At 42.8% G+C, this 433,270-nt stretch overlaps 4 protein-coding genes, 1 long non-coding RNA gene and 2 pseudogenes across 12 annotated transcripts; 4 read left to right on the forward strand and 3 right to left on the reverse strand.

Moving 5' to 3' along the window:
• Positions 1-11,930: 11,930 nt before the first annotated feature.
• Positions 11,931-76,533, forward strand: NOX3 (NADPH oxidase 3). The gene is made up of 13 exons (XM_045080272.1): positions 11,931-12,023; positions 20,147-20,242; positions 20,349-20,459; positions 21,500-21,584; positions 29,809-29,954; positions 32,487-32,668; positions 35,978-36,107; positions 41,179-41,271; positions 43,243-43,496; positions 49,452-49,611; positions 60,712-60,858; positions 65,177-65,301; positions 75,591-76,533. The coding sequence occupies exons 1-13, from the start codon at positions 11,931-11,933 to the stop codon at positions 75,715-75,717; spliced, it is 1,749 nt and encodes a 582-aa protein (XP_044936207.1). The 3' UTR covers positions 75,718-76,533.
• LOC106004262 lies at positions 22,357-24,822 on the reverse strand. The gene is made up of 2 exons (XR_001177200.2): positions 23,835-24,822; positions 22,357-22,908 (listed from the first exon to the last, which is right to left on the reverse strand). It is a non-coding gene; the product is annotated as an uncharacterized LOC106004262 (long non-coding RNA).
• A 53,774-nt stretch (positions 76,534-130,307) lies between the features above and the next one.
• On the forward strand, positions 130,308-203,097 carry TFB1M (transcription factor B1, mitochondrial). 5 transcript variants are annotated; one of them, XR_201194.3, is made up of 8 exons: positions 130,308-130,524; positions 133,787-133,938; positions 149,625-149,733; positions 151,217-151,368; positions 165,107-165,226; positions 198,438-198,565; positions 199,743-200,012; positions 201,117-201,249. XR_201194.3 is itself a non-coding variant. In XM_004778193.3 (8 exons), exons 1-7 carry the CDS (start codon positions 130,392-130,394, stop codon positions 201,358-201,360), a joined length of 1,038 nt encoding a protein of 345 aa, XP_004778250.1. In that variant the 5' UTR covers positions 130,308-130,391; the 3' UTR covers positions 201,361-201,402; positions 201,967-203,097. The 5 variants fall into 5 exon arrangements, 4 of the variants coding, with proteins under 4 accessions (XP_004778250.1, XP_044936090.1, XP_012904253.1 ...); XM_004778193.3 differs by lacking the exon at positions 199,743-200,012 and adding an exon at positions 201,967-203,097 and having other exon boundaries at positions 201,117-201,402; XM_045080155.1 differs by lacking the exon at positions 199,743-200,012 and adding an exon at positions 201,978-203,097 and having other exon boundaries at positions 201,117-201,402.
• On the reverse strand, positions 179,670-184,957 carry CLDN20 (claudin 20). Its single transcript, XM_004778192.3, has 2 exons — positions 184,307-184,957; positions 179,670-181,228 (listed from the first exon to the last, which is right to left on the reverse strand). Exon 2 carries the CDS (start codon positions 181,138-181,140, stop codon positions 180,481-180,483), a length of 660 nt encoding a protein of 219 aa, XP_004778249.1. The 5' UTR covers positions 181,141-181,228; positions 184,307-184,957; the 3' UTR covers positions 179,670-180,480.
• On the reverse strand, positions 201,516-429,654 carry TIAM2 (TIAM Rac1 associated GEF 2). Of its 4 annotated transcripts, XM_045080146.1 has the most exons (28): positions 429,454-429,654; positions 383,106-383,219; positions 311,441-311,567; positions 310,732-310,894; positions 308,543-309,688; positions 302,691-303,126; positions 296,991-297,163; positions 294,939-295,163; positions 285,980-286,165; positions 285,154-285,300; positions 274,028-274,189; positions 272,514-272,618; positions 271,890-271,968; positions 269,473-269,565; positions 268,302-268,565; positions 241,359-241,462; positions 218,102-218,281; positions 215,513-215,581; positions 214,813-214,938; positions 213,861-213,969; positions 210,051-210,230; positions 208,220-208,338; positions 207,212-207,320; positions 206,517-206,575; positions 205,788-205,893; positions 204,644-204,731; positions 204,135-204,289; positions 201,516-202,652 (listed from the first exon to the last, which is right to left on the reverse strand). In XM_045080146.1, the coding sequence occupies exons 5-28, from the start codon at positions 309,680-309,682 to the stop codon at positions 202,042-202,044; spliced, it is 5,025 nt and encodes a 1,674-aa protein (XP_044936081.1). In that variant the 5' UTR covers positions 309,683-309,688; positions 310,732-310,894; positions 311,441-311,567; positions 383,106-383,219; positions 429,454-429,654; the 3' UTR covers positions 201,516-202,041. The 4 variants fall into 4 exon arrangements, with proteins under 4 accessions (XP_044936081.1, XP_044936082.1, XP_044936084.1 ...); XM_045080147.1 differs by lacking the exons at positions 383,106-383,219; positions 429,454-429,654 and adding an exon at positions 326,276-326,432; XM_045080149.1 differs by lacking the exons at positions 241,359-241,462; positions 269,473-269,565; positions 271,890-271,968; ... (10 more) ...; positions 383,106-383,219; positions 429,454-429,654 and having other exon boundaries at positions 268,302-268,452.
• Positions 374,682-375,612, forward strand: LOC123392109 (annotated as a pseudogene).
• Positions 392,677-393,613, forward strand: LOC106004261 (annotated as a pseudogene).
• Positions 429,655-433,270: the final 3,616 nt, after the last annotated feature.

The raw sequence follows: 433,270 nt of genomic DNA on the forward strand, positions 1-433,270 counted from the left end.
CTGGTTCCATTCTTCTCCAGCCACCCCATAAATTTCTTCTTTCTCTTGAGTCTTGGGTTACTTCTTAGGGCTATCCTTCAAAACCAAGGCTTTCTTTGTTATTTTTAATTTCTGGTCAATTTTTTTCCTATTTCAGGAGCCATAAGAACATTTAAAAAAATGCAATCATAGAAAATCACTGAGGAAGGAGAAGGCTACATAATTTTGTACACCAAATTAATGGCAAAATACAGGCCAAGAGATGAGTTTGATTACGATTTATAAATGTAATACAATTATAAAAGCAGATGTAGCCCAAAGCCAGGTCTTTTATACATTCTCCTATTTGTGGACACTAGGTGGTTTAAAACTTATTACTTTTTTTGGAAAGCTGCAACAAATGTTTTGTATATATCTCCTTGGATGCACGTGTGAAAGTTTCTTCAAGGCAGGTACCTAGAAGAGTTGCTAGATGGCAAGGAGTACAAGTATTCAAGACATCTACCTATTACAAAACGGCTTTCCAAAGTGGTTGTAACAATTAATACATCCATCCAGTTTGGAAGAATTCCTTTTCCCTCATCCCCACCAAATCAATAGAGTCTGACATTCTAATTTTTGCCAATCAAGTAAGTTAAAAAGGAAACTTGATTTCTTCAGTTTGTATACTTCTGATTATTAATAAAATTAAATTTCCCTTTACATGTAGATTAACCGATTTGATATTCTCTTCTCCTCACTGAAACTCATTGTCCAGTTTCATTTGCCTAGTTTTCTGGTGAGTCCTCTTTTTATGGATTTCTAGTATTTTCTTACATCTTTCTTATATTAAAGATACAAATCCTGTACCAGTTATATATGTTAAAAGTATTTTCTTAGTTTTTACATTTCTTTAAGTATATATTTCATCCATTTTATCAATTAGAACTTTAATTTTGATGTAGTCAAACTTATAAATCTTCTTTAGAGTTGTGGTTTTTGTACCTTGCTGAAGACTTCCTTTTCTGTTCCCAGATGATAAATTTATCTCCTGCATTTTTTTTAAATCCACACAGAAGTGATTTGTGTATGATATGAGATAAGGATCATATTTTTCCTGCATTTAAAATCATTTTATCTTATGTATTAAATAGTCCATCTCCCGCCCACATGCAGAAGTCACCCCTCATGTAAGTTCTCACATAAGATGAACCTGCTTCTAGATATGACATTCTGTACCACTCAGCAATTTGTTTTTAAGTTTTCTTTTTGCTGAACCTCATCATTTTATATTGCTCTTGTTAGCTGATCCAGTAACTGTCTTATCTTTGTTTTTGCCTATTTCTTCTATTTATTTTGTTTTCACTATTGTCTTAGATATTTGGGGGACCTATTTTCCATTTTCACTTTTGAATCCATCCCTCAAATTCCAAAAACTTAGTGATGGGATTTTAATTATAATTACATTGAACTTAAAAACTGACTTTGAGGGCACCTGGATGGCTCAGTGGGTTAAGCCTCTGCCTTCGGATCAGGTCATGATCTCACAGTCCTGGGATTGAGCCCCACGTTGGCTTTCTGCTCAGCAGGGAGCCTGCTTCCCCCCATCGCTCTGCTTGCCTCTCTGCCAAATAAATAAAATCTTTAAAAAAAATAAAATAAACAATATTTTTTAAAAAACTGATTTTGAAGGAAAATGGCATCTTCATCATTTTGAGTCTTCCCATTCACATTGATAAAAATGGTATATGTTTTTATTACTTCAAGAATCCTTCAATGTTCTCCAACAAAGTTCTATAATTTTCCCCATGAGAATCTAACGTGTCTTCTGTTAAATTTGCTCCTGGCTACCTGAGAAATGGTATTGTTAATGTGAAGAGGACTTTCTAACTGATTATATTTTAGAAATAGGAAATCTATTAATTTGTGTTTGATGGTTTTATATCTATTAATTTTCCTATAATCCTTCAGTAGCTATAATATTTTATCCATTGATTCTCTCAGATTATGTCTGTAGATGATCCTTTGCGGTCTGCTTTTTCTTCACAGTTCTATAAATAGTAGTTCTATTTCTTGTCTTACCTTTTAGGTTCATGAGAACAAGTTGGCATGATTATAAATGATTATAATGAACATCTTTGCCTTATAAAGTATATTAATGGAAATGCTCTTTAAATTTTATCAGTAAGTATGAGGTTTATATAACTTTTGGTTAGATACCCTTCTTTAGCTTAAAAACTTCCATTCCTAGCTTAATACAAGGTTTCATTGAAGAAGAATATTGAAGTTCATAGAATGATTTTTCTCAACCACTGAGATGACTATATGGATTTTGATCCTAATTTGTCAATATAATGGATAATATTTAGAGATTGCCTAATCTTTAAAAAAAAAAAAAAAAACCTTGAATTTCTCAAATAAAACACTAGTTGGTTTTAACAAGATTTTTTGTATGCCCTTATATTCAACCTGCTAATATTTTACTTATGATTTTACATCATGTTTCAAAACAAAGCTTGGTTATAATTTTCTTATAATTTCCTCTAGTTTATCAAGCCTATATTATCATATAACTGTTTTTATTAAGATAGAGATCTCTTTTAAATGTTCCATAAAACTTTCTTCTAAAAATTCTTGGACCTATTGTCTTATCACTGCTTTGGGAAAAGACAAGATAGGATTTTGACAATTCATTTCTTTGCTCATTACTGTTCTACTCAGGTATTTTATTTTTCGTGGAGTACATTACATACACTAATTTATGTTTCTTGAAAACCAAATATCTCATCTATTTTTTTAAAAATCTCTATTTTGGGGGGCTCATTGCTTCAGTTTTATCTTTGTTATTTTGTTATACTTGCTTTTTATCATTTCATCTATTAATAGTCATCACCCTTTTGTTATTTCTTTGTCTAGAACTCTTTGTTGTGTTACATATCAGGGAGGATAATACTATGAATCCCCCATGTCCCTGTCCCAGACTCAAAAATAACAAACTTGGGGTGCCTGGGTGGCTGAATCACTTAAGCATCAGCCTTCGGCTCAGGTCATAATCCCAGAGTCCTGGGATCGAACTCCTGTGTTGGGCTTCCTGCTCAAGGGGGAGTCTGCTTCTCCCTCTCCTTCTGCCTGCCACTCTTCCTGCTTGTGCTCTCTCTCAAATAAATAAATAAGATATTTAAACATCATCATCATCATCATCATAAACAACTCTTGGCCAATCATTTTTCATTTGTTACCCTAACCTCTCAGTTATTTTGAAACAAAACTCAGATACATCATTACATCAATACATATTTCAATATATCTCTCTAAAGATAAGGACTCTTTTAAAAACATAACAGCAGTAGCGCTGCCCTACCTGAAGATTAAAATATATTTGGTATCACCTAATCCACACAGTGTTCAATATCCCTTAGTGTCTCATAATTTCTTATAATTTTATTTTCCAGTCAGATGCTTATTAAGGTCCATATACTGCAACTGTTTAATGGATCTTAAGTCTCTTTTGATGTACAGATTTCCTCCAACTTTTGCACTGTTGTTTGAAGAAACCAAGTAGATTGTCCTATAGAGTATCTTTTAATCTGGAATTTGCTAAACACATCTAGGTATTACTTTAAATAGTCCTACCTTTATTCTCCATAATTCCTGAAACTTTGTGGTTATATATAGAAATCTAATCAAATAAAAGTTTAATATTTTATTTGGTAAATACTTCATAATGTTATGTACCATAAAGAGATTCATAATGTGTGGTTGAATTTCTCTTTTTTTTTTTTTTTAATGTTACCAGCTAGTGGTAAAAATTGCCTAAATCCACTCCAGCTGGAATTAGTATTAGAGTTAGGGAAAGGGTACAAAATTGTAATTTTAAAATCATTTTATTCCCATTGGAATCAAAAGCTTTCAATACTCTGAAAAAGAGAATTTTTTTTTTCATAAATTATTTGGTTACCCTAAGCAGAGTTCAAACAGAAATATAGGATTAAAATGTAAGCCTGTTTTATTTTTTTCCTCTCTATCGGCTTTCTAATAAACTAACTGGATTCCAACAGTTTCCAAAGGTGATAGAAAATTGCTTCTTTTTTTAGTATCCTTATGAAGTCATGCATTTAAACATATTTGATACATTGTCATTTTTAATTGGTCCTCAAATTGTCTCTGGCCACTGGGAACTTTTTCAGTTTGGCTCAACATGTAACTCATGTTACTGGGAGTCTGATAGACAGCTCCCTTCCTTTGTGTAGGACAAGAAATTCCAGGATCTCATAAACTTCCTGTTCAACAGGAATCAACACTTTACTGGACTCAACAATTCTCCGTGGATTTGTGGTATCTCTTATTGGAAATGGTATCTAGAAACCACGCTCTGAGCCAAGAGATGATCATTGTCCCTTGCCATTTCATTGTTCTGTTTTTTCTCCCCCTAGCCTTTTTTATTAACAAATTTGAAGATAATCTTTTAGATAAATATGTATTATGACTTTATACTAATACCTCTAGTTCAAACCTATAATTACAGAGTTTCTTTTTAGCCTCATCAGTCTCACAGCTGTGTCATTCTTTCTCTAACATGGAAAGCCTTTGTTTTCAATGGTGTCAATATAAACATTCATTTTCTTTATCCTTTAATACACACAACAGTCTCATATTAATAATAATATCATTATACATATCATATATAATTATAAAATTATAATTGATAATATTATTAACTAAAAATATTAGTTAAGTATATATTTCAGTTCGCTTTGTCCTTATGGTATATACCTCAAAATGTAGTCTAATTACCTTTTAAAAATAATTTGGAGTAAATCTTCTTTGTGTAGCTATTGTTCTTTCATTGCTAATAATTTAGATGGTAATTATTCCATTTATTGTCTCTGGACTGTCTTGCATTGAACCTAACTTTGTACATATTAAGTTTCTATAGGTCTTAAGAGAAACCCAATAGTTGAGTCCAATCTTCCATGGGACATTTTCCAAGGCTTCTGCCAAGACCCTAAGACTTTCCCTGGTTATGAACTATTTTTACATTGATTTGTGGCTCCAAGCTTCATTATTTTTCAGTAGAAATTTAAGGTTCCTACACTCAAGATGATTCTGTTTCCTTCCACAGCACAGTATGAATGCTTGTCTTTCTGGCTTAAGAGCAAAGATTTTTCAGTTCCTATTGATGGATTAGGGAGTGATTTCACAGCTATTTCCAATGAACAGGAATGCTGATATCATCTCTCAGATAGGCCTGGGACATCTTCTTTAACCTGTAGGTCCAAAGGTGAGTTTTCATCCTGGAAATCCCTACTGCTTTTACCACTATCACTTTTCACACCCTCTTTATTTGGTTACCTGGAGTTTTGTGTTTTTGTCACAAACGTAGCTGTCTGTTCCTCAATATTTAAAGATTTATTTATTTATTTATTTATTTGACAGACAGATCCCAAGTAGGCAGAGGCAGGCAGAGAGAGAGAGGAAGAAGCAGGCTCCCCACTGAGCAGAGAGCCCTGTGTGGGGCTCGATCCCAGGACCCTGGGATCATGACCTGAGCCGAAGGCAGAGGCTTTAACCCACTGAGCCACCCAGGCACCCCTGTTCCTTAATATTTAAATAATTTGGCCTATTGCTTGTTACAGCAGCACATAGAATAAAAATCGTTTACCCGGCATTCATTATAAGAAATGACGGAATCCCCAACATCTATTAAGGTCACAGCCTTGACCAGAAATGTCAGATGTTAAAATCAAACAGATAGGTTCACATGGTCTATAAAATCCAGTGACATTTGGAAGATTTCTTCATCCAGATATTTTGATATTGTAAACATCTGAATAATTGACTGATTTTTTTTACCTGGACAGTTGAGTTCACACAGATGTCCAGCCAGTTTAATCTCTGGTATTTATTTCAAAAGGTTTTCAAACATTTAATCTATGTCCTAATAGTTTGACCTTGAGCATGACACTGAAGTGCACAGGAGCTCAGTGGGATGCTCCGTGGCATTCCAGATCATGTAACTTGAACAGAGTTGTGGATGCACTGAAGATAGCCTAATAGATCCTGCAAGTTTGAAAGCTTCTTCTCTGGGTGTGCACCAAGTGACTTTTAGGGGTACTCTCTTTTCCAGTTCATTATTCAGTCAATTTTTGTTCTGAAGGAGACTTCACAGCTCCTCAAATGCATCATTTCCATTTTCGTTATTGGGTTCCTCTAACTTAGCCCCATCTCTTCTTAAAATTTTTTATTTTTTAAGGGAGAAAGAGTCATATATTCCAGCACATTCTTCTGCTGTGTTTTAAACATATCTTAACACAATTTTAAAAAGATATTTAAAAATTAAATTTATCCCTGGGCAATTTGATTTGTGGGCTAAGGAGAGCAAAGTTTTACAAATGGAATACTTTTAAAGTAAATCATAATTAATTAACTATGCAAATATATCAAATAAATTTGGATACATAGTTAGATGCCTAATTACAGTTCAGAAAGGTTAGAAATTGTAATACTATTTTTTAGCTTGGTTAATATAATATTATAATTGGGGTTGCTTTGATCATGGGGAATGTCGGAGACAATAATTTTTCAAGCTTGGCTGATTTTTAAATCATATAGTTATGAGTATTAGCAGCTTAATATAAAATGTGGTGCTGTCCACAAAGTGAAAAGAAATTATTTTGTCATAATAAGCTTTATTAATTTAACTAGTTGTGTATACAGTTACATTTTTCACTTGGAATTGAAAGCAGAATATTAGTTGATAGATTTAGTTTCTAAAAGAAACAGGAAATTTTTTATATATTTAGTCCATAGGAGAACATTTCTGCCTCCTCTGGTTTTATATTTCATATGTCCTAGAATTTGTAAATGACCATTAATTCCTGTATTTCTTCAGTGAGTGTTCACAGAGGGCTTGGCAATGCGTTAAGGGTTTCCCTCCTTAGTTAAACTCTCAAGTATCTTCTCCTGGGCTATTGCAATGGCCTAACTCCTTTGCCTTCTGGTTTCCAGGCTCAGGCTTTGTACTCCATCCTTCACCCGGATGTCAGTCATCTTCAGATACAGCAGTCCCATCCTGTCCCCACTTTTACCTGTCACTGGCCCTCGCCTTTACCTGTGTGTACATGCAATTCCCTCGCATCCATGTGGTTTTGTGACTCTGCCTTACACCTGCTGCCCTACCACCCGCCAACCCCCGAAAACTCTTGCATCTCTTTCTGCCTGGTTGAATTCCAATTTGTTGCTCAAGGCTCATAACGCAGGACCAACTCCTTAAGGAACTCCTCCTCCTCATCCGCACACTGAGCAGATGGCTGCTGCCTACCGGCAGGACTGTACCTTGATCTACAACTCCTCCTTCCAGTACTCACCACACTTGGCTGGAAACCTTTCCAAGAGAAGAAACCTGCCAGAGGAGGCCAGATTGGAACTAATGACTGAAGGGGGCTAAGGTTATGAAGCATGTGACAGTTGATTTCATGTGCCAACTTAACCAAGCTATGGCACCCAGCTCCAGTCTAGATGTTGCTGTGAAGGTATTTTTTAAATGTATTTAGTATTTAAACCAGGAAACCTGGAGTAAAGCAGATTACTCTCCATCATGCAGTTAGGCCTCATTCAATCAGCTGAAGGCATTAAGAGCAAAGACTGAGGAGCTTCACAGGAGAAGGAATTCTCCTCAAAACTGCAATGTTTCCAGTAGTAGAAACCTTACTACAGGGGCACCTGGGTGGCTCAGTATGTTAAGCGTCTGCCTTCAGCTCAGGTCGTGATCCCAGGGTCCTGGGATTGAGCTCCGCATCGGGCTCCCTTCTCAGCAAGGAGTCTGCTTTCTCTCCCTCTGCCCCTTCCCCTAGAGTGATGCTCAGTCACTTTCTCACTCGCTGTCTCGCTCTCAAATAAGTAAATAAAATATTGAGAGGAAGAAAGGAAGGGAGAAACCCTGCTGCCCTCTGTAACTTGGACTTAAGATTTAACACCAACTCTTGCCTGATTTGCCAGGTTACTCAACAAATTTTAAACTTGTTAGCCCCCAGGTCATGATCCCATGAGATAGTTCCTTAAATAAATGTATGTGTCCCGCTTGTTCTGTCTCTTTGGGAACACTGACGCATTCAAGGCAGAAAAGAGAAGGAAGAATGTTCCAGAAAGCACGAGCAAAATACTAGCCTTCCCATGTGTTCACATGTGGCTGGCTCATGGGGTGTGCCGAATAATAAAAGAAACCCCATGTGGATTGGGGTTTTGGGGCCAGGCTTTCAATGGAGTCATCACGGACACAGATGCACAGTTAGAACATGATCCATTCTGGGTTTTAGAAAGGTAAGCACTATGGTTGCAGAGACGGGATGAAGGCAAAATGACTCTAGATGGACATTTCAGTCCGTGGGCCGCTGCAGAAGTCTGAGGGAAGTATAAGCAAGCATACAGGGAGAGGGAAACACAGGGGAGGGCACACTGAGATACAGCCTTCCATAATGTTTGTCAAGTGAGGAACAAAGGGAGGTGTATACTGAAGAGAGTTGACAAGGATGAAAGACAGCCTGATGCTGCTCTCCAAATGGCCGTGGTTTTCCTTTCTGCAGCCGTTTCAAGCTCTACTTCTTGTTGCTCATCTTCAAACCCTGTGTGGTCTAAAAATAATCAGGAACAGTGGAGATTTAGCTCCCCACAAAACTCATTCTCCCTCGAGCTTTTCCTCCAATTTCACGGCACATCCAGTCTCTTCCCTTTTCCGTCCCCGGGTTTTCCTTTGTGTCATGTTGAGCCATGAGTGCATGAGACATGATGGATGGGCGTCGGGCCATGGCGACCAGCGAGGAGATCTAGCCCAGGGAAGTAAAATCAAGGTTGGTTTGAAAAATTATTAAGTTACCAAACTTAGGGGGGAAATATATATGTAGATAAGACCTACATACCCAAGTGGGGAGAGGCAGAAAATAGAGAAGGTGTTAAGAATCTCGGGGGGTATTTTGCAGTCATCTGACAAAATCATCTGAACAAAGTTGGGAGTTTCACCAACCGGTTCTAAGAAAAGCCAAATTGCACATTTTATCACCTTCATCACCTTGACAACACAGCCTCTTTCTTATGATAATAATATCATACCAAGAAAAGCCTTTGGAGTGAGGGAAATATTAATTATAAGTGGAGTAGGAGAAGCTAAGCTAGCTCTGTCTAGGGAAATTGGGGTGAGGTATCTTCAAGGAGTTCGTAGCACTAACACAGAAGGAGATAAGGAGGGAAAATTGAAGTTATGTGAAAAAAAGATAAAATGCAAAGGACGGATGGGTTTATTCACAACTGGTGTCGCTCAGTCAAATGATGTGCAGCCATGATTTGGGTTCCATTAGCCTCACCTGCTGGAAGGGACTTTGAACTGAAAAATAGATGAGTTCGAGTTGGAGACTGGAGCTCTTAGAACCAGCAGCCCCACCTTCAGCTAACACCTCCACTGGCTGGGAGGGGGGATGGAGAGGGATATAGGAGTCGAACGAGCATCAAAAACAAGAGGTGGATATACAGATTTTCAACTTACTTACAGGAGGTCACTGTTCTTGAAGAGCCATCTCCCATAAAACCCTCTAAGGTGGATTTTGTACAATTATTTTCTCTTCATGGGCCAAGGTATCAGTAAAATATTGCCATTAGGAAAATACATTTTATTGTGAGTTATCTACAGGGCATTCCTTCAGGACAATTGTCTTCTTAAATTGTAGTCTTCCATTGGGAAAATCTACAATTTTTTTTAAAGATTTTATTTATTTGATAGAGAGAGATCACAGCAGACAGAGAGGCAGGCAGAGAGAGAGAGAAGCAGGCTTCCTGCTGAGCAGAGAGCCCGACGCGGGACTCGATCCCAGGACCCTGAGATCATGACCTGAGCTGAAGGCAGCGGCTTAATCCACTGAGCCACCCAGGCGCCCCGGGAAAATCTACATTTTAAGTATCAACTTTAAAATTCGACATAAAATCCAGGGCAGAGTAAGCACATGACTGATCCTCTCTTTACCTGTGGCAGAAACAACAGCTTAATGGCTCCAGTTTTCCTGAATCACATTTTTTTCTTTCTTGGTTCAAGTTAATCAGCCCCGCCATCCATCATAAAATGCCTTCTAGCTCTGGACACCCATCAGAGCAGAAGCGTTCATGCATGCAGGGGAAGTTGTCATTGTTGCTCCGGGAAATGACTCCGTGTGTCTGTCTTCAAAACAACATGGTCAGACAGACCATGGGATGGAGGAGCGGGCACAGTGGGCTTGTAGTTGAGCTCAGCCAGGATGAGTGCTAACTAGGAGATCTTAGAATAGTTCCCGAGACTCTGCCTCTCCACAGCCTCCTCATCTATAAAATGCATCTTATCATACCTTCTGCAGAGGTCTGTGGGGATTATGCATCACCATGTATGAAATGCCTGGGACGTGGGAGGCCCTCTGGAAATATCCATTCCTTAGGCTTCTGGAGAGTGATTAAACCCTCCCTTGTTTGCTCTTCCAGGCCCCATCCTCTAGGATCTGGCCTTCTGAAGTGAGCTTTTAGGACATGTTTTCACTAACTCCTTTAGCTCTCTCCTATAAACTGCAAAGGTATGAAAACAAGAAATGTAGTCGAGATGTAAGGAAATAGCCAGTGGTCAGGAACATCTTGGGCTCTAGACATGTTTCTCTACTAAGCAGCCCGATGCAGTTAGACTAGTCCCTAACCTCCCTGTACAGACAAGAGTTTTCTTCTTTGTAAAATGAAAATATTGCTCTAAATTATTCTTAAGAATAAGTATCATGATTCTAGGCAATTTTGATTCAAAATATGAGACTCTGCAAACCATCTCTAAAAAATGTCACTCAGCAGAGGCACCTGGGTGGCTCTGTCTGTTGAGTGTCGAACTCTTGGTTTCAACTCAGGTTGTGATCTCCTGGGTCATGAGATCGAGCCCCTGCTTCGGCTCTGCACTTAGAAGGAAGTCTGCTTGAGGATTCTCTCCCTCTGCTTCCTCCCACTCATTCATGCTCTCTCTCTCTCTCTCTCTCTCTCTTTCTCTGTAAATAAATAAATCTTTTTAATAATATATCACTTGGAATCCCTGAGTGACTCAGTCATTTAAGCATCTGTCTTTGGCTCAGGTCATGATCCCAGGGTTTTGGGATTGTGTCCCACACCGGGGGCACAGGAGGTCCTTGCTCAGCAGGGAGTCTGTTTCCCCCTCTGCCTGCTCTCCTCCTGCTTGTAAGCTTTTTCTCGCTCTCTCAGATAATAAATAAAATTTTAAAAATATATATCACTCAGTCTTTTAGTGTGTACGTGTCCAGTATGTTGGATGATGGTGACGATACTGATGGTAAACAGGTTTCTCCCATTTTGTCAGTTTCTTGTTTGGTGCTTATTGAATACCCAGAGAAATCTTGTCATGGTACCAAGCAAACACACCACCTCCTTTTTTTTTTTTTCCTTTTATAAAATTTCTGTTTCTAGCTTAGCTTCCTAATGGTTCTTTATTAACAAAATGAGTCTTCGAAGTTGCAATCATGCAATAATTGACAGTCAAGCAGAATGATAAGAAATGGCACATGAGATGACAAATGAGATGACATTCGGTCCCAGCTCAGAGGCACCACTGAACCTTTTGCATGTCGTCAGCGTCCTTCAACGAAAATGTGCAAGACCTCCTCCCACTTCATTTTCACATCTGCTGGTTTTATTTTTTGAAGTCACCGAACCTTTATTTGATCTTCCCACTCTTCTCTGAACTTGGATCAAACATGTCCACATTTGGGCCAACCACCTTCTCAGGGACTAGAAGGCTTGAAAGTAAACTTTCCAGCTTATCTAAATGGATCAAGGAAACAGAATATTTCAATAGATGTTCATTTGCTTTCTTATTTGCTACCAGAAAATTCATGGCTGTTACAAGAAATATTTATTTATAGGAAGTTTGTTTTATGTGACTTCCCCCCCCCCTTCCCTGTCTATTAAATCAAATGGATGTAATTCATCGTGTGACTCCTCAGAACCTGCCCCGCTGTGCACAGCGGATCGGCAAGCATGCGACGCGGGAGAGCAGCGGGGCCATGGTTTGGAAGTGCTCTACTCATCACAAATATGTGGCTTCAATATTTAGTTGTTGTGGCAGAAAAACGGCAACAAATACATGAACTGTAAACCATCTGCCTTGAAATATGTTCAAAGATGAATGTTCATCTTGAAAAATGAAATCTATGGAATTCTGGCATCCACTTTGACTTTTGAGAGATGAACAGCTTGAATATGCAAAGAACGAATTTCTAGACTAGCCTTCTTAAACTTTAAATTTTCGTGAACTCCGAAGTTAAATGATTCATGGTCGGGACTGGAAAACTTCCTTCTTGCTTTTCAACTCTAAGGAAAAACCCTGACTGCTTGAAAATCCTGGGACTGAAACCGTAGAGGGGTTTGTACAGAAGTCTCTTCCATGTTAAGAAATAGAGACATGAATGTGACTCCGTGTTTATGTAACATCTACTCTGTGCCGGTGTATGCTGGACACATGTGTAAAAAGCATGAGAATTCTGGCTTTCACTCGATTCCTAAAACAGAACACTTAAACCGGCAGAACTAGAGACTTTGAACTGTGTCTCTTAGTTTGGGGTGAGAAATGAGTCATTCCCTCTGCTCTCTTTTGAACCACAATCCAAAGGCGATACAGCATCCGTGCCCTGGGAGAAGGAGCTCTCCAAATGGCTCTGAGAGGGGTTTCAGGCAACTTGATAAATATAAAGAAGAAAGGTGTCATAAATGCATGTGAGCAGTGAGGAAGACGTAGTCAGGAGAACAGGAATCAAGCAAAGCACGGACGCCTTCTGGGCTTAGCAGACCAGACCAGAAGTGACCACAAGAAGAGAACTAGGGGCAGGAGTAGTTTTTGTTTGCTGTTTGAGATTTGGGGAGCTTATTAGACTGACCTTTTGGCTGACACAGAAACTTAAACTTATTTTCTTCCTTCTCTTCTTCACACCATATACCTTTGACTTTGATCTGCCTCTAGAGAGTGTTCTCTCTGGGATAGATCCTCACCTAGATTTCTTTGGGCTTTCATGGTCCCCAGGTGTGCAGTCTCTTCCAGTCCCAGATGCACCCACTTTCAATGGTTCTTCCATTGTTGCATGTGCACCTGCTGTCTTCCCACTACGGCGGAAGCAGCTCAATAAAGGAATCCAGACCTCTTTTGCCCACTGTATCCAACATTGTGTGATACGTGCAGTGGCCTCAGTAACTATTCATCTGAAATTATGAACGTTGCATAAAGAAAGAATTATGCCATCAGTAGGGGGAAAAGCCTGAATTGGATAAGGTTGACTAAATTTGTGATATAAAGCATTTTATTATTTTTTAATTAATTTTATTTGTCAGAGATAGAGAGAAAGAGAAGGAGAGAAAGACAGCAACAGGAAGAGGGAGAAGCAAGCTCCACACTGAGCAAGGAGCCCTATGAGGGACTTGATCCCAGGACCCCAAGATCATGACCTAAGCCAAAGGCACACGCGCAACTGACTGAGTCACCCAGGTGTCCCACAGGGCATTTTAAAGTGGTGTTAAGAGAGCATCAGTGTTTCCCAAAATAAAAATATAGTATGTTTACTGCAGTAAAAGGTAGGGTATTGGTGATACTCTTAATTAAACTTTATTTTAAAATTAGATATATGTTAATGTATGAACTTTCATTTTTCTTTGATTCTGCTTTTCCTTTAAAAAATGGAATTTGTCTCAGATGGAATCTGTCTCTATAATTACATAATTATCACCACAAATGTTCCTCGAAACAACCATGAAAGGGTTTGAGAGGATGGTGTTTGTCTTTTATTCTTTATTTTGTTCATCTTTTTCACTCTAATACTTACATGCTTACCTTGCTTGAAGGAAAAGGCAAAAACATGTTTAGCACTTAGAAGAGGAAAATTTGGCAATGCTATTTTTACACTATCAGTGCTCTGCTATATCTACAGGGAGCTTAGATTTTAGGATGCAACAGCAAAAGTTACTAGATGATCAGTCTTACGCTGGAAGATCAAAGTGTTCTTTTTGTTGGGTCAACTGTTTAAGAAACTAAGAAGGAATAAAAATATAATAGAGCAAATCCAGCCCTGGAACATAGCTTGGGCAATGTAAAGTTTGTGTCCGTACATACAAGCAATTAACTTGCATTTGTAAACATATTTGCTTTGTTCCTCTCCTACTTTTCCATTAAGAATAGTTTGTTGTTGGTGATCTTCACAAGAGAAAAAAAAAACACATCATCTTTTGTGGGTGAACTGGAAAAGCCGATGAGTGTACTCGTTTAATTAGAGAGACTGTATCTGCCTTGGAAATGAACAATGCAAACTCTACTTTGTTTGTTCTGAGAAGATTCCAAGAAATGAAATGGGCACAACTTATTAGCAATGAAAACAACGAGGTTAAACTAGTTCTGAGCGTTTATATAATTTTAGATTTTGTATCATTCCCGATCTCTTTATAAGCAACCTTATTAACTTGGCCTTGATTCTGGGAAAGTGATTCCAATAGTCTTGACTTAAATTGTAATTTGTACAGATTCCTTCATTGAAGTAAAAACTGAGGCAGACTTTTGGGGCATGATCGGTATCCCCAAACTTGCCCCAGGTAAATTAAGAATAATGAGAACAAACACAACATCTTACTTATCCAAACTGAGAGCTTCCAGGAAGGATCCCAGAGGCCGAATGGAATTGGACTTAGGTGTGTGGGATAAGATAGCTTGAGTCTTATGAAATCTGATTCCAATATTGTAAACCAACTAGTGGTATCATCAGATTATTCTTAAATGTGAAAATAGAAAAGTTGAGATGAAAAGATATATACATCAGTTGCACAAAAGTGTTGAGCTCTGAATGAATTTGAATATAATTTGAAGTTCACATATTTTTATATGAGTAAACTAAATATCATTGCAAGTTCAAAAAAAATAAAATGTCTGAAGAAAAACACTGAAGTAAAGTCGTGAGTTAAACTCTTATAATACAACTGTGAACCATTTTTGTGGGCTAGAAATGAATAATAGCTACGCTTGAACACAACGTGTCTTTACATATTCAAATGAGGAATAAAACACATGGCACTTGACAAATAAGAATGGAGTAGGGAAAGATGTGGGGTTTTTTTGTTTGTTTTTTTTTTTTTTTTTTAATTAAATTTATTTATTTTCAGTGTAACAGTATTCATTATTTTTTCACCACACCCAGTGCTCCATGCAATCAGTGCCCTCTCTAATACCCACCACCTGGTACCCCGACCTCCCACCCCCCGCCCCTTCAAAACCCTCAGATTGTTTTTCAGAGTCCATAGTCTCTCATGGTTCACCTCCCCTTCCATTTTCCCCCAACTCCCTTCTCCTCTCCAACTCCCCTTGTCCTCCATGCTATTTGTTATGCTCCACAAATAAGTGAAACCATATAATAATTGACTCTCTCTACTTGACTTATTTCACTCAGCATAATCTCTTCCAGTCCCGTCCATGTTGATACAAAAGTTGGGTATTCGTCCTTTCTGATGGAGGCATAATACTCCATAGTGTATATGGACCACATCTTCCTTATCCATTCATCCATTGAAGGGCACCTCGGTTCTTTCCACAGTTTGGCGACCGTGGCCATTGCTGCTATAAACATTGGGGTACAGATGGTCCTTCTTTTCACGACATCTGTATCTTTGGGGTAAATACCCAAGAGTGCAATGGCAGGGTCATAGGGAAGCTCTATTTTTAATTTCTTAAGGAATCTCCACACTGTTCTCCAAAGAGGCTGCACCAACTTGCATTCCCACCAACAGTGTGTTTTTAAACCTAAACCTTTACATTTTATTTTTACTGGGGCACTAGCAACATCCTCAGCAATTAACCAAAAATGTGACTACACATTATTATTCAGCAAAACACACGTCTCATTTGTAACGCTGTGGGCAGAGTACAGAAAGCTGGAAGGTTCCAGCCTTCCTCACACTTATTGAATCTAAAATAGACAAGATAGTATAACATTCTAGATGTATTCTCTCTGAATTAATTTTTATAACCCAACTGAATAAGGCCTCTAAGATATGTAAATCCTAAACACTTCAGAAATAACAAATCATTTCATCATGGAAGATTATTGGCTTAAAGAAATGAACATGAAGACTTTACATCTTTATATTGCTCGCTATTAAACAGGATACTGAAAATATCTCACTAAGTGCACTCTAACCTCAGGTTAATGCTGTCAAAGTACCTGTACTTTTATATACTTCTAGAAGGGAAAATTCTTTACGAATGATGTCTTTGTTTCTAAAGAGAAGCAAATTTGCTAGATTGTTGCAGGTAAATCTAAGACTTCTCCCGGACAGGCATCATCTCCCAAAAGTGTGAGTGTGTTTGTGAGTGTGTTTCTAAGTGTCAGTTAGGGGAATTGGAGGTGAAGAAGCAACAGGATTAGCTCTATGCGGTAGATATTATCATTAGCCCTAGCAGAAAAATGGAGAAACACACTTAAAAGGTGTAAAGGGTCAGAGCCGGATGACACGTAGAAAATGCACCCGTTCTTCAAAATCCTTCATCTGTGACTCCAAAGATCAAGATGTTTAGGAATACAGGTGTTTTAAATGTACCTGGGATTGGTTATAATCAAGTATCGTAAGCAAGTTGTTTCAATCCAGTATTTGTTTCAATCAATCAAGGCAGACATCTGCCTTGAAAGAAGAGTTTAGCACTTCTAGTTCCCAAGTCATACCAGGCAGGGCCACAAGGGGAAGAAGCAGGGTAGGTTAGGAAGAGAGCGTGGGCCAGAGCAGCTATTGGACCGTTTTTTCAGGAAGACATGGGCAATGCAGCATGAGCAAGCTGAACAAGCTTAGGATTGGGTCATTTGGAAGAATTTCAGTAGGCTCTGAACTGGAGGGGTGGTCCCTGGTTACAGTCCCTGGTCCTGGGGTGACCTAGGGCAGAGACAACATCAGGTTGGTATGCAAGAGAGAGTTTGGTAAAGGAGGTAATTGGGGTGCATGCCCTCTGGATGGGTTGTTTGCACATCAGAGATGAGTCCCTGTGTAAAGCGTTTGCTCTCACTAGGAATTAGCCAACCGAAGGACAATCCCTTCCCTGCATCTGAGGACCCCAAGATTCCAAAAGCATCTTTTTACAGAGAAGATAAAAAACATGGTTCATACAAGATAGGCTATGTATTAATTTTTTAAATCTTTCTTATTGAAGGACAGTTAGCAGACCATGTTACATTGGTCTCAGGTGCACAACTTAGTAATTTAACAACAGCATACAATGCTCACCATGGTAAGTATAGTTACTATTTGTCACCATACAAAGTTACTAGGATATTATTGACCCTCTTCCCTATGCCTTACTTTTCATTCCCATGATTTCTTTATTCTATAACTGGAAGTTTGTATCCCTTAATCTCCTTTATCTGTCTCACTCATCCCCTATCCACAGCACCCCTCCAACCACTAGTTTGTTCTGTGTATTTAGGAGTCTGTTTTTGTTTGTTGGTTTGTTTTGTTTTTTAGATTTCACATATACATGAAATTGTACGGTATTTGTCTTTCTTTGGCCTATTTCACTCAGCGCAATACTTTCTAACCCCATCCATTTGTCACAAAGGGCAAGATATCGTTCTTTTTTATGACTGACTAATACTCCATTGTGTGCGAGTATGTGCTGGGGGGGGGTCTGTACTATATCTTCTTTATCCTTGCTTCCACAGACAGACACTTACATTGCTTCTATATCTTGCCTATTTTAAATAATGTTGCAGTAAACATAGGGGTGCATATGTCCTTCCAAATTAGTGTTTTTATTTTCTTTGAGTAAATATACAGCAATAGGATTACTAGATCATATGGGTCATTTCCATTTTCTATAATTCATTATCATTATGTTACAGTGGGCAAGAAAGTTAATCATACATAATAACTTGTTTATCTGTATTTAACAAATTAAATTAGAGGAATTCCTATAGCTTAAATATGTCCAATTTATAGGAATGAGATTAATATCTGTACTTAAGTAGGTTTGATGCACAAATCCATATATAAGTATTTAATTAAAAAACACAGTGTAAGGTAGCAGTTAACAATAAAGATGCTCAATTCAGAGAGAACCAAACTCAAGTCCCAATAGCTCCTACTGCAAGTTACCTCACTGGGCCTCTCTCTACATGTGTGTAATGGAGCTTTTAATACATACCCCATAGAGTTAATGCATGGCTTAATTGGACAATATCAAAAAGTTCTTAACCTAGTGCCTGGATTACTTATTTAAAATTTAGGATTAATACGATTATTATTATTATTATCATTACTATCATTATATAGGTCATTGAATATCAAATCACTGTTCCTATCAACTTTAAAAAATTTTTTTAAAGATTTTATTTATTTATTTGACCGACAGAGATCACAAGCAGGCAGAGAGAGAGAGAGAGGAGGAAGCAGGCTCCCCACTGAGCAGAGAGCCCGATGCGGGACTCGATCCCAGGACCCTGAAATCGTGACCTGAGCCGAAGGCAGAGGCTCAACCCACTGAGCCACCCAAGCGCCCCAACTTTTAAAAATTTTTTTTAAAAATTCTTGTAGGACCACTAACTGGATTCACCACATAAAGACACAGAAGCTTAGACAATTGTTTAAATGGTGCAACTCTCCTCTTCTTTTCATCTTAATTATCTGAAATTTTTTAAATGGAGTAACAAGCAAATTGCTTCAACTGGAACAACTTTGTCTACCAAAATAGTCATAGTCCTTGTAAGGAACACAAAAGCATAAAATGGCTGCACAGCTCTTTTTTCTTTTCTTTTCTTTTCTTTTTTCTGGATTCGCTATGATGATCTCATCTATCTCATGGGTTCACCAAGTTCGAATGGGGGGAAGATAACATTCCTTCCATCAATCCCACAAATATCATCTACTTCAATCTCTAGAGTCATACTCAAAGATCTTTTTCTCTTTTCTTCACCATCTTCTAAAAAACTGTTTAATTCATGCTTATTTACCATCATTCTGTATCTTCTATAAAGGAATTTTTTAAAAGGGGCGGGGAGTAAAAAGGTGGAGGAAATAAAGTAGAAAAAGTTCAAGTGAAGTATTTTGCTATACCCGACCTCCGTCAGTGAGGTTATGTCTCAAATTTACATAAAGACTTATTATCATCTTGACTGCAATCATGGAGAAAATGAATGGGGTATAAAGTACATGAGGATAATTTAATAAAATGAGCTTTCTTTTCTTATGAAATCTTTGAAGAAGAGAATCATTAGACAGAGACTTCCCTTGTATTCACCCAGGTCATAAGACATGTCAGCCTGGTGATGTGCCTTTGGCAAGAAGTCCTTAATTAGAAATTCCTCGAGAGCTGCTCCCAGTAGGTGCTTCCTAAGACAAAAAGACAAAATAATTTAGCAGGGAAGCCCTTACTAAGGATACAGCAGCCAGGCTCAGGTGAATGAAAGAAATAATTTGCTGACAGCAACAGAGCAAAGCTGTCAGAATGGGGTGCTGGATTTTGAATGAGAGTCTCTCCATCATATTAGTAGTAAGTATCGCTTTTGTTATTCATGTTTAAATATATATATTAGACAGTCTTTGACTTTTAAGATAATTTGTAGGGGAATGCTAAATAGCTTGAAGTATTACTTTGGTAAAAGACTAAAACTTGTTAGAAAACATTCAGTAGATATATTTAATTTATCCTTACAGAATCATGTAAAGTTGTTTTTCGACTGAGTTCATTTTTAATTATTTTTAAAGTCAAGTAGTTTGTTTTTGCATAATGTATGAATGTTTCTCTAAATCAAATGAAGTCTTTGAATTAGACTATGAAATTGGAAATTTTCTAGAGTACGTTCTGAGTTGTTTTTAAAGATTTCCTCCTTTTGCCATCATTGATTTAAAACACTAGAGTGATGTTGATTAGGAAGGTTTTGTACTTTTCATTAAATTCCTTAAAGTATACCGTGTGTGTTTAAAATCTTTTTTATAAAGCTAACAATTTATTAACATTGTAATCACTGCTAAAAACTGATCTATGAGAAATAAGTGTAGAGTAAGTCTGATTAACACTGAGAAGCTCTTCATTTCACTTTAAAAGAAGAACCCCAAGTGATTTTGAACAGAAGAAAAGATTGAAGATAGTATTGATTGGTCTCTTTTCATTCAACACTAGCTCTCATGGCTGGGAGTGAATTTATATCTGTTTATTGACACATTCTATTGGTATGAAGAGGAAGAATCTTTCCTTTACACGCGTGTTATTCTGGGTGTAAGTAGAGTTGGTGACTACACATTACCATTTTGGAAAATGTTCTATTTTCCCCAGCTTCCTTACTCTCACTGCATCTCTCTCCTGTGTCTTTACATATGGACAGTCAACGTTGGCTTGGGCACGAGCATCTGCAGTGTGTCTGAATTTTAACTGCATGCTGATTCTGTTACCGATCAGTCGAAACCTCATCTCATTCATGAGAGGGACAAGTACTGTAAGTACTAAAATATTTGAAATAATTTCCACTGTTTTCATGTCCTAATATAAGCACCATGGAAGATAAAGATGTATTTTACTGTGAAATTCCTAATAATCCTGTTTGAATTAAAGTTGGTTTCTTTGTAAGAGAGAACATGGTGGCTAAAACTGAAAATCAGGAATCAGTACATCTGGTGCGACTTCTGATCTTGCCTTTCCCTCTCTGCATGACATTGGAGTCATTCCTCAGCCTTTCCCTGATGTATTTGCTCCTCTGGAAAAAGATGGGCACATTGGAGTCATTGCTCAGCCTTTCCCTGATGTATTTGCTCCTCTGGAAAAAGATGGGCAATAGAATTGACCCGACTCACAAAGATGGAAGTATTATAATAGTTTCAACTGTTACCATTTCTAATTGAAAGGAGAAAAATAAGCACATGAGCCAAATGTCACTAAAGATGCATCTTTCTGAGCTCTCTGCCCAGGGAAGCACAAGCACAGTGCACAGATTTCAGTATGTAGACTTTAACCCCTACTAGACATAATAGGACATTTCCTATTATATTGACTTCAGTGTGTTGGGTACTGTGTTTCCTGCCAAACAATAACCCTAACTAGATGAGATAATTTATTATATAATCATCATTATAATTTTATGAATATTTAGAGGTCGATGAATATAGTGCTGTTTTTTGTGTAATAAGGAATAGTTTACAGACTACTTAAACCACATCCATGAGAATGACAAGTTTCCATCTTCATTTCCTAAAACTAGTTGGAGCATGGAGATTAGCAGGTTTATTCTAGAATTTGGACTTGGAGTCAGGGAACTATACTATCTCATTCACTTTTACTGAGTTAAAATGTCAGCAAAGCCAGTAATAACCATTTGGTTTTACCATTGGGACTAAGTACTGGCCACTAACTTCTGAGCCCCATTGCCCGACCTTCAGGAATGTAGACAGAGGGAGTGCCTGAGTCCTGCTCTCTTAGCTCTCAGGATGCTGTCATCCCTGATTCTTCTCCAAACAAGACTTTTATTTTCTGTCACTCCAGTGCTGCAGAGGCCCATGGAGGAGGCAATTAGATAAAAATCTCAAATTCCACAAACTGGTCGCCTATGGGATAGCTGTTAATGGAGGTAAGAGCTTCTTACTCATTGCCCAGTGCATTTTATAAAACCTGATGTTTAACTTCTCTACGTTTTGCTTTAGTTCCTCCTCTGCCAAAAGCTCACCCTTAAATAAATCTTTGCCTTCCATTTGACCACATAAACCTTATATAAATGGATTTTTAAATTTCTAGTTTAAACTCATGCTGTCTTCCCTACAAAGCCTTCAGTTTGTCAGGGAAAAGTTAATGAAACTCCATTGCCATTTGTGAATAATTAAGCTTGTTGAGAAGACAACAATAAATACCTATTTGCAAAATGAATACTGTGCTACTCGATATAATTAACATTGGAAATAAAACTGACCTAGAGTCAAAATCTCATTCACAGACGTAGGAAAATGGTATCATAGGCAGTAAAAGAAAAAAGAAAAGGAAGAGCAGGTGAAGAGGGTTCCGGATAGTATTGAGCTGGTGGATAATAAAGGACCTTGAAAAGATACAAGGCTTTAGAGCATATATAGTGTTATTGTTATTTCTTGAATAAGAAGAGAAGAGAATTCAAGAAAAATACAATAAAAATTAGCATCCAGGGCCAAGGTTAAACTCTGCTGAGGAAGAAAAGAAACCGAGCAATAACCAACTCATTTGTGGTTTTGTTGGACAACAAATACACGGAAATGAAAGGCTATCTGCACAATGAGGACTTATGGTTCAGGACTGTTTCCCCCAAACTAATTTAACTATAAAACGTTTTCATCATTTGTTTTTATCCTCTCATGCATAAAAAACAGCAGAGTAAGAAGAACACTCAAAACAAATGTGGATTTAATTAAGCAACAAGACATGACAGACAGTGCCCGAGTGCCAATTAACACAACTTTGGGTGTGCAGTGAGACATGTGGGGAGATTTCCCCATCGATTGTCCTCAATGCCAGATTAAACCAACCCAGGAAATGCTTGCAAATGGTCTTTGTAGTTTGTTAAGAAATAAGGGGTAAAGAGACATCATGTCCCAGAAAAAAACCAGCCAAGGGATGGAGGGATGGAGGGGCAGAGAACAAGCTAATGCATCTTAATGTCCAAGGCTACTTGGGCTACCATCAACAGAGGTGCCAAAAACCTTTGATGTATCAGTTGAACGCATGAGGGAATGAAGACTCAGGGAAGCAGATTTCAGCTCAGATATGGAATCATCCAGACCTTAAAACTGGAATGAGTGTCCCTGAGAATACAGAGTTCCCTCTTGTGGGTGTTGTCAAGGCGAGGTCCAGACCGCTCCCTGGAAGGCTCTTCAGAAAAGGAATTCAAGGATTCTCTAGGTTTCCTTTAAAATTTTAAGAATCTTGAATTCCTGTATTAAAAGAGCAGATAAAAGACAATAAAATGGCAGGAAGGATATTATGACTATGCAATAGGCTTAAGGCAGAACTAAACTCTAAGAGAAAGAGGGAAGGAACCAAAAAAACTCACAGCATCGAAACACATTACCCAAAAAAGCAAATAAATAAATAAATAAATAAATAAATAAATAAAGGAAAATATGTTCTGCAATAATTTTGTTCTTACACCCTTGGGTATGTATATTTCTTTCTGCGTAATCATATATCAATAGGATAAATGCATCAGTGATGTGTACTGAATGTCCCCCATGTGCAATATGCCCTAAGAGAAGCTATAACCCACAAGTAGCGTAGGCACTAATAATTTAGCAGGAACAGCAGTTAACTAGAACCGGGCAACCAAATTATTTTATTCCCCTGCTACTGATTGGTCCTGTGATCTCAGATAAGTGTTTTTTAAAGCCTTTTCTTCTATTAAATTAAAAGAACAAGAATACAATCTATCCATCTCTAGATGTGCAGACTAGTTGTCAGGATGTCTCTTGGGAACCAGAGACTATGAGGCCATCCGCTCGCCACTATTGCAAAGAGAATCACCTCCAAGTCTAGCATGGCCAGCGGGCTCCGTTCGGTGAGCCCTGCTCCCTCCTCCACAATCCATATCCCCTTGCTTCTTCCCCTGGCAATGCCCAGCCACTGGGTCCCTGAGTAGTCTGTGCCTTTGCTCCTTTTACCCCCTTCGTGTTAAATGCTCTTCCTTTCCTTCCTCAGTAGATAAGGTGTTGCCATATCTGGGACTCCCTGCCTGGCCTGTCTTCCCCGACCCTCCAGGGCTGAGCTCCCAGCCCACCTCACCTGCCTGCCCCTGTCATGCCTCCTACTACAGAGTAAAATTTCTCCGGACTCTGATCTCCTCAGGGGCTGAGATGGGCCTTACCTGGCTTGGCTCTCCCAGCCCCTGTCACATAAATCCTCAACAAATTTGGTCAAACCTGAGGATGAGCAGGAGTCAGCCAGCTGGCAAAAAGGATTGGGGGAATTTGCAGGAAAGGTCCAAGACCGTGCAGAAGTTGTTTAGGGACCTGGCAGCAGCTTGGGGGAGGGCGGGGGCAGGGGAGGAAACAGGATGTAGGCAGGAAAGAGATGAAGAGATTCAAAATGATGCTGGTCGCTGGTCGTCCAAGATAAATTCACATTCTGTGGCAACAAGAGGAAGCAGCATGCTCTTTCTCCCTCCTTCTCTCACAAATCCCTGGAGAGAATCAAATACCACTGGGGGAGTCTCTCCTGCTTGAATCTCCACTGCTTTGCAGGGATCCCAAACATCCCTGGGCTCTAAACAGCCCCCCCCCACACCCCCGCAGGGTCAGACTGCTTCTGAGAGCAAAGCACTCGTCCCCCACCACCATGGCAACCAGCAGTGCAGGGCTGTTTCCATTCCCAGCAGAGGCAGGAGGGTGGGGAGAGAGCTCTCTGCTTCTCCAAGCCCTGACATAGCAATTATTACATTTCACACTAACTAAGAAATGCGGCTGGCAACTGCGCTTTTAGAAGGAAAAAAAAAAATGCTATGCCCTGGTTTCATAGATATCCCTTTGCTTTTCACATTTCGTCCTTCTGGTGTATTCACTTGGGAGCCGCTGAAAATGTCCCCGTGCTTATTTTATTAGCATCGCCCATTATGCCGCTTTTCAAATAGCCGACTGGCTTAATAGAGGTGTGTAACCTTGGAAGAAGAGCATCCACATCGAAGTTTGCGTGCCAGCCCCTAATTTCTCATCCGTTCCTCTAGAAGTTGAACTGCAGGCTTTAATTGGTCAAATCATTAAAGGATGTAATTAGAGCCTGGTGGAAGTAGGCTGGGGAGGAGGAGCGAGACAAACAATGGTATCTATAATCAAGGGCATCACCGAAAATGCAGTGACAGAAACTCTTCTCCTGGCTTCCTGCCTTCCCACTTGCCTGCCTATGATAAGAGCCGCTGGAGCATCCTTCAACCGCTAATAAATCATTTTCAGGGACCTATAACCCCAGTGGTATAAAAATTCCAACTGCACAGCCCCTTCGTTCTTATAAATGTGGATCCTTCTGGACTCTGTGGTGCAGAATGGACCTTAAAGATCTTCCAACTGAATAGCAGTTCTGTAAGCAAGATCGTTCTTCAAAGGGAGCTGTGAATAGTGACCCAAAAGGCTTACAACGGCTCCGGCTGGGGGGGGGCGCTTGGGGGGGTAACAACTACCCACAGGCAGCTCCGGATGTGCTGCAAAACTTAGTTTACAAAGCTTAATAAACACAAGAGACAGGTTGATAGGAGTGCACTCAGAGGAAAGGTACTGAATAGAAAGACTTGGAGACCCCAGGATAGAGGCCCCAATTCTTCAGGACCAGATCGCTAAAGAATTGTTACTAATCCAGTTCTGCAAGAAGCACTGGGACCTCCAAGGAGGCTGTCTTCCCTGTCCTGTCCAGCATAACTGAACTTGATTTACAAATGAGTGGCGTGCAGTAGTCTAGGGTGCCAGAGTCCATGTGCATTCCTGCGGAAATCAGACTCCAGACTTAAAAGTTGGGGGGCCAGGCTCTGGCTGTAGATGCACAACCAGGATTTGTCCCTGGGTCCTTATTTCTGACGGCTGCTTAATTAGGAGGTGACTAACTCCAAAATGACTGTTATCGCTGACAGGCAGGCAGAAAGATAGCAAGAACTGACCGCCCTTCCAAGATTCTCCCTCAATTACGCTTCCTTTGATCTCCTGAAAAATAAAAAGAAGGAAAGAAAGAAGGAAAAGAAACTTTCTCAGGGCAACTGGCTCTAATTGTAGCCTTTATGATTTTTTTTGTTCATTCTTCAATAAAAGCTCCTTATTTGAACTCAGAAGTTCACACACCAATTAAATGTGCATTTGTGGTTTGTCCAAGACTGCTGCTCTCTTTTAACTGTAAAAGTACTTTGGTGAGAAAATAGGATTGTGAAAAGACCCAGTTATAGCAACTTTTAGCCTTAGCATTTGGGTGGATTCTGGAAATGTGTATCTCGGGCTTTTCTACGGGCTGTGCAGAAAGTCCTCAGGGGCACGGGGAAGAGCCCACCGGCATAACTGATGACATGGGATTCGCTATAAAATTAAAAGTCTGCTTAAGCCAGTGTTGCTTTTGAAAACATTGAAACATGTGTTCCGTATTTGCATCACTTTTCCATTAGACTATAGACTCCTTTGGATGATACATGTCCCCAGTTAATTTTGAAGGAGACACAGGAGCCTGACTGCTGGAAAGGAACCAAGATATCATCTCGTTTCGTTCAGTCCACCCATTTTACAGATAAGAAGGATAAGAATTTGGACTGAAAGTAAAGAAGTCACTGAGAGGTGTCCTTCTCAGTGTCTTTCCGGCTATATTTTAACAACTCTAGTAACAGAATAGGGTTCTGATGAGTGAGAGAGAAGAAAGTCCAACCCTATCACCATTGGATCACATGCTTGGAGAAACAGGCACTGTCAGCGTAGATAGCGTGGCTATTCCTATCAAAATTACTGAAGCGGGGCACCTGGGTGGCTCAGTCGGTTGAGCTCCTGGCTCTCGTTCTTGACTCAGGTCATGATTTCAGGGGTCATGAGATCGAGCCCCATGTCCGGCTCTCCGCTCAGCAGGAAGTTAGCTCTCTCCTTCTGCCTCTCTCTCAAATAAATGAATCTTTAAAAATAATAAAATAAAATAACGGAAGTGTGTAAAGGGAAGAATGGAACATATAATGTCTGAAAAATAGCAAAATCAGTATCTCCCTGGGCATCTACCAAGTCCCAGCAGCCATGGAGTTCGTGGGTGGGGTACCGTTCATTCGAAACCAAGATCACAATAAAATTAAGATCCAACGTCAGAGGAAATAAAATGTTTAGACAAACCAAATGGGCACAAGTAGTTTTCCTTCTGAGAATTCCCAAGATGAATGAAACAAGATATTCTACTTGTTATCTTATTACCTGTAAAAAAGAAAACAAAATGGAGGCTGTTGGAGCAAAGGAATAGTTCAGACATGAATTTTAAAGTAATGAAAAAAAAGCTGGGAAGAGTAGTTCTCAACAGATTCCCTCAGGAGCTACCTCCTAAAAATTATCCTGGGTTTTCTTATACTACTTCATTAGCTTCCTCAGCTCTGTTATAGGAGACCCGGCAATAAGAATAAATAAATAGTTCAATATCTTTGCTCATTCAATAAATGTACTTAAATCTAGTTTAACAGTGTCAAATTCTCATGTGGAAATCAATCTAATAGGAAATAGATTGTGATCAACAACTCCTTACCCAGGAGGAGAATGCTATGGAACGCAGAATACAAAAGACCCAGAATCCGGCCTGTCCTTCCTTTCTGGATGTCACAGATTATGGAATCTTGGTTTGGCTTGAAACTCAGTATCCGCTACTGTAAAATGGGAACAGCTCCACTCTGGCTCGTGTGCTCTAGTCCGTGGAGGAGAACCGAGGACAGCCACAGGCAGACGGATGAGGGTAAAGGGGCAGAGAGTAAAAGGAGAGATTCCACCCACCTGCAGAGAAGACTCCAACAGTTACGGTCGGTCTTAAGAGCTGTTTGACTCTAAAGACACCAATTGAGCCATTCAAAGAGTTTTACCTAAGCTGCAGGAGAAACTGGTTTTCAATAAAGTCTAACATTTATTCAAGTGAAAAGAAACAATACAACTTAAAGGTAAAAAATGGGGCTCTGGATTCAGGCAAACAGGCTTTATCCCACTTTTGCCTTTAATGAACTACAAGTGCCATAACTTTTTGAATCCTGGTCTGTCGAATGGTAGTAAGGCTAATACCTGAGTATTAAGGGAGATAATATGCCCAAAACATCTATAACGGTGTTTGGAGTATAGTAGTATCTGTTAGCTATGAGAAATAAGACCTGTTTAAAAATATGTATATATGCTGATTGTCAGAAAGCAGTAATTAGGAATACGGCTGAAGATGTTTGCCTTCAATTCACCACATAGTTTTCATTTCATATATAGCATATAGGGAGAGATGACTACTAGACAAATGTTTCTAGCTTTGTGGACCCTGAGACGACACAAGGCAGTCCTGCATAGACACCACCACATTAACTGACAAAGGGAACATAAGAAGTACAATGACCTTTCGGTGCTACTCACACCATACCCATAAGGAGACAGTCAACATCATGGACTCAGAAATACCACCGTGCTCTGCCTTCTTAGCTGAACTTCAACTAAAGGCATATTTGAAGTGATTTCCAACTTTAAGCCTGCAAGAAAATGTGAAAAAAAAAGAAAAAGTATTAGCAGGGAAAACAGTACTCCAGTAATGTTGCAGCTACAAACAATTAGGTGACCCTTTCTCCCTTCCTGTAAATTCATTATCACTCAGCAAAATCTTATTCAGTACATACTGGTAGTAAGCCGTGTGCCAAGTGTTAAGGTTCCAAGATGAGTAAGTCTTGAGGCACGAGAGTCCATTGGACAAGATAGATGTAAATAAATACTCATAACAGGAGTGTCTAGGAAGTGTTATAATTAAATCATTGCTGTATCATTGGCATCATTGGTGCGGTGAAATTGAAAGATACTTGATAGAAAACAACTTTTGAGTTGGGTCTTAAAGCACGAAAACAACTTTGCAGGTCATAAAAGGGAATGGCTCTGATCAAAGAAAATCAGGGGACAGAGAGTAAAGCTAAATAGCAGATGGTATTTCTAAATACATCTGCTCTTAGGACCACGGGGACCAAAATGCCACCAGTATTCTCAGAAGTCTCTGCTGTTCCTTTTTCCTCCACTCCCCACACCTCAACCCACAATGTTGGAGGATTCCAGAATTTGCCTACAATGTGTAGTGGCTATATGAAATTAGCAGCCACTGCTGCTTTTCATGGTGGGGCAGGGGGGAAGTATCAACTGGGAAGTTATCTACACCCTGGGTAATGAATTCTCATTTCACACTTGAATCTGATCCCAATGGCTGGTATCAACGGGTCACCCAATAGAGTTTTCATTTGCAGGAAATGCATCAGGAGGAGGTCCTTGTCTGGATGTTGTGACTGCTAGCTTCCCCACAGATTTTACAAGACAGAAAAGAGTGGCATTGGGCACAGACTCCTCAGGCTAAATTATGCTGTGTTCCTGAGCAAGTTCTCTTCATTTAGAATTTAGACATCACCAATTCTCAGAATTAGAAAGCTGAGTTTTCTTCTTAAGAATATACCGAGAGGATTAGTTCTATAAATACTAACTTATTTCAATCCTCTAGGAATAACACATGCAAAGATAGTGTGTATATGTGTATGTGTAGGAGTGAATATACATATACACTGAAATATATAAAGGAAGAAAAGAAAATATAATGTCTGAAAGAGAACAAAAACTCTTCCCTGGTATCTATCCTATCTGTCATAGACACAGATGTCCGTGGATATGATACACAGTACTCTAGAATAATGCTCTGTGATTGCTCGGAAAATATATTACATAAGAGATGAAATATGGAATCCATAGACATATGTATAAAACAGAATGTGTTCTATATATAATATGGAATTTTATATATAATGGAACATATATATATATATATATATACATATATATAAAATTATGTTGTGATATCCTAATACCTCTTCCACTTACAGAATGAGCATATGTTTATAATTAAATTATGGGGAATTGAGATTTACTTTATTTCTTCCTATAATTAAAATGGATGTGGCATACCTTTAGAACAATTCAATCCACCCTATTCAAGACACTGGGAAAGATGCACAAATAAATCACTCTTTGGAGATTACACAAACCAGAACAGAGAAACTTGACCATAGAGGCATTGCATTTCTGAGTAGCCACAAAGGAAGAGATCCGTATGGACCGTGTCTGATCTCCCCTCCTCAACCGTAGCCATCCACATCGTCGCCCATTTGTGCAACCTACAGCGTTACCACTGGAGCCAGTCAGCTCAAGCAGAGGGACTTCCGGCCGCTCTTTCCAAACTTGGCGACGCCCCAAATGAGAGCTACCTGAACCCCATCCGGACCTTCCACACGGTGAGCCCTTGCATGCTACCCAGTTTCTCATCTGAAAAGTCCTTCCTTTTCCCGTGGCGTTATCAGGAACACTGTGTTTCAAAAGCTATTAATAAAAGAGCTGGAGAGGAGTTTCTGCCAAATCAATTTCACCATTTTTTTAAAAAGCTATTTTCTTCATAAATGTTGCTAAGAGGTTATGAGCAAGAAGAAAAACTGATACCACTTAATTAGTTTATAGAAAAACATAATAAATACACCTAAACAGAAAATGCAATAACCTGTTAAAACCCTGATATTTTAAATTTGAAAGCCGCTCGTGATTAGATACATTTTTGTGGGTGGTGGTGTTGGAATCATAAAGAGCATGACGTGCCATCTACATCCAGGGATTAAAAACTGGATGTCTTCATCTTCAACTCATAAATTGTTTTTGGATCTCTTCTCCCATACAGTATGAAACACACATGAGGCTGGCCAATCTGCCAAATCAGATACTGGGCAGAGTAGCTAATTTCCTAATCAGGCCTGCATGGCTAGTGACATCATTCATGCTAATTATTTGTGTGCATGGAGTGGCAGCACATGTGGGAAACAAAACCAAAAATGTAGCTCCAGAAATCCACCTGTGGAGATAAAGATACTCCTCTCCTTTCCTCCACGCTTACCCCTTTTGTCCTGGTTGATCGAAATATCGGGTCACAAATCACCCCACTGGAATAGGCATACGGCGTGTTGAACAGGCTTAAAAAAATCAGTATTGTTCAAGAAGAATCCAAGACAATGCACTCCAGCCGTGGAAATATCTCTCTCATGACCGTTTTGCCTGTGCAGCCTTTTTTGAAGAAGGAAAATTCAGTCTCTGGGGGAAAATTCTTCCACGGCATGTCCCTAATTATCCTAAGATGATTTCCAATATCAGGCCATTAATCAAGGAGAGCTACATTTTCTTAGCAGACAACCATCAGAAGCCCAAGTTTCAAAGTTATAAGTCAAAAACACAGGTGCCGTAAGCCTGTGGGAAGGCCTTGAGGTCCCTCGTTTGAGCCACAGTATTTATGTTGGCACCTACTCGGGTGAACACTTTTCCCCACTAAGTGTTCTGGGGCGAACGCTTTTCCGCACTGAAGCTCATTGTTACAGGCAACCAAGAATAAACCTCCGTATTTTGAAAAGATGATAGAGTGAATAATATTTATTAGAAGGACTTTGAAAGCAATTTAACAAGATAATTAAGTTACTCCCCATATAGTTTTCTCAAAATTTTAGAAGTAATATACTATGTAAGCGTTAATTAAGTTCAAGAAACCCTCTACTTTAGGGTATTTGGAGAAAGATCAATAATACAAATTGGTACATTTGGAGAAAGTACCCATAACACCAAGTGTGCATTATGGAGTATTTTTAAAGAGACGTAGTGGGATTACTATAGAGGGTACACGGCTGCGCAAACCAGTCTACAAAAATATGTTGCAAGAAAAGGGAAGTGGGGATTTGCCTTAATAAGCAAAGAAGGATGATTTGAAATTAGCATAGCCTATGATATAAATGGATTTCTAAAATGCCTGAGTACACTTGCAAAAAAAAAAAAAATCTTTTAAATGTTTTAGACATCCCCCTTTCCATTTTATTTCAACTATTTGCTCTATGAAGGAAAAAAAGAAATAAACCAGGAGAAGTCCCTACCCAAATTACCTTGAGGTCTCAAAGCAGCCCAAATTAATGAGATTTTACTGACAAAAGATACAGTGTGAGTTTATTGAGCTCACGGTTGGTCGTCTCAATGATAGTAACACAACGTATGAATACTAATGACTTGGCAAGGGTATGGAAAACTCACAGTAAATACAAAGTGCTTTGTGATTCATATTCTAAAAGGCTCTTTAACCATCCCTTGCATTCACAGGTCAGAATGCCAGTCTTTTGGCAGTGTCTACCAGATAAGAATAGCTGTATCTTTATTGATCACCTAGGATTTACAAAGCCTTATTCCAAGCCTCCTGAGGTGGCATGAAAGAAATGCAAGTCATGGTCCTTCCAATTAAAAAGCAAGAGCAAGGAATAACTACCAGGGGAACAGAATGTGCAGCTGCCTTATTAGGAATGCCCCTGAGGGATCTCTCCAAAAAAAAGTGTTTATTAATGTTAAAATGCAATTAGGCATGGCAAGCCACATTTTTATTTTAAAGATTCAAAACTTGAGACTTGGATTTATTTTACAGTATTTTATCTTAAAATGCATTTTCATATATTGTCTTCATTTCAATTCAACGTAATATCTTTGACAGGAAGGTTGGTTTATACAGATGGAAAACATGTAAAGGATTCAATTGCGTTTGATGAAATTGGAGCAAAGCAAATGTGTGCCATCAAGCAGGGCAAAGGATAGGACAAGGAAGCTCCCCTCTTGAGTCATATGGGGACCCCTTTTTGAGGCTAATATGCTCCTGATAAGAACACCTTGAATTACTCCCTGCATGGACTCTCAAATAATGACCCTAAAATGGAAAGGTAGAACAAAGATGTCAATGTCATGGTGCTTGTTTCTTTTAGAACACCATCACCGAATCGCTAACAACCATCGCGGGTGTTACTGGCCTCGTCCTCTCTCTGGCTTTAATCTTGATCATGACCTCTTCCACCGAGTTCATCCGACAGGTCTCCTACGAGTTGTTCTGGTACACACACCATGTGTTCATCATCTTCTTTATCAGTCTGGCATTCCATGGGGCCGGGTAAGTCCATAGTGTGCTCAGAGTATAAGATTTTACATCTGTGAACCTCAAAATCATCTTAGAAAGCCCTTTGGATGGAGGAATATGACTGGCAAGGACTAAAGAACACACAGCAGGTATGGAAAAGAGCATCCACTAGGGCAAACACCTTTTTTTTAGTAACTGAAAATAAGCAACATAGATGATGAAGTAATATCTTTATTTTTCTTGCTAACTCTGTTGAGAAGTCTTGACATGTTTATAAGATGCAGAAATTTTAATGAATGCTGGAGAACAATAGATCTGTTTTTCATTCAGAACGTATTTTTGCAATCCAAATTACGTTAGTCAGGATATGTATTTCGGACACCCAGATGTCATTTCTGCTTCACCAAAACCACCTCCTGGGAAAACCGGTATGGGGGAGGGAACAGTGTGCCAGATGGCAGTCAGACCAAGGCTCTACCACTAGTCATCAGGGTGACCATGTGCAAGTCCTTTTAATTTTATAGACCTGAGTTTCCCCATCTGACTTCCAGGATTCCTTCTTGCCTGAACATCTCATACAATGCCATTCCGGTATTCAACACTTGCATGGTGCTATTAATCTCTCCATCAAGAAGCTAGAGTAGCAGCTGAAATACAATGTTTTAGTCCTTCAAATAGTCTCAAAATGACTCTGGACCAAAAAAACAATTGATGCCTGTTCACTACTTTGTCCCACATTAATTATTTCATAAACTGATGCTTTTTTTTCCGTTTCACAATTTTCAGAGCACATTCATGTGCATGATCTATTTGATCCCAACAACTGTCCTGTCCCATAAAGAGGGTGAAGTAAGCCCTATTTTGTAAGGAGGAAGCAGGTCCGGGGATTAAGTGAATGCCTCCAGGTACCAGGACGAGTAAATGCCAGAGTCAGACGTATGGCACCAGTCTTCAGACAACCCAACATTTTCTGGTGACAAGCCCTGCAGAACAGCTCTTCACTGGCTGTCTGGGGAAGCATTCCTTACACCTGCAGGAATGTGCACCAGCCCATCCCCTCTTGTGTATTTTTCTCCCACCTTTTTGGCTGCTGAGCATGAAGGAGGCTCTGCTTCTGCCCTGACTTGGAAGAGCCTGACCACAGAGACCTTGGGACCTGGCCAGGCACAGAGGACACAGTGATGGTGGGGCTCAAGGCAGGATGGACGGGGGCAGGGGGGGTGCATAGGGAAACTCTGTGTGATTCACCTCCACCACCCCCCTACACCCCACACAACCCCCTACACCCCACACACTCCCACCCGTCGCTAACTGCTCCCTCAAGCTCAGCCCTCCACTTCTGATGAAGGTCACTTCTGTTGCCATGGCCTAAGCCTGACTAAGAGCTCCCCACCATCCACCAGCTGGTCTGACCCCCAGACACTGTAGAAGGAAGCACTGCCCCCTCCCCCCAGGGTATATGTTACCCTGGGGAAAAACTACCAATTCGTCTGTTCATCCTTAGAATCCTACTCAGTCAATGGTCCTATGTATGCAGCTGCCTGGCTAACAGCTTTCTAGTCTTTAAAATCGGCAGTTGGCTCTCCTGATGCTTGATTCCACACCCTGACTCTTTTTATTTTGTGGAGCAGGGTGGATGGTCCCAAAGTGCCCCACGGCAAAGATGGCCAGTCGCCCTTTCTCTGTGAATTCTTCTGCTGATGCCGGGGCATTAACCCTTACAACACGTTTGAGAGGCTCTTCATAGTCCACTTGGGTCTAGAACTCCTCGTGGCAAAAATCATGCACGTGTCGCCCCGGATCCTGCCTCCTCACATTCACACAAGAGGACTTCAACGGGCCAGTGTTGCACTGGAGATATTTTTTAATATCCAAATAGCATTTCATAAGATGAAATATTTTAGTCATTTTAACTTAGTTGAAAGGCTTATTTTGGGATAAGGGCTTCATTTAATCTTCTCAGCTTGAAGTATTCCACAGCCACTGTTTACAGCAAAAAGTAATTTGCAAATTCTATACAAAATGCCAAGTAAAGGAGGATTATTGGAATGTGTTAAAGCCCACTAATCTTTCTATTATGGGATAGCATAGATGAAGACATAACTTTTTTTTTAATTTTTAAAAAGATACTGCATTTGTGAAATGTTCCAAAGTTTAGATAATATAGAGAATGTTATCTAGAGCTTGAGAATGATGGTGTTAAAAATTTACGGAATCTTTTCGTCTGGTTCCTATCTATTATTTGCCTTTCCCATGTCTGGGCTTCAACTGCTCATGGGAGATTCACAGATAGCTGTACTCATCTAACTCAAAGGGGTGTTTTGGATGCCTTCCACATCACAGACTGGGACAAAGGCCAAACTGTCAGTTCTCCAGGCTGAGGTCTGAGGTCCTCAGGGTCATTGACACTCCCTCCTCCGGTGCCTGGCGATGGAAAAGGGGACATGTTGCTTCACAGGTTACAGGTCATGAAACTGGATGATGCTAAAGTTTCTCAGTCTGTGAGTATATAAGTCAATGTTTTTATTCATAAACACCTAAGAACTGAGCAACTCCCAGATTGCATGACCTCAATTCTTAGGCTTCACAGCCCGGTGCACCGATGGGTAAACCGAGGAACTTGTACCAGAGCAACTTGTCAAAGGTCAGTCAGTGCTGCCTTTGTGGCAAATATAATATAGCAGGATTACAGGACTCTTGATCCAGTGCTCCATTCACGAAGGTAGTCTTCTTTTTTGCTCTCAAATTCATCATGTAGTCCTGAAGACATACTTCCCACTGACCTATTTTGACCCTGTCAAACACTACGCCTGCTAGTGGTCACTGGGGAAAAAAACATCATTATTCAGGGCACTTCTGACTCCTTCACTTGAAAACTTCGAGGTACTCAGAAACAAACCAAAAAGGGTAGAAGTTAAATAAATCTGCAAAAGACCCAAATAGTACAAAGTTAGCCAATTAGCCCGAATCAGCAATCAGGACGAGATGTAACCTAATTAAATTCAACAGTCTACAAAAGGATGTGTTCAAACAATTTCCCTTCATTATGAATTCTCTAATATAGACACTTTCAATTTAACACAGGATACCGCAGAGGGGCACTTCTTTTCTGGGATCTTCAAAGTTACTTGAAGCTTCTTAAATTCCTATTTTTAAAGATGCTGAGAGAAATGAGTGACAGCCTGAGTTTCAAGACCCTTGAAGTGTTATTCCAGAGCCCACTGTAGAATATATTGTAGAATATATATCTGTGGTATCACCAGACTGCACAAAATCAATTTTAAATATTCAAGATTTTGTTTTGTTTTGTTTTGTTTTGTTTTGTTTTGTTTTAATGGCAAGTCGGATTGTTCGAGGCCAGACTCCTGAGAGTCAGCTGCAGCACAACGTCACCTTCTGCAGAGATCGCTATGCTCAGTGGCAGACGGTGGCCCCATGCCCCGTGCCTCAATTTTCTGGCAAGGAGCCTTCGGTAAGAGTGAACCCAGGAGCTTTTAAAAAATAGCTGTCTCCATAGTTAAAAGAAGTAGAGCTTTATCTGCTTGAGAGAAAGAACAGCCCATGTCACCACTAGACAAAGCCAACTCTTTATTAAGTGTCCTAATGGAGAAATCTAGTTATGGATCATTTTAAAAGAGGTTCACTGCCAAAAGCGTTCTGTCCACTTTGAAATGTGCTCCTGCACTCGCATTTAACTGTGGATGTCTGTTAGGGCAGAAGGCACAGCACCGGAACTGCTAATGACCCCGTCTCTGGCTTGCCATCCTCTGCTCTGCAAGGTCAGCTCCCCATCCCCCTGCAGAACTGCCTCCGCCGTTCTGGAAATTAATAGCACCACTTCTCCAATGGACGTTAAGCAACAACCAAATGAGGAGAAGCCTGCCCTCTTTATTGAGCTTGCCTTCTTGCTTCCGACAACTTTGGGGATCAAACAAATGGGGATATTAAATGCATTTATTTCCTGTTCTCATTAAGCTCCCATGACTGAAATAATGATGGTAGACAAAAGGAGACCTAATTCATTAGAGTGGACGGTAGCATCCACAAGTTCTCAAAAGTAAGATTTCCAGTAGCATAGGTAAATAGAAGTAATGACCCTATTCGGTCTCCTCGGGATTCTTCAAACAATGCAAGCCGTGGGGCAACTGGGTGATGCATAAAAGTGAATCAATGCAGCTTCCAGATTAAAACTAGAAGGACACAGTGTTCCCAAAATATGTGTCATTAAAAATGGAATAACAGTATGTAAATGGCAGTGGATTCAGGAAATGAAGTCATCAGCTTACGAGGACTCAAAGGATGGACTTTTTCTAAAATCCTCGAATATATTAAATTAAGCACTGGATTTTAAAAGTGAAAACTGCTAGGAGGAATGTTTAAAACCGAGAGAACTGGAATAGATGTGCCCATTAGACTGTGGTTCTTTTAATGGTCAGTATAGATTGTCTCTGTCTTAAACTCAACTATTGGTAGCCACGACCCAGCCTGCATATTAATGAGGAACACGAATGCCTCTCTAAAATCTTCAGCTACCTCGTCTCCACAAAAAAAAAAAAAAAAAAAATCAATACTCTCCCACACCTAATGAATACAGACCAGATCCCGCTCCGCAGCGGATGCTGACATTAATTATTATTAAAAGGGGGGAACTTACCCATCTCTCTGTTAACTCTCCCCTGCTACACCTCCTTGCGCACCCAAACTCATGTTGTCACTCTTTCTCATTATTTTTAATGGATCCTGATGCAAAGCATGTGTGGGCTGTGTAATTACTGCTTGGCTGAATGTACAATATTCTCTCTGATGTCTTATCGACACTGAATCCAGAAGGCATCCCAAGGACAAGGAAGGGCTCCTGCGCTCCGCTGCATCACATCTCCCCGTCTCTTCCTCTTTGCCTCTCCTAACTGACTTCTCACAGTACTTTCCTCGATAGAACATTTATCAATCCACCTTCAGTGGTGCACTACCGTCCATGTTAGGAAGGAGAATGCTTTTTGTACATCACCGCGGAGATACCGCACTGATCAAGGGAACCAGTTGTTCCCTTAACCCCCTTCTGTCTCTGACCCACAGACACATACGAGGCTCCAGAGTTGAGAGCTCTTCTTGGAACGTGTTCTCAAAAGAAGCCTGGTCTTCCTTAGCCAAAGAAGCGCCTTATTTTACTTAATTACATCAACAATTGACAATAATAATAATAATAAGGTTAAAGCTTTTTAACTTATCGGGGCATGATGTCAACAGTAGAGGAGGAAGCTTTAACCGAGTGAACGTCAGCGTAGCAAACTTTTTCTAAACGGCTGTCATGTGCTTGCAGTTGCGGTAGATGCAGGATCCACAGACATGACTCTTTCCCCTGGAAATCTTATTGTCTAGAAAAAGAGGCTGTTTATAAATGTAAAATAAAATCAGAGCCAGCGTGTTCTTATTTTCTGGTAGGAATGAAAAACCAGGAGTGAAAGTGGAAGAAACAAGTTTCATTATGGCAGCTTTTAAATCAATGGAACTTTATTTCCATTGTAAAATATTCACGGTACCGTGACTCTTTGAGTATTTTTGGAGAAGAAAAACTAAAGCGAAGAAGCCATAGCATGTTTGAGCATAAAAGAAACTTCGATGCTAAATAGCTCCACCACTTTACATAACAGGTGGAGAGTCTGTGGCCCAAGTTTTCGTGTCTTCCCTGCGGTCACAAAAGGCATTCCCAGGAAAACCACATCAAGAAACCAGAGCTTCTATGGCCACGAACTCTCATCTGTCCTCTGTTCGGCATTCAGTCTGAAACTCCGGGCTTCTTCCGCCCCTCACTCTGTCCGCTCTCTGCGGCTCTCCATGGGAACACACCCCTGACACTGTATTTATCTCTGTGACTAAAGCTAAAACGTGTAAAAGCCCGGAGGAAACCCAACCAATAATTTTCTCCAACTCTCTCATTTTACAAAGCAGAAAATTTGAACATTAAAAGGCCCAAGATTTTCCACAAGTCATAGGTGGAGGTATGGTCACTCCCAAGACCCAAACCATGTCTTCTGAGACAGTTCAGGCACCTCCTGCTCTGCGCCCTGGCCTCCTTCTGTCTTTGCTCACGCTTCCTATCCCAGTCGTGTGCAGGATAACCTAATGCTCACCTCTGGCCACCTCTGGCCCTCACTCCCTAACTCCCAGAGGCTCCAGGAGTATCACGGTATACCCAAACTGTGCTTTCTCCTCCCGGAACAATTTATATACTAGAGCAGACACAGAACTGAGGACTCCTAGCTTACATTTTCCTTCCTGACTAACCACACAAAGAAAAATAATCCATCCCATCTTTTTTTTTTTTTTAAGCTTTTATTTATTTATTTATCAGACAGAGATCACAAGTAGGCAGAGAAGGAGGCAGAGAGAGAGGAAGGGAAGCAGGCTCCCCGCTGAGCAGAGAGCCCGATGCAGGGCTTGATCCCAGACCCCTGCGATCATGACCTGAGCCGAAGGCAGAGGCTTTAACCCACTGAGCCACCCAGGTGACCCAATCCATCCCAACTTTATCAACATGGAAGAATCCGAGACCGTGACAGTTTTGACACCCTCAAAATGAAGTGTGTGATGTCTAAAACTTTCTACAATGGGCATGAAAGATTACTTACAAAAGCACATAGATACTATGTGAGTGTTTTTGCAAATATCTCTCTAAGCTCACATAGAAAGAACTGCATTCTTGCTATCCTTTCTGTAAATATCCAAAGCAATTCTCAAAACACTTTGTGGTCCATTCAAGCATAGGAGACTGAAGGATTCACTCCCTTGGTCTAACCCCATCCTTCGTGTCTACCCCTTGCCAACTTCTCCCATCCTCTGCTCATCATACCGGCTCACCCACCGCATAGGTGGACAAAAGGCTTCATTCTCTCTGCTATTCTGAACACGTCGCTGAGCCCCACTGAGGCAGAAAAGAATAAGTGGGTCAAATTGCTTTGTGTTGCCTGCATAAATCGAGCCTTTATCAGGCCAATAAGAGACCCCCAGGGAAAAAGCAAGGAGGCTTGATGTAGGTGAGCAGAGGTGCCATGCACACAGACCCAGCAGTAAACAGAAGAGAAATACACAAACGAGGTAACAGAAGCAAAAATAACACTGAAGGGCTTGTCACCCGTCCCCAGAACAGACACAACAAGAGAATGGGTAAGACTCACTAGCATAAAAAAATGGTGCATCAGCTAGAAAGGGTTTAGGGAACATGAGTTCAAAAGGATGAGACAGCCTTCCTGCTCGGAAGGTAGTGTTTTAGTAGGAAGATTGTGTGCACTTAGAATCCCAAACAGAGAATTTGGGGAAATTATGAAAGGCTTGAGTTCCAGTCCCGGCTCCCTGGGATCGAGTTCTGTCTCCCTACACTACGCCACCTGTTCCCACAAAATCAGGGGTTTTTTCGTCTTTAAATGAAGAATTAGGTGAGATTTCAGAGAACTCTTAACATCCTAAAATTCAATGAATTACTGAGTCTCTAATGTTTTGCAAAACAAGGCTCAGCAGCAATGTCAGCCCACGGGACAGAAAGAAGCACGATTACGTGATAAGTGCACAGGCCAGGCAGTCAGACCCCTCCGGGGTCATGTTTTTCGGGTGCACCTGTGGGACCTGGACAATCTGTTTGATGTTGCTTCACCTCAGAGTCCTCTTCCTGAAACCAAGAGAATACGGTGTGCCTTTTAGGGTCGCTTGGTATCAGACCTAGTATAAGTCTTCAAACATCAGAAGTTCACAGTCCCTCCCTTCCAGGGGAAGAGGACACCTTACATCTGTGCACAACACTAACACAAGACTAGCCTGCTGGCAAACTGACCATCAGTGATTCAGATTAGTCTCATAGAAGCTTAGCATAGGAAAGGATTTACTAAGAATGGAAATGTCCGTTGTCACAATCATCCAGAAGACTGTGGAGGATTTTGTTCTGATTCTATAAACCTACATTTAAAGTTCTGAGACACTGCCTTTATGTATTATTCCTGATAACATTGGATATGCATACACGTGTGAGTGTGTATGTGTGTGTGTATGTAGGTATGGGCGTGTGAGTGTGGGTGCTTTTTCAGGCAGAATTCTGACACATTGTTGGCCCAAAAAACTACTATTGAAAATGTTTTTATTTAATTTTCCATGTCCTATTTTGGCTCAGGAATGTAGCTCTGTAAGCCTTTGACTTTGGCTGAGTTAGGAGCATTTATGACCCTATCATATGTAACATAAACATCAATCTGCTTTCCTATTTCTTTGCAAATTCAATTATTTCTAATTACATAAAGGCATCATTGATCAAGTAAGCATAAAAACCAATACAGAAGAGTTTAATCTCTTAAATAAGCTTGTAGGCTTCAAGGAATAATTGAATGTTATAGAATTTAATACAAGGAGATATCTTTATTGTTGATAACTGGCCCAAAGTTAAAGGAAAATGTCTGAATCCCATCACGTTATGTATTGATTTGGTTCAAATTGAAAATATTTGGTTTCTATTTTCATTTCCTTTTCCTCTCTCTCTCTCTCTCTGCTGTTCTCTACAGGCTTGGAAATGGGTTTTAGGCCCTGTGGTCCTATATGCGTGTGAAAGAATGATGAGATTGTGGCGGTTTCAACAAGAAGTTCTCATTACCAAGGTATGCGTGTAGCTTTATGTCTGAATAAAAGCCTGAGTGTAGATGAAAATTTTTTATTAGCCCAAGTTTTTAATTTGCCATTTTTATTGCAGAACTGTCTGTAATTTAGAGGCCCATCTTCTGTTCTAATGATTGCTTGTATCCCGCGCATCTTTTAGTGTGACTAATTTTACTGAAGGCAGAGATCAGGGCTCTGGGCTGAGACACGGAATTCTGATAAAGGTTACGGAGCCACCCAGGAATCGTCCGTTCGGCTTTTTATTTCAGTTTCTCACTGGGGGTTGGGGAGGATGGGCGGGGGTGACGGAGTCAACTTTACATCGTCCGTGGTCACTTCTAGTACGATCACTTCCTTCGACACGTAAAGATGGTGATTTTGCACACACACAAGGAATAGACAGACATTTTCAAAGGCACACACTTCCCCTCGGAGCTACTGAGCAGAGGACAGAGAACAGTCGTCCTCCTGTTCAGAGAGAGAGGGAGAGCGAAGGTTGGGGGGATCCTAGTGAGTGAGAGCCCCAGGGAGTGTTTTCCAGTTTGCCCCTCCCCCCAACAGCTCTCTAATTTTACCACATGCTGGAGGAAGGCATGAGTAGCTAGACCAGGAAAAGATGTGTAAGACCCTGAAAACTACCAAAGACCGTGCCCCCAGTGTGTTAAATGTCCAAGAAGAAATGGTCCGCTAACCAAACCTATATTGCTAATACAATATGAACAGAACCCTCTATCTCCTTAACTGTCTTCATGAAAGCAGATGCACAGAAATTGCTTCATGTTTCTGTTTTAAGCTGTTTCCGTGTTGCTGCTTTTAAGTTAAGCACCAAAGGATATCAGGCTACGTCAAAAGCCAGACAGTAAAACTTCTGGAAACCCACTAGAGCGGTTACTAGGGAGACAATTTAACAGCAGAATCAGAACAAATATCAGTAGGGAGATGGGAAACAGAACTAATGATTAAAATGCTGTGAGATTCTCTTCCGAATGGAAAAATACTGTCACAGGATCTAGATATTTGCTTTTGCTCCCTTTCGCCTCCAGCCACAAAAGAAGACATCGGAGCCTAGAGAGATTTCTTTTCAGGAAACAAGATGGAAGTCAGTTCTTTCCTTCCAATAAGCAGCACGTGGCAAGTCTCTTTAGCGATGAGAGTCTGCCTGCTGCTTCCTACACCTCAAACTCAGAGCCTGAGCAGGACAGGGGATGAGACCTGACTAAAAACAAAACAAGATGGGGGGCGCCTGGGTGGCTCAGTGGGTTAAAGCCTCTGCCTTCGGCTCAGGTCATGATCTCAGGGTCCTGGGATCGAGCCCCGCATCGGGCTCTCTGCTCAGCAGGAAGCCTGCTTCCTCCTCTCTCTCTGCCTGCCTCTCTGCCTACTTGTGATCTCTGTCTGTCAAATGAATAAATAAAATCTTAAAAAAAAAAAAAAAACAAGATGAAATATTTCACAGTGAATCTGGAGATAGTTTTCCATTTAGAATGAGACAACAACAGGGTTAATCAACCAGAGATTGAGAAAAGACACAGATCGTTGAAAACAGTACCAAATAGGGCCTACGTTTTAAAACCACGGAGACAGCTCGGAGGGTCTTTTAATAACTGTAAGCATCATTAAGTGCAGGATCTGATATGCTGGATCCTACTGTCTTGATCCTGGCTAACGGAACTAGCAAGAGCTTGGCCCTTGGAGACGTAAAGTCACGTGTCAGACAGCACGTGGCACCTGGGTGCAGCTACCCAAATTTGGGATGGCACTCTGAAGGAGATAAGCTTCACGCTTTCTGGAGTTGCCAAGCCCTATATAAAAGGCATGGCAAAGATCCCTGGAAGGAAATAGAAAAACGCAGATGTAAAGGATACCTCAAAAAAGCGGATTCTAAAATTTAAAAACCTCTGGTGGAACAAAAGCCATTGTCTTCTCCCTTCACCTGAGAAAAAAGAGAAAACGACTGTCGTGCTCTGATTTAGGTGGTGAGCCACCCGTCTGGAGTTCTGGAACTTCACATGAAAAAGCGTAACTTTAAAATGGCGCCAGGACAGTACATCCTGATCCAGTGCCCAACCATATCCCGGCTGGAATGGCACCCCTTCACCCTCACCTCCGCTCCTCAGGAGAACTTCTTCAGTGTCCACATCCGGGTCGCAGGAGACTGGACAGAAGCTTTATGTCAGGCCTTCGGGGCAGAGGGACAGGCCTCGAAGGAGCTCTGGAGCCTGCCAAGGTAGGAGTCTGTTTCTTTTTTACATATAACTTAGAATAGTATAACAAGGCAATATCTTTATTCTAGATGGCACATTTTAATATTTTTTTTTAATTTAAGGACCTATATAAAGAGCATAATTTAGTGGATTTCCAGTAGAAGCAAGTATATTTCTTTAAAAAAAAAAAAATTAGAATGTTCGACCAAGGCAGACAGCGATCCAGGAAGAAGGAGCATTGTGCTTTCTCAGTTCCAAAACAACACTTGGCTAATTAATTATATGCAGCCCACGATGACTAAGACAGCCCTGTGAACTTTTTGCTGTTACAGTCTGAGGTCTTTACGTTTGTTATTTTGGTCTTCCTGAGGAGGAGTCTTTACAGGTAGAGTGAGGCTGGAGAAAGAGCTGAACAATGACAGACTGACGCTCGCAGAGTGATAAAATGACCAGATGGTCAAGGAGGTTGCACCATTCAGTCTGTCGGTGCTGCTTGTATGTGTGCCACAAGCACCAGTGACCCCTCATTAGGCGCCAGAAATAGAGATGGCAAAACGCTGCCTCCTTTCTCTAGAACTTTGAGAGGCCGAATGCCATCAGCATCAACCTGCAGGCCGAGGATTTAATGTCGCTGCAAGGTCGATGTGCGCAGGGCTGGTCTGGGAAGGGTGGAGAAGCACGCATGACATCCATATTCATTTCCTAAGGCTGTGGTAACAAACTGGGTGGCCAGCAACAGCAGAAATGTATTCTTACCCAGTTCTGGAGCTCTGGGGCTGGATCTAAAGGACCACCGGGCTGTGCTCCATCTGCATCCTCTGTGGGGGGCGCTTGCCATTCCGGGGGGTTTGCCAGCAGTCCGTGGCCTTCGTTGGCTTGCGCTTGCAGCAGTGACTATCCTTGTCATCCCATGATATTCTCCCCTCTCATGTCTGTGTCTCTGTGGCCTCTTCTTGGAAATCTGAGTCCTGTTGGATTAAGGGCCCGCCTGCCCCCTTTATGAGCTCATCTTAACACCCCTATTTCCAAAGCAAGTCACATTTTGAGGTACTGGGGTTAGGGCTTCAACCTGGCAACAGGGGGACATGATTCAAAGACAACATCTTATTCAGACAATCCTGGGCCCCAGTGTCAATTACTGCTCCTTGGGCCCCTTTGGCAAACAGTGGTTGAAGTTGGTTGCCATTCTCCCAGCAGGAACCCAAGAAGCAGGCCAAACCCATGTTTAAAGCCCCAGGAAAATGGACACACATAAAAGGGTTAAGAAAAACATTTTGGAAGAATTTGACATTTCAAAAGGAGCATCAAGAGATTCCTTCTCCTGCCATCCTTGGAGGGTGTCAGGAACTACTGAACAGTGGCCACAACCATAAGAAATTAGGTGGTGAACGCTGTCAGGCTGCCCTTAGAATGGAACTTCCTGGGGCAGGGCACTGCCTGCCCTCCCGTCTATGTCCGGTGCCTGGAACAGTGTTGGACATATACTGCACATGGAGGAAATATTTAATGAAGAAATCAATGAATACCTAGACTTAGTGTGGATGTTTTAGCTCATTTTTAACAAGTATTTACAGGTGGCAAACTAGGCACTAGAATCAATGTAAGGCACAGAATCTAATCAACGTACTGTCCCTTTTTCCTCCCTCTCATGGGACACTGAACTGGGACTGTAGAGCTCTGGGCTTGCTTGTGTTTACTGGCTAGGAAGAGTCACATGCCTTCGTTTCAAACATTGAAACTAAAGAGTGGTATGACAACGACCCAAGTGTAAACATCATCTGGTCAGACCAGAGCTCCACGTCAGATGGCAACACCCAACTGCTCCTCCACTTAAGACCTTGTCTTTTTAATCATGGAATGAAAGCAATGTCACAACATTCTAAGATTCAGAATGTAATGCAACTGCTTAAAATCAGGAATAAAATTACACACACACACACACATACACACACACACACACACACGTCCCTGCCCTCCTTTTGGCATTGCCAAGATCAACACTTTCATCCTGTTGCTAGCCTTGTCTCTACTCTTAATGTACACAGCTATCTGGTCTATCAGCCAATCTTAGCTTTCACAAACCAGCTAGCATTTCAGCCAATACCCCAATGAGAGCTTGGAATGTGCTTCTCAGGAGTCAATAGGCTTACCATCCCTGAGGTGCCTTGTCAGCTCACAGCCTGACACGGTATACCCTGTCCCCCTCCCCCAGGCCTCCCTGGGTTCCCCCGCCCCATCTCAGCTATTCCTGCAGCCTTCTTGACTTTCTCCTACACTGAGCACACTCTCCTAAGCACCTTTATCACTGCTGTTCCCTCCACCTGGAACATTCTTTCCCAGATTTCTGCTAGGCTGCTCCCCCACACCCCCCCCATCCCAGGTATTTGCTCAAATGTCTCCTAGTGAAGTCTTTCCTTCCTGACTCATTTGAGACAATGACCCTCAATGGAGTCTCAGTAATCGCTTTGTCTTGAGCCCTACTTCATTCTTCTGCAGAGTACTTATCACCATCTGACATGCTAAATAAATATCTGCTCATTTGTCTGTTTACCATATATCTTTCCACATTAGAATAGAAGTTCCATAAGAAAAGGGACATTATCCATGTGTTTCACTTTGTTGTCTTGTCTTTAGTGCCTAGAATAGGCCCTAACTCTTAGCTGGTGCTCAATAAATATTTATGGGATGAATAAAACTGAGTTGTTGGAAACAGTGCTTGAGTTGTTGGAAACAGATCTTGTTAAATTCATTTGACCTCTGCTTCTATACATGTGTAGGCATATGTATTAACAGTAGAACCGAAAGAAACCCTACAATTTCTTCAATTCTTCAATATATGAAGAATCAGAATGTTATTGGACTTCTTGAATGATTTTATCTCTTAGAGTTGATTCAATTTTGAATTCAATCAAACATATGGGAGAGAGCACTATAATTTTTCACTGTTTTGAACCCAGAAGGGATTTAAACCAGCCCCAGGAAAAAGGGGCACAGGGGCGGCTCAGTCAGTTGAAGCGTCTGACTCTTGGTTTCAGTTCAGGGCATGATCTCAGGTTTGTGGGTTCAAGCCCTGTGTGGGCCTCTGCACTCAGCAGGGAATCAGCTTGAGAGTTCTCTCTCTCCTTTTCCCTCTGCCTCTCCCCGCTCTCCAATAAATAAATAAACCTATAAAAAATTTTTTTAACAACAACAAAAAAAAATACAAGATTTTGTCTTCTCAGGTAAAATGGAGGAATTTCTCAGAAATGATGCTAGAGTTTTCAGTGGTTTAAATTGCTGCCTAGACCAAGGACACCAACATCCAACAGCCTGGGGACAAAGCCCAGTTTTGGGTGTGATCTTAGAGGGTGTATATAACTGATGACCTTGGTTTCCTTATCTGTAAAATAAAGATGATAATCGTATCTAACACTTTGTTTAGGATTAAATGTGACAGTCCTTATAAAGCCCTTCACATATTGCATAGTTTAAAAAAAAAAAAAGCTTAGTTGTTATTATAAGCAAACTAAGAAAGATCACCTACTGCAGAGAGGTCAATGACAGTGATGATTGACAGGGAGAACGTGTAGATGAGCAAAGGCAGTGGGTTCAGAGAGTCAGGGTTGGAGGTCAATGAGGTGGGTGGGTGTGCGCCTGACTCGAAGCAAGTAACTGTGCCGTGAGGATGCTGGAAAGTCTACTCATTTCCTAAGCTGCATCATTAGGCTCTGTGTGCAAATCAAAGAGGAAGTTGCTGAGTGCTATAAGCAAGAATTTGTGCAAAGGAAACCAATTCAGGATTGCGAGAGGTCTTGAGAAATGGAGACATTTTTGTCCAAAAAAACAAAAAACAAAAACAAAAACTGATGGGGCGTCATGATAGCCACAATCAACCATTTAAAGGCCTGAGACAGGAAAGGGAAGAGACCTAGTATGTGTTTCTCAGGAAGGTGAATGGTGTGAGTCGTCAGAAAACAGATTTCGGTGAGACATGAGAAAAACCATCTCCTGCTTTGAACTCCCTCTGCACAGAACAAGGTGCCCCGCAATTTAACATCAGAATGGGATCAGCTCTAGGGGTTGTGGAAAGGATTATTATATTAGCAGGGAAGTTGGACTAAATATTTTCTCCTGCCTTTTTCAGCTTAGATTCTCAATTCTAATTATGTGAAAATGTGTTTATTATGTATTTCTGTGGATTATATGACACAATTCTTCTTTGGGTTTCATTATTATCTTTTCAAATCAATGTCAAATAAATCCCAAATACAACTAATTATAAAAACAATTAACAGTAAGACATTTTAATCCTTGGACAGTTCCGTTTTTTCTCTCTCGATTCCCCTTATCTAATTATTTATAAACTAATCTACGGTGGGCTGAGATACTAACCCTTTCTAGTTAATGACCTTTTATTTTTATTCTTCCATTTCCATATATCAATATGTAATAAAGCCTTATTAATTAAGATTAACTTGAGGAGAGTTAATTTGAATTATTAGGAGGTCTGGCATATGGAATATTTAAAAATAAAACCCAATTGAACTTTCATGAACACATAGTAAGCCCAAATGGGCCAACCTCGGGTGCCTTCAACAGACACCCCTTAGGGAATGGTTATGAATAACTTAGAAGCCTTTTAATTAGCATATCTTTGTTCATATGTAAATGTGTGCTTTTGGAATAGTTGAGGTTATTTAATACATTCTGCTGACTGAAATATTTTAAACATCCCCTTTACAATTTATTCAACGAATTGTTATGGAACAGCTCCATGCCAGAGAGCATGCACAGCTCTGTTGAGGGGAGCAAAGACAGACCTGGCTCCTCCCTCCAGAGAACTTGTGGTCCAGTGATCAAGACAGATGCAAATCAAATCATGCACACATGCCCAAAAAACTGTAAAATTATGAATGCGATGAGGACTCCAGAGGATAGGCACATGAGGCTATAAATTATATAAGAGGGGATTTAGCCTAGTGTAAGGGGCCCAGGACGCTTCCCCAGGGAAATGATGATTCAGATAAGACCTAATGAAAGGATAACAGTTAACCAAGTCAGGAGAGCGGAGAGAAATTAGGACAGAGTATTTTCTGGTTACTTAGGTTTTTCCATGCAAAGGCCCTGGGGCAGAAGGCTGGTGCTGTGTATTTTAGGAAATGAAAGAAAAGCCAGCGTGGAGAGCCGGTGTTGAGAAAAGGAGTAGAATCCAGGGGCTGGTCTATTCTGGACCACATTCAAGATAATCGTATTCACTCAATAAATATGCTTCACCCTTACAAAGAAAAATTTGCTAAGCAAAGACAAAACATCAGTGCCATTCTAGGCAAAAACCCAGATTTTGAGTTCGCATCATCTGAAATAACAAGTTTTAGAAATTCCATATAACTGACAAGTTATCTCAAAATCACATTTATTCCCAATGATTGGCTTCTAGACTAAAATTATATGGATGAATTAAAAAAAAAAGAATAAAAAAATAAAATTATATGAATATACTAAGAGGTGGAAATGACTAAAAACAGGAGAAGCACAGTAGCAACAGGATAGATAAGCCTTTAAGGCACTTTCTGCTTCTGCTTTATTCCTCTGATAGCAGCTGCAGAAAAGAAAAAAGAAAAGGAAAAGAAAGAGCCAAAGCCAAGGCCTCTTCCACCAGGCTTCATGATGCTTGGAGCCAAAACAAGGGTCTGAGAATTGTGAGAGCTTGCCACGTGGGAGAGGCATAAGCCCAAGTCAGAGAAGCAGGCTTTGTCCTTCCGTGAATGGCACCTGGACTGTCCCGTGTGGTCATCCCCCATCTCTATCCATAGAGATAGGCCCCCATTTCCCCCTGCTAAGTCCGTGCTCCCCAAACAGGGCACCCTCAAGGACAGAGCCAACCCCCTGCGCACCGTTGCGAACACACCCTATAAAAGGCAACGGTTGAGGATGGCTTTGTTTTCCGGAGCAGAGCGTTCTGAGTGTCACAGGACCGTGATTGCAGGTTGTGATTGCAGGCTGGCGGTGGACGGGCCGTTCGGAACCCCACTGACGGATGTATTCCACTACCCAGTGAGCGTGTGCATCGCTGCGGGAATAGGGGTCACTCCCTTCGCCTCTCTTCTGAAATCTATATGGTACAAATGTGAGTCACAAACCCAGATGAAGCTGAGCAAGGTATGGAAAAAATCATCAGTTCACACTCACATGGATTAAAAGGTTCACTATCCTTCTATCTATCATCTGCCAATTCCTGGGGAGGATTTTAATTAACTATGAGGGATAAACTCAAGGATCCTTAACTATACTTATGTTCTTAAAAATCTCCATTCAGTATTACATTTATGAGAAGGGTTGTGTCTAATCTTGTTAAAGATGACAAGACATAAATTTTATTGCTTCATTGCCATTACGAGACACGTCAGTAAAATATGGACGGGCTGCAAATGGCTTTGTGACCAGGCTACTCTTAGTGATATTAACAGGCAGCCTTTTCCTTAGTCTCTTTAGTCTGAGACTATGACTCCAAGTGTGCAATTCAGCCTCTTCCTCTCGTGGCCTCAGGGTCTTAACAGGAAGCAGAAATGCCTTAGTTGAGATTCATTGGCCACTTGCTTGGTGTTGCCAAGCTCCCAATCTTTTTTCTCAGTTCTTGAATGTTCTCTGACAAGACATCTCCACAGTTGCCTGCCTTCCTTTGTCCTACCCATAGACAGTCCATACTTTAACCTTCTGAGGAGCCGCAGGAGAAAGGGAGCCATGTTAACACTGAGTGGTGTCCATTCAGGAGGACTCTGGTTGCCAGGCAAGCCTGGTTCTGGGCCTGATTCTGCCACTTCTCTGGTTCACACTTTGGTTCTAGTTTCCTCCTCTAGCAAAAGAGTTTGCTTGATTAGATTTGTGTGTCTCTCTAACATGAGTTAGATGTGAACATTACTCATGTGCTATGGTCCTCTAAAGAGAATTCTGTGGTCAAAAGAAGCTACTACAATCCCATTCTAGAAGATTCACATCATCTATTAGCCTATTAAATAAGTTCTGTAGGAAAGAATCTCCTTCAGTTTTGTTTCAGCCATCCCTCCCAAGCTTAGTTAGCCATAGAAAATTTCTCCACCCAGAAATTATTAAGAAATAGCATTCTTTGAAACACTGGGGGCAATACCAGATCTCTAAAGTTGGGGCTCTTCCAACTAAGAAATAAGAGAAAAATCAGCTATCATTTCATGAGTTTCCAACTGACAGGTGCTTGACATACATTTTCTCGTTTGATTGTTATAACTCCCAACAACCTTATATAGTAGACAATAGCAAGCCTGCTTTTCACACACACAAAAAAAGCCCCTGAAACTTAACAAACCAAAGTGACTGCCCTAAAAATACATGGGTAATAAAAGGCAGAATGAGAATTCAAACTTAGATCCATCTGGCACTTTCCATGATATAACAAACATATGGTAGATATGACTGCCACCATTGTATTGTAGGCAGACTGAGGGATCCCTGGCCAGAGGATCCGTCTCAGCCTGATTCTACCCTCTCTAGAAGCATCATCTTGAGTGACTCAGGTCACCTCTCTGAGCTGCACAACAGAGAAAGAAGAGTCCATATCTAACAGGGAGTTTTAATACCAAAGAGGACAAATCAATAATATGATGTGTAAATAATGTAATGTAAATGTGTATAAAATGATATAAAAGTTCATTAGAGCTGCCAAAGATGTAGATAGATCACTAGTACTCCTGCTACTAATAGCTTAGATTCATCAAGCCTTGACTACCTAGCAGGCAGGATGTGAGGCATTTTATACACACTATCTCACATCATCTTTTTAAGGAACTCACCATTTTTATTCCCATTTACAGATGAGAAAACTAAATCTGATTACAAAGCTCATAGGAATGGTAGCATCGTAGTATCAAATTATTGTAATTGTTCTTTGGGATAAGTAACATCCTCAGTTTATTACTGAGGAACTCAAAACACAGCTGGCCAATAAATCGTAGAACAAGAGTTCGAATCCACTCCTCGAATGTTGACTCATCCTACTTCCTCTATACCACGATAAGTTCAACAAAGTGTCTTAGTCTGTTTGGGCTGCTTTAGCACAATACCATAGACTTGGGTTCCTTATAAACAGCAGAAACGGGATTTCTCACAGTTGCAATGCTGGGAAGTCCAAGATCAATGGACTGGCTGACTTGGTGTCTGATGAGAGCCTGCTTCCTGATTGACAAGTGACAGTCTCCCGGCTCTAACTTCCCAGAGTAGAAAGAGGTGAGGTAGCTCTTAGTAGTTTTGGTTTGGAGGGTGGGATTTGTTTTGTTTTGTTTTGTTTTTGTTTTTGGTCATCAAGAGTCAAATTTGTTGACTCACTGTTGGCAACTCAATGAAGAAAAAGTAGATACATGGGTTTAGAAGTCTGGAGTCTTTTTTACAAGGGCACTAATCCCATTCATGAGGGTTCCTCCTGTATGAACAAATCACCTCCCACATATCCCACTTCCGAGTAGTATTGCGTCAGGGATTGAATTTCAAAATACGAATTTTGGGGGACACAGACATTCAGTCTATGGTCCAATACCGGCACAACAGCTACTCTTCTGTTTATTCAGATCCCCCCTCCCAGCAATGCTTTGTTACAGTTTATGATGATTTCTCAATCCCCTAAGCATTTTCTTTCCTCTCACTGTCTGCCACGTAAAACCTATCTGCAGAGGTAGTTTCTTGCTTCATGGTTGTCCCAACACTAAAGGTCACATTACATTTCACACCTGATGGATTGTTGTCTCACTTTCATTCACGTATTCCCTCCGTGAATATCTACTGAGCACCTACTATGTTCCAGACCTTTTGATACTGACATGATAAGCCTTTCCCTCTCCTCACACCAGATTGATACCACCTCAACTTTCTCTCAATAACTGTTATCAGTGTGCCTTGATGTCATGTTCACAAAGGAACCCATTTCCCCTCATATGGCTTCTTTGCGTATCTTTATAATGAGATACACACACACACACACACACACACACACACACACACTCATAAATAGGCACACGTTGCAATTTTTGAATAAATCAATGAGTGAATAAATGTCCACGTGCCAAAATGAACAAATGGCTTCCATGTAATTTTTTTATAAAATGCTAGATTACTAAGTTTAATTCATCTTTTATTTAACCAAAAAGACTATTTGTTCAGTAATTTTATAATTCAAAGAATATGTTCCAATTATTTTACTACAAATAGGAAAAATTCTTGTAAGAACCCACGAAATTGTAAAGCCCATATAGGAACCCACAAGATCTGATGTCACCTCCTCCTTCACTGTTTCATTGTTACTTCTGGGCTCTGTTCATGAGGTTTCTCAGGCTGTTTCAAGTGGGAGGGTTAAGCAGTTACCACCAAACTATAAAACTGGGACATTGATCTCTATCGCCCCCCCAAAAACCCAAAGAATTGGAAATTTAAAAACCAATGTTTTTATAACTTGCAGAAATTGGGGACAATATTGAGTCAATATTCCACTGAAAGGTCAGAATAATGCTATATGGAAGAAAGAAAGCTAAAAGCTTAGAATCACAAAATAATTTGAGGGGTCTTAACCTTCCAGCTTTGCATATGACCCTGAATGTCAGCGTCTGTACTTAGACTGCGAAGTGATTTGTCCAAAGTCATCTAGTTGGTTAGCTACTGAGTCACAGGGAGCATGTGTTTCTAATTTCCACTTTCCAGCCTTTTTATGCAAAAAGTGAGATTTCATGCTGTTGAGAGTTTATGCTGAAAATTTCGGTTAAGACCACCTGGTTAGAGTCTGCGTGCGGGAGAAAAAGTTTAAGAAGTTTTTCTGTTTTAAAGGCACATTGTCTTTATTTGACTACAGCTATCATTAGGCTTATGTAACTAATATTTGTCAGGACCGCCTACATGTATTTGAGATGTAAATACTCTTTCCATGAAACTGTCAGCATCTATATAATTTTTAAAGTCCAGGAGAGCACAGCAATACATATTCATCCAACAAGTCCTCACAATTATGGATCTGAGCTATAGTTTTCAGATTGTTCTCTTCTGTAACAGACAAGGGGGGAAATGCAGCATAGGGGTTCAGAGCTAGAAATTTAAGCCCGAAGGGTTAACTGCAACCAGGTGGGATTTTCTCCCTCCATGCAAGACCAGTTCGCATAAAGGAATACATTTTTTACATACAAACCTGATGTTGCAAGTCCACAATTAAAAAAAAAAAGACAAAACTGCAAAGATTTCTTGGTTGCTACCATTGCGAACTACATCTCCTTACCCTTCTCCTCTGCCATGTTATTCTAGAACACTTCTAAGTAAAATGCAGGAGAATAGCCAATAGGATGCTTGCTGCTTCTCTAGGATCATGTGTAGCACTTTCTATTTGAATCTGGTGTTTAAAATTTCTTCCTAACTATCTTTTATTTTTAAAGATGGCGGGGAGGAGGGGGAGAAGTGCTTAGGAGGAAATTTCCCAAGAGGACAAAGTAAAAATAAGTAGAATGATGGCTTATGGGGGGGGAGCTGTAATATGTGAAAGGGGTATTTTCAACACAAGTACACAAGCCAAACTTCGCTTACTTGGAGGCAGAGGAGCACCCGTCGCTCACTCCTGAAGGATGAGGGAAAGGGGTGTGAGTGGTTGAGGAGTCTCTATGATGCAATTCAAAGGACACTGGTCGCTGGGGGTGCAAATGCCCCATAGCAATGAAAAACCTCCAACACCTGTCTAACGGGATGATTAATTCCACATCACACTCAATTTGTGAAAAGAGCTCTTGAAAAAAAATTAGGACAGTTTGCTTGTGCAAACTGTCAAAATGATGAATGAAATAAGTGTGTGCAAATGAGGAGGAGGGAATGGCAGGCATAAATATACTGGCTTATACATTTTAGATCCCCAAATATCACAGCCGTGTAGACAGGCTGGAGAGAACAGCCAACTAGAAGATTTGGTTCCTTTTCCTAACTGCATATGTAATCTTCAGACTATAATAAGATAGATTATAGAAAACCCAAGATAATCTCATTTCTCCATAAATTGTCTTCCTTCATCACCCCAATAATACATAACCATGATAATGGGTATTTATAGTGTGTCCCATGCAAGATGGCCTTGGGTCCTTAACCTAATATAATAAACAGATAATTCAAATAAAAAGACAGCTCAGGCCAGTGGGAACAAGGCAAAGAGGCCAAGAAAGGCAAAAATCCATACTCTACTTAAATATATTAATAAAACAAAAGAGGGCCTGCTCTCTTTTCTAATGAATGAAAAATGCACTTAATTTAATCTGTTTAGTTTGAGAAATTATTTGTTTTCCCTTTCCCTCACACTGGAGCTCTGGCTACTCCTGGAATTGATCATCTCTGCTAACCACTGACGGTGTTGTAATAAATTAAACTGGAGAACACGAGGCCACATATGCCCCTCCAGAAGACACCTGTGCACCCCCATCTTTCACTAGACACCTCAAAAGAATTCAGGCCTCACTATTGCCCTGTGGGGAGGTGACCAATATTAATAGTTTTAATACTCTGGTTTATTAACCACACAAGCCATGCAAGACCATAATGTCCTTGTAAAAGACTCAAATAAAAAATAAAATAGTCAAAGGTCTCCCTTCCTTAGCCTTCCTCCCCAAACGAACCACCACCACCACTTTGCTCTCCATTAAACAATGGAAGATGTCTCATTCCATTCTTTCTCCATGCTTTTGCGCCCATACGCATATACAGGGTGTTGTTCTATTTTTACCTGGAGATGTGGGTCGGGAAAGAGAGAGAGAAACATGCACTTTGATTTGTTTTCATTGCGCTTTATAATATGGCTTAGAGCACCTTCGGTGTCAATTCCTACTGACTGACTCCATTTTATTTGGTATCTTCAGAGTATTCCAAAGTATGGCTGTCCCCCCTCTCGATGTAATGATTTTATTATTAGTGAACATTTTGGTTGCCCATGAAGTTTTACTAACTATAATTAGAACAAACTGAGGCACCAACAAGGTCAGTCCTCCCTCATTGGGCCAAGCAGTAATATAGCCGTGAAATAATTCACTATACAAGTCTTCTAAAGAAGAAGTCTTAGAGACTAAAAATGACTGACAAAGACTGGTCTCAGTCTTACAATGGTTAACCAGAAAAATTATTTTATAATTATATTTCCTTAAAATGGGACAGGGAAGCCACATTAAAGAAGTTTCTCAATAAGGAGGAATAGTGGCTTCAAAATTTATTTGCCCTTTTATCCATCCAGGAAGACCTTCGCAACAACAACAAAAAAATAAAAACCAGGATGATAATAGCTACCATTTATTGAGGATAATAAGCATTCATTTATGTTTTCTAATCAGTCACAGTCTTTATCTTTTTGGAGAGAAAAATTCTTTTTTTTTTTGGAAAATGGTCACGATTCTCTCAGGGGAAGTCTCTATTACCCTACTTCTTTCTGTCAGTTCTGTGTGGTTTTGTACAGCATGGATATCTTAGCATACAGCATATAGTTCAGGCTGCTATAACAGAGATACTATAGACTGGGTGGTTTACACAACAAATGTTTATTTTTCACAGTTCTTGAGGCTGGAGGTCTGAGATCAGGGAGCCAGCATGGTTGGGTTTTGATGAGGCCTCTCTTTCTGGCTTGCAGATGGCCACCTTATCGCTGTGTCGTTCCTCATGTGACAGAGACAGAAAGAGCTCTGGTCTCTTTTTATTCTCAGAAGGACACTAATCCCATCATTGGAGGCCCTGTTCTCATGACCTCATCTAAATCTAATCACCTCTCAAAGGCCCACCTCCCAATGCCATCACATTGGGTTTCAACATATAAATTTGGAGATGATACAAATACTCAGTTCATAACAGTGGGGAACAGAAGGCACTGACCAGAAGAAGGCAAGGTCACAGTGCAACTCCATTGGCCTTCTCCTGCGTGGAGGCATTGGTCAAGGTCAGGGTTAACCTTGGCACCCCATAAACTGCATCTTGTATAGCATACACATATCGTGGAGTGTGCTTTGCTAGTGAAGGGGTTCCTCAGGTGGGAACACATCCTTATCGATGTTAAGGTTCCCAGACTGGTGCTGGAGATAAAGTTGGGCTTCACCTCTTCTCAGTGATCACCACCACTAATTCACAAGTGCCCAGTGGGAACACAGACCCCCAAGTAAGTCAAAGATTCCCGCTGCTGTCTCAAATGTAAATGTGTGTATTCGTTCTGTAAGCTCCTCCAAACGACAGTGAGGAGAGCAGCATTCAAAACTAACAGCTCTGAGCACTGAATGCCTGTGTCAGACCTTGTGCCAAATGCTCCCATGAACCATACTTTTCATTCTCACTCACAGGTTGCTTGCTCTGGAGGGTTATTTTCTTTGTTTGTTTATATATGCAGTGATCTAGGTTCAAGTTAAAAGAAAAAAACGTCCCCCAGTTACCCAGCTTGTAGATGGTGAAGGTGGGAGTCTAAGACAGTTTAGAGGACTCAAGGACTCACAATGTTTAATTACTCTGCCACACAGCGTCAGAAAACTGTGTCCTCATGTACAGTTTCCTTCTTTGGAGAGATTTTAGGCCATAAATAAATAGATATATAAATAAATAATTTTTTACCCCCATTCCATTCTCAGGAAATGGATTTGGGATCAAAGAAACACATGCTGTACTGTGTTTGGGGATGACTATCCAGGCCATGAGACAGGGAACATCTGTGGATTCTGCTAGTAAAATAGATGAGTAGCTTTTCTTACTTCATTTTCTGAAATTATTTCTCAAAAAGTAGCACAGGCTCATTTCCTTCTGGCCTCAGATCTCCTTGACCTTGTCCACGGGCAAGTCTGCAGAATTCTTAGAGCTGTAAGGAACATGGGGAGGAGGAGGCTGTCAGAGAACAGAGCACTGTGTGTAGCTCACACCCAGGCCCTCCGAAGTGGAGGTGGCTGAGTTTAGGACGGGTGGTCCACACCAGGAAACATGTGACCCGAAGGCCTGAAACAGGCCACACGCACATGGTGCTCCCTAAACCATTGTCCACTCCTGGAGTCATCTCCTGAAACATCTGGGACTCCATTAGATCTACAAAAACATGTGGGATGAGTCCTGTTAGAAGCAGTAACTTTGTTCCAATGAAAGTTCAGAACTTTCATCTCTTGAAGGAAGATGGCTTTCTGTTAAACCAAACTTATTCAAGTAACCTTAAGTTATTTAGGGCCTCTGATATCAGCTACAGAATTCTGGAAGCCAAGCTTTAGATAGGTAACTGATTTGGGGTTTTTTATTTTTGGACACCGAGGAGGGACGAGTGTTGGGCAGATCACAGAGGTGTAGCCTGTTGTCTGGGATATTTGTTCTACCGGCGACCAGGTCTTTCCTACTGGACGAAATGCGGAAGTGGAACTGCCCTGTCCCTTCACAGTGAGTGTCCCTCACCGTTAGGATGAAAGAGAGTCAAAGTAAATAGGCTCTTTCTCTGTTCAAAGCCTCTTTTCTTCTTTTTCTGCCTGAAGCACTTCTGAGCCTATTCAGTGTTCCTTCATTGCCTCTTGCACCAAAGCTGCCCAGTGTCACCTCTAAGTCAATTACAGAGGGAAAAACACACAAAGCCATTACAAGGAAGTAAAAAGTATAAAAGGCTTGGCAAGCCCTAAGAAGGCTGACACACTGCTAAGCCACAAGAAAGCAAGGACAGGCATGATTTCTATTTGAAAGGAGCAGGGTCAATGTGAGCAGGAAGCTGAGATGTGGGCATTTTTCAAGGAAGGATGATTGAGACTAGATCTGAAATTGACAAGTTTTCTAAAAAGTAAGTAGGGTATTGTTCCTATATGAATGTATCTGAAGCACATCTCTTAAGGAGTGGAAATAAAAGAAAATAGATCAATGATGTTTGTTCTCATCCAAATGCCACCATCAATGTTTCTAGGTAAAACAACTACCGAGAGCAGGAAGGAAGGGGAGGTGCATCAGTAAGAATGGTATTAAATTCAGTCAATAGATTTTCTGTGTCCACCGGGAGCACAGCAAGTCAAAGGGAGGGCTCAGGTTTTCAAAGAATAATTTAGATTAGGCATGATGCAAAGTGAAAAGCAAGAAGAGAGCGGTGCTAATCACCAACATTGGTTATCAAGTCAGCCTTCTAGCCTCCAGTCTCCCAGGGACTCTTCCTCCTGATCCTTCCTCAGACCCTGTCGCTCCCCTGCTCAGCACCATGAAGTGGTTTCCCAGCTCACTTAGAGTAGAAGTCAAGATGGCCCCAAACGCCATGTCCATACCTCCCAGCCTTCCCATCAGACCTCATCTCTTACTGCCCTCCCCTCCTTCACAACTTCAGCCACACTGGCCCCCTGAGTCTTCCCCAGAGATCCCATTCCTTCTGTAAGTCTCCTGCCCTAACCATGATTCCTCTGCTTCCTTTTGTCTTTGCTTAAATGTTTCCATCCCTTGACCACTTGACTCAGGATTACAGCCCTTTCCAACCTGCTCTGTGTTTCTGCATAGTACTGATGTACTCTATGTTTTACTTATTACCATCTTCCTTCTCTCTCTACATGAAGGCTCTAGGAGAACAGCAGATTTTTGCCTCTTCTGTTTGCTCTTGAAGTTCTGGAGAGGAGAACAGTCTTGACATAGAGTAAGCACTATGCTTACTCATAGAGTAAGTGTTTGCTGAGTCAATGAGTGGGTGAACACAATCACTGTACTTGTGGGGGCCCATGGGGCCTTCAGTGGAAGCAATCATTAGCTCAGATGTATGACTTCAAAGAGAAAGACACTCCTTTGGGGGGTTAACACACTTGGTGATTCTCATTTGAGCTGGGAGTAGTATTGAAAGTTCCTTCTGAGTCATAGCTGTCCAACAAATATTGGGCTCTAATTCCTTTTTTCTCCAAATTTTTATTTAAATTCTAGTTAGTTTACATATGGTATAATATTGATTTCAGGAATAGAATTTAGTGATTCATCACTTACTACAACACCAAGTGCTCAACACAACAAGGGCCCTCCTTAATGCCCTTCACCCATTTAGCACATCCACCACTCCCCCACTCCCAGGAACTCTGTTTGTTCTCTGGAGTTAAGAGTCCCTTGTGGTTTGCTTCCCTCTATTTTTCCCCCCTTCCCCTATGTTTATCTGTTTTCTTAAGAGAAAAGGTCTTATCCTCACTTGCTTTTGCTCTTAATGACTATTAATATTATAAACTCCTGTACAAACCTGGAGAAAATAGGCAAGATGTTTACCTTGAAACATATTCTGTGAATTTTTTCTCCTCATGAACTTGATCTTTAATTAAATCTCAAATATAACTTTCATCATGATTGTGAGCTTGCAGGCTGGCCGGTGGAGAGGGGAGGCAGGAGTATTCACCGTCCATTGGAGGAGATATTTCCCATTGGAGGTCAAGGCCAGCCCCGTGGTAAATCTTGTTAAGCAATAGAGAAGTCTCTTTGTGGAAGGGGTGCAGGAAAGAGTAGTAAGCAGAAAGGAATAGGAGTGTGAGAAAAATCAGGAGATTAACAGATCTTTCTCCTGTGGTTTCTTCTAGATACAATTACCTAAAACTCAAAGCACAAAAACTAAGCCTTTATTTCAGCAAACCCAGACTACTTCTTGTCACATGCCGTTTGCTAAACACAGAAAGTTAAAAAAAAAAATGTTCTTAGACATAATTTCATTATAGTAGTTGACACACAACCATAACCAACACCCGCCAGACTTATTGGACACTGACATGTCTGGCGGAGGGAAACTTCTGGCCTGTGTGTCTTGGTTCAGCAATTGCCATAATCTCCACCCTTCGAAAGTCAAAAGCCGTGATGGTGAAGTGCATTAGTGCACAAGCCTTTCGGGTCTCTGGAGAAGAGAGTTCAAATCCCAAGCTTAGGTCATGAGTAAAGATGAAGGGGGTTGGTCTAATGGTTTATCCCCCTTTGGGAGCTGTGAAAGGCACAGTTAGTTATGATTATTAACCTCGTTCAAAAGAAGCACAGCCAGGAATGTGGTGAATTGATCCTCATCCAGTGAAACTGGCAACAACCCACAGACTCCTGACTCTGAATTCACTCTGGACTTTTTCAAACACAATGTGAAATTTTTCAAAAGAAATCACAGTGTGACTGTTCCCTGGCAGAGAGAAGCATGTCATTTTGCAGAAGTGCCCATTTGAGCTCAAATAATTTAATGGAGATAAAGTAGTCTGTGATTATCAGCACATTATGAAAAGAGGGACAAATCCGTTCTCTTGTCTTCTCTCTTGACAGGTGTATTTCTACTGGATTTGCCGGGATCCGAAGGCTTTTGAGTGGTTTGCTGATCTCTTACTCTCGCTGGAAACATTTATGAGTGAGCAGGGGAAAGCTCATTTTCTGAGTTATCATATATTTCTTACTGGCTGGGATGAAAATCAGGTATTGATAAAACTCTTAGAATAATCAGTATTACAGAAGTCATCTAATAATGGAGCAAAAAGCAGAGGAACAGTGTCAATAATGAGCTCTATAGTTATCTGGTGGCATGAAAGAATTATTTGCATGTTCTTAAAAAGAAAAGAAGAGTAAAATAAACCAGGTTAGAAAGAGCTATTCAAATCATAGCAATAAAAAGAAAATTGACAGTTAACTTGTTGAGGAATAGGAAAGAAGATTGGGAAAGAAGTGGTTAATGGAAGGAAGACAATCCTAAGCATGGAAATCCAAGAACAATTAGGTCACTTAAAGTTGCATTTGTCATTTTTGTGACATCGAGTGAATATTCCCAAGCAGATGTATTGTTTTGTTTGGCTCCTGATTGGTTCTAATTCTATGCTTTGAGCTATTCAGAGCTAGCAGAAAAAAACACCCAAGTGTTTACATTCGACATTTTGTGTTAAGAAGTATATGAGCATCTACAGAAAACAATCATTATGAATACATGATTTATCTAGAGACTTCTTTCTCTTAAGACATTCTTGAAAGTGTGTGCACATATGTTCATTCACCCAAGATCAAGCGGATCGTCTGTTGTGGCACATGTTCTGCACCATATTGTATCAGTGAAATAGTAAGGTTGCGTTTACCAAAAATAATGTATATCAAAATATTGCACTAGGGTAGAATTTCAGGGTTGACAATAGTGAATGATAACGACTAAGATTTAAATCTTATTTAACTCCTTGGGGCGCCTGGGTAGCTTAGTGGCTTAAAGTCTCTGCCTTCGGCTCAGGTCGTGATCCCAGAGTCCTGAGATCAAGCCCTGCATCAGGCTCCCTGCTGAGCAGAGATTCCTCCTCTCTATCTATCCTGACTCTCTATCTCTGCCTCCTCTCTATCTCTGCCTGCCTCTCTGCCTACTTGTGATCTCTGTCTGTCAAATAAATACATAAAATCTTTTTTTAAATAAATAAATAAATCTTATTTAACTCCTCAAATATGGAAGCTAACAATGAAGTGATCACTAGATTTATGAAATGTACATTGATCCTCTTGATATTTACTTTAAGGAAAGTATAGTCTGAGCCAAGATTTGCATTAATCACCAAATTCACAAATGAAAGTGTTCCTGAGTATGGTTACTCCTGCTCTCTCCCTGCCTCTCAGAAACACACACACACACACACACACACACACACACACAGGCTTACAGGACACAGCTGAAATTTGACTCTGTACCTTTGGGTAAGACTTAGCTTAAAATTCAGTAGCTAAATGAATTTTTAGGGTCTTATTTGCCATTGGTCTTAAATATGTATTCCTTTGGGATAATTTCCTTTGGGAAGTATAGGTTCCTTCGGAAGGAGGCTTAAAACATCTTAATGAATAAAATAGTGTTAAGTATGTTTTCCAAACAAACATTTCCCTTATTCAAACAGGATTTTTAACTAATGATCCATTGGATGAAGTACAAATACAGCCTTTGTTTGTTTTGTTTGTTTGTTTGTTTGTTTGCTTTCAAGTACTGTACTTGCTCTTCCTTGTGCCCATCTCTGAATTCCCAGTCATTTGGGAGTTTTGAGACCTGAGGCCTTGTTTGATTTCATGACAATACAACTCTGCCCCATCATATCTCTGCCCCTTCTCAAAGTATGCTTTATGGTAGACTTCTTCAACAATAGAAATAAATTAAAATAGACATGTACTTAAATTTTTGTCATGACACATTGAAACTCTTTAGATGCTCAAATTCCAGGAAAAAATAATTGGTGCATTCTGTCAGCGAGGAATCAAAAGGCTGCTTTAGAAATAGCCAATTGTTAAACTGAATTCAATAATCTCAACGTGGCAGAATGACAAGAACAGAAGGGACAGATGGAAAAGGTATTATGAAGGGCAAATCAACAGGGTTTGGAGATTAATTGAACACTGGGCTGAGAAATATGGAACGAATAGAATTCCAAATGTTTGAATATCACTGATGGGTAGTTTGACAGTACCACTAACATAAGTAGAAAAGAGCCCTTTTTTTTCTATTAAATAATGCCCGAACTTCTCCTCAAGGACGTTAAGGCCCTTCCTGACTGACCGTAACCCACTCGTTCTGTTGTGTTTCCTCATACCCCTCTTGTTCAAGAGCTACCAGACAAGCCTTGTGTTCGCATCCTTCATGTCTTCCCTCTCTGTTCCCTCTCCCTGACAGCCACTTAACATCCTCTGTCCTCCCCACTGTCTAGACATGGAATGGTTCTTCAAAGACCTGGCCATCCCCAATTCTCTTAGTCAAAAGTACTTGGGGCTTCTGTGGGGTAATTTGTCTCGTCCTCCAAGAGCACTTTCTTTCCATATCTAGTAAAGAAGGATTCTGGTCTGACTTATGTCATTGACATTGTGCACGTAGGCTTGATGACCAGTTCCTCACCAAGCAGAGGGCTTCTCTCTTTCTTTTTGTACTGCTCACCCGTAGTACCCTGCCTGCATTTAGGAATTGCTCAATAGTTGTATGTGGAAGGAAGTTGAATCACACTTTACTTGAAGTTTCATTTGAGCTATGATGATCAATTTGAAGAAACAGAAAAAAAAATATATGTAAAAATATGCTTGGGGAGTTCAAAATATGCTGCCAGGATTCTACTTGGGCAGGAAGATGAGGGCAGAGGGAGAAAGTTGGTAGTCATCTTTGTAGATGATGCTCATTGGAACCATGAAAATGGGGAGTAATAGCCCAAAAGGGACTGGAGACTGGGAAAGCAGCTGCGTTGTGAGACAGGAGAAGATCATAGGAAAACAAATCTGACATTTTGTCCTGGAATGAAGAGTCAGAGAAAGAAGTAGAAGAAACAGGATTTTATAATGCATAAAAAATTAAGGAGAAGCAATGTTCAGCCATGTGATTGGCGGAGAAACCAAGGAGAATAGGCCTGCGCTGGTCATTAGGTTTGGCACTAAGTCAAAAGTAAATTGGCTGCCTCTGCCTTCTTCTTTGCCCACAGCTGAAACCAGCAGACTGTATGGCCCCAGCCAATCCTACTGTTAAGCAAGAGGTGCTGTGGGGCTGCAAGAGGGCTGCTCTAATCTGGAGACTGACACAAGTCTGACCTTGACTTCCAGTTCTGATAACAGCTTCTACCACTTTTCAAGGCTCAATCCTCAACTACCACCTGACTTCCTATTCCCGAGCTCTTGTCTCCTACTTCATCATGCTTCCTTCTCTGTCTTGATAAACCTGCCCAAGAAGAGGATCCTGCCATCCTCTTACTGTTGCTCCCTCTCCTGGAGTCCCCTACTCCCAAACTCCATTCCAAAAGGATCCCTGTCACCTGGGATCAGGCCTGCCTGCTGGCAACTTCCTGCAGCCCAGGCTTCTGCAACTCCACCACTGTCCACCATCACTGACTGGTCTGTTGGGGGTCTCACCTGGGGTAACGGTTGGCCCAGCAGGGTTATTAGCCAAATTGCTCAGGAGCAGGAGGAGTCAGAGGACATGAGCAAATGGAGCACCAAAAAGTGTGAAACGCATGAACACAAGAGCGGTGGGGTGTCAAGGAGGTGTGCACAGAAGACACAAATCCCAGGAGGTAAGAAGGAAAGCAGCTACCAGGATTCAGCAACTTGAAATATCATCAGGAGGCAGTGCTATGCCCTAGGCTGTCATTTATTGACCACTACTTACCTGATGCCTGTGCACTCTTAGATAAATTGAAGGCAAATGGTTGGTCATGGAGCTCCAACCCTGCCCCTCTCTGTGCTTGGCCACAAGAGTCTGTCTGTCAGACTCTGCCTCCTCCCAGCACTAGAACCTGGACAGTACACTTCAGATTGTTTCAACCCACTAGGCAGAACGGATTATAAGATCCAGCTGCTTCCTGAATGGTTCCTATCATTCTAATCTGGCAGTGCCCTTCTCAAATCCCTAAGGTTTAATACTAAGTGAATGGGGACAGAGGCAGAGATTAATTTCTGAGGCGTTTGGCAGAAGAAAAGGTAGTAGCTTAATGCTTCCTTTCCCTTAACCATACTTACGGTACTATGCTCATCAGGAATCAAGAAAATTCCTCCCAGGTTCACGTTATTGTACCTTACCCAGGTGTACATCAAACCCTTTGTTTCAGTAGTGCCCAAGGTGGAATACAAAGATAAATGAGATGGGATGTCTATCCCAAAATGCAAAATCAGTGATTTCTGATACTAAGGATACTAGCCACATGAGAGATTTTTTTTGAGTATTCAAGCTACAAATGAACATAATTATTTGATCTTTTATGGAGAAGGAGTTTCCTGGTGTTTTTTTCTAAATATGTCACCATTTTTATTTTAGGCTGTTCACATTGCTTTACACTGGGATGAAAGTACCGATGTGATCACGGGATTAAAGCAGAAAACGTTCTACGGAAGACCTAACTGGAACAACGAGTTCCGACAGATGGCCTATGCTCACCCCGGGTAAGGCGCTCTCTTCCCTCTGCCTGTGAGAGCCTCCCTGGAGGTTGGTGCTGAGGTGGGAAAGTCTAGGGCATGAGCTCCTCAGTTTGTAGTAGGGGGCACCTTGTTCAGGGAGAAAATAACCTTAGAAAGGGTGGTCATGGAGTTTTCCAGAAACCACAGACCTCTGCTTAACTGGATTTCAACATCTGACAATTAGCAGTTGTGCTGAAATGTTTCACACTTAAATTCAATCGAAGATGGTATCTCCTTTTTTTTTTTTAAGACGGTATTTCTTTTTTTTTTTTAAAGATTATTTATTTATTTATTTGACAGAGAGAGATCACAAGTAGGCAGAGAGGCAGGCAGAGAGAGAGGAGGAAGCAGGCTCCCTGCTGAGCAGAGAGCCCGATGCGGGACTCGATCCCAGGACCCTGAGATCATGACCCGAGCCGAAGGCATTGGCTTAACCCACTGAGCCACCCAGGTTCCCAAGATGGTATTTCTTAAACTACCTAGGTCTTGAAGAAATGTTCAGTGAATACAGTTGATCGCAACTTACCCAAGTGGAGAATTCACTTATGCCCAACTGTAAACGGTATCTCGCATGTTCAGCAAAGCACAAGAAAAGTGCTCTAAGACCAAGCAGAGACTTAATGTGGCGATTAAAGACCCAGGATCTGGAGCCTAAGTGCTTGGGTGTAAATCCTGGTTCCACCATAACTACCTGCTTGCTTTGGACAGGTTATGTACCCTGCCACTGACTTAGTCTCGATCTCTGTAAGCTGCACTTTAAATAACAGTGCGCCCCTCCCAGGCTTCTGTGAGGACTAACTGTTGTGAAAACATGGAAAGTGCTTAAAACAGTGCTTTGAATTCATAAAGATTAGCTGCTGCTGTTATCATTATTATTACTATTATTATATCACTTGTTATTATATCATTATCATGATATAATAAACTTTGATGTAGAGGAGGAAGAGCATTTGTTCTGGGACCACAAGACAGTAGTGAAGGCTGTGCTTTCTAATCCTAGAAGTTACTGGCTATGTGACCCTAGACAAGATAGCTTGTTTGAGATTGGGGGCCCTATTGTAAAACATGAATGATACCTTGTGGCCACAGTGTTGTTTTCATAATGCAAAAAATACATAACTTGGTCAAGTGCAAAGCACTAATGCCAATAATTATCACTCTTATTCTATGTCCCCTAACTCTGTCTCTGTTTTGAATCCCCATCACCTATGGCTCTTAAAAGTTGGTAGGTTCTAATATTGTCCTTATTTAAAGAATAGTTTCCATATTTGAGGAAAGGCCAAGGAAATGAGGAAGTATGCCACATAGATAACTGGAAAGAGCAGAAGAACAGCATGTGCCAAGATCCTGAGACAGCAGACACTGTTCCTTGCATGATCCAGGAGGCCAGTGAGGTTGGAACAGATTGGGTAAGAGGAAGAGTGGCAGAAGGCGTATAGGATAGATAACTTAGGGGACAGTTACAGACCATTCTAAGGCTTTGGATTTTATTCTGAGAGAGGAAGCCACTCAAACTCAAAGGTTTAAGCATAAAAGTGACATGATCTGTCTTATATTTAATGAGATTACCTCTGGCTGTAGTGAGAGAATAAATTATAAGTGCCCTAGGACAGAAGTGGAGAGGCCCAGAAGAGGTGAACAGTGTTCTGGCTTGGATTAAGAGCAGCGCAGGTGCTGAGAGGCAACTGGATGCCAGTGTTTTGTGAAGGCAGAGCTGACATGGCTTGTTGATGGATGAGATGGGAGTCTGGCACGACCCAAGCTAGAATGGACTTGTGCTTGTTAATTTGGAGATGACTAAGAGGAGCAGGCACAGGATATCAAGAATTCGGTTTTTTGACGTGTTTATTGCGATGCCTATTATACATTCAAGCAGAGGTGTCGAGCAAGCAGGTAAATATGAGTCAGGAGTCAGAGGAGTTCAGGCTGGAGATGGACACCTGGGAGATGTTAGATGTGAACTGTATTAGAACGAGGAAACTGGACGAGATAGACAAAGAAGCCAATTCGGATGGACAGAAGTTCAAAGGACCACCATATCTGGAGGAAAGGAAACATACTCTCTGTTTTCAGGTCACAGAGTTTAATATAAATTACTTCTAGCTATCAGATTAATCATGTCACTTACATCTTTTCTTCTGACATTTCTTTTCTCTTCTGTCCACCTTATCAGTATTGAACCACTACAAGCAAATTAAAATCTACTAGGGTCTTTCTAATTCCCTGTTCCCATCACTCCCAGAAGTTCTGGTGCTGCTGCTTTGTGGACTGTCATCAGGGTCCTTGTACCCTGAAACCTTCCATCATTCCCTTGCATGCTTTTTGCCCTATGGAATACTCTTCTGGTGAATATTAATCATCTTTTGGTCAGTTTGGCTGCCCTTTTCCTCCATTTTTCTAGTACTGTTTTTGTGCTAGAACTATTCCACTTTCTTTTTTATTCCTCGTCACTAAATTTTTGAGACCTCCTTAGACCAGCTGTTTGAAGGAGGTATGGTGAGGAGGGGCATGTGGAAGGAGTGGACAAGTCCAAGCTTTATAACCTGTGCAGTTCCAGCCCTGTGAGACCCCCAGCCAACCCTGTATGCCCTGTGCTGTGTGGCCGCCTGCCTGAGAACCCCCAGACCCAAACCGAGAGCACTCACTGCAGAGGTTCTGGATTCCTGAGCACACCGTGCCTGCATCAGCTCAGGAATGAATTCGTTGGAAGCAGTGGAAACCTTCTCTTGACCTTGAATTGTCCTGAGAGTAAAGAATTTCCAACGAGAGGCCAAGTAAAGCATAACCTTTAACTTCAGGGATAAGGGAGAGAGGGAGTGGACCAACTGTGCTGTTACTTCCATCCCCAGGCTCAGCTCAGGCTCAGATGACCTATGAGAGCCAGACCAGCCCATGGCAAGTGGCCTTGGGACTCTCCAAGCACCATTTCTGAAACCTGCTGACACCACTTTGTTTCTTGCCTCGTTTCTTGCTGATCCTTGGCCTAGAATCCAGTTCCAGTGTCCCATCTTCTCTCTAAATGGGGTGCTTTGAACCCATCCAACTACCAGAGCCTCAAAATCTGGTTCCCTTGTGCTACCTGCTCAACATCCAGTCCCGACTCCTAGACACCTAGCCTTCTCTGAACCTTGAAGTCACCAATCTTCATCTCCTACCCATGGGGTACTTATCCAGGGGCAAAGGCTGCATCATTTTATTGGTGAGTTCCTTAAAAAGATGGTGGATGGAGAACTAACAAAATATTACAAGCTCATATGTTACAACCACGACTAAGGTTTTCTTTGTTGGTATTTCTTCTTTTGGGGAAAAAAAGAAAAACTACTCATCTGATTAATGTTTTCACACTTAGTTTTCAGTTATAGCGTGAATGTTCCCACTTGCAGGCTTTTGACAGGGACACATACATCTTTATTTTGAGTTCTTATAGGTAAGACCATTTTTTGTTAAGAATTGCACCTTATTGACGAATCACATTATATTTGTTTATTTCTGTTACACGTGAAGTTGGTGGTCCAGTGGGGAAGGCCTTTTAAACCAAACCATTTAATGATCCTTTCCTCGGAAAGCTGTGAGCCAGAAACAGCACCAGGAGACCAAGAGCAGAGCTGAGTTTGCATTAACACTGCCCGAGCCGTCGTATTGGGTAGTGGCTTGGAAGTGTGTGTCCAAGCATGCCCAGAATGAGGAGTAGGAAACAGTTTGAAGGCAGGAAAACCACAGAGTTGTCACTTTTCTTGTTGCCCTTGTGAAGAGTGTGCTCATTCCTGTTCAGAAGCTGTAATCAAAACTTAGTATGTAAATGTACTTAAAACCCAATTGAGCTTTTCAGCACTTTAACTATGTAAACTCTTCCTGATGGATGACTTCATCTCCCCCAAAGTTAAAGACACCCCCTAAGCTTGTCACCAAATCAATCCTCTACAGCATACTTCCAAGCCCCCCAATTTTAAAAATAGCTCATTTGTAACAGCCTTAGACAATGGAATATAACTTGTTATATAGCTCCAACTATCAATGAAATTAATGTTAAGATACATGTATGCAAAGATCAATGATCATTTCTTCCCTGGAATGCCCGATTTTTGGTAAGACAAGTCACCAGTAGAGAACTTAGCACCACCCCCTTCCAAAAGACTTTTAAAATGACCTCCTTAAAATAATTCTGTTTTCTGCTGTGTAAAAGAAGATTTATGTTTAATGAAGCTTTTAATGAAGAAATCTCAGAAAGAGAATGCCAATAAAATCTAATTTTTAAACAAGAAAATCTAATTTTGAGAAGTATTTCAATATCCTGGCCTTTGTCCAGATATAAATGAAACACACAATCCAATTATTGTTCCGCACAAAGGACAAAGTAACATTAATTTTCCTCAAGATGGTTATTAAAGAGATAAACAGTATGTTTTTCCTTAATTATGTCAAGGATATGTTTGTTCCCAAGCCTACTTGGCTATTCTTACAAGATAGGTCTTTCCTGTCATTAGCTCATATCTTTTGGCAAAGATGGGTCCGAAAGAATTGGTGGATTTGTTAGTGGCCTCAGAAAAGGTTCTTTGTTCTTGAGGGCCTTTGAAGTACGCTCTCAACCATTTCTATTCATCAGCACGAAGCCAAGGATTCTTAGGGCTTACTCTTTTAAAAACATTTACCTGTTCACTCAAAGCTGGAGTTTGTTCTTGTTCTAAGAAGAAGGAGTTAAAAGAATAAAGGGAAGAGGGGCAAAAATATTTTTTTTACAGAACATGAAAAATAGCACCAAAAATAAAGCTTGAAGGGAAGCAGATCAAAGAGAACAGTGCAAGCTCCAAAGGAACCAGAAAATTGCAAAAATAACAGTAATAGAGAAACAAATTGATGGGCATCAAAATGAATACAAATAAGAAAGGGGAGGAAAAAATTAAAAAGAGATCAAAGACTGAAAGTAGAAAAATGGGAAAGTGTACTCTATTGTTTTTATTTTGCAATTAATTTTTGTAATTTATCAGCTATATTACAAAACACAGCTCTAGTTTTAAAAGAAGATCACTGACTAGTGAGTGAATATATAGAAAGTAAGCCTTTGATTGGCCCAAAATCACAGGCATGTGACATTCGCTGTACGTTGCTTATGTTGGACAAGCCCAGAAAAGTACTTCAAACACAAAACAATGAAAACCATTCTCCCAACTAAAATATGATAGGTTAATTACAGGCACTGAGAGTCATGTCTTCCTAATCTATAGAAATGTGTATCCTTCCCAAAAACGGAAGCTGTATTTCATTTTTTGTAAGGAGTCTCAACCTGTTCGCAAACTTTCACAAGATAATCAGAAAATCAGGGATCATTTCCAAGAAGGTACACAGAATGAAAAAAATATGTACCTTTGTCACATCGAGCTACTCTTTGGATAGACACACATTGTGCATATACTCAACTGACTGAATCTGTGGATCGATTGTTCTTAATTAGTTGAGTAAAATGATTTTCCATAGGACTTCGGTCTTTGATCTTATGTTTCACCACGTATTTATAATTTGCCACTCTTGACTTATGTGCTAATAACTTCCTTATGCTGTGTATATCTAAAACTTTATGTAATTAATAACCATAAAAACTTTGAAGAGTTGGCCATTTCTTCACAACGTGGGTAGAAGTGTTTCTCTTATCTCGAAAGAACGACTAAAGACTTCAGAAGAGTACCACCATTTGTTAGAACTGTTTAATCCAACCCAATGATGAAGAAAGGTGCCGACTTACCATATGATTGGGAAATTCTATTCCATATTGCAGGAATGTATTTTAGACCACCCATTGTTTTCAGAAATGTAAAAATACCTTTATACTAAATCGAGTAAATGTGTCCATCTGGAACCACATTTGCTTGTGTGCACACTCTCCAATTCTCATTTGTACATGCATATGTGCAAATGTTTTTAAATGATATTTTTGACAAATTCACATTCTGATGATAGCACACAGGGCCTCTATCTAATAGGATAGTCTTAACATTCGTTACAAGAGGGAAGCGTTCAGAATACCAAAAGAGACATACCCAAGTGGAAACCCCACACATGATAAATTATAACTTTGGGAGAAAAATAAAGCCATCATTAACTTATGACTGGGATATGGTCAGCATATTTCAATAGTGCCTTTCCACCAGAGGACATCCAGCTCTCCATTTAGAGTCAGGTGAAGATTCCGTGAAAATTACTGGCTTTATTCTAATTGTGGTAGCAAAGATTAGGGAGGTTGGTGAGCACAAGTGGATTTGTCATTATTTTGCTAAGTGTCTTTGATGGTTTTACCTAGAAAATTATTAGATATGGCAACTGTATTAGCATATTTCTGCATGAAGAAATATGTTTTATCTGAGAGAGGATGGAGAGAAGATGAGCAGAAAAATGGCCCTACCATTCCCTGGCATCCAATGCTTCAAGTCACCTACTTCTCTTTCTCTCTTGTTTCATTTTCTATTGGACCATGACCATCTTGAAAGGCAGGAACTTTGTCTGTGCCCCATGAATCTAAGCACAGTGGGCAGCATCAGCAAGTGAAGGGACCATGAGATGGATATGGAAGCTGGGATCAGATTCCTAAATCTTCCCAAAGAAAATGGAGTTGGTGGGAATAGCAAGTTAATTCTCAGTGGTGAGGAAGCACTGTTAGAAATGTTTGTAGCTCCTAAGGAACCACTGAGTAATTAGGATGCAGAGAAAAGTCACAGAGCAAACTGCTACAAATCAACTGGGAGATGGGTTAAAAAAAAAAAAAAAAAAAAAAGCTGGCCAACTCAATTATCATCTGTGGTTGTGAGAAGAAGGTGTTATACAAAATATAATTATACAATGAATCATTTGGAGGAATTTCTAATGAAAAACATTCTCTAGGAAAGATTAACCAAAAGTAGTGTCCACTGTCTGATACGAAGTTCGTAGCCCTCCTTGTCTTCTTTCTAAGCCTCCATAAATTCATGGGAAGCTTCTCTTTATCGATTTTATTTGCAGAATGCACTCAGGGTATAAAGTAATTTGATTTTTTTTAAATGGGGTTTAGGCTCTGCCCCTACAGGGTTATAACTTACCAAGCATAAAAGCCAACACATAAAAACAAACATACAATTTAAAGAGAGAAGGGCTCAAGGCAGCAGAACCTGGGAATCCAGCAAGATGGTGGGATTACTCCCGGGCACGCCCCTCTCCCATATATCTGCTGAGCGGAAATCTCCTGGTGGGTGACATTTTGGATGCCTTTCATGCACAGCATCGCTGAACCGTTTTGAAAAAAAACGCATCAACCCCACAGAAAAGAGCACAATAGCTACTTAGCAAATAAATAGGGGAATAAGAGGATTCTCTCTATTGTTTATCAGAGTTAAAAATAATACTGTTAATGTTAAAACCTTCTTTGCATGGTTTCATGTAAAATCTGTCCTTTTCTCATCAAAGTCAGCAGCCCAGACTGATCGATGCCGTTAATGTTGTCCTAGATCCAAGTCCTCATTCATGTGCAAGCTCTGCAGCTTGTAGGCTGTAAACCGGAGAATAATGCCTTGTGTTTTTATACTTCTTTTACAGGGAATCTTTTTTTTAATTCTAAGCAATCGTGGGTAATTAAACTTTATAGAAGAATTTTTTTTCTCTACCAACCCCATTAGGGTTCTGTTGCACTTGTCCATTGCCTCATAAAAAGAAAAAAAAAAATTGCTGTCGCATCTGTGCCTTACCGATTCTGTGCAGATTCTCGGCTCTGTGAGTCACACAGTATGCATTCGTGACAAGAAATCTCCACACTTGAAACCACAAATGCCGAGGAGGGAAAGCAAGGCAAGCGATCGGCTGCCCTGTGCGGGGACAGGAAGGCACAGGTGCTAGTGAAGGTAGAAAATGAATGGCCTTTGTGAGACTTTTTGGTGCCCGCATAATCATGACAGTTACATGAATACAGCAAAGTGTGTACTTCGTTGTGCAGCGGAGTAGCCACAACTTCAAAAGAGGCAGGGTTGCTGTGAACGGCTGGGGACACCAGTGGTTCACCTGGCCGCTAGCAGTCAGAACCCTTTGAAATGGAGTCTTAAAGGCAGAGCATCAAAAGGCATCCTCAGGACCTGCCAACAGTCACTACGACTGCAAACGAAAGGGCAACTCGAGCCTGTTGGGAATGGGCCAGTGGGCAATCTCTTTGGTGACACCTACGCGAATGGAAAAATATCACCACCCATAAGAGCATCTTTGAACACGGATGCAGGGATACCTCTGGGCCTTAGACACAAAGCCAAGCTGCAGCTCTTCGCTGGGAAGGGTTTTGCCCAACCCATCTATCACTCAAAATGTTTCACTTCAGAATTCCAACAACCCAGTGCTGGGATGCTGGTCCCAGGGGGCTGTAATCATTGTTGTGTTAACAGCCCACGTCACAGCTTCTGCTCAGCTCCGTGGAGCAGACAGACATCCTGTGGGTCAGCGTGTGGGCTGCTACTGAGGCTCGCCGTGCACCGAGCACGGGACAGAAGGCTGTACCTGCAATGTCCTGGCAAATCCTGTCAGAGATTCTAGGAGCCCTATAATGCACCCCGTTTCATAGACAAGGAAATGGGGGGCTTTGAGGAGATAATAAACGTACCCCAAACTCCTCAGCAACAGAGTGGTGAAACCCACCGCATTCTTAATCAGCATCTTCTATTTCTATAAACACCTTAAAGTTGCTTCATTAAATCATAAACTCATATTTTTTCGTGGAAAATACTTTCTAAAAAGGCACTTTCTCAAATTTCGCCATGCGAATAATAGCTTCGAAAATAGTACTTATATATTTTAAATATATTGTCATTTGCGAATGAGTCTACTTGATAAGTTCCTTTGAAGCTAGAGTTTGGAATATAATTGAACCATCAATTTTTACCATGGTTATTATGGGCCTGGAACACATAATTAAAATGTGGATTGGATACATGGCAGAGAACCATGTTAACATATAAGCTAAGAAGAACGAGGCTATAGAAGAACTTCCCAACTACAGCCAGTTATCAAGGAGCAGAGATGCTGGATGGACCAGTCCTAGAGTCCCAAAAATTTTTCCAAGACGGTGTTTCTCAAAGTATGGCTCATAGGACCATGTGCTTCAGTATCGTCTGGGGGCCTTGCTAAAAAATGCATTCCTTGGATTCAAGCCTGGGAATCTAGGTTTTAACAATCTGCCTAGGTGATTTTATGCACAACAAAGTAGGAGAGCTTATGCTCTAGACCAGACGAACTCACTCACTTGTGGCAGAGATTGGGAAAATGTTATAAGGAATAGAACATTGCAAGACAAGGGAAGTAGAGTCCGTAAGTCCCTGTAGAGACTGGCTGTACCAGACTTCCAGAGACAACATGCATCCTTGCACCAGTGTCTTTTTGTATATACAAGAGCTGGCAGCTGTGGTCCCAGGGGGTCTGAGCCACCGGGAGACAGTCACTATATGCAACAATACCTCTTCCACACAATTTTCTGAAACCCTCTAACTAGAGATGACAGCTTCGCGTGACTCCACTTTCAGTGATGTCTTTCTCTTTCCAATTCTTCTTTTTGGCCTTCTTTGAAAACCAAAGGCATTCCAACAGAAAAAATAAACAAAGCTGCTATCACTTTAGTATAAATTTTATTATCTATAAAAAAGCAGGGCTGAACAAGATATTAATAACTCTTTTTAAACCTTTTTGAGTGCATTATCTCATTTTGCACCAATAAAACATATAATGGAGTCATTAGTCTCTTGTTGCACAGGTGGAGATTAAGATCCTCCCCCAGATCGTGCAGATAATAATCAACGGAACCATTTATTCATTCCTTCAACAAATGTGGGGTTTTTTTTTTTTGTTTTTTGTTTTGTTTTGTTTTGTTTTTGCTGTGTGCCAAGCACTATTCCAGCCCCTGGAATAGTGATGAGTAAAGCAGAGCAGGAACCTCACATTCTAGTCACCAATCCAGGAGGACATGAATCAGGGTCACTGGACCAGAAATCCAAGTGCTATCACCTGTCATTGAAACTCCCTCCCCAGTCATCACAGCCCTGCCACCCCTGATCTCCTAGGCTCCACCTGCCTGTGTGTTTTAGGATCTAACAAAATTCTGGGAACCTGTATGGGAGCATAACAATGAGAGTAGGAGAGAGAATCTAAGGAAAAGGAAGTGAGTAGAGAAAAATAAGTCAAGTCACAACTCCAACCACCTCACTAATTTATGACTCTGTCTTGGTTTCTGGCTAGCCTTGCTCCTGTGTAACACATTCTTTCCTTGTCTTATCCTTCTGCAGCAGCAGCATTGGTGTGTTCTTCTGTGGACCCAAAGCTCTCTCAAAGATGCTTCAAAGGATGTGCCGCTTATATTCCTCAGCTGACCCCATGGGGGTCCATTTTTACTACAACAAAGAAAGCTTCTAAACCTTGGAGAAAAAATCCCATGTGGTATGTAAGTGGCTACAATCATGTAGGTCAGCAGTCAGGAAACGTTTCCTGTAAAGGGCCACAGAATAATTATTTTAGGTTCCATGGACCATATGATCTCAGTCACAACTACTCTACTCTACTGCTTTAATTTACTCTTATTACTACCATCAAAGTGGCCACAAACAATAAATACGCTAAGGTATGGGCATGGCTGTGTGCCAATAAAACTTTATTTATGGACATTGAAATCATACTTCATGTAATTTTGTCATGGAACATTCTTTTGATTTGTTCCTAAAGATTTAAAAATGTTCAAGTCATTCTTAGCCCATGGGCTATCCAAAAATCAGATGGTGGCCCAGATTTGGCCTGCAGGAAGTACTTTGCTGACCCCTGATAGTTTTTCTCAAACTTGTTTTTGCGCTCAACGTTGCATCCAACATGGAGACTGATATGGCTGCCTGGCTCAGAGTCTCCTTTAGAAGTCATTTCAAATTTCATCACCCTCATGGCAGAGACATCTGCTTCCTAGCCAAACCTGTTCTTTTCTGCTTAAACTTAAGCTCCTTTGTTCTTTCTTTTCATCCTCTGTAGACCTGAGAAATCACCAATGGGGGTTATCTTCCACAAAAATCCTTTATATCTTGAAGGTGATAAAATCATCTCTTACATCTCTCTTTTCTAGTCCAAACAACACTAGATTCTTAACCTTTCAGCCTAGGGTATATATTCTAGATCTTCAATCGTTCTTGTTGCTCTTCTTCAAATCCATTTCCATTTCTTCACATCCTTTTAAAATGTGTGGACTAAAATGAGACATAATGGGGTGCCTGGGTAGCTCAGTGTGTTAAGCCTCTACCTTCAGCCCAGGTCATGATCTCAGGGTCCTGAGGTCAAGCCCTGCATGGGGCTCTCTGCTCAGTGGGGAGCCTGCTTCCCCCTCTCTCTGCCTGCTGCTCTGCCTACTTGTGATCTCTCTCTCTATCAAATAAATAAATAATAATATTTTTAAAAAATAAAATAAGACATAATGTTCTCATAGATGCATGACTAGTATTGGGGAGAAAAGTGATTTTTTAGATATTGTGTGCCATGTTTTTCAATACAGCTAATCTCTTTCTTTCCTTTCTTCCACATTTTTTTTCTTACTCTTTTTTAATGCATACTTCTTATTACTACCACATTTTATTTTCTTTTTCTTTTTTTTCATAAGCTCCACACTCATTGTGAGACTTGAACTCACAACCCAAGATCGAGTTACATGCTCTACCAACTGAGCCAACCAGGGGCCCCTACAATCACATTTTGATCTACGATCAACTTGACACTTATACCCCAACTCAACTTGTGCCCCACAAATACAATGGGAATTTTTTTATAATTTTATACTCCCATTGACTCCATCTTTTTTTTTTTACCATCAACTACTTGATCCCCAGAATGTTCCTAAGGTATTTCCTACATCTTATAGTTTTCTCAAATAGTATTGATCAATCTTTTGGAATTTTTCTTTCTAATATTTCAATATTGTTCTGAAGTTCAGCCCCAGATAATAATACTAGTATTTAGCTTCATAATATTCATAGATTTAATATCTCAAATCTTTTGTTTAGGTTTTCAACCAAATTATTGAATCCAGAGATCTCCACCATGAATTCTTGCAACCACCTGTTAAAATGAGTTCCCAGTCGGGAATAAGTTGATGATAACTAGCCATTGAGAATTGTACACAACATCATACTCTCTTAGCTTATAACTAACATGACATATGCAACAGAATAAAAACATTTCTTGAAGTTAAAATAGATTATGTTTTACAAATGCTTTTTATCTTTGTAGACCATAATTATGCCATGAAAGAGGATTAAATTGTCTGACATGATTTGTTTTTACAAAGTCAGCAGCCACTTAAGCTCTTTCAGAGATTTCTGAATTATAAATTGATCATTTCTTTTACTTTATCCTCGGATATTAATTTTGACTCTATGATTTCTAGGGTCTATTTTAAAATACACACTAGGAAAAAATGTGGGCATATTCCCTCATGTCTCTAAAATTATTTCTACTTTTCTGAATTGGAATTTCTTCGTATCTTTAAGTGTCGTTTGATAGATATCACTCAAACTCTACTAATTCTTATACAGTCTTTCTGTGTATTCATTTCCCCACTTAAGTTTGATTCAGCTTTTATAAGAACTTTCTGCAATGTATATAGCTAATCTTTAACAGGAAAATTAAATGTATTAACAAGTTTTCCTCAGTTGTATTCAATTATTAGTTTTAATTCCCTATTTGAAAATAAATGCACTTTTAAGCCATTGGATTTTTGTCTAATAAATTATAGAATACTTGTTCTTAAAAACAGATTTCCTTTTTTAAAAAGAACAGATTTCAGTCTTTCTACGTTTCTCTCAATTTTGTGGAAACCTAAAAGTGTTCTTTAAAAAATAAAGTCTTAAAAAAAAAAACTGATCTTGCTGCATTTTTTAAAAATCTATTTACGTTAGAGAGAGAGAGCTCGAGCAGGAAGGAGAGGCAAAAGCAGACCCCTGCTGAGCAGGAAAGTCCTACATGGGGCACAATTCCAAGACTCTGGGATCATGACCTCATCTGAATTCATACCTTTGATTGACTGAGCCACCCATGTGCCCCTTGCTGTAGTTTGTTTAAAAATTTCTGCTCTTTGCATCCCCTTTTGAGTTTTGACCTTTATGCTACTTCTCTAGATACTGTGTACAAACTGACATATCTTGACAGAAAATTTTTTTTTTAAATCCATAGACTTCTTTAATGCAGCAATAACCAACAGAAAATGTGGGTTTTGTTTAAAAAAGAAATGATCCATTCAAAATAGAAATAAAAACATAGCAAACTTATAAATTTATTTAATACAAATTATGCAAGATGATTTGATAAATGACCAAACATTTATAGAGAGACATTTTTAAATGGAAAGAAATAGCATGTTTCTAAATGGGAATATTAATATCAAAGTTCCAAATAGTTCCAAATTAATTAATATGTTACACAAAATTCCAATCAAAATTTGACTTCTCATTATGACTTTTTGAAATGCTAGATATTCTAACGTTCATCTGGAAGAATATATGAGAAAGACAGAAGCAAAATACATGTGAAAAAGATAAAGGAAGAAAAGAGGAGAGAAAAGAAAGAACAAAAAAAAAAAAAAAAAAGGAAGGGAAGAGAAAGGGAAAGAAAATTCAACATCCAGGAACATCATCGTGAAGAAGACCTTAAAGTAACTAGAGAGAAAAACGTTAAATTACCTACAAATGAACAATAAATCTGAAAGCTGCCTTCTCAAGAGCATAAACAGAGACCAGATGATAATGAAATAATACCTTCAAAGTGCTAAAGGAACAGGACTATTGGCTGAGAATTTTGCACTCAGTGAAATTATTACCCAGAGTGAAGGCAAAATACAGATATTTTCAAACAAAAGAAAACTGAAAATTTATCTCCCTCACTGAAACAACTACAGAAAGATATATTTAAGGAAGGAGGAAATTCAGTTAATGGGATACAAGAAGAAGTGATGAGCAAAGACATTGAAAGACATTTTGTCAAAACCTTTAAGCATTGACTGTAAAAGAAAATGAATGATTATTTCAGAAGGAATGCTTTCAGAAGTAAAATGGAAATACTAGAAAACAATGGTATGGAAGATGGGAGCATGACATTGGAATCAAGGTATTCCAATGTCCATCTATGTTCAGGGGATAAAAGAAATATTAATTAAATATTGCCTTTGAAATGTTCTATAAATAACTTAAAGGGATAATTCGAAACAGATTCCCTGCTCACCATCATTCCTTTGAATCTAACTTCTCCATTCTTGAGTTTTGTCCAGCCTAAACTACTAATTTTTTGGATTGTCAACCAGTATGCTTTAAGAAGGACTCATGAGTGTTATATTCCCTGATTTAATTCATATTTGAGAATGTTGTCTGTTGCTTTTTCACTCATCTGATAGTTAGCTGGATGTAGTGTTCTTGGACCATATTTTCTTCTCCTCAGAACTTTTTAGAAATTACTCCAACATTTGCTGTCATTGGGCATTGCTGTGGTGATGTATGAGGCCAAATTCATTCTCTCCCCCTTATAAATCATCTTTTTAATGTTTTTTCAATGAAAAGTATAAATATTAATATTCAAATTAGGTGGGATAAGCAAAGATTATAAATTACCTCACAGCTGTTCAGAACAGATCATGCTACCATGTTGGTTAACAAAAAACCCTCTAACTTTTCTTAGTTTTTTGAATTTCGGAATTCAGCTTAGGGAGAGATTATGGACTTGAAATTCAGCTGTCAGTAATGTCTATTTTATTCCTTACTAAGGTTTACGATTTTTTTAATTAGTTCTATAAGGATATTGTTTGTCACCCCAACTTTTTACAAAATTATGAAACAATAGAATGAGATCGGCAATATACTTTTTGATCTCATTCTGTTGTTTCATAATTTTTTCTTTTTTCTCTGTCTTATTAACTTACTATTCTTATTCAGTTCAGCATTATATGAAGCAATATTGAGGAATTACCTGAGTTATTCTTTTTTCCTTATGCTCCATTCGTTATTTTCCCTTTTCTTTTCTCCTGTAGTACTTTTTCACTGTTGCTATGCTTCGTGTGTGTGTGTGTGTGTGTGTGTGTGTGTGTGTGTTTTACCTTGTTTATGTTAGCTAACTCTGCCCAGACATTTTAATAATTCTTACATATTGTGAATAATTATAGAGGGTTTTTCTCTGTGCCTTCTCTAAGACTATGTTCTCACTCTCACTCTTGCTTTCTTTATTTTACTGTATAAAAGCTTTATTGAGGGGCACCTGGGTGGCTCAGTGAGTTAAGCGTCTGCCTTTGGCTCAGGTCATGATCCCAGGGTCCTGAGATCTAGCCCTTCATTGGGGTTCAGCGAGGTGTCTGCTTCTCTCTCTCCCCCTGCCCCTCCCCATGCTCATGCTCTCTCTCTCTCTCTCTCTCTCAAATAAATAAATACTATATTTTGAATATATATACATAATATATATATAAAAATCTTTGTTGAGATATAATTTACATACCATAACATTAACCATTTAAAGTGCACTATTCAAAGTTCTTTGTATATTTATAGACTTGTGCAATGTTACCACAATCTATTTTAGAACATTTCTACATTACCAAAATGGAACCCATACCAATCTAACAGTCATTCTCCCATTTTCCTTCAATCTGCTCCCAGCCCTAGGCAACAAATAATGTACTTTCTGTGTCTATAAATTTGCCTATTCTGAACATAATAATGGATTCCATTTCATATAAATGGGACCATATAATATGAGGTCTTTTGTGGCTAGCTTCTTCCATTTAGCATAATGTTTTCAAGGTTCATCCACATTGTAGCATGTATCAGTACTTCATTTCACTTATTTATGCCCAATAATATCCCATTGTATACAACATTAGAATGTTTCCACTTTGGGAGGCCATTATAATAATGCTGCTATGAACATTTAAGTGCATGTTTTGGTGTGGATCATGTTTTCTCTTCTAAATCTTGGCTCTAGCCTGGATATTTCATGTTTTATCCACTTTTTGTGGTCTGAGAAAATAGCAACTGGTGTGGAGCAGTATGAAAGAGAGAAGGGAAGCTCAGCTTGGGCTGTGTGCAGACTGTCAGATTTCCTGGGCTCCATTTTATCTTCTGAGATTATTGACAGTTCTGTATCTTGATTCACTCTAGCTTATGAGGACAACAGAAAAAGGATATAATGCTTTTCATTAAGGAGATATCCCCAGATTTCAAACCTATCCCCCAATTAAGTGTGAACTTGGAGCTTTCCCTTCCAAGGATTGGATTGATAATCCAAGGATTGTCAGCTCTGTTGATTTTTTTCTGTATTTTTTCAAAACTTCCCATCAGAAGATTAAAAAAGGGGAGGGGAATAATCTTCCTCTTCACTCTTTTCCAAAACCAAGAGTATTTAGTGAAATGTCTCAGGAATTTTTTGACTCATGAATGGGACTCCAGATCAGTAGGGTGAGTAGGAGCCAAGTCATACTGCAGGTCTCCATTCTGTTCCAGAATCTTCTATTCCTTTTCTTGTGCAGACAAGTTTTGAAAATTTATTAAGTTGGGTTTGTCCTTTGGTCTATTCATGAATGTGTGCGTTTGTTACATCAATCAACTCTCCAAAGTTGAATATCCACAACATTCTCTCTTTAACACAATCCAATAAGAACATTATCTCCACAGCTATAACTATCTTCAAGGTTCAACATAACTGCCAAAATGTGAATCCAACTCCTTTTTATTTTTAGCAGCAACTGAAACAGTTGACCATTTCTTCCTCCTTAAAACACTTCCCTCTTTTTGACTGGATGACGTAACAAGTCTCTGTTTTCTTCCCAGCTTCTTCTGTCCAACTTTAAAATGTTGGAGTGTCCTAGGACTTGGTCAGAGTCCTTCTTTTTCTGTCTACCTTCTTCCCTCGAATAATATCACACATTCTTATGGCTTCAAACACCATCTGTTTGCTGAGGAGTCCCAAAGTTAAAACTCCAGCAAAGACTTGTCCAAATTCCAATCCGATATATCCAACTACATACACCACTACTGGACATATAATAGACATCTCAAATTTTACATATCCAAAACCAAACACTTCATTTTTCTCTTCACAATTCTGTTCTTCCTCAATTTTTTTCTTGTTTCAGTTAATGGCACCATCATCTACCAAAATGCCTTGACTAAAAACACAAAATACCTCCAAGTCATTTTTAACTTTCTCTTGCTTTCAGCATGCCTTCCAACACCTATCCCAAACTGCTACATCATCATCTTATTTGTTCCACCTTTTCCTATAAATGTTTCAAGAAAATATAAGTTGTGCTTTTATGTCCTCCAATACATACAATAGAAATTCCAAGCTAATGGCACCACTTATATATATTCCAACACAGACAATCTTTCCATACTTATTGGCAAAGCTTGCACAAAGAAAGCCCTATGTATCCAGTCAATTAGTCTTTCCCTTCTCTAAAAAGTGGCTGGCATCCTAGTTCTTATCTACATAGGTTGTCTTGTTATCAAATAATCTAAAGGGTCTTCCTAGACATCTACCAGCCATATCATTTAGACTTTGTTCTCTTCTCTTTTTCTTTTTTTCAATTCTACTGTTCTCCCTTTCAATTTTCAGAAAAATATCTGCAACCTTCAAAGTTATTTCCCCCCAGTTCTTTCCCTCAGACTGAGCAAAAGAAGAGCTGCTTTAAGAATTCTTTATCAGGGGGTACCTGGGTGGCTCAGTGGGTTAAAGCCTCTGCTTTCAGCTCAGGTCGTGGTCCCAGGGTCCTGGGATCGAGCCCCGCATCGGGCTCTCTGCTCAGCAGGGAACCTGCTTCCTCCTCTCTCTCTGTCTGCCTCTCTGCCTACTTTAAAAAAAAAAAAAAGAAAGAAAGAAAGAAAAAGTATTCTTTATCAGTTCAAAATGCCTTCAAATTATTATGAAAATTCCTGACTGATCTGAAAGGACAACAGCTCAATAATGATCCAGTCTCAATGTATTGATCCAATCAAGTAATCCCTTAAGGAAGAACCATCACTATTACCTTATTTATATGAAAATTTTGTGCCACACCCTCCAAATTTCCTCAAAATTTTATGCTCCAACTTACCTCAAAATTCAAATTTACTTTTTAAAAACGTTTGGAAGTGGATGGGGAGCACCAAACAATATAAGGTGCCAATAAATAATTCTAACAAGATACATGAAACTTTTATGAAGAGAATTATAAAACTCTATCCATCATAACTACCCTGAGCTAACATGAACACTGGTTATTATTCCCTCACTGCTCCCAACACCACCCCTCACCACACCCTGAGACTGTCGGATGGAGACCTGCCAAACATTCCTGCCTTGCATTCAACAAACATCTAGCAGAGGTTTGGAAGAGGAGAGGGGGTGGCTATTACAGAAAGAAGAGAAATCTGAATATGAGGTCCTGGGAAAATTCTTCTGAGGCCAATGTGTGGAACCAATCTGAATCAACACACCAAATGATTTGAGATTTCAACTCTGGTGAGGACTACTACCCAGGTTGTGGATTGGTCTCCAGGTTACAGCCCAGTGTAGCATCCCTGAAGAGCAACACAAGGTTTTGAAAAACTAAATTTGTATTGGAACCACAAACCACAGAAAGTGGGCCAGGATGTATGTTCTAAACCTAAACCTGCTAACTATCATCTAAAATTAAAGATCTAAATAAGACCCAGAGTGTCATAACATTATACTTAAAATGTACAGGATACAGTCCAAAAATTTTGTCATACAAAGAACTAGGAAAATCTCAACTCAAATGAGAAAAGAAAATCAACAGATGCCAACACCAAGATGACATGAATGTTGGAATTATCTAACAAGAATTTTAAAGCAGCTCTCATAAAAATGTTCCAAGCAGCAACCGCAGTCACTCGTGAAGCAAATGGAAAAAGAGACAGTCTCAGCACAGGACAGAATATACAAAGAACAAAATGCAAGTTGTAAAACTTAGAAACATAATTGCTGAGAGAAAAAAACTCACTAGATGGGCCTGTGGTAGGTAGACGAAAGCCCCACAGATGTCCATGTTCCAATCTCCGGAACCCGCGAATATGAGAAATTTTATAGCAAACGGGAATGAAGTTTCCAGATGAAATTATGGTTGCTCTGAGATGATTCCCCTGAGATGGGAAGGTTTCCCTACATTATCTGGGTGGGCCCAATGGTTATCACGAGAGTCTTCAGAAGTAGAAGTAGAAGAGGGAGGCAAAAGAGCCAGCCACACAGTCAGAGAAGAAGACATGATGGCCAAAGCAGAGGATGGAGTGAAGTCATGGATGCTGGAGGTGGAAGGGGCTAGGAGCCCAGAAATGCAGGCAGCCTCTAGAAACTAGGAAAGACACAGAAACAGTGTCCACTAGAGCCTTTGGAAAAGAACGCAGCCCCAAACCACCTTGATTTTAGTCCAGTGAGATGCGTACTGGAGTTGGACCTTAAAAAAATAATAATAAGATAATAAATGTGTGTTGTCTCAAGCTGCTGACTTTGAGAGAATTTGTATAGTAGCAATAGACAACTAATACAGATGGAAAGGAACAATATCATAAGTGCATCGGTTCCCTTCAAAACAATCTATAAATTCAAAATAATTTCATTCAGAATCCTGAAAAGGTTTTTCATGAAATTTGGCAGTCTAATTTTTAAAATGTATTTTAGAAGAATATAAGAATAACCCAGACAAAGCTAAAGAACAAAAATTGTCAGACCTTTCCTGTGAAGGGCCAGATAATACATATTGTAGGCTTTGTTGGCCACAGATGGTCTCTGTCGTGTCTGCTGCTTTGATTTTGTTTATTATTTACTCCTTTATCAATACAAAAACCATTCTTAGTTCAAGGAGTATATAAAGACAGAGCACCAGCTGGATTTGGCCTGTGGGCCATAGTCTGCAGATCCCAGAATTAGAACAGTATGAATAAGCCTCATAATCATATTGAGAAAAAATTCATAGAAAAATACACATAGAGTAGAACTGCTCAAGATTGAGAAATGCCAAATAATAATATTCATACAAACATACACATCACCACATACATGGAAGTAAATACTAGTGCACAAAAATTAAGTGATAATCCCCAATTTCAGATCAATGGCTATTTCTGATGAGAAAATGGAATGGGAATGGGCACAGCACTTTAATAGTCTCCATAATATTTATTTCTTATATTGGATTTTTAATTTGTGTTACTTAAGGTGTAATTTCGCATGCACCTGATACGTTTCATAGTATTCACACATTCTTCGCAGAGTTTTGCCTTGCTAGACAGGGGATGACTCCTCCGGTTATTGTGGCACGAATGGATTTTCCTCACTGGATGGAGCATGCCAAGCTCATCCTTGTGGAGGGTTCTGCACGCATCTTCCAAATTACAGGTGTGGTCATGGGACACTTGGTTTTCTGGAACTGAGGAAAGCTTATGCAGCTCGTCACTGTATCTATGACAAGGAAACTTAGCTTATCTTTCAATGACAGATGTCTAGAAATTTTCCAGGAGTCTGTGTTTAAAAAAAAAAAGAAAGAAAGAAAAGACAAGACCCAGGATCTCCACTGCTACCATCCCTCAACACACAGATCCACTTGTCTCAATCACTTCAGGTTTCTGGGTTTTAGGAAATACGTCGAATACTCCAGTCCATGAAGAGGTCCCATTCTAGTGCCCAGTATCTTTGGCCACAGACCCACTATCTGAAGTTCTAGGAACCTCTGCTTCACGTCTATTCATTTGTTTTCTCCAGACTTTGGAGTGAGGATCAGACTGTGGTGGAAATACAGAATGGAAAGAAAATATGAGATGGGATCTGGCACAAACATTCCAAACCACAGCAGGTTAGGGGCTGGGAGGGAGATCCAGCCCAGGAGCAGGCACAACAAAGCACGGTGCCCAAAGAAGAGCTGTGGGTCACGCAACAATAGGCATTAAGGTTTGCCAGAAGAGGGGTGCCTGGGTGGCTCAGTGGGTTAAGCCTCTGCCTTCGGCTTGGGTCATGATCTCAGGGTGCTGGGATCCAGCCCCACATCGGGCTCTCTGCTCAGCGGGGAGCCTGCTTCCCCCCACACACACACCTCTCTGCCTGCTTGTGGTCTCTGTCTGTCAAATAAATAAATAAAATCTTAAAAAAAAAAAAAAAAAAAAAAAAGATTTGCCAGAAGAGACAGGCATATGCCTTGAAGGAAAGCAGACCAGGATCCAGCAGAAATCGCAGGTGGGCGGCATATTGGATTGGGGATGGCAAGTCTCATCACCAGGAAGCTTCAGACCCAGGAATCAGGTTACTAGCTGCACCGCTGGGTGTCAGAGGCAGTCATCTGCAGCCTCGCTTTAGGCCTGCAAGGGTAGCGAGACACAAACCCAGGCTGAGTTCTGAGAAGCAGAGCACACAGGAGCCCAGGGACATCACAGGGTTCTGGGTCTGGGAAGCCAGCATATTAAATTCCGTGGGCTGAAGCGATGGAGCTGTTTAAATACTGCCCATCTGTTGTTTGAATCCGTCCAGGAACCAGGGCAGGGTTAAGCCCAGTGGTGAATGGGAAGACCGGTCCAGCTCCTGGGATCCGGGGAAGGTCGTGGAAAGAGAAAGCAGTAGGCAGCGACTGTTCCTCTTGGGCTTAGGCTTGTCTCTTTCCTCCTGCCGCTCCCTTCTGTCCCCACCCAGGCATTAATTAATTATTTGTACTAACATCTGCAGCTCATTTTTCAGATTCACTACTGGCACAAAGAAAGCATCACAAAATAAAGTTATGTTATTGTATTTTTAAAATGCTGCATCTTGGTTTGAAAATTGCTTAAGTTTTGAAATGTCTCCCTATCCGGCATGATTAATGTGATACACAGAACGGAGCGGCAGAGTGAGCGGAGAATTAGTCAGCGCCAGTCCACCTAAAGGCATTTATCTCTGCTTTTTTTTCCCTGGTGCCTACGCTGAGCCTGAGGGTAAGCTGACACTTTTTTTTTTCTTTTTTAACAAATTAAGCCTCATTTTCTTTTTTGCGTGTGTGTTAAGAACCTTGAAGGGAATGAACAATGTCTGCAGCCTCCAATACCAGCTGCCGTGGCAGAAAAGAAAGAGGTGACAATTTCCCGCAGATTCAGAATGATTGTTTTAATGGGGCTGTGGCGGAGGTAACAGGCACAAAGACCTCGCACAGCCAGGAAAAAGCAGGCTCTCTCCTTCCCCAGCCTGGCGCTTACATGATGTAACATTTAGCTCCTGGCTGAAGGTGCATCTCTCCTCTGCTTTGATTTATTCCCACTTTTGCAAATCACAGAGGTAGGTTACGGGAGATGCATTTCGAGCTGCTATTACAGTTCACGGAGGAGCAAGGCTGTTATTCCCACCAGAGAAAAATCTCACATGTGCCAGGGTGAGCGACCTAGAATAAAGGGAAAGAAAGAAAAAAAGAGAGAGAGAGAGAGAAATATGAGAACAGGAATGTAGATGTTACGCCAGGATGAAATTGTATTTACCTTGATTGAAAACTCTTTTATTATGAACATAATTTAGATCAGAATGGAAAAATAGAACTTGTGGGCTCCTTGCCTGGCCGGGAGTGCCGCTCCTGTAATGTAAGTGCATATGTGATGACTGTGTTATTGTGTTTAGATACGAAAGCATTATGCTCCATCAAAGGTAATGAAAAATATCTTCAAGAGTTTGTTCAGTCAGCTCCTTTAGCAGAAAATGCTTGGAGGTGTGGAATAGTAACAGTGGCCGAAACACAAAGTATCAAAGATCTATGCGGGCTTCTGCAGACGTCATCTATCGATCTGGGGGACTGAAATGCTGACCAGACGGTAGCATCCTCAGAAGAGTTCATGCAGGGGCCTGGATTGTGATTTTGGCTTACATACTCCTTGAGCACAGATTATGCCCACAGCCACTAGGTCGGGTGAATTGTTACATCAGACAGTGCTGCTGTCTGCAAGGACCTACCAGTTCAACTGGACAGGGAAAACCAATGTATCTTGAGAGACTAGTAGCAATGCAAGAGGTGGGGGGGATTTCAGATGAGTAGCTTGAATGATCCAGATTCAAAGGAAAGTGTCCTAGCAATTTAGCACTCTCTCTGCACAATGTGTATGTGTGTTTATATACCTAAATTTATATATACACATTTCTATCAATATGTATGATTATGATGTCTATGTTTATATTTTTTCCTAACACGGTTAGGAAGACTCAGTTTCCTTTTTCCTAACCTAAGAGTTAGAATGTAAACAAACACAAAATTTAAAACAATGATACAGGTTTATAAAAAAATATTCTGATTCTGCTCTTGTAAATTTCTATCAGATGAATTGGGAAAACCCAGATTAGTTACCTGTCATTTTCTGCTTTTCTCACACCAGCTCACTGTGGGAATATGTATCACTTATAAAAGGCCAGGCCCCCCCGTCCCCCCGACCTGGGTTAAAAGTACTGCTGACAGGAGGCAGGCTGAGGGAGGGCTCAAGCACATAGACTCTGAGGTCAGATGTTGCAGCCAGATACCAGTGCACATTTTCACTGTGCAAAATAACCAGGGTTGTGAGGCTTAGATAATATAATGCAACAGGGGGAGATCAGGCTATCACCCCCTTAGCCAGTAATCAATTTTAGTAACATTAAGTGAAACAACCAGAAATTAATGACCCCCAATACATTGCAAGATAAAATGCAGAGCAAGGCCTATGAAGTATTCTTGACAAATGTTTAACCTCAATCTAAGCACAACTTTTAAGTACTGGAGATAGAAGAATAGGTTAAACGACACAATAAGGAAACAATTCAATAAATACAGATGAAGAACAAAAAGAGGACAACAGTCCTGGTCCCTTCAACAAGCCAATGTTAGGGTTTAAAGAAAAAATGAAAAAACAAAAAGGCAATGTTGGACTAATAAAAAAAAATGGAAGAGAGGACTATTCTAGATCAAAAGATATTTGAGAAATATAATCATTGTGATAATTTGATTCTGGCTTAAATAAATGAGCTATAAAAGACATTTATGGGGCAGAATTGGGGGAAATTTGAGTAAAGACTGAGTATTAGATGGTATTGGGGAACTATCATTAATTTTGTCAAGGATGCTGTTATGGTTATGTAAAACAAAGTCCTGATTTTTGGAAGTGCATACTGAAATATTTAGAAGTGTATTATCATGATATTTGTGACTTAGTTTAAGTACTTACACTCCCCCCCAAAAAAGACACACATGCAGAATATGAATAATTACTAAATGTGGATGATGGGGTTATGGATAGTTCTTATTTACAATATCTGCTCTTCTGTGTATACATTTGCATAATAAGAAAATTTTATATATAATGTCTGTGAATTATTTAACAAAATTCCTGGCACATAGCAAATGCATATGAATATTAGCTTTTATCATGATTATTGTTTTTATTATTTCTGGGCTACCGCTGCTGCTCCTGATGCCTGCCAGTATTACCACAAAGGCCGCTGCCTGCCAAAGGCCAGAGCATATGTTCAGTGTGGGCTGCTGTCCCCTTTCCCTGCCTAAGCTGCTAACGCCAGCGTGGCTGGAGCCTATGGTGTCAATAACCAAGGTTTTTTGTTTTGTTTTGTTTTTGATTTTAAGCTTTTGGTCATGCTTAATGCAACCTCTTTCCCGGGACCTGGACCCGAGAAGAGCTTGACTCAGAAACTCAGCTCTGGGTATACTGCTGAGCGAGCTGTGTTGTAGTGGGGAGAGGGATGGAGGAGGGAAGGCTCCTGACCTTGGCTTCATCTTCCCCACAAAGGGACAACAGTGAGAGGACACTTAGATACGGTCGGCTCCTCACTCATTCTTCTCTAAGGGAGGATTGCTTTATCTTATTGGCAAACTTGGGAGAACACTGGGCATGAACAGCTCAGCCCCTGCTGTGTGGGACATGGGATCTGGTATGCTTTCCACATGCCAAAGCCCTGTGCTCCGGTATCATCATCAAATTGGCCTTTTATCCTTCATCTCTTTATTCCATTATCTCCTTTGGTTTTGAACTTAGATGGAAGAAAGGGGCGGTATTATGTGTCTGCCTCCTGGGACCTCAACTTCCTGGATTAAACATGTGAGCCTTTAATTTTCCTATTGAGATAAGTTCTTTCCTGGGTCCTTCCCATAATGAGATCCATATCCTGCCCCCAGAGTTGGAGAGAAAAGCCCAGAAATTCCTGGATTTTAGGACAACACACTTGTTTTGGGATATCCATTCTCTGCATTTAAATAACATCAATAGACTAGATATTACTAGATGTCAAACTTAACTTGGCAAAAGGTTTATGTAATTCTTATATTTAGGAGGTTTTCAAGTGGGAAAGCATTCTGAATGAAGCTAAGTGAAATACGAAATTGCCACCAGCTCTCCTAGCTATTCTTATTTTTCAAATCAAAAAGAGAAAGAGGACAAAGCTCCATATGTTACAAGCGTGGAATTTGTAGGTCCTTTAGTAATTAATTTTTTCCATGGTTTGGGCAAATGCTGAAGTCAATCTTGGAGTTGAAATGTCAATGGCCTACTGGAAGCCCTCCAGTATGACCATCTTGACCTCTTCCTTGGCTAATAATTTCAACTCTCAGGAGATGAATTTCCGAGGAGGATACGTCACTAAATTCACAAGGCACAGTAACGGATACAGTGGATTTTGATGACGGCACAAAACCGCTGCACATGAGCCAAATAAAACCAGGTATCTTAAAATGTTTTTCAATTGTAGTAAAATATGCATAACATTTACCATCTTCACGAATTTTAAGGGTACAATGCAATGGCATTAAGTACAGTGACATTTATCAAGTGACCATCACCATCATCCAACTCCAGACCTCTTTCGTCTTGCAAAACTGAAACTCAGTACCCACGAAACAATAATCACCCACTTTTCTCCTCACCCCAAGCACCTGACAGCCAGTATTCCACATTCTCTCCTTATGAATTCGATTTATCCTAGGCACCTCCTGTCAGTGGAATAGTACAGTATTTGTCTCTTTGCAATTGAAGACAATGATTTTTAAGTGGCTTCTTTCATATCCTCTACCTGTCACTTAATGCAGGCCTTACCACGGGCCTATTTGCCTGAGAAGCCACCTAAGCAATGGTGCCAACATAGAAGCCAGGCTGTTTTACATTCAGAAGACATCGTTCCACTTGACTTTTGAATCTAGCAGTCACCACGCACATGAATCCTCTGTGCCATAGCCTGTTGGCTTTGTTTGAAGTTAAATTCATAAGGTCAGAACACTTGCAAATTGGCCTGATGTGAAGAGTTCCCTCTGTACCAATCTCTGGGAGTCTCCCACGTGGCATATCTGGCCTGGACCAGGGGCAGCAGATGCCAAAAAGAGGGGCCAAAGCTGGACCCAGAGCCAAAATTAGGTGTCAGGAAAATAGAGGCATGGCCACCAAAAAAAGATAAATGTCATCACAAAGAAGTCAAAACTAAAATAAGTGCCACTGTGCATTTTCAACAGCTGCCATGTAAGCAGCTGCTGACCTCTACCAGCAACCAGCAACGCATGTCCCGTTGTATGAGACGTATCAGGAAAATACTTCATATGCTCTACTTTTATTGTTTAATGTTAATAAACTATTTAAATCATATTTCCTAATCAATCATCTCATCTCTACCTACAGAGATACCAAATCCAAAATCTGAATGGAGTCCTTCTTAAGGGTTATATTACTTCTTTTACATAAACACCTCACTCTATTATTTAAAAAACAACAATAACAACAACAAAACCTTAGTCTGAGAACCCAGAAGAAAGAGAAATCTTTGATCTTGGAGAGTCGTTACTCTTTTTTGAAACGTGACTTTGGGAAAAAGAAGGCAAAACTAGTTCGAACTTGGGATCTGAAACAACATACACTGACTATCATGAAACTGTCATTAGAAATAATATTCACAAACACTAATGTATTTCTCAAACTGACACTACTGTATCAGTAGTGTCTGAATTAACTCTAGACTTAACTCTGGAACCTGGCACTTTTTTCCCATTTGGGAAGACTCTGCCTTTCTGTACATTATTATCTTCATATACACAGTCAAGCCAGTATTTTTCAAAGTTCTGTGAGGTCCTGACACAGCTATTTCCATCATCGCTGGAAAAAAAAAAAAAAAACTTATATGAAAGAGGTGAGCAATGAAAACTTAAGACTTCACATGAAAGTGTCATGGTCCTGGAAATCATGTCTCCATGTGTCAGTTACCAGGCCATGTGGGTACATCTTTGTTCCTAGTAGGTAATCCACTACAGAGCCTCACTATGTTGGAGATAGAGTCTTGGAGGTCAACTACATCAAATTCTTTGTTTGTCCATTGAGGAAACTGAAGTCCAGACTATTTTAACTCACTTAATTAAAGTTTGTATAACTAGAAGCAAAATTCCAATCTCCTGAACTTATTCCCACGCTATTTTAATCAGACCAAATAAAAATACCTAAAGAGTGAGAATAGAAATTGATCTCTATTTGGAAGTCAACCCTCAGGAGACTTCCAGAGCCATCTCACCCTGACTGAACTTCTCCAAGATGAGGGATGGTTGGACAGAGAGAGGCTAGTTTCATGAGTAGATTTGATGACTGGCTCCTAAACAAATTGTGTTGGCCGATGATCCGTGTACTGAACTGCCCATCATAACATCTCTAGTGACCTTCACGAAATAGTGAATAAATGGTTAACCATCATAAGGACTGAATTTGAATCATACCTGGGTTCAATTTAAGTTATAACAAACAGCTTCAGTTCAAGCTCCCGAAGTACTGTCAATTCTATCAAGACATTTAAAGATAAGCAGATTCCCAGAGTCTGAGAACTATGGACAAGATCATGGGAGAGGAAAAGATGCAGGAGAGTCACCAAGAACCAGAATATCTTTTGGATAGGGTCTCTCTAGGAAAAGCTGTCTGAGGTAAAATAGTCACGGATGACTTTCAAGTTTCAGAAAGTTTAAAATTAAGAAATGGGGAGGGAAATGGATGCATATATACTATCTGAGCTATCCAAGCTTCAAGTAAGGCAATCAGGGAGGAAGTGAAGAACATTATCTGAGAAAAATAAAAAGAATAAAGTAAGGATGCCCTAACTAAGAACTAATGAATGGGAGAAGTGGCGAAAGACCAATCCAGTATGCAAAACTGTTTCAAACATTAAAGACTCACCAGACCAAATGGCCAGATGAGAGTACTTAGCAACAAATGAGGACAGGACTCTGATATAATTAGCATGTAAGGAGCCAGATAGCCTCTTGCTGCCAAACGAAAACTCTGTATGGGAAGGATATGGTATAGACACACAGGAGGGGATATAGCTTTGTATTTTAGGACATCTTAAAGCAAGTTGCAGAACTTTATGGGAAAAGGAAATAAAATAGAATCACTGGGGGTAGAGATGCCATACTTAAATATCTAGATCAGAGGTTGGCAGAGTACAGCCTATTTCTATATAGCCTGCAAGCCACATGAAGTTTAAGAAGAAAAGATACTATTTTGAAAGACATCATATTAAAAATAACTGTGCCCAAGGAGAAAAATACAAGGAGTATCATACATAGCTGAAAAGTTGCAAATTTAAAAAAAAAAATGTTAAAGCTAAAACAGAATTGGGGGACATTTCTGAGGAACCAACCCCAGTATTGAAATCTTTGTTAGAAACGTGGAAGGCAGAAAGACAGCAAGAGAATCAATGAGACCAATTGATTGATGATCACAATATAAAAAGACCAGGCCGGTCTGAAAAGGAGATAACAGAATGAATCAGTTTATAAAGGAAGGCATTAGTGACATTCCCACTCCTGAATTAACTTTTGAAGCATATCGGTCACAGATACAAAATCAAATAGCAATAAATAAACTAGATGTTCTCAGCTGAATCAATAATGCATTTTGTCACAATTTTCTTTCCCAAACTTGAGTAATCACTGGAAATAGATGGGCTCTACCCGAGAGTTTAGAAGAAACTCAAGGGTGAAATTTTGGATCCATTGAAACTTGTGTAGACAGATCAATTTAATGGAGCACTGCCAAAGTGCTAATGTGACAGGCATTCATGAATAAAAACCAACGGATATGATTCCCCGTGCATTTAAGAGTAAGATCATCTAAGTAAGAAAGGCAAGGTAGCTTCTGAAAGGGAGATTATAACCCCTTCATATTTTTAAGGAAGTATGTGGGAAAGAGAAAACAGTAGATGTCCTCTACTTAAATACTTAGTAACACTGGGGTAAGATTCCATGGCAAACCATGCATATTTAATAACATTTCTTATTACAAAAGCAATATATATTCTTTGCAGAAAATGAGGAAAATACAGAGAACCAAAATGAATAAAATTAAAATCATCTATAATCCAGCTAACCAGGGATGTCCACTGTTACTATTTTGCCATATATTTTTGGGGACCAAACATGGAATTTAATTAACTATTTTATCTTCAAAGAGAACTGATACTGGCTCCAGAAAGAGGAGAGAAGAGCAAGGATAAATATTTTTAAAACTGTTCCAACTCACAAATGGATGCTAAGATGTAACAAGAGACTGTTTACAATAAAATCCTCAGGTTTGCCCATGACACTAAGTTCTTTTTAATAATGAAATATTATGCCATTTAGATAGAGGAAACTGTGAAAATTTCACCAGGCTGCATATGGGAGCAGAAAACTGGCAGATGAAATTCCTTACAGGCAAGTGCACGGGAATACATTCAGGAGACTGTAAGACCAACTACATGGAAAAGGATGGATTCCAAAGTTCCAGTCACGATCTAGAATACGGAACAGGCCATCATTACAAACCATATCTTAAAGACAATGTCCTGATCTGACTAAAGGATTAAAAATGATGCAGAAACCAATATCCTACTCTCTAAAATAATTGTATATCCACTGTAAGAATGCTCTGTGCATTAAAAGGGGCCAGAATAATTCAGAGATCAGAAGTCAAAGAAGTAAAGACACTCACCTATGAGAATTAGTGATAATAATTGGCATTCTTAGGTCTGCAAAATCTAATTGTGATAGTTGAAATATAAACAAGATAAAGTCTATAAATTAGTGATATTTTGAAATTAGGTGATTCTCCTTAACCTGGGGTGCATGGAATTCAGACGGTCCTTAAACTCCTTAAAATGGTATGTACATACATATATATGTATATATTTACGTATCTCTGTACATAAATATATATGAGTTAAAATATATATAATTATATAAATTTCTTCTGTTGTGTGGGTACATAGTTATCAACAGATTCTTAACAGAGTTTATGACTCAAAATCTCAAGAACTTGTGGTCTAGACAGTAAGGATGTGGATTTGGTCACTAACTCCTGGGAGCGGATCTTGAGGCTTGAAGGAGAAAGGCTGAGAAAGCATTAAGTTGTCTTTACCCCCATGAAGAACAAACATGTGGAACTCATTTCCCTGAGAAATGCTGTAGAAAAGAAGACATCAAGTTTATGAGAATGTTTTAAGCCTCTAATACTGGGGCTCCATGAGAGCAAAGACCGAGGTCTATTTTGTTCACTGCTCTATCCCTAGTGTTTAGAACAGTGCCTTGCACATAGTTGGCGCTCGATAATACTTGTTGCTCACCCAACAGTTAGACTGGCCTTGGCAGGGCTATCAAAGGCAGTGTGGCTGCATGAATGCGGGCTCTGTCCCTAGCACCACTGCCAGGGTTTACAGGATAAGGCTTTTCCCCTCCTTCTCTTCTTCCCACATCCGCATCTCATTTTCTTTCTCTCTCTCTTTTTTTAAAAATATTTTATTTATTTATTTGACAGACAGATCACAAGTAAGCAGAGAGGCAGGCAGAGAGAGAGAGGAGGAAGCAGGCTCCCTGCTGAGCAGAGAGCCCGACGCGGGGCTCGATCCCAGGACCCTGAGATCATGACCTGAGCCGAAGGCAGAGGTTTTAACCCACTGAGCCACCCAGGTGCCCCTCATTTTCTTTCTCAAGGAGCTGTCACTGGGAGAGCCCCTGGAGTATGGGGAAGAACACGGCACCATGTCAGAAAAAAATTACACTAATCTGGCACTGGAAGAACACAGAAGAAAAGCTAGAAATGAGATATCAAAGCAATAAAAGTTTGTAAGAGTTTGTGAGCCTGAAACATGTGTAGCTGTTAAATGGAACACTGTCAAGCAGATTAATTAGTTACCATTTGGAAAGTGCATTGAAGATGAAAATTGCCAAATAAGGGTTTGTGCATTGAACCAGTTTCTCACGATTATAACTGGATGGCCTAAGAAACCAGTCCACTGGTAGCTGAGAAAACAGTCTGCCCAATTTGGGATGTGGAGGGTCTTGGGCCTTTGAGAGGCTGAGCCCAGCATGGCCTTTCTCTGGGATTTTGAATAACACGTATTCCCCAAGTATCTGAGGGTTACAGCTGTGGAGTGCCCTGGGGTTCTCTGCTTTTGTCTGCCAATCCTCTGACTCTCTGTAGGCCCACTGCTGGAGACCTTTGAGGGCCAACTGAACACTTTATATATAGCCATGTTATTAGATGCTTCCAACTTGAATTTAGATTTCGGTAAAAGAGGATTTTAATCATTATTTCCTGAATAATTGGTATTCCATTCTTGAACAATATTGAAATTTTGAGCTATCCAGACATTCTTGAAACCCAACCTGGCAAGGGCCAGAGCTCAGTAGTCACAGCTGTCTCTGGCTTGTACAGTCAGAACAGATACTCTCCCTAGAAGCAGGAGTTAATGAAGGGAAGATCTTGATTCAGAAATCATCTGGGCTGAATAGCCAATAGCACATGAAGCCAGATTCTACTAGTATGTGTGCAACTGTCTCTGGAGAAAGGAAAAAAAAAACCTACCCATTTGATGTAGTTTTACCTGTCCATCTAACATCTTTATTTTGACCAACATGTGTTTCTATTTATTTAAGCTTTAAGATCCACAACCCCCTCACCTCCAAAGCTGAATCGGAAAACTGTCTGCCCAATTTGGGCAGCTGATAGAGTAAAATGAAGTGCAAAACACTAAAGCATCTAGGGATAAAATAGGACAGATAATGCATTCCTATGCTGGAATTCATAAGACGCAGTATACGCTAGGAGAAAAAGTATTGGAACTGATGTTTAAAAATCCTGGACTCTAGCCCTGACTCTGTCTCTACTGAACTGTGTGGTCTTGTGTAATCTTCATTCCACTGGCAAAACAAAGTCTCTGGAAAATTTTCAGCATGACTTTTTTTAAGTGTTTGAAAAATAGGATTGTGGCATTCCCATGTCAGGCTAAACAGAGTGGGTGAGGTTGGAGAGGGAACTGTTAAGAGGCTGAAATGTAACCCAGGCATGGAGGATGAGGGTAGTAACAGTAGAAACGGGAAGAAAAGGAAGGAAAAAATGCTTTTTAAGGGTCACCTGACAGAACTTGGAAATTGACCAGATACAAGAATGAGCAAGATGACACAAAGATGACCTTGAGCCTTTGCGGCTGGAAGCGTGACGTCATTGTGAATAGAAAAAGGAAAAAATGTTTCTGGAAGAGGAGGGAAGTGGGAGGGCAGGACTTAGGGAGGGAAGACTGAGTGTGGCGTCTGCGATGACTGGAAACCACCCAAGTGAAATATCACGTGGCCCTGCCTGGTCAGAGCTCCACCGATGAAGGAGATCAAAGCTCTGAAGACATTAGCTTTTCAGTCAAGGAGTAAATGAGGACATGCAGGAGGCCTGAGGGGGAGTGGAGGGCTGAGGGCGGAGGGCTGAGGGCGGAGTTAGCTGGGCCACACAGCCAAAAGTAGGGCCTGAGACCAGGTGGCTCAGGACCAAAAGTTTATCTCTGTCATTCACTAGTATTTTCTCCAACTCTTTAGGTAAACTCAGTGCATCGCCGCTGTTTTATTTAAATGTCCCCAAACCTGCCCCCGGCCATTCCAAGTTTCTGTGCTTCTGAGGGTCATCTTTTGTGCTGTGCTCACATATATATATTGTATTACATTGTATATTATATTATGTATTACTTATAATTATGTGATCATTTATATTACATATAACTACTATTACAATTATATTATTAATATATTATGGTGGAGTATTTACCATCGTAATGTGTGTTATAATATGTATGTCTTAGTGATTGGAAAACTTGATGTCACTCAGATCTATAACATTTTTAAATAACAGCTACAGATGACCTTATCAATGTAGTATATGCTAACATTTGCTAAACCAACGTTCTTAATGATATTCATTTAGGACACAAATACAGCAATAGTAAGGCCAGATGCAGGAAGAAATGAGGTGTATATTATAAAGGAAAGGGGCACCTAAGGATAGAAATTGGCCATGACTTTGGCTTTCGTGGAAAACTGTAGATGGCCCTCATGGTCCATGAATAAGATTCTCCCAATCCCTCCCTTCCGTGGCTCTCAGCTATTCCTGAAGTAATGTCAGACTCAGACTGAAGCAAGTGAAGTCTCAGGAATAGTCGAAATACAGACCAGCCATGAAGAAATTGTCTTCCCTCTGCAAAATCAGATGTATCAGTCGAAGGGCAGAAGAGAATGGTACAGAACCTCACTCATGAGATAAGAGAAAGAGAAGAGAGAAGAGAAAACGTGTGTGTGTGTGTGTGTTTGAGACAAAAAAAGAACAAGTTGTAGAGGTTTCTAATAGGAGATGTTAATCTCAGAAAAAAATGAGATCCCTGCATTTCCTACTGCAAAGAATTTGTACCATCTCTGCCCTGATAAATCATCAAATACTTATTTTGAATGTAAAGCAAAAGTTCTGAAGGCATATAGGACAACTGCTAGAATTCAAAGCAGAGCGTCATGTCATCACTACACTTCTTCCTAGCTGTGGGACATTAAGACAACTTAATTAACCTCTCTGAGCTGTTTTTTAATCTGAAAAATGGGAATGGTAATTATAATTGTGAAGATGTAGGAATTAATAGGATTACACAGCTAAAAAGAGTTTTATAAAATTTTAGTGGTAGGCAAATACCCATTACTAGCAATTCTCTAAGATCAACACCATATGTTTATCTATTTGTCATATTGAGGATGAAGTTGGTTCACTTGGGATTGAACAAGCTCAGAAGACACTCAGGCAGTTGTTGCTGTGATCAAAGAAGAGTTCTCCTCAGTGATTGGGGGGATAAAGTGTGCAGAAGGTAGGGATTTTGACTGCATGAGGCCACCAGAAAGGGGATCCAATCTGTCCAAGCTGCCTCACCGGGATTCCACTGGCCTTCCAGGAGTTACAGAGTTATAAGGTTGGTGCCTGTTCCAAATGCACCTTATGGGTGGCTTCATGGCCAGAGACACGGGGGGAGAATCTCACTGGTCAAGTGCCAGCTCCTACCCTCAGCCTGGCCCTCACCTGCCACTCAGGGGCATTGTGGAACTGTGTCCCAGAGAATGACTACCTCAGTTGAACCCCAGACCTTCAAGGCATTAGACTCACAGCCCTGGAAGCCCTGAGCATAGCAGTTCTTGGGGAATCATTATCTAGTTCAAAGGGCTTTGGACAATAACAATGGGAACAGTGAGCAAAAGGTCTTAGGTTTAGTTGGTTTACTTCATTCCAATGACTCAGCCCTTCTCTTGCCTTTTATATCATCCCTGTCCCTTTCCCTTTCAATGGTCATAGTAGTAAAGCTAACACATGTTATTATCCCTTATGTGATACAGAAGTTGTTAGGTTCTCTGCTCTTAAGGCATAGAAACTAAAATAATTTACAAATCTTTCTGTGTCAACATAGCAAAACAAAAATGAAATTCCATTGGCTTATTTAATGTAGCGGTAAATCTTATTTTTTTTTCCCCTCTTGGGGAAGCTTGATAGTAGTAGTGAGTAGTTCACAGCTGTTACCATAATGAGTTCCTGAAAACCTTCATCCTAACATACCACTGTAAGGCAGATTGTACTTTCCCGTAGAAACCAGTTTGTAATTAGGGGTTGTGTTCCTGATCAAGGACTCAAGCCCAAGAAATCACAGATATAACCAAAAATATGTCATAAAGATGCAATTATAAAATTTGATACTCATTTAAAATAGTAAAATTGGGCCCAGGTGTTCTAAAATGAGCAATATTTGGACACACACAATGATTATGAAAGGGCCCTAACCTACCAGTAAGAACATTGAGTGCATAAAAATACAACTCTACCTTGTTATGAATTTGCCTAAAATTAATATGTTATCTGCAATAAATATTAAACCTGAGTTCACCATAACATTATTTGCTGTCCTCAATTTTGCAAAAACTTTCTAGAGAAGCTTGGATGAGTTGAGCTTCCTTAAAAACCAGCTGGTGAGCAGGGACTGGAGCAGAAGACAAAGGTCAGCCCCCAAAGGAGTTCTACCGTACACTTTTATTATCACTTAGATAAATGAATTGAGAACAGGCTAATTAAATTTGTAGAGAACGTTCCACAATTTTAAGATCTTGGCTAAAATGAGTAAGGATCACAAGGTGGAGAATGGAGACAGACATAAACAGAATGAAATTGAACAAGGATTTGCAAGAGAGAGTCATTGTCTAAATGGAAGAGAAACAAACTGCGTACCATTACTCTCAAGAAAGTATTTCCTGAAGACCCTCCTAGCTAGGGGAGCTATATCTATGGTGTGAAAGGTTTAAAAGTAGAAAAAGGGCTGATCATCATAGAGGATTTAATACCCTCCATTAAAAGCAAGAAAAGAGCAACCAGTGGTTACAAAATAGGCACATTTTGTAAGTATAAAAGATATGAAATAATCAATAAAAGCAGAAATTGTAGGGTTTCCAAGGTTCCCCAGTCCTTCCATTGATTCCAGCAGAGCTCGCAGCACCTGTGGCATCACAGGGAAGTCACACTCTACTGAGTGGCACGGCTGTCTTCCTGGTTGGCATGTGTCCCTTGTGTCTTTCCACCTTTTTTTTTTTTTTTGAGAGTGAGAGAGAGAGAAAACAAGCAGGGAAATCAGCAGAGGGAGAGGGAGACGCAGGCTCCTTGCTGAGCAGGGAGCCCAACAGGAGGCTCAATTCCAGGACCCTGAGATCATGACCTGAGCCACAAGCAGATGCTTAACCAACCGAGCAACCCAGGCGCCCCGTGTCTTTCCATTTCCTCCCCAATTCATTATAGGCACTCAGTAGTGCTTTGTTGAATGAAAAAGCAAATCAATGTTCTATTTTGCAGTGAGAAGCACTTGGGTAAAAGTCAAAATTCCTGAGTTTTAACCTTGCCTCAGCTACTTCCAGCATTTGTATCTGGAGTAAGTTCTGATGAGGCATCTCTTACCTTTTGAACACAAAGGATCACATTTATTACCTCTCCCTCATGTAGAACTCATGCTGGGAAAATTTTGAACCACAAAATCCCCTTTATAAGGTGTTTCTTTTTTTTTTCCCCCTTGAGACAAGCAGGGTTAATACACTAAAGTTGATATGATTATTACCAAGAGCTGAAATAATCACATTTTTATAGCCTATACAACATATCACTGGTAAATATCCCCCTTTTTAAAACTGAAAATAGATCATTGCTACCCTTGCATTACTACTGTCATAGTCCAGCCCCCAAGTTGAAAGCAAGTCTTGATCCTATCTATGGGTCTTTCTCATTCCAATAGTCTTGAAATCTGTATAATTTGGGGTTATGCCCTAGAGAAGAAAAGGCTGGTACTTGATAACAGTCTACTTCCAAACATATGTGATTATGAATAATTATTTGTGAAATACAGGGAAAGTGAAAACAGGAAAAGAAAATATGAATTGTATTATCGATTTAAAATAGAAACAAGAGGAGTATACATTTGCTTTTTAAAACCATCTTCACAACCCACATTTCCTCGCACAACACAGAGTTACCAGAGACTGGTGAAACCCATTGTCCTCTCTCACCAGCCAGATTCAGGAACCCATTTCACAGCACAGGAGACCTAGTGCAATGCCTCCCCAAGCAGATGATGTGCCGATGGAGAACTATGTTATTTATTAACCATGCTCTCCGAGAATGGCGTGGAAGGGCAAGGAATACACAGAAACACTGCATTGCCGGGAGACAGATGAGAGCGAATAGTGAGATGCCCATCTGGCATGGAGAGCAGGAAGCCTGGTCCAGCACCTGGTCTATGCCATTGGCAGGTACCGCGTGGCTCTACAGGACGTGGAAGATACCCTCATCCTCAATTTGCCTCAACTACCCTGTGCCTCCGGTGGAGGTCAGCTTGCCACGTTCAGCGTGCTGGGGGTAATATCGGGTTGAGGTACTTTGACAAGTTGAGAAACTTAGGAAACTATAGAGTCATTTTGAGTGTTTTTAGGAAACGAATAAGCAGCGGCATGGAGGGGATGGGGGAAATAGGTGATGGGGATTAAGGAACACACTTGTGATGAGCGCTGGGTGATGTAAGAAATTACAGAACAGCCATATCGTACCCCTGAAACTAATAAAACCCCATATGTTAACTCACCAGAATTATAACAAAAGCTCAGAAGAAAGAGATCAAGACCTAAAGCCTAAGAAGAATGAAGATGCCACATTTTTAAAAAAAAAAAAAAAAAAAAAGGCAAGCTGAGAAAGGACATGCCTCAATTCCTATTGGAGCGTATGAAAATCGAGTGGTCAAATAAATAAAAGAACAGCATGGAGAAAACAAGTCTTCTGCTTCGTATAAAACGTGCACACCTTCTCACCTTCTCTTCTACTTTCTATATTTCCATAAGTGTCTTATTGGTTTATTCCCTTTTCTCATTTTTTTCTCTCGGGGTGTTCATCTGTCAGGTGTTACAAACAATATAAAGACATCACTTTTTCTGTCAAAGCGTGCATCTGGGCTGAGAGACCACTCCTGCGTAGAGGCTGAGTTTGAGCTCTCGGCTGCCTCGCCAGCACCCGATGCTCCCATGACCGGGCTGGGGAGGGCAGGTTCTCAAACTCAGTGCCTCCTGGGTTGTGCTTAGGAGGCAGGCCCCGACGATGGGCCCTTTCCTAACAATAGCTTAAAAAAAAAATAAGTTTCCCGTCTCTCTTCCCTTAAAGTACTAAGTAAGAATAAAAGAGCTGAGGAAAGGAAGAAGGAAATCACAAAAGAAAAAAAATGAGGATATACTGGGAAATTTGAAACGTGAGGGAAAAGGATAAGATGTGGAGAGAGAAAAAGATCAGAAGGAAGAAAAGACTTCTTGAGAAGAAAAAAAAAGAGAAACGGAGAGCGGATACAGGCCAACTTGAAAAGAAATGGTAGAATGTGTAAAAACACTGACTTCACTGAGCACGGGAATGAAAGCGATGCCAAATAAAAGGCAAAAGAAAAAAGCACTAAAATGAAAGAGCTATCAGAAAAAGAAAAATGTCATGTCGAGATAAAAGAGATGAAAAAAAATTGGGGTAAAAAATTCTCCAAGCATTTTTATTTAGTTATCTAAGAAAGAATATGAATTCAAGAGGCTAGGGGAGCTAACGACAAACAGTTGTCTAAGAACTTACACGATCCTAAAGAATGAGGAAGAAAGGAGACAAAAGATTTGGGCGAAGGAAAAACTCTTATCTCAGAAACTTGCAGCAGCTAAATTAGGTTAAAAGCCTGTTGTAAACATCATCATCAATAAAAAGAGTTTATTGAACTCACTTTGTACCTGGCAAACACAGGTAGCGAGAACAGAGAGCCCCTTTAGAGAAGAAGCAGGACAAATCAGAAAACGAACTAGCTACCCTGAAGTTAAAGCTCCAGGGCACACAGGTGTCTTTCATCTGCCACCTGACGCAGTCAAGGCATTCTGAAGATATCCGTGGAATGAATGAATGAACGAATGAATGAATGAACGAACATATGAATAAATCTATGGAGCTTCAGAGCCTTCTGTATACCTGTAGCGCCCCTTGATATAGAAACATTCTCTGTTCCCCAACACGTATTCCCACCTCAGGTGGAAATTCCTTTTCTTCCCTTTGTTCCGCCAGTAAAAAGGAAGAAATCCCTCTGATCCAAGGTCACCCCAGCCCTATTTCCCATAAGCAGGGAAGAAGGGAAATGGTGAGAATGTTCAACTTTTTAAAGCCTTCATAAAATACCTCGCTTGATCCCCGGCAAGTTGAGCAAGGCAACATAATTATCTTTAGTTAAAATCAACACGGAGATGTCGAGTAGTCATTTTAATGACCCCAGGAAAGGAGAACAGTAGAGGTAGGAATGGCTAAGTAAGAAGGCCCCCCGACACCTAATTCAGAACGATTTTGGAACTGCTCTGGATGGTGTCAACAGAGCTTCATTCAGAATGTCTTTGAAGAAGTGATATGTTAGCTGAGTTTTAAAATTGGAAAATAACACGGCTTGAAGGTATTAGACTAGGGAACTGAACACACGCATATGCACACAGAGATACACAAACGCGCGTGTGCGCGCACACACATACACACACAATTACACTACACTTAAAGCAGTCAAAATCAACACTGAGAATTCCAGTGTTATTTAAATGGCCCTAAGGACCTTAACACTATTCCCAGTTACCTTGATGGCTTTGATAATAGAATCTCCTTCCTACCTGTCCAAGCCTATTACTAAATTTTAAGGCATTTTTTCCTTTAAGGGGTATCTCTCTTTAAGGCAACTACTGTTTTAAATCTAAGGGGACACTAGACAATAATTTAAAATAATTAAATGTATGTCAATCTCAGTCTTGAAAGTATACAGCTACAAAGGATAGTTTCAGGGTAGAGTTCATATTACAGAAAGTGATCCTAAGACCTGGGGAAATTCTCCTTCAGCTCCCTGTGAGCCAGAGAAGCGAGACTGAGAAGTATGGCCAGGCTTCAGAAGAGCAAATCAGAGTTAGACACATATGTGTTCGTGTCAGCCCAGAGATTTTCCAGTTGCATATTAAGTATGGCACACTTAAATAAATGCATTTAAAATCATAGCATAGTGAGCCATGTTTCATTTTAAATTGTCAAGAAGCCCATTAGATAAGCAGCATGGATTTGTCCTTTTAAAAAATATAACATTTAACTGGGAAGTTTATTTTAAAGAGTATTTTTAAAGATTTTATTGATTTATTTGAGAGAGAGAGAGCAAGGGAGAGAGCACAAGTACGGTGGGCAGGCAGAGGGAGAGGGACAAGCAGACTCCCAGCAGCAGAGAGAGCCTGACGCGTGGCTCGATCCCAGGACCCTGGGATCATGATCTGAGCCAAAGGCAGACGCTTAACCCATTGAGCCACCCAGGCACCCCTTAAATACTATTTAAAAGAGTTGTACAAATTAATGGGATTATCAAAGGTTGTCATGTATACTGTGAAGTTTTTCTGTATTTGAGAACTGGACTTTCTTTCATGTGTGCTTTCTTCAGATATGAAGTAACCCAGGTGTTCAGAGAGCTATTACTACACTCAACTCTAAAAAATAAAAATCAAAATATTAACGTCCACTTCTAAAGTGAATACAATTATTTAATTTATATGACTCATTATTTTCTTAGCTTGTGCTACTAGAATTGGGTGTTATTATTCTCTTCAATCGAGCAGAACTTAGACTCATATAAATCAGGGTCACAGAATCAGAAATTAAAATGGTTTACATAAGAAGAGAATAATGGAATTTTCTTGGAATTAGAAGGAACCTTGGCAATCATCGTAGTCACTTAATAAATACATGTCAACTTGAAATTTTTACCAATAATGAAAAGATTGGATCTTGAAAGAAAGTGCCAGTTATATATGAATCCATCCTAATCACTGACTATTTTCAGTAATTTCTATTTAAATGGTTGAGCACTTTTTTTTTTTTTTTTTTTTTTTGCGGTACAAGACAAAAAGGAACTAAGTAATGACATACCCCTGCGTCAGAATAAATTTTTGCTCTTGAGTTCATTGCCAGAAGTCACTTTTTTAGTGGTCCTGACTCCTTGGGGAGCCTTTTAATGACATGTAGGAAGGAAAAAGATCAGAAGATGACCATAATAAATGATAGTGCAAGTGGAAAGTAGTTAGGCTGAAATGGACCAGGAACACTGATTCACTGACCCACCTGAAAAGTAAAACATTCCCTAGAACAAAGTGGACCTCTTCTCATCAACTTTTAATGAGCTCCTGGTGGCACCATTTAATACCACTTAAAAGGTATTTGCCCAAGGAACCATGGTATACTAGAAAGCTGTAAGTGAAGATCTAATTCTCAGAAGAGATATTGATTACCATAGGATTACCATAGGATCAAGTAAGGAACACAGCACAACTCAGAGCTCTCTCCCTTCTGAAATTTACCCATTCACCCATTCATCCAGCTGATGTTACACATATCGGTGGCAACAGCAGTGAATTTGGTGAGCAATACTTATACCTTAATGAGCATTCTTTTTTTAAATGGAAACAGAAGTAAGTAAGGTGGAACATTCATTCCATACTGGTAGCCAAACTATTTTTATTTATTTTATTGTATTTTTAATTTTTATTTTTTGGCCTAGGTGGCCACGTCTGATTCCTGTTTGGGTAGTGACTGGAGCAGACTGACAGATGTGGAAACATGATTCAAAACTCAACCAGGGCAACTTTTCCAAAAAATAATTGAAGACTGCATTCAAGCCTTGCATATACATAGACACCTGCTATATTTGCATAGCCCAAGCTTGCAGAAAGCTTTAATCAATCATTTTCTGTGTGGAATTATCCAACCAGAAAACCATTACTTATTTCACCAGGAAAAAAAAAAAAATTGTTTTTCCTCACTGCTAGATCAGTAGAGTCTCATCCTCCACTCCACCAGCAAACAAAGTTTATGCCAAAATATATGGGTCAGTGTCCCAGTTTATAAACAATCTTGGCTTATGTTTAAATCTCCAAAAAGGCATATTTTGTCACTTCGTTTGCCAATATGCATAAAAATTCTACCTTCTCTCACACACCTCTCCATTTCTATTTATTGAATGTTCCTTACCATGACAGGTGTTAGGAAACTAGTAAACAAAAGAAGGAGACAAATATTGGTTAAAATAATCATAAAAAGTATGCAATTACAAATTGCATGACTGTAGAGCATGCTACACGAAAGGATAATACAGGGGAATCTGATGTAGTTGTAGGACTGGGGAGGCGGTAGGTCAAGAAAGAGGAGTTTGTGAGCTGAGATTTGAATAAATAGACAGAGTTGAGAGGGAGGAATTACAAGGGGAAAGAGAACGTCGCAGGCAAGAAAAAAAAACAGCATCTGCAAAAGCCCTGGGGCAGAAGGGAGACCGCTCACTGAAGAACTGAAAGGCTTTGGGGAATGTAACAGGAAAAGAATGGAAGGTTGGAATGAGATTAGGCTGGAGAGAATGGCCCCAAAGCATGTGAGGCTTTGCAGACCTCACAAGGAGTTGGGTCTTCAAGAGCAATTACAAGCTATTCAGAGGTTTTCAGATACACATTTTTAAAACCTTGTCCTGGTTCCAGTGTAGGAGATGTACTTGGGTGAAGAGGCCTTTCAGTGGACCCAGGTTAGATGGCCCTGGTGCCTGCTATAGGAATACATGGAAGTTAGAGAGAAGCGCATGCATCCGGGGACTCTTAGGATGAAAAAACCCACAGGACCTGGCTTTGTTAAACAAACGCATGAATGTTATTAGGGAATCAGCCCTCAAAACAATTCACATTTATTTACTCTTCCCATTTACCATACCAAGTGAATTTTAGAAAAATTCTCTATAACAAATGGCAATTTAAAAAAAGAAAAAGAATAAGGCCCCATCCAGTATTAGTGTTTTACAAAACGAGGCATGTGAACCCTTACGTCGTATGGGCCTTATTTCATGTTATAAAAGAACAGTCTATAATTCGGTAACTTTTTCCCCTTTGAAGATTTTTGTGAGAGACTCTCCCAGATTTCTGATTTTTTCTCTACATTGATTAATATGTAGACGTTAATAGCCTTCAACTTAGAGCCAAGCCACAGGTCTTTATTTCTTAAAGTGTGTTCCCCAGAAGTAGCCCTTCCAGAGGCAATAGATATTACTTAAAACAGTATTTTTTAGTAAAGAAACAATGATAAGCAATATTTAATAAGTTTCTTATTGAGGGCTCTTCAGAGCCTTTGTTATGTCAATATGTATTATGAATTTCCAAGGGAGAAATACGTAGCCTAACTCATGTGTCCAAGGAATGCTTTCCACTAAAGCATCTCAGGAGACTGACATTCCATAGATCCTTTAGATTAGCAGAGCCACGAACATGTTGGCTTAGCAACTTGAACAGGCTTTTGCATACAACAGGTCTTTATAATCGGTTGAATGAATAAAGATACAGATTAAGAAATCTAACCAAAGTCTCGTAGATGAGAGGAGGCCACTGTTAAATTAAAAGGACAGCCACTCACCACTCAGCTTCCAGCCAACTTGTTGACATGAAGTACTGCAATTTTTTGAGAAGCCAGAAATCTATGTTTCTACATGAAATTTCATCATTTTTTAATAACGGCAGGTCAAACAGAACATTAGGGCTACTGGTTTTCAGCTTCAGGAGCATTTTAATACAGATTATTTTCACCATGTTGAAATAAAATTACAGCAAACAGTGGGGGCAAGTGCTCTAGTAGAAGAACCAAGAACCCTCCTGTGAAATCCCTAAGAGCTTTCTTCCCTTTTAAGGAACTCACACTGTCCATTTGAGGGAAATTAACTCCTTCATGGCCTGGAGGCATCATCAGAAGCCTGAAAATAGATACCTTACCAAATAATACTGTCAGGCCTGGAAAGAAATAATTATTTCATTAAGATAAGCACATTTGCTCCGTATTTAGAAAGGATCAGGTCATTCAGGAATAAAGAGCAATAGAAAAGCAATCCCACTTGAACAAGTGCATTAGTATACCAGAGGCAACACTTAGAGTCAGAACACAATCAGACTGGAGTATAATTACAGATGGGGTTGCTTGTTTTGCTAAAGAGAAGAAATGTCATTGCTTCAAAGATGGTCAACTCTCAGTCATGCAGGATGTGGTCCAACATCTTATTGGCTATCCAGGTCTACATTATCTCTTTTCTAACTTAGGATATTTGTCCATTTTAATATGAAAAGGTACAGAGAAATGTGCACTTATAAGTTTATATTTCTTAAATTGAGTCAGAACAACTACTACACACACACACACACACACACACACACACACAGGGTTAGGCATTCTGTGTTCTGGTTTTCCGCTCGTGTGTACTATCGCTATGAGTGCTTTATGGCTTCTCCTTTACTTAAAATTCTACTTGTAGATCTTTTTCTTTGTTTTACCATTCAGAAGTCTAGCATGAATAGTGGAGAAAAAATTACAGTGGTAGCATGTTTCTATTTTGTAAAAATCAATCGTATTTTTAAATGAAGTGTTAACTTCAAAAAATGAGATTTTTGTACTGCTAAGGGAACCGTATATAGATCTAATAACACCTCTCTAATCTGGAGATAACTTGTTTCACGACCTCGACAATCTAAAACATATCCAAGAAAATGGAATTGAACTAATAAGTCTATGAAAGCCAAAAGAGATCATAACAACAAAAAATAATACCACTACTTCATGTTGCCAGGGCAGCTTTTCTTTTAAGTCATTTTTTCCCTTTCTTTCCTTTTCTAAATCTTATGTTATTTAAATTCAATTAATTGACATACGGCATATCATTAGTTTCAGAGGCAGAGTCAGTGATTCGTCCGTTGTATATAACACCCAGTGCTCATTACACCACGTGCCCTCCTCAGTCCCCATCACCCAGTTACCCCATCCCTCCTTTAAATCCTTCTAAAACACGTTCCTATACATAATCACATTTGGTCCTCTCACCAACATTATAAGAAAGAAAGGGTTGGCACTATTATTTCTACTTTTCAGATGAGAAGAGTAGGTTTACCATATAAGATTTCACCCAAATCAGGACAATAACTCAAGCCCATTCATTACAATGCCAAGACAGCTCATGTAAACTGGCATGATCCCAGGCAAACCAGAGCATACAGTTGCTCTAGAAAAATGATGGCTCAAAGCTGTGCCCTTACCTAAGGAAGCCCTTCAGGTCTTCTCTCAGAGATCATCTGCTCCTTGTAATAGCTGATGTGCTCCCCTGGGAGGCAAGATGGTACCTGTGGCTGACAGGTGAGGGGCACAGAGTCAGCCTAAAAAGACAGGGTTGAGGGGCCCTGGGTGGCTCAGTGGGTTAAAGCCTCTGCTTTTGGCTCAGGTCATGATCCCAGGGTCCTGGGATTGAGCCCCACATTGGGCTCTCTGCTTGGTGGGGAGCCTGCTTCCCCCTCTCTCTCTGCCTGCCTCTCTGCCTACTTGTGATCTCTGTCTGTCAAATAAATAAATAAAATCTTAAAAAAAAAAAAAAAAAAACAGGGTTGAACCTGACAGTCTCATACAGACAGATTAAGCCAATGGTCCAAATCACAATGATTAGGGCATTTCATGAACTTGTGGCTAATGCCCTATTCAAATGTCAAATCAGTGCTAAGGTCACATGCAGTGTCCAGACTCTTTATCTGCTAATGGAAGTCTTGGTCTCAGGGGCTTTGTCCCCTTTGTCCTTGGAAACTCCAAGGAGTACTTGGGCAACAGGGATTGGTCAGGATGGGGTAAAACGAGATGAAGGAACAAAGGACAGCAAAAGCAAGAAGGTACGTCTGGGAAAAGGGAGCTACAATTCAGAGACATCCCCAGTTCCATCAGAGGACAGAGCTAGATAGGGTCACAGCTGTTGGGGCTCTAGACCAGGCATGTGTGTCAGGAGCCTCTAGAGCAGCAGAAGCTCCTGGGGCATTCACACAGGAGGGAACTGAGGACCCAATATCAGATTGAGGGTATCAATAACAAACCCAGGAATAAGGCTTCTAATTTCTGCTAGGCTAGTGGCTAGAAGAGGGTCTTCATGGGCGGCAGCTAGGCAGGAAGAAGGGAAGAACAGAGAGTCTCAGGGAACCGCAGTTCTGACAAGCTGCATCATCTGATCATCTCGGTTACCCACTGTGGGTGGGGAATGGGGTACTGCTGGGCGTAAGTCCTCTCACAGCCAGAGAACCGATCGGCCCCCAAAAGACACAGATGCCCTTGAATGAGTCAACACGGACCCACACAGGTGGAGCAGGATTCTGAGTCCCCGTCGTTCCCAAGGGCACTTGGTTGGATGATACCTAATGGTCTACTTAGCTCTCAAGTTGATAATAAATCACAAACATGAGTCTTCTTTTTCACAAAGGTTAAATGAAATGCTATTTTAAAAGGTGTGGGCAAACTGAAGGGACCTTAGAAAGATGATCCATCCAAAATTAACTTGGAAAGACTTGGTTGCTTTAAGAGTTAAGTCCTCTCCGAGCTATTCAAAAGCTTCAATGGACCAGAGTGAAGCATTCAAAAAGTGTCTGAGAATAACTTCAGCACAACTAAGTTTCATTTAGCGCCCTCTAAAATTAGCATATACCTAAACACTTATTCTCCAATTCATACACCCCTCTCCTGAGTTGTGATGTTTGGGGTAGCTGACTGAAATGCTCTGGATCTCCTGTTTGCATCTGGAAATGTGAGGATTCAATTCCTAAGATCAGGTGTCAATCCACTATAACCCACAAGACGAACCCAGCCTGACATCCGTTTTTTGTAAATAAAGGTTTATTGGAACAGACACTCTCATCCATCTTTATACCGTCCGTGGCTGGCTCTCCTCTGCAGTAGCAGAACAGAGGCTGTATGGCCCTCAAAGACTGAAATATTTATTACATGATGGACTGTTGAGTACTTTGCAGAAAAAGTTTGCCTTCACATGACTTAATTATTCTTGATTTTATAAGTATAAAGATATACAAGTACAGAAGTCCGTGTATGTATAATAGAAAAGCTGTCGCTATTATGAATGATTTCCCTTCATCAGAGCTCAGACTTCTCATTTCTTGGCTCACTCTCTGATTTTCTCTAGCAGGTTTCTCACCGATCACCTTTGTGAAAGGTGCTCCCTTTTCCTGGTGCTCCCTCTCTCTTCTTAATGACCACCTTCCAGAAATATTTGTCCTCAATTAGCCCCATATAACTGTCGATGCTTTGAACTGATAATGGTATTCTTCTTTTTAAAAAACAAAGGCCTTCCAAAATAGTGCAACACGGTGGTAAAGACGAAAGATTTTTCAAGAAATAAAACTAACAAAAAGAAAATTGAGGTTATCCTCTCACAACCAGTTCTCCTCTGGGACTTGCTGCAGAAATGACCCTGGAGCCCCTGAACCTCTGCTCACCCCAGCTCAGCGTGCAGGAATGCCATGCTTGGCTTCAACATTCTGCTGTCTCTCTGCTGTCCGCTCATGCTCTTGCTTTCAACCTTACATGTTGATGTGAAGTTTTCACCTTTCTCTGTGCACTGTTTACCAAGCCAGTGCCCCTGACTTCCCCACATCACTTCCTCTGTTTCCTCTTGTTCGCATTTTCATGCTTTTCTGATCATAATGGAAGCATTTGGGCTAAATATCGTCTTCTGTCTATGAAAACCTCTCCCATATCTTTTTCCTCTGTCCTCCTAAATCATTTTAAATCACATCAGAAGGTCCTCTGGTTCACCTCTTCTTTAAATATGCTTACCACTGAGCATTAAATGACCCCCATTTCTTTCTCTTGGATATCCCAATGCGGAATACTTACTGGGACTAATAGTCATTTGTACTTTAGCAATCACCATCGGGCTTCCTTTCCCAGTCTGCTGCCATGAACAAAACCAAAACACTAAAACAAACCATAATATGGACTTTTGTCTGCAGTGAATCTGAGAACAAGCAATCAACTTCAACTGATAACAAAGCACTGTGCATCCCATAATTATAGTTATACCTGCGGTAGTGTGGTGCTAAAGAGAGGCGTTCACTGAAAAAAGCATTTGTGCAATTTAGTTGAGCATCTCTCTTTAAAGTACATTATCCACACTGACAATATACATTCAGTACTAATTGAAAAAAGGACTAGGACTGGGGCAAGAGCATTTTTATCCTACAGTGCCTCTATTATTGTGTAGGTTTAATAACTAAAAGTAAAAAGCTAACATTTATGACCACTCAGTGTCTGACAGTTCCCACATACACTAAGTACTTTATAGAATCATCTCTTATAATCCTGCCCAGAACCACTGCATTCAGTGGTTTAGGTTGTACACTGCACAAAAATAGCACATCTAAGGAGACTCTCATGTATTGGTCATTTTACAGTTTGAGGTTTTTTTTTTTAATTTTTTACTATAAGTTCAAATTTAGCTTCAAAAATGAGCAAGCTACATATTTATTAATATAGTTTTTTGGCAGGTGACTATAAACTGTCTTTTTCAATAGGATTTATATATATCCTTTCCCACTTGAACTTACAAAGGAAGAATGTATTTAATTATTAAAATAGCTTGATGATCAAACAACATTCAGAATAACTTCTGTTTCTAAATAAGAAGCTGCTTTCTTACTGAAGTACTGATTGGTTAGTATCTTAAAATTTAAAAAAAAAGACAACTCTATCAGTGTCACTATACTGCAATGCATACATTGCTACTTGTTTTCTGTACTGAATGGGATAGTAGTGTTCCCATCTTAAATATACAGGCACTTTCTTTATGAAACAAGTAACTAGGTAATAACCAATATTAATTTAGCATTAATAATATACAAAGTAAGTATTAAATTGACAAATTAGAGGTTACTATATAACGAGCTGCTAATTACATTAGAGCACTTGTTTATTTGTTGCTATGGAAATTTCATAATTAACCGCTATTAAAATTTTTAGCTTGTTATGTATCTATTATTTTTAAATTTGATTTTCTAATTATTGTGATTAAAAATTCAAATTGGATATTATTTTATGTTTAATAATTTGATTTGTATTATTTATTCAAGATGATTTTATGTTTGTGTAATTAATTAAAAATATATCATATATTAACCTCAAAAAGACTTCTTACTTGTGAATAGGAGCCTTTCCCTAATTCATTCAAAGGTGTCCTATGAGCGATAGTTCTGATTCTTCCACCAAACCGACAATGGAGAAGATACTATTACAATTCTTTCTTCACAGAGAAGGAAAAAGAGGCCTTAAAATATTAAATAATTTTCCTGATGTCACAGAGATCACAAGTCCTGGGGACAAGAGTGAAATCCTTACACTTTGAGCCCAAGCCTTCCTCCCTAACTGCTGAACAGGACTGTTGGTGGAATTATAGGTCTCCTTCCCAGAAGGGACCTCCCTTGTGTTCCTGCCGGGCTGGACATTTCTACTGCTGATGTCACTACAGACTAGACAACAAAGGTGAAGTGCATTTCTTCCAGATCACAGGGATGGTGGTAGAAGCTGATCACAATTAGCAAACTGGAAGTACAATTCAATACCAGATTTCTAAAAACAGGTATGTGTTATGACGATAGAGTATATTTTGATGAGAAACAGAGCTAGATTCAAATTCTACCTCTGCCACTTACGAAATTGCCCCCAACCCTTGGTTTCTCTTATACACATTTCCAACCATTCATTTGTCCAAGCCAAACACCTGGAAATCAGCCTTGACACCTGCCTTTTCCTCCTGCACTCCACATCCTCACACCTATCACCAAAAACTCTGCAACTGACTTTCCAAATAATTTCACAACCCAGCATGTTTCTCACCATCTCTCCCGCACCTGACCTGGTCCCACCATCACCTCCACCAAAATTATCACAACACCTCCACCTCAGAGCCCCTTTGCATACTTTGGCTCTTCTCCAATTTATTCTCCCCTTGCATGCAGATTGACTTTTCATCTGATCAAGGCACACATTTATTGAAAATCCTTGAATACCTATTGTTTCTAAACATCAAATTTTACCCTAGGCTACAAGGTCCTACAAGAACAGACCCTACCTCCTTCCCCAGTTGTCTTCCCACCTTGACTCATCACCCTCCTCTTCTGCATAGCAGACCTGCTTTCCGACACTCCAACACTCCCAGCTCCCTCCTACATTAAGGCCCTCACATGTGCTGTTCACCTTGGCCCATTATTTTTCAAGACTCAGCTTCAGGGACATCGTCTTTGACCTTGACCTTTCCTCCATATTTGTCCTCACTTTGGTAGTCCAGATCCGGTTACCATGTTTGAGCTTCTCCACATTATACCTTTCCCTTTCCCTTCATGGACTTTCTTACAGGTTATAATTCAATGTGGATATGTAGTTATTATCTGATTAATGTTTATCTTTCCCCAAGGACTCGAAGCTAAAAATAGGGAGTGACCGTGTCTATCTTGCTCACCATTTGGATCTCTGTGCTTAGCACAAAGCATAGGTCACCACATTCCTTTTAAATGTCTGAAAGAACTATGTGGCTTTGAGCAAATTACTTAAACATTTCAGTCCTTCTTTCCTCAACTGTAAAAAGGGTAATAACATAGCTGCCTCCAAGGTCATTGTGAAGCTTAGCCAAGACCAGGACTGCAAAGCATCTGACATAGCAGGCACGCAATGCATGGTGGCTGCTCCTGCCAGATTCCTACAGTAGCCATGTGCGGCCAGAATCAGCACCTCTTTCCGAACTGCTTCTATTCCCGTAAAAAAGGAAGACATCCCAGAAATAATTAAAACATTACAAAATAGGAGTTCGTCATATTAGCCAATAGTAGCCAACACTCAGGATGCCTTACTCTTATGTCCTCCGCCCGGGGTCTCTAGGAGCCCGACTGCTGGACTCCTAGGCCCTGATCACCTCCTCAGTGCCGTGCCTCACAGGGAGACTCTGCTCCTTCCTCCTTCCGTGTCCTCTGCGAGGTTGTGCCCTGGTACATCTGCTACAAAGTAAAAGTTCCTGAACACAGAAATCATTTGAGAATCAGGTTTTCTTTCTTTTTTTTTTTTTTCCCTTTCTACATTCCTGGCCAAATCAACAACAGTAAGTATCAATTGAGATTCACTGAATGAATGAATGAATGAATGAAAAGCCTGGATAAGTAGAAAGGGCGATTAGAGTAAGAGGAATCAGGGTGCAGGAGTTGGGGATGGGGGCAGTATACGAGTCCAGAACCCGGTTCTGGGCAGAGGGTTTTCAAAAGGCAGTTCGAAGGACATGGAACCTCAGACGGGGTGGCTTCCTTCGGCTTAGCCGTCAGCAGCTTCGCAATTTACCTGCAATCCTCACCCCTGGGTCTGCTTTGACCCGAGATCTTTCAGCAGCGGCGGTGTGCGGAAACTCCTAACTGCTATCCGATTCTTCATCAGCAAAACAGAGCTAATGACACTGACCTTCCTCATAGAGCTATTGTGCGGGATAATTAATAATTGCGGAATCCTTTGAGAGAATAAAGTGCGACGTAAATGCTAAGCATTATTTCCGTACAGTCTCCGCTAGCTCTTCTAAAGTACATTCTGGTCCTGGTGCCTTTGATCTGCTGTTATCACCTGAAATGGAGCAAACAATGCCTTTGTATCATTAAGCAGATGCATAATGAGTGCTATTCATTGTTAAAGGTTACTTAGCAATATAACTTTCTTCTTCTGAATGGGGACATCCTCCTGGGAGAGGATTATGTAAGCTAATAGCTAATGTATCAAAGGGATGGGGAGAAAAGCAGGAGCCATGGCAACCGGAAACCAGAGGCCCACACTTTGGCCTTTGGAAAAACCAGTGCGCACCCTCCGAGGGAGGATAAGGAATAACTGGGAGAAAACTAGAGGGGATGGCGAGCCGAGGACTCTGCAGTGGAAAATGGCTGGCTGGAGCCATCTCCGGCCACAGGCTCTCCGCTTACTGTGCAAGACGTGATTTGCAATATTGGGGAGAGCAAAGGTTGCATGCCAGAGAGTCTAGTTCTCCAGCATTGCCCTCTTCCTCAAGCCCTTGGGTCTTCCTCTTCATGTTCACTGATGCTTTATTGGGGAGATTATGTTTTTCTTTTGACTATAACCTTTCCTAGAGATAGAGGTGGGCAGCACTGTGATCAGAAAGCCTTTCTCCTCCCCTGCATTCCTGCGGATGCTCGTTTATCTCCACAGAAATGGACCTCGTCTCAAAGCCCTGCAGGTACCCAGATAGATCATTAACTCTAGGAGCGATCATTCCAAAATCCTAAAGGTAAGCTTAATAGCTTGACAGAGACCCAGTTCTCCTATAAAATGTGTAAAAGCTCGAAACTTGTGGATTGGCTCATTCTACTTGCTATTAAAATATTGGAACAGGATTATAGTTCCCTTTTGTGTTTCCTTTAGATTTAGACAAAATAAATATGTTTGTTGATTTGGTTTAGATTTTGTAGGTTTAGGTGTTTATACTCCAGCAGTTTTAAGGTACTTGGTTATTCTACAAGTTAAATCTTTAAATGTTAGAGTTAACTTTTAAATCATGTTTTCCAAAACTATATAAATTTACAGTGTACTCCTCTCCCTATATTCCTTTAAATAATACCCAAAACACAACTCTCATATACCCCTCTATGTTTTACTGCCTTCACTATAGGGATTTTATGTCTCCTATTTGGCATTGCTATTTATTGTCATTCCACCATAATTCTGGGTTTTTGCTGACCTGATTTTATTTCAGTATCCTTTCGAAAATCTTTCTTCACTATGCTTAGTTAATTCAAACTTTGGCACTATTGGTAAAAGCTATAAAAATCCTTCTTAAATGGAACAAGATCGCCACCCAGTGGTCAAGCTGGTCTTCTTTCTGTGCATCCTTCCAGATTTTCTGGCCCCATTTTTTCATTTCATTGGATTAAATATAGCAGAGGTGTCCTTAAGGAATATCTAACCCAGCCCCTTCGTTTTCCAGATGAGAAAAGTAAAGGTCAAAAAGGTTAACCTATCTGACCAAGGGCATAGTGTCACAGTGAGACCCAAGCCTCGTGACATGCTATGCCCTTCATTTTTCCAACGACAGTATCTCAGAGACAGAAGTGAATTTCAGGGTCAACCAAACCAAGCCTTCTATCATATAGATGAGGGAACCGAGGTACAGAGAAAGGAAATGGCTTCTCAAGGTTCATGGCGTTGATTGAATTTGGGCAAGAACCCAGCTTCATTAGCACAGTCTGGCCTTCATTCTCCTACAAAACCAATCCTATTCTCCAATGTTTTATTTCTCTCCCTTGTATTATCATAATTCCAATCTTCAAATAGGAGACCATCGTACTGAGAATATAGTGGTCAAGTTTTTCTCCTTCCTTAAAATGAAAAAGACCACACACCACACGGGAACCCTTAGAAAGGCAAAAATCATTCTCATGAATGAATGGTTTCTTATTGGTGTATACAAAAATATTTCACCACTTTTCTTTACACCTAGAAGGTAATGAATTTAAGTAAAGAGAATTAGAAATTCTAACTGTGCTCCCTTTGAGCTGAAAGAAAGTACTTTATCTCTAGCCCAAAATGTCTTCATTCTATAATTTAATTACAGGGGTAAGAGAACTTTCCTTGGCAAATTGGGATGATTCCACATTGTCTTTCAACCCCTTCTTGTCTAATTTCAGTCATCGTAATGAAATAAAAAAGGTCTATAGCGATGAACGTTCCTAAATTCTCAGGTGGAGAAAGGTTCACCCAGAGAAGCAGGTGGGACACATTCTTGCCCGATCTCTCCCTGCCCTCCTGACTTTAGCTGCAGCAGACCTGCAGGTGCACAGACTAAGAGCTTCCCCCTGCCCTCCTGCCTTCTGTTCTCAGAGCTTTGGGGGCCTCCCCAGCTCCCAGTGGGTGAATTCAGAATTGGGCTTTACAAAGTTTTCAAAGCATCTCTGGTGGGATTGGGCCTTCGTTGTTCTAGGCCCCCACCATTTATTAAACTTTTTTTTTTTAAGATTTTACTTATTTGGGGCGCCTGGGTGGCTCAGTGGGTTAATCCTCTGCCTTTGGCTCAGGTCATGATCTCAGGGTCCTGGGATCGAGCCCCACCTCGGGCTCTCTGCTCGGCAGGGGGCCTGCTTCCTCCTCTCTGCCTCCTCTCTGCCTGTGTCTCTGCCTACTTGTCTGTCAAGTGAATAAATAAAATCTTTAAAAATATATATATTTTACTTATTTATTTGAGAGAGAGAGAGAAAGTGCAAGCAGGAGTAGGGACAAGCAGATTCTGAGCTGAGCACAGAGCCTGACTTAGGACTCTATCTTATGACCCTGAAATCATGACCTGAGCTACAATCAAGAGTGGGACACTCAACCGACAGAACAACACAGGTGCCCCTAAACTACTTTTTACCTTTATTAATTGGCTTTTCTCCCTTTCCTATCCTGTTGTTTCCCCTATCGTCATCTGTGCTTCCTGGGCTTACGTGCCAGGTAAACAACATGGCTGCATCCATGTCCTTGCCCTAGACTCTGACTTTGAGGAGGTAGGAAACTATGGTGCTCCTGTTGTAAAGACATTCTTGTTTTGCCTTGGGGGCATGATTAGTCCTCCCTAATGGTGTCGCTGGAGGTCATTCAGTCTGGCCCTTATTCCTGCACAGAGCAGATGGACCCTAAAGCTTGGGCAGTGGTCAGGCTTTTCACTTGAGCTAGACTGTTTCGAGACCCTGGGAAGGCCCTGGAAATGTACTCATGTGGTCGTATATTTTTGTAAAACTTGCAAAAGTAAGACCTTTTAACCACAGTTAAAACCATCCATCATCCCTTTCTGGGTGGTATTCTGGCGCTAGAGCATCCCTTGAAAATCCAGCAAAAGGGAAAACTGAGTTAGGAAAGTACAATTTAATTGAAATGTGGAATGATATTTTAGAACCTTTCAATAAAGCAAATGCAAAATTATAGACACCTGATTTGTGTGAATTTGGAACGTGTTTTCTGTTATCTTTAAATTTATGTATTAAAAGAACTGAGAGAAATTTAGATTAAAAAAAGTAATGGGGTAAGACACAAAAGAAGTAGAGTGATAAATAGAGCAATAAAATCAGTAGAAATTATTCCTATATCAAGAAGTGAATTGCAACAAAAAATTTCATCATATCAAATCCAGTAATTTATTAAGAGGAATAAATAAATTAAGGAGAAGTAATGAATAGGCCTCTGGATTGTTTGATAACCCAATTAATAAAGAGGAGTGAATCATATAAATACACTGGAAAGAATTAAATATCTTGATTACTTGACACCAAATACTGACATCAATGAATATAACATAAACTTACATCACTACAATGAGGACGTCTACAGCAAATTGGTTAATGGGCATCGTTAATTCAAAGTGTTTAAAATTAGACACTGTATAAAAAAAATCAAAATGCTCTAAAAACATAGAGATCATACATACAAAAAACTTAATAGAAGGTTTTCCAGATTTGACAACAATCCTAACAATTTATATGGCATTGCCAATAATAATTTGTAAAGCTGCAAGAAATATTTCTAAAATATGAAAAACAGAAACCAAATTTTAATAAATCATGGTAGAGCAAAAACTGTTATCTTTCTATTTTTTTTAATCTTTCTATTCTTTCTATGAAAAATATTCCCCAAACCTCATCATATGAAGAGGTAACCAAAGAATTTGCTTCCAAAAATATAAGGGGAAGATTATCAAAGAAGTATGAGAGTAGTTAATAATAAAAAATATCTTTAAAAGAGGGGGCACCTGCGTGGCTGAGTCGTTAAGCATCTGCCTTGGGCTCAGGTCATGATCCCAGGGTCCTGGGATTGAGCCCCGCATTCGGCTCCCTGCTCAGTGGGAAGTCTGCTTCTCCCTTTCCCACTCCCCCTGCTTGTGTTCCCTCTCACATTCTCTCTGTCAAAAAATAAATAAAATCTTTAAAAATAATTATTATTATTATTATGTTACTTTTCTGGACATTATGATGTTTGTGTTCTTTGTTATTAAATATTTGTTGTATCTTATGATGTCTTTCCTCATTCCAAAAGCTATTGACTTTCATATCTAATTGTGGGTTTATAATTTTGTATTCTTTTTCTTAAAGAGAGTCTCCCAAATTGTATAAGCCTCTGGGCCTATCTCTTTCAAACAAAGCTTCCTTCGTGAAAGTAATGCATCAGCTGCATTCCATCTGAAAGAAGCAAAATGCTCTATGTTCTGCTTATGTTCTAGAAATGGGTATATACCCTAAGAACCCCCCTTCAAAAGCAATGAATATAAAAGAGTGAGGAAACAGTATATGATCTCCTGATATGACATAAGTCATTATACTTTTATAATAAATGCAGAGTGTATATTTATTCAAGAAAAAAAATTACCCACCTACTGCACTTGCTAATGATCTGCCCTGCTAGCACTTTAAAATTTAAAAAACAAACAAAATAAATATGTCATATGAAATACAGAGCAGTCATCGCAAAGAAATGAAGGAAGAATGGTAGAGATCTTGGCAGGTCATTTTCCATCACTGAGTGGTAAAAATTAGTATAATATATTGTAACGATCATTTTTTAGAGAAAAAAATGATGAAAACAAAATGGAAAGGTTTAGAAAATAGGATGTATCACACATAGTTAGGTTGTTTTATGAAACTTTGTGTATGTGGATGTGAGGCTGTGTACAGGGTTAGAATAGAAGTGGTGTTTTCACTCTGAGTCACAGTCTAAAAGTTTGAAAAATAGGTGTGAAGAATATGAAGTGGCTACAGACTGAAATGCAGGAGAATAAGAATAACTGGGATAGTTTCCAGAATGCAGTGTGGCAATTTGTAGCAGCTTGTGTGTTTGTATACTTGTTTTAGAGAGGGATGGGGGGAGGGGCAGAGGGAGAGAGAGAATCTCAAGGCTCCAGGCTTGATCTCATGACCCTGAGAGTGTGACCTGAGCCAACGTCAAGAGTCAGACTCTTAACTGACCGAGCCACCTAGGCATCCTTGTAGCAGGTTATTGGTAATATGACTGGAATTCGGAAGGCATTTTCCCTAAGGAATGACTAGTTCATCATGATTGGATATCTAGCTGAAACCACAAAAGCTTATTTAATTTATAGGTAATACATGAATTATAAAGTGATACTTGGTACAATGGGATATATGATTACTATAACATGATGTAATATAATGAACACAATGCAAAGTAAGTTCACTATTGTAGTGACTATAGGCCGAAGCCAGTCTCCTCTCCCATTCATATCACTTCTGAGCAAACAGTTTTCAAGCCTAGAATTATAGGATTTCGGTCACAACATCATGCACCTGCATTTCACAACAAAATTTAAGATTCTGGAATGCTAATTTAGTATTTTATGTTTTGTGTTGCTACCAGATTTGGCATAACTGTTACCTAAACTTTCCTGCAGAATTAGAACCACTTACCCTTCCTCAGCTTCCCCTCCCCAAAAAGAACAAGAGAAGTATTGAATAGGCTAAAACAATGGCAGTTTTTAAACTAGGTAATAAGAAGGTCAAATGACACATTTTTTTTAAAGTATAACATTTATAAATCTATCCTTTAGATAATTCTCTATCATTAAAGTGTCAGTGTCTCTAAATAACGAAAAAAAAAATAAAGAGTTAATATTTAGCTGCCATGCTCAATAAAAATCTGCAGAAAGGAAAGTCATCTTTCATGAGAGCCACAGAATAAGAAATGGGCAGGTAATCCTCTGAGCTTACTTTGTCATATGTTACAACAATAAAGGAAAAATATTCTAATGGTTATTTGATTTAAATACCATAAGAGTATTAATAATTCGATGTTGATTATATATAGCTAGATTTATATCTATCTGCTAGACGAGAGCGTTCAGACAGGAAGAGAGAAGGGGAAAAGCATTAACATTTATGAAATATCTTCAGTGGGTTGGCACAGTAATGGTCTCTCATAAGCATTATCTTATGAGATATAATGATACATAGCATTTTGTGATATTTTAATATTAAAAAATTTTTGTAATATGTTATCTGTTACTACTCTCACATTATAGGTAAAGAAACTGTGTTAGTTTCCTAGGGCTGCTGTAACAAATTACTACAAACTTGCTGGCTGGAAACAACATAAATTTATCTTGCTTCAGAATGTGAAGTAGGTCTCGCTGACCTAAAATCAAGATGTCGGCAGGTCTGTGTTATTTTCTGGAATCCCTGTGGGAGGATTCATTTCCTTGTCGTTCCGTCTTCTAGAAGCTCCCATCTTCTAGAGACTCACACCTTGAAGGTTTTATTCTCTCAGCTCTTGACACTCTTCTTCCATTTTCCGTCATCAACAGTGGGCCGTATCCTTTTCATGCTGCCATTCTTTGGGTCTCTTTTGCAATCCTGTCTTCCAATTTTAGGGACCCTGGTGATTACACTGGGCTCACCCAATAATCCAGGATAATCTCTCTTAAAACCAGACAGTTGGCAAACTGAATTTCATCTGTAACCTTAATTCGCCTTTGTTATGGAATTTAAGATATTCACGGGCTCTGGAAATTAGAATGTGGAAAACTTTAGGAGTTGTTATTTTTTTCTACCACAGACTGGATTTCAGAAAGCTTAAGTACCTTACCCAAGGTCACATAAGGAAAAGTAGAGTGGAACCTGGATTCTGACTCAAATTTGCCTGACTTCAGCAACACTGCTGCTCTATTTAGTGCACCTTTCTGGACAGTTTATTTGTCTAAAATCAGGGGGAAAAAATCTCCACAGTTTGAATATGATCAAGAAACATACCTTGAGTGCCTGTTGCACTGTGCTAATGTAAAATACACAAAGAAGAATGAAAGATATTGTTCCCTTTGAAAAACTGAGACTCTAACAAAGGAGACTCCACATTGTATGACTATAATGCAATATATTATGAGGCGTGTTATACTGAGATACAATATGTACTCTGCTGGCTTTATAATGCAGTGTTGTAGAAATTCAAAGTGAGAGGGATCAGGACCAACGCAGGAAGTACCATGAGGGTAGTCAGTATCAAGAAGGTTCTCTGAGGTGGTCACACTGTGTTGGGTTCAGAAAGATGAATAGAATTTCACTCAGAAGAGGAAATACATTAAGTGGCAGGAGCATTCTTACAGAACAGCGAGTTTCAGGATACATTGGAGGGAAAGAAAGAGCACATAACAGAAGTAGCACTAGAGAAGATTTGGGCCCTCTCTGTTTTGGACCTTGATTGGGACCAGAAGTTTAAACTGTTTTCCTCTAAGTTGGAGGCACCAGGAAAAATTTTAAGCTATAGAAAGGGCATGAGCAGATATGGTTTAGAAAGGAAAGCCTGGAGAAAGAGAGACTGTTGGAAAGGCTGATGTGGTCATTTCATTACATGTGCACTTGGGGAAAAAAGCCAGGCATTCTATAAAAAGTCTATCCACACTTTTAAGGTTTAAGAACAACTTGAATTTTTTGGAGTTTCACATTTCTTTAGAATATAAAGTCTACTCTAATCAGAGGGAGTCGTTTTCATTCATTTATTTAGCAAATATTTATTAAAGAGTTGAGTGTGTTTCAAGCTGTATGCTAGGTGAATAGTCATTTCACATTAGTAAACAGATACTGCCCTTTTGTCATGGGTCCCACACTTTAGTAGGCAGACAGCAAAAAACAAAAACAAAAACAAAAAACCCTAAACAAAAATAATAACTAAAATAAAGTATAGTTGTACCAAAGGAGACAAACAAGTACTAAGATGGAGAGTCACAGAGGTCATCCCTTGGCTAGAACCAGAATTGACTGATATTTACCCTGAGCACACTGTACTTGTTAAAATATTACAATAGGGTACAGCCACACCTGCTGTATTCTATTTTAATAGATGCTCTCAGGCTCCCTAAGTACCTTCCCTTTGTACTGGAGCCACATTGGATTCGCCCATAAAATTCCTTAGAATTCCTCACTGTCCAGCAACCAAAGAATTGTACTTGGATTGAGGGGAGCCTCTAGGATTCTGCTCAAGTTCTAAGACCTCTGCCATCCTTTCTGATGGTTAGACACTGACTCCTGGTAAGTGAATTAACAGAAACATAGAAAGGAAAGGGAGCAGTTGCATGCTCTGAGTCTGTTCTACCAAAATGGAACCTTTGGAGGAAACGTGTTTATATGACAGTTATTAAGACAATCCAAAAAAAAAAAAAAAAAAACCTATTCTAAAGAAGAAGAAGGAGGAGGAGAAGAAGAAGAAAAGAAGGAAGAAGAAAAGAAAAGATTTGGAGGTAGCAACGTAAAAGCAAACTTGATGGAAAAGTAATCAAAAGTCAGATTAGCCTTGTTTCCTGTTAGAACTTAACAAGCAGAGTTCTGAGAAGGTAGCCTCCATGGTAAGACATGGAAAAAGAGAAGGCAACCAAAAAGCAGAAAGTGATCATTCCAGGCAGAGAAATCTATACATGCTGGAAAAGAGAGGAAGCAAAGACCTGACATGCCTGAGGAGCAAAGAAGACCAGCGTGCCTGTAGTTTATTGGAAAGAGGTCGAAGTTAGGCAGGGGTCCAATTAGGCTCTTTAAGGCCAAGCGAGCAATTGGATTTTTATCTTAAATGCAATTGGCATCCCCTGAAGGATTGAATGCAGATGACTGAAGTGATCCAATTCACATTTTTAAAATCATTTTGCTGCTGAATATAAATGGATTGTAGATCAAGAAGATGGAGGTTGTTGTAAGAATGTATGTGAAAAATGTTGACTTCACAAATGGAGAGCAGAAGTCTGGGGTGAGATCTGTTCTCAGGTGTCAATGATGGTAGGATGTGGTGTTCAGGGGAGGGAGAGATAAACTGAAGTTTCTGGAATTACTATATGGTGAAGTTGGTGGAGAGACAACATTTTATGGAGAAAAGCAAGCATTCTATTTGAACATACCATGTTTGAGATATCTGAGACCTCCCAGTGGTGCATACAGCAGGCAGTTAGAGATGCAGGATTAGAGCTGGAAATATATTTGAGAAGCATCAGTATAGAAATGGCATTAAACCCATGAAAATTAATGAGACCATCTAGGAAGAAGCAGAAGAGAGGAAGGAAAAAAAAAAGATCTTGCACTGAGCCCTGAGATACCATATACATGAGATTTCGGGTAGAAGTCAAGTCAGCATCTGGGAAAAAGAAAGACACAGGATGTGGTAGAAGTTGAGAGAACAGAGTACTCCAAAGAGAAGTTAACTGCCAGCTATTGAAAGAGGACTCATGACCCAAAGCTGCAGTCACATTGTCCAAGCTCTCTCAGTAAAGAGTTGGGAGATCTTGGACACTCAATGTCTCTGTGCTCCGTGTGCCTTATTAAATGCAAATGTGTTCTTACTCACAGTTTTATAATTCTTAAGCTTTTTTTCCAATTAAATGTTGAGGTTTAGACTAAAAAACTATTAATATAATAAAGGCTAATTATTTTTATAATGCCTTTATCGTGTGCTGGTTTTTTTCTTCTTTCACAAAAGATTTTGCTTTATTGTTTAGGAAAAAAGGGAAGAAAAGAAACCCTACCCACAGCTCTCTGAGTTGTCTGTCCTCAGCACCTCATTAAGATACTTGACAATAATTCACAGATCTTTGGGGATAATCTGCAGGTTTTCAAATACTGCCTGGAATAGAAATAAACACTGTATTTTTAAAAATAGTGTTACTGTTACATGGTTCCCTCAGGCAATCAGCCTGTGTTGCTTGCCACAAGTTGCCCTGCTTCTATCCCCAGAGAGTAAGGACTTGGTCTGTCTGTTCAGAATTATCATGTATTTCCTTCTTACCTCTAGGTAGGTCACTAGATTCCTCTGTGAACAGTGGGCATCAAACAACCATTAAAAAAAAAAAAGCCTAAATATGTGTAAAATACAGCTGTTAATATTTCTCAAGAGCACTGAGTCATATTGAGTCATATTATGTGAAATTATAAAATACTATCAGAAAAGGGCACTTTACATACCATAATAGTCATTTTATAAAGTTCAATTTGGCAATTCCAAGCCATATTTAATTTTCTTGGAAAATTCCCACACGGCAGAAAGATATTGCTCTTTGTGGCATTCAAGTCTATTTCAGAGAACTGTAAAATGACAACCTTTTGGAATTAGCCCTTTTTCTATAAATAGACACTAAATCACTTTGCCAAATAAAGTCACATATGCATTTCCATTAAAGTAAATGCTAAAATAATAAGTAATTTTGCTATATAACCATTCTGGGATCTATGAAAATTAAAATTCTGTATTACAGGGCAATATGAATCATTTGTAGTTCTTCATCTTCACTGATAGGTGGGGCTAGTAATTTCTGTATTAATTATAATATTTTAGCATGTTAAAATCTGTATCTAGATGAAGCAGATACTTCAAAGCTTCAAAACTGATGAAACTGCATACTTCTCTTTAAGGGATAAAACTATTTGCATTAATATGTGAAATACACTACTAAAATACCCCCTGCTGATTTCATAGGCTTTGTAGGGAGTTATGCATAATTTTCTGAAAATTAAAGGACTGAGGATCAGTATTTATGATGATAAAAATTAGATCTCAAGAACTATTTTAAAAACTTGGACGATTCTTCTAAAATGGAATTTTAAAAATTCAGCTCAACAATTATTTAACACATGCCCGAGGTAAAAGACCAGAGTAGACTCAGAAGATCAGAATTTGAGATTCAGCTGCACTTACCAGCGCCATAACAGGGCACACCTGGTATCTTTGTAAAGCTATATCACAGAATTGAAATGAGAATTAAGTGAAGTAGCCTGGGAAACTTTGTAAATAATGGGTTGTAACCTAACTGCCATGCAACATATATAGTCAGGATAGCACTAGTGCCAAGTAATTCAACTTCATTTCTCCAAGTTAATGAAAACAGATAGATACAAGCTGACTTTAATAGGTAGCTTCCATGTTCCAACAAGGAAAGGCAAGGTACAATGGCAAAAATTTGGTGGTAATTTGGATCCCAAAAATTGATGAGAAAACCATTACATGGCACACTATAACCTTAGTAAGCTGAACTCTAAGAAAACAAAATCCTGCCAGTCTACATCCAGAGCAGTGTTAACCCCTTGCATCATTTATGTTGTATAGCTTTGCATCTATTTATTGTGATTGTTTTAGTATATAGCCATAGGAAAACTGTAAAATTAAGCTTTATACTCAGATTCATCTTCCATTTATTTAAATAAGCTTATACAATTAACATACAGTGGTTAACTTAAAAATAATTTACCATGAGTGCTGTGGCCCATGAGATCACAATCAGAAAAGAAAAAATTTAAAATCTTCTTTCTGTACTTTGCTACATGATCATAGGGTAAGTTAAATGACCTCCTTCACAGTAAAACAGTAACAATCTCATTCACATAAGAACACTACGAGGAGTAAATGAAATAATCAATATAACTGTGAATGAACGCCTTTCCCAGTATGCTGTGGAATATAAGGACTCTGAATCAAGAGTTAAGGCTTTCAAACTACACTTCGGTGCTATGTAGGGCAAATCACCTTACCTCTTTGGCAGTCACTTTCCAATTTTCTAAAGCTAGGAGCTATGTCAGATTATCTCACAGTTCTTTTTAAACATAGTTAAAAGAGATGGTGGTTGGGTTTTCCATTGAGATCTCTGTGAAAAATTCATTCATCGATTTCACTCATATCATATCTGCAGTTACTTGGTTTTCTGTTAGCTTTATTTTAAACTTACTACTCTGAGAAATAAAAAAATGTTATGATTCGCTTGTGATCAAGGCAACAGTTTGAAAAAAGAATAGAGTCAGAAAAGCTAAATTCTCCTATATAGCAGAGTAATTTCAATCCTTTGTTTTGTTGTTTGTTGTTTCCTCTGTTTTAATAGACAGAATTCATACTTGAGTCTTTATACTTTGATGAAACCACCCTAGGCAAGTCAAATGTTCTCTCAACATGGACTGTTCTGCTTAAAAAGCAGGCTCTGGACATAGGCTTGTGGATTGAAATCCTAATTCCACTATTATAGCTATGCAGCCTAGGATAAATTGCTGACCGTGTCTGAGCCCTTATCTTTGTAACAATTAATGAGACAATAGCTGTAAAGCAATCAACTGTGAAGCCTAGTACTTTGGGAAAAGCTCAATGAATGTTAGCTATTATTAGTATTATCATGTTTATTTCCCTTCCTTTTCATCCTTACCTTTCCAGGTACTGCAAGAAGAGGCTACAATAACTGGAGCAGGGAGGGGCAGTAAGAAAACTGTGGGAAGGCCAACAAGAAGTGGCAACTAACACTTCCAGGGCAGGGGACCAGGAAGAGCAGCTACCACACATGTCCAGAAACTTAGATTGGATCTGGTTTCCACAATTTTCTAGCTTTGTGAATATCAATTAATTCATATCACTTCTCTAAGTTTTTGTTTTCTCCGCTCTGAGACTAGTAATATTTATATGGTAAAACTGTTAGTATAAGAAAGGGTCAAAAACAAATATTCGCTATACGCGAAAACACTTCCCGAACTCTAAACAAGGCGGTTTTTCTCATTGACTGGATTCGTGTAGAGGGGGGCAGAAGAATTGGATTTGCTCTGGCCACCTCACTGCAAACGGTGCGCCTAGCCTTTAACCTCTGGCCCCGTTCATCCGCCAGATCATTAGGGTAGGAACGGCCACCATTGATTACGGGCCTAATGTATGCCGTGCATTGCACTGTGTTCTGAGTCTGTACACCAGCCGACTTTTATCATTTAGTTCCTGCAATTTTACGTTCCTGCAAAAAATATCTCCACGTCACAGATGAAAAACTAAGGTTGAAAGAAGTTAGAAACCTGCCATCCGGCACCTACAACGCTAACGTTCTAAAAACATCTATCATGAGAAAATCGTTAGCAACCAATAGTTTTGCCTCTAATCATTGGCTTTCCCGCAATCATCCACAGAGGGGAATTGGGCACGGCTCTGCGAGAACGCACCTCGGAGCGTTTCTGGGTTCCAAGATCCTCTGACTCGCCCCTCCGCATTCTGGCTCAGGCCCCGCCTCGTTCCCGCCCCCCGGGCCGCTCTGGTCACCGCCCACCCAGGAAAGACCCCGCCCTCCCCGTGCCTTCACACCCTCAAGGGCGAAAAGCAGCGCACACCCAGCCTGCACCGCGCTTAGCGAGACTCGACGCATGCGCTCTGTGTGCGCCCAGATTTCCTTTCTGTCCTTAGCGCTTCCGGCGAGGTACATCCGACCAATAAGGTGGGCTCGGAGGCGGGCCTTGATGATTTCCCCGCTCCCGCCCCCCCACTTCCTTTTCCGCGGATGATTTAAGAGCAGCGCGAAAAGTCGGTGGTAGGATTGGGACTGTGGCGCGGGGCTGCATGGCTGGTTCTGGGACGCTGAGCGCTTTCCGTCTCCCGCCGTTGCCCACGATTCGAGAAATCATTAAGTTATTCAGGCTGCAAGCAGCGAAGCAGCTGTCCCAGAACTTTCTCCTGGACTTGAGGCTGACAGGTGGCCGTCTTCCCAGTGCTCCTCCGCATCCCCGGGGGCGTCGCGCGGACCCTGTGGGCGGGTGTCTGGGGTCAGGCGGTGTGCAGGGGGCCTTAGGGCAGGTCCTTCTACCGCTTTGTCCTGAGAGGACCGCAGGAGACGCGTGGAACGTCTTCTTCGCCGGCATGATGGCGTGCTCGCGGGCGTTCGCCGTGGGCTGGTGAAGGCGAGTTGTGCAGACGCCGAGCAGACGCTAGGGGAGGCAGGGGTCGCGTAGCGTGGAAGGCGGTTGTGGAAATTCGATCTCGGTGTGTTGACACTAATGAAAGGGTACTGCGTGTGTGGCTGGTTTGGCTGCTCATGCAATGTGAAGTTATCAATTTAAGTTAGTGCGAAGAATTTTTAAGTAACATATTGAGAAAGTATCACTCGTGGGATTACGTTATGTAAACGTTTCCTTGCTGAATCCAAAACCCTCGAGGGCGCAATAGTCAGTAAATACGTGTCAGAGAAGCTACAAGGTGCTAGTGGTGGAGATGCAGTTGGGGAGTGGACCAGGCAAAAGTCTGTCCGCAGGGAGCTTACATTTTTAGCAAGTTTATATTCCCACCCCCATTTTAAGTCACTTTTTGTAAGGTAAAGTTACATGCCATAAAAGTAACCAGTTGGCAGTGTAGGGTTTGAGGAGTTGTGACAGGCGTATACCCCCATTTAACTGCCACCTCCATTTCTTGGTGATACTTTTGAAACGTGAGGTTGCAAGAATAATATGTATTACAAATAGGTCCACTAGTTCCCTGTTGGAATATTTTCCGTATTTGAGGTTTTGATATTTAGTTCCATTTGGCGCCTCTCGAGAAGCTCAAAGATAGGAGAGATCATACACAAATAGTTCATTTTCAGTTAAGTATAGTTCACAAGCCATCAATAAGATGTCATTTCTTGGATGTGGAGTCTTTATTCTGCTAGTAGAAATATAGCATTGGGTAAAATAGCTTAACTAAGCTTCAACTTCTCATCTGTTAGTTGGAGGAAGGCCCCTATTACAGGATCTTTAAAGGGTTACCCACCGCTAAAATTCCTTAGTGCTAGCAGTAACTAGAACCAGTTTTGTCTGCCAGTCATTAGTCACATTCTGTAGGTATAAACTGCCATTCTTAAGATGGAAAATAGAGGTCTTAATATTTTTAATTTAGAAAAAAAAAGTGCTTTGTTTACAGATTCTGGAATCTGGGTAATATTCCCTCTTTGGGAACCAAAGTGAAGGGAGATTAAAGTACTTGGTTTGAGGTGAGAAGCTCAGGTGGGAGCAGATGCTTCCTGAATTGATAGTGCCGCTTTGATATTCATTTGCATTTTACTGTACCTGTAAAGTTTGAGGGCAGAGCCCCTGACCTCTCAACTATACTAGCTCTCCATTTAAGAGAATGAGAATGTTAAATTCATAATGCCTGTGCTTAATGTATCAGTTGTGTTCCTTCTAAAAGGCATTGGTCTATAGTGGAGGAAGGATTGCTTAAGAATTTACACCTGAGCTGGAGTCAGCTCTCTTCCATTTCCTTTCTAGATGACCTTGCACGATGAAACATTAAGAAGGAAATAGAGGGGCGCATGGGTGGCTCAGTGGGTTAAGCCGCTGCCTTCGGCTCGGGTCATGATCTCAAGGTCCTGGGATCCAGTCCCGCATCGGGCTCTCTGCTCAGCAGGGAGCCTGCTTCCTCCTCTCTCTCTCTCTGCCTGCCTCTCTGCCTACTTGTAATCTCTCTCTGTCAAATAAATAAATAAAATCTTAAAAAAAAAAAAAAGAAGGAAATAGAAATGTTCAGAGAAGTTAAATTGGGATAGTAGTTCTTAATGTGTTGGAAAGATTGTGAGATGCAAGTGAGAAAGCACGTAAAGCACCTAAAATAAATGGTTGGTGGGCATATGCTAATTCCCTCTAAGCACCAGTTAAAAGACAAAACTTTTTTGCTTTAGTGGCTCAGTCAGTTTAGTGTTCCTCTCGATTTCCACTCAGGTCATGATCTTGAGGTGGTGAGTCTGCTTGAGACTCTCTCCTTCTCCCCCTCCCCTTCACTCTTTCTCTAAATAAAATAAATCTTTAAAAAGATTATATAAATATATATATATTTATATAGATATAAATATATAGATAAAAAGATTATATAAATATAAATATATATATAAATAAATCTTTAAAAATCTTTAAAAGAACCATTTTTGCTTTCTATTTGGGGTTTTAAGCCTACAAAAATGGTACTGTACAGTCTCAGTGAACACTACAAGGAAGTGCTGGTATGTTTTCAGTGGCTAAATTTCCACTGTCCCAGGAGACCCAGTTACTTGGATTTTAGTATCTCAGTCAATAAGACCAGCCCATCATACGTTTTTTCAGAAGTGATAGTTGGTTGCAGTGAATCCTCTGTAATCTTTTTCATTTTTTCTTTCTTTCTTTTTTTTTTTTTAATAGATTCTATTTATTTGACAGAGATCACAAGTAGGCAGAGAGGCAGGCAGAGAGAGGAGGAAGCAGGCTCCCCGCTGAGCAGAGAGCCAATGAGGGGCTTGATTCCAGGACCCTGAGATCATGACCTGAGCTGAAGGCAGAGGCTTTAACGCACTGAGCCACCCAGGCACCCCCTTTTTCATTATTTCTTAAGGTCAGCTAAGTTAAAGAAGTTAATTTAAGACATTAACTTTTCCTTATTAATTTGCATATTTGCAAAGCTTACAACAACTCCCCTAAGAAGTTTAACTTTTTCCTAAAAATGACCAAGAATCTGTATTTCTGCTAGTCCTATGATCTAGGGACTTGTTGCTGTGGCCATATGGACCAGCTAGATGTCTACAGGTAAAAGTGAGACTGCCAGCACTTTTTGCTTTGGGATTTCAAACTAGCAGCATTGGAAATTCTGAATGTAAAACTAGTCTTACTTATTCAAATATTCAGTATTTGGCAACTGTAGAGAGATGGTGAGTGCTTACCTGGTCGGTTCTTAGGAACTGATTGATTGGTTTGGTGGAGGAAAATACAGTATTAACTATATTTAATTTAGGAAGTTTGTCATGATAATCCTATTTTTGTTAAGGGACTGATAATACAATACAACTATGTTGTGATCACATAGTGAATGACCACTATATGTTGGTTTAGGTTGAGTTAAATAATCAGACAAATATGGTATAGAGGATTCCTTGAATAACGGTTGATGAGAATCTATAGTAATTATTAAATTTTGCACACTGAAATTTATCAAAATCATTAAAACGTTCTTTTTCCTAGATAAAATTGTAAAGAAAGCTGGGAATCTGACAGATGCTTATGTGTATGAAGTGGGCCCTGGGCCAGGGGGAATCACAAGATCCATTCTTAATGCCAATGTTGCTGAACTTTTGGTGGTTGAAAAGGATAGTCGATTTATTCCTGGATTACAGGTAAGATACTTAAAATATCTTTTTTAGGAGGCCCAAAAAAAAAAAAAAAAAAAACCCGACTTCAATCTTCAGGCTATGATTCTTAAGCCTCAGGATATCCAAGGATCTCCTTGGTGGCTCTTTAAACTTCAGATCTCCAGGCCCCATTCCAGAGATTTTGATTCCATAGTCCCAAGAGGTCTAGGAATTGCATTTCTAACAAGCATCCCAGCGTGTTGGTTAATAGACCACTTCTTGAATAAACCTGTGTTAATGCATCAGTGCTAGACAAACTACTTGGTTTGTGTGATCTTTTTTTTTTTTTTTTAATCTACTACTGGTGCATGTTCTGGCCCACTCTTTCAAAAATAAGTAAATAATGCCAGTAATGACTGAGTTATTGGCATGATTTATGAGAACTTCATTTAGATTCAGAAAATCATTCTACAAGCAAAAGATGGAGAAAACTTATGCTTTTTAAAGAGATTAATTGTTAAGCTTAAGCATTTGGTGAAGAACTAAGTGAAGAAATGAAATACCACTGTACACAGAGATTTAAGATGAAGTTTGAATAAAGTGTTACATGCATCTTAGGTGCCATTGTTATATGAGAAATATTTGAGGGAACTGGGCATGTTTCATTTGGAGAAGAGAAGCCTTGGGTGCTTATTTTGATTTCTAAAAAAAAGCTAATACAAATAGGTGGAATTGAGGGAGACAGGTATGGATTTAAAATAAGGAGGGACATATTTTTTAAATGGTGGCAAACAGTGAAACCCATTTTATCAGGGATTTTGTAAAGGGAATTCGTCATAGCGGGACACTTAATGGCTGAAGGGCCTTTGTTTGATTCCTCTGTAATTCTAAAACTTTAGAAGAGCCCTTAGCCTTTGGCTTAGATGAGTAGCAATTTGTTAAGTGACTCCAACAGAATAATAAAGTCATCAGCATTATTACTTTCACACAAGAGACAAATTGGCTTAAAATTGGTACAGTCTAATGCTTGTATGTGCAATAATTGAAAAATACTTCATTTCTACCGGAACAGTTTGAGGAAATTTGTTTGAAAAATCTAGGGGCTTTGTGTGCACACAACTGATTTTTTTGTTTAGAAACTTAGTCATTTCTTATTATTGGGCTACATTTTGTTTCATGCTTTAAAAATATATTTAGTTTTATCTAACTTTACTATTGACAGAATTGACAGAGTTAGTTTCAGATTTATAACTTTATTTTTCAATTCTCATATGGTACATATTCCTTGATGTAGAATGTTAATAGCGATTTTTGCTTTGAACCACCTTCTTTGAAAAACTGTAACTCAGAGGTGAAAGTGTGAATATCTTATTTTTGGTGAGATCATGAAGTAGTGGAAAGAAGCTGAATGACACTGTGAGTTCAGGTTTTTTCATCTAGCCCTTTTGGACATTGGGAATACTCATCTGACCTTTAGGCACTTGAAGAGACTTTCTAACCCTCAACCTTACCATCTGTTATACGTGATTCTTTCTCATGAGGCAAGGAGGTGAATCAAATTTCTGTTCGTCCCCACCTTAATTTACATATTCTCCTTTCCTGATCTCAACTAAAGATCTTTGAAGACAGACTATTTAAAAGGCAACTATATGCTTCTCTTTTCAGCTGCCCCACCAAGACCCTGCACTCTTAACCCCTGTCTTGTTTTGTCTTATTAAATTGACCATCTGATACACTATATTTCTTTATTTGTTATCCACCTTACCCCTCTGGAATGTCAGTACCAAGAGCATGGAGATTTTTGTGTGTTTTTTTCTGTGCTCTACCACGTATAACCATGGCTGGCATATAGCAGGTGTTCCGTAATTTCTTATATGGGAAAAGAAAAGGTTGACTATGTGCATAATATATCTAATCAACCAACTAAATGTGTCATTTAATAGTGAAAATAAATAATTGTGCAGCATTGATTATTAAAAAGTTTTGTGCTCTTTTTTAAATATAAATTTATTTCAAGGTAAATTGCTCTGGAAGAAATGTGCGTTTGTCTTATCTGTTTCTGTAGAAGAAGCAAAATTGATTCTTAGTGTCTTACATTGCAGGAAAGGAATTTGCCTTAAAAAGAAATGTTGGGTACTAAAATATCAAATAGATTTCTTTTTCCTATAAAGAATGTTTCAATATGTAAAACCACTTTCATTTAGAGGGACTAAATTAATCATAAAACTGAATAAAGGCAGAAGGAGTGATCTATTTCAAGGATTCCATTTTAGTGGTTTCTAAGCTAATAGAATTATGTTTTAAAGAAATTGTAATAATTTATAAAATGTCTTCTAGCTGAAAATATATCATTTGTATTTTAATCCAATTCTCAAGATATTGTCATTAGCATCTTAGGGTCTTAGGGCAAAGAACATAGTGTTAATATACGAGTTTCATCATCAGCATGTTGTAAAGTAAAAAAACATGTCTCTTCTAATGTGTGAACATATTGTAGGATAGTTTTGTGGTAAAGAACACAGACTTCAGCGTCAGATTGCCTGACTTTGACTTCGGACTCTATCATTTACGGGTTATATGTCTTCGGGCAGGTAACTATGTCCTCTGTGCCTTAGTTTGCTCCTAGGATTGTAATGAGGATTAAATGAATGCCTCATACTTACTTAGTTAAGCACTCAATATAATTTTCAATATAAATAAATTATTGTCCCTCTGCCTTGGAGATCTGTTAATTAAGGATTGATCAGGAGACTGCTTATCTGGAAAAAGGTATGGGAGAACAGTAAAGTTATTCCTTTGGAACACTATAGAGTATAACTCCCCAGTGCTGTGGAAACACTGGAGCTTTCTCCCAACTCTTCAAGTTACCATTAGACATCTAGAGTTTCTTTCTCTTAATGTTGGAGCATTCTCTTGTGATTGTGCATTTTTAGGGTTTTTTTTGTTGTTGTTAATTATTTTTTAGTTGCTTATTGTTGTTACATTTTTATGGCTGGGTGGATTCTCTGCTTTGGAAGGCAGTGAGATTTTTTTGGTACCCCAGGGACTTGAGGTTTCTGTCGCTGCTGGCGCGACAAATCGACCAGGAATGTGAGGGTAAGAGGATGGTGAAAAGAAATTAAAAGACAGAGATGGGGGCAGTTGGAGCACCGAGGAGGATGTCCAACAGTGCCAATTTTATTTCACATCTTATAATCATTTATAAGGCAGACCACAATAGAAGGAGTAATAATACATCAGTATCTAGTCAGATAACAGCAAGTTCCTATGACAAGTTTACATTAACTACAAACAAATCTTGTGATGCCCGGTAGTCACGGCTAATGCCTTTAGCTACTATTGATTACAAGAAGTTACAATCAACCAGGGAGTCGGTTATGGGCAGTACAGGAACAACAAGAACCAACTACGAATTTAAGACGCTGACCACATTGTTGCCTTCTGTAGGGAGAACGTGTGGAAGCCACGTAGGCGAGTGCACGACACATAGCACAGACGCTTTCTCAGTGTTATTCAACTTTCCCGTCTTTAACCCCTTGTTAAGGCATCTGGACTTTAAAGGATACACAAGTCAGGGCCTGGTTTGATCCACAACTCCAACCGTGCCGTGGCCTCCAACAGGTTTCATTAAGTTCTTCCCCCATTTCTGGACTGGAGAGAACAACATAAGCAATCCGCTCTCCTTGAAGTAAACAATCTGGGTTCTTCATTTTTTTTTTCCTGTCTGTTATAAATATGTGAAATCTTTAAAACAATCATTTATGGAGGGCTTATTGCACTAAGTTCTTTGTTTCATAGCTTTACCGAGTATTATTGATGTGCAGTAAACTGCACATGTTTAAAGTGTACAGATTACCAAATTTTGACAAATGTAGTGTCCTGAAACCATCACCACAGTCAAGATAACGAACATCCGTCACCTTCAGGATTCCTCATTTTCCTTTATAATCTATCCTCGTCAGACAGCCATGGTTCCGTTTTGTCACTATAGGATAGTTTCCATTTTTTAGAATTTCATATGAATGGACTCGTACAATGTATGCTCTTTTTTGTATTCTGTCTTTTACTGAGCATAAGTATTTTGAAATTCATCCATGTTGGGGTGTTTATCAATAGTTGGATTTATTTATCACTGACTAGTATTCCATTGCTTGAGTATGCCACATTTATCAATCCATTCACTAGTTGATGGACTTTGGGTTGTTTTCATTTTTTGGTAGTTATGTAAAGAGCTGTCCTTAACACTCACATGCAACTCTTTGTGTGAATATATACTTTTATTTCTCTTGGGAAAGAGTTAGATGCAGAGTGTCTGAGTCTATGGTAGGTGTATATTAAACTTTTTGTGAAACTACCAAAACTTTTTACAAAGTAGCTATACCATTTTAATATTCTCCCCATGCATGAGAGTTACCTTTCCATCACATGTTCTCACATTTGGTATGATTAATCTTTTTAATTGTAACCATCCAAACAAGCATATAGTGGTATCTTAATATGATTTTCCTTATCAGCAATATTGGACATATTTTCTTAAAATTTAATTATGTTTATAAAGAGAGTGTGGGTTGGGGGGGCAGAGGGAGAGGAAAAGAGAAAATCCTCAAGCATACTCCTCCCTGAGTGTAGAATCCAATGTGGGGCTTGAACCCAGGACCCTGAGATCAAAAGTAAGAGTTAGCTGCTTAACCAATTGAGCTGCCCAGGTGCCCCTGGACATGTTTTCATGTGTTTATTTGCCACCTATATATCTTTTCTGGAGAATTATGCAAATATTTTGAGCATTTCTTTTTTTGTCTTCATATTATTGTATTATAAGAAATCTTTATGTAGATTAGATACAAGTATTTTGTCAGATACACGTTTTGTAGTGCTTTCTACTCAGATGGGACTTACCTTTCCATTTTTGACATTTAATGGTGACTTTCAGAGAGTAAAACTTAGTTTTAATGAAGTAAGGTTTATCAAATTTTTCTTTTTGAATTTGATGCTTTTTGCATCTTATATTAAAAAATAATTGTCAAAACAAGAACTAAGAATTTCCATGTTTTCGTCTAGATGTTTTAAGGCTTTATTAAGTTTTTCATGTAGGTTTATGATACTTTTTGAGTTACCTTTTGTGTGTAATGTGAGATGTAGGAGTAGAGGTTCATTATTTTGCACCATTGTTGAAAATTTTATCTTTTCTTCATTGAATTGCCTTGATCCTATTGTCAAAAATCAACTGGTCTTATATATGGTGGTCTGTTTCTGTACTTCCAGTTCTTTACTGTTGATATGTAAGTCTGTTTTCTTCACTGTGACTAACCTGTGTTGATCCCCATAGCTTTATAGTAAGACTTGAGAGCAGGTAATGTAAGTCTTCCAACCTTATCTTTCTTTTCCAAAATTGTTTTGGCTCTTCTATAAGTCCTTAGCATTTCCATATAGTTTTAAAATTAGATCATCAGTTTCCTTTTTTTTTTTAAAAAAAAACCTGATGGGACTATGATTGGATTTGGATTAAAACTGTAGTTCACTGTGAGGAGAACTAGCATCTTAATGGCATTAGCTTCTGATCTGTAAACATGGTATGTCTACCTGTAGGTTTCCTTCAGTTTCTCTCAACAGTGTTTTGTAGTTTTAAGTATACAAGTCTTGCATATTTTTTGTCAAATTTACCCCTATGTCCTTCTTTTTGTTGCCATTGTACTTGGTATTGGTTTTTAATTTCTATTTGTTTGTAGCTGCTGTTTTGGCATGGATTTTGTATCCTGCAGCCTTCTTGTGCTCACTGCTTTGTGGCTCTTTTGTAGATTTCTTAGGATTTTCTGCATGTGTTATCATTTCATCTGCAGTAAAGACTGTTTTACCATTTCAGTATCCATTTCAGTATCTTTGTCTCTATTTCTTCTTGTCTTGGCTAGAATCTCCAGTACAGTGTGAATAGAACTAGGAGTATACCTCCGTGCCTGTCCCTGACCTCATGGAAAGCATTCAAACTTTCACCATTGAATATGATGTTAGTTGTAGGTTCTTCCTGGATCTCCTTTTTCAGACTGAGGAAGGTCCATCTGTTCCTAGTTTGCTGAGAGATCATGGTGCTTTGTTTGGTTTTTGTTTTAAATAATGGATGTTGAGTTTGCAGAAATACTTTTCCTGTGTTTAATGAGATAATAATGTGGCTTTTTTTTTTTAAGTTAATATGATGAATTTTATTGTTTTTTGGGGTTTTTTTCCCTAATGGTAAACCAACCATCTGTAGAACCTTCAGTGATCTCTTTCTTTCTCATTCAGTATTGGTAATTTGTGTATTTCTCTTTTTTTCCTGATCAGTCTTACTGTATATTGGTGAACTTTATTGATCTCAAAAAAGAACAACAAAAAAGCTCTTGATTTCATTGATCAATTTTGGGTTCTGTTTTCTATTTGATTTCTGCCCTGAAATCCTCATGTTATGCTGTTTCCTTGAAGTTTACTTTGTTCTTTCTATAGTTTTTTTAAGGTGGAAGCTGAAGTGGTTTCTTTGAGGCCTTTCTTTTCTTATAGGTGTTTAGTGCTATAAATATCCTCTCAGTAAAACCTGAGCAGAATCCCACAAATTTTGGTAGGTTGTGTTTTCATTTTCACTCATTCATAATGAATGAAATTTACCAACTTACTTAAAAATTTTTTTGCCATATTAGACCCAAAAAAAAGACTTCTGAAAGACATTAGAACTCTTATATAAACCTTCAGCTCTAATTTCCCTTTCAGTTTCTTATTTGACTTGTTGGGTCCTTTCCTTTTTCAGCTTCTGGAGGCCACCTGCATTTATTAGCCCCGGGACTCCTTGCTTCTCTATCTACTATTGACTTTAATCCTTCTGCCTCACTTTTATTAAGGCCCTTGTGATTGATTATGTTGGGTCCACCCAGATAATCTAGGATAATCTCCACATATTGGGGTATTTAATCACATCCGCAAAGTCCTTTTTACCATGTAAAGTAACATAGTCACAGGGATTAGACATCTTTTGGGGCCAGTAGTCAGCCTGCTGCAATTTTTATCTGTAATTCTGTTTTACTATTAGTAATTTATTGATGGTGTATGGTTATACATCTGTAACATATCCCAGCTTATCCTCAAGTAAGAAAATACCACTTTATGTATAACATACAAATCTTAAGATAGTGTGTTTGTGTTTCTCCTTGTAGGCCTTTGTACTATTGTCATACGATTTACTTCTTCGTATGTTGTAAAGTTCACGGTACAATGTTATTTTTGCTTTAAAGTCAATTCTGTATTAAAAGAGATTTCAATACAGTTGACTTTTGAACAGTGTGGGGGTTGGGGGTGCTGACTCCCACATAGCTGAAAATCCACATATAACTTTGGACTCCCCAGGAACTTAACTACTGAAGTCTGCTGTTAACTAGAAGCCTTACCAATAGCCAATCAATTAATGCATAGTTTGTATGTTACATGTGTTATGTGCTGTATTCTTATAATAAAGTAAGCTAGAGAAAGGAAAACGTTACTAAGAAAAATCATAAGGAAAGGCATCTGGGGGGTCACTCAGTTAGGCATCTTAATCTTGGTTTCAGCTCAGGTCCTGATCTCAGGGTCCTGAAATCAAGCCCCACATCAGGCTCCACATTCAGCATGGAGCTTGCTTGTCGCTCTCCTTCTGATCCTTCCCCTGTGTGCGCACACGCTCTCTCAAAAATCTTAAAAAAAAAAAAAGAGAATATATTTATAGTACTGTAAGAAGTCTGCATGTAAGTGGACCAATCAGTGCTATTCAATCTCTGTTGTTAAAGGGTCAACTATAATAAGAAACACTGTTACATATTTACACATTTGGGTTTTTTTGTTTGTTTGTTTGTTTTGTTTTGTTTTGGTATTAAGTAGATTCCATGTGCAGCATGCAGCCCAGCACAGGACTTGAACTCAGGACCCTGAGATCAAGAGTTGGACGTTCAACCAACTGAGCCACCCTGGTGCCCCGATATGGTTACTATTTTGAGTGCTCCTCATCCATATTTACATTTAGTATTATTTTCTTTCTACCTGAAAGATTTTCTTTAGCATTTTTTTGTAACTGTGTATCTGTTGGTGACAGAACTTTTCAGTGTTTGTATGTCTAAAAAAGTGTTTTAGTTCGCTTTTGTTTTTGAAAAACATACTAACCGCTTTTTGTTGTTGTTTTGGTTTTTTAGTAGTCGAAAAATGTTGCTCAGCCATCTTCTCATTTGCATTGTTTCTCATAGGAAATCTGTTGTCATTCTTGTCTTTGCCCCTCTGACTTTTTTCTCTGACTTCTTTTAAGATTTATCTCTATCCCTGGTTTTGAGCAGTTTCATCATGGTGCACCTTCGTGTCCTTTTCTTCATGTTTCTCTTGTGTGGGGCACCTTGAGCTTTTTGGATCTGCAGGTTTCCCTGCATCTCCTGCTGTCCAGCATCTGAAAACTGTTGTTTCATCTACGTTATTCATTTTTTTATCTGTTTAAGCCAGAAGAGACTACGTGGTCTTTTGTACTCCATCTTAGCCAGAGTAAGAAGCTCTAGGATTCTTCTTAATTATTATGTGCTTCTTTCATGGAATTTTGGAGACAGTAAGTCATGATTATTGTTAGTATTGCCTCTGGGGTTTGTAAGAGGTAAACACTGATTATTTCTACTTAACAGGCAGGATGGAAAGCTCACAGCATTGAGATCAAATAGGCTGGTGTCAGATCTCAGAAACAGCACATACTAGCTTTGTGATCTTGAGCTTGCTGTTGAAGCAGTTTTAGTTTCAGCTTTCTCATCTGCAGCATGGGAATAATCACTATTATTTGTGATCCTTGGAGGAAAGATGGAAATTTCTGTGAAGAGATTGGAGTCTAAAGAGCCTGGCATACTGCCAGTAGCCAGTAAATGTTTGCTATTATAATGATGCTCCTTCCCTGTCATCTTATAAGGGGTTTATAAAGTAATTTAGTCATCCTGGCAAAAGGAACTGTTTTTCAACAGAGACAATAAAACTTTGAAATTCTTTCATCTCTACCAAATTTTACAGAAGAAAAGATGACCTGACTTTGTGTTGTGACATGATTAGATACTTCACACATGTAACTCACATGATACAGCTACAGTTAATCAAAACTGGACAAATAAGTAGAAGGTGGCCAACAGTCAAAGTGATTTCCCAGTCTACTACAGATTAGAAGTACAGACATCAGTGCTAGAAGCAGACCCACTGACAACAGCAAGAAGTAACAGATATTACTGTGGCAGAAAAGGTATAACAAGCAAACATAAAAACTAAAAAAAAAAAAAAAGCCTAGTAATAAGGGATCATAACCATTGAAGCCATTCTCTACAGGCAACAATGACCCTAGCCATCAAGGATGCAATAGGGTGTATTGTTCTCAGCTTAAGGAAGAGGATTGTGTGTTATTGTATGGAAGGATTTCTGTCTATAAGTTTTTCATTCTTTTTTTATTTTCACAAGTTTTTTTTTTTTTTAATTGAATCATAATTAACATTCTGTGTTGTATTAGTTTCAGGTGTACAATATAATGATCAGTACTTCTGTACATTTCCCAGAGCACCTCAAGATAAATGTACCCTTAATTCTCTTTATCTCTTTCACCCAGCTCCCCTCTGCAATGACTACTTAGTTCTCTGTATTTAAGATTGTTTTTCTATTTGTCTCTTTTCTGTTTGTTCTGTTCTTTAAATTCCATGTTTAAGTGAAATCATATGGTACTTGTCTTTCTCTGACTGACTGACTTTACTTAGCATTGTATCCCCTAGCTCCATCTGTGTGCTGCAAATGTGAAGATTTCATTCTTTATGTTTGAGTAATATTTCATTGTATATATATACCACATCTCTGTATCCATTCATCTATCCATGGACACGTGGGCTGCTTCCGTACCTTGCCTGTCCTAAACAGTGCTGCAGTAAACAAGCGGGCTCATATATCTTTTCAAATTAGTGTTTCAGATACCCAGTAGTGGAATTACTGGATTTTATGGTAATTGTATTTTTAATATTTGAGAAACCTCCATACTGTTTTTCACAGTGGCTATACCAGTTTTCATTCCCACCAATAGTACACAAAGATTCCTTTTTCTCTATATCCTCACCAACACTTGTTATTTCTTGTGTTTTTTATTTTATCCATTCTGATGGGCATAAAGTGATATTTCACCGTGGTTTTGATGTACATTTCTCTGATTAGAGGTGTTGAGCATCGTTTCATGTCTGTTGACCATCTGTATGTCTTATTTAGAAAATGGTTACTCAGGTCCTCTGCCTGTTTTTTATTAGAATAATTTGGGGGGTTTTGGTGCTGAGTTGTATAAGTTCTTTATATATTTTGGATACTATGTTTGGTTGATGTTTTCTTTCACTCTGCAGAAGCTTTTTATTTCGGTTAGTCCCAGTAGTTTTATATTGCCTTTGTTTCCCTTGCCTGAGGAGACATATCTAAAAAAAAAAAAATTTATGCCCAGTGTCAAAGGAATTGCCTGTGTTTTCTCCTTGGAGTTTTGTGGTTTCAGGTCTCACATTTAGATCTTTAATGCATTTTAAGTTTGTTCTTTTTGTTTTTGTTTTTAATGTACGATATAAGAAATTGGTAGAGTTTCATCCTTTTGCATGTAGCTGTCCAGTTTTCCCAACACCATTTGTTGAAGAGACCATCTTTTTCTCCATTATATGTTCTTGCCTCCTTTGTCAAAGATTAATTGACCAAAGAAACGTGGTTTTATTTCTGGGCTCTCAACGCTGCTCCACTGATCTATGTGCCTGTTTTTTTGCCAATACCATACTATTTTGATTTCTATAACTTTGCATGATATCTGGAAATCTGGGGTTGTGATACCTCCAGCTTTGTTCTTTTTCAAGTTTACCTTGGCTATTTGGGGTCTTTAATAGTTCCATATAAATTTTAGGGTAATTTATACTAGTTTTGTGAAAACTGTTGGTATTTTGATAGGGATTCCATTGAACCTATAGATTGCTTTGGGTAGTATGTACATTTTAGTAATGTTGGCTCTTCTGGTACATGAGTATGGAATATCTTTCCACTTGTGTCATTTTCAATTTTTTTCATAAATGTTTCGTAGTTTTCAGAGTATGGGTCCTTTACCTCCTTGGTTAAGTTTATTCCTAGGTATTTTGTTATTTTGGGTGTAATTATAAATGGGATTATTTCCTTAATTTTTCTTTTCCTTGTTATTCATTAAAAAAATCATTCACCATAATCAAGTGGAATTTATTCCAGGAATGCAGGAGTGGTTCAGTATTTGCTAATCAATCACAATTAATGTGATATATCACATTAATATGAGAGAATAAAAACCATATGATCATCTCAATAGATAAAGAAAAAGCATTTGACAAAGTACAACATCCATTCATGATAAAAACTCAATAAAATAGGTTTAGAGAGATCCTACCTAGACATACACTATGAAAAAAACCTACAGCTAATGTCATACTCAGAAGTGGAAAACTGAGAGCTTTTCCTATAAGATCAGGAAGAAGACAAGGATGTCTACTTTGCCCATTTTTATTCAACATAGTACTGGAAGTCCTAGCCACAGCTACTGGACAAGAAAAAGATAAGACATGATACTATGTAAGTTTCTTTCTAAGAAATGTTAACCACTGGTTGAACAGAAAGTTTACTAAATCAAATCTCTAAATCCATGATGAGACTGGGTAAATGAATTTCTGTTATACATGTTGGGTCCTATTTAAAAAACAAAACAATTTGACTTTTTGAAATTATGCCATAATCTTCACCCTAAAGAAAAGTCTATATTGGGGCTCAGTGGGTTAAGCCTCTGCCTTCAGCTCAGGTCATGATCCCAGGGTCCTGGGATCAAGCCCCACATCGGGCTCTCTGCTCAGCAGGGAGCCTGCTTCCCCCCCTCTCTGCCTGTCTCTTCCTACTCACGATCTCTGTCTGTCAAATAAATAAAATATTTAAAAAAAAAAAGAAAGAAAGAAAAGTCTATATTAACACTGTCTTAAATTCCTTTTGAATAATACCATTAGTCTTTTTTATGTGTTTTAGAAGTTTTTCACCTACCATATTCTGTATTACAGATCATTCTCATATAGTTTACCTAACACTTTTGCCCAGCACTTCAACAATGTTTGGGTTCCTGCTATGTAGCAAGTCAGGAAGAAGGTAATATCACTAGGCTGTGTAATTAATGCTTTAGCTCATTCATTGTACAATGCTGGTTGCCATGAGCCCTTCATGATGAGAAGGGGGAATAAAAACTACAAAATGACCAGTCAATATAGTTCTTTGTTCTGAAGGAATTTCTGGTTGTGTCTAATTCCAAGAGTTGTATAAATTATTTCCTCATCAAATTAGACCAGCAACAAATTACCTAGGTGGGCCATAGTTACTCACCTCCTGTAAAAAGCTATCTCTCAGATCTTGACTTAGAAGAGAGATTTTTTTTAAGGCACCAAATAAAGAATTCTCCCGCATTGGTTTCTTCATTTTTATTAAAGGCATTCTCCATTATTTTGTTCTGTATATCCCTTATAAAACTTAATACTAGAAAAAAAAAACAATTTTCTCTCTAGGGGATTTAGTATAATTATTTCCAGTAGAAACTAAGAATTCTATAATTCAGTACATACATTGTTGGAGGATTTACATACATGCCTCTCCTTTTCATGGTTTGGCTTTGTGTTTCTTCTTTTACATCCTTATCTAATGAATGCCTTTTACTCTAAGCTGACTTAAATCTCGTTTTGGAAGGATATAAGATTGAAAACTAAAATGAAAATGATATATCAAACAGTTTAAGAGTGCCTGTAAAAATACTCATTTGGCTGTAATCAAGTGCTTGCATTCATAGTAGTCTGTGCCTTTGAGCACATTATGAGCTAACACCATCCGGATTTTAAAGTGTGATGTTAGCAGTGTTCTTCTTGACGACCGATAGTAGTGATATTTCCCACCTCTCTACCATCCCCCAGATATTGTCATGATAATAATAAAAGCATCTTTCTCTATTAGTGGTTGATTAGAAATGTTTGTGTGTCATTGCTGAAAATCATTGGGTATTTAAATAGCTATTGTCTGTAGTCATACTATGATTTCAGTTTGTATAGTGTTTTTTTTCCCCCCATAATTGCTTCAAGGCCTTCATTTAAAGCTGTGGTCACCAGTATTCATTCCTTCTACAGTGGCAAGTCTGAAAGGGGAAGATCAGGCTACCAAGTGGTCTTAGAAGAGGTACACCTTTTAAAGAATGGGAGTGTTTGCTTTCTCATTGGCTGAGACTTAAGTCTGAAGGGGAATCCAAAAGAAATGAGGTAGAAATGCAACTTTAAACTTAGGAAAGGAAGGTTAATGTGTGTTAAACCAGTTTTCTGGTATGTTGCTGCGTGTGTCATTGTGGAAAAAAATGAACATTTCAAACGTGGTTATCAGAGCATGTATATTAATGCCAAAGAGCCAAGCCAAAACAGCATTGTTTTATTGTTTATTGTAGTCTTAATTACTAAATACTTTATTACTTTCTATATGTTGGTATCCTGAAGCATAAGCTTTTAGTTCTTCTGCCTCTTTGTTTTTGGTATGTTAATTTATTTTAATTATGTGAAGCATAATTATAGAAAAAAAACTAAAATTCTTCATTGATAGTAAATGCTATCATTAAATACACAGTTTTTATTCAGTAAGAGCCTTTCCCACAGAGAGCTAACTGCTTTTTTATTCATAGTGTATTGAAGTTTATGTTTTTTATGATTTATTGTCTGGAACTCATCAGATTAACTCTTAGCAGATCTTGGTAATTTAAAATAATCTGTAAGTACATTAATATCAGAGGTGTGCAGTTATTTTTACTAAACTGCCATGACAAAACTTAATAAACTAGGTGAATACCAAATTGAAAATGTTTGGCTTCTTACCAATATAAGCATTTCAGCTCTGTATTTCTGAAATGTTACTTGTATAATTTTACCTGATTCATCAGTGAAATAAATCTTTGCAAGTTTCTTGATCATACAGATTTTGGAAACCTCAAATCTCAGTCTGGGAGGGGAAGTTTCCAGATTTACAGTTGGTCATTCACCAAAAAATGTGAAGTACCTACTGTGTGCAGTTGTAGCCGCAAGGGACATTAAAGTGGATGAGAAACAGGTACTACCCTTAAGGAGCACGTGTTACTACGTGGGAAAGAAGTATACACAATTGGACAGTACACAATACTACCCAAGTGTAGTATGTTATAAAATTCTATAAAGAAGTATATATGAGATACAGCATTAACCCAAAAGCAGGAGTAATCTATAAACTGGGTGCCTTGGTCCAGGGTCTCCTGTCTGGCTTCTGTAATGTTTCTTTCATCCTTCCTGTTAGTTGCCAGAATTAGGCAAGAAGAGGGTTCTGAGAGAAAATCAGCTTTAATTGAGATAGAGAAGCAGGACCAAGGGGTGCTCAGAGCCAGAGTTCCCTCTGGAGCCAAGGATGTCTGAGCTTCTTAAGGTGAGACTTGATGTCTAAAGAGGGTCTCCTCTTCCTGTGATCTTCTTGAGCAAGGATGTTTGTTCTCATTGGTGCATTCACTCCCACATTTTAAACTTTGTAAGCATTGGGAACTGCGTTGGGGTTGGGTTTTTTGTTGTTGTTTTTAAACCGAGGACTTCAAGAATCAAGTTGTGTGTTGGGTACAAGGGCCCTTAATGCAATACAAATGTGTAGACGGCTTAGCTTCAAGGCTCTTTTTAGCTGGGTGTGAACACTTCAGTACCGTGAGAGCGTATCTCAAGGTATGGTGCTAAGGGGGATGAAATGAAGAAAAATGAGAAAGAAGAGGGTACCCCCCCTTTTCTTTTCTTTTTATATTTAGACTAAAGGAAAAGAAAGGAATGCAAATGGTTGGAAAGTAGAAATAGGCTGGGAGGTAGCTGTGGGTAAAACACGAAGGATAATTAATTCATTGGGTTTCAAGTGCCTGGATCAAGAAATAGTAAGATTAGGAATATAAGGGGACTATTTCAGGGTGCCACATGTAGGTTGGCAATGACACATGACTTTTTACTTGGTTTAAGTCTCCTGGTAGATTAGGTTTTAGCTCTTAGTAGTAGGTAAAATTCTTTGTATATATTTAGGTTATTAAGATTTATTGAATTAAGTTCATCTTTATGATTTCTTCCTAAATAGTTCTCAATATTATTATGTCCTTAGTCTTTAATTTAAAAACTTGGAGATGGAGGGGGTGCTTTGGTGTCTCAGTCGTTTGAGCATCTGCCTTTGGCTCAGATCATAATCTCCAGGTCCTCGGACCAAGCTCTGCATTGGGCTCCCTGCTAAGCAGGGAGTCATCTCTCTCTCACACACACACACAAATAAGTAAATAAAGACCTTTAAAAAAAAAAAAAAACTTGCAGATAAAAGTTGGGTTTTTACTAAATCAGTACAGAAATGCAAGTCATTCTGGGGGTCAGAATTATGTTAATATATTATTTGTGAAATTATAAGCTATTGCTCTACTATAATCTGTTACTTTCACTGAACATTCATATGTGTTAGAAATGAAACACGATGATTATTGCAGTAGGCGTGGTGTACTCGTAGTTCATTTAGTGACCACTCTTAGTCTCTGGCTTTTCAGATTGACTCAATGACGCACAAATCTGAAATAAAATGTATAGGGAGAAAGAGAGAGAAAGAGTATGTGTGTTTCACTGTTTTCTGAAGTATGAGCTCATTTTATTGACTTTTTTGTAAATTAGATGCTTTCTGATGCAGCACCTGGGAAACTGAGAATTGTCCACGGAGATGTATTGACATTTAAGGTGGAAAGGGCTTTTCCGGAAAGTCTTAAAAGACAGTGGGAGGATGGTAAGTGATTTTGGATTGTTTTCTTATTTTCTCTTAGAATTATTTATATTACAAATATTTATGTTATATATTACAAATTGATATATATTTATATTAAATATTATTAGGACAGAATTAAATAGGTGGTATGCATTGTCATTTTTTCTGCTTTTCTCCTTTTTTCCAAAATAATAAAACTAATTCCTTTTTCTTAATTCTAATTTACTTGTCATGTTTTTCAAGTGTTTAGAATTCTCTTCAAATAAACATGCTATTTTTAGGAAACCATATAAGGATGGGGTAAACTATGAAGTGTTAACTTTTTCCAAATGGTGAAAAGAAGAATGTTTTAGTATACCATGCCCACCTTACTTCCACCGTCTCACCTTCAGTGACCCACCAAGGCACTGCTCATCTGCAGGCTGTCGATTGGGTACCTGCTGTGTGCCAGCTCTTTGGGATACACTGAGAGGCGGGCTGTAGTACTTGCCTGTGAAACCCTTCAGAGCAAATGGAGGTGCTGCAGGCTGGCCTCCATCTAACTGCCTCCTGTCTCCGCCTTCCAACACGCCATTCTCTTCTAAGCACACTGCCTCCAGGTTTCTAGCCTTGCCCCAGGCATGCTCTGATTTCCTCTTTGAAACCTTACCTGACTGAGCTCTAGTCATTTGTGTGACTGTTACCTGCTCTCTTCCAGAAGCTCTCTGTGCTTCTGTCTTCCCTGATACCAGGTTCTCCTGTTCTTCCCTTTATATGGTGTGAGCTTTCTCTAGCTATTCTTTGCTGGTGGTTATTTTTCCCCCCACCTCTTAGATGTTGTTTTTGAGGTTTTTATTTTTGGAGTATCTTCTCTTGTGCTGCAGATTGGCCTGAAGGACTCTGCTCCTGTGGTCTCATTGACCACGTGTGTATGGTAGACACTTCCATCTTGGTGCGTGGCCTGTATCTTCTTCCTGGGCATCTGACCCTCTTGACAGCTACATCTGGATGTAGGCACTTCGACCAATCATGTCCAGATCAAATTGTCTTTTCCCTCAAAGCAAGTCTTTTTCATATTTTTCCTAAGCCAAAAAACCTGAGGACTTTGAGCACTAATTAAGGTAGAATTTTTTCTCTTAATAATTCAAAGCTAAGGGGAGCCTGGGTGGCTCAATGGATTAAAGCCTCTCCCTTTGGCTGAGGTCATGATCTCAGGGTCCTGGGATGGAGCCCTGCATCAGGCTCTCTGCTCAGCAGGGAGCCTGTTTTCCCCTCTCTCTCTGCCTGCCTCTCTGCCTACTTGTGATCTCTGTCTGTCAAATAAGTAAATAAAAATGTTAAAAAAATAATAATAATTCAAAGCTAATTATGAGAAAACATTGCCTTTGAAAAATACTTAGCGGTATCTTTTCATATATATATTTGTTTATTACTATTAGTATCCCGTTTGATTTAACTTAACTAAAATTGTATATAGAATCCATTAATAAAATCTTTACAAGTTGTTTTTTCTCCTACTAACCAGATCCTCCAAATGTACACATTATTGGAAATCTGCCTTTTAATGTATCAACTCCGCTGATTGTCAAGTGGCTTGAAAATGTTTCTTGTAGAGATGGACCTTTCATTTATGGCAGAACCCAGATGATGTTGACTTTTCAAAAGGAAGTGGCAGAGGTGAGTTTTAACTTTTTTGGCTATTTTATCACATGATCAAATTCTAAAATGAAATAATACTGCATTTTTTTCATAGACTGTGTTTTCTAAGTTAATACTGCCATTACACACACAAACCAATAAGAGCTCAACCAAAGTTAAGCATGTAATGATGATGACAGGCATAAGTGCTCTTAGCTCTCCAGTGAGAACATGAAAGCTATGCTGCCTGCCAAAAAGACAACATAGTCCATGCAGGGACTCAGTAGGGCCACAGAACAATTAGAAACCAATAAAACCGATATTGGTGGTGATACAGGAATATGATGGTAGTTAAAGAATATGGTAATCAGTTTGGAGAGGGGGAAGGGGGTTGGTGTCTCCTTATGCTGTACATAGGTTTGGCCCAATCCCTTCCTTCAGCTGTGCCTTCTGCTCCTGCATTCCCATGGCAGGAATGTTCCAGATTCACTCTAGCAAATAATCCTACAAGGTAGGCAAGGGCAGTTTGTGAGCTGCAGAGGTTAAATGAGGGGATCTGCAGACCATTAAGTGTTTTTGAAAAAATTTTTCTTACGACCTACAAATACAGAAGAGGATCTGACATATTTGTGTGGCTTAATAAGAATACCTTAGTCCCCACCAACTGGCGTTAGTGGTTATATTCCCAGCATCTTTGACACCCCCTTGCATCCCCATCGTGATGGGATTGTATCTCCTGTTCTCCACCTCACTGAGGTAATCATACTGTGAATTCTGGACTTACTATCCCCTGCTTAGTTTATCCCATAGATTCCTAGCTGTATAATTAATATACTTTAGTTTTCTCCATTTTTGAACTTACACAGATAGATTCATACAGCATGTATTTTTTTTTATCCTGATTTGCTCAATGCTGCTCATAGCTATAGTTTATTTGTGTAGCTAGTACTACCCACTCTTCACCTAGCTCATAATTTGTCTGTCCCTTGCCATGTTTTGGAACCCCAAATTAGTTTCAGTGTTTGTTATTACAAAGAAAACGGTCATGAAGATTATTTATGTCACCTGGAGCACACAGGCAAGCTTTCCCTAGAGTATGAATCCAGGAGTAGCAGTGCCGGATCCTAAGTTCTGCAGATCTTCACTTTCGCTAGATAATGCTAAACTGTTCTCTGAAGTCATTATGCCTGTTTATATTCCCACCAAATATAAGTCCATTTTGCTCCACATCCTTGCCAGTACTTGCAGTTGCCAGACTTGTGCGTTTTGGTTCATCAGAGCTGAGTGTTATATCATTGTGGTTTTATTTTTGTTGTTTGCTGTTTTTTAAATCAAACTGAGCACTGTTTTGCATGTTTATTGACCTTTTAGATAACCTCTTTTTTCTGAATTGCTTGCCTTGTGTCTGTTTTCTGTTGGATTGCTTGTCTTTTTCTCATGATTTGGAGGAGTTCTAACATTTTTCTACTCGTCTTTTATTAGTTTAATGTATTGCAAATTTCTTCCACTCTGTGGCATGTTATTGTCTTTACAGTGTCTTTTGAAGAGCAGATTTTTGTTTTGTTTTGTTTTGTTTTTGCTTTTTAAAGATTTTATTTGTCTGATAGAGAGTGTGCAAGCACTGGGTTGGGGCAGAGGGAGAAGTGGACTCAGCCCTTGGGCTGGAGGACCTACTGAGCCACCCAGGCACCCTGAAGAGCAGATGTTTTTAATTGTAAATTTTTGGTTAGTGCTCTTTGTGTCTTATTGAAGAACTCCCTTTATATCCTGTATCATGAAGATCTTCTTCTGTGTTATCTTTAGAAGTTTTATTTTTTTTACCTCTCACATTTACATCTATAATCCACTGGGGATTGATTTTTGTGTGTGGTTGAAAAAGAAGCCAGTTTCACTGTTTTTAATATATGATCCTAATGAATCGAGCACCAGTTATTGGAAAGTCTTTTTCATTGATTTCTGTCAACACCTTTGATATAATGATAAAGCCTATATATGCACTGGTCTAACTGGAGACACTAAGAAGAAAGATTGTGTGAAAAATAGGAAACAGAAGGCCTAGCGCAGAAGATACAGCAGGGAATCCTAAGAAGAACATTCAGTTCACATCAGAGCAGAGCAAGAATTTGGTAAAATACTTAAGTTTGCGTATACTGAGAGAATAGTTACATAAAGTTGGAGAGAATGTAGGATTGAATTAGTGGTAAATGAACAGAAAATTAAGTACAATAGGGATTGAAGCAAATAAAGTATATCACTATTAGAGGAATAAAAATATTATTGGGAAAAAATCAGTTGTTTATTTTGGGAACTTAAGGAAAAAAGAGGGACCTATATAAAAATAATCACAAAAATTTACTGAGAATCTTGAAAGACCACTTGAGGCAAATCAAGAGAAATAGAGTCCTGGAAGAAAAAATGAGTATCATAACGATGCTTCATTTTTTCCAAATTACGTTTTTTCAATAACATCCTGAAATATAGTGAAGTTCCCAGGATCATCTTGAGGAGTGGACCTGCAAGAGTGGATGAGAAATTTTGAAAAAGAACATTAATGAAAGAAGGCTTATCTATCAGATATTAAAATGTATTTTAAAGCTCTAATAATTAGAAGCACTGTGACAGATTATGAGACAGAGTGGCTACATTCGGAGAACCAGATTGAGGGAAATGATTGGTTCATACATTGGCAGAAACAAAAGGAAGAAAAATATTATTTAACAAATGCTTGGATATTTGGTCAACTTCCATGAAACCATTTAATAATTCACCATATATAAAAAATGAACAAAAAATAAAAATAATTCACCATACATAAAAATTCCAGTTACTGGAGCCTGGTGGACACCGTGTCCAGCATGAGCTAAGCTGCTGCCACCCACTAGAAGCTCAAGCAGCTCTGGAGACACTTGAGGTCAGGGGAGGGGGCGGGGGGATGGTGCTGGACACACCAACTGAGAAGGTATTGTGGTAGCCCTACATGAAGAACCAGGAAGACCTAATAGTGCTTTGGACTTTTTAAAGCATCAGTTAGAAGCTACTAACTCAGAAAATCCAAGAATAGAGCTGCTTTGCCTAGAATTAAGCAGAAAATGGGAGAGAAATATAAAGCTATTAGTAGAAGAAGTAAAAAATCGAACATAAAGCTTGCTCAGTATGAACCACCTGAGGAGGGGAAGCATGCTGAATAGGATTCTTCTCAGTTGAAAAGACACTGAAAAGTGGTTTTGTATGACTTGAATAGTTTTGTATAATATATAATCTTTTATGAACAGGTGCCATACAACTCTCTTGATATATTGAATTTACCTGTATCATCACACTTTATTCGAAACACATCTACTGAGAAGCACTGATAATAACTCAGTATTAAAAAAAAAAAAAAAACTTCAGATTCATTCCTCTTTTCTGCAGTGTCTAAGCTGTTGTACTTAATTTATTTTTCATTTCAGGTATTTTATTTTTACTTCTAGAAGTTCCATTTGAGTCTTATGTTTTCCCTTACCTCATTATGTTCATGCTTTCCTTGGCATCTTTGTGCATATGTATAATATTTATAATAGCTGTTTAAAGGTCTTTGACTATTAATTTGACTACCTCTGTTATTTCTGTACTATTTTACTGTTTGCTTTTTTTCCCCTCCTCTTTCTATGGGTCCTATTTTTCTGCTTTTTTTGTAAGCTTGGAAAATTTTGACAAGATACTAGATTTGTGAAGTTTTGTTTTGTTTTAACCTTCTTGAGGGCTTGGGTTGAGTGGTGGGTTTTACTCCGGCACATTGCTAAGTCACTTGCAGATTGGTTTGAAGGTTGCTTTTAAGCTTTGTTATGACAGGTTCTTAGGAGCCTTTAATCTGAGGCTAATTAAGTCCCAGGACTATGTTAAAACCTTTCAGAGGAATCCATCTAGTGCCCTGTGTACTTCAAGAGCTCTTCACTTGGCTGCTGGGAATGCAGACTGTTTCCAGCCGTCTGTGAGCTCCATTTGGTCCCACTTTCTGATAGTACTTGCTCCAGCCTCCCAGCCTCCTGCTCTTACAGATCAATACTCAGCCAAAGACTTGAAAGGATCCCGCTGAAAATCTCAGGAACGCCCTCTTTTCCATTGCCCCATCTCTCTCTCTCTCTCTCTGTTCCCGCATCCAGTAGTCTGCCTCACAAATTCTGGCTGCCTTGGCTTCCCAGAGCTCTGGCCTCTGTCCTCTCACATCGAGGAGACCTCTGGGCTCTGTTTATGCTCCTGCCTGTGCTGTAGCTGGAGTTTAGGTTCCAGACTGCAAGCTGGGCAGTCATAAGGTTCACCTTGTTTTTTATTTGCCTGTGTGGCAATGACAACGATAAAAGCAACTATTACTTATGGAGTGCCTACTAACAGCCATTTTACATATGTTTATGTATTTAAGCCTCAAAGTCACCTCATGAAATAGGTATTTTTTTTAATTGATGTTGACATACAATGTTACCTTAGTTTCAGGTGTAACATAGTGAATTCATGACTCTGTGCTTTATGCTATTCCTCGCCCCCCAATGTAACTACCGTCTCTCAGAATACAGCACTATTACAGTACCACTCACTATATTCCCTGTGCTGTACCTTTCATCCTTGTGACTTACTAACTTTTGATAGGAAAGAACACGGAGGTGGCTCAGTTGGTTAAGTGTCTTGACTCTTGATTTCAGATCATGATCTCAGAGTTGTGAGATTGAGCCCTGCATCCAGCTCCACACTGGGTGTGGAACCTACTTAAGATTCTTGCTCTCCCTCTCCCTCGGCCCCTCCATCCTCCCACTCCCTCTCTTTAAAAACAAAACAAAAAAAACGAAGCTCAGGGATTTTAATTGTCAATTTTGTTCATCTTTTCAAAGAACCAGCTCTTGGTTTCATTGATCATTTCTACTGTTTTATTAGACTCTGTTTCATTTACTTCTGTTCAGATCTTCATTACTTTCTTCCTTCTGTTAGTTCTGGGCTTTGTTCTTTTTCTAGCTTCTTTAAGTGTAAAGGTTAAATATATGAGATTTTTCTTATTTCTTGATGTAGGCCTGTTTCTCTGTAAACTTTCCTTTTAGAACTGCTTTTGCTATATCCCAGACACTATGGGATGTTGTATTTCCATTTTCATTTGTCTCAAGGTATTTTTTAAAATTTTCCCTTTGATTTTTTTATTGACCCATTTGGGTGTTTAATAGTATGTTTTTTTAGCCTCCACAGGTTTGCATTTTTTCTGTTTTTGTTGTTGTTGTTGTTGTTTGTTTGTTTTTAAGATTCTATTTATTTGAGATAGCACAAACACAGCAGTGGGAAGGAGCAAAGCGAGAGAGAGAATCTCAAGCAGACTCCTCCCTGACCATGGAGCCCAGTGTGGGGCTTGATCTCAGGACCCTGAGATCATGACCTCAGCCAAAATCAAGAGTCGGACCCTTAACCAACTGAGCCACCCCAGCACCCATCCAGTTTTGTTTTGTTTTTTGTTTTTTTAATTGTAGTTTATTTTTTTCTCTCCTATTAGTTGTGGTTAGAAACTGCTTGATAGGATTTCAGTCTTAAATTTATTGAGACTTATTTTGTGGATCAACAGATCTGTCTTGGAGGATGTGCTGTGTACACTTGAAAAGAATGTGTGTTCTATTGTTTTTAGATGGAATGTTCTGTGTGTATCTGTTAAAGTCCATTTGGTCTAATGCATCCTCTAAAGCCACTGTTTCCTTGTTGACTTTCTGTCTGGGTGAAATATCAATTGATATAAGAGAAGTATTAAAGTCCCCTACTATTACTGTATTACATTTTGTCCCTTTGTGTCTGTTAGTATTTGTCCCTTTGTGTCTGTTAGTATATTAGTATAAGCGCTATGTTGGGTGCCTAGATATTTATAGTTGCTCAGCCTTCCTGGAATGGATCCCTTTATTACTAACACCCTTCTTTTCTTTTGTTAGTCTTTGTTTTAAAGTTCATTTTGTCCAATGTTAAGTACTGCTACACGACTTTTTTTCTTTCTCTTTCATTTGCATGGAATATCTTCTACTTCTTCACAGTAAGTCTGTTGTCTTTGGATCCAAAACAGTTCTCTTGTAGGCAACATATAAATGGGTTTTATTATCCTGTCTGCTTGTCACCTGGTGTCTTTTGACTGGAGAATTTAGTCCATTTACATTTAAAGTAATTATTGAAAGGTACGTACTTACTGTGATTTTATTCATTGTTTTCTGGTTCTCTCTTCTCTTGCCCTCTTCCTTCTGATTTGATAACTTTCCTCAGTGTTGATTTTCTGTTCCTTTTCTCTAGATTTTTTTGTGTATCTATTATTGGTTTTGTGGTTACTAAGAGATTGATAAAAAACAACCTATGTATATAGTCATCTGTTTAAATTGGTGGTTGTGGGGCACCTGGGTGGCTCAGTGGGTTAAGCCTCTGCCTTAGGCTCAGGTCATGGTCTCAGGGTCCTGGGATCAAGCCTCACATCAGGCTTTCTGCTCAGCAGGGAGCCTGCTTCCCCCTCTCTGCCTGCCTCTCTGCCTACTTGTGATCTCTCTTCTGTGTCAGATGAATAAATAAAATCTTAAAAAAAAAATTGGTGGTGGTTGCTCAAGTTTGAACTTATTCTAAAAGTGTTACTATTTTATGGGCAGGGGGCTGCCCATGTTCTATGTATTTGATGTCATATTTTACATCTTTTTATGTTGTGTATTCCTAATTATTATAGATATAGTTGATTTGACTACTTCTGTCTTAACCTTCATACTAGCTTTATAAGGGTTTGATCTACTACCATCAATGCATAATATTTACTTTACTAGTGAAATTTTTTCTTTTATGATTTTGTTCTAGTTTTGGTATTTTCTTTTCTGCTTAAAGAATTCTCTTTAACATTTCTTACAAGGCTGGTTTATGGTGATAAACTCCTCTAACTTTTGTTTGTTTGGGAAATTCTTTATCTCACCTTCAATTCTGAAAGATAGTCTTTCTTGCTGGGTGAGATTCTTGGTTATAGGATTTTTTGTTTTTGTTTCTGTTTTTCCTTTTAGCATTTTAAACATATGTCTTCTGGCCTCAGATTTTCTGCTGAAAAATCCGCTCTTAACAGATGTTTCCTTGTGCATAACTAATTGCTTTTCTTTCACTGCTTTTAAGATTCTCTTTGTCTTCAGTTTTTGAGGTTGTAATAATGTATCTCCATGTGAACCTCTTGGGTTCATCTTGTTCAAGGATATCTGTGCTTCCTAGACCTGGATATCTGTTTTCTTTCCCAGATTAGGTAATCTTTCAGTTATTATTTCCTAAAATTAACTTTTCTTCCTCTTTTGCTCTCTTTTTTTGTGGTATCCCCTATGATATGAATGTTAGTGTGCTTGATGTTGTCCCAGACGTCTCTTACCCTGTCCTCATTTTTTTCATTCTTTTTTCTTGCTTTTTAACTTGAATGATTTCTATTACCCTGTCCTCCAGAACACTGATCTGTTCTTTTGCATCCTCTAATATGCCGTTGATTCACTCTGTTGTATTTTTCATTTTGGTTATTGTATTCTTCAGCTCTGATTTGTTCTTTTTTTGTATTTTCTATCTCTTTGTTGAAATCCCCTCTGAGTTCATCCACTCCTCTCCCAAGTTTGATGTGCATCTGTATAACCATTATTTTGAACTCTTAATTTAGGTAGATTGCTTATCTCTTTTTCATTTAGTTCTTTTCTGAGATTTTGTCTTGTCCTTTGTTTGGAACTTATTCCTTTTTCTGCTCATTTTGTCTGTGTTTGTTTCTATATTAGGTAGGTCAACTATGACTCCTGGCATTGAAGGTAGTGGCCTTATATGGAAGGTGTGCTCTGGGGCCTAGAAATGCGAACCATTGGGACGCCTGGGTGGCTCAGTTGGTTGGAAGACTGCCTTCGGCTCAGGTCATGATCCCGGAATCCCAGGATCAAGTCCCGCATCAGGCGCCCAGCTCCATGGGGAGTCTGCTTCTCCCTCTGACTTTCTCCTCGCTCATGCTCTTTCTCACTGTCTCTCTCTCAAATAAATAAATTAAAAAAAAAAAAAAAAAAAAGAAATGCGAACCATTGACCAGAACCAGGTGCTATAAGGGTGCCCCCTGTGTTGGCTGTGTGCACCCTTCTGCTGTTACTGGCCCCTGAGTCCAGCAGGTGCACTGGTGTGCAGGAGTGCCCTCTCCCCAGAGGGGCAGCAGTCTCCACTGAGGCTCTCTGCTCAGTGTGTAGACAGGAGCCAAGGAATGCCTGTTAGGAAGGCAGTGTGGCAAGACAGGTCTGCAGGGGGAACTCCGGGTTAGGGCAAGCAGTGCTAGCTAGGTATATGAATAGTGTCAGACTGGTACCTACCAGCATCAGATGTCTAGGCTGAAGGATGGCAAGAATAGTGCCTGCCAGCATTTCTGTTCTTGGATAAAGTTCTTACCGAACCCTGCCCCTTTGGCATGCTCCCTAATATCACTCTGTAAATTTCCTTTATGTATGGCCCAGGCACTTTTCAAACTGCTGCCTCTGCGGTGGGTCTCGGAGCAAGTGAGATGGTGTGTGGTCCCTTTAAGTGTGGAGTCCAGTTTCCTCTAACTCTCCAGTTCTCTGGAAGTAAGCCCAGCTGATTTTTCAAAAACAGGTTACGGGAGCTTATCTTCCTGTGCAGATTCCCCAGGGTGGGGGGGGGTGTCCGGTGTGGGGCTGTAACCTCTCACTTTTCAGGGAGGACCTTTGCACCTGTGAAATCCCCCCCACTTGGGGGTCTGAGTTCCAGGGCTTGGTTTCTGACCTGACCACATCTTTGTCCTTTTCCCTTCTTGTTGTGGCTTTGTCTTCATACTTACAGCTATCTAAGAGCTGTTCTGAAAGTTTTCAGGTCATTCTTCGGGAGAGTTCCTCCGTATGTAGCTGCATCTGTTGTGTGTGCATGGGAGGAGGTATGCTCAGGGTCCTCCTACTTAGCCAGACTCTTACCTCCTGCCTGTCTGCAAATACTTTTGGTTGTCACACCTGAGGGGTGCTTTTGGTGTCTAGTGGATTAAGGTTAGGGATGCTGGTAAACATCCTTCAGTACACGAGATAGCCCCCGACAGCACAAAAATACTCCACATTTACCAGCCCAAAATGTCAGTAATGCCAAGGATAAGAAACTTTGCTTTAGAGTATTTAGCCATAAAATCTTTTCTTAGTAGTCTTAGAATTTTCCATCACATGGGGTGCCTGGGTTGCTCAGTTGTTAGCATCTGCCTTCGGCTCAGGTCATGATCCCAGGGTACTGGGATGGAGCCCCGCATCAGGCTCCCTGCTCGGCAGGAAGTCTGCTTCTCCCTCTCCCACTCCCCTGCTTGCGTTCCCTCTCTCGCTATGTCTCTCTCTGTCAAGTAAATAAAATTTAAAAAAAAAAAAATTCCATCGTAACAATGTAGGATCCTTTTATGTTTGTTAGGATGCTGTATCACCACCACTTTCCCAGGGTCCGTGTCATTTCCCGCTCATGAATCTACTGTCTTCTGTATGTTTGAGTTGAGCCCATGTTAGTTTTCTTTGTTATTCTCAGCCTTTTGATTTGTCCTTGGACTTTCATTTTCTCAGATTACATAATTATTATGGTATTTCTATTCTTGAGTAACACAATTGAGATGCAAAACACTATGTAGTCTAATTCTTTTGGGGGAAAATGCAAAGGAACAGGCTGAAGAGGTGGAGTAATATTTTCAGTGACTCAGAATGTCAGTTGTGGTTATTAATAATAGTGTTGCTTCAACTCCACCATATGCAGTTATTTTTCTTTAACCAAAAAAAAAAATGATTTTAGTTAAATTCTAGTATGAATATTGAGAAGAGTTTATATTGAGTGTATATTTATGGAATGCTTTAGAAGTTAACACTGGTCCTCCGACCAGTTTTCATATTTTGCAAGTGAAAGTTTCAACAGGATAATATATAGTAGCATTTTCTTACATAACCTTTGTTTACTCTTGACACTTAACGTATTTGTAATTTTACATTCCACAGATAGCATTCTTAAAGATGCACTTTGCTTGGCTTTGTGAGTTATAGAACAGAAGTCAATGAACACGATCTTCTTCCGTTCTCTCTAGGTCTGCAGGGTCTAAATAGAAGAATTCAGCTCACACACACTAAAGAACATATAGACGGTATAAAGTTACAGCTCATAAAATAGAATCACAGTGTGTAGCAGAAAATAAGACCTTAACAAATCTCATCTAACCTCATTTTATAGATGATGAAACTGAGGCTCAGAGTAGTTTAATGTTTTCCAGAAGGTCATGGAGCTAGTTACAGGGAAAGCTGAACTTGAAAACAGGTCATAGGTTTTCTGCTGAAGTCATGATGTTCAAGTTCTTTAGGTGACTGGACCTTTGGTATTTTCTTTCTGGGTCCAGGATTAGCCTGTTTATGTCCTCCCATCTTCAGTGGACCTTGGCTATTTAATGGTCACATCTGTAGCAGGGATGGGGGGAGTCACCTTGCCAGTAATTTATATAGTTTTCATTGTCCCTGATAGTGGGCTGTGTGTCTTCTCAAGAATAAGCCTAATTTTTCTACTTGTAGTTAAAATCATTTTAGAATAAGAAGGATGAAAATAACACTGTCCTTGTGGAGTCTTTGACCCTTTGTTTTTCATATACTCGGTCAAAATGCTTTTAAAATCTCAAGGGTTAGAGGTTTCCTTTTACTGAAAAATTAACCGGTTTGGTTTCCTGGCCTTTTGTTGTTTGTTAAAATCCTCTATCTTGTCATGGAGTTTGAATTTTCATAGCTTTACATATACCCTAACTATCACAAATATTAACTCATGTTTGAATGGTTGATTGACCGTTTAATTCTTGTGTTAGTTTTTAATGAAGTTTTCCAGAGAGCTTTCTGCTCTGTGGCTTGAACTATTCTACAGTGAGTTCAGGATGGGATGTGTGTGCCGCTTTCATCTAAATTCCGTTATACGTTTCACACATTTCATCTCCACAGCCTGGGTGTATTTGCTGCAGAGCTTGGATGGGTCAGGCTTCTCTCGCAGGAATGGTCACCAGCACTCAAAGTGGAATTGTGTCCAGAGTGTTTATTTAGCCTGCATTGCCTCCCGTGTTTGCTTTTGGGTTAAAGTGGTTTTAAAATTTCACTGAATTCATCAGTGAAAACACCTTTGAGATGTAAAGTAGAATACTGAAAGAGAATTCAGCATGAAATAATAATTTTCAAGTGCAGAGTTTTTTTGATTTTTATTTTAATTTTGTGATTATGTTCATGCGGGTTTTAGTTGTACACAACTGCTTTGAAGTATGCCGGTTGTACAATACACTTTGAATTTTTTACTTTCATGCCAGTGGTACAGTTAAGCTCCAAAAAAAATTTATGTAGAGCTAGAAATATTTTTTAGCATTTGATCCATAAGTTTATTCTTTAAATATGTTTCCAGTGTTTGTCTTTGTTTTTATTTTTGTTTGGGAATATATATGTTTCTTGGTTTTACACTTTAGTAAAGAAGAATTTACTCTGTCATTTATACTAAAGCAATCACTTGTCCTGTACGCAGCCTCCCAATAATTTCAGATGTCTAAATATAGACAAGAGCCAGGTAATTTTGAAAAGAGAGATGAGATGGAGAAATGGCTTCTGAGTAGCAAAATAAATGTTACAAAATCTACAGCTTTGCCTATAGGAAATTTTCTGAGCATCGCAGTTTAAAACCTATCTTTTTAATCTTACTTAAGGCAAAGCTCTTACAAGCCAAATTATGTGGTGTATAATGTTTATAATGTTGACCCTGTATCATTTATAAAAGGTTTAGAATACCCAGTGAATTCTAATAACACAAGAGAAGCAGGGTACATTTTTTTTAAGAAATCAGTGCATCTAATTTTTTAATCCAATTCTAACATATTGCCATATTTTTGTCTTTTTTAAGAAATAAAGTATAGTAGATATGCGTGGTACCCCCTTCTGTCCCCTTTCTTTCTCTCCTATGAGTGTACTCTTAAAACTGATACTCATCATTCCCATGCATTGATAGATAAATGCACACACACAGAGGAAGCCATAAGAAATAATGTTTTGAAGTTTTTATATAAATGAAATCATGGTCTACATATTTTCTGCCACTTTATCATTTTCTATTTGGGTATCTATGTTAATAACACCATTTACTTATTCCTGTTGATGGCCTTGATGTTTCTACCTTTTTGGAAACTGTGCATGCGCAATGTTGTGGTGATCGTTCTTACACAGTATTTTCTTGTGTAGGTATATAAACTGTTCCCTAGAATATATTTAAAGTTATGACAGTGCACTCAACTTCAGCTTTCCTGTGTGTCTTGCCAAGTTGTAGTCCAAAGTGCTTGTACCCGTCGCCCTTCTTACTAGTGGTCAATGGGAGTTCCTCTGGCTCCGGATCATTCACCAGTTCTAGGTTCTGCCAGGTTCTTTTTTATTGTGTAAATTTTGTTCATTTCACAGATATGAGATTATCTCATTAGAGTTTAAATTTGCATGTCCCTAATTTGTAATGTGGTTGGGGATAGTGTATAGTTATGGGCCATTTGGGTGCTTTTGTCCTATTTCTTACCAGATTTTCTATTGTTTATTTTTTGGCAATTAACGTGTAGGGGTTTCTTCCATGTTCTGAACACTAATCCTTTGTCAGATAGGAGTTTCAAATACCTTCTCTCGGTCTGTGACATACGTTTGTACTATTTTTTTTAATATAGACATTTTAAATTTTAATAGAGCAAAAGTATCAGTCTCTTATGGCTTCCACTTTTGCGTCTTTTCAGAAATTTTGCCCTACTGTGGGGTCATAAATACTTTATAAAAAAATTTTAAAGTTTTGCTTTTTACTTGTTGTTAATTCACTTGGAATTTATTTTTGGTTATGGTATGAGATAGGGAGTTATTCCTGCTATAGATAGACCTACTCAGTACCAGTGTCTCTCACCGAGTGGTCCGTCCTTTTCCTGTTAGTGTTGTTACATCACATCTGTCACACAGCAAATGTCCATAGGCGCTTGGGTCTGTTTTTAAGGCTTTTGTTCTGTTGGTGTGTTTGTCTGTGCCAGTAGCAATACTGTACTGCCTTACTTTGGATACCTCCCATGGTGAGTCGGCCTCGGCCCTGCCTCATGCTGTTGACGTTCTTTGGGAGCTTCCTGGCTATTCCAGGCCCTTGGCTTTTCCATATAAAATACTGTGGAATTTAAAGGTCTTAAATCCTTTCAAAATTTTGGTTGAAATTGCATTGCATTTATGAGTTAATTTAGCTATTTATGATTTTGAAATTGAAGTGTTTGTGTTCTTAAAAGAATGAATTCCTGGTTTATGCAAAAATCAGTTCTCCAAGAGTTCTGAATATTCAAAGTTTTATTACATTTAAATAAAGAAAAGTGCACCATTGAAAAGGTTCCTTCATAGATTTTTGGTAATCCATAAAATGAAATACACATCTTTAGTTCTTAATTGTGCTTGCTAATTTCTTCTCTCATCAAATATATATTGATCACTTGTTTCATATAGGACCTTCTACAGAATATAACAGGGGTTTAAAATCCCCAACATCCAGTGGTAGGGAAGTTTTCTTATTTGGTTTCTGAGTGCATTATATAAGATATAATTCACACCTCTTAAGTGTACTTCAGTTGATATTGGAGGAAAATGTTCTCCGTATCATGTATCAGAAAGCCTGTGCTTTTAAAGTTTATCTCAAAACTCCACCTAGTGTCCATAGATAATAGAATATTAGGTGCATTCTATCTGATCAGACTGGATTAATTGCCAAAATTCCTTTTCTCCTTCTGTAGAGACTGACAGCCAATACAGGAAGCAAACAGCGTAGCCGCCTTTCTATTATGGCGCAGTACCTCTGCAATGTTCAGCACATCTTCACAATTCCGGGTCAGGCTTTTGTCCCTAAACCAGAGGTAAGTTTCTGTTTATTTGTAAATCTTTGTTCATCTGGTGATGAGTCCTAGGAAATTATCTCTAGAATTTGATTTTCATTTATATGCAAACTATACTTTTTATCTCTCCAGAGCAAGAAAAATCACAATATGTGAATAGTTCTTGTCCTAATTTTTCTCCTCTTAATAGTGACCAAATGTCTAGCTAGGTTTATTCATGTTACCTGGTGGTGATAACATTATCACCTGTACTCTTCAAAGTTTTCCCGTATGGAAGATAAATTATATGGTCACCTAATCCTCAAAAAGAGAAATCAGTATTTGTTCTGTGATTTCTTAATAGACCTCTAAATCAAGTTACATCAAACATTTTTTATTGTGAATTTTTTTCCACCTTTTTAATAAATTTAACATCCAGTGTTATATTAGTTTCGGGTGTGCAACATATTGATATAGCAGTTTTATACATTACTCAATGCTCACACCTTAAGTGTGGTCACTGTCATCATACAATGTTAATACAGTATTCAATATGTAATATATAATATATATTATATGTATAATTACAATATTATGTAAATTATATAACATATTATATATATAATTTATTTCCTATATTGTAGTTTTCATCTTTATGACTTATTTTGTAACTAGAAGTTTATACCTCTTAATGTTACTTATTTTACCCATTTTCCCATCTACTTTTCCTCTGGCAACCACTAGTTTGTTCTCTAGTTAAGTCTGATTTTACGTTTATTCATTTCTTTGTGTCTTGTTTGTTCATTTGTTTTGTTTTTTAGATTCCATTTATAATTGAAATCATGGTATGTCTTTCTCTGATATATTTCACTTAGAATATACACTCTAGGTCCATCCATGCTATTGCAGAAGGCAAGATCTCATTCATTTTTATGGCTGAGTAATATTCCTCTGTGTGTATGTGTGTATGAGAGAGAGAGAGAGAGAGAGAGAGAGAGAGAGAGAGAAATACATCCCACGTCGTCTTTATCCATTGATCTATAAATGAACACTTAGATTGCTTCCATATCTTGACTCTTGTAAATAATGCTGCTATAAATAGGGGTGCATATATGTTTTCAAATTAGTTTTTTGTGTGTTTTGGGGGTAAATACCCAGTAGTGGGATTACTGAATCATATGGTATTCCTATTTTTAATTTTTTGAGAAACATCCGGAGTGCTTTCCACAGTGGTTGGTCAATTTACATTTCCACCAACAGTGCACAAGGGTTCCTTATTCTCCATATCCTTACCGATATCTGTTATTACATGTCTTTTTGATTCTACCCATTTCAGTAGGTTGCCTTTTTGTTTCATTGATGGTTTCCTTTGCTGTGCAAAAGCTTTTTATTTTGGTATAGTCCCAATAGTTTATTTTTGCTTTTGTTTCCATTTGCCTCTGGGGACATAGCCAGAAACATATTGCTATGGTGATGTCAGAGAGATTATTTGCCTGTGTTATCTTCTAGGAGTTTTTGGTTTTGGTCTCACATTGAGGTCTTTAATCCATTTTAAGTTTGTTTTTGTATTTGAGTTGTTGAGTTTAATTCTTTAGCATGTAGCTGTCTGGTTTTTCCAGCACCATTTACTGAAGAGTCTTTTCCCCATTGTATGTCCTTGCCTCCTTTGTCAAAGATTAGTTGAATGTATAGTGGTGGGTTTATTTCTTGGCTCTCTGTACTGTTCTCTTAACCTACGTATCTGTTTTTGTGCCAGTACCATGTTTTGATTGTCGTAGCTTTGTAGTATACCTTGAAATCTGGGATTGTGATACCTCCAGCTTTATTCTTCTTTCTCAAGATTGCCCTGGCTATTGGGGTCTTTTGTGGGTCCATACAAATTTTAGTATTAATTATTCTAGTTCTGTGAAATAGTGCTGGTATTTTGATAGGGATTGCATTGAATCTGTAGATTGCTTTGGGTAGTATGGACGTTTTAACAATGTTGGTTCTTCCAATCCGTGAACATAGATTCTTTCTATTTGTGTCCTCTTCAGTTTCTTTCATGAGTGTTTCATAGTTTTCAGAATACAGGTGTTCACCTCCTTGTTAAGCTTATTCCTAGGTATGTTATTCTCTTTGGTGTTTCTTGATTTCTTTCTGCTACTGTGGTATTAGTATATAGAAATGCAATATATTTCTATATATTAATTTTGTATCCCGCTAATTTACTGAATTCATTTATCAGTTCTGATAGTTTTTTGGTGCAACCTTTAGGGTTTTCCATATATAATATCATGACATCTGCAAATAGTGACAGTTTTACTTCTTCCATACCATTTTGGATGCTTTTTATTTCTTCTACTTGTCTGATTATTACACCTAGGATTTCCAGGACTATGTTGAATAAAAGAGATGAGAGTGGACATCCTCGTGTTCCTGATCTTAGAGAAAAAGCTCTGTTTTTCACCATGATGTTAGCTGTGAGTTTTTCATATATGACCTTTATTATGTTGAGGTATATTCCCTCTAAACTCACTTATTTGAGACTTTATACAATGAATGGATGTATTTTGTCAAGTGCTTTTTCCACATTTATTGGGATGATCATATGGTTTGTATCCTATAGCTTATTAACATGCTGTATTGTACTGACTTGCAAATATTGACTACCCTTGCCATTTCTGGAATAAGTCCTACTTGATTCATGTGAATTTTTTCAAATGTATTGTTGAATTTGGTTTGCTAATACTTTGTGAGGATTTTTACATCTTTGTTCATCAGAGATATTAGCCTATTGTTTTCTTTTTTTGTAGTGTCTTCAACTGCTTTTGGTATCACAGTAGCATTGGCTTTGTAGAATGAATGTGGAAGTTTTCGTTCCTCTTCTGTTTTTTGGAATGATTTAAGAAAACTAAGTATTAACTCTTCTTGAAATGAACAAGTAGAGTTCATTCACTTGTAGAGACATCTGGTCCTGGACTTTTGTTCATTGTTGAGTTTTTTTTTATTACTGCTTTAATTGTGATAGGTCTGTTATCTCTGTGTTATGTGTCTGTCCAAATTTTCTATATCTTCCTGATTCAGTTATGGAAGAGTGTGTTCTCTAAGAATTTGTCCACTCCTTCTAAGTTGCCCAATTTTTTGGCATATAATTTTCCATAATAATCTTTTATAATTCTTTGTAGTTCTGTGGTGTTTTTTTCTCCATTTCTGATTTTATCTGAGTCTTTTTTTTTTTTTTTTTGAGGAATCTGGCTAAAGGTTTATCAGTTTTATCTTTTCAGAGTATTAGCTCTTATTTTTGTTGATCTCTTCTGAATTTTTTTAAGCCTCTATTTGAATTTCTGCTCTAATTTTTATTCTGTCCTTCCTTCTAGCTCTCAGTTTTGTTTGTTCTACTTTTTCCGTTTTAGGTGTATGGTTAGTTTGGGTTTTTTTAAATTTTTCTTGTTTCTTGAGGTAGGCCTGCGTTGCTATAAGCCTCTCTTAGTACTGCTTTTGTTGCATCCCCAGGATTTTGAGCTGTTGGTTGACTCAGTCATTGTTTCATAGGATGTTGTTTAGCCTCCATATATCTGTGTTCTTTCCACGTATTTTACTATAATTGAATTCTGGTTTTATACTGTTGTGGTCAAAAAAGATGCTCATTATGATTTCACTCTTAAACTTAACTGGAATTTGTTTTGTGGCCCAACATATGATCTGTCTTGAAGAATGTTTTCTGTGTCCTTGAAAATAATGTGTATTCTGCTATTTGGGGATGGAATTCTTGGATGGAATATATCTGTAAGGTGCTCTGGTCTATTGTGTTGTTCAAGGCACCATTTCCTTGTTGATTTTCTGTCTGGATGACCTATCCATTTATGGACGTCAGGTGTAAAAATCTCTTGCTATTACAGTGTTAAAGTCAGTTTCTCCCGTTTTGTTTATTAATAATTGCTGTATGTGTTTGGCTGCTCCTATTTTGGATGCATAATTATTTACAGTTGATATCCTCTTGTTAGATTTTTCCATTTATCTTTATGTAGAGCCCTTCTTTGTCTTTGGTTACAGTCTTTGTTTTACAAAGTCTTTTTTGTCTAATATAAGTATTGCTACCCTGACACGTTTTTCTTTCACTTCCGTTTGAATGGTGTATGGTTTTATTGCCCTTTACCTTCAGTCTGTATGTGTCTTTAAATCTTTTTTTTTTTTTAAGATTTTATTTATTTATTTGACAGACAGAGATCACAAGTAGAGAGAGAGGCAGGCAGAGAGAGAGAGAGAAGCAGGCTCCCTGCCGAGCAGGGAGCCCTATGTGGGACTCTATCCCAGGACCCTGGAATCATGACCAGAGCCGAAGGCAGAGGCTTTAACCCACTGAGCCACCCAGGCGCCCCTGTATGTGTCTTTAGATCTGAAGTGAGTCTCTTATAGGCAACATATATATAGTTGGATCTTGTTGTTTTTTTATAATCCATTCAGTCACCCTATGTTTTTTAACTAGAGGATTTAGTCCATATACATTTAAAGTAATTATTGATAGGTATATATTTATTGCCATTTTGTTCATTGTTTTTCAGTTTTTATAGTTCTCTATTCCTTTCTTCTTATCTTGCTCTCTTCCCTTGTGGTTTGATGGCTTTCTTCAGTATTATGTTTGGATTTCTTTCCTTTACTTTTTGTGTATTTATTACAGGTTTTGATTTTTGGTTACTAACAGACTTGTATATATCACCTATTGTATAGAGGTCTGTATTAAGTTGATGTCTTAGGGTTGAACACATTCTAAAAGCACTAAATTTTTATTTCCCCTCCATATTTTATGTATATGATATCATATTTTACATCTTTTTATTTTGTAAAAAGCGAAATCCCTTGGCTGACTTTTGTAGATACAATTGATTTTACTACTTTTGTGTTTTAACCTCCATACTGGCTTAATAAGTAATATATATTTTTAAAGATTTTATTTCTTTATATGACAGAGGGAGAGAGATCATAAATAGGCAGAGATGCGGGCAGAGAGAGAGGGGGAAGCAGGCTCCTGGCTGAGCAGAGAGCCCAATGTGGGACTCAATCCCAGGCCCCTGAGATCATGACCTAAGCCAAAGGCAGAGGCTTAACTTACTAAGCCACCCAGGTACCCCACAAATGATTTAATCTACTGGATTTATCAGAAGTTTGCTTTCATCTCTGAAGGCTTTTTCTTTCATAATTTTCTTCTACTTATGACCTTTTCTTTCCACTCAAGTCCCTTTTAACACTTCTTTTAAGTCTTTTTCAGTGGTGATGATCTCCTTTAATATTTGTTTGTCTAGGAAACTCTTTATCTAACCTTCAATTCTGAATAATAACCCTGCTGAGTAGAGTATTCCTGATTGCCTGGGTTTTTTGGAGGTTTGGGGGGGTGTTGTTGTTGTTGTTGTTGTTGTTGTTGTTTTTCCTTTCAGCACTTTGAAGGTATCATGCCCCTCCCTCTGGCCTGCAAAGTTTTTGCTGAAAAATCAGCTGATAGCTTTATGGGGTTTCCCTTGTATGTAACTTTTTTTTTCCCCCCAAATGCTACTTTTAACATTCTCTATTATTACTTTTTTACATTTTAATTATTTTGTGCCTTGGTGTGGACCTTCTTGGGTTAGTCTTGTTAGGGGCTTTCTGCTGTCTGATTTGGATACCTCCTTTCCCAGATTAGGGAAGGCTTCAGCTCTTACTTCTTCGCAAACAAGTTTACTTCCTTTTTATATTTTCTCCTCCTAGCATCTTTATAATGCAAATGTTATTACACTTGATGTTACTGAGATCTCTTTACCTATTCTCATTTTTTGCTCCTTTTTCTTTCTGCTGTTCAGCTTGATTGCTTTCCATTACTGTTTTCTGGATCACTGATCCACTCTTTTGCCTCCCCTAATCCTCTACTGATTCCCTCTGTTGTGTCTTTTTATTTCAGTTACTGAATTCTCCATCTCTGACTGGTTCTGTTTTGTATTTTCTCTCTCTTTGATGCAGTTCTTAATGGATTCACCCATTTTTTTCCCTCAACTCCAATATCTTTATGAGCATTCCTCTTATTTTTTATCAGGCATTTCACTTATCCTCATTTCATTTAGCTCTTCTGTTGTGATTTCATCCTGTTCTTTCACTTGGGACATATTCCTATCTCTTCATTTTTGTCTAGCTTTCTGTTTTGTTTCTTTTGTTGTTGTTGTTGTTGGGTTTTTTTGTTGTTGTTGTTATTTTTTTGTTTTTGTTTTTTTTGAGTAGGGAGGGTCAGCCAAGTCTTCTGGTCTTGAAGGTCATGGCCTAGTGTAGGAGAAGTCCTATGGTGCCCTGGTCACAAGAAGCAGGTGCTCCAGGGAGGTCTCCTGTACAGACTGCATGGGCCCTACTGTTGTGACTGAGCCACACTTGTCTTCAGCCCGGTCAGCTGCAATGATCCACTTTGCATGCTCTGGGTGCACTGGACAAGATTGAATCCTTGCGTTGAGTCCTTGCACTGTCTGAAGACTATGTGGGCTTGTAGGTGGGCAAGGGAAGCAGTCAGACTAGGTGTTTGCAGGCCGCCTCTGCCACAGCTATGGACACGGTGAATGGCAGGACTTTGTCCCTGTGTAGCCAGCTAAAATTCTCAACTACTAGAACTGGACACACTGCTGTGTGGGGTTAGCTCTCCCTCTCCCCAGGGCAGAAGTCACTCTGGAGTAGTCCCACTCCCTGCCAGGGCTGTTTGCAGTGTATGGTAGGGCAAGAGCCACTCTGGAGGGATGCCTGCCAAAACAGGCAGGTTCGATGGGGCCAGTCTACGGGTGATCATGGGGGAGGGGTGTGCAGTGCTAGCTAGACAGGTGGAGAGTGTTAGTGCCGGTTCCCAGAAACGTCCAGCTAACCTAGGCTGAGAGAGGGGAAGAGAAATGTTGCCTGCCAGCACTTTTGTTTTCTGAGAGATCTTCTAAAGATCCCTGCCCTGCTACTGCACATTCTGAGATTAGTAAGCAAACCTCCATCATGTATGTCATAGTCACTTCTCATACTGCTGGTTTTGCACTGTGTCTTGGAATTATTTATTATGCTGGCTTTTTAAGGGTGGAGAATCAGTTTCCTGTCCCTCTTGCTCTCCTGGAATTAATCCCCCTGATTTTTAAAGTACTGTTAAGGGAAGCCTCCGTGGTTTTCAAAGCCAGTTGTAATGGGTGCTTGTCTTCCCATTGCTGGTTATTGGGTCCAATCCTCTCACTTCTCTGTGTTCATGTTGTCTCTCTCCTTGGACTTAGTCTCACTGCGGGGTTTGGTTCCCAGCTGTATCTCTGATCCTCCTCCCCTTTCCAGTGTGGCAGCCTGTCTGTGATTGACTGGAAGGTCTGTCCTGCTGGTCTTCTGGTCATTTTTAGAGGTAGTAGCGCAGATGGAGCTCTTGGTGTGTGCATGGGAGGAGTTGAGCTCAGGATCCTCCTACTCTACCGTCTTCTTCCAGTCCTCCTTCCACTTTTTTGAAAGACTATTTTGGCAATATTACTTGTGATTGATCATCTGTGACAGATAGTTGGATATTCAACTAGGCTGTTACTATTATATGCTAATTACAGAAGAGTGTTAATTACAAAGTTTCTCTGCCAAAAATAATCATCAATACAGTGGTGTCTGTCTTAGCATAACTACAACTGAATGAGTCACTACCGGACACGTAAGATTTTTGTTTGTTTGTCAGATGCGTATTCAGTAGCTATTGCATATAAAGGCCTGCGCTTAGGTAGATGGAACTAGGTAGGGGGGATTCCAGTCTGACATGGAACCTGCCTTCAGGGAGTTTATAGCTGGTGAGGAACAGATGCCTTCTTGTTTGCTGGAACTCTCCAGAATAGAGTCATGTCAAGTTTTCCTTACGTTACTTGAGATTTAGTAAGGAAAATAAATAGCATGAAAAAAAGACCTGTATAATGTGGCTTTTCAATTTAGATAGATACAGATTATATATTTAGAATGGGGTCCCAAACTGTAGTGTGAGACCTACTTGTACGTCCTAAAGCATGGTCTGCGAAGTCCCCATATTCTCTGCGACCACCTTCCACTTCCTCTGCCATGTCCACCACTAGCTGAGCTTTTGGGTGACTATAGGAATTCAGTCCATCTTCCACTTACATCACAGTTTTCAGCTTTTTCGAAGTCCGCCTCATAGAACCCATTCTCAGTACCACTTTCCTTTAGCATCGCCAGGTTTCAGACATTTTCAATGAATTCTTCCAAAATCATAGACCCTGTGAGATCCTAGACTGAATTCAATGACTGGAGATGTCTTGTAGGCTATCATCAGATTTAAAAATATTTGTGCTTTCAGGTATTTTCTGTCCTAGAACTAAGATGGCCATTGTAATGAAGAAAACTGACCCTATTAGCTTGCTTTTTTGTTGTAATGCACGTATGTGTGTATATAACATTTTGAATAGTGTCAAACCCAAATATACCAAGATCTTAACTTCCAGGCTTTTATAGTTAGGGTTATTACCATAATCCAGAGTCTTTTGGCTATTTAAATTTTACCAAGGGTTTCTTACGTTGGACTTTGGAATGTTTTTAGTGGAAAGTTTCTCTTTGTTTTCATTACCTACTTGAGGTCATTTGATGGTGTTTAGAGGTTGTTACAACCTTATGTTTGATTTTGAGATAAGATACACATGTAGTTAATTGATTAAATGTTCTATCCTCTAGGATTAAGGCCTCAAGAAAATACTTATTATTTGGAAAAATGCTAGCTGTATTTTTGGTTCACTTTCCTGAGGGATGTTTGCTTTTTGGCAAATTAAACATATTTACAGCGATTTTCTTTACATGCTTTTTATCATGTTGTAAATATTACATGCAGGGAATTTATTTGTAATCTAGGAGAACAGTTACCAGGGAGAGAGAATGTATTATAATAAAGCAAAACAGTAAATCAAATGATTAAATTTTGGTTCTAAAAGAATTCTCTGCTGCTCTGAAGTAGTTTTACTATACTAGAGCAGATGAAGAATACTGAGGAAAGCCAGAGAATATTTGACTGATAATTGTATTGACCAAGTTTTTAAAGTTTTTATTTTCTTAAGTAAGAAAGGGTAGGAATTTTATAGAGAAGATAAAATAACAGTATAAGGCTGTCCCTTTGGCTAACATTTTGTGAACACAAGGGGAGAAAGGCATAAACACACTAACTACAATACAAGTAAAATATGCTTAGAAGTACAGGCAGGTTCGTTGGGGAACTGAGAGGGAGTTTACTTCTCTACAGCTGCTCAAAGAAACTCACTAAAATTCAGTACTTATTCTCAACCAATCCTCAGAATTAGATATGGGCACTGCTTTTGTGGTATTTCAAGAACTTATTTATAATCACTTAGGCTTTTTCCTGTGAGAATCTGTAATCCCCTCTCTTTATTGGTCTTTAGAGTAATTTATAATCAAGCTTTAATAGCAGAACTTTTATTTCCATGGAACTGTAACAGTCCTCTCCTGGCTAGTCAACCTAAATTCTTGCTAAACTCATTACTCTCATTAACTTCTCTAGTGCTGTCCCCAGTACTGTACCCCAAATTTGAACCCCAAATTCTTCTATATCTACAGAAAATGCAACCTCTTAGAGTCATACAATTATATCCGTTGGCATACTCTAATGTGCCTTAATCTCCTAGAGTTTGTAGTATATAGAGTTTAAGTTAGAATTTTAAGGTTTTGTATTTCCATTTCACTTTTGAGTTATTTTACCAATGACAAGACAAAATACTTCTTTTGCAGTGCAGATTCATGACTAAAAAATACTTCCATGAGCAAATAACACTAGTTTCAAGCTGACATCTCTAGTCTTCTGAGAATCCACATATTTCTGGGGTTCTGCGGTCATTTTTTACTGATCTACTGATGAAGCTGTTCTTCACGTTTCTCAAGTTTGAGGACTACTAAGCTGTTAGCTAGAACCTCAAAATTCTGTGTCATTTTTCTCTTTTAAAATTGTGGTCATGGGGCTCATAACCTAACATACTTCCGACAGGGGCACCTGGGTGGGACAGTCAGTTAAGCATCTGCCTCTTGGTTTTGGCTCCGGTCGTGATCTCAGGAGATCATGATCTCAGGGTCCTGATCTCAGAGTTGTGAGATGGAGCCCTGGGTCCGGCTCCATGCTGAGCACAGATTCTGCTTGGGAATATAAATCTCTTACTCTTCCCCTGCCACTCCCTACTGTGTGTTCTCTTTCTCTCTCAAATAAAATAAATCTTTTTTGTTTTTATTTCTGTAGGAAATACTTCCAACAAAATGGATAGGCTTTAGGTCTTATCACTACACTGTAGTTGGACCCACTAGGTAAGTCACTATAAAAGGAGAATTGCAACAGGCTCTTTCGGTTAGCATGATAGGAGCAGTATACTCTAGTGGAAAAACTGAGTACTTTAAAGGAAGCTAGACCTACTGGAATTCGAATATTCCTAATTATGAGAACTTGGTTAGGTTAATAGGCTGAACTTTAATACCTGAATTGGGGCAGTATTGTCACCCTTGAAGGACTGTTTTGAGAAATGGAGATAATCAATGTGAAGTAATGGGAGTATCTAGCATCTGGAGGCAGTTAGTGGAAAGTAGCTATTATGATTATAAGCAAATATTTATGTACTTAGTTGGTATATTTTGATACAGTTGTATAGATTTTAATTTTTAAGAGCTTCATATAGTTTATATCTAATTTTGCATATTAGGAGTACTGCATATGGATCAAGTTACCCCTAAACATGGTACAGATTTAAACATACTGTCAGTACAATTTTAGATGAATCAATGATGATACACCCATGGCATTATAAAGAAGAGGTCAGGACTTGAGGCATCCATGCCTGACCTTTGAGGATCACGTTTCCGAAGCTTTCAGCTGTCCTCGCTGACAGCCCTCAAGGCCTTGACTTCTCTGTGAAATAATCTCGAGCTTCGTAAAATGGGTGGATTCACGTAAGAAAGCCGAGCCTTTGTGTTTTTCAGAATCTGATTTGAGGATATTTCTGTTTTATGTTATCCTGTGTTTGAGAATCCTTTGGACATAAGGTCAGAAGACTTAACGTTCTTCTGCTTAAGTAATATTCTTCTGTGTTAGGTCTGGTGTTGTGGATTCAGAGATTGTGGTAAGAATTTTTGTGAAAGTGGTGTATTGCGCGCTCTCAGAAGAACGGTGTGGGAAGCAGGATAAAGCAAAGGGGGAAAAGCTAAGCCCGGAATATTGTTCTGCCTGGAGACTTCCTTCAACCTGATTCCACCGGGTTATAGGGTGGCAGGGAGAAGGGGAGCTCTGGGGCACAAATTGTCCCACCGAGTCAGTCCAGGAAGCAGCCTGCTGTATACCTGTGTGGCCAGTCTTTGGCTCTGGCCACCTCCTAGAAGCAGTGGTTCCCTAACCTACCAAGGGAGGCGATTCCAGATCTCTGAGCCGTTAGCACCGTGCACTCACAGCAGCTGGGGATGGTTGCGCAGCCCAGTGGGAACTTGGGGAAAGCCCGGAATGGCCTTGGTGGGCCCCCGCCCATAGACGGAGCCGTCAGATTTTTTGTGTGGCTTTTTGTGCTTTGGTTGCTTAGAAGTTCTAGACTGTTTGATGTTTAAATCCTTTGGTAGCCTTTAGCAAGGATTATTTAATAGCATTTTTTCTTTCTTTTCTTTGTAACTTTAGTCTTTCACCTTTATCATGTTCTTTGTACTTAATATGCCAGAAATTTTATTGTAAGTAACCTCAAATTCTTTTTGAAAGTGGGCAAGTCTAAAATAAAAATGTACAAACTAAAACCAGTTTTATAAGTAGAAAATTACCAGTCTTTTTTAAAAACCAAGTAAGTGTTGAATAGAAACAGAATATTTACTATTACAATTTACCTTAATACTAGTTATATTTTAGTAACTTCTCAAGAATAAACAAGAAATACTCTAAATCCAAGGAAGAAAGGAACAAAGTTGCATTTTTGCAGGTAATACTTTATGTATGTACAAAGTGTAATGAAGTGAATAAAAAAGTTATTGGAGGTGATGAAGAGCTATACAACAGGTTCTGCAAGATTGTAGGCTAGGATAGAAATCCTCAAAAGTCAATAAAGTTAATTTATGGTAAAGCCATGTAGCTAAAAATATGGTAATAAAAGGAATGTAATGAGAAAACACTAACTCCAGAATTGAACCTCTGTCTGCGCACCCCAGGCTGCTTCTGCCTGTATGTATGCGTGTAGTGTGCGAATGACCTCGGGCAGGTATTCCAGAGGGGGTGAGGGGGGTATCTCACGGTGCCCCTTTCACTGTTACTTGCACAGGGAATCACTAGTTACCACCTTCTGATATCACTTATGTTTCTTTTAAATCTATTCATTCCTATACCCAGTTCTCCTGACTTAACCTGTGTCTACATTTTTGCCAGAACTGTTAGCTGATTCTTCAGTCATAGACACACACACACACACACACACACACACACATACACACACTTAATCTGCACACATGTCTGGTCCTAGGTTAAACAAGCATGATATTCTGGGGCTTTCTGGTGTTTTCTTCTTTTGGCTTTGTTTTGGTAACTTCTTATTTTAAAAAAAAAGAAAGAAAAAATGAATGTTTAAGTATATTCAAATACGTTAGACCAGAGCTTCTCAACCTTATCACTATTGACATTTTCAGCCAGAAAATTCTTTGTTGCCTGGGCTGTCTTGTGCACGATAGGATATTTAATAGCTTTTCTGCCTCCCGCCCACTATATTCCAATACCATTACCCCGGTTGTGACAACCAGAAATGTCTCCAGGTGCAGCCGCATATCCTCTGCAGGCTCGACCCACCCCCAGTTGGAAACCACTGGGTTAGACCAGGCAGGAGCTACTGGGCAGCGTCCGTTGCGTGCTTATCCCCCCCCACGCATGCTGTGTGCGTATCGTCTCATTGAATGCTCACAGCCCCTCTGTGAGTAGGTGCTATTTCATCCTCGTTTTCACATGGGCAAACCCAAGACTTGGATTCAGTGATAGATACTTTGTAGCCTTGTGCCCTGTGTGGCGTTGTACTCACCTGCTCTGACTCCAGAGCCAGGTTCCCTCAGGTGGAATGCCGTCTATCCATTTATTAGCTGAAGACCTTGGGCAAGTTAGGTAGTGATATTTTTCTCTACGTCAGTTCCCCCTAGGTACTAAGAAGAGTACCTGCCACCTAGAGTCTTTGTGGGGTTTAAACCAGTCAGTGTACGTACATGAAGGACTGAAAAGGACTGGCCTGGCCTTGTAAGCACTTTTGCAAGTGCTTACAAGTAATTACTAGTAATTTGTGACCGAGCATTCTGTGAGAGGACAGAGATGGAAGCAGCAGACTTCTTCAGAGTCAGGATTGTGTTCACAGAGGAGACCCCACTGACGCTGCAGGATGTCGGAGCTTCGGCAGACACGGGGTGAGTGCGGGAGGGCTCCGTGTGGAGCAGTGCAGCGGGGGGTCCCGTGGGGATGGAGGGATGCCAAGACACGTTATCATTGCTACGTCCGGTCTGGACAGAATTAGGCCATTACGTGTATGAAATGGGTGCTTTTCTGGAGTTCAAGACATTCCTGCATCTTTTAAAGAAAATATTCCAGAGCTAAGTAAAAATTATTTTTTGAAGTATATATTTCATAGAATGTATACACTAAACTTTTAGTATAGGACTATAGGATACGTAAACTGCAATTGAAGCCAGTCACAGTGAGCCAAATGAGAAAGCCATATAGGGGTCATAGCAATCCTGTCACATTAATTTGCATAAAACTATTCTTTTTATCAGGTATTTTTAGTATGACATTTGTTTAGAAACATTTTTATTCCTAAGGGAATCGATTTTTTTTTTTAAAAAGATTTTATTTATTCATCAGAGAGAGAAAGCACAAGCAAGAGGAGCAGCAGGCAGAGGGAGAAGCAGGCTCCCCGCTGAGCAAGGAGCCTGATGTGGGACTCGGACCCAGGACCCTGGGATCAGGACCTGAGCCAATGGCAGCTGATTAACTGGCTGAGCCACCCACGTGTCCCAGGAATCCATACTTTAAACGATCATTTAAACTTGCTTAAATAAGTCTTTTCCTAATTCCCAGATGAAATAGTACCTTTTCACTTTAGCTATTCTGTTAATAGCTAATGACATTGTTGCAGAAGAGAAATGCGTAAACTAGGTATAAAATACTTTAGTCTCTACTTCTGTAGGCACAAATGAAAAATATGTACTCACATAAAAGATATTCTTGCCACTTCCTAAGTTACTAAAGTGCAAAGGAATAGTCCTTTTTTTCTCCCTTTACCTATTATATGGTGAACAGTGACTAAGTGTAAATTACCTGAATTACTAGAAACACTGTGCATTGTCCCCTTTGCACGTTAGAAAATCCAGTTTTTATTTTCTTGTTATTTGAATTACATCTCTTAATTTAACTTATATTTTTTAAAAAACATTCTTTATACTTTGTTTTTCTATTAACTAACTGAAGCAATTCATTTATAAGAGAACAGCAATGTTCTGCTAACATGAATCAAACTTGAGAACAAAAATGACAACTTAAAAGTAACTTCTATCATCCAAATAGTAACCAATGAGAGGGGATTGGAGGGATCTGAATTGTTGTAGGATAAACGGACTTTATCTGGGACATCCTCTTGCTAGCAGCGGAAGTGGCAGTTGTTGCGCATTCTCAGTCAGACTGTTGTCATTCTCACTTACTTTGTACCTAAGGCTTTCAAGTCCCAGAGATTTTAGTGTGCGTTTAGTTTGGTTTGGTTTCGCTTTGCTATGGTAGCATTTACCAACTTTGAATGTCCTATTGTTGGCTCTCACACATGTACATGATGTTTCTAAAATGAAAAAAGAGGCAGGAGGGTCATAGCAGGTGGGACCTCGGGGAGGCTGGTTTGGGCAGCATTGAGGACAGGCGGACATCTCCTCTTTCCCTTAGGTTCAAACAGTGGGGCTTGAAAATAGAAGCAAATCACTGTGGTGTTGTAGACAGACACCAAAAGCAGATGGTACCCTAGATCAACACCAGAGAAAGGTGCTTTTTTGCATATTTGGTGGTTTAGTTCTTTTATAAGATCCAATCAGTAACAACCCAGAAGATACATCAACAGTTTATCTTAAAAGGGGGAAAAAAGCCATCAGTTAATGGCCTTAATATAACAGAACCTCTCTCAATTATACACCTCTCAATAAAACATGAAAATAGTAATGGAAAAATAATCTTAAAACAGATAAACAATGGTATTTTAAGTGACCTCATTTAGATTTCTTTCTCTAAAGCAAAAAGAAGTCACAGCAGGCATCTAAAAAGTAAATGTTCATTCAGCTATTTACACATAATCTTTCAGGTTGTATGCTGAATTGCCCTCTGGTTGTGTGGCGGAGATGTGCTGCTGCTTGGGTGGATAGAGCCACGCTTCTGGATTCCTTTCAATGCAGGAAGTGCAGAAAATCATGCCAGAGATCAAGAGTAGTATGGCCGAAATGAATCCGATATAGACAGCTCCTCCGGGTTCATGTTTGTTGCTTTCTGGAACTGTCAGATCCAGAAAGTTTGCTACAATCTCCTTCGTGTACCACACTGTTGGTATCAAACCAGAGACCCCCGCAGACAGGAAACAGACTCCGCCAGCGAAAGAGGCGTGACTCTTTGTTTCCGCGTCCCCTCCTAGGCGAGTGCATTTCATCCCTACTGTAGAAGCGCAGATCCCCAAAGCAGACAGAACACAAGCCAGGACCATGGTGGCCCGTGCGGCCTGCACGTGGACGGGGAGGGACAGAATGGAGTACTTGAGGGTGCAGCTGAACATGCCGGTGCTGTACCACGTGCAGTCCATCCACAGCCCTTGCAGCTGCGCGATGGCCGTTATGATGTTGGAGCCCGAGTCCACGTTCACCTTCCAGTTAGGCAGCAGAGTGGCTGTGAGCACTCCAGACACTCCGGATAAGGCCAGGACGAAAGCAAGGAGCTGGAGCCCAGCTGACACCATGACGTCCCCTTTATCTTTGCCCACCGTTACCCCGTATTTGATCAAGATTGTAGCTTTCTCTCTGCGGCAGAGAACCAAGTGACAAAGGCTAGGAAAAGAAGACAGAGTTGGGATTGAAAGAAAGCATAAACAAAGGGCTTCCATTTCCATGTCCCACGTTCCACGTGGGATCAAAGAACACATTTGAATAGACCCCACAGTAGGTGAGGACATGGTAGCCCAGGAGGAAAGCTCACACGAGGCCCTCACAGAGGCTGCCATTGTCCTGAGTGCCGGTGGATGGGTGGTGCTTGATACATGGCATCAAGGAAAGAGCTGTCCACTTGTTCTTTTTAAAACTTAAACTTTGCTGAAGTTGTCTATAACGTGGGCAGTGGGCCTTAGGAAATTCTGACCTATCAGATTCCAGCTGGAGGATCTAATAAGAATTTTAATAGCATTAGAGGTTTTTAAAACTATCTATTCCTTATTACCTATGGAGTATTTTAATTAGAAACAGTGTTGAAGCCCAGTTCTTAAAAATGATTCATAAATACATAGTGGAAAAGTTTCAAGTATTCAAAAAGATGGTTTTATTAAAAAAAAAAAAAAATTAAGCACCCACCATGTGCCAGACATGTGAGCCAAGTGAACTGTTTACAGGAGGAAAGGAAATTCGCAGAGAGAAGGTAAAGCCAGAGGCACGATTATCCCTGATTTCCAGTTAATAAACTTTTGCAAAATCCTTATCTAGGTTAACACTCGTTTCACATCAGGTACAGGATACTCAAAACTGGAACAATTAAGCCTCTGTCTCCTGCTCATGAGAATGTGAGATCCTGTCTAGTTGGGACCAGAATCATTCCCTGACCCGAATGAAATCGTCTGCTGCGAAACCGGTTATCCTGACAGACTCAGAAGTAGTGACACTGGATCTTGAAAGTACAGGCCAGAAATAACCACATCATTAGTTGTATGTGAAAGGATACCAAAAATAATTTAACTTTTTTTTCTTTTTTTCCTTTCCTTTTTTTCTTTCTTTTCAAGGAGAGAAAAGATAGCACTGAATTTGTTACTTGGCTATGCTTTAATCTGGCAGCACTTCCTGCCTTGGAAGAAATATAGTGGTTTCTGAAATATAGTAATAACAGCTTTTTTGTGTTTCTGCATTAATTTTTGAATGATGTATTAAGACATTGTGGTTCTACCACAGTTCGTGTGTATTTCACAAAAGGCAGTATGGACTCTGAATCCAAAACACTTGGGTCAACTCCTAGCTTTCCAGAACCTCTCTGTGCCTCAGTATCCTCTTCTGGAAAAGGGGGAGGATTATTGTATATATATCAAAAGTTAAATGCATTTTAAGGGCCCAGAACAATATCTAACACATAGAAGTATTCCACAAATTAAAATTGACTCTGTTATTAGTATGTTTATTTGTTTTATGTCATGTGACAATTGATATTTAATGGCATTTGAAATTTTTCTCTTCCTTCCTATGAGCTGATCTACATAGAACCTTAGAGCTGAAACAAACTGCAGATAGAACTTTTTGCATCATCATTTTTTCCGATTAGGAAGGACACTGAGGCAGGAAATTCCCCTGTGTCACAGAGGTCTCAGCAGCAGTATCCTGCTTTCCATGCCCCTCCCCATCTCTCCCCACCGTTGGCCCAGTACACCTTGGTGAGAGCCTCTCCGTGTGCTCCCCGGGCGCAGAGAAAAATGCTGCATCTGGAGACAGGAAGCACCATTGACTGTCAACTGCGTTCACTCCCTGTCCCATCAAGAAAGAAAAGCACTTGAGAGGGCAGTAATGGGACACATGGCTCAGCCTCACACTCGCCCCAGGAGGCTGATGCTGGCCTTCTGTGTAATACCTGAAGTAATACTAATCTGCTCCGGTATTAAGAGTACATACTTCACGGAGTTAGAACACTGCTTCTCTAAGAAGTTAAATCCTGGGCTGTCGAAATTCCTTTGTTCTATTTTTGTTCGCAGTCTTAAAATGTGACAATTTTAGGGAAGTGTTTTCCTGAAATTTTAAATTCTTAAATATCAGACTTAAACACACAACAGAGTAGTTAGGCTTTGTGTGGAACCATACGGTTCATTTCTTTCTGTTTTCCAAATTCCTTTTCGTATCTGAGACCAAAATAGAACAGAAGTTAAAGATTCTAGAAGAAAATGAAACACATTTATAGTTTTATAATAGCTATTCTCAGGTTTGGGTTTTAACGTCTCACACTCCAGCCAGTTCGTTAAATTACTGCCTTCCCAGACCATTTTCAGCTTAGGGTTTCCTCAGCGTCGAGATGGCTGTTCCCATTCTCTAAGAGCATCTCATTTCTCTATTTTTACTTTGGTTGAGTAACCTTTATGTGTTGATCCGTCTGTGCTCAGCTTCCCAATTATAACCTTTTTCTTCCCATTAACCAATACATTTCATAAATTTCAGTGTAATTCGGGCTTGCAGACAGCTTGTTCATCTTAATTAACAAGTACTGGCAGTGATAAATTACAGCCAGCCACAATCAGTGTAAACAATATGACATTGCATTCAGTTAGCAGAGTGCTCGCTTGCTGTTGAATATTGGATTTTAAATGCTTTCTTCTGCAGAGAACTTATACAGAAAGAATTTGTTCTCTACAGTGAAGGTCACTATTCTGTTCCTTTGTAAAAATGTACTGGCATGTTAGTCATATTGCTACGAAGTCTTTTTTCTTTTCTTTCTTTTTCTTTTTTTTTCTTTCGTTCTTTTTTTTTTTTTTTTTTTTCCTTCTCCAGCCACAAGTATGATACAGTTTGTGGCCTGTTCTCTCAAATTTCTGTCTGGTGCAGAATAAAAGCACACTTTGTTTCACTGGCAGTGGCGGGGGTGAAATGCTGTGAAAGTCAACAGGAGCAGTGGGGTCGCAGGTACAAACTGAGTTCTAAATAGAGAAGGCTCGCGTGGTTCCAGAACGTCCTGCATCCAGAACCCACAAATGTTAATTTTTATCAGCTGTTTGCCAGCAGAAAATCTGGAGTGGATTTCATTAAGATGTAAAGTCAGTTTTCCAGACAAGATTTATTCATAAGAAAACGAACATTTAAAACACAGATTTACAACTTAAAATCCAAGCTACACGATACTTAAAGGTCTCTATGTTTCTGAGCATCCCTGAAGCTTCTCATTTTCCATACCTTTTGCCAGGAGCCGTCAGTGTCTTAACTCCCCTCGGTCAGTGTCTTCTAGTGAAGGTGTCTGAGGAGGAGAAGCCACACACGGGAGGCTCATCTCTCAGCTTCCGAGTATTAGTGACGAAGCTCCAACAAGTTAACTTGCAGATAAAGAGCAACATGGAAATCTGAGGTAGAAACTGCTGATGGTGCTAGAAGATAAATACCAGGTTCTCCATCTCATTTTTTGAGCTGTGGGAGAATTAAGAAAGGAGAGGCGGGGAAGGGAGGGAGTTGCTGTTACAACAGGATTTGTCGAAACCTGAAAGCTGAAAATGCTTTTGTGTCACTGTATACAGAGGAGGAATTATTTGGGTGCTCACAAAAAAGGCTTTCTTTTCCTTTAATATTATGTTTTAATCCACAGTTATAATTTATCTTTGAATTTTTATCTGTGTTGGAAGATCTCTTTTATTCTTTTATGTCCCCAATTAAAGAATGTAGTCTGAAATATTTTTAACTAGATTGTGCTTTGCAAGTGATAGTTGAGACTGTCTTTTTATTCGAGTGCTTGTGACTTGCTTGAAATCAAGAGTCACAAAATCAGTAACTTTGAAAAAAATTCAGAAGTTTTTAAAATATACATACTTTTTTTTTTTTTTAAATAAAAGGACAAAGAAAACTCAACAACAACTGCTGAGGACAATATGACCAGTAAACCTACAAGTATTTTTTGGGGGGTGGGCGAGTCCTTAAATTTCTTCTGTTATTCCTTCCACTGAGAAAGGTTTCTGAAGTGTAACTTAATAAGTTAGAACTTCTAGATAATGTTGTGAGGAAATTACACCAAAATGATGAGGGAGCATATTAAGTGAAACAGGGGAATCAAATATTGAGGTCCTAGTACCATGAATAATGATACAGACATATTTCATGTCCATCTATTTTGGGTTTGCATATTCTTTTTCTTCACTAATTTTAATGTAGTGGCTATCTTTAATGTTGTGGCTATAAATTCATAGCCATTACAAAGAAAAGATAATTTTAAATTGGCTTTTTTTTTTTAATTTTCCAAATGTTGATAGCCATATTAAATGTCAGCCATTTCTTTAAAAGCAGTGAATAAAATACACATTTCAATTATCTGGACTTTTTTCTAGGTGTTTTGTTTTTTTTTTTTTTTTTGGTTTTTGTTTTCATCTTTTCTAAGTCTGGCGTTTAGCGATATATTTTCTTCTCTTAGAAATCTAAAGCCTGTGGATTTTTTAGCCATAGTGTTACGATTTTAATATATAAACTTTTCTTTCATGGACATATTTAAACAATTCTTTGTGTAAATCCTGGACGAAGTAGAATTGAATTTCAGGCACTAACAGAAACAGCATTGTTGTTTCTTCCATAGCAGAAGAAACCTGCTCAGATCCCTGTAGTGCCTCGCCTTGCTTTGCTCTCTGTTGCGGTCGGTACAGATTCACCTGTGCCGAGGCCTCCTGATGGCAGGTGCAAGGGCCAGCGTGCTCCCAGCTCTGGCCTCCAGAATAAGGAGGCCTTATTTCTGTTTTCAAAACATTTGTGATCATTCTGCTGGATGGGAACACTTACCCGATAAAATATTAACTGCCTCTTTTAGAAGAGCAGACTTCCGAATGCAGATAGCTTCCATAAATCACAGACCTTTAATCAAGGTGGAATGCCTTATATAAAAAAAGGAGATGGAAAAGTAGAGGTTGCTAGGGACGTCTAACTCACTGGCCTCATCTCCTTCCACTGTGGACATTAAAGAGAATTAAATCTTTTTTAAGTTCAAAGAGTTTTGTAGATAAATCTTACCTTTACCTTAGTTTCTGCCTCTTCCCAGGCCCTTTGCCCCCACACACCCGAGTTCCATATCCAGCGGCCAGTGCGGCGTCACTGATACACGTGGCCGACCCGTTGGGGACAAGGCGAACTGCTGACCTTCCGCACGCCAGATCTCGTCTGTTCATGGCGAACTCCTCCTTTGATTTGGCAGGTCCCAGATATTTGAAAACCTCCTTGATTCCAAGGGTACCCGATACCCAAATCGTTTTGTTCTAAACTTCAAAATAGATCCAGAATCCTACCACCTCTGAGCCCCGCTGCTGCTGACTCCCTGGCTGAGGAACCCCATGAGGGCAAGGACTCCTGTGACTTGTTCGTTACTGTGTCTCCTGTGTCGGGAATGGTGCCGGCCACATACCAGGGGTACAACAGATGCTTGTTGAATGCACTCAGATACTGATTTTGAGCATATAAAATAACATTAAACTATACATTAGCTTTGTATGATTTAAAAGTATGATTTTGTCCTTTCTAAAGGAGACTGCAATTTTAAGTCATTTTGTAACTCTTGGGTTTTGTCATTTGGCCTCATAATAATATGCACTGTTTATAAAATTGCTTCCTGTATGCTGGGTACCATTTGAGGCTCTGTGCTGCTTGATTCTCCGGGCAAGCCTGGGAAATAATAGGGATCCTCATTGACACTTGAGAAACTGAGCTCTGGAGAAGTGACTTGACTAAGGTTGTGAAATGAGTAAGTAGCAGCAATGGGATCCAGGCCCAGGATTCTGTGATTTTTGAAGCCCTTCTACGCTCATAGCACTTCCCTGCCTCTACTTAGATGTATTTCTTTTTTTCTTTTTCAATTCTTTAGATAGAGAGCACAAGCAGGGCAGGGAAGGGCAGAAGGAGAGGGAAAGAGAATCTTCATCAGGTTCCATGCGGGGCATGGAGCCGGACGCAGGACTCGATCTCTCGACCCTGAGATCATGACCTGAGCCAAGATCAAGAGTCAGTCACTTAACCGACAGAGCCACCCAGGTGCCCTGAAAAGAATGTATTTCTAGGTCTTATTATAACGAGTCATTTCTTTCTGTGGTAGTCTGGATAACTGCAAAAAACATAACCCTAACATCTCTGTGGCTTTACATAAAACACTTCCCATGCAGAGTCCGTGACCGACTCTGCAGAGCAGCTGGCCCATGACTCAGCAGCCCATCTATTTTCTTTAAAATGTTTTCATGTAGCTATTTTAAAGAAAAAATCACGTGTGATTTCCTTAGTGTGTTTTTCTGAGTTATGATAATCTGAAATTCAGACAGGCTTTTCTCTTCTCTGAAGGACCTAATAATTTAACTGAAAATTTTAGAAATCCTAACAATACATACTTTTGTATGGGCTTGTTCACCAGACATAGGTTCCTCACTCCTGCCCACACATCACATCATCTGGCTTTTAGAAAGCCTGAGGCCCAGGACGGGGCCCCATGGCTCTTACGTCATTGGTCTGGGGCGATGCCCACTCACGGTATGTTTAAAATGCTGCCCACTTAATGCCAGTGGAAAGCTGAGGTTCTGGTTTTTAAAAATAATGAATGTACGGGGGCGCCCTGGTGTCTTAGTTGGTTTAAGCATCTGCCTTCAGCTCTGGTCACGATCCCGGAGTCCCAGGATCAAGCCCCACATTGGGCTCCCTCTCAGCAGGGAGTCTGCTGCTTCCCCTACTTGTGCTCACTTTCTCTCTGACAAATAATAAATAAATAAAATCTTTTTAAAAATAATAATGAACAGGTAAGAGTAAGGTTAAAGTAGTCACCTATTCTAGTCCCACAAATTTAAAGTGAGTGACTTAGTCTTAAAATAATGTTCTCCTCTGACCCAGTCTTGGGAAATTTATAGTATCAGCTGTGAGCATGATCAGCTCGTTATTTTCTTTCATATTTATGGTCATTTTAAAGGAATGCTTTAGGCTAGCCTGGAGACATTTAACTTTTATAACTGGTAGGTTATAGATTAGTTGGTTATAGTGAGGACTTTGTTAAAAAATGTCAATTCAGGGGACACCTGGGTGGCTCAGTCGGTTAAGTGTCTTTCTCTTGAGTTCGGCTCAGGTCATGAGATCGGGCCCCACGTCAGGCTTCACACCAGGCGTGGAGTCTGCTTAAGATTCTCTCTGCGTCTCCTTCTGCGCTCTCCCCAACCTTGCATGTGTGTTCACATTCTCTCTCTAGGGGGAAAAAAAAAGATGAATATTCTTTAGTTTATGTATGTTCTCACATGTCTGAGAGGCCATCGTCATTCTGTTGATTTTTCTGGTCTGGAATGCAGAGTACTCCCCACCCCTCCACCCTTACCACAGGGGGGATGTTCTGAGACCCCAGTGGATGCCTACAAGTGCAGATAGGACTGAGCCCTCTAGACACCATGTTTTTTCTATATATACGTACCTAGTTTAATTTATAAATCAGGCACAATAGAGAAGAATAATGATAAAGTAGAACACTGAAGCACAGTTACACTGTAATGGAAGTTACGTGTGGTCTCAAATACCTTCCTGTCCTGCACTCACTCTGATGATGATGGTGGTGGGAGAGAATGAAATGTATGATGAGCTGAAGGGAGGGGAGTGACACAAGTGCAGTGTCACAGCATTAGGCTACTGGTGACCTTCTGACACTGGACCCAGGAGGAGGGTCATCTGCCTCCAGACTGTGCTGACGGCGGGAAACCGCAGGCACACGAAGTCAGCTGTGGGGAAGGGGGCACTCACATTCGTTTAGTATCGGTTACCTTAGTTTGATGCTTGCTTTCTCCTTTTTATGTCTTTATTAGAAAGGATCTTGGGACGTGTTTTCTGCCCTCCTCACATTATTTTAGAATATATTAAAACTCCTTGGATTTTGTGGTGACATTTGCAGATCGGTCTGATTTTGTCAGTCCCACAGGTGGTATAAATACGTATTTGTCGGGCCTCACTCTTGCCCTTCCTTGCACATTACTTTGAAGAGCAGGACAGAGTGGGTTTGTTTGTTTTTTTAACATCCTCATTTGGTAGCAGTATCTGAGAAGGTGCACGAGGATCCCCAGTTCAGGCCTGACCTTCCTCCTTCCTTGTTCCTCTTTGGCTTCCTTGCATGACTCTCTCCTGCCCAGCTAGGTCTCCTGCCCAGCTAGGTCTCCTGCCCAGCTAGGTCTCCTGCCCAGCTAGGTCTCCTGCCTCCAGCCCCAGCTCACACTCCAGGGCACTGCGTGCGGTGCGTTCCTGAGGACTTTGTGGTCTTGCCAAATTATAAAGCTTGCATCAGTTTTATGTTTCTTATTTATTTTTTTTTCAGAGGTAGCAACATTTAATTTTTTTAATTAACTTATAGTGTATTATTTGCCCCAGGGGTACAGGTCTATGAACCACCAGGCTTACACATTTCACAGCACTCACCGCAGCACATACCCTCCTCAGTGTCCATCACCCGCCGCCCCATCCCTCCCTCCCACCCCCCAGCAACCCACAGTTTGTTTCCTGAGATGAAGAGTCTCTTATGGGGCGCCTGGGTAGCTCAGTGGGTTAAGCCACTGCCTTCAGCTCAGGGCATGATCTCGGAGTCCTGGGATCAAATCCCACATCAGGTTCTCTGCTCAGCAGGGAGCCTGCTTCCCTCTCTCTCTCTCTCTCTCTCTCTGCCTGCTTGTGATCCCATCTTGTTTCATTTTTTCCTTCCCTACCCACCACAGCCTCCCACCCTGCCTAATTCCTCATATCAGAGAGATCGTACGATAATTGACTTTCTCTGATCGACTTATTTCACTCAGCAGAATATCCTCTAGTTCCATCTGCATCATTGCAAATGGCAAGATTTCATTTCCTTCGATGGCTGCATCGTGTTCCTTTGCATATATATGCCACATTTTCTTTATCCATTCATTTGTTGATGGGCATCTATGTTCTTTCCATAGTTACACTATTGTGAACATTGCTGCCATAAAATTCAGGTGCACATGCCCCTTCGGATCACTACATTTATATCTTTAGGGTAAATACCCAGTAGTGCAATTGCTGGGTCATAGGGCAGTTCTATTTTCAACATTTTGAGGAACCTCCATACTGTTTTCCAGAGCGGCTGCACCAGCTTGCATTCCCACCAACAGTGTAGCAAGTTTCCCCTTTCTCCGCATCCTCGCCAGCATCTGTCATTTCCCGACTTGTTAATTTTAGCCCTTCTAATTTTAGCCCTGGTGTGAGGTGGTATCTCATTGTGGTTTTGATGTGTGTTTCCGTGATGCCGAGTGATGTGGAGCACTTTTTCATGCGTCTGTTGTCCATCTGGATGTCTTCTTTGCAGAAATGTCTGTTCATGTCTTCTGCCCACTTCTTGATTGGATTATGTGTTCTCTGGGTGTTGAGTTTGATAAGTTCTTTCTAGATTTTGGATACTAGCCCTTTATCTGATATGTCGCTTGCAAATATCTTTTCCCATTCTGTCAGTTATCTTTTGGTTTTGTTGACTGTTTCCTTTGCTGTGCAAAAGCTTTTGATCCTGATGAGGTTCCAGTAGTTCATTTTTGCCCTTGCTTCCCTTGCTTTTAGTGATGTTTCTAGGAAGAAGTTGCTGCAGCTGAGGTCAAAGAGGTTGGTGCCTGTGTTTTCCTAAAGGATTTTGATGGATTCCTGTCTTACATTAAGGTCTTTTATCCCTTTTGAGTCTATTTTTCTGTATGGTGTTAGGAAATGGTCCAGTTTCACTCTTCTGCATGTGGCTGTCCAGTGTTCCCAACACCATCTGTTGAAGAGACTCTTTTTTTCCATTGGACATTCTTCCCTGCTTTGTCGAAGATTAGTTGACCAGAGAGTTGAGGGTCCACTTCTGGGCGCTCTGTTCTGTTCCACTGATCTATGTGTCTGTTTTTCTGCCTGTACCATGCTGTCTTGATGATTGCAGCTTTGTAGCTTAAAGTCTGGAATTGTGATGCCACCAACTTTGATCTTCTTTTTCACCATTCCTCTGGCTATTCGGGTCTTTTCTGGTACCATATAAATTTTAGGATTATTGTTCCACTGCTTTGAAAAAAATGGATGGTATTTTGGTAGGGATTGCATTAAATGTGTAGATTGCTTTAGGTAGCATAGACATCTTCACAATGTTTTTTCTTCCAATCCATGAGCATGGAACATTTTTCCATTTCTTTGTGCCTTCCTCAATTTCTTTCATGAGTACTTTATAGTTTTCTGAGTACAGATTCTTTGCCTCTTTGGTTAGGTTTATTCCTAGATATCTTACAGTTTGGGGTGCAATTGTAAATGGGATCGACTCCTTACTTTCTGCTGGTGTATAGAAATGCAACTGATTTCTGTGCATTGATTTTATATCCTGACACTTTATGGAATTTCAGTATGAGTTCTAGCAGTTTTGGAGTGGAGTCTTTTGGGTTTTTCCCATAAAGTATCATATCATCTGCAAAGAGTGAGAGTTTGACTACTTCTTTGCCGATTCAGATGCCTTTTATTTCTTTTGGTTGTCTGATTGCTGAGGCTAGAATTTCTAGTACTATGTTGAATAGCAGTAGTGATAGTGGGCATTGCTGCTGTGTTCCTGACCTTAAGGGGAAAAGCTTTCAGTTTTTTCCCATTGAGAATATTTCCTGTGGGTTTTTCATAGATGGCTTTTATGATAATGAGGTATGTATCCTCTATGCCTCCACTGTGAAGAGTTTTGATCAAGAAAGGATGTTGTACTTTGTCAAATGCTTTTTCAGCATCTGTTGAGAATAAGTATCATATGCTTCTTGTTCTTTCATTAATGTATCACATTGATTGATTTGCAGATGTTGACCAACCTTGCAGCCCAGGAATAAATCCCACTTGGTCATAGTGAATAATCCTTTTAATGTACTGTTGGATCCTATTGGCTAGTATTTTGCTGAGAATTTTTGCATCCATGTTTATCAAGGCTGTTGATCTGTAATTCTCCTTTTTGATTGGGGTCTTTGTCTGGTTTTGGGATCAAGATAATGCTGGCCTCATAAAATGAGTTTGGAAGTTTTCCTCTTCTATTTTTTGGAACAGTTTCAGGAGAATGGGTATTCTTCTTCTTTAAATGTTTAGTAGGATTCCGCTGGGAAGCTCTCTGGCCCTGGTATCTTGTTTGTTGGGAGATTTTTGATGACTGCTTCGATCTCCTCACTGGTTATGGGTCTGTTCAGGTTTTCTATTTCTTCCTGGTTCAGTTTTGGTAGTTTATATGCCTCTAGGAATGCATCCATTTCTTACAAATTACAAATTTGCTGGCGTATATTTGCTTATAATATGTTCTTATAATTGTTTGTATTTCTTTGATGTTGGTTGTGATGACTCTCCTCTTTTTATTCATGATTTTATTAATTTGGGTCCTTTCTCTTTTCTTTTTGATAAGTCTGTCCAGGGGTTTATCAGTCTTATTAATTCTTTCAGAGAACCAGCTCTTAGTTTTGTTGATTTGTTCTACTCTTCTTTTGGTTTCTATTTCATTGATTTCTGCTCTGATATTTATTATTTGTCTTCTCGTGCTGGGTTTAGGCTTTCTTTGCTGTTCTTTCTCCAGCTCCTTTAGGTGTAGGAGTAGGCTGTGTATTTGAGACCTTTCTTGTTTCTTGAGAAAGGCTTGGTACTGCTATATACTTTCTCTCAGGACCGCCTTTGCTGAGGCCCAAAGATTTTGAACAGATCTGTTTCCTTGAATTTTTTTAATTCATCTTTAATTTCCTGGTTGACCCATTCATTCTTTAGTAGGATGCTCTTTAGCCTCCATGTATTTGAGTTCTTTCCATCTTTCCTCTTGTGATTGACTTCTAGCTTCAGAGCATTGAAACATTCTGAAAATATGCAGGGAATGATCCCAATCTTTTGGTACTTGAGTCCAAGTACCAATCAGTTGAGTCCTGATTTGTGACCCAGGATGTGACCTATTCTGGAGAATGTTTCATATGCACTAGAGAAGAATGTGTATTCTGTTTGGGGACGGAATGTTCTGAATAGATCTGTGATGTCCATCTGGTCCAGTGTGTCATTTAAAGCCTTGATTTCCTTGTTGATCTTTTACTTGGATGACCTGTCCATTTCAGTAAGAGGGGTGTTAAAGTCCCTTACTAACTGTTGTATTATTGCTGATGTGTTCCTTTGATTTTGTTAATTGGTTTATATAATTGGCTGCTCCCATGTTAGGGGCATAGATGTTTAAAATTGTTAGATCTTCTTGTTGGACAGACCCTTATATAGTGTCCTTCCTCATCTGTTATTATAGTCTTTGTCTTCAAATCTAATTGACCTGATATAAGGATTGCCACCCCAGCTTTCTTCTGATGTCCATTAGCATGGTAAATGGTTTTCCACCCCCTCGCTTTAAATCTGGAGGTGTCTTTGGGTCTAAAATGAGTTTCTTGTAGACAGAGTATCAATGGGTCTTGTTTATCCATCTGATACCCTATGTCTTTTGATTGGGGCATTTAGCCTATATACATTCAGGATAACTATTGAAAGATACGAATGTAGTGCCATTGTGTTGCCTATAAGGTGACTGCTACTGTATATTGTCTCTGTTCCTTTATGGTCTGTTACCTTCAGGCTCTCTCTTTTCTTAGAGGACCCCTTTCAATACTTCCTGTATGGCTGGTTTGGTGTTTGCAAATTCTTTTAAATTTTGTTTGTCCTGGAAGCTTTTTATCTCTCCTTCTATTTTTAATAACAGCCTACCTGGATATAGTATTCTTGGCTGCATATTTTTCTTGTTTAGTGCTCTGAATATACTATGGCAGGTATCTGTGGATAGGCCTGCTGCCAATCTAATATTTCTGTTGTATGTTACAGACCTCTTGTTCTGAGCTGTTTTCAGGATTTTCTCTTTATCACTGAGACTTGTAAGTTTTAGTATTAAATGATAGTGTATGGACCTATTTTTATTGATTTTGAGGGGGATTCTCTGTGCCTCCTGGATTTTGATGCTTGTTCCCTTCACCAAATTAAGGAAATTCTCTACTATAATTTGCCCCAATATACCTTCTGCCCCTCTCTCTTTTTCTTCTTCTTCTGGGACCCCAATTATTCTAATACTGTTTTGTCATCTTATTTTTTTTCTCTGGTGATCCATAGGGAAGGCTCTGAGGCACCCCCAGACTTCCATGAGTTAGAAAGTAAAATAAGCATGTAGAGGGAACCCTCCTACACTGTCAGCTTGCTGCCATGCTCTAGTCTCTTACATACTTGGGCTCGGAGGGGGAAGTACTGTGACTATTTCATGATTCTGAGGAAAGAGAAAAACCATTCAAAAGTCTATAGGAGGGAGAAAAGGTGGGGTAGAACTTATGGAGAAATTGATATTGCTATAGGAAAATACAAATTCTAAGCTCTAAAGAAAGATGTGTTGGCATGAACCGTGTTTTAGCCCATGTTGAGTACACGTGGGATGCTATCAAAGTGTTTGCATTTTAAAGTTTTAAAACAGAAATTCTGTCCTTAAGTTGGGTCTAGAACAAAGATTACAGGCAGTATAAACCAGTTACAGGAAATTTGATGTACATTCATATTTGTGATGGTTTCTCTACAAAACATGTAATTCGAGTATCCCAGACATTAGTGACTTGCCGCTCTGTTACTCGTGTCCGGGGCAGTTGTAACTGGAGGCTGTCGTTAGCTTGGTGTAGGCACCTGAAGAGTCAGACTCTGGTGGGTGCAGGACCCCAGAAGCCCACCTTGCTCTTGTCATTTCACCGGACCCCGAATGTGCTTCTCCCAAACCTCAGGTGCTCCTGGGTGTCGCAGATGCAGCCACACCCTTTCCAATCCCATCGAAACGAATCCGAGACTGTGCCACCTTGAGCTTTGAAAATTGTTCTCTTCTCGCTCCTGAAGGCTTGTCGATGATTCTGTTGTCCTTCTTCTCACCCTTCTAGCCTTTCCCAGTTATGGTTTCGGTTCAGCTAACTATAAACTGTAGCTTCCTAATGATTTTTCCTTCCACGGATTGTCCTTCAATGGTCGTGAACGCCAGGGGAAGTGTTGAGTTTCTTAGCTTGTGGCCCCTGTTGTGCCTGTGGTGGTTATTTAGCTCTTGGGCGTGTTACAGTTCTCGGTCAGGAACTGACTGCCCGTTCTTCAGCGTTCCCGTTTCTCTCGTTGACTCGATCCGAGTTGGCAGTATCTAAGGCTGGAGATTGAACAGCTTCTTATCCCAGGTCTCTTTATGAGTCCAAAGTGCTGCTCTGAGCTCGTAAGCAGTCATGCCCTAGACACGCTGGCCTGGAAAATGGAACTGCTGCCTGACGCCTTTTGTAGCCACGGCTGCCAGGGTTGGGAAACATAATCTCAGCGTGGTACAGCATTGATATTAGAGTGGATTTGAGAGGCAAATATTTAAATTCGCTATAAATCCCTTAATTTGAAGCTTTAGAAGGTCATTTGGGTATACCAGTAGACTTGAGTTTGGAAAGAGTCTGACAACATTAAAATAGAATTTTTAAGTGCATCTGGTGCCTATATACTGATTTCTTTTTTGGTAAGGGAACCCTTTAAGAGAGTTAAAATTCAGGGAAGCAAAAAATAATGGTTGCAATTTTTAAATAAGCATTCAATTATAAGTAAAAAGCATTTTTTTATCTGTTACCCTAGTTACCAAGCAGCTTTCCTGTATTTCAAGAGAAAATGGGCTCCATCATTCAGAAGCACTGAAAAGTGCTTTTGGCGTCAGGAGTAGAGAAGAGTACAGGAGGTTTCCCAGAGAAGCAGGACACACTGTGGGAGTAGTCATTTTCACACTGAGTTTCTCAGGGTCCTTCCGCTCAATGGGAACGGTATTGGATCAGAGGGTGAGCGGGTATTTTCTTGAAGCTGGGATATCCTGTAGCCAGCCTAATTGGGTAACAAAATTACACCCCGACTTCAGAAGGCTCCTGCAGTTAACATAGGGCGCTGCTATATTCGTACTGGGCTTAAAGAACTTTATCTAAAGCAAATGCGAGACATTTCCTGTATTTGTAAACAGCAACCTTATTTCAAAGGAATAAAATCAGACAAAGAGGCCACATTTTAAAATCCAAAAAAGCTGGAAGTGGCCGTTTCTGAAGGAGATTGTATCTAACCCTGTATTTGAGCCTTTGTCCTTGATAATACTTGAACAGTATATAGTTTTTATATTTCATGGGCTGGGGTTAGCCGGGGCTCAGATTGTATCCCATTTCGCTAACAGAGTAGCTTCCTTGGAGAGTGGGAGGCTGTTGGATCACCCCGGGTGCCTGTGAAGAATTCCGTGGTAAAGGGGAAGAAAGGGCGGCGAGTCGCCGTGGAGGGCGGCAGAGTAGGGGACAAGGACGGGACGCCATGCCAGTGGGCTCTAGTGGGGGAAGTGGCACGGGGAGGTGGAGAGTGATGGGGTAGGGCGAGGCCTAGAACCTTCCTGGACATGTGGGTTCACGTCTGTGTTCCAGATCAACAGGAGGAAAAGTGGGGATGGATGTTTCAGAGTTTGTGAGCAGAGTCTTTGGCATTTAAAGTCATTATCGCTGATTCGGGGCGGCTTCTTCCTCCGTCCTCCACACGTGAGCTCTTTTCCTGTCATAGAAATGCTTTCAGAGGAAGCCAGATTTTCTTCCTGTTCACTGCCATGCTTCTGTCCACTCCACCAAAACCCCGAGGCCACCTTAGCCTCCTCAGTGACCCTCGCAGACCCCTGGAGCCTGGTGGTGGTTTGTGCCAGTCCACAGAAGGTCCTGGCTTGTTAACCCAGCACCTCACTTCCTGTCCAAGTACTCGTTACTGAATTCGGAGAAACTGATGAAGCAACACACAGAACACAATTTGAGAAACTTTAAATTTAATGAGAACATTTAACGTTACAGATAGTCACTCTCTGAAGTGTAATAACTACTATTCCACTAAAGCAGCCTGAAGGCTGATGGATATTTCGGGGAGTCGGTGTGGAAGGGCCTCTCTGCTGGCGGTCTTCACTCTGCGGCCGAGGCCGTCCTCAGCACGCCTCCCACGGGCCGCCTCTAGGTATCCTGCAGGTGCGCCGCCGCTGATCCGAGACATTAGGGACAGGATCAGTGATTGTTCAAGGAAAGAGTAAGTCAAGGCAGCAGGTGAAACACCACTGGCTCCTCTTCAAAAAGCCTGTCCAGGGCCCCTGGGGCCGGGCATGTCTTCATTTTCTTTTCTTGTCCACACATCATACACAAGTACTTTTCCAACACCCTAAAATCAAGAAACTGAACACACTCCCATTCTCATGTATGACAGGCTGATTTTAAGGAGTTTGATAGCCACAAGGATTTTTAGAAGCAAGAGAACAAGATAACCCCTGTGGAATTTTAAAAATGGAGTGAATTCCTTCTGAAAAGCAGTGGTGCGACCCCTACTGCACCAGTTGCTGTACGTACTTAGCCTTTGTAGAGTATGTGTGATATTCTAAGTAGCAAATTTACAACTCCTTAGAGACTAAGGCTTTTGTAAATTAGGAACAGACTTCCCATTCATTAGCCCATAGGCTCTGTCCAGCATTTTGTGTATGGTAACTGCTCTGACTCCTGTTTCTCCTTTGTCTTTACTTGCAATACTGTTGCTTTGTTATTCTGAATATAGACTTGTGAATTACCATGAGTCCATTTTTAGACTAAGGGTATAAATCTCTTAACAGATAAGCCTGAAAACTTTTATTTTCTGATAATTAAAGAATCTCAACTGCTAGTGCTAGTTCACCACTCATACAGTTGACATGGGGAGGGGGTGGAGATTCCACTTTCTGTTTGATCCTGCCTGGGCCTCCCAGAACATTTCAGGTCGCCCCCAGAAAGTGATGTGGCCGTGCAGATGACAGGCATGAATTTGGGCCAGCTCATTAATCAGTGTCTCTACCCAAAATAAGTGGTGTCCTAACTGATTCCCTTTCTGGGGAGTTTAGCACTAAGTGGTCCCTGGGGGGCCATCTGCCGTCTCTTCTGTGTTTGGAAGCCCGGCCGTTTAGCCAGAACTGCTGCAGCAGCTTATTTTTTCCACATTCCAAAGCGAAGCAAAGTACTAGAATGCTCTCTCTTAGCTGCCTGCTGACTTTAATGATTACTTGGATTGATCTTAAAGGCCATTGTAAACACATTATAAAATTAAGGGATCATCCAGCACAGGTCTACGGAGGTCATTACAGAGCAGACGCAACTGGGATGACTGCGTCAGCTCAAGGCCAAGTGCGGCAGCTTACCGGCCTGCAGGGGATGAAGCCAGAGTCCACGTAAGGGTTTATGAGAACCACGGGGTCCAGAACCAACTGCCTGTTTGACAAAGACGAATTGTTTAGTCACGTTCTGCCATGCCACAAAATGATGCATGTTTGTTCTCCACGAAGGTGGACGTGGGCGTGGTGCACTTCACCCCCCTGGTGCAGCCCAGGATCGAGCAGCCCTTCAAGCTGGTGGAGAAGGTCGTTCAGAATGCATTTCAGTTCCGGAGGAAGTACTGCTACCGAGGGCTTGGGTAAGAACACCTTCTCTGCCTTTCTCTGGCACCCTTTCTAAAATCCTTAAGCACTTTTAAAAATTAAAAACCTTGTTTTTAGGATTTTTCACGCTATCTGTAAATGTCACTTGCCATTCAGATCCTGAGATGAACAAACTGAGTGCCCCAGAGGAAAAGGCGATGTCCTGCTTTAAGCTCAGAGGCTGCCAGCAGGTTTCGCTTTAGCATCAGTACAAGCTAAAAACACACTCGCGCAGTTGAGAATGACCTTTAGTTCTCAGGGCAGGCCATTTGAGCTGTTCTTATGCTCAGCACTTCTGACCCCGTTGTGTGGTGGTTTTTCCAACACCAACAACTCCTCCAGGTCTTTAGGCACCAACTAGTTGTCCTGCAGTTCAAGTCTGACATGAACCACCCAGAGTGACACAGAACCCACAGGTTAAGGGCTCAGGGGCCACTAGACTGCTCCCACTTCAGAAGCTAGTCACAAGTGTCCCTGCTTATGCGTCTGAGCCACAGGTCACAAAATGGGCATTTCTCGGACCCCCCCCCCCCACCCCACGCCACTTCAGGTTCGCTCTTTTGCTGGAATATCTCACAGAACTCAAGAAAACACTTTCATTTATCGAGCTATTATAAAGACTCTAGCTCAGGAACAGCCACATGGAAGAGGTATAGGGCTTCTGTGCCCTCTCTGGGCTCCTCACCTCCCAGCATGGAGCTCTCTGAACCCATCATTTAAGGGTCTCTATGGAGGGTCCGTTAGGCAATTGATTAAATTACTGGGCACTTTCCACCAAGTTGCTGTATCTCTTTCAAGGACACACTTAGAACTAGGAAGCAGGTAAGATGTTGAAACAGCCAGCACGACGTCACGAGGTGTTCCTGCAAGCGCGTTTGTATGTAGCGGGGGCTCCTGCCCTCTGCCGCGCTTCCTGCTCTGTGCACAGCCACCGTCTGGAAACCCAGACAGAAGGCAGTGCGTCAGGGCCCACGCACGTCCAGAGGCCCTGAAATGACCTCAGTGATATTTTCAGCCAAGAAAATGTTTAATTAGGCCCAAGTAAGGCAGGAAGCTGTGTGTGATATGTGTTTTTAAAAGGCTGCCAACTAATAATAGCCAAAGTCTAGCTGTTAAAGGCACCTGGCTTCCTAGGCACACGTTTCTCATCTTCTGATCCCACCTCCCCTTTAGACAAAAGCCTCATCTCTCCGCGCTCTCTCTGGTTCCATGAAGTGTCCTCTTAGCCCGTGGAATGACTTCAGGTTCAGGCGAGCAGCCGCGTCCTGAAACCCCTGCAGCCCACACAAATTCTGGAGGATCTGAGCTGACTGCTGCTACATCCTTGTCTTGCCATTTGCTGGCTCTAATTAGGCCAGGATTTATACTGGAGCAGAGTCCGTGACGGATGCCACCGGCTGTCTTGGTGCCGGTGGGAAGGATGGCAGCACATTACCACCCCTGGTAAGCTGGAGGCCCCAGCGCGACGTGCGTTATTTGACGAGTAGAAGCCGAGCCGGATTTCGGCTCACACTCACCCTGCACGCAGGTGGGACTTGCACAGCTGTACACGATGGCCCTGATTCACGGAGGGGGAGGAAAAAAAATCACAGAAAGTGCCTCCTACTTTTGGAAATCCTGGAATGGGTCTCATAGCTGGCCCCGGCGTTTCCACCTTACGTGGTGGGCCCCTTCGTCTCATATGCGCAGTTCTTTGTGCAGAGAGGGACCCCAGATAGGGTGCCCCGTGCCCCGCTTAGACCTGTGGGTGTCCTTCTGTCACACGCACCCACACAGTGCTCCCCCCCGTTTGCCATGAACCTGAACTCTGAGATCACAGCTCACCCAACACCATTGGGAACGGGCAGTTCAGTTCCTTACTGAGAGGACCAGCAGCCTGTACGAAAAACTCCCATCTCCACTGGCCATGACCTGTGCGCCCCGTAGAGCCATCAGCTGTTGAGAAAAGAAAGAAAATCCAGGTGTAGCTTTGCAGCCTTTCATTCAGTTTTGTTATTCGCTTTAAAACCATGATCAGCTTGGTTAGATGAAATTTAAAATACATACTTCAAATCGGTTGCAAAAATGCTACAAGGTAAATCTAAAAAAGGGAACTGTTTGCATTTTCATCTCACCTATTTTTAAACTTTGCAGAGAAAGGTCATTCCTAGGGGGTGACAAGTCACAAAAGCTAAGAGAATCAAGAAATAAGACAAGTCTCTTATTTAAAAAAAAACAAAGCAAATCTAACATTTCTACAAGAATACAACTGAGTAGACGTTTCTTTAAACTTACCTTAAAGGTGCTTATATTGATTGAGCTTTGGAAGATATCTTTCCTCGTGGACACACCTCACAGGTCAGAGGAGTTCTGCCTTCAGTGGTCCTTTGTACCTGGTGCCACGGTCAAAATCCTTCTCCGTTGGCCTGGGGCCCCGAGGTCACTCCAGCTGTCTCCACTCCCTCCACTTGTCAGTTGTCGAAATAATGTCATTTTCAAATGAGAGCAGAAGGAAGAAGCATTCTGATTTACAGAATTAGTAAAATTTTGATTATTTTCTTTCCTCAGAATGTTATTCCCTGAGGTTGAGCGCGTGGAAAGCACTGGAAAACTGTTAGAGTTGGCAGACGTGGACCCTACCCTTCGACCCACCCAGCTCTCGGTGTCACATTTTAAGAGTCTGTGTGACGTTTACCGAAAAATGTGTGATGAAGACCCACTGCTCTTTGCTTATAATTTCAGAGAAGAACTCAAACAAAATAAAAGCAAAAACCAGGAAAAAGAGGATGACAAGGAGAAACACAGACTCTAACAGCAAACCAAATGTTGCTTTCCACAGTGTTGAGCTGCTCAGGTGTGTACTCTCTTGTCTTCTACAGAAGGACAACAAAAATGCGATTACCAGATGTGACTCCCTTCCCTTTTACTGTGCAGCTTGGTAGAGAAAATAACTATAATCAAATAAGATACGGTACAAGCGCTCTTTTAATATATATACTGCATAGATATAACATGTTCAGTATAAACAGCATCTGTTACAACCTTACAAAAGTGAAATATCTGCACATTGTGCCCCTCACCCCCATTAAAAATAAATATGCTTTAAATAAAGCAAAAACTAACAGCTCAAAGGAAATGCCCCGAAGGATTGGAAAAAAACAATGACCTTTTAAAAACTATTAATCACAACTCCCCATCTTACTTCTTTCACATAAATTAAAATAGACTGCAATTTTAAGGATCCTAAGTCATTTTGATACCTGCTCAAAAGGGATATAAACTAAGTAATTTACAGATTCTGATCAGTTTAATCTAGTTTTCTGATCTACAATAAATTAAAATAACTTAAATCTTTACAACTATTTTGTGGGAAAATGTATGCTGCACAAAACCCAATAATGAGTAGTTTTTTTTGCAGTTTTTTTGCAGTTTCTACTTGGCCACCAGTTTAAGTGAAACAAGCAGCCGAGCCCACGTCTGGCCGGAGACTGGACTACAACTGTCCGTGGCCCTCTGTTTCATAAAAACACTCCTCGTTGACCACCGAGGTTAAACTCTGGACACTGAACTCCCGCTGCAGAACAGAACCGAGATCAAGGTTGGCATTTTCAGACTGGCTGTCGAGGGACTGATGACGAATCTGTGCCTTCAGCAAAGCTCCCCTGTCCCGTTTGGTGCTGTTGGCTTTCCGTTTAATGGCGCAGAAGTGCCCCCGCACCAGCTTGGGCTGCTCCCCCTTGGGCCGGCCCTCCGTGCCGGGCTGCTCGGCTGGCTTGGCGTCCGGGGCGTCGGAGATCCGCAGTCTCTGGAACTGAATCTCAATGTCTTTGGTAGGGCTGCCCTGTTGGAGAGTCTGATGGTAGTCGTCCTCGTCGTCGCTCAGAATGTCACTCTCTTTGATGAGACTGTCCGACAGATCAGCCAGGCCCGGCTGGGGCTGCTGCAGGGAATCCTGCCTGCTCCCGCCCAAGGGGCAGCCGCTGCTCTGCGTGCCGCTGCTCAGGCTGCCCTCGTCAGAGTCCAGCGAGCTGCTGCCCTTGCCGGGCTCGCCGGGCCACTCGCTGCTGGAGGAATTCTTGAGGACTTTTAAGGATCTGGAGGAGGCTGCAATGAGAGAAGCGTGTTTCCCCTCATGATCGAGAAACGGACTCTACAATGCCCGATACTCGCAATGTATAAGATGTATCACCTTAATTACTTAAGATTTCATCATCATCTCACTCCTGTTACCAATATCCTGGGACTTGTGGGGGAAAAAGAACCTCGCAGATACTGCAGGTGTGGAAATTTTTTACTTAGGTTTATTTGAAATTTTACGTTGGATGATTTGGAGTTTCTAGATGGCCTATTACCAGAGCTCAATTGTTTAGATAGGACCACAAGCTATAAACTATTACAAAGGCTAGGACTCTTAGTTACGAATAAAATCTAGGCCCCTTTCTTTCACTAATGAAATTGGACAACAAAGATTATGCCGTATTTGTACACCTACCTTCTCACCTTGTCGGTTTGCCTTGCTGCCCCATTAAAAGTAGAAAAACGCCCTTCATCACTCGTGAGTACTGTCTCTGCTGGAACTTCTAGCCAACTTCCAGAGATTTAATAGGAATGATTTAATCATTCATGTGTGTTTAGTTCTCTTCTCTTGGGTTGAAGGGAAAAGGGGGCTCTGCTGTGATGTGTTTGTGTGTGTAATAACAGTAAAGTTTCAATGGCTACAGCTTATTTTGGCAATAGAAAAAAAAAAACAGAAAATATACAGTGAATTTGAAAGAGGTCACACTGTGACCAATAAAGAGAAAAGAAATAATTTAAAGACTACAAACAAGACCAAAGATATTAACAAAACAGTTAATACAGAAAGAGTTTAAGCTGAAATTTTAAAAGCAGGAAATTTAACATTTTAACTGAAATTTTAAAAGCAGCCAGAAAGTTTAAGGGAAGTGTAATTTGGTGACTTAATTGACTGGGTCAGAATGAATATAAGGTTTCTTGGTATTAAGTCATCAAGTATTGGCTTTCTAGATGCCTTGAGCTGTTCCGAGCTCTAGGAGAACTGCAGTAAGCCAAGCTAAGGCCCGGGAGTCCTGCACATCCCGGTGGAAGAGGTGGAGAGATTCTGTCGGCTGCTGGTAAGATGAGGCCTTGGGGTTGGGGGTGGTTATAGTTTATACAAGGTGTGGGAGCAAGAGGCATTTTAAGTTTCTTTTTTTTAAGAGTTTACTTATTTGTCAGCGAGAGGGGGCAGAGAGCACAAGTAGGGCGAGCAGCAGAGGGAGAAGCAGGCTCCCCACTGAGCAGGGAGCCTGACACAGGGCTCAATCCCAGGACCTGGGGATCACAACCTCAGCTGAAGGCAGACACTTCACCAAATGAGCCACTGAGATGTCCCTTAAGTTCCTTGAAATAAAATCTCCACCACCTTCACACACTACTCTGTGGATCTGGGTGTCTGGTTCAGGGCTTACAGACACCCCCCCCCACCCCGGTACTCTACAAAGTGATGACTCAATGCTGTGTCACAAGCACATACATACATTCTTACAGAGAAGCCCATGATTTCCTGCATAAACACGAAGTTCTCACCTAACTTGGCTGAAACAGGAACTCGGTTCTTAAGGGGGACCAGGCGGTCCTTACAGGTCTTCTCCAGGGGTAATTCACACTTGATGTGACGCCTGAAGTTTTCCCTCAGAATAGAGCGAATCACCTTGACGATGTTGGTTTTGCTTTCACTGTCACTGGTGAGGAGGGAAGAGAAAACAGCAGTCATGTCCCAAGTCATTGTGCTTCGTGTCCACATTCCCGGGTGTGGACCTGACGCGTCCTGACAGCAAGTGACCCAGCCTCTGTGTGTCGTGGTCTCCTCACTTACCAAAGGAAAAATGATCATTTTTTGAAGCGCCTTTGAGCACTAAGATGTGGATATATATTCAATCAATGTATTCTACTACAGACATAGCTGCCATTTGCGGGGGAGGCTGGGTGTGATCCCAAAGTCATCAAAATTCAGGAGAGCACTAAAATAAACTCCCATTTTTAAGAGAGCGTAATTCTTTTTCCCATTGGCTCTAATTTTTGGAAGTCGGAAATACCTGCAGCACAGTTGGAAGACAGTTTCTGGCCGTCCTTCTATTTCTGATTTCGTATGGATCAGCTCCCATACAGAATTATTTTCTGTCCCTGTGTGAAAGGAAACAAGTCTACAATTTTGCCAGAGATGTCAAGTTCAAAAGTCAAATACTCCCTGTCCTGAGTCTCATCATTTTCTTTCGTGTCTCATTCTATGTGTGACTTTCACAAATAGTTACCAAAGTACTTCTTAGTTACTTTCTACATTTCCTGGTAGTTTTCCATCCACCTCGGTCTGCTTTCTCCCTAGCCCTGGATTCCAGCTCTCTGGGAAAGAGATTAAATGGATCTTGTTGGTCAACCCCATTCCATTCATTGTATTCTTTGAAAGGAACAGTAGGATGTGCTCAGGTCCTTGAGGTAAAACAGGTCAGCCCAAAGTCAGTCCCCGTTCAAACAAAAATGAAATGGACCCAGAGCATCGGTGCATGCCTTAGACTGTTGGTCCTTTCTGCCACCAGAGGCATCGTCTCCAGAACATGGTTATTCTAGAAGGACCTCTGAACAATTTTCCAAGGTTGAAGTTTTGTTTTCTAATATCACGTATAATATTGTTTAATCTTAAGGAATTTTCTGGTGTATCAGAATTTTTTAAATTTAGGTTTATGGTCCTTTGTTTAACAAATTTTAGGTATCAGAATATTAGGGAAAAAGTGTTGAAAACCATTGATAGCAAAAATAAGGACACAAGAGATAGATACTTGGCAAAGAAAAGCCAAATTTGGCATTTACTTTTTCTAAAAGTCTGTTTAAAAACAAACAAACAAAAAAACATCTCTCTTGTCCTTTTCTTTGCCTATAAAATAAAACTCAAAAATTATTCCCAAGGTTCCTTCCTAGGTTTTCATTCCACAATGCAAATAAGTACCATTATAATGTGTGTTCCTGGGGATGCCTCGGGGGCTCAGTTAAAAGCCTCTGCCTTTAGCTCAGGTCATGAGCCCCGGGTCCTGGGATCGAGTCCTATACCAGGCTCCGTGCTCTGGGAGCCAGCTTCTCCCTCTGCCTGCCACTCTCCCTGCTGGTGTTCTCTCTGACAAATAAAATCTTAGAAAATTAAAAAAAAAAAAAAGTTTTTCCTGGCATCCTACCGCAGGAAACCATTACCTGCTGTATTCCCCAGTCTGACTTGAAGTGCGGATATGGGGATCAACCAGCGAAATTTAAATGGGTCCAAGTCAGCAGAGTTGTGTGCAGGCCGGGAATTCGAGGGCTGTAACAGGAAAGCCCCCAGAGAAAAGTGTTAGAGCAAGCTCTCACTCAGAGACCTGTGGAGGGACTCGAAACTTGCAGTTCTTTACAGCTGTGTGAGTGGTCAGGGTGCAGGTACACTCCCGGTTCTCAGAGCTCAGACTGGGGGGGGTGGGCAGCAGAGCTGTGGTCTGGGGAGCACAGACGGCTAGACACAAGCAAGAATGACAACCAGCCCTCTGTGTCCTCATTCCTTCTGAACAGTAATCATTGATGGCTTGTGGTATCCACAGCTAAGCTAAGGTTTTTGTTTTTGTTTTTGTTTGAACTAAGGTTAAAAGTCGTTTGAAAACAAAGTTATGTAGTCTCTTACATGCATGGTGCAAACATGGGCCATTTTCAGGGATAGGGAAGCTGATTTTCTGTGTAGGCCCCAGCACAGGTATTTGTATAAATCTTCTTTTAAAACGGACGTTGTTTGTGGGGAGAATAAGAAACAGCCCGAGGGTCTGGTTTGGTTAGTCACCCCGGGAGTAAGTCCTGTTAGTCTAGCCAGGCGCTGCTGCTGAGCGCGCGTCTCGCGTCAATACTGCCAGGACAGAGCCATGAAGAGGTAGCTTTTGTGAAATATACTTCTTGTCTTACCAATTTCTTTTTCAGTTTGCAGTTTTCTTTATAAACCAGGATGACAGCTCTCTTAAAAACTAAAGAAAGAAAAAGAAAAAGAAAAGTCTTTCATTATTTGTACAAACTTTCTTCCAAGATTGAACTAAGACTTAGAATGTTTGAATAGAACAAAGCTCTTCAAACTTAGGATGCTCCAAGATCCCCCTATACGAGCACAGGAGGGAATAAATGCTGCTCTCCCTCCGACCAGATTGCCAATGATGCACAAATATCTCCTTACTTAAAAGTGATCATCTGAAGGAGGTCTTGGCGATTTTTTTAAAAAATCCCTGTTTTGTTTTATTGAAATTTGAGGACATGGTGTTCATCTCAGTGAGAATACACCGTCTATAATTGGTCTTAGTGAGAATTAAGACATTTTGAAATGCAGCAAACAATTAAGATAGCAGGTTTCAAAATAGCCTCAGGAGATCTGTTTCTGTAACACTTGGCCAGAACCACTAAGCCAAGCAGAAGGGAGAACAAGATAATGAGTATGCAGAGCGACAGCATTTTAAATAGTTGGAGGCTGGCTCTGTTAAGTCAAAAGCCATTACAGCAATGATTCCAACTCCTTCTGAAAACCAGGAGTTAGCTGGACCGGTGGGTCTAGAAAGATCTTCATTTTCACCAGCCTTTTTAAAGTTTACATTCTTTCAAAATGGGATACTAACCAAACACTGTGAGTTCAAGGTCCTTTCTGGCTTTTCCTAGAGACAGAAATGGATTCAACCAGGAAACTGCAGAGTGCATCAGAAGCTCCCCCATGGAAAGTTCTGTTACCTGTATCATAAAAACGGGAGATGAAGACATAGAGACCACAGGGGTACGCTGTCTCATGTTGGACACTGAATCACATACGTATATATGAGGATTCCAAGTACATTCAATATGATTTTTATGCCCCCCATAAACATAGGGCCTTTAAATAGTATATAGGTTTTGAAAATATGAGCAAAGCATCGAACTTTGAATAAAATCAGAATTAGAACGGGAGTTTGGTTCAGTGTACATATTATATGTAAATGGACATTGAGGTCCATCCAAAGTATCTTCATTAATATTGACCTCAGGCTCTAGCACATTCACTTTCCTGATCCATAACTAGACTACGCCTGCAAAGAAAAAGGACCAACACTGAAACTGTAACAAAAAATTAAACTCCAGTTGTTTTCTGTTCTTGCCTTCTCTACGGAAACTGTTTCCTTATTCGTAGACTTTAAAAGCTCAAGATTCTAGTTTAGTAATCAACCAGAAAAGAAAAATACAGAAATTTTCAAATTCCACTTCAACTAATTCTGTAAGTAAGGACATAGCCACCAATGTTAGATATCAGGTTCTCTCTAGCTGCTAGCTCCCACTGCCTCCCCGTCAGCTCGCGCTCTCCATGTACGAGCCCACCTCTGGGATGAGTCCTGCCTCACGTCCCATGGAAAGGGAGGAGGAGGTAGGGATATAAGCTTAGTGATACTTAAGGTTACATTCTTAAACCAGTACAATGAATTTTATGTTCCACTGATACTTAAATGAGTATGGCTTATTGCAAGCACTAAGATTTAAAAGAAAAAAAAAAAAAAAAAGCATATTCTCCTATAGGAGAGCCTGAACACAGTGGCCTAGTTTGGAGACCACCTATAGATGCAGCGAACAAATGCCTCCCAGAATCCAGAAGTCCCACTGACCTCCTTCTCTGTTCCACTCTGCTCTGCCACTAGCTGGTCAAACACGGTCCCATAATCCTCGTAGATCTTTTGCATCTCATTGATGTGGCTCGCTACTTTTTCCATTGCCTTTAGTGCTTCTGAAAAATATGAAATCATTTTTATAAATTTTGTTTAAGTCCTACCAAAAGCAGTAATGAAAAAGCTCAAGATTCAAGCCAGGATTCAAGACCAGTTCTTACTAACAGAAGCATTACTCAGGTGTGGCTCACACAGCCCACTGTAACCCAGTCATTATAATGAAGAACAGTAGAATGATCTTCCGACCTCCAGTTCTCTTTGAAATGAGGCAAAACACAGGTAAAAATAATCACTAATAGTAACAGCTAATACTGATCGAGCACCTTCAATTTGGCAGGTACTATAACAGATGAGATGTTAATCATCTCATTTCGTCCCCACAGCAACTCAATGATTGGAGGAGCTGTAATTAATCCCACTTCGCAGATGAGGAAACTGGGGTGCAGAGGGAGTAAGTATTTTCCCAGACTTCTAAAGAGAGAAATGAGGAACAGAGCCAGAACCGAAACCCAAGAGTGACTGGCTCTGTGCCTCCCCGTAAATGCTGCCTCTCCTCCTAGGCCAATGACTGAACTGTGAACTACAACAGTTGGTTAGCAAGACCTTACTCGTGTCTCTGTAAATGCCCCTCGTGGCCAGAGCCGCTGTTTGCATTATACACGGTGCTTATTAGTAACTTTCTACTTGGGCATGTGAGGGACAAAAGGACTCTGTCACAGTCAAAAAGCAAAATTTCAGGTTACCTATAAATTTAGTATTTTTCATATTTTGTTCTCCTGATTCGGTATTTTAATTCAGTTCGGAGGCAAGGTTAGAAGGCAATTTTTAACCACTTAAACATCATCTTGGTGAAAAAGGATCTTTTCACATTATTTGAATACTAATCATAATTTGTATCATTTACTTGTTGAATTTAACCCACATGTAAAAAAATTTTTTTGTCTTTGTTACTTATGATACAAAAGTACGTGCTTGTCAGAGAAAAAGAGCCAGTTTAATTAACACTCTTTTCAGTGTTTATTATTCAGTACTACTAAGCATCCCTTTAAAGGACACTCTACCATCAGTCTGAAGGGCTCTGTGTATCTGACAACCTGGATGGAGGGTACAGAAGCAGACAGGCCTCCGCCACTGTCGCTGGGGCCAGGCTGCGGGGCTGGGCTCTGGTCTCAAGTCCCCACAAGGTGGAGCCTCACCCAGCGGATCCCGCAGCGGCGCCGGGCCGCCGGCAATACAAAACCTCCGGAGGGGGGCAGGAAAATGGGCCCCATTCTCGGCAGCGCTGTTGTGCTAGCCAAGAGACCCCAATGCAACGGATTTCACCTCCCCGACCCCAAATACGTTCTTTGAAAAATGAAAACGGAATCATCCCTCCAGTAGGGAACGGGACTTCTCTGACGACATAATTTTGTCCAAGGATCCTGTCATCTAAAGGCTATTTTCACGTAGATTCTACCTAAGCTTAAGAACTGCAGGACGGGGGCGCCTGGGTGGCTCAGTGGGTTAAAGCCTCTAACTTCAGCTCGGGTCATGGTCCCAGGGTCCTGGGATCGAGTCCTGCATCGGGCTCCCTGCTCAGCGGAGAGCCTGCTTCCTCCTCTCTCTCTCTGCCTGCCTCTGTGCCTACTTGTAATCTGTCTGTCAAATAAAATTTAAAAAAAAAAAAAAACAACTGCAGGACGGAGGCAGGTCTGAGACTGGGAAACGAAGCAGGGAAGAGAAGTGGGGCCTCGCAGGCTCAGCGCGTGGCGGCCGCAGCCCGCCCTCTTACCGGTCAGGTGATAGTGCTCCTCGCTCTCGTGGTCCGTCAGCGACACGAGCTCCTTGAGCAGCAGAGGGTACTTGAGCACCCTCTGCACGGGTTTGATGAGGTAGGACTCCAGGGTGGAGGAATGCTGCTTCGTGGGATTCCGGGCATCCAGAAAAGCCTTGAAGGCTTTATCAGTTTTAGCTACAAGCAGGGGGATACGAGACCCTTAGGAGAGCACAGCAGGATAAATGAAACCCTACTTCATTTAGTGTTGAATGAAGTTCTAGCTCATCCACTTCTGCAGCCCTCCTAATGGCATTTTTTATAAAAACGCAAATGCTTCAGAGGGTCAGGCGCCCAGCTGTCAGCGCGGATTCAGCATCACAGCTTGGGGGCAAGTCCCATAGAAAACGGGAGTTTACAAGGCTCCCTATATAATAGCACAGTCTCTACACCCAAGAGGAACACCGAGTTGAAATGCAGGAATGTCTTTCAGGGCATATTCACATGCAACCCCATGAGAGACTGTCAGAGGTGCCTAAAGAATGAGTTTCAACCAATTCATAAAGCCACAAAACAGTATCATCCAGACCCTACACCTACCCTGCAAAAAAAATCCTATAGCAAAATAAACTAGTAATTTGCCCCCACTGTCCTCGCATGGACTGTTAATTTTCTATACACTAGGGACTATCTTGTTTTCTTTTAAAATAAACTGATAAGCAGTGCAGCCTTCTCCGAGGCTTCAGAGACTCCACAGCTCTGACCAGTCTATTCCGTCGGATGTGACCTTCAGACCGCTACGGGCAGGGAAAGCCAGCCGTGTCCAGCGTCTGACGTTATGATGGGGACACCTGGGAACCCAACCCCGTTCAATTTTGAGAGAGTGTCAGTGGATGTGTCACTGCTTTGGAGTCCACCTGCTGACACTGCTTAACCATCTGCTTGGAATTCAGCCAATTTGAATGAAATTATACCCGTATTTGGGGTTTTGTCGCAAAGGCAAAAATCTACACCTTCTAGGAGATGATGTGCCGTTTTGAATGTGACCACCAAAGTGGATGGTGGGATGATCCTTCAGAACGGAGCAAAGCGTTGGTGTGCCTTAATTCTACTGTCAGTAAGAAGGTGTTCCTTGAGGAAGTGCTGACGGGAGTCAGATCTCTGTTTAAGCGAGTAGGGAGACAGATTTGGGTTGGTGCTTGTTCCCCTGAAGCACCACAAGACTCCATTTCTTAACCTGTAGCCTGTTCTTCTATGATACTGTGAAGATCCAGACTGAAACCAAATGGCAGGGTTGCCTCAATGGAACCAGCTAAATGCTCTGAGTGCTGGGATAAACCTCGACACGCCTTCTGTGATGCTGTGGAGAGACTGCTGCCTGGTTTTGAGAGAGAAACACTGAAGGACAACCTTCAGATCCTATTCGTGCCACCTGGAACTGTATAATGACAGAGAAACGGGTCTGGAGTTCAACTTGGCTGCTACCACCCTGCTGAGGCAACTAAAAAAGTTCAAGTACAGACCTCTCCCCACACATTGGCCACTGTCACTGTCACAGGAGAGAGCCAGGGTTCCCTGGCTTCCAGAGAGCCGGCAAATCAAAATGGGAGAGGATGCATGAGGCCCGCTGTCATTCTAAAGAAGGCACTCAAGGCCCAGGGTGAGTGCTTTTTATCCCGTTTGTGTCCAGGGCCCTGCTGAAGGTGGACGTGGCCGGGAGTGGGCACGCAGACTTCCATCACTCTGAATACCTCTGAGAGTTCCAAATGCAATGGCCTCCTTCTGGGTGGCAGGCTGAGACCACGGGTATTCCTCAAGGCTTCCCGGTCCCTGGGGCTTTGGATCCATGTTCTTGGGGACAGACCCCTCAGAACCCAACCCCAGGTTAGGGTTAGGGACTAGGGGTATGACAGAACCCCGTCTGCCGGCTTTGATACGACCTTTATGGAGAGCAGCGTTGAGGGCTTGGATAAGAGTGAGTGTCAGGCTCTGGGTTGTCGTCTACGGGACTGCTGAATGTCCGGGTGGCTTTAAGGGGGCTTAAGGGGCTTCCAGATTCCTACTACGGAACTCTTTCCGGGGTTCCAAAGACCAGGGTTTCCTTCTGGGTGGCAGGCTGAGTCCTCTGGTAGTGCTCAAGGTCCCCAAACCCGGGGCCTTTGGATCCAGGCTTTTGGGGAAGCACTCCTCAGAACCCAACACAGGGTTAGGGTTAGGGCCTAGGGGCATGGCAGGACCACTCTTAAGGCGCAGCGGAGAGCTGAGGGTGGGGGTGCTGGAATAAGGGCGGGGATCCGGGTGAGCGTCAGGCTCGGGGTTCCTAGCAGAGGCCGCTGAGTGTGGCGGTGGCCTCAGGTGACCATGCAGCTTTCTCCCGCTCTGAAACCTTTCTGAAGAGCCAAACGGCGCGGTTTCCTTCCGGCTGGCAGGTGCGCCACCCAGTATGGCTCCGGTGTCCGCAATCCCTGGGGATCCGAAGCAAGGCCCTTGGGGAAGGTCCTCTCAGAACCCAGCCAAGGGTTAGGGCCAGGGACTAGGAGCTCGGCAGGGCTGATCTGCAGAAACGTATGACGTCATCCCGGCGGAGGCTGCGGCTCGTTCAGGTCAGGCTCCCCCATTCCGGAGAGAGAATGAGGCGGCGGCGGCGGCCCGGTGACCTTCTCTGGGGCCGGGTCGGGCCGACGTAAGGTGCCTTCGGAGCCAGGGGCCCCGCGGCCCCGGCCTGCGCCGGCCCCCCTCACCTTCCCTGCTGTCCCCGCCACCAGAAATGAGATGCCGAAGAACGCGCCAGAAACGCTCCGGACAGAGCCGACCGGAGAGCTTTCCTCTCAGGCGTGCGGCTGCGGGAGCGGCCTCAGCCACAGGACGGCCGCAGGTGAGGCAGCCTTCCTGAGCGGTGTGACAGGAGCACACAAGGCCACTTGAGCAGCGGATGGGGACAATGGTAACAGTGGCACAAAGCTCCCTACTGAACAAGGTCACGGCTGTCATCAGATCCTCAAATACACCGCCGGGGCTGGGCCGCTGACTGGCCCGGGACTGAAAGCCCAGGCACTCGGTGCGCTCGCCGCCGCACGCTTCCAGCCAGCCCGCTGCAGTCCCGCGCATGCGCAGCCTCTCCCACCCACCCCGCAGCATCTCTCATGGCCTCGCCCGCTGCGGGCTGGCGCATGCGCAGCCTCTCCTGTCCCACAGCCTCTCCCGTGGCCCCCAGAGCGGGGTCAGCAGGCCGCATGGAGGGAAGATGGCTGAGGTCCGCCCAACGAGTCTATCTGGGCTTCCAGAAAATGAAAGGCTTCAGTGAAACCCAATGAAAAAAGACACTATAAATGTGGAGAGATGAAGGGTGCTTCAGGGACAGGATGTGGGCTGTTCATTGTTTGCCTGGTTCCATCAAAAAGGCTTTAACTGTAGTGACCACACTGCTTGGGAGTGCGGTGGTGGGGTCTGCGGGGGATCCTCGGGCCGAAGACGGTTAAGGAGAAAGGAAGAAAGCAGCATACGTTCTTCCCTATCCCCATCCACCAGCTTAGGGTTCCTGGTTTGTAGATCAGGGAATTTGGCAAAAAAAATAAAAGAAAAAAATCCAGAGGTATTTAACAGCCGAGTGACACATGGCTGAGAAACATCTCTGCTCGTAGGACACGTGTTCATTGCTACCAATAAACTGAAATAAACCGGCAATTTTTTCTTCTAAAGTCTGTCAATTTAAAGGTCAAGAACAGAGTATGATCCATTAAAACTGCACTTATTTCTACTTATTAAATGCAAATTTACTCTTAAGAACTAAAAAAAAAAAGCACAACTATAAAGGTATGAGCAACTTACCTCGCTCCAGAACCTTCTGTACTTTAATATGATTAGCACAGAATCCACTGTAGAGTTTAAAATGGTCCGCGTAATAAAGGAAAGAGCCTCCAAGGGAAAAGAGCAATTTCTGGAAGGGGAGAGAAAAGTCACATTGGACATGGTTTAATCAGTGCCTGCTGGCTCTGAGATGGCATCTGACTACTTTGGTGCATCCATGGCACCTGTCTCTCAGACACCAGGGCACTAATGCCGCAGAGAAACCACCAAATGAAATAAACTCAGGACTACCCCATTTTCACAGTAGATTGAGAACAGCCTGGCACTCCCCTAGGAGACCTTTAGTTTGATTGAACGCTTTCTGGTAGCAGAGCCTACTGACACCACGGGCACAGGACAAGAAAGTTCTACAAAAATACATCCGGCAAAGTGGGATACGAATGATATGGGAGGAACATCAGTCAAGCCACCTCTGCATGACTCAGGACAAATGCTTTTGTCTGTATCCTGGCCTGTCCCCCTTCTCCTGTCTTGCACCTTTCCTTCCCCGAAAGGGCTCCTCACCACTCACTGGTGCCCACATTGGAGACAGGGTTTCATCAAAGAACCACTGACCTATGCTTTTCATTCCAGCATCACATGACCATGAAGATGTGAGAGTAGATGCAGGGTAGGGGTTCCTGCATCGAGCAAACTCCCTACATATGGTTCTGTAGATCTGAGCAAACAGTGTGGTGGACTTGCTCAGCCACAGGCCGATTCTACGTAAGTTGTGCCGCTCAGACTTCTGACTACCGGAACCACTCAAGATGAAAATGTGGCCTGCTTTTACTCCTTGCCAGAGGAAAACAGCACAATGAGAGCGCTAAGTTTACCTTGTCAATGGGCAAGGGAAAGCAATTTCTTTTTCAAGGGAGCGTTCTGCACACCACCCATTTATTTTTGCTTAAAACCAAAGTTCAAAAACACTTACTCTGAACTGTGAGGGAGTCTCAAGGCTGTTAAAGTCCGAGGATGCTGAAATCCCATCCTCCAGAGTTTCCAGAAACACCTTTTGAAATTCAAGCATCTCTGGCAAACTTCCAAAAAGTGACTCCATCTAATATGAAGGCCAGGATCAGAAAGAGGGTATTAGCAATGAAGACCCAGAGACCACTCTAACCCCGAGACACAGGCAAATCCCAGGCTGTTCACTAAGAAGCAGACAGAGGACATCCTTCAAAGAAGGCAGCATATTCACTCCGTGACCTAGTTTATACACAGAATTTTTACAGCTCTGGTTCTAGTAATTCTAAAATAACCTTGTAAGTGGATGTAACAATGGATTCAAATGAATGTAAATGGATTCAAATTAGCAAAAAATGGAAGTCAGTAGAAAAGAACTAATTGCTGAGATTTAACATTAACAAGTCATGAATTAAAGAGCGACTTTTGGCCACACTTTCTTTCCAAAAAGGACATTGACTGTCCTGCATGGGTAAACTCTTCTCACTGAGCCTCACATGGCAGAGGCCACATAAAAAGTTTTAGAGGAGGCCACATCTGGGTCCCTCTGATGACCCTTTAGTCCTGGATGTTCTTTGGGGATCAGCGGACAGAACCTCCGGGGAGGTCCACTAATGGGCAAACAGACTGACCTATGTGTCAGGGGACAGGGGGAAGGGACTGATTACCTCATCTTGGGTGAGAAAGGTCTCATTCTGAAGTGGCTCCAAGTATAATTCAAAGAGGCAGCTCAGATCCTGAAAGACAGAAGAAGAGAATCTTTATCACACACGTCTCCAAAAAACCTGAGTTTCCAGCAACCCTAACCACAGCTCCAGACTCCCACCGGCAAAGATGGATTTCAAGTCTTCTTGCAATTCATGACCCTAAAGGTGGTTACAATTATTTCTGACCTAATTCACAGACACTAGTAGCCAGTGCACTCAGCAGTTGGAACACCTGTCCTGCTTGGTTCGACAGCCTGGTGGCAGAGCCAGTCTCCGTTTGTGACCAAGGGCAGCATTGTTCATCCCCCTGCAGAGAAGGGGGGGTTCTGGCAAGGCACCTCTGTCGGGAGTGACCACACCGGGCAGCTCACCCTGCCTCCTCCTCTGTCTCAGGGAGCATGGCGACAGCCCCGCCGTGGAGCTGAGAGGCGCGGGACCAGATCTGGGAAGCTCTTCAACTTTGGAGTTGACGCATTAGCCGAATTTCAAACTCCCGTATTCAGATGCAAGGAAAAGTTTCCAGAGGTTAAGTGCAGTCATGATGTGTACAGTCTAAGCCACTTTTGAGTCTCCAGTAAACTGGACTCCAGCAGTACAGAACAGCGGGAGTGGACAGTGTTCACAAAACTCTTTAGATAATAGGTTTATTTAATAATTTGAAGCCAAGACCAGGATACAACTTTGTAATAGAAAAGGTTTTTTTTTTTTTCTTATTTCATTTATTCTAAAGAATTCGGAGAATGAAAATGCTAGATGTGATTGATTACAAAGTCCATTACTTTGCTCCCTCATTTTACAGTGGAGAAATCTAGACCGGAAGAGCTTTGCCAGGGCCAGAAATCTCCAGGACTTTACGGCACAGGTTCTGGGAGCAAGTGGACAGGCCTGTGATGCCCTTTCCTATGCAGCAGTGAAAAGCTCCCTGGCCTTCCCTCCCTCACCATCCTCCATAGTGACTGCTTCAGAGCAGGGCGACGTGAGGAGTTACCGAACCGTATCTCGGCGAACACACCAGTGCTGCAAATTCCAAGTTGCATGCAGGGACCAAGGTTAGATGAACAGGAACTAAAATCCCGTGTTAAATGTCAGCCACAAAGAGAAATGACAAAACAAAAGTAGCGTGTGTGTGCGAATCACAAGAGGCACCCGGTGCTGGTTATTGGGTCAGAGACAGTGACGGGCAGCCCTCCTTCCTCGTGCCGGCTGGGGCCGCCCAGGAGGACTTACACACCGGGAGCCGGGAGCACTGAGCCGCGGAGCCAGCCAGCTGCAGCCCTACGAAAACAAAGTGCAGGGTTGCTTGCAGAGCAAAGGGTCCTTTCTGTCCAGCTCACCCAGAACATCCATCTCAGTCCTCTGCCAGCATCTCAGCAAAACAACCCTCCCGATGCGGTGGGGCCGAACGGGGAAGCAGAGGCACGCGGTCGGCAGCAATAGAAATTCCACCCTTGCCTCTGTGGTTGAAAGCTCGTGCCCACCATCCCCGGGGGGCCAGAGGGTCTCTGAAGCCTCAAACCACCCAGTGCAGGCAGCTGCTTCGGAAAGGCTGTCACGTTCACGGGATGACCCAGAAGCCGGGTCTGAGCCCCCCGGGTGCAAGTCATCTCCCCATGTGACATACTGGACAGGACGTCATGGGATAAAGAAAGTCAACTGCCAACTCTACAGCTTTTCTTTCTCCCCGTGGGGCCAGAAGGAGCCGCTCTGGGCAGTCCCACCTGCGAGCAGGCCTTCTGCAGCGTCCAGATGAAATGACGGTGACAGGGATGAAAGGGGAGGCTGACATTTGCCGTGTGGACGAAGAAGGTGACAGCCGTGTGCACGCACGCTGGAACGCGGGCACGCCCGTCCGAGAGGGACTGGGGGGAGACCACCCGAGGCCATGCCGCCACCCTGAGGCAGAGCCTGGGGGCACCGGCAGCCACTGCCCGGTGCCATGCTGCTTCCAGCAAACACAGACGGCAGAAGACCCTTGTCTTCCCAGGCTCCAGTGTCCTTCAGAAATTGTTTCTCAAACTACAGACTGGGGTCCTCAGAAAAAGAAACGAATTCTTCGGGTACTGAAGATCCTCGCACCTACCCCTCTGTGCCAGGGTGGGAGCGGCCCCGTGATGACCGCGGCTCTGCGTGGGACCTGTCCCGCAGGGCCACCGCCACCAGGCAGGTCTGGGGGCCTCCCCAACAGCCGCTGGTGAGCAAGTCGTTCCCTGGTTCCTCAGCCCCTGAAGTCATCGCCAGCCCTCTCCCGCCACCAGCACAGACGCCTTTCCCACAGACTGCAGATGACAAACCAGAACATCTGTTTCCATAGCGAAAGCTACCTTGGTAACGCAACGAGCTGAGAATCTAATTCTTCCAAGTCCTCCCAGCTCGCTGTCCCCTCGCCCACCCCCCGGACAGCAATCCGCCGCTTCCAGGAGCAGACGGCTCCGTCAGGACTGCTGGGGTTCCGGGCACATGTGACCCGGGGACCCCTGCCGACAGCCGGCCACCTCGGGGGGTTGGGGGGGGGGCACTGAGCAGGGAAGAACACGCAGCACCCTCCGTTACCTTCACGTAGGACTTCTCCGTGTCCATCAGCTCCTGGATGACTTTTCGGAGGCGATCTGCATCGGAGAGGTGACGAGCCAGCGGCCGCGGAGGTGGGTCCCGAGTCCCCCTCGGCCCTTCCATGCCGTCACTCTGCGCGTCGCTGAAGCTCCTACACAGCGTGGCGATCTGTTCTGCACTCTGAGAGGGGGCGAGACGGGGACAGTCATGAACGGGACGCGCTCCGTGATGACCGGCTCCCCAGCAAGCACGCAGACAGCGTTTATCTCCGCCCGGGGCTCTCTGGGCGACCTCACAGGGGCAAACATCTAGGGCAAATGGTCTCCTTCATCTCAAACAAGCCTGGCTATCATTCCAGAAAATGGTAGTAAAGAGAGGAGCTCAGTGTTGACACATGATGCTTTTTTGTTGTCCTAATAGCTGTCTGACAGATGGCTCTTTCATTCTGAAACTAGCAAACAAGACACAGAACTAGCCGTCGCTTTGATAGACTTGAGGGTGCTCTAAAACCAAGCTGGCGGCTTTCTAAGAGCACGGTGGGGAGCCTCCAGAACGACGTGGCACCACAAGGACTTTAGGATGGTGTGGCCACAAGACGCCCGCAGCGCTGCCCTCAAATGCAACTGTGAGCCCCGCGCGCTCACGCCAAGTAGCAGAATGCGAGTCAAAAGGTCAGAGGTGCTGCACGTGCTGGGGACAGGTGTGATGGTAGGGACCTCCCCTACCCTGCGGGTTGCACAGCCCCCTTCCCCAGAAGGGCCCAGAGGGGTGCAGGTGATACAGCAAAACCCAGTGAGTGCCAGAGAAGAGGGATGAACCGGCTTTGTGGGAACCTTTCTGATGATAGTGGGAATGGAATCATCCAGACTGAGGGACAAGAGGGGTGGCTGTCAGTACCCCCAACAGCGCAAGTCCCTACTTGAATTTAAGCACAGTAACGAAAAAACCTTCTCAAGGGGAGCCCATCTATATGGTCCTGCCCGAGCCCGGGGGGTTGAGGTCTCAAATGTGTCTCCTCCCGTGTGTTTCCACGGTGCCCGCAGTGCCCTCGGATTACTCTCAGGGTCTTCTCACCTCTTCCTCCTTTCGTCTCAACCCCATCCAAGCTCCAGCCCGTCCTAGCACCCACCAGTGGGTAAGCCTGTCCGGGGCAGGGGCCTTTCCCTGGCACTGCCGTGAGCGCCCAGCTCAGTGGCCAGGGCCCAGCCGATGCTCCGCTGGCCTCCCCACACCACCGTTGCTCAAAGCAGCACGCCCAGTACCAGTGACTCCCCGCCACCAGCTTTGGCCACCGTCTCTCAGCTAAAACTCTCCCTTCTTCAGTTTAAGTGCCTTCAGGCCTGACCTCTCGCACTCTGGCTGGGGTCAAAAGCTCAACTTGGTACAACTACCTTAATGCTCCGTTCACTTTCTTGGGGATGTTTCAGAGCACGAACCGCTCACACGAGTGCAAGGGTCGACCTCAGCGGCCTGAGGCACCCCTGCTACAAACGCTGACACCTGCCAAATGAGAGTGCTCGACACAAAACCGCGATGCTCTTGCCCTCTCTTCTTGCCTCCCTCCCCGCCCTACCGTCCACACTGATCTTCTGGCCAGTCTTTCAATTCAGTGGGTCTCCACTGAGGGCCGCCTCTGTCTCCCGAAAAAACACCAGTCCTGCAGGAGCAGCCAGTACCCTTGCCAAGGTGAGACGCACCGAAGCACAGCCCAGGGCTCGCCGGAAGCCGACCCGGGCTCGTGTGGAGCCAACCGGAGAGGAAGACAACATAAACCAACGGGAGCCAGTCCGCGGTGCGCGGGAGGCTTCGGGAAGAGGAGCGCTGACACGGCCCTGGAAAGCACACGTGCTCCAAGGAAGAACCACAAAATGAGCCAGAAGGACAAGGGGAATGAGCCCTGTAATACAGAGCCCGACTCAGCAGAGTGAAAGTGAGGCTCCTCTACCAGCCAGATGTCTGTGACCAGAACGCCCAGACTCTGGGGCTCTTGAAATACCATTATTTCTCTCGTTTTCACATAAATCTTGGTGCAGAAGTTAGATCAACCACATAACAGGCACTAAGCATCCAACTAGGCACTGACCTATATATACAATACAAAATAATTTACTTCTCAAACAGTTCAAAGCATGTGTAAGTACTAATAATTCTCCTTTGATACATGTGTTATCCACAGTTTTGTTTATTAACTGTGAACACAAAAGCGTTTTTCTGGTAACGCCCGTCAGAAGACATTCATTCTGGGTAAACTTATACCAAAAAAAAAAAGAAAGAAAGAAAGAAAGAAAGAAAAAGAAAACAGATGTGGATCTTAAGGCACCAATCAAAATGCATCTTGATTTATCAAAATGTCTCACTTCATGTTTAAGACAACCAAATCTTATGACTCATGCCCTAAAAGCCTAATGACAGTAAAAGCCAAATGGAACAGTAAAAGCCAAATGGAACAGTGCAGCCAAAAGGCAGCTGTTCTCCCCCCGGGGCTGTAAGCATCTTGAAGGAGCAGCACTAGGGCACACAACCAGACCACTCCAAACCCTGTGTTCCTCCTTTCCAGTGGCTCTTAAACCCGGCCGCACATTACGCACTTGTGCGAGCTTTAAAAAAATACCCAAGGCTGGACCAACTCACTCAGACTCTGGGGGGGGGCCCAAGCTAGGATTATTTTTTAAAAGCATCCCACGTGAGGCTGGCTGGTGCTCTACCCAGCAGTGCAGCGAGAAGCCTCGACTTCGGCTTCCCAGGAGTGGCGCTGCCTGCAGCCTGATCATGCTGTCCCACAGTCTACAGAGAAAGACTTGTAAAAGGTACATGGCCTGCGCTCACGGGACAGAGGGAATAGACAGAATCATACCCATGGCCCTGGCAGTCCGGGTCCGGCCCTCCACGAACTGAGCTAAACCACCCAGATAATACTACTACTGAGACTCCCAAACTCACTGAATTGGAAATCTCTATGCTGGTATTTGCACCACACGCTTAGACAATGTAATTTTGCAATTCTGAAAAATAACAGCTTCCAGGGCTATAGAACCTATATTAAGCTCACATATACTGCACCGAATAAGATCCGACAAAAATGCACCGTAAGTTAATGGCAGCTGGTGAGCTTACAGCTTTGCCTTGCTGGGATGTCAAAAATCACACCTAACAATGCAGTGTTAAAATAACGAGACTTTAAAAATAAAGTATCTTGCCATTTTAGAAAATCTGAATTCATTTGAAGAATACTTCTGGTAAGATTAACTGGGAAAAGTGAAGGTTCGTGGAGATTGTGATAGCAAATGCACTTTTTAAGGTGCCATGATGAAGTGCTCAGATGCGACAAAGTCACCTTTCTCAGACGGAGTAGTTTAGCTACTGTCGGGGGGAGGTGGTGACGATTACTAGGGATCAGGAGGCAGGAAGTCTAAATGAAGACTAATTCTAAAGGTGTTCTTACATCACACCCCCAAGACTCGCCTGTGTGGTTACATTTCAGTTTCTCTATTCGTAGTGACGGTCGCCCGCACCAGCTGTTAAAGGTAGAATTCTGGGGGCACCTGGGTGGCTCAGTTGGTTAAGCGGCTGCCTTCAGCTCAGGTCACGATCCCAGGGTCCTGGGATCGAGCCCGCATCGGGCTCCTTGCTCAGTGGGAAGCCTGCTTCTCTGCCTCTGCCCTTCCCCCTGCTTATGCACTCTCTCTCTCTAGCAAATAAATAAAATCTTAAAAAAAAAATAGAATTCTGGGTGTGTCTGATGAACAATTTCTAGTAACAGTGACTACTTTGGTTGGCCCGTTTTCAAACCCAACAGTGATGGGTGTGAAATGCATAGGCAAGGAGCGGAGGACCAGCATCCTGTCCCAGCCCTGCCCCCCTCCACATGATCCTGGGTGAGGCTCATTTCCCAGTCGACTTCCTTATTGCTGGAAGAGAAGCGGCATTACCTATCCCATCAAGTCACCCCTTGAACTGCCAACGAGGTCCTAGAGAAAAGGGAGCTCGCATTTGCTGAGTCCCTGCTGGATGCCAGACAGACACAGCTGGCCAGGGTCCTCCCCGACCTGCCAGGGTCCTCCCCCGACCTGCCTCCCAATCCTCATTGGGACTGAGACGACACACACGAGGGGTCGAGAGATGAGGGGTGAGGGACTGTGACAGCACAGGACCGGCTCCTGGCTAGCTCTCTGCAGGGTGCCCACCCCTCCAGGATACCTCCTGGGCCTCTGCCCCTGCGGTTGTGGCTTCCTGGCCCCCGAAGGCTGCCTCTGCTAGGAGAACACCTGCAGCTCCCACACAACCACAGACGATCTCCACGTCTTTCAGGCACCACGTCCCCCGCAACCCCCCTGCGGGATGCTGCTTATAAAGCAACAGACAGATGTTTATAAGTCAGGGCTGGGGGCCCGTCGGAAGCCCAGCAGCGTGTGCCTCTGCAGGAGAAGGAACGCCCCCATCTCAGACGCACATTGCAGCTTCCTGGCTTCCAGTCTGTGGGCTCAGTGCTAGGAATCGTGGGCTCACTGCGGGCTTCATTTTTTATAGGCGAGTGCGAAACAAGTGTTTTCCTTATGCTTCCATTTAAAACTTAAATGAAGAAACAGTTGTCCCTAAAACTATGGCGTAAGGATACAGCAGTGATACTGACCAAAACACATTTTTGTCAGGTTTTGAGCTTACACCAAGGCGGATCCCAGCTTGGAAATGGTTTGATCTTATTTACAGCTGAGGAACTCCCTGACGACCTGGGCATGAAGGTGCTTAAGTGCTTTTGCCACCCACACAAACGTAACCGTGCGAGGTGACGGATGTGTTTGTTAACTTGACCATGATAATGACGGCTCAGTGTCTGTGCCCAGCAAATCATCAGGTGGTACACTTTAAAGATCGTTTTATCAACCATACCTTGAAAAAACTGGGAGAGAAAAGGTATCCGAAAGTTACTTTTGGTTTCGGTGTTTTCAATGTGTGGCTAAGGAGGCCTGCTGCTCCCTTAAACCGGGGCTGAAACGTGTCTCCACTCCAGGCGCCCCAACTCCCAGCTCCAGCATCTCGCCCTGGGTCTCTCGGGAGGAATGCAGGGGCAGAGCCCGAGTGCCCCTTCCGACCTCGGACCTCGACTCAGTGCAACACTCTTGCACAGAAAGGTGTCATGCCCCCTTCGCCTGGTTTCATATTAATAAAATCTCATCCCCTGGACGTAACAACTTCGACATGTACTCTCTCTGATTTGGATACGTGGCTCTTGGAGGCTTTTGACCTTACGCTGGGATCTGGATCTTAAAAGAAAAAAATCATGGTGGGATGAGTACATCACATTGTCTAGAAGTATCCTGAGATGCCGCAGTCACTCCACGGAATATCGGGGCCCTCGGGAGCCCGCGGCTCAGCAGCCAAGTGTGGCCTGGGCTTTCCCACCTGTCAGCAGCCCAGTGGTCACGGAGGGAGAGACGGCAGGCGCCGCAGACTCCTCCGTCAGAGGCGGCTGTTTGTAACACTGGGGCCCTGAATACCCCCAGCCTAAGAAAAGGGGCTGAAAAGTGCTGCATAACTTGGAATCCTATTTCACAGGGAAAAGATAAATGACAGCATTTCCAGAAGGCACTTCTTTCAGTCCCTGGTTCAGAGGAAACGAATGTGAACTTGGAGGGAAGATCCTTAACGGACTTAGCTGATGTGTAGACCTCACAGGAAAGATACCCTCGTCCTGCTCGGGTACCTGGTCCTGTGACAACAAGGGGTCCGTTTGGGAGCTCCCTAGCTGCCACCGTATCCTCCTCCCTCCACCACGCAGACCAGTTGAGACTGAGCCATCGCTGGGGACTGAAGCCCTGTCTGGCTCATGGTCACAGAGTTTCATTACACCAGCATACGAAGCAGAAGAGCTAGGTTTCTACTACTTCTATTACCCCTAAAAAGAATGTTAGAAAAAAATAAAAAACAAGCTTTAGACTCTGGGAAAATGACTAGTTATGCTCCAGGATAGTGTGCAGACTGCACACTCTGTGTGTGCTCTTATCATCTGGAAGCTTCGAGAAGCCTGAAGGACCCAGCGCTCTGAGTGCAACTACTGTGTCAGCTGTCACATCCTAGCAAATTGTCAGGAAAGTTCCTCTTAGTTTAAAAAAAAAATTAAAAAAAGGAATATCTAAAAATTGTACAAAGGACTTTTCAATTTACTCTGCACTACATTAAAGTCACTAACTTACAGAAAGATCTAATATTATCCCCAAATGGCCCCAGCAGCAGGAATCCAGAAGGAGCACAAAGAGCCAAATGACTTCCTGGGAAGGCGAGCAAGCGGAGATGGGCTTCATCCCACAGGGATGGCCCCCCAACCCCGCGCCAGGTCAGACGTCAGCGGCTGCAGGACCCGTGGCCGAGGCCATGCCTGACCCCCACCCCCAGGGGTTCTCGGGAGGGGAGGAGGCGACAGTGCTCAGCACCTTGGCAGGCTAGGGTGGGGGTTAAAAAGCATTCAAGGTGATCAGTGAAATTCATTTTGGGCGGGGGAGGGAGGGCCCTGGTCTTAGTAAAACAATCCCTAGATGGAAAACTCTAGAGAAACAGGTTTTTAGATTTATCCAAATGGTACAAAAAGGATGAGCAAACACTCATGCTCTGTTTTTCAGACCAAAGAGTTCTATTTCCAAAAGCAGAAGAGGAACAGAAACCGTAAAAGTGAACATGAGCTGATGTCACAGGAGAGCCCTTATTTTATACTGAAACATAAAGAACAGCCCAATAAATCAGGGCACAGAAATGCACTGAGGTGTCAGAACAGTTCCCAGCGACGGGACAGACACGTGGCTGCTGACCCGAGAAGGCCACGACTTCCCGGGAAGGGCAGGAAAGAGGTGTGCGTTTTGTGTCTCTCTAGCACACACGAACATACACGCACAGATTTTCTAAAAATGGAATGATATATATCACATATGCAGTGTTAACCAAGATATTTTTATCCTTTGGCTCATTTGAATTTTCTCTTTTACAGTGGTTTAATTTTTAAGTATTTTTAATAAATGCACTCCTTTCCTGTCACTTAAAAAAAATGATTTGAGGTTGAAAAGGCTCAAAGTGTTCTGTTTCTATGGACACAGCGATGAACAGACTGACACAGTTCCTCCGCTCATGGTGTTTGGCTAGGAAGCCACACTCTGCGCAAGTAATTCAAGATGATCGGTGCCCAAAGTGTGGGGTCCTGTGGACACAGAACCGAGACCCACCATGGTCTGAGCTGCGAACACTGACGCAGGTACTTGGGATAAATGAGTTCTCTACACGAAGCCAGGTCTGGGGCTGGAGGGAGCACGGGGTGTGCCTGGACCTGGGGGCCAGAGCAGCTGTGGCCAGAGGGTCAGGCAGAGCAGGGAGAGGGTGGGAGACAGAGGCAGGGGCCTGGGCTACAGGGGAGAGCAGGGGTGGGTGGCAGAGATGGACAACCCTGATGTGGCCACCTGTCAGGTCCACACCTGACCGAGGATGACAAGGTGAGCATCAAGGTGGCATGAAAGACAGGAGCATGTGCATCCCGAGTGGGACAGCCCATCACCTGAGCCCTCTCTCGTTACCCTGGAATCCGAGCAAAGCTCATGCCAAGGGCCTCAGAGCACGTGCTGGGCCAAGATTTCTGAAACACTTTTTCCAAGACAGGGGACTCACGCACACAGGCTGCGGAGGTACCCCCCAGCTGCTGACCACGGCAGTTCCCCACTGTGTGGCCTTGACGGATTCCCCCCACCCACCCCCGACCCCGTGTGCCCACCTGGAAAGCAGGGATCAGGTCTGAGAGGGCCCTTGCGATGAGTCCATGAGGTAAAACCTAAAACTACTTAGCACAGGACAAGGGATTGATAAAAGTCAACATTTGTACAAGGAGTTCAGCTTGCCAAGTTCTGCCATTTTTTTTGAAATATAGAAGAAGAAATTTCCTCCAAATTCCCCCAAAGGGTGGGCCAGAAAAATCACACTTCACGATTTCGGCACTCTCTCACGGAGCCCCTCCTCTACGCCAGGCTCCGCGCTGGGTGCTGAGGATGAAGCACTGAGCCCCGCGTGGAGACCCTGCCCTCCTGGGAGAGTGTGGGGGAGGGGCACAGGAGGGCATGGCTGGGGGCTGCAGCCTCCACAGCGGCTGAAAGAGAAGCCAAGTTTGTGCAAACTCTCGAGGGAGGGAAGCTAGCAGCGCATTCAGGTGGCACCTGTGTGTCCCAACAGTAAAAACTCCCTGAGGCCAGGGAGGCGCCCGCTGGAGGCTCTGGGGCTCCCAGGGCCAGTCACTCCCCGCCACCCCCTCATCCCTCTACGAGGCTCCAGAAGGGAGCCACTGATCCAGGGCCTGCTGCCTGCCTTTATTTAACCCGAGTTGGGTCAGAACTCAGATACGAGTAAGACGAGCTGTCTCTGCCAAGGCCGTCTCAAGGGTTTGAGCAGCATTTCTGCACCACCGGGCACTTCCTTCGAAGCAAAGACTGTGTGTTTCAGGACCACACTTACACAGTTTACATAAAACGGCTCATCCCATCTAACACAGCCCACGCCAGGTCCTGTGTCTTTGATTTCCCTTTTTCACCCAGAAAGCAAGCAGTGGGTTCCCTCCAATGTGCCGTTAAACCTGCACGTCAAGAGAGATGCATGTGGCACAGAGTCTCCCCTTGACCTCTGACGGCACAAATGCGCGGCCCACGGAGTAACAGAGACTTTAACGACCCCCCTGGAAAACAGAGAGTAGAGGCAAGGGTGCATCCTCAGAGCAAGGGTCAGCCAACGAAGGCCTTGGGGGCCAGTGGAACCCTCCACCTGCTGCCGTAGGTCAAGTTCCATGAGCACTTGGCCGCCACGCGCACTTAGCTGCCCGGCATCCCTGGCTGCTTCTGCCCCGGAAGGCAGAGCTGAAGCCTTGCCAAGAGCCTAAAACACTAACTGTCCGCTCAGAGGAAAAGTGTGCCAACTCCTGGTAACAGAAAGATGACCCCAAATCAATAAAGAGTCTTCTTCTGAAATTAGTCTTAATTTAAAAACCCAACCTATAAACATTATTCTGAGAATTTCTAGTGAAGTGGAAATTTAAAAGAGGACTTCAACGTTATTTTTCTAGAGACTACAAACGGCATCTTAAGTCACATGAGACATAAACCCTTTGATGTCCTAGGCTTTCAACTGCATCCAAAACAAAACAAAACACCTGCCTGCTCAGCTGGCACAGACGCAGGGCTCCGAGACAGGACCCCAAGTCTCGGACTGGGTTGGGCTTTATTTTGTGTTGCTTTTTGATGGCTGAGCGGATTCTGTTTGTCCTGCAATTTAGACCCGAATTTAAATCCTTTCTAAGCTTACTTTCTATCGCTTAACATTCATACCAAATATGTTTATCTGGCGAAATACGTCTCTAAATCAGTATTTTTCAAATGAACTATTTTTGTGAAATAGAAGCTTAACTCTGACTTTTCCACCAACACTACTCTCAGGCTTTCCTCCATCCAGAGGTGCTGATTTCTGGGCTAAGGTCCACTCCCCTTCTTCCTTCAGTAGTCTCTCACCACCGACTTTCATTCTGGCAATCAAATAAATGAAACCTGTATGTTTACAGTAACCCTTCCTCTAGCGGTTAATGTCTTCGCTGAACATTCTAGTTGGTTTCCGTGTTTACTGCCAGTTTTCCCAAGTTTTCTATTCAAGAGTTAGGTCTTGGGCGCCTGGTGGCTCAGTGGGTTAAGCCTCTGCCTTCAGCTCAGGTCATGATCCCAGGGTCCTGGGATCAAGCCCCGCATTGGGTTCTCTGCTCCGGAGGGAGCCTGCCTCCCCCCCACCTCTCTCTGCCTCTCTGCCTACTTGTGATCTCTGGCAACTAAATAAATAAAATCTCTAAGAAAAAAAAAAAAAAAAAAGAGGTCTCTGACTTTATTCCTGGCAACTGATAATAGATTACTGAAGTAGTTCTTGCAGGAAAGGTCTTGAAGTGTTACCTGTTCTGAAGATTTATTAGCCTTTTTTTCCTATCTTTGTCACTGTATTTGAGGGAAAACGATGCATCCGTATAAACGCCAGCTGCAATCATATTCCGGACCAGCGAGAGCTTTGATCAATCTGACAGCCACCAATTTTCAGGGCAAGTCAAGTGTGCATGAAAAATAAAAGAGGATCAGACAGCTGGATCCCGGAAGGGGGCAGTCGCCCACACTTGGCTTTAATGGTTCAGGCTGTGTCCACCTTTGCCCAGGACAGCACTGCCCTGTGACCCAAGCCCAGCCTCCCTCACAGCTGAGTCCTCTCCCCTTTCCTGCGGTTCCCTAAGAAGCATATTATCTTTCTAGTTGTCCTCTACATGGGCTCCTGATTGCCTTATCTAGAACAAAAAAAAAGCCTGGTAGCCCCCGTTTCCTAGCTGCAGACCAAGCTCTCAGCTCTGAGAGCACTTCTAAGATGCTCAGAAAGACGGTTGTACCCATTCCAGTTCCTTGATGATTGTCCTTGAGCATCTCAGCCTCCAGACTGCCTAGACTCGCATCCCCTGATAGGCTTGGTCTGTCTTTCCATCCTGGCCTCGCAAAAGCCTTGGGTCTGCCTGTCTCACAGAGTCTTCTCCGTGAGGGTGTTCACGGCCACACGGACTAACCGGGCCTACAGCGGTCCCCCCACCACGCTGGCTTGGTGCCCCTTGGTAGTTTCCAAAGCTGTTTCTCACACATGGCTCTTCTCTGATTTTACCTCCTTGAAGCTATCCTGGAGATACAGTCCTAATCTTTTTGATAAGGATATGGGGATTCAGAGGATGAGGAGACTGTTCTAAGGCGAACCAGGCAGCGAGAGGCTCCAGCACTCGGTCCCATGTCTTTCCACTCCCCACCCGCTCCAGCAACAGCAAATTAAGAGACTCACATCTATTTGTTTTTCCCCCGTATTATCGGAAGGGATGAAATCCTTCTTGGGGATCTTCTCCCTTCTCTATCCAGCTCTCCAAATATCAACTGCAAATACACTGTTTGGCATAGCCTGGGCCACAGGGACCCTCAGAGTCCACACACGGCCACCCGTGAGGGAGGCACAGAACAGTCAGCAACCTGGCAGCGGCCCTCCAACAGTCTCCAGAAGAAACCGAGCCATCATTTCTCTTTCTGGGACAGAAGAACCAGAGTATACGCTCTGACGTGGAGAGTGAAGGGGGCTCTTTCCCTGCCCGAATTTGAAGCCAATTATGCATCCTTTAAAAACTTTCCTGAGCCCTTAAACTTCACCATCTAAGATCGCGTGCTGCACAGCAAACCAAGGTGGCTGACAGCCCTGCCTGACCCCAGTGGAGCTGTAGGAGGACAGGAGCTGGCTCTCCTCACCCCCTCTGGTGGCTCATACCTTTGCAACCCTTTAGTAACTACTTTTTATTTTTTATTTGAGAAAGAGCAAAAGAGGAGAGAGAGTGTGTGTGAGCATTAGTAGCGGGGGAGAGGCAGAGGGAGAGAGAGAAGCAGAAGTAGACTCTTCGCTCCTTGGTAGCCCAACACAGGTCTCAATCCCAGGACCCGAGATCACAGCCTGCACCAAAGGCAGACACGTAACGGACTAAGCCATCCAGAAGCCCGTAACTACACAGACTTCTACCAATTGCTGTTCCAATGCATGGGTCAAAGATGGCTCTCAGTCACTTAGGAAAAATGGTGCTGGGGTAGGGAGAGAAGGCTAGGCCCTCTAAACTGTTTGAAACCTACCACATCCCCTTTGGACTTAAAAACCCTTAGACTGTCACTTCTCATGTTTGGCTGAAAATAGTACCTGGAATCTGGTATCTAAAAACTGTAGCATTGGGAAGAAAAAAAATCACAAAAACATGAAATGTAAATTACTTGTTAATATCCTGACTACCTTTCTTAGGCTTGGATACTGCCAAGTGCTATTGGAGTGAGCACGGATACAGCCTGCGGACCCCTCTACTTCTAGTTGTAGTTAATTTTTTTTTTTGCTAGATTTAAGCAGTGTTATTTTCTTAAAGATTTATTTGAGAGAGAGAGAGAGGCAGAGGGAGAGAGAGAATCCCAAGCAGACTTTGCGCTGAGAGCAGAGCCTGACAGAGGGCTCGATCTCATGACCCTGAGATCATGACCTGAGCTGAGACCAAGAGTCAGACACTTAACTGACAGAGCCACCCGGGCGCCCCATTTAAGCAGTGTTACAGTCAAGTCTGTTCCATTACTCTGGATGGTATCTTGTTGGCAGGACCTCAAATCAATCACCTCATACAGAACAATATTTGCCTCATACACATTACCTGAGACTTCACCCCCAATCTCTAAAAATCTAACACAGACTCAATAATAGAAATGAGGTCATAAAATTTAAACTAGGACAACAATTATTTTTGATAAACTGGCAATTTGATCAACCTTCTAGAAAATGCAAGTCAATAAATCCAAAGTAATCAAAGCCACGTTTCCCCAGGAGCACAGGGCACAGTGGAAGGCTATGGTAGCACACACGGGCAGGCAGGAGCTCAAGCAAAACCAAAAGACATCAGAGACCACCATGACCATGACAGAATGCCAATTTAAAAAAAAAATTTTAAAGCCTCAGACACAGAAAACTGATTTTAAATCTCACCTGAGATGACTAATTTGATAACAGTCTCTCCATCGCAGAAACTTATCTGTAAAACCACTGTATTCAAGACCTTGCTAGGCAGACACCCTGCCCCACCTTGGTGTCTGAAACAACAAGCTGACACTGCCCAGGCCAGTCTTCTCAGCTCATCATCCTTTATGTCATGGCTGAAGAACCATGAAGGTACTAGATTCTAGAACCTTCCAAAGCCAACTTCAAGCCAACTCAGAGCCAACTCAAAGCCAACTTGAAGCCCCTTGGCAGGACTCCTCGAGTGTCCCAACACTTGTGGAACCCCCCAGCCAGGGCAATGCCAAGCCAGAAACTTCTAAGCAATTGCACATCTAAGAGCTTCCTCATCTGACAGCTGTTTTCTGAAAACACAAGAGAACTTAGGTGGCGGCAAAGACCCAGAGTGTGTGAAGGAAGGGGGTCACAGAGGACGAGGGATGCTTGGAGGCTGAACAAACAGAAGAAGGGATAGGGAGGCGTGACAACAAACAGAAGAATGGAAAGGAGAAAAGACAGAACTGGGGGCATCGAAAACCATGCCCTCAGTTTTCCCATATTAGTGACAAATATATTTTGTGTTGCTTGGTCCTTCGTGCTATTATCAAGAACAGCAGGAGACTGAGTTATGAAACTAATAATCCAACCTCTCCCCTGGGGAGTCAGAGGCTAGTACTGGAAGGGGGTGAAGTGTTCCCCGCGGGGTCCCCAAACCCCTACTCCCTTAGCGCCTGCCACCCCCCACCACAGTGGCACAGAGTCGGCTCCGGGCAGGCACTACAGAGGAAATTGCAAAATGACTCAGAACAACTTCTCAGAACTTTTTCAGCAAGTGAAAGCAGCTGCCGTGTGGGGCTGGGACATTATTAAAAGGTGAGAATCTGCTGTGAGTAATGAGAGGTGTGAAGAGAATGTACAGAGGCTCGGATACATCTGTGCTCGTGCAGGACAAGCAAGGTCTTCCCGGGGCTACAATCTCTGGCATACAGGATCTTCAATGGAGGCATTGACATGACTGTCTCAGGCCTCCTACCAACGGCTAACATCAGGGAATGCCTTTATAGGGGAGGTCCCGATGACTGAAGGAACAGAGATGATCCTACACCAACCCCCACTGTTGGTATATATTGAAGGTAAGACAGATAAGGACTCAGGGCACCCAAAGACTGGCAGCCAAAATGAGATCATAACTGTGGCGTTATTCCTTCAAAAGACAAGGAGAGGAACAAGCAGCAGAGCCTTCGGGGGCGAAGTCCTCTCCACAGCTCCAGGGAGACCACGGGATTGTCTGCTGCCTACTCATCCCCTGAACTGGGCATACAACCACCCTCTGGTCCCGCAGACAGCTGCTGATTTTACCGAAGGGAGTTCTATGAAATGTTGGCTTGGGGTCAAGATTGAAATGTATGCCCCCGCCTCCCACAGAAATCACCTTTTTTCACTAATTACAGAAAATAAAACTTTGAAAATGCTAGAACACCAGTGCATAATGCTGTCATTGGTGTCAACTATGCAGGAATTTCTAACCACCACCACCAATATTCTCCTTGGTCTCAACCTAATGGTTTATGCCATCTAGGGTGGGGTTCTTATTACATAATGTTCCTCAATGTCTCTTCACACATTAAAATAAGACCTTAGTCCTGACACGCCCACCACACAAATCAGACCTGAAGATAAAGACAAAGTTCAAAATGTCACTTGGCTAAAGAAACATAGGGCTAGGGTCGCCTGGGGGGGCTCAGCTAGTTAATCATCCGACTCTTGATCTCTGCTCAGGTCTTGATTTCAGGATCTCAAGGTCCAAAAAAAAAAAAAAGGGGAAAAGAAAGGAAACATAATGCTTTTCATTCTGTAAGTACCTGATAATGAAGTCTGTAATGTTAATAATATTAAGTCAAGACAGAAGCTAGACTACTGTACTCAATGTTGGAATCATGAACACACAGCCCACGAATTCCTGAGGAGGAAACCTGTGAGGGAATGTCCTGAACAGAACTAGAACTGCAGTGACTTCTCACGTACAGGAGCCATTTCCTGAGGACGCCTCACTTTCATCAGTCGCTCAAAAGTCCACTCGAATTTTTCTCAAGCAGGTAAGAGAGGACACGGCTGGCGCAGACACGGGAATAGCGCACCTAACCACCCCACCTTCACTTCCCATGGCCTTCAGCCTCCATAAATCCTACAGGTTTTAACGTCATTAACCATGTGAAGGACAACCACCAGCGCTAATTCTAAATGGTTTCTTCTAGAATTTATTTCCCTTTTAAGCAGCTCCCTGTACTCACAAGAAAAGGTCACATCAGGCAAAAGACGGCTTCAGGTCGGGTGTTGGGGCAGAGAGCGAGGCTGGCTGAGGTGTCAGAGCAGCACAGACAGAGGCAGGACGGGCCCCCACGACCAGCCGAACCACCCCTCCATGTGCAGATGCACACGTCTGAGGACTTCTCCAAGGACAAAGGATTTCGGTGTCAGACGTGGGGACCAACCCCACGTGTTCTTACCCAGCGACCACCCACGCCCAGCAGGCTTCCCCTGAGAACATGCACAAGTGGGGTTTACTGAAGGTGGGGTCTGGCCCGCGCCTCCCCGCTCAGACTCCCTGCTTTCTTCTCCATCAAAAAGGAAGAGGATTCTGAAATTACTCTGTCTCCAATCCAGGAAGCCTAGAAAGAAAATGAACCTGGAGACACAGAGGCCGAACACCACGGAGGAGGAAGACGACGGAAGGGGGCAGCCTCGCCTCCGCGACCACATCCAAGAGCACACGGCCTGCTCAGCAACCAACGCAGACCGCAGGCAACTTGCCTCCACCCCCGCCACCCCCCAACCCTTGCCCGGCACGAGGCAACTGGGGAGGTGTCCCGAGGAGCCCAGCTGGGGTCCCTCTCTGCCACCCACGGCCGGAGAGGCAGTGGCTGGCAGGCTGCTCTTCAAACGTGGGCCTCTGCCTGGCCTCGGAGAGGACAAACGTACTCTCTTCCAGTCTCTTCTCGGAGACGCTGGGAGCAAAGTCATGGCCCCCACTGCTTCAAAGGAGAGGACGGGCCGGGAGAGGCCCACACCCGAAACCAATGTGGGAAGACAGTCCCCATGTCTAGAGAGAGTCTCTGCACCTCGGGGCAAAGCCTTCATGGGGCCGGGCTCCGGGGAGGCTCATGCACTTTCCTGGGAGTCACGGTCCCCACAGCCTGAGAAGGGGGTCGAATCACCCCTCGGCACGGCCGGTGGATTCCAGAGCCCCATCCAGCGACAAGCCCACCTGCCCTCTCGCTGATTCACGCCGCGGTGCCAACATGGCCTCCTGACGCCTTCCGGCTTCTTCCTTCCTCCCTGAGGGACTCCCAGGACGACTCCCCGTGACAACTCGGTCTTGTTCCCAGGAAACCAGGGTGAAGGGCGAAGTCCTGAGGAGAATGAGGCAGCAGCAGGGGCCAGAGGGAGGCAGGAAGGAAAGGGCTGTTGGGGCTGGGGGAGGCCAAACAGGAGGAAGTTAGAGGCCAGCAGGGAAACCGAGACGGGAAGGGGAAGCCAGGGCCCAAGGGGCTCCTGAAGGTGTCCAGCCTCCCTGAGCTGGTACTGTTGTGCCCAGTACACGGCCAGCCCCAGGCCAGCACCCCGGGGACAAACACCCAACAGCCCGGCTTCCAGACCAGTCTTGTTGGGCTCCACTCGCTCTGCTGCCTCAACACATGTACTCTTGGCCCATACAGGGCACACGAGCACGGCTCCCTGTGGCCCCCACACCCCAGCCAGTCTCACCCGACAAGCAGCCCCAGCCTCTGAGCTTCTAGAGCCTTCCTGGCAAAGGCACAGACGGCTGAGCGCTCATCGGGCACTGCCATGTTGTTGGCAATTGCTGTGTCTCTGGGCTCTGGAGAGCTCACAGCTCTGCCCGTGGCAGCAACCCCCTTCCCATTTTCCAGTATGCTTGTGCCCAGGGACACACTGGCCCAGCACAAGCCCCTTTAGGACCCAGCCCCGTGGCCATGTTGGTAGGGTGGCATCTGGGAAAGGGAAGAGAAGTCAACCCCAGCAACATTTCTCCTCACTGCTGCACTGTCAGCTCCACTGTCTGTCCCCCTTCCCTTGGACAGACTCTCCCTGACCAAACTGCTTGCCATGTAGCTCCTGGCTCAGAGGGTTCCCCTGTTCTCGATGCCAACCCCTTCCAGCTGGCCCTGCCCACACCCTGCATGGAGATTTGCTTTTCCTCCTCTTCCTGCCTGCCTCTCTCTCTCTCTCTCTCCCTCCCTCCCTCCCTCCCCGCTCTCTCCTCTCTCCCCTCTTTTTCTCTCTCTCGCATTTGACACCGTGGGTACCATCTCCAACCCCGCAGAAGAGCCCAACAAAGAGGATAGGGCTCTGCGTGCTTCATGAAGCTGCGAGGTCCCTTCCTGCCACACACACCAAACAGTCGGCATCTTCCTGACACATCAGCCCTAAAGATGAGGACAGACCACGAGCTGGGCACTAACCCCTAGAGCTAGGAAACTAGTAATTAAAAAAGAAAAAAAAATTCCAATCAGCTCCAAAGAGATCAAATGGACTTTTGGACTCCCACAGAAACTAAGCACAGTTGCTTCCAACAACTCCACAAACTTGCCGCCAAGTCCCTGCCACATGGGCGTACCACGGTGTTAGAAACGCAGAACACCTGAGAGCTGGGCAGAAAACTCAGCTCAGCTGGATCTGTGTTAGCCTGAGCCCATGGCCCTGAAGAGACGCTGCTCTTGCAAAAGGTGCGAGTCTGTAAGACTTCCCAAGGGGCCATGTCTCAGGCTTCACCAAGCTTCTCAATATTCACAGCCCACTCCTGCTGAAGAGAAGGGCAGACCTGACAGACACTATTCCGTGAATCACTGGAAGCAGCTCTAAAGAAAAGGGTGTCTGTCCACGGCACTCTGCACAAGACAGACTAGCTCCGAGGGTGGGCGGGTTGGGTCTTTGTGCCTGTGACCCACAGCTAAGAGGACCCAACTGCCAGGGCTTCCGTTCCCAATTCTTTTTCGTGTCCTGGGATAGCTCAGCAGGATCTGACCGCCAGATTCTCCCTTCAGGAAGACCGGGCAGGCATCGAAGGCGGGTAAGCCACGTGTTAGAGATGCAGAAGGAGAAAGAACCCGGAGCGCTGTCAGTGCGGGAGACACATCAGGAAGAATGTCGTCTCTGCCTAACAAGCTCTCAGGGGTGTGTGTATAACCATGCACAATCCTCTGAGCAACACAGGGCTGCTGGCACTGTTATGTTCCCTCACAAGTGAGGATAGACACTGAGGCTATCTGGGCGCCTTGCCCCAGGGCATGCCATGGTAAAGCCCGGTGGGCCAGGACACAGGCTCAGGTTGCCAACCGTGAGGCTGAGACCTCTTCCCGTTATACAGCTGCCCACCTGGATTCATGCACTGCGAAGGAGGATAGTCTCACCCCTGGAGAAGGTCAGACGCCACGACATTCCCTGCTAAGAGGATTCTATGTCTCTGTTCATTCACATGTCAGGGATCCTGTCAATGACATGCATTTACCACAGGTATATTTAGCTCTTTAAAACAGATCATGATCATATTAATCGACAGAATAGCAGCCATGTAGAAAGACCACGATTTATAAAGAAATTCTATTTTAATTTCACTTTCTAGCCAGAGTAACTTACGACCAAACAGACCTTGAAACAATGCAGGAGATTCAAAGATAAGGTAGAAATATGTACAACATGAGCGTGCAGGAAAACAGATTATATGTCCAAGAATCTCTTCCTTTCGCTTCTTAGATAATGCAAGCTCTTAAAAGGAATTCATGTAAAAAACACAAAATGTGAAGATAAGTGGGCGAACAGGCATTAAACATTAAATTCAAGTTATATTCATGCTGTGTTCTAAAACCTAACCATTGGTGCATGGCCCTTTTTTCCACCTTGCACAAATGAAAGGGCAAAACAGATCTTAAGCGTTATTAAATTGCAAAGAGCACAACACACAGTCGTCATGCTGTGTATCTCCAGATTCCCATGCTCTCTGTTCTAGCAACACAACGCCCACAAACTATAAAAATAATCACTGCCAAAGCTACACTAGGTGATTACATAAAATTCTTCTAAAAAAGCTGAAAAAACATTTAATCAGGAATAACTAAAGTAAAAACTCTGCTTACCTCAGAGAAAACGGTTTCACTTTGGGGGATTTTCTTTTACAGCATGAAGTCTGATACTAGCATGTGCTATGCTCCAATGAAATGGCACAAAGCAGAAAATTATTTACTGCCTTCAAATTAACCCCTCTTTTCAAGTGGATTTTAGAGTAAATATCTGAAATTTCTGGGCTTTCCGGTATATTTCAAAAGGACCAAACTATTGCAGAGAACCACTGAAAAACCCTTGCAAGGTAGGAAGGAGAAAGGAAAAGTAGACAGTGCTACAGAGAAACTAGAATCCAAAAGAAATTCTCGCATCCTTAGCTGCAGAGAGTGTTTAAAGATTACAGTCAGGATTCCCTCCTGGAAAGAAGGCATATCTTCCCGTCTGCATAACAACCTATAGACATTTCAGAGCAAAATCAACTTTCAAGACAGAGAAAAAGGAAACCATGCAAGCATGCCTACGTTTGGATCAGAATCGGCACCCCCTGGGATCAAAGCCCCCGCTTACTTACATGCTGTACATAGAAAGGAAAAGTTCAAAGGAACCTGCTCCCTCTGGGAGAAAGGATTACATCTACGGCCGGCTGTTGGGAAACGAGTAGGATGCACGCTCTCTCGCTCTCATCCCCAGGCAACAAAAAAAATTCCAAACTGGTGTTCCAAGTCACATTCGCGAGGACGTCCTAGCGCCACCAAGCTCTTCGTCCGAGGCAGCGCCAATGGGTGGGGGAAACGCACCCCCTTCCTCTGGATTTCCACCCCATGCCGAGCCTGCTGGCTCTGGGGAGACACCAGGTCAGGGCACGCACAAGGATGACAAAGCCACAGAGTGCCCCAGCTTCAGAGCCAGCTCGGAGACCAGAAAGTGGAGCACAAACCGAATTTCTGCAGAGCCTGCTCAGCCCACCTCAAGTTCCCGGAACAACCCAGAAACTCTTTCAGCCCCCTCACCCAAAGAGAAACTGTTTATTCCTTTCAAAATCTGAACTGTTACAATAGTGCCAGCTAATTGCTAACAACACTGGGGGGGAGGAAAGAGCCCGCACACAGGAGAGGTTGACAGGGGCATACAAAGAGCTGTGACAGTAATAGGCACCCTTGAGGAGCAAGAAGGCAATCAATTATGAGCCATTTGCAGAAATTGCGGGGCTGTCAAAAGCCCCACTTACAGCTGTGCTTCATCAAGCCAGGCTGCATTTGATTTTCAAGGGAAATTATTCCTTATTTCAAAGTCTAGAATATTATTAGTAAAATATCCCAAACAACTCAGGTTCAACCGGGGTCTAATCTGAAAAGAAGTTAATGACCCCTGAGAAGGCCAGATGTGCCAGAGTGGAAAGCTCGGGAGACAGAGGCGGGTCTTCTCTCCGGAGCAGCGACCACCTCCCATGGGCACCATGGGGCAGCGCCCAGGCTGAGCTCGAAAGATCCATGCCCAGCACCGGGACACGCGTCGTCCAACTCCCAAACCACCACCGGAAAACAGAAAAGGATTGCTTTTAGGAACACCCCGATGTTTCCAGGAGGCTGAAAATAATAATACAAAACAAAACTTTTTTTTGTTGTTTTCTTTTTGTTTTTTTTTAAGAGCCAAAGAGTGAACAAGCATGAATTGGGGGGGGGGGGCGGGGAGGGGGGGGAGAGAGAGAGACTATCTCAAGCAGGCTCCACGCCCAGTGCAGAGCCCAGTGTGGGGCCCGATCTCACAACCCTGAGATCACGACCTGAGCCGAAATCAAGAGTCAGATGCTTAACCGACTGAGCCACCCAGGTGCCCCTGTCTTTTAATTCTCAAATTCAAAACTCTGTTTTCACTAACATACATACCAATTATTACTTCTGATGGTCAAAAGTAATTACTTCTGATTCTTCTTTTCCAAGGAACAAAGAATGTGTGAACTAAGTAACTTCCAGGCATTACACTGGGATTGTTGAGAAATGCCCTGAAGTCTGTTATTATGACCTATTACGACCTTCAGGTTTGGAAAAGGATGATGACCACTCTGGACTTAAGAGGGATTGACAGCAATGCTCACCATGATGATATTCTCTTTCAATATTTTTGTCTTCTGTGTTCTTTGGTATTTATCTTTTTTAAAAAGTTTATTTATTTGAGAGAGAGAGTGAGCACACATGAGCGGGCAGTGGGGGAGAAGGAGAAAGACTCACAAGCAGACCCCACACCCAGCACAAAGCCCGATGTGGGGCTCGATCATCTCACAGCCCTGAGATCACGGCCTGAGTCAAAATCAAGAGTCACTACTTACCTGACTGCAACCACCCAAGGGCCCCTCTTTGGTATTTGCTTTTTCCTCTAAGCATTTTAGCAATGAAAAGTAAGCTCAGTCAGCTCCAATTTTAAGTCCAACCGCAACCTTTCCTCCTTTCTTCAATTTCTGATGCTCCAACGTTCATTTGGTAAATGCTTTGTGTCATTATGACAGGCATTGTTAAATGACAGAGTTGAGAATAGCCTCAACGTGGTAACTTCTTGCCTATTTATTTTATTGAATGTTAAAATAAAACCTGGAAAAAGAATTTCCTTTCCTCCTTAAGAACTTTAAAGTGGAACTCAAACAGATTACAATGGAGAGGAGCTCATCACCCCTAGTGGCTTTAAGTGATCTCCCCTGAGCACCGCACCGTGCCAGAGCCCCTCGGACACGCTGACCTTAATCAGACAGCCGAGCTTCTAAAGTGGGTCAGAAACAGGTACCTTTTTTCCAAAAATTTAAGACAAAGCAATCAAATCACATCCAGATGATGCTCTAGGATGCATTTCTTAAAAAAATAATAATCACTATCAGCTATGATGTCGGGGTCCCAAAAACAACTAATCCCCCAGAGATCGAACAGAGGCACAAGGCTAAAACTGTGGACAATCTCAGTTCCGTAAAAGATGCTGCATCCTGGGGCACAGCCAGACCAGTGTTTCATCTGAGGAATCAGAAAGATGAGAGGAGGGACTGTGGAGGAGGTGGATCAGGAATGGGGGAGAAACGCAGGGAGGGGTGAGGAAGAGGAGGGAAGAGCTCAGGGGCCACCACAACCTGCTCCGCTGTGGGCAGGCTCCAACCCGATCCCCTTCTCCCTGGGACCATCACCCAGGGCTGTGCCCCACGGCTTCTCCCCAAAGCGACTGGCCCCTGGTGGTAGCCTCTAACCCAGCAGACTGTAAGCTGTCTTTTTTTTTTTTTTTTTAAAGATTTTATTTATTTGACAGAGAGACCACAAGCAGGGGGAGCTGCAGAGGCAGATGCAGATGCAGACTCCCCACTGAGCAGGGGACCCCCACCTCCCAGCCGCACCCCCCGCCCCCGTTCAAGGCTCAACTCCAGGACCCTGGGATCATGACTTGAGCCAAAGGTAGATGCTCAACCGAATGAGCCACCCAGGCGCCCCTGTAAGCTGCCTTAAAATACTTGTCAGAGCTTATATATCTCCATTCTTGTATCTAAGACAAAAGCAAGGAATTGAACACAGTTATAAGGTCAAAATCAATTAAAACTGGACTGCGTATTAAAACAGGTCAGGTAGGGCAGACCATTTTTGAAAGGATGTTCGATGGACAATTAAAAATGCAGGCAAGGCACGGACTACCACAAGAGGTGGCGAGGACACGGAGGAATCAGGACCCTCACCCACCACTGATGGGAGTGGACGATGGTGCGAGCCCTGTGGGACACAGGGAAAAAGCCACACATAGAACGGCCACGTGACCCAGCCGTTCCACTCCCAGATGCGTATCCAACTGAACTGAAAACAAAGATGCACGCAGATGTTTGCATGCCCGTCTCCACTGCAGCAGTACTCACAACAGGCCAATGTGGAAACAAGCCAAGTGCCCGTCAGCAGACGAACGGGTAAGCAAGACGCAGCACACACAACGGGACAGTATCCAGCCTTCCAAAGAAGGGAAGTCCTGACACACGCTTCAACGTGATGAACTCTGACAACCTTACACCATGAGAAATAAGCCAGAACAAAAGGACAAATATCAGCAGAACCACCCACGAGGGATGTGAAACAGGCGAGCCGGGGGGGTGGGTGAGGGGCTGTGAATGGACAGATACCATCTAACGGGTACAGAGTTTCTGCTTGGCATGATGAGCAAGTTCTGACATGGGTCAGTGGCGATGGACGCACGGTATTGTGAATGTCCTTGACACCACTGCGATGTGCCTTTAAAAATAGTAAGAATACCAAATTTTATGTTTTAGATATTTTTACAACAAAGTGACAACATTCCAAAAATAATTTATCTGTGAGAAAAAAAAAAAAAAGAAAAAGAAAAGAAAGCAGCAGAGTCATTGACCATAACTTTCAGAATTCCTGAGCATAGACTGTCCTCGTCAAACTGTCCTAACACACTTCGCTTCAAATAAATAAGGAAACTATTTCCATTAAGAGGGAAAAATGTCTGTTTCAGCAGACAGACCCAGGGTCTGGATAACCCCATCTCTTTTCCCCACTTCGGGTGAAGCGGGGGGTTTCATGCTTGTCAGCCCGGTCCTTCTTTTGGATTTGGGACAGCATCTTACCCCGAATGTCTGCCCTGTTTTCTCCCCGTGGGGGACCTGGGCCAGCGCGCCATCGGTCTGACTCCTTTTCAGGCCAGTGGTGACATCAGGGACGTTGCTGAAATCTGCATGAAAAGTAACAAGAACACACATAAAAGTGAGTTTGGCCCTTTGCCGAGAATCACGATGACTGGTTTAAGCGTTCGGATAAAGAGAGAGAGGAAAAGACAGCATAGAATGGCGCGGAAGCAGTGTGCAGGAGTGGTCCTTGCAGCCACAAGAAGGGTCTCCTCCAACAGACCCCGGCTCCCGCTAACAAAGAAGCCACATCTCCTGCCACTCTCAAAGGCAACCGGGGACCAGTCAAGACTGTGACTTCAATGCCTTGTGACTGTGCCTGTTGCTGTGCAAACTGTACTTTGCTAAGCTCTGATAGTCAAGGATTTATTTGGACCAAGACTCAAATGGCAGTGACCATTGTCGGTACTTCCCTATTTTAGGTAAGGATCAAGGAAATCTTGGACACCCAGGGATGCAACAGCATGGGCTCTTAATACAACCCACAACTTGGTCATTTGAAAGCTTAACTTTTCATTTTCTGACATCAACCACAATTTTATCCTAAACTGAAAGTCCCATGAGGAAGAACAAACCTTTAACTTCCAGAGTAAAGGTTAAGAATTAAGATCAAAGGCAAGTAGAGCTTCTGTCCACTTCCCCCCTACCCCCCACCACCTACAACCACACACACCTGCCAAGCCCAGTTCTTTCCAGCGGCTCTCAAATTAACAAATTCAAGAAAGATGGAAAGTCTAGCCTGTATCATAATATAATGTAGGTTTATATTCTAACTCTTTATTTATATTCTAACTCTTTATCAACCAGCTGAAACCAGATGGTTTCTGATCCCCTTAGCTACAAGAAGTCGTCATTGGTCTTGAACCTGTCCAAGTTGATCTAGGCTGACCCAGCAGAGATAAATCAAACATGCTGGGGGCCAGGACACCCATTAGAAGCTATGGAAGCCCCAGGAAGTGGTGAAACCCACGTTTAGGAATGCTGGTCCATGATCATTGCTAATATAACCAACCACAACACAGACACTTGATTCTAAGACAAGAGAAGACTTAACGAAAATATATAAATGATCTACAGAATTCTGGAGCTCTAATTTCTTCTTCCTTTTGCCTCTTCCAAAACCCTCTCACCCTACCCAGAAAAGAACCAGAGAGTCCAAGTCACACTTGTGGTTGGAGTAAGTTAGCTTGGATAAGGCAGTGCTGATCACAGATGCATGAGACATCCCTGGGAAAACTTCAGATAGCAGTGATAGGAGGGGATACTTGGGTTCACCTTTCCTAGGCCCCAAACACTACACCACAGAGGCAGTCCCGGTCACAACCAGGCCGACCGCATGGGAAGCAAGATAAGTTCCTGTGCCTCCGTCACAACCACCTCCTTAGCCTGCTGCATGGACCTGTGCTTAAGGGAGACCGACCAACAGGATCCACAAAAGAAAACACCCCATGTTCCTACTGTACTCGGCACAAACTTTTTTCACTTTTTGAGCAAAAAAAAAAAAAAAAAAGCTGTTTTCTAGGCATAGCGCTAGGGATACAAAAATGAGTGAGACACGGTTACTGCTCTCAAGGTGAGGTTCTAGTCTTGGAGGAGGAGAAATGTCCAATATAAGAAAAGTCCAAGAAGTAGGGACTGTCAGGAAGGAAGCTACTTCTGCAAAGGACCTTAAGAGACTTAATAGCAAAGGAAGCATTTGAGCAAAGTCTTTAAGTCTTGGAGGTATCCATTTGTCCTTAAGGCTAACAATGACCGGTGGGCCATGGGGAGAGAGGATTCCAGGAGCAGGAGGCAGGAGCCAGGCCACTCAGTGAAGGCTCTTCTCAGGAAGAGCCCAGCACCTTCTGGAAATGTCTTGAGTGTGGCTGTGGCAGTGAAGGGAGGGAAGGTGCCCTGTGTCAGAGGAATCAATTAATAAAGGGCATGACCTTGGGAGAAAAACAAGTCAGAAAGTCACAGCCACCCTGCAGGTATGAGGTGAAAAGACCCAAATGAACTCAGCGTAAAAGAGCAAAGAAATGAAGTGAATGCAGTAATGGCGGCAGGTGAACCCTCCGGGCTCCTCTTCGCTGTCCGTTTCATAGAAGAAGACATGGAAAGGAGACGTCAAGGCAGAGGACCTGGTTTTATACCTTGGTGACGGGGCAGATGATTTATGGGAAGAGCTGGAGTGGAACTCACGAGCTCAGCAGTTCTAGCTGTGGCGGTTCTGAGCCCGGGACATGTGTGCGTCCAATGGGAGAGGCTCGGCATCCGGCCGTCCACGGAAGTCCACACGGGAAGGCGGAACTGCAGGGAAGCAGCCCCAGGAAGGACACGCAGAGTGAGACCACAGAGAGAACCGGGAAACACTGACGACAGCGTATACGGAGAAAAAGAGACCCTCAGAAGACATACCTGTCTTCACCCAGCCATGCCAGGAGCGGAAGGAAATCACGGAGGAGCAATGTCATGGGCACTTTACAGTGTGGCTGCCCCTACCCAGGTAACAGAATCAGCTTTGCATCACTGCCACTGTTACCATCCATAAAGAGCATCCATATTCCCACAGAGCTGTATCGAGTACAGGAATTCGAACACAACCAACGCGTTTATTCATGACAAGGATTTCCACAGCACCTGCCGCACGTCAGCTATGCCCCGAGTCCTGGGCATACAAAGACAACGGAGACCTGAAGTCCCCTGAGGCTCTTGGAGAAGGCGCATGGGCATGAGGAGCTCTGCAGCCGGGAGCAGCCAGATGGATGGTGGTGAAAATAACACGGCTGATGTCAAAAGTGGGAGCCAAGTGAGTTCTGAGTCATCTATTCAACATATTCATAAAACTTGGGAAGCGAAACACTGAAAACTCCCCCAAAGTTTTTAACTCTTACAAAGGCAGAATATTTACATGGGGTAACAGAACTCTGGCTCTTTCTGGGTCAAAGCCCCCGCCCACCCCAGGAAACAAGGCTTTGCTCTGCAGCGTTGAGGCCCCTATCACGTTTGCTACCCCCCGAACTTCCGAGAGACTTTGGGTGCAGCTTAGATCCTCCCGGAGACACGAGCTCAGACAGGACGGCTCTCGGAAACAGCTCTCACGTGGTTGGCCCCAGGGATCCGAGAGGCATAAGTGGTTCTGGACAGTTCCTGAGTTCTGCCAAGAAAGGAAATCTCAGAGCTGTTCCACCACCCAATTTCACAGAGGCGGAACGGTATCTGGGCACAGACAGAGTCTCCACAGTGAAGGACCCCCTTGTCCACCCACTAGCAATGCACCAACGCTGTCCTAGACACGACAAAGCACCAGGGAAGCCAAGCTTGAGGGGCCCCAGCTTATGACCCCAGCTCCGGGAGCCTCAAATTTCACCAGGACCTGTAGCCCCATAAAAAGGAGTGAGCCCGTAGGATTCTAGAGGAGGAAAGAGAATAAAGTAGGCCCTGGGAGAAGAGCAGATTGGCTCTTCAGAAAAAAAAGAAGAAAAAGAAAAAGAAAAGAAAAAAAAACGTGTAGGCCAGTGAGATTTGAATGCTGACTTACAAAGCGGTTTTAAACAGGGACTGCACAGACGTCCTGTGTCCGGGGCCGAAGCCCACATTGAGCCCCGCTTACACTCTGCCCACGGCCTGAGCACCGGCGGCTGACGGGAGTCTATCTGTCCTTCCGCTGCCAATGAAAAAGCTAGCCTCTCACCTTGGGATGGCCTCCCAGAGCGGTCCTTTGCACCAGGACACGAGCCGGGGCACTTTCCCGACTCGGAGAGCCCTAAAAATGCGCTTCCCACCTAGCCGGTGTGCGGCACCCTCCGGTAAGGAAACTGACTCGCTCCAGAAGCCTTAGGCCAATGTGATTGTAAAAGATGAAAAACATAAGTCTGGGTCAAGGTATCGATTTGCATTGGGTAAATACACCCCCGTGTGTCTCTCATCGCACTCATGGTGGAAATTAACAACTCGGGGTGGGGTGCAGCCTCTGAGACATGGCCCTCGGCCAGCCCGATCCTCTACTCGGCAGGTGGCCTGACAGAGCTGCACGGTGCACAGCCACAGCCACGGCCTCGGCTCCCACACGCAGCCCCCGGTCAGACAGCTGCCAAGCGTGGCACACCCACGAGGGACCAGGTACTAGGCCAGGGGCTGCACCTGAGACCAGGCTCGGCCATCTCTCTCCTTCAGAAACAAAGCTATTTCACGAGTGACAGCGCACGAGGCAGGCGCTCCTGGAAGGTGATGCCCCCGGCCCTCCCGCAGCCCTGCAGCTCCCCTGCAGATGACCAGGGACACGGGAGGCTCCAGGTAGGAGACGCCTCATACCTCGGTGTCCTCCTGTCCTAGGCATCAGTACAGACAGATACCGCTGTCAGCCAAGCCGCCGGCAATCCCAAATCCTTTACGACAAAAGAGCTAAACCTGTGTTCAAGTGACATCCTGGGGTTCCACTTAAAAACAGAAACATCAGGAAACGCTAACGTTCAGGTTGCCTCGCCCACGCAGCCGGTCGTGTGAATTCAAGTTTACGCTGACGGCGCTCCTGAATCCAACTTAGCACAGCTAATACACAGGCGCCCAGGCTCTGTCATGTATTCATCCCCATCCCGCGAAGCTGGGCTACGCGGGTGCTAATGTGGATATGCCCGTGGAGGGGAACCCTCTGGGAATGGCAGGCGACTGGGAAGTCTGGGAAGGGCTTGGGTGCACGTTGGTAACCCTGCTGGTCTCCTGCGAGCCGCTCGTCCTCAGGAGCTCTGGATCTGGTAGCAGGTAGCCACAATGTAGCCACAAGGAACACAGAGCTCACAGAGCAGGGCCTTCGCCTAAGCCTGGTCTGGCTGACCACATCCTGGTCCTCCTCCTCACTCAACCAGGTTCCAAGGACGAGGCAAGAAGTTCTTCCCAGTCCCTGGCCAGTCACCCAGCTGGCCTCCAGCAGGGCCCGAGACACCAGGCAGCTGCTGCCTGTGGGGGGGGGGGGGCAAGGCACTCTGGCACTCTGCCCGTACAGAGGGGAGGCCTCCCAAGAGATCCAGAACCCCCTCGGGCCAAGTCTGGGAAGGCCGCCTGCATTCTCAGAAACAGCAACTATCTGAGGAATGGAGTTAAAGTCTCATGATGGTATCAAACCCCGAGGCCCAGAAGAAGAAACTAGAATGTTTTCACCTATGAGCTAGCGACCAGAAGACCTTTTTGGGAAATGGACAGTGACAGTCATAGCATCGAGGAAAACTGCAGTCTGTGGGTTGGACTCATGCGAAGTACATTAAAGGAGAGACAGTGAGAATGGAAATTACTTTCATTTGAGTTTACTTAAGTAATCTCTACACCCAACGTGGGGCTCGAACCCACGACCCCAAGATCAAGAGTCGCACGCTGTTCCAACAGAGCCGGCCAGCCCCAGGAGAATTATTTTTAAGCTATGCTTTTCATGCCTTAAAGCATACACTATAGTACAGGCTTTCAATATCACCACATCCAAAGCCCCCCTTTTCAACACTATTCTGAAACAAAATTCATACACAGTGTCACAAGAAGCAATATAATGCCCTACTAGTAACACAAGGAGAAAAATGAAAGTAATTTGCAACGTTTAAAAATGTGGGTTTCAATATGCAAATGCCCGGCTGCATCTACTGTAGAAGCCATTCAATATGTGCACTGCAAAGAATCACACTCGGTGTCTCGGTGTCATCACAGACCCGGGCCAGGGGTTTTGGTGTGGATTCAAATGCATTTGGGGTGCTGCCATCAGTGATTCTAAATGGCCAAAATCTTCTGACAAAGCTCTGAGCAAAATAAAGCACAAACTTCCCTTGGTTTATTGGCCTGTTGCTTTCCTAGAAATTTCAAAGTAGCCTGTAGTTATGGGGGAAAAAAAAATTTGTGTGTTCATTTGCAAAATGAAACCAGCTCTTGGCTCAGATAATTATGCATGTTTTTCACCTAAGTGAAAGTCCAGTGGAACAACTCTGCACTGTGAGAAATGAACTTGGACATGCCGGACATCCAGCAACCATGTTCCCGAACACGAAGTGCTGTATTTCTCCAATTTATTATGAAAACCAAAACAAACACATGAACTTCCAAAACATCACTGGAGGGTAGCACCCCTCCCTCCCCATGCAGAACCACCCCTGCCTCTCTCTGTAGCTAGTCTACAACTCCACTTCCGGGAAGGTTAGTGACATCAGAGGCAAAATGCACCACAAACCCAGAGCCAAGAGCAGGTGCACTGTGAACATTAGCTCCCTCGCTTCCTGAAGAAAAATGAAATATGCTAATAAAGAGGGCGGTTAAAAAGATAGTGTTCAGATAAATAATGTAGGCTATTTAATTGGGACTCTCATCTTATGCTCAAAACAATGTTTTAGTTGATTAATCATTAACCCATAGGCTCCCCTCTGAGGTGCAAACTATAGAACGATGATTTTCTATGAGGACGACTGAAGAAAAAAATTTAAAAAATAATTTCAAAGAATTTACAAGTAAATAATGGTTTCATTAGATTTTTAACTGCCTACTCCCCTGTGGCATTAGAGTTGTACATCTTTGACTTTTAATTTTTACCTACTTATATTGAGAGAATATGGTTTGTGGGATTTATATTCTTCATCTACTCGATTTATTCAATTTCTATTTAATTTCTCAGAATTTCTATTCTGTAATTCCATAAATGAACAGCCTGTAGAGAATCTATAAATTTTAGACCTAAAAAGAGTCTTAGAAATTATCCAATTGAATTCCTTCACCTCATGCATCTTTTGTTCTTTAAAAAAGTGTGAATGCAATTTTAAGGAAAGATAAAGATTTCAGTAAATCAATGCTGCCAGTGGAAGAATACAGCATTCTGTGGATACTAAATCACATTAGTTTTTTGCAGTTCTCCAAGCTTCACCCACTGTTGTAAAATTCTGCATTAGTATCCACCACACATAGTTTATCATGCCAAGAGCATGCTGAACACTGAGTTATCTGCACCTAAAAGCTTAAAATCTCTCAACTTTTAAGGTTAAATGTGCAGACCTTGTACAGCATTATTTTTAATTAACTCAGATCCCCCTACATTTTGCTCATTCTTTTTGTTTAAAATGCAGTGATTTGATACCTTTCATTAATGACATTTCTATACTCTGTGATCTAGGCAAATATTATTCATCATTGGTCAGTGAAACAATGAAAATAAAGCTATTTAAATGAAACAGATGGATTATTCAATAAGAGAATACAGTAACTCTTGAGTTGACCGCATACAAAGACCGGTCAAGTCCTATTACACCATTAACAAAGACATCACCCACTGATACCACATACTTCTGATAAAAACCTATCAACTTTTCTGAAGATATCCAGGACTCTTCATTTCATTATTGTTACTGTTCTTGAGTCAAGAAAAATCAAGGCATCTGTCTGAATGTCACCTTTAAGCTTGCTGAGAAGTATATTCTATCACAGCAGAAATACTGTGCCAGGAAAATGTAAATTTCACAAATCTTCCAAATCCGTTTCACTGGAGGTCACATTCCAATTGGTGATGTTCCTGACAATGCAAGCTTTCTGGTGAAAAACAGAAAGAAGCAAAGACTGGTAGTAAAGGTTTCTTACCAGCAGGCTGCCAGGATTTGAGTTAATTATCTTGTGATAACTATCCTCAGCGTCTGAAAGACTCTTCAGAGGAAGAAGAAGATGGCGGGTGTTCTCAGGGGAGGAATGGGCTGCAGGCCACCACTGGGCTGATTACAACATAAAAGAGAAGAGGCCTTCTGAGAAGCAGGGAGAAGGAAATTGGATGTGCCCATATTCTCATCTTCCAGACAGGCTATGGTTGTGGCAGAGGTGTGCACTTAGCCCAAAGAAAGAAGGCAAAGAGCCTCCCTTACCAGATCCCTGATGAAACAAGTCAATGGTTGAAGGGATCTCCAGCCAAGGTTTCAGATGAAGTAGAAACTGGTATGTACCAGAGCTGGGAAGAACCCCAGGTAACACACACTTCATTAACATGTGGGGGCACAGAAGAGACAACACTGTATTTCAGACACTTAAGAACTTTAACAAAGTGTCAGAATTAAAGTTCAAAACCCCTACAAACCACTTAGATGGAATTCTACTTAAAGACCCTGAGAGGAAACCTAAAACAGGAGCACACACAGATTCTGTGTTGGGGGGAGGGGTGCTACAGGAGAAAGCACACAGGGTAACACCTTCCAGGAAGGCTAATTCCAGGCAGGACTGAAAGAGGACAGAATGGAGTATCACGCAGCCATGAAGAGGAGTCCACGACTGACGTATGCCACAACATGGATGAACCTAGGAAACATGATGCTAACTGGGAGCGGTCTACATGGTCACAGGCTACATGGCCTATGATTTATGTCCAACAGTCAGGACAGGGACATCCACAGAAACAGAGACTAGAGTAGCGGCTCTCGGAGGCTGGGGGGAGGGGTGGCAGGGAGGTGACTGTTGCTGGGCACACACTATCTTCTGGAGCTGAAGAACACATTCTGGAACCAGACAGTGGTAATGGCTGCACAACTCCACGAATATACTGAAAACCACTGATTTGAACCCTTGAAAGGTAAAGTTTATGGTACATGAATTATACTTATTTCTCAAAACAGAAGGTAAGAATGTTCATGTGGATCTTACAGGAGAGACATCAGAGTTCAAGTCCACCATAAGGTGATTCCAAAGAACCAAATCACACAAAATATACGGTCACATTATGCAAGGTTAACAAAAATCAGTGTGAAATATCAAAAGTATCAAAAATTTAAAAAAGCGTAAGAATGATGACAGTAAAATTATTTCTCAACAATGGATCTTCCCCTGAACTGAGAAAGCCCCAATCACAAGGTGGTCGGCTACCAATCACCATCCCCAGCCTCCAGATAAGAACTCAGGTAAGACAGAGTTGCTTATCAATCCAGTTAGATCTAAATTTGTTTTGTTTCTTTTTTTAAGATTTATTTGAGAGACAGCACGCATGCATGAGCCGAGGGGTGGGAGGGTGCAGAGGGAGGGAGAGAAAATCTCAAGCAGACTCCCCACTGAGCACAAAGCTGGAGGTGGGGATCATGACTTGAACCAAAACCAAGAGTCCGATACCCAACCAAATGAGCCACCCAGGTGCCCCACACCTGAATTCCTGTTTTACTGCAGAGGCATAGTCTCGATGGGTTGCACTCTACAGATGTTAACAAATATTTAAAAGGAAGAACGTAAGTAAAATCCAGACATTCTCCGTACCTGGAGGAAGAAGCCAGAAGCTACAGTTCTCTCCATCTCTACCACTGACCATGACCTTGTCCAAGTTACCAGCAATTTAAAGTGTCTCTGTGCCTTGATTTACCCAGCTGTGAAAGTAAAATGATAATAATACATCTCTGCTCCATCGTGGTGATGTAAGGGGTAATTAATGCCTTTAAGGTTCTTTGTGATCTTTAGATTTGAGTCAGCCTATCATTACGGAGCTTTAACAAACACCTTCTCTGCAGCAGTCAAGACCTGATGCTATTTAAAGGGGTAATGAGATTTGTCGCAAAACCAAAACGGAATGCTTCATCCATTACTTTGCTCTTTTCACTTTGCAAACTTTTGTAAGAAAGGCACATAGTCCTTACCATTTGTGCTTTAAGCCTACTAAATAACTGCATTTCAGAGGAAAAATAAAAAGCTAAACTGTTTAGTCAGAGCCTTCATTTCCAGAGTTGAGGAAACAGGGGTCAGAGTAATGCACCCAAGGTCAAACACCAGGAGCTAGAATCCAGACCCCTTTACTGCAGATCCAGTCTGGTATCAATGTTACCACCATCAAATTAAAATTCAAGCACTTCTCACTATCAGCACTGACCAACAGTGGGTAAGACAGACTGTTCCTTCTTAGTTGTGGTTTTGGTTTTTATCACCAATCAGCCCATGGAAGTTACAGAGCAGCACTGACTAGGCTGTGAGCTGTTCTCCTAGGATAAGCCGTCACTGGCTGGAGCTGGGCATACGGTTTGGCAAGCAGCATCCTGGGCCATCCCAGAAGCACCCCCCCACACACACACACGTGTACAGATGAGCCTTCTTCAGCTCTGAGAAAGTTTCAGCACATGTCCCCAGTAGTCAGATTTATAAAGAAGAAAATTGGGAAGCTTCTAGGTGTGCTCCAGGATTCTGATCCAACAGTACATTAAAAAGATTATCCACGGGGCACCTGGGTGGCTCAGTGGGTTAAGCCTCTGCCTTCAGCTCAGGTCATGATCCCAGGGTCCTGGGATCAAGCCCCACATCGGGCTCTCTGCTCTGCAAGGAGCCTGCTTCCTCCTCTCTCTCTGCCTGCCTCTCTGCCTACTTGTGATCTCTGTCAGATAAATAAAGAAAAAATCTTTAAAAAAAAAAAAAAAAGATTATCCACGCATGACCAGGTGGGATTTATCCATGGGATGCAAGGGTGGCTCAACATTCCCAAATCAATCAATGTGACAGAACAAATCAATAAGAGAAGAGAGAAGAACCACATGGTCCTCTCAATTGATGTAGAGAAAGCATTTGACAAGATACAGCATCCGTTCCTGATTAAAAGCCTCCAAAGTATAGGGACAGAGGGAACATTCCTCGACTTCATAAAAATCTATCTACGAAAAACCCACAATGAATATCATCCTCAATGGAAAAAGCTGACAGCCCTCCCGTTGAGATCAGGAACACAATTGAGGATGCCCACTCTCATCACTCTTGTTCAACATAGTACTAGAAGTCCTGCAATAGCAATCAGACAACAAAGAGAAACAAAAGGTATTCAAATTGGCAAAGAAGAAGTCAAACTCTCTCTCTTCGCAGATGACATGATACTTTATGTGGAAAACCCAAAAGGCTCCACCCCCAAACTATTAGAACTCATATAGCAATTCAGTATGGCAGGATACAAAGTCAATGCGCAGAAATCAGTTGCTTTCTTAAGCACTAACAATGAATATACAGAAAGGGAAGTTAGAGAATCGATTCCACTTACTATAGCACCAAGAACCACAGATACCTGGGAATAAACCTAACCAAAGAGGTAAAGGATCTGTACTCAAGGAACTACAGAACACTCATGAAAGAAACTGAAGAAGACACAAAAAGATGGAAGAGCATTCCATGCTCATGGATCAGAAGAATAAACATTGTTAAAATGTCTACACTGCCTAGAGCCATCTATACTTTCAGTGCCATCCAGATCAACCTGGCATTTTTCAAAGAGCTGGAACAAACAATCCTAAAATTTATATGGAACCAGAAGAGACCCCGAATTGCCAAGGAAATGTTGAAAAACAAAACTGGGGGCATGACATTACCTGATTTCAAGCTTTACTACAAAGCTGTGATCACCAAGACAGCATGGTACTGGCACAAAAACAGGCACATAGACCAGTGGAACAGAGTAGAGAGCCCAGATATGGACCCTGAACTTTATGGTCAAATAATCTTCGACAAAACAGGAAAAAACATACAGTGGAGAAAAGAGAGTCTCTTCAATAAATGGTGCTGGGAAAACTGGACAGCTATGTGTAGAAGAATGAAACTCGACCATTGTCTTACACCGTACACAAAGATAAACTCGAAATGGATAGAAGACCTCAACAGGAGGTAGGAATCCATCAGAATCCTAGAGGAGAACACAGGCAGTAACCTCTTTGACATCAGCCACAGCAACTTCTTTCAAGACATGTCCCCGAAGGCAAAGGAAACAAAAGCGAAAACGAACTTTTGGGTCTTCATCAAGATCTAAAGTATTTCATGCCCCAGAATCCACTCTCAGCAACACCACCTTAACCTCACATTAAGAGACTCCTATGAACCACCCTTTCACTTAATATGATACTGGAAGGAACAAGTGCCATTCCCAAGAAAGGCACTAGGCTGACCGGTCTTAAAAATCTTGGTATTCCTCAGGACGCCCGGGTGACTCGGTCAGTTAAGTGTCAGACTCTTCATTTCGGCTCAGCTCATGACCACAGATGGTGGGATCCAGCCCCACACTGGGCTCTGCGCTCAGTGCAGAATCTGCTTGACCCTCTCCTTCTCCCTCTGCCTCTCCCCGCGGCTTGTGCTCTCACGCTCTAACAAATAAATAAATCTTAAAAAAAAAAAAGAAAGAAAGAAAAAAACTTAAGTATTCCTCAAGGCCCCTGCTTTTTGTTAAGATTTTTTTTGAGAGAGAGAGAGACAGATGGACCAAAGAGGGCGGGGAGTGGCAGAGGAAAAGGGAGAAGCAGGTTCCCCACTGAGCGCGCAGCCGGACATGGGACTTGATCCCAGGACCCCGGGATCATGACCTAATCATGATCATGACCTGGCAGACGCTTAACCAACTAAGCCACCCAAGCACCCCAAGGTATCTTTCCTCCAGGGATATTTCAATCTAGTAGTACCAGTAATACTGCAAGGCAATAAATCTTAACTTCCTTATCAGATTTACAGGCAAAATGCTTTCAGAGTTCAAAAGATGCAGCGTCCAAGATTCCCTCAAGGTGACATGGAGGCAGCCCTACTTCTCACAGACTGTAATCCCAAAGTCTGAAAATTGAGTTTATAAGTTCTGTGCAGACTTCTGTTCCCAGGGATCCAAACAAATTATAAAAGGTCTATTTATAGTCACTTGACACATAACCCGTATCTTCGCCTTCTCCTTCCTCACTGAACACACACTGGCCTACTGGAGATCAAAGAACATCCACACGGGGCTACAGGCTCACTGGCCGGTGCATACATGATGACTGGCATTTTTGGGTCATACATATTAAGCTTATGAAACCTAGGCTTCTTATCAACATTTTTCAGCCTTTTCTCCTCGACTGGTTGTGGGACATAATAATGACATAATTCAGCAGACATCCAAATAATTCTGCTAATACCATCATGCAAAGATGCCTCAACTTCACAGAAGTGTGATGTGGTCACTCATCAACCAAAACATTAAAGTCAGAATTAACTCACAAATGGCAATTTCGGAGTAATTAGCGTTGGGAAGGTAAATGTAAAAAGCTGAGAATAGCAAGCTTAGAAGCTTCTCTGGACGTCCCTGGAAATTCCAGATACTATAGGAAGCCTGCTGGGAGATTTGGGAGGAAGAGGGATTCTGTACACTGTGCTACGTGGGACTACGTCTGCCCACTTTCCAGGGGCAGCTGGCCAGGGATCTGCACAAAAGACACAAACTAATTTTGTGAACAATTTCATATGTTTCTTTGCAAACAGAGTCTCCCAGAGCAATTAGCAAGTAATAAAATTGAGTAATTTGAATTTGGTCACGGCTTCCCATAACCTGTTAAAGATGTTAATGACAAAAGGAGAGGGAAGGAAAGAAGGATTTATATGGGGACACCTGGGTGGCTCAGTCGTCTTGAGTTTAGGTCAGGGCTGATCTCAGGGTCGTGAGATCGAGCCCCACACATCGGGCTCTGCTCTGGAAATGGAACCTGCTTGGGATTCTCTCTGCCTCTGCCTCTCCCCCAGCCTGAGTGCACAAGCATGCTCTCTCTCTCTCTCTCATTCTCTCAAAAAAGAGGGGGGGGGGGTTCATATGGGAACAGCTTATAAATAGATAATCAGAGCTGAGAACTGGAGAATCAGAAATAAATATATAAGATGCAACAAATCATAACTCAATTGACGGAAATGAAAGGAATTAATTTGTTGCACTATTTCAAACATCATCATTTTCTCATAAAGATGTTTTTGCCCATATACTGGGAGTGAAAACCTTTCAAGTAGGCAAGTCATCATTCAAATCTCCTTCCCCTTCCTTTACGTTGTTAATTTTTTTTTTTAAGATTTTATTTATTTATTTGCCAGAGAGAGAGAGAGGGAGCGCAAAAGCAGGCAGAGTGGCAGGCAAAGGCAGAGAGAGAAGCAGGCTCCCTGCTAAGCAAGGAGCCCGACGTGGGACTCGATCCCAGGACCCCAGGATCATGACCTGAGCCAAAGGCAGCAACTTAACCAACTGAGTCACCCAGGTGTCCCTTTATGTTGTTAATTTTGATGAGTTTTATGGACTATGTATGGGCTTTCAGTATAAGTAACTTTGAAGCCATTTTGGAAGCAGGTGGAATATTCGCTATAAACACAGAGGCTTAACACAAGGTCTTCTAAAGTCAACTCCTGGTCCTCCCCCAAAACTACTCCATCGACAGCTTCCCCATCTCAGATGGCAGGTCCTTCCTAACAGTTGCTCCAAGGCAAGCCTCAGACTCCTCCTTGCCGGCTCTCCTTCCCGGACACCCCACGCCCGATCTCTGAGCAAGCTCTGTGGGCTGCACGCCGTCCCCACTGTGTGCCTTCAGCTACCACAGAAGGCAAAGGCACCATCGTGCCCCACTTATCACTGCAGAAGCCTCCACGCACCCTCGGCCTCGTACAGCCTCTTCTCAGCAGCTGCTGATCCTTTGAAAGCCGCAGGCAGATCACGTCCCTTCTCTGCTCCAAAACACGGGACGGCGTGTTTTTCCGCAGACCTCGAGCTGCCTCATCAAGTCCTCCCTGATGCTCACATGTCCTCCTGGGCCTCATTTCCCACTGCTCCCAGCCCCTCGCTCTTCCCCGGGCACGCTGGGCTCTTTGCCGATCCTGAAACGCGCCACGTACATCCCCATCTCCGGGCACCTGCGGCTGCTCCCTCTGCCGGGATGTCCGCAAGGCTCCACCCCTCAGCTCCAAGCTTACACCAATGCCTCGGTCCTACCGACAGTGCTGCTGCCCTAGTTACAACTGCCACCTGCACCTGGCTCTACTCCTGGTCCCTCCTCCCCAGATGCACTGTCTTCCGTCACACTTACCACTATATAATTTCATTATGTTTACTGCTTAAATGGATTTCCATGCACTGAAATGTAAGGCCCATGCCCATGTGTTCAGGGAGTTTTAACCTGTCGTGTTCACTGCTCTATCTCCAGCACTTCTAAAAACAGTGCCTCGTACAGAACAGGCAGCCACTAAATATTTGTCTAATGAGTAAATTAAAGAGAGAAAGAGAGAGAGAGAGAGAGATCCCCTAGTCTCTCTGCTTGGCCTCAGGCACTCTTCATGGGTAAGGAGTACTCACCATGGGGGCTGGGGGAGGGGGGCAGGTAAGAACATGGCACGCCTCACATCATAGACAACTTCAGTGGTTCAGTTCAGGATTAAGAATTAAAATTAAGCTTCATAGTTCATTTGCCAACTTCATGGAAACAAGAACTCTCAAAGTCAAATTTCTTTAAAGTGCCATAAATTCAGCCTCCTAAACAAAGCCGAGATTCCCTTCTCGGCCACAAGCGGTACCTTTTATACTTGAAACAAACCACATTTTAGATACAAGGTAAGCATGAGCATCCTTTTGAAAAATAAAGTTAATATCGGAAACACAAGACCCTGGAGGGTTTTTTCAAAATTCTTTTTAGAAGCTCAATCTTACCATTCCCATATCCTTGATTCATTTGTGCCTACATTTTTTTAAAGCAAATCTTTATTGAGTGGCCCCACTGATACGTTTGGGGACTTACTCGTGATAAAGCAAAAAGAGACCCGGTGCTGAGGAAGGACAGTTGCCCTGCCCAAGCGCACGGCTCTGGTGAGAGCTCAGGGATTCGCCTCCACCACAGCACCCCCCCCCCATCCCAGCCTGGCCCACAACTGTGTCACTTCTCAGGGGGCAGATCAGCAGCTTCAGGTCCCCTCCCGCTCCCACCTGGCTTCCCCGCCTGGCACACGAGACCCTCTGTGACCTGGCCCCTGCTCACCAGTCCAGCCTTATCTTCTCCATCACCCCCGTTTGCGCCTTACCTTCCGAAAACCCTGGATTCCTCCCACACATCTCCCCTCAGCAAGACCCTGACCCCCCACCCTCCACAACGTCTTTGTGCCCCAAAGACACTCTGCTTCCTTCAGGGTTTAACGCAAGTGAGACTGTCCCTCAGAGGTGGCCCTGAGAATGTGGAACACACATTCTTGCTGACCCTATACCGTCATGGCCCATCTCAGAGTGTGGTCTGTCGACTTCAGGGGCCATTGGGACCCTCTCAAATGGCCTACAAGTTTAAAAGTATTTTCAATAATAATGCTAGATGTCATCGGTCATTTTCACTCTGGGGACACCTGCAGTGGCAGTGCAAGGCAGTCCTGGGTAGATCTGCTCATGGAGTAGCGCACAGAGCAGCGGCACCGACCGTCCTAGTCATTGCTAACTCCATCACCGCACAGTGCCATCGAGAACATGCCGGCATCCATTAACAACGTCCTCGGTGAAGCAGTGAAAACAGCTGACTCTACTAGAACTCAGCTCTTGTGAACATGTTTGAGAAGGATCCATACAGCTCTTATGCAACGGTTGTTGCAAGAAAACACACTTACACCACTGTGTTGCAAGCTAAGCTAACTTCTTTTATTTTCCCCACAAAAAAATTTTTACTCAAAAAAAAATTGACAAAGTATTTTCTTTAAAATGGACAAAGTGTGGGGTACTTGGATGGCTCAGTTGGTAAAGCATGCAACTCTTGATCTCAGGGTCATGAGTTCAAGTCCCACAGTGGGCGTAGAGCCTACTTAAAAAAATTTTTTTTAAATGAAAACATAAAATGAACGAAGGAAGCCTGTCACTTCCAAGGGAAAAAATGGACAGTATTGTAGATATAATTCAAACTTTCTGGAAAAAATTCAAATCCTGGACAATGTCTACCATTGTGAGCTTCATAGTTTCCCAACACCTCAAGACTTTTCCACATGAAACTGGTGAGGATATTAAGGAGTGTGATTTTAATGTTGTATAATGAAACATCCATATTTGAAAGATTGGCATAACCCAGCAATCTAATATTTTCCAAAAAACCACTGCACATTACAAAATCACATGACTAAAAGATCCATTCAGAGTGTATGACAGGTCAATGGACTTTAATTGGAGCAAGTAGGAAGGTCTACAAACAGTGTTTCAGAACCCACATGCAATTCACCTTGAAGGAACTACTACTTGTTGAGTTTTGGTGTAATAGTAAAGAAGAATATCCACAATTATTTGAAAGATCATTAAAATACCCCTCCCTTTGCCAACTATATTATCTGTGTGAGGATGGATTTTCTTCAAATCACTTTCACAAAAACAAGCACTTGCAATAGGCTGAATGCAGATGCTGACGTAAAACCCAGCTGTCTTCTACTAAGACACACATTGAAGAGATTACAAAAATGTAAAACAATGCTATTCTCACTGATTTTTTTTTTTTTTTTTTTTTTTTTTTTGGTTTGGAGAACTAGTTCATTAAAAATCTGCTTACTGTGTTAACATGAAACGGATTCGTCATTTTTACATTAAAATAAATTTTAATAAATATTTTAAAAATATTTTGGTTTAAATTTTTTTAAGATTTTATTTACTTACTGTACCTCTGAAGCAGATAATGCTTTATGTTAATTTTTTTTAAAAATATTTTATTTCTTTTAGAGAGAGAGTATGTGTGTGTGTAAGTGGGGAGAGGGGCTGGGAGAGAGGGAGAGGGACTCTGCACCGAGCACAGACCCCAACATGGGGCTCCATCTCATGACCCCAAGATCATGACTGAGCCAAAACCAAGAGTTGGACACCCAACCACCTGGGCCACCCAGGAGCCTCTCAGGTTAAATTTCTAATACAGTAAACTTTGACAGATATAACCCACATAACAAAAGCCCATTGGGGTCCCTGATAATTTTTCACAGTAAAGGATCTGGAGACCCACAAGTTTAGAACTGTGGGACTAGAGCTGTTATGACGGCGGATTAGGATTGTTGTTGGCTAGTCACACGTCCACCCCACCTCCTCTGTAGCAGCCTGAAGGCAGGGCTATGTTGGTTTTTTTTTTTAAATTCTATTTTATTTTTTTTTTCAGTGTTCCAAAATTCATTGTTTATGCACCATACCCAGTGCTCCACGCAATATGTGCCCTCCTTAATACTCACCACCAGGCTCACCCAACCCCCCACCTCCCTCCCATCCAAAACCCTCAGTCTGTTTCTGAGTCCACAGTCTCTCATGGTTTGTCTCCCCCTCCGATTTCCCCCAACTCACTTCTCTTCTCCCTCTCCCCATGTTCTCAGTGTTATTCCTTGTGCTCGCAGAGAGAATCAATGGTCATATGGTTTCACTTCTTGGGGCTATGGTTCTTCATTTCTGCACCTCAGCCATCAAACACAGTGCTTGACACATAAACACAAATTTATTATCTTACACTTCTGGAGGTCAGAAGACTGAAATGGGTCCACCTGGGCCATGGTCCCTCTGGAGGCTGGAGGAGAGAATCTGTTCCCGTGTCTCTGCAACTTCTAGAAGCTGCACCCATTACCTCACTCACCAGCCTGTATCACTCCAATCTCTTTATGTCCCTACATCTCTGATTCGGACTCTCCAGCCTCAGTTTTACAGTGGGCCCACCGGATAATCCAGGAGAATTTCTCCATCTCAACTCCTTGATCCAATGACATCACTGAAGTTCCTTCTGCCACCTAACTTCTTTTGCCATATTCACAGGTTCTGGGGATTAGCATGTGGTCATTATTGGCTATGGTATGGCATTATCTGCCTACCATAGCCATGGACAAAAACAATTCAATAAAACAGAGCAGAAAAAGGCCCTACCATTTTCACCAACATTTAAGAGTCTCCAGACTGGAATGAGAAAGAAACTAAGAACAATGATTACCTCTGGGTGAGAAAGTGGGTGGCTAAGTACAGAGTGGGATAAATTCATCTATTTTATTCAGTTAAATGCTTATGTGATTTTTGCTATGTGCCACTATCTAGTTCTTCCCAAATTATTAGCTCATTAATCCCATAAAAACCCTAGACTAGTTTATGGCTGCGAAAAGCAAGCACAAACAGATTAAGAGGCGTGCCCAACCAACGCGCCACAGCTAGTCCAAACCTGGAGCAAGACCCCAAGTTACAAGAGCAGTAGCCATGTTCTTAACCACTTCCCTGCACAGCTTTCACTGTTGAACCCTTCGCACCACTGGGATGTCACACCAGACATGTGTATAATCCAAATAATGAAAGACACAGTCACAACATAGCTGTCTCTAGAAGGGAAAGCTCAGGAAGAGATATCCCCACCTGGTCCTTCCTGATGGTCTCAATTCCTTCTCAAGGAAGGAGGAAGTCTGCAGTAGAATTCATTTCTAAGCCCATTACAAAGAACAAACATGGAAACGCAGACAAGCACCATTCAGCAATCAGTACTCATGACAGCCGCAGAAGAGTCAGAGGTTTATTTTCTTTCAGGTAAAAGCCTATAAAGCTTCCTCTTTCAACCACGACTAACTGCTCTAGGCGGCTCACTCAGCCAGTGCGGGGGACAAGATTTGACGCAGTCCTCCCAAACTCTCAAAGAGCTAGTGAAAGGGACATCGCCCACGGAAATTTCATACAGTGTTCATCAAAGAAATTCTGTAGATTTTTACCTGAAAGATAAATTTCCACTTACTATTGGGACTGGTTTTTAACTCAAAATGCAGGCCAACTGTATCTACCAGGTCCCCCTCAGTTCCAACAATGCCTCATCCTCCCAGCTATGGGGCACCCCCACCACAAGTCAGCAGGGTAGCCCCCCAACCACCACTGCGAGGACCACACCCTTCCTGGCCATGGCTTCACATGTGGAGGAGCACTTTGGTTTTATAGAACACCTTCAGTAATGCATTTATTCATTCCTTCTTCCCCACGTTGGCGGGGAGGAACCACATTTATTTGAGTATTTCTTTTGCAAGGTCTTCTGGTCATTGAAAACAACGACCAAAGACCTGGGTGGCTCAGTTGGTTAAGCATCTGCCTTCAGCTCAGGTCATGATCCCAGAGTCCTGGGATAAGCCCCCCCGCCTTGGGGTGGGGGGAGAGGGTCCCTGCTCAGCAAAGTCTGCTCCTCCCTCTGCCTCTGCCCCTCACACCCATGTGCACGCTCTCTCTCTCACTCTAATAAATAAATAAAATCTTTTTAAAAAAGAAAATAAGTGACCAATAAATCCTCTGCATTTTGCACAAGGCAGGAGAGTAATGCAATACTCACCAGTTTTTCAGGGTTTTGTTTTGTTTTTTGTTTTTGTTTTTTTAGATACAGGCCAGGACATGTTACAGATTCCTGCAATTATGGGTTTTCTACAATCTGGCCCCAACAGGCTTTCCAATTTTATTTCCCACTCACACACTAGCCTGGTGAGCTCTATGTGCTATATGTGAAATGCCCTCCAGACCCCACACTACACACACCCCCACAGGTAACTGCCCAGCTACGGTGCTCAAGGCAAATGCTAATCACCTTTCCCCCATTTCTCACGTCTCTCTTTTGGAACTTTTGCTCAAAATAAACAGAAAAATCAGTGGGAATTCTACCTCTGAGCTGAACTTTTTTTTTTTTAAAGATTTATTTATTTGACAGACAGAGATCACAAGTAGGCAGAGAGACAGGCAGAGAGAGAGAGGGAAGCAGGCTCCCTGCTGAGCAAAGAGCCCGATGTGGGGCTCGATCCCAGGACCCTGGGATCATGACCTGAGCTGAAGGCAGAGGCTTTAACCCGCTGAGCCACCCAGGCACCCCTGAGCTGAACAACTTCTTTTTTGAAAAGGATTTTTAAATAGTGAATTATTATTTACAAGCTTTTTACTTTCCCCACTCAACAAGAGCTTCTTGAGGATAGAAAATAACGTCTAATTCATCTTTATGTATCTGCAACATTAAGCAGAACGTTATTGCTTGTCTGTTAAATAAACAAGTGAATAAATGAAGGGTGAAGAATGAAAAAAAGGGACAAAATGTCCCAACAACACCAAGCTGGAGAAGAGAGTCTGTATCCAAGGTCTGTAACTCCCTGCTCAGCTCGGGAAAACCACACACTCACGTGGATGGAAATGATGAAACAGACAAGCACCTTCAACACTGTTATTCGCAATGAAGATTCTAAGACCAACATTCTGTGTCCTGGTAAAGCAGTCTATTTCTCACTCATATTTTCTTAAATTTTTAAAAAAGATTTATTTATTAGACAGAGAGAGCACAAGCAGGGGAAACAGCAGGCAGAGGGTGAGGGAGAAACTGGCTCCCCGCTAAGCAGGGAGCCCGATGAAGGGCTCGATCCCGGGACCCTGAGATCATGACCTGAGCCGAACGCAGATGCTTAACCAACTAAGCCACCCAGGTGCCCCTTCTTCAAAATTTTTTAATGCACCAGTCATCCTTAGGAACTCCTACATTTTTACATCTGGGCATCTGGGGCGTCCGCAGGCCAGCCGCCTTAGCAGCGATCACACACACAAACAGCACTCCCTGAGCTAAATGCTGTTCGTCATCCTACACCAGGCTGTGGAAACCAAAATGCCCTCATCCTCACCAACAGGAAATCAGTGGGTTTGCCACATCAGAGCCAGCTATGCAATTCCACCCCCGTGCCCCCCGCCCCTGGTGACAAGCTGTATAAGGGACACGTTACAATTCCCAGGAGCAATTCCTTCCAAAGAGCAAATCTGCATCTAAGTGGCTTCTGGTAGCTTTGGGACCTACACTGCTCATACATCAATTCAGAACGAGAATGATTCAGCACCGGGTGGGGAATTAAAAAAAGAACCTCAGGCTGCAATTACCTTCCTCATCGGGTGAGCACTGCTGGGCTGATGCCGTCGGAGTGGGGGCCGGAACCTAAGTCCTGTCTCTTCTGTCTGTGGAGTGCACCCCGACTCGCCCGGCACAGTGTTAATCGCTATTTACAGACGGAGACGACGTCTGACTGTTACAACAAGTTCCACGCTGACAGAAAGACTTTGTTCAGAAACTCTAGGCCCAACAGGACACTCTCAAAAATCTGCTGGAATTTCTCAAAATGATGCCATACCCAAGAAAAGGGACTTTCAATCTAAACCACACACACACACACACACACACACACACGCACAGGCAGGAAGAGGAATATGGGATCATCAGGGGCCTGGCACACCCAAGCCCTCCCCTGGTGGCCTTGGTGGCTCGAAACCAACACCAGCCTCTTTGGGGGATTCCAGCTGCACCATTACCCTCTCCGTAATAAGGCTTTACAGACGGGATTCCCGCACCCATCCAATACAGGCTACACATATCTCCGCTTTTTCCGCAGCAGATAACCCAAACAGAAAGCCAGACCCTTAGAGGCAAGAATCAAATGGGTCACTCAGGAACTTAACACATCAGTTCTAGATGTGCTCCCCTCTGCTGCGCTCTTCATGGAGGCCACAGGAAGCCCATGACTGCTTGGTGTACTCGATTTGCCGAATGGGCCTGTGTCTCTGGAGGGCGCACTGCAGCACAAATGAGCTGAGCTCACTGGTCAGCAGACTGCATCTGAGCTACTCAGGACAGTGGCGGTGGTCTGGGGCACATAATCCCCCCCCACCGGTAGAGGAACAACAGGCAAACACAACAGCTATCACTTGCTGAGAAACTTGACACAGATGATCTCATGTAATCCTCAAACCCTTGGCAAGCAAGGGTTCAAGAAAGAGTACGTCCCACCTCCCGGGGTCAGACTAATGTCCCTCCCCACCCAGCCCCCCCACCCCAAGAGAGAACCCGGTTAACAATGGAGCCTGCACTACCCCAGACCTCCTGCAGGAGGCTCTCTGATGCGCATTTCCCAAGCTCAGCGGGAGAGTCTTCAATGGTTCTCAAACCATTTCCCCAATTGGGGCACGTATCAAAGAGTCTCGAATGTCAGTAGCATGCTTCTTTTCTAGAAAAGCAAAGATGCTGAAGAGCAAGCTACCATCCTTGCCCGGGCTCCTTGGAACCTGCTACTTGTGCCGGCACTTTTTTCGGTCAGGTATGTAAATAAGAAGGGTGTTTGGTTTTGCTCTAACCCGAGCAAAAGACTAAAGTTAACAAAACACAAATGTCTGGATACCTGACCAAAACCACAAGTAGACCAAAAGCCCTAAGCCCAATGCAGCTTATTCCCAGAGCCTCACACGTTTTAAGCATGAAATACGGGATCAGTAAACCTTCATCACAGACAGTCAAGATATGCCCAAAACTACCCTGCAGCTACTTCCTTGACCGTCTCATATTCTTACGTTACATATTCTTACGTTACGTTCTTACAAAACACAGGCCTTCCCTTCCAAACCACCCGCTGTTTGTTTTTTATTAACAGACAGAGGACTGGCTTCTCCGGAAAACAAAACGGGAAACCGTCCTTTCCGAGGCCTGGGCTGGGGCTGCCTCTGGTAACGCGGAGGGAAACATGAAACTGAGGGGAAGGCAGACTCTGAGTGTAACTCAAAGTTGAATGAAAAGTTGTTTATCAAACTCATTTAAGTTCTTCCCTTTGTGTAATTTTTAACCTTCTTAGCAAGAAAACGGGACTACTGTTTTCTGATTCATTGCCAAAGTAAAGCAAGGTCATTTTTCATGGGACATTGAGCTGCAGAGGACAGGGAAGAGAAGAATCCTGTTTTCGGAACTCCTGACGCCTAAGGAGCTCGGCCAGACACACACACAGATGTGGGCTCCCTCGTAGGGACCTATTTGGGTGAGGGGCGAAACCGTGTCTTCCAGACGAGAAATCAAGGCTCGATGTCTTCATATGGGCTCCCCCATAAGCAGCGTCCATGCCGAGGACGTGAGTTTACACGTTTATTTGGAAGGTGATCCCAAGAGGTCCAAGGGAGGACATAGGGAAGGTGAGACCGAGAAGGGAGGAAGCCCATCAAAGGCGTGAAAACAAGGTTGCTCCATACACGTGGGGCTCAGGTTTACCAGAACCCCTTGCTGAATCATGGTACACACCAAAGAACTGTCCCCGCAGCGGGTAAGGAAGCTCGGAGCCCCCCACCTGCGCCCATGGTTCCCCGGCTGAGGGCTGCCCTGAGGCCGCACCCGCGCAGGCCCAGCCAGGACCCGAATTCAGTTGGACGCACCGGCCTGCGTGCGGGTCACCCCACCTCATGTGCCACCTCGTGTCACCTTCCCTCTCCCTGCCCCACGCAAGGCCCCTGGGCGCAGTCTCGAGACTGTGTGCAAACGAGGGACTCGCGCCTCTCATCGTCTCCGCCCTGGCCCCTTGTTTTCTTTCCCCCCAACCTTACAGACACACAGGCGTCTTTCTGAGACGGTCACTCACAGGCGCTGTCTTCCTTCACAAGCACCGCTTCAAAAAGAAAACGAATTCTGTATCTGCAAACTGTGGGGGGAAGCTGCCCTCGTGGCCATTCCGTTTTCCACCGAAGCACGTTACTAAGAACAGGGAGGGAGGCAGAGAGCGGAACTGCAGGCAGAAGGGCGGCAGGGCGCTCCTGGGGAGCACGGCTCAGCCCCACCAGCCCCTCCAGACTCGGGGCCTCGCCAGGAAACCAGGGAGGGGTCAAGGGCTCTCTCCTGCGTGCAGCAGGGCCCTGACGGGAGCGGGCGGGGGGGAGGGGGAGGGCAGCCGTGCATGCACCTGTGGGACCAGCTGCAGGAAAGCACTGGCAGCGGACGCTCTAAGCCATCCGTCTCCACGGCAGCAGCTCTCCATAAGTTATAAAGGTTTCCACCAGGAGGATGGCCCCCTGAGGTGAGTGATAGAATGGCTATCTTTTTTTATTTTTTTAAGATTTTATTTACTTATTTGAAAGAAAGAGAGGGAGCATGAGAGAGAGACAGAGACAGAGAGCATGCACGAGTGAGGAGGGGAAAAGGGAGAGGGAGAAGCAGACTCCCTGCTCAGCAAGGAGCCCGATGCGGAACTCGATCCCAGGACCCTGAGATCAGGACCTGAGCTCAAGGCAGATGCTTAACCCACTGAGGCACCCAGGCGCCCCACAGAATGGCAATTTGACCCAGGGCCTCTTTGAATTGTTTCTGTGCGAAACAAATGAAAAGGAGTAAACAGGCTTAGCTGACCTGCTTCATCCTTACTATTTAAAAAAAAAAAAAAAAAAGGCAAATTTGCCACTTTGGCTGCTTTCTATAGAAATTCATTCCTGCAGTACCAAAAGTGTTACAGACTCTGCAGTAATCTCTTATTATGACAAAATACATAGATATCTAATGGGCAGTGAATGTATCCCTCATGAATAATGAATCCAATGTATGGACACACGCATGTATTACGTGGAATGCTCAGGCCCGTACCAGAGCCCAGGGTGAGTGACTGATGGCCCTAATATAACTAAGTAATTCATTAATTCCATCACAAGTTCTGCTTTACGATATCTGCTTTTATATGCCAATAGTCAATTTAATGGCATTTTAAATTGGAGTGAAGCCCCAAGAGAGGAAAGCACTATACACCTTATTGAACCACAAATCTTACATCTGATTTTTTAATTCCAAAAATGACCTAATAAACTCACTTTATAATGCACTCTGTCCGAACAACTTCTCTTGTTGTGTGTTTCCTTCATTTCTAGTAATCACGCAGAGATTTCAAGTGGAACTCCATTATCGCTGCAATTAAGTATAAAAGTTCCTTTGAGTGGGGGCTGCCTGGATGGCTCAGCCGGCTGAGGGTCCTACTCTTGGTTTCGGCTCAGGTCGTGATCGCAGGGTGGTGAGATCTAGTCCTGCGTCAGGCTCTGTGCTCAAGTGCAGAAGGCTGCTTGAGACTCTCTCCTTGCCCTCTGTCCCTCCCTCTGCTCGAGTTGGCTAAATTAATTAATTAATTAATTAATATCTAAATCTTAAAGAAAAATTTCCTCTGTGTCCACATAACATAAAGGGCTCTCTCCTGGGTGCAGCCCTACGCTCTGTCTCATGTGGGGGCTTGACCATCTTCTTTTAGGGATACAGAGGGAACCTACAGGTTTGCAGCAATAGTGGGAGCCTTTGATTTACTTGCCTGGAGCATATGGACTATGCAAGAATTAATAAACTCAGAAATCCAGACTTTCAGATTACTTCTTCATGTTGAAATTTTATTTCTAGATAAATAAGTTGGCATACAACTTTTCCTTTTTTTTTTTTTAATTGAAGATTTTACTTATTTATTTGTCAGGGAGAGAGGGAGAGAGCACAAGCAGAGGGAGGTAAGGGCGGAGGCAGAGGGAGAAGCAGGCTCCCTGCTGAGCAAGGAGCCCCATGCGGGGCTCGATCCCAGGACCCTGAGATCATGACCTGAGCTGAAGGCAGCCACCTCAACCGATCGAGCCACCCAGGTGTCCCACAACTTTTCACTTTTAAGCCTTGCCGAAATTCTAAAATTTATGAACTACATGAAAAGCTTGCAGTTCATGGAAAAAGTAGCCACTTAACAAAAGAGGTAAAGAATTATGAGCCTGAGGAGCGCCTCAGCGGCGCCGTTGGTTGGTTAAGCATCTGCCTTCGGCTCAGGTCATGATCACGGGGTCCTGGAGTCAACTCCTGCATCGGGCACCCCCTGCTCTGTGGGGAGCCTGCCTCTCCCTCTGCCTGCTGCTCCCCCTGCTTGTGCTCTGTCAAGTAAATAATAAACAGAATCTTTAAAAAAATTATAAGACTGATGCACTACCTGCTGCGCCAACAAGGTACCTATGGAAGATGTAAAGAATGAAACTGTACCCAGTCTTCTAAGAACCCACAAGGTTGCTGCAAAATGGGTTTTTTTTGCCTTAGATTCAACTGAATAAGAAAACTTTGTCACTTACGTTGGTCTTCATCTACCTTCAATCACAAAGCAATTAGAATATAAAACTATCCTGGATGATTTTTTTTTTTGAAAGATTCTTTGAGTTTAAAGAATATTCTCTTGGGCAGACATTTATTTTCTACTTCCATGGAAGTGTTATAATTTCTACAGTGCATGAAATTTTGATTAAATCTACTTGGTTGGCATCTGTGTTCTTCTCCTAATAAATGAGAAAGCATTCCTTGAACAGCCTAAATAATCTAAGTTTGCAAGCAAAATTACAGCCTAAAAATATCAGCTGTCGACACCAGCGTGAAGAAGGAAGAAAGAACACAGCCTTACCGTTGGTTGTATTCTTTTTAAAGTTGTCCAGGAACTCCTCCAGAAGCTGGGACTGGTTCGGAGGGGGCAGCAGATGCTTCTGGTCCCTTGAGAACAGGTCACTGTCTGACCAGGATGAGCACAAGGTGCCTTTTGTCTCTGGCGGCCGGGCAATCAGAGTGAGCCCGACGCTCTGCTCGGAAAACAAGGCCTCCATCTGCTTCAGGTCAAGGTGAGACACAGCTTCCCCATTTAAGGTCATGATTTCATTGCCCTTTCTCAACCCTGAGAACAAGGAAGAGGAAACAAAAGGAAGAGAAGGGAGGTGACTGAGGGAAGTTCTTTTAACATGACGGTGAAGGACAGCTAGGAACTCCAACCATGGATTCACAGGGACCATCCCGCGGCTGTCTTCGAAGAAAGGCCAAAATGCACAGATTGCAAGGCTCCTGACAACACATGACAGGTCTCTCAAAGCCAGGATTAAAAGGGACAGTTTGGGGGTTTTGTTTTTTGTTTTAAGTAAGCTTTCTGCCTAACGTGGGGCTTAAACTCATGACAAGAGTCCTGTGCTCTATGGACTGAGCCAGCCCGGTGCCCCCAGAAGGAACAGTGAGTTCCTGTGAGTGAGTGGGTGGCTCAGATGGTTGAGGGTCCCCCTCTTGATTTCAGCTCAGGTCGCATCTCAGGGTCTTGAGCCAAGGGCTCCGAGCTCAGCAGGGCCTCTGCTGCATAGTCTTTCCCTCTGCCCACCCCCCGATCATGCATGTTCCCTCTAAAGTAAATCAATAAATCTTAAAAAAAGGGGGGGGGGATACCATTTGACCCTCATTCAAATTCATTGTTCTTCTATTTACCTGATGTTAAATGCCATGAAGAACAACATTTACCTGTGTCTGTCTGGCTTTCTGTTTCCTTTCCCTGTCTGCACACTGCCTGTGTGTACACATGCTCTCCTTCAAAACACCTCCCCCTACAAATTCTCTCTCTCTCTCCACATATATAGGTAGACATATATGCATATATAAAAATATATGCGCATATGCATTTTCAATTAAACTATCAAGTGTACTTTTTTCTAACGCTAGGAGAAACCATTCTCTGACAAAACTGTAACGAGACTTTCCCGAGGCAGACTGCATCCCACAGTGTTGAACTGAGAGAGCACAGAGACACTCTGTGCCGCACGGACCTTCTCCATATGCCAAGCCGTCAGGGAGAACGTCGCTTATCAGTATGCGGCTGAGATGCTGATGCTCGTCCACCTGCGCTGTCACTGCAAACCCTGTGAGTGGCAGGAAGAGAAGAGAACAGGTCTAAATTCCGCACGCTGGTTAATTTCTCCAACTCCATCAGCAGCACCCCCCACCCCCACCCCCCAACCCCCGCCGCCAAGCATCTTTTCTCCTAAGTATGCAGTGTCAGGGAAGTCACGTTACAGGTATTGAGAAAGCACAGCTCTCCGGCAGGGGCAGAGAAACAGGAACATGTCAGATCTAAAGGATCAAGGAGGGCATGACCTTGCTGGAGAGCAGAGATGCTGCACCCATGTCTCCAGCAGCATTATTTACCGCAACCGAAAGGTGGACGCAACCAGACCGTCTCTGAACAGACGGACGGATAAACACAAAGCAGTATGCACACACAAGGGAACTCCTAAAAAGGAAAGATCCAACCCGTGCTATCCCACGGACAAACCCTGAGGACGTTATGCTGGGTGACAGAAGCCAGTCACAAAAGAACAAATAAATACTGTATGATTCCACTGGTCTCAGAGACTGACAGCCGTCGAATCCATAGAGGCAGAAAGCAGAATGGTGGTTGGTGGGGGGTGGGAGGAGGAACTGGGAGTGACCATTTACAAGTTACAGAGTCCCAGGTTTCAACATGGAAATGGTTCTGAACATGGACCCTGTTCATGGCTGCACGGCAAAGGAATGTATTTAATGTCACTAAGCTGTCATTTTTAACCATTCTTAATGGTTACCATGGTAAACTCTGTTATGGCTGTTTGACCACAATTTAAATTTTTTATGATATTTTTTTAGACGTTGAAACCAAAAAGTACTACTATTGAGATAAATTAAAATTGGGTTTGATACAAAGTAATTTGTTACCAAACAACTCTGTATGGGGGTTAAGCATTTTTAGTAGGCGGAAAGCTACTTGGATGCCTACCGTAGCTGCCCTAAAGGTGACTACACGCAAAAACCGAGGTGAGGCAGGCCTGCCCCTAAACGCATCTCCCTCACCTGGGTGTGCCCTTCCCTCTGATTCCACAGTTGGGAGCACTTGCTCCCCTGCCTGGGTTCCATAATACCGGGAGTTCTTTGACATTAAGAAGAACAATGGGTCCCCCTCACCCTTTTCCTCTGTGCCTCTGGCAGACTGTGATTACCACAAAGCATGCTTGCAAGTATCTCCCTTCAGTTCTTCAGGCACTTCAATGCAAAGAAGATTCCCAAACACCCACCAAGGAAAGTAGAGTGAAGGTCAACAGAATACAGACAAAATGCTAAGAAGACTTCAGAGGGAAAACCGATATAACACCGGGTCAAAACAGACTAAATTAAGGGCGCCTGGGCAGCTCGGTGGGTTAAGGCCTTTGCCTTCACCTCAGGTCATTGTCCCTGGGTCCCGGGGTCATTGTCTTGGGGTCCTGGGATCTGCTCAGCAGGGAGCCTGCTTCCTGCTTTCTCCTCTCTCTCTGCCTGCCTCTCTGCCTACTTGTGATCTCTGTCAAATAAATAAATAAAATCTTAAAAAAAAAAAAAGACTAAATTAAAAAACAAAGAACTTGTCAATTATATCAATTTAAAAAAAGACACAAAGAACAAATCTCAAGAAAACTAACATATTACAATAACTGGAATTTGATCAGCTGGATTCATTTTAAAGGAGAAAAATTACATCGATGTATTCAACAAGATAATAGTCTTTTATGGAGCTATGTATTGATCATTGTCTAATTACTGAGTTCCCATATTCTGTCAAAGACAGAATAAAATATTGAAACGAACTGTAGGACATGAGCTCAGTCCAAAAGGAGCTCAAAGCCAAGTTTAAAGACAAACAAATGGAAATGCAAAAATCAAGTATTACAAAGTGATTTGGATAATATTGACCCTTAATTTTTAAACTGAAGGTAAAGCAATCAGATAAGCCCTCTTTAAGAAAGTTAGACCTTTAGTTAGTTCCTGGGGGCAGGTGGATTTCCACGGAGAGGAGGGAACACGGCAGGAGAAGCCATGAACGGCGCCACTCCTGGTGAGTAAAGAGCTGAGAGCAAAGACACGGAGGAGAATCGGGACTTACTCAGCTCAAAAAAGTAAATTCATTGTGTTACTCTCACCACCATACTTTCAAACTCACCAATTTTTATATTTATTCCTTTTAATTACTTTGGCATTTCCCCCTCATATTAATAAGTATCTTTTGAGCCTAATATAAATACATAGACATGAAGAAAGGGAGAGGAAGTTCGGAAACTACTGTCATGGTTGACACTGAACATGTAAATGTAAAGAAAAAAATATTAGGTCCAAAGATACTGGAGCAAACTAGACACAGACGGACAATGCGGCTCTCCGACTGGGCTCCTGCGCTCACCAAAGTCAGACACGCTTCCGGTCTTCGTGAGCTGCACGTCGTAAACATTCAGTGGAAAGATTTCTATTTCATCATAAACCTAGAAAAGGAAAAAACAACAAAATCAAAACGTTTAATGTCATGATCTTTTGGAAATTTCTTTAAAGATTTTTTTTTATTTTTTCGAGAGAAAAGTTATTTATGAGATAGAGTGAGACAGAGAGAGAGAGGCAGGGAGAGAGCGTGCACGAGTTGGGAGGAGTAGATGGAGAGGGAGAGGCAGATGGCTTTCTGAATCCCAGGACCCTGAAATCATGACCTGAGCAGAAACCAAGAGTCAGACGCTCAACAGACTGAACCACCCAGGTACCCCTTTGGAAATTTATTTTAATGATATCCAAACTGGATGCCAAATTAACACAGAATTCCTCTCTCCCTTACAAATTATATACTTATTATTTTTTTAAGTAGGCTCCACACCCAGCATGGAGCTCAACACAGGGCTTGAACTCACAGTCCTGAGATCAAGACCTGAGCCAAGATCGAGTCAGACACTTAACCAACTGAGCCCCCCAGACCCCCCACCCCCGACAAATTACTGACTTTTAAAATCAAGAGGCCATGGATGTGGTTCAAAGCACTTGCCTGTTCTTGCATGAATTCATACAGCGCAGGGACACAGTACTCCATGTTTTCATCCACTAATTTTCGGAGTTGCAGGCCATAGTGGCTGGGTTCCAGCTGCCTCATCTGTAAAGAAAAGATAGCTATTTAGATTTTCAATGTTCTTTCTAAATTCATCGTTGTCCATTAAAAATCAAAGTGGAAATTTCTGAAGGAAATACTATATATGGTGAGTGGAGTTTAAACCCGTATCTGAGAGCTAAAATTTAAATGTGCAAAATAAAAATAAATAAATAAAAAGAAAGACGGGGGACAAATAATTATTTTTAATTAGGTTTTCTCTAAATGACACTGTTTATCACTAAAAGCAAGAGATGTATTTTTAAGAACTTACGGGAGTATATTATCTGATAGACTAGACTAGATCTTACCATCTCCGCAAATACTGTCATTTTATACGCTGGTTTTACCTAAGTTGTCTCTCATTAATGAAGAAGAGAAACTGTGTGAAATGGGAACACTCTTCTATTCTACAGACTTCAGAATTAGGAATTTCCTACCCCAGAAATGTTTCAAAAGGAAAATGTCGACACACACACTCATTCATTCAGAGTAACTGGGTGTAACTGACCCACTCCGATTTCTGGCATCCTCTATCACTTATAAGACTTATGAACTCATAACTCGTGCTGCTGGTAGAAAACAATACTGTTGGTTGTCTGAATAAAAACATTACATAACAGAGTAAAAGGACACGAGATTCGTAAGAATGGAAGCTGCATGTATAAATGTCTGGTATCTTAAGGCTTAATTCAAAGTGGGAATAGTAAAAGAAAAAAGTAAAGATTATTCATATCTATTAAGTATACATGGTAAAGAGTTACCAAAGTCCACACGCCTTTTCTCACCATTCCAGGTGTTTGATGGCATTTTTCTCTGAAAACTTAAAAAGTGTTCAGCTCTACTGCGCCACCTGGTGGATGAAAAACCTCTGCTCTGATGTTCAGTCTATGACCTCAGCAAGCTCTCTTGAAGACAGCTTAAACGTTCTTTTCAGAAACAAAACCCAATTTGAATAAAGAGTAAAACACCACTAACAATCCCCACGAAGCAACTATGAATAGTATCAAGCTACTCATTTAATCTAGAGAAACCCGATAAAACTGCTCAGGAGTAAACCGAACTATTTCAAAGTTTCCGCCACTTTCTTAACAGAGCCCTGTCTCTAAGGAACTTAAACAAGGCTTCAGAATTATTCTAGCTATAAAGGTCTACAAAGAATTTCAGTAAAACAGCCCAGGTTCTTCATGAAGGCGAGGGGCCATAACGTAACAACTCCCTCCTCTAAAAGATGAAGAAGAATGCTAATTAAAGTAATACATATGTCCATTAATAAGCATGTTGATTAATAGATGTTCATTTCTTCTCTAGTACAGAAAGTGAGGTCTTAAAAACCACACAGATTTACAAGGCACAGGGAGGCAACATTAATGATTCTTTCTACTGAGACCTATTTCCACAGCAAAATACATTACCTTGCATGCAAGAGTCAAAATATCTTCTACTCTATGTTCTGGCTTGATCATTATAGTAACCCCTTGATTATCCTGAAAATGAACGTAGGTCTGGACCTCCCACGTGTTGTCTCGGGGAACACCATCGGCTGCTGAACCGTATATATGCAGAAGGTCATCCACCTGTTTTCAGACACCACAAGAAAATACAGATTTGATACACAAAGCACAGACACTAGGAAGAAAATGTCCCCTTGACTCATGGCATATTTTATAGCAAGCCCTTCCGCATTCCTTGCATCTGGCTTCTCACAACCCACAAGGGCAGACAAGCCAGTGTCTCCTCATCCATTTAGTCCACACGAAACCGAAACCCTCCAGGGAGGCTGACAGGAAGGCAACAGAGTTCTGGTCCGGTGTTCTGGCCACGTGCCATTTGTGGCCTAGCCCAAGTTTGAACACCACACAGTGCTCGGTTTCGACTCTCCCTGCTCCAGAATTGCTGGTTGACAAGCGCCCTGTGAAATCTGCATTCCTGATCACCATGAACTTGAATATGGGCTCATTTACAGCCACTGATGCCCGTGGCATCCTAACGCGAACCGTGCTGCATTTGAGCAATGCGGTTCTCTTATTTCTACTTGGTTCTTAAAATCAGTCTCTAATCCTAGGAACATTTTTTTTTTCCTTTCTGTCAGCTATTTCATATCTAGACACTCTTAGAAATCAACTCCAAACATACCACCTTTAAAAGGAAGCTTTTCCCAAAGATGTTTAATTCCCTGGACCCCATTATCATAGTAATTCAATGATCTCATCCTAGCATGAACTTCCGTGATTTATAAACATAAATAGTTAATATGTATTAAGCAACTCAGAAATGTTATCCTCTGGTTAGACTCTTGCATTGGTCTGGTGGCAAAAGACAGACAGACCTGGGGACCTGAAATAAAAAAACTGGGTGTTCGAGTTACACATTCTGCAATTTAATCAGCAGGACAGGACACTCACTTTGCTGAGCCTTGTCTCCTACTCTGTAAAAGGAGATATTAGTAATATAATTACTTAAGTTTATTAGTTAATACAGATTTTGCCAGCAAAAACATATAGATGTGAAAATACCTTACACACTAGAAACTGGTACTTTCAATACTATCACATTATTCTATCCTACTTATCATAAAGTTATCATCAATGGATTTTACTTTGAATTCCATGCATTAAAGAAAGACCCCACAAAGCAAAAAATCCTCCTATGCTGGATTTAAAAACTAGAATAGAGGGGCACCTGAGTGGCTCAGTCAGTTAAGCATCTGCCTTGGGCTCAGGTCATGATTCTGGGGTCCTAGGACCAAAACCCAGGTTGTGCTCCCTGCTCCGTTCTGTTTCCCTCTCTCAAATAAATAAAAAAAAACTCTTAAAAGAAAAGAAGAAAAAGAACTAGAATATGTATTGAAGATTTCAAAAGAACAGGCTCAGGAAAAGCAAGAGAAGAACCCGTTTTTCTGTGCTGTCTTTTTTAAAATGTGGTGCTCATCTTTAAAGGGATGTTTCTGGATCTGTCGTGGGTCTGTCACTTTCTGCACATTTTCCTGGAAGATGATCATAGCCCAGAATGAATATCAACCTCATGTGCCAAACCAAGAGAAAGAAAAGGAATGGACACCTGGAGCGGAGAAGCAGGGAGCCAGCACGAAGGACCCTATCGCATACAGATCCCTCTTCTCGGATTCAACCTGCAGGTACTTTATTTCCACCAGGTGCATCAGCAACAAGCAGGTACTGCCACAGAAGTAGAGTCCGCCCACCACCTCCCTACACACCCCGCCGCCCCCAACCAGGCTTGCTCAGCATCGCACTAAAACCCCAGCAGAGGTCACTGTGGAGAAAGCAAGCACCCAGGAAGCAGGCGGAGAAGTCAAGGAGTGGGTTACGCCTGCAAAGCAATTTAATCATGCCCTTTCCCAGCAGACCAGGAAAAACGTGCCTGAGGATGGCAGGTGGGGGAGGGGCGGGAGAAGCACAAGCTCACAACGATCCTTCCCCTTCCTCCTGCTGCCATCGCTACTCTCCATCACGGAGAGACAGACTTACGTGGGGCCAGAGGGAAGAGCTCCCCAGCCCCCGCCTGCCCCAGGCGGGATCCACACCCATTCTGGGGCTTGAACTCACCGCGCTGAGATGAAGAGCGGAGCACCCTCCCAGCAGCCAGCCGGGCCGTCAGGGGCCCCTGGATGGAATAAGCTTTCCGCAGGTTGTCAGTTCATGGACTACCAACAACTCGTTATGCACTGTCCTGACCCCATAGGGAATAAGTGAGAAACATGGGGCTCAGAAAACTCTAGAAATTTGCCCCAGCACACACAGTGAGCCGTGATGGTGGTACTATGGGAATTTTAGCCCTAAAAACCTGGCTTGAGCCTATGCTCACCACCACTGCACTATAGAAATACCAACAGGCCAGTTACCTCCCCACATAATGGATATAACCTGACTTTCTCGAATCTTTTCTGTTACTCCACAGCACACACCAAGTTCCGGTGGAACAAAACGGCTCACCTGACTTTCCCCAGAAAGCTGCAGCTCTCTCATTTCAATTTCCCTTGCCTGCTCTACCTTCCTCACAGCTCCAGTGCTAAAACCATATACATCCCTCAGCCTTACTTCCATTGCTACCCTCTCCCTCTCTAATGAAGTCTCTCCGGCTCTCTTCCCTCTTACCCCAAATTCGCTCCATTGCGTGAGGCTACCGTCCTCTATCCCTGATGTTGGACTTGACGAAGTCCAGCTTACGGGACAGTTTTTAGGTGCTCTCACACACATACACCCCTGCTCCCTCCCTGGGGCTAAGACAAAGGGCAGCAGAAGCTCTTTTCTGGCTCTGAGTCTTCTTCAGACCTTGATACAACACATTTTGCACCCAGAACATATCAGCCCAGGGGCGTGGAATTGGATGCAACCAAAAATTCAGCCGTACATATAGGCCTGAAAGGTAAAAGCTGCCCTGTCCACACCGTAACAAATTCTTAATCTTCCCTAAGTTTTAAGAAGAGAAATTAATAGATTCTTGAAGGAGTAACAAGTTCTAGACAAGAGAAAAGGACCGCAGGCAAATTGCAAAGGACAGAATCTCCCTACTCTCCTCAATATAACTAGGCTTTGGCTGCTCTGCGGAATCATTCCCTGAGCCTACACTGTGGACGCCAGATCGAGGATGAAAGAGAAGACGCCCATCAAAGTCAAGGCTGTGGAAGACTCAGCGCCTCTCCAGAGATCCTGCAGTGAAAATGTACACGGAAGCTTTTCCTGTGTCTTCACACATCATCTCAAACGTCCGCAATTAAAGAAAGAGTAAACCTGATTATTCCAAGGAGACATTAAGAATATGGAAAGGACTAATTAATCAGAACAAGAAAAAGAGGAGGCTGCACGTTTATAGATCTCCTAGGTGGTTGGAAGCTTTGCCCACTTGGCGCAAAAACTAGACTGATCCCCTCAAGGGTCAATGCTGTCCCTGCTGAGAATACACATGCACGGCTTTATTCTCAATATTCCAAATAAAAGTCATTTTTTTTTTTATTCAAGGAAAAGAGAATCTTGAGGGGTGCCTGGGTGGCTCAGTGGGTTAAAGCCTCTGCCTTCAGCTCAGGTCATGATTCCAGGGTCCTGGGATCGAGTCCCACATCAGGATCTCTGCTCAGCAGGGAGCCTGCCCCCCGCCCCTGCCTGTCTCTCTGCCTACTTGTGATCTCTGTCAAATAAATAAATAAAATCTTTAAAAAAAAAAAAAAGAGAGAGAGAGACTCTTGAAAACAAGCAAACAAACTAAGCCATTTGGAAAGCTCTTAATCCAGCCCGCCCTTTTCTGAGGCGTTTCCTTCATCTTTTTACCGCTTACCCAGGAGCCAGGGGCTAGCCATGCCCCAAGGCTGTGCAAACCCAACCCGCCTCCTACTCTACCTCTCCCCAGACACCAACCTCCCCCCCCAGCTATAAACTAGTTTCCAGGGGCACCTGGGTGGCTCAGTCTGTTGAAGGTCTGCCTTTGGCTCGGGTCATGATCTTAGGGTCCTGGGATGGAGCCCCAAGTCCGGCTCCCTCCTCAGCGAGGAGCCTGCTTCTCCCTCTGCCCCTCCCCCACTGGTGTGCTTGCACTTCCCCTCTCAAACAAATAAAATCTTTTTTAAAAGTTGATAAAAGAACAAACAAATCAAAAAACAAAACAAAACAAAACAAAAAAATTAGCCTGCTCAAGGTGCCCAGTTCCTGGAGAATGAACACAGATAACAGCAAAAATGTAACAGACATTCTGGTCAAATCCCAGTCTCGCCAGGGCTGGTTATCTGATGTCTCTGGGCTTCCGTTTCTTCACCTTTAAAGGGGGCTGAACCCCACAGCTCCACAGGGTGGTTAGGAGCCCTGAGTGGGAGGAATGGCATCTGAAGGCATTATCCTGTAAGGGGCCCTGACAATGTCAAAGAACTGGATGAAGTTCAGTCTGGACCGCAGAATGAAGCCCTGAAATTCAACAACAGCCAGTAAAAAGAGGTGCGGGAGAACGGTCCTTGTCTCAAAACCCTGAGGAGCTACGGGGGCTGGGGTCACCGCGTGGTCAGCCGTGACTGGCCATCCGCAGCAACCAGGGGCCTGGCACCCACACCTGGCCCAGGCGTGCCCTCCTCATGGGCCACTACTGCAGAGGCACCAATGATCACACTATTCCATCAATGGTCGTGTCACTCACACTCAGTGTGCCTGAAGGAGAGAAAACTGAAACTCCGCACGTTCTCACAGCAGATGCTTCTGGATCAAATGGCTTCTAATTACTACTTGATCACTGAAGGGAAGTGAGGAGCAAAATCACAATCTGGCTGTCACCAACGGGCCCTCCACCACAGTCGCTGATAAAAGGAAAGTCTATTAGCAAGTGAGATGAGCAGAAAACACAAAAGGCCGTACATGCTCTGGGTTTTCTTAATAACAGCAAAATGTCATGGAAGACAAAGGGTTTATCTCCTTCTTGGGCTGCTGCCCAAACATCAGTTGATATGAAGGGAAAACAAAAACCTATCTATGTACCTCTGTGTGTGTGTGTGTGTGTGTGTGTGTTCCGCAGGGTCCCACTTAAACAGATTACTACACCATGGTCAAGAGTAAGTGATTTCATTCCTATTTTCCATTTAAAAAACCAACATTAGCATTTTTTTTTTCCCCAGTTTGGAGCTAATGACTCATGGGACAATACTTCATTCACTCGCAGCCACAGAAAGTCGGGACACCCCAAGCCAATTTTCCAGGAGAAAGAGCCAAGGCCCAGAGGCTCCACAGTTTCTGCAATGAAGCTGCTGGGGGAGCTGCCTTCCAGAGCCTCAGCGGGGGATGTGCTGTCACAATCCCAGTAACAAACACCTCCCTTCAAACTCTGCTTGAGACTCATTATTACTCATCAAGAAGCATGCTCTGAAAAGCTTTCATTTTGGGCTCGCCAAAATGTCCTTTCAAAAAATGCTCAAATAAGACTGGCTTTACTCCAGTCTTAACAGATTTTGAATTAGGATGACTCACTGTTGGGACTGTTACATGGTGCCCCAATTAGAGTGGAATAGTTAAAAGGTGCCTGGGACCCCTCCCTCCTAACACTCAGGAATGGCTGCCTTTCTGTATCACGAATGGACGTCATACACTGGTTATAACGAGAAGATGGTCCTCACAAATTATCAATATACTCCAACAATGATCAGCAGAGGAAAACTAGTAAAATAGGATTCAACCAGCAACAGGCAGAATTTTAAGTCCCAGAGATACAAAAAACAAACACCCTTCATTCAGCCTGCAATTCAATTTAAACCTAGTTTTCTGAGTTCTGCAGTCCCAAAATGACACACAGTTAAAGCCCTAGGTGTCAAAAGAATGTATATCAGCGACAATTCTTAAAGTAGGAATAAATGTTTAAGTGTATATGCTTTAAAAAAACAGATGCAATATTTTCCTCTCACTGATTATAGTGCCGCTGGGACTTGTCAATTAAATCACAAGAAGATCACTTGGTAATTTGAGCACAATTTAAATAGGCACTAAGCTTAATTCTGACCATCAACAGCTTTTTTAGCAAAATTTCTCTCCAAAGCCTGATGTAACTTCAGTTAAAAAAAAAAAAAAATGCTTTTGTGCAAGAATCCCTTAACATTCAAAGTAAGAATTTTAAATTATGTAGCGACAGAAGAGATACAACCTTCACACTGTTTTTTATTGCACAACAAACATGACTTCTCAACGACTATTAAAGGACTGGATCTAATATAGACAACAGGCAGATGTAGTAAGTGATACTTTATCCTTAGTACACTATGGACTGAGAATACATAATCACAAAATATAAACTATACAGAGCAAGAGTCCCAATTACAAGCCTGCCGGGGCGACACAACATGGTTGCATCACTGAGGGTAAGAGGAAGAAGACCAAAGAAGTAGACATGTCCCCACTTTTCTGTAGTTCCCACTGTGTCACTTTGCTTTCCTGAAAGATCTGTGTTTGTGCCTGTTATAGCTAAGAGGAAAAAATCCGCAGAAGATGAAATCAGGTGAAAAGCAAACACATATTCAGCGTCTGTTTTGCAGCAGCAAGCCCTTGTAGGGACAGCACGCACACCCCAGCAGCAAGAGGGGCACGGCCAAGGTCCTTCCCTGGGGCTACACCTGCATGTGCGATCCAGCCATGGAGCTCCGAACTGGGTCCCTTAGCATCTGAGCTTTACAACACCTCGATTTATTCTGTGTATCCTTTCGTGAGATGTGCCCTAAGGTATCAGAAAAACCCAAGAGGTTATTTTTTGGCTCTGGGAATGCTCAAAATTTTTCCAGATAAACTACTGGTATTTGCCACTTTGGCTTATGAAAGGTTTCACAGGAATGCCCCACTTCCGATTCATGGGGAAACCTGTAATCGTGATACAATTATTTTCATCAATTTTTTTTTTAAAAAGATGGTAATTTGATCTGGATTTTGAAATAGGCTCCGCATGTGTGTACAAATAAAGGGGCAAGGGACTGAAATTATTATATTCACTTGTCAGTCTGACATTTTGCTGCTATGATTTATAAATAGGAAGGTTTTTGAGGAGTTTCTGGGTGGCTCAGTCCGTCAAGCATCTGACTCTCAATTTTAGCTCAGGTCATGACCTCGGGGTTGTGAGAGTGAGCCCCACAAGGGGCTCTCAGCAGGGGAGGGGTGAGTGTCTACTTGAGATTCCCTCTTCCCTTCTCCCCTCCCCTGCCCCTGCTCACATTCTAAAGAAATAAATAAAATCTTAAAAAAAAGGAAGTTTTGGATTTGTCTTCCTTGTGGTCCCATGGTTGGTCCGATCTAAAAGGAGGAAAGCACCAAGAACAGAGAGGAGCAACACAGCTACATGGCCCCTCACACAAGCCAGTGTGTCTCACACTCAAGCTCCTGCAGCCCCTGACCTCTGAGAAGGGAAGGTGAAAGGGAATGGGGCTTTGAGTGGAGATTTTCTACCCCATCTCAGGACACGGTAGGCAGAGCAGCCCACTAGGAGCAGTGTCGACAACAACACAGCATACTGGACAGCTCTGGGGCCCACAATCCAGGCCAAGCTCACAGGAAAGCCAAAGAGATAGCTGTCTGTGTGGTATAATTTTAGGATCACCAGAATTTGCCTCCCTTACCCTTCCTTCAGGACCCGTCAACAACGTAATTCTCAACCGTTCCTCAGTGTTTCCCAACTAAATTGTCAAGTGGCCAAATTATCCCAATTAATTAAATAATACTGCCTACTTCTGCAAAAGCATATTAAATTTGTCCAGGCCTATTAAAAATCAGGTTTCAACTTCTACAAATAGTTGAGAGGTTTACTGGACATAAAACTCAAGACAAAATGATTTGGGGAAGACAGAGAAATCGCTCAGTAACATGAAACACAGCTGCAGGGGAAGGTGCAGGTTTGAAAAAGAACCCCAAAGGAAAAGTAGAACTTCATCCCTACTCCCATAATTCCATTCAGAAATGGTTCTGAGTAGTTTAGTCAGAAACTTTTGGAGTCTAGACAAGGACGCTGTGCTCCGCTCCACTGAGGGTGATGCAAAGGCTACTGACTCACAACCTGGAGAGACTCTGAAGATCTCCAACCACCCCAAAAGGAACATGCAATTTTGGATTCACCAAACTCTCAAAGGAGGGTAAGTATTGCTGAGCAACAGGGGACGTATAAACAAAAGTTGCTCTTTTGATCTCAGACTAGCCACACCACTTTTAAGACAGGGTTACCATGAATTTAGGTATCTTCAAAACTGCTCGGCATTCTGAGAATATCTCTTATTTGCCAACTAGGGACCATATGAATCCTCAATGGGGAAAAGCTGACAGCCTTCCCTTTAAGATCAGGAACACGACAAGGATGTCTACTCTCACCCCTGTTGTTCAACATAGTACTAGAGGTCCTAGCAACAGCAATCAGACAACAAAGAGAAATAAAAGGTATTCAAATTGGCAAAGAAGAAGTCAAACTCTCTCTCTTCGCAGATGACATGATACTTTATAGGGAAAACCCAAAAGACTCCACCCCCAAACTACTAGAACTCATACAGCAATTCAGCAATGTGGCAGGATACAAAATCAGTGCACAGAAATCAGCTGCTTTCTTACACACTAACAATGAACTCTAAATGTATTTTCAACAGATTCATGTAAAGACTGTGAACCAGCACTGCCTGATTAGTGCTTGCGTCATCAATGTAAACCAAGATGGCTGCCCCCACAGCAACGTTCCCCTCACTGGAGTTATTGGGAGTTTTAAGAAAGCTAAGTTCCAGAAAATGCCTATCTGCCCCTTGAATCAAATACCTGATGGACAGGAGTGGCAGAAAAGGCTAATGAAATGGCTCTGCAATGTTCATTTGGCAGCTACCCTTTTTCAGTATTTAAACTTTTATGTTCCATAACCTTTTATAAGATCTTCATATCACAATTTATACTAATTACTCCTCTATTACATTTAAAGTTTTAATTTTGAAGGGAAAGTTGGTTTTTTTACTTTCCTTATGATTACAAAGTTTACTTTTCTTTAATGTTGTTTATTATTCCAGCAATCCTAGATCTTCTTGATAATGTTTTTAACCAAGAAGTACACATTTCTCAAGAAGTAAAACAGCTCAAAGTTGGGTTTGTCACTCTTGTCTGAATGTGCACAGAACAAGAGAACAGAAATTGTGAAGAAATATACCTAACTATTCACAGCAGTTGTGTTTGGGTAGAGGGACAAGAAATGATTTCCTTTTCTAATTTTTATCTTCTAGATTTTGTACTGAAGTTATAAACATTAAAGATCTGGCCATGTAAACATTTATGGATACCTACCACCTCTACGTCATTCAGTTACGTAAATATAAACACTAATTAGTTCCCTATCTTTTTAAAACAAAAATGTTCATCAGAATGCTTTTGCCTCTCAAGAAAGCTTACGTTAAGAACATTTACCACATCGAATGGGATAAAGACCATTGTTTGAATGGTCAATATCAATAAAGATATTGTTTGAATGTCAACATCTAAGAAAAGGAAGCAAGTTATCAAGTTATTTATCATTATTAAGACAGGATTGACTGTCTTGATTAAAACAGAATGTCTCAAATACATTCATAGAAGTTCAATTCAAAAATATAAGCCTAGCATTAGCCAATACAATATAGGTGACTACCATCTATAATGAAGAAATATTTTCCCACTTACAATGAGCACGTGATTACTTTACAATTAAACTACAAGTAGAACCACAATTTTTAAATATGATATTCTTTTCACTGTATAGGAATATATAAAAATTTTGCAGGGATATGCAAAACAGAGGCCATGGAAAAGAGGGTTCGTGTGTTTTTGTCCACCACTCCTCCCTTATGATGCTAGGGCTATAAACAGGTCTAAAGAGTGGCTTCTATCTGTGATTCACACAATTCCCAAAACTAGGACATACAAGCAAATAAATATTCATATAAAATCAGAAAATCAAGGTCCAGATGTGACCCTCTAACACTGGAAGCCTATTCAGAACAACAACATGTTACAAGTATAACCAGGAGTTTCCTCAGACTTCATCACATTTTTCCTTTCCATTTAAAGGATCATATTGACATATAAAGAATTCACGTTTTCAACAGCCTTTGGAAAAACAATAATCCTAAAACATATCAGTCTGCAACATAAAATTCATTATCATCTATTAATGTCATTAGGAAATAATTCAGATAGAAGCATTCAAAATGTTCTGAAGACCATTCACTATACATGAGCCCCACTTCAGCAATGAGTGCTCAGATTATTTTTAAAATATTAAAACAGGGGCACCTGGGTGGCTCTGTCGGTTAAGCATCTGCCTTTGGCTCAGATCATGATCCTGGGGTCCTGGGATCCAGCTCTGCATGGGGAAATCCCTGCTCAGCAGGGAGTCTGCCTCTGCCCTTCCCTCTGCTCCTGTTCGTGTGCTCTCTCTCTCTCAATTAAATAAAATCTCTTTAAAATTACTTACTTAAAATAAAATAAAATATTAAAGCAGGTGTCCTTCCTCAAGGACAATCAGCAGCTGTAACAGCCCAGTATAGCAGAGCCCTGGGTCCAGGGAGGTCGAAGCCAGGCCCCGCCCCACGGGCGCCATGGGTGAGGCAGGGACTTAACCTCGCCGCCATGTCTCAGGCTTCTACATCTCTAAAATCTGATGACAAAATGCCTCCTGTGTGTCATCAAGTTTAAGTGAGAAAAGTGTCCAGCACTATCAATAGAATTTGGTTGCCGTTATTCTGTTATTAATTAATAATTAATAATTATTAACAATTCTATTATTACATGTTTATTTTAATATCAAATCTTAGGGGAAAAACTATTCTAAAGGCAACGATTCTGACTACGTTTGTGTGCCCGGAGCTGCAGCTGTGAGCAAGGTGTGAACGCATTTTCGGAAGTGCCAACAGGAAGCTGGGCGACCTGTGTGTTCCCCTTCGGGAAAAAACCCATGCCAAGACTGCATTCCTTTGAATCAACTTCTATCTCATTCTTAACGGCTGCTGAACATTTGTGGTCCGCTGACCGTCCAGGATCTCCCGCTAAGCCTGCTGTCCCTCCTGTCCTGGGGAACTCGCCTGAGGTACAGAAGGTCTTTTTTCCTTCCCTTTTCTCGCCAGCGTGTCCAGCCCTTTTAGTGAAGAAAATAGACCCTTCTTGTTCCTTCCTCGCTGGGTCAGTGAGAGTGTTCTTTTCCGGAGGGCAGAGTCATCTCTAGAACATACCTAATGAAAAACACAGGTTTCAACCTCTTAAGGCATAGTACCCGGGTGACAGAATTCATTGTTGCCTGAACAGAAGTAAGCCCTGCTTTCTGTGATCATCACTTCTGCCCCAAAGCTACTGCGTGTCTGACATACCAGACACGCATGCACCGTATGGCTACCTCGTATCTGGATAGCACCAGCCGAGTTTCAATGTTCTCATCTCTCCAGGGTGAGCAGTGGGGTGGGCAAAAGGACCCGCAGATGCCCCAGGCTGGAGCTCGTGCTGGCCACGGAAGCCAGCCACCCGGGAGCCGCTGTGGAAAACCCAGCAAGGCTCTGTGTAATAGGGACAAAACCCCCTTCGCTCAGCCTCTCCATTCCTCATTCCCTCCTTGCCTCTCTTCAGGGATTTCCACCCTCCCGACGGACGGAAGTGAAACGGACAGAACGGCAGACACCGAGGTGAACGTTTCCTAACGGTCTACGAGTCGCGGGGTTCCTAGAAGCGGCAGCAGAGAACTAGCGAGTCCTGGAGCCGGGCTGCCTCCCACCCTCCATCCCCGCAGTGTCCAGCCCCGGGGACTCCCTGGGCAGTACTGGGCTAAGTCACAGGGCACCTGACGGGCGGTCCGCTGGGAAAGGGGGAGCATCTGCCCTCCTCCCTGAACGCCACACACGGCCTTTCCCAGGAACTTACCAGAGCATGGAAAGAAGAAACCGACAAGATGCCCAGCCTGCCGAGGGCCAGCTTGGAGGGGCGGCTGGCGGCGGCCAGGAGGCTCTTGGGGTTTGGCAGCTCCCCGCCTTGTAGGCTGGCCAGGTAGCAACGCATCCTAAACAGATCCATGTGAAACTTCTCCAGGTTCTGCTCCCACTGCTGGATCTGTTTAAGTACAAACAGGGGTGATTGAAATGAAAATGAGAAGGTTTCATGAGTCCAACTGAAAATACGGTCCCTTTCACAAACGTCAAGGAACAATTTGTTTCAGCCGGTGCTGCATGGTGGAAATGAACCTGCCCTGCTCACCCCCTCTCAAGCCCTCCTGCCCAGACACAGTGGGTCAGACAGCACCAGACTTCATCAGGATGGCCCAAAACAGAACAAAGCCGGTGGGCCCAATCCAAACCCAGGCCACACCACCATGACCTCTGGAGAACTCCAGCACGCTAAGCTGTGCCAACCGAACGCAGGATACACAGCTGTAAGTAGTTGTCTCACTTTGTGTAATTTCCCTACACACTGCCAGCCTCTGATCTTACACCAGATGAGCCAAACTGCACACAGACAGATGCTGGATGACAGACACGCTGTCTTTTATGTGAATGCTCCGCCTTCTGAGTAAATGACTCGATCAGAAGCAAATGACTTCAGGGGTAAAGGAAAAGAGAGCTTCTACTCCGATTTTAAGTATATTAGAGAATGATCACCGTCTCTACATCTGGATGAAATTAAAACGCATTTTCACACCAATGAAATGTCACTGAGCTTTTTCTTCAAAATTGAAGTTATCAATTGGTAAAGAAAGATGGTCAGATTCTGAGGGCCACTTTTCCTCCTGCCAAGGATCAAGACACATTTACCTTTATTTTAAGAGAAACCAGAAGGTGAAAAAGGCTCTATTGTAACTTGCCAACACAGGGATTCGCCAGAGCGGAAAGCTGCCCTCTCGAGGGCGGTCAGAGCTTCTCCGCATTCAGGAGAGGGTCCGCAGTGAGGGCTTGTCATCAGGGTGCACGTGTCACTTCACCCGCACCAGCTGCATCGGTGCTTCAGCCAGGGTTAGCCTCCAGGCAGGTTCTAACTCTTCACAGCAAACCTTCTAGGTCAATTGTTAATTCTGGGTAAGTGATATTTTGAAGGGTCTCCAACATTTAACACTCTGGTCCCTTCAGTCTCTCCCGAAAGAAAAGCAACACAAACTCCGGCCACTCTCACACAGCCCCCACTCCAAGTCCTCCGGATCAAGTTCATCAGAAGGTCACCCTGCACCTTCTCTACATGGAAGAAATACAATGGCTACCAGATCTAAAATGATCTGTTGATTCATCAAGGTCTGTCAGCAAAGCTACAAAGTCCCAGATTCTCAAACTCCATAGCAAATTTAACTTTGTGGAAGCTTCTGTACATGCATGTTAGTGACCTGATAGCCACCTGGTGTCGGCCTTTCATGAATACTAGAAGGACCTGTTGGCTTTTCTCAATGAACATGCCCAGTCCAGATATGTGAGGAATCTATCCAGTAAGTAGGATGTCTTGAAAACCACCTCCAGCAATTCTGGTTCATAGCCTTAGTGAGGACAGCTCTGGACTAAGAAGCCAGTCCAAACTCTCTCTTCTTCATCTTGCCACATTAGAGAAGTCTAGATTCTAAAAGTAACAAATGGTTATTACACAACCATAAACTGACACCTACCAGAAGCTGTAAGCCACGGGAGAAACTATACCCCAGTTCTGCCTCTCAAATACCTTCTCTGCTGATTTCCTGAAAAATCTACAATTACAGACACCTTCTTTTGTAGACATGAAGTTCATTAACATATGTGATTACATTTCAAGAGAACTGGTATCTCAATCAATATTATACATGGCAGAAGTCATTTTAAAATTAAATTTCATGAAAAACACAAACCAGAAGGGACTTTATGACTTCTCCATTTCAACAATTTTCCTATGTTCATCCTGACTCAACATTTGTGATGGTTAGTCCTATAGGTGTCAACGTGACTGGACCACTGGGTATCCAGAGTTGTGGTTAAACATTACTCTGGGTGTTTCTGTGAGGGTGTTTTTGGATGAGAATAGCATTTAAATGGGTGGGCTGAGTAAAGCAGATGACCCTCCCCAGTGTGGACGGGCCTCTTCAACCAGCTGAAGGCCTAAATACAGACCCGAAAGGCCGACGATTCTCCAAGGAAAAGAGAATTCCTCCTGCTTAGTGGCCTTCCATCTGGGATACTGGCTTTTTTTTTTCTGACTTTGGACTTGGAACTGAAACATCAGCCCACCCTGGGCCCGGAGTCTGCCAGTCTTGGAATGGGAAGGGTACCATTCTTGAGTCTTGCTGACACTGCAGATCTCGGGACCTATGTGTCTCCAGTCATGTGACTGTTTGTTATAATAAATCTCTTTATAATACATCTATTTATGCATAAATAAATGTGTGCGCAAGCATGAGCAGGGGGTGGGGTGGACGGAGAGGAAGAAGCAGGCTCCTCACTGAGCAGGGAGCCCGATGCCGGACTCAATCCCAGGACCCCAAGATCACGACATGAGCTGAAGGCAGACACTTAACCAACTGAGCCATCCAGGCACCCCCACATTTTAAGCATTAACAAAAAATATAAACATATTTTATAATCAAAATTATGAGATAAAGGAGATAAAGATACATTTTTATAAATGTAATGGGAGAAACAGAAGACAGCTTTGTAGCTATTACAACTTTACATTGGGAAATTTCCATCGCCATCATCACTAACACAGTAACATTATCTGACATCATGTTAATCAGGGAATTTCTGGAGATTTCTTTCGATGATCAAACACTAAAATGCCTAAAATCAATCCCCTTAAACCAAGACTGTTTTTTCCATTTTTTTTTTCTAAATTCCTTAAATACTAATCATTGTCCCTAGATATTTCTTTATTTTCTAAGATAAATATCAGGACACAAAAATAAACATTCAACTTCCATGTAGACTGAGCTTTCATTTCTTCTAATGCCAAAAAACAAAAAGATGACATGAAGAGAACTCACTCTAAGGAACTGACTTCCGCTGCAAAAGAAAAAAGTACTAAGAACAAACTTAAGGAGGAAAACCCCCACTTTTAAGCTCTGTCACAAACACAGTGCAAAAGTTTCCCCTCTATTGCTAATACGGCGATGGTCACCTAATGAGGTCAGAGAGGTTATGGTACACATAGACGTGGGGAGCGGGGAGGAGGAAGCCTAATGCTAAAAATAACAGATGAATAAGTGATACATAAAAACGATGACCAGCACGTTCCTTCCACACCCAAAACCCCTAGAAAAATATTTTCTATCATTTAGTCATTTGGTCATTTGTCCCTTCCAAGATCCGTCCCAAAAGATCATCAGTTTTTCCTTTTTGGCAAATAGGATGAAAATCTCCCATGCAGTATTTGCCAGGCCCTACAACCTACCCTTCTCAGAAAAATCCATCTAGTGACACGGATCACACCGAAGTTAATGAGTGGTTAGAACAGCCAACTAAGATTTAGAGAATGTGTTTTGTCTTTTCCTCTGAGATAGAATTTACATACCATAAAATTCACTCCATTTTAAGATAAATACACTTCCCATCAAATCGAGCCCAAAAATCCAAGGTATAGAAATCATTTAAAAATGAATTTTGGGGAGGCAACTGGGTGGTGCAGTCGGTTAAGCATGTGACTCTTGTCTCTCTTTTTTGGCGCAAGTTGTGATCTCCGGGTCGTGAGATCGAGCCCCGTGTCGGACTCCAGGCTCAGTGTGGAGTCTGTTTAAGATCCTTTCCCTCTCCCTCTGCTCCTCCCGACCGTGCTCTAGCTCGCTCTAAAATAAATAAATAAATCTTAAATTTTAAAAAAGCTAATTCTGGGGCATCTGGCTGGCTCAGTCAGTAGGGCACGTGACTCTTGATCTCAGGGTTGCGAGTTTGAGCCCCATGTTGGATGTAGAGATTACTTAAAAATAAATAGACAGACATATATATACTAATTATATATTATACACACACACATATGTAACACATAAAAATAAAAACTAATCTGTTTTATACAAAACCATTCATCCCATGACTAATCAGCAAGAAAAACACAATCTGATTCGTTACTGAGAGGCAATACAGCCGAGTGGTTAGGAATGCACATGTGTGATCAAATCCTAGCTCCCCCACTTGTCAGCTCTGTGACATTAGACAATGTATTTAGGGGCGCCTGGGTGGTTCAGTAGGTTAAGCCTCTGCCTTCAGCTCAGGTCATGATCTCAGGGTCCTGGGATCGAGCCCCGCAGCAGGCTGTCTGCTAAGTAGGGAGCCTGCTTCCCCCTACCCGCTGCATCTCTGCCTACTTGTGATCTCTGTCAAATAAATAAATAAAATCTTAAAAAAAAAGAAAGAAAGAAAGAATATGTACTTAACTTCTCTCAGGTCTATTCACTCATCTATCAAATGAGTGACACATACAGCTTTACCTCACGTGGCTGCCATGAAATCACACACCATCATGGCCTGAGATCGGTGCCTTGATAAATAAGATCAGGGGCCGGTGAGGATGGGCTGTGAGGCCAGAGAAAGGACACCTTAGCTGGGGATGAAGGAGGGAAGGCCTGAGGGAAGGAAGCCCAGAGCTGGCGTTGAGCTGGGGCGGGGCCCACAGAGAGGAGCCTCAGTGAGTCAGAGTGGAGAGGAGACACACATCCACTCCCACACTACTTCGGGCAAAGCACCGGGGATCCAGAAATGGAAAAGTTACAAATCCTTTAAGAGCTCATTGTTCAGACCAGAAGCAGCCTTGAACACAAGGGGTTAATTAGAAAACAATGAGATGGAGGGCAAGGAGAGAGACTCCAAGAATTATGGGGTATAAAAGAGGTCCCTGGGCGAGTGGGCAGGAAGGCAGGAGGAAGTAACCCCCGAACCCTTCCTCACAGATGAGGAGGCATGATGAGCGCAGTGACGGTCTATATGGGTCTTCTCTGCCTGAGGAAAAAAAACCCAAAGAAAGGGGTGGAACCTGCAGGAAAGCTGGCCCTGCTAGGTAAAGGTAGGACAGGTTATCCAGGGCTTTATCTCACAAGCAGGAGAAGCCACTTAAAGTGTTTTTAAACCCAGCAATGATAGGATCAGATCTGCTTTACAGATGCAAACACTCCAGGTTCCTATGGAAGATGCATCTGAGGAAGGGGAAAACGGAGAGCCTCCGCAGCGGTCCAGCGAAGGGAGAAGACAGTCCGACTTACCCTCCATCCCTCACCCGCACACTGTGTGCCTGAGAAATCGAACTGCCAGGCTGCGCCACGGCGTTTCACTCTGCCTTTGCTCATGCTGACTCTTGGCGTGGCATTCCCTTCTCCATTCCTTATTAACTCCTCACTTTTCAAGAAGCAGTCCAGGCATCCCTCCCACAGGAAGTCTTCCATGATTACATGGGAGGCTAAACTTCTGGTTTGTCTTCCACAACCCTCTGGAATATCATTTGCTCTAGAGTCATCAAATTATGTTGCAATAATGTGCTTCACTGACCGGCACCCCCTAGATGGAGAGCCCCAGAGGGCAAAACAGCATCTTCTTTGACTCCACACTGTGTGCACATTTGCTGGACCCAGAGACGCACTTAATAAACATTCACGGAGCTAAACAGAATGTCCAGAACCTCCATCATCCGGCCTCATCTCCTCAGACCTCTTTCACCAACACCTCCCTCTCTGATGTTTTATTCCCCAAATGGCTTCACACAAATACACACACACACGCACACACACACACACACTCCATACTGTATTTTCCTCAAGGATTCATTCACTTTGTTCCCTCCCCCTCACCACAATTTCCAACTGCCTAGATTCCATTCATCCTCTTTACCAGGTTGAAACTAAATAAATACTTAAAAGGAAGCCCACGTTTCACAAAGCCCAGAGCAGCTCCGAGCCCTCTGCCCCAGCCTGCTGCTCCCGCTGCATCCTCTGCCCCATTCTGACCGCCTCCCCCACCAGGGCCTCATGAACCACTGCGCATGGGGTGGGGGTGGAGGACGGATGGGGCCCGAACACACAGAATGCATCAGGATGCAGCGCAGCCATCTGGGCAGGGGGAGGAGGGGGGCCAAGACTGCCAAAGGGCAGTGAGGTTTTGTCCCTCTTTACTTGTTTAAAATAATGAAGGGGAAGGAAAATAAAGTTCTAACTGGACTTAATTTACAGCTCTTCCTCCCTCAGGACTTCAAAAGGAATCCGACATGTGGCTGGCCGCACGGTCTGCTCCACATTGGATATGCTCAAATGAAAGCTGCGTCACCCTGCCCGGTTCCCAGCATCTCCAAAAGGCCCCAGGACAAGCCCGTGGGACGGTCTCTTTCAAGCAGAGCACGTCACCGTGCCATGCTATGAAGTCCTGCCGTTACTGCTAGGACAGTGTCATTTTATCTTTTTATTTGGAAAGGGGGCACACAACGATCTTCTCCACCCAAACACTACAAAGAAAATCTGTTCCAGAGACTTCACCGTGCATGATGTAACGTACTCCGTAAGTTCTGCTCTCACGAGGCTATAAATGACTCTGAGGTTCTTGGGGTCTCTGGGGCAAAGCGCTACATAAATATTTTCTTTTATGTAAAATAAAATAGAGTGACGTTGCGAGTTTTAAGTGGTAAGTGGAGAAAGCACTACTGCTCTGTTAAAGACGCTTTTAAAGGGTCGTTTAGAAAAAAAAAAACGTATAGTTAGGAGATATTTGAGAGATCATGTTCTTACTGGTCTTGATTTGAAAATACCTTTGCCTTTGTAGCTTCGCATAACATTCTCGAGTCAAAGATCATCTCATAAAAGTAAATCTAAGCATACTCTCTGCGTCGGCAAGTAAAGAGCTAATAACTCTCTTTACAACCATCTGGAAAATGAGCAAAGGACAGTGAGCATAGCAGATGTAATTCCGGACGCCCACCGCAAAGCCCTCTGGGAAAACAAGACTCAAAGAAGACCTCAGAAACTGCCAATACGATGGGGAGAATATTTTCAGGTGGCATTCCTAAAGTTACTTCCAGTGGTTTCATACCGGAAATGTCCCAGTGCAGTATGAGAAGGCAGCTGTGTGTACAGGGGTAAGGGGGACCCAGGGAAGGGGGTGGGTGGGGGCACTGAAAACTTAGTCATGTCAGGACAGCGTGCCTAAAATGACTAGTAATGATTCTGACAAAGAATGTATAACATGCTGCGAGTCATAATTGAAAGAGCTTCTTTAGGCCATCCAACCATCAAAGACTCTTGAGTGTGAGTCCAGTTTGTGTGAAAGTAATTCCCCTCCCACAGACATCATAAATTAACTGCTGGCCAACTATAAACCACAGTGAATGAAACTGCATTAATGGAATAAAATCATATTTAATGAAAATGCATTTTTTTAAGGTGGCTTGGACTTCCTGTGGCCATAAAAAGGAAAAGGGAAGCAAAAGAGGTGGGGGGAGGGGATGAGGGTAGGCAGGCCAGGAGCCTCTGAAAGTTGCCTGATTTCCCGTTTCTCTCGCTGGGTCTACATGTTTGAGATTATGCAAGAACCTACAGACTTCAAGGTGGACATCCTTTCAAAGAAGAAAGTATGGCTTCAGAGGTGAATTTCCCCCATATGGTCATCCCGAGACTGTTTTATTGGGGCACCCTGAACACTCTGAGACACGGCAATCCATGAGTTTCACCTCTGAGGACAGACCATCATGGCTCCTGGATTCTCGAAATTCAGGACCACTCGTGAGCTGCGGTACACGGAAAACGGAGACGACCGTTTCTCCCCCGCAAGCTTCCTGGTTTGCCAGGTAACCCTGACGTAGCATCACCTCTCTCCATGCCACAGAGACTGAAAGCTGGGTGATGGCGACCAGCCTCAGCACCTCCCTCTTCCACGACAGGTGCAGGCGGAGGGCACCTCCACTGTGGTGCTCCTGCTAAACTCCCCAACACCTGCCACCTCCCCACCTTCTGCCTGGCAACCCTCTTCTCAGGTCCTGTTAATATAGTTGGACTGTGCTCCCAGATACTTTTTAGATAAAGGGCACATTCTCAGAACAGTTAAGTTCAGGAGTGTAGGATACGCTCATTGAGGTTCTACAGAATTATGGAAATTACATACTCTGAAATAGGTTTTCCATACAAACTGTGAAACATCGGTAGGGTCCCCTCTGCACCCTGGTAGCCACACATCCAGACTAGTGCCATCCACCAATGAACGGCTCTCCCCATGTGCACCTGTCCTCTGAGCCACTGCCTCATTAACTGTCTAAAGAGACAACACTCACCCTGCATCGAGGAAGAGAGAGATGCAAGAACCCTCATGGCCGTGTCTCCACGGGCTTAGGGTACATGAGCAGAGGAAAACAGATATTCAAAAGCTGCTTCTCCTCCCCCAAAATGCATAGAGCTATTTAATAGAAACGAGCTATTTAATTCTGATAATGAAAGTGGAACTAGACCAGAGAAAGCATTCTTCTTAGCACCATATCTGTTATAAACAGAAAATATATATATATATACTGTTTTTTTGGAACTCAAGGATGGAAATAGCTGGTCACACTAAACCATACTTCCCAAAGCCACCCTCTCTGTTAGAATCCTCTCTGTATAATCTTCTAGTGGTTTTATTATATAAATCTTGGTCTGAAAGGGACAATATATGAGAAAATCAGCCAGGCAAGAAGGAACTAATCAGAATTATGAAAAACGACTTGGTTGCAAATATTCCACTGAGTATATACAACAACCAAAGGTTGTAAATAAAGCCTATCACATCACCGATGTCACAAAAGTGCTGCCGTTAAGTTCTTGCAACAAGAAGCCACAGAAACGATCTCCCCCAGGGGGTAAGGAACATTGCAGCCATCTGCATTCCAACTCCGATTTTCGTGGTGAGTGACATGTGCAAGGAAAGAAAACACAAATAAGTAGTACCTGGTTTTCTATGGCTTTCCTGTTCTTTGGGTCGCTCACGATAGACAGCTGCAATTCTGCCATCTTTTTCATCTTGCTGTCCATATCTATCTTCTGAATGAGGTTTCTGGTCTGATTCTTGAGTAGCCGAACCGTGTCCTCTTTCCCATGCTTCTTTGCAAAAAGGGAGGCACAAGCTGAATGTATGGCAGTGACCCAGTTTTCAAGATCTGTCTGGCTAGAGGCCTAAACACAGGGGGAACAACATTAAAATGGTTGTCTTTAAGCACCGGCAATATACACAAGGGTTCTTCTTTCTCTGGTCTTCACTTAACTTCACACACAGTGACTATAAACATTTTTTCACATAAGAAAAATATTTTAAAAATAAGGTGAGTCTCAATAAAGCAGAACAAGTAAATTACTATGATTCTTAGCAGGCTGAAAACCTCTTCCACTCCCTCGATGTCCAGAAAATCCACATACATTCAAGCTATGGGTTGATCGTCCAGTGATCTCTGGGATCATACAATAGGACCTATTGGGAGAATTTCTTAGAACAAAGGACATTTTGCCTGAATCACAAAATACTCATCTCATACTTGCCCCTTAGAAGTTCATGCATATTTTTAGAATTTTTTTCAAAGATTTTATTTATTTGAGGGAGTGAGAGAGAGAGAGAGAGAGCACAAGCAGGGAAAGGGGCATAGGGAGAGGGAGAAGCAGACTCCCCACTGAGCCGGGAACCCAATTCAGGGCTCGATCCCAGCACCCTGGGATCATGACCGGAGCCGAAGGTAGATGCTTAACTGACTGAGCCACCCAGGCATCCCAGTCCATGAAGATTTAATCTAATGCTCTTACCTTCCCTATAATTCAGATTAACGGCAATTCCTTACTTGGCTTTAAAACATAAGTGTGGAGAAGGAAAATCAAACCTCAGGCCCTGGATCTTGTATGTCAAGTTGTGGACAGCAAGAAGACTAGAGGCCCAGTGAGTTCACCTGGTACTGGCAACAGGAAATCCTGTCTGTGCAGAGAATTCTAGATTCCCAAAGTCAGCATAGAGACCACTAGGCAATTCTGCAGGGATCCTGAGAGTGTCCAGGACCAATGTCATTGAGACTCCTGAACCAAGGACCTAGGAGTCTTCCATGAACCTTTTTGGTCAGATAGAACCTGCAGCACTGGGTCTACATGCAGCACTGGGTCTACATGCAGCACTGGATTTAGCCTGCGCATCACTTCAGAAATATACTTCACTTCATTCATTTCCACCCCTTTTGAGTTCATCAATAAGAGCACCAATGGTTAGAATTTCTTCAGCACTTAACACATACACATTATTGATCCTTAAAGCGATCCTATAAGCTACTGTTATCCTACTGGCTAACAGATCCTTAGCTCAGAGAAGTTCCGTATATTCTCCAAGATGGCGCCCACACCCAAGGGTGGCACCAGGATCTCACCCCTAAGGCTGACACCAACACCGCAGGCTTGGCATCCCACCAGGCTTGTCAACGTTGCATTTGCTAGCAAACTGCTAAAAATCATAATGGGAGACAACTTGAAACTTAACATCCTGAGTCCACTTCTACAGGAAAATGAGACCTTACAGCATTTGTCCTTAAGGCTCTCCTGAAAAGTGAGAAGTTTCTTTTTCACTTCTACTGGGATTCTAGGGAAAAATCGAAAGCTCTCCTAGCTATATTCTGTAGGCTTCACTTGAGAGCCTCCACTCAGAGAATTTCAGACCTTGCACCACTAGACCACGAGCAACGCCAGAACAAGGATCATGATTTTTCTCTCTTCAAATCCTCTTGACCATTCCAGGGGGCACAGCTTGGAACTTGAAGAGCATTCCAAGAAATGCTTGCTGTGTGAATGACTGGATGAACACGGGCCCCATGCCACCTGACGGTAAGCAGGGGCCAGTTCTAAGCCCCAACCCGAAGCCTAACTAGGCTTTTACTCTATTGCATTGGTAAACTATGCCTCTTCATTCTGTTCCTTCTCGTCCTCCTAGTACACAAGCCATCACCTCCACCCTCCATCCAAAAAGTTTGACAGTACCTGGAAAAGGTAGACATCTCCAAAGGAGTTGCTGAGGCAGAACACATTTTCCTTCTTGGGGTGTTCTGGGACTGACTGCACTATGCTGTCCTCTGCAAACAGTGCACACCGAGGGGCGCTGCTCTGGTCCATGGAATTCTTCCCATAGGTCTCATAGAACAGCAGGGTGCAACCTACGAGACAGAGAAGCAAGTTACATCTCTGCCACAGTCTTGAGGATCTCGGAAGGCAGGGAGAAGGTAAGGGACACGGGAAGGAAAGAAAGGAAGGGGGGGGGGACAGAATGAGACAACCAACCGCGTGATACACAAGGAAATCCTGGTATCCAAAGTATGCCTTGTTTTATTAGCCTAACTCAGGTGAAAAGTAGAGGTTTTTGCAAACATATCATAGTAATAACAATACCAAGCATTTATTGTTGCTTACTCTGTCAGAAACTCTTCTAAGTTCTTCAATGGCTCATTTAGACCCCACAGCAGCCCCAGAAGGCAGGTGTTATTAACTCCATTTTACAAATGAGAAACCCGAGGGCTTGTACCACTGTGCAGGTCCCACAGCTGGACTGTGGCAGAGCAGGGAACTGAACCCAGGCGCTGGCCCCAGAGCCCTCCTTCTCAACTATAGCCCTGTATTATTTAAGAAATCAATGCAGAGAGAACACCCATGTTCATTAAATGAGGGAGTTTCTACACTTACAACTCGTGGTAACAAGAAAAGGAGTTTACCTGCAGAACTTTGCCATTTGTAAGAAAGTATCCGGTTAATTCTCCAAATGCCACATAAAATAATTTAATATTAGTGTATTCTTTTACTGCACAATAAGAGGAAATAACACCACAGATTTTACTCGTTTAGATGAAGAGGGGAAAATGAAACTAAATATCCCTTGATTTTAAAATATGACACAAAAATGCTTGCAAATACCCAGCTTTCCCCTGTAAATTAAAGAATTATTGTAAGGTAGAAGTTATGAAGGATCTACTTTGATAATTAGGAGTGCCTTATAATTATTAGATGCAGTTTTTAAGCAACTTCTAAAATGCTCACAAGTACATTCTCTTATTGAAAAACCTGCATCTGATAAACATTTCTGAGCACTTCTCACGTGCTGAGCCCTGGCATCCAAACACGGTGGATAAGGTCACCATCACCCTGCTTTGCAAAGCCTCTCCTGCTGATGGGAAGAAGTACCAGCTGCTCTCTGCCACACAGCCAGTGAATGAGGTCCAGGACATGACGCCCCTCTGAGTAAGAAGTCCTCACTCATAAAAGTCTAAATGTTAAAAAAACAAAACAAAACAAAACCCCATTTCATGCTAGCCAGTGTCACTTCCTCCTTCGAAATCCCATCTTAATCTGGACACATAAGCTCAGATCATGGAACCCAGTGCAGCACAGAAGCCTAGAGAACAAGATGCTGGCCGGTAGCTCTGCCCTCAGAAAGAGCATCGTGACACTTTCCCCCTCCATGATGCTTAACGATCTCAAAAAGCTCTAGCAACCTTTCTTCCTGCAAACAAAAGGCACCCACACTAAGGCTAAGAGATGCTTCCAGAAGAAGGGAAAGCAGCAGGCGGTCTCCGGCCAGGGCTGTTCCTGCAGGGTTGAGCCAGTCTTTTTCCAGCCACTGATGCACATAGAAACAAGGTCCCCAAACCTTTCCATCAGGAAAGGCCTGTCTGACTGCTGCTGTGTATGCAACCTGCCATGACCTGGGGACCCACGGGCCAGGGTCAAGGTGACAGACCCACGCCAGTTCTGCCCAGTTCAAATTCTTTCCGATTGGTGAACATTCCCTTCCTGGCTTCCCCACCATTGTACGCCCAGTGGCTGTGGTTTGAGTCATGACATCTAGAGGAAATGAACACAACCTTGGGCAGATGCCAACACGCTGCCAACTTGAACGCCCCATCGGCCGCGGCAGGGTGAAACCAAAACAGGACATGTCATGTTAGACCCCGGCCAGGAGGTAAAGCAGTATGCACGATTTCTTTGCTATTGAACTTAAAAGAACAGGAAATCAGTGGCAAATCTATTAGATCAAAGTTAACCTCATCTGGGTCTCCCATGCTGGGGCGGTAAGTCTGAGGGAAAGTGCGGCGCCCCTGTCTGCGGCATCTCCCGTCCCCGTGGCCCCCACCCAGGGCTGCGGCCAGCAGCCCTGGCCGGTCCCTACCAGGAGCTGGGGTTGGCCTGGAGGGCTGCCAGCAGGGGTTCTTCTCGCCACTGTAGCAGAAAGAGAAATCAGACCAGAACAGCAGCAGAAGTACGAGAACAGATGAGGCGCCCGCAGAAGTATCGCCAGTGGAAAAAGGGGGTTCGTCTCATCTTCCCTGAAACCCACCTTTTCTCGACACCCTCTCAAGCCACACTCATCACACCACCCCCTCACGCCTGGCAGAACCACCGGGATCCCCGAATTATGGCAGGAACCCCTCTCCTGACTCACTGGAAGACATATGGAAAGCAGCGTTACCTTTGTTAAAAATGTTATGACATCCTCCAAGCCCTAGAAAACATTTATGCCCTTAGCACACTCGACACATGACACAGGTATACAACTAGTGCTTATAGCTGCTCTCTCCAGAACACCATAAATACTTCAAGAATTTGTAATTCTGGGACGCCTGGGTGGCTCAGTTGGTTAAGCGGCTGCCTTCGGCTCAGGTCATGATCCCAGCATCCTGGGATCAAGTCCCACATCGGGCTCCTTGCTCCGCAGGGAGCCTGCTTCTCCCTCTGACTCTGCCTTCCACTCTGTCTGCCTGTGCTCGCTCTCGCTCGCTCTCTCTTTGACAAATAAATAAATAAAATCTTAAAAAAAAAAAAAGAATTTGTAATTCTGCTTAAATGTACATGCTTGTATGTGTGTGTGTGTGTGTGTGTGTGTGTGTGTGTGTGTAACTCAGATTAAACCAAACAGTTAAGTTCAAACATTACAGCTTGGATTCCAAGCCAAGGAAGTTCAACTCAGCCTAGTGAATTCCCAGAGGAAAGAGGTATAGAAAGCCACATGGAAAAGGTTATGCTGGAAAAAAAATCTTTATCGCATAACTTTCCTTGGCTGCAAAGGAAAGGAAGGAATGTGTGCTTGATAACATTCACACTTACAAAGCACCCTTTCTCCATGGGTCTTAAAGGGTTTTATGAGCAAGCACCAAGGCATCAGAGTGCAGGCAAGAGCACAGACCCTGGGGCAGTCAGACGACGCACAGGCATCCCTGCCACTGGGGTCAGTAGCAGGAGCCCCCACGGTAGCCCCCAGGATGGAAAGCCCTGGAGGTGGGCTCTTCTAGCTCTAAGAGGAACCTGCCTAAATCTCCTCCCCCAGGAAGCCTCCCACGATCTGGCTCTGCACAAATGTCTGCAGAAGCAGGGAAATCGGGAAGAGAGCCTTCTTCCGCTCATGGCTCTGGTCACTGCTGTACTTCTAATTCAGAATCAGCTTGCCATCCTAACCCCTGGGGAACCAGAATAAATTCAACGCCCCTTCCACAAGACTGCTGCTCACTGCCCACCCCTCTCCTGGCCTTCTCTAAGCTACGTGTTCCCAAATGGACACCATATAGCATGGCTCTAACCCCCCTGCTGTCACCCTGCTGACAACCCCTGCTAGGATTAGTTCATGGACATACAAACATACACCATCACCAGCCTCTACCATCACTGGAGTGAGAGCTGGGGGAGGGGGAGGCATTTCAGAGCCATTAAAACAGGCAGGGAATGACTTCCCAAAGCCTTCATTTAAACAAACAAATTTTACATTAAAAAAATAATGCAATAAAAAATACAATTTTTAAGAAAGCAAAACAGATACACGTCTTATACGGAGTCAAGTGCATCTCTTCCAAACAACATGCCGGAAGGCGGCAGCTTCAGACTGTGATTCATAATCAATCCCAGATGCTCGCTCTCCTGAGAAGACATTTTCCTTCCCCTGTCCAATCAGGGATACTTCAGGCTGAACCTATTCAAGAATCCCCATCTTACTTACTAACAGGGCTCCTGTACTATCGTGCCCCCAAGGACAGGAATGGCCCGCTCCACCCAGGGCAGAGGGAGGAGACACTGCTGTGGCTATAGAACCCGGGACAGCGGGAAGAAGGTAGCCAAAGATCACACTCACTCTTCTAAATCATACTTACTTTTATCTTGACTTTGTCACATTGGAATCTCATTCAAGGAATGACCTACAGGGGCGCCTGGGTGGCTCAGTGGGTTAAGGCTCTGCCTTCGGCTCAGGTCATGATCTCAGGGTCCTGGGATCAAGCCCTGCATTGGGCTCCCTGCTCAGCGGGGAGCCTGCTTCCCCCTCTCTCTCTGCCTGCCTCTGTGCCTACTTGTGATCTCCCTCTCTGTCAAATAAATAAAATATTTTTAAAAATAAAGAAAAGAAAAAAGAAACAGCCTACAGTTCAACCCCCACCCCCCAAATCTCCTTGTAATGCTTGGCAGCCACAGTTCCCTATCCTGTACTTGGATGGTTATTTGATTATTAAACCTGAGAGCATAACGTATCCCTTCAAACTGTATCTTGGTAGGTTCAACCCCTTATTCCAACTCTCCAAATCTCGCCCATCATTTGATGTAAGAACTTGTCTCCCCAGGACACCCAAATGAGAGGTGAGCTCTTGGGCCTTCCTCAGCCACCATGTATCACAAGCTGGAAAAAAGGACTGGGACTTGGGTATTATAAACCATCCAGTTTGCTAGGGAAAAGCATCACTTAAAGGCAAAATTCCTTCCAAAGCGGATCCTTCCCAGACAGGCTTCTGGGTTATTATGACCCAGCTCCCCCAAGGCGGGGGTGGGGCATCTCATAATTTCTCAAAGGTAGGGCAGGGGCAGGGGGTAGCAAAGGAGCCCCGTGGGACGGCTCAGGCCTTCCACACATCACGTCTGCAGACAGGATTCCCATTTCTGCTTTCCCCCACGACGGGGAAGCCTGTCGCCCGATAATGAGGTCTGGCTTTGAACACCACACTCAGTGCCTCTGACAGAGTCACAGGATGACTGTGCACACGTTGACTGTGAGGCTGCCCTTCCTGCTCACATCTGTGTAAACCGTCTTCACACCCGTGTAAATCACACCGTACTGACTCGGAGCCTTGCTCCTCCTCAGGACATTAAGATCACTTCTAATCTATGCAACCGCAGAGAGCAAGGCAATTATCATTCTTAAATGGCAACGTTTCCAAGAAACTTTCATAATCTTAACGAAACAAATCCTTACTCCTACTTCCTTTACATTTAAAAAAAAAAAAAAGGCATTTGTTTGGAATGATGACAATTAGACTTCCTTAGTTTATAAAGGTCAGAGGACATCCAGATGTTGTCGTACAAGTTGAGGATCCTTGTGAAGAACAGGTACTCGTGATCTGCATTTGGTTACTTATTTGGAATATTTTTACCCCCAGATGCAGAAAAACTATTAAAGAATGGTACGGAAATACCTACAAAATAATAAGCTGTAACTATGAAATCCAATCACCATGTATTAGAATGAATAATATATATGAATATTATGTAAGCCATATTCTCCAGGTGTGAGAAAGTATCTGTAGCAAAACATGCTGGGAGACACTGTATCAAATCCCTTTGCACTGACACAAATTAACCGTGGACTGACTGGTGCTTCCTGGGAGAGGGCACAGCTGGAAGAAATGATTTCAGTGGCCCCCAAGTCAACAATGCACTTACCTTTCAGTGTTACCCAGTACTGTTTCCACTTCCTCCGGGCTACCAACTCCAGCTTCTTTTCCTTCTGCAAAGTGACGAGGGGTTTGAAGAACAGCCATCCAGCTTTTCGGACCACCCCTTGCTCCTTCTCAAAAAGCAGATCAAGTTGCTCCAAAGAGCTGAGGGACCCACTGCTGGAGTCTGCGGTTTCTGTGGACGTTTCTACATGCTCTGTGCTGGTCCTGCTCATTTCCAGCTCCCGCATGAAATTCTCATAAATGTTCTGTTGGAGAGAATCGCTGCCAATTGCATGAGCGGATTCGCTTCTCTGGGACAGGATCTGAGCGGAGCCCCCAGACCACAGTGAAGCAGACATCTGGAAGGGCCCCTGCACGTCCACATTCAGTCCATCTGAGCGGCTGTCAAAGTAGTCACTGCCTTCCTTGGACCTCGGCTCCTGTGAGCAATGCAGAGGACCACCCATCAGAGGTCATGTACATTCAAAGCATCCCTTCCCCAACACCAGAAACACGTCGTCCTGCTGTTTGCTAATGCTGCTGCCACAAAGCAAGACTCTTCACAAAAATTCATCTTCAAACATTAAGTCACCAAACCAGAAAGAACTGTAGAAATAATGTTGCCCGACCCAATCCAGAGCCAGTGGAGTCAATGCTTAAAGACAGGAACTCACTAAAGAGTCCTGACTATGCTACCTCTAACCTACGCTGAGCATCAAGAAATTAACTAGTGTATTTGTAACACATCAGTGAAGATTTCCAGGCTGACATTTCTTTGCTGACCGAATTGGTGTCTTCCTGGAAGGAATTGCGTTCCTCATCCAAGTCTTCCTCCTGGATCCTTTTAAAGGTAGAAAATCTCCAGTTCCAGGGTCAAGGGGTTTAGGGAATAAGTACTCAGGTGTTTTCAGGTACTGTTATGCAAACTTCTCTTCCTCTACCCAGAACAATCCCCAGCTTCTCCCTACCCTTACCCATCTTAAGACTTGAGGATGTCTACCATCTTATTTTCCTTCTTCAGATACTAAAAACCATACATGTGGGATTCTTTATCTACAAAAAGTATTTCCTAGTAATGCTGTTTTTCATAAGCAGTATATTTTTTTTACTTAATTTGGGAATTTCTTCCATGAAAGAAATATTCACTCACATCCTTTCATTTGAACATCTATTTTATTCTAGCCATTGGGGATACCAAAGACATGATTCTTAACTTCAACATGTACTGCAACATAAAATCAGACATTGGCAGCTCTAAATAAAACTAATATCTATAAAATAATGGCTGCCCCCCATGAGACTACAATGCACTGACAGTTAGTGGCCATGCAAAGCTGAAAACACGGAATGTTTCCTCACTTAGAGAAATCCGGTTATTTAAGAAGAATAACTTTCAGACAGGCCATTCACTGGTAAACATCAGTAAGTACATTTTTCAGCAGAAAAGACTTAAAAGACTCTAACATTCCAAATTTAGAGCTTAGATTAAGGTAAGTCTGCAGAGCAGTGTCCAGTGTACACATCTACTCAGCTGCTAGAAGACTGTCCATTATATTGCCTTACCCATTAAAATAAAAATAAAATTAAATAAATAATAAACATATAATAATTTAAAATAAAAATGAGTCAAGCACCACTGACCGAAGGCCTTATTCTGAATACTCCACTGTGTGGAGGGATTATCCTTTCTGACACTCTATCCGGAAATCCAGTAGCAAGGACATTTTGTAGGAAAATCATCAGCTGGAGAGTACTTCCAAATACCCAGGGGCTATAAACAACGGAGCCCCAATCGCAGCTATTACTAACAAAAATATTATTTTCCACTTGTGTTTACACCATGCCCCATAGTCATATTTATTTATACACAGATGCTTATGCAAGAGTAGAGCAAGTAAGCCAGCTGCAGTGAGTCACTTAGAGAAGGAACTTTCAAAATAATTTAAGATTTTTTTTTTTTAATTGTCACTTCGTTGCTCTTCAAAAACTCCTAAGAGGTGAAGGAATACTTCTCATTTAGCTAGTGTTAACATCATGTCAGCTACGAATGTGACTCTGACTCACAGCCCCCAAACACAGGGATGCCTTGGACACCCAGCAAGAGCTCTAATGGGGTGTTTCAAAACAAGCCAAACTCTGCCAGAGGAAAGACACTCAGGTGCCAAACTTAAATGTGACTTTATAAACACTGTTGACAGCCTTTCTTGTGAGAGAGTCTTCAGCTGGTAGTTGTAGCCCTCACTTTTAAATGTTCTACCACAGCAAAGCGTGACAAATTTTCCTAAGAAACGGGAAAATATTGCATTTCAGCATTTATATCTGATTCTTAAACATGAACTTTCCCAGTTTCTAACACATTTCTAAAGCTTTCTATTGAGAATCCTAATAGCCAGTGACTGATTTTCAGCTAACAGGAATGTATGAGTGGACGTCCGTCCCTAAGTTGGCTCAGCTGCATTTGCCCGTCGCCGTGCTATGCGTATGAAACCAAGGAGTCGTGTATACGTGTACACAAGGCAGTCTGACTTCCATTTCTCTGCATGCACCTAGATCATCCTAGGCAATGCAAAATGTAACTTCATGACCAGGGCACTACCGAAAAGAGGAGAGAGGAGCTCAAGAGAGTTCAGTGTCTCTCGGGAGGTAAAAGAAAACTCCTGATCATCATTCCTCACTTTCTAGGAAAATGTATTCAAATTCACACCTGGCCGTTGTTCACATGTCTTTTTCCTTCATCCCACAGTAGAGACCACTAGCTCTCTGTGACTACGCAGCCCTCAAAGGGCCGTGAGGTCTAAAATTAGGAGGGCCTAAAGGCCAGGGTCTCTGCCTCCTGAATGTCCGCGGTCACTGCTGCCCACCAAATACGCCTGACCCTCCTCCCAGGGCCCAGCGCAGGGTCATTCCTTCTCCTTCCCCCTCCCTCTGAGTTGGACATGACCATGTGACTAGCTTGGGCCAATAAAAGCATGCAGAAGTGACACATGGAAACTTCCAAAGCCAACACACAATTTTCTTTCCTCTTCTGCTGCCAAGGCTTGCAGTTTTGCAGATGGAACTGCTCTGTGGACCCAGGGTCCCAGAGAGGAACAGTGCAGACCAGAGTGACAGCCTGGGAAAGAAAGGAACTTTGCTTGTACTAGCCTCGGAGTTCTGAGAGCTTTCTGTGATCTCAGCATAACCCAGCCCACCCTGACTGACAGAACTAAAAGCTCACCGAGGACAGGAACAAGGACTCACAGTACAGCTCCCTTAATATTAAGGTTTGTTGGCATCAAACACATCCTCCTCTCTAGCACATTCTGATTACTGTGGTACTCTTTTTCAGTTGTGTATGCTTTTTCACTAACTCACCCTACTGGTTAAAAACCCTAAGAAAGGGTTCCTCTTGTATACTGCTTCTTTAAAAAGTCAAAACAAGTCAGTCTCTCCATCATGGTAAGGGTTTCTGGACCTTAGCCCTGCTTGCACACAGAAGTTTATGTGATGTGAGAATATGCATTCATTTGGTGCCATCTGCTACACTGTCGGGAATTTTGCTCCCATGCGCTGACTACATTTTTAAGGATCTAAACCTGATCTCTGCCATAAATCATGAAAGGAAAACAGAGGAGGAAAAAAAAAAAAAAAAAAACATGACCAACAAAAGTGGCACACGTTCATCTTGTTAACAAGACGAAAAATTCGTCTTGCTTACCTTTACAGATTATCAATTGTGGGAACATAAGCAAAACTAAAAAGCTGGCTTCTCAGGATACCAAAGCAGTTCACTTTGACATTCAAGAAGCCCAAAGCAACTACCAGTGGCTATCAACAGTACCTTGGCCATGTGTCTCATCAGAAAGAGCTCTTATATGAGGCTTAGTAGAAATGGCTTGGGCCCTGGCTTCTCCACCAACTTGCCATGTCTCTTTCAGGGAAGACCCTCAAACTCCTTAAGCCTTATTTTCTTCATTTTAAAGTGAGGTGGAAGTCCTTTCCAACTTCCAAATTCGGACTTTTTGATTATCTAACCAGTCTGTTCTTCACTCCATAGGCTAACAAACCATTCAGAACGAAACCTCTGGATGACCCAGACTTGAAGGAGGTCACCTCCCAGGGGGACAGTGATGGCCTGAACGGGACAGAACGTGGTCAGTACACAGTGGCAAGTGGCCTGCCTTTAGCTGAACTAAACCTGAATTAGACTCAGTACAGTGGTGTGTGAGCCAGGACACACACGTGGACAATGAGGACCATACTCTATGCAAACAAGAGATGGGGAGTAACAGGCTCGAGGCCAGGATCAATTAGGGGTCCTGGTAAATGACAGCTAAACCTCAGTTAGCCAGAGAACACCTGAGCCAAAAAGACACAAAAGTTGCCTGTGTGGGATTGTAGCCCCAGAGAAAGCAGGACCTATTTCCCTCATCAGGCTCAACTTCTGCCAGCTGTTCAGGACATGGGACCTGATCTCTACTAGGCAGTGGTTGAGTGTGAAGAAGTGAGGAATAAGGCGTTAGCAAATTACTACATTCGGGCATATGAAGAGTTCCGTGGCGGGACGGTGGTCCTCTGTTCTTCATCTGTGGGTAAAGGGAGAGCCAGGGGCAACAAAGCACAACACGGGAGGGGTGCAGGTGGTGTGCCTCATGCATGAGAAGGAAATAACTACTAGTAAGTTTTACAGATCTGACACGATCTACTCAGGGAAGGCGGAAGCTTGGTCACCCATAAGGCTCTATAAAATTTTATAATTCCGTATCTATCTAGGATGGATAAAACGCAGTTTTACTAGAGACAAACTGCCCATTCAAATCTTCAACAATGCGACTTATATTGTGTAAGCAAAGGAAGAAAAAGAAAAAGGAAAAGCTTTCTTCCTTCTACAAACAACTAGAAGTAGAAACACACAAAATAGAAAAGCCAAGAGCAAAAGAATTAAAAACCTAGCAGCGCCTGGGTGGCTCAGTCAGTTGGGCATCAGCTTTCAGGTCAGCAGGACCCCAGGGATCCTAGGATGGAGCCCAGGGTCTAGCTCCCCGCCCAGTAGAGGAGTCTGCTTCTCCCTTCCCCTCCCTCCCTGCTAGTTCTCTCTCTCTCTCACTAGGTATCTTAAATAAATAAAATCTTTAAAAGAAAAAGAAGAACTAAAACCTAGCACTTACCACTAGTTACCTAAAAAGGCAACCTATTACTTTCCTTCCTGGTGACTAAGCCACTTTGTTTCCCCAATACAACATTATACATCATAAGTATTATCCTCATCACAATTCTTTTATCAGGCATTATATTTTTGATATTACGTGTTCTTGGGTACAAGATGTTTTCAAAAACTGTTTGCTAACCCCCTTAGAAGACAATGAGATTATACAGATAATTTTTTTTATGTATCCCCAAAAATGTTAATTTCCCCAAAGTAATATCAAGTTCAGGAAAGCGACTCATTCCCAAATAACAATGATCTAGCTCTCCTTATCTTTAGGCTTCAAGAATGAGCTCTAGCAAAATTCTCAGATGACCAGTTCACTGGGGAATTCTCTGGAATGCTGTACTTTCTAAGGACAGTTTGGCCACGCCTTGGGACGAGGCCTGCGTCCTGTGTCCTGTGGTGTTGGCAGCAGAGCGCAGGAGGTGAGCTTGCACTGAACCAGAGAGCCTGAGGTTGTGGGTTAAGAGAAAAAGTGCGCATCTCAAGCGTAAGAGAAAAACCACCCCACCCACCCCAGCAAACAGGAGGCACCCAGTCCCAGACTAAACTCTTCACTTTCCTGAGCTCCCGTAGCCTCAGCCCAGCGCCCTGGGGCAGCTCGGGCAACACTCCTGCTGCTGGAGAAGGGAAGGGAAGCTTCCCCCTCCACCCTAAGGTGTACTCACCTGCAGCTTCCTTTTCTTTCTGGAGAGGCTTCCCGTCCAGTCGCTGATGCGGCGCATGCGGGCTTTGAGCGTGTCCTTCTTGGAGGCGTCCTCGGTCAAGGTCTTGGACTTGCGGCAGGGGAGGGTGAAGGACGAGTACGGGCCGGGGTCCCTGCGCTCCACCCGGGACGGCACGTCCATGTCCGAGGCGAAGGACACGCGGTGGCTGAGGCTGGCGGGCGTGCCCATGAACTCGTTGGACAGCCGCAGGCCCGAGGGCGCCGGGCTGGGGTCGGGGTAGAGCTCCCGGAGCGAGGACAGGGACGAGCTTTGGTTGAACGGCTTGGGGGCCCCGGGCGGCGGGAAGTCGGCGGCACAGAGGCCGGGGGCGGGCGTGCCGGGCACCGGCAAGGAGCCCTCGGCCTCGCTGGCCTCGCTGGCCTCGCCCACGGGGCCCCAGGGCGAGTCGTACCAGGACGACTCGGAGCTCAGGGAGCTGCCCTTGCTGGAGCGCGGCCGCGAGTCCGGGGGCGAGTCGGGCCCGGCGCCCAAGGTGGGCGAGTAGCGCAGCAGCCGCACCGGGCCACCCGCGTCCCCCCGGGACCCCCTGCCCTGCTGGCCGCCGCTGTGGAACTCGACCCGCAGACAGCCGTCCAGCTTCCCCAGCGTCTTGATGAGCACCCGGGGGCTCCTGCGGTCCTCGCCGGGCGGCGTGGCGGCCGCGCTCTCGCTCCTCCCGTAGCAGTTGAGAAGGTGCCCACTGCAGTCCCTCGAGACGGCGAGGTCAGCCGCCCGCTCGTGCCCCACGTCGTGGAAGCCGTTCTCCGCCGAGAAGGCCGCGCTGCCGCTCTGGAACTCGTTCCCCGCGCCGCTCGTCCTGGGCTTGGGGTAGGCGCTGCTTTTCGGGACTTTGCACGTGGGTCCGCCCAGTCTGGATGCGTAAGGCTGAGCGCTCTTAAAGTGGGAAAGGCAGCTTCGGGCCAGGGACCGGGACTTGTAACCCGCTCCGCTGCCTCCGTGACCCCATCCGTGCAGGGACTTGTCATCCCTCCCATGAACGCTGCGGATTTTCAGGGAGCAAGGCTTTTGCTCAGCACCAGTGTTAGAACTGCTATGATTTTTAGATCCTGGAAGGGTGTACTGACTCTCAGAGTTCCCCATTGTAACCTAAATTAAGAACAGTAGCATCAGTAAGAAACATGACCTAAGTTACATTCTACTGTGACAGAATTTTCTAAAAAAAAAAAAAATTAAAAAGTTCCACACATTACAAAAGAACGATTTTTTTTTGGTGTCCCACACAAGTCAGAGAAGTAGGGACAGAAGTTACCTACTGAATTGATTCTCCTTGTGCCATGCAGGTCTTAACCAAGCAGACAAACTAGTTACTTTAAATATATAATTTTTTTGTATGCTATTAATACAGACATCCAATAGGCATAAAAATCAACTTAAAGTAGAGGCCTCCTGTAGGTGTGGCACTGAGAGGTTCCGAATAAATGACTCTTGAACAGAAACATGAAGGAAAGCATCTTAGCTCAGGCACTCCAAAACGCCAGCTCCTCAGTGACCAGAGACAACGACTTCTACCACACCCCAATAGAAGACACTACTGCTCCTTTTTAATAACATGAGTCTGGGGACCACACTCTGTTGGAGCTTTGACAGATCACACAGAATAGGAACACCACAAAAGGAGTCCCCCCAAACTAGGATGAGATGAAAACAGGAGTGGGGTAAAGAATAAAAGTTCTCATTTGGGGCAGAAAAACGCTTTAATAAAACGAATCTCTAGTGCTTGTCTAAAGCCTTTGAGGGTCCTCAATTTAGAACATGATGAGGAAAAGCAGTTGGAAGCTGATTTATCAGAATACGGATGTCTGAAAAAAATTTAGATTCTTTTCATTCCCTGTAAAACCCCCAATGTGTTCGATTCATCTATTACTTAAGCCAAACATGCAAGTTGAAATTTGAGCCAAACCTTCCCCTTGGGTTTTTCACCCTAACTGGTATATCACTATTTGAGGCAAGTTAGATACATGTTTCCAGTTCCATTTCAAAATATATTTAGTAGGTTTTTAATTCTTTTACACCTAAGAATGTACACCCACAAAACAAAAGTCAAATGGATTGACTTTTCTTTGGTAGGAATTAGCAAACACAATTAAAAACAAAATTAACCAGACTGAACAATGAAACTTACTTATTACCTTAATCACAGTCTTGCCACTCGACGTGAACCACAACTCATGTGCGCTGGCTTTACCTGAAGTCTAGTCTGTGCTCTGAGAGAGAGTAAGAGTCAGAAGGCTTTACCGGGTCCTAGAAAAAGGCAGCATGGTTAAGTATGGCACGTGAATCCATGAAACGATTCTGAAAAACAGAAATACAAGAAAACTGTCAAGCATTTTACACTGAGCTCCCAGAAGGTCAAAGCAAAAGTTTCTTGTAAATTACATGAAAAAACCACCAGTGTCCACAATCACTGTCAGAATAATAAATGAAATGTCTGTGAACTGCTTGATTCATCAGAGGTGTTGGAAGATATAAATGAAGCTAGAACTGCCCATCCAATCTTGTAAAGGCCATTAACTCAGCACACAGTCTGTAGTCCAATGCGTGCCTTTGTTTCAGCGGAGGGCAGGTGAAGGCACTGGCATGAGTCACGGCTCGTCTGTCACCACCAGTAGGAAAACAACTTGCAGACTCTGCACACCGACGGGATGGCAGGAGCATCACCCTGATAGGACAACAGTGCATTGTTCTCTATTTGACTCAGTAGTAACAACAAAACCCCAAATGCAGAATCACCGTGAAGTAACTTCCCTTTTAGAGACTGACCCCATAAAGGAGATTAAAAGTTTATCTCCCGCGTATGTCTGGGTCTTTCCACACAAGAAGCAGGAGGAGGAGGCCCACCTTGGAGGGTAAGACGACAGCCTGGGGAAGCTGCCATCTGGCGGGGCTCACTCCCGGCACTCAAAGCCTGAACGTTCTCGAAAGACAGACAGAGCAGAGCCGTGTGGGTTCAAGTGGAACTTTCTCCCTATTCAAAAAAAAAAAAAAAAAGAAGAAGAAGAAAATTATTTATAACTGTGTTAAAATACACATAGAATAAAACTGACCATTTTACCCATTTTAAACTGTACCGTTAGTTGTGTTAAGCGCATTCGTATTCTCACGCGGCCAGTCTCCAGAACGCTCACCTCACAAAACTGAAACTCCTCACCCCGCTCCCCAGAGCCCCAGCTTCCATTCTTGAGGTATCTCACAGAACCAGAATCACACAGCAGCATTTGTCTTTTCGGGATGAGCCTATCTCCCTTAGCAGAATGGCTTCCAGGTTCCTCCATGTTATAGCTTATGTCAGAATCCCCTTCCTGTACGAAGCTGGGCAGGTGCACACCCCACCTCGCTCATCTACTTCTCCATCAGTGGACACTCGGACTGCTTTCCACCTGTTGGCCCTTGTGAATGATGCTGCTACAAATGTGGGTAGACAGACTCCTCTCCGAGACCCTGCTTTCAGTCCTTTGGGGTATCTACCCAGGACAAGAACTGCTGACTCCTATGGTAATCCTGTTTAACTTTTTAAGGAACCACCATCCTGTTTCCACAGCAGCAGCACCACTGCGATACCCCCACCGACCGCGTCGGTGGAGTCCAGTTCCTCCACACTCCCACCAGCCCTGCGGTTGTCTGGGTGTTTGACAGGAGCCACCGATAGGTAATGAGAGGTATCTTAGTGCAGCTCTAGTGTGCGTGGTCTCTAATGACTAGCAATGCTGGCCCTTCGTATAGCTTCACTGGAGGGCTCCACAGTGACTTTTTTTTTTTTAGGATTTGATTAATTTATTTGACAGACACAGATCACAAGTAGGCAGAGAGGCAGGCAGAGAGAGAGAAGGAAGCAGGCTCTCTGCTGAGCAGAGAGCCCGATGCGGGGCTCGATCCCAGGACCCTGGGATCATGAGCTGAGCCAAAGGCAGAGGCTTTAACCCACTGAGCCACCCAGGCACCCCTCCACAGTGACTTTTAAAGTTAATGAAGCACCAGCCCTAAGTTTCTCCAATAAGGCCAAAGACACAAGTCTGCTGAGACTACTGTATAATCTCACGTATCCACTTTAAATTGGGGAGTTGGGGGGAATATCAAAAAGATCTTTCACTTTGGCAGTAGCAGGAGGATCTACGAGCATCTCACTCATGTGGCCAGAAACAGCACCTGCTACACCACTACCCACTTCTCTCTCAGTGGTCGCTCTCACACATCTAAAAGAGGCAACAGCCACTGGCTAAGATGCCACTAAAACACGGCCCCCGGGACCACTTTGACACCAGAGCTGGATCACAAGAACTCCACCTTTTCTTCTTAGAAGGGGAGAGGGGAGGGGGAGAAGGAGAAAGACAATCCTAAGCAGGCTCCACGCCCAGGGCAGAGCTCGACACGGGGCTCCATCACAGCCCTGAGATCACGACCAGAGCCAAAACCAAGAGTTGGGCACTTAACCAGCTGAGCAACCCCGGCACCCCAAGAACTCAACCCTTTTAAAAGCTCAAAATCTGAGTTGTCAGTATTTTCTCTGCTACATCTTAACTCAAGGAACTCAAAGCAGCAGAGTCACCCCAGCTGCCGCCACGGAGGCCTCCCCCATGAACTGATTGCCAGGAGCCTCTGAACTTGTTTACTTTGCTCAAGACCAAGGCCCGGTGATGACCCCCAAGGTGAAAGGCTCCAAGGTCACTCACCCACAGCCGCCTGCTTTGTCAGGCCCTTCTGCTCCGAAGGTCACGTGCCTGAAGACCAGCACACACAGCCCTGGCGTCAAGCCCTCCAACATCAGTGGCTCAAAACTGCCGCTGAGAAGCCCCCTTTGTCAGCTGCTCAAGGACACACAAAGGCCAGGAATCAAAGCCACAGAAGGGCTCCAGGGCGGAAGCTCAGTCCCCAACAGCAGGTTATAACCTCAACGCTTCATATTACTTTTGAAATTAAGTAGCTTAATTTTTATGTCATGTTATGCTTCAAAAACATAGCCCTGGACCCTGTCCCTTACAGGACACTGTCCACGCGAGGCCTGCCATTTTGGGGGCCCATCCAGTACACACCTGTTGAACTAAAACGTGGCAGACGGTTGAGCAGGAATGAGAAGGAATCACTCCCAAAGGGTCCGGCCAAAAGACTGACACACATGCCCACGAGGGCATGTTTCCACTGAACACTACACTCCCGAGAGAAAAGCAAAAGGCGATTGATGGAGACGGGGAACAACGTGCACTGTTGCCTACAGAAATGCCTATCAGCTGTTCAACATCTTCAGCCAATCCTGGCAGAAGAAAACCAGCCTTCAACAGGAGTGAAAAGAATTTATTCAATATTTATGAGGAATTTATTGACAGGAAGGGTCATTTCTGAGGGAAACAATTATCCTGAGGAGTTTGGCAAATTGAACAGATACTAAGGGTCATGCTTCCGCTGTGATTTTTGTCTAGAAAAAAGAGAATAAATAGGTCAAATGTTCAGCACCCCTGACTCCTTTAACAAAGGAAATTTATGGTAGTTAAAAACATTTTTGTTTGGGTGCCTGGGTGACACAGTTGGTTAAACCACTGCCTTCTGCTCAGGAAGTGAGCCCGGAGTCCCGGGATCGGGTCCCACATCGGGCTCCCAGCTCTGCGGGGGAGTCTACTTCTCCCTCTGACCTTCTCCTCTCTCATGCTCACTCGCTTGCTCTCTCCCCCTCTGTCTGTCTCAAATAAATAAATAAAATCTTTAAAAAAATTTTTTGTTGATAGAGAGGGGGCTGAAAATACGAAACAACAGATTCCCTATTTTTTTTTTAAGAGAAGAAACAGTTCAAAGACCCCAGCGTCTCTAAGCAGAAAAAACAGATATTAGATACACTAACCTGTAATAATCCGTATTAGGAGTGTCTTCATGTAGTAACACGCATTAGGTATGCTAACCTACAACTGATGTTAATGGGTATATAAATGTGCATCCAGGCCCACAGCTGACAGAGAGAATTCAGGGAAGACATTCTGGAATAAACGATATGCTGCAAAGACTGTGTGTGCTGAGCAAACACTGTGTGTTGCATAAACACTTTTTTATAATAATTCTTTTATTTATTGTATAATAAAATATCACAATTTTTAAAAATAGACCACCATTTCATGAACCTAAAAGAAAGACAAAAAAGTCCTTGTCTTTGGTTTTTTGCATTACCTTCCAATCTCCAATTACATAAATGTGCTTTTTAAGCTAAAATCACGAATAAGAACGATGTTTGTTCTTATTAAAACTGTGATCAATGACCACCCCCCAGAAATGTGCGGCGATGTGAAGGAATTCACAAATACGTCACCACGATCCCAACAGCCACTGGGACCTACTGAAATCCACAGAAAACCTCTTTCAGGAGGAAATGCAAGATTTACCTTTTCTTCATTTGCCTTGAACTGATGTGTTAAGATTCCCAAAGTCTCCATTTCTATACAGTATAGAGTTTACAGCAGAGGAAAGACTGCTTTGTCTCTGGCCTGGGCCAGCTGTCAGAAAGAGCAACTAAAGGGGAGTAAGAAGCACCCCCCCTGGGGGCCAGATGGCTCTGTGAGGAGGACCAGGGCTGACCAGGGACAGCAAGCACAACAGAAGTGTGGGGACACTGCATAAAAGCAGGCTTATGGCTGGGCAAGGCAGTGAGGGAAACTCAGGTTCTACCACCATGAGACACCAACAAGGCTTCTCATGAAATTCCAGAGAGATTTTCGTACTGAAATAGGAGCTTCTTCCTTGTCCAAGGCCAACATTCCAGATGGTGCTAAGAACTAAGAAAAAAGATGAGAATACGACTAGCCATCATTAACTGTAACAATACCTACCTGGTGTCCTTTATCTGGGGGTGGGAGGTTGGAGAGGGGGTACTTTGATCATTAAAAAGACAAGTCTCAGATTCCTACTCTAGTTTGTGTCAGAGAACTTGAGTTTAAGACCCGTTTCCATCTCTTAAATAGCACTAGTCTTTGGGCAAATTACCTAACACTCTCTGAATCTCATTTCCCCCACTTACAACTTGAGGATAAAAATATCTACCCTACTTATCTCACAGAGTGAGACTAGTGGAAATATACATGAAACCACCAAAAAAACCTGGGAAACACAGCACACACCCAGAGTACTATTACTAGCTTTAGTTTTAAGTCTAATTTCATGTACTATGATATCAAATCTTAGGGCCATTTGTTGTTCCATTTTATTCACTATCAATTATGCTAATTATTATATATTTATATATTTGTAATCTTCCAAGTTCTGTTAGCACATTTCTGATTTTTTTTATCAATTCTCCAAACAGTAACAGCATGTAAAACTACCCTGTATGTCAGAGGTCTGCCAAATGTCAACAAAAGCAGTCACATAAGTACATGGCTTATGTTATTAGATAGTCATGATAAAAAAAAAAAAAAATGAGGGGCACCTGGGCGGCTCAGTGGGTTAAGCCGCTGCCTTTGGCTTGGATCATGATCTTGGGGACCTGGGATCGAGCCCTGCATCGGGCTCTCTGCTCAGCGGGGAGCCTGCTTTCCCCTCTCTCTGCCTGCCTCTCTGCCTACCTGTGATCTCTCTGTCAAATAAATAAATAAAATCTTTTTTTTTTTTAAATGGACGAAAATAACCTAACTGCTCAATGAACAACTGGTATGACTTTAAAGCAGTCATTCTCAACACCACATCAACTTTGGCCCCATGGGGACAATTGGTAGCATCTGGAGACATTTTCAATTGTCACAACTGGGGTCAGGGCATCTGGTGGGTGGAATTCTGTCCGTGGCCAACAGGATGGCCCCCATGTGTTCCCTGACCCAATGTGTCAATAGTGTTGAGGCTCAGAAACCCTGCCTTCAAGTTTTACTGCCTGTCTTATTAAAACGGCTATAACACAAGAACATGCTGAAAAATCGGAAACAAATGCATTCATCGCTGCCAGGCTCCAAACTTAGTAACAAACGCTATACATGTTGCCCAAACCTGCTTCTCTCATGCTGAGTCAGTGAACTAGTCAGAATGCGAGAACTAAATGCCATGACTCAAAGAGGCCCGTTGCTCATCACAAGAAGACTTGAACCCCATGCGTAAAGGAGGCAGGCGAGAGGAGCATCTGGTCTCCCCAGGAACAGTGCTTAGGAAGAGGGATCCTTACCAGTCAAGCGGGCAGACAGCAAGCTGCTGCCAGGGCCTCAAAAGCGGAACGTGCACTGCAGAGCCCTAGCAGTGCTGTTCCCATCCAGCAGGACCCCTTCCAAAGGCGTATTCACAGATGGACGGACAAACCAACCTGCACGTCGGAAAGCCCAGGACTAGGCGGCGGGTGCCGGGCGGGGAGGGGTAGTGAATGCCACAGAAACCACAGCCCGGCTTTTGCAGCACCCAGCGCCTGAGGAAACCAATTTATCCCAAGGAGGGTCTCCGTGCTCACCCCTATTTCATAACAAACTCTAACGTCTAAGCATTTAGAAATGCTTGTCCAACTACGGGTCGTGAAATTCGTTTAATGAATCGGTGATCAGTATTTTTCTAAGAACAGAAGAGCGATAGAGCAGAGTACAGAATAAAATCAGACAGAAAGGAGAGACGAGCCTTCCAGTAAAAGTAAAAACGGTTTTATGAAATTAAATTGTGTGTGTGCTTGTCTGTTTGCGTGGATACTGAGCGATAATGAAGAACAATTGTGTCTTCATGACCAAACCAAAAAAAAAGTGTGAAAAACAATGAAACAGTGACTTATAAAACCTCAAGGAGCAGTTGCATGGCACATCTCTTTTAGTAAGACCCAAGGACAAACAGAGTCCAGGGAGTCTCAAAAGATTTGCTCGCTCACAGCCCCCAGCAAACGCTTGAGCTAAAGACAGGAAGAGACAAAGCGCCACCGGGGTCAGAGGGCAATCCCGGGCCCCACGGGCTGGGCACAAGGTCCTCGCTCTCCTTCATTCTACATCTTAAAAGAAACTTTCACTGGATGTTTAAATTCTTCAGAGCAAAGTTAAAAACTAAACCCCTATGGGCACGTGGGTGGCTCAGTCCGTTAAGCAACTGCCTTCAGCTCAGGTCGGGATCCCAGAAGAGTCCCTGCTCTGCGGGGAGTCTGTGTCTCTCTCTGCCCCTCCCCACACTCACGCTGTCTCACACTTTCTCTCAAATAAAGCAATCTTAAAAAAAAAAAAAAAAAAATTACTCCCCGCAAAAGTTAACTGAAGACCTGAGTCTTGAAGGATGAGTGGGATCTTGTTAGGTGAAAATAGGAAAAGAAAGGCTGTCCAAGGAAGAGAAAAGCAGTTTCTGAGACATGGGCACTGTGTGACAGCGTGTGGAGTCCCTAAGTGACTGCATGGAGAAAGACCCCGGCTTGTTCAGGAGAAACTCAAGGGCAGCAGGGCCTGACCACTGGTGTCAGGGACAAGGTTTAGAGAAGGGGGAGGTGAGAGAGGGGGAGAGGCTAGGGAGATGCCGACTCTCAGCCACCCATCACCCCTCCCCATGCGCCCTGCTGTCCCAGAAGCACCACGGTGTGCCACCCCCGAGGGACACCTGAGCATACCGTCAGGAGAAGGAGCCCACAGTCATCCACACCTCAAAGATCAGTGTGGAGGCAGCAATGGCAAAGGAGGAAGACGTTCTCAGTGCTGGCAGAACCTTGGAAGTTGAACGTCACAGAGTCCCACTCACCATTCGACATGAATGAGGAGCCCCTCCTGCTTATGTCCCCTCTGTCCTGAGACTGTGAGGGAACAAAAGGGATGTATGATCTGATCCTGTCCCCAAAAGGGCTTCTCAGATGGCGTGGGGAGGGGCTCATTACCAATATAAACTACTTGTAGAACCAATAAGGGGTTTATGACAATTTTAACAGCATGGAGTTCACGAGCGAGGTGGTGAGACCAACAGTCCCACAAATATTATCGGTATGTCGCTGGAATGCCAGGGAGCGGAGGGCCCAGCCTCATCTGCGCCGTCACAGAAACTGAACATAATTCAGGGTTTGGTTCTTGTTGTTTTATTTAAACCACCTTTTCAAGCAAAATTATAGAATTTAGTTTTAAATAAAATAATCCTAGAGAAAATAATGATTTTTCTTATTTTTCTTTTTGAAATGATCAGAATGCCTTTCATACATTTTCATCCTGGTTTTTCCCAGTTTTCCTTTTTTTTAAATATATCAAATGTTCAGTCCCACCCTTTTCTCCAAAGTCTACTTCAAATCTCATCCAAAATTTGGCCAACATCCTTGCCTCTACAGACCTTGCGCAGTAAGCACATTTGGTGACGGCCAAAGACTCACAAGATTCAGGTTTGTTAGCATGACTTTCCAATAACCTCTCATTTTAAACTTTTATAAACAGGAACCCTTCCACAAAAAAAGGGAGTTCAGGCTTGGGTGAGTCCTTCCCAAGCTTTGTATGGAAACAGAAGCCCTTGCATGGGGACGCGCAGGCTGTGAACCACAGGGCTTCTCGCGGACTCGGACACCAGCAGGTAAGGCACGTGCTTCAGTAAATCAGAAGCAGGCATCGCACCCCTGAACCTCAGTCACATTCTGTGACCAAAATACACCGTGGTAACTGTACCTAGTGATTCCTGGTTAAAATCTTGGTTCATTATATACTGTTCAAGTTTAAAAATGAACAGGCTTAAACCGCACATTTTTCCCCCTCATTGGAGTAGGCGCTTTCCTCGCCCTTATAAACATGTGACTCTTCCACCCCAGCCCAGCATGCAGCCTGATCGGAGAGCTCACTTCTCCAAGCCTGAGGCTTAAGGCTACAACAGAAGTTGTTCTGGGGTCCACAGGGGTCCACAGGGGTCCACAGGTAAAATTAAACAAGTTGTTGCTGAACTTTTCCTTAAATTATATGATTATTCACAAAAAACCTAGTCCGATTTTAGCTGGCAAATTTACAGAAACTTCCAGGAAAAAAAAATGAATAGATTAGGTATAGCTTAAATTGCATAATTTAGGGGTGCTGGGTGGCTCAGTGGATTAAGCATCTGCCTTCAGCTCAGGTCATGATCTCAGCGTCCTGGGGCTGAGCCCCTGCATCAGGTTCCCTGCTCAGTGGGGAGTCTGCTTCTCCCTCTCTCTCTCTCCCTCTGCCACTCCCCCTGCTTGTGCTCTCTCGCTCGTGCTCTCTCTCAAATAAGTAAAATCTTTAAAATAAAATAAATTGCATAATCTACAGAATTTGCAATTTTTTGGATACCTAAAGTAGAAGGACACACAGAGGGAAGGAAAGGATCTAATGCGCCCTGAACTGGTGTGTGCCAAGGCCACTTGGGGCGCAAGAACCCCAAATGCTTTCAGGATCAGCCCTGTCACCTCCAGGGATTAAATAATTTCACCAAGACCACTAAGGGGTCAAGGCAGGAAACCAACTTGGAAGTCTTTTAGTACTGTTTTAATACAGGCATTGCATCACAATAATTTTTAAATATTTCTACACTTTTCAACCTGAAATTTTCCTTTTTTTTTTTTTTTTAACCAAAGTACAGTTTAACTTTCAGGCTTTTCTTCTCAAAGAACATTCGTGACCCACACCCCTTTCCTAAAGAAAGCACTACGAAAGTCTGTCTCTGGTGGTATCCCTTTTTCAGGCGGCAAAGGCTTACACAGCTGGGAGTGGCCAGGAGAGAGAAATGAAAAACTGAACTTTTAAGTTAACGGAGAAGATTTAAGGTTACAATGTAGTTTGTCCATTTCACTACTTCACAAAGAAACATCACACAAAGGAAAAATTGGTTTTCTTGGTGGCGCACACTTCATGGTCTCTAGCTTAAAGATCCACTGGAATTTAGAATATGCCTCCTGAGGCTCAATCAGTTAAGCCTCCAAATCTTGGTTTTGGCTCCGGTCATGATCTTATGGGTCATGAAACTGAGCCCCACAACAGGCACCACACTCAGGGGGAGTCGGCTTGATGATACCCCCCCTCTTCCTGTCTCCTTGCTCACATGCATGCACTCTAATAAATAAATAAATCTTAAAAAAAAAAAAAAAAAAAAAAAAAAAAAAAAAAAACAATATACTTCCCCAAGGCTGTGAGGGTGAGACATGGTGACCAAGCCCCCGGTGGTGGAGAGAGGGAAGCGGAACTCAAGACCACCGTACAGCCAAGTGGCATCTTCCTGAAGCTTTAATTTCACCGGAGGTGTAATTTTAGAATTGCTTCAATAAAGAAATATATAATGAAGTAAAATAGAAAATTTACATGTTTGAGGTAAAATATAGGAGTTCCAACAATATTTAGGATTCGTATTGGGCTGCTGTAGGAACCTCATCAGGCATCCTAGGTAAGAAACGCTTTGACTGATTAACGCAATATTTGTTTACTGAACAACTACTTTGTGGTGGACACTGTTCCAGGCCTTGAGGATATAACAATAAATAGACCCCATTCCCCAAAATTCCTGCTTTCATGGAGCTTCTATTATAGAAGGGACAGGACGAACAACAGATGAGGAAAGTAAGTAAATTACTATAAGGGGACAAGAATTTTAGCAAAAAAAAGGAGGAGGAGGAGAGGTTGGGGGAGGGACACTGTCATTTTAGAAAGGGCGGAAGAGGAAAGCCTCACGGAATGTGGCATTTAAGTAGACAAGCAGGACAGAAGCCATGTGAATTCTGGGGAAAAGACACTCGAAGCAGAGCACAGAAAGGACACATGCTCAAAGAGGTAGAACAGGCAGGCCGGTGTGACCGGCACAGAAGGGGTCAAAGAAGGGACAAGGAACCAGAGAGTGCAGCCCAAAGGGACATTTCCAGGCCACTGGCTTTCCCCTCGAAATTGAATGTCGTGATTAGAGGGTTGTGACTACAGAAGGCTCACCAAGAGGTATACTTCAAGAGGACCACTGTGGCTGCCCTGTGTTGGGCTGTTGGCAGTTTTGTGGAAGCTGGGGCTGGGGGGCAATTAGGCTGATTCAGGGGAGAGACGGTGTGGGCTGGACTTGGGGAGACTGGTGAGAAGAGGTCCAAGTCCGGATATGGGGGAAGGGAGGGGAGAGCGCCAAGAGGATTCCCAGGTGGACGGGCAGGAGAGGAGCGGTGACGGTCAAGAAAGGCCACCATGATCTTCATTCCTGAAGCACGGGCAAGGCCACAGCAGAGGAGGCTTAGAAGGAGGCAAAGAGTTGGGTTTGAGATGTCTGTTGGACCTGACAGTGGGAATACTGAGCTGACCTAAATGGATGAGCTCTCCAAGGGAGTCAATGAACAAAGGGAAGAGAACCACGTGACGAGGTCAAGGAAATGAGGAGATGAGCACTTGAAGGAAACAGAAGATACAGTCAGTGAATCTAATTAAGAGGAAACCAAGAGAATATGCTCTCCTTAAAGCCAATCAAAAACTGTGGGAGATAACAGAGCACTGAACCCAGCAACGGGGAGGTTTATCCGTGAACCTGACCAGAGTGGCGCGGGAGTGAACCCTGGGAGTGAGTGTGAGGACGAGGTCAATGAAACGGAAGACGGTGAAGGGCAAGGACTTGCTGCAGCTGTCCTGTGATGGGGAACAGAGCAGCCACTGGTAGCTAGAAGGACAGAGGAATCCAAAAATGGGGGGTGGTCCCTGGTGTGTCTATCTCTCTGCGTGTCTGTCCTCAGGAGAAATCACGGCACGTGAATGGGAGTAACTGGAGGGAAAATGTGCTGTGTGACAGGAGAGAGGTTACTGCCGAAATGTTGTCCTTTAAGTAGACAAAGCAGAAGGACTCTCACGCACAAGACAGGACCCAGCCCAAGAGCAACCACCCTGTGCCAGGAGAGAAACTCTAGAAAAACACTTGAAAACAGCGATAGAGAAGATGTAGTAGGGCACCAGGACAGAAGGGCATTCGCTCCGGTGCAGAACTCTGGGAAGCTGCTAATTGCTGTGTGTTCTTGTAATTTCCATCTCCCCTTTAGAAGTCACGTGGCAGCGGGAGCAAGTGAAGGTCTTTGCTAGGTGACACTTATTTCCAGGGTGTTTTAGTGTTGTTTTGTATTTCACTTTTCTGGCTATTTCTGATGCCTTTGTCCATCCCATCAGTGTTAAGCGGACGACATCTGCACCTTCACACCCCGACACTATCCGTGGGTTTATGTACACTTTCCATAAAGATCTTAACTCTCTGTTAACGTTTACTATCATGAGTTTTCCTGGTTTAGGACTGTGTATAACGAGTCCTTCCACCTGTCCTTCCGTCTTCCAGGAGTGGCCACAGAGGACTTGAGAACAGTTTCATTCTCTCTGCCCAGAGCTCCTTTCCATCGCCTTCAGCCACCGAATGCTCAGCTTCGGGCTCTCCCGGGCCACCGACGCTGCCTCCCTTCAGCCCCTCCCCCCATCTCCACTTTAGAATGGAGATTCTCACAATTCTGCCACTACAGAGATGTGTCACGGTCCAGGACAAAAACAGGATAAAGGAGTGTTTTCACTTTCCAATGTTGTCCTAAAGATAGGCAGGATTTGCAAACCTTTATTTAAGTCTTCGGAACGCCCTGGACCAAGTCCTTCCTGACATTATCTGTAGCACCTACTACATCCCTTTCCTACAGTGAAATGATAACTCAGTCTATCACTTTACTTGTGGCGTTTATTTTTCCAAAAGTGCCTTGCATTACCTTGGCACTAAAGGAAAGCCCATCTGCTGTTCTGCTGTTCCCTTCCATGCCTCCCTCTATTAAGACCTCCCTCTAAACAGTCTTCTACTGGAATGGGACTGGGGGAGGGGAGGGAACGCTTCATCTCTTCATCCCAGGCTGAACCAGGAAGATCGGCAGATGAAGTCTAATCAAAGCTGTCTCATCATCAGAGGTTAGCACAGCACCTGTGCACCTAAAATTCTCTCCGGTGAGACATCAACGGGAAATAGGACCCCAAGTGAGTGTACGGCTTTGAATTTCATTAGGATATAAGACAGACAACTCTTGTCTCCCACCATGGCTTGAAGTCTCTCTGGTCTGATAAGTAGATAGGTAAGTAAATGAAAGAAAGAACAGATAGAGGGAGAGAAACGGACAGGGGTGGGTGTGTAAATGTATATACACATATATGTATATAAGTATACACAGACATGTCTCTACCACTTACAAAGAAAAAGTAGTACATACCAATGCATTTCCAATTCAAGAAACAGCCAGACTCAGGAAGGGGCTAACAAGATACCTGGTATCCTGTCTCAGCCCAGCAACTAACCATCTCAAGGACTTTGGACAAGTCATATCAGTGCTGTGGTTTTCCAGTTTTCCCACTTGTAAGTTGTCTAAGATCCCTGTGCAGCCTGACAATACTATGGGCTTTAAACAGCTGACAACAGTGTATAACGTATTCCTGGGGTACTCACGTTATAGCCACCTGCCACTTATAAGCCTACTGAGATAGACTGAGTCATAAAGACACTGCCAGTATCAGAATTCGAACTATTACGAACACAATGTTGTGTACTTGCAGGTGTCAACAGTCAGAAATTCAGGATTATCTCCTACATCACTACTACCTTTCCCCATCCTAATATTGTTGCTATTATTTTCGATTCCATGCCTTTTTTTTTTTTTTTGAGTCTTCCTAAGAAAGCCATTTTTATCTTGGCCTTTACCTAAGGTATACTTAATGTTAAATAAAAAGTGCAGAGTATCACTTAAATTTTTTTAATGTCCAAAAAGATCTTGTTCTTAACTAAAAATGATGTTTTTTCATTTTTCCATTAAAAATGAGGCTGTTTAAAATCTCATAGTGGCATGTCATTAAGGGGCCTCACTAACCCAGTTTATTATCTCCGTGTAAATGAATCTTACAAAGTGGGCCAAACCGGGGATATGTGCAGGCATAGAAAAGTGTCCCATTCAGGGCATCTGGGTGGCTCAGTTGGCTAAGCGTCCGCCTTCAGCTCAGGTCATGATGCCAGGGCCCTGGGATTGAGACCCACATCCAGCTCCCTGCCCAGTGCAGAGCCGGCTTCTCCCTCTCCCTCTGTCTGCCAGTCCCCCTGCTTATGCTCTCTCTTGCTCTGTCAAGTAAATAAATAAAATCTTAAGAAGAAAGAAAGAGAAAGTCCGTCCCATCCAACATTTAAGGAGCACGTGTTTCCTTTTCAGACTTCCCCGTCTTCTTCCCACATCCTCCCCATATCGATGGTAAAAAGAGGTTTTAGCGAGCCTGCACGAACTTTAAATCTGTAAAAAAGGGAATAAGTTTCTTCTCAAACACAACTGTAGACCACCAAGACAGAAATATCTACTCTACTTAGTAGTTAAGTGAGGGACCACTTTGGAAGGATAATCTCTTGGCAAATGGCCCGACCCTTATCTTGCTTTTCCAGGCATCCCTGAAGGGGGCTGGTCTGAGGAGACGCCTTTGCAAGGGACTCCCTCTGCACTAAAATACTGAAGAAAGGTGTTATCTACTTGCATTCAAAACACTAAATTTACAGTCTGGTTGGCCTGGACTGGAGTCCTAAGGTTCTTCAACAGACTTCAGTTTCTGACCACATGCTCTGGTAAAAATCAAAGTGGTTGACAAGTGTTAATCTGACTAGAGGAGAAGACAGTGCCCTGTCAGAGTAGCCTTTTCCAGGTCCAAAGGAGAAGTAATAAATAAAATTTTTCCAATGTTTCTATTAATTCTAACCTGTGTGAACAGTCCTCACCATGGCCTCATCCCAAAAAGACATTTCAGTCAAGGAAGTGAAGGAACAGACAACGCACCCTATAGCCACAGAGAAGAGACACGGTGAAAGACACACATTGCCCTTCCTAAAATAACTCATAATCCCATTATACTGAAAGTAAGTAAAAACTGTAGGATCCCTGGGTGTGACAGAGGGCCACAGTGAAATACTTAAAACGTGCGAGAAAAAAAACCATCACGGCTCTTCACCCCTACTTTCCAGAAATTCTATAAATAATCTTCTAAGTTACAATGACTTCAAAAAACTTCCTATTTCTGTCTCTCCACCTACCAATTTTCTGAGAATTACATGCTTGGCCAAATGAACTTAAAGCTGAGAAGTACTATCCCAAGCCAGGGTTCCTCGACCCCTGCTGATAAGCCCCGGGGTCCAGACAAATGCCTAATGAATGAGTAGCTTCTGAGGGAATTATGACATGAAACGGCCATTCTACTTGAACGACACCACCACCACACACAAAGATTACAAGGGATTTCATTTCTTTTTCAGAAAATTCAAGACAAAACTTAAGGACAAACAGTAATAAGCAGTGAACATGAGATCACAAACTTGAAAAAGAAACTCTTAAACCGAACAACTCACTCAGCTCAAAAACTAAGGCGTGATGAAGTTACATAATAACCAGGAAACTACAAAATACAATCTCTGCCATATTTTAATTTCCCTTTGTACCCTAAAAGAAGTAACTGCTAAAGATAAATTAATAGTCATTAAGGCTTTAACATGACCAGACTGAGAAACGGTATTTCCTTGAGCTACCAGGGAAAAAGAAACCCAAACCACACAAGCCATTAGCGTCTGGAGAATTAATTAGTAAAACAGGATGGCCAAATGTATGAAGTCACCAGTAGACACTGGAAAGCATATACACACTCAGATGTGAGGGTAACCCACCCTTATGCAGCCTAAGTACAAAATAACGTTAAACAAAAGAAATACTCCCAAAAGGAGTGTTTCAAGCAACACTGAAATCTCACATATAAAATTAAGTCTCGACTCCAGAAGGGGGAAAATAAACATTTTTAACCTTACCTTTGCCAACACTTTGTATGTAACCAGGGTTCCTCAAACTCTTTTAATGAGCAGAAAAAGTTTCACCACGTCAGGGTCTATATACAAATCCACAAACTCTCTCTTCTTTCTGCCCATGGTAAGGCAGGAAACAGCGCTGAACACTTCAAATGCTCGGCCGTTAAGAGCTAAAAACAGATCCTGTGCAATGCTGGATATATTTTTGTCTGCTAGCTACACACCCTCATCATGTTCAATTTTTCCCATTGGTGGACGAGTATGATGCACACTTAACCAGAAAGTGGTTTTCCATGGGCTGCCTGGAGTGATTAGGCAGGACAGCCTCGGAGCCGCCAGGCTCACCCATGACTGGGCTGCTGTTGGTCCCACATTCCAGAATTACCACCAAAGTTCCATAGGAACGCGGCCCCAAGTTTGCTGAATAAAGGTTTACTCACTCGAAGGGAGCCTCCGCTGCTTTTTTAAGCCTTTCGGCAGTAAGAACACACACCTACCATCCTTGTGTTTAGAGCAGTAGTAAACATTCTGTCTCTGAAACCACAGCTGGAATGTTACGGTCTTAAAAACCCTGCCTCAAGAGCAGCCCTTCAAAATAATTTTGCGATTTGCAAAATATCGAGTGTACACTGACTCCCATGTTCCTTGCCAGAGTCATTTCATTTTTACATTAGCTGAGCTGCAGCGCTCCAACCACATTGGGGGTGACTGTTATCCCAACAGGTCACTTGTTTATGGGAAATAAGTATGAAACTGCCTTTTCAAAAAAGCGACAGTCCAGGGACGCCTGGGTGGCTCAGTTGGTTAAGCCGCTGCCTTCGGCTCAGGTCATGATCACAGCGTCCTGGGATCGAGTCCCACATCGGGCTCCTTGCTCAGCAGGGAGCCTGCTTCTCCCTCTGCCTCTGCCTGCCATTCTGTCTGCCTGTGCTCACTCTCTCCCTCTCTCTCTCTCTGATAAATGAATAAAATCTTAAAAAAAAAAAAAAAAGCGACAGTCCAGACATGCAAGGGTTTGAGGTCTTCCTGTATCTTTTGATGAAAGACCTTCAATTTAAAGTACAACCCCCAGGTGAAGCGACAGTTCCAAATCATTTTATATTAATTCTTGGGAAAGGTGTGCTGAAAGAGAGAACAGGATTAGGTCTGTGTAATTTCTAAATTTTTGAAATTATACTCTACAGAGGAAAACAGCTTAAGCAGAAGTGTTCGAGTTATCCTGGACAAAGTACGACAGCAGCTTTTTAAGGCAGAATTTTCGTTATTTTTCAAATGCGAATGGATCGATGTATGCAGCTGACAAGATTCTTACTTAATATTCAAGACTGGACTGGACTATAGACATAGAAGTTTTCAACTCCATATCTTGCATGAAAAATGCATCGCCGACGTAAGCATACGCACACCTACACACGAGAGAACAAGTGTAAACACATAACTTTTTTCCCCACACAGGTTCCGTGTAGTTAAAACCTGCTTGAAGATATACTTTCTAATCTTTATTAGCAAATAATAAGAGCCATTACATACGGTCATCTGTCTGATAGTTACTAAAACTACTCTAACCTCCACAAAACTTTACTCATGAACACAGACATGAACACAAACAATTTTTAGTGCTGGTGGAGCACACCTGGAAAATTGCCGATTCCAATTCCCTCATTTCACAGATAAAAAATGGAGGTCTAAGTGACTTTTCAAGGTGATAGAGCTGGTCAGCAGCAAAGTACAGAGCCAAGACATGCCACTCAAGTAACCACCACCCCCAGGACCACAGTCAGAAGGTTGCCATGGAAGCCAAGTCACAGAACAGAAAACATGGGGATTCGCAAAATGTTAATTTGATGTGTGTGTGTGTGTGTGTGTGTGTGTGCACACCCATGTGCATACGTATGTGTGTATGTGTATGTTTAAAAAATACCCCAGGCTGGGCACTCAGCTGGCTCAGTTGGTAAAACATGCAACTCTGAATCCCAAGGTCATGAGTTCAAGGCCCACGTTGGGGTATTTAAAAAATACCCCAGGCAGGGCTGGATCCCAGGACCCTGAGTTCATGACCTCAGCCAAAGACAGATGCTTAACTGACTGCGTCACCTAACATCCCTAGATTATTATTTTTTTAAAGATTTTATTTATTTGCCAGAGAGAGAGAGATTACACACAAGCAGGCAGAGAGGCAGGCAGAGGCAGCGAGAGAAGCAGGCTCCCTGCCAAGCAAGGAGCCCGATGCGAGACTCAATCCCAGGACCTTGGGATCATGACCTGAGCCGAAGGCAGTGGCTTAACCAACTGAGCCACCCAGGCGTCCCCCTAGATTATTTTTTTAAGAGTTTATTTATTTGAGAGAGAGAGCGCGCACAGAGCACACATTAAGGGGGGTAGGCAGAGGAAAAAGGAGAAACACGCTCCCCACTAAGCAAGGAACCTCATAGGGGGCTCGATCCCAGGACCCCAAGATCATGACCTGAGCTGAAATCAAGAATCGGATGTTTAACCAATTGTGCGACCCAGGCACCCCCCACCTGTAGATTTTAAGACAATTTTGACTCTCTGATGCATATTACATGTAGATCCACTAATGCCAGAAATGACAGTAAGGCTGAATTATCTCCAATATTCCTCAGACATTTCCAGTGGGTCTGCACGGTCTCATTCCATTTTTAATTATGGAGGTCCCCCAAATAACTTTAGTTCTGTGGGTGTATGAAGTCTCTTAGGGTTTCAAACTAAGATTTTTAAAATTCTTTAAATTCTGCCCAACTACAACAAAACAATCTCAACTTAGTACTCCAACCTAAAATTACAAAAGCCAGCACATCTCCAAGTCATAAAACCAGACTTTATCTTTCTAATGCTTCATTCTGAGATAGTAACGTAACAGAATATACATGTTAACAGGCATCTAAAATTAAGCTCCTTGGCAAAGATCTCTAAGCATTACTTAAATTACACCTTAACAAGTATTCTATCCTCAAACATACAATGCAGAAGGACACATATAAAAACATACAGGAACATGCTAAAATTACAGAATTCTAGTGGCGGTGGTGTTCACTGCACAATTCTTTCAACTGACCGTATTTTGGCAATTTCTCTTAATAAAAAGTTAGGGGAATGACATATGTACACACATGCACACAGTCAAACTCCTATAAATAGAAAATAGAAAAGTGGCTGCCAGGGCTCAGGGAAAGGAAGAGAGGCTGGTAAAAAGTTTTGTTACAGAGGCGCCTGGGGGACTTGGTCAGTTGCGTGCCTGACTCGATTCCGACTCAGGTCATGATTGCAGGGTCCTGGGATGAAGCCCTTTGCTGGGCTCCGCACTCCGAAGGGAGTCTGCTTCTTTCCCTCTCTGAGCTCTGTCACTCCCCCTGCTCCCACTCGCTCTTTCTCAAATAAATCTTTTTTTTTTTTTTTAAAGATTTTATTTATTTATTTGTCATAGAGAGAGAAGCGAGAGCAAGCACAGGCAGACAGAGTGGCAGGCAGAGGCAGAGGGAGAAGCAGGCTCCCCGCCAAGCAAGGAGCCCGATGTGGGACTCGATCCCAGGACGCTGGGATCATGACCTGAGCCGAAGGCAGCCGCTTAACCAACTGAGCCACCCAGGCGTCCCTCAAATAAATCTTAAAAAAAAAAAAAAAAAAAAAAACTTTTGTTACACATGAGTAATGTCTGAGGATCTAATGTGAAACATAGTGACTACAGCTGCTAACACTATTGCACAATCGAAATTTGCTACAAGTAGAACGTAAATTTCACACAGGATAAACAATGAGGTGACAGATGTTCTTAATTAACTGGATGGAAAGAATCCTTTCACACTGTACACATACATCAAATCACAAAGTACACTTTAAATAACCAACAATTTTATATGTCAACTATACCTCAAAAAAGTGAAAAGTTTTAAAAATGATCATGTTTTTAGTAAAATGTAGTAGTCTTAGACAAGACTAAGCAAAAGCTGTTACTCACCTGCTGATGACCATGGACATGAATATCTGATATTCCAATATCACATGACTAATCATGATTGATTTAAAAAAAAAAAAAATGGCCACAAAGTAGAGTGGAAATACCTTGGGCTTCAGAATCAGTAGATCTGTGTTAGCAATTCATCCTGTTGACTTTAGAGCCTTCTGAATCGCACCCAGTACCTTCATCACAAGATGGGATTGACAGTAATAATGCTTATCTCCAATAACAGATAAGGATGAACTAATATACAGTTTTAAGAAAGATGGACATTAAAATACATTTTTTGAAGTAACCTGAGAGAAATGACATCACTGCTTAAAATTCAAGAAACTCTGCTCCTTTCATATTCTTCACCTTTGAGGAAAAACACTCAATGATATGAAAAAAATCCTACCAAGCATTATTCCTTACTGACAATCTTCAGTCAATTCTAAGGATTTCATCTGATAAAAAATTAATGGAGTTTGTTAAATAATTTGTTAAATAATAATGGTTAAGTATGTATATTTATCACTAAATGTATTAGTCATTGTTAAATAATAAAAGTTAAAAATATAAATTACCTCTATCCAAAAAAGATTCCAAAATATTAAATAACCTCTCGCAAATATGAATATCTGCCTTCGGCGAAATTAACAAATGAACAAAAAACTTCACAACACACTCATGTGCCTGAGAAGAACTGTAGTCTGCTGTTCCTGATGGGAAAAGCAGTACTTCAAATAATGTGGACTAAAAAAACATGGGATAGAAGTAACGCCACTGCAAAAATGTCCTGGATGAAGGCAGTACTAGAAGAAAATGAAGCATGTGAAAAATCACAAAATCCATAGCAATATTACCTGGGGGAGGAAAATTCACCTCCCAGTTCATTTTAAAAGTCTTCCAAACCAATGCTTCCAATGAGCCCAGAGAACACAGTGAATGCCCGTGTAGCCAGCTTCCGGATCTAAAGCTGCCGTGGTTGGAAGGTTTCATCTCCCGTGTGCCAGACTGAAAATCCACATGTGTGAACGACTAGCAGGTGCAATTCTTTCGCCACCTACTTGTTCCCCGCCCAGGGCCCAGGCTTCCGAGCTCCGCCTGCCTTGACCTCAGCCCCTGCTGTGTGATACTGGATCCCTCACTTCGCTTCTCAGCTTCTTCATCTGTAAAATGGGGACAGTATTACCTGCCCCTCCGGGTTGTTGTAAGGATTAAGCAAATATAATACATGCAGATTGCTTGACACAAGGCTTGCCTGAGAACGGAAACTCCACAAAGCAGAGATTTTGTTAAAAGTGTTTACTGTTAAGTCTATGACTCTAGGGGTGCCTGGGTGGCTCGGACAGTTGAGTGTCTGCCTTCAGCTCAGGTCATGATCTCAGGGTCCTGGGATCGAGCTCTGCAGCAGGCTCCCTGCTCAGCAGGGAGTCTGCTTCTCCTCCCTCGCCCCCTGCTCATACTTACTCTAATAAATAAACAAAATTTTAAAATCTACTACTTTAAAAAGTACCTGGCACCTGGTGAATACCCCAAAAAATAATCCAGTGAGTGAGAGCAGGGAAGGAGGGGAGAGAACACTGATGGCAAATACAAAAGGAGAAAAGTGTCTGTTGCACTTTTTTGTTAGAGCCTCTAAAATCTCTTGATCAATCATCGATACCCATCAAGAAAATTTTTCAGAAAGTTTCTGTTTGAAATTCCCCAGCTGTTCTCCTGCAGCATTTCACCTTCCAAGCTGTTTTGGCCTCAAGAGTATGCCTGAACAACATGAACCACGCATCTTAAAATCCAGAGTCAATTTGAAGATAATTCAAGTGCTTTCCTAGCACGGTGTATACTGCTTTGAGGCCACAGCCTCACAAGTGTTGATTAACAAGAAAACAGCGGGGTGCCTGGGGTACCCAGTGGGTGAAGCGTCTGCCCTGGCCTCTCCTTCTCCCTCTGCCCCTCCCCCTGCTTGCATGGGCACACGCTCTCTCATAAAAAATATCCTTAAAAAGAAAAAAAGGAAGAAAATAGAGCCCAGTAGAATCAAAGAAAAAATTGACATTTAGTAAGTAAAAATAAAGGGCAAAATAAAATTTTAACTATTTTTTAAAGCAAACTGGAGATGCCTATAAAACCAATAGTCAATTTTAAGCTAATTCAAAATGTATACTAGTGTGGTATGTACTATTTTAAAACCACAGAAAACCTAAATTTCATAATATAAGCTTTTTCTCAGTGTTTCAAGGCACCAACTGTGTAAAAAAAATTTTTTTAATGGAGTCGATTGTCATGAAAATGAGAATTTATAGAATAAGTATTTATAAAGTCCTGGTAGGTAGCTTAAATAATAAACAAGTCCCCAAAATTTAACCAAATGACCAATTACTCTTGCAAGAATGAGCAAATGTGAATTGACCTAAAAACTAAGATTTAAAACAAATTCTTAATAAAAGTTTTCTTTTCTTTTTTTTTTTTTTTTTTTTTTTTTTTTTTTGGTGAAAGAGAGAAAGAGAACACATCCAAACATGAGAAGGGGGAGAGGCAGAGGGAGACAAAGAACCTAAAGCAGGTCCCATGCTCAGCAGGGAGCCCAACCCAAGGCTCAGTCTCAGGGCCCTGAGATCATGACCCAAGCCGAAATTAAGAGTCAGATGCTTAACTGAATAAACCACCTAGGTGCCCCAGTAAAGTTTTCCTTTAAATGGACTTTTTTCCTGTAGGTCATTACATCCATATTAAACACACTTGGACTATTGACAATTATTGATAATGTATAAACTTGTGACTTTTGAAATTAAATAGAATGCTTTCTAATAAGATGTAACATTTATCCATAAATGATAAAAATTTATATTTAAAAAAACCATGCTACCAAAAATAAAACTACAAAATGAGCTTCCACCAAGGTAAAATTAAAATTTTCTGTAGAAAAAAATCATTTCAAAAATATACTTATAGGGGCGCCTGGGTGGCTCAGTGGGTTAACGTCTCTCTGCCTTTGGCTCAGGTCATGATCCCAGGGTCCTGGGATCGAGCCCTGCATCAGACTCTCTGCTCGGCGGGGAGCCTGCTTCTTCCTCTCTGCCTGCCTCTCTGCCTACTTGTGATTTCTTTGTCAAATAAATAAATTAAACCTTTAAAAAATACATATATATATACTTATAAATACTAGCTACTATTACATATATATATATATATACTTATAAATACCAGCTGCTAGACACATCTGTTTACATTTTTTTTTAAAGATTTTACTTATTTATTTGACAGAGAGATAGAGAGCACAAGTAGGCAGAGCAGCAGGCAAGGGGAGAGGGAGAAGCAGGCTCTCCTCTGAGCAGGGAGCCGGACGTGGGGCTGGAATCATGACCTGAGCCAAAGGCAGCTGCTCGACCGACGGAGCCAACCAGGTGCCCCTCACAACATTTTTGAAGGGCTCCTTTGGAACATTTAAGAAAGTGTAAGTAATCTGCCCAGAATTCAATGTAATCAGTTAAAAAGTATTCTATTCAGCATCCCACTCGACACACAATATCTTCTTTTCATGGACTGAAGTGAAATCATTTAAGCTGAAAGGTTCCTAATCAGTTTAATTCAGAGAATAATTGAATTCGAGTTTTCTAAGAGACCATAGAGGTCATCCAGCTAGCCCTATCTTGCTTCTAATTTGAGAACCTCCTATGGTATCCTGACAGATGGGCCACTCTCTTCCACCGAAATTCACTGAGTGATGGGAAGTTCACAGCTCCATTAGGGAGCACATTCCATTGTCTAAAAACCAACTGATGGATGAGAACTCCTTCCAAGGGACTCTAAACCAGTCATTCTCAAAATTCCACTAATTAAATCAGTCTTTCTGTCATTATCAACACACACCCTACTCCCCTCTTCCTACCACCCGACACACAACTGAAGTCCAATTTCAGGCTCTTCCGCTGCTCTCTTTCTTCTAGTTCATCAGCACAATGGATCAAGAACCACCTCCATAGAACAGAATAAAACAAGCAAAACCAGATGATAGTTTTTCACTGAAAATCAAATGTACAAAGAGTCCTAAGAGTTCAGTCTGTGCCTCAGTGGGCCAAGAGTACAATGCTCTTGGTAACCCCCCCACCCAGAGTCAATGAGTTGATGGGCCCTCATCTGTTTGGTTCCACAAAGTCTAGGAGGTATTAGGGGGTCCACTGGAGAAGACAGAATGCAACCTCGTTCCACAGCCCACATGTGTGTGCAAATTGCACACTGCTCCCACTTCACCCATCCAGGAGCCCCAAAAACTGATCTTGGGGAAGACGAGTGAGTTTCCTGCTGAGAAAGAGGAAATGACCTAAAATAAAAGCAAAAAGGTTGTATCTGAACACAGAGGGGAAAATTTATGGCTCAGGTTCAAGATCACACACGCGCTGTCAGGGCTGTTGAAAAGCATGAAATGACAGAGGCCAGAGTACTACAGTCTTCAGAAACAGAAGCCATTTGTTTGCAAACTACTCTTGTACAAATATTCTTCAGCACACACACACAAAAATGTTCTGTTCTATTTTTCTGGAAACATGAAACTCTACAAAAATATCTTTCGTTTTTCCACTATGAATACAGAAGTAGACAGAACTTTTCCAGTGTTCTCCTAATTTTACTATAAGTAAAACAACTTAGGTAAATGAAACGTGGCACCTGACATTCAGTGTTGGCAAGATACAAAGGGGTAAATACTACAGAGGACCAGCCTGTGCCTGCCCATCCGCTGGGGCCAGCAGCCTCCCAGAACCCCTGCCCACTGTCACCTGGGAATGCAGAACCCTATCTTGCCAGATGAACCGCATTTTTAAGAATCACTGAACGTGCTGCTTTTATATAAAATTTTCATTTTTCAAAGGTAGGCAACTAATTTAAATATCCTTAAAAGACTTGTCAAGGACACATTCTGCACGCCCAGCAAAGCTTATCCACAGCCCAGAAACATCCAGAAGCCCACCAGGGTGCACCGTCTGATTGAAATGGTAAAACACAAACAGGAAAATTGTAAATCCTGAAAAAGTTTTATTTAAAGACAACCAATCAGCAACCCCAACTCCCTGACTTCAGAACGCTAAATCCTGGGTCTCTAGGGACATACATCTCCACACAATCAATGTGGCCATGACAACCAGAGCCGCACACAGGAATTCAGACAGGGTATTGCTTTTGCAGAAGAGGGGTTGTAACAGGCCACACAGGCCATGGCAGCACCCTTCCTGGGGAGCAGAGAAATCCCTTCTCCAGGAATCTGGATCTGCAGCCCAGCAGTCTCTGGACCCCCATCTGCACAGGGACACCCCCTCACCCCCGTTTTCCCCCAGCTCCTAGGTTTCGTTCCTCACCTCTCATCACCCCTGCTCCCTGCTTACAGGACACACTGTCAAGAACAGCATCACGCTCCCCACTAAGCTTTCTACTTTCTACACTAAATATTCCATTCCCTTCATCACTACAAATGCGACACTATCTCCAAACACTCCTAACCACAGTCATTGTTGCCCAGATGTTAATATCCTTCTTAGATCTAAGATCTAGAAAGAAAGAAGGAAACAAAAAATCATGAAGCCCTGAGCCAGGAGTGTTACGTGTATTTTCCTATTTAATTCTCACAGTAACCCTCTTTGATTTGTAGTATCAGCACTACTTTGCAGATGGAGAAACTGAGGCTAAGAAAGCCAGATAATGTGCTGATGGTCACAAAACAAGCACACCTAGAAAATTCAAACCAAGTCCATCTGATACCAAAGAGACAAACAATACTGCCATACATACAGAAAACAGCATGTCTGTGTTTTATCACTATGACAGCTAATTAAAACTATTAATAACTATAAGCAAGCCTTTCCTTTGTGGCGACCTTGGGGAATGGCCTGTTGTCGTCCATATAATACAAAAGCAAATGCTCAAAATCCTGTCTCCACTTTATGAACAGTATCTAAATATATTACTTTAAAACCTAGCAGATGTATTGAATATATAAAATTCTGAGTATATAATAAATAAAATAGCAGAAGTTTATCTGACACGTACACTAACATACTTGCTCCATGAGGAAAATGATCTTATCGCCCTCATTTTACAGAAAAAGAAAATCAGCCACCAAAGCTTAAATAACCTGTCCCAGGTCACAGAGCCAACAAATGTCAGAGACAGGACTCAAACAATTCAGGCAATCTGACTCCAAAAAAAAAATCTAAACTTCAGACTTTTCAAATAGGTGTGTTTCAGTCATGGTACCCGAACTTCATTAAGGCATAAATGAAACAGTCACTGAGGCTAATCAGAAATTCCTTTTAAATATTCTAATGTAGATGATGTAAATTAAAGGTCAACCAACATACAAGTTACCAATTTTCATCAGAATTTCTAACTTTAATAAGGACTCTATTTGCAAATAAGCCCAAAATGTTACAAAACTTCCTTTTTACATGGAAGATCATGTGAAACTTGAGAATTCTGTGAGAGAATAATTCACATTTAAAAACTGCTACTAAATAGACAAACTGCACCTTTAAAATCTCCTCCAGTGCCAACACGGTTCTCACCACGTGACACGGAGCAACTGAGGCCAGGAGCTGCACTTCCCGGCTGAACTCCTATCTACTCAGTCCAAAAATACCCACTGGGCACTAGACTCTGCTCCGGGCTGTGGAGCTCTGGGAGGACAAACAGACATTAGAACTTCGACCGCACAGAACTTCTGCTCCAGGGCCAGTAAGGCTGAATAGCAGACTGATAAATAAATCTACAAGGGAGAAAATGATCAGGTAGGACTAGCACTTGGCAGAGAATTAAAATGGGCGGCCACTTTGGGTTGGGTGGACAGAGATGGTCTCTCAGAGGCAGCACCCTGAACTTAGATCCAAGGGGCATCAAGCGGCACAGCAAAGATGGGACAAATGGCCACTGGGAAAGCTTACGCTGGTGTCTGCGAGGCTGGGCATCGCAAGCACGAAATGAAGACACGGCAGATGTTTCCAGAGAATGACTTGCAACCATTCCAAACACTGCCCAGGAACTCCTCCACTCTGCTTTAGTGCTTAAACTGAAACACAGACACACCGACTACTAGAACACCTCGGTCAGAAGGAAACAGCCTTAACATAATCGGAAGCTTACCTTTCCTCAGGGGCTTCTTAATGTCCAAGTCTCCAGAGCTCACCCGATCTTACGACCCCAGCTAGAAATGGCATACTCTGAATCTGTCCTTCAGCAGGATGTGCTGTCTGGAGTTCGAGTGTGCGATGTACTAGTACGGGGTATGTAAGAGACAGAAATGAATCCTGCCAGGCTGTGACTTCCCCAGGTGAGTTCCCAGAGAGGATGGGTGTACCATATCCCACAGAGAGAGAATCACCTAGCACATCAAGTTACACTGTGTTTATAATAAGCCACTCAGATTTGGTGACGAACTGCCTGAAGGGAATTCAACTTCAGCCCCAACCTGAGGAATCCACTTTGGCTTTCCCTGCCCAGGTCCACATACAAAGAGCAGTTAACAGAGTTACACGGGAAACACACACAACTGACATATATTAACACCTCTGAGATCTACGAGTGCCTCAAACCTACCCCTAGAGGGAATGGGAACAACACTTAGTGTTAATAATCACTCATTTATCCGGAATGAGCTGGCTGAAGAGGTAATTCAAGCACACAGTCCCAGAAAGAGAAAACAAAAAGGTGAAAAGAAACCATTTTTTTTTAAAGATTTTATTTATTTATTTATTTGACAGAGAGATTACAAGTAGGCAGAGAGGCAGGCAGAGAGAGAGAGGAGGAAGCAGGCTCCCTGCTGAGCAGAGAGCCCGATGCGGGACTCGATCCCAGGACCCTGAGATCATGACCTGAGCCGAAGGCAGCGGCTTAACCCACTGAGCCACCCAGGTGCCCCAAGAAACCATTTTTATTACAATTTTGTAATTAAAGCTCAGTTTCTCAACATTGTGCTATATCTTGAGCTTGATTCAAAAAATGGAGCAACTTAAAAAAAAAATCAAAGGTTAAGCGATTAACTCTAAAGGAAATATGAGGGTCCTCCCCACATTCTCATCGGAGAAGCAGATTTACTCTAACTCCTCATGGCCAAGCCGATTCATAGATAGAGGGAGAGAGGGAGGGAAGAAAGGAGGGAGAAAGAGCAGACGGGGGAAGAAATAGACAAACGGATGGATGATTAAATAGCCAGACAGAGTCTACTGTGATCAAGCCATAACTCCAGGGCTGGGAGTAGAGCACGAAGAGAGAAGGTCTCTACTCCCAATGAACTGACCGTCATTCAAGCAGGAGAAAGCAGTCAAAACAACACAAATAAATAAACACACACAAATATCCTAGAGCCATATGCGCAGTGCAGACACCTCCACAGGGATGATGAGACAGTCAGTGACAAGTAGCTACTTTCAACTGGAAGGTCAGGAAATGGCACTCAGAGATGGCCAACGAGGCTGAGATCCTGCTGCTAGTTCAAAGTTAAGGAAATGATCTGCCAGGCAGAGGAACCAGCCAAGACCCTCTTAAGAACCGGAGTGGCAGAGGTAGTTATCACAGACTGTGGGGCAGAATCCAAATGCAAGTGGGTTGAGTCAAAGAACAAGCTGCATTACTTATGAAGCAGGTGGTTTCTGGGTCCTCTCATATTCTGGAGAATAACACCTTCCATTGTGTGATACGCTGCCCAGTGACATATTAAAATTCACAGCCCCATCAGTCAACATACCAGAAAGTGCCTCCTTTTTCTTTCATTTTTAAAAATGTTAAACAGATTTCTTTCAGAGAGTGAGACTTGTCTTTTTGTAAGACATTTCACCTCGGCTATGTACATAAAACATTACTTTATGGTAATAATTGTGTACTGTGGGTTACAGCCTTGATAGAGAATGCAGCCTTCGGAGCCAAGAGATTGGGGTCCAGCCCTCCTCCAGCTTCCCCATCACCCTGCCTGGTTATTTAAATTGTCTGAGCCTAGGTTTCTTCAACTATAAGACAGATAGAGTATCTGTTTTGCAGGAATATTCCAAGTATTTAATGGGATAATGCATATAAAATACTCTATTAGCTGGCTGAAACATGAAATGCTCGATCATAATGGCAATAAAATACTTTCATTGTAAATAGCTGCTATTGGGAAAGGTTTGATTATCACAATGATTCATAATATAGAAATACACCTATATAACTTGACACAGAAGAGATAATAATTTTCATTTATAGGTTCACAGAATAGTCTATGGTGGACCTTTAAAAACCAGCCCAAGATCTCGAGAATTTAAAACTAAAAGAGGTGGGCTGACTTGCCCAAGGTGACATAATTGGTCCAGAGAAAATTTTTAGAATCCTGATATATTTGGTCAGGAACACAGGCTTGCCTTATTGGGGCACCTGGGTGGCTCAGTGGGTTAAGTGGCTGACTCTTGATTTTGGCTCAGGTCACGATCCCAGGGTCCTGGGATGGAGCCCTGCGTCAGGTTCTGTGCTTGGCAGGGAGCCTGCTTAAGGATTTTCTTCCATCTCCCCACCCCCTGCTCAAAATAAATTTAAGATGTTAAATAAATCTTTAAAAAAAAATTTTTTTAAAGAATGCCTGCTTCCTTAGATAAATCCTATATAGATACAGTTTTCTTTAATTTTTATTTTCTTTTTAAGTAATTTCTATGCCCATCGTGAAGCTCAAACTCACACACTCTACCAACAGAATAAGCCAGGCCCCCCACATTTTTAATTCACTTTGGAATTAACCCAGTATGGACAAGAAAATATTTTTTTAAGAAAATATTTTTAAATGGTAAAAATGGAATATTGAACAAGTTTCAATAGATTCTATCTAAACAGATTATACTAACAATTTTTCAAAAGCCAAGACTTGTCCAATTTTGCCGAAGGCCTGGTAGATGGTTATTTGCTAATCAAGAAATTATAAAATATAAGATCTGCCACACTTAAATTTTTCCAATGATAATAACAGATATTGAGTCTCTAGTACCTTTTATGTGCCAGAAGCTTTCCAATACATTAATTCTGAATACCTTGCCATTTTATGAATGAGTTTTTTTTACTCCCCAGGCCTTTGCACACACTGTGCCCTGCTAGGAATGCCTCCCTGGAGAACTAACTCCTAACTGACCCTCAGGATCCAAGTTAGGGACACTTGGGGGGTTCATTTGGTTAAGGGTCTGCCTTCAGCTCAGGTCATGATCCTGGAGTCCTGGGATCGAGACCCATGTCAGGCTCCCTGCTCAACAGTCTGCTTCCCTCTCTCTCCTTCGGCCTCTCCCCCTGCTCGTGCTCACTCTTTCAGAACAATAAATAAAATCCTTTAAAAAATGACCCAGCTTAAGTCTATCCTCTTCCATGAAATCTTCCCCAACCTCTGACCCACCCCACCCCAGCCTCCACTGAGCCACAAGGCTCCATCCCTCCCTCGTTCTGCTCACCACTCCATCAAATTTAAGCAACAGCATGTTGTGATTGCTTTTCCATTTGTCTGTCTCCTTAAACTGATTCTGATTGCTTTCCAAGTGCAGAGCTCATCTTATCTTTGGTTCCTGACGTCTAGCACAATGCCTTACACGTGGGTGCTTGATAAATGTATGACATATAGACCAACTGATGCCTCATTCTATTAATATAATATGATTTAATGTTTAAACCAGCCTGCTTTTCTACTGCATCACCATGACTTAAATTACAAAAAAAAAAAAAAAAAAAAAAAAAAAGGGGGGGAAATGGCAGCTTAACTACGGTGACAGTGAATGTTCTATCAGTCCTGTGTTCAAATGTCAGTCGAGTTATTGCTGCAAAGGCCCTGTTTCAGATGAGATTCACATGAAACTGGGAGACTGAGTGAAGCAGACTCCCCTCCATGTACATGGGCCCCATCCGATCAGCTGAAGGTCTACAGAGCCAAGGCTGCCGTTTCCTGAAGAAGCAATTCTGCCTCCAGACTACAACAGAGAAAACCTGCCAGGGTGTCCAGGCTCCCACCATGCAGAATTTAGATTCAAGACCGCACTGTCAACTGCAGCCTGAATTTCCGCTCTGCTGGCTGGCCCTATGGATTTGGGACCTGCTAACCTCCACAATCACATGCAACAACTCCTTAAAATCTCTCCATGGGGAGGAAGGTGGGTAGGTAGGAAGATAGGGAGGCTCCTATCGGTTCTGCTTCTCTGGGGAATCCTGGTTGCTAGAACTCCTAATCATTTTGGATTAAAATAATTTTAGGCAGGGTTACAGAAGGTTTGAGGCATATTGACTTCAACCTTGTCCGTTCTACAGATGCAGAATGTGAGGCCCGCGAGGACAAATGAGAGCTGTCACACACACAATGGGCAAGAATTAGGACCCAAACTCAGATCATCGAATTCGCTCAGCTGTGTTCCTAGAGCAGATGACATGGTTTTGTCACAGTGACAAATTAGTGGTTGCCAAAATTTCTTGGATCCCCCGTGTCTTCTTTGTGGCCTTTTCCGCTTTCATATGAATTCCAAGGCCACGTGAACAATTAATTTCCATCTGGTAACATGGACTGCAGGCCACTTTCAACAAGTGGCTATTTTCTTAATAGTATAGATGGATTTGGGGCGCCTAGAGGGCTCAGGCAGCAGAGCATGAGACTCTTAATCACGGGGTCATGGGTTCAAGCCCCATGTTGGGTATAGAGGTTACTTAAATAAAAACTTTATGAAAAATTAGTGTAAACGGATTTCAGCTACTAACTGATGTCATATTTTAAGGTGAGTCAACCATGGGACAGGTACCGCAATCTCCCACGACTACAGAAGATCTAACGGGGCCCTTTGTGCCGTGAAGTGTAGGAGATGCAAGGCAGAGGTAGGTCGCCTACGTGTACAATAAAGTTCTAGCAAGTTTACATTTTCAGTTACACAAAGCGTGTGTTGTACCTGTAACAGCACACAGGCACCACGTGTGGGCAGAGGCATCAATCAACTGCTTTTACTCACGAACGCCAGCCAGTCCTGGAGCCCGTGCACTGCCTGCCGACTTGTCACCACGACATCATTTTAATTTAACATGAACCGATCTTACCTTTTTCTCTGGAGATCTGTGATGAAAAGCCTTTTGGTTTTACAATGCTGAAGAGGCTATCCCACGCCCTCCTAAAAGCTGAATATAATTGGACCTCCCGCCACGTCAGCGTTAAAAATAAAAGAAGGCCACGCCTCCAGAAAGCTACCACCTTAATCAAAATAAGTCACAACATCCAGTGTTTACAAAACTTTCACTGCTGAGCTACAAGAGTATGAGAGCCTGCTACCAACAGTGCAATGACCAACACGGGTCACCGAGAAACTGGTGGGGCAAAGACAGTCATTACTTCTTAACCCATGTCCTTAAAGTAGGCTCCCCTATCCAGTTAAGTAAAAAGAATGCATTTCTCGCTGAGAAATTTCCACAATTCACACCTTCTTCAAATTAAACCCCCTTTATAACCACCATCTCTCTGAATTAAAAAAAAAAAATGTTTTAGAATTTCTGGGCTTACGTTAGCCTAGCTATTAGCAAGGCAGCTAATCAATTCAGAGATTCAATGTTTGTAGTAAAACAAGATCCTAGGAAGTTTTCCAGGAGCAAGAAACGTAACTCCATCAGTCCCTCATGGGACCCAGGTCTGTGCCACCTGACGGAGCCCCCCGCCTCCCGCCCCGGACCTCCACTCACAGGAGCTCATTATCACAGTCGCTCAGCCCACAGAGACTTCTGCGACATAATGGACAAACCCCACTGTGGCTCTCAAGACAGGACGAGTGCACCCGCCTCTCACGCCGACCCTCGCAACCTTGTTCCTACACTGAGCCCTCTACTGGAATCAGATGCTGCCCTTAACAAAGAGAGACTGGACAGTCGCCGGGCAGCCGATGGAACGTTACAGAATCCACCATTCAAGACAAAGGGATGACTAATTAAAATGAAAATAGAAGTTTCAGTCTATCCTCCCCAAATGGCAGACTTCTATCCACACATAGTATACATTTACTGCTGACCATGAGCCAAACTCCAGCAAGGTCTTTGTTGATAACAAAACCAGCTCATGTGAAACAGGAGGGGGAAAAAAAAAACCCAGAAAAAAACCTCAATGAAGAGCTGGCAGCAGGACAGGGCGTATCCGTTTGGCCCACTGTATTCCCTAGGCTGCTTTCTGCTTAGAATAAGCCTTCCCTAGAATTCTCACCAAGTTCATGTATCCAGGGACAAAATTTAAGGATGCAAAAGTTGACCTGAACGACAGATATGCAGGACGTTTAACTAAGTTAATTCAATTCAAGGAGTATTTATTGAATGTCTATTACGTTCAAGGCACTAGGCTAAGTGTTGGGAATAGGTTACTGACCAAGAATCTGACATTCTTGCACAGACTATAAACAAATAAGCCAGAGGTCACAGAACATTGTGGGGACAAAAGGCTCCACAGGGATAAGGTACTGCAGAAGCCCAGAGGAGTGGCCCCAAACCCAGCCATGGAGACAAAGCCGAATTCGATAATAATAATACCCACAGACTCACTGTCCCTGGTATAGGAGAATGGATCCTTCTCCCCTGGGATTCTGTCAATGTTTTAAAACATGCCCACATGTTGACTTTGCTCCCTTGGAGGACGGTGGACCAGTCTATGCCCTCTCCCTTGAACCTGCTTCAACCTATAAGAGGACAGCAGGCTAGACAGAGCAGGATTTCCATAGGCAGGTCAGAAAAGGCCACAAATTTCCATCTGGTTTGCTCAGTCCTTCACCTGAAGCCCAGAGGCAGCATACACCTGGCCCTGTATTTGGTTTCCTCAATCCCTCTACTTACCTAACACCCATCACCAAGTTTGCCAACACAAGCAAAGACACTAAGGATCCGAGTCCATCCCTTGCCAAGACAAAAGAAACTGATTCAGCCTTGGTGAGCTAAAGCCATCCCTGAATTTTGGCTTCCACCCTGAGGACAACGCTCCTCCAGCTGATGGACAGAACCCCATGAATGGTGGGCAGGACCTTCTTCAGTACATTACAGCAGTACGAGAATTCCTAGCACTTCCAAAACCATAGCTTCTACGCACCAAGGTCACATGTGTAGCACTAGGGGAAACTTGCACGCCCTTTAAAACACAGCGCGAGGCCCACAGAAAACAGATGTGAGTCAGACAATCTCCCCATACATAAGACACTTAAAAGTGTGTGGCCAGGAGACCACCTACACGATGACGGCAGGAAATACCTGCTTTCCTCCTCTTCTCCCCGTGAGACGACTGTCCTGCCCATCCCCTCCCTCTCTTCCAGCCTTGCCAACACCCAGAACTACCCCATCAGCATACCTAGCATCTGTTTAAAGAGAGGAGAGATGAGTACTTGGTGGCACAGTCGGTTAGGCGTCAGAGTCTTGGTTTCGGCTCAGGTCATGATCTCAGGGCGGTGGGATCAACCCCCATGTCGGGCCCAGAGCTCAGCGTGGCGTTTCTCTCTCTTCCTCTTGCTTGACCCCTCCACCCCGCACTCTCGTTCTCATGGAAATAAATAAATAAATAGGAATGAACTAACTGACTAACTAACTAAATAAATAAGATTTTTAAAAGGGGAGAAAGGAGGATTCACGGGACTCCTGGCCGGCGCTGGATTCACGGGACTCCTGGCCGGCGCTGTCAGAAGAGCGAGTAACTCTTGATGCTGGGGCCCGGAGTTCGAGCCCCACACGGAGTGTAGAGATTCACTTAAATAAAAACTTTAATTTAAAAAAAAAACTAAGGAAGATTCATAAACATAATAGGATTTGGGGGAGGCGGGATTGTTAAAAACGAAGCAGTATCTCCCACAGGTAACTTCTTATCTCTCTCCACTGACCACATTCTTGTACCTGCTTAGTCTGACCCACACCAGCTCTACGCAAAACAGGCAAAATGTCCCACACGAACAGCTAAAGAAATTACTGAAGGAAATTCTATCCATTTATTCGTTCGACAAACAGCTTCCGTTGCTGGAATATTATCACTTCCTCTGCCCTCACCCTGAGAGTGACAGCAGTCTTCCTTTTCATTCAGTAACTGAAGCAGCATAGGGATAAAAGAATAAATGCAATCAAATGAAGTGCCACCGAAAAACTGTTAAATTAGCAAATTAGCACAATACAACGGCCTCTAAAAATGGCAAGCAGCAGCACACAAGGAGAAGGCATTGGATTCAAGTGCTCCTTTAGCAAAAGGGGGAAAAACTGAAAGGGCCTACTGACCCTAAACTAGGAAACATTTGTACAACCCTGGAAAGGGCAGGCACCCGAAATGCACCTAGAGAACTGATTCATCAACCACTCTTCTATCAACAAGTGTGTTCAGATCAGTTCCAGATTCTACGCCATCCCCAGGGAACCTCTCATCAAACAGCCTTCACCAAATACCCATGGAATAAATGCCCCAGGAAAGCCAAAAAGCTCCAGGGCCAGGCTGGCGGCAACACCTCTCAGGCAGTGTGAGCGGAACCCAGGAAATAATGGATCTGGGGGCGCCCACCTTTGCCACAGAGCTCAAATGAGCCAGCGCTTTACTTCATTCCAAGGCCAGACATAACTGCTGAAAGGGGGCATTTTATACAAAAGATATTTGTGGGGTTTTTCCCAGAAGATGTGTTTATAAAGCCAGTGTAACCAATGGTCCCTTTCATAGTGCCTGGAAAGTCAATAACTGCTGGATGACTACATGGGGGAGAAGGAAGGAAGGAAGGAAGGATCCAATCGTGATGCAAGTGACTTCAACCTTCAGTGGCAGGTGATTCAAAGAATGCTTGGATTTAAGTAAACTTGGAAAGATTTGTTCCCACGTGCACTCGAACACTCCGCACTGCCTCATCGGCTACTGCAGATGACTAAACTATTTCATCCTCCTCAACGTTCCGCAGCTGCCACACTTTTCCTCCCTGGAGAGAGCGCACAGGCTAATGCTTCAGCGGACAGAGAAGTATTTTCAGACAGACCCCGTCCCGTACACCTCCAGGAAACAACGATTTCAAAGTCATGAGCTTCGCTGAGGAAGTTCATGCTACAGAACTCACCAGAAAAAGCATCAAGTTCTCCCCAGGCAAGGCTCATTTTGCTTGCTTTAACTGTTACCCCGGTGACGGCTCACAGGTTCCTCCCCAGGCTGGGGGACGTTGGTCCAGGCATGAAACATTATTTCAGATGCTATTTTTATAGCAACATAATTCACAGCACTTAATGTCATTGTAACTTAAAGGAAACATACTTGACACTTAAAGAGACCCTGTTGTTTTTACCTAACATTTCTGCTCTAAGTCAAATATTTAGGAAAGAAAACACCTGTGCCTATACACCCTTGCCTGCAAAGTATATTCTTTTACTTCTGAAAATAATTTGTGGGGTTTGTAGTAAATTCCCCTTTAAATACCCTTCGCAGATGTTCAAATGCCTCCCACTGACAAACAATACAAGTGAGATAAAAGGTACCAGCTCACAGAGAAGGCCCCTGTGGTTCCCGTGTCAGTGGTATGGAAATCAGAGATAAGGTTTTGAACAATGCTAACAAATACAAAACTGATAGCCATAGTACAGATAATGATAATGTCTTTCTGGAAGGTGACAGAAACATTGGCCAGAACAGTGTTTTGGTTTTTGATTCAATTAATTTTACAGAAAGGAGCCCATGTTGGCTTTCCAGTGATCACATGGCTACTGCTACCTCACTTTATGCTATAGGGCCCACCAAAACGACCCAAGGAACAAACCAACATCAGGATCTTTTTAAACCAAGCAACCTAGGATACATAAAAATTCAACCTACGGCTTGACACGGGGTACACCTGAACCTTCAGCTAGATGAACTGTAGCTGACAAAGAGCGCACTTTACACTTAGGAACATGTAAGTCCTCATTAACAGCAAGGTGTTACGCTGGGCACTGTGAACGTATGATGTAAGAATGAATCAGACACAGCACCACTTATCAAAGGGCCTCAGGCTAGGAAGAGAAGAAAGATAGCAAAGACATTATAAATTATATAAAGAGGCAAGACAATCAGCCATCTGGGGTGAGAGCAAGATGGTGCTGTGGAAAATGCCAGAAACGGCTCTTGGTTTAAAAAAAAAAAACAAAAAATTTCAATCTATCCAAAACAGACATTTTCAACACCAATGCCACAAGATTATCAACCCGAACTAGAGGACGATGTAGTTTGGATCCAGCTTAAAAAGAAAACAAAACAAAACATACTTACAAGAGAATATCAATCTCTATAATGAAACAAACTACAGAATTTTTTTAAAGGGTTTGCAGGAAGGGCACCTGGGTGGCTGAGTTGGTTAAGTATCTGCCTTCAGCTTATGTCATGACCCTGGGATCCTGGGATTCTGGGATCCCGGGACGGACCCCCACTTTGAACTCCCCCCCAGCAGGGGAGCCTCATTCTCTTTTTCCCCGTTCATGCTCTCTCTTACTCTCTCTCAAATAAATAAATAAAAATCTTTAAAACTAACTAAATAAATGGTTTGGAGGGTACAGGGAATCCATTTCCTGACATGAAGGCAGATCCTACATCCATAGACAAGAGCAGACTGGCACCAGGAAGGATGGTCCAGGGCAACAGCCTCCAGAGCGTAGAGGGCACCGGGCAGCAATGGGCTGGGACTTCAGACCAGGACAACATTAACCTGGAGGCAGAGCGGGGGACTTTGCTGTGGGCCGGGGCTTGACGTGAAGAAGTGGGGAGGCCATGCATTCTTGTAAGGAGAGGAGGCAGCACAGATGAAGGACAGAGAGACCCAGACCTGAGCCCCAGAGGACACGGACAAGCATGGGGCCGGATGTTGTACCAGGTGAAGTGAGTGCAGACGGAAGAGCAGATCAGGATGGCCCACGACGGACACCCCTGGAGTCTGAGCTGTCACCTAGGCTTTAGTCATTCGAAGACAACTTGGAGAGAAGTCACGCCCCTGCACCGGTGGGACCCTCCTGCTAATACCAGACCAGCACCATCCATCCTACTGAATGAGCATTCATTGAAAGGAGTCCATGATGACGCAAATAAATGAGAAATCCCGGAACGTGCTTGCAAAATAGAATAGAGTTCAGTCGTCAGAATGCCAGAGTGCCTGGTGAGGAGTTAGGGACAAAGCGGGGACCTACCCTTAGTCACTCACCCACGTCTCTAAACCTCATCTCCCTCCATGCAAGATGGGAAGGATTACATCCATCTTCCAGACTGTTGTGAAAACAAAACGAGAAAAAAAAAATCTTTAAATTACCTGACATAGGGCCTGGTCCAAGTTAATAAAGGTTAGATAATAAATGCTCGTTTTCTATTCTTGTCCTGGTTTCTGTAAAGCAGAAATAAATACAGGCTTTCTTCCACAGTGAGCAGTCCTAATAAAAACGGAATTATTTTTAACTAGCGCAAGGCTACCAAGATGACTCAGTAATGCCAAGGCCAGGCCTAAATGTCCGTTACTAACAAATACTGTAAAACATTTTCCAAAAAATATTTCTCTAGGAACTGAGTAGGTAGGTAAATTGTAAGCTAAAAGGAAAATGTAAATTGAGAAATCCACACAGTCAGACTCAGAAACTGCTGTTTCCATATCTATCACAATACTCTAGAAGTATCTCATAATATTCTAAAATAATAATTAATTAGGTCACTGAAACCTTCTCCAATCACAGACAAGCAAGGGAGACTTCTGAAGGGGCAAGCTATCTAGCACAGGGCTATTCCTGAATTTAGTGTAAGGCTGAGCCTTTAGGATTGTTGTGGGATTTAAAAAAAAATTTTAATGTAATCTCTGCACCCAACTTGGGTCAAACCCATGACGCTGAGATCAAGAGTCACACTGTCTACCAAGTGAGCCAGCCAGGCACTCCGGGATTGTTGTTCTTTAAAAATAAATTATCTGTCACTAAGAAAGTTACTCAGCATGCTTTATGAGTTTGTAGAATAAACAGTTTCTTGTTCTTTGAGCCCAATTTAGTATGGGAAATACTGAGAAATACATTATGGCAAATGTATTAAATGTGATCTCTGTGCATGCAAAATTAAAAGAAGGGGGGATTTTGAATACTCAGTAGCTGGATATAACTGAAGGTGTTGCTATATTACGTGTTCTGGAGCTTTCTCTCCCCATGGCCGTTCATCCAGCATTCAGGCCCCACCCTCTCCTGGGACCAAACCAGAGTCCACACCGACTAGCCTCAAATTACTTACTGAATCTAACCTTCCTGTACCTCCCTAAACAACTATAACCACAGAATTTCCCTAGATTGAGAGTATTCCAGACCTTTCATTGTAACGACTTCAGCATGGAATTAGCAACATATTTCCCAGGGGTATTTTAGTACGTACTTCATAAGGATGAAAAACGAAATCTTCGGGGCACCTGGGTGGCTCAGTGGGTTAAGCCTCTGCCTTCGGCTCAGGTCATGATCTCAGGGTCCTTGGATGGAGCCCCGCATCAGGCTCTCTGCTCAGTGGGGAGCCTGCTTCCCCCTCTCTCTGTGCCTACTTGTGATCTCTGTCAAATAAATAAATAAAACCTTAAAAAAAAAAAAAGACAAAAAGAAAAACGAAATCTTCAATTGGAAAGTGGCTACAAAGGGAGCGGAGGTGGGAAAAGACAGGAGCAGACGCATCTCGGGGCCCAAAATCAACGTTCCATTTCCTTGAGCCTCTTCAACCACTGCAGGAATTCGGCTCCCCATGCCTCAGACGCCAAATCAATTACTGTTCGCAACTGCCCCACCCCACCGTCCTCACCCAGAGCTGCTCTAAGACCCAATTCTCTCTCACCACACTACCAGCCTCCCCTCCTTACCCTCGAATTCCTCAAGGCCCTAGTCGTGAGATGAACACTGATGCCCATCCCCAGCTCTGTGAACAACTGTCTGAGAACCTAATACTATCTTAAATAAGTACTGGGATTTGTTCTCAAGACAGAGAGTACATCAGTCATAGTTTAGGCGCTAATAGTATCTTCATCGCTTAGGAAGAACTTAACAAACACTGAAGGGCTTATTGGTAATAATTTGAAAAGCTCTCATCCTCAAAAAAATAGTTTAAATAATGATAAATAAACTGAGCATTGCATTCAATTTATTAGATAAGATTAATATGCTTAAACCTTATCCAGACATTTTAAAATCACAGTACAGTCCTTTACCAAAAGACTAACGTTCTAAGTAAATCAGTTCTGATGCAGAAAGGAACTCATGACTACATTCGTCGCTATTGTCTTCTGGTTGGAACCCCTGTACCCACATCAGCAAATCAACAATAGTATCAGCTATGCATCAAGCATGGATTACTACAACTTTTGTAGGAGGCAGGACCACAAAAGCGTCACCGGTATGGTACTATACGTGCTGAATCGGATCACAAACGCAGCGTCTCGGTTCTAGGGCTGGTCTACGGCTACACGAACGCTTTGGGAAAAGCACCTTCAGGTCTCCATCCAGACTCACTCTCCAGTGTGAATTTTCCACCTCCCAGACTCAAAGGGATTTTGTGGGAATTACTGATGTCTGAAAGATCTTTCATCTTTGGGGATGAAAGGGGCTAATGAGTATTTGTGGGGAAGCCCTCCCACTCTGCCCTATGGGAAGGTTCAGAATTCTCTTCTGAGGCTGTCTGCTGCAGGTAAGGAAAATGTTACGTTTGAAGTGGGAACTGTGATAGACTTTTAATTACGGGGAGGTGGGGTAGCTAGCTGCTCCACAGAGACAAGGAGCCCTTCAATACTAATTTTTCCTCGGCTGCGGCGGTGGGTGTAACCTTGAGCCTCAGCCTCAGCCTCTGGCTCTATAAATCCAGGTTAAGCACACAGAGCCCCCTCTGAGAAGCAGGACTTCTAATCAGAGGAAACCAACTAAAGTGGAAACATCTGTAGTACATATTGCAATCCTATGAAGTCCCGCTTGGCTATAGTCTCAGGACCTTCTGTAGCAGAACTTAGTCAATAAGAAACGGGAAAAAAACCATGGACAATGAAAAATGGATAATCACACCATCTCCTACAGGGTTTTTATAAAGTCCTGTGATTTTTAAACTTGAACAGCAAACTTTAGGCATGATAAATACCTCCTTACAAGTGGCACCTAAAAGAAAACCATTTAGGTCCTAGAAAGAAACATGGAGTTTGATTCTAACTGTCGACTATCGTTTCTCCAGAAACACTTTTCATTTGTCACAAAAAGCTAAGACAGGCTCCCCGCACAACTTCTCACTCATTTGTTCTCGACCCGGCTCCTTCCCTTCCGCACCCCCTTCACTCCCCGCCTCCCCCCCGAGCTCCCCCACACCTCCACCCATCCCCACGATGCTGCTCAGCCGAGCTTGGTCCACATCCGTCCACATTCAACATCCTCCCTTCTGGGTGGCTTTGTGGCTTCCACCAATGCTCAGGACAGCTAAAGCTCCATCTCCAGCTTCCACAGCCCTTCCAGACCTACCAGCGGCACCCCCTCAAAATCAAGAAGACCCAAACTAAAGATATTATTTCCAATTCTACCCTGCCCCCAAATAACCCTCTTCTGGGTACCCAAGAGTGCCCTCCCCGTCCGGCCACTGTCACAAGACAGAAGCCCGTCAGTGACCCCAGGCTGGCGGCCACTTCATCTTCAAGTTCAGGTGCCAGTAAAGCTCTGGGCTCCTTCTTTCTTTCTCCCTCACAGGTGCCTCCCTGTCCTTCAGCATCCTGCACGAGCTGTCCCTAGTCCTGCCTCTGCTGTTCCCCGCTGCCCATTTCTCATCCCTCCTCCGTCCACACATCTCCCCTCCACACAGCAGCCAGAGGAAAATTCTAAGGCACGAGTCTGATCCTGTTACACTCCAGTCTGAAGCCTTTCAATAGGATTACAAGTCCCTGACTTCTTCTCCTAGCATAGGAAACGCCACTGAGCCTTTCAGCTCCTTCCTACGGCCCCTGATGCAGCTCCCCGTAGCCCACAGCACACAGGGTACTCCAGTGTCTCCGCGCTTTCCTCCCCCACTAAAATGCCCCCCTCCACTTCAACGGCAAATGTCTCTTCGTTCTCAAGACCAATTTACACGGCTCTCCTGAGACAGCCTCCCTGACATCACATATGAGGGATAATCAATCTTAACTTTCAGATGTAACACTGCTCTGGGGTCAAATCTCTATCAGAGCACTTCCCACACTTTGCAGAAACTCTGTGCCCACCTGCTTCACTAGGGCACAGACTCTGCTCAAGGAGCCTTTCTTCAGCATTCCTAACATGGGGCCTGGAAAAGTCTGCATGTGCAATGACTCCTCGACGAGTGAGCGGCGTAATAAACAAATCCATGTTCTGGAACACAGCAGTTTAATAAAGCCATTCTAAAATGTTCCTTCCAGTCTCTTCCCGATCATCCAGAAAACCAGTTACTTCTGGTCTAAGAGTCTCCACACCTTGATGAAGATCACACAGAGACCTGCCCCAAAGTTGTGTGGGAAGCCAAAGTACAACAGTTCATTTCTCGAATGTGCAAAAACATTTAAATATATATATATATATTTTACACATCCAAAGCCCAAAGCCGAACCAGAGGCTCAGCAGTTAAGACCCACTTAAATAAAGGCACTTTTTTAGGAACGGAGACCACTTCCACCTCAGGGCAAAATCATTCCAACATAAATTGTCCTTTAAAAGACTAAGACAATTAATTCACCTCGTGTTTTTAAGCCCCTTTGCCCTGGGTTATTTATCATTTCCCTGTTTAAGTCATCATAAAGAAATTCCTGTGGAACAGCCTTAAAGACAGGAAGAATATACTTGCCAGAAACCTTTCTTGATGAATACAGACCACAGAATAGAAGATTAAAAAAAAAAAAAATAGCTAAAGTAAACCAAATTTCAACTTTAAAAAGAAATAGCTGTCCAGAGAGCACAGTGCAGTTGAGACATAGGATGGCAGAATTCATTGCACAGGTGAAAGCCAATCTGTTCCTTCAATATCCCATTATTTCAATTACCTTTAGTTACATAACAGTGGGAAGCTACATCATGACTCCAAACTGTGAACACAGAAAATCACCTAAACTTGTTTTTATTCTTCTGACATATTTCATGATATATCTTACATATTTGAGTTGCGATACATGAGCACTACAACTCAGGGTCTCTCTTCCATGCTGAAAATACTATATACAACCCCACAGGCCATCGACTTCTTCCAAGCATTTACAACATAATTCCTTGTGTGCATCTATTTCTTACTTTCTTTTGGCATCTAACTTCAAACGGGTACAGATGACTACACATTACCAAGACCACATGCAAGTACATGCTGCTTTGCTCTGACAGGTGTCCTCAAAGGGGCGCTGTTATTTGCTTCCAGCGAATGGAGCACGAGTCATTCTAGGATTCCCTTGAATCGAACAATGGAAAATCAGGCTGACATGTTTACTAACAACTCCCAGAGGCCATAAAGGCATGTAAGTCACCAGGCAGGTTCTCCTCACTCACAGAACTTCCTGAAGAAGGAAACTGAACCAGAATAGGGTCACTGATAGCTTAGAAGTCAACAGAGTGAGAAAGTGCTCTCTGAGGGAAGGGCAGTCCCGGATGTAAGTCGGCCTCCGCTCCCGTCTTAGGGCTGCAGTGACCACATGCTTCATGTCCAGAAAGCGCCCAGCACACATCTCTCTCCTCCATGCACCGGGCTGCCTACCTACCATGTCCACCCGCGGGTCTGAGGGCAATGGAAAGGCAACCTACCCAGCCCATCCTGCCCCCCACCTCCTACCAAGGCCTGCTGATGGCCTCCTCAGTATCTGCCCAGGGCATCCAGCTCTCTCCATCGCCTCCGTGGCCACCCAGCCACACCACCACTGTTCTCCTAGGCTAACACAACAGCATCCTAACTGGCTTCCCTGAACCCCCTGGTAAGACCCCTTTGGGGTCTCCCCAGTGCTCTTGGATGAAGACGAAGATCTTAAGAAGACAGTCTTACATGGTTAACTCCTAACTCTGGCCTCACCTTCTTCACTCTCCTCCTCCCTCCTCCCACTACAGCCATATTCTCTCCTGCCACGGGACTTGCGCACACACTATTTCTCTGCTTGAAGTGGAAGAATCTTCTCTTCCTGCCCTGACTCCAGCCTAATTATTTTACTCATCCTGATCCTCAATGCTAGGTCAGGTCCACTTCTCATAGAAATAGGCACTTCCTCCTTCAAAGAACTTTTCAGGGTGGAGATAACATATTTTTACCATGTGACTCATCAATGTATATCTCTTCTACTTCCCTCTAAACTCAAACGATGGCAAGGAACGAAGTCTACCACTATCTTAATTGGGGTAATTCCTGAAATGGAGCCTGAGATGAGGATGTGGGTACAGACGGTTCAGGTGGGAGGAGGAAGGTAAGAGAGCGAGCAGGGAGAGTGAAACGCAAGAAGGGAAAGCCAGTCCACGTGCATGTCACCAACACTGTGCACAACAGGGCATCAATTCCACCACAATCTCCTGGGAGCCATGCCACTTGGAACCCGTGGGGGAAGTAAGCAGAATCATGTGTCAACTGGCTTGTGTCCCCTCCTAGTTTCAGACTGTGCCCAGTGGTGTTAATGCTCCCATCTTGATCTGTGTGTACACCAACCACGTGGGCCCCCACGACACCAGAAGGAAGGCGGAGAGCAGGCTGTCAGGTATATAAGGCTGTCACCATCAAGTGCATCTGAAACCACAGGACATCAAAGACATATCTGAAAATGGAAGTGGGTCACAATGATGTGGCTCAGAGCCTGGGTATCTGCTACACCATGTGTCCCATACCCAACACAGAGCTGGATATACCACAGAACCTCATAAGTGGTACTAGCGGGGGCAGTTCTCAATGTCATCATCTTTTTTCACATAAATATAACTTCTCGCGGGGCGCCTGGGTGGCTCAGTGGGTTAATAAGCCTCTGCCTTCGGCTCGGGTCATGATCCCAGGGTCCTGGGATCGAGCCCCGCATCGGGCTCTCTGCTCAGCAGGGAGCCTGCTTCCTCCTCTCTCTCTCTGCCTGCCTCTCTGCCTACTTGTGATCTCTCTCTGTCAGATGAATAAATAAATAAATCTTTGAAAAAAAAAAAAAGAAAAAAATATAACTTCTCGCCAATAACACTGGGAGAATATTTTATAAAAATCGGGAAAAGAAATTCCAGGGGTGCCTGCTAGCTTAGAAGAGCATGCGACTTGATCTCAGGGTTCAGAGCCTGACCCATGTTGAGCACAGAGACTACTGTTAGAATGAGAAGAGCAACTACGTGCTTCATAATGTTTGCTGCTATCCTTAATATCTTGAGCATGGGTCCCCCAGCAACCATTTTTGTCTCTAGAAAATTAATAAAAATATTTGTTAGACACTGGAAGCAAATACTGCATTATGTCCAAAATAAGTGGAGACCCTGAGGTGAAAATAACCTCATGACATTACCTAAGCGATACAGAGTATCTTCCTAAAGTATCTTCCTAAAGTATCTATAAATTCCCTAAGTATCTTCCTAAAGTATCTATAGTATCTATAAATTCTTCCTAAAGTATCTATAAATTCCTAAAGATTACAGATGACTAGCAGAAACCAACAAAGTGTTGCAAAATGGGGCATTCACATACAAAGCTCAGTTCTGTCAAATCTCTTCCATTTAAGGACATTATCTGCTTAAGATTCAAGAATAAAAGATTTGAGGAATGTTAATGGTACATAAGGACACCACTAATATTACGGGCAGAAAAATGGAATGCAGATTCAGTTCTAGTCATCAAAGTAGTGATTTAGTTCTAGTCATCAAACTAGGTCATTTAGAATGATCTAGTACAATGTAGGACAGGAAGATGGACCTACATATAAATAAAAATGGCAGAGTGGAAAAAAGTAAAATGTTATTTAAAACCCAAATGAACTGCCACCACTTCTGTCTCCTCAAGAGAAAGCACAATTCGTATGTGAGGAGAGATAGTGCTATTGATTTCCCCCTTTTCATCTAGAGAGAATAATAAAGGAAGGAGAAAGGGAAGAGAGAAATGGCAAAGCCTCTTCCACTCTTGCCGTAGGTGTCAAAGGTGGACAGAGACCTATGCCTTGAGCAGTTATTAATGGGGAGGGGGAGGTCCAGAAATGAAGAAAGTCACGAGATACCTGCCAACTCTCTTCTTTCTTTCCTGCCAAGTCTTAATGTTAAGAGAGAGTTCAAGCTACATGGCAAGAGACAGGAAATTTCGGGTGCCCATGGCAGTGAAACCCCAGCAGTGGGATGGCCGGAGATCTTTCGGAACTGAGGGGTGCAACCTCCAATATCCGGGTGCGACCCTGCTGACTGTAAACTCTGTGTCTTGAGCCAGCTCCCCACAACCCGACTGGTCTCCGATGGGTCCTGCAAAAGGAGCCCCAGGGTGCTGAAACCTCATTGGAAGAGATGTGCAGGGCCTTGCTGATAACCCTGCAAATCCAGCAGAGGGGGACGATCATAAATAGAAACACTTGTAAAGAACTAATCAAAAAATCTTTATGTCCACGTAAGAGACATCAGGAAGGTATCAAAAAAGAATTTCCCCAAATATCTTTCAGTTTATTGTTAAAACCTGGGCATGCTTCCCATTTCTGAAATCAACGCCTATTATAAAGGGGGGGAAAAAAGCCAGACCAAACAGTAAGACACACCAGAAATATGTTGCAGAACATCCCCAGAACACGGACGCCCTCCACTTCAAGCCTCCCTACCTTGCCCCGTGGAGAGTCTGTGGGCCCGCACCATCTCCCCCTCCTCTAGGAAGCAGCCCCCACACGCCGCGACACTGCAGCAGCAGAACCACGCAGAACGGACTTCTGCCACTCTCTTAACCCCTCACGGTCTCACGCGTGATGTGATGTAAACAATAAACAACAAATAGGATACGTGATGTAAATGAAACAAGAACCTGACAAGTTTGGGCTTAGAAACAGCGAGGTGTCTGCATGGGGAGGCTGAAAGTGGCGTGTCGGGGCGGGGAGGGGGCAGCAGCCGGCAGTAGGGTGGAGCAGGAAGGCCAGAGCCACAGTGCAGTGTGGGGCAGCCCAGGACCACTTTGCATGGCCCATTACTCGGGGAAGGCTACACAGTGCAGCGTGCTTTCCAAAGTCAAATACTACCCAGTCTGAAGACCAGCATCAGCCCTTTCAGGAATGCATAAATACCCTGTCTCCAGATTACCAGGACTGGGCCGGCCTACAACCAGGGGTTATTAACAAAGATTAGCAGCAGGACTGGCTGCCAAACTGGCTTGAAGGCCCAGACCTGCCCCGAGCTGGAATCAGAGCCAGCACGCCCAAAAGGCACCATTCCTCCTTTGTACAATGTCATTATTTTCCTTCACATACAAATTCACACTTGAAAAAATAACATAAAAACACAAACATAAAAACATAAAAAGAAAGCTCTGCTTTTGTAATAAGACATAAAAAATTGAAATTTTAATTTAAAAATAAGAGGGACACCTGGGTGGCTCAGTCGGCTAAGCATCTGCCTTCGGCTCAAGTCATGATTCCAGAGTCCTGGAATCAAGTCCCCCAGCAGGCTCCTTGCTCCCTCTGCTGCCGCTCACCCTGCTTTGTGTTCTCTCTCCCTCTCTAGCATATAAATAAAACCTTAAAAAAAAAAGGTCACATAGGGACAAGAAGAAACACACAGTGTTTATTTATAGAATTAATAATTAACACACAGGCTTATTTATAGAATTCACATTGCTGTAATATAAAGCAAAACCAGAAAGAAATGGCTTAACAATGTGTTTATATGAATGAAATTAATTTTGCCAATATCCTACTCTGGAGAGGAAGGGGGGAAGGTGGGTGGAAAGGAGAGAGAGAAAAAGGGTGGGGGGGGATGAAATGAGACATTTATCTGCACGCAGTAGTAACTAGAGCTCAGGATCAATGTGAAACCTAAAAGAAGGAGGTCTTGTTTATTTTCAATATGCTTGCACACAAGTTACTAATCACATGGGCCATGGTGTGTAATTATGTAACCCAGTTTTAATGTTCAAACCCTGTCAAGCCTCCACCTGGAATTACTCAAAAGCATTTTGCCCCCATTGAGAAACAAAGAAACAAAGTCTCCGCCAAGGTAATAAAATTCCGCAGTGAGACGCTCCCCTGCAGCGTCTGCCAGCTCTTAGACTACATTTGGTTCTGGGCCAAACCAAAAGTTCTGAGGAGGTCAAATATTCAAATTCCAGCCCAAAATATAGTCACAATCACAATTAAGGCACAGGCAAGCCAGATACATAAACTTACCAGGGTTTTATGCTTTTCGCAAGGTTTACGAGAGCATTCCCTTTTACGCGGACCGTGAAGTTTGCACCTTAAAAGCTGGACTACATGTTTCAGGTTCGGTTCTGAGAAGTAAGGTACTGAACTCCACATTAACTTATTCCAACACTTACCATTAACATCCACATTCCTACTGCTGGCAAAGGAACTCTTTTGGGTAATTACCAAATCAGCTTAAGGAAGCTTAAAAGAAATTTACAGATAAGTGTGTAGATTGTTAATAAAACCCTGCAACTATGACTCTAGGCTACTTATTCATTCATAGTCATCAAGAGAAAACTATCCATTTTCAAAGGTATGAGGTATATACTCTTCTACATGAGGGATACGGTTGTCTAGTGTCTTTCTTCTAAGCTCTGTATCTTACATGGGATCATCATAAGGGATTCCACATAAATATTTTGCCATATGTATTCATCCATTCTTTCTACATAAGTTCTGATTTCTTCTGTTTATTACTTTTAACCAATGCTTCACCACCTTATATCCACATATACATTGTTTGCTTTTTATTCAGGTAGAAAATGCATGTAATAAAGTGCACACATTTTAGCTGCACCGTTCCATAACTTTTTACATATATACATACTTCATACAACTGCCACTCAGATCAAGATAATACCGCAGGAAATGTATGCATAATTGTTCGTGTCCATATCCACATGCATACACCAACACACACTCCATCCTTGGGATCACAGTAAGACTGTGGTACAAACAAACAGGAAAGAGATTGACCACAATATGATCAACCGCTAAAACATTGCTCTTTAGTTGATTGTGGAAAAAATAAAGTATCATTTACAATTTGATGCAGAGATCTCGTTACTGCATTTCTAAGTCTTGAATCACGACCCTTTTATTAAATCATGTTGCCTTGCCACTAAATCTGAACCAGTTATTTTCTTTTAAAAAAAAGTTTTAAGTCATATAGAGACTGGGAGAAAATATTTGCAAATTACATATCCAATAAAGGACTTGTATCCAAAATATATACTTAAAACTATCGGAACTCAACAATAAGAAAATAACTCAGTTTTCTAAGGAGACAAAATATCTGAATACACAATATTCAGATGGCAAATAAGCACATGAAAGAGGATCACCATTGTTAGTCATTAGGGAAATGCAAATTAAAACCACAAGGAGGTATCACTACACATGTTAGAATAGCTTAATTCCTTTTTAAAATAAATTGATAACATCAAATGCTGGTGAGGCTATGCAGCAACAGATGGGAATGCAAGATGATACAGCCACTTTGGAAATAGTTTCACAGTTTCCTACGATGTTAAATGTATACCTGTCATATAACCCAGCAATCCCACTCCAAGGTATTTACTGATGAATTAACTTATGTTCAAAATGCTGTATGTTTATCCATAATCTCCAACAAATGGAAACAACCAAAATGTCCTTTGAGAATGTAGTGTCCTACATGCACTTTGCTAAGTGAAAGAAGCCAGACCCCCCCCCCAAAAAAGGCTGCATATTTTATAACAGTCTGAAAAGGCAAAAAAAACTCTCAGGAGAAAATCAGTGATTTCCAGGGAGCAGGGGACCACACAGAGAAGGTGAAGATAATGGAACTGTTTGGGATGCACTAGGGTGGTAAAGACATGACTCTATGCACTTATCAAAACCCACAGCACTGTACAACACAAACAGAAAACTGCTATGAATGTTTTTAAAAATCAACGAGGTATCAGGGGATCTCAGGATAAAATGGAGATTACAAAAAAGGAATGCAACCTTATATAAGTGGATGACATTACTTCACCGCAGTGGGGGGTAGGGGGAGGCTGACTTAACTTTGGAACTCAGAACTCTAATACTATAAGCTAATGACAGAAAACAAAAATTATATCAAAATTGTACAGTAGTTGGTAAATCTATTGCTCTCAGGAGTACCCGCTGGCTATTCTGAAACTACTTTATATACTAGGATTGAAAATTTTACAAATAAATTGTAGATAATGGGAGCCAAGATTTCCACAGGAAGAAAAAGGGAAGGACAGAATGAACCCTGTCATTCTGGATAATTTTGTTTGTACGTGTGTGTGTGTGTGTGTGTGTGTGTGTGATCAAGTATATCAGTATGAACTATGTATATGCTCATGTTTAACACATATACAGATACAGAAACATAGACATATACAGTCAGAAACACCAGTATGAACTCATGTTTATTTTAATAGAGACAGAGAAATGCAGATGTGTGTATACGTAGGTCAGTATATATACAAACATTTCCTAGCTCTGTTCACTGAGTGAGCCTAGAAGCAGCAGCAACCCTCCATGAGCAATGAGCACACCCAACTCACGGATCTTGGTTTCTAAATACCATTTCAACTCAGAGGTACCAAAGCTTTTTGCAGAAATGGCTGACTCCAAAGCTGGAGCAGGGATATACCAAAGATGAACCAGGAATATCCTGTACTTCCACAATGCCCAAAGGACACAGAAGCAAAACTGAAAGTTTTCAATCATCAAACCTGGAAAAATGTGAGCCTCATAATGATAACCCAAAACCTAAAATAAGTGACCATGAGTCCACACTGATAAAAATAACCAAACATGTAAGTGGGAGGTACTAATCTTTCTGACAAAGACTGCAATTATTAAATGTTGAATGAATGAGGAATATAGGAAATTATCATTAGAACAGCAGTTATATTGCTCTGATAAATACTAACTCAGTGGGCAAAACTACAGAGAAATAGAGTATCTGCAATGCCTCAAAGTACTTCCCCCCAAATTTGCTAAACACCGTGCTGGTTTTCAGGTATGACTACAAATTACATGATACTCCTCCCTCCAGAAGGTGGAGCTAAATCCCCTCCCCCTGAGTGTGAGCTGGGCTTGGCAACCTGTTTCTAAGTACAGATAGTGAAAAATAAGAAATGTACTATGGAGAAAGCTGGCTGACACCACTTTAAGCAAGTCATCAAGGTTAACATCACCAATAATAAGTCACGTTAATATCATAGGCCCCTAATATGGTACAAAGAGAAGGATATATCACCTTTATGATATTCTGCCCCAAATCAATAGCTTCATTCTAATATGGGAAAACATCAGGTAAACACAAAGGGGCATTCTACAGAACTCCAAATCATTACTCACCAAAAATGTCAAGGTCATAAAAAACAAATGGTCACAGATTGGAGAATACTAAAGAGATGACAACTAAATGCAATGTAGAATCATGAAACGACCTTGGAACAGAAAACATACATTAGTGGAAAAACTGAGGAAGCCCAAATAAGTCTGTTAACAGTATTAAACCAATTTTAATTTCCTAGCATTGATCCCTAAAATATCTTCTCCATATTGCATAGCCAGCTCCTAATAACCTTTCAAAACACAGGTTAAATGCCCTCTCTCCCAGGAAGTCTTCATTGATTACACACTCTCTGATTTGTTGGATACCATTCCTCTGTGCTTCTATCAAAAAACACTTATCATTCAGTACTGTACCGTTTTTCTCCTGTCAGCATCCTATAAGGGCTTGAGGAAGACAGAACAGTGGGGGATTTTGATCATGGGCTTTGGAGATCTGACAGATCTCAGCTCAAACACCAGCTCCACAACTGTGATCCATGTGATCTTGGGTAAAGAACTTAAATCTTTCATACCCTCAATTTTGCTCATTGGGAAAACGGACCCAAGACAAGGAGTTCTTCAAAGATTTAATGAAGGAACATACGGTGATTAGCTCAGTGCTTACAAATAGTATGCTTTCAACAATGGCAGTGAATGTTACCAATCAATTTTTTATTAACATATCATGTATTATTTGTTTCAGGGGTACAGGTTTGTGACTCAACAGTCTTACACAATACATAGCACTCACCACAACACATACCCTCTCCAATGTCCATCACCCAGCTACCCAATTCCCCATGCCCCTTCTCTCCAGCAACCCTCAGTTTGTTTCCTAAGAGTCTCTTATGGTTTGTCTCCCTCCCTGGTTTCATCTTGTTTCATTTTTTCCTCTCTTCCCTTATGATCCTCTGCCTTGTTTCTTAAATTTCACATATTAGTGAGATCATATGGTAATTATCTTTCTCTGACTGATTATTTGCTTAGCTTAATACCCTCTAGTTCCGTCCACGTCATTGCAAATGGCAAGATTTCGTTTCCTTTGATGGCTGCATAGTATTCCATTGTATAAATATACCACATCTTCTTTATCCATTCATCTGTTGATGGACATCTGGGCTCTTTCCATAGTTTGGCTATTGTGGACATTGCTGCTAAAAACACTGGGGCGCAGTGCCCCTTCAGACCACTACATTTGTATCTTTAGGGTAAATACCCAGCAGTGCATGTTACCAATCACTTTTATCATTGTCAAGGGCTGAGTCTTTTCTAGTGATTTGTACAGTACCTGGCAGGTGATAAGGACTCAAAAAAATGTTTGCTAAATGAATGAATGAATGACTAATCTTAACACTGACAAATATTTATCCAGTATCTACTTCACATATTAGCAATCTTTATCCTTAAAGGTATAGGACTAGACCTGCTTCTTTGGCTGTACATTAAAATCACCTAGGGAGGGCGCCTGGGTGGCTCAGAGGGTTAAGCCTCTGCCTTCGGCTCAGGTCATGATCTCAGGGTCCTGGGATCGAGTCCCATATCGGGCTCTCTGCTCAGCAAGGAGTCTGCTTCCTCCTCTCTCTCTCTCTCTCTCTGCCTGCCTCTCTACCTGCTTGTGATCTCTGTCAAATAAATAAAATCTTAAAAAAAAAAAATCACCTAGGGAATTTTAACAATCTACTAATGCCCAAGTGCCACCCTTAGAAATTCTAACTGGTCTGAGATGGAGCAGGTTGAGCCACTGAACTACTTGGAAGAAAATGAAATATACAGATAACAACATCCCAGGAGTAATAAGCACACCTAGAACCCAGTTCTTGGTTTCACCTTCTGAGGCGCTTCACCTCTGAGGTCTTCCTCCTAAAAACACATTGATTCAGTCTGATCAGAAAATTCAGGGACATTCTACAGAATATCTGACCAATACTCCTCAAACTGTCAAGGTCATCAAAAACAAGAAAAGTCTGAAAAACTGTCAGCTAATAGGAGGTTAATAATACATGATAACTGTAAGTAATGCAGTGTTGGGATGTTTGGGTGGCTAAGTCATTTGATCTTCCGACTCTTAATCTCACCTCAAGGTCGTGAGCTCAAGCCCCATGGGCTCCATGCTGGGCGCTGGACCTATGTTAAAAAAATAAAAAGTAATGTACTGTCCCGGCACAGAAAAAGAACACTGTGGGGAAGGGGCAGACAAAGAAAATCTGAATAGAACGGGCTTTAGTTAATAATAATGTATCAATATCAGTGCATTGTAACAAATGTACGTAATAATGTAAGATGTTAGAATCGGGAAACTGGGTATGGTAAGTTATACAAGACCATTCTCTATACGATCTTTGCAGTAATTCTGTAAATCTAGAACTGTTTAACAACAATAAATTTACTGAAAGGTAAAGAAAGTTGGCCAAAAAGTTAACAAGACAGTAAATAACGTGTGTTGGAGAGGATGTGGAGAAAGGGGAACCCTCTTACACTGTTGGTGGGAATGCAAGTTAGAGCAGCCACTTTGGAGAACAGTGTGGAGATTCCTTAAGAAATTCAAAATAGAGCTTCCCTATGACCCTGCAATTGTATTATGGGTATTTACCCCAAAGATACACATGTAGTGAAAAGAAGGGCATCTGTACCCCAATGTTCTAGCAGCAACAGCAGCAGTCACCAAACTGTGGAAAGAACCAAGATGCCCTTCAATGGAAGAATGGATAAGGAAGATGTGGTCCATATACACTATGGAGTATTATGCCTCCATCAGAAAGGATGAATACCCAGCTTTTGTATCAACATGGATGGGACTGGAAGAGATTATGCTGAGTGAAATAAGTCAGGCAGAGAGAATCAATTATCACATGGTTTCACTTACTTGTAGAGCATAAGGAATAGCACAGAGGACCTGGGGAGATGGAGAGGAGGAGGGAGTTGGGGAAATTGGAGGTAGAGAAGAACCATGAGAGACTGTGGACTCTGAAAAACAATCTGAGGGTTGGAGGAACATGGGGCAGGAGGTTGGGCGAGCCTGGTAGTGGGTATTATGGAGGGCTCGTATTGCATGGAGCACTGGGTGTGGTACATAAACAATGAACTCTGGAACACTGAAAAGAAATTTTAAAAAAATAAATAAAAATTAAAAAAAAAAAAAGAAAGTTGGCCAAGAGATACATGTGTGGCATCATTACACTGTCGGTCAGAGTACAAAGAAATTGCTGAAGAGTCATGGAAAATTTCAATAAAGAGAAGACTCAGATATGGGAAGTTGGAACGTACCAAGTGTGGGTAAAAAGTCAGAATGAAAGGAACAAGGGGATCCATTAGAACCAGTGAGACAGGAGCACAGAACATGCAGGGAAAAAATAATAATTAAATAAATAATAAATGATAATAAAAGCATAATTTGAACTGTGAACTAAAGAAATTGGAAGAAAATGGTTAATTTTTATTGATTTTTCAGGCCACAGGTGCTCGTTTCTTTACCACTTTTCTAATGTGTTCAAAAAAACTTTCTTTTTCCTTATACAAAATATCTTTTCACATAATGTATGTGTGTTAAGGGAGAGAGGGCCAAAAAATCTCATGTATGAAATCAAAAGCTCTTTCAGATTTCATATGATGGATCCCAAACTTGAGAAGTCAGTACTCTACTTTGTTTTCAACCCTGAAGATAAAATACTAAAATATATTAATTCAATCTTCTATCATACCTTGCTTCCTAAACTGACCCCTCAGGAACTTTACACGTCACCGGCATGACCTTGTGAGTTTTCTTTCAAAAACCCCGACACAGAAATACGGGTCTTCTGAAGATTTCTGAAATGGTACTTTATAGCATTAGACTGAATCTCAAGTACTTCACTGACAATTACCTCAGCAGATCCTTTCTATCACAATTCCAATATTATATTTTAAAAATTTTGTTCCTATGGAGAATCAAAACCCCTTTGATACCATGAATATTGATAGCACGCCACTACCAAATAATTTCCCGATTTTCCTTCTCACCCTGACCCCACGCACCTTCCATTTCTGAGAATGTTTCTAAGCGTTATTTAGCATGAGCTGACCGTAACAGCTTATTAAAAAGGCAAAACACCGGAACAATGTACTTTAATTTATGGACTCTTAGGGCTGAAAGGGGCTCTGAACACTTCCAGACCAGACCTGGCTGATGTGCAACAGACACTCCCACATCATGTCCGGACAGACATCCAGAGTCATCATTTTCCCCTACTTTCCAGTATTCTAATTGCTGAGGTACAGAAACCTGACAGGAAAATCAACATCCAACCATGAGCTAAATTAGAGTGATTACTCACATTATAGCTGGATTTATTTACTACTTATAGGCAAATTTTCATTGGGTGACATATTTTAAATGATATTTCATCTTAATATTGATTTACAAAGATCTTAAAGCCACATACACCAAATTCACTTAGTGGAGCTAATGTACTTAGTATTCCACAGAAAAAGAATTTGGGAAGTCGCTATTTTGAAAATATTTTGACATGCTTACTTGATCTAAAGCCGAAAAGTGATCAATACCTTATCTTCCTCTAAACAATACACGGACCTCAAAACCCTTCAGCTCCAGTATCCTCACTCCCATCTTCAATGTTACCACTGTCTATTGTTTCAGATCTACCTTGTTCTAATCACCCTAAAAATCTATTATTTTCAATCTGATGCTTGTAAAAATGTGTACATGTTCCCCAAAGTCCTGTCAAGGCATTTTACATTCCATTTCCTCCTTTTAATTCCATTAAATTTAATTCGATTTATGTGTGTATGTGGTAAGCCTGCTCTTTCTCCACGAATCTGAGTATGTCCTGCCCTCCCTCTCGAGCAACAATCTGAGTATAGATATCCATGTGGACATTGAAAGTATTATTCCATTAATTTCTCTTCTCTCTTATTGCTAGTGAGAAGTCTACTGTCTAGAACTGCTGTCTTTGTAAATAACCTATTTTTTCCTACACAATTCTCTTAAGATATTTCCCTTCAACCCTGGAGTTCCACAGTTCTGTATAACTTTTTATTCATTTGCTTTGTATTTCCTGCCCATGTTTCAGTGTGATTCTCCCAATATTATAATGTGTCCTTCATCCATTCTGAAAACAATATCTGCTATTATCTTTTTGAATATTGGCTCCTTCCAATTTCATTCTAGTCTTCTCGACTCTTACTAGACTGGCTGTCTCACTCTGTCTGCAAGTCTCTCAATCACTTACACGTTTCCAATCTCCTTCTCACTCTATGCTACATTCTATGTAACTATCTCAGATCTCTCTCCACATTCCCTAGATCTCCCTTCCATTTTGCCTCATCTGCTATTAATGAACTATTGTGCTGTTTTGGGGGTTTTTTTGTTGTTTTTTGTTTTTTGGGTTTTTTTTGTTTGGTTGGTTGGTTTTTTTATGAGCAAAGGGAGAGGGAAGGAGAGAGAGTCCTAAGCAGGCTCCATGCCCAGCATGGAGCCCTACACAAGGCTCGATCCCATGACCCTGAGATCATGACCTGAGCCAAAATCAAGTGTCAGACATTCAACCCACTGAGCAATCCAGGCACCGCTGGACTACTGAATTTTTAATGGCAGTAAGTACATTATATTTCTACAAGTTTTATTTGGTTCCTTTTCAAATATTTCTATTCTCATTTCATAGTGGACTATTATCTATTTGTTTATTTTTTGAGAAAGAGAAAGCACACACAGAGGGAGAAAGAGGCAGAGAGAGAGAGAGGAAATCACAATCCCGTGCCACATTCAGTGCGGAGCTCAACATGGGGCTCGATCGACCTCATAGCCTGAGCCAAATGAGATCATCAAGACCTGGGCCAAAATCAAGAACTGGATGCCTAACCAACTAAGCCACCCACATGCCTATGATTCTTCTTTTTTTTTTTTTAATGACTTTTGTTTTTAACAATTAGTTCTAACTTATTTCATATTTCCTTGAAGACTTTCCTAGTATCTTAAATTCTTAGAGTACAAATACTCCTGACTGTTACATTATTTTTGTCTCTTCCGAGTGGATTCTTTCTTCACGTTGTTTACAATGTGTGACCACATGCTCATCTTCAGAGAAAACCGTTTCCCTGTGTGAACCTCATTGCATCTGTGTGTACCTGTGATTACACCTGTCCAAGGCTGGTCTTTAATTTATGAGCTTTCTAATACCCAGAGCTGATGAAAAGAAAGAAATCAGTGGATATGAACACTATCCACATTCATTACTCAGCTTTTAATTCTTCTTTGCTCCTTTGTTAACTTTTGCCTGAAAAAGTCGAAAGGAATAAGTGAAAAAACTCAGAATATCGCAGGGAAAGTCCAAATGGCTTTCACCAGGAGGCCTCCTTGGACCCCGTCATCTTGGTGAATTCCCCACACACTGGAGCATGACTGTAGCTCAGAAGGTGAGCGCATCAAATCTCACCAGTACACAGAAAGTGGGAGTGCCTCCCATAGGAGGAAGCACATAACTGAGCTCAAAAACCAAAAGCCTTTTAACTGATGATGAGGAATTTCTTTCCAGCACACCAGGATATCTGGAGCAGCAGGACAGGCACAGCAGATAAGCAGGGGTGATAAATCACAATCAGGACAGTGTTTGCTGAACATGGACACAAAAGAAGGGGGGTTAGCTGGATAAAGAGAAATTTTAATGCTATCAGGCTACAGGACCGGGCATATCCAACCTTACAAACAATTCCTGGCCAATGAAACCAATGTCCAAAGATCACCAGATAGATTACTAGCATGAGGTTAATACTGAGATCTTACAGACCCTGCTGTCTCTACTAAGTCATTCTGTACATCTCTGCTCTAATCTACCATAAGCTGTTTTATAGTTAAATGTTAAAAAAGAAATGAATTCTCCTTGTTTCTAAGTCACTGAGCAGGGCGATCATATTTTATCTGTAAATACGGTCAAACTTGTTCATGATCCACTAAAGACAAAACAGAGAGTAATATGTTCTTGTAGTAACTATTCGGAAATAGTTTCGCATCTACATGAAAGTTTCAAGAATAAAGGATTCCCACATCCCTCTCATCCAAATATCCAGCTTCTCCAAGTATCAGCAACTTACACATCTGCTTCCTCTCTCCAGCTCTGCCTCCCTCCCCCACGTCTCTCTCTCCCATTATACACAGGCTGGAGAGTAATATCTGTACAACTCTACAGTATTCTTGTCATCTGAACTTCCTAAGTGTAAATAGCATCTACATAACATTTCAGTACTTTGGATGCCCAATGTCATAATAACTCATTTTTATTCTACTATGCCATAAAAAATACAGAAGATCAAGACGGACTTGCAATATTAGGATATATTCTGGCTTTTACTTTTCCAAAATAAATTTCTATAACTCATTTATATACACATATGTCAATAATTCAACAAATATTAATAACACCAGTCTACTAGCTGCTAAATTTACAGGAGTCAATAAAACAAACACTATCCCAACACTTGGAGAACGTGCACAGTATCTCCTACAATTTACTTCCGTCCTAGAATTCATGGTTAATCAGATCACGGAGAAGAGAGATTTTCCTAGGTTGCGCATCACACTATCAATTCCACAATCCATAAAAACTTCATTGTTTATTAAGTGCATTCGGGAGATAATTAGAATATTTTAAAAGTTCTATGACCAATCAATAGATCTAGTTAATATACACCACTGTAAATGGCATATTAATGTGAAATATTGTCTTGCCATCTGAAATATAAATCACTGGTATTATTTTTTATGGCCCAGGTAAAATAATACAAGTAAAAGTAAAATCTCAGCAGACAGATTTAAATTATATTCTACATTTTTTTGGCATCTTAATTTATTCTGTATAGGACCACTAAACAGTTAATCACATATTGTCTTCCCTTGCCACTCCTCCCCACACAAACCACAGGTAACAAGTTAAAAGAATAAATCTACTTTAAAAAAAAAAACAGTAAATCTACTTTCCACCGTGGCAAGTGCTAAATGAGGTGTGAGAGGTACATCTTTAAATAGAACAGTATGGCGGAAATCACCACCTCATTTTAAATCAGTTTGCTAAAGTCTTTGAAAGAGATGACATTTCAGAAATCATTCCATCGAAAAGAATCATAGCTGAAAAAGAGGGCATTTTAGGCCAAAAATATCTTGCCAACAGATTTATAGGAAACACAATGGTTTTGGTAGGAAGAATGCATGCTTTGGAACCAGGTGCACTTGGGTCTCAGTTCTGACTTAGTCATTATTAATAGTGCATTTTTGCCCTTGGGCAAGATTCTTCCCTTCTCTAAGGAAAACAAATGCGGAGAACAAAAGCCAACTGGAATTGTAAAAAGGATTAGAAAGAACAAAGCAGCACAGAGCACGGGGCACAGAGCACAGGCACAGAGCACGGGCACAGAGCACGGACTCCATCACTGGCCCGGATGGAGAGTCTAAGTGGGGACTACTTCCTACAGTACAGGACCCCCCACGAGGGTCCCTCTTTCCACCATGGACCTATAGCTTCACTGGGATCGTCTGCCCAGATGCTGTCTTTGGCACCAGACCTTCCAGTCTTCGTATTCTCTACCAGAGACCATTTGTTGCAGAGAAAGCCTAAGCAGTCAGTTGAGAATGTGTTACTGCTAAAACTATCAGCAACTACTTTGCTTTTACCCCAATAAAACATTCTTGCAGTGCTATTTCCCTTATTGTGACATATTTTTGAAAAACCAGTTTTGGGACACCTGGGTGGCTCAGTGCAATGAGCGTCTGTCTGCCTTAGGCTCAGATCATGATCCCAGGGTCCTGGGATCAAGTCCCACATCAGGCTGCTTGCTCAGCAGGGAGCCTGCTGCTCCCTCTGCCTGTGCTATCTCTGACAAATGCATAAATAAAATCTTTTTAAAAAATAAATAATATTTTTAAAATTTCCCTATAACTGCCACATTCTTTTCCTGACACACTGGATTTTTTTTCTCACTTAAAAAAGTCTTAAATGAAAGTATCTTGCTTGCCCTTAAGTCAACCGTTCTAATTTCCTTTCCAACCAAACACTTATACCAATTTTTTTTAATTAATGCTCTGTCTACAGACTGCTACTATTTGAGAATAGAGCTACTCTGATACAAGGTGAACCAATTACAAAACTGGAGGTTCAAACAGCTGTTAAAATGTACACTCAGAACAAGGTTAGCTGCTGCTAATGCGACAGACATTCACTGCAAGTGAAGTCAGTCGGACTCTCCAGCCCTGGCCAAACCCAACAACGGTCACAGCACTAATCGCAAACAAGCAAGCCTGGCAGCTAAGTAGGCAAAAATTCAGAAGACACAAAGATTAAACCATATTCCATTACCTAATTTTTCTTTTAAGACTTCAACAAAGATCAGGTATGAGACGAACTAGCTGTAGAAGCCACCCATTGCGAAGAGCACCCCATCCCAGGCCCCCACCCCCGCCTCCAGGTGGGAGACTACCCCACGGCTGCGCTCCGGGCCAGCAGACAGCAGAGGATACGAGCCCGGCCGGGCGATCCTCCCAGCCAAGAGCCTCCGGAGGTCAAGGCCCTGCCCCAAGTTCACAGGTGTGTCTGGCAGCCAGGACAGTAACGTAGCCTCTGGTTTTGTGCTCAAACAAGGAGCCAAGTTGGATGGAAGATTTCGAGATCTTTCTGTTCAAGCATGCTGAGTTTATGTGTCTGTTGCACCATTTACAGGACTATAAAAACATCTTGCGGCGTCTCAGCCAAACTCTCCCACAGTCTTTACGCACCTTCCCAAAGACACCAGCACCTCCGGAGTCACCCCACCAGCTCCCTTGCCCCTGTGCCCCAGCAATACAAGCCCATTTCTGGCAAGACCGAACCTTGCCTCGCCTCTTAGTCCGTTCCTCGCCCTTCACGGCCATGACCATGGCCATGCTGTTCCTTTTCTTCTGCCCTTTTCTTTTCCATGTATGACCTGCTCCAAATCTCTCACTGCTAAGGACAGGAGTCAGTCTCAAATCGGAATTCTGAAACTACGGCGGCTCCTACCGCCGGTGTGAGCGGGAGCCCCGACCCAGGGACCGCTGCCGGTGCTGTGCACTGGTCCATCACTCCTGCCTCGCTGCAACCGAAGCGGGGAAGCTCGGCCTACACACTTCTCTGCTTGGCCTCAGTAGAGACAGTGCCCTCTCTAACGCCTCCAAACTCGCTTCCCATCTCAGAGCATCTCAGGAGGTCTGTGGACAGACGGACAGAGAACGAGACAAGGGCCAGACTGTGTGGTGCTGGGACTTCTCCTCCTCCCTGGGCTCAGGTTTGCGGCATGAAGGCCTGTGGGTGCTGGAAAGCCTGGATGCTGGATGAGCCGTGGACAAGGAGCTAAGGGGGGACAAGCAGCACCAGGGAAGCAGCCCCTGGCTTTTGTACCGGCCACCTGTACAGAAGCAAGAGATTAAGATGCTGGACACCAACCCCAGGCCGGATCTGAAACACAGAGCACCCACTCTGTCCCTGCCCATACAGGCACAGCTTCCCAAAGCTGACCGGAAAACATCTCCACAGACGCGCCCTTGCCACTCCTCCCTCCACGGTCCCGCTCAGCCCGCATCGCCAACAGAAATGGCTCCGTAACAAATCCCAAACCCAGGGGCAGAGGCGAGCCTCCCGGGCCAGCAGCTACCCCTGAGAAGAGGGGACTGTCCTGTAGGACCCCACCCTGCAGGGGCACAGGGACATCAAGGGGCCACTTAGGGCACAACCCAGAGCAGATGCCCTACACTCTGGGCCTCTGCCTGGCTTCCAACTCCAGGAGGCAGGAGGAGCAAAGGCTGCCTCTCTCCAAGTCAGCGCGAGAAAGACAGGAACCAAACTTCTTTTAAAGAAAGCCAGTCAAACAAACAGCAGTGCTGGAAACAGGAAAAGCAGAGATCCGTGCTTCTGAAGGTGCGCACTATCCTTCCAGGGAGTTCTGGGGAGGAGGCAAAGACAACAGGCAGGCCTGGGCTCTGGGCAGGGGCGAGCACATGGTGCAGAGAACAGAATGCATTAGGGCTGAACCCTCCTGCCCCCCTGCCATCTCCTTCCCCTTTTCCTTCCCACAAAAACAGACCCTTCAGGGCTGGGAGCCACAGCAGAAGATTGAACCCATTGATTAAAACCAAGAAAATGGGCACCACGTCTGGGGGAAATCCCAGTGTACATGTGGGAGCGGAGTTAAAGGCAGGTCGGAACCTCCACATCAGAAAAGGCAGCCCCCCCAATTCTAAGGGAAGACACACTTACGCCCCCCCCCCCCCCGCCCCGACAATTATGGAGAGAAGCAGGGTCTGCCTGCTACTTACAAGAGGCCTGTTTTGAAAGCTGTCTCTACACCTGCAGAGAAGATCAAAGCCAACTTCTCAGCTTATCAATGGAAGGCATTCATCAGAACCCACCACCAGTGAGTGAAGATCACAAGTCATCTGAGGAAAAGCCAGAACATGAAAGGAAGGGCTGTAATGAACAAACAGAACTGGCCCCAGAAGAAACCTGATTTGTTGGACAGAGAAAACTTTTTTTTAAAAATTCAGATCCGAAACAATAACGGGTCCAAAAGCTATGGGAAAGGAGCCGTCAGAGGAAAAGAGCTCTCAACAGGAGGAAAAAGAAGTAAGCTTAAAATTTCTGAAAAGAAACATGGATTTGAGAAATAAAATGAACCAAGCTAAATCCCAAGGCTGTGAACCAGAAGAAAATACTGAGAAACATCACGGAACAAAAAGAGCCAGGGAAAATTTATCCCAAGGTCCCACATCCAGTCAAGAGGAGTTTCAGCAAAACATCACAGCATGAAGACAGCCCCCCGCCTGCAGCGGAACAAAGTCCCGAGCCCCCAAGCTGAAACAGCCACTGCCAGTCACATTGCCCCTTTAGGGTTCCTCCTCACACCAAAGGCGGCTCTGCAACACGGCCCCCTCGTGCTCTCCCAAGCCCGAAGATGAAGTGAGCCTCTCCCGTGTGTTCTGCACCAGCCAGACTATTGTCAGGATTTGGAATGCGAACAGGAAGAGACCAAAGGGCTGCCAGAAGATCTTGGGTCAAGTCCCGGCTTGTAACTAACAAGCTGACTGACCTGCTCGGGGTTGCTGGGCTTCATTCAGACTCCCTGAAAGCCGAGGGAGTGCGATGCACCCCCTTCCTCTGGCCTCTCTGGACATTCCTGCCTCCTGCACAGCAGAATCAGCAGGCCTGGGCCCCACCCCCGGAGGTTGAGAGGAGCCGCCTGAGATGAGACCAAGGAAATCGTGGTCCTCAATTCCCCAGACGACTAGCATATCCAGTGCTGAAAACCAGACAGGAAGATCTCTAAAAGTCCCTGGGCTCTGTGGAAGGCTGAGGGGAAGGGCGGGCCCCAGAACCTGTGTGTGAACCCCTGTCCCGTCTCTTCCCATCCCTGTGGTTCTAAGTCTCTTATCTTGCCGGAATCCGGCCTTCCTTACCTGTATGATGGAAAGGATGATGCTTCCCCACAATAAGGCTGAAACAAAATTATGCAGGTCTGGTTGACTCAGTCAGTAGAGCACGCCAACCTTGATCTCAGGGTGGTGAGTTCAAGCCCCTCACCGGGTGTGGAGCTCACATGAAAAAAAAATTACACAAAAACCTGGATACAGCAACCAGCACCTCGTAGGTAATACAACCGTTACAACTCTATAATTCAGGTAACGAAGGAATAGTGAGCTAAAAAGGTCAGTGACATCCTTCCCTGCTGAATTAGATTAACCAAGGGGATCCTGCCTGCAGTATAAACATGGCCAGGAGGCCGCAGCTAAGAGGGCCCCAGGTGCAAAGTGTAGCTTGTGCTAGGGTGATGGAGGCCTGAAACAGGATGAGGGGGCAGGAGCCTACACCCTCTGGGAGGTCCCAAGAAAGGCTTTCCTCCCCCAGTGAATAAGCCCTGTAGATAGCAGCAATGTCCACAGTAGTCAAACTATGGAAAGAATCTAGATGCCCATTAGAGATGAATGGATAAAGAAGATATGGCATATATATATGCAATGGAAAACTATGCAGCCATCAAAAAAAAAAAAAAAACCACAAAATCTTGGGAGCCTGGGACACCGCCGGGGGGAGAGGAGCGGAGCCAGTCTGAGCCCCGGCCCCAAGTAACGCTGCAGCCCCGGAGCCGCCTTGGAGGTCCCCCTCCTCCCTGAGTGCCTCTTCGCACAGCGCCGGCCCCCGCCCCACGCTCACTGGTACCACTACAGCAGGACGGGCCATGGCGGGTCGGGGAGGTGCAGCGCGACCCAACGGACCAGCTGCTGGGAACAAGATCTGTCAGTTTAAGCTGGTCCTGCTGGGGGAGTCCGCGGTGGGCAAATCTAGCCTCGTCCTCCGCTTTGTCAAGGGACAGTTCCACGAGTACCAGGAGAGCACAATTGGAGCGGCCTTCCTCACACAGACTGTCTGTTTGGACGACACAACAGTCAAATTTGAGATCTAGGACACAGCTGGACAGGAGCGGTATCACAGCCTGGCCCCCATGTACTATCGGGGGGCCCAGGCTGCCATCGTGGTCTAGGACATCAACAACACAGACACGTTTGCACGGGCCAAGAACTGGGTGAAGGAGCTACAGAGGCAGGCCAGCCCCAACATCGTCATCGCGCTCGCGGGGAACAAGGCGGACCTGGCCAGCAAGAGAGCCGTGGAATTCCAGGAAGCACAAGCCTATGCAGACGACAACAGTTTGCTGTTCATGGAGACATCAGCAAAGACTGCAATGAACGTGAATGAAATTTTCATGGCAATAGCTAAGAAGCTTCCCAAGAATGAGCCCCAGAATGCAGCGGGTGCTCCGAGCCGGAACCGAGGTGTGGACCTGCAGGAGAACAACCCAGCCAGCCGGAGCCAGTGTTGCAGCAACTGAGCCCCCCTTGCCTGCCCACTGCCCCCACTTCCTCCGCCTGACCGACCCGACTGGAATCCACTCTAACCAATCGCACTTAACGACTCGGGCTACCACTGGGGGGGTTGGGGGCAGGGGGAGGGGTCTACCATGAATTTTTTTTTTTTTTTAAACTTCAAACAATTTTATTATTATTATTTAAAAAAAATTTTTAAAGACCTGAGCTGAGATCAACAATTGGATGCTTAATTACAGTCAACCCAAAATTCAAATCACTTTAAAGTCTATATTTTTACTGTAATCTTGAAAACTAGCTTGATGACTTTCCTTTGAACTTTTGTTGAAGTTTATATACTAATTGCACTTACAATATGAATTTTTTTCTCATTTCCCCATTTTGCTACTATATAGTTTGTTGGACCTTAGAAAATTTATGTAACCATTTTGCATCCTAGTTTTCTTTCTTTCTTTTTTTTTTTTTTTTTTTAATTTTTTATTTTTTATAAACATATATTTTTATCCCCAGGGGTACAGGTCTGTGAATCACCAGGTTTACACACTTCACAGCACTCACCAAATCACATACCCTCCCCAATGTCCATAATCCCACCCCCTTCTCCCAAACCCCCTCCCCCCGGCAACCCTCAGTTTGTTTTGTGAGATTAAGAGTCACTTACCATGAATTTTGATCATAGGCCGGAGTGAGTTACTCCACCTGCACCTTTCTGTACAAATACTAATTCAATTTTAAGTCTTAAGTCACTTTTTTAATATATATGATCTGCTCTTCCCACTTCCAGCCCTTTCTACTGCTCTCCCACTCTTCCTTTGCTGGTAGTAGCCACGTGCCCCTGTTTCCCACCCCCCTTGTATGTGTGGAGGCGGGGGTTTGGAGCAGGTACCCTTCTTTCCATCTTGCTGGTGAGCAGACTCAGCAAGAGCATCCATGTCCTTACCATGTTTGGAATGGGCTTGGTTCTGGAGGGTGGGGCAGGCCCTAGAGGCGGGGGAAGGGAGAGGCAGCTCTTCTCTCAGATGGCGGTCACCAGGCCACCGCCCCACTCACCCCCGGACTCACAGCTGGGAAAGAAACCACAGCATTATCACAGCATTATTGTGACAGCCACCAACTCCTTGTCCACAACCTGCCCCTTCTCCCCGTGTCACCCTGACCTCTGGCTCTGAGCCCTGTTCTGACCAAATCACGATGATGAGTATTTGGGGGTGGGTGGGTAAGGGGGGGAAGTGGGAGGGGATGGAACCAACTTTTTCTGTATTTTGTATTGTATGTTTTCTTCAACATGTAACCAATCAGTATCTTGTCAATATAGTCAGCCGATCAATCGAAAAAAAAAAAAAAAAAAAAAAACACAAAATCTTGCCATTTGCAACAACATGGATGGAACTAGAGGGTATTCTGCTGAGCGAAATAAGTCAATCAGAGAAAGACAATTATCATATGATCTCCCCGATAGGAGGAATTTGAGAGTCAGAGTGGGAGGTTTGGGGGGTAATGAAGGAAAAAATGAAACAAGATGGGATCAGGAGGGAGACAAACCATAAGAGACTCTTAGTCTCACAAAACAAACTAAGGGTTGCCAGGGGCAAGGGGATGGGGCGGCGGGTGATGGACACTGGGGAGGGTCTGTGCTATGGTGAGTGCTATGAAATGTGTAAGCCTGATGATTCACAGACCTGTACCCCTGAAGCAAATAATACATTATATGTTAATTAAAAAAAAAAAAAAAGTCTAGGGAAATGTAGAAGAAAGCCATAACACTGGCTCCTGGCCAATCTGCCAACAAATTCCAATATAAAATTGTTTCAACCGAGATGATTTATTCATTTGAAAGCTATTTTCCTCTCGTGCTAAAAGTAAGAATTTCCAAACTGACTGAATTAGGACTCACATCACACCAGCAGCATGAATCTTCAGATGAAGGAAAACGTACAGAGAAGTTCATTTTAAAACAAACCTTATTGTTCATATTTTAATTGAAGTGGTTTCAGGGTGTCTATCTACCTAGTGTCTATCTAAACTCAAGGGTGTCTATCTAACAAGTAACCCCTGGTAATGAAGTTTAGAACCTTAAGGTGTGGATTTGAAAAGATTTAACGGGCCAAATCAAGTTTGGTGTTTGGTTTTTTTGTTGGTTTTTTTTTTTTTTTAAAGTCTTCCACTGACCAGAAACTCAGAACAATACAAAATTCCTCCTTGTTTTACTCATTCTCAGTATCATTTTTTTCCACCACACCCTTTTTCTTTGGAGTGCAGATCAAGCCAAAAATAATTTGGCTAAATTCAGTCCAATGGAAATGGTTACTACACGTAAAAGAACAGATTTTCAAGTCCTCTCAAACTCATCTTTCCAGAGTCTAAAATAAGCAGAGGAGACCTCAATTCACCACAAACACAAATGAGTTTTATAAAGTCTCCCCAAAATCTCGGGAGGGGGGGGCTAGATTTTTTTCAATCGCTTTCTATCATTCAAATAGCCCAACACAGTGTAAAATCCCTACATGAGCGATAATAGCGTTTAATTGGCTTAGAAGACCTTGTTTTTCACCTTTCATTGAGGATCCAGATTCTAGTTTTGTCCAAGAAGTGAAAATGAGTTTGGCAAATAGACCCCAGTGTCCAACTGGCATCTGAACAATAGGCAATCTGGCCGCTCAAATCTACATTAAAACTAAGGGATTTGGCTGAGTTCAAGTCTGAACAGCAGCTGCCCTGACTCCATTAGGCATCACAAGGACTGTACTCCCTTCTCATCATGAACCCTGCTGCAAAAAAAAAAAAAAAAAAAGAACACGGTCTATTCTTTGATTTTTCCATTTTCATGATAGGAAGTAAATACACGTTATTTCTGAAAGCTCTATTTTTCATGCCAAAAAAAAAAAAATTATGCTACTATTGGAAGTAAAACAAAGCAACAAGAAAACCAGAATTGCACTATTGCTTACCCCGCACGTGTCGCGGCTCATTAAATGTCTTCCTGCCTGACATTCTGCAAGTTGCTCCCAGGGAGTCCATCTGGTCACTAAGCGACGCTTTCAATGACAAAGGCTCCCTAACAGCTCCATCAAAGGCCTGACTGACACTGAGGAATTCCCATAGGTAATGAGATTATTCTAATCTCTGATTGATGAAGTATTTTTCTAAGTAAGGAAATAGATACGAAGACAAATGGGGTGGGGGGAGTAATTAGCAGACAAAGAAGAGAAGATGACGCATCTTCTTTGACACGAGAATACCTCAAGGTCATAATTATCATGGAAATTTTATACAATTTCTCAGAAGATGCCTCTACAATTTTATAATGCAACACTCCAGGCGAGAAATTCAAAATTAATTGGTTTGGGTCAAAGGTGATTTCGTAATGCTAAATTACAGTACAAATGATTGCCAAATTGAAGTTTGGAAAAAGGGTTAAATTAAACATGGACTAGAGTGAGATTCAACTGCATAAACCATTTTCCATCCCCCTGAGCTTCCCAACTATCTGTCAGTCTTCTGAACACAGCGCATTTTTCCAGATCTTTTTGCTTCTGAGAATCAAGCTCAGAGGAAGTAAGCAGTTTGCTACAGGCAGTTCCTTTAATCTGCCTCTCCTTCTGGAACAGAGACAAGGTACGTTAAACTAAGGAAGCTTAAGCTTCAGGATCCTTTGAGGCCTTAGGGCCCCACGTGTGTTCACAACAGGCATACAATTAGAAATTAGAAAAAAAAAGTGTTCTTCTTTTTAAGAGAACCCCAAACTGCATGAGCTTGAGGCCCACCAGAATCTGGATCCTCCTGGACCTACACTCCACTTTTCATATCCTTTACGTCACTATCCAACAGCTTCTGGAAATGTCAGGGGAGGCAAAGAAAGTAACACAATCCTCAAGATCCCACCATGGCCATCAGGATTTTGTCTTCAAAGACATGGCCCAGCAAGACTTCAAGTAGTTTCTTATTTCTCAGGTTGCGGGGTGGGGGAGGTAGGCAGAGTGACCGGTGAGGGAGGCACTCATTATTGCTAAAGAGGATGAAAACAATTCTGGCAATCAAAACTATTTTGGAACACTGACCAAAACATTACTCTTGAGTTGACAACTCATTATATATTAATTTAACTCCCCACAGTAAAACTGTACAGGAGAAATTGCTCTTTTTAAAAAAAAAAAAATTGTATTTTTCACAGATTTGAGAGAATGAGTGCACACCAGCACATGAGCAAGGAGGGGAGACAGCTGCGTAAGGTAGGAAGAAACACCTCAAAGAAGACTCCCCGCTGAGCAAGGAGCCCAACACAGGGCTCCATCCCAGGACCCCAAGATCATGACCTGAGCAGAAGGCAGATGCTTAACCAACTGAGCCACCCAGGCACCTCAAAATGTATAATTATGGTAAAATATACGTAACAAAATTTGCCATTTTTTTAACCATTAAGTGCACAACTCAGTAGCATTAAGAACATTCACACCCATGTATAGTCATCAGCACCATCGGTCTCCAGAACATTTTCATCTTACAAAACTGAAACTCCATGCTCATTAAACACTAACTCTCCCTTCCCCCTCTACCCCTAGCCCCAGGCAACTACCATTCTGCTTTCTGTCTCTATGAATTTGACTACTCCAAAGATCTCTTAGAAATGGTGTTCAGCGATAACACACACAGTTTTGTGATTGGCTTGTTTCCCTTTGCATGAGGTCCTCAAGGTTCATTCATGCTGAAACATATGTCAGAATTTCCTTCCTTTTTAAGGCTGAATAATATTCCACTGTCTGTACATTCTACCTCCTGTTTACACATTTTATTTACTCATTCATCTGTCCATGGACAGTAGCACAGCTTCCACATTTTGGCCACCATGAACAATGCTGTTCTAAATATGCTACATACACCTGTTTGAATCCAGGCTCTCAGTTCTTTTAAAGTATACACCCGGAAGTGGGGCTGCTAGATCGTGTGGTTACCCTATTCTTAATTTTTTTAAGAAACCACCATAATGTTTCTCTTAGCAACTGCACCACTGCACAGTACAACCAACAGTGCAGCAGGACGGTTCCGACGTCTCCACATCTTTGCCAACATTTATTAGTTCCGGGTTTTTTTGTTTGAGTAAACTGCTTTTTGCTTGTTTGGGTAAACGTTTTAGAAACAGCCATTCTGATGAGTGTGAAGTGGTACTTCATTATGGTTTTGATTAGTGATACTAAGGATCATTTTACCCGCTTACTGGCCATTTGTACATTTTCTAATCCTTTGCCTAGGGGAACAGAAGTCTCTTGCTCAACGTTTTGGGAGTCCCCCCATTCCAGCTTGCTGAATCCACTTACGGTAAACATGCTGCAAGAGAGGGAGAAACACCTAGAAGTGGAGAGGCAGAAAATGACCTTGTTTATAAACAGTAACTGGGTTTGGCTTTATTAAACAACAGGTCTTTGGTTCTCTGTGACAAGAATTAACACATACTGGGGTGCCCTGGTGGCTCAGTCGGTTAAAGCCTCTGCCTTCGGCTCAGGTCACAATCCCAGGGTCCTATGGGCTCTCTGCTCAGCATGGAGACTGCTTCCCTTCCTCTCTCTCTGCCGGCCTCTCTGCCTACTTGTGATCTCTGTCTGTCAAATAAATAAATAAAATCTTAAAAAAAAAAAAAAAAAAAGAACTAACACATACTGGGATTTCGCAGAGTTCCAAGCATTGTACTCAAGGCTTTCCTTTACGTACACTCATTTTTTAATTCTGACAATAATGCTATGGATACAATTAGTAGCCCCTGTTAAGGATGAGAAAACCGGAGATTTGACATAGCTGAAGTACTTGGTGGCAAATCACAGAGATGGGGAGCTGATGAGTTGGGATTCACACCACAGTGTAGAATTTAGGGAACCAAGTTCTCAGCCATTAATACACTCTCTGTCCTAGTGCATCAAACACGGGAATCCAAAGCCCAAGAACATGAGTGCTAAGCAAACAGCAACACTTTAGGGTAAAAAGTAGAACTCAAAGGCCTTTTAGGAGCATCTGTTGGGGGCTGAATGTTTGAGTCCCCCTCCCCTCATTTGTATGTTGAAATCTTAACCCCTAATGTGATGGTATCAGGAGGTGGTGTTTGGGTAGTCAGAAAGTATAGGATGGTGGAGGCCTCATGAGTGGGATTAGTGCTCTTAGAAAAGAGGCCTAGGGAGCTCCCTTTCCCCTCTTGCCATGTAAGGACACAGCGAGAAGACAGTTGCCTACAAAGCAGGAAGCAGGCTCTCCCAGAATCCTCTGGGGCTTTGATCTTGGAATTTCCAGCCTCCAGAACTATGAGAAATAAATGTTTGTGCCATGCCTAAACAAAGAATTTGACAAAATTATAAATCATACAAACAGTTAAACAATTGTAACCAAAAATTTACAGTATTTTTGCTACAGCAGCCTGGACAGACTAAGAAACTGACATGGAGAAGTGGAGTGCTGCTGTTATAAATACTTTTGGAACTGGGTAACAGGTAGGAGCTGGAAAAGTTTGGAGGTACATGCTAGAAAAATCCCACACTACCACATTGGACCTTTAAGGATGATTCTGGAGAGGACTCAGAAAAGAGCTATACAGAAAGTGGTGCGGTCTCAATGTTTTTGTCTCCCCAAAATTCATGCCCTGAAACCCCAAACTGCCCAAACTGCCATGATGGCAGTAGTAGGTGGGACTTTGAGAAGGTGATTAGGTCACCAGGGTAGAGCCCTCATGCATGAGATTAGTGCCCTTATAGAAGACAGCACAGAGAGTTCTCTAGGCTCTTCTGCCAAGTAAAGATACAAGAACTTAGCCACCTGGAAGAGGGCCCTCACCTGATCTTGCAAGCACCCTAATCTTGGAGGTCCAGCCTCCAGAACTCTGAGAAATCAATTTCTGTTGTTTATGAGTTACTCAGTCTGTGGTATTCTGTTATAACCAGCCTGAAAGAACCACGACAGAAAGCTTCCATTTTCTTCGAGAATACCGAAGTGATCGCGAGCACAGCGTGTGTAGGACTATGGATGGTAACAGTCGTTGTGATGAGGTCTCAGATGGAAATGAAGTTCCCGGCAACATGAGGCAAGGCAATCCTTGCCATAAAGTGTCAATACCTTGGCTGACTTGCGTTAACGTTCCAGCGCTTTGTGGAAGGTTGAGCTGGGGAGTGATGAAACTGGGCAGTTAGCTGAAGTAATTGCTAGCAAAGTGTTGAAGATGCAGACTGGACCTTGTTTGCTTTCTCAGGTTCACGGCTAGAGAGGAATTTGCCTCAGGACGAACGGTACACCTGAAGTCCCACTCACACCTCATTTAGGTAAGATTCAGATGAGACTCTGGACTTTTAAAGCTGACGTTGGAATGACTTCAGGCTTTTGGGGGCGGTTCAGATGAATGAATGTGTTTTGCATTTGAGAAGGACATGAGTTTGAGGGGCGGGGAGGACACACCAAATGTTATGGACCGAATGCTGGTGGCCTGGTGGCTCCCCAGGTGGCTGTGGTGAAATCCCAAACCCCCGGTGGGATGTTTTTAGGATGCACGGCCTCTGGGAGGTGACTAGGTTATGAAGGTGGCGCCCTCATGAAAGGCACTAGTCCTCTTATAAAAGAGGCCCCAGAGAACCCACTCACCCTTCGTCCACGTGCGGATGCAGTGACAAGATGGCCGTCTCCGGATCAGGAAGCAGGCTCTCACCAGACACCGCTTTCACCTGGGCTTTGACATTGGACTTCCAGCCTCCAAATCTAGGAAAAACAGATGCTTGCTGTTTAAGACACGCAGTTACAGTAATTCCATTACAGCCGCCAAACTAAGACATTATCTACTATAGCTCCCTTATCTCATTCTTTCCAAAAGTTTTTCTTTTTGAATTTGATTGTCCTGAGGGCCACGCTCAGCCTGAACAACCTCTACCTGAGCTCAAAGACCCCGGGAAGATGTCAAGAATCACCATTATCCCCATTAAGGAGCAGCATTATGTAGCCTTTCTGTAGAAAACAGAAGAAAAACTTCAAAATAATCAAGACAGCTTGGGCACCAAAATCAAGGCCTTTTTCATAAAGGGAAAAAAACTATACCAACTACGGAAATGCTGATAATCGTGCTTCACTCCAACCTCATTACAGTGGAGGGGATGGGGCACTTCTGGTGAGGGCACTTCAAGAGGCCTCACCTCCAGAACCAAGCCCCAGGAGAGACTGGAAGCTGGTTGCCATGCAAGAGGCAAAAGTGGTCTCATCGCATCACATGGCACACTTAACTTCACGCACTCAACTCCTCTCGCATGGGGGCAAGGGGAATTCAGGAGAAGCAAGCAGGAAATGTGACTGGTGTCCCTGGGGGCGTACAACCTAGAGGCCTGGAATTCAGAGATGTGGTGACTCGGGACACATGGCAGTGCTGCTTCTCCTAAATGTCACTAATCCCAGGAGAGCCTACATTTGTAGATTTCCTCTCCACAACCTATGGCTGCGAAATACAACTTTCATCAAAGAATTAGTGCAATCAAACCTCCAAGCATTAGCTGAGGATGTTACCATGAACCTCAACTTACTACACCAGGTACTACCGGGTATGAAAGTGACTTATGATGTCTGTTCCTCATGAGCTTGTATCTCAGACTGTAATATATACATATACACACAGAATAGGAGATTACAAAAATACATAAATAGGTTACATGTTACAGATCTAAAGTATATATGTAACAGAAAATAATATATAGGAGAAATATGTATTACATAAGACAGATCATATGCGTAATTAAATTTTATATAGTCTATAACAGAGGAGTATATGTATATTCTACACATAATAAAGATTATGCACATTGTTTTTTCTTTTATTTATTTACTTGAGAGAGAGAGAGAGAGAGGGCATGCACAAGCAGGGGGAAGGGACAGAGGGAGAAGAAGCAGGCTCCCCACTAAGCAGGGATCCCAACACAGTGCTTGATCCCAGGACCCCAGGATCATGACCTGAGTTGAAGGCTGACATTTAACCAACGAGGCCACCCCAGGTGCCCCCAACTTATGCATATTGTAAATAGATTATTTTGCATGTTACATATATAATAGAAGATTGTATATATATATCTCTTTGTAAATTAGACTCATAAGTAGAGTACGGAACCATGAAACACCCCTAGTGTGTGTCTGAGAAAAAGAGAGAGAAACACCCTGTTCCACGTACTGGCACCAACCAGCTCTCTGGAGAAGTGCAGTTTCAGGATCCTCGCTCTATCTATCAAAGTTCACTAATTTTGGGTGCTTGGGTGGCTCAGAGTCAGTTAAGCATCTGCCTTCGGCTCAGGTCATGATCCCAGAGTCACTGGATAGAGCCCCACACCAGGCTCCCTGCTTAGTGGGGAGTCAGCTTCTCCCTGGACCCTCCCCTCCCTTATGCCCTCTCTCAAATAAATAAAATCTTAAAAAAAAACAAAGAAAAATCTCATTAATTTTTTTCAAATATTTAACATAAATGTAAAATGCTTAGGAATCAAGTTAAGATGTAAGAATTTCTTCAGTTAAGAAAATGCTCTGGTATCATAGAAGGCTATATGATCACATGGGAGTAAATGGTTGCAAACAAAGCTTTTCCTTCTCATTGGCTTCAATAAGATCAGAATTCAAATCATATTTTTTAAGTATATCCATATACCTCAATGAAGATGTTTTTTAAAAAGCATATCCATCTTTGAGCAAATCCCAGTATCAAATTGCAGACTTACAGAAGGTTATAAATTAATACCCCGTTTACAATAAGATCTCTAAACAGAGACAGACTTCCCACATCGGGTAAAGCAAGGTTCTAATTGGCAGCAACCCCATGGGTGAGCTTGGAAGCAGGTCCTCCCGCAGGGAACTCCACGATGACAGCAGCCTGGGACACAGACCCTGAGTCCCAGGCTCGTGCCTGAGCCCAGATTCCTGCCCCACAGAAGCTGTGGGAGAGCCACGGTTGCTGCAAGCCTTTAAGTGATGGGGTAATTGATTACAGGACAATAGGTAACTCACATAGCTACCCTGCTAAAAATTACCCTAACAATGATGGACAGCATGGATCCTTCTTCCAGTTTCTAAATTTCCGTTTTAGACCAAAGTATTCTTTATTATACAGAACTGATTTTTTGGTGTACAGATAAAAAACTGAACTGGATTTAATAGAGTTTGATGCAGCTTTTTATTTTTTTATTTTTTTAAAGATTTTTCTATTTATTTATTTGACAGAGAGAGATCACAAGTAGGCAGAGAGGCAGGCAGAGAGAGAGAGGAGGAAGCAGGCTCCCCGCTGAGCAGAGAGCCCGATGCGGGACTCGATCCCAGGACCCTGAGATCATGACCTGAGCCGAAGGCAGCGGCTTAACCCACTGAGCCACCCAGGCGCCCTGATGCAGCTTTTTAAAAACAAGAAGAAAAAAGAAGAGATTGGGCCACACAGAGCAACACCAGGGCTGGGTCTGTATGGCAGGATGACCGAGTAAAGGGGCAGCAAGAAGGTGGCATGGCAGCCCAAGGAGAGTGGCCTCTGATGAAACCAAACCTTCCAGCACCTTGATCCTGGATTCCAGTCCCCAAAACGGAGAGAAAATAATTTTATGTTGTTAAAGCCACCACCACCAACAAAATAGGATTCTGTTACATGGCACATTTTGAGACACAAGAAGAGATAAGATCATCAAAAGCTTATCTGATACGATACCTAGGCAGAAGCAACTTGTTCTGGCCACAAGGCAAAGATCCCCACAACTGATACTGCTCAGGGACCAAAGGCCAAACGAGGCCCAGCAGCACCAGCATCGGACCTCCTGAAGGTGGCAACCAAGACAGGATCTCAGGCCCACATCACCACTCCCAGTTCAGAGGAGGAAACTGAATGGAGGTCACAGGAGTTGGGGTCAGCCATCAGTACAGAGATGAGTACACTCTTGTCCTGTCCTGAGGCAGGGCTCTGGCCATGCAGACAGCGAGAGGCCTGTGGCATTTCTCCCCTTTCTAAGGGGATCGGGATACTGTTTGGTACAGGAGTAGCAAGGCGCTCAGCCCAACTCAGTGCCCTGCCCCAGGCCCCCCGCCACACCTGGACTGACTCTGTTTCCCAGTTTTGCCTTTTACCTCCAGCATCCCCTTCTAAATCTGCAGTTTCTCAAAAAGCTTCCTCTCAAATAATGCAAAACCTCCCCACCTCTCAGGATCTCCCCCTTCATCTCAACCAGCATCACCTACCGAGAGAGACGGCACTGAAAACGGGAACAAACAGCAGAATACAAACAAGGTAATTCTACCCAATGGCCCGAAGTCACTGAGAGACATGGAGGTCTGGAAGCAAGAGAAGGCAGGAAGATGTGAGCTGAACACGCTAGTAGAAACGCCACGGGAAGTGTCACAGCTTGGCCTGTTACTTGACATCATACAATTTATAAAGCCCTTCAGATACTTACCCCCCCCAACAATCGTCCTCCCAACAACCCTTTATTTGTGGTCCCACAACTACTAAGTAGGAGCACTGGGATGCCTTTGGTCTGAAAAACTTGAGCGTTCGCACTACTCAAAAATCTCATAATTTTATACCAGAATGTCTGTATAATCCATCCCTTGCCATTAAATGAATGGCAGGAAAAAAAGAAAAAAAAAACCCCAAACCCTGGTATCTTTCATCGCATTTAGGAAATTACATAATGACAAAAGAATTGTAATTAAGGCAAGGTCAACTTCAACCTCGGACTGTGGCTACGTAAACACACCACCCCAACTGTCCAGGAGATCGATAAGCCACCCATACATTCCAATATTCCAGAGCCCTCTCCAACAGGAAATCACAAGGTAGCCTCCACCCCTCTGCCTCGATTTAAGTCCATTTCGTCCAGACCTCTGCCCTACACACCATATAAAACCATCCACTATTCACAACACCCTCCCTTATGCCTCCTTTTAAAAAGTCTAAGTTTAGTTTTTTTTTCATCTTAATCATAAACACAGTGTTTTTCACACTAGCTTCTCAACGCAGCACTGTTGTACTCAACATCTTCAATGCTTTGTTGAACAGACCGGAAACAGCAAAGGAAAAAAGGCTGCCGGTTTCCCTCAGCATTTCCTCTGCACTTTGCCTCCCATCTGCAGCTGGCCGCGAGGGAAGACTGGTGAAGGGAAGGTGGAAATACGGCATTCCCGCTCTCGGACATCTCCTCGAGCCAGGAGGCATCAAGAACAAAGCGTCAGTCTCTTGAACCCCACGCTTCCCATCTCAGAGAACAGAGAGGGAGGGCAGGGCAGGTGAAACCCAGTGCACACAAAGGCAGCTAGCAGATGGCGGGTCAGAGGGCACCACGGAGCCGAAATGCCTCCCACAACAGGTGGGTAATCTGAAGGGCGACGAGGGCGAGAAGGCTTGATCAAGCTCAGAGCACGTAGAGACTTTCCTTAAACTTACTACGATCCTTATCACGCAGGTATGCTCGCTTTGGGAAAATTCACCAAGATCCCAACATGATTTGTGCTCTTTAGATTTTGGTAAAAAGTTTTTTTTTTTTTTTAATACTCCTTACTCAGCAAATCTCAAGGGGAAAAATTCTCCAAGTCAAGCTCTACTTTCTCCTATGAGAGGAGCAAAAGAACACATCTTTACTTCTTAACAGTGGAAATGGAGAAACAAAGCCTTCCTTATGGCTGGCTAGATAGTACAAAAACAGAACAGAGACCAAAGATCCAGCCTACCACAGCTCCGGATAGGGCTAAGGAACGGCCATGGAGACTGAAAACAGTAGGGACTCAGAAACAAACCCTGAAGAGCACGGTGAAAACTATTCGTGCTGACCTACAACATCAGGGGGAAAGCACATGGAGTTGTGGGTAATAGGAGTGAGCTGTGACTTTTTTTTTTTTCAGGACAATAAAGGCAGATTTTAATTTTAAAGTCTTAATCACTTGAAAGATAATCGAGCAGCTGTCAGAATAGGGGGGAGGGAGTGGAAATGGTTAACAGTTTGCTTAAGACCTAACATATGCCAGGTATGGTGCCAAGCTTTTTACAGCATTTCAGGCTCACAACTAAATTTGAGGTGGAGATTTTACTGACCCCAATTTATACATGAGAAAGCAGAGGTTCAGAAATTTTACAAAAGAGCATACATACAATAAACAGTTGATGGAGAAAAGATTTGAATCAGATTGAATTCCAAAAATGACACTCCTCCCAAGTACACTACCCTTGACCGTTAGGCAGCTTGGAAGAAAGTTTTTGAACAACAGGACAGAAAAACTCTGCAGTAACAATTAGGTGAAAAGGAATAGAGTTATAGAGTGGCTTGCCAAAGGAAGAAGGCAAGTGTCTCAGAATGAAGCCCTGATTTTTAGATTTTTTTTTTAAAGATTTTATATATTTGACAGAGAGAGAGATCACAAGTAAGCAGAGAGGCAGGCGGCCAGGGTGGGGGGGTAGGGACCAGATTCCCCACTGAGCAGAGAGCTGGAGGCAGGGCTCGATCCCAGGACCCTGAGATCATGACCTGAGCCACTCAGGAGCTCCATAATTTTAGATTTTTGAACTCTAAGAATTTTAGAGCTAACAGGGACCTTGAGGATGCACTCACTTTTCATGGAAAAAAAGAAAAAGGAGTAAATAACATTTCAACACATTTCCCCCAACCTCTTTCTGTCAACAAATGGTTGCTGAGTGCCTACTCTGTGTTAGGGCATCTTTAAAATTCTAACCAGTCATGTCCTTTAACTTTCCACCTAAAAGATTTAAAGAATGCACATGGGTACACAGTTACTCTTTCTTACTTCAATCTGCCTAGATAGATGTACCAAAAAGTGCATCAACTATTGTTAATGAAGCATCAAATAAAAGCTCCAAGTCCTAAGAAAAGTAAAAATTCTTTTTTTTTTTAAAGATTTATTTATTTGACAGACAGAGATCACAAGTAGGCAGAGAGGCAGGCAGAGAGAGAGGAAGAAGCAGGCTCCCTGCTGAGCAAAGAGCCCGATGCGGGGCTCGATCCCAGGACCCTGAGATCATGACCTGAGCTGAAGGCAGAGGCTTTAACCCACTGAGCCACCCAGGTGCCCCAGAAAAGTAAAAATTCTATATAAATTTTCACACTGGGGCACCTTGGTGGCTCAATTGGAAGAACATGTGACCGAGATCTCGAGATCAGGAGATTGAGCCCCGTCATGGGTGCAGAGATTCCATAAATAAATAAAACTTTAAAAAAAATTTTTTTTTTCAGGGCACCTGGGTGGCTTAGTCAGTTGAATGACTGACTCTTGCTTTTGGCTCAGGTCATGATCTCAGGGTCATGAGACTGAGCCCCACATTGGGCTCCAGGCTTAGCACAGAGTCTGCTTGAGATTCTCTCTCTCCCCCTCTGTCCTTCCCACCACTTGCACACTCTCTCTCTAAATAATAAAATCTTTAAAATAAAAAATAGAGTAAAAGAAATTTTCATACTGAAAAAAAAAAAAAAAAATCCTGTACCACCATAGTCTTTCAAGAGTCTTTTACTTCAGTCAAGCAAGAACTGGGTGTATGACCCAGTCCCGGAATTAAACATGGTCCACTGATGGTCATTTGTATTTACAAGATTCATAACGTTTTAACATATGATTCTGATGAGAACAAGAACTTCTGGGCTTTTCCAGAGGCCTCCTTAGGGACTATACCCGGTTTTTAATTTTCTTAATTATGGAAAAAAGGAATTCAATTCAATTCCAGATTGCTTAGACTCTACAGTTCCAGGGAGGATTATCATCTCTCTCTCACTCTCTCTCTCACTCTTGCTTGCGTGCGTGCGCGCACACACACACACACACACAAACACACACACAAATAACATGATATTTACACAACTCCAAAATTATTCTGAGTCTCCTGATTTAAAAACAGGAAAATAGGTTTAATGTCCCAAAATTAAAAAGTAGCAAAATTAAATTCACCACTTCCACATCCATCCAGCAAATGAAAAATTAGCACCAACCATCATTAAACTAAATAACAGGCTCATTTCCTCCAAACCATATCTCGACTATCTTTTTCTCTTCAGTTGTGAAAGCTTCTTTGACCCTGACAATTTCATTGATAATACAAATTTTATATGTCCCTAAATTTATTTTAGATAGGGATACCTGACTGTCTCAGTCAGTAGAGCATCAAACTCTTGATCTCAGGGTCATGAGTTTGAGCCCCATGTCAGGTGTAGAGATCATTTTTAAAAATTAATAAAACACAAGGTGCCTAGGTGACTCAGTTGGTTAAGCATTCGACTCTTGATTTTGCCTCAGATCATGATCCCAGGGTCATGAGATCAAACCCAGCATGGTAATCCATGCTCAGTCTGGAGTCTACTTGAGACTATCTCTCTCTCTGCCCTTCTCCCTGCTGGCACACTCTCTCAGTCTCTATCTAAAAATAAATTTTAAAATAAATAAAAAAATCTTTCCAAAGTTTAAGGTGGATTTTTGTTTTCGTTTTTTTTTTTTTCCAGTAGAAATCCTCTGAAGATTAATAATACTTACAGTTAGCTAATGAAAATGTTTTTAAACTTTATTCTTAAAATCTTCAAAATAAAGAGTATCTACAAAAACATTTACAACTAACAATACACTTACTGGTGAAGATTGGATAATTTCTATCTAAGGCCAGGTACAAGCCAACATCAGCTTGGAGGTAACTAGCCAATGTGACAAGGCAAGAAAAATTGGTTGGGTAACCTAGCCAATATTCAAACATGGACTCACAGACTGTCATATGCTCTGAGGCAGAAGCTCCATGAAGAAGCAACTGTAAAAAAGGCTTCTTTCATTGTTTCTATTCACTCAGTTGCAGGAACACAGCAAACATTCAAATGAAGATATCCAGTTGGACGTTAACAACACTGGACCCACAAGAGAGGTCCCAGTTAGAGGTGTATTAACTGGGCAGACACGAAGATATACAAAGGGTAGTTGAAGGCAGGGGCAAAAATATTATTATCCTAAAAGGATAAAAAGGACCAGGGATGGTCCCCTAAGGAGAATGTCATCTTATGACAGTGGGAAAAAGATGAAGAATCCAAAGGGCAACAGGAAAGGAATGACAAAGAAGCAAGAAAGCCAAGAGAAAGGGGTAGGCTGGAAGCCAAAGGCAGCAGATGCTTCAAGGGAGAGAAAAGAGACAAGGGTGTTCAAGGAAACAGAGCTGCTCCAAGGAAAGATGTACATGAGAATAATCTCTTGGGCAAAATTTCTTTTTCTGAGTATAATTCTGGCATAGTTCTTTTTTAAAGAAGCTAAGTCTTCCTATTCTTAAACTTCTTTGTTAGCTTTAAACCTGAAACACTTGCTTTGTTTCTACTCTGGATTTCAGAATCAAAGGGCTATACCAATTATGAGATGAGGGAATATCATAAAATAAAACAGATATTTTAAGCCACTGATATTACAGACCACAGATAAAATACAGTCTTATGCTTTTGAGCAACATTATCTTTTTCACTGATGCCCTAGAAGAGAAGCCAGCTGCCCTCCAGGAATTTAGAGTATAAAATCTAGGCACACCTCGGTGGCTCAGTCGGTTAAGCATCTGACTCTTGATCTTGGGTCAGGTCTTTCCTTAGGGTCGTAAGTTCAAGCCCCATGTTGGGCTCCATCCTGGGTATGGAGCTTACTTAGTAAAAATAAATTTTTTTTTAAAAGTATAAAACTTAACCATGGGTCCTAAAAGATCACAGAAGTGGCCCAGAGGTAAGAACACAATACTTGTTTCTCTGTGGGCTGCCTTCCAACAGCGCTAAGGCACGGCTGCAGAGGTCCTGAGGCCATCACCGTGGCAATGAATAGACATGTACTCAAAATGGGACCCAGCTGTATTCGCCTATTCCCAATACCCAGGAAGGGAACCATTAGACCTAGGAACAAGGAAAATCAAAACTGGTTTGACCAGATGTGCTTAATGTACAACATAGCAGTCACACATGCAAGGCAGTGTCAGGGCAAATACAGAGAGGAAATGCAAATGAGCTATGGCCCTGGAATTTCAAACTACAATAACTTAACACATAGTTGTTTTCTGCGTAAAGCCAGGAAATATTAGACCAAAATTATTTTAGTCTATATACAACACAAAAGTTTAAAAAAAAAAAAAAAAACTCTCCTGGCTCACTGCTCCTTCCCATCTGACAGACAGCTGCGTCTTCTGGTGCTGTGCCAGCCACATCCCCAAGATGTGATGGGGAAGGTCGGAATAAACTATCAGGCTGCTTTCAACTCTGGCAGAGTGAATATTGTTGCCATCAATGACCCCTTTGTTGACATAGTCGACACGTTCCAGTATGATTCTACCCATAGCAAATTCAACAGCACAGTCAAGGCTAAAAACAGAAAACTTGCCATTAGTGGAAAGCCCATCTCCATCTTCCAGAAGCAAGATTCCTGCAACATCAAATGGGGTGATGCTTGTGCTATGGTGTGGAGTCCACGGAGGGCTTCACCACCAAGGAGAAGGCTAAGGCTCACTTGAAGGGTGGGACCAAGAGGGTCATCATCTCTGCCCCTTCTGCTAATGCAGAACCATGAGAAGTAGGACAACCCCCTCAAGATTATCAGCAAGGGCTCCTGCACCACCAAGTGCTTGGTCCCTCTGGCCATGGTCATCTATGACAACTCTGGCACCGTCAAGGGACTCATGACCACAGCCTATGCCATCGCTGCCACCCATAAGACTGTGGACAGCCCTCTGGAAGCTGCGGCATGATGGCTGAGGGGCTGCCCAGAATATCATCCTTGCTTCTACTGGCACCACCAAGGCTGTACACAAGGCCGTCCCTAAGCTGAATGGGAAGCTCCCCGGCATGGCCTTCAGTGCCCCCACCAACATGTCAGTCATGGAACTGACCTGCCCCTGGGAAAAAGCTGCCAAATACGGTGACATCAAGAAGGTGGTGAAGCAGGCTCTGGAGGGCCCCTTTAAGGGCATCCTGGGCTACAGTGGGGACCAGGTTGTCTCCTGTGACTTTAACAGTGATACCCACAATTCCACCTCTGATGCTGGGGCTGGCACTTCCCTCAATGACCACTTTGTCAAGCTCATTTTCTGGTATGCCAATGAATTTGGCTATAGCAACCCAGTGATAGACCTTATAATCCACGTAACCTCCACAGAGTAAAAGTCTCCTGGACCACAAGCCCCAGTGAGAGCAAGAGGAAGAGAAAGGCCCTCCAATGCTGCTAGGGAGTCCTTGCTCCAACTCATTCCCAACACAATGAGAATCCCCTGACCTCCACCCTCATATTCCAGACCCCCTGAACCAGGGGAGGGGCTTGGGGAGTCCTACCTTGTCCTGTACCATCAATTAAGTATAAAGCCTCCTGCATCCTCAAGAAATGCAGAGTGCGGAGACGAAGAAAACAAATCTTGATTGCCCTCAGAGAATTCCCTCTGAATTACTCGGGCAGGTGCCTCAATTCTCTATTTTTCTTGTGTGTGGACAGGGATTTAATGATTAATACCACACAGGACATAAATCACTATCAGCACCTATATTTTTCAAATGTAAACCCACTGAGTGGTCTGTTCCATGTACACATGGTGAGTGGGTGGTGGGGAAAAAGTCACCATGTCATCCTTCTAAACTGTAATTCCTGTTCACAAATAATAGGCTCCCACAGGATTAAGACGTGTATGTACAAGGTGAAAACACACAGAAACGAGGAAGACATTTGGCAAAATGGCTTATACTGTTCAACCTAAACACTTCCCTTCTCTCAGTGTAAGTAAGCTCTGTTACTGAATTACTCATTTTTCCCCTACAGATCTTCTATATGTGATAAAGTGTATTTTATATTTTGAGAGGCTCTTCTATCTTCTCCAGTATTTACAGGAGCAGTGAATTTTCTACCTCAATTAATTGCCCCTGGCTTCACTCTACACACCTTCCAAATATGAACTCAAGTTAGCTCTTCACAGATCACTCATATTAAAGATAAAATATTAATTCCCAGAAATTTTCTTTACTCTTGATTCCACCCGAAAGTGAGAAAAATGAATAAGGTCACTGAAATCAGTAATATGTTATATGTTAATCTTTAAGTCTATAACACAGAAATCTGATACATTTAGTTCCTTTAATTTAAATACAGGCCTGCAGTTGGTTCAGCTTTCAAGGAAAGTCACAAGAATATCCAGACGAACCACCTCTTCATTTTCAAAAGCAAAAAACTCTTACAGGGGTGCCTGGGTTACAGGCTCATTGGGTTAAAGCCTCTGCCTTCGGCTCAGGTCATGATCCCAGGGTTCCAGGATCGAGCCCCTCATTGGGCTCTCTGCTCAGTGGAGCCTGCTTCCCCCTCTCTCCCTGCTTGCCTCTCTTCCTCCTTGTGATCTCTGTCAAATAAATAAAATCTTTTAAAAATAAATAAATAAACATAAAAATAAAAAAACAATTGATAGGAGGCATCTGGGTGACTCAATGGGTTGACCATCCCACTCTTGATTTCAGCTCAGGTCATGACCCCAGGGTCATGGGATTAAGCCCTACTTGGGCTCCTCTGTTCTCAAAGGAAAACTGCTTGAGATTCTCTCTCCCCCTCTGGCCCTCCCTGCCCATTCCCACCACGTGCCCAGGGATGCGGGCGCGCTCGCTCGCGCTCTCTCTCTCTCTCAAAATAAATCTTTAAAAAACAACAACAACTGACAGGACAATTAAGTCATACCTTTAAGCAGCTAATTTAATTAGCAGGGAGAAGTATTTATGAAAGTGCATTTTCACACTGGGATTTTGAGCACACTGTCTAAAGGCTGAATATACTAAAAGGCATCCTATGAAGACCAATTGTGTGGCATTTCACGAAAATTCTTAGCCATATATAACAAAGAAATAACCATACTCAGGGAGGACAAAGACCTCCATGGGAACTCATCCTACCAAAATCATGAATGCATTCTCCAATTTTAAATTTCATGGCTATTAGGCATCATTACCATGCAAGAAACTTCCTTACCTACTATTCCCCAGGTCTTCTAACAAGAGGAAGTAGAGACCTCAGTCCAAACACAAGAAACTCTCTAAAATGAGAGGTTCAATCTCATCTGGAACTACAGCATCTCCCCTGTTGAGCCATAAACTCAGGGCAGGGCACTTAACAAAAGTATATATAGTGAACAACAGAATCCAAAAGTCTAACGTCCACCCTTATAGAAAAATAGCTTTCTTCCAAGATTTATTCCATGTAAAGTGAGGGAAATTAGCAAACAGAGTCTTCCACAATCACACGAAGGCCAGCTAATTCTTTCTAGCAGCTAGGCATGGTTACAACCTTAGTGAGCACGGCCTGCCAACATTAATCTCCAGGTCACAGCAATACAATGTAAGCGGCCATCACAAGACTTTCAAAATCAAGTTTACCAAAAGGAAGAAGTTCGATTCTAATTTTAACACCCTAAACCACTTCCCTTGTTTTCCAGGGAAAAGGCCCTAAGATTCATCACAACTTGGCCAGGAAATAGCTGAGGCATAAAGTGCTTTCCCTCTTACATGAAATCACGATATTCCAGAAAGGTCTTGTACCAGGGGCGGTAAGGAGTGGGGGCGATGTCACTCTCCTCTTACCCCGGCTCATCCTCGCTTCCTGGGCACCCCAGCAATCTTGGCTGCCTCACCTCCCAAGTTTGGTCATTCACTCCTCCAGCTGTCAGCCTATCAGCCTACCCTCCTCTGTCTCAAGCACATCAATTTTAGAAAGCTATCATAAAGAAATATGGAAATCGCTTCAAACCCACTTGCTTCTATGGGTGATAAACTATGAAATTTTCAAAGAATAGCAAATCCTGTTTCACACATTTCCTGAGTACAGGAAAAGCGAGACAGCCTACCAATTCATTTCAGGAATCCTAATGCAACAAACAAGAAATGAGGAATGAATATTGCTCATCCTTAAATGGATAGGATATCAACTTAAAAAATCAAAGACAGTCAACTAAAAATCCATTAGAATCATTAAACAAGTTCAATAAGGGCACCATATAATGAATATACAATAATGAGTAAGGGTCTACATATTAGTGACAACCATTTAAAAATTGAGGGGGAAAATCCTTTTCTATTACCCACAAAAATCACTTTAAAACTAGGAAGAAAATAACAATGTATAATATTTATATTTAAAAACTATAAAACTTTTACTAAGAGGCATATACCTAAAAAAATTCTGAGATATTCTATGTTCCTTAGTAGGAAGATTCGAATCCACAGGTCAGTTGTCCTTAAACCGCTACACGTTCGGTGCAATCCCAAATAGATTTTTAGAACAACGTGACTGGCTGATTCTAAAGTTCATCTACGAGAATAACTCTTTAGAGTGTCCAAGAGGAAGTATTCTGAGGCAAAAAAAAAAAAAAAAATAACAAGGAAGTATTTGTCCCATTGGCAAAATATTCTGTAAAGTTACAGTAAGTTTAAGAATCTGCTACTGAACAGAAATATTCAAAGTCCATGCAGAGATGCAAGTCACATGGAGATTTAGAATATGATAAAGGTGGCATTCCAAGCCAGCAGAGGAAAGATCAGTGCTGCCGCAACTGATGTTTGATCAAGATTTTTTCCTTCCCAACCCACTGCTCTGTGGTAGGGCTTCCCAGTGAGTAACAGCAGCAGAACAAGAGTGTCTCCTAACTCACACAGGCTGCCAAAGCCAAAAAGCGTGCGTGAGCTTCCGAGAGCTTCTCACTAAGTCCCTAACGAAGGGGGAGCCCACACTTGAACCAAGCCAGAGCCAGAGTCGAATATTTCAACTTTCAGGTTCCCATGGGAGAGCCGAGACACCGCCTTCTCTGCATCCAGATGTTGGCACCAGGGCCAAGGGGGCCCCACAGGCTGTCCTGTGAGTCACGGATGAGTCAGTCCCTCAGAGCTTGCCAGCCCCTGCTTGAACACATCAACCTTCAGCGTGTATCCTCTTTGTTACAAAAACATTTCCAATCCCCACTCCTATTCCGCGGTGGTCCATTCCCTTCAGAACATGACCAGTAACCAAAGCCAATCTTGCAAAGAAAAGGAACCACAGAGCATGAAACGTTCTACCTTCCCCAGTGATGGGGGGGGAGAGGGGGAGAAGTGAGAAACTCTTAATTCCTGAGGCAGAAGGATGACTCTTAATGAGAACCTTGCGAAGAACTTGGAGAAAGCATGTCAGAAATGATGGCATGACCATTTGTATTTGCTGAAGAGTAAATGAAGGTTTTTATCACGGGACATTCTGAACATGTCCCCGGGGGGAATACTGTTTAGCATTTCCTGATGTGACAGCTTACCCAGGTCTTAAATATTCTTCTCATTAGCAGGACTTTTTTATCCCGTTATCTAGCCAAGGTCACGAAGCACTTCCAGAAGACGGAACAAAATGCCTGGATAGAAACTGTTTTGTGTTTCCACAGAGAAATCCAACCTATCGTTATCAGAGCTCCAGCAGGGTGACAAGACACCTCTGAGCAAGAAAGAACAGTCAAAAGTGGACTACTGCGTTCTGACACGGGATTGCTGAGACAGACCCAGAGACCAATTAATGCCCCACGCTGCAGTTCTCAGAACCGCCACAAGAGGCTTGCATCCAGCCTCTCCATATCAAAAGATCCAAGTAGGATCTTTTCAGAAGGCTCCGAAAGTCTTCCTCCCTTGCTTCTGGTCTTTGGGAACAGGGGGGAGTGGTGGGAAGAGGCAGAGGGGAGGGAACGTGCTCACAACATTTGTGTATGTGTATTGAATACATTTTTTAATACAACTGGCAACACTGGCAGGTACTAGTCTGACTTCGAGGGTCAAAGGCACATATTTTCAAGTAAATTGATTTCAACTTTGATGAAAAAATATGATGGGCTTGAGTACACATGAAATAAAAAAAATAAACTTCAAACAAAACAACAATACAGGTTCTATGGGACACTAGATATCAGAAGTAGAAGCTGAGTGTCTGAACACTTCACGCTTTCGGAGCTGTCTCTCAGTTCACATACAACAAGTGCTGAGACCTACAAACGTCTACAATCCTAACCTGAAAACATCTGCACTCCCCACTGACACTACAGGACACAAAAGCACAAAGAAAGGCAGGGCCATTTGCTTAGTAGAATGAAATCCCATCCTGGCTCTCCTGTGATTTCATTTGCTTTTTATAGCTTGGCTTTCGAACACAGTAATTGCTTTCTTTTTTTAAAGACATGGATTTACACCACATTTGAGTGTCCCTATACATAGGTTTCAGTCTACTATAATAGCAACCTCACAAGATCCACCCTTGAAGACCTAAATATAACAGCAATTTAGGAATAGGGCCTGGTTTTCCTTCCTATAAAGCAAAAATATTAAAATCATCAAAGACAACTTGCCCAACATCCACCAAAACACAATTCCTAAACCCAGTTGTTATGACATCCTCAGAAAAAAATGTACGATTTCTTCCAGGAAATTTGTGGTTGGCGAATTCTATAAGATTAAAAAAAAAAAAATTACATCATGTTTTGTTTCTATTAGCTCTTTTAATCTCTGGATCAAATGCTGGTACTTGAACCTTATAGTTAGAAGAGCAGTTATCCTAGACTAATTCAAATTCTCAGAACGCACTTCTGTTCTTCGGTTACTTACGTCCTACGAAAGTGACAAGTACTTCACCCCAAACCATGGAGCTCCAGGTAACAATGTGGTACAAAAAAACAAGTGCTTTGGTATCAGACCAGGTCAAAACCCAGCTCTAGGGCTTACCTGCTCACCGCCCCCAACCCATGCCCTTCTCTCCAGACTGGGAGGGAATCCCTTCTGCAGCGCTCAGAGTTAAAGGACACTGGGATAGGAGGTACCTGCTAAGAGCCCTGGCATCAGCAGGCTCCTACAAAGTCAACTAGGTGACGATGTCCCTGACAATGACGCAGGTTTTGGAACACTCTCTTCCGTCTCTTCATCTCTCAGAGGAAGACAAGTAAAGGCCAGAGACATTATGTCCAAACCAACAACCTGCCGCTCAGTAAGGGGGGTAGGGAGCAGACAATGGAGGCTTCTAATATGAGCAGGAGGTCTAGGCATGAGGAACAAAAGCATAAAAACATTCAGGTCCACAGGGCCTCGACCTCCAGGGACGGCTGGCTAAATCTCAAGATTGCTGGGTGTGGGCAGAAATATGAACTTTCCCCTTCCAAAGGAAGGCCTCCAAAGGATGATGGGGGTCATCTACTTCAGGCAACTTCCCAGTATCTCCTCATCTTTGCCTGGCCACCCGAAGACCATTCACTGAAATGGCTGCACTCGGGCCGGGATGTCCCCCAACAGCCCCCGGTTGCAAAAGCAGCAGAGCACACTCCAACCTGCACTAGATCCCATTCACAAAACACGCAGGAGCAGCTGAACAGGACAGAGGTTCATGACGGAATAACAGGCTCTTGGCTGTTGGAAGGCAAATTCTCCTAAAAATTCATCTGCTTTGAATCAAAGGGGCCCCTTTGACCAGGACAAGTTCTATGATACATGGTCAAGTCACTTAACCTAGCAGGAAATGTTTCATTATCTATTTAAATGAGATTAACTGAATGGATGAGATCAAATGGTACTTCTTAGATCCCATTAAATTTTTATTAGGTGAAGTCTGCATCTTGACAGGGTTCATACCTCAGATTTCTCTTCAGGCAGAGACGTGGCTTCAAGACTCAGGTGCCGGGCACAGGCAGCCCCTGTCGCTGAGACGCCCCCCAACCCCCCGGCTCTGGGCTCAGATTTCCCTCCACAATCCATTTCCTAAAGTGTCTGGAAGTAAATCCAAATCAAATTCAGACACTTTGAACAAAGAGGAAAGGATTGCAGATTTCAAGATGAGGTAAAATTCATTTGCCAGGAAAAAAAAAAAAAAAAAAACCAGAACGGAACCGGCTTCCTCCTTCTCTCTCAGTGCCCCAATGTGAAAAACCACTTCGTCAAAAGAGAAGCCAGAAATGAGGAAACCTAAGACGGATATGAAAAGGAATTCACTCTATACACATCCGCAGCTGCAACGCCAAAACCAAACCCAGGACACAACGCAAGCAAGCCAGTAACACTTTCCTCAACACCACCGTCCGTTGGAACATTCTCTAACGAGAGCCTGCATTTAACAGTAACCATACGCTTGACTTCAGTAAGCTTTAACCTCTCGTAACTCCAGGATTTGACAACAGACAGCATATGGCTTCTGCAACGGCCCAAGCAATGTTCTCTCCAAGGTGGGAGCTGCAGTAACACAACTCAGGCGTCCTGGTTGTTTATGAGTCTCTCATTAGCGTTAAATGTGTCGGAGATGATGTCAAGGAGCTCTTCGAGAATGAGACAGGCACGCGTGTTTGCACAGCACGCCCAACGCTGTTTAAATGCGGTCAGCTTTCTACAGCGGCTGCTAGCGAGCCCACCACCACCGCCCCTGCCCCCTTTAGCTCATTTTCTTAAATGATTTTGTGGAAAATTATCAAGATTTGAGAGCCACACTGAGATAAAAACAGAGAGGGAGGCAAACCGTAAGAGACTCTTAACCACAGGAAACAAACTGAGGGTTGCGGGAGAGGAAGTGAGGTGGGGGGTGGGGTAACTGGGGGATGGGCATTAGGAGGGCACGTGGTATGATGAGCACTGGGTGTTAGAGAAGACTGATGAATCACCGGCCTCTACCTCTGAAACTAATAATACACTACCTGTTAACTAAATTGCATTTAAATAAAATAAATGGTAGAATTAAAAAAAACAAGACAAGACCAGGGAGATCATTTTCATAAGCTTCTCTGGACTGAACAATAGGGGAGGAAAGTAAAAGCAAGAGTTATGAGGCATGATTCTGCAGGTTCTACTAGCCGGTCATTAAACTGACAGCTGAACAGTCGTGAGGGGTCGTGGGGGCAGCGGCAGCCGGGGCAGGTGCTGAGGGATGCGTCTTCTGCTGAATCTTTGTCAACTCCTAAACTTCACACAGTACTGATGTGTGTTATGTATTAGATAAGGAAATAAGTGAATGACCAGACTGCATCAGTCATGCAACAATGAGTGTGGAAAGACTTGAATTTCAGTCCTACCTTTGACCAGGACAAGTTCTATGACAAGATACAGGGTCAAGTCACTTACCCTAGCAAGACATGTTTCATTATCTATTTAAATGAGATTAACTGAATGGATGATATCAAATGATACTCCTTAAATTCTCATAAATTTTTATTATCTGAAGTCTGATTATATAACCACTGCACACCTATAAGGATCACTATTATTTTAAAAAAAAAAAAAAGTGTTGGGAGGTTGTAAAGAAATTGGAACCCTTGTGCATTGCCAGTGGGAATGTAAAATGGTGCAGCCATTGCAGAAAACAACACGGCAATTCCTCAAAAACTGGAAAACAAAATTACCATATGATGCAGCAATTCCTCTTTTGAGCATATATATGCAGAAGAACTAAAGGCAGCATCTCAAAGACCTGGGTACACTTGTGCTCATGGCAGCACTGTTCACCAACAGCCAAAAGGCGGAAAAATCCAAGTGTCTATTTACAGATGAGTGGATACACAAGACGTGGTAGAATATTATCCAACCCTAAAAAGAAAGAAAATTCTGACCCATGCCATATAACACAGATGAATCTTGAGGACATTACACTAAGTGAAAGGAACAAGTCACAAACAGACAAAAACTGAATTGATTCCACTTATATGAAACACCTATAACCATCAGAGTCTAAGACAGAAAATAGAAGGGTGGCTTCCAGGGGCTGAGGGAGGGGAATGGAGAGTTATCTAGCGGGCACAGAGTTTCAATTTAAAATGAAATCGGGGGGCAGCTGGGTGGCTCAGTCAGTTAAGTGTATGACTCTTGATTTTGACTCAAGTCATGATCTCAGGGTAGTGAGATCAAGTCCCACATTGGGCTCTGTGCTGGGTTTGGAACCTGCTTTGGATTTTCTCTCTCCCACCCCCTACCCCACCCCTGGCTTGCTCTCTCCCACTCTTAAAAATTTAAAAAAAAAAAAAAAATTTTAAGTTAAAAAAAAAAGATAACCATGGCATATAAATTATCCCTCAATATACCTGATTTTACAACAAAAACATTTTCAAAAGTTCCCCGGACAGCCCCCTCATTCTTCACATCAACAAACGTTCAATCACCCACTAATGTGCAGACAATTCAGGAGCTTCTCGATCAGGAATAGGAGACACCCTTTCACTCTCACTCTTGAAAAGTGTCAAAGAAATTGGGGAACACAGGAAGGACTGCAGAGCCAGGAAGTGAGAAAGCCAGCGTGGAGAAGCCAACAAGCGTTGGCTACTGCCACCTTGCTGCCTTTTCTGATCTGTCCCCCTTGCTCTGCAAACAAGTTGAGGCTCAGAAAGGTTAGGTGAGGGGCGCCTGGGTGGCTCAGTGGGTTAAGCCGCTGCCTTCGGCTCAGGTCATGATCTCAGGGCCCTGGGATCGAGCCCCGCATCGGGCTCTCTGCTCAGCAGGGAGCCTGCTTCCCTCTCTCTCTCTCTGCCTGCCTCTCCGTCTACTTGTGATTTCTCTGTCAAATAAATAAATAAAATCTTTAAAAAAAAAATAAAAGAAAGAAAGAAAAAAAGAAAGGTTAGGTGACTTCCCCAAGATCCTGCATCTGGCTGGTAAGCCATGAGCAAGGAATCAGGTCACCCAGTTATCAGCCTCATGTTCCTTCCAACATATCACAGAAAAACATGTTTGGGGAGAAAAGGAAATTCTGGGGTCTCACTGCTATCTCCATGGCGGTCCATCCCCACCATTTTCAACCTTCTCCCCATGAGCAACTTTCATTTCATCATTCATTTCATTTATTTCCATTCACCTAATTTTTAATTTCATTTAATTCATTTTTCACTTTACCATTCATTCAACAAATCCTTTTTAAGAACTTCATTTTTCTTAAAAAATCTGTCCTCTGGGCACATGTTCTCCCTTACCGCTACCCTCATTATTCAATCAGCAGATACTTATTAATTGCCTACTAATATGGATGCCAGTAACGTGTTTCTTCAAGGACTCTTCTAGCAGACACTGAGGAAACTACGAATTAGTAATTAACTACTAAATAGTGGCAAACACTGTCGCTAGTTGTCAATGATCACAAAGCAAAACAAAACAAAAAACCATCAGATCATAAGCAAGGGCCAAAATGCGGAGTACCACCAATGAGATCTCCGGCGGTCCAGAGGAGAAAGACTCCCCTGTAAATTCACGGTCGGCTTCCATGCAGTCTTAACATTCCAAACAAACTTTCCTACTTGTAAAAGGGAACTGGCAGTTAGTGAACATTTATGGAGCACAGCACCAGGGCTTTTCCTCAAGGCAACATTAAGAAGTATCGGTATTTCAATTTCGAACAAGGTCACTAAGGTGCCAAGGATCAAATAACCAGCCCAAGGTCAGAAAGCAAAAACGATCTTTCTAGATCTGAGGCCAGGCCTGTCCAAATTCAAATACAACACTTAGCCTAAAATTCAGTGATGTCTATCAAACTTAAAAAAAAAAAAATACAGAGGCGCCTGGGTGGCTCAGTGGGTTAAGGCCGCTGCCTTCGGCTCAGGTCATGATCCCAGCGTCCTGGAGCAGAGTGGCGCAGCGGAAGCGTGCTGGGCCCATGATCCCAGCGTCCTGGGATGGAGCTCCACGTCGGATTTCCTGCTCAGCAGGGAGCCTGCTTTCTCCTCTCTGCCTGCCTCTCTGCCTACTTGTGATCTCTGCCTGTCAAATAAATGGATAAAATCTTAAAAAAAAAAAATACAGGTAGTGTTCTAGTACTGATATGTATTTTAAAGTTAAGAAACCAGTGGAAATGTAAATACATTAGTTATTCATTCAAAAACTGGAGCTTCTCTTAGGCACGAGCCCAGTACTACAGATGTTGCCAGAAGCTAAGACAGAATTACACCTATTTTATCTGTCCTGCTTTCAAGGGGAGGACTAGTAAAGGCAGTGCCAATCTTAGATTCTGATAAGGGAGAGAAGAAATGGATGCAAACGGATTTCAAATAAAAATATAAACCAGAAACTCTGGACATTCCCAACAGGAGCTAGGAATAGGTGATAAGGGACAAGATAGTGAGTGTCACAGACAGGGGAAGAGACTACCACTGCCCTTGCAGCATGGATAAGAAGCTACGGCCAAGTGGACAGACACTGGGAAGGCCTCCAGCAGAGACACAGGGCACCAAAAGTCTCAAGCAGAGCTACCCAACTGAAATAAAATGGGAGCCACATGATTTAAATTTTCTAGTAACTATATTTAAAAAGGTAAAAAGAGAGGTGCCTGGGTGGCTCAGTTGGTCAAGTGTCTGCCTTCAGCTCAGGTCACTATGCCCGAGTCCCAGGATCAAGCCCTGCCTCAGGTTCCCTGCTCAGCAGACAGCCTGCTTCTCCCTCTGCCCCTCACCCTGCTAACGCGCACATGCGCTCTCTCTCTCTCTCTCTCTGATAAATAAAATCTTAAAAAAATAAAATAAAAAGGTAAAAAGAAAACAGTTGAGATTAATTTTAATATTCTTTAGCCTATGTACCCAAGTTATTATTTTACCACTAAACAGTTATTCATGAGGTAGTTGTGTTTTTTTCACGCTAAGTGTTCAGAACCCAGCTCGCGTTTTGCATTTCCAGCACCCTTTGGTGGCGCTGGCCATACTTCGAGTGCTCAGCAGGCACACAGGGCTAGTGGCTACCGATGTGGACATACAGCCAAACCATATAGGATGTGGAGGGGGCAGTGACTAAACCAACTAAGCCAAAGCCACAACTTCATGAGAAATCCTAAAGACAAGGTTTAAAGTTCAGCTGAATTTAGACAACAGGATGTTGGTAACATTCTAGGACAGATGACATGAGGGGTCAATGATCCAACAAGCTACTGTTCTACCCCCAAGGACTCGGACCCCCAGGGACGGCAACCCTTGATTCCATCCCGTCAGTCTGCCCATGTCCCTCAGTGGGTCCTGGCCGCCTCAGTCCTCGAGGGGTCCTCTGACCTGCCGATCTTCCTCTGTCAGTTCCACAATGACGTCATTACCCATCTGAAGCCTCCTGCCCCCTTCACTTTCTCAGATAAACAATATTCATCCCTACTGGAAGTCAATTCTGAGGGTCTCCTATTTCCACCCTCCACTCCTGGACTAGCCAGTCCCCCTGCAGTTTGCCTTGAAGTGTCACTGGATCGTGGCCACTGGGGGTGACCACGAGGCCTTCGAGTTCTCTAACTTGAACCTCTGCCACTTCCTACTTTTCCCTGACGTGTTCTCAATTCTCCGTCATCCACACAGAGGCCGCTCCAAACGTGCTGCACTCACCCAGGTAACTTCCGCCGCCCTAAAGCCCTTAACAGTTGGCCTATGATCCTGCTTCCCATATTATTTTAAGAGCACATTCCCTCAACTTCTGTCCACACTGGCCCACATGCCCACCTCAGAAGACAAGAGGCTCTCACCTCCCGGGCCACCTGCTGGGGCTCAGGCCTGGATGAGCCCCACCGCCAGGCCAGCCCACCCCACCCCAGGGCATCTGCAGCTCAGCCTCTCCACCTCCAACGCCCCCATTTCCTCCCCACACTTCCACACTTGCCCTTTTAACCCTGCGTGGAGTAAGTCTTACCTCTGCCCTGTGCCTTTCCGTTTCGCTTTTGCCACTGAAAATACTCCTTCAAAATCTCTTCTCTGCTTTCTTTTACTTATTTACGTCTTACTTTTCAACTATCTGCCGCTGTTCCTAACTGTGACAAATGGTCCTTCCACTCCCAAATGCTCTTGGAATGGTTTCCAGTGATTTCTAAACTCCAGATCCAATGGCCTGGGCTCGCTGATTTGCAACCAAAGAAAAGTCATAAGGAAAAAAGTGAAAACTCAGCTATGTCTCCACACCTGAGACACTGACCCGTACCCCCCCTTCCGCCATCTGTCTATATGGACACACAAGTCCATTTCCATTTTGTAGGCCGTCTTTTTTATTATTTATCTCCTGCCCACCTCCTCCCATAGTGCCAACCTCCCTCCCTCCAAGCACTATGAACACACATGCAAGACTGCCTTTTAGGATCTTCTATTCCACAAAAACGAGATCCTATTATACACAGTTCTTTCCCTCTTCATGTCTGGTGGGAAACCTTCCGGGTCAGGAGGGACGGAAATCCAAGGCACGGCCATGGCACTTTCTACCCAACGGTGCCCCTGCTGAAAGCATCCACTTACTTTCCAGTTCTCTGCCACTACAAACAATGCTGCAATAAATATTCTTGTACAAACAGATTACATACAGCTGCTTTTATTTCTACAGGATAAAGTCCCAGGAGAGGAACCACTAGGTCAAAGGCTATGCGCATTCTAAATTTTACTCGACTATGCCAGAACTCTTCTGCAGTGGCTGCTCCCGCCAGCATGGCTGGAAGACTGCCTTTTCCAGAAGATACTGTCCCTTCTTAAATTCTCAGCAGTTTATCTGATGAACAAAATCTAAGACTCACCCTCACCTCCCCCCACCACTCCATGGCATTCAAGGTCTAGTGCCTGCCTTCAGCTCAGGTCACTGTCCCCGAGTCCCGGGATGTGTCCTAGTCTCACTTTACTTCCGGAAACTGAGACAACAAGCTTGTGTCCCGGTCCCTTTCCCCTACTGCACTTGCTCTTCTCGGACAAGACCATCCCTTCACAGGGTTTTAGTCATCGTTGCTAGAGGCGGAATCCAAATCTACACATCCAGCCAAGACCCCTCCCCGGAGCTCCAGACTTCTGTTCGTGGGACATTTCTCACAGACACTGCTGACCATCCCTCAGACATCGGGAGGCCCACAACCAAATTCCCCTTGACTTGCTCCAAATCCCCTTCACCACCATGTCTGTAACACGGCCCAGGCTGGAGCGGCCAGGGTCCTGGGTCCCGGGTCCCGTTCCACTCTTCCCTACGCGCTCCCCACAGGCATCCGGCGGCCCGGTCTGGGCAGTTCTCCGCCCCCTCCCCTGTCCATGGGGTACGGGCCCCTCCCGCATCACCAGGACTGCTGCGAGGGCCTGCTCGTACCCCCAGCTCCAGCACGCACCCACCCCGCAAGTGTGACTCTCCCACCACCTCCCCAGTGGCCGGTGACGTTGACCCCAGACACCCTGAACCACACTTGTAAGATCTTCCAGCCTTTCAGTGGGCAACTCCCTCCAACCCCAAAGTCCGCACGGGCATGTCTGGTTGCGGGAGCCGCAAGGAGATTCTCTTCTGCTGGGAGAGAAAACTGTGAGAAGGACAGAGAAGGAAAACGGATGCTTCCTGGGATCCCCTGCCGCCGCGGCCCTGCCAAGGAAACCGCTCTCTCTTAGCTTTAAAGAGGAAAACTGTCAGATCAAAGAAACCGGGTAAGTAAACGAATCATAGAAGATAAATGGATGAGAAGCTACAATCGGGTGTACTGTATACTCCCAAATGACCAAAATCCGAAGACCGAAGAACAGAAAGACCGGCCTACCCATATCAACCTCCATTTATACAAACGGCAGAGAGCAGTTTCACGATCACATCTGTCTCCTGATAGTGTTTCCTACATCAGAATGTCATAATTGGCTGCTCAGCAAGAGAGCCGTATCCCATTAGAATAGAAAAAAATCACTAGGGTGAAGTGAACAAAACTTGCTAAATAAAACTGGAGGAGACAAAGCTTGAAAACTCTTTGGCATAATAATTCATACTCGTCATTCGAAATACAATGAAGATGACTTAATAAGCATTTACTTGATGCCTGAGTTAAACTTTGTCCTGCGTAATTGAGGAAGGACAAGAAATAAGAGAGAAGCTCAGCAACCTTCAAGAGTATACACACAGGGGCACCTGCATGGCTCAGTCCATGGAGCTTCTGATTCTTGATTGCGGCTCAAGCCATTCTCTCTCTCCCTCTGCCTCTGTACCCCGCTCCCTGCTCTCTGGAGCATACAAGTGTGTGCTCTCTCTCGCTCTCTCAAAAAAAAAAAAAAAAAAAAAAAAAAAAAAAAAGCATACATACCAGCCAGAGAGATGAAATTCACACCCATGAAGGAAGATAAAGAAATAGATTTTCAAGGGCATAAAGTCAATACACATGGAAAATTAATACAAATAGCATGAGATAAATCAAAATACTTTTTCTGAACTCTGGTACGCGGAAAAGATCCCTGCATTTTTTTTCTCAAAGCAAACAATAATGATCTGTTCCACCTAAGTTGTTTAAAAAAAAAAAAAAAAAATCCGCCTCACAGTATCTTAAATGTTTTCTAGCCTCGCAGTAATGATTAGAATCCAAGTTTCAATCACGCTTCACACTTTGGAAAGACTGTGAGCTCTGCTCCACCAACCTGGGCTCCAGCCTCTTCTGATGGGAACTGTCAACAATCCATCACCCATTCTAATGGCGGGACGCGGTGTCACAGATAATTTAAACAGCTGTCAGAGCTGAGCAGCTCTTCAGAATTCCATCTGGCTTGTAAAACACACACATGCTCTCCACCCTGCCCCCTCTCAAGAAAGAACCAGGAGGAAGGATATGAAGTCAGGCAAACTGGGATCCAGTCCTAGCTGTATGCCTCACAGTATTCTCAGCTACAATATGGATTCCCAAAATCCTTCTCTCGTAGTAGAGGGGAGCATTCATTTTAAGAGCCATGGGAGAGGACCCAGCACGGTGCCTGATGCACAAGAGAGATCAGGGAATCCGTCACCCTGCCTTTCCCCTGACTTCCCTTGAGCCCCTCAACCTTTCGCAGCACGTTTTTTCCAAAGTGCAGCTCTGGACAGCACAATTTCAAAGCAAAAGAGACAAAATTCTATGCCAAACTCTGAACATGGGGATTTATAGAACATCAAACATGTAACAGGCAGAGACATATTTTAGAGTCGCTTTCCAGATTACCTGCAGCAGGGGCACTTTCTGTGGTACAGGTGATCGAAACAAGCTGCTGCATCCAAAAGCCCCAGCGGCACTACAGGAGCCACGGGACCGTCTCATTATGGTGGAGAAAGCCGGGGACCTCCAGCCCAGCGAGGGGTGAAGAGGAAGTGAGGAGGAGGAAACTCAGGAACCACAGCCTGATGCTCCCACTTACATGGGAGAAGACGGGCAAGGCATTTCCCTCACCTGACCACTAAAGTGAATCTGGAAGGACTCTAAGGTCTCTCCTGGTATTTTATGATTCGAATAGTTCAGGGGCTCCAAATGCTGCCCTGTAAGATTGTAAGGTGGGGTGGGTGGATATATTATGTATTTCTGTGATAGCCTCACAAACTGTCCTGTGGCTTCTTCTATGCACTATCATATATGATAGAATCATGACTTAAAGGGTTTCGTGGATGGGCTTGCTTTGGCTCTTAACAACCCCACCCACCCACTCAGCATAGAGGTAGGAAAAAAACAGGGTGTTGGTTTTTGGTGTTTTTTTGTTTTGTTTTGTTTGCAAAACTACATTTAATCAAAAGCTCAAACGGAGGATGAAACAAAATATGTAAGGGTTATCTTTCTCTTCCTACTTTGGGAACTCCTTTTTTTTCCTCAGCAAACTCTCATAACAACAAAAAAAAAAAAGGATGAAAATGTGAAGAGGCATACATAAAATGGAACAGAACAATGGAGGGAGAGGGTAGAGGGAATCAGGACTTCGTCATAAAAGGTCTGTAATAAACTGGCCAGAACAGAAGATAGTCTCTTTGAATTTGAGCTCTACTCAAACGCTACATTTTATTAACCACTCCTTTTTTCTTTCTATAAAGAAATTCAGCACAGTATCAGCTTTGATATATTTATAATACTTCTCTTGGAGAAAGTCCAGAGTCTACATTTGGTTTTAAAAGAAGGTTCTTCCTGCATAGAAGCTATCTCAAAAAGCCAAAACACACATTCAGAAAAGCTGAGCCTCTTGTTAACATTTCTCAAGCAGACAGTAGCTATGCGCCATTTGGTACCCACCAGAATCCCTCCAAAAGTATCCAAAGGCTGCCAACTTCTCTATGCATTTATAAGAATAATCCTGAAGAAGTGTTTGTTTGCAGAAGAATTCCATTTTGACTGGTATGCCCATCAAAAGTTTCCTGTTTCCCCAGGGAGAGCTCATTGGTTTTAGAGACTTGGACAAATACTAAAAAATAGCTGTAATTTAATGGATTCTGGAGAGCCAGATAAGGTATAAAAACTGAAGACAATCCCAAAGGAACTAAAATTACGTTTTGTGCATGTTTAAATTATATACTACTCATAAGGTCACTGTCAACCCACCTCTGAGGAGAAAAACAGATCAATAGGACTGAAGGAAGTATGGCCTGAGACAGCCCCATTTCACAGTTCAGTACTGAGAATGACTCAAGTGACTGTGCTGTTCAAAAGAAATATTTCATGCCCAATTATCTTAATATGATAAGAAAAATCTGAGGAGTCACACAATCTTAATTCAGTTCATCTAAAAAAAGGGAGATATTCAGGAAAACTGCAACATGAGGTCAAGACCAAGGGAGAAAGCTTCTAACTTTCAAAAGATCAAGCACAGACTAATAGTTACCTTTCCCGAAGTTTCCTTTCAGAATAGAACAGCATGCCTGGCCCATAGAATGACAATTGTGTTTTCAAATTGAGCAGCTACCTACCATATCTAAAAAGTCATTTTTTAACATCACTCTGTGTCATAGAGCGCTCACCCACCATTAATAAGGCCTGAAAAGAACTGTTCTTTCATTTTGTTTTTATCAACTTCCCAGGCTTAAGAAGAGGAGAAGCCAACTAATTTATGTTTCTACATAGCAATAGTTGCCAGGTCTCCCCAAAGCCCTCGCCTCCAGGGAAACCAACCAGAATAAAATTGGTAACCTGTGATTCAAAGGGTAGGTCTGTCATGTTTTCAAAGATCTGTTGTAATAACACAATTATAAAACTTTAAAGATGGTTCATGCCTCAAGTATAGGGCACCAGCTGATACACACCGTAGGCATTATTACCACATATACTCTCACTTACCACGAACACTGGGGCCCAGGTACAGTGCAGAGGGCAGGTAAGGCAGCAGTGGTTTCCACATAGTTAAGGAGAAGCAAACACCTGAGTGTCTGTTAGCTTCCAGGAGCCTCAGGTACTGTACCTGCTACAGGAGCAGGGGAAACACCCAGGGGCCTCAGTGAGGCCCGCTGCCCCCAAGGGCCCATTACCACCAACTGCTGGCGAATGCCAAAAACCCACCCTCAGAGCTGCCCTCTTCTCTCTTCACTCCTGCCAAGCTCCATCGGAAAATATTTGCTACTTTCTATCCACGTCCCCCTCCCCATTTTAAAACTCTTTCTTTCTTTCTCTCTTTCTTTCTTTCTTTCTTTCTTTTTTAAGATTTTTACTTTTTCATCAGAGACAGAGAACACAAACAGGCGGAGTAGCAGGCAGAGCAGGCAGCGGGAGAAGCAGGCTCCCTGCTAGGCAAGGAGCCCTATGTGGGACTCAATTCTAAGACCCTAGGATCATGACCTGAGCTGAAGGCAGTGGCTTAACTGGCTGAGACACCCAGGTACCCCCAAAAATCACTCTTGCAGGAAAGGCACAAAAGTGTAAGGAAGACCTGACACAGACATACAGAGTTCAGAAAAGCTCCCAAGGTGATTAAGTACCCTTTCCCCAGACTGAGAACTTCTGCTCTACGACTCTGACATGTTTTGTGAATCCTGCAGAGAGAGTCCACAGTATCTACCTATCTATGGCATTCATTAATATGAATACACGCGCGCGCGCGCACACACACACACACACATATGTATAAACACCTAGCCCTCTGTAAATATATATCCATATATAACCCTGTATAGAAATATATCCACATATATAAGACTTATTTTGCTTTATACCTTAATATACCTATATATGATAGTTATTTTGTCCACTTCAAGGATGTTTTGGGGATGAGATCAGCATAGAACTTGGAATAAAACAGGCTGCCCTTCACGTGAGTAGGCCTCATCCAATCAGTGGAAGGCCTGACTATAACAAAAAGACCTGCCTGAAAAACAGAAGAGAAAGGAAAATTTCCAAATTCATTCCATGAGGCCAGAATTACCCTGATACCAAAACTAGATAAAGACACCACAAAAAAAGAGAACTACAAGCCAATATCTCTGGTGAACAGAGACTCAAAAATACTCAACAATATACTTACAAAACAAATCCCACAATATATTTTAAAAAAATCATTCACCGCAATCCGGTGGGATTTGTTTCCGGGCCGCAAGGATGGTTCAATATCGGCAAATCAATGTGATACAGCACATCAATAAGAGAAAGGAGAAGAATCATATGATCACCTCAAAAGAGGCTGAAAAAGCATCTGACAAATACAACATCCTCTCGTGATAAAAAACCCTCAACAAAGTAGGTTTAGAGGGAACATACCTCAGTATAATAAAGATCATACATGAAAAACCCACAGTGAACATAATCCTCAGGGGTGAAGTACTGAGAGCTTTTCCCTAAGACCAGGAACAAGACAAGACAAGGATACCCATTCTCATCACTTTTATTCAACGTAGTACTGGAAGTCCCAGCCATAGCCGTCAGACAAGAAAAAAATAAAAGACATCCAGATTAGTAAGGAAGAAGTAAAACTTTCCGTACTGCAGAGGACATGATACTATATACAGAAAACATGAAAGACTCCACCAAAAAAACTGCTGAAACTGATAAATTCAGTAAAGTCACAGAATACAAAATCAATGTACAGAAATCTCTTGCATTTCTAAACACCAACAATGAAGAAAGAGAAATTAAGAAAACAATCCCACTTCCAGTTGCGCCAAAAAATAGTAAGATATCTAGAAATCAACCTAACAAAAGAGGTGAAAGAGCTGTATTCTGACAACTATAGAACACTGTGAAAGTGAAGATGACACAAACGGAAAAATATTCCATGCTCACGGATGAGAAGGTCAGATACTGTTAAAATGTCCATACAACCACAGCAGTCTACAGCAATTCCCATCAAAATACCAATAGCATTTTTCACAGAGCTAGAACAAGTCTAAAGTAAGTACAGATCCACAAAAGACCCTAAAGCAATCTTGAAAAAGAAAAAGCTGGAGGTATCACAATCCTGCACTTCAAGTACATTACAACACGGTACTAATCTGGTGTGCATAAATATCATAGAAAAAAAGCAGAGACCGTGATTTCTTTGATGTTGGCCACAGCAACTTTCTTCTAGGCAGATCCCCTGAGGCAAGGAAAACAAAAGCGAAGATAAACTGTTGGGACCACATCAAAACAAAAAGCTTCTGCATAGCAAAGGAAAAAAAAAATCAACAAGACTAAAAGGCAACTTATGGAATGAGAGGAGATATTTTCAAATGATGTATTCGCTAAAGGGTCAGTAATCAAAATATATAATGAATATAATAATCAAAATATATAATAAAACCCAGCACCCAAAAAACATATAATCCAATTTAAAAATGGGCAAAAGGCATGAACAGACCTTCCTCCAGCGACGTACAGACATGTGAAAAGATGCTCATCATCACTTATCAAGGAAATGCAAATCAAAATCATAATATCACCTCACACCTCTCAGTGGCTAAAATCCACAACACGAGAAACAACCGTTTGTGGCAAGGATGTGGAGAAAAAGGAGCCCTTTTGCAAACTGGTGCAGCCACTGAGGAAAATGGAATGGAGGTTCCCCAAAAGTTAAAAATAGAAGTACCCTATAATCCAACAATTGCACTACTGGATATTTACCCATAGAATACAGAACAACACTAACTCAAAGGGATACATGCACTCCTATATTCACAGAAGCATTACTTACAATAATAGTCAAGACATGGAAGCAACCCAAGTGTCCGTCAACTGATGAATGGTTAAAGATGATGTGGTATAGATATACAATGGAATATTATTCAGCCATAAAAAAGAATGAAATCTTGCCATTTGCAAAGACATGGATGGAGTTAGAAAACATCAGGCTAAGAGAAGTCAGTCAGACAAAAGAAAAATACCATACGATTTCACTCATATGCAGAACTTAAAAAACAAAACAAATGAGCAAAAGGGGAAAAAGGAGAGAGAGAAAGCAAAACAGACTCCTAAATACAGAGAACAAATTGATGGTGACAAGGGGAAGTGGGTGGGGGGATGGGGGAAATCAGGAATGGGGATTTAGGAGTGCACTTAGGATGAGTAACCAGTGATTAAAATAGCAAACTTGAAAAAAAAATTTTTTTTAAAAGACCTGATTGAACAAGACTCCGTCAGACCTTATCTGCACCACTGGCTCTCCTGGGTCTCCAGGCCGCCTGCCCACACTGCAGATTCTGGATTTACCAGCCTCCAAAATCATGTGACTCACTTCCATATAATAAAATGCTTTTGATATAGCAGCATTATCAACAATAGTCAAATCATGCCAAGAGCCCAAATGTCCATCAACTGATTAATGGATAAAGAAGATGTGGTCCATCGGGCTCCTGGATGGTTCAGTCGGTTAAGCAACTGCCTTTGGCTCAGGTCATGATCCCAGGGTCCTGGGATGGAGCCCAGGGAGAGGAGGAAGCTTCCTGCTCAATGGGATGGGGAACCTGCTTCTCCCTCTCCCTCTGCTTACTTGTGCTATCAAATAAATCTTTAAAAAAAAAAAAAAAGATGTGGTACATACATACAATGAAATCTTAGTCATCAAAGAATAAAATCTTGACATTTGCAGTGACATGGAGGGAGCTAGAGTGTATTATGCTGAGCAAAGTAAGTCAATCAGAGAAAGCCAAATGTCATATTTCACTCATATTTGGAATTCAAGAAATAAACAGATGAATATAGGGAAAGGGAAGGAAAAAAGAAGAGAGGGAAGCAAACCATAAGGGGCCTTTAACAGCAAAGAACAAACTAAGGGTTGACAGAGGAAGGTGAGTGGGGATGAGCTAGAGGGCGATGGCGATTACAGATGGCCCTTGTCTCTATCTGACTGACTTATTTTTCTTAGCTTTGCAATGAGCACTGGGTGTTTATGGAAGTGATGAATCACTGAATTCCATTCCTGAGAGCAGTATTACACTGTATATTAACTAAAATTTAAATAAAAATTAGAAAAAATAAAATTGTAAAAATCCACAAAAAATAAAACTCTTCTTGGATAGTTAGGATACAGCATCTTAATATACTCTACAGAACTCTCATATACCATGTACAATACACACTTAAGGCACATACACACATCTGTATGTATATAAATATATTAAATTAAAAAGTTTCAAGTAATAGTTATCCTTACTACATGCAATACGCTTAAATACTTTCCATTCCATATTATGCTTTGTTATTCTACCTCCTGTGTCTTAATATGGCCGCTGGTCAAAAAAAAGAAAAGTCAGAAAGCCACTGGAATAAAAGAAAGAAAAGCCTATCTGTACAATTAAAAAAAAATTTAAAGAAAACAACCTGACCCACTAAACTGATATCATTGCCTGTGACAGTTTGAAAAATACTGTTTTATTCAAAAGGCTGCATACTGTATAGTGTTCTGTCCCTGAATGTCTTCATGTAACAGACCACAGAAATTATTCCATATTTATGGATGGCTATTTTGTAGGTCTTTTTTTTTTTTTTTAAAGATTTTATTTATTTATTTGACAGACAGAGATGACAAGTGGGCAGAGAGGCAGGCGAGAGAGAGAGAGGAGAAAGTAGTCTTCCTGCTAAGCAGAGGGCCCAATGCGGGGCTTGATCCCAGGACGCTGGGATCATGACCTGAGCTGAAGGCAGAGGCTTAAACCACTGAGCCACCCAGGGACCCCTTTGTAGGTCTTTTCTTATAATGACAGTGAGATAAGGAAAAAGAATAAATATAAGGGTTTCCTAAAGCCCCAAACAGAGTCACTGAGTACCAAAATCAAGTTTAACCTAAGTTACAATTTACCTTTAGGCTGATTTTAGGGTTTCCATAAAGTAGACGGCAAAAGGAACCAAGAGCAGTGGGTACACATCCTCTCTGGACACTTGTGACCTATGAGATCTTTATTCCTTTTATTGAGACATTAGGACTGCTGCTGTCCCTCTCATCTCTTTTCCAGCAAAGATTCCAGTCAAGAGTAGGAAATTCCACTTCAGGCTTAACCATCAGACTTGCAAGAACAGGTTAAATTCTATGAGCTCAATCACACATACTAACACAAAGGCAGGGAGGCACAGCCCCCATACCCAAATCATCCCCTCTCCCTTGCCCCGTTTCCTTTCTACTAATTTCCCCATTTGTACCTGAAATGAGCTGGAAATTTTCTGTCACCATGAAAGTCTCAAACTCATTTACTTCCTACCTATTTACATATGCTAAACACAGTTTCTTATATTAAAACGCACAAATCAGTTTCTTCCAACTTTTTAAGTCACAGTCAAGAAAGAGCACGCAGAATCAAAGAGAAAGGTACCAATGCTTGGGCCTTAGAAGTCTCCTCCCTGGGATTCACGACTACATTCAGTTCTGTGGAGGGGCCCCAGGGACCTTCCCCATCCCCATCTCAGGGGAGTAAGAGAGCCAAAAGGACACATGAATCCTTTTGTCCTCTGCCCCTGCTGTCACTCACATAATTCCACTTATCTCTTTCGTGTTTTGGAGATTCACAAAAGATGTAGTTTGGAACAAAAGATTCCTCTGATTTCAAAGGTGTGAAAAACCAGTGATAGTGTACATTTCACAAATAGGAAAACAGAAACCCAGAGAAGCCGAATGCTGTCTACGGACCTACAGCCCCATTCAGAGCAGACCAGCACCGCACCTTCAGAGCAGCAGTCCTCCAGAGGGGGCCAGGATCGACGGAAGCAGCATCTCTTGGAAACTTTTCAGAAATGAATTCTCAGGCCAATCCCAGATCCTAATCAGATAGGGTGAGGGTGGGAAGGTAGGGTCCCGCCAGGTGTGTTTTAACAGACACTCCAGGTGATCTGGACGCCCTGAAGTTTGCGAGCCTCTGTTTTGGAGCATAGCCTTCCTTCCATTTTTCTCTTCCTCTTCCTATTCGGATCCCGCATCTCCACTAGAAGCACATGCCCCCAAACTACTAAACCAAACTGCAGATTCACCCACTGGAAAGGTGGAAAACATCACGAGGAGGAATTCAAACAAAGCTATCACACAGTTTGTGAATTTTTTTTTTTCTTTTCTCCCAATAGGAACATCCACAACCCAAAGAGTCAAATAAACAAAAGGACCACAGTTCTCAAATAATAATTCAAGAGCACAGGATTCACTAATATTTCAGAAATTAAAGCTCAGTGCAGCACCTGGGTAGCTCAGCTAGTTAAGGGTTTGACTCTCAGTTTTGGCTCAGGTCATAGTCTCTGAGTTGTGGGATCAAGCCCCACACTGGGCTCCATGCTCAACAGAGAATCTGCTTGAGATTCTCTCCCCGTCCGTCTACCCCTCACATGCTTGCTCTCGCTCTCAAATAAATAAATAAATATTAAAAAAGAAAGAAAGAAAGAAATTAAACCTCAAAAGGGCTTAACAATACTAAGGAACTTATTTTCAGAAAACGAGAATCATGGTACCCTAGACTGCTGTGACCAATAATATCTAAGGAAAGCCCCAAAAAGAGAACTAAAAGATTATTAAACTAAAAAAAAAAAAAAAAAGATTATTAAACTGCAGGAAGAATATTAAACTATAAGACAGCTCCTATTAGAAAACCCTAGTTCAGATACCTTGAAATAAGTAGAAACACAACTACTTCTCACCCCCAGCCTGAGGTGATTAATTCCACCAGGCCTCACCGTTTGTAAGATCTGAGGTAGAAACCCATAATCTACACAGGTGAATTTGCTGACCTTCTGCGGAATAAACATACAAGAGGCACGATCCAGAGTAGCTGTTGTGAGCCATGCGTCAATTTCATGCTATGTTAACAAATTTCAAGAGTGTCAAATGAGAAATTGTAACAAGAAGCTTGAACATCTAAAAATTAAGAAACAAAGTGAGAGTCCTACTATTCAAACCCTTGATCATCTTTTTCCTTTAGGAAATAAAATCTTTCAAACTCCTTCCTATTAAGCTCCCGGTAGGTGAACTTTCACCTGGGAAAGTAAATACCGTATATACCAAAGTGGAGAGGCTTGGCGGGGAGAAGTGATAAGAGGGAGAAGCTTTTAGCTAATTTCCTGAATTAACTAATGTGAATAGTATGATTGGCTCACAAAGAACATTAATATTAACATAGCCTCTGCTCATGTATTCACTTCAGGTTGACTAGTATAAAGGAATGGACTGCAATATTGAAGATCTGATAGGTAAAACCCTCCTCATCTCTTAGCAATGTTCCCCTACCCCCACCCCACCCAAACTCCTGTTTGTTGACCTGCAAAAACCTACAAAACAATTCAATAGCAAAGACACAAAATGTGAAAACCAGACTTCAGACCATGATAATTAGCACAGGTTGACAGAATTTAAAGTATCAGTTGTAGCTTTTAAAAACATCACAGCTATTTATAAACATAAAAGCAAGACAAAGCCATGTATCTTCTTACACAAAATAAAGGGGTAAACTAGAGGTGCCCCAGCTGGCTTAGTCGTGAAAGCATGCAACTTTTGACTTCAGGGTTGTGAGTTCAAACCCCACCTTGGGTGTAGAGATTACTTAAAAAAATAAAATATTTTAAAAGATCAGAGGGGGCCTGGGGGGAGTAAAGTAGATTGCTTCTAAAACTCCTTTCGCCTCCAATAATGTACATAGTATTCTCAAATCCCCTACTCACAAATTATTAGAAAAATGTCTATTTTTCTCTGTGCAGATGACACAATCTGCTTGAAACAACATAGTAAGCTCCAGCTGTAGGCCATCCTATGTCAAGTTGTGCCTTCCTTTGGGCCACCTCTAAAGTACACAAGCTAAGAACCTGTTACTGCCTTTCACGGATTCCAAAAAATTCTATAAAGCGATAGGTTTCATTTCCATTCCCAAAGAAAACCTAAAACATTTCCTGGTTCTTTGATGCAGTCCTTGTAACAGGTCTTCCTCACTGTTAAGCAGAGAAAAAAAAAAGTCTCGACAATCCTACGATCTATGCCTAGCTCTGCTTGCCACTAACTTATGATAGAGAATTAAAGCAGATCATTTAACTTCCCTCAACCATCAAGTCTCTCTTCTAAGAAATGGGTTGAATTAAAAGATTTCTAAAAGTTACGCTGTTCTAAAATGCTGACTGAGTGGCACCTAGGTGGCTCAGTCTGTTAAGTAGCCGACTCTTGATTTCGGCTCGGGTCATTATCTCAGAAATGTGGGATCAAGTCCCAAATGCAGGCTAGGCGTGAAGCCTGCCTGGCATTCTCTCTCTCCCCCTCTTCCTCTGCCCCTCCTCCCACCTTTCTCCCCCTCTCTATAAATAAGAAAATATATAAATAAACAAACAAATAAATAAATAAATAATAAAATGCTGTTACATGACAATTCTTTTTTTTTTTTAAGATTTTATTTATTTATTTATTTGACAGAGAGAAAGATCACAAGTAAGCAGAGAGGCAGGTAGAGAAAGAGGGAGAAGCAGGCTCCCCGCTGAGCACAGAGCCCGATGTGGGGCTCAATCCCAGGATCCTGGGACCATGACCTGAGCCAAAGGCATAGGCCCAACCCACTGAGCCACCCAGGCGCCCCAATACATGACAATTCTTAAAGTAATACTGCACAGTTTGAGATTTGAGACATTTTTAATGTGTATTTTAATATAAATCCTGTCTGTATCATTATTTTTAAAAGTCTGTCATATCTTCTGCACACAGAAATATAAGTGTACTGAAATTATTCAAGAATTTCTAATGCATTCTAGGGGCACCTGGGTGGCTAAGTCAGTTAGGCAACTGCCTTTGGCTCAGGTCATGATCCTGGAGTCCCGGGATGGAGCCCCATGTCGGGCTTCCTCCTCTGTGGGGAGTTTGCTTCTCTCTGTCCCTTATTCCACTTGAGCTCTCTCTCTCAAATAAATAAAATTAAGTTTTTTAAAAAAAAGAATTTCTGGGGCACCTGGGTGGCTCAGTGGGTTAAAGCCTCTGCCTTCGGCTCAGGTCATGATCTCAGGGTCCTGGAATGGAGCCCGCATCAGGCTCTCTGCTCAGCAGGGAGCCTGCTTCCTCCTCTCTCTCTCTCTGCCTACTTGTGATCTCTGTCTGTCAAATAAGTAATAAAATCTTAAAAAAAAAAATTTCTAATGCATTCTATAAATGTCTAAAAATTTTCCTTTAGACAACACCAAAATTTTGAGATGTTATTTCACATTTACAATAAAATGGGAATGTGCTCATTTATTTTTAGAACTACTCATTTATTGATCTGCTGAAAATTCCAAGTGTTGTCTGCCAACTGTGTATACACCATTCAAGTTTGAGTCAATTCTCTAACTAATGAGATTTATCAAGCTATCAAAATTTAGTTTCTGTGACAGACAGATTTTCAGAAAATGCCATATTGCAATGACATTGTCATAACACACACCAAGGCTCCAGAGATGTCAACCATCCCTCTGGACTCAATTTCCTCACACATTTAGACTAATGGCCAAGGTGGAACTTATAAAAGTTGGATTTAATGACAACCCCCAGTTTCTAGACAGGTAATTTTAAAATCCAAATTACACGGAAACCTGAAATAGAACTAAGCAAAATGCTGCCTGGTAGGGTTTTTCAGGAAATAATCTTTATGGAACATAGAAATGCTTTTTCATTAATTATTACAAAATACATGTTCTTCCTAAATACACTGAAATTTTCTCTACTAGTTTTCACTATTAATACGCTTATAATTCATATACTTAACAAATCTTTTCTTTAATGACCAAATGTTTACGATTTTTCTTTAGAGAGAGTACGCACACACGCGTGAGGTGGCGGGAAGCAGAATCCCCAACAGACTCCCTGCTGAGCACGGGCTGAAGGGGGGCTCGATCCTTGATCTCAGGACCTAGAGATCATGACCAAAGCTGAAATCAAGAGTCCCACACTCAACCACCTGAGCCCCCCAGGCACCACTCACCCAAATGTTTCTTTTTAAAAATAGTGCCCGTTGCACTACAAATCACAGATCAGTCCGAAAATAAGCAAAACTACACTTATAGGTGGATAAGCTCCGGGTCTCGTGCTCCTCTCTGGCAAATTTACTAACATGGTTAGGTCCTCCCAATCCTAGACCAGCCACTTCAGACAAGCGCCAGGCAGGGGACGGACACAGGAAAGGGTGCATGGATTCCACTGGCACAACCCAACCTCCTCTCGAGGCCGAGTGTCCTACAGGGCAAACGTCACCCAAAGGGCAGAGTTTTTCAAACTACAGCCACCAGCAACACCTAACGTGCTTGAAAAAATGTACCCCAGATCTCCAGAATCATCATCACAGGGTAAATTCCCAAAATCTGCACTTTCATCCTCCGTCAAAGTACTGGGTTATGGGCATGAAGGAGGGTACGTGATGCGATGAGCCCTGGGTGTTATACAGAATTGATAAGTTACTGAACACTACATCGGAAACTAATGATGTATTATATGTTAGCTAATTGAATTTAAATTAAAAAAATAATAATAATAAAGCTAACTTTAACTTCCAAACGGACAGGCAAAGTCAAGTTTGAGAACTGCCATCACTGGCTTCAGTTTCTCCACCTGTAAGAGAAGGTAACAAGACCTGACCACCACCTAAATCCTCCTCTGACTGGTCATCTTCACAACCCGTCACACTGAGGCTCAGCAATGCCATCATTTTACATTTTTAGGGTAGTTCCGTCTGGGGCCCACAACAGCTACCTTCTACACGCACTCCACATGGCTACTGTGTTTATACACAGTCTGCGCCTGCCCTGCTCTCCAGAAAGCCACCTTCATCACCTCCACAAAGGCACTGCTCTCATCCCAGGTTCTTCCCCACTCCTTCTAGCTCAACACAGAATTCCCCTACACCCCGAGGCCTTGACGCTCATATTACCCACCGCCCCCAAGACCACCGATAACTACCTCCTAGCCATGCCTAATTACTCATTCTGGATTTACCAAGACCCAACATGCTCCGGGCCCTGCCCTCCTTCCTAGTGCTGGGTGCTGGCGACCAGTCCCCCAGTAATGTTCAAACACCAGTGAGCATAATAACAGAGAACAAATACGCTACTTAAAAATTCTCTTAACATTTTTTCTTCTGTTTTCTTGTACTCAATAATGCATAGAACCATTGAGTTTTATAGCTGAAAAGTCATTTAGTCCAATGTGATTAACCTGGCCATCAATGCTGCAAATTAAGAAATGGAAACACAGGGAGGAGGCCATGTTTTCTTCAAGATCATACACCTATTTCTGGCAAAACTACCCAAAACCCAGGCTCTTAAATCTATCCAAAACCTACAGCTCCAGTCTTTCGTCAGTAGGGCATGCTGACTGCCTAGAGAAGTACCAAGAACAATTCACTTAAACACATACAAGCATCTTTCAACTAGTTCATCCTTTGCTGTCTGTCCATCAGAATGGAGAAAAATGAGGGTACTGATGAAAGTCCTATGCATCCCAAAACGTGACAAACAGCAGATGATCACTACTGAACAGTAAATAAGGAATACAGCAGAGAGAGGGGAAGGACACAGACAGACACACCACCTCTGTGTGCGCGATACCATCGTTTAGCAGATGGACCCTAAGAGAACAGAGGATAGAGTATACTCTTCGAGAGAAAAGAAGTGAGTAAGAAAGTACAAGAGAGCTTCAGAAGGAGGACTGAGCTGAGAGGGCTGCATGCTCTCCAGAAAAAAGAACAAACTTCTGACGCAGGAGAAAATGAAAAGGAACGAGCCACTAGTGGCATTGGATGTGTCTATATGATGAGTGGATCCAAGTCTTATGGAAAAGGAAGTTATCTGCCCACATGACATGCAGTGCCCTTCCCAACAAGAAGTTGGGCAGACAGCTGTGAAAGGAGAGTTTAGAGAGAACTATGGTTTCATAGGGTCATTGTGTTTTTCCAGAGGCAAAGTTCAAAATGGAAGTTAAATGGGAAAATATTTAAGTCTCTGATTTAGCAAACATTCTTCAAGGGTTCATGTCACACATAGTAAGTATTAATCCCAGACGTTTCAAACGCCACCAACGCAAATGATAACTTAATTCATTTTAATGTATTCCAGATGTGTTCTTGCTCAGTTTCTGTTCCTATGTACAAATGCCTTCTTTTGAAAGAACAAAAATGTCCATTTCAAACCAGCTTCATGGTTATCCAGGGTAGTCAGGGTAAATATGACTATTATCCTATCAACTACCACCTTAGTGTGAGGCCTGAAAGGGAAAACTGATGAGGACTTGATGCCTCAGCGACCGGAAGGCGGTAGATGAACCGCTCGAACGCAATTCCATTTTTTCCCTGAGAAATCTAAGGTCTCCTACATTTAGGGGAGTTGCCAAATGAGTAAAAGGTATATTCCAAAGCTAGATATTAATAATACCCAGTAGAATGACATTGCTACCACCCCCACACTTAGGAAAGATGGAGCAACATCTTTAGCCCTTTGTTACTGATCAAGTCCGCTTAAAGAGTCAACCACCTGGCAAAGGGACACTCGACTTTATCATCATGGTATCACCTTCAGAAACATTTTCAACGACCACTTCACACATTATCGACACCACCTGGGAGTGCCCACGGCTTACCATGCTGGACCCGGAAGGGGTGCAGAGAGTAAGTCCAGCACTCCCATGATGAACGCAACGACCCTAGGGACCACACGCCCACAAAGTGCCTGGAAACCCAAGAGAAACAGACGTTTGGAAGGAAGGCTCGGTACAGTCTCAACGGAGGAGGGTGACAAGGAGTGTGACAAAGAAGGAAGAAGCCTCAAAGGGAACGCGGTGCAAAGAAATGGGAAAACAGAGGAGTCAGCCTGTGCTTGGCCATACCTCCCCGCAGCTCCGTCCGGCTGAACATCCCTATTTTACACAATGTGAGACAGCCACATGGCAAGGAGGGGGAATGAACAGTTCTGGAACTCTTTCCCTGTGGCATGCAAGATTCTAATAAGCACATTATGTAAATTCATTCATTAATTTCTCAATTCTCAAAACAATCTTCTATCAGGAATGCACGGCTGTCACCCTCCTTTTGGAGATGAAAATCCTGAGGCATAGAAACCTCTTTACTAGACAAAAACCACTTAGAAACCCGATGGTCACTGGGGGGGGGAGTGGAAGGGTGGGGGTGTGAAATAGATGGCGGGCATTAAAAGTACACTCAATGTGACGAGCTCCCAGAGTCGCACAGAATTGTTGAATCACATAGTGTACACCTGAAACAAGCAACACTGTATGTTAACTACACCAGAATTTTAAAAAAAAAATGTAAATCTTGAATTTCAAAATTAAAAAAAAAAAACTGCACTAAAACCCGTCAGCACACTTTAAAGGCAATGGGAATATGTACCTTTTATCAATTTAGGGAGATCCGCAAGCTTATTCACTATGCCGTTTCCCAAACCACTAATGACAAGAGAACCTTCAAAATTCCAGTTTTGCATCTTGTTCCCAGCGCAAAGGAATCCATAACGGGAACTCCTGGAGAACTACGTCCAAGAGACACAGTCAGAGATCTAACCATGAATTTAAAAGAAACCTTGTAACCCAGCACCATGAAAACACAATGAAAGCTGCAGTCCAGATTCTGTTACTCAATCTACAAACCTCATAAATGGAAACAAAGCAGACCCACTTCCAGCTGGATGGAATGCCTGGAGAGGATCAGGCCGGATCCCAGGGCGGGCAGAATCCAAGACAGGAAACGCACCACACGCCCCTGGCGGGGAACCCGGTCAGGCCACCAGCCTGTATGTACCAGCCCTCATCTGTGGGAGGGCTTCAGATTGGGAACGTCTTCATAAAAATAAAAGCTTTCAAATTCTAGGTTGTTATTAAAATCCTTGATTCACTTACAACTACAGACATGCCAACAGTTGACAGGATAAGAGGGGAACGGGGAACGTGGAAGCTGACAGAGGTGGGTCCGATCTCAGCTGTTGTGACTGCATTACTAGGTGAACTTGGGTGAGGGCCCCCCACAGGTCCTCAACCGTCTTCTTCTGTGTCACTGAGATCAGTGAACATCCGTAACTGGACACAATCCTCCCTGCCCTCCACATGCTTGTCACTCACCAAGCCCATTTCACCAGCTAGTTCAGGAACCCTTTCCTGGTCAGTCCCCGGACCTGTGAACCACAGCCTTACAGCCTCGGTCCTATTACAACAGCTCCTCCTTCCACCAGCCCCGCCTTCCCAAATCCCCCCTGCGCAAACCTTGGAGGGGGCGTGGCCTAAAATGCAAATCTCCTCTGCCTAAAAGGTGATTGGCTAAAGTGATTTGTTCATCTATTACATTGTTAGTTGCCTTTCTTCTCTACTAGAAGTTCTCTGACTTCAAAGATTTAAGGGACTTAAAACAACTCAGGAGCTTAGTAAATAAATGCCTGCTCCATTCTGAGGGGCAGTGCAGGTTTCAGTTTCTTCCTTATTCCACAAATAGAGCCCCTGGTGTCCTCTCTGGAGGCATAAATGGGACCATGCATACAAAGAGCCCAGCACAGTGCCTGGTAGGCACTTCCTGCCACAGATTCTATCCTTTTGTTACTATTCAGTGTTCCAAAGTGTGTGAAGCATTTTCACACATGCGAGCTCATCTGACCCCTGGAATAACTCTAGGACTTAGGAGGTTACATGAAGAAACTCAAGCAGGTGAGATTTAAGGCCCCGGAATCAAGGCTAGTTCTTGGCAAGATCTACTGATTCCAAATCCTGAGTTTTTCTATGTTCCGTTGTCAGGAGTTCTGGCACTGTTTATAGAAAACCATTCCTGCCTGTATCTTCCATGAAATTAATCCAACAGAAGGTGTTATTTTACTGCACTTGCGGAACGCAAACACATAGGCCAAATGCAACTATAATGGACTCAAAGGACTTTGGTTTCTGCTGTATCGAATAATTCAAATAAACCATCAGCTGGGTCATTCTTCATGCCTTCATTCAGCGAATATTTATCACATGCCACTTTGACAACAGGCATCGTGTTTTGTGTTGGGAATCTTCCCTTTCCCTGAGAAATTATAATTACTCTGTACAAGGTTTTCCAACTGAAGCCAACAATGGAAGGGACAGAATGCTGGTACCTGAACAAATATAGCAACAAAGAGCCAGAGAATCTGAGAGTTCATCCTGGCCATGCTCCTACATAAGCTCTGTGACCTTAGACATGTCCCTGGTACTGGAGTTCCTTATCTATAAAATGGAAACATTAGTCCATATCATCTTTAAAGTTATTCTGTGCTATCAATTTCAGAGATTCTAGGATTCCACACAATCAAGTTCTTTTGACATTTACAAGTACTATTTTATACCACAATTTTATAAAATTGTGTAATTTTTAGGATGACTTAAGTTCTCATATGAAATGGCACTTTGGTTCAACTTATTAACACATGTTAATGTAATCTAAGCTCTTTATGGCCTTAAAGATTCTTGCACCCTTCTCTCAACAAATCACGATTAGACGTGTAAACCTTAGTGCCTTAGAAAGTAGCTAAGGAAGCCCATTACGTGTCGGCACACATCTCTGAGGCCCACCTATAAAGTCATACTCCCAGGTTCTTCCCTATAATCAAGCAGAAGACATCTGTTTAAGAATCACCCTGAACAGCCAGACATAAGATAGAGCGAACCGAAGCACATTCCTACATGCTGACCGATAGGAGAAATCTTCCCCCAAACACTTGCTTCGGAATTTTCTAGAGTCCTATAGAAATAATCCTTTCTTTGGTCACTTATTCCAGGAACCTTAACTGAGCTCCTGCTCTGTCAGCCTGCTGCTGAGTACAGCAGTGCAGAGAAGCTGAAGCAGGGTCATCACTGGCCCATACTGTGTTTTTGGATGAATTACAAGGGATGCCCTGTACCAGTCGAGACGAGTATGCCAGGGTTTGGTAAGAGGGGTGCAAACTGGATTTCTACCTCTGCTTGTGCACTGGACAGGATAACCCTGTGCGTTAACAAGCTGTGCAACTGTACAAGGCAGCATACCTAGATGCGTTTTTTAAAAATCAATGTTCTAGTAGGGGCATTGCCTACTATAAGAGAAGGAGCTTGAATGCCTAGGGATAACCGGGAAGAAAAGCCTCCTAGAGAAGGTATTTGACTGACACATGAAGGATGTGTGGGTAAACAGCAGATGGAAATCGGAGTAAGAATAGTGTAAGCGGAATGTTCATTCATTCCAGATAGTGGTCTAGAAATGACAACTTGGAAGTAGTATGATGTGTCTGGCAGTGTGTAGTGCATGTGTGTAAGGAGGGGAGGGAGGAGCGACTCTGGGAACAGTCCCCCCCCCCCCAAGACTGAAAATCTGGCAGGAGCCAGATTACAGAGCACCTTATATGGCATGAGAGGTTAAGGTGTGGAAACCAGATTCTGAGATCACTAGGGGCTTGTTTTGCCACTGAAAATAAACTCTTCCTCAATTACACCCTGCCATATATTTCACATTTGCCAATCACAAAAATCTCCGAAACCCTAAAGCAACAAGTCTTATAAGCCAAGCAGGCAAAGTCCAACGGAAAACAAATTTGCTTTTAGAACTGCACCAATTTTGTTTGATATTTCATTTTTAGAATTTAAAAACCTTAAGGAATACCAGGAAACATCTTTAAATGTGTATATACACAAGTTCTACTGGTTACGCTCAAATTATTAGCTCAGCAATTGACACATTTTATTCAGAGCCTAGGTCTGAAATACTTACAGCATATGGTCTGCACCTGTAAGAACCTTGTAACACTTATTTTAAGAACTTCTAGAGATAACTCAGCTTAAACTATTGGAGTGGGAATTGGAGATAGCCAGGTGCTATTCATTATGTCAGAAGCCCTTGAGAAACAGGAGGTAGAATGGGTGAGCAACCATAAGAGAACCCCAAGACCTTCACTACGTAGAAATAAACATCGTATCAAGATCCAAAGTTGTCTGGAGGATTTCGAGGGAATCCAGGCTGCCTCTCACAGAGCCAGGGCAGAGGCGATGCAGAAAAACCTCCCCATGAATAGCATTATCTTCAAGCCAAGCAGCCTCCTCTCTGCCCCCTCCCCAATCAAACAAAGTTACCCCATTTTGCTATTCTAAAAACAAGGGGGAGAAGCCCATCAATATTAAGTTTCACCGCTTCTGAAAGATAAACTACCCTGTGCAATCTTACTCCATACCTTCACGGCGGCTGTCAGCCGTCAATTGTGGGAAGAAAGGACTCTTTTCTTCCTTAACTGGTTTAGGTAAATATGATCCATTTGGGACACTACGTGTCGGCTTTCCCAGAAACTTGGCACCTCGGCCGCCCCCAGGAGCAGGGCCCGTCGGGGACAGTCGGCGGGGCGGGCGGGGCGGGCGGGGCGGGACTCGTCCCCCTCGCCACCCCCCCACCCCGCCCCGCCTGGTCCTCCCCGTCGCGCCCCGGCTCCCGCCGCCCGCAGGCCCCGAGGGCTTCGCGGGGGCCGCGCGCGCCTCTGGAAGCGGAGCCGCCGCGGGCCGCGATCCGCTCTCCAGCCCCCGCCCCGGGCTCCGCTCCCGGCCCCCACGACGGCTCAGCGCGGCGACACGCTGACACGCGAGGTCCCGGCCGGCCGCGGCGGGAGTGAGCCCCGCGTGCTCACCCGCGCCGCCCGGACACCTCGTGGAGGCGAGTTCTGGCGAGTGCCGCGGCCGTCGCCCGGCCCGCTGCGCCGAGAGAGGGGAAGCGCCCGGCGCGCTGCCGCCGTCCGCGGGGTCCGCGTCCGGCTCTGCGCCCCAGTCAGCTCCCAGTCAGCTCCCTCCCGGGGAAGAGGGAGGCCGGCGCCGGGAAACAAAGCGGAGGGGAGGTGGGACGGCGGGCCGGGCGCCGGGGCCTCCCGCAGGGGTGGCGGCCGCGGGGAGCCGCGCGCGGGGAAGGGGGCCCTGGGCGCGCCGCCCGCCGCCCGCGCCGCCCGCCCGCCGTCCCCTTACCTCAGCCGGAGCGCCCGGCCCTGCCCGCAGCGCTGCTGCTCCCGCCGCGGCCCCAGCGCCGGGCCCCCGCAGGGAACCGTCTACGCGGGGCTCGAGAAGTTGTTGGGGGGAGGGGGAGGGTCCCTCGGTCCTGCTGGGCGGCCGCGGGCACGGCCGGCCCTCGCCCTGCGCGCAGCGCCTGTGGCAGCGAGCGCGGCCGCACCTCCTCCCCGGCCGCTCGGCCCGCCTCCCTCCCCGCCCGCCGCGCGGCCCTCCCCTCCGCCCCGGCCCCTCCCCAGCCCCGTTCCTCCCCTCACCCCGGCCCGCGCCGCTCCCCCGCCGCCCGGCCCCGACCGTCGCCTCCGGGACTCTCTCTGGGGCGCGCCCACTAACGAACACCCAGAACTCTCAAAGTCTGAGCGGGCGCCTACCCGGGCCGAGGAGTCCTGCGCGCCTTCGAGGCTCGAGGGGGCTCCGGTTCCTTCCGCAGGAGAGCGGATCGCGGAGAAGACGGTTCCTCGGGTACCGCCGAGAGCAGTAGCGGGCGGAATCCCCGGTTTCGCTGGGCAGGCGGGAGAGACGGGGGTGACGCCGAATGGAGACCCGAGGGTGCCGGAGAACGCGGGCGTCCCTGCGGGCTTCAGGAGAGAAACCTGGGTGCTCCCGGGGGCCGGGATGGGGGGGGGCGGGCGCGCGGGGCAGGCGGGGGTGAGGGCTGTGCTCCTGCGACCCCCGGCTGTGCCTTTGCAGAGTCTCTCCCCTGAGGGGGACGGGGAAGGGGAGGAAGATGTAGTCCCCGTGGGGTCGTCCAAGAAGAAGGCGCCGACACAGAACAGCCGTGGAAGAATTTCTTAGGGGCGATGGCTGTGGGGTTACAGGGAAAAAGGAGACAGCTTGCTGTGTGCACACCAGATCCCAGGGAAGGACAGAGGGAAGCGAGCCCCCTGGCCTCCCTGCCCGCAGTCTAAGGAGGTTCATCGTGAGTCCCACATTCCCAGTTCTTGGGACCCAAGTGCCTCGTAGCCGTGTTTCTACCAGTCATCGGCCGCGAAGTGTGGCTTCCGCGCAAACCCAGAGGTGAATTTCAGAGTAGGAAAGCCAGGGCCTTTGGTCAATTAAGCTCCAAGACAGCTGAAAGAAGGTTCTCACGGCTGCCCACAGTCGAGAAGACAAACAGAATCAGCTGTCCCACACACACCTACACGTTTTAGATGAAGTCCCAAGGGTAGGCTGGGATCAGACGGACCTGGTTCTCCCTCCACCTTCCGCTGAGTCGGGCTCTGTTCACTGAACTGGTAACTGACCCCTTTCGCCTACATAGGCTTCCCCTGGCCGGGTCTCCGCACCTGCGCAGGTGGCTCTACCTAGGAAAACGCCTCCTCACCCCGCTCACCCCGCAATACTGAGTTCAAGCATCACCGCCTCTCAGGAGCTTTTCCCTCTTGACACATGACTTAATTCTGCCATGCGATTTGGAATTTTTGTGTTTTTTGTTGGTGGTTTTTTGGTCTGTGACTTTTGTTTTGGGGTTTTTTGTTGTTGTTGTTGTTGTTGTTACTGTTTTTATATTTTCCCCCTTTCTTATATTGCAATTTTTCACACTACTTTATAACTTTTCTTTTCTCAGTTATACGAGTAAAATGTTGACTACACAAACTTGGAAAAATACACACAACCCAAATACCTCCAACTCCCCTAATCTTCTAGGGACGGCTTCCCTTGATAGCCAATTAATCAGAGTGTGAGCCCCCGTTCCATGTGTTATCAGTCTGGATCCAGTCAGGAGAGAGAAGCCACCCAGCAAAATGGTTTAAAGAATCTTTAACTATGACAGGACTTGGAGCAATGAGGGATGGGCAAGTAAGAAGCAGAGAAAAAAGAAAATAGGTATAGCAGATAAAAGGATCTAGGCGCAGTCCCTTCTGCTAGGGCTGAGACAGCACCAAAGGATGAGCCTCCTGCTCCCCCAGAGTGAGGCCCACACCCTGCTCAGGGAGAACATGGCCATGGCGCGTGGAACAGCAGAGAAGTCACTGTGGTATCGTGCCGGGAAATTTGCTGGAAATCCATGCTCTGCGGTTTGCTGATAATCTACCCCAAGGTTGTGAGGAAAGGTGCTCACAGAGCAGTGTCTCCCGGAAGCGCTTCCCTGCAAAATCACCCAGAGAAGAAGGGGCTGGGAGACAAGGCTGACTGCCCTCCGCTACAGGGTCTTGGTGCTAGAGACAATGCCCAAAATGCGGGAGCCGCCCAAGCCAGGGCAGGGCAGCCTTGGGCAGAGCTCTGACCTCCTGCAGTATCTCCCCCACACTGCATAGTGACAGGCAGAGGAAATTATATAAAAGGCCCAGATCCATTTTTACGGAGAAGGCAAAAAGGATGAGTTTGGAACTGAAGGGCAAGGAGGTAAGCAGCACACTAGGCAACCTCAGAAAGTCCAGGCGTAGCCACTGCCCCTCCCCAAACACACCTGCACGTCCCAGATGAACATGGTCAACGTCTATGAATCTTGTCCCCCAGATTTTGTTCCTGGCAACCAGGCCACCTCCTGCAAGCGGCCTCAGCCTTTCCCCTCCACAGCTTTGCCCCGCCTGGAGGCAGGGATGCCTCCTTCCCGAGTTCTTCCCAGCACAGCTCTGACCGAGTTATTAGGCTCAACACGATTGAATAGAAGCCTTGGAGAAACCAAATGGGATTACAGAAAGGAAAAGAAAAAAGTTAAAACCTAACCATGGTCCCCCAAATATGAAACCATCCACAGAGCTCCGTACTGCAGGTCTCTCTCCTTAGCCAGAGCCACCCACACTCTTCCTCCCAGTAACCCCGGGATCTAGTAGGGAGCCAAAGAGCACCGTGCCTCGAGCACCCTGGCTTGGCAGCCGTGTGCCCCCCGCCAGAGTCCAGGCTGCAGTGCCATGAAGGCCTAGTGAGGGAGAGACAAACTTCTCTTCACCTGCATCTAATCCCGCTCCATTAAATACAGGATAATCCGCAGAGATGCAACTTTGTCTACAGTAAAGATGAGTGTACATGTTACGTTAGGAAGAGAAACTTAGTCCCCCAGTACCTAAACTCACTTATTAATCCACTTAACGGAGCATCTCCTCAGCACCTGGCACTGAACTGGGCAGTAGAGATATAATCTGTATAATTGTTACAATCCGAGGGAGAGCAAATCACTTTACAAATCACTTTTCAGATAGTTCTTTTTTATATCTCTGCTTAAGATGCAAAGCATATCATAATGAGTTAACTGAGCACTAAGGAATTAGAGAGGGGCCCCTGGAGAAAGCAACACTTAGCTGAGCTCTAAAGGACTGAATTGGAACATTCTAGGAAAGCGGGATGGTGAATTTGAGGCTCTGCGGTGGGGAAGAGCTGGGCGATTCTGAAGAAAGCGTTTAAGGACAAAGCACCAGGAGATGAGACCAAAGGGACAAATAAGAGGCAGTCATGCATGCTCATGTAGGCATGTGAAGAATTTTGGATTTTATCCTTCCAACAATGAGAACCCACTGGAGGGTTTTAAGCACCAACCAGTCTAGCTAGGGGTGGAGAACAGACTGGAAAGTACATCTGGGAAGGGCCTGGGGGGAATATATGAGACTAGCGCTCAGAGCAGAGGTTGGGCCTGGAGATAGAGACTGAGAAGTAACTTGTCTGTAGAAACAAAGCATAGCCCAGGGTGTGGTCGAGGTGGCTCCGGTAAAAACTGTGGACAGAAGAGGCAGAACTCTTTCAAGATGGAGTTGTGTGAGCAAAGAGAACTGGGAAGGAAGAGATGGCGGACAATCGGGAAATTACACATCATCGTCATTAAATGGCAAGATCAGCTACC

Source organism: Mustela putorius, unplaced genomic scaffold, assembly GCF_011764305.1.
Source record: "Mustela putorius furo isolate JIRA1106 unplaced genomic scaffold, ASM1176430v1.1 tig00000450_pilon_pilon_pilon, whole genome shotgun sequence".
In the NCBI taxonomy this organism is placed as follows: domain Eukaryota; kingdom Metazoa; phylum Chordata; class Mammalia; order Carnivora; family Mustelidae; genus Mustela; species Mustela putorius.

Excerpts from the sequence above, each read along its gene's own strand:
- CLDN20 (XM_004778192.3), bottom strand. The coding sequence starts at position 181,140 with ATGGTGTCAGCTGGGCTCCAGCTCCTTGCTTTCGTCCTGGCCTTATCC.
- TFB1M (XM_004778193.3), top strand. The coding sequence starts at position 130,392 with ATGGCTGGTTCTGGGACGCTGAGCGCTTTCCGTCTCCCGCCGTTGCCC. Across the intron at positions 130,525-133,786 it reads CCTGGACTTGAGGCTGACAG|ATAAAATTGTAAAGAAAGCT; the intron begins GTGGCCGTCTTC and ends TCTTTTTCCTAG. Across the intron at positions 165,227-198,437 it reads CTTTTGTCCCTAAACCAGAG|GTGGACGTGGGCGTGGTGCA; the intron begins GTAAGTTTCTGT and ends TTCTCCACGAAG.
- NOX3 (XM_045080272.1), top strand. The coding sequence starts at position 11,931 with ATGGATGTAATTCATCGTGTGACTCCTCAGAACCTGCCCCGCTGTGCA. Across the intron at positions 41,272-43,242 it reads AAGAAGTTCTCATTACCAAG|GTGGTGAGCCACCCGTCTGG; the intron begins GTATGCGTGTAG and ends GCTCTGATTTAG. Across the intron at positions 60,859-65,176 it reads CTGGCTGGGATGAAAATCAG|GCTGTTCACATTGCTTTACA; the intron begins GTATTGATAAAA and ends TTTTTATTTTAG.
- TIAM2 (XM_045080146.1), bottom strand. The coding sequence starts at position 309,682 with ATGGGGAACTCTGAGAGTCAGTACACCCTTCCAGGATCTAAAAATCAT. Across the intron at positions 271,969-272,513 it reads ATGAATTCATGCAAGAACAG|GTTTATGATGAAATAGAAAT; the intron begins GCAAGTGCTTTG and ends TTCCTTTTCTAG. Across the intron at positions 213,970-214,812 it reads AGACTCCCTCACAGTTCAGA|AAATTGCTCTTTTCCCTTGG; the intron begins GTAAGTGTTTTT and ends CTCCCCTTCCAG.